This window comes from Podarcis liolepis, assembly GCF_965112155.1.
Source record: "Podarcis liolepis genome assembly, chromosome: 6".
In the NCBI taxonomy this organism is placed as follows: Eukaryota; Metazoa; Chordata; class Lepidosauria; order Squamata; family Lacertidae; genus Podarcis; species Podarcis liolepis.
The window spans coordinates 32,279,520-32,716,290 of record NC_139559.1 but is presented as its reverse complement, the minus strand read 5'-3'; the positions used below and the strand labels follow the sequence as shown (position 1 = coordinate 32,716,290).

Here is a 436,771-nt window from a genome sequence, read left to right as displayed (position 1 = left end):
TACAGAGGAGACCAATGGTGCCTCTACATTTGTATCATAATTAACAAGCAGTGAGGCAAGGAAAGTGTCAGGACACACTCTAGGAACAAAAATGGAACAACCTGCTCCCCTCCCCACTTTTTTTCCTGTTTAGCATGGAGGGATGATGCAAGACTGTATAGCATGACAACATAGCATGAGAGTAGCTGAGTACAGAGCTGCTCTGTTCTGCCAGCTTGAACAATGGCAGCATGGGAACACGTTGCCTTGGAATTAGGTCAACCAAGATGACCGACAGGGCAATTTGCAGCAACAGCAAAGCTAACCCACAATCCAGCTTAGCCAAGCCAATGACTAGGCCAGACTTCCACAAAGTGAACCAAAGTTTTATGTATGAATGTCCAAATTGTCCAAATCTCTAAGGTGGGTGGTGAGGAAACCCTTGGCCTTCCAAACGCTGTTGGCCTGTGACTCCCATCAGCCACAGCCAATATTGCCAATGACTAAAGATGATGGGAGTGGTCGTTCCAGCAACATATAAAGGACCAAAGGTTCCCCACACCTGCTCTGGAGCAAGGATTGGGCATCTGTGGCCAACAAGATATTGTTTGGCTTCAGCTCCCATCAGTCCCAGCCGGTGCTATTTTTCTAGAAAAAGAGGTGCCGGAACTCACCATGAGCACCTCCCTCGTTCTCTTAGTTCCAGCACCTCTCAGGTGGGTGCCATTGCCATTCTGAGTCCCAGCCACATAGCCAGCGGTTAGGGATGCTGGGGAGTTATACAGTGGAACCTTCATTCCCGAACAGCTTAGCTGATGAACAACCAGCTCCTGAACGCCCGGAAGTAAGTGTTCCGGTTTGCAAACATTTTTTGGAAGCTGAACATCCATTTCGGCTATTGGCATTGTTTCCGGGCCAATCAGCCAATCAGAAACCACGCCTTGGTTTTTGAACGTTTTGGAAGTCGAACGGAATTCCAGAACGGGTTGAGTTCGAGAACCAATGTACCACTGTAGTCCTGTATTCATTCTACTGTGATAAGAATTTTGCATCTCAATATTCTCTGGTTGGCCTCTATTATTTTCTCCTATCAATAGGGAACCTATGTAAGGACTCTATATGGGCTCTTGGATACCCCATAAGGGAAAAGGGCAGATTTTTGTTTACAACACTACTCATCAGAGACAAGAAATAGGTTGTCAGTCTTACTCAGGCCTTGGTTGCTCCTGCACCTGATCACTTACTTTATGCACCTGGAGCTGTTTGTTGTACCACCAGCATCATTATGTGGCACACCTGGGCTTCGCTTGTGTCATACTTTAAGCTGGTTGCTTGGCATAAAATGTGACGACCGTACAAGTTGATGGTCCTCCCTATTAACATGGATTTGAACATGATATTCCCTCCCTTCCCAATCCTGTGTTTTTAGGATCCACCCATTTAAAGCAGGGAGAAGCCTGACCCAATCCCTAATGGTTGTGATGAAAGCAGAAAATAGAGATTCTGTGGCTAATGCTCAAGTATCATCTCATTCTTACTCACAGCCGAAAGCAGGTGAAGCTGGGTCAACCCTTTCCTTGGGAAGCCACCTTGCAATTTATCCCAGGGAGGGAGGAAACTCAGCTCTGAGGGCACAGGCCAGATGCTATGGAAGCTACACATCTGTCAAGAACGCAAGTCATACTTCCTCCCTCCCCCCTCCCCCCTCCCCACGCACCTCTTAGCTTCTGGGGATGCTTTACAGACAAAGCAGGTGGGCGGAAGGCTCACTGCTCAAAGTGAGTCTTAGATTTCTGGCTTTGTTGGGTTTTGTTTCTGGAGAATGGCCTTAAGAAAAGGAGGCCCTGAAATGGAGATCAAAGCTAGGGAGATTGCTCTAAGCAAGGAACAAAGGCCCCAGATAGTGTCTGGCTCCCGAGAGCATCACAATTAAAGAGAAGGAAAGAAAAGAAGCAATTGGGAGTCTACAATGTGAAATGCATAAGCAACCTGAGCTGGGGGTGTCGCCAGGAAATGGGAGACAGAGTTACAGCCCACAGGAGCAGGCCAGAGCTCAACCACTCTCTCTTTCCCCCCCTCACCTGCAGCACCAGTCCTGCCTTTGCACGGCAATCATGGTGGCAGGTAGCATCATTACTGGCCCTCTTCTCATGCTCTACCAGCAGCCCAACATGCAGACATGCAGGACTTCTTTTTCTTCCAGCCACGGAGATAAAGTTTTTGGGAAAGCTTTGCTTGCTTAACTGATGTGCATTGAATAGTTGTTAAAAGGACAGGAAGAGGATCAGTAATAAAACTGGAAACTTTCATTTGTAAATGTAGTGAGTGAATTGCCTTGCTCTGGGTTGCCAAGACCGGCCCTACCATTAGACAGAGAGAAATAGCCATTGGTCAAGTGTGTAGCAAACAGAGTTTGAGCAAGCTGCCCTGCACCTCCTGAACTAGCCTGCTGCCCCCTCTGTGCAGTTGAAGATATTGTCTCATTGCCAAGGTTGAAGGAAGATTCGAGTGCCCGTTTGTATGCACCTTCTTGTCCTTTGCCTCTGGCATCAAAACGTCTTTGGCTGACCCTGTGGGCTGCCTCACTAATTTTGGCTATTGGGTTCAAGGAAACAGCACAGTTAGATTTGGATGCAAACATTTTAGCAGCCATTGTCTGCCCTAATGCACCTTTATCATTTCTAAGCAAAAGCAGATTGAAGCACAAAGAAATCATTGCTAATATTCCCAATAGTTGCCAGGGAGCAGGCAAAGGTCTATTTGCTCCTATTTATTCTCTCTCACGTCCACACACACATGAACCTATTCTTATACTTCACTAATGTTTATGCACCCCTGAAGACACACTTAGCCTTGCACTTACACAGCTGCCATGCAAACATGCTCATGCACACACACACTCATGCATACACTGATAAATATGAAGCTCCACCCTCTGTCTGCTAAAGATGAAAGCAGGTCACAGATTTTTTTGGACACGTTGAGAACTTACTCTGCAATGTAGTGATGTCCACAGGCTACTAGGTAAGGAGGTAGGAGACGGATGTTCCTTCAAGCCAGTTATTCACAAACCTCCCAGGACAGTCTCTGTGAAGCTACTCTCTTTCAGCCTATGCCAACAGGGGGTGCTTTTCCTGGCATGGATATTCAGTGTTGGAAAATCAGCCTTAAAAGCATGTAGAGAAGAAGATAGGGCTTGACCAAACACAGGTTGGTGTCATATTTTTTTAAAAAGGCGAGTCTGCTGGGAAGGCAAGGGTCATTTTGACTGCAAGCCAGGAGATCCCCTAAGTTAAAACCCCAAATTTCCTCCAATGCAAACCAAAACTATTCCAACAAGTTTTGGACTTAGTTGTGTCTCACCAGAGTTACCAACTACATGGAGAAAAAATGGCTGTTGTACCTTTAAAAACAGCTTGATCTGCAGAAATCAGCAGATGAAACTATTCACAGCATGCAAATGGGTGCATACTGAGCTGCTGTTAAAGGTTAATTAAATGCACAGCTATAGTAGCCGGATGAAAGTTAACTAATAATCTCACTGTCTTTTTGGTTTAATTCCCTGTCTGCTGCAAGGAAACACTGACTCACAGGACCTATAGTCATCCTTTGGCACTCATTTCTTCGGCAGTGCATGTGACGCTCAGTGCATGCATGCACACTTGCACATGCTATTTAGTTAGCAACATAGATGAAACAAGAGAAGAATCCCCATGAGAAACTTGCCTAAGTGCAAGAGTGTGCCTGTATCCTCTTCTAGGCCCAGCAAGGAACAGGATTTATTGCACTATTTTCTGATTTATTAATGCTGCACCTGCTAAGCAGTTGGAAGATCCAGTGCTTTTTTCTGGGGGAACGCAGGGAGGTGCCTACCCCTAAACATTTTGTGAATCTAAGTTTGGCCTCATTGAGGAGCAGTATTTCAATATGAGTAGGAAAATGAGAGGACCCCTAAACATTTTTTTAGGGGGGGGGGAAACACTGGGAAGATCTATCTTCTGATGCAAGCTCACACACAAATGCACCTCTCTTTCTGGAACCATTTCCCCTGCAAACCATTGATAACTGTTGTTGTAGGATGGGGAAAGCATGATGCTGAAAATGCAACAGACTCGTCATCCTCCTAGGAACAAATTAGTCTGATCAAGGGGGATGAGTTTAAATTCAGAGATGAACGCAATCAAGTGTTCTTTTTTAAAAAGAAGAAGAAACCTGGAATGTATGTGGTTTTAGGCCACCATTGGCCTATGACCTTCTAAACCATTTTGGGCCATTTAAGGGCTGGCTGTGTGTTTGCACTGCCTTGATCTTGTGTTTACATCTTGAAATGCGTCCAGGAGTCATTGACTGGGGCTGCCTGTGGCATTTCAGACCCTGGATGGCCCTGCTGGGAGCAGCAGGCCAGGGCCTCTGCCCACCCCTCTTCGCTCCAGCAAATGGCTCCCCTGTGGCCTTCTCCAAGCCACATAGAGGGCAAGTCCATAAACAAAGCCCCAGGCATCTGGCTCCCTTTCCTCTCCATCCATGCCACTTATCTACAGCTGTGCCGTAGAACCTGATGGCAAGATACCCTAAAATAGCAAAGGAAAGCAAGCGCTTTTAAGCTGAGTGCGTTTGGACACAGCGAACACAGAGCTTCTAGCCAAGCCGCAAGAATGTGAGCCTCAACTTTCACAACAAGTGCCCTCTGAAGAAAGCAGGAGCAGAAAAATACACCACCACACGCCCACCCCACCACCGGGGTGGGTGGAGGGAAAGCATTCACTCTACCTACACTCCAAACAAGAGCACGGTATGTGCTCTGGAGACGCTTCCAAAATGCCCAGGGCTAAGGGTAATGGAATGAAGCAGGTGAGGGCGGCAGCAGGTCCCAAGAAGATCACAGCCAGCAGCAAGAATCCCGTGCCATGTTTCACACCTGTGGGCTTGTGCAGATTTTCACACCTCTGATACCTCAAGCCCTGCACATGGAAGAAGATCAGGGCACATCCCAGGCCAGGCACGGCAGTTCTGAGGTGAGTCCCAAAGGTTGACTGGAGAGGCCTTGAGGCTCGCAATGGGCCCCCAGACCTCAGGTTCTCCAGCCCTGCCTAAAAAGATCAGATTCACCACCTGGGGGTGCTATTAGATCCAGTCTCATCTTTGAAGGCCTAGCCAGCCTCTGTGGCACAAAAGCACCTTTCGCCAGCTCAATGTCGTATGCCAGCTGCTGCCCTCTACTGGACGGAAAGAGAGCCGGGCCAAAGTCATACACACACTCAGGTAACTTTATAATGCATCCTAAGTGGGACTGGTTCTAAATACTATCTGGAAACCACAGTTGGTTCAAAACACAGGGGTTGAATTGTGACGCTGGTGCAGCTGTATCGATTGCCAGTGGTTTCCTTCTCCGTTTTCTCAACACAATTCAAAGTGCTGGTTTTTTTAAAAAACGAGTAAAACCCTAAATGCTTAGAACCTGGCTTCCTTCAGGGCTACTTTATTCTATAACCATGAACCTGACAGGAGCTTTAAGATGATTTCAAAAGCCCTTCTTCAAGTCCCTTCACCATCAGAAATGGAGTAGGCAGTGATCAGAGACACAGCCCACAGGAGCCAACTCCTAGGGGTCGTGGGGGCCTCGGTCCCCACAAAGTAGATGGGCACTCCCATTCAAATGGTGTGTCTGCACTGTGTCATGTGAACGATTATACGGGGCAATGCTTACCTGGGCCCCCACAATATTTTATTCAAGTTGGCACCCCTGAAACAGCCTTTATCTGGTGGCACACTGTCTCTGGAACTCCCCAAGAAGGATGGCCTGGCACCAAGTCTACAGCAGAAGACCTTATTATCTGCTCATGCCTTTTAGATCTTTTGTCTTTACACTTGTTTTATTTTCTTTTTACATAAATTGTCATGGCCTTTGGCTAGTACAATAAACTTATGGGTGATGATGAAGATGATGATGCTCTCTACAAGTGTGCATGCGATTTTAGTGTATATTGTATTTTTAAACTGTGTTTTTATATGCCACTCCTCTAGTCTTGTCAGGTGAAAAAGCAGGGCAATAAGTGAAACAAATAAAAGAGATGAATAGATGCCTGCCTAACTACATTATGCTAGTGGCTAATTCCTATTGGTGTTGAGAATCTCCATATCAAGGTTAACTCCCTGAATATTTTTCTAATTCCTGCCTCATCCCTTGGTCTCAGTGAGAAGCAAACACTTTTGTTTACAGTTGCTCTTCCAAAGATTAACAATCCTCACATATATATTCTAGGTTTCCTAAAGTAACCAGATACATACAGCAATGAATGTAAGTGTATACAAATACTTGTGTAATAATAATTATAAAGCTTAGTACCACATGAATCTTTAAAGTATATATTATACTTTTATATATATTCTACATATAACATTTGGGTGTATAATTTTGCATGTAATTAGTCTTTTAAAAAAATACAATGCATTGGTGGCTCAGACATCAGTAGTTTGTCAGTGCAAGTTGTGATCTTATATGAGTGGCATTTGATGTGACTGAAGCCACTATGTTTCATGTATAAATCTGTTTAAAATGGATTCCTCCTCCATTTCAGGTCACTAATCAGACATACAGGGCATATATCTACATGACATTTGCACAGGCTGCAATGGAACCCTGGGCTGTGTGGTTCTGTGCTAGGCTAACTAGGGAACTATGGAGAATTCTCCATACTTCATCCTTTACCAAACCACTATTCCAAGAGTCTTTGGAATAGTAGAGTTATTCCAGAGTTATTAATGAGAGTTAAAGTGGTGCAAAACTGATATAAATCTGACATCTGACAGCAAGTCCAGTGGGACTTGGATTATCAGAATAGAGATGGATGGATCAGTCTACTGATCTGTATGAAAATTAGTAGTTAAATATGTATTTCCTTACCACATGCACTATTCTAAATTCATCTCCCCCCAAAGCAAACGTTTCTAAGCATATTTTATATCTAAATATGCAGTTTTAAAAACATGTTACTAATTTTTGAGCTGAGGACAGCATTGTAACATTTGGAGATGTACAAAATCTGAAAATTAGCTGCTTTCCAATCAGGACATTATTCTAGGAGGTGTGTATTATGCCAGTATGCATTGGATTTATTTATTTAAGACATTTATATACAGTGCTTTTTTCTTTAAAAAAATGTTTAGGGGTCCTCTCATTTTCCTACTCTTATTGAAATGCTGCCCCTCAATGAGGCCAAACTTAAGATTCACAAAATGTTTAGGGGTATGCATCCCCCTGCACCCCCCTAGAAAAAGCACTGTTTATATATTACTTAATTATTAGCATTTCTGAGTCATGAACATACAACTAAACTATACAGAGAATAAATCAACATGATAAAATTGAAAAGCTACCTTGTAATGTTTGATGTTTTAGTATGTACTGATATATGCTGTGAGCTGCCCAGAGTGGCTGGGGAAACCCAGCCAGATGGGTGGGGTATAATTATTATAATTAATAATAATAATAATAATAATAATAATAATAATAATAATAATAATAATAATAATGCTGCCTGCTGGGGGGAAATGGGAACAATGGATTTTTCAAGCATCACTATTCCAGATACCACCAGTGTATATTTACTTCTGGTAAAATATACAAAATAAATCTCTGGCTATCAGGATGAGTTATTTGTTCAACTTAGGTGAGGATCCTGTGGTCGTCCGGTTTTTGGAGCCACAGCCTGCATTACCTATGGTGAAAGGTGATCTGGAGAATCCAAGGTTAGCTTCTCTGATTAACTGATTGTTGAAGCTGCTTTTTATTCATAGTTTCTTAACTGTTTAGAGATAAACTGTTGTCTGATGCTGGTTATTTGCTTAGAATCCCTTTCTACCATCCACCCCAGTGTTTGGAAATTAAATTCTCAAGGTCTCAAACCCTCCATGAGTTAGGGACGACCCCTGCATGTGAAGACAGGCGCCGGCGGATGAAGCCCAGTAGTGGGTCCAACAGTCATGAAGGCAGTTTCTGTGCGTGCTGTAAGAGGGAAGTGTGGGGCAGATGGGGTTCGTCCATCTGGGAAGGTAGCCCATCGAGGAGAAGGAAAGCTGCAGTGGGATATTTTTGGGATAATAAAAGGCTAAGGAATAGCCTCCTTCCGGCAACTCTTGCAGCCAAGCTGGTGCCAAACGTATTACTCTGCTTTCCTTTGGACCGCCATATAGGGTACATTGCTCAGGCTTGTACCGCAGCAAGGTCACTTCGGTGGTGCTAATGCAGCAGTTTGACTTCACCCCCAGAGGCTCACTCCATTGTCTCTCAAGACAGATGGATGCCAACAACCAGCAAGGTCTATCTGTCTTTTGAATTGAATTGAATTTATTATTTCGGTCACAGACCAGTTCCAGCCCATGTACAATATCAAGGAAGTCATAAAACACGATAGGGATACATTTGAATTTGCAATTTGGTATAACAGGGACACAACAGATATAGCAACAGTTAAAAAATATATAAATTAAAACTTAGTCACTAATATATAACCTAAAATTATCATTTAAGGCCTTAATCATTATGATAGCACAGCTTGTCCCCTAAGTTTTATGGCAATCACACAGAATTTGGCTACCCTTAACGTGATCTCAGGATCCTTGTCCTCTACCAGGGATTTTAGACACTGAAGTTCAGATTCATTTGGAGATTTTTGCACAGCAGGGGTAATAAATATCCCCGTAGAAATGGCAGCGTAAGACAGTTTCTACCTCCATCAAGCTGCAAACTCAGCTGCAGACTCATTCCGCGTATGGTTTACTCTCGAATCTGCCCTGCACGTCTTTAAACTTTCTCTTCCCTGGATCGAGAGTGAAGGAAACTTATGGACGCAATGGTTCAGAAGCTTGGTGGTTCGAGCTCACCCAAGAATGACTATGGGTGAGATTCCTGCATTGTAGGAGGCTGGACTAGATGACCCTTAAGGTCCCTTCCAACTCTATAATTCTATGTTTCTATCTAGTTGAACTTCATCAGGCTCTGTATATGACATTGTAGCTCTAAAGATGTGATGCATTTGAAGTGCCAGTGCTATAGTCTATGCTTTACTTAGTTAACAAATTAATTGTGAATGTACTTTCCATGTTTCCCCAAGAATGCCAGGAAATTATAGCTCTTATTGCCTCTGTTAAGGGTGCGACCTTTATTTAGACAATACTGATATCTATCACTCTATGTGGATGGTTGTATTGTCGGACAGTAGCTTTAGCTGAACAGAGGAATCTGGGACTTAGCTCTGCCACTTACAACCATCCATCTCCTAGGGAGCACTGAAGCTTGAATTAATACCAGGAAATAATGCCATATCCTATCAATATTGCCTAAATAAGATGTCTATTAATTACATGGCCCTAACAGCTGTGATTTGCCTTCATTTTGTAGCTTGAGTGAACATAACAACCCCGTAACACAACAGGTCAAACTGAAAGGTTGTTTTGTTTCTTTGTTCATTTGTTTTTTGTTAATTGTAAATGTAATTGTAGTATGTTTAGAGAAGGCTATGCTAGCAACTCTCTCAGCAGGGAAATCTGAAATTGAAAATGAGAAACTCAATGGAAAACTTAGTGGGAGAGATGAGAAGCAGGACTCATTCTATCAGCTCTGTTGAAAAATCAGCTCCATCATCTCATGCCCCAAACTATTTCCAGCTGGTCTTTATAAGAGCTACTATTTAAGACTTGGTGTCTGTGTTAGCTTGTTCTTCTTCCCTCCTCTTTTCCTTGTGTGTTGTACCTTTTAGATTGCAAGCCTGCAGGCAGGCACTATCTTGTTGTAATTGACTGCATGTAAGCCACTCTGGGGAGTCTTTTTGGCTGAACAAAAAAGAAAGAAATAGTATCATTAATAAGAAATTACACACCATTTGAAAGAGCAGAGATTTATATGCAAGCTAAGTGGCTAATTTAGCTTAATATGCCCTACATTCACATTTGCACATTGTACTGTTAAAGGGGCAGGGGCAGGCCAGGATGGTGTTTTCTTTAGGTTAATTGGCAAGCCAACCTTGAGGTTCACAAAAGAAAATGGGAGAATTCAGAAGGAAAAAGTGCACACACAAGTCTCCTAAATCTCTTTCCCCCCTGAAGGCTTTCATGTGCTTATCAGAAATCCAGCTACTATGTACTTCTGAAATATTTCTACCTCCCCCATTGCTCTCAAACTATGTTTACTCATCTCCTGTGATTTCATCTCCCTGTCTCCTTTAACTTCTAACCTCCTACTTTACCTGAACTGTTTATGGTGAGCCTTGGGTCTATGAGTACTTTCATATCTCTCTCCTCATCTTCCCTTGCATCTTTTTCTGCCTGTCATACAGTCACAAACTTTGTGTAAACACTCCCATTTACCCTGCACCCAGGACACTCTCACTACTGGTTCAAGAAGTGGTGTACACGGGTTAGCCACATTTTACATCTATCCTGATGTTTCTTACGAAAGACTGCATTTTGATGCATCTTCCCCCGAACCAGTTTTGATCCAAATTGAGGGGTGAAAGTGACCTAGATGTGCTCAAACCAGTAACATGTACAGAGCCTGATGGCCATATTCCAGCCAGCCTTCTTTGCATTCACAGTCCATTCAACATCACATCTACAACCTTCTCTCACAACAGGTTCCTACTGAGCATGTGCAGGGGGCATCCTTATGAACTCCCATTGAATAACACTGGCTACAAAATGCCCTTTTAATTAAAAAACCAAAACAAAACTACAAACATCCCCCAAAACTTGTGGGTAATGGTAATGGCATGTGCAAGGTGTTCACCTTGACCTAATTCAAAAAAAACATTTCCCAAAAAGTGCAGTATAAATGGATGGATATTTCCCTAATAATTACTCTAGCCAGGTCTATGGATGAGAAAAACAAAAACACTACCCATCAACTTCGCAAAGTCACTTATCCTCTGTTTAATTCAAAATAATTTGTTTCCTATGCCCAAATTTGGTATGGATGACTCTCAGACTTAACTCTTCTACACAGTTAAGTTTGAAATCAGTTCGTTGCACCATTTTCTAAGCCAGAAAATCCTCCCACCCTGACTTCTCATTATAAGGGCAGGATGTGATTCAGCTGACTCACCTTTAACAGACAACCATGACCCTATAATAGGGAGAACAATCAAGAGTCTCTTGGCACCTGAAAGAGGAATACATTTACAGGGAAAGATTCTTTTGTGGGCTAGAACCCAAGATATTTTGCAGCTTAAGACGAAGGAAGAGTCCCTTCTTCTGGACTGGCGACTGAATCTTAATTCAACACAGGCAAATGAACAGTGTCCTCCAGGGCCCTTGGCCAACTTAGGGTCCAGGGGGGGGGCACGAACACAAATCCCCCAGCATCTGTTGTCTGATGAGGTTTTAGGCTCTGTCAGTATCTCTCTTCTTCTTCCTCTTCTTCTTCTCTCTCTCTCTCTCTAAAAAAACACACGTTTCCAGACAAATTCCTGAGCTGCTAACAGGTCTTTCCCCTTTCCTTTTGAATGAAATTCCTGCCAGCCCTGAAGGAGGGAGTGCGGAGAAAGTTCCCCTTTAACTCCTCCCATGTGAGCCTCTCGCTCCCTGCCCAGCCCAGCCCAGCCCGTGTGAAACCCAATAACCGAGATCATTCAACAATGCCTTCCCTTCTCTGCCTGCATCTTTGCTGCGCCAAGGAGGAGCGCAGGAGATTCAGAAGGTGCTCCTCCTGCCTGTGAGGTGTTGGGTCGGTTCCCTCCACGCGCTGAGCAGAGCAGAGCTCAGAGAGAGAGACGCACAGAGAGAGGCAGTGTTGGTGAAGGAGGAGAAGCAGCTGCAGCAGCAGCCCACAGAATGCTTGCTGCCGCGGGAGTCAGGATGGAGCAGCTGTCGCCCTGCGTGTGGCTTCTCCTGTCTCTTCCAGGCGCCCTCCAGATCGCGTCTCTGGAACCAGGCGCTGCGCCCTCCTCGTGCCCTCCGCTGTGCCACTGCGAGGAAGATGGCATCATGCTGTCAGTGGACTGCTCGGAGCTGGCTCTCTCTTCCGTGCCGGGGGGCTTGAGTCCCTTCACAGCCTACCTGTAAGTACAAAACTGTCACACCTTGAGGTTTACTCTCTCTCCTTGGTAGAAAGTGCGCAGGGGAGCACTGAATTGTCTGCTGGGTGTCTTCAAGGCCACATTTTGCTGAAATAAAAGTTTCCACTTGCAAATTAGAACAAATAATAACTTTTTTAAAAATAATAAAAGCAGGCAGTTATTATGACAAGAACCGATTTTCTCTAACACCCCCTCCTCCTCCTGCCCACTCCCCTTGTGGTCCTCTGCAAAGCCTGTTTATATTGTGATGTTCTGCATGCTTTACTTCTTGATTGCTACGGATCAGAGGAGACAGAGCTTGTTTGCTGGGCTGATTCTGATTGTTTGGGAGCATAATGGAGTATTTATACTGAGTAATTACTGCAAACTGCTATGGGATCCGTCTTTCAAACATTTCAAGAGGCAACGCTGACTTAGGCTCTGGAACCGTCAGGATCCGGCTTGAAGTTCCCAGCGAATTGGGAAGTTCAATGAGCTTTGGGAAACATTTTCCAGCTCTGCCCGGTACGGTGAACCTGAACGAGTCAAGGTAAAGGAGATTTGCTGATTGGCTTCCAAGCAGCATTTGAGAAGTTTCGCGTCTTCTCTCGGGAGAGTTGTTCGTTTGCTCATGGATCGGTGACTGGAGGATGGCTTGGAAATTCTGGGGGTTGCCTTTCTGCACGCCTCTTTTCCTTGCCTCTCAGGGCTGGACGGGCGCTCTCGCTTTGAACGAGAGGAGCTGGAAGGCTGCTCGTAAAAGACACTCTGTCTATTTGGGCACAGAAAGTTTAACGAGCGCAAAACTGTCCTGCACGGTGGAAGCAATGATGGGATGCAGAGAACCTGGCATTGCTTTTTATACAAGGAGAGAATGTTGGAAGTTTGTGAGGGTTGCCTGGCTGTTGAAAAGAATTACATGGCATACCCGGCAAAGAGGGCTGACGTTTGCTCATCCCCACTAAGCAGTGCTATATTGGGCAGTATTTCCTAGTGCTTAGAGCGGAGAAACTGGCAGATGACTCAACTTTGAGTTCTGGTTTTCCGACTTCCTTGAGTGCGATAACTCACCTGCTGTGCATGTCTCCTAAACGCTTTGGAAAGTGCGCATGGACTTCTATAAAGGAAAATCCTGGACCCAGCCAAGATATACGTTCACAGCAAGCCAAGATGCTCTAACGTCCATTTTCCTAGTGCCTCAGGAGTGATAGTGGGAGATGCCTATAAGTAGCAATACTCTGTTGGACCCCCTGGAATGAGTCAGTTGGGAAAGAAAGATACCACCATTTCAGAGGGATGCTATCCTAGCTAATTGGGAAGCGTGGCACACAAGGGAACTTGCTGGAGTAAACCACACACCAGAGCCATCTTTTCCATAGGGCTTAGTGGGGCGTCGCGCCAGGGTGCTGGCCTCTTAGGGGCGCCCTAGCAAGTGGGGGAGCTGCGTGGCTTTGCCGGCGGCCTCCCCTTTCCCTGCACACACGCCAGCTGCGCCCCGTCAACGATAAGGCTGGCAGGAGTGCAGCTTCCCTCCCAAGCCTCGGGAGGACAGCGATTCCCACAGAAGCTTAGGATGGAAGCTGCGCCCTGCCAACCATATGGCTGATGGACGTGCAACTTCTTTTCCAAGCCTCTGCGGGGATTGCTCTCCTCCCGAGGAGGCTTGGGAGGGACACAACTTCACTCCCAAGCTAATGCAAGGATCGCTCTCCTGCAGCGGCATGGGGGAGAGTTGCACCCCCCGATGGCTGGCAGTGAGCAGCTACGGCCATCCCAACACTATCCGTGGTAATTTGGGGGTGCTGGGTGGATATTTGCACCCCAGCGCTGCATCTGCTGAAGACGGCCCTGCCGCACGCACCCATGGTACCCCCTAGGATATTGACCTCGCGTCGTACTTCACACCCAGAGGCACTCAGCAGATGGATTTGGAGGGATCGGTAGCTGCAGCTCAGGAGTTCAAGGGTGGCATTCAACTAAGTTTTACTCAGTGGAGCCATTGAAATCAATGGACCTAACTTGGCCATGTCCATTGATTTCAATGGGTCTACTCTGGTAAAATTTAGTTGAATGCCACCTGAAATCTTACATTCGTAGAATGGCAGAGTTGGGCAGGACCACGAGGGTCATCTAGCCCAACCCCTCACAGTGCAGCAATCTTTTGCCCAGTGTGGTGCTTGAGCCCGCGACCCTGAGATTAAGAGTCTCATGAGCTGTCCTTCACAAGGAGGCTTACTGATCAGTGGATTAATGAGGGGAAAGTTGGTTCCTAGTTGGCTATTTGACACAGCCTGAATAAAGAACTGAAGTGTATGTGCCCATGTAGCTATCCCTTTGAGCTATCCCATATCATGCATCCCCATGACCAGGAGACGGTCTCCTTTGAGATGCACCAGAATTTTTTCTGGACCAGTGTGTTGTTTTTTGCACAGCACACTCCAACACATGATGCCCCAGCCTCCATCGGGTGTTATATCTAGGTCAGAGTAGTCTGCTTGAGCAGCTCATCATGCCATTGATCCTAAGGATGCTATCTGAGAAGTGCTGTTAGGGGACTCAATTTGCCTTTTAAATTCATCCTCACACATCCTGCCTTTAAAACCCAGGAGAAATCTCTTAACGCTAGATTTGACCAGATCTTCACTTTCACCCTTCCGTCCTGTTGCCCTGAAGCTGCTTGAACCGCAGCAGCAGCAGCTGCTATTGCTGTCCCACTGCCTTACTGCAGAACTTGACTATCACACAGCTAGAAATTAAGACCAGTGACAAATGCCCCATTTGTTGGCCACCAGGTCACCACAATCACCTTCCTACACCCAGGCTAGATTATGCACACATAAACCATTTATAGGAGAACCCACAAAATCTAGACACAAGAACAGGAATGTAAAAGATGCATCAGGTGTCTGGGCCCAGTTTGCCTCATCAACACCCGTAAACTCAGAACTAAACTGTGCAAGGGAGAATGGTAAACATGCATTCAAAATCATGTGAGGCAAAAACCTTTGGGGAAAATTTGGAGTAAACAAAGAGTGAGTGGGGAAAGAGTTAAGCATTGCCTCCTTCTCTTTTGGTCTAAATTCCATCCTAAAGAGGTTTAGCTTTTAAAATGAGTTGCGGCATTGTTGCACATACTAATGTACAATTTGCCTCTTAGCTATTACTGAGTTTTGTAACAGTTCTAGCACGATTGCAAGATCACAAAGAACATATTCCTGGCCGTAATAGCTAAAGGAACAGTACTCATGAAGGTTGCAACATCTGGGATATAAATATGTATAGGAATTTTCCTTTTCCAGGGATATTTCAGCCTCCTTTTCCCTGACCCAGAAGGATACATCAAAATTTGCTGCATCTGGAAATGTTTGTTGCTTTACACTGATCTAACCCTATTTCTGAGCAAAGCTTTTCAAGAGTTCAGCAGGATGGGTCGCAAAGTAATCATTTTGCAACGTATCCCTCTTGTAGGCACTTGCCTAGTTTGGGCATGTGGTGGCGCCATTGACAGCTCTTTGTGGTACGCATCCTTGCACTATAAAGTATAGATTCTCCCAAGGCCATCCTTCAAATAGAAAGGTTTTTCAGGTGTTCGCTATCTGCTCCTTTTTCCTGTCCTCCTGTGCATTTGTCGCATTTTCCAAAGAGTGGATGGATCCCATCATGTACATGGATATTTCAAACTCAGAGGTGTTGCTTGTAACTGGCAATTGTAAGTGTGAGTCTTTCTCAGCACCAAGTGCCTCTTGGTGCTATAGATTTCTCCCTCCCTCCCAAGCCCTGCACCTCAGGCTGTCAGGGGCATCCCAGTTTAAACTTGATTGGGAACTCCAATCTAAATGTGATTAGACACATGTGGATCTCGTTGCTCAAGTTTTACCCCCTTGGACTAGAACTCTGCAGTGTGAATCAGCAGAGCAACCCCTACCGATGGAGCAGATCAACAAGAATTCATGAAGAATAGTTACACTGGTTTATGGATTTGTCTGGCTTATAGATTTATACAAACTGCTTTATAAATGTGCCTTATTTATACAGTTGCTGGTTTCCAGCATCTAAATGCCCAGTTCCTCCAAGTTATTATTATAAGCTTTCTTGGTAATTGAGCAAAAAGAGCATAGGCAGTAATGTTGGGCACAATAAGGCCATTAAACAGAAGGCAAATGCCATTTGCTCAGAGCATCTTCTTTTGATGCTTTGTATGTGAAAGGTTCCAGGTTTACTTCCTGGCAGCTCCAGGTAGGGCCGGGAATGTCCCCTGATTGTGCTGCTGCCAATCAGAGTAGACAGTACTGGACTAGGTGGGCCAATGGTCTGCCTTGGTATAGGACAAGTTCCTAATATAAATAGGAAACTCACAGTACTGTGAATGCCCCCAGCTCTTTCTATATTAAGTTCCAGTGAACTGAATACATCATTGACCCTCCTTACTCGCTCACCTGTCCTGTTGCTGGTGTTGGAGGTGAGGAAGGCACAGAACTCAGTATCTTAAGGCCTCAGGGCCCTAGTGCCAGTCCCTAACCCTTCCTGTTGCTTCCCCTCACCACCACCACCATTGCCACTTACCCATCAACTTGGCAAATGTGAAAAAAATAACGGTAAGAAGCATCAGCCTTTCTCCACTTGCCTGCTCTCCCTCCCTCTGGGCAGCCATGAAAATTGGTCCCCATCGGCTTTCTTGCCCATCTGAAACAGGGTGTGCTCTTCACTCCGCTGCAATTCCAATCGGAATTCAGTTGAGAAGGTGCTTTCCAATGGCTTTGACATTCTTTGTGGGTCTCTGGAATTTCGCAGCCCACCTGCAAATCTGAAACCCAAGTGCCACCCTTCTCTCTACTGTTTCTGCTTCCAGTATGGAGGATCACTAATGCAAATAGCACCGACTTGCACCTTCCGCCCAAGACGAGCCTGTTAGTTTGGGCTTGGCCTTGCTCTGACCTTTTCACTTGCCCCTCCTGTTGCCCAGCACTGGAAGTGAGGGACAGACTGGGACCAAACTATGACAGGAATTTGGCAAAAGAAATTGCCAGGAAGCTGTCATCTCTAACCCTGGTGTTGGTTATGGGGTAGACGCAGCATAGCACTGAGCAGCGTTCATTCCTTCATAGGGTGGGGCAGAAATATTCTCACTACACTCAAGTGATAATGCCTTCATCAGTTGCCTTTTAGCCCATTGACCATGGATGGCATCATGCTAGGGTTAGCACACCAAAACAATTAGGATATCTGTATCTCCCGTGTGAAACATGCCTTACCAATTCTGATTCCTCTCCATTTCAGTCAGTTTACATATTATTCCAGGAATGTGGCTCAACGTTCCTCTTTTAGCAATAATGTTCTTTCCAGAACTTGCATTACAGCTGCAATCCTAATATGCATATTTTCTTGGGAGTAAGTGTGCATACATAAGTCATGTTATTCAGAGGAATACCCAAGCATATTTCTGTGATGGCCTGGGTTTTAAGTGTCCTTTCCATGTGGCACCTCACCAAGGAAAGAGGATATCAGACGGCCATCTGAGTTTGTAAAGGTCTGCCCCTTAAATATTGGGATTGTTTGTTTGTTTGTTTGTTTGTTTGTTTAAAAGGCTCATATACAACAAAGTGATTTACAGTCTCTAAAATACACCAGCAACAATTAGTAAAATGCAGTAATAAAACTATTGCGTCTGATTACAATAATACAAATAAACATAGATTTAAAAAAGGCTAAAACCAGGATTAGACATGTGGCTCAACCATTCTAACCCAATTCCTGACCTCACATTTTAATTGGAAAAGGCTGTAAAAAAGTGCTCAGGTGGTACATGCATCTTGGTCCTGAAGCCATAATGGACCAATAAGAGTGCCTCTGCTGCTCTGCGTAAGACTTTGTTTCCAGCATTAATTAGGAATCCAGATTTTGTGCTATTTTTTGTGAGAGTGGTGTTGGAACAGTGGTGGTATTAACACTTTCTATGGTTGTGTACATGTGTCAGTGCTTTGCTGTTAGGACTCCTAGCCAAGGAGTTTAGACATTCTCCCCACATTCATTCCTTGCAGAATCAAGATCAGGTAATACCATTCCATTGCTAAAATGGTGTGTTTGTAAATTTAGTACTTGTATAGGCAGGATCACATGAACGCATTCATCTAGCCTTGCCACAGCATGATTAGCATTCAGAAAGATCTAAGACTGTTCAATCAGACCCCCAAGCCATCATGTGAGTAGAAAGAAAATCACATGTTCCATGATGTTCCACTGGAACTCAGCCTAATCATGCTAAAGCTGGCAGTTAGGCATCTTAGGGAAAGACAGGCACAAAAAGGGTATAATGCAGGTCACGCCACACCAAATGCCACCTTGCATTTTGTCTCTGGCAGCAGAGAGTTCCCTTGATCCCCTGGAAGATGAAAGGGCAGTCACATTGGTTTGCAGAAGGGTACTGTGGGTGGGGGGGTTGGTAGAAGGAGTGGCCGTGCAACATGCATTTTTAAAGTCACAATTGAATGTGGTGTTGCTGGCAGCTGTGGGATGGGGAGAGAGTCCTCCTGTGCTTGGGTCCTGCTTGCGAGTTTCCCACAGGCATCTGAAGTAAGGTATGCATTGGATTGCAATCTCCTGCACTAGGCACGTGCCCTTAAACCTCCTGTTGAAAGCATGGGATTCAGAATCTTAGACTCACAGAGTCGGATGGAGTCTTGTAGTAGACCGTCTAATCCAGGGGTACCCAAACTTTTTTCAAAGAGGGCCAGATTTGATGAAGTGAACGTGTGTGAAGTTGTTGAGCTTGGGATTGCAGTTCCCGAGCTTTTTAAAGGATTTTATCACAGGACATATACTGCCACAGGGGCCAGATTAGATCGACCGGCAGACTTTGGACATGCCTGGTCTAATCCAACTCCTTGCTCGGCACAGGAAATCCAAACTTAAGAGCATCCCTGGCAAATGATGGAACGAGCCTCTGACTAAAGCAGTGTTTCCCAACCGGTGTTCCGCGGCACACTAGTGTGCCGTGAGACACCGGCTGGTGTGCCGTGGGAGGGAGGCGGGCGAGTCGGGCGCCTAGGAGAGAACAAAACCAAGTGAGCAGCGCGCGAGAGGGAAGCGACCCGAAAAAGAAGCGCGTTCGGAGTCCGGAGGCACTTTTGGGGCTGCGTACGAAGGGAGGGGGGGGGCACGGACGGCGGAAGGGGGCGGGGCGCGGTTGCAGAAACCCGCCAATGCTTCCACCTCATTGGGAAAGGGAAGGGGTTGGGCCACCTAAAACTCTCTGCCGGGGCCACATCCTGCCTCCCAGCCCCCTTTCCTCCACCCACGGAGGGAGGGATGTTTTTAACACCCCCCCCCCGCTCACAACCCTTTGGTAGCGTTTCTCCAATCTGAGGCGAGCGCCCGCCGACGCCCCCTTCCCCTGCTCAGTCGCGCAAAAACCGAAGTCTCCTCCCTACCCCTTATTCCCTCAAACCCCGTTTCCATAAGGGGGGGGGAATAACCCCTTCCGTCGCGCGCAAAGCCCAGCTCCCTCCGCCCTTCGCGGTCTCCTCAGCACTTCAGCCAGCCGTTTACACTCTCGGAGCCACTGGGCAAAACTCGCTCTCAGAAGCGCGCGCGCGCGGAGAGAAAGAGAGAGGGAAACAAAGTTAACTTGTGGGGAGAGAGAAAGAGCGAGCGGGAGCTAACTTGTGTCCAAAGGCAGATACAAAGTAGCCCCCCCCGCCCCGAAGGCGACCTCTCTTGCTCTGCTCCTCTGGGGTGGGGAAACCAACTCCACCACGCGGAGCAGCCCCGAGGCGGGGAATTTCGCCCCTTCGTAATGTATGCATGTAAATGAGGCGGGCGCAAGGGGTGGGCGCGGAGAGGAACTCGCGCCTCTGAGGCCGCCGCCTCCTTCTCCTCCTCCTCCGCCCCCCCCCTCAAACCCAGGCGGCGGCGGCGGCAGGAGGCAGCAGCGGCAATAACAGAAGCAGCTGCGCTGACAACAACACGTGTTCGCTCGGGCACCATGGAATTCGAGGAGCTGGGGATTCGGGAGGAGTGCGGCGTGTTCGGGTGCATCGCCTCCGGCCTGTGGCCCACGGAGCTGGACGTGCCTCATGTGATCACGCTGGGGCTAGTGGGGCTGCAGCACAGGTAGGGGACACGGCGGTGGGGGGGGAGACGGTCTGGGGAAGCGGGGGGAGGGTGGGTTGCTTGCGAGACAGCGGAGGAGGAGGAGGCCGGCATGTCCGGGCAGCAGCAGCAACAGCAGCAGCAGCAACTCCCGGCGACGGCTCCTCCTCCGCCCGCTATCGCCGCCGCCTCAGCTGCCGCCGTCCCTCAGTCCCTCGCTCTGCTGCCTCCTCCCACCCCGGCAAGGGGAAGGGAAAAAACTTTCACTTTTGTGCGTCCCTCCCGGCGTGACGCTGCGCGCTGACGTCACGGAGCGGGGCTTTAATGGTGGTGTGCCGCGAGATTTTTTTCCGGTAAACAGGTGTGCCGTTGCCCAAAAACGTTTGGGAAACACTGGACTAAAGATCTCTAGTGAGGGACAGCCCACCACCCCTCTAGGGAAGCAGAAAGGGGCACTAATGTAGTAGCAACTAAAGCAACATAACAAGATCTTGGAATTAATTTGGCCACAACTTGATTGATTACAAATGACAGTATGCTTTGGCATAGCCAACAAGCTCAAAAGGGTTAAGTGTCCCCTCAAGATGCAGATCAACTAAGGTGACCCCTCCCAGGTCCTTTGGCCCATCAGCCTCCATCTGGACCTTCAGATGAAACTTCAATCCGGACCCCTTTACTGAGGTGTCCTGAAATTTTCATATGTCCAAAGGGAGAGGCTCTCTCTCATCCCCGGGTTAGACTAAGGGTTCTGGTTCCATTGTTGAGGTTTCTCCTAAAGGTACCCCTGGCCACTGAGACCACCTGAGCCTCCAATGACAGGGAATGATGATATGGCTAATATAATTAACCATATGACATCATATATATATATATATATATATATATATATATATATATATATATGCATATGCCTGAACAGGGTTGATTCTAACCTTACAGGGTTGTTGTGACGATTACAATAGAATGTACACAAAGTGGTTTAAACTCTCAGAAGTGCTACAGAAATGCTGAGTTTCACTATAAACCAAAGTTAATTAAGCAGCTCAAATTTCTGTGGAGACAAGCCTTTTCGCGGATCTTCTTAGCCACACATGGTGCTGTAGATGAAAGGCATCATGTCAGCAAGATGTCATCATTTTTAATTTTTGGCTCAACGGGAAAGAAGTGCTCCTAGCTTAAGGAAAAATGCACCCAGTCTCTGTGAAGGAAGCAAAGCACTGAGGGAGCATCTAGGTGCAAAACCCAGAGCACCCCAGTGCTGGTGAAGAATGCGGTGGAGCCTCGGGCTGGGAAAGCTACGGTTGGCCAGTGCTGGGGCTGAGAACTGAGGTGGCTGTAAAGGCTCTGGAGCTCTGCAGAATTACTGGCTTGGTCAGGTCATAGCGAAGCAGCTGCTCCCACCCCCTGGCTTTGTGGAGGGCAGTGGAACACAGCAAGCCTAGTCTGGCAGCTCCCTCTCCACCTCGGCCCTCCCCTTTCTGAAGAAGCAACTTATAAATCTGCCCAGGGCACTGCAAGCACTGAGCTCATGCCCTTAGATCTGCGCGTGAGGAGCTCTAACTAGCGATTATAGGAATTTAAGACTGGCTTTGAAATTTTTTAATTTTTTTAAAGTTTTTTTTTTTATTCTGGCAGGTCTTCGGATGCCGAAGGGTGAATGAGGAGGGGCACAGGGCAGTCTATAATGCCATGCCTTACACTCCTGCTGCACCTGCTCGTGTTCAGGAAGCAGCAGGCAAAGAGAGAGGCTTCACATTTCCAAACTAGCCTGAGTTTGGGAGCTCTTTCAATCCACCCTGTCCTCCCCCCCCCCCCCAGTGTAGTAAACAAGAGATCGGCACACTTAGAGTCCCTCGGGACAGGTTCCCACCCCCAGGTGTATTCTGCAACATGACACGGACACAATGATAGTGTATTATCAGGAGATTTATACTGGACTGTCCACACAGCGTTCAGCTTTCTTAATTGTTCTGCAATGCTTCCTCAGGGTCACGGTGTTACTGCTGCAGGACTTCTGCATGGTGATGCAATGAAAGCGGGGCGCAAAAAAATAAATAAATAGAAGAAGCCTAGAACATTTGCAGTGTGAAAACTTACAGGAACTACAAATAGCACTGTAAAAGCAGAATCGTGTGTAACTGTCCCGAAAGCATCATGAGCACAAATAATCATGAACGCATAATAAAAAAAGACATCTGGAGCAGCAGCCCTGAGATGAAATAAATTATGGTTTATGAGTGGGAACGTTGGAGGCAGCAATGGGATGCAAGTGAGTTCTGAGCCCTTTGTTTTTCTCTTTGAGGAATGGCTATGGTGACAACCAGTCCAATGATGCACCCTGTAAAATGGCTTTCATAGTTCCAGTATTGATTTATATTTACAAACCCACAGACACACACACAGAGAGAGTTGCTGCAGTTTTGAATGGAACACCAGTGTCCATGTGTTGAAATGCAGCTTGTGGTAAACGAAAGTGCAGGAGGCTGGTACGTGGGAAGGGAGTGGCAAATCCGTCCCTGCCTGCATGTTTTCCTGTACACCACCAGCCTGTAGCTACTTTTCTCCCTGTGTAGCTTACACTGGTCTCAGGATCTGGCCAGGAGAAAAACAGCTGGGGGGGAGAAGGTTCTGGGTGGAAAAGCACAGGCAAGGGAAGGGATCAGCATCCCCCTCACACCTGTTCCTTTTCCCATGAAATATAATCTCTCTCTCTCTCTCAACACACACACACACACACACACACACACACACACACACAGACAGCATGTCACTCATTTGTGGGTTTTATTCAAGTGCTTACTGGAAAATTAGGTTTGCACAATCAAAGCACTCTTCCACCCTAGCACAACAATACAAATATATATGCAGCTGGCTTTTTGTAGTTAGGAAAGGCATGGGGAAATATATTGGAAACTGAGGGATGATCAGCTAATTAACGGGAAGACCTCTAAACTCCATGCAAGAAAATCGGGAAGAGTGCTCATTGTCGTATAGCTACCCGGCAAAACCAATGCTCCATAAAGACTCTGCATAGTATAACCTATGCATAAGCTTTATGCAAGCAGGAAGAATGTTCAATAGGCTGAACATCTGAAGGAGGCCTGTATATGTTTGATGGTGAGCAATGAGCTAAAACACGGGCTTGCCACTGTCCAATCTCGTTTAAACCCTAAGGGAGGCCCTCTTAAGTGTTGAATGTGCTGTATGGTCCACAGGCATAGTTCCACTGGCAGTATGGGGCTTCCATTTCCTCTCCCTTCACTGAAATCTGCCCAGGGGGGTCCCAACCTTCCTGAGCTGACTTTGTCAGCTGGAGGAGACAGAAGAGGAAGTTCCACTGCGCGCCCAGATGTTTGTTGCATTGGCAGAAATACAGCGTTAGATATGGCCCAGTGTATTTAGCAGTCAAATGGTGTGTAGAAATGAAATAAATTATCAGAAGTAAGAAAAGGTATGCAAATGTGCTCAACTTTCATAATTTGTACATGGTCTCTTCTGTAGCAAACATGGGTAGTACTATGTGCTACAAGGTCTCTGATTCAAATGTTGCAGAATCATAGAATTGTAGAGTTGGAAGGGATCTCAAGAGTTATCTAGTCTAACCTCATGCAGTGCAGAAATCTCAACTCAAGCATCCATGACAGATGGCCATCCAATCTCTGCTTAAAACCTCCGAAGGAAGGGAGTCCACCACCACCGGAGGCAGACTGTTCCACTGTTGAACAGCTCTTACAGTCAGAAATTTCTTCCTGATGTTTAGTCAGAATCTCCTTTCTTGTAACTTGAATTCATTGGTTCAGACCCTAGCCTCTAGAGCAGGAGAAAACATGCTCCCTCTTCCATGTGAAGCTATTTGAAGATGGCTATCACAACTCCTCTCAGTCTCCACTTATGCAACCTTAACATACCCAACTTCTTCAACCGTTCCTCATAAGGCTCGGTTTCCAGACCCTTGATCCTCTTGGTCACACTTCTCTGCACATGTTCCAGCTTGTCAATATCCTCCTTAAATTGTGGCGCCCAGAAGTGGACACAGTACTCCAGGTGGGGGCTGACCAAGGCAGAATAGAGTGGGACTATTGCTTCTCTTGATCTGGACCATGGGTCAGTAAACTTTTTCATCAGGGGGCCGGTCCACTGTCCCTCAGACCTTGTGGGGGGCCAGACTATCTTTGGGGGTGGGGAATGAACAAATTCCTATGCCCCACAAATAACCCAGAGATGAATTTTAAATAAAAGGACACTTTCTACTCATGTAAAAACATGCTTCCCAGACCATCCCTGGGCCGGATTTAGGAGGCAATTGGGCCGGATCCGGGCCTTAGTTTGCCTACCCATGATCTGGACACTATGCTCTTGTTGGTGCAGCCTAGAGTAGCATTAGCTTTTTTCCGCTGCTGCATCACGCTGTTGACTCACGATAAGCTTATGGTGTACTAAGGCCCCTAGATCCTTGTCACATGTACTACTGTCAAGCCAGGTGTCTTGTAGCTTAGGAGAACGCAAAGGACAAATGCCAACAAAGAAGCATAGGAAACAATGAGAGCATGCTAAACCATGATGTAAGCACCCCTACTAGTGAGCCATTGTTTTTGGTAGGGAACAGAATTTTCAGGATATTTGCAGGAAACGTAGGGCTTGCTAGAAGATGCTGTCATATTTGGCACAGGCCACGGCGTCATCATGGCACCAGTGTAGGAGAGATGGTAAACAAGGACATGATAGATTATGAAAGTTCTGAGGAGAACTTGAACGGTATGTTTTTGATTCACTGGAGAAAGTAAGAGCCCGTGGAAGTAAACAGGGATGGGACCGGCTAGGGTTGCTCAGTTGAGAAATATGTTTGTTGACTGTTTTTCTGTGTGTTTGTGTGTGTGTTGGATATATTACCTAGTCAAGGCTGGAGAAGGAAATGTTGCCATGGTCAAAACACGTTATTGAGCCTAGAGAGAAACTCAGTTGATGAGAGCTTGGAGGGAAAGGAAACTTTCATCTTTACAGACGTCACAGTTAAAACTTTTGAGAAAGCACTGGCCAGGTTTCAGCCTATAAGATCTATGGGGTTTGCTCTGAACAGGCTGTGAGTACCTATCCTGTTCTCACTGGGCTCCTGAGGAAACAGGGGACTTGCCAGTGGCAACACCAATGGGGTAGCAACCAAAACAGTGTCCAGGGCCAGTCCAATGTCAGAGGCTAAGCAAGCAGAGTCCACAACAAAGGGTCAGGCAAGAGACAAAGTCAGGACAGTACATAGTCAGGACTGGCATAGTTTCCAGTAACAGGCAGGGCACAGAGCTGGTACATAGATATTGTTCCAGAAGCTCTTCCAACCCAGCACTGGACTTGCTTTCCCTTGAACGTTCATAGGATTGAACATTCATAGGATCGTGCTGTTAGAATATTGCACATAGTTCTGCTTGTGTTGTCTCAAAACAGATATTATAGAATTGGAAAAGGTGCAGAGTATTAAAATGGTCAAGGAGTTGTGAGCACTTCCCTACAAGGAAACCACTTAGAGATTTTCTTTAAAATTAAGCAGCATACAATTTTTGTGAAATAAATACAAGTAAAATAAGGAGAAGCTTGAGTGCTTAGCTCTTCATTGTTGTAAAGAAAACGGGACAGGGGGATGATTGAACGGCATAAAATTTTATATGGTGTGGGGGGGAAAGGTACAGTAAGTTTTCTTCCTCCCTCTTTCCCTAATAATTCTAGAATTTGGCTAGAACGCAATGGAAATGAGTAGCAGAAGAGGTTCGAAGAAGTTCTTTTCCATGCAAAATAGCAATGATATTGCCTTTAACATTTGTATAGAGCTTTCAAGTTGTTCCAAGGGCTTCATGTGCACTGCCTTGTTGCAATCCTTAAACCAGTGCTAAAAGATGCACCAGTAATATAGGATCAATTTATGGAATTAACTACCACACAATTTAAAAGCTGAGATGCTTTTAGAAAGGATGAGGCAAACTCATCAAGGATAGGTCTGTCAACACCTATTAATTGGAATCAGATGTGCCAGCTTGCGAGGGCAATTGGGGGAGGAGGGCGATGTTGTGTGTGTGGTGTACCAACATCACATACACAACTTTGGGACATTGGGAGGAGCCAGGGGTAGAACCGAATGCAGTGGCAGTGCTGCTTCAGTGGCCGGCAGCTCCTCCTCTTCCTGCTACCGCCATCTGCAGGGGGTGCTTGAACCCTCTGCAGTAGCGGCAGGAGGAGAAGGAGTCGGCCACTGAAGTTGTGCCACACTCAGCTCTGCGCTCTGCCTCCTCCGCCCCCTGATTTTTGGCACGGAGGGGGGGGGGCAAAAGGGCTCAGCCGCCATGAGTTGGCACCCCAACTGAAATGTATGGATTGCTGTTTCTGATCCATGTGTGTTGGGCCTGTGCTCATTCGTAAGACGTTTCTGAGCTGTTCCCACATCTGTCTGTGATTAATGGGGGGAAATGAAAATTTGCATTGTTTTCTATTGTATTTGTTCCATTTATAAATTCTAATATGCATTTTTACCTTAAAGCATGTATTTCTGAAACACTTTTGGTCTGTTTGAGGTAACCACATTTCGAAATTCATAGAAGTGCAAAAACTGAAGTGCTCTAGTCCATGCATTAGACTGAAATCACATCCTCAGGTATGATTAGACTGAATTACATCCTCAGGTATGATTGTTGGCCAATGTAGCTGACTGGAACTTCCTTGTACAGAGGTACTCGTAGTACAAACTGCAGGGTAGCAAGGCCGTCCCTTTCAGTGAGAGCCAGTGCTTTGTAGTGGTTAAGAGTGGTGGACTCGTAATCTGGTGAATGGGTTCGCTTCCCCGCTCCTCCACATGCAGCTGCTGGGTGACCTTGGGCCAGTCACACTTCTTTGAAGTCTCTCAGCCTCACTCACCTCACAGAGTGTTTGCTGTGGGGGAGGAAGGGAAAGGAGAATGTTAGCCGCTTTGAGACTCCTTCGGGTAGTGATAAAGCGGGATATCAAATCCAAACTCCTCCTCCTCCTTTTCTTCTTCTTCTTCTTCTTCTTCTTCTTCTTCTTCTTCTTCTTCTTCTTCTTCTTGCCTTTTGTGGGTGCCCAGAGACATTTGCCTGGCTGCTGTTTGAAACAGAATTAAATGGACCTTGATGTGATCCAGCAAGGCAGTTCTTATGTTCATTGTTGGAGCACTCTATGGGTATTTCTTTGTCAAGAACCTCATGGTATAACCTGTTGTGGGTAATGCATCAGACTAAATGGGCTCCTCCAATGTATTATTATTATTATTAGATACATTTTAATAATAATATTTTATGTCTCTCTGTGATTTTATTATATTGCTTTTCCAAGGCCTCTTTGAGCGAATAATACTAATACTAATACTAATACTAATACTAATACTAATAACAATTTTATTACTTATACCCCACCCATCTGAGTTTAAGTAAATAAATAACTTACCTTACAAGGCCATTCAGAGGATTTTTTTTAAAAAAATCATTCAAACATAACAGTTAGCTACAGGATCAGAGCACCCCACATTATTTCCATGGCTTGTAATGACATGGAATAGGGGACCATTGCCTCGACAAAAAAAAAAAGGGGTTCTGAGGAAAATGTAGAGCCTTCTTCCCCACCCCCCACCCTTGGTTAAAATTGCCTGGCTCTTCTGCCCGTCTTCATCCCAGAACTTCTGCCTAAACCCTGCTTGAAGGGAGAGGATTTTTCAAATGAAAGGAGCCCCTATGGGTGGGTGGGAGGGAGTGAGTCAGGCACACCTGTACGTGTGGGAGCCGTTCTTGGAACCTCTTGGCTCCCGGCAGGAGCAGCCGCAGGTCCCACTACAAAGGGACCCCGGGGAGACTGAATACTTTCCAGCCGAGAATGTTCCCCCAGGGCGGGCAATTAATAACATTCCCCCATGTTCAAAGGGAAGGCGAGGCCCAGGCGCGGCAGCATCTTGTCGGGACCCGGCCTGCTTCAGAAAAAAAAAGGATCTGCATGGGAGTGAAATAGAAAGGAAATACCTCCTGTTGACTAAGGAAAGGTGTGTGTGTCTGTGAGATTGTGTGAGGGAGAGAGAGAAGGATGATCATTTCCAGAGAGGGAAGGCGGTTTGGTTCAGCGCGCTCTGCATGCCCTGAGTACCGCCATCTAGGTCTCACAATGTCATGTTCGGCCATCTGCCCATTCTATTGATGGATTCTCCATATTTTGGGTTGTTGTATGTATAGCATGAGGGACGCGGGTGGCGCTGTGGGTTAAACCACACAGCCTAGGGGTTGTCAATCAGAAGGTCTGCGGTTCGAACCCCGCGATGGGGTGAGCTCCTGTTGCTCGGTCCCTGCTCCTGCCAATCTAGCAGTTCGAAAGCACTGCTTGAAAGCACTGCTCCTGCGGGAAGGTAAATGGCGTTTCCATGTGCTGCTCTGATTTTCCAGAAGAGACTTAGTTATGCTGGCCACATGACCCCAAAAAACTGTCTGCGGACAAACGTCGGCTCCCTCGGCCAGTAAAGCGAGATGAGCGCCGCAACCCCAGAGTCATCTGCGACTGGACCTAATGGTCAGGGGTCCCTTTACCTTTATGTATAGCATGTAGAAAACACACGATGGGTGCCTTCAAAGAAAAAAGAGTTGAAAAGCCTAAGCAGCTTGTTCATTAGAAAAAAATATACAGTGGTACCTCAGTTTACGAACTTAATCCATTCTGGTAGTCTGATCTTAAACCAATGCATTCTTAAACCAAGGCGTGCTTTCCCTACTGAGGCCTCCCGCCACTGGTGCCCTTCCACCGTTCGGCTTCCATTTGTTTTCTGGGGCAAAGTTCGCTAACACCTACTTCCTGTTTTGCGGAGTTCGTTGTCCAAATCATTCCTTAACAGGGCTGTTCGTAGACCGAGGTACCACTGTACGTGGAATCATAGAGCTGGAAGGGACCACAAGAACCATCTAGTCCAACCCCCTGAAATGCAGGAATCTTTTGCCCAACATGGGGCTCGAACCCACAACGCTAAGATTAAGCATCTCATGCTTTACCAACTGAGCTACCAAGGCAGATACATAAGTCAAGCAGTGTGTGTGTGTAGGAGGCTGACCCAAAACGACAACATGGAGTGCAAGCTTTTGAGTTTACCAGAACTCTTACTCAGGCTGGATGTTAAACAGAGAAAGAAAAGTGAGAGAGACAGGGAGATAGAAAGATGTTGCTGGCCTTGTTGGAACCCTGTGTCTGTACTTCGTAACAGTTCAAAGGGAGAAGGAGCTTTGCAGACTTATCTAACCTGATTAAGCTTGCAAAATGCCTCCTCCATTATATCTGGAGAGTGTTACAAACACGAGCTTCTGTCATTCCCAGTAATACCTTTTCCCTTCCACCTTCCCCATTTATGTATTTGTTTATCGCTTAACATCCAGCCTGGAGAAGAGTTCTGGTACATTCAAAAGCTTGCATGTGATATTTTTAGCTGGCTTTATTTCTACCATCTCCGTGTGTCATGCGAAGGCAGAGCTTTGTGCCCAAGTGATAAGTTCTGTCCCTTTTTTCCAAAAAATATATGTATGGGGGGAAAGAGCCTTTATAAGGGGAGCAACAGCAAATTTGCTTCTTTAAAAGAAATAAATAGATATTAAGAGTTGCAGCCAAATCCTAAATATGTTTACTTAGGATAAAGCTCCTGTTGAGTTCTGTGGGAATTATTCTCAAGTATCCTCAGTGGGAAAAACTGCCCCAGGCACAGAAGGAGAAGCAGGGAGCTGTCTTTTGGAATCTATAAGTATTTTGGAGGTGCTGCCTGTGTCCCTGGAGATCAGATGTGGGAGCTGTGGACTGTTGGGAGTGTTTAAGCATGTGCCTCTATGTATGCTCAACCTGCGCATTTGTAAATAAATGCAAATACTGCAGATGTTACTGCAAATGTTACAAAATACCCATAAGCTTCCAGGGACGGACCTTCAAAAGGCATCACCAGGCAGTGGTGCCCTCCTAGTGGTGGTGCACCATGAAAAGGATGGCATGGGATGAGGCAAGGCATATATCTTGCGGCAGCTGGACACAAAGATTTCTTCTCCACCAAGTTAAAAATGACTAAAACAGGTTAGTTGGCTGTTTTATGTCCACGTCTCATCAGACGCTATGTTCACAGGTTCTCCTGTTACCACAGGACATGGAATGGCCAATCCCCTGGAGGTCTCTCTTCCCACTGTAAGTGGCCCTTGTTACAAGCAAAATCCAAAGTTTATATTTATTTATTATTGCATTTATATCCCACCTTTCCTTCAAGGGGCTCAGGGTGGAATATACTGCTATACAACACTGCGTTCCTAACTTCTGCCTCTTTCTATGGCCAATTGGAGCATGTACTCAGGCCTGCCCTAGGATGGGAATCAGCATTTTGTCTCACTCCTATCATAACCCAACTTGTCTGCTGCAAAGCCAATAAGAGTTCAGGACTCATAGCTTCATACAACTACTGATAGTGAAGCCCCACCATATAAATGCAAGCTATAAAGCTGCTTTCATGGACCAGCTTCGTACGAAGAACACAGAGAAGGAATGTGTGTGTGCATATACTTCATGTTTTCCACTCAAAAGCAATTGCTGCTCCCTTAAGTAAACAGTCTTGACATTTTTTAAAAAATGAGGAGAGTCACATAACAGCTTTTTACTTTTACTACTAATTTTCTCTTAATGAAAAGGAAGGCTCATTAACTCCTCTGTCTTCCTTCCTTTGGAACACTTAACTTCCTCTCATGTTGGATCTGGCCAGATAGGGCTTACCCCAACATTGTTTTGCTGACATTCAGAGAATAGCTGTGAGAGTGATAAAAGGAAAATCCTTTCAAGAAAGGTTGAAGCAGCCAGGTATGCTTGACTCAGGGGCCAAACCACATGTGATGTTGAGAGATCTGTGATTAGCACTCTCACAGTTGTTGGACTGGTTTTGGGTTGTTGTTTTTTTTAAAGTATTGTAAATGTGGCCACAGAGGAACCTAATTCAGACTGGGATCAGAGTGCGAGAGTAGGAGGGTATTAACCCTCTCATGCCATGCCATTTCCCTGATCTGCCCCTCGTCAGCAGGTGGTGCTATTTACTCTGCACCTTGAAACAGACTAGCATCATATTGGATGGAGGAGTGGGATAAAAACATTTTCTAACTGGATGAAAATGTCTCTGCCTTAGGTGTTCATTTGGTGGTGGTGGTTATTCGGTATTTATTTTTTATTTTAAAAGCTGTATTTACCACTCCAGCGGGAAGGTAAACGGCGTTTCCGTGCGCTGCTCTGGTTCACCAGAAGCGGCTTAGTCATGCTGGCCACATGACCTGGAAGCTGTACGCCAGCTCCCTTGGCCAGTAAAGCGAGATGAGCGCCGCAACCCCAGAGTCGGTCATGACTGGACCTAATGGTCAGGGGTCCCTTTACTTTATCTAGTAATTGACCTTGAGGTGCATGTAAAAGATGGTTCATGAAATAATAGTGGTGATGGTGATGATGATGAATTGGTAGGTTTTGCAACCTACCCATTCGTCTTGCAGTCCATTTGTCCCTTGAAAATCTGATCTACAGGACTCTCAGTTCCTAGGATTTGAATAATATAGAACATTACACAGAAATAAGGATCTGGTAAACAATCCAACCATAGTGACTGAGGTGGACAGTCAAAGGCTGCAAATAATACTAGAGGCACGAAAAGGGAATCAACGTTAAAGGTATTCCAGATGTTCATCTACCTTTGTGTAAATGATTGAGCTCTGTTGAAAAACGTTTTGTTATTATACCTAGGAATTGATCATTCAGAAGTGGTAGAGCAGACTAGGTGAATTGGACAAGCAACTGGGGAGAATTATAGACTAACTTGGCTCTCGACAGAAATTTAGTAAGTGGTTCTCAAGCCAGGTCCCTATACTGTCTAGAGCAGGCATGGCCAAACTTGGCCCTCCAGATGTTTTCGGACTACAACTCCCATCATCCCTAGCTAACAGGACCAGTGGTCAGGGATGATGGCCATACCTGGTCTAGGGGATGGGGAGAAATTTGATTCAGTTTGCGTTTAAAGGAAAAGCTACTGTATTTCCATTTGTTGAAACAGTACATGAACCAAAACATGGCCATCCTTTGAAATGTGCTTTTCTCTGAATTTTGCACCTAATGTGTCCAAAATGCATATACTGGGATAAAGTGTGCAGAAGAATGCATGTATTAGTGAAAATAACATAGATAAATGCAATAGGGTTAAGTGCAATTGCTTTGCAAAAGTTTTTATATTTGGATATATTCACTAAGATGCTGATGAATTTTCATGAGGAATTTTTTCTTACGTTTTGCAAGCTGATGTGGAAACACGAAGAATAGAACTTAAGATTAGGAAAATGAGAAACTGGCAAGAAATCAGAATGGTCAGATTCCCCCATCCCTACCTCTTCATTCCCAATTGCCATTTCCCATTTTCCAACTTTGGGTGGGTCCAGGATATTACAACTGACACCTCAATTTGTGTCACTGATCATATCCTCCTCTTAACTCAGAAGCCAGGCATCCTGAGAGCTGAGAAGATGGTAATTAACTTTGGCTTTCTCTCCTGATAATCAACGGGGCATGTGGCACTACAAAGACCTTGCCACTCAGTCTAAATGAATTTCCCTTCGTCTTGTTCTGCATTCAGATCCTATTAGTACTGGAAGACTTAAGTTAAACCAGGCACCAGGCATGGCTGTGACCCAGTTATGACAGCACCAGTGTTGACTGAGTCAGACTCCACAGGCATTGCAAAACCTTGCAGGGACCAAGCTCAGGTTTCCCTCAGCACCCAGATTGGACCGTCCTTCCAAGTATGGTTTGGATTTCAAGATTTGCTTTCATTTTCCCTAGGCTGGTGTGTGAAACTTTGATAGCACTTTGGATGGATGTTTATAACCGGCCTCTGAGGCATGGCAAAAGGAGTGCGAACCTTCGCAGCAACTTTTTTGGATGTCAGAATAGATCCTAAGTTCCAGATCGGTGGTTTGCCAGCAGACTGAGGAAGGGAAGCCTTGCCTAGATTTTGGTCACATTGGCAAACAGAGCACAGAGCGTTGTCTCCATCATTCTTAAGCATGGTTGCTATGCTTCGTTGGAGGCTGTCAGACTTCAAATAATAGAATTGTAGAGTTGGAAGAGACCTCAAGGGCGATCTAGTCCAACCCTCTGCAATGCAGGAATCTCAACTCAAGCATCGATGACATGGCATTTACACATATAAATCAACACATGCATATTTATACAAGCCACCCTTCTCTTTTGCCTTTTTTTTGGGGGGGGGACAATGTGTAAGTGTCCACCTTGAGGCTGCTTTTCATTTTTTAAAGGGTTGAGGTGCTATATGCAAGGGTATGTTAATGGTAGTTTCCCCCCCTTAGAACTGATCAATGGATGTATGTGCTGTGTCTAAACTACCGTATTTTTTGCACCATAACACTCACTTTTTTCCTCCTAAAAAGTAAGGGGAAATGTCTGTGCGTGTTATGGAGGGAATGCCTACGGGTGGCATGCCTACAGATTTTCCTCCTCTAAAAACTACGTGCGTGTTATGGTCGGGTGCGTGTTATAGAGCGAAAAATACGGTATATTGTTCCCTGCGTACATGAAAGCAACTTCCACCCATAAAACACATTGATATGCATGTCTATATTTTTCAGTATGTGTTGTTAGGTGCCAGTAACAAACCACTGGAATTCAGTATTATCAGTTTTGAATCCATGGCATTGAATCCCCAGTGACATACATTACTGCAGGATGACATTGTCACAGAAGGTTTAGATACTTAATATGCCAAGTTTGTACCTGGGGGGAGATGATGCTGTATAACATCTACTTTAGCTGATGCTGCAAGGGGAGATAGATGACCTGTTTTGGCCATTGCAAAAGTGGGAAAACAAGTGAAAATTCATTAATTCTGTTTGCTTCCATCACTTGTTGAGCATCTTCAGTAACTTTTAATATACCCATCTGTAAGGTAACTTGTATATCCATTTTTTAAAAAGGAATATTACGTGAGTATCAGCTTCCTATACTCAAAAACAACTACTAGTTTTCCGTAGGGCAGCCAAATGTTAGCATGCAAAAAAAGCTATATTGTGTGAACCAGCCTAAGAAAACAAGATATGAGGAATGACCCCAAAGAGCAGCAGCTGAATGGTTACAACAATTGACTACATTCCTGAAGGTTGTTGTCACCCTCTGTGGTGTTGTTGCTTTGCTTACATAAATATAGAGGGGAAGATTATGCAATGTGTTGTGGAAGGGAAAGATGGTTAATGCAGTACTGGCCAAACCTCATTATGTTTAGACCACTACCACATCTAACCATATCTCCCTTCCACAACCATCTTGGCCAGGACACACACTAGGCAGCAGCAAAACTGGGTTTGCCACCCTACAAAGAGCCAAAGCAAAATATAGGTTTTCAAACACCTGTTTGTCACATCCACAGTTTTCATTTTAAGATGCACATTTGCAAAATCTTGGGTATACACGCTCAAAGTGTAAGGTATGATGAAGCCAGGGTAAGCTTTGAATATAGCAAATCAAAAACCCATTCTCTCCACTTCTGGATAGATGATTTTCCTTTCCCTTTTTGCTGTGGTTTTGTACTATTTCTCTAAAGTCCAGGATTTTCTGTTAGATCCCACAGTTTATGGTTGCTGTGAGTCTAACTGGTCACATGAAGCTAAGGTGAACATTCTGTTCTCCATCTTCCAAGAATCTCACTGGCTTTTGAAAAGTAGAACATGAATTTCTTATTACTATCTGCAAAATCTTAACTTGGATTATGCATGTGTATGAACACAGCCTTGATTCTGATTGCTTTGTTGATCATCTCGGTTTTGGTTTGTTTGTTTTTTAAAAAAAACCAATATGCAAAGTGACCTAACAAAAATATTGTTGCATTAAAAATCCCCTAACGAGTACTAGCCTATCACCTAGACATGCACGCTCCTTTCATGTTTCTGTCCGCCTCCACCACTGCCAAACCTTCATCCAAACTGACAGGCCTTTTAGCATTGTGAGCATTTTCTGATTCTTCTTTCCTTTGGGTGGGAGAGGACTGTCTCTGCTGTGTTAAATGCATATGGTTACAAGGAGAGCAAGACTGAGTTAAGAAAACTTGCTTAACCTCCTTTTTGAAATTGGATTCAGGTAAGACAGGTAGAGTTGCCAAAAGTAAATTTGCAAGAAATAAGGGAGTTGTAATGTCTCTTTAGGGACGCGGTTGGTTCTGTGGTCTAAACCACTGAGCCTAGGGCTTGCCAATCAGAAGGTCAGCAGTTCAAATCCCCGCGACAGGGTGAGCTCCCATTGCTTGGTCCCTGCTCCTGCCAACCTAGCAGTTCGAAAGCACGTCAAAGTGCAAGTAGATAAATAGGTACCGCTCCGGCGGGAAGGTAAACGGTGTTTCTGTGCGCTGCTCTGGTTTAGCCAGAAGTGGCTTAGTCATGCTGGCCACATGACTTGGAAAAACTGTCTGCAGACAATCGCCAGCTCCCTTGGCCAGTAAAGCGAGATGAGCACCGCAACCCCAGAGTCGTTCACGACTGGACTTAACTGTCAGGGATCCTTTACCTTTACCTGAATGTCTCTTCAGTACAGTGCTATGGAGCTGCACCGTGCTCTGAAAATGGAGACATACATTATAGAGTGCTGCCACATCCTGGGATAGAGACAACCTTTATAAAGGAAGGGGACACTGTGGGGTCCTGGGACCAGCAACCTTGAGCCTTTTATACAGATTAACTGAGTTCAAACAAATGACCCTTTTCACATCTCTAAATCCCAGATTTAACTTGCCTGATATATTATATTGTGAACATAATATTCTGTATTACTTGTTGTGCTGACTCTTGGAAGCAGCTGCCTAGTCCTCTCTCACACATCCTATAGTAATCCAACGGACTGTAACAAGCACCACCCTGTGTGACCCAACTCCTTTTGATCCATCCATTTCCCCACCTTCTTAGACAAACAGAACCACAAGGCAGCTCTTATTTGTTATTGTAATAGATGCATAGACACGAAGGAGACAGGACTTGGCCCCTTTGTGTTTAGCTCCCAGAAAAAAACAGGGGAATAGCAATTACAGTCAAAGAAAGTTGCTGCAAAGCAGACCTAGACCCTTTTATATCTGAGGAAAACGTTGCTGGGGGTGACCAGCTCTTCACTTTAATTATAGGCCTCGTGTAACACTTCCAGCAGTTTATGTACAAAAGTGAAGACAGAATGATTATTATTATTTTTGTCACACTCTGAGGACCTCAGGGTGGAGTTATCCTACCGTACTTCTCTACTGATGAGGTAGGTTAGGCAGAGAGAGAGAGAGAGAGAGAGAGAGAGAGAGAGAGAGAGACTGATTCAAGATCACCCAGTAAGTTTATAAAGGCTGAGTGAGGATTTGAACCCAGGTCTCCGCAGCCCCCAGGTCTCCGCAGCCCTTTTCAGGCACCTGATCAATTATACTACATTGGATCACTTATTGTTGGCTAGTGGCTGGGGAAGGCTGGGTGGGTAGGAAAGACTTTCAACATGTGCAATTTCAGCTTCTGATCCTTGTCAAATTTCACCTTGCCCAGAGTAATAATTTCAGCAGGGGTCAATATTTATAGCTCCAAGAGGAAAGTGCCAGATTGAATTGAGCAGAAGGGTTGTGTACCAACTTTTGCATCTGTGTAGGAAATGAGATTCATAGCACATGCCAAACACTATCCAAGAGAGATGGTAAACAGACTGGTAAAAAAAATAAGCTGCCTTTTCCCAGAGAATGAGTCATGTCCTGCCCACCGTGACGAATTTGCCACCTACATTGAAGGCACAAATCTTTTCTATGGAGCTCAGCTTCAGGGTACCCGTTTGATAGCAAAATTCATGGGACAAGAGTCTGAGACTTGTGCACTTTGGATCATTTCAGCTGACATGACCAGAGATGTGGACGATGAGCTTGGAGAAATGCAAGCAGTCATGTGTGAATAAGTTCCAAACTAGACATAATGCAGGAGACCCATGAATATGAGTTGCTTAAAAAAAAAAAGTGTTGTTAATATAGCAGCAGGGTGTGTGTGCTACTTTGAATTAGGACCATGGTACTGAGAAACGGAGAATATAATCCTTTCCCCAGGCACTATTTTCTTGTCCAAAGTTGCCAGTTTACCGTAAAGACCAAAATATATAGATGCCCACTGGACAAATAGCAGCTACAGGAGGGTGATTTTCAATGGGAAAGTGGCTTGTGGGTGGGGAGGGTTAATTCCCCCTCTCCCAGTGCTACATCCCCTATCCCAGATTGAAAGGTGGGACATGGCTGATATTCACTGCATAGTTTGGCTGTTAGATCCAGCAATGTTCCATTGTACTTATTAAAACATTTATATTGCTGTCCTCACTCTTTTCAAAAAACCACCTGCAAAAGGGCCCCTTTTTCTGTAACAACATCACACCTCCTGTAACCCTGGTGACTTCCTCCCTCCTAATTCTCTCCTCTGTCCACTACTCAAGAGCCAGGGAATGATGAAGACAGCCTTTGCATTGTCAATTGCTCTTAATGGCCCGGTATTCTGTGCTCTCTCTCTCTCTGTTTCTTAATGGCACCCCTATCAGATGATCTCCTGAACAGGAAAACTGGTAAAGCCCAAATATTAGCTAAATTATGGGTAATAGGGTTGCCAACTTTTGATTTAAGAAATCCTAGGCCCCTGGGTAACTCCTGGTGTTGCAACCAGCTTGGGCAGGGGCAGGGCAGGATTTGGCTAACCGAGGATGGAGGAACAGAAAAATTCCTTCCAGTAGCACCTTAAAGACCAACTAAGTTAGTTCTTGGTATGAGCTTTCGTGTGCATGCACACTTCTTCAGATATACAGAAGAAGTGTGCATGCACACGAAAGCTCATACCAAGAACTAACTTAGTTGGTCTTTAAGGTGCTACTGGAAGGATTTTTTTTATTTTGACTATGGCAGACCAACACGGCTACCTATCTGTAACGAGGATGGAGGATGAGGCTTTCAAAGGCAACTATTGTGGCTTCTGCCATGTTGTGGGATTCCCTCTTAAGAGAGGTTAGACTGGCTTCCTCTTTGTTAGCCTTCCGCTAGCAGGCAAAGACCTTCTCATTCAGACAAGCCTTTGAAAATTAAGGTGCAGGCAATGCTGGTCAGTGAGCAGCTGTCAGGGCAAACTGTTTTTAATTGCTGGTTTTGAATGTGCTTTGATGTGCTTTAATTATTGTTTTGAACTAGTTTGTTTTGATTACGTTGTGTTTTGCAATGTTTGTAAATGTTGTCAGCTGCCTTGAATCTCAACTGGGAAGAAATATATTAATAAATATACTGAAGAAGAAGAGGAGGAGGAGGAGGAGCTAGCTATGATAGCTATGTTCTCCCTCCGCTATCAGAAGCAGTATGCTTCTGAATACAGTGGTACCTCTGGTTACATACTTAATTCATTCCGGAGGTCCGTTCTTAACCTGAAACTGTTTGTAACCTGAAGCACCACTTTAGCTAATGGGGCCTCCCGCTGCTGCTGTGCCACCACTGCACGATTTCTGTTCTCATCCTGAAGCAAAGTTCTTAACCTGAGGTACTATTTCTGGGTTAGCGGAGTCTGTAACCTGAAGCGTATGTAAGCTGAAGTGTCTGTAACCCGAGGTACCACTTTACTGGGAATTGCTGGGAACTGCAAGTGCAGAGAGTGCAGTTTCCCTCTGTGTTCTACTTAAGGGCTTCCCCATGGCTGGCCACCATGGGAACAAGATGCTGGGCTAGATGGATCTTTGGACTGATCTAGCAGCGCTCTTCTTATGTTCTGGTGGGTTTGTAGGAAAGCCAGTATGGAATCTGACTGGTTAGGGTGCATCCTTGTTGGGCCTGGAATTTACTGGCTTTTCAGACTGCAACTGGTACCCTGACAGAACGAAGTGTTACTGGCAGGGACTTTAATAGGCAGGTTGGCTTCGGCCGGCAAATGGAACCCTGTCCATAGTAATGTTCTTGGTCTGGTCAACAATTCTAAGAAAGCTACAGAGACTGGCACTTAGACGCCGCCTGGTTGAGAGGCCTTAGCTAGGTATGTCTGGTATACATGTGATCAACATCTAGGAGATGGCAAAAGAAGATGGGCAGGTTGGCTGTATATTTCAGAAGGGTAAGCTAGCACCAGGCATAGAGGGACTCCTCCCCAAAGAGGCAGCAGGCTTGGCTACATTTTCACATTCTAGAGATAGAGGAGGTGTGGGTTGCATTCATGAGGAATGAAAGCAAGCAAGGCATCTGCAGATAAACTGCAGTACAGCAGGGCAGGGGCAGGCCAAATGATGTGCTCTTCTTAGAGCTAACATCAACATTAACCAGCGGGCAGGAAAAGCATTCATGCAGCCATAATCAACGGAGCTGATTAATATCTGTTTAGCTGTGGACGTCAGGCTGGGAAATCCAAGACACTTAGAGACATCCTGAATCTTAGCATGTCACGAGAGCCCTGCTGTGTGAGGCATAGCTGCAAGCACAAGTCCCAAGTGAATGCTGAGTGAGGTTTGTTTTGTTTTGTTTTGTTTTGTTTTGTTTTGTTTTGTTTTGTTTTGTTTTGGGATAAGGCCCAGTGCACTGTAATTAGAGATAGGATATTTGTCTAGATGGGCCATTGGTCTAACCTAGAAGGGTTGTTGTTCTTGTTGTTGTGTTCTTATAATTGAGAACAGGACAAGCTGAAGATATTTGTATAAACTCTGCCTGCAGCTTCCCAATTTGGAAAAGCTTTCTGGAGCCTCAACATCTCATGATCAGGTTTGCCTCTGGCCAGAATAAAAACCCCTGTCCTAAATGTAATTAACACAACTTTCCCATTAATGGCCACAATGGAATAATTCATAATTACTGAAGCTGTTGCACGCCCAGCTTTCCGGGAGCTTTCTCACAGCCACCAGGAATGTGGAGCCCATTGTATTTGGGGACAGAACTCCTTCTCTGGACAAGAAGACTCCCTACAAGAAGACTCCTCTCTTGTCCATTTTGCTAATCCTCAGAATATCGGCAAGAAAAACAATGTCTCCTCCTTGGGCCCACTAGGCTCACCATCTGCCTGTTGCAGAAAAGACTGGGCAGAGATTTTCTCCCCCTCTTCCATAGCACATAATGCTAGATTAGAGGTGGACACACAAAGCATTCAAAACAAAACAGAACCCAAGACTGCTAGCACTCTGCTCCACCCCCACTTTCTTCCCAACCAGGGTGACCTTGCTGTCTTCCTGCCCCTCAGAGCTGCCACCTCACGTGGGGCTGGGCCTTGGCAGAGACCGCCTTTCCTCCTCCTCGCTCATTCTCTAGCAGCTGCTACGAGGTGCCCAAGGGACAAGGCCGGCAGTGGCAGCCATGAAGAAGCAATGGGATGCTTCCTCATAGCCGCCGATGCCGTCATTGCCATCATTTGGGACAAGCGCCGGCTCATCTTCCTCTCCGAACTCGGCGGTGGCACTGGCAGGGGAAATAGGGACATTCTGAGATCATGAGACAGCTTTCATAATTCCGGGACTGTCCTTGGAAAATCGGGATCCCTAGTCTCAAATGTGGTCCTCTCACATTTGAGACAAGCCTTTTTTTTCCTATTTGTAAATCACTTTTACCATTCCTGAAACTCAGCTTACTCCTACATCTCAAAATGCGACACAGGAATGGGTTAAATTGGTGTAGTTCTGAGAAAGTGCTGCCAAGCAGCTCCATGATTCTCAGGCACATCCACACCCGAAAACTAAATTGGTTTCGTAATTATTTCCTCTTCCTAAGTGATCCTGGGAATTGAAGGTCTGTGAGGCATGGTAGGAACCTTAACAGAAAATTCACAGCACCCTCCACCCACCAAAATATCATTTCCAGAATTCTTTGGGTGAGCTATGATAGTTACGACAATATAAAATTTGATAAAAGCTTGTCGTATGGATCTGTTCATTGCCTATATTACAGGTGGGGCACCTGTCGCCCTCCAGAAATTCAGCAGCAGCTTCCACCATCCCTGACCATTGTTCATGTTGTCTGGGGTGATGGGAACTGTAGTTCAACAACATCTGGGGCGCCATAGGTTTCTCACCCCTTGAAGAAGATCCGGTGCCTTTGCCAGCCAATGCAATTGAACTCCCCTTCCTAATCTCACTCTGCAACCCAACAACCTCAGCCTGGTCCAGAGGGTTCCCCAACTCCCTGGAGCATATTTTCGGAGCACAAGGGGAAGAGTAAATACCATTTGCTCATGCAAATGTCTATTGTACAAGCAGGTTGCCACAAATGGATGCCTTTCTTTCTCAGAATTCTAAGCAGCACAGAAGGAGTGATCCTAAAGGAAGTCATCCCTTTGCAGCATCACTTTGGGCAATGAGTCAGGTTGCTGTTTTCTGAATTTTTTTTGTTAATTGCTTGCCCTCTGTTTTTCACTGTTGATTGAATCTGTTGAAAACTGCCCAGGAAATTATTTGATTTGGGTCTAAATCTTTAAACTAATTCTAAGTCCTTATAAACCACAAGCATTAGATAACAGGAATAACTTGGTAGGAACCCACCAATGAAAAAACCCAGAATGCCAGGATTGGCCCTTAAACTATTACAATCATCTGTCATCTGTTTGTCAGTTCCTGTAAATGAAAATGCGCCACCCCTTTCCAAAAGGTCCCCTCCAGCCTTGAATTTAAAGTCTCAAATGTCTCGTTTTCAACTTTTCTGAAAATGTTTCTCAGAAAGTTTGCCAAAAGGGGTCAGCTCTCTGTTTAACCAGCAGCTTAATTTTTCTTGTGCGTCCAGACATGAGCTAGCTGGCCAGCTGGAAACCTCTGCAATTAATAAAAATATTAACAGCTCTGTAAAAGGCTAGGAGGAAGCCAATTAGCTACCATGCTGGTTAGTGGAGAAGGAGAGGGATGGAACTTTAGAATAACAAATATTTTTGCCAAATATTACCAGCTCCTTCACATCTCCTGTACGGAATGCCCCATCTTCTATATTCTTTGAGGCTGCACTTTTTAGTCTATTTATTGGTTCATTGAATGTACCTTTCCCGGGGCGTGGGGGGAGAGAGGCAAGGAACAATATTATTTAGCAATTATGTAGTGCAACACATTTCATACACATTATCCCTAGAACAACTATAACTATTTGCCTATTATAAGGCTGCTAAAAAGTAGGTTGCCCAAGGCCACTCAGTGAGTGCAGGGCTGAGATATTATCAGTAGACTTCTAGCTCATTGTGGCTCCTACTCTTGGCTTCTATGCTACTTCAGCTGCTGGTATGAATGTGGACACTCTCCAAGGAGTGAGGACAACACACACAGCAAGCGATTTGCTAGCCATGTGGAGCCCCACATGCAGAAAGATTCTGATCACTTCCATAATGGGGTTGAAACACTTTTCTCAGTCCTTGTGCTCTGTAGGTGCCACCACTAGAAGCCAGCATTGCACAGTGGTGACACCTCGTGGTTGCTGGTGGGAAGTTAGATATGAAACACTGCCCAGATAACAATTTAACAAGAGACGTATTATACTGTGATGGTTTCATGGGGGGAGGGGGGGGACAGTTTCTAGTGGTATGGACTTTGAGATCCCAATTTAAGATTTATTTTCCACACAAGTTAGGATCTCATTGGTTAGAAGGGCAAGCTGAAGCAGGTCGAATGAATGAAGATATTTTTAAAATCTAGCCAAGTGGGCCTTTTAACCTTTAAAAACAAAACAAAACAACCTTTATAATATTATCAGGCTTTTTTTTCCCCATCTGGAACTCACAGAAACTCAGTTCCAGCACCTCTCAAGTGGGTGCCATTACCATTATCAGAGAACAGGGGTGTATTTCTAGAAAAATAGCACTTCTTAAAATTATTAATTAATTGAAACATGAAATTTATTATGGTCAGAGACCAGCTTGAAATTAATTAATTAATGTTGCGTATTGCCCTTCATCCATAGATCTCAGGGTGGTTCACAACATAAAAATACAAGATAAATAAACACACACAAAATACATAATAAAAACTAGAACAGAAACACAGCTAACAGAACCAAATTGTTAATAACGGCATCAACAAAAGCACATCTCCACCAAACACAAACAAATGAGAAGAGGTTGATACTTATTTTCCACAAGGGGCAAAATGCCTGTTGAAGGCAAATGAGATTTCCCAGCATTCTTCTCTCATTACTTTGCAGCTAGGAAATGCTGTTTCTCGCCAGAGTTAGCATCCTGGGTGCTCTGTGGGGTGGGTCAGGGTAGATGTCGCAGACACCTATTTGCCAGTGTATGTGACATCACTGCCAACGAGGGACACAACTTCCTGCACTGGTACCATTTTGTAATATTTAAAGACGTTTACTTCTTTGCTTCTTTAGGAACTGAGCAATTTCCCATAATGCGGGGGGGGGGGACTTTTCACCGGTGCTGTCCCATTTATAGAACATCTTACTCAGACAAGGGAGGGGATGCACCAGTTTTCAACCAGAATCAAGATTTCTTGATTCTCTGAGTCTTTTAGTGGTTGATTTTAATGCTGTGTCTATTGAATTCTGCTTCAACAAATTTTAATAACTTAATCTGAGATTGCATTTTATTATTGCTGATTATTTGTCTGGACTTTTACGACCATCTTGATGCTTGTTCCAAGCCATTTTAGTAGAAAAGTGACAAAGAACATTTTCAGCTGAATAAATAACAGGTTTGCAAACACATATTTGTCATGCATACAGTTTTATGCTGGGCTTGGAAAGAAAGTAGCCAGTTGGGAGTTATACTGGATTGCTTTTCTAAATATTATTTACTCATTTACATTTATGAGATGGTAACTGGCCCAACTTCACCCTGTGAGCTTCATGGGGATTCAAACCCCGCTGTCCCAGGTCCTAGTCCAGAACTCTAACCATTACTCCACATTGGCTCTGTGGGAGTCAGCTGAGTCAGAAAAAAACACTGTGCCAAGGAGTAGAGTAGGCACAAGATGACCCAAGTGAAGGCCTATCAAATCCAGCATCCTTTTCCTCCCAGATGCTTCTGGGAAGCCCAGAAGCAGGAAGTGAGGGCAGTGGCTCTTTCCTGCTGTACTTTCCGTGCTCTGAAAGCCTGTTGAGACATTTGCTAAAACTCTGGTACTGGAACACTGATAGAGAACCAGAAATATCGTGTTACTTCATAACAGTCTTGGCAGGCTTCAGCTTCTATTGACTTCTGGAGTGCTGGGCTAGGTTTGCCCTCGCCCTGGCCACCTCACATGTTGTGTTGGGTTCCCTGCCATGAAAAGGGCCACCTTATGCCCTTTGACACTGGCCCAGCAAGATGCCTTCCAGACTGAGGAAGACCAGAAAACAGAGGGGTCATGTTAGCCATGGCTACGGCCGTATCAGCAAACACAGGAAGCATCCCAGAGGCCGTGGTAATGCTGGAGGTTTGCACCACCACAGGATTAATTTTGACAAATATCATCCTGGTTATTTTGGGAAAGTTGGTATGAGGCATTACCACTGAAGAAAAACCAGCACTTCTGCCCTACAGTGAATCTGGATAAACTCTGGACGCTTGTTAGTGAGCAGACAAGACTCAAGGCAGAAGAGAAAATCAAAGAAGTTGGTGGTGCCTGTGTGTTATTGGCATAAAGGATTTTTCTATGTATCCAGGTTTCAATAAACACAATTTCAGCTGTGTATTCATAAAAAAGGGGCCAGCTTATCGGCTGGTGGTTTGAGGAGTGGGGCCATGTGGCAAAGGGATGGGACCGCTCTCCCAGCTCACACTGAAATGGGGAGTGAGGGGGTGTGACGCTCCCTGCCTGTCATCCTACCAACTAGGAGGGAAAGGTGGCTTGTGAAGCTTAGCTTCCTGTAAGGACGTCAGCTGCTTTCATCTTATTATTTCCTCCTGCCTTCCCTCATGACAATGTGAGTTTAATTTTCTTTCTGAAGATGATGGATCTGTTGTTTTCACCCTATTCTCCCCTTCTTTCCGGATGGATTTATTGCCTGTTGTGAGCGGCTATTGATATAGTTTGCCGAGGTTTTTAAGCTACTTTGAAAACACAAATTAAAATGAATAGAAAGTGTCTGGCAAGCCCAGAGGGTAGAGTCTTTGTAGCTGAGCCTTTAAAAAAAACCAAAAACCAACCCAAAACATTTCTCTGCCAAGCTGCATCTTGGAGCTCAGCAGCATCCCAGGAGAGCCAGTGATCTAGGATGAAAGCCAGTTTCAGACAAAATCTTTGCATTCATTAACCTGGACCTGAGCCAGAAACCCACCGTCCAGAGATCCCAAGCCCAGAAGTCACATGTTAACAGAGACACAGGAAGCACGGTGAGTGGAGAATTGCTTTCCCCCTCCTGTGTCTTTTTGGTACAAGTGTGCAATCCTGCACACACAGTTTCAGAGCGCGTTCGTTACACATGGAAGTTCCCAGGTTGACTTACAGGTTTTGGTAGCAGGTGATGAGCAAGAGTTTTTGAAGAGACCCCAGGGATCCTCCTCCAATCAGAGTAGAGAGTGTTGGACTACATAGACAGACAGGCAACCATATACAGTGGTACCTCGGGTTACATATGCTTCAGGTTACATACGCTTCAGGTTACACACTCTGCTATCCCAGAAATAGTGCTTCAGGTTGAGAACAGAAATCGTGCTCCGGTGGCACGGCGGGAACTGAAGGCCCCATTAGCTAAAGTGGTGCTTCAGGTTAAGAACAGTTTCAGGTTAGGAACGGACCTCCAGAACGAATTAAGTACTTAACTCGAGGTACTACTGTATGGGCCTTTCCTTCCAACTCTACAATTCTATGTTTCTTTGAAATACACGCACTTTTTCTGCAAAGCAGTCTCCCTTAAAATATTGAATTTTTGTAAGTTATTTTCACTCTGTGCATTTTTATGCATACTTCACGCTGGCAAATGCATTTTTGTGCATGCTACTTGCCTAGAGAACCGCATTGCAAACTTTGGTGAATTTCAAAGGAGGGCTGTATTCCAGTTTGCATATTGTTTGGAAAGTGTAAATTAGGAAGCTTTGGCTTTAAATGTGAACTGAATCAAATTTCTACCCCAGGCAGTTTTGATATGTAACAGAAATATGCATATAATCTTTTTTTAAAAAAAATGAAAATGGTTAAATCTTGAAAGTAATTAAAATGACTGCTGAATCTAAGCTGCAGGAAATGATGCACAAAGTGTGAGATTTATGGCTTGGCTGAGCAGAGAATACAACATTGTATAATTAGGGAGAAGGAATGTTATTTTCCATGTAATATTAAAGCAGTAGAAAGAAAGATCATGTCCTTCCACACATTAATTTGTGGAATTTGCTGTCACAAGATGTGATGGCCACTAGGTTTAGATAGTTTTAAAAGAGGATTACAGTGGTACCTCGGGTTACATATGCTTCAGGTTGCATACGCTTCAGGTTACAGACTCTGCTAACCCAGAAATAGTGCTTCAGGTTAAGAACTTTGCTTCAGGATAAGAACAGAAATCGTGCTCCGGCGGTGTGGTGGGAACTGAAGGCCCCATTAGCTAAAGTGGTGCTTCAGGTTAAGAACAGTTTCAGGTTAAGAATGGAGCTCGGGAACGAATTAAGTACTTAACCCGAGGTACCACTGTACATAAACTAATGGAGGATAATTCTGCCAGCGACAACTATATGCTACCTCCAGGTCAGAAGCAGCACGCCTCTGAATAACAGGTGTTGGGGAAGAACAAACTACAAGGGAGAGCTATTGCCTTCATGCCCTGCTTGTGAGCTTCCCAAAGACATATTGCAGACCCTCCAAGTGTCCCTGTTTTCCAGGGACAATCCTGAATTTGCAGAAGCCGTCCCGGTTTCTGATTTGATCCTGGAATGTCCTGCTTTTCCTTAGGACGTCCTATTTTCATCAGAGAAATGTTGGAGGGTATGGAGTTATGTGACCCCCCCCCCACACACACCAAGAGGATAAGGAGATACAACCTTTCGAAGACAACTGAAGGCAGCCCTGTATAGTTTTTATTATCTTTTTATATATATTGGAAGCCACCCAGAGTGACTGGGGCAACCCAGTCAGGTAGGTGGGGAATAAATAAATGATGGTGATTATGGAATAGGACATCCCTAGTTTCATCAGAGAAATGTTGGAAGGTATGATATCGTGGGTCACTGGTGCAAACAAGGTGATAGATTAGATGGACTACCAGGCTGTACTGTGTTAGTTTGAATATGTAGTTATTACTGATTTCGTATTTTGTGCATTTGACTTCCTGGAAAGTCAGTAGCTAGAGATCCTTTTGAAAACAGTTCCTAGCCTGGTTGCTGTTGCTTGAAGCAAACGTGCCTTCATGGGCTTAATAAGCAGCACATCACCCATCGTCCATTCCACTTTAGTATCGTAATGCCACATATTATTGTGGTTTCAGATTGGCTTTGGCACTACTGTGAAATAGAGTGGCTGCTCTTTTCATGGTAAGGTTACAGCCAAAGGCTACCCAGTGGCTGTTGCTCAGAAAGAATGTTGTAATTTAAGCGGGCAGGATACCTAATTAAACCACAGCACGGAAGCTGCATGGTGAGGTTTTTAACAATAAAGTGAGTTGTTCTGCTATTGCACTGGGGGTCAAAACAGACAGATCTGCGCAAGGCGGTTCTGATAGTATAAGCAAGTATTATCCCACCACTCTGCCTGCTTGCAAGCCTGCATGCCTAAACAAAAAGAACAGCACCATATTACAGCAGGGTTGCCAGAGCAGTTGTCCTGAATTTATTCTACACTGCCTTCCTAAAAAAACTGGTTACCCTTCACCTGCATCAGGCAGAAAGGAGAAAAGGAGGGGCCTTGAAGCTGTCCATCAATAATTAGTACCCAGACAGGAGGCTGAGCAGACAGTCTTCTCCACTATAGCGAGGTGTATTTCTAATTAAATTCTAGTATTTTTTCCTATATTTGCATCTATACGCATAAATTAGCACATGTAAATTATTTGCAAATCTGTGCTGCACCTTAGTAGCCACCCTAGAAATTATTGAGATTAATCAGACCTCTGTGGACAAGGTTCATTCCTCAAAGGAATGCTTCTCATTCATTTTAAAAGCCCTGTGCAATTTCATAGTATCATAGAATTGTAGCATTGGAAGGGACCCTGCGGATCCACTAGTCCAGCTCCTTGCAATGCAGGAATCTCAGCTAAGGCATCTCTGGCCAATGGCCACCCAATCTCCCCTTAAGAACCTCCAATGAAGGAGAGTCTACCACCTTCTGAGGGAGTCATTTCCATCCATTGCATTCCCCTCTGTCATATGCTTCCCTGCGTTTATGGCTGGCTCTCCACATATCAGATTAATGGCTGAGTGTTTAGGAAACATTGCTTTCTTAGAGCATTGCTGCACCATTCCTTATTACCACTCAGCATATAAGCAACTGTAAAGGTAAAGGGACCCCTGACCATTAGGTCCAGTCGTGGACGACTCTGGGGTTGTGGTGCTCATCTCGCTTTATTGGCCGAGGGAGCCGGCATACAGCTTCCGGCTCATGTGGCCAGCATGACTAAGCCGCTTCTGGCAAACCAGAGCAGCACGCGGAAACACCGTTTACCTTCCCGCCGGAGCGGTACCTATTTATCTACTTGCACTTTGACGTGCTTTCGAACTGCTAGGTTGGCAGGAGCAGGGACCGAGCAACTGGAGCTCACCCTGTTGTGGGGATTTGAACCGCTGACCTTCTGATCGGCAAGCCCTAGGCTCTGTGGTTTAACTCACAGCGCCACCTGCGTCCCATAAGCAACTGTAGATACCTACAAATGCCCATCTTTTAAGTGGTGATCCTTCTATGGAGTTACTCTGGTTTGTTTTAGACAAATGATCTTCAGGATTAGGTTCGAATGAAACTGGATCAGTGTGTCGACAACAAAAGCTGACTGTGCACCGTGAGGATTGGCTGGAAACTGATGACATCACAAACTCCCCTCCTCCCCAAAGCAATGTTTCCATGTTATAACAAAACTGATTCTGCTTCCCTTTAAAGGGATACTGAATCAAATAATTGTACATGTAGGCGGCCCTTTCAAAATAATAAGAAGGTGGATAGCCCAACTGAAACAAGATGGGAAGGGGCAGCTTAACTACAAAACCAGCTCGTTTCTTTTCTTTTTAGCCATCTTTTGATTTGCTGGCTAGTGCATATGTTGGCAGGGGTGGAGGGGGGGGGATGGCAGCTCATCTTGATTTGTATGGAAGTTTGTGCATGCAGCATGCACCTTTCTTACAAAAAAAATGAAGAAGAAAAATGAGGAAGGATAGATGCCAACAAGACCCAGATAACCTGTCTGCTACCTGAGCTGAGTAAACAAGGATTAAAACGAGGGGCGGATGTTGATACAGAGCCACAAATGTACTGACTCTCCCGTCAAGTCTCCCCACCCTCTTTGCCTCCTTTGATTCTCTCTTCCCTGCAGTCCATCTGATGCCACCCAAACCCACTGTTTGTTTTCCCATTTGTGCCGGGGCAGGAAGCTGAGTTGCCAGACAATGGGCAGACTCGCTGATGACTGCAAAAGAAAGGCAAAAAGATTTGCTGCTGTGGGTGGGTTGGCCCAAGGGGCATGTGCTCATTGCTTTAGAAGCTGCCGTCATTGTCCTGACTTTTCAACAGCCGTGAAAACAAGTATAGGCAAAGAAGGGGGGGAGGTTGTTCCAGTTTATTATGGACAGGAGCAAGAGGAGGGGGAGGGGGGCAACAGAACAAAACAAAGGCGCCCAGACCTTCTGTGATGTTCTGAATCTAAGATTTCCTTAGATCCATCCTCGGTTGATAGGTAATTTATATATATTCTAACCTAGGCAGAGAATGAGCCTTATTAGGTGCTGAAACCTCATCATTGTTTTGACATAATTGATGCATCTTTTAGAAGCACTGGGGGCCATTCTGCAGGATCAAAGAAAGCAAGCCTCAACGGCTTTTAGGATTAATGTTTGTCTCCTTAAAGAGACAATAGCACTATATATATATATATATATATATATATATATATATATATATATATATGTTCACATAATGGAAGTGGAGTGGCTAGCCTTGCTGCGGGGGGGGGGGGTAAAGGAGACCCTTGTTCTAGGTATCGTGTTCACCCTTTTGTAAATGGGGAGGAAATGGGCATGAGCCCCCGGAGAGAGGAGATCACATCCTGCAAAGAGTAAATGAATAGAAGAAAAAGGAAGTTAAATAATAACATTCACGAAATGGTATGTCATAATGGGAGTAGAGGAGAACATTGCTGTTATTAGGGTTTGTATTTTGTTTAAGGACTACATGAATACTCCTGCATTTAAGTCACATAACAGAACAGCAGTCCTTTAAATATGCTTTTGGACAGAAAATATATGCTGGCATATATATATATATATATTGGTGGAGGGTTATCATTTGCCTCTCTCTGAGCAAAGTGTTGCATTTCCCACAAGTGCAAAATGTTGTGTTTTACATGCTGGGAAAATCTGGCAACCTTGCAGCAGAAATGCTATGTTTTAAGAAGATGTGTAGCTTCCCCGTGACCAATGAGTAGCAACTACAGGTTAATTTTGAAAAAAAACAATAAAATAGAAGGGACTGTTGGAATTGTATAGTCTCCAACATCCCACTGATCAAAATTAGGATGCTCTTTTGGGGGGGGGGGGGCTCCCGAGCTCTCGCAGGAGCCAGCTGACACAAGACAAAAAAAAGAGTGCCTGCTTGGAATTTATTGCCTTCTGTTATAAGATTCAAGAGGACGTCAGTGTGTTCTTCCTATGGAGGCAATTGGGGATTCTTTTCTATGCTTTTGAAGCAAGGGTGTTTAAGGGCTACTTTGGGACACAGAGAAAAGCAAATCCTATTTTCAAGTTCCACAAAGATACCTGCCAAGCCTTTTTTCTCAATATAAATCACTCTGGAGTGTTAAGATCCATGCAAACTAGTTCACACCTCTGAGTGAATTATTGCCTTCTATTCCCCCTTGAATGGGTTATGTATGTTTTCAGTACTGGAGAGCTCGGAGAGTGCTCCTTCTCTTACTTATTTTGGCAGAGAATGCAGCGTCTGGGAGAAGACTGCTTTTAAAAGGCCAGGCTCAGCACCGTCTCGCTTTTTAAGCAGGTGTCAGATTATGACATGGTTTTCCCTTCTCAGGGCAACTGCTCTGCAGATGTCTCATTATTTCTAAAGAGAGCGAATGGCCTGGAAACCATTTGCCAAGGCACTTTAGGCTGCCTTGTTCTCTACAGTCAGTCTGTCCCGTCTCCCACCCACCCCCTTTCTTCTGCACTTGGCACCACTGGATATAGCCTTCTCCGTTTTAGGGGTCCATTTCCCTGCTTTTATCTGGCAATGCTCAGAGAAATCTCTGTGCTGCTCTGCTTCATTGGAATGAGGAACAAAGCTTTGCAAAAGTGCCGCAAGTCAAGCTCGGAAGAAATGGCAAAGTTGGGCATCAAAGAGCAGTGAGCGTCTGGGTTCTTGGCACAGGAGGGTCAGGAGCAGAGCCTTTGAAATCAGACAATAGAAGAGCTCTGACTTAAGACAAGCAGCTACATGGGGACACCTTCCACAGTTCCTGATGTTTCTCAACGATAGCCCAGAAAATAAACCCTTCCCCGACTTACTATAGTTAGTGCCAGATCATAATTTTAAGGACCAGTGGGAATGCAGAATGTGTATATATATTTAAATTCACAGCCCCAATCCAGTTCTACCCATAAGAAGGGATGTGTGAATTTGTCAACTTCAGTTTCTCGTTTTGCCAGTCTTCTGACATTTTTTGCAGCAATTTGCAAAATCGGTCTTGACTGGTCTGTTTTAGAAAAAAAATACTTAAGCTTCTTCATCCCAATAGGTCTTTGATATGAGCAGAGTGTTTGTTGAGCCAGTTTAAATAGTTTTCGCTTTGAGTGTTTAGTTTGGTTTTTTTAAATGTTTCATAATTGGATGGCTTTAAAAGAGAATTAGACAAATTCCTGAAGGATAAGGCTATCAATGGCTCCTAGCCATGATGGTTATGATCTACCACCATGGTAGGAGAAGGTAGTGCTCCTGAACAACAATTGTTGGAAACAACGGGAGGGGAGAGTGTTCTTATGTTCAGGTCCTGCTTGCAGGTTTTCTCACAGGCATCTGATTGGCCACTATGAGAACAGGATGCTGGACGAGATGGGCCTGATCCAGCAGACTCTTCTTATGTTCTATTCTGATGGTGTTAATAACTGCCTTTATATGATGGTTTGTGTTGAGAGGTCTTATTTTTGTGAGCCACCTTGGGTACCTTATGGTAGCCAAATGGTATACAAGTATGTGGGTAGCACTGTGGGTTAAACCACAGAGCCTAGGACTTGCCGATCAGAAGGTTGGTGGTTCGAATCCCCGCGACTGGGTGAGCTCCCGTTGCTCAGTCCCTGCTCTTGCCAACCTAGCAGTTCGAAAGCACGTCAAAGTGCAAGTAGATACTGTAAATAGGTACCACTTTGGTGGGAAGGTAAACGGCATTTCCATGTGCTGCTCTGGTTCGCCAGAAGTGGCTTAGTCATGCTGGCCACATGACCTGGAAGCTGTACGCCGGCTCCCTCGGCCAATAAAGTGAGATGAGCGCCGCAACCCCAGAGTCAGTCACGACTAGACCTAATGGTCAGGGGTCCCTTTACCTTTACCTTACATAGAAATAAATCAATACTGACTCTGGTATATAGGACAAGACATGTCTCGGCTATGATGACTATGGTGACGGTGACTGTTACGATGGCTACACCTTCTGGGGGTGAAGTCAAACCATGGTGGTTTGACTATTAACTCATTACTACCTCCTGCATTAGCGGCACTGCAGTTACCTCTCTGGGTAGCAAGCCTGGGCAGTGTGTATAGAGGTCCTGGGCTGCCCAGATGACAAGACCCCTCCTTCATCTTGCCTGTCTTTGCTCCAGCCTCTTCATACCTCTTCTGGTTTGGGGATGTCAGGTGGGAGGGAAGCTGGTCACTGCAGGAGGGGAGTACAGCCTGTCTCATCTCTATCTCTTGCTTCCCCTCCTCTCCAGCCTCTGCTTCTGCCTCTGCCTCTGGACTGCTCTCTGCCACAGACTCTTCCTGCCCACTAAACCTCTTCAACTTCCAACACCACCTCCCCCCAGCCTGCTCCCTCTTCTCCTTCTGGCCACTCATCGTCATCCCACCACCAGTCCCCTCGCTTCTTCCCTTGGGAAGGTGCTTCCACCTTCCTCTGCATCCAGCCAGTCCATGACTTGCTACCCTTGGGTTTAATTACAGTAGAGGCTGAAATCAAAAGGGTTGAACCTAATATTTTCCTTTGTTTATGATTATGATGCATCTGTGTGCAACATTCTTCTTTAGCCTTTATTATAAGCTGTGGAAGACTGTGTGCAGCCTTTCATATGCAAGGGACCTGTCAGGTGTATGATGTATTCCATGTCTATTGTACATATAAGAAGAGTTTGGATTTGATATCCCGCTTTATCACTACCCGAAGGAGTCTCAAAGCGGCTAACATTCTCCTTTCCCTTCCTCCCCCACAACAAACACTCTGTGAGGTGAGAGGGGCTGAGAGACTTCAAAGAAGTGTGACTGGCCCAAGGTCACCCAGCAGCTGCATGTGGAGGAGCGGAGACGTGAACCCGGTTCCCCAGATTAGGAGCCTACCGCTCTTAACCACTACACCACACTGGCTCTCATATACATGAGAGTATATATTTCTGGTGCAAAGAATGTGCAAGGCATCCATGCAATGTGTGCACCTAGTCTTGGTCTTTAAAAAATAAAATGAATTCCATCTTGAAATCCATGGGTCATTCCCCCTGTATTCTCTTAAAAGCTTTGTCAGCCCAAAACATGGCAAGCAGAGCCCTGGTTTAGGCAACATTCCTTGGGATCAACTCCTCTGAGATGCGTATTTTGGCCCTTGTTGAATTTAACTTGGAAGGGACGCTCTGTGCAGCAAACTGAGTGAAGTGTGATTAAAGAGCACATTCTCAAAACAGATAAATAAACAGCAGTCAAATAACCACAAACCAGCCTCACAAATTATGTTCTTTCGCCTCAGTAGTTATCAGTTAAACTCTTCTGAAAATATCCAGAGTTTTATTATTACCATTTATTAAATTTGTATCCCACCCTTCATCCGAAGATCTCAGGGCAGTTCACAAATCCATTGATTGGAGTGAATCTAGGCAAACTAAGAAATTCATTAAATGATTTGCAAAGTAAGGTTGGGTCAAAGTTACCACCTTGTTCCTGCTCCTGTTCTATGAGCAAGCAGGCTGGGTGATACATAGAAATTCAGTTGTAAGGTTTCTTGTGGGGTAGAGATAGTGATGGATCAAACCACCAGCTTAATATCTGTTTTTCAGCCTGTGCGTCTTGCAGTGTAGTAGACCTAGCATTAAAAAGTGACAACTCTAATATTCTTGTAAGACTGTGGCTTTGATTCTGCACATAACCACCTGAGAGATGGATAGATAGATAGATAGATAGATAGATAGATAGATAGATAGATGAATAGATAGATAGATAGATAGATAGATAGATACACACACATGTAGAACTTTCATCTTGATATCCAGGACAAGTTGTTTTCCTAGTCTAGTCACTTGTTATTTAAAAAGTTGCTTGATGCTGCATGCAGTATAACATTTTTTAAATATGATTTGAAAATACCATAGTAGGTTTTGCAGATAATTAAAACTGGTATATAGATTTTTATGCATACAAGTCAGGTTCAATATATTTCTGAAGTGGAAAGGATACACACAAAGCCAATGGCAATATGGTATTGTGGCTATCTGTTGGGAAATAGGATTTAATTTAAATCCCTGAAAATAAGAGCTTTCATCTTTCCCTGCCAGGGATTGGTTTCCATACCTCTTTTATGTGTACAATATTCTGAAATTTTATCCAAGAAACGTGACATAGCATAGAGGTGAACTGCATACCCTCCAACATTTCTCTGATGAAAATAGGGACATCCTATTTCATAATAATAATGTTTATTATGCCCATCTAACTGGGTTGCCCCAACCACTCTGGGTGACTTCCAGCATACATAAAAACATAATAAAACATAAAACATTTAAAAATGTCCCTATACAGGGCTACCTCAAATGTCTTCTAAACTCCATACCGTCTAAGTGTCACATAACTCCATACCGTCTAACATTTCGCCTTTGAAAATAGGGATATCCTAAGGAAAAGAAGGACATTCCAGGATCAAATCAGAAACCAAGATGGCTTCTGTAAATCTGAGACTGTCCCTGGAAAATAGGGACATTGATATGAAAAGCTTTGCCTGCATCATTTCTGTAGCTATTAAAGGCAGAGGAGTCCCAACAGAAACAAAAGGCCTGTCTATCCCTCAGCTTAATGTGGATTGTGAACTCCTTGTGTCTCCTTTAATTCCTCCCCATCTGGCATTTTCCTCCTGCTTTCCCACACCTTTGAAATTTGAAATTGCCTCTGGATGTTCTAGAGCAGATTTAGGACCCAGAAAGAAACTCTTAGGACTAAGTCTTTTGAAGAGGGTACCTGAGAGTTTTTGGAAAGTTTATTTGTTGGTTTAAATCTGGTTCATTGGCCATTTTCCCTCTTGCAATACTTGGCTACCTCTCCCCGTGTTGACTAATCAGCACAAACAGCTTAGGGTAAGACATCTCTTACAGACCATGTCAGGAGCAGCCATTGAGCAAGCCCTAAATTGGGAAAGAAGAAAATAGATAGAACATGCAGCAATTTTGGCCTCGGAGAGTCTTGAGAGTCCCATGGACTGCAAGATGGTCAGACCTATCCATTCTTAAGGAAATCAGCCCTGAGTGCTCACTGGAAGGACAGATCCTGAAGCTGAGGCTCCAAGACTTTGGCCACCTCATGAGAAGAGAAGACTCCCTGGAAAAGACCCTGATGGCGGGAAAGATGGAGGGCACAAGGAGAAGGGGACGGCAGAGGACGAGATGGTTGGATAGTGTTCTCGAAGCTACCAGCATGAGTTTGACCAAACTGCGGGAGGCAGTGGAAGACAGGAGTGCCTGGCGTGCTCTGGTCCATGGGGTCACGAAGAGTCGGACACGACTAAACGGCTAAACAACAACAACAAAGAAAATAAATGAGCTCCAACGCATGCTTTGTGGCATGCAATCACACAGCCCCAATAATTTGCCGTGCCACTATTTTCATTAAGTTTCCTTCCAAGATCAAACGCATCATCAGCCCTGGGATAGTGGAGCTGAAGTTGTGCAACCACATTGCATGTCCTGCAGCAATGCATGTCCTATGGCACTGGTTTTCAGAGTTGTGCCTTCAGATAATGTGTTCTACATTGACTCATCAGCTAAGGAACATCTGCACGTCTGCCATGGTAGCAGAACACATTGCAGAAGATTCTGGGGCATGTTGTATTGTGGCCGCTCAATCAGTTCATGCGTGACATTAGCAAAGCCTGATATGCTCCAGCATCACCTGCTGAGAACTATGAGTTTCTTTGACTAGGAGAGCTGTTTCCTTCAGCCACCTTACACCCTACTTGGAGTACTGAAGGCATGAAACTTGAGGTCAGTGGTAGCTGCTTGTGTAACATGCCATTCCTGCCCTGTACTGTGGGCTCTGGCAGTGTTTGCTGTGGTTGCTTCTGTTTTCACCAGACCGCTCCCTGCCAATCTACCTCGAAGCAGTTGGCAAGAGATCAGAGGTAAGGCGCTGCCAGAATTTTGTGGAATGGGCCATTTGCTTTTGTATACCTATCAGGAGTTTCAGAAAGTATCAAGGAGGCAGGGGAGAGCCTAATCTCTTGAGCTCCTCGAAACGGAATAGTTGAGGAAAGTTGCCCTATTATCTACAAGAGCCAGGTGTAAACTGGTTTTGCTGTTACAATGAGGGAAATGCCATTGTCTGCCTTGGTACATTACAACTTACAAAAATGGAAGAAGTTGGTGTTCAGGATGTGCAGAGATATTTAAGCCTGAGATTCATACTCTGCTCCTGGTGATCGCAGGCTGAGGGTGCGTACACAATTTACATTTAAAGCACATGTATAGCACATAACTTCCCCCAGGGGTGCCAACTTGGATAAAAGATTGAGGGGGCCCAGGTAAGCTGCTCCCCTGATCACATGACATGCTGCACGCATACTGTTAAGTTGTGGGTGAACATATCAGACGGCACAGCGATTCTTCAAACAGCTCTTGTTTATTCACAGGCCAGAACAGAACTGAACTGAAGGGTTCAGCCAGCCTGCTTATATAGAGCTCCATTACAACGCAACTGTAACCATTTTCTGTAACTATCCAATCACTGAACGTCACTTTCAATCCCCTATTTGCATATGTGGACCTGAGTGAAAACTATCTACAATATCCCCCTGCTGGCCCAGGGTGAGAACTTCAGTACATAACACACACCATTTGAATAGCAATGCTCACCAACTTTGGGGGGCCACAGCCCCCTCATATAATTTATTGGGCAGGGGTGAAGACTCTCCAGTTCCTGGGAGTTGGCTCCTATGACTTCCCCCCAAGATTCGTAGGAATTATTGTTAAGGGTGCTGGGAAATTACAGCTCCTAGGATTCTTTGAGCAAAGCAATGTGTTTTAAGTGTTCTTCAAATGTATAATGCATACACAACACTAAGCAGTAAGCACCCATCCATACCTCTGCTTAATGTGGACTGTGAACCCCTCGTGTCTCCTTTAGTTCCCCCCTCATCCATGCAGTGTTCTCCAGCTCCTGCTGTCCCACCCTTTAACCTCCTTAAATCTGGTCCATGTAGCTCTCCTGATCGGATTTTCAAAGCATAGGGAATGTTTGGATTTAGGGAGGAGAAAGTGTATAATATTAATTATTTTAATGATGCATACCACAAGTTATACTTTTAAAGTCGATTCCATTAAAGTGGGTACATTTCTTTGTTTCCCTTTGTAGTTTATGGCCATCCTAGCTGCCATCAAAAAATTAATAAAAAATTTAATAACTCTAATAAAACTCACACGTAACAGAATAATACCACCAGGGGGGGTCAGCTGGAACCATAACCTGTAATTTCCCTTATGTTTTCAAGAATCATATTCCAAAAAATATATAAACTTGGGGGCAATCTCTAACATGTATCATTAGCTCCAGGGTAAATACAGCTCAGTCTTCTAGCAATTTAATAACATTTGAATATTCGTTTTTAAAAGTTCTTCAAATTCATACAAAATATTCCCGGGGGGCCTTACTTCCACATCAATTTCCAAAAAACTTCTAATTACACACAGGTGTCACTTCCCTTTTTCTTTACTGGAGTTCAGGGTGGGTTATTCAACGACCTCTGGGGTTCTTTGGACGCCAAAATCTGCACCCGATCCTAGACCTGACATGCCCACAGACTCTTAGGGATCTTTGAAGCATCTATGTGGTTACACAGATTTAAGGCAGTTCATTACATTTTCACACATTTACCTGGTACTTGGAAGGGAATGGAGACTTGTTATATAAAGGAATGGGAGGAGTCCTGGGGGAGTGAGTAGAATTGGTTTGTGATTACATGTTACTTTTAGCTCTCTTACTTTTGATTTTAATAAATCTTATTTTACTAGATATTTCTGAATTTGGCATGACACATTACTAAACAACCATAGTTCTATCAGTGGTTTGCCACAAAATATGGTAAGAATAAAAGGAAAAACTGAGCACTTGAAAGTACCTGAGCTATGTTTGTGGCATGGATGCACTCTTAAGACTGTTTTTCTGTGGAAGTCCATGTCCTCCCCATAGAACACAAAGCTTGGATTTAGGATCGCTTCATTGCAGATGCGTTATCAAAAGAGAAAGGTCCACTTCAGACCAGATGGGGACTGGATTCAATTAAATACCGTAGTTGCGCTGGCTCCTGCAAGCTCAAGTCCCGCTAGCTCAGGAGGGCTTCCCCCCCCCTTCTCCCCCACTCTAATCAGCTCCAGGGCAGTTGGGAGAACACCTAGAACAGAGCATGGGGGGCAGAGAAGGGGAAATTAATTGGAATTTCCTCTTTTGCACATTATTTATGTTCAATTTGTTCGTAGAGTTTATTTATTGGATCAGAGGTGTGATCCTGGATTAAGAGCAATCAGGGCCGTCTTAAGCCTATCCGGCACCATGGTGCAAAGATCCCTCAGGCGCCCCTCCCTTTCCCAGCGTTGTCGACCTTTCCCCAAGCCTCTGCGGAGATCGCTGTCCTCCCACAGAGGCTTGGGAAGGAAGCTGCACGCCCGTCAGCCATATACAGTGGTACCTCTGGTTACGTACTTAATTCGTTCCGAAGGTCTGTTCTTAACCTGAAACTGTTCTTAACCTGAAGCACCACTTTAGCTAATGGGGCCTCCCACTGCTGCCGCACTGCCGACGGCTCTGAGAGCAATAGTTAGCGGGCTTCCCTTAGATTTCTTCAGAGTTGAAAAGGGTGTCCCTTTATTCACTTTATTATTTGTGTCCTTTGACAATATGGGGTCTTAATTCATCTGCAGAGGACATTGTGCTCTGTCTTCTGCACTTTGGAATTCTGGTGTGAGAATCAACCCTTTTGGAATGGATAGAGCAATAGTCATTAACTAGAACAAAACCAGAGGCCAAGGACAGGGTTTTCCTGCTGAGTCGCCTAATACCTGGCAATGCAAATGAATCTCATTTCATATGAAGTACTGGACCTTTGAACTCTTAGAACTCACCCACATTTCCACTTGCCCTGCAGCTTTTCCCGGAGTTTGTGTTTGTGTGGAACCCACTCTTTACTACTGAACTGGAGCAAATGCCATTCGGATTTTCCATGGATTGATGTTTGCTCCGATTCGGTGGTAAAAAGCAAGTTTTCCAAGGGAAAGTGGTGGGGCAAATGCAAAACTGTTTGGACCCATGCTTTCTAGGCAGAGAATAAACAAAGTGTGAACAAGCCCTTAGAGATATCAGGGAGATGGTAAGGCATCATCTAGCTTGCTGCATTGCCAAAGATTCCACCGACTTGAACAGATAGAGATCTGGAACAATGAATTTATGAGACAAGCTTCACAATCAGAGAATGAATGCTATTCCCATGTTTGTTTATATTTTTAAGAACGCTGCCAGTAAGAAATAAAATTTGACAAGAAAGACACCATCTTTATAGAATTTTTATAAGCATCTAAAGTCAACCCTAAATTAGCTTATAAAAAATTAACTTCCTCTAGGAAGGTGGCTTTAATTGCCAAATTTAAGTGGTGATCATAACACTCTATGAGGCAATGGTCTTCAGACATCTCCATGTGTAATTTTGAGTAGAATTAGCTAAGTTACTTCCTCTTCATGACTGGGCACTTAATACTGGCAACAGGTCATTCAGATATTGAAAGCTGGTGGTGTGCACAAAGAGCATCAGTCCCATAACTCCCAATGGGAAACATCTCATGCCACTGGGTATATTTATCCAACCATATCTAAATCCTACCAGTAAATGTACTGAGACCAGAATTGCTTAGGGGAAGGGGCGTGGTTCAGCACCAGCTCTGCATGCAGAAGGCCAAAGGTTCCATCCCCAGCATTTCCAGGGAGAGCTGGGAGAGTTGTGGTGTAGTGGTTAGAGTGTTGGACTAGGACCTGGGGCACCTGGGTTCAAATTCCTGCTCAGGCATGAAGCCTACTGGGTAACCTTGGTCCAGTCAGTATTTCTCAGCCTAACCTATCTCACAGTGTTCTTGGGAAGAATTAGAAAGGGGGAGAAGCAGCCCCCAAGTTGTGGAATTCCCTCCCAGAGAGGTGCACCTGGCATCTTCACTGTCTAGTTTTCAGCAAATGCGGAAGATGCACCTCTTTACCCCGGCCTTTGACACCTGAGATGTGTTTTTAGGAGCTACCTTATCCCTATGGTTGTGATTTGCTTCAACTGTTTTCAATACTGAACTTTAAATTGTTGTAACCTGCCCTGGGACCTTCTGGTGAAGGTTGGATAATATTAATATTAATGCTTATAATATTAATAATTAACTGCCTTCAGCTTCTTGGAGGAAAGTGGGGATATATATGTATTAGATAAAACCTGGACAGCTGCTGCCTGTCAATGTAGACCGGTAGTCTTAAACCTTTTCAGATACAGGACTCACCTTTAACCCAAACATGCATTTAGGAACTTCTTTCTTTCTTTCCCATATATTTGTATTGTAGTAGTGCTTCTGTTGTGTCTCACATTAAATTAGGCTGTGACCCAGCAGCTGATCCAACCTATCCTTTGAAGATCAATGATGATTGTAGACCATACTGAGCTTAGTCAGATAGACAAAATGGTGTCATTATGTTCCATTGGTACCTAACACCTTAAGTATGCAGAACAGCAAGGGAAGCTTGTTGGAGGTATGAAGCTGCAAGGGCTGAGATATGGCATGTTTTCTGGATGTGTCCTAAAATAAATTTTAAAATTTGAGGAAGATAAAGCAATGGAAAGTGAAGTGATAGCAGGCTATGCTTCACCCGTAAATCTTACAATTTTACTATCTGGATATGTTAAAGAAACTTTACTTATGCAGGACATGGAATTAATACAACATCTCTTGACCACTGCCAGAATTATTATTTCTCATGAAAAAATATGAACACTGTCCATGAGATAATGGATAACTAAAATCTAGGACATAGTATGCATATTGAAGCTCACAGATAGCTCACAGAAGCTCACAGTTAGAACCAGTGAGGGTAGATGGCAAGATAATATATTTATGAAGAAACAAAGTTTCTTTATAATGTGGTGGATTCTGATTTGGTCAATGACAGCTCTTTTATTAAGCATTCAGCTTGATTTGTTTGCACAGCTTGCGTGGAAGTTATGTGACATTGGCTATTTATTGAGCCTTCATTTTGATTTGTTGCATCAAGCACTTTTCAATGCATTTTCCTTATGGGAGAAGTCAATTTTGGGGTGGGTGGGAAAGCAGGTTTATTGCACTAGGGCTCCAAATCCACTTCAATTGCCCAACCTGAATTTGCCAGTATGCTATGGAACCCCAACCACAAAATAGGAATGTGACATAAGCATTAAGTGCCCCTGTTAGCTACTGCAAATTCAGCTTCACTGAAATCTATAGTCATATCCAAATTTAACCTTATGGAAAACTCTAGCCTATATGTGTCAGCTGAAAGCTGGTGGGCTGATTGTGGAATGTTAACTTCATTTCATTTAGGTCCAACTAAGAGGTCTTTGTTGAATTTGCAGCATGTCCCTGTGGTCGTAGAAACAGCTAATGCTTAGTTTGACCAGATATGTTTACACCTTTTCAAGAGGTTAGGCTAGAGCAAGAGGTGCCTTTGAACCTCCAAAGAAAACCTCTTTTTTTTAAAAAAAGGTTTTTATTTTTCTCTCAAGGAAAATTGAAATCTCGTGCAATCCGCCAAAGATGGCCTGACATGGACTATTTGAGAGCTACGTGGGTTGAGATTTCAGGGTAAAACATTGAACAGTCACAGTGGAGGGTGACCCTTAAATTGGTAATCTCATAATCTATTGGCCTACGGTCTAGGTCAGAAAATGTATTCTGTACTCAGTGGTGTCTCATAAAACCTTTGATGTTTGCTAGTTAAAATGATAAAATGCTGGTGTTGTGACAGTCTACAAGCAGCTCTGGTCAGCATTTTGGAGATTTCCTAATAGCAAATATTTTTTAGATTCTGACTGGCTCTCTATGGCAAGGATGGATAATTTGTGCCCTTCCAAATGTTGTTGGATTCCAACTCCCATCAGCCCCAGCCAGCCTAGGCAATAGTCATCTATATGAAGCGTAGCCCAGCATCTAAAGAGCCACAGGTACACTGTCATTACATAGTGCATGATGAACTTACTTTAAAAAAAAATTTCCTTTTGTTGTGGTGTATTCAGAATACACACACACACACACACACACACACACACACACACTTATTTGCATTTTTAAAAGACCAATAACCTGTGTAAAGCAGTTTTTCAATGGAAAGGAGTGCAAAAGCAGTCAAGGCAGGTGTGAACAGGTGTTTAGTTTGCAACAGAATCTTTGCAGCTGGCGTAAGAGAGTAAGGAAGATGAGAGTGAAATATGAACATTGAAGAGCAGTGGAGGAAACGGCAGAAGGAACTGCTGTCTTCTTTGGAGGTCTGACCCTATTGTAAGAACTTAAGAAGAGCCTGCTGGATCAGGCCAATGGCCCAATCTAATCCAGCACTGAGTTCTCACACTGGCCAAGCAGATGCCTGTGGGAAACCCGTAAGCGGGATTTGAACACAAGAGCACTCTACCCTCCTGTGGTTTCCAGCAGTTGGTCTCAGGGTGCTCATGAGACGCATCTTGCAGTAGGTTCACTGGGATTAAAGGATTAGCCAAGTGTATGATCCACACCTGCTCAGGTGCATTCCTTCCTATGCCAGGAACTCTGCACACTGTACACTTACTTCTTAGAGAACAGCTCCCTCATTCCTCCCCCCACCTGTCCCTTTAAAAAAAGCTGCTCAGTCCTGAATGTTTGATGAAAGCCACAGCTGACCAGAACGAAGTAGACAATTCTCCAAGGGTAAAGGGCTCTGAAGATTCCAGGCAGGAAAGCTGAATGAAACAAACATTTGGCAGGCACCTCTCAGATATTGGATTGAGGACCAAACCAAATGTGATGTGTTTTAGTGGCACACTGCCTGTGTTGAGAGGAGAAGGCAGAGCAGGGTGGTGGGTAGGGAGAAGATGAGAGGAAACCCAGCAGAAATGAAGCAGCCATGAGGGGAGAAGGCAGGGGGGCATTGAATTTTCTCATCACAGAGGGCACCACTGAAATTTGAAAGACCAAAGCTGGCCCTTGCTTCCTTGCTGTGGGTACAGGAGAGAGGTCTCCTCTTTTACCTCATGCTGTAATAAGATACTATTATATGTGATGCATAAATAGCAGACCTTCCAAATGTCCCTATTTTCTAGGGACGTCCTTGATTTAGAGCTGTCCCAATTTCTAACTGGATCCCAGAATGTCCCACTTTTCCTTAGAATGTTTCTATTTTCACTGGAGAAATGTTGGACGGTGTGGAGTTATCCAGTCGCTGAGCCATCTGAAGGCAATCCTGTATATGGAAGGGTGTTTTTTTAATGTTTAATGTTTTATTATGTTTTCATATATGTTAGAAGCTGCCCAGAATACTGGGACAACCCAGTAAGATGTGTGGGGTATAAATAGTATAATTATCATTATGGAATGGGACGTTCCTATTTTCATCAGAGGAATGTTGGAGGGTGTGAAATAGGCCTGTAACATAATTAAGTTGGGGAGAATGTACATTGACCTAGAATTTTTGTTCTCTTTTTCTGTGTCATATTAATAGCTTTCGCTCGACTTGGGGAGCGGTTCAAAGGTGCTTTTTAAGTGTTTTGTGTGAAAATGGTTTTAGTGTGTTGCTTAGTATTTTACATTTCACGTGCTTAGCTGTATGTGTGGTGCTTGGCAAGAAGTATACATAAAACGTTGGCCTCTGATGTGGCAAGTGGACTTCAGAAGCTTGCAAGCCTGAGGCTCCTGGTGTCCTTAGATTTAACAGCTGAGGTAGAAAACTGTCAGTGGACTTTGCAAACTAATGTGAGGGGGGTGTAACTTCTTTTTGCCTTTTAGGCAAAAAAATAAAAAAAATAATGATGCTAACTAAAAGCAGAGGTAAAAAGGTTTGTTTATGAGAGGCGAGGGACATCAAAGCACTTGAATTAAGGAGCCCCTTGAGGGACAGGTGAGTTATGAAGCCTGACTCTGAATCACATGTGGTTCAGTTTCCAGGAACTTTGTCTTAATTTTCCAGTGTATTCAGGTTGGGAATTCCTAGGGCTAACAGGAATAAGAAGCTCTCTTGCAAGCTTCTGAAATGTAAGGAAAGTGAGTTAAGGTCTCTAAATTTAGCAAGGCCCAACATTACATAGGACTGCAAAAACTGTTTGGGGCTTTCATCCAGAATGTTGACATTTTAGCAGGGTAGCAGTACAGTGAGTAAGGCTGACTGAAAGCATTCATTCTTTATACTGGGATGCCGCAGAGGCAATATTTTAAAAACTGCAAAAACTTGTTTTCCACTTAGAATTGTGCGTGAATAATATATCTTGTCCTCCAATTATCAAGAAGTGTTTAGGCCATAGTGTGACTTAGGGCAGAACTGATATAAAATCAATATAGGTTTTTCTGTCATGGCTTCCTGTTGCATTTTACAGAGGATACTGAGAATTCTCTTGTACACATCCCTGCCTTGACTCTTAAAATGCAGTTCCCAGGGTTCCCCAACTATTAAGTCGGCTGAAATGTTTACTTTACATATGCCCAAACCAGATCAGTTAAACTATTAAACCAGTTTGTTTGTAGCGTAAATAGAAATAGGGATATACATGAAAATGCTCCATTGTTTAATCTGCCCCTAACATGTAATATAACATCATTTATGAAATGTTTATGTTGTTTCCTATATACTTTATATGCTATGACCTCTATAATGTAGCTCTTAGATGAGCTGGACTCTGTTGGTATTTTGTGGCCTCTGTTGGTATTTTAATAGTACTCTTACACTTTAAAAAGTACTAATTTAACAAAATGTTGCATTTTGAGTGTGTCCCTGGTGTGTATTCCTCACAAACCCTCTCTCACTTCCCTTCCCTTAGTTTTTTGTATTTAATTGTGAACCACCCTGGACAGTGTTTAACTGAAAGAAATATACAAAACAAATAAGCAAAGAACAGGAGCCTTGAACTGTTGTTTGGGGGCCCTGGGGGGTGGAGAGGGTGAAGGAAAAGAGACATTTTTATCCTTTCCTCTCTCTTGAAGTCAATGCACAAACATGAGGATGAGAATTTAAACTAAAGACATTAGTGGCTCAAGAAGGCCAGTTTCACCCACCATCTTTATTTCTTCTTTTTTCCAAGGGATATTAACATTTCATGGCTCAAATTCAGTCAGTCCTGGAAGTCACTGAACATAAGTCCGTATTGGAATGCTGTTTTCAGTTTTTGTAAAAGTAATATTTTAATTTATAAAGTAATCTGTAGCGGCTGGTGGGGCAAAGCAGTGTTGGTTGTTGCTGTTTACCTGGCTTTTCAATGCAGAGGTGGCTGCCAGTAACAGAGGGGGAGGCAGTGGGGAAATTGATGCGGCAAGGAGCTTGATGTGGGCACAGAAGCACTGGGGGGGGGGCACCTCCTGACTATGAAGAAACCACTACTGTATCTTATTTTTTCAGTGGCCCTATTTCACTTCCAAACGGATAGGCGTGGGACTCCCCAAGTTCAGTATGGTCACCAAATGTTGTCTAAACCACAGAGCCTAGGGCTTGCTGATCAGAAGGTTGGTGGTTCGAATCCCCACGACAGGGTGAGCTCCCGTTGCTCGGTCCCTGCTCCTGCCAACCTAACAGTTCGAAAGCATGTCAAGTACAAGTAGATAAATAGGTACCACTCTGACGGGAAGGTAAACGGCGTTTCCGTGCGCTGCTCTGGTTCGCCAGAAGTGGCTTAGTCATGCTGGCCACATGACCCGGAAGCTGTCTGCGGACAAACGCCAGCTCCCTCGGCCAGTAAAGCAAGATGAGCGCCGCAACCCCAGAGTCGTCCACGACTGGACTTAACGGTCAGGGGTCCCTTTACCTTTACTGCTGATGCTCACATGAGGTGGTGGTTCAGCCCTCCACATCTTATGTTCTTCCACTGTTTGTTTACAACAGCAGTTGCCTCATTAAAGAGGTACCAGTTGTTGTTGTTGTTGCTGCTGCTATTGCTGCTGCTGTTAGTATTTTTAAAAAACGATTAACAAGTAAAAAGAGGCATAAGCTTTTGACAAGATCAATGTGGACCAAACTTCTTCAGCCATTATTCTATCCCCATCTTCTTCAGTGTTGGAAAATTGTTTCCTTTTAAAATACAATTATTCTCAGTGAATTTTCATCTTACAGTTTTCGTCTGATAGCAGACAAAACTACATGCCTGGCTGCACCATAATCCTTAGATATGATGAATACAATATATCTGAAATTTGTTTTAAGTTTCTCATCACCCCCACTTCCACATGCAGCATGCAGCATCAGATATTTTTTTAACCAGGTATGCTTGCAAAAAAGCACTGTTCCATTCCCCCCCCCCCCTTTTTAAAGTAAATTAAAACTCCAGTTCATGGACAAGAAGGTATCTATGTATGGGAAACTTGAAGAAATGGTTTTCAGCAGTAGTGATGGGCAATGGCTAAATTATATTTTCTGAGGAAGATTTCTTGCTTGTTTGTTTGAGTTGCGGTATTTATATCTCATCTTCTTGCCAAAGACCCCAAGTTGGCTTACAATAAAGCTAAAATATGACAAAAAAACAAAACAGCTGCCCAAAAAAATAATTCAAGATCATAAAAGCAGCAGATAAGGAAATTAAGGCCATCATATAAAAGCTGAAATGAAACATCTATAAAACAGCAGAAAGACATTTAAAAGATTCCCAAATATTGTGAAATGCCATTAAAGGCTAAGTCTGAGCACTTGCAGAGATTTGAGCCATAAAGTGAGTTTTGTTTAACTCAGTCCAGCTGATGTGTGCTTGTTTTTTTCTCCACTTTCACACCTCTGGTGCCAATGGGATGTGGGGTGATCAATACAGAAGAAGAGACTTAGGGCTTATCCATACTTACCTTTCCAGGCACAGGTCTGCACTTTAAAGCTCCATGTCCAAGCGTTCCTTTTTTTCGCCCCAGAGCTTTCTCAATGAAAACCCCCTCTTTAAAGCTGAAGCACAACAAACAGCAATTTGGGTTTTCTGTGGATTGTCGTTTGCTCCGATTCAGTGGTAAAGAGCAGGTTTTCATGAAGAAAGCTCCAAAGCAAGAAACAAAAACAAAAAGTGATTAGACAGGGAGCTTTAAAGCGCAGACCGCTCCTGGAAAGTGTGGAGGAAAGGTAAGTTCGGATAAACTTTGTATATTTATTTGTTTCAACATTACTGAAATAGCTTTTTAAAATTGGCATAGAACAAGTGTCTAGCATATCACTTGACATCAGTTTTATTGTCTTGCGATCATAATCAAATCTTCTTTGACACTATAGCCAGTCACCTAAGCTATGCAATCTGTTAGATGTAATGGAAATGAAGGCACACATACAAGATTTGCTGGGAATAATGGAACCACACAGGGAAAGTAGCAAGAAACCCTTTAGCAAAATAATAGAGAATTGCAAGAAGCTGGCAGATGACGTGGATGTGGAACTTAAAGCACCTAGACAAACTAAACAACAGAAAAACCATGCTGGTAACCCCAGCCAATCCACAGAAGAGCTACATTCCCTACCTGGATTCGCTTGTTACCTCACTGTGGGTTTGTTTCAGTGATGAAAACCAACCTGTTTAAGTTTGCTTAAACTACAATGGTACCTCAGGTTAAGTACTTAATTCGTTCTGGAGGTCCGTTCTTGACCTGAAACTGCTCTTAACCTGAAGCACCACTTTAGCTCATGGGGCCTTGCGCCGCTGGAGCACAATTTCTGTTCTCATCCTGAAGCAAAAAAGCAAAGTTCTTAACCCGAGGTACTATTTCTGGGTTAGCGGAGTCTGTAACCTGAAGCATCTGTAACCTGAAGCATCTGTAACCTGAAGCGTCTGTAACCTGAAGCGTATATAACCCGAGGTACCACTGTATATCTATCTCAGTTGTACCACATTGAAGGAAAAGGCTTTCAAGCCCATGTGAATTCCATTTGGGAACTTTATTTGCAAACTTTGGGGATGAATCTGCTACGTGGTACTAGTTGAGGTCAAAACGGCATAACAAAGCAATACACCTATTGTGTGGTATATGCAACATAAGCCTTACTGAACTATTCAACCACACAAAACTTCCTGCTATTGAAATTGCCATCCAGACAACATTTCTCCTCTCATTTACAATATGCACAATTGAACAAACCTTTAGCACTTTGCACAGAGTGAAAACATGGTTTTGCCTAACAATGAATGAAGATCTGAGCAGAGTCTACATGAGTGATAGTTTTTTTTTGTTTTGTTTTTTGCAGGCTGGACTAGATCCTATAAGTTTATGTTTTACTTGGGTATTGCAAATGATCCAAACTCTGATTTTCTTTCCTTTTCTTTGTTTTTCTTTCTCAGTGATTTGAGCATGAACAACATCAGTGAGCTGCTGCCTGGGGACTTCCACCACCTGCGCTTTCTAGAAGAACTGTAAGCATAATGAAGTTATATGGCCTCTTGGTTTAGCATTCCCTTCCCAATTCTTAGGCAAAGTGATATGTATGGCAGAAACAGGTGATATGTGACAAAGTCATGTGTGCAGCATTTAAATAATTTGTTTATACTGCTTCCAAATGTTTGGTTTATTTAGATCTTATCTGGCTCCCACTCCACCCTGTAGATCTACATTTCACATTAGCTGATCCAAACCAGTAGTGCTGTATTGCACCCAACAAAATAGAAGGGAAGAGCTGGAAGAAATTTAACTACTTAAAGAAATATTGTAAAATTAATGAATGTTAGAAAGACGTTGGATAGAAACTAAGCGGTTTCCAGCTGTAATGCTTTAGGAGATATGAAAAAAGGATTATAAATGGGTAAAAGTTTAATGGTAAGGATTTGCTGAACTAACAAACTGCAATGGAATACAAAGAAGGGAAGTATGAGGAGGTCGGAGGAAATAAGGGTATGGAAGTTATGTTATTGAAAATTAATGTGTGTTTTTAACTGCTTATTATTTTGTATGTTTATTTTTTTATTTTTTCTTATATTCAAAAAAATTTCTCAATAAATATCTTTTAAAAAAAATAGAAGGCAAGAGGTAGATGCAATGCAAGGGTGACAGTCATTTTAACAATCAAAGTTGATATGTGTCCTGAGGATTGGGAGCACACAGCCTGCAAACAACTATAATTTAAAAATAAATTCAAGGGGTGCTTCTAGATGGAACCAGTACTGCTCATGTCCACAAGTGATTACCAGTGTCCACATGACTACGTCATCATCAAAATACCGGTCGCTATATTTGTTTACATTTATTCCGAATTTCCCCTTCAAAAATTATTTGAATCGTTACGGGCTTAAGAGAGTTGAAGGCGGTGAAGGTCCTGGAGGCAGTTGGAGGATGGATGACAGCTAACAGATTGAGATTGAATCCTGACAAGACAGAAGTACTGTTTTGGGGGGGACAGGAGACGGGCGGGTGTGGAGCACTCCCTGGTCCTGAACGGGGTAACTGTGCCCCTGAAGGACCAGGTGCTCAGCCTGGGAGTCATTTTGGACTCACAGCTGTCCATGGAAGCGCAGGTCAATTCTGTGTCCAGGGCAGCTGTCTACCAGCTCCACCTGGTACAAAGGCTAAGACCAGGTGCTTGCGGACTGTATCGCCAGAGTGGTACTAGTTATCTCTTGCTTGGACTACTACAATGCACTCTATGTGGGTCACCTTTGAAGGTGACTCGGAAACTACAACTAATCCAGAATGCGGCAGCTAGACTGGTGACTGGGAGCGGCCGCCAAGACCATACAACACCGGTCCTGAAAGACCTACACTGGCTCCCAGTACATTTCCGAGCACAATTCAAAGTGTTGGTGCTGACCTTTAAGGCCTAAACAGCCTTGGTCCAGTATACCTGAAGGAGCGTTTCCACCCCCATCATTCAGCCTGGACACTGAGATCCAGTGTTGAGGGCCTCCTGGTGGTTCCCTCATTGCAAGAAGTGAGGTTACAGGGAACCAGGCAGAGGGCCTTCTCGGTAGTGGCACCCGCCCTGTGGAACGCCCTCCCACCAGATGTCAAAGAGAAAAATAACTACCAAACTTTTAGAAGACATCTGAAGGCAGCCCTGTTTAGGGAAGCTTTAAATGTCTAATAGGTTACTGTATTTTAGTGTTTTGTTGGAAGCTGCCCAGAGTGGCTGGGGAAACCCAGCCAGATGAGCTGGGTATAAATAATAAATTATTATTATTTACTACTACTACTACTACTACTACTACTACTACTACTACTCAGGCTGAAATGTCACAAGAAGAATAACCACACAAACAGAACCAGCAGTTTTTACTGAACTTTGTTGGGCTGGCACTTTTCTTTACTCAAAGGAACAGATACTGGGATGGATGAAACCTGGGGTATGAGAGGATAGCGACTTCTTTGATTTTTTCCATGCGGAAATGGATTCATAGACTGCCTTCCTCACAAAAAATGGGCATGATTCAATTAAGTTGTTGCTCTAAATCTGTTCTAAATCTCCACCAGAAGAGTTCATTCCACTCATGCATCTCCCACTTAACGCTGCGTTGAATTCTGGCCAATGCTTCTGTCTACGTCCCCTGAAGTTACTTCACAGTGTACATGGCAGACCAGTTGTGTGTACCTCTTGGAAAACTGTCTACAGAAAGATGGGGGCGTAAAATGCCTAATGAAGCAGAGTCGTGAAGGAGCACAATACAGAGCCCACGATACAGCCCTGGAAGCTGAGAACAGCCCTAAGCTGCAGCATATCCACTTGTCACTTCAGTCATCAAAATGGAAGTGACTTTGTTGAGCCAAGGCATACAACTTTGTCTTCCCTCTGATGGGGAGAATCAGGCAGGTGGATGTTTGTGTGAGAAAGTTGCAGTGAGCAAAGAAACTAAGTGGAACTGGGCAGGAATGGGTTTTGCTGATTGACAATAAACACTGGAAATGCAATGGGAGTGGGGTGGGGGGGGGTGACACCCTGTGCACAGAATGCTATTGTGTCAGGATATACAGGGCTAAATAGTCTGAGTGATTAATGATAGGGAACTGAAACCAGTGTTGACAGCTTCAGTGGCATAGCTCCTCTCTCCCTGTTGGTTTGTGGTAAAAGCATATTACACTAGGCACACGCCTCAAGCTCCCCTCCCCTCCCCCCACGAAAGGGCAAGCACAACAAACTAAACTTTCCCTATATACTTGATGATACAGGAGCGTGTACGCACACACACAGTCTACCGGAGTCCTGTCTGTCCCTCCCATTCTGAGTTCAGTGCTTCATCCCTTCCTTTTCAGTGCAAGGCACAAGAGCCTCTGGAAAACTACTCCTGTCTGTGTGTGGAGAAAGGTAACCGTCAGAGCAGCGCTCCTCACCTCATGTTACTAACTAGGATATAGAAAGATAAAAATGCAGGGGACAGTCTCAAGCATCCCCCCACTTACGTGGGTGCTCTTTTGGCACACTACACAAACTGTTCAGGTTTCTAGGGGTTAGAAATGTAGTCCCCAGGAAATAGCAGCTTATAGAAAATGCACAGAAAGGAGGATAAAACAAAATGTGTTGCGTGACCACCATTTGTCTCATCTCCCATCAGAAGCACCGTCCCCTTCAGGGGAGCAGAAATCAATCCAAAGAAGCAATATCAAAAGTTAGAGAGTCCCAGAGTGACAGTAAGCAGAAACTGCAAGGCAGCTGGTGGTGTACTATAAGGAAGGCAGGTTGAAACCTGCTTCTGTATATTAAAGAGATGACCCTGTACTCTTTATGCTTTTATGGGACTAATTATGGGCGCCATTTCTTTAAATCCCAGGGAAGGAGAGAGACATGCATCACTTGTATACTTATGTGCATAAATGCATTCACAAAAGCAATCATACTTTAAACGGACGAAAAGTGACTGGTATTATGTCCATGTCATTGTATTTGGATGACTCCAGAAAGTCTGCAGACTCTTAGAAACACAAGAAGAGCTTTGTTAGATCAGACTGAAAGGACTACCTAGGCCAAAATTCTATTTCCAAAATTAGTCAGCGAGTTGCCTCTGAGAAACTTACTAGAAGAGAGGAAAGGCAACATCCCTCACCTCTGGTTTGTCCCCAGTATCTGTTATACTGCCTCTGAACATGGAGACTCTTTTCAGCTATCCCAGCCTTCAAGAAATATTCTCTCTATGAATATCTTGAGTTGTAACTCCATAAGAACACATTTTTATGGCATTCAAACTTAAAATGAGTTGTTGTTGTTGTTATGTTGCCCATCTGACTGGCTTGCCCCAACCACTGGGCAGCTTTGTAATATCTTAACCTTTTCCTAACAGACTTACCGGTACTTTAGACATACCCCACAACACAATGCTCTTTTTTTGCTTGTCACGGTAAGCCAAAGTATGGCTTAATGGGACAGCACAAACACGTCAACTCCCAGATAAGAGCTCACTCCACCTTTGCTTCTCTCAGGGCTCAGCTAGCATGGGACAGCAGTTAAGCCAAGGTTTGGTTTAGCATGTCGTTTGATAAGAGGGTCATGGTTCAGGTCTCTCCTCCTTAACCTTATAAGCAAAACTTGGCTATAGACTATGGTTAAGGAAACCACAATCCTGGCTTTGGGCAACATTCTAAGCCAAACCTTGGCTTTACTGACATGCCCCGGGAAGAGCAATATGGGTTTATGTGCAAACTCAGCCAATGAAACCTTAGCTATAAAGCTATAAAGCCAAGAGTAGCCCCTTGATACCGGATACTGCCTTCCATGTGGCTAGTATGAATAGTGACGAGAGGAACATATAGAATTGTTCACAGCAGTTTTAGAAATACCTTCTTCCTGAAATGACTGTTGGTTCCACTCACAAAGCTGTATCTAGCTCAGGAGCAAGAGACTTCCCTCCAGGTCATAATCCTATTTCCTTACAAAAGGCACTAGTAGACTTTCAAATATGTTATCTTGTTATCTTGACCATGTCTCTTTTGTTTATTACAGGCGCCTATCTGGAAATCAACTCTCTAAGATTCCAGGGAAAGCATTTTCTGGCCTCTACAATTTAAAGATTTTGTAAGTTACAATTTCTTCAGTTTACTGCTTTATGCTTGTTCTCCAAACAGGCATTTAGGTCATGGGGTCCATCCCTGTGAATATGTGGTTCACTTGAATTCCCATGTATTAGAGACCATTATAAATATCATCCCAGAAATGCTATGTACCAAATGTTCCTTGGAGCTGGGTTCTATCTGATTTCTTCCAAATCATGCTTGTGGGAGATTGCCATCCGAGCAGCTGCAAAATGTTCAGGGATACTAAATAACTGCTCAAATCCTAATACACCACTGGAATTCCATTGTCTCTAGGGTATTTAATTTCAACACTTGCTTGCTCTTGAATCAATATATTTCAAGTTATTTTTCTTCTGTTTTTATTTGTCAGCAATTCATACAAGGACAACACAGTGTTTAAAGTTATTCGTGTCTCCTTCATCTAGTCTCTAGTCACACTTCATCTAGTCTCCTTCCTCATCTAGTTTCTTCACTGTGATGATGTATCAATTGTAGGGGCAGGGATTTCTCTATACAGTGTGCTAAGAAATCCTTGTGGCTCTTGATAATGACTTCTATTCAGCCCCAAATAACAGTGGACAGTATCTCAACTTTTGACTTTCATGCTTGACTGCATTTGTAGGATGTGGGTGGAAAAAAATGGCAAGAGAACCAGAACTGTGATTTTGACTTGGTAGGCATTTGTATGGAGCCTATAATATACATTGCCAATTGCTTTATATGGTCTTTATTAGTCCAGAATCAATGCAAAGGGATTGAACTTATAGCTACACCTCTGTGATCTCTCATTTTCTGAAATAGCTCTGTCCCTGGTACTTGCCCTGCATTAACACTTTATTCATAGCAATCACTGCAGGACAGGCTAACTGAATTGGATATCTTTTCCTCTGGTCATCTGTGATTGCCTTAATAGGAAATGCACACACACACACACACACCGATATTATGATGTATTTTTTATTTATTTTCATTTGTTAATGATTTTGCAACAGCAATCCGGTTCTGGCGAGTGTTTATTTAGGTTCTCAGTTCTTCATCTTTCCTTTTTCCAAGGAGATATTTTACAATCCCTCCTCTTCTGCAATAAACATTTCAGTCCTGAGGGCATGTTTGGAACTCAACCACAATGTGAAATCGCTGTAGCCGACAAAGTTTATATGAACCAAGCAGGTAGTAACCTGCTCCCGGGATTAGAGAGTGCAGTGCTGTTTACTAGGCCTTCTAAAGAATCCTGCCCTAAATCCCTGGGTTTAGAGATGAGTTGCTGCTTTATCCACAGTCTGCATTAGGCACCGAATCAAAGAAACCAAGAAAACCACAGCAAACCCACCCTGTTTCAACAAGGGCAACACTATGCTCAGGGAACTCATGGGCTCTGAATGCCTCTTTTTATCAGTTTACATTGGAGCGCTTCCCAGTGAAATAGCTAAGAATGTTGGAAGTATGCAGGTCTCATTGAAACTAAAACAGCACCCCCTGCAGGTAATAATAGTAGTAGCAGAAACTCTGCTGGCATGAGGAGAAAGCATTGCTTGAGTTCTTTTTCTGAGGCTGGAGGCATAGCACACAGAGGAACTGTGGCAATCTCAAGTGGCACGGAAATCTGTGTTTGGGCATCCAAAGCAATCCTGTGAGATGTGATGAAGTAGAAGCCTACCTCTTAGCTTCACTCCACTTGACAGGAACACAACTTGGGCATCCATATTAACAAAAGGATTGAGCATTATAGCTTTCATTTCAACATGAAGGATTTATCATCTGAGAAGTATGGGGGGTGTATCGCCAAAGGAAAACATGCAGGTGACCCTATCTTCATGTCCATACTGTTCCTGTGCTTCTCATTCCAAGAGTCTAAAGGCATATCCCCTTGCTCTAACCTGCCAGTCCACATGGCTGCATAGAACTAGCATGAGATATAAACGCAGGTTGTGTTGTCCATGTGGCTGGATTTCCATGGGGATTATCACAGGTACAGTGCCCAGCTAGGAGGCAGAAGTTCCCTGCCTATGCTCAACAAGGGATGAGCCTTATTTTGGCCATTAAGTGACTCATGCAATAAGTTCACCATCCATTGCATCCATGTTATTCTGGCCCCATAGCCCCTCTGCATGTGTCGTTAGAATTTTACACAATAGGGGAAGTCTGAAGCAGCCTGCCACCACCACTTCAGTCTATTCCAACCAATGTGGGAATCACCAGCAAATATTTCTCTCTCTCTCTCTCTCTCTCTCTCTCTTTTTTTTTTTTTTTGCAGGGGGTGGGAGGTGAGGACTATGGAGAAGCTGCAATGTACATCCCACCTAGAAAAGTTGCTCTTCCGTTATCCACAGAGTAAAGGATGTTGCCATGTTATAACCATTTTTATTTTTGCAATTGAATTTATACCCCCACATGTGCAGCCCATGCTATGGCAAACATTCTATTAAAATTAAAACAATTAAAACAGCTAAAACAATAAGATCCAAGGAGCGGCAAGCCACTCCATAAAACTGTTCCAACATTTCCCTGTTGAATCTGAGTTCTTTGCCAGGTTGTAGACAGGTTAGGGGTCTTAGATGCTTTTGCACTTCGAGCAAAAAGTAACATGATGCCCAGAAACATTTTTCTCCAGTGAGAGGGAGATGAAAGCCAGGAAAACAGCATGCCTTCTGAAATCTGCTGCCTGAAGCAAACTACTTCATGTTGCTTCTTGGTAGGGTTGGTCCTGTTTGCAGCGATATGCTATGCTTATATCCACACAGAGTGCATGCTTGATTTAGTGTTTCCTGCTGAGGACCTGGTGAGAGGCTTTTCCTGTAATGACCCAGTGGGTGCTGCTGCTCTAGGAGTGATCTTACTGCTAGGCAAGTGGGTGTAGCTGCAATTCTTTGAAGTCTAAAGTGCCACTCTGCTTCCGTGAGAGCACACACAACCAACTTTGGCTTATTTCACCTTTTTTGGAACTGTGGGATAACGAGGGAGGGCGCAAGCTGAGGAGAGACCATGGGACACAGAGGTGAATCTCTCCAGCGGCTTGTTGGAACGAGGCTTGAAAAACCACCAAGTAGGGGTTGCGGGAAGGCTCCTACTTTCATCCAGCCCAAGGTGCCCCAGGCAAGGAATGCAAATTAAAACATCCAGAAAACAGCATGTGGGACAAGCTTTGCCTGTCTCTCCCTCTCCCCACCTACCCCAGCTCCAGCATGTCAAAACATCTAATACAGCTTTCCGTTTGTGGGGTTGCCCAGAGCGCTTGTGTGCCCTTCCATCATCTGGTGCACCAGTACTCAGTTCTGCAGGGTGTTGGGCTTCCATGAGCAGGGGTACATCATAGAATCATAGACCCTGAGTATCATTTAATCCAACCCCCTGTAATGCAGGAATATGTGGTTGGCCTGTATGGGGACTAAACCTGTGACCTTGGCATCATCAGCACCACAACTGAGGTAACTGGCGGGTATTCAAAAGGCCCAGTGTTCCTGTACCCAATCCCTCTCTTCCTGCGCACATTGTTTATTAGGGACCCAGTGTTGCTTCATATACCCTTCCCCCCAGTTCCTTGTTGGGACACCAGTTCGGCTGAGGCTGAGGCTGAGACCTCAAACTTCACCCTGTAGCTTGCCAGCCTCTCATGTTCCTTCCTAGCAACTTCTCTCTGCTGGACTTCAGGTCAAATAGAAAGGGGAGCAGGCCCTCTCTACCCCAGCCCTTCTGTTGTTCCTTAGTCATAAGGAACTCTGAAATGTCATGTTCAACTGTCGAGCCTCTCCCCAGCTGTTCCTTACCTGGTTTATCACCCAGTCATTCTTCACCAGCAAGCACAGCTGATGGGGTCCCTGATCCTGCAGCCACACAGGAGGGAAGCCTAGGGGAAAATGGGGCAATCCCTGGCGGTCCTTCACATTGAGTTTCATTTTTAGCAACAAGGGATTTCAGTATGTAAGGTATTACTTCAATATGTAGAACCCATTATATACCCATAATTCAGTCTGGTTATACAGTGTCATGTCAGCAGTTCACCATACAGATCATTTCATCCCTACATTTCCAACATGCCAATTTGGTCATGTGAACAAACCCAGGTTTTTGAACCTGGTTCTGTAGTAATTTTTCATGCGAGAGCTTTCAGGCATAGAGAATCAGTCAGGTGGAGGAGAGGAAACCTTAGCAAGAAAACAACAACCCCCCCCCAGCTGATTAGTTAAAATGTGTTGCACAATAATTGTAATTGTATATGCACTACATGCTGTTCTGTGGGAGGGTGCGGAGAAGAAGAGCAGTTCAGGCAGAATAGCAACTCCAAGCTTCGGGTGAGAATGTTTTTGTTACATGCAAGGAGTCATTGAGATAGGCTTCACGGAGTGTCAGTCAATTAGGCGGGAGAGGCTGCTTCAGATGTGGGGCTGTGTGGGAAAGCATTCCTATGATTAAATGAATGGCTTTCCCCAGAAGGCATGGGGAAACACATGAATCGATGCTGTCTCTTTAAATCCCTCCCTGGAGTGGCGGGCAAGCAGCCCTTGATCTATACCTTTCTCCCTTTCATCTTGCTCAATCATTAAAACCAAAGGGAGCAAATAAACATACAGAGACATTCTCCAGGGAGAAGTGGATCAGCCCCAGAGCCCTGCCCTGCCTCTATTACACATACAAATGTGCATACAAGCGTGCGCACACCCACACCCACCGGAGTCCCACTGGAAACCTTGCTATCATATGCACATGAATACGAGCCATGCCTGCATGCAGCAGGCAATGGAGTTGCAGGAATCAAGAACAGAGAGTGCACCACATAGCAATGTTTTGTTGCAGGTCCTACTTGCTTCCCCCTGTTTTCATGTTCAGGTGTAAGTGTTGGTGCTTATGTAGTGAAAATGGCACCACTTACACACAAGAAAGAGTGTCCCAGGGTTTCCTGAACAGCTATCAAGGTGGGTGGTCAGTAGCAGGTCAGCAATCATTCACACAGTGTCAGTTGAGTTAACTCTCTGGTGAACCGCGCTAAGCTCTTTTGATGAATAAATAATAATAAAATAATATTTATTTTTTAAAAAAACAGCTTAGGAGGCCAGGCCAAATGAGCACAGCAACTCTTCCCAGCAGATCTTGCCCCAATATGACAGTTGTGAGGACTGAAGGTCTCTGCCTTCGCCCAGCTCCCTAAGTCGTCTCCTCCCCAGCTCCTTCCCAAGCAATCTGAGGCTCCTTCAGTTTGCCTGTCTTTACTCTGCCCTCGTCATACCTCTTCTGGTTCTGGGAGACCAGGCTGGAGGGGAGCTGGTTGCAGCAGGAGGGGGAGACTGCCTGGCTTCATCACCAACCTCACTCATTGTTGCCTCTTGACCCCCCTCCTCCCCAGCCTCCTCTTCTGCCTCTAGCGCTGGACTGCTCTCTGCCACAGACTCTCCCTGCTCACTAAAGCATGTTACATCTTCAGCTTCCAACACCTCCTCCTTCCAGTCTGCTCCCTCTGACCACTCATCATTGTTCTGCCACCAATCCTCTGGCTCTGAGCCCCTTGGGGGTTCCCTTGGGGGTTCCCCAGCTGGTGCCTCCCATCTCCATTTCCCCCATGATCACTCATGAATAAAGCAACCTGTTAACCTGTCAATGAGCTTGTTAAAGAGTTTTCTTGAATTTGTTTAATTTATAATATTTTGCTTCCATCCATGTGTTTATTATCTGGATCACATTCAGCAACTTTGCTATTTATATATAATTCTGTATCACTGTTTAATATATTTAAAAGGCATAGTTATAGCAAGTTGATCCAGTCGGGTTCTTCTTACATTTCATATATACTAGATCTGTCAAACTATGTTTGATTGTTTTTCTTCATTTGGGTGTTGTGTTCTTTAATATGACGATGAGTATTTTTCTTGGGAGTCACCTTTTGTCCTCTGCTGTTTTGTACTGAAGAAAGAAAACACAGCACCCTAGGGACCTGCACTGTCCACGTTGTGCTTCTAGTGTTTACTTGGGTAAATGCAAATTACTATCATTAGTCAGAGATGTTTACTGAAAGCAGTGGGGCTGGCAGGCTACTCCCAGTGTAAACTGCAGCATGTCCACTGAGCCCTGTGATTAGAGCCATTGTTCCAAAAAGAGAAATGAGCTGCTTGGCCCCACACAGTGCAGCTTTACTACTCCTTTTGACTGTGACGTCTGTCATTTATCCCTGGCTGTTCATAACATGCTAAGCCAGTGCAATAAAGAAAGAGGTGGGTGGAAAACGGACGGTACCTTCTGTGCTCTACCATTTCCATAAGAAGCTGCTTTGTAGGAAGTCAGACCATTGGCCAGTCTAACACAGTACTGTCTATGTTGACTGGCTTTGGGTGTGTTGTAGCATTACCTGGTGATATTGGGCACTGAACCTCAAACCTTCTACATATAAGTATGCGGTCTTCCACTGAGCTGTGATGCATCTCCATAAAGGCTTACTAGCACAGTCCAAGTTCTAAGCTCTGTGCATTTAATAATAATAATAATAATAATAATAATAATAATAATAATAATAATAATACTTTTCTAAAGTCAGGAATACGGAATCTTTTTCAGCACATGGTGCATGCCTCAACATCAGCTGATCATCAGAGCTTGTGAAGCCAGGCAGTGGCAGAGCTAAGTGCTCTGGCACCCAGAGTGGCACACATGCCGTGCACCCAGGGGTGGGGCGTTCTGCCCATGGGGGCAGGGATGATCCGCCCAAGGGGTGGGGTGATCTGCCCATGGGGCCGATCTCGGCGCAGCTGCGCAATCCTCCCCGGGGGCTGCCCCCCCCCCGCAACCTGGAAGCATACAGTGAGCCAGGGAAAGGGGGAAGAGCCACAGCAGCTGCTTTGCCACTTTGCCGCTCGCTGCGCTTGGGGAAGTCGCGGGGGGCCTGCGCCAAATGTCACCCCCCTTCAGGATGACACCCGGGGTGCCCTGCACCCCCCTTCCTATGCCCCTGAAGCCAGGTGCATTCATGCATGAGGGAGATTTTTTGGCTGGAACCTTTCACTCTGGTGTGCAATTTTCTGCCTGCAGAAAGTTTAACGTGAGGGTTGCGTAAAAAAAATGTGATTCCATGTTTGAAGCCTCAAGCACAGTCCCAGAAGGACTTTACTACATGATTTTTCTTGTTTGTGGAGATCAGCTCCAGATACCTCAAGGAAACCTTTTGTAGCAGTAGAGAAGTACAAAATGGGCAGAACACATGACATATGTGATACTTTTAACAGTTTTGAAATTGGGTTCCCTTATTTTGGGTTTTATCGGAACTAGTGTGCATATTCAGAATCTGAAGTTGCATCCATCCCTAGGCATAACATTATGGGTGATTCTGCTCAGATCTGTGCAAGACATTCTCACTTTTCTGAGGTGTCCCAAAACCTCATGTCAAGAGGCCTAAAATTACTCTTCAGAATAAAAACTATTGTGGTAATATATCAGAACTCCGATGAAATTTCACAGTATCTCTATTCTCCACAAAAGGAATGCATATATTCTCCCAGACACCTGCATGCTATTTCTTCCAGATCCCTCCTCAGAAGCCACCTTTTCCATAGCGCCTAGTTTCCATGCCATTCTGTGTCGCACCTGTAACTAAACCTAAGCACAGGGAACCGAAACAATCTCTCATTACTTCCCTCTTTATCCTGGTTTCAATTTACATCATGCTCTTCTATCACTTTTCCTGTGTCAGATTTTAAATGGTCAGTTGCTTGGGCAGTGACGTGTCCTTTTATACCCGGTGAAGCATCATGCACACTGATGGTGCTATGTAAAAAGTAACAGTAATTATGAACAGAGTGGCCTTTTCCCTAAACTAATTCCCACTTAATTCCAAGTGTTCACTTACATAAGATATACTAAGTCACAGGAATCATGGTGCTACTTTGTACAGTGGTACCTCGCGTTACAGACGCTTCAGGTTACAGACTCCGCTAACCCAGAAATATTACCTTGGGTTAAGAACTTTGCTTCAGAATGAGAACAGAAATCGAGCGGCAGCGGGAGGCCCCATTAGCTAAAGTGATGCTTCAGGTTAAGAACAGTTTCAGCTTAAGAACGGACCTCCGGAACGAATTAAGTACTTAACGCGAGTGTCAGGGAACTGCCATCGGAAAGACAGGTGGTGGAAGGGCTCACGGAGGTTGGGAGAGACTCAGCAGCTGAAGAGGGAACCAGCAGGGGGAGAGGCGGGTCTCTGAGGGAAAGTGAGCAGGAGGGATGGCTCAGAGACACTTCCAGCAAGAACAGTGGGGAGGTTTCTGGACCTCCTATAGGGACACCCACCGCCAGAAACTGTCACGACGTGAGTCCAGAAGACGTGTTTCCGTTAAGGAGCTTTTATGTTGGAAGCGATTCCGAAAGCAACCACTGTCGGAATCTGCCAGTGACTGACGGAGCCATGCTTAAGGGGCTCCATTACAGACAGAGGTTTGCGGACTTGAACAAACTCTAAGGGACTTGGATTTTACGCACAAGCAGCTCATCATCCCATCACAGCGAGGTACCACTGTATAGATTTTACATTGAGAAAACATTAGCGCTTGACAGGTTTACATTTCTGCCAGAGTCCCACAATTCATGCAAGCAATGGAGTCTGCGGTTTCAGGACAAATAGGCTTTGGAATGCCATTCCTAGACCTGTATTCAGCAGCCCTGTGCCCTTGTTAATGGAAGGTTTTGTGCCTTAAACAGCATCTGTATTCTGAAATCTTGTTTGGGGAGGGGGTTGGAATTCTGTATACTCCATTTTGTTGATGGTTATTTTTTAAAGTTGTCATTTTTTTTCCTTCTAATTATAGGATGTTACAGAACAATCAGCTCAGTCGGATCCCAGCAGAAGCTCTGTGGGATCTTCCAAACCTTCAGTCACTGTAAGTCCTAATGGATTGTCCCTTTAAGCTGTTATGGGATCTCTGAAACAAGTGTTATTCAATACTTTGTTTTATTTACCGTATTTTTCGCTCTATAACACGCACCCGACCATAACACGCACGTAGTTTTTAGAGGAGGAAAATCCGTAGGCATGCCACCCGTAGGCATTCCCTCCATAACACGCACAGACATTTCCCCTTACTTTTTAGGAGGAAAAAAGTGAGTGTTATGGTGCAAAAAATACGGTATTTTGTACGCCACTTGATTGGTTAAAAAACACACCTCTGAAGTACTGTGTCCAGTTCTGGGCACCACAGTTCAAGAAGGACACTGACAAACTGGAATGTGTCCAGAGGAGGGCAACCAAAATGGTCAAAGGCCTGGAAACGATGCCTTATGAGGAACGGCTAAGGGAGCTGGGCATGTTTAGCCTGGAGGTTAAGGGGTGATATGATAGCCATGTTCAAATATATAAAAGGATGTCATATAGAGGAGGGAGAAAGGTTGTTTTCTTCTGCTCCAGAGAAGCGGACACGGAGCAATGGATCCAAACTGCAAGAAAGAAGATTCTACCTAAACATTAGGAAGAACTTCCTGACAGTAAGAGCTATTCGACAGTGGAATTTGCTGCCAAGGAGTGTGGTGGAGTCTCCTTCTTTGGAGGTCTTTAAGCAGAGGCTTGACTACCATATGTCAGGAGTGCTCTGATGGTGTTTCCTGCTTGGCAGGGGGTTGGACTCGATGGCCCTTGTGGTCTATTCCAACTCTATGATTCTATGATTCTATTCTATGATTCTATGAAACATACTAAAATACTAAAACAGAGTAGAATTACCTCAGCATCTGAGTAGGCTTGTCTAAACAAGAATATTTTTAGTGGTTGGGGTGAAATGGGAACATAGGAAGCTGCCTTAGATTGAGCCAGACCATTGGTCCATTTCACTAAGCATTGCCTACACTGACTAGCAGTAGCTCTCCATGGTTTCAGATGGGACTCTCTCTCAGCCCAACCATGAGATGCTGGGGACTGAACCTGGGACCTGCATGCAAAGCAGATGCTCTACCACTGAGGCATCACATTCCCCCCTTCAAAAAACCCAGTAAGGTTTTCATAGGAATCTTTAGGGCAGGCTTCCAGTCTTCTGAGCAGGTGCTAGAGAAAAGAATATGGTACAAAGCACCAGAAATTTTAGAACTGGGAGGTAATTTTCAAACGGACGCAAATATTTGGAAGCATTTCATAAAAAACTTTTTGAAGGATCATATCTTAATGGTAGAGCACCTGCTTTCATCCCTGGCGTCTTCAGGTGGGGCTAAGAGAGAATTGTATTTGAAATCCTGCAGCCACTAGATAATACTGAGATAGATGTCCAATGGTCGGTCTTGTTATAAGGCAACTTCCTATGTTCCTAATACCGCCTTATGTCTTATTGCAGTACCTCGGTTGGCTATATCCATGGTTCCATTTCTTTCCTTGAAAAAGATAATAGTGCAGAATTTGAGCTAAAGGAAGTTGGAAGCAGGAGTGCGGAGACATCTGATGTGGTTGCCACTCTATCTGAGTTCTCTCTGGGACCAGAATTAGCAGTTGAACGGTTGTGAGCTTTCATGGACTAGAGCCCAACTGAGCAGAAGCATGAAATGCTATCCTTAGTTTGTAAACACAGAAAAGGTTCATAGACTCTGGAGCCAAATGGCCACAGGGCAGCAGTAGTTCTGTCACACAATGAGTTACACACAACATTAAGGATGCTTCCATTACATGTCGGCAAATTCGCTCCCCCAAAATATTGGACATTTTGAGATAAGGAAAATGATGGCAAAATGCACTGGGAAATGTGTGATAATACCTGCTTTGGTTCAACATCACTAACCTCAACAGCAGATCAGGATGAATGCCCAATAAACAGGTCACCTGGAATCACCTTAAAGTACAAGAAACACAGTGGAATAAAACATATTACTCCCATCTGCTTAAAAAACATCTCAGTAGATTGATTGGTATGGAGGAAGCTAGTCCAAAAGATACCTGGGCCTCAAGCCTTATAGAGCTTTAAAGGTAAGTATCAGGACTTTGATTGAGTTTGGAAATGAACCAGGATACAACAAAGCTGTTTCAACAGAAGAGAAATATGATCCTGACACCTATCTTGGGGCTCATCCACTTACCTTTGCCCCATGCTTTCTAGCAGCAGGTCTGCATTTTAAAGCGCCGTGTCTGAGCACTTTTTCTTTTTCATGTTGCAGCACTTTCCCCATGAAAACCCACTCTTTAATGCTCAGTTGCAGCAAATGACAATCCGTGGAACCTAAATTACCATTTGTTCCAATCCAATGCTAAAAAGTGTGTTATCGCAGGGAATGCGAAATATAAAGTAGGGCTGTGCTGCCACCACCAATTTGTTCTGTGCTGTTCTCCCTCGTGTCACTAATCCTGCTGGTGTTAGGAATTCTTAGTATAGAGATTAGTCCCCATGTGGCTTGCTAGTGTAGGGCACTCAATCTGCAAGCATGACACTTGCAAAACCCACTGTCTGATAGCACCCTGTAACAGCCATGTTCTGATGAAATTGCTTTTTAATGCTGTCACTCAACAATCTAGTCTTTGAGTTATTAGCCTCCATAAGAGGCCAACAGAGAATGCACATGGACAAAGGTATTACCTTTGGGATGAATAAACATGATCTTCGGAGATGTTAAAAGATAATTTTCCTAATGACAGATGCTTTGCCTAGTTCCATGGCAAGTCATTATGCAGTGCCATTCATTGTACAATCCCTCTGTGATTCCTAATTCAAACAGCTCTCCACATCATAATTTCCTTTCCCTCCTCCCTCGCACAGCTGTGCTGTTAAAACCATCCAACCCAGAGGTGACTGCATTTTAGTTGTGGGACATACGAGCTTTCTCTGTCCCTGAGAATGGCTGTTTTCTTTTGTTTTTGAGGTAGTTTGCTCTCTGAAAGGGACAAGATCTTATTGCAGGAACTGTCTCCTCGAAGCAAATAGGAGTATGGACTTACCAATGAAATCCCAGTTAGATTCTTATAGGATCTCTTTGAAAGCAAGTGCACTTTCAATACAAAAGAGGTGATTTTGAACTTTCTCCTCCAGTCATGTGGTCTGGAGAGCATCCAAGCACATGAAGCATCTACCGGTACTTTCCCCCTCAACAATGAGCAGTAATGTGTTGGCTGAAACTGAATAATTAGCATTTGTTGTGTGGAGAGATCCTTTTCTTCCACCCAAGTGAATCATATAAGTATATACCTTGTACTGTGGAAAGGAGAAACAGTGTGCCATAAGTCTTTAAACCAACGTTATTCAGGTCTCCGTATATCGGAATGATTGCAATAGTAATCATACCTGGGTATTTGTTCTCTCATCCTTCCTTCCATTTGGTTGGCATTCTTTGGGGTAGCCAGCTGCTGCTTTTACACCCTGCAGGAAAATGACAGGGTGGAAAGGCCTAACTTTGGGGTGGTTAAGACTGGGAATACAGGGCCCATCCACACTACCTGAAATTGTCTCATACCTTGAATGTTCTAGAATTTTTGATTGAGGGACCACATGATGTTGTTAGCAAAAAAAAACCAAACCATTTAGTCTGACCAGTAGTAGTGCAAAAAATGTTTGTTTGTTTTTTTAAAAATGGTAATATGATTCTTTCCCCTGTGATGTCTATTTAGCATAACAACACTGGCCATATTTTCCCTTTTTTGACTCAGAAGAGTTCATGCTGACCCAGCTTGGGAACCTTTGTTCATGGTGGTTGCATGATGAGCACCACTCACTGACGTAATAACCATAAGAAACAAGGGCTGTGAATTGTTTCCTTCAGTAGAATCCTGAGATCAAATACCAAAGGTTATGCATTTTAATATGTTGAAGTTAGACCTTCCACTTCTAACGGCATTGTGGTTCATGAACCACGCTGCAGCGAAATATGTGGTCTCCTCAAGTACAGTACATGGATCTCATCATAGATCCTCTCTTTGTATGTGATGTTGGGCATGAAGATATAGAAATGAGAGTGAATGTCACATCTGAACTCCATCCGTGTTTATAACATTTGGATTGAACATTAACTCCCACTGCAAATGGTCAAAATTGTCTCCAGGTCATGCAGCTTGAAAGAACTTGAGTCAAATGCCTACCCATGATCTTATGGAGGTATAACCTATAATCCGCCCCCCCCTACCTCGCTATGGATATAGCCACAGATATTCCACTTTCATAAAATTGTTTTAAGCCACCATACCCATGAGTATTGCTGTCAGGTTGCTATTGATGAACAGTGTTACACACTACAGCTGTTAAATTGCATCTGCAGGAATGGGTAGGACACATCAAGGGGAGGCAATTTTAATGCAAATTAGTTTATACGGATATTTTACCTGATAAAAACAAGCCAGACCTCTTAATAATAATAATAATAATAATAATAATAATAATAATAATACATTTTATTTGTACCCCACCCTCCCCAGCCAAGACCGAGCTCAGGGCAGCTACCAACCGATATAAAACAAATTGATTGAAATACAACTTTAAAAACAAGATTAAAATACAACATTAAAACATTAAAATGCAGCCTCATTTCAATGGAAACTCAAATAAAAAACTTTTTGGGGGATGAAAACATCAAGTCTTCACCAAGGCTAACTATCCAGACTTGGTCCAACATGGGCCAGAAAAAAGCCAGGGAAGTCCCCAAATAGGAGTTTCATCGCAGGAGGAGAAAGAATGTTTATTGCATCCTCCCTACAGAAAGAAGAAACCAAAACCCCTGTACAATGGCAATATGTTTCCTGCATCCAGATTTAATAGAGGGGGGAAACCACTCTTTGGAGATCTCCCTGCCCTCATTAAGTCCCATTAGACTAGTAGTTATTAGGATAAATTAGGTCTGATTTGAGAGAGATGAAAAGTCATTGAGTAAACAGTTTCCCCCTTAGCAGGCTGCTTTGTGCGTTGAGCGATATCTGAAGCTAAGCTGATTTCCTCAGATTTCATTGGGGCTGCCAATACTTCTTCATTCAAATTGGCTTTGTGTCAAATGCCCTTCTATTATTTCTGTATCTTCCCAGGGTTGGTCATTTTATCAGAAGAAAGACCAGGTCTGTATTTCCTTCCATTTAGAATCTATGAGTAATTTTCCACAAGTCTTCTATATATTTATTGCCAACTTGGAGCATCCATAGATCACTGCCGAGTGGCTTCCAAACATTACAAGTTGAGTGGGGACCTGACTCGTTTATTTACATTTGCCTAGAGGCTGTGGTTTTTCCATTTGCCCTGAAGTGTTTCGTTTCATAGAATGCTAACTTGCCTACTGCTTAGAAATCAAGCAGCACTCCATAAAATATTCCACACCGGTGTAGGTATTAAAAGGCTTGCACATTGGAGGCCAGGACAGGTAGATGATGCAGAATTGTACAATATTGCCTTTATTGTTTCTCCATGTGATATTTACTGGTTTGAAATTGGGGGGTGAGGGGGGAATCCCATAATCTGTGCTGCAGGAGGTGTTTGTATTTATGATGCCATAATATATCAAAATTAACAGATGGCCCTTCAGACTTTTTTTGATGTGGGTTTGTTTCTTTCTTTGGCGAGTGTATTCTGCAACATGTTACTGGTACAATAACAAAGCAGTAGTGGTGCAGTAGTGGCCGGACTGTCCACATAACCATCCCACTTTATGTGTTCTATGATGCTGTACAATGTCATTGCCTTTTTGCTGTCTGGGAATGGGGCACACTTGCACAACAAAAGCAGACAAAAAATAAAGTGAACATTTGTGGTATAAAAAGTTACAGGAGTTCAGCATTTGTTGGCTGAGGCTGATGGACATTGTAGTCTGACAACATCTGGAAGGCAGCAAGTTGGCAAAGGCTGTTTTAGATGTTGCCTGGCTGCTCCATATATGTTCTGAAGCACTCATTTACACCTCTGAGAATCAGGACCATGAATTATTAGCAGCGCCTGCTATTGCAGCTTTTGTCCTCGGTGTTTTGGACTTGCAGCTCTGTGCTGGCTGGAGGGCACCAGGTTGGCAAAGCTGTTCTGTTCTGAAGAGATGCAGACAGAAAAGCCTGAGGAGGAAGCAGCACAGAGTTATTAATGATGGGGTGAGGCAGGGCAAGAGAGTTTGAAGTAGTCCTTTGTGCAATCTTTGTGCTTCCTTTCGTCTGCATTCTTCTCATTTGCAGTCTGCACAAAATGAGAGGATTCGAAGAGGCACATCTACACCTGATGGCAAAAACTCTAAACTACATGTCAGATGCTAGGCCTTGTTTAAGGCAGTGATTCAGTCGTGATTCCCTGGCAAAGTGTCCGTCTACCAGCAGTTTTATAGGTGTGGTAAGGGCATACCATGCGCACTCTAGGAGAGTCGTGTGTCAGGCTAATTAACAACATTGTGGTTACAACAAGCTCTTACCTAAAGCAGATGGGTACACTCGTGTTTCTCTGCCAGCCAAAAGTAAACCAAAGACTTCCAAAGCAAGCAGGTGCTATAAGTTATAATTATTGCGTTTTCAGTAAGAGTGAGAAAAAGAAGAGAGCTTGATTGGATTAAAAGCTCAGACAAGACTCTTGAGGCTTGTCTTTCAAATGAAAATGAAAGACAATGGAAGCAGCTTGGTTTTCTGCAACATTTCGAATGCATATCCCACAGAGATGCTTAGAATGCCATCTCATATGTCCCCATTTGCAAGTATTAGAACTGAAGCATGGCAGATTCTGAAGCCCTCTTCAAAAGTCAGCTCAAGATCTTTCAGCCACCATTTCCTGAGCATGGTGTCTCTGATCCTCAAGGCAACTTTATTTTTCACACACAAAGTCCTATCACTCTAGTTATGTATATTTTTACATGTTACATCATGGCAGCATGGCGCCCAACTTTGGTAATATTATATGTGGAAGGCTGTTTTGGCACTGAGCAAAATATACATTAATAAAGAATAAGAAATGTACAGTTTGTGACTGCAGTCCCCCAAACTACAGTGAAGGTTTCCTCAGAGGGTTCCTTGACTTGTGGAAATAGAGAGAGTGCCTTATATAAAAGGTGCTTTAGAAGCTCTGGTGTGTGTGTACGTGGGCTATTCTTTGTAGCCCGTTTGAGGTGTTTCCATGTTTCAACAACTGTGCCACATTTATATAATTGAGGTACCTTCTTCAAAAGGAAAAAAGTGAGGGAGGAAAATGGGCCAAAGTGCCATGTCCCAGACTAAACACATGTAACGCTGGTCATCTAGGTAGAAATTGGCGACTATCAATTCCTCAGCATGTGCTTAATCCAAGCAATAGAAGCCATTGTTCCAGCTAGCTGTTTTCCATTGTCACCCCATATTGCAAAATTATTCCAACACTGACTTCAAAGACGAAGGAAAGACAGAAGAATTTGCCCGATAAATGCTGCCCTTCAACATATTGACTTCTATTACACTGCTTGCAAAGAACCAGTGAGACATCTCAATCCATAGAACTGGTGCACCACCCTCTCCTCATGTCTTTAGGAAAAACATTTTGGAAGCAGACAGAAAGAGAGTAAAGACCTCTTTAAAAATGTTAAGCCCATGAATAGGGTAATTATCATCATCATTATTATTGCTGAACATTAAAATGCAAGGAGTGACTTCTTGGAAGTCACGGGGACAGTTGCTTTGATGCTGACAAAGGAGAAGCCTTCCCCACCAGACAAGTCGGTTGTAGGCATATATATTCTGATGACGGATGGAAGGAAGGAAAGGAATCACTTTGGAATTAGCATAGCCTGAGAGCATGTTCCCGCTTTCATAGGCCACCTTTGATCTGTTTGAAATGTGACAGCTCATTGTAAGGGCAATATTGCTTCATATAAATCATTTTTGATAGAATGTGCTTTTGCTTCTTAGAAAAAAGAAAAGAAAAGAAATATCTTCCACTGAATGTTTAAAGGATAAAAGGCAACAGAAATAGACTGGGGTGTTTAACATCAACTTATAATTTATTGGCATGGATCTGATTTTTTTGCAAAGCCACATTAAGTATTGTTAAGGTAATTTATGAGGCATAAGCTTTTCCTGGAGCACAAGAAAAGTGAGCCTTCTAGCTAGTTGAAAAGAAGCCATCAAGCAATTGTGAATTTCAGACTTGTAGAGTAATCCACAAACAAGCAAAGCAGCCCTCCTTGAGGAACAGCCATAGCTGAGTGGTAGACAGTCTGCTTTGCTTGCAGAAAGTCTTGGGTTCAACCCCCATCCAAACAGGGATGAGAGAGATTCTTGTCTGAAACCCTGGAGAGCCACCGGCAGTCAGCATAAACAATACTGAGCTGGGTGTACCCAAGAGTCTCACTACGTATAAGGTAGCTTTCTACATTCCTATGTTTTTGTGTTCTATGTTCTAAAGGATATAGTAGCCAATTGCTAAATAAAATGATGAAACCTGACTGGAAACTGCTTTATGCCTTAGAAGCTGTGCCCCATGATTTCCATTGTGTAGTTTTGTGCCTTGTTTGAGGAGAAAGTATTGTTACAGACTTTGAACTTGCCCTAGGGACGAGAAATTCCAGGGGCAATACTCCTTGAATTTAGCTTCCTTTTGATGGAGTGATGGCTGGAGACATTTTGAAATGTTTAGTTTGTGGAGCTAGAGGACAGACTAGCAGAAAGTTAGTTAGTTAGCATGTAGCAGATCTATTTCATATCCTTAGAGCAGGGTGGTCCACCTTTTCATACCAAGTGGGCCCTAAGAGTGCTTTGATACAGAACCCATGGGCTACACACTGCCTTGCTGTGCATAGGGTGGGGAGAAGTGAGGCCAAACGGGACACTGGGCTTTGGGAAGGAGGCACAAGGGCTCTGGTAGGATCCTAGAGCCCTCCTACCTCCTTCCCAAAGCTGGGAAAGTACTAATTAGGCTTTGGTAAGGAGGAGGGAAGGGACGCGGGTGGCGCTGTGGGTAAAACCTCAGCGCCTAGGACTTGCCGATCGCATGGTCGGTGGTTCGAATCCCCGCGGCGGGGTGCGCTCCCGTTGTTCGGTCCCAGCTCCTGCCCACCTAGCAGTTCGAAAGCACCCCTAAGTGCAAGTAGATAAATAGGTACCGCTTTATAGCGGGAAGGTAAACGGTGTTTCCGTGTGCAGCGCTGGTGCTGGCTCGCCAGCTGCAGCTTCGTCACGCTGGCCACGTGACCCGGAAGTGTCTCCGGACAGCGCTGGCCCCCGGCCTCTTAAGTGAGATGGGCGCACAACCCTAGAGTCGGACACGACTGGCCCGTACGGGCAGTGGTACCTTTACCTTTACCTTTAAGGAGGAGGGAAGACTCTAGGACCCTGCCAGAGCCCTCTTGCCTCCTTCCCATAGCCAATCGCCTCACTTACCTGGCTTTGGGAGGGCTAGTGTGAGGGCTAGAGGGGGCATCAAGTGTTGTCAAGGGTCACCCCCTTGGGCTGTGCATTGGACCACCTTGCCCTAGAAAGGCATCCTGCACCACAAGGTGTATCTCTGAACTACAGTTTCTTCACATGTCTATAGGTTGCATCCTCCACTTCCAGGTTCTAGTGACCTCGCCCATTTGAAACCCTCAGGAAGGTTCTCCAGCTATTTCAATTAGTTCCCATTGAGAAGACATCTACCAGTCATTCTAGGCCATTGGCAAGCCATTTGCCTGACAAAGACAAAGCACAATTGGCTGGTCAGCTTTCATAGCATTATTAGCTGAAGCTATGAAGTATGAGTGCTTCATATTTAGGAATCTTTTTTTCTTGAAAAGGACATATAATATAACCTTGAAGTATATTCACAATAAAGAAGCATCTGCCCAATTAATTAACACTCATATTTTCAGGAACAGCAGAAATATAGCACCATTCTGGGGGAGAGGGAGGCATCGCCCATTCATTCTCCCCTGAACAATATGCCTGGGATATTCTTTTAAAATAAACTGTGTCCACCACAAAAAATGGCCATGAGTGGGGGATGCTATGACAGATTCAATCTTCCAATTTAACTGAATGTATAAACAGGTTCAGAGTAATGAGACATCAGAGCAAAAGAATATCTAGTGAAGCAGGACTCTATGTGTCTCCGTTAGCCTATTGTAAAAGACTGTTCGCTGAAGTCTATTATAGATATAAGTATGCAGACTTTCCTAGTGAAATCAGCATATGGGAATTGTTGTCAGTCTCCCTGCTGTACTGACACATCTACTGTATTTAACATATGGGACCTATCAACCCAACTGCACAGACATATCTACTGTATAGAACATCTGGGACCAATCACCCATCTTCCCTGTTCTTTGGCTCTTCACTAAGGGAAATGTAACAAGTCATGTACTTAAGTGAGAGGGTTCAGGGTCATGAATCTTCCTAATCAAGGTCAATAAAAAGCACATTGGGGACTTTATAATATTGTTTGTATACTTCTGTATAGGCACGTAGGTTATGTTGTTATTGTTTTTTTTACTCAAGATCCTATTTCATTTTAAGCCACACATAAGATAGTAGAAGAGCCCGAAATAATTTTTTTTCTGTACTGTACCACATGAATTTTTCAGCGGGGAGGGGAAATGCAAAAGATTATATGAGAAACTTGCATTCTCTTGTAGTTCTGTAGTCTAGCCACAAGACAGATGAGAAACGCCATGAAAATTAATCTTCACTATGGTTCAAGACTTAAAAACCAGACACACAATATATTTAATTCAATAATGGTGAAATGGAGTAAACCTATGGCAATGTCTAGAATTTCCACTTTTCTTCCTGTCAGTATTTATGTAATTTTAATAGTTGCATGGCAGGCAAAGCATGTGACTGATAAACCCTTTCCTGACATGGTTGATACGCTGATGTGGAAAAGTGAGTGACCTGCCAGAAAAAAAGGGTTTTCAATCCTACCTATAGATATGAGTGCTGAGATTTGGGGGGGGGGGGGTTGGATTGGGAAAGAATTTTTTCACATGTCCAGGTTATACGGTTGGTCATATGGCACCTTCTGAGAACAAATGAAGGTCCCAACAGATGCAAGTGATTTTATCTGCAACCCTTCATATGTTGTCGGACAGAGAGTTCAGTTGGTAGAGAATGAGTCTCTTTATCTCAGGGTTGTGGGTTGGAGCCCTACGTTGGGCAAAACATTCCTATGTTGCAAGGGGTGGGACTAGACGGCAACTCTACAATTCTATTACAGTGGTACCTCTAGTTACGAACTTAATTCGTTCCGGAGGTCCGTTCTTAACCTGAAACTATTCTTAACTAGAGGCATGCTTTCGCGAATGGGGCCTCTTGCTGCTGCTGCTGCTGCTGCTGCATCACTGGCACACGATTTCCATTCTCATCCTGGGGCAAAGTTCTCAACTCGAGGTAACTCTTCCAAGTTAGCGGAGTTTGTAACCTGAACTGTTTGTAATCTGAGGCATTTGTAACTCGAGGTACCACTGTATTCTAAGGCTCTTTATTTCCCCAACAGGATAGCTCAGTTGGTTAGAGTGTGGTGCTGATAATCCCATGTTTTCAGGCTTGATCCCCAAATGGGACACTTGGTTTTCCTGCCTTCACTGTCACTAGGTAGGCTCAATGATGAGCCCTCACATGTAAGATGTGATGTGTGAGAATGCATGTGCAAAATCATGGTACCTTTATTCTGTGAACCTGCGGGTATAGGGTGGTATATAAATTCAATAAATAAATAAATACCTTGGGACACATTCTTATACTGAAGATCCAGCAGATGATGGGGTTAAGATATTGGTGGGGAAAGTCTGTGGAGGATTGGTTTGGCCCTTCACTGGGTGCTACGGTTTAGCTTTACACTTGAACAATCTCAGAGCCTCGTCTGAGTTCCTCCATATGACGTGAACATCCCACTGTAGGATTGATGCTTGTGATGGAAACTACAGCATGATCTGAGAAGCACAGCAGAATAAAAAATGTCAACGTCTATGTGGAAATGGAGCAAGTTGGCACTGGCCTACCCTGTCTCCTAATCTGCCCAATTATCCCAGGTATAAACCATAATAGAAAGTGCTTAAGAAGCCATAATCACACAGTGCAGAAAGAGGAGAGCCATGTGGTTGCTTTTTTGTTTTGCTTAATTGATATAATTAGCAGCTTCTTGGTGCCAAGGGAGCTGAGTTTTATATTCGCTCCATCTCTTCCTCAAGAAGAACTACATTTGGGAGCAATAGCAGTTAGTGAGCTTGAACTCTGCTACATGTTTTTATGGCAATCCAACTTTATTTCAGAAAGCAAGCAAGCCAGGATACCAAACTACTTCTGGAAGCCAGTTTTCAGTTTATTTATGTCTGTCGGTGTTATTGTTTTCACTCCCACTTTCCCTTTGTGGTGAAGGTTCCGGGGCAGCTTTGCAGGATCAGTTTTTCTTTTGAATAACAGAGCAATGGAGAATTCTGGTGCATTTTGCGATAACTGTTTATTTACAAATGCGCAGATCGGGCAGGCAGCAAGCCAGTAAGACCATGTAGGTGGTGCAGGTTCCAAAATGGCACCAGTTCCTAAGCAACAGCATCATCTCTAAACAGAAAGCCTGTCTCTTCAGCCAACCGCTGAAACTTAGAACTTCTTTTCTCTTCTTCCTTTAGTCCAATACAAATTGCTTCTTTTCCAGGTCTCTGGCTGACCCGGTTGCACAACCCCTTCCTACATCCAAATATCTGAAGCAATCTGCTTCCCTGGTTCTCCATTCATTGTCCGTGTCCAAGTCACAAACCAAAATAGAAGTTTTGAAGAATAAAAGGGAAGCATGACCTGTATTATTACTGGGTTCAGGGGCACTCATCTATCTCAGAAAAACCCTGCTGTTAAATAATAAACTGGCTTTTATAACCATACACTTTGCAGTATTTGAGTCTTTATATTTAAAGACTTACCTGATGCAGCTTTCTCTGAAAACATAAGGTAGATATTAGGGGCTTCATCAAGGTTATCTTATAAAACCATATGTAGACCCGTCATTTGTTGAGTACTGGAAATTGCATAATTCTTTGGATTTACAAGATGTAGTTAACATGACTCCGTTGTACTTGGTGGTTTTCCAAGTACTCAGACCTCCAAATGATACAAGTGAAGGAAGGGAAACACTGGGTTATCACCCTCTGCTAAACCTAGCCATTGTCATGGGCCGACTACTAGTTTGAGTAGACTCACAAGACTTTCAACAGGTGTTTTCCCAAGAAACAGATCCCCCCCCCCCACAAATAATTCCAAAACTGAGATGCAGCAAGGCATGGGAAAGCAAAACCTATGGAGTACCTTATAACAAATTGGCATGCTGAGGATATGATATTATTCCATTGGCATTCTGTAAAGTTTATTTTCTTTACTAAGAGTTTTATTCAATTCCTTTTGTGCTGGAGCTATTAGTCCCATTGCAAGTTGTTACTGAACACCTATCTCTATGGAACAGCTTTCCAAAGCAACTTGTTCCACCTTGTCTTCACTACACTTTAATGGAAGCAAGGGTGGGGCAGACCTCATTTCCAACCCAAACACATATAGGAAAATAGTAGGTCACAAAGTAGTAAAACCAGCGTCTACAAGCAATGTTTTGGAGTGCCCATTCTTCCCCTAGCTGCAGTTGCAGCTTGAGCCAGAAACCTAAGATTCTCTATAGACTGATTGAAGTGGCCAAAAGATACTACAATAGAACACAAGACACATTCTCCCTTAGCGCCAAGAAAATGTTTAATTTTCACTTGCATTAGTATTGCACTTAAGAGGTTTTGCAGATTATTTCTAGGACAACTGAAACATTCATGTTAGATGAAACAGTATCTACATTTAAGAATTTACCATACAAACAAAAGATTAAGAAATTCAGCTTGTATTAGGCGGATGAAGGATTTCCCCTTCTCCTCCATTTGCTGACTCATTCAGATGACACAGTAGCAGAAACAGGTATCAAACCCAGCTCTTTAACTGGGCTTAAATCCTTCTTTTTGAGCTCTTCAGCTTTTATGGAACTAAAGAATTCTGATTTAAAAAACCCAACTACTTCTCATCGGTGTCACATTTGGCTTACACTACTGCAGTTCCTATACCAAACCTGCAATTTTTATTTTGTTTTGTATTATAAACAAACAAACAAACAAAAATGAACCGAAGAAGAAGAAGAAGAAGAAGAAGAAGAAGAAGAAGAAGAAGAGGAGGAGGAGGAAGTTGTTATTATTTATACCCCGCCCATCTGGCTGGGTTTCCCCAGCCACTCTGGGCGGCTTCCCAAAAAATATTAAAATACTGTAATACATCAAACATTAAAAGCTTCCCTAAACAGGGCTGCCTTCAGATGTCTTCTAAAAGTCTGGTAGTTGTTGTTCTCTTTGACATTTGGTGGGAGGGCATTCCACAGGGAGGGCGCCACTACCTGCCATTCCACAGGAAATGATGTTCAGATATTTTATTATTGCTTGGTTTGGGGAAGAGGATTCTGAAGACATCATGGCAGTTCAAGCTAGCCTTGAATCTGTTGTGTAAAGGGTAAGGCTGGGGGAGAATTTAAGTACCTTTCACATTTAATGGTGAACCTACCTAATTACATTCCAAAACAATAAATGAACCAAAACATATCCCCATTCTTCAAAATTTACACAAAATTTTGCACTGCAGCTCTCCAGCCAATAATGTGTACAAAATGCATATACTAGGATAAAGTTTGCATAAAAATGCATTTGTTAGTGAATATAGCATGCAAACAGAAAATTGCATTGAAAAAATGTGTTTATTAGGCAATCTTGCATACAGAAATGTGTATATTAGGAAATATTTGCACTATGATGCTGATGAAATTTCTTGGGGATGTTTTTAATTTTAAAAAAATCATAAACTGGTGTGGACATGTGGAGAAGTAAATTTAAGATTGGAAACATGGGAAACTGAGAGAAACCAAAATTGACAGATTCATCAATTCATCCCTAGTAGAGGGGAAAGGTTATTTATTTTAATAACAGTATATTGTGAGGAATGACAATGTACAGCAACAGCAACAGCAGAAGAATTCAGAAGAGCATAACTCTGCTTCCTATAAATTGACTGCACTGCACCTGTATACTGTAATTCTGAACAAATCCCCAGACACTTTGCAAACAAAGATCAGCTAGTCAGATGTTTGAATACTGTAAAATGGAGAGATGAATTCTGCATTTTTTCACCTGAAATGGCTAATGTCGCTTCTGCCAAGGTGATTTTTCTTTGATTTGATTTGAGTTTGGAGGACTGGTGCAGAATTGCCCTAGAATATCTGTGTTACATAAACTGGAGCCACTGTGTGATTTTGTTGAGATCCACCACCTACACAGGAGACCAAACAGTATTATCAAAGGAATTTTCATGCTATATCATTCCAGAGGTATAAAACCTCACACCCTCTCTTTCCATTTCCTATCAGGTCAAATAAAGCCTCTCCTCCTTCCGGAGGGGAGGGATTGTGAGCGGGAGACAATTTCCGCGTCACACAGGGGGCATTCTGCCCCCTGCCCTCTCATCATTGCTGGTGCGCCACGCCTCCTAGTTGGGCACCCAATTGTGTGCCACCGCGGGGGCGTGGTTTAGCCGCTCAAATGCAGCCGCGCCAGCTCTCCCCGCCATTGCGCTTCAGATTTTCCAGCTTATAGTTGTATTTGCATCAACAGGCTCCCCCTGCTGTTGGTTAACCCCTCATCAGATTCACCCCTCTCCGAGTGGGTGGAGTCAAATTTGCTGTGGTCCAATGCCTAAGCCAATACCTTCTCACATACCTTCTCTCATGCTGTAATCAATAAAGTTGTGGCCTTTTCTTGCCCATTAACCTAATATACTGTGTTCACGTGTTTTCATTCCCCAAGCGGGGATCGGGTCCTCGAATCACAAGCAGGAAGCACAGATATTCCATCAAAGGAAGCAAGAACGTGTAGCCATTTGCATATGTCAGTCGTGCCTCCTGAGCGTCTATGCAGGCCACTGGTGCTGCAGTAACTTGCTCAAGTCTTTGACCATTTAATGATAATCAACAGGACACTTTCTGCACTGTGCTATGTGCACACATGTTGTGTTTGTTTCTTTGTTTGATTGACTTGTCTCTTTATTTCCTTTAGGCGTCTGGATGCCAATTTGATCTCTGTGGTACCTGAGAAGAGCTTTGAGAGGCTGCCCTCCTTACGCCACCTTTGGCTGGATGATAATGCTCTGAGAGAGATCCCTGTCAAAGCACTCAACAACCTGCCGGCTCTACAGGCCATGACACTGGCCCTCAACCAAATCTGGCACATTCCTAACTACGCCTTCCAGAACCTCACCAGCCTTGTGGTACTGTACGTGCCCCCTTTTCCTTTCCATTTATTCTTTCATTCTTTCTTTCAGAAGCCCATTTCTCATAACACAATGTACTGTTTAGACAAGCAGGAGATAGTTGCTTGATCAGTGTTTCAGTCTGGGTCGTGTCTCATAAAGGAAATCTCCTTAGTCTACGTAGCAAGTTCATAAAGGCATGGTTTTAGAAGTTTTTAAGCAGTTTCCAGTGTAAAGCTGTCTTCACAAGCTACAGTACAGAACAAATTAAATAAATAATATTACTCCCAGTAACTGCCCATTTCCATATGGGACACATTTATTTCACAAGCAAGTTTTCCCCACCCCACAGAATACCATACCATGATTATAACAATGAACTCTAATAACCAGAAAAATGACCACACCAGCGAAAACATCAGATACAATGAAACATACAGTTTTAGCACCAATGCACGTGAGTAGGACCACAATATATTTTTAGGAAATCACACCTGTAGGTTATTTAGGGCTTGCTTTAACCAATAGCTTATAGGTTTGCCCATCTTCTCAGATGGAAAGTTATGTGTGTAAATTTGTTAACTGTATATTGTTTGGTGTTGATTAGGATGTTTTGCTTGTGATTCCCAGCTGTCTTAGAATTATTACCATACTTATGAGATATAGGATTGAAACAGCTACTCCCACTCTGGAAATACGCATGCTTTGTGGCTAGGCTATAAAAACATCATCAGGAAACTAATACTAAGCCAAACTGTAGCAAAAGTGTTTAATGGTAAGACTACTACATGCCTTATGAAAAACAAATGAGGAAAAGAGGATTTCCTCAATTCTTTATGCATTGACTTCAACTGCCTGAACAAAATACAGCAGATTGTTTGAGAGTGATGATTAGAAAAATTAAAATATGCAGTTTATTTCCCAAAAGCTCCGGAGAGGCTTATTGTGTAGGACTTTTCAAGCTGCTTGGAGAAAACAAAAATGCTTCAGGCTACTTCTATTAGTGCAGGAACAAGAGAAAAATAATAATGACGTGTTAAATCATGTACCTCGTGAATGATATTCTCCTGTATTGACAACACTACAAATAGAAATATCTAAATATTACCATTCCTTGGGGGAACTCTGTGAGCTAGTAGAGTTTTGGCCTTGGTTTGGCTACACTTGGAGATAAATTCCCACCCAGCCACAAAGTTCATTGGGTGCAGTGCTTACTAGCCTTGTGAGGATAAAATGATAAAACTTAAGAAATAAAAAAATATCCAAAATTATAAAAAGAATACTACAAGACAGGAGTAAGTGATGGCCACCAACCTGGATGGCTTTAAAAGAGTATTTGACAAATTCACAGAGGACAAGCCTATCAACAGCTGCTAGTTGTGAAGGTGATGTTCTACCTCCACCTTCAGAGGCATCACACCTTTGAATACCAGTTTCTGGGAATCACAGGTAGGCAGAGTCCATGTGTGTGCTCATGTCCAGCTTGCAGGCTTCCCACAGGTATTTCATCAGCTATTGTGAGAGCACATTCCTGGACTAGATGGGCTGTTGTCTGGCTCCAGTAGGTTCATGTTGTGTTCTCTTCCCCCAACCCTTAATATTACAGTGGTACCTCGGGTTAAGTACTTAATTCGTTCTGGAGGTCCGTTCTTAACCTGAAACTGTTCTTAACCTGAAGCACCACTTTAGCTAATGGGGCCTCCCGCTGCCACTGCACAATTTCTGTTCTCATCCTGAAGCAAAGTTCTTAACCCTAGGTACTATTTCTGGGTTAGCGGAGTCTGTAACCTGAAGCGTATGTAACCTGAAGCATAAGTAACCCAAGGTACCACTGTATATATATATATGTTTAACTCCAGACGTGACTACTTACCATGCATTAAAAGTAGCACCTGATTTGGCCCTTTTGTGTGTGTGTGTGTGTGTGTGTGTGTGTGTGTAAGTGTGTAAGAGATTTGGTTAAGAAACAATCATGTGGAGGCAGAAGAAGGGCTTGTCACTGCCATAAACTTTCTAATCTGGGAGCTAATGAAATAGCCACCTTTGGGAGGGGGCCAAAGAACAGCTGTGGAGGGGTACTAGGGAAGATGTCATTTACAGCCTGATTAATACTTCTGGATACCCCAGATCAGCAGTTTCATAGCTAAGGACATGACCTTCCCAGGTGCAGCAATGCTCTTTCCTGCTGCGCACACCTTGGGCCTGTGGGAGCGAAATGGCTGATCATCTGCTGATGGCGGAAAGAGCCAACATGAAAATATACAAGCTTCAATCTGGAACAAGTTAGGGGCATCAGCCTCTGCTAATAAATTATATCCCCACTAAGGAATTCTGTACACCAGTTCCCATCCGTTTCTCGCATAGGTTTGTAATGGGGGATGCGGGATACTTTCTGCACAAGGAAACGTCCTGTAATATATAGATCTGCATTCTGTTAACATAACCGCAGAAATCATCCTTTCTCCTTCTATCATGTCTGGAAGTTACGGCTTTATGTACAGTGAGTTTTTACACATCACTGCTGCAAGGGAGAAAACGTGCTTAATAACCTCAGTGTTTAGGAGACTCAACAAGGGAAATCAAAACACCTACAATCTAGCCCAAGATGGAAAAGACAAAGCATCATTTCATCTTTCCGAGGATTCCTAGATTTCTAACTTTAGGGAAGGAAAACATATGAGCACAATCCAGAGAAATGCTTTATTTTGTTTTTGAACTTTGCAAAAAAAAAAAAAAACTTTTTGCAGCCAAAGTTAAAGCATTTATTTAGTTTTTTTTTAAGGAAAGGGAGGCACTGGTGGGCTTCAAGGACAACTGAAATTCTGAGCAGATTGATATCAGAGAAAAGGGAATTCAGAACAGACTGATAACAAGTCACAACTGTTGTTGGGGGGGTTGTAACCCCCCCCCCCCGTTTATTTCAATCACTGGAGCAGATAGACATCCAAACAAAATTTTCAACATAAATTTGACACCCAGAAACTAAAAGAAGAAATTTGTGCTCTTTCTGTCTGTGTGGTTGACTAAATACCTATCTGGGGGGGAAAAATATTTTTTCTGTCAGCAGGAAAAAATATAGAAAAATGAGATATTTTTTTTAAAAAGGGAAAAATACTGATTGTTTCCAATCTATTCTGAGAAGAGATCTTTAGGTGGGTCAAGTGGGATTATAATGGGAAAAGACAGGGATTCTGTACTCAGCACAAGTGAACATAGAAATCTGATTCTGCAGGATTATTTCGGTGAGGCACCTGATGTTTGTTATGGGTGCTGGAAATTGCTGTTTAGAGGGGACTAAACTTCAGTTCCCATGGTTCATTGGAAGAAGCCATAACTGAAAGTGTGGCTGTGACCTAAATGAGTGGATTTCCCTACATGGGAGTCACAGCCAATAAAGGATTGGACCTCTGCTTCATATTTAAAAGGGGAAAGCAGCAGTATACACCAGCATTCTTTGGAAATGATGTATTTGTACACAGAATGCAGCATTAGTTGTCATTCTTGCATACACTGGCTATATCCCTATTCCAAGTTTTCGCCTGTGATGCTTAGGAACGCTCAGAACACAATGTAGTAATCATCACATTATGTGTGTTTCTTCCTACATGCCATTAGCTGGCACTAATGTTCTGAATTGCTTTGCAGAAAATAAAATAAAATGTTTGATCTGGATTTTTATTTTAAACAAAGCAATTCAAGACAGTGCTATCCTGAAAGTTGCTTCCTTTTTGGAATGATCCCAACTCTCCTTCTTTTCCTGGATTCTGATATGTTATACATATTGTAAAATAGCTTCATTCTGTTTGTCATTGATTCATCAGAGGAAATATGGTCATTAATTTCTCTAGAAACCTGAATGAAATGAAGAATTATGGAACTGTGTCTTCATTTTGTCAAAGCACCACTTCTGCAATTGTCAAACCATCTGTGACTTACCAGGAGAAATGGCTCTGTGTGAGCAGGGAACAGTTTGGCAGGCACTGGAGCAACTGTGATTCCACTTGCTAAAGTAATTTATTTAACATGGATGAGAGGATGGAAGAATGGAAGAGGAGTTCCTCTCCTCAAATATTTACCATCCCAACTTGGACTGTGAGTCAAACTCCCTTTTGTTTATGTTCCTACGGATCTGATGGCAAAGATTGGGTTCCATTTTCCATGAGAGCTCCAGCATTTCAGATGCTCATAAGATTATAAAAGTGTTCTGTGGGGACTGGAATGTTCATGGTTTGCTCCGTTTCAAAACAGAACAAAACATTCCAGGCCAAACTTAAGCCAGAACAGCTTGACCTTTGTATCTTTCTGGTTCTCCTATAAAGTCATGACTCTATTTGTGTCATGGTACAACTGGCATTCAGCATCTAAGTTTTCCAGTTTAGAAACTTAGCTGTTTCCCTGGTTATACTATGCTTGTGCGTCATCATCCCCCTCACTCCAAGTAGTATTTTATCTAAAATTCAGTATGATGTAATTATACGATGCAATTGTATGATGTATCTAAAATTAAGTATGATGTCTAAGCGCTTTCTCTTTTGCCTTGCCACCTTCTCTGCCTTTTGCTCCCAATTCAGTGGTAAAGAGCAAGTTTTTGTGGGGAAAGCCCTAGGGAGGAGGGGAGCTCTCAGACATGGCACTTTAAAGTGTCAATCTGCAGCATGAAAGGAAGTCTGGATGAGCCCTAAGTTCTATTAAGGTCACTGGGACTTACTCCCAGGTAAGTCCCATTGACTGCAAGAAGATCAAATCTATCCATTCTGAAGGAAATCAGCCCTGAGTGCTCACTGGAAGGACAGATCGTGAAGCTGAGGCTCCAATACTTTGGCCACCCAATGAGAAGAAAAGACTCCCTGGAAAAGACCCTGATTTTGGAAAAGATTGAGGGCACAAGGAGAAGGGGATGACACAGGGTGAGATGGTTGGACAGTGTTCTTGAAGCTACAAACATGAGTTTGACCAAACTACGGGAGGCAGTGGAAGACAGGAGTGCCTGGCGTGCTTTGGTCCATGGGGTCACCAATAGTTGGACACAACTAAACAACAACAAAGTGTGTATAGGATTGCAGCCTTATTCCCACTTTCTCCTGTGTTGGGATGAAGGGCACTTCCAGACAACCTGTTTGTTGAACATTCAATCTGATTAGTTTGTGGGGAGGCAAGACAATGGGCTCACTCATGCCATCATGTAAAATTGCTAAAAACCCACATTTTCCTTATTCAAGTTGCCCCATCGTAGTCCAAACCTGAACACCTTGCACTTTCTTCATACTTGGAGCAGACCTTTCTCCTGACCATGTCCCCTTTTTTATTGGTTCATTTTTTCCTGTTTACTTGCCTCTGGCCTACCCCTGCATCTACTTTTCCTCCTTCCCTGATCAAGTGAGCTTGGGCGAGTAAGATTTCATGTGTGTTTGGTCCTTGCTCAGTACCTGAGCGTGGAGTTCAGAGTGAATGTGTTCCCCAGATGGAAACCTATTCTACTCAAGTGTTATGTCTGCTAGATGCATTTTTTGCCTTTATTTAACTTAGAACCGTTCCTATTGCTAATTAATCAAAGGTACGAAAGGTGAATCAAAGCTTTCCAATTGCTTGTGTGCAAGTTTTTGGTACTGTTTCAAATATGGCAATATGTCATGTGTTACTAGTTATAATATATTTGAACTCTGGATTGCGAAGCCTGGGTTCCAGCCTTCAGAGCAACTTAAGCTGCAGGTGTCATCTTTGTGTAAAGGTCCAAGGTGATGTCAGGGCAACCTGATCTAGAAATGCGCCATAAAATTTGATAGAGGAAACCATCTGGATATGGGGGGGTGGGTGGGTTTGCTTTCCTACAGTCAGGGAGGAATAACTGTTTTATGCTCTAATCTCCTGATTTAGTTTTAGAATGAAATCGATCTTCTCCGTTGTAAGTTAGACTGGATCCAAGTTTTCTCTCAAGCATCTGCTTTCCCCTGTTTCCCACTTGCTTTAGAAAGGCAAGCAGTATTCTTTTTCTGCAAAAGAGCAAACACTCTAAGTGCTCATCAGAAACATCCAGGGATGTCATAGGCTTCCATTTATCCACCACATGTTTACTCTGTTCCTTGTAAATTCAAGCTGCTTTTACCATGGAACTTTGTGCTCTCTGCCAAACCTCCAGTACCGGAGACCAGTTGGAATGGGATTTCTTTTTTCACTGACACCAGACCAAACACAAATAATTAAGGTGCCATTGATTTCACCTGCTGCTGGATGGAATCTCCCTGGGGGCTGCATTACATCACGCCACTGCCCCAAACATTGCTTGCTGTTACAGACCAGGATAATATGTCTCTGTTCCATCATAAAGAATATAATGGCCATGAGCTTATCTAAAATACTCCTTAGTGAGTTGGCCACCTCTTTTTGCTCTGTAATGACATCCATTGCCAGCCAAAATTCCAGCATACCAGAAATGATCTCATGGCTGCTCTGGACCCTTAAAAGTGACAAATTTTTCTCTCTACGCTTCCTTTGTGGGTTGGGTTTTAATGAGTAGGAGAGGATTTTGAGGAAGCCCATCTACAAAGTAAGGTGGCTTTCCCCTTCTTACTCCACTTAACAAAAAACCAGACAACAAAGTTTAAAAATATAATTAATTTGTAATCTTGCATTGGTTCAAAGCAATGGCAGAAGTAAAAACTATGCTGGCAAAATACTTATATTTACAGTATAACCAGCTTCAGGCATTCGCCTAAAGCTGGAGCAAGCGGAGGCATTTCTGCAGCCAACGGTGGTCAAAGGGAGAGGGACAGGAAGTCCTATCTGCTCCTTCCTCTCCAGGAGAAGAGGGGAACTTACATCACACAGAGTCCTCTTTACCAGTTGTATTTCTATGATCCAAGTATCTGCCTATCAGCAAAGAAGGGGTACTAGCCCCTTCTCATGCTAGCTAGCAAGAATATGCATTTGTTAGGTTTGTCTGCTAATCTCCCACATCCTCTCCTTGAGGGGAGTCCAACATCCTCAGGTATTTTCCAAAGCCCCGGGACTACCATTGACCACTAGATCTCTGTGGTTCACCTTAAGCCTGCTATCTCTGGGCAGTGGGGAGGTAGGGTTGCCATATTTCAAAATGTGAAAATCTGGACAGAAAAGTTGTTGAGCCTTTGTGGGGGGTGGGGGTGGGGAGGCATGCAGAGGAGATGGGAGTGAAGAGACCTCCAAGCTTGATTATGTCCCAAGTGACATCAGCAGAAGCACGACAGCAACATCATCTGAGTACAGCATGGGGAGAGCTTGAAAATTAGCCAGTTTGGACCCCATCCAAATTCAGGACAGATTAGCTAATTTTATGAGCACACAGTCTGAAACCAGATAGGGGAGTCTCCCCCATCAGTAGTCATGATGACTGGGGCCTATTGCATACAGATAACAACTGAGTGCGCTCCCTTCCAATGATCCCTATTAATTTTGAATATATTCAGTTGTCTGCCATGTTCATGAGTGCTTTGGGAACTCGTGAACACTTGTCTAGGGTCACCTTGCCCTTGGCAGCATTTAGCTTTCAGTGTTCTTATAGGCAACAAAATGGGGAAAAAATCTGTTTGCTGATGTTGGGAATCTAAGGATCTCCTTTCTCTCTGCAGACACCTGCATAATAACCACATCCGCAGCCTCGGAACCCACGGCTTTGAAGGACTCCACAGCTTGGAAACTCTGTAAGTTGTTTCCTTTTCCTTTGTACCTAGCACTAAATCATCCATCCTGAAAGAGTGGGACAGTCACGCTCTGTGTATGTGTTCCGTCTCTCTGCAGGAGGATCTAGAAAGGCTTGATCTCTTCAGCTATTGCATCCTAGAGCCAGGGGCATAGCTAACTGCTCCGACACCTGGAGCAGCGGGGGCCAGGCAATCCGCCCACAGGGGCAGGGTGAGCTGTGCATGAGGGCACCATGGCGATCCATGCATGGGAGCGCCGTGGCGATCTGCCCCGTGGCGCGGCGCAGCAATCGACCTAGGGGAGTGGTGTGGCGAGCTGCCACACAGCGTCTGCCTGGCGAACGCAACCCCCATGCTGCCATTTCAGGCAGTGCAGGGCCCCGAGCCACCACGTCACTCCCAGGAGAGACGCATGGCTCGGGCGCACTGCAGGCCAGGCCCTGCGGTAAGTGCTGCCCTGAGGTGTTCCATTTTGTCACCCCCCTCAAGGATGACGCCCTGGGCAGACCACACCACCCTCACCCCCTTCCTATGCCCCTGCCTCGAGCTGAGCTAGGAAAAGGCTACCTTTCTGGCACTCGTGTCTCTTTTTTTCTGGATATATTATCAGCACTGGAGGAATCAGAAAAGTTCAATAAGTCAGTGGTGAAACTTTTTCAGGCAAAGCTACATAACAGACTTTCTTACACCCAGAGGGCCATGCCAGCCTACGAAGTTGGGGGGAGGGGGGATTGGAGGAGAGGTGAGTAAGGAAATGTCTTTGTAGGTATTTAAACTGAGGTTTTTGCAAGCCCTCTATTTGAATGCTTGCAAAAAATACCTGGCTGGGTGCTCACAAGGCATGCTCTGCTGCTACCTACCGCTTCTCCTGCTCTCTAAGGGCCTGGAAGCCTATCTGGGTCAGGTCATGGACTTTATGCACTATGGAAAGAGATGGAGAAATGTGCTGGGCAGTGTGGGACAACAGTTGCTTGATGCAACATCATGTAACCTCCCCGCAAACAGATCAGAATGAATGCTCAATATTATCCACAGTTGTCTTATCTCCATGCAAACATCTCAGGATCAATGCTCAAGGAACAGGTTTTGTGAAAGGAACCTGGAACTATCAGTCTCAGAATCGCCAGAAGGAAATAGCTGATGCTATTTGCATTATTTCCACCTTATCCCTGCTAGAAATGATGTAAATTACTTCGGTCTCTCAGTGAAGATTCTGAGGTTGGCCATCACAGTACCATCCTTTTCAGGTAAATATATTCTGTCATGGCTTGGGAAGTGCCCACTACAATATCCTGCCCTGATAAGTTGCTGGACCATTGAAGAACAAGAGCAACTGGTGTGGTGGGACAGACAAATGGGGCCTTGCCTAACTACTGTGATGGAAACAGCTTTCTTTTTTATATGATGACCTAGTAAAAAATAACAGACGAGATAAATCAGCATTCCAAACATGAAACTAAGAGGCTCTTGCCCTTAGTTGTCCAGAGACCTTTGCATCCACTCCAGTAAAACAGTTATTGACTTTAATGATGGAATCAAACTGTCAAAAGAACAAGAAGGACAAAATGGGGAAAGAGCCAGTAAAAGAGAACGAAACTCTATCCCAGCATAAAAGTGTCATTCAAGGAGATAAAGCTGCCACCAAGATGTGAAATTCTGCCAAGGATGTCTGTTATCCCCAGAAGCTCGGAGCTAGGAATTAGGAAGAGGCAATATGAGAAAATATGTTTTCCAGACAATAGTATATATAATATGCTCCATTCCTAGAGCCTCCATTTAGGAAGGGGAGAAAGATAATAATAATAATAATAATAATAATAATAATAATAATAATAATAATAATAATAATAATAATAATAATAATGTACCCCGCCCACCCATCTGGCTGGGTTGCCCCAGCCACTCTGGGCAGCTTCCAACACACATAAAAATAATAATAAAAAACATCAAGCATTAATAGTAACAGTCTGATCCAGACTTGGAGGCTACAGTCTCTTCCTTGTATGGCAGGAAAATGTACTATGCACATGATCTAAGTCTGTGCACATCATGTGTAACATTTCAAAATATATCTTGGAGTGAAGTTCTTGGATCACACAATACAGCCCCTTGGGGTGTCAAAATGTATAGCGCCCAGAAGACAGAGTGTGTGTGTGTGTGTGTGTGTGTGTGTGTGTGTGTTGACAGCAGTGTTATTTACGTGGGATGACTTACATCAGGAAAAATCTTTAGGCTGAAAGTCCTAAAGATGGTGGTATCTGTGCTTCAGTTCAGTCCCATCAAATCAAAGCAAGGACAATCCAAGAGCATTACTTATACCATAGTGCAATGGGGGAACCCTTATACTTAGCCACAACATTGTATTTTAAATTGTTGTAACCTACTCTGGGACCTTAGGGTAAAGGGTGTATAATAACAACAACAACATTTCACACCATTGTTCCATATATATTTTCATTAATGCAGATCCAAATTCTGGTGTTTATAAAAGTCACAAAGAAAATAATGTCTAAGATGCAAAGGTTCCTTGTGTGATACGTTGTTATATTTTCACATATCCCTCTATTTCATATTTCTTTATTATTATGTGTAAACACTTCCTCAAAAAGGTGGATCAGCACAGTGTCTGTGATTGCCACTCATTTCAGTGGCCATTATAATATTGCTAGGATTGTGCTTCTGAAATTCAGAAGACTTGTAGGGCTCAAATTCAGTGATTTCTATCAATATGGTAAGGGGCCATATTGCTATCACAGTGAATTGGCCCAGTTCACATGTGCAGGCAGTGATATGAGTGGACACACTGGTCCTAGTACAGTTCTTTGGGAGACTCCATTGTTTGCTTCTTACTGTTCTCCATTTTGTAAGTGAACCATTTATTCCAACCCTCTGCTTCCTGTTCTTTAACCATTCCTCAAACTCCATGACTCCTTAATTTACAGAGGGGCCTTCAGTACAGAGCTTTCCCAAAACAAAATCCAGCCACACCATGTCCACCAGGTCAGCCCTATCTACATGTACATTGACAGTTCTGAAAGGCTAGTTGGGCAGGGCTGCCTTCTGTGGAAGCCATGTTGATTTTCCTCAGCAAGGCTTGTTAATGTGTTTAACAATTCTGACTTTAATAATTTCTTCCAATTTACCTGGAACAGAAGTTACGCTGACAGATCAGTAATTTTCCAGATCCCCTTAGGATTAATTAAAAAACAAAACAAAAAAAATGGTGTTAACTTTGGCTGCCTTCCAATCTTCTGGTAAATAATAATAATAATAATAATAATAATTTATTATTTGTACCCCGCCCATCTGGCTGGGTTTCCCCAGCCACTCTGGGCGGCTTCCACAGAAACCAAAAAACGCTAAAATATCATACATTAAAAGCTTCCCTGAATAGGGCCGCCTTAAGATGTTTTCTGAATGTCAGGTAGTTGTCCATCACCTTGACATCCGATGGGAGGGCATTCCACAGGGCGGGCGCCACCACCGAAAAGGCCCTCTGCCTGGTTCCCTGTAGCTTCGCTTCTCGCAATGAGGGAACCGCCCGAAGGCCCTCGGCGCTGGACCTCAGCGTCCGGGCAGAATGATGGGGGTGGAGACGCTCCTTCAGGTATACTGGGCCGAAGCCGTTTAGGGCTTTAAAGGTCAACACCAACACTTTGGATTGTGCTCGGAAACGTACTGGGAGCCAATGTAGGTCTTTCAAGACCGGTGTTATGTGGTCTCGGCGGCCGCCCCCAGTCACCAGTCTAGCTGCCGCATTCTGGATTAGCTGTAGTTTCCGAGTCACCTTCAAAGGTAGCCCCACGTAGAGCGCATTGCAGTAGTCCAAGCGGGAGATAACTAGAGCATGCACCACTCTGGCCAAACAGTCAGCGGGCAGGTAGGGTCTTAGCCTGCGTACCAGGTGGAGTTGGTAAACAGCTGCCCTGGATACAGAATTGACCTGTGCCTCCATGGACAGCTGTGAGTCCAAAATGACTCCCAGGCTACGCACCTGGTCCTTCAGGGGCACAGTTACCCCATTCAGGACCAGGGAGTCCTCCACACCAGCCCGCCCCCTGTCCCCCAAGAACAGTACTTCTGTCTTGTCAGGATTCAACTTCAATCCATTAGCCGCCATCCATCCTCCAACCGCCTCCAGGCACTCACACAGGACCTTCACCGCCTTCACTGGTTCTGATTTGAAAGAAAGGTAGAGCTGGGTATCATCTGCATATTGATGGACACCCAGTCCAAACCCCCTGATGATCTCTCCCAGCGGCTTCATATAGATGTTAAAAAGCATGGGGGAGAGGACGGAACCCTGAGGCACCCCACAAGTGAGGGCCCAGGGGTCTGAACACTCATCCCCCACCACCACTTTCTGAACACGGCCCAGGAGAAAGGAGCGAAACCACTGTATAACAGTGCCCCCAGCTCCCAACCCCTCTAGACGGTCCAGAAGGATGTTATGGTCGATTGTATCAAAGGCCGCTGAGAGATCCAGCAGAACTAGGAAACAACTCTCACCTTTGTCCCTAGCTCGCCGGAGATCATCAACCAGTGCGACCAAGGCAGTTTCAGTCCCATGATGAGGCCTGAACCCTGATTGGAAGGGATCCAAATGGTCCGCATCCTCCAGGCGTGCCTGGAGTTGTTCAGCAACCACATGCTCAATCACCTTGCCCAAGAATGGAAGATTTGAGACTGGGCGATAGTTGGCCATACTGGCCGGGTCTAAAGATGGTTTTTTAAGAAGCGGTTTAATGACCGCCTCTTTCAGCGGATCTGGGAATGTTCCCTCACAGAGGGAAGTATTCACCACCCCGCAGAGCCCATCGCCCAGCCCTTCCCGGCTAGCTTTTATAAGCCAGGATGGGCAAGGATCAAGGAGACAGGTGGTTGGTTTCACTCGTCCAAGCAGCCTGTCCACATCCTCGGGGGTAACGGATTGAAATTGATTCCATGCAACTTGACCAGACAGGGCTCTAGCACTCTCCCGCCCCAGCCCTGCTCCCACGGTGGTGTCTAGCTCCTTCCGAATATGAGTGATTTTATCTGCAAAAAACTTTGCAAAATCGTTGCAGGAGATCTTGGGGTCTTTACAAGGCCCCGATGGTAAAGGTGGTTCTGTTAAATTGCGGACCACCTGAAAGAGTCTCCTGCTACTATTTTCTGCAGATGCAATAGAGGCGGTGAAGAAAGTCTTCTTCGCCGTCGCTATCGCCACTTGGTAGGCTCGACGTTGAGCTCTAACCTGTGTCCGGTCAGATTCAGAGTGAGTTTTCTGCCACCGACGCTCTAGCCGTCTCAGCGATTGTTTCATCGCCCTCAGCTCCGAAGAAAACCACGGGGCTGTCCGGGCTCCATGCAATCGGAGAGGGCGCTTCGGAGCCAGACAGTCGATAGCCCTGGTTAACTCCGCATTCCAGCGGGCCACCAGGGAATCAGCTGAAAGGCCATCAACATGGGATAAAGCATCCCCTACCACTCTCTGGAAACCATTTGGATCCATTAAGTGGCGGGGGCGGACCATCCGAATTGGTCCCACCTCCCTGCAGAGGGGAAGGGTCGCGGAGAAGTCCAGTTGCACCAGGAAGTGATCTGACCATGGCACTTCTTTGGTTTCATTTTTACTTAGTGTCAGATCACCCACGTCGCTAGAGGTGAATACCAGGTCTAAGGCATGTCCATGACTATGAGTTGGGCCCAACTTATTCAGGGACAGCCCCATGGAGGCCATGCTTTCCACGAAGTCCCGAGCGGCCCCTTGTAAGGTCGTGTCGGCGTGGATGTTAAAATCCCCTAGGACAACCAAACTAGGTGTCTCCAGGAGAACCTCCGCCACGACCTGAAGCAGCTCGGACAGGGAATCCTTGGTGCAGCGGGGAGGTCGGTACACCAAAAGGAATCCTGTACTGCCCCTATTGCCCAACTTCCAGAACATGCACTCAGAAAACTGGGTCTTCCCAGTAGGACGCCTGGTGCAGACTAATGACTTCCTAAAAATCACTGCAACCCCCCCTCCCCGCCCACATGACCTGGGTTGCTGTGCGTAAGAGAAACCTGGTGGGCAAGCGGCAGCAAGGACGGGCCCATCTGTCTCATTCAACCAGGTCTCTGTCACACAAGCCAGGTCAAATCCTCCATCCACAATCAGGTCGTGGATGGCAGTGGTTTTATTCACCATTGACCTGGCATTACACAGCAACACCTTCAGGTTATGTGGGTTTCCCCTGTTGATTCCAGTATCCATCTGGTCAAGGCCAGACCCGGAGGCAGGGATAGTCTTCAAACAACGACTAAACCTGCCTCCTCGGTAATGACATGGTCTGGTCTTAGCGTAACTCCGCCTCCTGCCCATGATCACCGAGATCGGATGTCCCAGTGCTTCCCCCCCTGTGGAACTTGTCCCAGCCATCGTGTTGGCTGGGGCCTCACTCCCAGGCAGCCCTGATCCCACCCCTTAAAAACAAAACACAAACTATACAGAACCAATAAAACAACAGAAAACAAAAACAGAACAATTACACTAAAATTAATCCCCAACCAAATATCCATTACACCCACCCACCCCCAGCAAGAGAAAAAAGGAAAAAAAGAAATACAAATTTAAATTGCCACCGACTGCTTGAGGACATTTTAAAACACATTGGAACAGGGAAGCAATTGCAGAACACTTCCCAGCTTCCCCAAGAGTTTGTTCCAAATAAGGGCATGGGCCACGCCCCCTGGGCCAGTTGGAGAAGGCCCTGGAAGGGAGCAGGCCCTGCAGTCCTCACCCAGCCGATGGTCCGAGGCTTCCCTGCAGCAGGAGTCCCTTTATAGCCGGGAGAAAGGGCCTGGGCCACGCCCCCTGGGCCAGTTGGAAAAGGCCCTGGAAGGGAGCAGGCCCTGCAGTCCTCACCCAGCCGATGGTCCGAGGCTTCCCTGCAGCAGGAGTCCCTTTATAGCCGGGAGAAAAGGCCTGGGCCACGCCCCCTGGGCCAGTTGGAAAAGGCCCTGGAAGGGAGCAGGCCCTGCAGTCCTCACCCAGCCGATGGTCCGAGGCTTCCCTGCAGCAGGAGTCCCTTTATAGCCGGGAGAAAAGGCCTGGGCCACGCCCCCTGGGCCAGTTGGAAAAGGCCCTGGAAGGGAGCAGGCCCTGCAGTCCTCACCCAGCCGATGGTCCGAGGCTTCCCTGCAGCAGGAGTCCCTTTATAGCCGGGAGAAAGGGCCTGGGCCATGCCCCCTGGGCCAGTTGGAAAAGGCCCTGGAAGGGAGCAGGCCCTACAGTCCTCACCCAGCCGATGGTCCGAGGCTTCCCTGCAGCAGGAGTCCCTTTATAGCCGGGAGAAAGGGCCTGGGCCACGCCCCCTGGGCCAGTTGGAGAAGGCCCTGGAAGGGAGCAGGCCCTGCAGTCCTCACCCAGCCGATGGTCCGAGGCTTCCCTGCAGCAGGAGTCCCTTTATAGCCGGGAGAAAGGGCCTGGGCCACGCCCCCTGGGCCAGTTGGAGAAGGCCCTGGAAGGGAGCAGGCCCTGCAGTCCTCACCCAGCCGAGGGTGATTTTCATGATGCTGTATACTTTTCTTAAAAGATCAGCAATTTAGTATTTGAGATATTTAAGACTTTTAAAATAAATGCCATCTGGCCTCAGTTGTCCATAGACCTCTCTATTTACCCAGTTTGCTTTAACAACAGAATCAAGTCATATAAAGAACAACAACTAAGGAGAGAAAAAGAGATTTTCTAATTTGCAATTTTTAGATTAGCTCTAAACCTTGTTCACCTCCTTAGATGCCCTCTCTGAGAACAATGGTACATGTGTGGGCATCTCCAACATCTTCCAATTACATGAAAGGCCAGCACAGAGAAGAAATTCATTTATCTTCTGTACCATTGCCCAGTGTTCCTTTACTACTCCCTTCACCTCTTGGTTGCCATCTAAAAGTCTTACTGCCCCTGGTTGGCTGGCTGGTTGGTTGGTTGGTTGGTTGGTTGCTTACTTCTCACATTACTTAAGAAGGAAGGTTTGTTAGTTGCTTTGTGTCATTAGTAATTTGCTCCTTAAATTCCTTCTTTGCTTTCCTTTATCAATTTACAGTGTGCTCTTTCAAAATTTTCCTCTGTTGCTAAAATACACAGTCATCCACCATACCTTGCCTCCTTGCCCCCCAGTTTGTCATAACCTGCATATACATTTGCCCAAAGGTGATGATGATCTTTGGCACCCATTATCACAATATTTTCCCTTTTGGCTGCCTGCCTGATTTCTATCTATCTCAAGATCAACACTAGAATTTTGGATTGGGGTGGGGGGAGGCACAAGAGCATAACCCCGGTTACTTTAGCTTAGAACTCTATCCATCATGATTCTATGACTGTGGGTGAAGTTCTTTCTCCTAAGGCTTCCTTGGATTTTATGTCCACGGATAACTGTATCCTACTGATCCACTGTGCCTCCAATATTCCCATTATATTCATGTTCTCCTTTTATTACTAGGCATTGTAACATGAAAACCAGCCAAACATCTCATAGCAAAAATCACAAGCAAAGAAGATATCCTGAGGAGGAGGGTGGGAAAGGTGTTTATATGGCAATGCTCAAAGCCTCAGAGCTAAAATGATGAGCAACCTGGATTAGACAAATTCATGAAGGATACAGCTATAGCTACCTTCCATTATGACTATGTTCTACCTCCACTGTCAGGGGAAGTAGGCTTCTGAATACCAGTTGCAGGGAATTAGAATTGGGGAGAGTGTTCTTGCAGTCCTGTCCAGCTTTCCATAGGTACAGACGCTTCAGGTTACAGATGCTCCAGGTTACAGACTCCGCTAACCCAGAAATAGTACCTCGGGTTAAGAACTTTGCTTCAGGATGAGAACAGAAATTGTGCTCCGGCGGCGCAGCAGCAGTGGGAGGCCTCATTAGCTAAAGTGGTGCTTCAGGTTAAGAACAGTTTCAGGTTAAGAACGGACCTCAGAATGAATTAAGTTCTTAACCCGAGGTACCACTGTATCTATTTAGCTACAGTGAGACCAGGCTAGATGGGCATTGGGCCTGATCCGACAGGGCTCTCTCTATGTTCTCCACTATTTCTATGTGATTAAAAAAGTAAAGGTAAAGGACCCCTGACAGTTAAGCCCGGTCACGAATGACTCTGTTGTTGCGGTGCTCATCTCGCTTTACTGGCCGAGGGAGCTGATGTTTGTCTGCAGGCAGTTTTTCCGGGTCATGTGGCCAGCATGACTAAGCTGCTTCTGGCAAAACCAGAGCAGTGCACGCAAACACCATTTACTTTCCTGCTGGAGCGGTACCTGTTTATCTACTTGCACTTTGACGTGCTTTCGAACTGCTAGGCTGGCAGGAGCTGAGACCGAGCAACGGGAGCTAACCCCGTCGCGGGGATTCAAACCGCCGACCTTCTGATCGGCAAGCCCTAGGCTCTGTGGTTTAGACCACACCTGTCCTCAGTTTGAGGGCACAGAGCGCTGAGATAATCATCCCTAAGGGACAGGGGTGTTGCTAGGTACGTTGCTAACACATAGTGCAGACTCCTGTCTTGAAGCACCCTTGTTGCCTGTAAAGAATATGTGGTTTGGCATTGCTCTTTACCTGGGAGGGATACATATTGCACATTTTAAAAGGGTCCACATCCCACAAGTTGTGAATGAAGCAGGTGCTGGAACATGGCGGCAGTGGTGAATGCTTGACGTGTAGCCAAGCTGCAGTGAGATCCCTTTCCCACCACCCATTGCTCTTGTGCAACTAATTGGCAAGCCATCTCCCCCTCTAGCAATCTCTGATGTTGCCACCAAGTCATCTCCTCTCCTGTGAGATTACAGGAAGAAATAAGGAAACCTCCGTGTTCGTTCTCTTTTGTGCGGTTTGGCAGGTTTCCTTTGGAAGTCATTAGGGAGCCTAGCCAGTTCACCTAGGGATAGAAGACACAATGCAGGCATGCAAAGGAGAAACCGAAGCACCCCAAGGGCACCCCAAGGGCACAGAGCCAGGCTTTATTCCGGAAAGCTGATTGATATGAGCATGTTTTTGAAACGGCTTGCCGGGGCTTTTACCGAAACTGACATTAAATCTCAGGAGTTCAAGCTATCATATGAAATGCTGTGCAAATAACAGAGGAATAGTCACGGGAATTAACCTAAAGGAGACGCCAAGCTTTATGGGTCCAGGACTGAAGGCAGTGATGAATGGAGGAGAATGTGGCTCTCCGGAAAAGTAAAAGAAGGAAGCTTCTGTTAAAGGGTTTGGGGTTTGTTTGGGTTTTCGGTAAAAATTGCAATAAGAGGGGGAAATGGAATAAAAGGAAATGGCATACTGTAGGTAAAGGGACCCCTGACCATTAGGTCCAGTCGTGACCGACTCTGGGGTTGCAGTGCTCATCTCGCTTTACTGGCCAAGGGAGCCGGCGTACAGCTCATGACTGTACCACAGTCATGTGGCCAGCATGACTAAGCCGCTTCTGGCGAACCAGAGCAGTGCACGGAAACACCGTTTACCTTCTCGCCGGAGTGGTACCTATTTATCTACTTGCACTTTTGGCATGCTTTCGAACTGCTAGGTTGGCAGAAGCAGGGACCGAGCAATGGGAGCTCACCCCTCCCATTCGAACCGCCGACCTTCTGATCGACAAGTCCTAGGCTCACAATAGCAGGTTCAGTGAACAGAGATCTTCCCGCCATAGGCACTGATGGTCAAGCCATGAATATTGCTGCATTGCATATACCCTTCAAGCTTATCTATCCAGCCCTCGGGGCTCTTCCCCAGCCACACCTCCTGAAGGCCATGCTTTGCTGCCTCCTTGAGCTTTTCTGCCTGATTGAAATATGTCCTTGAACTCTGACAATGCCTCTTGCTTCCCTGGACGGAGCAGAGAGGTGTGTTTGCGCATCTGAAGAAACTCGCCTAGGGCAGGGGTCAGCAAACTTTTTCAGCAGGGGGCCAGTCCACTGTCCCTCAGACCTTGTGGGGAGCTGGACTATATTTTTTTGGGGGGGGATCAAGAATTCCTTTGCCCCACAAATAACCCAGAAATGCATTTTAAATAAAAGCACATATTCTACTCATGTAAAAACACCAGGCAGGCCCCACAAATAACCCAGAGATGCATTTTAAATAAAAGAAAACATTCTACTCATGTAAAAACACAATGATTCCCGGATCATCCGCAGGCCAGACTTAGAAGGCAATTGAGCTGGATCCACCCCCCAGGCCTTAGTTTGCCTACCATGGCCTAGGGTATGAAGACAGAATTTACATTCATTGCTCAGCTTACCTTTGACTCTGGCATGCCCATCACAGAGGACATGTGGCCCTCAGAAGATTGCCCAGGAGGAATTAGAGAGCTCGGATTGAAGAAGGTTCCCCAAACCATAGCTATGGGTTCACCCTCTGTCTAACAAGCAAGAAGAAACTTGCCTTCTCACTCCAGATAGTACATTCATGCTAAAGTGATCTGCCTTATTTTTATGAGCTCCAAACTCTTGCACTCCTAAGGCTTCTTCCTAACCTCTTTTCAGTCTTGGCCTCACCACTGCACGGGTGTCTGTTCTTTCAGCCCTGTCAATTCAGCTGTTAGGCTCTCCTAGTGGGACAGAAAGTTCTACCTGAGGCAGGAGCAAGGTGTGCTCGTTTGTGTGGGGCAGGGATGGACTGTTGATTCTTAAGGAGACAGCACCCTCTTAAGGATGTTCTAATAACTGATATATCTAAGATCATGGATGTCATAACAACTTAGCACACTCCACTGTGTGTGAGGTACACTTTTCAAAAGCATAACATGAACTTTCCTCTTTCTGAACTGAGAGAATAAAAATCGAGAGGGGCAGAACAAAGCAAAAGCTGTGCCAATCCTGATGGCTCAGTTATGTTGAAACATGTGATTATCAGTTTATTACACACCGTGCTTTTTTCTTTTAAAAAAATGTTTAGGGGTACTCTCATTTTCCTACTCATACTGAAATACTGCCCTTCAATAAGGCCAAAATTAGATTCACAAAATGTTTAGGGGTATGCATACCCCTGCATCTCCCCCAGAAGAAAAGCACTGATTACACATCATTGGCAATAACAGGACTTCAATTGGGCTGCAGTCCAGATTTAAGTGGGTTATGAAGTAAGCTATGCTGAGACATATTAAAACAGTATTAAATGTTCAAAATGGGTTAATTATAGGTAATGTCCCTATTTTCTGAGGGGTGTTGGAGAGTATGCGTATGCCCTCTGATTAATGTTTGGGGTACATTTGGTTTAGGGTGCTTTTAATGTAAATGTTATTTCCCGTGATGTTATAAATATTGGCAAAATGTTGCAACTAGAGCAAAATTAAAATTTCGCACTATTTTAAAGTTTGAGGAAATGTCATAATCTTAATTTGAAACATTTTCAAATAGTGCTTCTGAACTTTATCTTTGAGGGGACACTTTTCTCTACTTTTGCATATATTTAAAAGCCTCAAGATCGAATAACATCCATTATCAGAAATGTTTAAAAATGAATTAGAATATCGATTTGAATTTTTGTTTTATTTAAAAAAATAGGGGAATCTGCTTGAGAATTAATTTTTCTCAGCTGAAGTTCAAAGTGAGCTAAGAAAGAAAAGGGACAGTAGCCCAAGAAATCAGCAATCAAAGGCACATTATCTGTTCAGATGACTCTGAGGAAGTAGCACGAAGCTGAGCAAAGTCACATAATAGGCTAACATGACAAGTGCAACTTTTCACTGACTACTAAGACTGTCAGTCTTTGTTTCATTCACCTGTCTACTTTCACCCAGTTGCATTCACAGAAACTTTGCTTCCTCAAAATGCTTTGTCGTCAAGTCAGATGCATTTAGTACTTTGAAGCTCAGGGTATTCTTCTTCAAACCTGGGGCAATAAGAAGATAAGAAGAGGCTGCAGAATCAGGCCAGTGTCCTGTCTAGTCCAGCATCCTATCCACACAGTGGCCATCCAGATACCTTTTGGGAACTCAAAAACAGAACCCAAGCACAATAAGTCTCACCCCTATTGCAGGTTCCAGCAAGTGGCTTTACAAAGGATACTGCCACCAACCTTGACTTATGGCCATTGTGGCTTGTAGCCACTGATAGCATTATCCTACATGAATTTGTCTAATCCTGCATGAATTTGTCTAATCCTGTTTTCCTAGAATCATGGAATCGTAGATTTGTAGAGGTGGAAATGCCCCAAAGGATCACCTAGTCCAACCCCCTGGGATGCAGGAATCACAGCTAAAGAATCACTGACCTCCCTGAATACCTTGGCGTAAGCCCTGTTAAAAACAGTGGAGCTTACTTCATGTATACAATTGCACTAGTTGCTATATTTGTGAAATTTAAAAGAACAAGCTTTTAAATCAAATCAACTAAGCTTTACTTAGAGTAGACTCACTGACATTACTGAAGATGATGAGGTTAGGTCCATTCATTTCAATAAGTTTGCTCTGAGTAAATACCATTAAATGTCTTTGTTTTATTTAAGCAATAATTATAAGAGGAGATGCAAATTGTTGCAAACCAAGACACTTAAGTTTATTTGAGTTTTTTACCAACTGAAAAAAATAAGAGGTGGCATTGACGCTGAAAATGGAAAGCATCAACATTTACAGAACAATAGGTCGGTTTTGGGATTTATAAACAGTATGTAGACTTCAGGGTTATCGTAGAAACAGGAAACATATTTCTGAGGGAAAGCTGCAAAAATAAACATCCTTGTGATTAAGGAGCAGCAATATATTTGGATATTCAACAGAAGTACCTTTGGCTCGTAATATATTATTGAAAATAATATCATAACTTGCTTCTCTCATTGGAATAAGTATGTGAAAGACTCATAGGTTCTTATTCTGATCCATCACTTTGAGCTTCATGAACTTCAGAAAACAAAACATTGTAATTTAAAACAAACTTCTCATTTCTGTTCACTTGTTACTTTTTATCTTGATTTTGTGTGTGTATTTCCAAGCATTCAGCAGTATCTTTCACTTGATACAGAAGGGCCAGGCTACCATATCCAGGGGAGCGATATGCTTCCCAGATTGCACTCCTAAATTAAATACCTGAAGCTGTTCTGTGAATTGAGGACTTTTCCAACACCAAGTTCAACGAGTTTGTTTGTTCAGTTTAGTCAAACGCAGTAACGTGCTGACATCACTAACACTATTATCTTTGAATCTTGGATCCAAGAAATTTGGAGCAGTGTAAATTGGCTAGATAATAATAATAATAATAAAAATGCAGGAATTTTGCATTAATCTGACAAAAAGAACATTTCAATATGGGCTCCTCAATTTTCCTCAATTTTCCTATTTTTGTATTTAATCGAGAAAATATTGAGATGTTTGTGAATACTTTCGAATTATTTCTCCTGATGTTTTACATATCTGCTTCAAAGACAGGTGATTTGCTTAGGATACACTAAACCTGCATGGTTTTTGAACCACACAGCAGAATGTAGCCCACAACTCATGTCCTGTGGCTTGCTAGATGACCATCTAAAACTGTTTTTGACATTTCCGGCAAGCAGCAACAACAACCACAACAGGAAGTTTACCAAGCCCCTTGCTGATTGACAAGTCAGTGGGTTACAAGTTGTGGAGGCCTGACATGGATGACAAAGACCCATGAAAACATAAGAAGTCCAAAGGTGCATATCGATTCCAGCTTCCTTTTCTCACAGTGGCTAACCAGAAGCCTGAGGGATGCCCATAGGCAAGCCATGAGCACAAATAGCACTCAATTCACTGTTACTTCTTGACTGAAGCTAGTCAATCGGGACACAGGAATGCTTTTGCAATATAATGAACAACCTGTATAAATATTAATACAACCACTGTAGTAACCTTATTCTATCACTGTAATCCTATATTCTATGTAATTAGAAAGACCTAAAATTGAAAATCCGTCTTTGTTGAATGACCAGAAAGCCCCCCCCCCCCCAAGTCACTTTTCAAGTTCACTGATTAGGTCCAAAGCCAGCATTATCCATTTACGCAGACTCTAATTCTGTAGCAAGGTTATTTTTCTGGTATGAAAACATACCGCTAAATGAGACATACACAAATGTGTACCTGATGATAAGTCAGATAAGAAGCTTTTGAATGGATCAGTTTATGACTAATTTCAATTAGAATGGCAGTAGCGCTATGCGCTTTGGCAGTGTACAGGAATAAGCTGTGGGGAGCTGGCTGTGAAGACAAAGAGAACATTTTGTTTTTAACCAATTAATCTGTTTTGAAAAAGTTGCACACTCGAGGTATTTAAAGCCTGGAGCACTGGCAGCAGTCTTGTATGCAGTTTGAAGTCCCATTACGCAAGCAATCCTGTAGCATATAATGTAACCAAAAAGTGGGTGGTATGGCAGAATTCCCTACCGATCTCAAGATCATGGCTTCTATTGCCTGGGAATTGTATCTTGGCTGGAATCAAGTGTCATCACATGACAGTGATTGCAGTCTGGACACGTATCATTTATGGTATGTTATTTTTTTCCTAATCTTAGCTTTCCCTTTACAGTATCAGATACAAGCTGTTTAAGTGTGATGTTCTTGTAATGCTTGTTCCTCTAAATTGCACATGCAGGTTCGGAATTGGATGTGTCTGTTTATATTATAAAGAGACAATACACTGTACCCAAATATAAAATGAAAGCTGAGCTGAAGTTTCAGCTTTCCTCTCCCCTCCCCCCACTTCTGTAGGAAATGTTTATTCTCACTGAAAAAATATGGGGATCAATAGATGATGTAGTCATATTTTTTTTGAAGTTTTATGTTGGTTTTTAATTTAATTTAATTTAATAATAACTTTAAAACATATATATAGTCCAAAACATGGTTGCCAAAGTTTACATACATACACACATAGATAATGTTATTTGTATGCTGTCTTTCCATAGTTCAAATCATGCACAAGGTGAAACATGAAAAAAGCGTGCATACTTACAGTAAAACAAAAGTAGCCATAAACAATAAGTAAAACATAAAAAAAACACAATCAAATTGCACAATTTCAACATAAATAATAAAAAATCTAAAATAAGAATGCAGCTTTCCTCTTAAGAGCTGGAGTTAGCGAGAGACTGAGGGAAGCTGGAGTAATGAGTGTATGGAATAAGAGCAAGAAGATGAGGAGGAAATGGGAACTAGAGAATGGGTGCAGATCTAGGAAGACTGGAATGGTACATGGGTAGAAATCTGAGAAAGGAAAAAAGCATACTATAATACCAGAAACGCAAGAGGCTAGAAGTAGATTCTGCTCTGACTGTCTGGCCTGTGCCAGTTCTCCAGTTTTTCTAAGCATTGTGAATTGAGCAGGATTAATCCATCCACTTAAGGTACAGTTCAATAGGCCTTTCCAGAGGTCATATCCTGGAGTATAAAATGCCAGCCACTGAATGTGAATCTGATTAAACTTTTTATAGTTTCTGACCCCGGGATATGAGCTGTGAAAGAATGTGTTTGTTGTTTGGTAACTGATAGAATTTGACAGATGCTCATGGAATGTAATTTTTGTTTTGCTTATGGTTTTAAGGTCTAAAAGAATTAACTGCTGTTTGAACTTTCATGGTGCATAATGTCTATGTTTCAAATGTGAACCAGGGTCACATTAGAAATCCTTGATAAACTAAAGGGATTTAGCAAATGTGCATATTCTGTAGTTATTCCCAGTTGTCTTACACATACTTCATCATCTGCCCTATTATTTGTGCAGTTTCTGACAGAGGTTTGCATGTACCAGTTTAAGCTTCATTTTCCCCTGACCCCTACCCACTTTTTGTATGAATGGCATGACATTCCAATTGGAACTGCCACAATTCCACCCTTCTATTCCTAATTTCCAGTTTCTGCTGCCTTTAGCTCAGTGTTGTTCTACTCTCTTGACAAGGACAGGCAATCAATTTCCATGGGTCTCTGGGGCAATTTGGCTCAGTCATCTCCATCACTTGCCTCCATCACCTTGCTGACAGCTTTCATGCTAATGGTGGCATCATGTCATGTGCTTTAAATGTATACTGTGGATCTGTAATTTGTAGGCAACTGTCCTCCTGTCTCAGAGGAAGGGGGAATCTCATGCTTTTGAGAGGGAGGAAAGTACAGTGGAAGCCAGAGCAATACCTAAAGCTCTTCATGGTCTTTCTGCTTATTCCTGTCCTATTGTTTTCAATGTCAACTTCTTCTCCTTGCTGTCTTAGAAAGGACAGCTTTAATGTACAACCTATTCTAGATTCACCTATTCATTCCACAATGCTCTCCAAACCATAAAATGAAGTTGGATTTGTCTTTACTGCCAACACAGAAATCTGCAGACTTTCATATGGTACTTTCCATAATTCATACCGGCACCTAGCCAACGAAGTCACTCTGGGTGTTTCTGGTAAAACATTCACAGCTATTACATCATTAAAAAGCGCCCACGAGGTTGCTTTAATGGCATACTATCATTTTACCAATATGGAAAGGGAGCACCATTCATACAAAATAAGTAAATAAATTGTAGAGGTGCATAGCAGAGGTGCATTCAGATCTACTCTTGGTTTCCTAATCTATGTCTATCATTCTGAGCATCACCCAATTATGTGGAATTAGTCCCCTTGGGGTTTTTTCCCCCTCTGTAGCTGCAGCCCCGGTGTTCTCTCTCACTCATACAAATTCTTCCTGAATCTGTATAGTGAAGGACCCCCCAGGAGAGTCCAGCTCCCGAAGGCCTACTTTTAGCTTGTTAAATAAATTCAGCCCAAATTGAAACCATATTGAATCCAGAAGCTTCCTCGGCTACAGAACAGACAGCTGAGAACAAACACTTTCCAGAAGCATTAAAGAAAAGGAGCTTAGTGTGAGGGGAAGGCCTGGGGGGATTGAGGAGACAGCTGAGTTTTGATCCTATGAAGTGACACTAACATCTTCTCAGGAACAGTGTGGTCACATTCTATGATCATCCTAGGTTTGGGGAGTTAAGAGAAGGGGTGAGCTCTCAGTGTTAAGCTATCTGGGATTCACTGGTTGCAACGTATAGCTAAATGCTCTGTCCTGACAAAGCCTGACCACTAGCAGTTGTCCCACTTCCCAGCAAAAAAATCTAAATTTATGGTACCATTTTTGTCAGCAGTGACTCATTTTCCATATGAAGAGGAAAAGCTGATGATACAGGTAAACCACAATCAAAATCTGTTATGTACTGAAGTTCTCACCCTGGGCCAGCAGGGGGATACTGTAGATAGTTATGCAAATGAAGGATCGAAAGTGACATTCAGTGATTGGATAGTTTTAGAAAGTTGCTACAGTAACGTTGTACTGGAGCTCTATATAAGCAGGCTGACTGTTCTGGCCTCTGAATAAAGAAGAGTTGTTTGAAGAATCGCTGTGTCGTCTGATATGTTCACCCACAACTTAACACTAACCATCTTTCTTTGGGATCAATTTATTTGAGAAGTACACAGGGATTTCTTTCAATTTCTTGTATGAACAAGGCACTCTTCACTAACCTGTCATGCTGAGGTTTATCACATTATGACATAAGAGTGATACCATTTCACTATGGAGAATGTATAGCAAAAATATCATTTAAAAATTATTTAATTCAAGGGGGAGTTGTTATCCCAGGATAGCAAGCCTGGAATACCAACTTCTAAAACTTAGCTATGTAAAAACAACTTCAGAGTCAAAGCAGATTCCCATGTAACTGCATGCAAAATTTCCTGGGAAATCTTAGCCGGAATGGATTCTTGCTGATTTGACTTGAGCTAAATTTCTGTAATGTTTAACTCCATGAGCCTTCTCCCCATTCCCAGTTATACCTCACATTTTGCACTCTTTGAATGTGGCACTCACCCATAATATTTGCACTGCCCAGATGTGGGCACATGCCCACTCCAAAAAAGGTGGGCAGCCAAAATTATTGGAAAATATCAGCTAGCGATGTAGAAATAACGCCCTAGCAAAATGTCTGGAAGTGCTATGGACCCTTTTTCTGCTTTCTTGGGCAACAACTGTCACAGAGTTACAGCAGCAGTCCGAATTACTGGAAGGGGCTGGAAACAGTATGAAACTAAACAGAAAATTTCCAGCTCCAATTTCTGATCTTACTGCATCTGTAGGTTTATTAGCTGCAAATTTGTGGTGTTCTGTGGAAGAGTTTATGGTTCCATATAGGTTTTTCCCCCCCTTGGCTTCCTAGGCAGAACCACTAATAGCCTCTAAGAGGCAGAAAATTGAGCTGAGGCTATCTGTTTTCGTCTCTCTCACTCTCCGGCCCCTCAAGAGTTATTATTAGTTCCAGGCTGTGTGTCATTGGTTCAAACAAATCACTCTGGCAGGCCTGTCTGGCAGTCATCATTTTGCTACTGTCGATTTACTTTTACTCTTAAATAAACATTGATCGAGGTGTTCTAAATATGGGTCCATGGAAGCTCTCTAGAACAATAACAAGTTCAGTTAGCCTGCTGCTTTTCCAGGAGACCAGGCGGAGTTTTAAGAGGTTCCTCTTTTAAAAGCAGGAATAGGTGAAAAACCTGAACTGGCAGCTCTGAATGTGGTTAAGCGAGTAAGGGTTTTATAGCCGTACCCCTCACACCCATTTCCCTCACCCACCTTTGGCAGAAGACTGAGCTTCAAGAAAGACCATTAACATGGACAAGAGACTCTTTTCATATACAGTGGTACCTCGGGTTAAGTACTTAATTCGTTCCGGAGGTCCGTACTTAACCTGAAACTGTTCTTAACCTGAAGCACCACTTTAGCTAATGGGGCCTCCTGCTGCTGCCACTCCGCCGGAGCACAATTTCTGTTCTCATCCTGAAGCAAAGTTCTTAACCTGAAGCAATATTTCTGGGTTAGCAGAGTCTGTAACCTGAAGCATATGTAACCTGAAGCATATGTAACCTGAGGTACCACTGTACCAGTTTATATCTATTTGGAGTCCTCTGGAGCGACGCAGAATGTAGTGTTGCTATTGTTTGCCAATTTTCGGGGGGGGGGATTATTTTAGTTTTATAGAATTACATGAACATTCTCTCGTTGGAGCTATTAAGCAAGGGAGTGCTCATCCAGCAATATTTTATTTTATTTTTAAGTAAGGAAGACATGAGCAAGTCCTGTCAGGGAGTTTGGCTACTCAACATAATGAATGTCCCAGGCACAGTCCCAGTTGGTGGGTCACACAACGCTTTCCAAACTGCAGTTGTGTTATAAATTATAGTGCTGGCCAGAGAGAAAACTGTGTTTTCCCAACAATGATACAGCATTCTTCCAGGCAGGGACATAATGGGCCATTCGGCTATTGCAAACAGGTTGTTGACAACAGGTTGTTGTATGTTTTTTATAATGGATTTCCAAAGAAAGTGGGGTTAAATGGGGGCAGAGGAAACACGTTGTTTGGATGCCCACAAAGGCATGTGGACTCTGTGACAATGCAGTTCTAAGTGCTGTGAAAATGCAGCATCCACCAAGACAACTAGAGCCGTTGCATCAAAAAAAGTTCTTGGTATAACATTCTGTTTTTCCCATGATGTTGACCATTGACTATACAGTGGTGGTGGTGGTTGTTGAGTCGTTTAGTCGTGGCCGATTCTTCATGACCCCATGGACCAGAGCACGCCAGGCATTCCTGTCTTCCACTGCCTCCCGCAGTTTGGTCAGACTCATGTTTGTAGCTTCGAGAACACTGTCCAACCATCTCGTCCTCTGTTGTCCCCTTCTCCTTGTGCCCTCCATCTTTCCCAACATCAGGGTCTTTTCCAGGGAGTCTTCTCTTCTCATGAGATGGCCAAAGTATCAGAGCCTCAGCTTAATGATCTGTCCTTCCAGTGACCACTCAGGGCTGATTTCCTTAAGAATGGATGCGTTTGATCTTCTTGCAGTCCATGGGACTCTCAAGAGTTTCCTCCAGCACCAAAATTCAAAAGCATCAATTCTTCGGCGATCAGCCTTCTTGATGGTCCAGCTCTCACTTCCATACATCACTACTGGGAAAACCATGGCCTTAACTATACAGACCTTTGTTGGCAAGGTGATGTCTCTGATTTTAAAGATGCTGTCTAGGTTTGCCATCGCCTTTCTCCCAAGGAGCAGGCGTCTTTTAATTTCGTGACTGCTGTCACCATCTGCAGTGATCATGGAGCCCAAGAAAGTAAAATCTCTCACTGCCTCCATTTCTTCCCCTTCTATTTGCCAGGAGGTGATGGGCCCAGTGGCCATGATCTTCGTTTTTTTGATGTTGAGCTTCAGACCATATTTTGCGCTCTCCTCTTTCACCCTCATTAAAAGGTTCTTTAATTCCTCTCCACTTTCTGCCATCAAGGTTGTATCATCTGCATATCTGAGGTTGTTGATATTTATTCCGGCGATCCTAATTCCAGCTTGGGATTCATCCAGCCCAGCCTTTCGCATGATGAATTCTGCATATAAGTTAAATAAGCAGGGAAACAATATACAGCCTTGCCGTACTCCTTTCCCAATTTTGAACCAATCTAGTTCTAACTGTAGCTTCTTGTCCCACATAGAGATTTCTCAGGAGACAGATGAGGTGATCAGGCACTCCCATTTCTATACAGTGGTACCTCGGGTTAAGAACTTTTTTTGTTCTGGAGATCTGTTCTTAACTTGAAACTGTTCTTAACCTGAGGTACCACTTTAGCTAATGGGGCCTCCCACTGCTGCCACCTGAGGTAAAGTTCTTAACCCAAGGTACTATTTCTGGGTTAGCGGAGTTTGTAACCTGAAGCATCTGTAACCTGAAGTGTCTGTCACTTGCTGCATTTTAAGATGCTAATGGATTCACAGCCTTAGTATATTCTGCAGCCCGAAGTTTTCTCACCTTAGTGCAAATATTTTTCCCTGTTTTGTTTTGTCTGATTTGGATTTGAATAGCCCCATGGACAGAAAGGTGGTCTAAAAGCTAAGCCAGGCCACTTCACAATCTTGTTTGATGACTCTTTCTCCATATTTAGCAATTTAGACGAAATGTTTTGGGGAGGGTTATGGCTATATGGTTGCAATTATGCAAATACATCCCAAAGATTTGCTCCAGGACACTGATGGGAAAGCTGGAAATGAAATAGTAACTCACCAATGCTAACATAATGTCATCTTTTGTGACATTACACTGATGCTGCAGCTAGAACACTTCGTCCTAAGCATTTATTTGTTGGCCCAGAAAGCCTCTAGACTGGCCTATAAAGAACTCTTATAGAATTGTTTTGCTATAAGGAATGGCCTTGTCAAGCTATCACCTACGCAGGACTAGTTAAAAAATGGAGTAAATCAAGATAGACTTTTCCATTGCAGATGAGGTTGGAGCTTGTGTCAGCCTTATCTGATCCTTCCAAACTCTGTTCTCAGTACCAGAGCTTTACCCTGAGTATAGCTTATGCAGTAAGAATAGGTTCTGAGTGCATATTCCTCAACAATGAGTAAATAAAGAGAATGCTGGAGAAGGGTGTCTAGCTCTGAGGGAGTTGTTGCAGACCCACTCGCAGTGCACCCCACCCCACAGGTGAAGGCAGTAAGCAATGATAGGTGGAACAATCCTGACACAACTTTATGGGGTTAAAAATTGGTCACAACCTTTTCAGTCACAGATGTAGGTAGGCTTAGACTTAGACTTTGGCTGTGTATCCACTATCAGCCTCCCAGGGGAAGGCTGAAGTTTGTACAGGGTTGTGCCTGAATTATGGGCCAGCTCAAGACACAGGTCAGCTAAGCTGATACTCCCCAGACCTCTACTGGAAGCCCGAAGGCCCTTTGGCTTCCCGCTTGGCTTCAGGACAGAAACTTCCACTCAGACCCCTCTACCAGGGCACCCTGAGATCACACCTGCTTGATGTCAGGGTGATGAACCAAATCACGCAGAACTGGACTAAAGATTCCACCCAATGCCTTGTCTGCCGAAAGTTGTGACAATTCTTATGAGGAATGCAAGAAAGAAAGAAAAAACCAACAGGCCTGATTTGTTTGCAAGCAAATTCAAATACAGCGACCATTTGAATCACAGCAAGGTCTTTATATAAGGTGCCTCAAGAACAGCATATGGGGTGGATGGGCTGCTCTTCTGCTGGCCATGCTGCCGATCTCCAGCGAAGCCGGCTGTTACCCTTTGACGCCAGACCAGAGTGAAGACTTGCTGCAGTCTTCAGCCAATGCCCCACCCCTTGCCAAGGCTGATTGGGCAAAAATTCAAAATTATTGGGCAGGGAATTCCAGGATCCCTTGCAGCCATCTAAGGAGGATCCCAATGGTTGGCCACAAGGCCGAAAGAATTTTTCTCCTCCGGTGGGGGGTGGGGTGGGAAGGGAATCATGATGGGCCTCAACCACTGCCCACCCCAAAACTGGGTAAGTGGCCCTTTCTGGTCAGGCGTGAGCTCCTGCGTCTCTTTTTGTAGAAATTAAGCACTGAAGTAGTCTAGTGGAAACTAAAGTATTATTCTGAAGGAAATCTTAAGTCCTAAATTGGTAGCAAAGCTATATTGCAAAGGTTTGTCAAGCAGCTCTTTCATATTTTGCCTTGCTCAGTGCTAGCATTCCTAAGAGCAAGCTCTAAGAAAGGGCTTTTGTGCGTCTCAGTTCATTTGCATTTTGGTCTAACTTTTGCCCCTCTAGCAAGTGCATTCCCAAACAGAGTTCAGGAATGGCACCCCTATTCAGAGGGATCTGATGAAAAATACAGTCATTTTCTCTCTGCCAAGCAGAAACTGAGAGGTTATCCAGATAGGCTCTCAACATAAGTGAAGAATGCCAATGCTTATTCGGAAAGAGCTATTCTTGTATGTGCTTGCATGCTGCTTGATATGCAGTCAAAAATTACAACTGTCAATTAAAGCCTGTGAAAGTGCTTGGAAGAGCAACTGAAAAAGCAAATGAGCGGCTTACGTTTTACTAATTATATTAGCTATCAATTGATGTTTTGTTTTTACTAGTTCTAACATGGATCATGTCAAAAATTGCCAGACTTTTCATGTTCATGGGAGAGGCTGCTTGGAGGACTAGACCGTCAAAATGGAAATATTATATTTCACAATTCCCCACCCTGCATTCAGAGGAATTCCATTAGTTATGGAAATTTTGATCTAAGCAAGCGCTATATCAACAATTGCAACCCAATACAGTCATCCCTTTAAAGGCGCCTCCAGACTTTTGAGTGGGATTCAATCACATATTGGCAAACTCAGGTTGTGCAATTACAGTGGGAAGATCTTGTGCAAGGAACCTACTTCCCAAAAAAATCAGCCTTTTTTTGCAATAAGGAAAATGATGGGAAAATGCAGTGGAAAGTGTGGGGTAACACTTGATGTAACACCATCTAGTCTTCCCACAAACCAATCGGAGTGAATGCTCTGTAGCTGATGTCTGATCTCCCTGCAAACACATCAGGATAAATGTAAACATTATCATTATCATCATCATCACCATCATCCACTCTTCACCACATGGTCTCAGGTAAGGGCGCAGCAATTCAAAATATTGAAAACAATTAAAAACAAATCAGACAATATTCCAAGTACACAACGTTCCAAGTGCCATTGCATCATAGATATGTGCAATGGCTTTATGATAATGGCAGTTTTATTGTCAGTTCCTTTCCGAATAAACCCTAATCTGGATTTTAAAATATATATATATCGTGTCACAATAGGCACTTTCCAGTCCTTCAGTATGGAGGCTGATCTTAGGGACAAGTTACATATTTTTTGTTAAAAGATGAGCAATTTAACACTGTAGTTCTTTAAGAACTTTCAGAAAGATGTCATCTGAACACAGTGATTTTTCCATTTTCCATTTGTCAATAAGGTCTAAGCCTTTGTCCTTTATCACCACTATTTTCCTCAGTTCCTCCGATTCCCTTCTTGAGAAAGTTAGTTCAAGCACAAGTGATCTGCCCTACGTCTTTCACTGTGTAAACAGAATGCAGAGAATTCATTCAGCTTCTCTGCAATTTCCTTGTCTTCCTTTAGCACACCTTTTACTGCTTGTTGTCTAAAGGCCCAACCACCACCTTAGCCAGTTTCCTCTTTCTAATGTATTTAAATATTTTATTGGTGATGGTCTTTATGTTTAAAATGATGTGCTCCTCAAATACTACTACTACTACTAATAATAATAATAATTGCACCCATTGTTGTCTGCTTACATTTCTTTTGCTAAAGTTTGTGTTCCTTTTTGCTCTGTTCATTTGGGCAAGACTTCATTTTCCTGGACCACAGTTTCTTCCACTCTTCTTGATGCATGACTTCTCCCCTTAGCACACTGCTTCACTGGACACCTTTTTAAAAAGCTCTCCCAACCCCACACATTTCCTTCCCTATTTCCTTTGTACTAATTCTTCAAACCCCATTTTCCCTCAAGCCCATCATTCACTAACCTCCCCACTTCCTGTGGAGATATGATGTAACCAGTAGTGCCTTTATCTTATCCGAGCATTTTAGCCAACCTCTGCCAGGAGATTCACCACCACTGCAAAATCTTACAGAGCATTAGATTACAAAATGATTAGCCATAGTTTTGGGGTTTTTTTAACAGTGTGTATTGCTTAGGCTGTTCTCAAAAGCAGTGCTTTTATCTGAGTTTTCATTTGTCCACGTCTGTAACTGAAGGAAAATATATAGTGAGAAGATAGTACATCCAATATAAAAATGGCTCTTTCCCATTACGCACCTCCCTGTAACAGGTGAGACATTTAAGACTCACCTGTTTCTGTGTCACTTGAGAAAACACCATTGTAGTAGTGAAGTTTGAAATTAGAATGTCATAGAAGACTGAAGCCTTTAAAAATTGGGAAATATTTCTGGTCACAAGTGGTGTATGCTTACCTCAACTGCAATCAAATACCTTAAGCACACTGAGCAAAGAGTTTTGTGGTCATTACAGCACTAGATTTCATGGACCAGAGCTATCTTCAGTTGCATAAAGTGTGATTCAGTTTTCAGGTATACATACCCTGGATGTAATGGTGTGTTTGTGTGTGTGTCACTGTTGGAATTAACAGTCAATGGGATGCAACAAGTATAGTCTGACTGCTCAGTCAAAGCTCAAATATATGTAAAATGACCCTTTGCAGCAACAGTGGTTGGTGACAACAGAATTGTTTTAACATTGCTGAGAAAATTCACTCCTATAGTGGAACAGGATACCATTATCTCTACTTAGACCCAAATGAATAGAATTGAATTTTTTAATGTTGCAGTTTCACACTGGTTTTTCTCTTTGAAGTTCTTTTGTTCCTTTACAGTGTGTGTGTGTGTGTGCGCGCGCGTGACTATCTGAAACGTTCACCTACTAGTCTGTTGTATTGGGGCCTCTGAGTTTAAGTAGGTGTTATAGCATATGGATCTAACTGCATGCAAACACTTTTGACACTGATTTGTGTTACATGGTGCTTCTTTCCACTGCTAATAAGAGGTATGTCTCGTCCTGCCTACAATGGATAAGGGCACAGGGGAGTTACAGGGTAATTATGAGGCAGTGGTTGTGGGGGAGAAAGGAGGGAAGTGGGCGTTACTAGGCAATTAGACGGCAAATCCCATTTAATCCCAGAGTAAATTCATGGTTGTTTCTGTCCTTTAACCACAATCCCATTCATGTGGTAATTACTTTGGGATCCATTAAGTGCAATTACAAAGTAATCCACAGGAGCCAGTAATTACTCAAAAGTTCTAAGATATTCACCAATTAAAACCCACTGGGCTACCATTTAAATAGAAATGGTCACATGGCATTTATGAGTCAGGATAGTTCCCTGCAACGTGTTTTATTGTGCTGGCTTCTTCTACGAATGGGACAATGAGGTGATGGGTAGTACATAATCTACAGCAGGAAGTACCTCATTGGCCATTTCAGACCTGAGAAATCCAGCATGAATTATTTGTTCTGTTTCTTTTCTTGAGGATCACCCACCCTGTTCAGATGGCATCATATTCTTTGGGTTAAGTTTAGCTAGGAGCTTCTCATGTCTATCTTCATCACTGGCTTGGAAATACAGTGTTTCTCCTGGAAATGGGCATCACTCTCTCAACAATTGAATTAAACCAGTTGGGGGTGAGGGGACACTATATTAGTTGAAATTTTCAATCCAAATACAGTAGGAGGGTTAACACACTCTGACCGCTGAAAAGCATAATTAATGTTGGGGCCTTCTTGCATGTAACTCATGATATATCTCATTTCCCCTTGGAGAATTAGTGGTGCTTTCAGATGACAGTTATAGTCACTCAATGTGACATGTGACAAACATGGCATGCCAACACCACCATCCCCCAAAAATGTATTTAGGCCTGTGCCGTCCCCCCCATTCCTTGTTGTAACAATGGCAATAATATATAAAATGCCAATAATGTATAAAAATGTATTTTTCACACCATTGGCACGCTACCAGTCTTGCATAGTTCACATATCCTCCTAATGAGAGGGCATGTGTATTTCATCTTAGAATTATGTTTCAGTCTCCCTTCTGTTAGTGACTGAGAGTAAATGGAGCTGTGCTTTGCAAGACTAGCTTGTGTGGCTTTGCCCTCAAATAACAAATGGGTGAAGGGAGCCTGCCATAGCCTTTCCTTAAAACCACAGGTGGACAACATCGTGTCCTCCAGATGTTTTAATCATCACCACCACCACCATCACCATCATTTTATTTGTATGCCATCTTTCCACAAAAAAGAATGACTGCTCAAAGCAGCTTACACAGTGGCGGAGCTAGCTGCTCGGGCACCCGGAGCGGCGCACATGCGGTGCACCCAGGGGCGATCCGCCCAGGGAGGATTTTGTCACCCCCTCCCTCTGGGATGGCACCCGGGGCAGACCGCCCCACTGTCCCCCTTCCTACGACCCTGAGCTTACAACAAAGAAAACAAGAAAATCAACTATCACGAGAACAATTTCTAGACATAATAAAGCAATAGCGTAACAGCAACTATCATAACACCAAAACACAACATTTCACTTGCAACAAGATTGCATCATCATCTTAATTTTATTGGTTTTGAACTACAACTCCCATCACCCCTGGCTATTGGCCGTGCTGTCTGGCGATGATGACAGTTACTGACTGCACAGCACTGGAGGGACGATGACTCGTTGGCCACCTATGCCTCTCGTTTTCTTTAAAGTAGCCATAACATAACTTACCCCGGCAGTAGCTGCTCTCTGCCCTTGTAGGCTACAGCTGCTGCTTCCCCTTTTCTCTGAAAACCAGGCAAGGTCAAGCAAGCTGTGAAGAAAGCACTCTGTTTGAAAATGCATTAAATAATTTCCTCTTCCTTTTGCTTGGTTTTAGAAATGTGTTTGAGAGGAGGATGGTGGTGGTGAGTCTAGGATAGACTGGTAGAATGCCAAGTCCTAGAAGGGCAGCTAAGATGCATCAGAGGGAGTAGCTCAGATAGGGATGCTGGGGGTCCAGGATGGTGGTATTACTAGAGGTCTCTGGAGCTTGGCTTGACTCAGGCCTGATTTGTCTCCTAACAGGGAATATTCCAGCATTTCTTTGATATTGTGTTTCCAGACATGGGTGGCTGGATAAACATACTTGGAAAGCTCATCTCCAGTGCATAATGACTGTGTTTTTCCAACCCTTTGGAATGTGTCACACTCTGCTGAGCTTTTCTAGCTTTCTTAATGATGCCTTTGCTTTTCTCTCTCCCAGGGACCTAAATTATAATGAGCTGGTGGAATTCCCAGTGGCCATTAGGACACTCGGCCGACTTCAAGAGCTGTAAGGCATTTCTTTTGCTTTCCTCGAGGAAGAATTCTCAGAGATAATCTGGCTCCAGCTTTAATGTGGACGGAACTGCCATTCCAAATGCTAATGCACATTCCTCTTTCACCAGGCCTCTCATAAATTCAGCATGCCCCTCTCCCCGCACTGCAATAAATGCCTCACGGATGTCATTAGTGCCAAATAGAATTTCCAAAGTTGTGGTACCAGTGGGCAGATCGCCATGGGGTGTAATAACTATGGCCTTTGGCCAAACACATGAGACTCGCACACAAACACACCTCCGCAGAGAACTGCTGAAGGCCCACAGCACTGATGGGATGGGCATATTTTGCTGTGCCAGTTTCTGCAGCCCCTGCTGTTTTCCACCTCTAGGGCTATGTTCCTTCAGAAGAAGCTTTGAGGCTCTAATTATTACCCTCAGTGGAGCATTCTCATTTTCCACCTCACTAAGGTCCATTCATTCTTCCAGGACATGGGCAATTTCTGGCTTTCCAGGAAACAGACGTGCATTGTGGGTAATAGGCTTCTCAGCCCTTAGGGTGTGTTCAGATGGTCCTAATTTGGGAGTGGCATGCACTGTCTCAGTGTTTCCAGTTTCCAAAGTCCACATATCTGGGGTGTTTCAGCTGCACTGGTTCCCACCAGATTACTGTGTCCCAGGATAGGGGTCTAGACTGTGAAGCTTATGTTATTAGCTTGCCAAGAGCACAGGGGGTGTCTTTTGTACTTATTTGCATATATTCTGCTTATATTATAACTGCTGTTTGTGATGTCAGGTTTGACCAATGCTGCTAATTCAGTTTGGCTTCATTAAATGGTTTTGTCCTATCTCTGCATCTCAAAAAATTGATATGCATGCACATTCGCTGTAAAGAGGCTAAATTACTTTGAGCTTCATAGAGAATTGGTGAAGTGCATATATTAAGAAATAAAATATGGTAATCATGGACATGTGTCTGTTTTGCAGCATGTATGCAAACAACAGGAGGGAAAATATAAGTGGTGACAGCTTCTTGCCACATCTTCACAAATGCAATGGACTACAGTGAAGATTCACACACTATCCATGTAGTAAATTTTATGTTGTGAGAAAGCTAACTTTAGACATTCTATGTTTAAACAATACTTCTGTGTTCTAATCCTTAACCACCCTGGTGTCTTCTTGCTCGACAGGGGCTTCCATAACAACAACATCAAGGCTATTCCAGAGAAGGCGTTTGCTGGGAATCCATTGCTCCAGATTATGTAAGGAATAGGAATATGAAACCCAAGATCACTGCATAACCCCACCACGCTTGTCATCAGGGAGCTCATCCTAATTCCCAGGGCTGTTGTCTGTCTATTTCCTGAGGGAAAAATTAAAGAAAGGAAACCAACACGAGTTGGAATGTTGTACTCCAAATTTCCTTTACCTGTTTCTAATGCCACGTAATTTACTGTATTCCATCAGGGGAATGAAAAAGAGGAATCAGCAGGTTATAACTGGAGTGTTTTCTTCATCCATATCAGTGCAGGTTCCCTTTCAGCCACTGGAAGATAGGAAAATGTATGTGAGGTGCAAAGGAAACTCCTGAAGGAGCTGCCCAAATATGCTTTTCAGGCAGTTTTCCACTTTCGTTCATGGTGCTGCTTTTTTTAGAATTACTCTGTGGCAGGCAAAGCTTGTCATTAGCTGGACAGACTATGTCAGAGCTTCGTTACTGTAGAAATTTGACTAGGCAAAGGGTATTCTTGGGTCAGCTGGGAGAACATTCTTCACTTTTCCCCATAGTCTTAGACCACAGTGACACACCTCATACCTGCTTTCGCCCTATTCCCCCAGATGTGATAGACTTCTATATCCCACATGGTGCAGCTCTTTTAATTCTATCCCAGTCATCTTCCTCAGTAGTATTCATATTAGCAACAGGGAAGAGACCAGGCCTTCCTTGCATATATTGGCATTAACTGCATCTTCTCCTCTTCTACAGGACTTTGACCCGGGCTGGCATCCGTTTGCTTCCTGGAGGAATGTGCCAGCAGCTGCCCAGCCTACGAGTTCTGTGAGTTACAAACACGCTTCCCTTTCTTGCTAGGGCTCTTGGCAGGCATATTTCCTACCAACACAGGAAGCCATGGCTCCCTGTTGCTGACCAGTCTGGCATAGAAGTGTACTGGGCAGCCATGGCACATTTTCCACCCTTCTGCTTTCTCCATTCCAGGAAGCTAGCATTAATGGGCTTTCTGGAAATCATATTGTGTCACTTCAGTTACATCTGTAGTCATATGGAATATCACTCTTAATCCCTGAATTTAATGAACACCAGTATCGGGACATATTGGGTTAAGAATATGATGGTGATGAGTGGGTGGAAAAAAAGGGCAGAGATTATCCAGGATTATGATCAAAGTTTGTCTTTTGCACATATTGAAAGAAGTGCTGGATTGAAAAATCGCAGGCGCTGGAGTGGCATCTACAGCTTTTGCGTAGTCCTCAGCTAACACACAGTAAATTAAACTGTGGTGTTTTTCAGTTATACAACCCCAGATGTTTTTGGACTACGGTTCCTATAATCCCCAGTCATGATCAGGGATTGGGACGTGGGTGGCACTGTGGGTTAAACCTAGGACTTGCCGATCAGAAGGTCAGCGCTTCGAATCCCCGCGACGGGGTGACCTCCCGTTGCTCAGTCCCTGCTCCTGCCAACCTAGCTGTTCGAAAGCACGTCAAAGTGCAAGTAGATCAATAGGTACCGCTCTGGCGGGAAGGTAAACGGCGTTTCCGTGCGCTACTCTGGTTCGCCAGAAGCAGCTTAGTCATGCTGGCCACATGACCCGGAAGCTGTACGCCAGCTCCCTCGGCCAACCCCAGAGTTGGCCATGACTGGACCTAATGGTCAGGGGCCCCTTTTCCTTTTACAGGGATTGTAGGTGTTGTACTTGAGCAACAACCTTGGGACACAAGATTGAAGAACACTGGTTTCAAGTGATATAACAGCATCATGCAGAAGTACACTTTATACCCATATGTCAACTTAGATAGCCACCAAGTAGTAGCCAGTTACTGCTCTTGGCTTTTTTTCGTGAGTTGGACACAGAAAGAAGCTAAATTGAACAGAGGAAGGGTTGAATAATCTAGGGATAATATCAGGAAACTGGGCATATAAATGAATGAAAGGACTGGTGCCAAGCATGGGGTGGGTGCAAAGAGGATATTACCTGTCTCTGGGGTTTCCTGCTTCCCCAGCTGCATAGCCCGGGGACACCCACTCCTTTCCTCAAAACCAAATACATTCCAGGAGGGCCTTCAAGAAGGAAGGCTTTGTTCTAACTTTCGTTGTTTTCCCCACAGTGAGCTCTCGCACAATCAAATTGAGGAGCTACCCAGTTTCCACCACTGCCAGAAGTTGGAAGAGATGTGAGTAACTCTTGCTTTGGGGCAAGCTGAGGTGGAATCCCCAAGCCTGCACAACAAGTTAAGCAGTCTGGAGGTGGATAAACAGTCTGGAGATGGGTGCTGTAGCACAGGGACCTAATTAGGATCTTCCTGGGGTTTAATAGTGTCTCTGGGTTTCTTGTGCCCTGTGTATAACTTTTTGCATGAATGCTTGAAGCAGCAGAGGAAGCTGCCTATTCAGAGCCAGGCTGTTGGTCCATCTAGCTCAGTCTTGTCTGCTCTGGCTGGCAGTGGCTCTCCAGGGTTGCAGGCAGGAGCTCTTCCCAGCCTGACCTAGCATCGGTTGAACTTGAGACCTTCTGAAGGGAAGGCAGATGCTCCACCACTGAACATAAAATAGTTTTGAGGGATTTCAGGTTGAGAAGGTCAGGGCAAAACAGACCAGTGAGTAAGAGGGCACTGAGTCTCTGCTTTCCCAAGAGTTCCCTTCTCCCCACCTGCATGGTATTCCCATGGGTGGGAGCACCAGCTGGTGACACCGAACCCTGCAGGCTTCATAGTGTGAGCAGATGCTGAAGAGGCCTGGGAACTGTTGGTATAAAGAAACCTTGGTGCTTGTAACTGCCGCCCCCCACCCTGCCTCCCTCAAGCACACATTTTATTCGAAGGGGACACTGTTGCAGGCCTGAGGCAGTATGCAGGGAAAGGGGTGGGTGGGTGGCAAGGAGCTGTTTTGTTTCTTGATCCACTTTCCCCTTGAAATCTGAACCCCCTTTCAAGCCTGAATAGAAATAAACCGTCATGGCAGTCCTCCTTTCTTCTGCTGCCAGTGAGGATGGAGATCTCTGTGAAGCAAGTCTCCCTCTCTCATTTCAGCCTCTCTGTCTTTGCAGTGGCCTTCAGCACAACCGCATCCACAAAATTGAAGCAGACACCTTTGGGCAGCTCACAGCCTTGCGCTCCATGTGAGTACAGCTTGCTGGGAAGCATCAGAGGTTTTTATTTTAGTGGAGTAGTGCGAGGCAGTGCGCTCTGGGCATGATTGCAGACGCAGCCGTACAAAAATCTATTCAAAACAAGCCTGCCAGGCCAGCCCATAGACACACAACAGCCCATTCTTGTGATGACATCTACCTTGCCCCCACCAACCGAAAAAAAGGAGCAGCAGCACTGAGTGGAATATGTACTTCAATGTGTTGGGCCCATCTCCAAGCCTGCAAAAGTACCAGATGCAGATGAATTTAAAATATTGTTGCAGAAGTTGGGTGCCACCCCTACTCTCTGCCAAGCCAGAAGCAAGATTTCAGGGGATTTCAGGCACTCACCCAGGGTTTGTGCTCCTTTGGAAGCTTGAAGATGCAGCGAAGACTGTTGTGGCTTTAATAAATATAATTTGTTCATCCATTTACACCTTCTTTTTTTTAAAAAAAAATTTTTATTGGGTTTTCCGTTTTTATGAAAACAAACACACACAAAAAAACTAACACATAACAAAACATGTATAAATTCAGCCAATCCTCATTCCATGACCTTGTTCCCTGACTTCCCCCCACCCCCCCTCGTGCATCCCAATTCCCAAGATTATATCAGCAAATTGGTATTTCTCCTCTTAACCATCTTGTTCTTCTTATTACCTCTTTTGTAATTAAAATTGATATTCCTAAGTTGGACTTAAGTTCTCTTCCATCGATTTTTCATTTTGTCTTAATTAAAAGTCTTATTGACCAAACCTAAAAGTCTTAAGAATTTCTAAAAATCTCCTCTTCCCTCCCTCCCATCCCCGGTTTTTGTCCCTTCCCGATGAAAGTCCAAAGTCGAGATTCTCAGCCTGGGTTCCTCACGTCCGAGGCTTTCAAGTCTCTTTCAGTCCCTCTCCGCCGGTCTTGTTGGTAGCCCTTTATGTCAGTCGTCGAGTCTGGAAAAAGCTCTTTCAGCATCCAAATATATTCTCTTCCCACAAGGAGATTTGTAATCAACTGCTGGAAAATTTCCACAAAGCCTGTATCCTCCGAACCAAAGTCCAAACAGAAGCCTCAATCATGCCTCTTTGTTTTAAATTCCTGTATTCCATATTGTCCCAGGGCCTCTTCCTTCTTCTTCTGCATCTTTCGCAGACTTGTGGTAGATATGTTCCCAAAGTCTCCTTGCTTGTATTCCACAGATGTCAGCTTTTGGATGTTGCTTCCCAAAGTTACTTTCTCTTTTTCTTGTTTAGTCTCTTCCACCTCTGAAAATATTGTTTCCCCTTCAGCTGTGGATTCTTTCTCATTCAAGTCCTCAACACAAACAGCAGAGTTGCCTGTTCCCAAGGTCATAGTCTCAAGTTGTTTATTCATGGCCAAACTCTGCTCTTGTAAGGTTCCCACCAACTGAAACATCCTTTCGATTTCAGCTAGTAACTTTCCATCCACAGCCATTGTATCCATTGTAATTTCACAGAGTTCCCCCTAGGGGGAATCTGGTTACTTATTAATCTTTTACTCAACAACCCTTTAATTTCTTATTGTCACTTTGTTTCCAACAATTTTGATTCAATTGTAGCTTGTCTTAGTCCATGGGGATCTTAAACAGCAATTTTTTTCGCTTTAAATTGCCCGTTTGACAGCTTTGACAGCTGTCAAACTCCGCGGCTCTTACACAAGCACAAAGGCAGGACGTTCCCGAGCCCGGGAGGGGGGGTAGTTCAAAACAAAAAGAAAGCTTCTGAAACTCCACTCTCCAGCATAAAATTTCCCTTAGCGAAATCTTGAAAGTTAATGTCCCTTTTAACTCACCCCACCAAGGGCAGGCTCTCCAGCTTAGCTCTTATGTCGTTGCTTAGATCTTCTGCAAGGGGGGGGGGTGCGGACTTCCTTTTAGCACACCCCCCGGTCGTCTCTAATTCAGGGTAGAAATTTTTAAAGTCCCAATCCGTCTTACTCACGGGTAGTTCTTTCAGTCCAAATTTTCAAGGAAGGAAGTCGGCGCTCTCTGGTTATGGCTCGCGGCTTCGCTCCACCGAGGTAGCGATCGACTCTCAGTGCCACGCCACCCCCGTATCCCCTCCGCAGCCTTTAAAAAGGCTCTTCGCGAATCAGGGGGGGCGCTTAAGGCACCCACCGAGTCTTCAGTCCGCAGGCATCCGCGCCTGCGGTTTTTAAGGGTCCCCGCGTCGCCGGCGCGGCTAAGACCCGTCCTCGGTAGAGCCGATTCCCTCCGGAGCTCGGAGGGAATCCGCCATTTCCAGATCGCGTCAACCCGGAAGTCCCATCCATTTACACCTTCAGTCTGCATGGAGGGAGTCCAGATCTTACAGCATGGTCATTTCAAGAGGGGCTTGTCCCCCACAGCAGCGCAGCACTGGAGTCAAAGTTATCTTTCCCAGCCAGCCTTCAGCCAGGCTGCCCAAGATGGATCCCAGTCTCTTCTCTCCCCTTTTCTTCCCATCACACCTCACTCCAAACTCTCTCTTTTCCTGCCACTTCAGTCATACACCTTATCACCATAGCAAGCTCTGTCTGCCCAGGCCCAAAAATTCCTCTCAGATTGACCATCAACACCTTTTGTCATGTTTATACCTCTATCCCAGGTGAGGCCCTGGCTTGGAAAGGAAGCTTAGCCGGTGTTCTTCCACTGGCCTGCAATTTTCCCTTCAACCCTCCAACTAATCAAAACCCTACCATTTATTAATTTCTAGGGTTTAGGGGTGTCCCCTTCAAATCTACAACAATATGAACACACACTCTATATCTATCGCATGCCTCACACAGAGAGAAGACTTGTGATGTATTGCATTCCTCAGAGTTACAAGCATACCAGGAGCAAGAGATTATTTGTGCACCAAAACGTTTCAACCCTTTGGACTGAAAAGGGGGGAAATTAAAAATAAGTAAAAACAATGGTCCATCAGTCATCTTTCCTGCTCCTTACTCAAGTTCTCGAACAGAGTCCTCTGTCCCAAAGCTTAGTCCCTAGCCCAATCTTGCAGACCTCACAGCCTTTCACTTTCTGCTCAGGCTGTTCCTTACACAGCTCTCCCTGTTGAAGCTAGAGGACAACAGCCCCTCATACCCTCCATGGATCTTTCAGAAGCTATATGCAAGAGCCCTGTTGTGTGACCAGCCAGCTTGTATTCCTAAGGCCCATACTTTTGAGGTTCTGCTGAAATAACAATCCACACCATACTCATACTAAATTCACACATGATAATTCCACCACCACCCTTTGGTGGGTGGGGAGGTCACAGTGCACAGAAAGGACAGGGTCAACCCTTCCTTCCCCAGGCACAACCTTTTCCTGAAAATGCCCTCCTGCGCTGCTATCATGCTTAAAAGAAGCTTTCCATTGGAGCCAATAGAAGGCTTTTTGACGCCTAATTGCAAAGGGGGGGGGGGGATGCTACAAGCTGTATGGGGAAGCCCTAGGTGCCAGATCCAACCCATGGGATGGTTGCTACCCGTCCCTAGAAAAATGTGGTTATCCTTTTTTTCCTGCTTGGACTTCCAGTGGGACGAATTTTTTCATGTGTTCAAGCTTATTCTCTTCCTCATCCTCAAACTGTGCTGGCAGAGGGTGGGTCCGGTGGGAGGAGGAGAGTGAAAGCCTGACCAGGTATTAGGCAAACGGTAGGTTCACAAGGAGGAGAGCCAAGGGTGAGAGCAATAGTTATCACAGGACACAGGCAGAGGGTGGGGTGGGGCAGGGAGGAAGAGTTAGAAAGAGGGTTTTTGCACGGCCAGAGGGTGGGTCACAGAATAAACCACTGTAAACCCTGTGTCATTGTCATGGATTGCTTTGAAGTCATTTCTGCACCAGGTAAAGTAATGTTTAGCCCCACAATCCCCCCCCAACCTGTCCTTTATTTTGCCCAACCAAAGGTGGCAACCCTAGCAGTTCCCCACCCCTGACTTACAGACTCTTCAGCATACTTTCTCCATCCCTGCATGTACTTTTGCCTTGCAGAGACCTGAGCTGGAATTCCATTCAGTCTATCCACACGGATGCCTTTGTGACCCTCCGCTCTCTCACCAAGCTGTAAGTTACAGTGGCAGCGATAAATTACTGTTGTTTAAGTCAAATTTATATGCCACCCTCCCTTCCAAAGCAGGCCAGGGCAGTAAGAGAGGTAGGCATTGTGTCAAAAATTAAATACCCCAAACTGAGGTGCTGCAGAAGAAGTTAATCTCCTTTTACACACAGCTAAATATGCTTTTCACCTGACCAAAACCTGATTGCTTATCCATTTTCAATGTCTAAATTAAAAGGGTAAAAGTGCTATCACTTTATAATATTTTTAACACCAGGCAAGTGGAAGTTCTTAGTTCTGCCAAGCAGTGAAAATTTTGGAATTGATGAGGAGCATCAACATCCCAAAGGCCTTTCTTGGCTCCACTGTCCCTTCTTGTTTAAATAATAATATACCATTAAATGCCAAGGGTTGGTTCTATTACAGAACAGAGTTTAGCTGAAATAACCCATACAGCATGTTCTGTTACTGGACTAAAACCATGTACTTATTTTCAAGGGAAAATCAGGTGAAAAGAAAAGAAAGGTATTGCTGGCAGATTCCCCTTAAAAGTGGCAGGCTAACAGTACATGGTACAAAAGCCTCGTTCCCTAATTTCTAGGGATAATGGGGTGGGATTTACCTAACCAGCCCCAGCAGCGGAAGTCCTGCGCATGGACTGCTGCTGGAAAATGAGGCTTTCCCTTCCTCTCCTCCCCACACACCTTCCCATGCCCCCTGGAAGGGGGGTAGTTCCATCTAGCAAACGAGAATGCCAGATGGAGCAATTGGGAGAGGATGATATTGAATTCCACCGATGGACTTTTGTCCAAAGTAAGTCTAAATAGCATGCATAGGGACAGCAGGCTGCTGGACTTCATTGTTTGAGAATCTAGCCATGGACCTCTAGATTCTAGGCATGTGGAAGCTAGGGGAAGTGTCAGTGTCCTTACAGAATACTTGAGACTAGGGGGTGGATTCAGGGGCACGTCCTGCTATTAACAAAACAGCAACTGAGCATCTAGTGCTGCAGCAATAAAACTGCTAGCACATTTGCAAAGCTAAGCAGGGTCCTATATGATTTCAAATTGGATGGCGGGGGCTGTTTGTTGAGATTCCTGCATTGCAGGGGTTTGGACTAGATGACCCTCAGGTCCTTTACAATGCTATAATTCTATGAACTGCTATGGAAGAACCACAAAGCAGGATTGCTAAAGTGATGGGCCAGGTGTACATGTGCTTCATTGACACTGCATTTTCCCATGCAGCGGCGTAGCATGGGTTGTCAGCACCCAGGGCAAGGCAAGTAATTTGCGCCCCCTAACCCGGGGCAAGGCAAGTAATTTGCACCCCCTAACCCCTAACCTGCCGCCGCTGCCAGCTTCTTCTTGCTGCTGCCTGGTCTGGTCTGGTGTGGTTCTCTCCCGCGCTCAGCGCTGCACTGGGCGGCCGCTGCACTGTCCCTCCCCCAGATAGTCCCTCGCTCTCTCTCCGCACCGCACGCCTGGCACCCACCCCCTCCACAGTGGGCGGCGACCCAGCGGCTCGGATCAGATTCGCACAGCCAGCACTGCAGTGAGAGAGAGTGAGTGAGCCAGGTAGGGGCGGAGAGCTGCGAGTGCGCCCCCCCAGATGTTGCGCCCGGTGCGGCCGGCCCCCCCTGCACCCCCCACGCTACGCCACTGTTCCCATGGTCTTATTATGACATGTCTGTGCATAAGCAGAAGTACAGGAAGCGTTCCTGGGGAAAGTAGGTACTTTTCTCGTGGGGCACGCCTCTGCTGACTCCTGGAACTCTGTTGTGCTGAGAACACAACCCACACTGGTCCCACAGTCATTGCAGTTGGGAAGTGTGGAGCCAGGGTAGACACAAACTGCTTGAGCCACTGGCCTGCAGGGCCACAAAGGCATATCTGATCACTATGCTGATGTGATATAAATGTCTCACCGCACTATTATATTGCAACGTGTGGGACAAAAAGGAGTGCATGAAATCTGTCTGTGGGCCTGAGGCTATTCGTCTGGCATTTTGGAGAAAAGCCTCGCTTTTTTATTGTGTGGAAAAGATAAAAGTGATCGTGCCTTTTGCCGGCGAAGCTAACAGAGCAACTATACTGAGAAACAATCAGCTACACATAGTGAACTTTGTTGGCCTCTCTTTCCTTAGTGATAATTCAACCTATACTTGGAATCTTTCTGCCATTCAGCAGAATAACTTCCCCTCATACATCCTCAGTGGGTGAATCACGTATTAAAGCTACTTGCTGGCTAGCCTGGGAAGAATGTATAATATAATAATGCTATTTACATATTTTATTACACTCTTGTACCATTCTTCTTCCCAGGTAGCTCAGGATACTATAAAAGATCCTACCCTTTCCTATTATAGCATCACAGCCACTCTTTGAGGTCACCAGTTAACTTGATTAGCAAAGCAGTGGTTCTTTACCTTTGGTCTCCCTGGTCCTAGTCCTACACTGCACCATACCCTCCAACATTTCTCTGGTGAAAATACAAAATGCAACTACGGAGAGCAAAAGAGGCCCACACCTTCCAGGATCTCTGTTTGGTCAGTTTCTCATTGGGAGACCTTATAGGAACCATGTGTATGCTTCCTTGGGATCCATGATGGAAGTAAAGTGGGCTTATAAATGTTAGAAAATAAATAGATAAAATAAACAAGACTAGTGAGAAGGTTATAGGTTGAATATCACAGAGGAACGAGAAGCCACCAAGATTCACTATGTGTAGATGTTTATTTTCCTTGGCTTCATGTCACATACAAACAGGGGTTCGTTGTGAATGGCCAACAGTTGTTGCATAATTGCTAGCTGAAAAATGAGGCAACTTGAAACCATGAGTCATGAAACTGGCTTGAAACCTTACAAGGAGCCTTGTCCATGTAGCACTAATCCATGATTCAGTTTGACATGTCATGCAGCCGCTGTGCATGGAGTGCTTTAAAACACTATATATTTTCTTACTGGTAACATCTATTTTTGATGGAAAGAGATCTACCGTATTTAAAGCAAATACATCTCCTAAAAGTTAGATTATTTACCAAGGATTATGTGATGAGCACAAGTTTTCTATAAATAGTTGCTGCCTTAAAGATGCATGTTTTGGTCAGTGGTTGCCATTTTTACCCTAGAGAAATGCAGCATTCTTGGCTCTTTCCTTTTGGGGCTCTGCTGCCACATTTTGCTGCAAGAAGAATACTTTCCCATGCAATGTGAGTTGGTGTTTGGCATCAGGGTGTAAATGCACGCTGTGTCTTTTCTCCAAGCAGCCAAGTACCTGCCAATTCGTAACAACTTAACCTGAACAAAGGTGTGGGAAAAGCAGCCACCTATTGCGTTCTTTTCATTTATTTATGTAACACGATCTATTGATTTTTAACAATATCCCAACAACTCACCCAAGGGACTATCAGGATGGTTTAACAAAAATATATTTTAAAAGATGCGGCTCTCAAAAAGTGGGTTATAAATCCTTTAAATAAACCAACCTTTTTTAAGTTTAAAAAAATCCTCATTAAAACAGTAATGATATAAATTCTAAATATCCTGAAGCTCATCTCTTGGGCCCAGCACACTTCTCACTAACCTATACCAGTGTCCCCCCTCCCTCCACCCACTGCCTTTTTCTCCAATAGAGATTTGACTGACAATCAGCTGGTTACACTGCCATTGGCTGGATTGAGCGGACTGACTCATCTGAAACTTAAAGGCAACCCTGCACTGTCTGAATCCTTCACAAAAGAGAGCTTTCCCAAGATGAGGTGAGCTTTGTTTCCGATTTCTGGCTTCTGGCTCTGTATGATTGGACTTCGTTTATTTGCTTTGATCTGCCTTCCGCTGTCCGTGTTTACTAGACGTTTCCATGAATGCTCTTCAGCCAGAGGTTTGAGCAAGCGTGACTTCCTGCTCCCACTCTGAATCCATTGCTGCCTTGAGAAATCGATGAGCCACTGAACGTCTTGTCGCTGGCATCATCCAAGCTCACACACAAGCAGAGACCTTGGAAGCAGGGGGCTCACGCCTGGGGCTCAGCAGAGCGGAAAACCTTTGCAAAAGCCAACCTCAGTTAATGACATCCAGCCTTCCCACAGTAAATGCTGTTTGTGTGGCCGTGTCTTGTCTGCTGTGGATTAATGAGCTGCCTGGAGGGATTAGTAAGCAGCTAAGACAATACTCGGTAATGTTCAGAAAACAATGGCAGAAGTGCCAGCAACATGTGGTGTTCAGCACTGGTCCTGCTCAGAGTAGAACCACTTAAGCTAATGGACATGACTAACTTAATTTCAACACGTTCATTCTGAGGTGGACTTAGCTAAATACAACCGTTAGTATTTACAGTATGTGAATGGGGAGTCCGTGGCACTCCGTCCCCAGTTCAGTGCCTTTGCAGTACAGTCGTACCTCGGAAGTCAAACGGAATCTGTTCCGGAAGTCTGTTTGAATTCCAAAACGTACAGAAACCAAGGTGTGGCTTCCGATTGGTTGCAGGAAGCTCCTGCAGCCAATCAGAAGCTGCGGAACCCATGTCAGACATTTGGGTTCCAAAGAATGTTCGCAAACTGAAACACTCACTTCCAGGTTTGCAGCCTTCAGGAGCCAAAACGTTCAACTCGCAAGGCGTTCGACTTCCGAGGCACAACTGTATATGGATCACAACATTCCTTGGATTCAAAACATTATCAGAGACTCTTGAGTGCTCAGTATTGTACTCAGGCTCTACCAAGTTTATGGAAAGAAGGCACTGAGTATTAGTCATGAAATCAACCATTAAGATGCAGACAGCTGATATAGCTGCAGCCTTAAAAAAATGGATAGACCTTTGTGTTTGCAGGAAGAGACAGGAACATGGGGCAGGAAGGAGGAAATACCAGAGGAGCACAAATATTGGGAGACCACCTAAATAAACATCTGGGACCGTGTATGTGCTTGTTCTATACCTGTGTAACTATACTGGCTTCTCCCATATAATACTCATAATTAAAGTGTGGTGAAAGGTCTCTTCCAGGAATCCCTAGCCCCACTCACAGAACTACAGTCCTCCCAAGTTCCTTCAGGTAACTAGTAGCTCTATATTCTTCTCTCCAGGGTTCTGGAAGTGCCCTATGCCTACCAGTGCTGTGCGTATGGAGCCTGCAGCAATTTCTTCAAAATGTCTAGTCAATGGGATTCTGAGGATATGAGTCCTGAGGATGAGGACGGCCACAAGAGGACCTTGGGACTGCTTACAGGCCATACTGATAATCACTGTGAGTAAGACCGATTTCCGGGTCGCAGTCTAACTTCTGCTTGCAACCTGAGTTTGTTAAATCAGAAGTTAAGCTGGGGGGGGGGGGGAGTGCAGTCACTAAGAAGAAAAGCAGGTCTGTGCTCTCATTGTGTTGGAGCAAACCGTGCACTTTCCTGGTTACCCTGATATTTTGATCACTCTGAACTGGCAACTGCAGCTTCCTGAGTGCAAGGAAAAGAAAGGAAGACTGGGGTGTATTTCAGGGGGGATTCTGTGCAGTAGGGATCAAAGTGGGCCAGCTTAATCATTGTGGCTGTTGCATTGAGGGGGTCTGCTGCTCACTTGGCTGAATCTTTCCTAGCAGGGGGAATTCTCTGTGACTGCAAGTCACATGCAGAAAGCATTGGTGGAAATACACAGATTCCCAAACCACAGCTTGGATTGTTTGTTTGCTGCATGACATGATTGTATAAACACATGGCCCACACACACTGACAAGACCGGGAGTCTTGAGTTGAAATGAGAAATACATTTGACACAGTCTACCATGGGGAGAGGAGACTCGTCATCTCTTGATCCTTCTGAGACAGCCTCCTGGCCTATATTATAACAGCCTTGTTGCTTCAGTTCTGGAAAAGTCAAGGATACCCTTCTCACATTTTGTAAGGCTTGTATGGGGCAGGCCACCACCTGCAGTCACCATCGCAGCCTGGTTGATGCTGTCTGTTTTTTAATAGAATTCATATTTAAGCTTAAGTTTACTGTTCATTAATAAGTAGTACCAGACACTTTTTTTCTTATTATTCATGCTCCTTTTTTACACTTCACTGGAGTTAGGGAGCTGATAAGCATTTATCTTCTTGTGGGAATCCTGGGTGTGCATTTCTTCCCTTTCAGAAAAAAATAAATAAATTCCTGTTATATCTTAAAAACTTTTAATAAATATCTTTAAAAAAAACAAACAGAAAAAATAAATAAATTCCATGGAAGGTAGATTTTCTACAACTCACAAAGATACTCTCAGGGTTGTACCCTACCTCCTGCCACCTTCTCTTTCAAAGAGAAGAACTTGGAGAAAGTTGCTTCATTACCATATTTTTCGCCCTATAAGACGCACTTTTCCCCCTCCAAAAATGAAGGGGAAATGTGGGTGCGTCTTATGGGGCGAATGCAGGCTTTCACTGAAGCCTGGAGAGCGAGAGGGGTTGGTGCGCACCGACCCCTCTCGCTCTCCAGGCTTCAGGAGAGCCCCAGCGCCAGCCCCACAAGGTCGGGGGACAGAGGGAGGCGGAACGCCGCCATCCCGCTGTCTCCTGAAGTGGTTTGGAGGCTGACAGAGGGGAGAAGAGCGCTTCTCCCCGCTGCCTGCCCCACCACTCCGGGGACAGTAGGGAGACGCGCTGCGTCTCCCTGCTGTCCCCGGACCTGATCACAAGGCGGGCGGCGGGGAGAAGAGCGCTTCTCCCCGCTGCCTGCCCCACAAGCGCCTGGGGGGGAAATAAATTTTTTTTTCTTTATTTCCCCCAAAAAAACTTGATGCGTCCTATGGGCCGGTGCGTCCTATGGGGTGAAAAATACGGTACTTACAAAATATATTTTGAATAGCTGGTTGGTTGGCCACCCACAATCTGATTCCTGGGGAGCAGGGATGGCAATGCTTGAGTGGACTGTTTTGCTCATGGCTCTTCCTGGAAAAGCTTTGCATCAGTCACAGTAGAGGAGGTACTCTACTGTGGAATCCACATAGTGGGTTCAAATTGCCACAAGGAATGGTCCCAGTGTACCTTTTATAATGTTATGCTCCTGGGCTTGGCCTTGCATCCAGCAGTGCAGAGAGTAGGGTTTTCCCTGCAAGTTCAGTGGAAGCTCTGTGTGGTTCCTTTGTACAACCAGCTGTTTGGATGGCAGGATGTTTGTGGGAAAGAATATGCACTTTTTTGAAGTGTGCCCAAATCATGTTCTTGACACCTCCAGTAAAATACACAGCAGAGCCTCAGCTGTCTAGACTGCTGGGCAACAGGTCTTACTCTTACAGGTGCCAGCATATTCCTAGCCTAGCTGGGATGGAACTGGGATTTCTGCAATGAGGAGGCATCAGTGATGTGCTGTACACCTCACAGCCATTCAACCAAAGTTCCTTAGGGAAATATTCGTCATAAATTCCATTCTGTCCATGTGTGTGACTATTCAAGGCATGAAAAAAGCTTACAGAAGAGAGAAATACTTAATACTACATTTGTTGTAATATCCCCCCCCCCAACAAAGGCTCTCTGTCTCTAACAGCTATTTGACAGGCAGAAATTATACAGGGGCAGCTTTCTCCATTGCTGTCCTTACATGCAGAGGATCTTGTAGGGAAGAAAGAGATCTTTATTCCGGCAAGTAACAGTGTAGGCTCAGCAGCAGACACAGGGCTCAGGAGTCACAACTCAGGAGTTCAGGGGCAGGGCAAGAAGTTAGAACAGGATGGAGCAACAAAGATGTCCCAACAAGTTTCCACAACCTACACGCCATGCTTTTCAAGGCAAGGCATGGCATGCTCAGTCATAAGACTAGGTTGCCTTGCAGGAATGTCAAGATGGCTGAGGTGGCACCTGGTTTGATGTTACTGTCAGGAGCTTGTCCTACTCTTGAGTAGGACCCTGGCAGAGACACATGCCTGACTGGCATGTTCCCTCCCTCCTGGTTGATCGTTCGGGAGCTTCAAAAGCTTTCTTCTGCCTGAACATCACAGCGACCGATGCCAACAGACATCGGCACACTTAGGGATCCACAGAGTCTTCGCAGCTTGCATAACAGACCTCAGCAACTCAGCATTTTGGCTAATCTACTTTTTTTAACATATAAACACACATGGAACACTGCAACATGGCTCCCTCTCTCTCTAGCATCAAACAGCAAAGAGAAAAAGAACAAAGGACAATAGTCCCACTTCACGGAACACAGTAACACAAACATCCTGTCTCCGTCACTTCCCACTCTGTGGAGTCAAAACATGCACTGTCATGTGATAGACAAAAATCCTATGACTGCAGTCATGGAGCAGGAATTCTAACAGTGACAAGACTGTACCCTCCTGTTCTGCCTCCCCAGCCCTCAGCTGTTCAGAGCCCTTCCCAGCTCCACAGAGGCTCTCTGCTCCACAGGAAGTTCAGGAAGAGAGTGGGTATCCCTACTCCCCTTTCTGAAGTAGCTCAAGTTGGGGTGAAGATATCCTCCTTCCTCTGAGGTTCCCACCATTCAGTCCCACCTTGTCATTTTTTCTTCCTCTTCCTCTTCCTCCTGCATTAGAGCCTGCCAGTCTGGGCCAGATCCTGACCATACTGTGAGACTCGTGGCAATTACTTTGTCCCATGATGAGGAAAACTGTCCCTATAGAATTCCTGCATCTGTGAAAAACACAGGGTTTCTCTTGCGAGGGAAAGTGGCAAGCCTCTATTAAAGGACATTCCTTCAGAGCTCTCTCTCAGTGCCTAGTGCTGCCCATTCAAAACCCTATTTAAAACATTTACCTTGGTAAATGTTTCCAGCAGTGGTGCGCTAATAATATAGATCTGCTCAATATCCAAATCCAAGGGCCTGGAGAATTTAAAGAAAGAGATTGTGTTACACACACAAAGAAATCTGCAAAACAGAGCTACACACCTTAATAGCCAACAGAGCAACTACTCAGGAGTGGGGGAACTTTTTCAGCCAGGCAAGCAAAAGACATTACCAGAGCGCAAGGATACTTTCCAGCCAGGCAAAAATACCCAAGGAGGGTTCAAAGCAGGATCAGTGAGAGGCATGGCTGGGGCGGGGATGCGGCTTTAGGAGATATTATTTGATGATTGTGATGATAATTAAAATTTGTATTCCGCCCTTCATCCGAAGATCACAGGGTGGTTCACAACATAGAAATACAAAATGAGAACACAAAATACATAATAAAAACCAACCAATTACCCCCTACCCACAAACACATTTAAAAGGACGTAGAATGTTAATCAGCCTGGTTAAAGAGAAACGTTTTTGCCCTGGGGAGGGCATTCCAGAAAGGGGGAGCCACCCCAGAAAAGGCCTGTTCTTGTGTTGCCACCCTCTGGACCTCTCGTGTAAGAAACACATGAGAAAAGGCTTCAGATAATGACTGCAGGGTCCAGGACAGTTCATATCAGGCACTAGGCAAAACCCGGACATTTCAGTTGGCTCCTAGAAGTCTTAGAGGAGGCAGCATACCTATGCTCTCGCTGAGATAACAGACTTTCGTATTTAAGCTATGGAAAATTCCCTTTAATGCTCAGCAAAGTACAACCATTTTGGTAGATTCTTTTTTTAAAATAAAAAAATCTGAAACCACAGTAAATTATAAAATCACATATAACGACAGTACCCCATGATGCTTATTATAGAAAAGAGCAAAACACATTACCTTATCAGAAATACAAATTTGTATTCTGTAACAGTGTGCAATCAATTCCCATTGCTGAAACTTATTTATCTATATAAAAATATTTATTTCTGTGTCTCTTAACGGGATGGACCACTGGGTTTGGACTACTCAAATCCTCTTTAGAGTTCTCATGATTTTTCATCATCACTGTTAATTTAATAACTGCTAATTGCTCCTATAACCGTAATCGACCTGGCTTTTGGCTTTCCTTCAGAAGTCTAGCAAATAAAATTCTGGCCAAAGTAAGTATATGTAGTATTTGTGCCTGACATTTTTCTGGAACGCTATGCTTCACAGAATTCAGTAGACCTGTTAAAGGAAACTTTGGGAAATGTTTGTTAATGACACCAGCCTCCATAGACCAAACTTTTCCTGTTCTGCTTTTGGGAATTTCCACTACATATGCTAGAACTCCCTTTTTCTCTCTTTACAGAACCAACATGTACTGTCCTGCCCTTCTACTCTTTGACTGTATCTGATGCCATTGCATGGCCGTCCAACACAGTTGCCTTTATAACATGCAGCCACCAAAAAAGCTAATTCCTCACTTAAAAAAAACAAAAAAAACCCTCACACCTCATCCAGACCTGTGTTACATACTTGGTTTCAGTTCTCCAAATAGACCTGCCTTCCTTGAAAAGGCTTCTTTAGTAACATTTGATAAACTTTGCGGAATTCCCCCCCCCCCATTTTTAACATTTCAAATTCAGTTTTCTCCGGGTGTAACTCGTTTTTCTGCCCTACCCTATGTATAACAGGGAGTGAGAGCGTTCTTGTGCTTGCGTCCTGCTTGTGGGTTTCCTACATAAAATCATAGAACTGTAGAGTTGGAAGGGACCATGAGGGTCATCTAGCCCAACCCCCCGGCAGTGCAGGAATCTTTACCCAACATCTTGTTGGCCACCATGAGAACAGGATGCTGGACTTGATCGGCCATTTACCTGATTGAGCCGGCTCAAAATTAAGGGCTGACTTTTTGGTTTTGAATAGGATGTTGTTGTTGTTGTTGTTGTTGTTGTTGTTGTTGTTGTTGTTATTTACCCCACCTTTTTCCTCCTCGTCATGTAAGTCATAAACTATCATGTTCCTGAGGTTTATTGTTCCAGTTATGAGATTAAGAAACATAGGAATGTGTAACAAAGATGGCTCTCTTTCCATTTTAACAGCAGTGACTTTATGAAAACAAGCTACCGGTCTGGCTCACAATGCAAAGCTAAGCATTAACACCCCTGTGATGTTGGTCTTTCTTTCTGTATGACTTTCCAGATGACCTGGATATGGATGATTTCCAGCTGGAACTTGAGGATTCAAAGCTGCACCCCAACATCCAGTGTACCCCAAGCCCTGGTAAGAAGTAGTCGTGAAGCACAGCGCATAAATCTTTTAAATAAAAGGATGGTTGCTATACGTGTTGCAAGGGAAGCCAGCAAATACTATTTCTGTGGTGGCAACAGATGAGTGTTACATACATCGCTCCATTCAGAATTGTGTTCTTTTGTGGTTGAATTATGCAAGCACGGAATTGGGAGTGGGTGAAGGATTCAGCAAATTTGTAACCCCCCTTTTCGAAAAGCTATTTTTCTAGTCTTTAATGCCACAAAGAAAGTGAATGTCAATGTTTGTGAAATCTCAGGAGGGGGTGAGCAGGATTGTTGTAGCCTGGGGCAGTCTTCCGTGCCCCATCTAGCTCTTTGCCCCACCCCACCAGCTCCATAAGCGGAATCAGAATGAAAAAGAAGCGTTTTGTTCTGTGAACATTCTGCTCCAAAATCCTGGTTGCGGCAACTGGTTTTAAAGCTGTAGAGCTGCATGTACAAGACCCGCCTTCTGCATTGAACCTCCTTAAATTGCAGCCATGATGTCCCTCAGCCTCTGCTTGCTTGTTCAGTAAGTGCCTGTTGCTTCCTCAGATATAAGTGGAGCAAAATGGTCAAATGTCCTAAGAAGCTGCCTTATACAGAGTCAAACCAATAGTCCACCTAGCTCAGTAGTTCCTACGTTAACAGATGTCAGGGATTGAACTTGGGACCTTCTGCATGCAAAGCGGATGCTGTACTACAGAGCCACAATCCTGTACTCAGCAGTGCCTTGTGCCAGCTGCTCTGCTGCCGCATCCAGTTTATAATGTGGCTCCTTCCTTCTTTTCTTCCAGGCCCCTTCAAGCCCTGCGACCACCTGTTTGAGAGCTGGGTCATCCGCCTGGGTGTCTGGCTGATCACGCTGGTCTCCATGCTGTGCAATGGGCTGGTCATGGCGGTTGTCTTTGCTTCGCCCGGCTATCTGTCCCCCGTCAAGTTTGTCATTGGCGCCATTGCTGGAGCCAACATGCTGACGGGCACGTACTGCGCCATCCTGGCCTTTGTGGACGCCATCACCTTTGGTCACTTTGCGAAATACGGGGCCCGGTGGGAGATGGGCGCAGGGTGCCAGGTGACGGGCTTCCTGTCGGTGTTTGCTTCGGAGGCTTCCATCCTTCTGCTGACCCTGGCCGCCGTGCAGTGCAGTCTCTCGGTGTCATGCATGCGGACCTATGGGAAGGTGCCGTCTTTCGGCACCGTCAAGGCAGGTGCGCTGAGTTGCCTGGGGCTGTCTTCAGTGGCTGCAGCACTGCCGCTCTTCTCTGTTGGGGAGTACGGGGCATCCCCCCTCTGCCTACCCTACCCACTCCTGGATGGGAAGCCTTCCATGCTGGGGTTCATGGTGGCCCTGGTGCTGGTCAACACCCTCTGCTTTCTCATTATCACTGGAACATACATCCGCCTCTATTGCAACCTGCTGAAAGGAGAGTTTGACTCTGTCTGGGACTGTGCTATGATCAAGCATGTGGCTTGGCTCATTTTCACCAACTGCCTTCTCTATTGCCCCGTGGCCTTCCTGACCTTCTCTTCCATGCTCAGCCTCTTCCTCATTACCCCCGAAGTCATCAAGTCTGTGCTGCTGGTGGTGCTTCCTCTGCCAGCCTGCCTGAACCCCCTGCTCTACCTGCTGTTTAACCCACACTTCAGAGATGACCTACGGCTCCTGAGGCAGAAGAGCCAGGCCCGGGAGAACTGCGCCCAGTCCTACGTGTCAGAGGACCCAGAGAAGAGCTCGTATGACTCTACCCAGGCCCTGGTTGCTTTCTCTGACATGGATCATATATTTGAGGCACCAGACATCTTCAGAGTGCCTCCTAGGTGCTCGTCGGTACTAGATGCCTACAGCTACCCATCAGTGACTCTCATCCCACACCAGCAAAAGGCAGGTGCCGGAGGACACGACAGTGGCTTCTCCACTCACCTGTCCTACCTTGCTGATGATGAGTTGCTCATCACATCGGAAAGCAGAGACCCGGCAAGGAGCAGCCTTAGGATTGCCTTGTTTTCCACACCGCCTGCACCAGCCTTCACGTCTCACTTATAAACAGTCGTTCAACCTCCCAGACCTGGTACACATTCACTCTGTGAAAAGCCTACGCAAGAGCCCACCTGTAGCCACCAACAGCTTTGGACAATGGCTGTTCAGGGGAAAGGGTGGCACAGTTTATTGCTTCTTCTGGGGGGGGGGGAGGCCTTGAGAGCCTGCAAGGTGCTGCCAACTCCATGTATCCTAGCTTACTGGAGCATTGTCTTCTGCTCTCTTGCCACACCAGTGTGTAAGGTAGTGTGGGTCCTTCAAGGGGAGACGACGACCAGGGGACCATTGAGTTAAAATCTTCTGACACACAACAGCAAACCAAAATGTAGCAAAACGAGAAACAGCTAACCAACTATGATGCAGTTTCCCAGCTTCCCAGGATACATCTGGTCCTGCTCCTCATAAATTATGTGGAGCAGGCAACAGAGTGCTATCCCCAATTAACCTTGCCTTAGAACGATAACAGATGACAAATAAGGCAGTGACTGAGCTGCTGTATAGACATGACAATGTCTGCCAGGGTAGATCGTGCAACACCAACTGAACATATGAATTGCACCCCAGTCTTTCCTCTTCATTCTCTGTAATGAGGTGTGCCATCAGTTCTGTTCTACAAATGGAGAAGAGGAGCTGCAGGTAACATACTATTCTTTAACTTGGGATGCTTCAGTTTCATTAATCCTGGTCTCTCTTTTTTAGCAATGATGCACCTATCCAGGCTGCAGATGTCTAAAATTTACTTCTAAGGCACCTAAAAATGAAGTGAGAATCCCAGGGCAGTGACAAAGTCAGGATTAGATCTCACCAAGGTTGTGCCATGTCAAGAGCCAAACCATGCCATATTTTAGGTTCACCATTTAGGGTAGAATGACCTGCTTGTTCCTGGTGTCACTGAAGCCCATAAATGCAAAACATGAGCTAAAATGCAGTGTAATGAATTTGGTGTGTTTCCATAATCTTTTGGAACTCATGTAAACTCATCCCAATGAGCACATAATGGATAGATATTCTACCTTGTAGCGCCCCCTCATTTTTTAAAAAAACTGCTGGTGTTGCAAGGAAGAAGACTTGAGTACAGTGAAAGACTGAAGAGAAGAAATTTAAAGCCCAGATATATTCACCATAACCCAGAAATCCCCAACATAAAAAAGTCTTCTTGCCCTCTAAGCCAAGCCTGACAAAGGGCAATTGCAGCTAAAGCCCAATGATTTAGATTCCAGAATCCAGTTGCATTGCTCCGGTTCTGCAATTCAGCCTTCAATTATCCTCTCGCCTTCTTTGCAACTTGCATATAGAAATCATGAAAGCAAACTCACATCTCTTGCTTTTCCACCTAAAAGTACCTATGCTCTCAGTAAGAACTATAGTCCTACTGACAGATGGGAAACAGTGACACAGGACTAAATCTTGATTGGCACAGGAACGAACCTTAATTGAAGCCAATAGAAGGTTAAGATATAACTTGCTGCTTGATGGATCTTGATGGATGCTTCTAGAAAGAGCAAGATACAGAAATTATCCCAACTGTTTAACAACTACAGCTTGCTGGAATTGTCCAGGTTAATTTCCAGGCTGGTTTTTTTCCTCTTTTTTTCTGAGAAGGCATAGTTATCAATTAATAACTTGTCAAGGGAGGTAGGAAAAAATTCCTGTCGTAGGGGATTTTATTGCTAACATTTTAATACCTTGCAGAGCACACTATCAAGCATATAGTCTAGACTACATATGTAGTTCTGCTTTTAGGAAAGTTCTTAATATTTTCAGGAGAGAAATGTAGAATGAAACACAGAGAAGGATGTGGAAAAATGTTACAAACACACCAGGTGCCTTTTCCTTCAATCCCCTTAAGGATGATTCTGCTGGAATAATTTTGGTTACTACAGTGTTCTGGTTGGGTAGAACTCCAGAACTCTTGAAGTCCCCACTTGCTACTTTGGCTTACTTCAATACAGTGTATGAATGGAAGCTGGCTTAAATGTCTTGGGACGATTCATTATGGCCTAGAGAAAAAGATGTAACACATATAGGGGTAAGCCCTTTTGCTCCTCAGCTTCTCCAGAACTAGAATTAGTATTAACCATCCATACCTGGAAAGAATTGTCCTCCTTGGGGCTGTAAGTTTGAGCGCAGCTCAGTCAACTTTTAGAAATGCAAAATTCCTACAACTTGTAGCATCAATACGTCCAAAATCAACCACAGGAAGTATCAATTTAAATGCCTTTATACACACCATGTTTGTTATTGTCTGTATATACACATTGCCATATATGATGGCATACGATGCTAGCATGAGAGTGTTTGTATATTATGTGTATATTTATATAGAGAGCTATATAGCCATTTGCCCTCTCTTTTTGACCTTGTGTCATTTTTTTTTTTTTTTGTATATTGATGTGTAAAGCACTCTGGAAGACCTTGTAGAAAATTAAAAAATTGTTAATTTGAAAACCATGCTTTATTTTGTTTCTATGATTTAGTTGGGGAACCACAAACCCACAGGCTTGTCCCTACATGCTCATTCCTTGTGACAGCTTGTGTCTAGGCATAATCTTATCACAGATGTATCGCCACAGATATAAACTCAATGTTTTCCAGCTGAGTTGGTTCATGTGTTCAGTTGCCAGTCATCAGGTTTAAGAGTTCTCTAGTGACATGCATGAAGGCGAGCAAGCTCCAGTGTGTATGCTAGGAAGTACCAGCATTATTTAACATCACAGCAAGTGTGGTTTGGGAAATATGGGGGGGACAAGACAGACATAATCTCAGACAGAAAGTGAAAGCCTCTCTTTTAATAAAGGAGTCTGACTTGACAGCACCAAAGACAAACTAGCTGCTGAAGCATTATATCAACTCTTCAAGAAAACCCCTCCCCACCCCCAAATCTTATCTGGGTCTTGCATTTCATGCCTTTATAGGAAGGCCCAAGGAGATGAATGAATGAACACTCCCACTTCAGTGACAGTCGGCTTTAAAGAAGGCTTATACACAATTTTGATAGCCTGTGACTTCAGATAGCTGAAGAACAAAACGGTACATCAAAGTTGTTGTTTTTAAGGCAGATTAATATAGCTGGCTAACCCACAAGGATTGGAATGTGAACTAAGCTCTCCAGAGTTCCTTCAATTTTTGAAAAATCTTAGTAATAGCATAGTCATTTGAAAAAACACACATAGTATAATGAAATACTGAGAACCTCTACAATTCTATACATTCTATACCAGTCCAGATGGTCTCAAATTCTGTATTTGGAATACGTTGTGGAAATTTAGATGTGTATACAGTTGTATGCTTGGTCTGAAAGTTTGGTTGCTAAATTGGGATTTTGTCAGATTTGACTTTGTTATTTTAAAAAAACACAATTGAACAAAAAAAAAATGATGCAAGAGACACAGCTGGGGCAACAGTCAGGTAGGGACACAAAGTCTGAGAAAGTAAAGTTATTTGCGTGGAAGACACACCTTGACACACATACCCTATTTAGGCATGATGCATTTTTTCACAGCCTCTTCATATGAAAGCATGAGAAAAGGGATTAAAGTTTTTTAATCATGAAAACTGAGATTCTTTACCAGAGACAGTGTTTCTCATCTACCCCATCTCAGCACTACGATGTGGCGTATGTGGCAGTGGAGGAAGAAACTCAGGGAACTGTGCAAGGGACAGTATTCCCTCTCCTCCCCATCATAGCACTGCAATAGAGAATGTTCTCTTGCAAATGCACCTCTCTGAGCTTAAGTTTTGATTATATGATGCAATCGCCTACTCTCTAAAATTGTGTTAGGAAAATGATGCAAATTACAAGGGGTTTTCATTTAAACCTGCCCTACCCTCACTTTGAACTGTGATAAATGCTTTGTTTCAGCTGCCCTGAATACCGAATGAATGATACATGTTTATTGTGCAAAGAGGCTTTTTTAAAAAATCTGCTTCAGTGTCTCTTTGGAGTGTTAAAATCTTAGACTGTGCCACCTGTACATAAATTTTGGAATTCTATTTTGTGATATACAGGCAACCCCTGATTTCCGCAGGGGCTACGTTCTGGGTCATCACGTGCTATGGCAGAGCATGCATAAGCCCGTCCGGGTTGCCACAATGTGTGCATGATCACACATCAATCGGATGCACGTAAATCAGGAGCTGCCTGTGTATCTATTTGTGTGTGCTTGTATATACATGCACACACATATACACATACTTTAATGTAGAAGATTCCCAGCAAAACTGATTACACTAAAATAATTTTAATTCCAGTTAACAATTTAATCCCAGTTGCTGTGCTCAGGTCCTGCTTGCAGGCTTCTGCAGGCATCTGACTGTCCCCTGGGGGAACTGAATTCTGGACTAGGTGAGCCATTGGTCTGATCCAGGTTTGTCTTGTGTTCCCATGTTCTAACACCCCCATCGTGACCCAAAATAATTTATTACCTCTGTTTCCCATACATTCAAATGGCCTAATATTGTTTTCCCCTCTACCAGTGTTTTGGCAGTTTGCTCACTAGGAGGATTACTTTGGGGGAAGAAAACCCCAAATATTGACATATAGGCAATATAGTTCCTGCTGGAAGGTAGCAGCAACTGCCTTCTGTCGGAGAAGACAAAATGTGATAAATTGTATGGCTGATAATTTGCTGGCGTGCGCCTTTGCCAAAATACGTTCTGAACCCATATTTAAACCTACTGTATAATCTGTTTAGAAGAGTTATGCTTAGGGTTCTTTTCAGAGTTGGAAAAATTGGGATTAAAGTCAAAACACAGTTTCAGTCCAATTTTCTTCACATCCCAGTTCTAACAAAGACACTGTCCAGTCTTCTCCATAGGCAAGTGCTCAACTTTTCCTCAAACACACCTTGCAAAATGACTATTTAAAAAATACAAACTTACCAATTTTTAATTCAACGTGGGTATGCAATGGGAAAGTAGATGGAAAGCTTGGTGCATTTTTTGTTGCCTGTGAATAAAATTATATTTCTGATAATGTTATATATCAAAAGAATTGCTTACTTTGGTGGAAGTATAACAGTAGCTATGGGTGTGTACAGTTATCTTTAGTAATTTATTCAAAGGTATGTTCGCAACTGGCTGTACTTATACTGATTAAAGACCTGTTCATTTCTAGCTTTGACCCAGAATAGGTGTCCTTCTCTAAGAATACACTGATGCATTTTGTTGCATGTCCCACTTTTACTACTAATTACCTAAAAATATTATATTAAATGTAACAGGTTTAGTAAAGTGCACTAAAGGTTTAGCAACATTGGTAAAGAGCAGCGTCCACAAGGAAAAGCCAAACTCACGCTGCACTTTTACAGTTAAACATGCCTAATTGTTTTTAGTACTGCTTCTGTCTTCACTGTCACACCTTAAATTTAGAGGAGGAATCCAGCACACTAGAGATACTTCTCTAATTAAACAGTGAGGGATTGAAACCTGGGCATGCAAACCATGAGTTCATCCTTGGAACTGTGCATCCTTCAGACCAATGCTCAACTTGCTGAAGGTGTCTTCAAACTTACAAAGCTGCCAAGAAAGGAGCAGATATATAAAATATTATTTGCACTCATCTGTAGTCCAGCAAATGAGGCTAAAGGTACACAACTTTAGCTTCCAGAAATAGTTTAAACACCATTCATGACCATTAGTCATAGCAGGACTAAATATGTTATTTATTATTCTCTCATTGGTGCCTTCATTCAAAACATGCACAAAATACAGCAAAATACACAAATTAGACAGTGAAAGACAAAATTGTTGTAAAGAACTTAAGAAATCTGCAGAAGTAAAATAATATGTTTTTAAAAACAGACAAGTGCTTCACTGACACAGCCTTAGAGGCATTGCATATAACGAGTAAATAGTACATTAATTGCAACAAGTCTACTTAAGAGATGGAAAGGAACACTGAAACACACACAGAGCTAGAGACCGGGATACTGCACGACAGCAAAGCTTCTATGTTTCTGAGCAAGGTCTTTTGGACAATCCACCGATACTGCTTCCTTTCCTTTTCTGGGAAATGTGAGAATCCTTGGGTGGGTTGGCTGCACTTTGGTGGTTCTCTTCATCGGTGGTTTCCAAAGTCTGGAAGAACATCAGAGAAAACCAAGTGAGAGAGAAAAATATTGGTTTCTGTGTTCACACTTTGCTCAAAGGACCAATGCTTTCATTCACATCTTGCAAGTATGCAGACTCCCCAAGTTAAGACTTCAAAAGTCATGGGGCACATTTTGTTCTTTAAAGACACAAATCAGCTAATTTCTCACCCTCTTACCACCCCACACAGAATTTCCATAGATCCTCATTATACAGCTCACCACATTTAGTGGCCTGACAGCCAAACCTGAGGTGCTACAGAAGAGAAAATGTGCCTTTTCCTCCATCACTGGACTGTTCTTACGTGTTCTGGGAACTAGAAAAACTTTTTCAGAAATTTGTGCAATACAATATGCATGGCTCTGCAAGATTTGTACAGGCTGTTCATAGATTACTTCCATAGCACAGATATACCCAGTACTTTTTTTCTGGGGGCACTTCAAGGGTATGCAGTACCGGCATATTTTTGCCTATAAGAAAAGCACTGGATATACCAGTTTTTACAAGCAAATTCTAGGCAACATGGAGATGCTACCTCCGAACAGGAATCAGTTCTTTCTACAAGCAGGCCAAATTTATCCAAAGCTGAAATTCTACTGACAGCCTAAGAAGAATCAGCTTCTTCACATTAGTTTAGAAACAAGAAAGTGCAACTATGAAAGAAGCTGTATTATTTAAGGGTCAGGTGCCCCCAAGTGTTTCAGCTGTGTAATTTCATCCCAATTTACCTGGAAATTTCAATAAAAGTAGAAGGCATAGTTGTGAATTACTGAAGACCACTCTGTGCTTTATTGGGGCACACAAAACTGTTGAAGATGTCACAGGATAATTTATACAGAGCTGATTGCTACATCTACTTTCTGCTTGAACTCATTGCTGGTGCTGGGTTGGGTGCTCTAGCATGGATGACTCCAGTAGTAAGTGCTCCCTCAAAGTTCATTTCCTGCTATTCTATTCACTCCCCAGCTTTCAGTCACTGTGGAATACAGCCCTTTATAGTATGCATTAAATCTTTGCTCCTCTGAATGGTGGCATTTGCACTCCCAAACATGTTTTGCTTGGGAGTTGCCCTGACTCCTTAGCTCCTAAATATAACTAAGACCCAAGTCTCATTTGCCCACCAGTCTTTTGATTTGTCCATTCTATGCTAATAATGAGCAACTACAATGAACAGAAAGTTAGGGATCCACTTTTTGAACAGACAAGTGAAAAGTTACAGAAGAAAGGCAAGGAAATCAGGGTTCTAAACCAGATTGAATAGGGAGCCAGCCAAATGCTTGAACAATTAAGAGTTCTAAAAAGTGCAGGAAGCCTACAAGAGAACAGCTGTCTCCCACTACAGACGTCTGGCCTGAACACTTGGAATACAGAAACAACCATGCAACAATGGGGGAAGTCTAAAGGCACAGCCCCTTTTGTAATGGCAGTGCCCCTACATGCAAGTAAAGACTGAATAAGGTCAAAGTGATGGAGGTGGCAGAATGGACTGTACCACTTCAGACTGCAAGTGGAGGAAATTATTATTACTTATTAAATTTCTATTCCGCCCTTCATCCAAGGATAACAGGGCAGTTTACAACACAAAAATATATACCATGATAACAAACGAAAACTGTAACACCTGCAGCCTAGGGCTTTTGGAATGGTAATCCATGCTCACTGAAGAAATGGAAGAGCAATGCTTTCAGACAGAAGTTACAGTAGGAGGTGAAATATCCTATCAAGCATTAAGACCATAGCCAAAAACTACATCCCCATCATTTTGAAGTTATCAAGCTCTATATGGAAAAACTTCAGAAATGCACTGTGAGAGGAATCAGGCATACAGTGGTACCTCGGGTTACATACACTTCAGGTTACATACGCTTCAGGTTACACACTCCGCTAACCCAGAAATAGTGCTTCAGGTTAAGAACTTTGCTTCAGGATAAGAACAGAAATCTTGCTCCGGCAGCGCGGCAGCAGCAGGAGGCCATATTAGCTAAAGTGGTGCTTCAGGTTAAGAACCGATTCAGGTTAAGAACGGACCTCCAGAATGAATTAAGTACTTAACCCGAGGTAGCAGAATGTCAAAAGACAATCTCTCAGCCTGCCCTTAACCATGCTTTGCCATCTCCTCTCCACTCCTCAAATGACCCAGTTTGCTTGTCTGGAATGCTATAACCAATTCTGTGACTGGGAAGAGGCCAGAATAACTACAGTCGTACCTTGGTTTTCGAACAGCTTAGTTCTCGAACGTTTTGGCTCCCAAACACTGCCAACATGGAAGTGACTGTTCTGGTTTGCGAACTATTTTGGGAACGTCCGACAGAACTTCCTGCAGCCAATCAGAAGCTGCGCTTTGGTTTCCGAATGTTTTGGAAGTCAGACGGACTTCCGGAATGGATTCTGTTTGACTTCCAAGGTACGACTGTACACTGGTAGACTTGTTTGATGAGGATAGACCTTCATCTCATTACAAGCTTATCTCCTTCTAACCTGACTCTGGAGCACAATGGTTTAAAGCCCTGCAGGTGAGCAGCTTGACATTCAGGTTAAAAGCACTCATCTTTGAAAGTGTTTACAGTGGTTAGTTCACAGGAAGGGTATTAACTACCCTCTATGGAAACCTAACTGATTCTTTTTGCAGGGACCCTAATGGTCCTTGCATGATGTAGGCGAATAATATTGGCAGACCAATCTCTGAAGCTTCCTGGTGTGCTCTGTGGTCGCATGCACCCTTTAAAACTGTATCAGCAGCCATCAAACTAGCTTCTCAAGTTAGTTTAAGCAATATAAGGTGTCAACGGTGAACTAAGTTATATGAATCTCCCTCTACAGTGAGCCTGCAACTTACGCGGGAGTTGTGTTCCAGGGATCACACCTAAAGCCAAAATCACATGAAGCAAAAACACAGGTAGAATTGCCAAAGTCGGACACCTGCCATTCATTCATTCATTCATTCATTCATTCATTGCCAAGCGCATAAAGCTGAATGTGCACAAGTTAAATGTGCCTAAGTTGTGGGCTTACTGTATTAAAAAAAGAAACTTGTTTCGCTGCATATAGACCAGATGCAACTGGGAGAATTTCTAGAAATTATTTCCCAGATCAGTGAACAAGGCTGATCCTACAGCCTAAATTTCCCTGGAATCAATGCGTTTGGCCTGGCATACCGGAATGATTTTACCAAAAGATCTGCGTCTCTGCTGATGAATTCCTCCCCTCATACAAATACATGGAGGATGTGTGCCGTCTGCAGATTTAGAACCATACTGCAAGCCAAATAATATTCCACATAAAATGTTTGCAATAGGGTAACTTCCAAATATTCTTACCCAAGGCAAATTCTACAAGATCAGACACAAATAAAATACAATAAACTCTGAACAATCCCTGCATTTTTCTATGACATTTTAGAGTTATGACAACGTGGCCAAGAAAGCAAAACAAAAACTCCCATTGCCAGAAAAGGTAGTCTACAAGGGAGACGTTAATCCAGACACTTGTGTTTCATGGCACATTCATAGTATTTCCATCCCACAAACTCAATTATAGGAAGATGGGCAATTATAGGTGACGCAGATTTGAAGTATTCCGTTGGGCACAGCAAGACTGCACATGTGAAGATTAACCTACACCCCATTCCTCTCTAACAAAAGTGATATACTTTCCTTACCATTGTTGTCTGGCTTGCATACTTCTCTGTCCATTGTCTGGCATTTTTGAGGAATGTTTGCTTGTTGTATTTATACTCAGAGGACTAGACATAATTAAAAAAAAAAGGAAAAAGTAAGAGACAAGGATAATTATGGCCTCTCAACCATAAGACCATAGTTACGTTTGATGACAGATTTACTAGACCGCATGGAAGACTACTTAACCACACTAGGTATTTAGGAAGACTGCAATCGCCATATTTTGTATCCTGTATGCAACACATATATACCCATCCATCCATTTTTAAGCATGATGTTTCAAGGTAGAAAGCGTTGACCTCACTGTCAACAAAACAAATTCTATTTGAGCATCTCCCACCTCTCCCCACCCCCACCCCCACTTCTAGGTCAACATGGCCTTTTCTCAGTTGTATTACTGGAAAATTTGTACCCCAAAGAAATGAACTGTAAGAGGTACATCTATTGCACTCTGTGGTTTCTTCACATCCCTTCACAGACAGAGTTATAGCATAGTTATAGCTTCCAAAAATACAACACACATTCCACCAAAATAAAGGAGGAAACTTACTATGTCAGCCATGAGGGGGTCATCAGGGTTGGGTTCATTCATAAGTATCTGTATTGAAGTCAGCAAAGTTGCAATATTCAAAGACGGTCTCCATGCACCCTGCACAGAACGAAAAATTACTTGGATGAGTGGAGGTATTATGATACAAAAAGAAGTGTGTTTTGTTGGGAGTTACTTTGCAGGCCCAAGCTATAATTTCCCCCAAGATTTTCTGGGCAACATTGCAGAAATTTAGAAGCAACCTGTATGTCAATTAATATATACAAGTGTGACATGCAACAAAATGTTGCCATGTACTCTCTTCCAATAACAGGAGTGCTTCTGTTTCCTCCAGATAGTGGTGAGGGGCTTAAGTAGTCCAATTCACATTCCTTCCCTAAATTCTCTTTTCTAAATCTCACTCTACATTCCATGGCTTGAGGAGACCACCCTTCATCCTCTATATTTATTGAGTTGGTTTTGGAAGGGTGTTTAACTCTTTTGTTTAACTCTATGTACTTCTGAAAAATCTTAGAATAACCCCCAGCAAACTATTCCCTCCCCCCTCCAAACCCTGTTTAGCAACAATCACAGTGACACTCACAAACTTCAGTATTATCAATATGCATAGCCAGATCAACATGCTGAAAAAATATGTGGTACTCAAAACCCCAAAAGCATCAATCCCACCTGTGCCACACACACACCAAAGGCAATTAAGAAAAGATGAGGTTTACAAGGAGCTTAGACCAGCTGACTGTAACTGTTTCTGTCCAGGTCTCCTCAGTAGAGAAATACAAGCAAGTGGCCTCTTTCAACCAATACACATAGCAGGATCTGCACTTGCAGATAGGAACAGCTGTGCCAGGAGGCCTACTGCTGCTCTCATCAATCCCTGTAAGAGAGGCAACTCATTACCTTAGGTGGCAATCTGAGAACATCAAGGCAAATTCTTCCAGCTGAGTCAATGTTGGGATGGTAGATGGGAGTCAGAAAGCGTATCTTTGGGGGTTCAAATGGATACCTAATTAAAAAACAATTAGTTCTCTTATTTTGAAAGAGAATTTTCACAAGTTAACACCCACAAATCGCTCGTTCTTATCCATTTCTGAACATGCACGAGCATCATCATCATCATCATAATTTATTATTTGTACCCTGCCAATCTGGCTGGGTTTCCCCAGCCACTCTGGGCGGCTTCCAACAAAATATTAAAATACAATAGTCTATTAAACATTAAAAGCTTCTCTAAACAGGGCTGCCTTAAGATGTCTTCTTAAAGCCTGGTAGCTGTTTTTCTCTTTGACATCTGGTGGGAGGGCGTTCCACAGGGCGGGTGCCACTACCGAGAAGGTTCTCTGCCTGGTTCCCTGTAACTTGGCTTCTCGCAGCAAGGGAACCACCAGAAGACCCTCAGTGCTGGACCTCAGTGTCCGGGCAGAACAATAAGTGTGATATCCAATTGTGGTATCCTATTTAAGCAAACAGGGTTTACACTTCCTTACCTCTGCAGTCCCCTACATGCCACCAAAAGCTATTGTTTGGAGGGTTAGGAGGACTCCTGTTGCACCCATTGGCATAACATTGAGCTCCCTTACTAGATCTAGAGCAGGCACGTCCAGCTTCCAAACGCCTGCAATCTACTCCCTGTTGGACATGCGTGATCTAGAGGAATCAGCTTGATCTTAAAGCAGTTTAACAGCTCTCTAGTTCCTAATCCTGTAAAAGGAACTGCAGTCTCATGAGCTGTATTTAACAAACCTACCATTCCATATCTGCTTAATACATTGAAGCACAAAAGATTTTCAAAAATCCACTTAACTTTCAGGCACAACTATTTCCAAGTTAAAAATTCCTTTCTCGTATGGTGTATCTGCAGAACCCAACATTTCTAAAGAGAAAAAGACATATTAAGATACAACAATACTGCCCTCTTTAGGTGACTGCTTCAGTCACTGCAAAAACAAAGTTTGATCACATAAGCCACAATATATTCATATCTTCAAAATCCATCCATCCAAGGAACTAGGCAGGAAAAGAACAAAAGTTACAAGGAATGTAATAATTATTTATTTTTCAGACTTATTGTTCAGTGCCAGAATTCTAAAAAGACTTGGATGAAGATGTATTTTTATCTTCCAGGAAAGGATCTTTATACTGGCTAACAAAATAAATTTCTGTCCAAAAAGAATTAGAAAATTATGAGCATCTTCTAATCTTTGCTACACCAAACACTTGTTTTAGAAAAAGGAGCTACTTCTCTATTTCCTGCTATGCAGATGACCTAGTATCTTTACTTTTTATGGATTATACAGTGGACGCATGGGTTGCGAACGTGATCCGTGCGGTATGCACCTTCGCAATCCACGTCTGCACATGCGCAAAGCACAATTTAGCGCTTCTGTGCATGCACGACCGCCGAAACCCGGAAGTAATCCGTTCCGGTACTTCTGGATTTCGGCAGTCCGCAACCCGAAAAGACGCAACCTGAAGCGGCTGTAACCCGAGGTATGACTGTATACATAATTCTGATATACACAACACCTTCCCTTTCATTATTAATCACAACTAAGTTCAGCTTCTTAAGCAACATTTCCTCAAATTCCTGTGAATCATTGGCAAAAAACTAAATGAAATAATTGCATCAAAACAAACTAGAAAAGGGCTGGGGAATCCATAGCTCTCCAGAAGTGGTTGGACTGCAGCTCCCCACCATCCTTCACTGCATGCTTTTTGGCACCACACAAGTTTACTCTGAAACAAATCCAACTTTTTTATGGAACTTGCTTCTAAATACAGTATGCAGTATATTTGCATGCATACAGAAAAGGCAAAACTGAAAGTTCTCTGGAACTTTTAATTAATGCTTATGTATATAAGTTATAGATTCTAACCTCTAACTATTTGTATATTGTTTTGTTTATTGTTGCTGGGTTACTGAGGTATGGAGGGCAGAAAAGATCGAATCCAGACAGATACATACGGGCTTGAAGATCATCTATACAGCTTCCATTCTGCCAGCAAGTAATTCCTGGCGGCGGCTGTGTAGTCAGCAAATGCAGCTCCCTCTTAAGTCGTGAAGCCCTTTGCATTGTTCTGCAATAGTGTAGGGGAAATTTGCATCATTTAACTTTTCTAATTTCAGCAACTATAAATCCTTTCTGATAATGAATTGCATGTCAGTGTGGTAGTAGCAGAATTTTCAGGTAGCTGTGTAAGTTTTTTAAAAAAGGATTGTAGCCTGTTTAGACTAGAAATGCTGATCCAGAACCAGTCTCACACTTAGAGATCACTATCAAAACAATTTATTCATGTCAGAAGCACTCATGTTTTACATCAATCAATATTAAATAGGACTGAGATACTAGGTAACGTTTTTGCAACTTGTATATGATCTTGTAGAGATCATTAAACACTAGGCTGAGATCTATTAGTGGGCAAGGCAGCACAATATTTCAGGAGTACAGTGGTACCTCTGGTTACGAACTTAACTCATTCCGGAGGTCCATTCTTAACCTGAAACTGTTCTTAACCTGAGGTACCACTTTAGCTAATGGGGCCTTCCGTTGCCGCTGCGCCACCAGCATGCGATTTCTGATCTCATCCTGAGGTAAAGTTCTTAACCCAAGGTACTACTTCCGGGTTAGCGGAGTCTGTATCCCGGAGTGTTTGTAACTGAGGTGTTTGTAACCCAAGGTACTACTGTAGTTGGAGAGAGCATGCCTTTTCAATCAACTTATGCTATGTGGAAAAGGGTGGGCATCAGATTTATAGACTTTACTGGCTTCTGTGGAGGTGTCTTTTAAAGAAGTTAGGCTCCCTCCCACCCTGGTAGGAAAGTAGCATTACTACTGGTGGGTATCACTGAGCAGGATTCAACTAAGGAGTCCCATCAGCAGACACCCATGCAAGAACTTCCATATGCACAATGGGGCTCCCCCACTTCCCCCAGCCAATGGGCAGGGTGGGGAGAGAATATAAAATAAAACCAGCCATTTTTAAACACATCACAGTTACTAAAATTATATGCCTGGGTACGCTTTCATGAACAAAGAAGGCTTTAGCGAGCACTGGGGGGAGAAAAATACAGGGAAGGAACCTGCCTAATATTAACGTGCAGGGAGTTCTGAAGTGAGGGTGCTGTTGACTTGTAAACGTGGGGCAAACGTGATACAGCACTTGTAAAAGTGTGAGTTCTGCAGATCTAAGCAGTGAAGGGGGTACACATTGGGGGCGAGGCAGTCCTTCAAGTAGGTGGAAGTAGACCTTCAGCTCCAGGAGGCAGCCAGGCCCCGTCCTACTGTTTTTAAGGAAGGCTAGAGGGGGGGGGGCATTTTGTTAAAAATGGGAGTCAGTCGGGGAGCTGCAGTTTTGATTTCATTGTCTCTTCTCCCTGGCTTTTAACACTATATATTATATATATATATAGAGAGAGAGAGAGAGAATGTACAGTGTGTGTAGATTTTATATATATATATAGAGAGAGTGAGAGTGTGTGTGTGTATATACACACACAAACATACAAAGTCTCCCTGGCTTTTGACACTATATATAGATATAGTGTATGTGTATATATATAGTGTATGTGTGGACCGACACACACACACACACACACACACACACACACATATATATACATACACACAACTTTTAATTGTTGTAACCCGCCCTGGGGACCTGAGGGTGCCAGTTAGGATAGCAAAATAAAGGTAATAGCAATTATAACACCCATAATTCGAGCCTCAGTACATGCAGAGGGAGGGCTATTCCTCCTCCCCTCTCCCCGTGCGAAACTGAAGGGGAAGCGCCAGTGTGAACCGGCTCTCCCCGCCCCGCCTCGGAGGGCTTCCTTTGCCAAGGCGGCCTGCGAGACCCCCGCACGAAACCCACCCGGTGCTTACGAACCCCTCTCGGTTTCTGAAGAAGCGGGACCTTCCGCTGCCTTTCCCGCCCTTTCAGAATGGATCGGCAGCTGCAGCAAAGCTGGAAGGAAGTCGAGGTTCGGGAGGGATTTAGAAAAACCCGCTGCCTCAGGGTAGAAGCACGAAGGCCCGACATGCTTTGCACGGGCCACGCCGTGAATGGGCGTTCGAAGTGTCCGTCAAAATGCGACCTACTACGGATTGGCCAGCGAGAGCGGAGGGCGGAGCGGCTCCAAGCGGGGAAACGGCACAATCAGGTTTTCGCCGACTCTTCGGGCGCGAAATCGAACTGCGCTCTCCGTTCCAGGCTGCTGAAGTTTCGTTAGCAGAAATCACAGCTGCTTTGGGCGCCTGCGGGATATTCTTGTTTTTGTTAGGGATGGGCAGCCAACGTGGTTCAGCTTTTTTTTTAAAGGGAATCAGGTGTAAAAATACCCCGTAAATAGGACATTGCGGGGGGCTTCTGCTGGGGTGGAGGGATAGAACCTTAGATAACTGAGTACTTTCAATGCTTGTCAATAATTTTTGTGGATCTTGGGGGGACTGCCCCCCCCCCCAGACTACACCCGTGAAGCCTACCCAGATATTTTGCAAGTTTGTACGGGTTTTAATTTGTTTCTAGTCTATTCTATTGTGGTTTGAACTTTATGTTTTAAATTATGGTTGGTTAAAAAAAATAGTGATAATTCTGATTACTTTATCTTTTCTTTTCTTTTTGCAAACTGCCTTGGATTTTTCCTACAGTCAAGTGGTATATAAATTTTATGGAACAAAAATAAAATAGATATATTATGAATACTCTGTGCTGATTTTGCAGATATTTAAGATTTAATTGTCACAGATTCTCACTTACCCCATTGCAGAACAATTCATCTATAACCACATATATGTACATCTTGCAGCGCGCGTGCACACACAGAGAGAGTTTTTAATGTTTTTAAATAAAATCAAATACTGAGAAACACTTGCCAACTTGTTTTAGAACTTTGTTACACCCAATGCAGTAGACTACAGTCCATAAAAGCTTATGCTGTGTTACATCCGTATGGTGCCACCAGACAATGCAAAACAGGACTGCCATGGTTTCGCTGGGTTTATTACAATCCTTTGACTGTAACATGCATTGCCTCATTGACTTCAAAATGTGATAAGCCAGCCCTCCTCATTTTGCTGAGTGGAACCTTGGACCTCTATCACAAAAACCTGCCCTTACCACACCACTGCACCTAACCCACTAGGTGTTGCTGGCTAATAAACCATTTCCTGAGAGCTGGACCATAAAGAAGGCTGATCGCCAAAGAATTGATGCTTTTGAATTATGGTGTTGGAAGAGACTCTTGAGAGTCCCATGGACTGCAAGAAGATCAAACCTCTCCATTCTTAAGGAAATCAGCCTTGAGTGCTCACTGGAAGGACAGATCGTGAAGCTGAGGCTCCAATACTTTGGCCACCTCATGAGAAGAGAAGACTCCCTGGAAAAGACCCTGATGTTGGGAAAGATGGAGGGCACAAGGAGAAGGGGACGACAGAGGACGAGATGGTTGGACAGTGTTCTCGAAGCTACCAGCATGAGTTTGACCAAACTGCGGGAGGCAGTGGAAGACAGGAGTGCCTGGCCTGCTCTAGTCCATGGGGTCACGAAGAATCGGCCACGACTAAACGACTAAACAACAACAACAAAATGTCTTGAATACATATAGTGGGGGTGCTTTAATTTGCTTATGTTGTAAGCCTATTTTTGTTCATGTACTCCGGGCAGCATCTTTAGCTGACCTGCACACCACAAGAAAAGCATAAGTACACAGATGCACAGTGGTGCATCTCCATCTGTGTGAGGAGTGCAATGAGTCATTAAATTCACCCCTTTTGCAAGATAACTATTTCTCATGTACTTTAGAGGACTGAGATTAAAAAGCATATGTATACAGTGTTATGTGCCCAGGACAGACTGAAAAAGAAATCTTAATAAAGTATGCCCCGCCCCCTACAAATTACAATTACAGTTTTGCACCCCACACTATCCTTTAATCATTACATAATCAAGCCCTGTTCAATAGCAGAGATCATGCCCTTAAACTCTTTATGGCAGATTAAAAAATGCCAGTAACTTGGATGTGTAAGATGTCAACATGTTTTAAAGAGAATTTCATTATTGGGCAATTTATATTACAGCATGCTTCTATGTAATTTGATATTCAATGGCACCAAGATAAGTAAGTATACACTGATTGTAATCTAATGGCATAATCCTACACATGTTTATTCAGAAGGAACTCCGATTGAGTTCAGTGAGTTCCAGGTAAGGAGCTATATGATGTCAGTCTTGGTTATGCAAGTTAAAACTCTACTTAAGAACATTATAAAGCAGCCTTCAATTGTATGCTGCACGTATTTATTTCATAAAATATTATATATCACTTGGTTGTGAAAACCTCAGAAAGAATAAAACAATAAAATTATCAGTAAAAACAGTTACATTCAAAAATAATTAAAAACAATGACTTCACTGCCTCTGCTGCAAAACCTAATGCACCACTGGCCTGAACCCTTTTCACTTTGAATAATTTTAACCAAGTATTTATCAAAACTTTAATAAAATATTAACCACCACCCCAAACCCCCCCCCAGGTATTTAGCATGTAATTAAGGGTTGTATCCAACTGTGTTCTACTCAGTGGGCCTACTTTGAGTAGGAATAGCAATGGCTTCAATGCTAGGTTTCATTTTATTTTGCCTATAGAATCTGCATAGCTCCTTAAACCAGATGCCTATCACATGCCTGTACTCTTTTAAGTGGGCATTAGTCAGCTGCAGCTTTTGCCAGGAGGAAGGAGAAGGGATTTAGAGTGACCTACATTCTGCCCATAGTGACCTAGTTATTGTACTGTGTGTGAGGCAAGCTCATAACAGAAGCTTCCAGGTGTCACATAAATGCCAGTCAAATTCCTGTGAACAGCTTTGAACTGTGTGACAGGATATAATCCTGGGATTCCCAGCAGGAGTCAAAAGACCTCAACAGAAAAAGGTAAACACTACAAGGTGCATTTGGGGTTCAGTTCTTAAGCCAATTAACCAGTCCAGTTTTTTTTGCAGTGGAATTGCTTCAGAGTTTGTTGTTTGAAGATTGTGCCTGTGAAGATGATTCCAAGTGAACTGGGAGAACAGGCCTAAGACATTTGCAACATTTTGGGAGGATTTAGTCCTGATCCTCCTGATTCCACTTAAAGTGTGTCAGAAGAGACAGAGGCACAGTGTCATCGCCTTCCCTTCCAGGGCACTTCTTTGATTTGGATCACAAAAAAATATGAGTTCTGAATCTTGAGAGAGATTTGGGAAGCATTATAATTCAGCATGTTAATGATTACCATGTACATAAAAGATATACAGATGTGATTTTTAAATATGAAATGGTACTAGCGGGCTGTAAGAAATATGCATATTTCCACATTAATATTGTGAAATTTATTTCCTCCCCACACACAACTCCATACTTTGTTACCAAGGTATTTGCTTACTTAGCATGGGTAGTATTTAAAGTACAGTGGTACCTCGGGTTACATACGCTTCAGGTTATAGACTCCACTAACCCAGAAATATTACCTCAGGTTAAGAACTTTGCTTCAGGATGAGAACAGAAATCGGGCTCTGGCGGCACGGCAGCAGCAGGAGGCCCCATTAGCTAAAGTGGTGCTTCAGGTTAAGAACAGTTTCAGGTTAAGTATGGACCTCCGGAACGAATTAAGTACTTAACCCGAGATACCACTGTATATTCTCTGGTATATAAGATTTGACATTTTATAGCCCTCTACATTCACTTATCTTGGTCCAATAAAAAGTAATCCTGTTCACCTAGGGCAGGGCTAGGGAACCAGATGTTCTTGCACTCCCAACATCAGCCCCAGCCAGTGTGGCCAACAGGAATTGTAATCCAACAGCATCTAGAGACTAAAAGATCACAGTTCCCCTGGCCCTGGCATATGGATGTTGGACAGTCAGTTTTGACTATCAGAAGTATGAAGCCACCTGTTTTCTGTAAAGGACCTTGGTTTTAACAATTGCATTTGACCTGATCATTTTACTGTTGTGATATCTGACAGCATGGTAAGCTAGAAATATATTACGTAAACAGATGTGCATGGGATTCCTCCACCTTTGCGTTCTGATAGGTCTCAAGTGCCCTCACAAAGCTGTATAAGCAAGCAGAAAGTAATGCAACCTCGCTGCCTCTCCACAGTGTGGGCAACTGCCCCTGGTGAACTTCTGCCTGTCAGCAGCGTAGGAGGAAAAAAAGGTGTCAGCACTTCCCAGACTGGTCTGCACCCAGTCACACAAGCAACCCAAGTCTGGACACGCTGCCTCAGGAGAAGCAAGGTCTGACTGAGAGTAGTGACTGACACCAGGCTCAGTCCTCGGGGATTTATTACCCCGACCGTCGGTTTCCCGTTTTGCAGCGAGGCTTCCTTCCCACATCACTGCTGCTGCTGCCTGCTTAGGGCTGCAGCACAATAATAATAATAATAATAATAGTAATAGTAATAGTAATTTATTATTTATACCCCGCCCATCTCTGGGCGGCTTCCAACCAAATATTAAAATACAGTAATACATCAAACATTAAAAGCTTCCCTAAACAGACCCAGACCAGACCCGAGTCGGCTCCCGGTCTTCTTGCAAACACAACCCCGCGCATATCCAGGCAAAAGCGACTGCTGAACCACCGCCACGCCCTCCCTGAGCTCCTCCGCCGCCGCTTTGGAGGAGCCGCAACCGGAAAGAGGAAGGTCTGGTGCTGAGGCTGCCCGGAAGGCTCTTGCGCCGCTGCAGAGAGAGACAGGTAACCCCGCGTCCCCAGCAGCCCCCTGCCCGCCTCTCGAGAGTTGAATGGGAAGGGGACGCCCCTTTCCTCCGCCTTGCTACCGAGTCTCTCCTTACCCCTGGAGCTCCTGGCAAGGCCCTGGGAGGGTTCCCCCTTTCCCCGTCGCGGTAGGGGCTCTCCCCTCTGCCCCCGAAGCCTACACTCCGCGTCTGGACGCTGAATGCGTCTCTGCATGCAAAAGTGCAGGGTTGATTCCCGTCCCTCTTCCTGCATAGACAAAAAGCAAACTGCATCGACGGCGGATTTGATAACCCCCGAGCTCAGTCAGGGAGAGTGAACGCAACCCCTTTTTCCTCCCTCGATATCGTCCTGAAGAAACTCCTTCCTCTGAAGCGAGCATTTGCAAGAGGAAGAAAGTCGCCACTAGTTAGGGAGACAGGCGATAAAAAGGAGTGGGCATCTGCACCTTGGACAGGTGTGTAGAAGATGCGAGCTGCACCAGCACCATAGTCCATATACCTGCTGACATTCCCTCTTCTAACTATTGGAGGTGCAAGAGCTCCGGTCTCTCTCTCTCTCTCTCCTTTTTGCACCTGGTGGATAAGTGTTGCTAATCCCGATTACAGCTTTTTATTTTAACATATAATGCATGAAAATGCATGTGTTCGTTGAGCTATGGCCAAGGATAGAATAATGACCTGGAACAATTAGATTTTGGATTCTGTGCTGGAAAGCTGCATTCTGAATTCACCATAAATTTATGCCAGTGCAGACTTCAAAACCAATATATCTGCAGTCACATTGATTTCTAACCACCTACATGCTTGGGATTGGACTGAGCCTGGAGAGTAAAAGTATAGTACAGTAAGCAACAAATAGAGTATCTGTTGTGAATGTTTTCTGTCAGGGTGCAGTCAGTCCATCAAAACCATCTTTTTGAAAATTATTTTTGAAAGCTGCTTTTCCAAATTTCCAGCTGCACCTAAGTACCGTAGGTATTTCTCCCATTCTGAGGAGTCTGCTTGGCTTCCTGTGACCTAGATGCCATTGTGCTAATAACCCCAATCTGTCTTCCTGCTCTTTACCTCCTCTGCTGTTTACTGCAATATGCAGATATTGATAAAGTGAATAGAAGATTTACTCCCTCATAACACTAGGACATGGGGACATCCAAGCTAGTTGGGGTGAGGGAACCTGATCTTCCTTCTGTTGGTTCCTTCTTTCCTAACTATTTGCTGGCATGTAAATCACTTCCTTTTAGGATTTACTACTTTCCTCCTCCTTCAGCCAGGCTTTCTTCCTTTTTTAATTTTTTTAAAAAATATTAATCAGTACAAACACCAAGGTAGAAAGACACGTACAACAAAAACCATAAAAACAATAATAACACAAATTTAGATACAGTAATATCCCTATGCCTACTCCTTGTTTATCGCCACTCTCTCCCCCCTCTATTTCCCACTGTTATCCGCCTTGTCACTTAGATATTTGTTCCAAATTTCTTTGTATTTATCTATTCTTATTTTGCGTCGACAAGCAGTTCTTTTGTATGTAGCTAATCTGTCCATATTATCAATCCATATGCTCAGTGGAATCTTTATGCGACTCTTCCAATTCATCAAAACAAGTTTTTTTTGCTTCTAATATAGCGCGATGTAACCACTTTTTTTTGGCCCCTTGAGATCTTCCAAATTTCCGGAAAATAATTTATTGAAAATAATTAATTGAATTAAATTCAGTTCCCCGAAATAACAATTTCAGGCTTTCTTTCTATTTTGCCACAGTATTGGGGCCTGTTTTGTTTAACATCGTGTCTCCATAGTCGGCACATGTGAGCTTGTGCTTAGGATGGATTTGTTTTCCAAGAGTTAATAATAAAACTTAAATTTTTTTATTCTTTAAACTAGCAGCCTTACCAGACTATTTCTGTACACTACTGCAATATATACCAAACCCTGACTTCTTTTCTCCCCCCATTATTGTAGATCTGAATTCTCCCCACATTTCTTCCTTCACGTGTGAAATAAATATCCAACATGCCTCATCGGACTATTCATCTTTTTCGGAAGGGTCTCCGGCTACATGACAACCCCACTTTGCTAGCTGCACTGAAGTCTTCCGAAATCGTATATCCAGTTTACCTATTGGATAGAATTTTTTTGACATCTGCAACTAGAATAGGAACTAAACGTTGGCATTTTCTCCTGCAGACTCTGGAAGATCTCCAGACAAACTTAAAGAAATTGAACTCTTGCTTATGGATTATTCAAGGGGAGTATGAGGCTGTATTGCGGGAACATGTTCAAAAGTGGAATATTACCCAAGTGACTTTCGATGACGAGATTGAACCATATTACAAGGAAATGGAGAAGACTATCCAAGTTATGGGGAAAGAAATGGGATTTGAAGTATTTTCTTTGGTGGGGCACACTTTGTATGACGTCAGACGGTACGGAGCTGACCAAGGGGAAGAAAGCTTATCTCCTGGGGGGCCATTGGTGGTTTTACAGTATAACAAATGTGCAAACCTAGCTTGCGTTCTGCAAGCATAGATATGTTTCTGTTGCTGATGCAGATCTTCACTCCTTTCTGCTGCAGAACTGGCCAGTATTATGAGCGCAGACATTAAAATGAAGAGTTTAGGCTGCAGTGCTAAACACATTAGGGAATAAACATCACTGAACAAAGTTTTACAGAAAATTTAGTTCCTCTACTGTCACCCAAGTTCCATCCTTTTGCAGGCGGTTTCTGTTCATAGTGTAATCATCTTGTGTTATACAGGATTGTGGAACTAAACGGAGGAACACCACCATTGACGTACAAAAGGTTTCTTCAAATACTAACAGTGCTTGGAGATCCCGAGATGCCTGTGCAAGACATTACGGCTGAGAATTCACAGTAAGGAATAGTTGTACCACTAGAACATAAAAATTTTCCTCTAAGAATAGCTGGCTCACAGTAAAATGATTTTATTTATTTAAGAACATTTATATACCACCTATTCAAGCTAAAGTGGTTTACAAAAGACAATCTAAAATAATTTTGCAATAAGTATTTTTTGCAAAGCAAAAAAAGTTTGATCCATGTGACTTATCAAAAGATTGATGTGATTCTTGTTTTTATAATGTCCAAATTGAGAGTCAAATTACTTTTGGTTTTGTTACATAATTATCTTCTGGGATATTGTGGTAGTGCTTTAGTAAACTCTCCACTTGTGATGATCACATTTGAAAACCAGTGTTGGGACTCCCAACAGGGTTTATGAACGTATCAGAATTTGAAAAATCTGCCTTGCGGTGAAATACTTGAATTTGAAATCTATCCATACAATGGATTTGATTATGACTTGACATATTGGGATCTCAAACGGCCAGACAGTCTCAGTATACTGGCATGTTTTGAAAGATTCTTTTTGGTAAGCATAACTTAGCACAATACCAGCTGTCGATCTCATGAATACAGAGATGTACAAAAAGTATGAACTGAGGCTATGAATTGATGATCATTTTACAACTTATTTTAATTACCAAGGCTTTCCACATGGACCCATGGGAAATGTACTTTAATTATTTACAGCACAATAATAATTTTTAAAAATCCTTCTCTCATCCCCACTAGGGTTGTGGGTGTGGAAATCCTGTTAGCCCATCTCAGGACACTAATTTGCATGACCACTGCAGTGTTTCCTAGAAACATAGCATGATATGTTGGGCCTGATTGTGCAAAGATAGGAAGGCAAGGGAGGCAGCTATTCCAGTCTGTCATGTTTCTTTCTTTTCTGTTGGCTTTAGGACGTGGGTGGTTTCCAGTGGTGGTAACAAGCAACACTTTCTGCTGCATTCACTTGTTCTGTGATAAAACAAGCTGATTGTGTTTGTTTGCCTCATTATGATATAACATTTGGTTTTCAAAATAAGTCTCTTTATTTCCTTCTTAGAAAACTCAGTCCTCTCCCTGAAGTGGGTCTGGCCAAGTATTACAGGGTGCCTCTCCCTGAGGATCTTGGGTTTTCCAAAGAGTACAAGTCATCTTGGAGAGGAGGGGAAACTAATGGGCTCCAACGACTTGAAGAGCACCTGAAAAACCAGGTCAGACTTAATTCAAGGTGTATCTGTCCTTTCTCATGTTGTTTGTGAGAGGATAATCAGCAGTCTTTCTGATCACCTTTGCAAGAACAATCTAAATCCAAGCCACTTTCCATCTCCTAAAGAATTCATATCTGAAGTCATCTAGAAAGTCCCACAGCTTTTTGTTTCCTTTTTAAAAATTGCCTTCCAATATTTATCTTTATTCTGCATATCATGGGTCACCAGTGCGGCACCCATGGGTGCAATAGTGCTCTTGGGGTCTCTAACGACTACCACTCTGACCACTATATTATGCTGGCTCAGGTTTGTCACAGTACACAAAGCGCAACAGATTGAACGATAATAACTCTGAAAATTTTACTGGTTATTTCCTATCATAAAGGTCTAGCCCAGTATGTGCAACATATTTGGTTCATATGTACGGTGTATAACCTATGAGGCTAATTCCAATACTAATACATTTCTTCTTTTCTAGTATACGTGCTGCCGAAGCGAGCACATTTCTTCTCTTATCTTTTCTTGCTGCTGCTTCTTGTAAGTTCCTGTATAACACAATCCTTAGGTGAAAATAGAAAGGTATCGAGAACAACACAGCTGATGTAGACTGCTGGCACAAGTACTGAGAATCATTCATGTACAATTACTTATGTACCTGTTATACACATTGACAATCGAATATCAGCTGAGGAAGCCCTTTGCGTAGCAAGGTATTGAACTTGTTTTGGCTCAGGTTTGTCAGCACATAACTATAGTGTGGAGCAAGGATAGCCAAATAAGTGCCTTCCAGGTGTTGCGGACAACAAATCCCATCAGCTCCACCTAGTGTGATCATTGGTCAAGGATGATGGGAGTTGTAGTTCACAGCATGTGGATGGCACCACTTTCACTACTGCTAGTGTGGAGGCTGTGTTCTTAGCATGGAGCATAGGCATGCTATAGATTTGCTTGTTTTTAAACTATTTCTAGCCCTTTCCATTGAATTTTATCAAAGGTGGCTTACATAAAGGGTTTCATACAAAGGTAAACTAAAGAGGAATAAGGTTTGCTTATAGAACCCACTGCCTCACTTGTAGCACAGCTGTCATTCCATAGCAGCTGTGCTTCTTCTGCTTTGTGTTTCTCTTTTTAGGGTTGGGTAGCAAAGTTTGCTAAGCCAAGAACAATCCCAAATTCTCTGCTTCCAAGTACTACCGGCTTGAGTCCCTATTTCAGCTTGGGCTGTTTATCAGTTCGAATGTTTTTTCACAGGCTGTCAAAAATTTATGCTCAGGTAAGTTTGCAGTATGCAGCTTATCTACATGTTAAGCAAGGAAATGTGACAAATTTCCATTCCCAGAAAAAGCATGTTATTTTTCCTACAGCAGCTAGGCATGATTTATTTATTTAACATATTGGATGGATTTTCCCCTAAATTGATTTTTGATTTTTGAATTTATTGTTATTCATGTTTTTATACTGTATTTTATGCTGTTTTTTGTTGTATCACAATTAAGTGTTTTAAATTTATTGTTAGCTGCCCTGAGCCCAGTTTTCTGAACAGGGAAGGGCAGGGTATAAATAAAAAAATATTATTATTTCTACCCCATCTTTTAGTGCAGGCCCACATATTAAATGTTAAAACCAAAACATTTGCACAAACATGATAAAATCACCAGCAAAGTAAAAAAAGAAAGAAAGAAAGGTATATAGGGGCCAGGCCATCAATAATATCAAGAAAAGTCTTTAAGGATTGCTTAATGACTGTCTACAAGAGACGGGGCCAAGTGGAGTTTTCAGGGGAGGGAATTCCACGGATGTGGGGCCACCACTGAAAAGGTCCATGACCCTAGTACCCAGCAACCCATTCAACTTTAGTGACAGGTCTGAGGGGAGGCCAATCTTAGGACCTGAGCAGTTTCGTATAGGCATAGTAGGAGTTCTTCAGATAACCAGGTCGCAAACTGTTCAGAGCTTTAATGGTCAGTCCTAGCACTTCAAATTAAGCCAAGAAACAAATGGTTCACCAGTGCAACTGATGCAAAACTGTTGTGTGACATGCTCAAACTGCCTATTGCACATAAGCATGCTGGAGGCTGAATTTTGCACCTGTTGAAATTTCCAGATTGTCTTTACATGCAGCCCTACATAGAGAGCATTACAGTACTCTAGGCTGGATGTAACCACTGGTCCAGTCCACATATAACACTAATGCAAACCATGGGTTAGCACAAATGATGAAATGTAAGAATTCCGGGAGTGAATATCATGGCAACTGCATCGTTCCTCCAGTCCGGCTGCGCTAACCAGGGTTAGGTCATGGTTTGGTTTGGTGCGATTTCCAAACCCAAGCTCGTTGTTTCTTTTCCCAAGACAAACCCTGAGGAGTAAATCAAGAACAAACCTTGGTTACAGCTTGTGATTTGACTGAGCAAGAGTAACTATGTGTTCAGATGTAAAACTAAGTCAAACCAAGGCTTAGCCGTGGGCAGCCCAGCAGTAGGAGAATTGGGAGAGGAGCACAGCAGCTGCAATCTTTGGTCCAGGAAGCTGCATGCTTGCTCATTGCCCGTGGTGAAGCTTGAGTCATGTATATGTAATTGAGGCTAGGTCTTCTTTCTGCAGCTAGGGTTGCAGTTGGTGAACCAGTCTTTGCTGGTAAAAGGCACTCCTAGAAAGGCACCTCCCTAGTTAACAGAGTCCAAGAGTATCTCCCAGTTCCATGCCTGAATTTGTAAGCGAGTGCAGTGAAACCCATCTGAAACCTTTTGTAAATCTCCATCTAGATCAGTGGTCTTACCAAGAAATGCCTTGATTGGATTATCTGGATTAAGATGATGTAATATACTGTATGTACAATTGTGTATACTGATTTTTTTTAAAGCAAAAGGTGTAATTTGTTATATCTGCCCAATTCATAAGGTTTTAAAATACTTATAGTTTGCTTTATAAAGTGTTAGGATTCCATTTTAAGCACGTCAAGGTAATAGGATCCAATAATAGGCTTGGAAATAAATTGAAATATTTAATTTCATCTCTGAGTCTCTTCCATGAGGCATCTCAGTGCGATTTACAATACAATAAAAACATAAAACAATTGCATATATAAAACATTGGAAGAACAAAATAGCTTGTGAAAGGTTCTGGCTTGCTGCTTTCAGTGCTGAAACCCCATTAAATGTTACAAATTGTTGAGCTAAATCATGCTTCCCATTTTTTCATCTTCCATTATCAATATTACAGTCAAAGAACCATTCCCTGCCACCAGTATCTCTTCAAGGACAACTACTGTGGAGGGAATTCTTTTATACGGTAGCATCAGCAACACCCAACTTTACAAAAATGGTTGGGAATCCCATCTGTCTTCAGATAGAATGGTACCAAGATGCAGAGAAACTCCACAAATGGAAAACGGTATGTTGATTCTTTGTACTGTTTTAGTACTCTGAGGCCATTGTTTCCAGTATTTTGCTGATGCTGGAATTATATAAATGCTATGGTTTAAGATGCTTTTCCTCTGCTATGTTTTTCCGCCCTAGGACTTTTGGGGGAAGGGCAGACTACAAATACGGGAAATAAATCAATAATGGTGCATTTATCATCACATCCATTCGGTCCTTAGTCTCTGTAAGAAGAGAGAATGTCAACTATTGTGAGAGTTACAAGGTGGGAGTGCAGCACATCTGAGCAGATCAAGAAAATTGAAATTGTTCTATTTCTTAGGCACAGACTGGATTTCCCTGGATTGATGCCATTATGACTCAGCTCCATCAGGAAGGCTGGGTCCACCATCTTGCTCGCCACGCAGTAGCCTGTTTCCTCACACGTGGAGACCTATGGATCAGTTGGGAAGAAGGAATGGAGGTTTGCAGTACTTATTTTGTCTTCTGCCCTGATTGGCATAGTCCTGTAAAATGCAGACTTTCTAGGGAATCTGAAAGTAACCTCAGTGTTTAATGTTAGCATTCCCCTTGGCAAACGGAGGGTGGGGGGACTTCATTGCAAACATAATTTTGATCTGAGTGAACAGCAAGTATCCTTTGGAATGAAAAAGGGTTAAGGCTGTAATCCTATGCTCACTCTCTTGTGAAGAACTCAGCAGAATATACTTGCTATACGAGTAGACACGTATAGGATTCCACTGTTAAGTAAATCAGTGTAAAAATTACATATAGTTCTAAGGCGGTAAATCTATACCAGTTCAGAATATGAGTGATGGCTTACATGATTGAATGGTTAATAATAATTCCTCACATTGATGTCACAGGGAAAGGTTCTAACTTAAACTTGTCCCATATATCTAGTCTTTTATGTGCATGGTTGTTGGGGGGGGTTTTTTGGGGGGGGAAGGGGGCTTTCACAGGGACATTAAATCCCATGATTGCACTGCCAGCATAGACATAATTCCTGAGGCATGCTGGGAAGCCGTAGCTCTTGCTGCTGGCAGCTTTGAAACAAATCAAAAAGACAATGGGGGGAAATGGAAAGGAAGTCCATTCAGTAGCTCCTCGCTTCCTAGGATTCCCCTGAAACATCTTGCCCAGTCACACTACCACCCAGGTTTGCAAAATCCACCCCCCCCCCCCGCAATTTGAGGAGAGCCAGCAATTTCATGTGGGTTCAATTCAGCCCAACTTTGCAGTGTCTCTTATTTTAATGGTATGGCTCTCCTCAACTACAGGTGTTTGAAGAATTGCTTCTGGATGCAGATTACAGCGTGAATGCAGGGAACTGGATGTGGCTGTCAGCCAGTGCTTTCTTCCACCAGTACTCCCGCATTTTCTGTCCTGTTCGCTTTGGCAAGCGCACAGATCCCGAAGGACAATACATCCGGTGAGTACGCATGGTTGATACATCAAGGTCTATCATGCTTTAAACCGTAAGAGCAGTGCTGTTGGATAAGAACAGTGGTTCATCTTGTCCACATCCCACAGTAGCCAATCAGATGCCTTTCAAGATGTCCACAAGAAGGTAAGCAGGAAGGGTGGAATAATTCGGAGAGTATGTATTAAGAGGCCAAACTCCCCTGATCCGCACCTCATAAATGAAGGGCTGGACTGAGCAAGTTCTCTCTGCGAATCTGCATTCTCCCAATGATATTTTACAAGGTGGCCTAAGCAGGCAACTTGCAAATTCTGTAAATTAAATAGGCATTGTGTTAAATTTGCATTACTTCCATTTGTCTGTCCTGAATCTGAAAAGTTCCTCTTCTCCTGGGCCTTTGGCTAATTAAACAATCTATAATCTTTTAAATTGAGGGAATAGTGTTATGTTTGTTATTATGTTATGTATTTTTGTGGTTTTTTACTGTAAACTAACCTGTGATCTTCAGATGGAGGGCAGCATTAATAATAATAATAATAATAATAATAATAATAATAATAATAATAATAATAAGGTGGTTCTGCTCATTTCTCCTGGGCCATGTCCAGAAAGTGATGTTGGGGGATGAGTGTTCAGACCCCTGGACTCTCACTTGTGGGGTGCCTCAGGGTTCCGTCCTCTCCCCCATGCTTTTTAATATCTATATGAAGCCGCTGGGAGAGATCATCAGGGGGTTTGGGCTGGGTGTTCATCAATATGCAGATGACACCCAGCTCTACCTCTCTTTTAAATCAGAAGCAGTGAAGGCAGTGAATGTGCTGTGTGAGTGCCTGGAGGCGGTTGGAGGATGGATGGCGGCTAACAGATTGAGGTTGAATCCTGACAAGACAGAGGTATGGTTTTGGGGGGACAGGAGGCAGGCAGGTGTGGAGGACTCCCTGTTCCTGAATGGGGTAACTGTGCCCCTGAAGGACCAGGTGCGCAGCCTGGGAGTCATTTTGGAGGCGCAGGTTAATTCTGTGTCCAGGGCAGCTGTCTACCAGCTCCATCTGGTACGCCGGCTGAGACCCTACCTGCTTGCAGACTGTGTCACCAGAGTGGTGCATGCTCTAGTTATCTCCCGCTTGGACTACTGCAATGCGCTCTATGTGGGGCTACCTTTGAAGGTGTCCCGGAAACTACAACTAATCCAGAATGCAGCAGCTAGACTGGTGATTGGGTGTGGCCGTCGAGACCACATAACACCAGTCCTGAGAGATCTGCAATGGCTCCCAGTACATTTCCAAGCACAAATCAAAGTGTTGGTGCTGACCTTTAAAACCCTAAATGGCCTCAGTCCTGTATACCTGAAGGAGCGTTTCCACCCCCATCGTTCAGCCCAGACACTGAGATCCAGCACCGAGGGCCTTCTGGCGGTTCCCTCATTGCAAGAAGTGAGGTTACAGGGAACCAGACAGAGGGCCTTCTCGGTAGTGGTGCCTGCCCTGTGGAATGCCCTCCCATCAGATGTCAAGGAAATTAGCAGCTATCCTATTTTTAAAAGACATCTGAAGGCAGCCATGTTTAGGGAAGTTTTTAATATTTAATGCTGTATTGTTTTTAACACTTGATTGGGAGCCGCCCAGAGTTAAATAATAATAATAATAATATAGAAACAGTTAACAACACAAGGTGTGTGCTAATTATATTTTTCAGAAAATACCTCCCAGTGCTGAAGAATTTCCCCTCCCAGTACATTTATGAACCTTGGGTAGCACCAGAAGAGACACAGATAGAGGCAGGCTGCATTATAGGTAATACTCAAAACATAATAAATTTTCACTATGTACCCAGCAGAGTAGGGCCCTGCTTTCCCTGATTTTACCATATTTCCCCCTCCCTCTCAGTACCTAAGCTTCCTATCCTTCTGTCTGTCCCCTCCAGTCAGGGCAGGCTCTCAGAAGGTATCCCCATCACCATACTGTGTTGCACTGCCTCACTTCCAATGACCCCATTGCTGGGGCAGATGACCAGATTCCCAGCTTTGGAATTGACATGTCCCTCTATTACCTGGGCTGCAATGAGAGTGCAGCTTTCTGTTTCCCAAGTACCATTACCACTGCACCCAGCTCACCTTAGCAGCTCTGAAGTTTCTGCTTCCCTGGTGTCAAATCCTGTCCTTTCTCTTCATTCAGGGACTTAGCAAGGAAGGGCCCTTCTTCCCTCCCTCCCATGACTGCCTTTATCTGCCCATTATGTTTATTTGGTCTAACTATTAAGCCAGTGTGTTTGCCTGCAGCTGGAGATGGAATCCCATTTTGGTATTCAGTCAGGAATTTGAAAAGGTTCTACCAAGATCTGATACAATTAATTCGAAGAGTTACTGTTAGTAATGCTGTTTCCTTTCTGTCATTGTTTCCTATGTTTTCCATTAGGTAAAGATTATCCCTTTCCTATTGTAAACCACAAAGAAGTCAGTGATCACAATCTACAGCTGATGAAACAGGTTAGAGAAGAACAGCATAAAACAGCTCAGCTCACAAGAGGTGTGTCTGCAGGCTGGTACTGAGCTCTTCCAACTTGACAGGGATTGTGGGTTTCTCTTGATTCTGATATCTAACCATAGTACAGAGAGCCAGTGTGGTGTAGTGGTTAAGAGCGGTAGTCTCGTAATCTGGGGAACCGGGTTCGTGTCTCCGCTCCTCCACATGCAGCTGCTGGGTGACCTTGGGCCAGTCACACTTCTCTGAACTCTCTCAGCCCCACTCACCTCACAGAGTGTTTGTTGTGGGGGAGGAAGGGAAAGGAGAATGTTAGCCGCTTTGAGACTCCTTCGGGTAGTGATAAAGCGGGATATCAAATCCAAACTCTTCTACCTCGGGTTACAGACGCTTCAGGTTATAGACTTTGCTAACCCAGAAATAGTACCTCAGGTTAAGAACTTTGCTTCAGGATGAGAACAGAAATTGTGTGGCAGTGGCAGCGGGAGGCCCCGTTAGCTAAAGTGGTACCTCAGATTAAGAACAGTTTCAGGTTAAGAATGGACCTCCAGAATGAATTAAGTTCTTAACCCGAAGTACCACTGTAAAAGCCTGGTAGCATCTCTACAATTAAAAGTAACAATGTTGTAGATCTCTCTTTATAATCTGCATCTAGGTAATTCAAATTCTTTATTAAGAAAGGTTCCATTCTGCCTTTAAAACATATGTGCAAATTGTGCATAGTTTTGCTGCTCTTCGTGGGAAGTGAACTCAGTCCCCTCACAGATTTCTCCAGGCATTGTTTATGCACTTTCAAGACTATTTTTGGAGCCTCAGAAAAAATTAAGACTAATCCAATTATGTCTGCCCCTAGTGGAACGGGCACCTTTGGTGGAATGTACTGTCTCCCCCAAAATCTGCTCCAGAGGGCTGGGGGGCAGCAGGGCTAAGGAAAATCCTATTGTGTGAGCAGAAATCCATTTGCTCAGTGTTAGATGTCACCCTTAGCCTTTTGTTTTTATCACTGCCCAGACAGTTTATAATCTGCATTATATATGGATAACACAGGAGGTTAGAGATTGATAATGAGGAGTGATGCTAAGGAAAGGAATGCCAAATGGCAGAGGCTGTAAGGAGATTCAGGAAAGGCTTTGCTAAAAAAGTATGAAAATGTATAATGGATTTCTTTTCGCAAGATTCTAAGGGGGGGGGGAACATTCTTAGAAATTTTCTCTTGGGAAAAATAAGTCATTACATGTCTTTTACTTCCTAAACTTGTCATTGTTCAGTATTTTGCTGTGTGCTTTTAAAAAAATTATAACATGTTTTAGAAAGTACAAGGAACTAATTCCTCCAGGAGGCATAGTTAATATTGTTTATGTATCTTTAAAGATATTAAAGCCAGGATTCTAAAATTTTCACAATTGGTTCTACATGCCCAGTGAGACTTTCTCACAATATGTTAAATCACTTTTGAAATGGAGGGAACTTTCAAAGCTAGATGCTACTGGTGGTGGAGAGGGGAGAGAGAAGAAGAAGGGGGGGGGGAAAACAGTGGTGGAGGAATAAAAAATCCCTCCTGGCAAACTCAAGTCTTTGAGTGTGCCTGAAGTAGCTTTTGGTACCCAGCCTAAGTATTTTATTTGCAAATACATTTCAAGTGCTCCCTTAATTTAGTCAGGCGCTATTGGATTTGACCAAGGGGACATTTCCGTTGAGACATAAAAAGAGTATTCCATCTCTTCACCAGTGAAACTTAGGCTTTGAGTTTTAGTTAGTGTACATATTCTGAGCAGTTTTGCAGTAATATGGTATTCACCTCCTTTCTAGATGATGTGGATGATCCAATGGAAATGCAGCTAAAGCGTGGACGTTCTGAAGAGACCTCACAAAAGAAAAAACTTGCCAGAAGCAGTGAACAAGGACAAACTGATTGACTGACAGCCCAATACTATTTAGGTTTTCTCAGGAGTAAGTCTCACTTTATTCATTGGGACACACTTCCAAGCACTTATTAAGCAGGCAACTTGAGAGACTTCTCAAAATCAGAAAGAAGTGATGAGGTGGTTAATTTGTGCTATTTATATTATGTAAATAATTTGGTCCTTTGTCTGTTCCTGAATTTTCTCCTCCAGAACCATCCCCACCCTGAACAGCTAATTTTGAAATAATTCATAGAATAACTTGCTGTGCAGATGGTTAATAAATCATTTCTAGGAAAAAGGTTCAGTGTTTGAGTTCTGATTAGTTTACATAGATCCTTTGACAGGATTCCATTCTGATCAGTGGTCAGTCAAATGTTTGCGTTGAGAAAAGATGATACTATTTTTAATAAATTATTTTCACACCACTGTGTTAACAGCTGAAGACGAAAGCTGGCCACAAAATATGAAACCAATGGAATCGTTTTCTAGTGGATTTACAATTCGGACAATATATTTATTTTAGAAAAGTGTTTCTATAACCACCATATCAGTAGTTATAGAAATGCTTTTATACAACATTAAAACATAAAGCACCTTTTAAAAACTACAAGTAATCATTAAAGTGACTGGCTAATCAAGAAACAGTTGCTAATTAATTGTGGCAAGAAGGAAGGAAACCTAAAAATACACAAGCAACACCAATTCATCTGTGGTGCTTGGGAGAAAGATTCTGCATATTAAGGAGATGTTTAAAAAACAAGCAGAAAACTAGATCATGAGGGATGAATTATGCACAACTTGAACAAGCTGAAAAGCAATACTACAAAGCAGACCTCAGCTGATTTTCATCCGTGCCGTTTCTGATCTACCATAAGCCTCTTGCACTCAATCACCACTGCACACCTTTGGGTCTAGTCTTCTTGGACCTCCAAGTTAGTGCCTCCCAATCTCACCACTCATCCCTTTTGTGTCCCACTCACTATTTTATAGCAAAGAGGGAGGTCAGCCCTTCAGCATAAGGGGAAATGCGGGGTTCTCTAGAGTTGTCTGTGACAATAACCTCCCTTTAATAGGTGACCAGTTGTCGACTGAATTGGGAGAGGGAAGGATGTGTTGGTTCTATATCCACCAAATACTTCATTTCATCACCAATCCATCTAGAACACTTGCAACTACTCATGTAGAGACGAAAAGTATGGACAGCGGCATTAATGGAAAAACTCACTAAGCATGAAAGTCATGTACGGCAAACAGGATTCAGATGATTTTATAGATATATGCTACTGTTTCATAACCTTTTCCACTAAGATGGTATCCCCCACATTCACATGAGCATTTTTGGTACCGTATTTAGCTGAAAATGTGGTTCAGTTCCTACTCTGGAGAGCAGGGGAAGGAGGGGGGGATCTTGGTATTCCACTTACCTATTCATACCATTGCAATGCCTTTATTGATGTCAGTTTGAAGCCTAATAAAGATATGTTTCAATGAAAAAACAGAGGATGAAATATAGCCATGCACTACTTTTAAGAGCTGTTGATTTTAGTTGGAGAGTTGTGTTTAACTTCCTTCATTGCAACACGAAAGCACCTAACATGGCTGCATTTCCATGTCGCAATAAGCTGAGATGCGTGGCTTATCTGGTTTGCTATGAACAAACCGTGTGCTAGGGCAAAGAGCCTCTTCTGCTTTGCTCTGAATGAGAAGCTTTCATTAATTTGGCTTCCCATGACATGTGAACCCAACATCCAGGTTTGTTGCTCCCAAATTAGCCAGCATCAAGCCAGGATCATAAACCAAACCCTGGCATGTTTGAGTGAAAAGGTTCTGTGCCAAAAATACTTATATCCTCCCATACCCTCTCAACCAATAATTCTCCTTCAATGAATGACGAAAGTGATTGCATTTTTTAAAACAAAAACAAATTCTCACACGTGAGGTGGAGGACTATGCTTACTTCACTTTTGAGGCGGACAAAGGGTGTTCATGATTGAGTTTCCTTTTTTTTTCATTCTACAAATCATTGCTTCAGTGCCCTGCATTCAACAGCCTTTCTGTGTATCCTCAAAACCCCATAACATCCATTGATTTTTTTTGGTTTTTTTATAATCGAGAAGTGTATAAATTTTATGAAATAATTGTCATGAAATTCCACTTGATACTGATCCAGAGCAGAACTCTGACATATAGTTAGCAGAGTAAAAACTTAAACAGGTTGCAGGAGTCCCAAAAAAATAGACCAGAGGCAATTGTATTTCATCCAGCAGAGCTTCACTGCTATTGCAGGCAACATGAGCATAATGGTCACAGATCCAGTACATTCAGGATTGGCACTGTCTATAAGAAATCCAGTTGCAGCAGACTTAACTTAAACTTGCAATAACTTATAATAAGTCTAAACCTTAACACTAAACATACTATATACAGAACACCACACCAGAAGGAAAGAGAGATAGAAAGAGAAAGTGAAACCCAGGCTCCTTCTGGCCTCAATATCACAGCCCGCATGACCTTGACAGAAGAGATAACAAAACCAGTTTAAGGAAGCTGAAGGAATAACCCAAACATGGACCTTCTGCTTGTTTCTTTCACACAGAGAAGCTTCCAGAGCCCTCTTGAATTACCGTAATTAGACTAGGAAAGATCTCTACACATTAGATCAATACTTTCTCTACTAAGAAATACAAACTGACAATAATAATGTTAGTCTTGTTTTGTTTTATTTTGCCGCTAGTTCTGATTATTTGGGACAGGCATTCATTCATTCATTTTATTTGTATGCTGCTTTTTCACAAAAAATCATGCTCAAAATGTCTTAACAAAGAAAATAGGAATACATTTCAAACACCACAAAATCAATTTGATAAAAACAAAACAACAACAGAAACCATAATAACAGTAACAATTTCATAATAATATACGGTAGTTAAAGCTATGGTTTTCCCAGTTGTGATGTATGGAAGTGAGAGCTGGACCATAAAGAAGGCTGATCACCGAAGAATGGATGCTTTTGAATTAAGGTGCTGGAGGAGACTCTTGAAAGTCCCATGGACTGCAAGAAGATCAAACGCATCCATTCTTAAGGCAATCAGCCCTGAGTGCTCACTGGAAGGAGGATCGTGAAGCTGAGGCTCAAATACTTTGGCCACCTAATGAGAAGAGAAGACTCCCTGGAAAAGACCCTGATGTTGGGAAAGATGGAGGGCACAAGGAGAAGGGGACGACAGAGGACGAGATGGTTGGACAGTGTTCTCGAAGCTACCAGCATGAGTTTGACCAAACTGCGGGAGGCAGCGGAAGACAGGAGTGCCTGGCGTGCTCTGGTCCAATGGGTCATGAAGAGTCAGACATGACTAAACGACTAAACAACAATGAATAGCAAATAATAATAATAATATTTTAAAAATCCAAATTTCAATACTATAAACAGAAGAAGATTAATCTAATTGATTCAAGAATAACACAGAAGCCTTATAAGAAGCTGCTGCAGGAGAAGAACTGAGCAACATCGTGGGAGGGGTGTTTCCAGGACTAAGATGAAACCGTGAAGCTCCCTTGTTTTTTTTACCGTTGGATGCTGGCATATGCCGCCCTTTAACCATTTGACCAAAGAACTAGCGCAGGGGTCTGCAACCCGCGGCTCCGGAGCCGCATGTGGCTCTTTTACACCTTTGCCGCGGCTCCGGGGCGGATACTAGCGAGGGGAGGAGGCGCATTGTGTGCCCCGACACTCCCCACTGTGGCAGGCGCTGTACTGGCTGTGACGTCGCATGGGGGCAGTGCGTGCGTTAGTCACGCACCGTATCAACGTCACCTTCCCGCCCGCTGTCAGATCGCGGCTCCGGAGATATATTTGTTTTAAATGTCGCAATGGTTTTGCGGCTCCCAGTTTTTTCCCCCTTCAGAAACGGGTCCAAGTGGCTCTTTTTGTCTTAAAGGTTGCAGACCCCTGAACTAGCGGGTATCGGAAATTGTTCTCTTTTAACATATTTATTCAGCTTTTTTAGGACCCAGACACAGCCATAGATGCTTATCTTTTTTCAGGACTATGACTAGAGAATTAACCCATTCTATGGGTTCTTCAATGCAGTATTCTCTATGTTTTATATTTATATTTTATTGAAACTTTTCAGTAGAGAAAGAGAATTAAAAGGTGAGGAAAAGTGAACACAAAACAAAATTAAACAAAAAGAAAATTACTTGAAACTGTGGTATAATACAATCTGTAAATGTGTGTGTGTGTGTGTGTGTGTAGAAGTGAAACAATTATTCTAATGAGTATAACAACATTATGCTTTTCTGTAAATGGATTCCAAATATCCTTATATTTATCCATACACAATCTACGTCTACAAGCAATCTGTATGTTGCAAGTGTAGGAATATCCATCATTCCAAGGGAGCCATGGTATTATCTTTCTAATGTATCAATATCAGTTTTCTAGCGGAAGCAAGGACACAAAAAGTCCATTTATGTCAACCCACTGCCAAACAATATATAGTTGGTTTAGAACTTTCATCTGACAGTTTTTAATTTCTGTCCAAAGTAATATTTAACTTAATACGTTCCTCCAAAAATTTATAAGCATCGGACATTGCATAAAACGTATTTTTCAAAGCAGCATTTTCCTTATTTCACCTGCAGCAGATTGCTGTTGTATATAGTCGCTTTCTCATCTATCAATTGGTTTAAAGTTAGTACGGTATACCCACATTCATCTAGTTATTCCATACTGCCATTCCTCCCCTCCCACCAAAGTGTTAAAGTAGGATTTCCCCACAAAGTCAGTTTAGAATAGGGAAAATTGTCAAATGCATTTTTATGAGACATAATGTTCCATAGCTTTCTAACTGAAAAAAGTGCTTCAGGCAAATCCTGGGTTTTAGTGTATTTTGATCCCTAATAAAAGACCTGACCTATATATGTATATTCTAGGATTGTTCATGTCAGAAAAGTATCACTAGTTTTGGGTTTCCAGTAACTAGTATTTGACAATAAGTAAGCTTGGTGATATAATTTCAATTTTGGAATGCCAAATACTCCTTGTTTAATTTGTACTTGCATTTTTAATAACAGTAATCTTGGGAGTTGAAGAAGCCCATAGGCATTTCCTTAATAAGGAGGGTTTTTTTAAAGAAATATTTTATCAGAATATGAACTGGAATTCCTTTCAGAATATAGTTTAGTCTGGGAATAATATTCATTTTGAGAACATTCACCCTTCCTCAAAGGGTAAGTACCTCCCATCTATTAATATCTAAAGAAACCTTTTTGATTATTTTATTAATATTACATAACTTGGTTATGTCATTTGGTATTAAAATACCTATATATTTAATGGATTTTGAACAAATATGGAATTTCAATTTCTTAAAAGTGAGCACCTTTTCACCTATTGGCATCAATTCTGATTTAAGCCAGTTAATAGAGTAGCCAGTAAATTTGACCAAAAGTATATTGTTTGCATCAGCCTTAGTATACTAAGTAGCCTTAGTGTGAGATTTTGTAATAAACAAAAGTATATCATTCACAAGTAAAACAAAATTATATTCAGCTGAGTTGTGAACTGTTCTGCAAATCTCACTAAGTTGTCTAATACCACAGGCCAAATGTTCTAAGCAGATATTAAACAAAAAGGGGATCGGAAGCATCCTCATCTAGTTCCTCTATATAGGGGAAAGGTTTTGGACATAATGCCATTTGCTTTAACTTGATATAGGTATATCATATGGTATCATGATCCAAAGGAAACCTGAATCTCTTTAATGCATGCTGCATATAATGTTTATAAATTTTATCAAAAGCTTTTTCAGCATCTAATGATAAGATAACAAATTGGTCTTTATTTTTAATTCTATTAAATCTATTACTGGTCTAATATTGTATTGTATGTTTGCCTAGGTTTTTTTTTTATATAAATCCTGCCTGATCATTTCTTATTATAGACAGTATCACTACTTGTACTCTATTTGCCAACATTTTTGTTAAAATCTTTATATCAATGTTGATCATTTACAAACTGAGGAGTTTCTGTTAAAACGTGTTTATTGTTCAGTTTTTTAGGCGACAAACGTGTGCACACATATTTGGGCATAAATGCCATTTTCTTTCCTTTTGCCATACTATTCATTTGTTATGGATACAAAAATATGCAACTATGTTTACTACCTGCAAGATCAGGACCAGCGCCAGATCAAGACTGTTAGAGGTCCTGAGCACTAAAAAGCTTATGGTACCTCCCAAATATAATTGAAAATAAAAACAACACTAAACCATAAAATAAGATTTTATTGGTTAAATTTCATCCTGTCTCTTATTTCAGTTATCTGAAACTAACATGGCAGGCTAAGGCTGTTTAAATCTCACCAGTTGTAATGTGGAGGGCAGTGAGGAATGAATAAATAGAAGTTGATTCATTCAACAGATAATTGTTGGTGTGAACAGGAGTTAATAGTACAATTAAGATGAATTTTGCAATTTTGCGAATCAATGCTCACTGTTCAGAATGAAAAGATGAAGTAATGATTGTGCTATAATCATTTCCCCACTGGTTATGTGCCACTGCTTTGGATTTTATTTATTTATTTTCACCTTTGATGCCCGAAATGAAGACTAGGTAAGTTCAGTGACTACTAAAGCCTCTGAATAATGGGAACTCAGGGCATTGGATTAAATCTGAACATATTATGTGTTAAAGAACTACTTGTTGTTGTTGTTTTTTAGTCATTTAGTCGTGTCCGAATCTTCGTGACCCCATGGACCAGAGCACGCCAGGCACTTCTGTCTTCAAAAGAACTAATTAGCTGAGTTTAAATAATTATGCTGTATTATGAATCTTTTATACCAGAATGAGACACTTAAAAATTGAAATTTTACTCTTGTCAATTATGTCCATCTCATAGGTTCCTCAGCCTTAGTTAGACTTGAACCTGAAAACAAGGACACCAGGAGAAAGTTGCACAACACAGAGCCAACAGTTCCAGTTTTAAACTAATATCCTCCCAACAGGAAGTGCTAGCTGCGACCCGGAAGTCATTCTGGCGACTTCCCGGAAGCTGTAAATTGACACGCTCGAGCAAAAAACGCCTACTTCCGGTGGCGCGTGGAAAGAAAGCAAGAAGGAACGTGGCGGAAGTTGATAGGGAAGAAAGCACCTGCTAGTGGTGCCTAGCAATAAGCGCACCGGAGACGGATCCAGTAGCTTCGACGGAAGCTCCCCGAAGCCGGAAGTACGTCACAAGGTTGGGCTCAGACTAATACTCTGGCGGCGGGGGTAGGGGGAAGTTAACAGCGGGGAAGCGACTGAGGCACTGGGTTTTCCTCGTCGCTATGTCCCGACTGCCTCAGGGGGCAGCTCAGAGCCAGGACAGGAAGGGCGAGGGGCACGAGGGGTCCGGAGCTTCCGCCGCCTCGCCCTGGTGAGTAGGGCTTCGCAGCTCCCTCAGGTCTGCCTTATTTTGGGGGGTGGGCGGCGGGTTAGAGCGCTGGGAAGTATCGGGTTCCGGAGCCTTTCGGCGGGGGAGGGGATGCCCGCGGCGGAGACGTGAAACTGAGGGGGGGAAACAAAGCCTTTGTTTCCGCGACGACGTTGTCTGGCCCTCGCGCTGTAACTACCACAGCGCCGCGTAGCGTTGGGTTCCTGCACTGCGCGCTCTTGGATGCCCCCTGGCGGCTTTTTGCGCTTAAAACAGCTGAAGCAGGAAACCCGCCGCTCTTCCGCTTGCCTCGGTGAAAGCGCGACCAGCCTTTGTGGGTGGTTTCCCCCAGGTAAGAGTTACGGGGAAGGTTCTTGTCCTTCGCCACCAGAGAGAGAGAGAGAATGAATGAATGAATGCGTGTGAGGCAGTAACAAGGCATCACAGGCTGTCAACCAAAATTGTGCCCTGCCCCAGCTCTGCTGGTAGTGGTTAAGCAAAATAATAATGGATAAAAAAATTATCTGGACTTCAGTGGTGTCATAAAACAGGAGACTAGCCTCTGAAACTGGTTTCATTACCTTGCTCTGATTTCTTGTTTTGTTACACTGTTTCTATACCGCTTAATAGATAGAACGTATCTCTAAGCAGTATACACAAGAAGACTGAAATATTTTTTTTAAAAAAAACAAACAAACTATACTTAATTACAAAAATACAGTTGACATATAACTGGTAGCATATCCACTGAGTCTTCTGGTCAGGAGGTGCTGTTGCTGGATGCCAGATCAGTCCATAATAAAACCATAATAAAACGATTTGATTGGGGATGAGCGGGCTCATCTGGCTTGCATTACCAAGACTTGGGTGAGTGAGTTGTGTGGACTGGACCTTACCCAGCTCTGCCCATCTGGGTTTTCATTACTGTTCCAAGCAGACCAAGTAGGGGGTCAAGGTGGGGGAGTTAACCCTTGTCTATAAGGACACCATCTCCTTGACCAGGGATGGCCAAAGAGATGTTTGGTGTTGGGATAGACAGATTGGGGATGCTGTTAGTCTACTTACTGCCCTGTTGCCCAGCAGTATCTCTGATAGGCTGGCTAAGGGTAGTCTCTGGGATATTGTTGGAAGACCCTAAAATGATAATTCATGGTGACTTCAGTATCCACATGGAGGATGCTGTCAGGCAAGCTCAATAGTTCATGGCCTCTATTACAACCATGAGTCTCTCTTAGATGGTTATCGGTCCAGCACACCAGGAAGGGCACACCTTTGATGTGATCTTTATCCAAGTGATATGAGGGATGGACTGAAGATGCAATACACTCCGCTGTCATGGTCAGACCATTATATGGTTAAGTTTGGACTGACAATGGCAGTTCCCTGCCCTCTGTAAGGGTGGTGAGCCCATTTGAATATCCCACCCTTGGAGACTGATGGAACTGGATGTGTTCTGGAGTGCTCTGGGAGATTTTCCAGTGGAAAAAGCTGGTGATCCTATTGAAGCCCTGGTTTCACTATGGAATGATGAGATGAAATGGTTGACACAGTGGTTCATTTTGCAGCTCGTATTGTGTCCTCTACTAGCTGCCTAGCTCACACAGTCTAGAGGTGACTAACTCCCTGTATGGGGAAGGGACCTCTGGAACCCTTTGAGGTCAAAGTCGGTAAACTTTGGTGTGATATTGACTCTTCACTTGCTGCAGCTCTGGTTTTAGTACCTAGTGTTGCTATTGAGGATGTTTTGTGGGATCAGTGTTACCTTATGCAATCAGTTGATGTGGACAAGGTGCTGGTGGCAGTGCCTCTGACCATGTGCCACCTCAACTCCTGACCCTCCTGGTTTATCAAATCTACCAGAGGGGGATGACTAGTTGGGTTCAGAGTGTGGTTAATGCTTTGCTATGTGAGGGGATGGTTCTTTCTGCTTTGAAAGAGGCAGTGGTGTGAGTCACTCATGTGACCACTCCTAACAAAACCAGCTCTGGGCCCTTCCTTTTAGTGTTAGAAACTGGGATAGAAAAGCTAGGAGCCAAATGGCTTCTGGGACAGAATGTCTAGTCATCACGGGGTGGGTGGGTGGGTTGGCAGCACTTTTTATTTATTACTTTGAGAAGCATGAATTAATACTCAAGTCACATAAGTGACACATTTTTAGCAGAAAATGTGAACACATGTTTAATTTAGTGTTTACAATAAAAATATTGGGACCATACTTCCGTTTTCAAAACACTCTATACTCTTTATTGTTAAACTCCTTAACTTATTATCTATTCTTAACATTTACTTTGAGGCTTCAAAGCATAAACATTTCAGTAATCCTTGAGTGTCAGCCAGGTGCAAAAAATGGCACCCAGACTTTTTGAGGTGCTCGCAAATGGAGAACCTTTAGGCACAAAATGTGCCTGGCGCCCTGCTAATTTCAAACCCTGAACTTCCTTTAGATTGGAACAGCTATCAGCCAATTGCTAATTCCTGTTTTGGGGGGAAGGTGCAGATCTGCACTGTTTGCCCATTTGCTATTGGGTAAAGTTCAAGGTGTTACTGTTAGTATATAAAGTTCTTAACAACTGAGACCAGTTTGCCTATGAGATTGCCTTGCCCTACATGTATTTACTTGACCACTTTGATCGGTGGAATTGGTACTACTACAGGTGACAAATAATACCCGTTTCACATTTGTAAAGATTCTTTGGTGTGGCAGCGCCTACATTTTTGAACTCCCTGCCTATTGAGATCAAGCATGTGCCTTCACTATGCTATTTCCAGTGCCTGCTAAAAACATTCCTGTTTTGACACACTTACTTAGATGCTTAGAAAGCTGAAGTAATTTTAATTTGTTTTAGTTTGTTAACTTGCGTTTTAAAATAGCATTGTAATTTGTTCTTGATTTGTGTTATTGTTTGTAATCTGCTTTGAGGTTGTTTTTAATCAAGTGGTGTATAGATTGTATTAAATAAATAAATAAACATTAGCCACCCCTCTACTCACACTTCTTTCTCCACAGTTCTGCCCCTTTCTCCTCCAGCTGCTTTATTGTACCATAGAGAGGGCTTGCTTTTATGGAGAGGCACCAAGGGAGATGGCATTTCCTCGGCTACCCACAGTTGTGCCCCATTAAGCAGTCAGCCGCACTCTGCACCCACAGCTTCAGGTGCAGAAGGTTTGGTGAGTTTCCCAGAGTCCCAAGGATGGAAAAAGGACACCCCACCACCCCAGTTTTCTCTGCAGCCTCTGCCCCTTCTCCAGCTCCTTTCATTCCATTCTCTTGCTCTAGTAGTGCCTTGAAGATAACAGGGGCTTCTCAAGTGCACAAGAACATTTTTTAAAATAATGACCTCCCAGTGTGTTTCGAGTTGTTCCTTAGGAGCACTTTTTAACAACTAGTTTGAACCTGTTATCTACACACTGTTGCAATTGACTGTTCAAGAGTGTCCCTGAGAATATATTGGATCCATAAATAGATCTTGAACACTTGGAGGCGGTCTTCCTTCTTTTTCCTGCAATTGGTACCTTCCCATTTTTCTTTTCTGCCTCAAAAATAAATGGCAAATTGAATGAGGCAGGTGAGCATCTTTCTTTGGAAAGGGGAGCCCTTCCTTTCTGCACCTTTTATTACAGTGTGCTTTCCCCTGTTGCTTCAGTATTGTAGATTGAATGAGTGAATCTGTTAGGCTTGGTGTCTTTTTCTCGACAGAAATTTATGTGCCTTCAGCAAGGGCACTGAAGGCAGAAATTATCCCATCTCTAGTAAGGAGCACCTTTTAATTTTTTTACCTGGCATGTAGCTGTATAAAGGCTTCCATTGGAAAAAAATCTGATGACCTTCAACAGCTAATTAGAGAGAAAGTGGTTCTCCTAGTGATCAGTGATGAAGCATGCCATGTTGTTATGACTATAAGCTAACAAATAACACAAATTACACTGGTTTTGCCTTTCAAATTAGCCAAGATGCTTTTCAGTTGGCTTTTCAGATAAGCCTCTGATATGTTCAGTGTAGATGTACCATTCACAGTACATAGTTTAATGTGAAATAATAGTGTATGAGTGATAGTTATTTACGTGACGTTTTCCCCTTCAAGTGTTACAGGTCATATATACAAAGTAGTTCACACTACTGGTCTGGATGGAAAAAACCTTCTGGAATTGCTTCCACTTTCTAAACGTATAGGAAACATTGTGTCGTTGGTTCAGCCACCAGTCATATCTGATGCTAAAGGGGAAGACTCCATGTCTGGTCATAGTCATCTTAAGGACCTGTTTACAAATATAACTCCGTCTTCATTTGTTAAAGCTCCTGAACTTAATACAGCTACTCCTGGAAAATTAATTTTACCAAAGCCATTGGAAGAAATGGAAAATAAGGAAGTAGCTCCTCTTGCAAAAGAGAACCCAACTACGCAATCAACTTCTACCATTCACAGCAGTTATCATTCAGCTGATAATTCCTGGGAAAAGGATGCTACTCTAGTTTCCCCACACAAGAGCAGTGCAGAATATGTACCTGTGAATAAAAAACTCCCAGTTACTGTGAAGAGTCCTGTAGTGCCCTCTGGACATCACCTCCAAATACCAGCACACGCAGAAGTAAAATCTGTCCCAGCTTCTTTTTTGCCTCCAACAATTCAACAGAAGATACTGGCCACAGCAGCCTCAAATGCCTTTAGAACATGTGAAGTTACAAATGCATCAACTGTTATATATGTGTCGCCAGTAAATACAGTGAAAACACATTCAAAACCATTGCCAAATTTATGTCCACAGCCTGTCGGGGAAGTATCAAAATCTTTGGTGCTGACAATGGCACAAACAGCAGCCAGTAGTTCTGCCCTGGTAACGTCTGATAGCCTGGGAAACCAGTCATCTCCTATGAAGTGGGTTGTTGAAGAAAACCCACAATCAGCATCCTGCCTTGTTCCTGTAAAGTCGTCAAACAGCGTGGCATCAAATATCTTAAAAACATTGGTTAATCCTGAAGATGGAATAAACAACCCTGCCAGTATTCTGCCTACTTGTTCGAACAACCTGAATGAAAGCCAAGCAAAAATGCCCTCGATTAATGATAATGCTCTGGTGATGTTCAATGGGAAAGTGTATTTACTGACTAAGAAAGAGTCCACTGTGACATCAGCAAGCAAATGTGGCAGCCAAGTATCATTTGGTGCTGAAACACATTTCAGAAAAAATTCATTACAGTTCATTAATTCAGCTGCAGATAGTACAATAACCAACCAAGTTGTCAATTTAGTATTGTCGAAGAACAAAGGAATTGCCCCTTATGCAAAGGATCCAAAATCCAGTGAGAATATGAGACTTTTCCCACAGTCTGAACTAAAGGATTTTAAAGTTATGTCTCCATCTTTCACACCACCACATGGGAATCTGCAAGTAAGCAGCACCAGCCAACCTGAGGCAGTGTCCACACCGGAAAATGTCCTAGCTGGAGGAAATGTTGCTAAAATATCAGTCACAAAAGAAAGGATAAAGAATTGCTTACAGAAAATTATTCCTCCAAAAGTGCCTGCTGCTGCTTTAAAGCCATCTACAAGGCATGGTACTTCTGAAGACCAAGATCGAAAGGTAACTTTCTCGCTAGAGTAAATTGTACCAATGGTACAATTGTCTTTGATTTGAAGTGTCAGTTGCCTTAAATGAGTACTGTTACATAATTATTTTGATAGGGAGGATTTTAATAGGTTATCTGACAAGTGAGAGTAAAAAAAAAATGAAACTGGTTTTCATTGCCTGCTGCCTCAAGTCTTTCACTGAAAAGAAATAAAATCTGAACCATCAGCTGTTGTAAGGTTCTGTGTTTCTCCAACAAAAAATACTTTGTTGATGTCTATAGTACTAAGATACAGAGGCACTGAAATAGAGCTACCATGCAAGCTTCCAAGCTGTTGGGGCTAGGTGTACTGCTTGCCCTGGGCAATTTTGATATTTAATCCAAAGGGGCAATGTTCTGGCAGTTCGGAAGGGGTCCTGTTTGTTTACTTGGGGCAGTATTGAACTAAATAATTGTGCAAACACAAGGATTACGATAGTGTAACAGGACTTCCACCCCTCTCCTCCCAGTACGTGTACCCTGCACTGTCCCCAGATCTGTTCTGGAAGGTTGTGGAAACCACTAAAATATATTTAAGAAGGGGAGCGCATTCTGTTACATTCAATACAACCCCATAGCTATTTATTATTTATACATATATATGTGGAAGGCAATTCACAAATACGCCCCAAAGCGATTTACAGTCATATCCTTAAAAAGAGCTAACATAATTTTTAAAAGCATACAAAACAATACAGATTTAAAAACAACACACAATGAACACCTAAAGAAGAGACCTTTCCATCTAGCTGGAAAACCTTGTCAAAACAAAAATGTCTTCATTTGTTTCCAAAAAGTACAGATAGATGCACTGGAGAAGGAAGTTAAAAAGAAGTTAGTTTTCCTTAAGCTACAAACCAGCATTCACAAATAGCAAGTGTCCAAGGCTATCCAATTCTAGGGCTATCACTTGCAGTAGGCTGGGGAACCTGTGGCCCTTCAGATGTTGGACTGCCATCATTCCCTGATGACTTGGCCATGCTGGCTGGGTCTATTATGAGTTGGAGTCCAACACCACCTGGAGTTTCATGGATTGCCTGTCCACTGGCAGCTGCTAATGGATTAAGCTTCAGCATATGTTCCTTTGTAACCTTTTTTCAGCCACAGACAATCTTCCAGGGGTCATATACCAGTGGCGGGCAGGTTCAGAGGTAAACTGAGTGGATCCAGAAGCAAAATGGGTTCAGTAACAGTTGTTACAGTAGTTACAGTTTCACCACATAAAAGCCAGAGGTTTCTACATGCAAACATTTCTCCATCCAGGCGAGCAGTAGGCATTATCATTGCTCAATTACATGTTCCTTCCAGACAAAACCACTCATGAAGGCTATGGAACAGGGCTAGTAAGGGGTCTGGCTTGAAAAGGAGCGTGACTTGGGTGCTGGATTGAGAGTCCTGGAGCCCCCCCAAAATTAAAGCTTTGTGTACAATACCCTTAATCATAGTGATGTTCTGGCAAGCTTATATAATGAACGTTTATTATTTCAGATGGAGAGGATACTTGCAGGAGTGGCTGCTCAGATCAAACAAAGGAAACAGAGAAAACTCTGTCTTGAGTTGAGAAAAAAATTTGGCCTGCATAGAGAAGAGAGAGTATATCTGCAGAGAATTCCTTTATCAGTTATTCTCAGAAAATCAGAAGCGACTGTGTGTTCCAACAATGTACAGATGAATGACTCTTGCAAGTTGCCACCGGAAGTACCTATTAAACCTGGACCTGAGGAAGAGGTATCCGAAATGTTTATGTGTCTCACCATACCATTTTGTTGTTTGAATTATTTTCATATTCATTGGTATTATTACTCAGTCATTGAAGCTTCTTGCAATGATTGGCTGAGCTATTGTTATGTTGCAGTGTTTTCAAAATATTCTAACTTCTGAGCAAGCAGACCAACTTCTGCTTGGTTTGGAATAAACTATAATAGGTATAGAATGAGCCATGTGGACACGTAGTAAAGCAGAGAAAAATGAATGGAGAAGGGAGAATGAGTATGCTGTGTACAAAAAGAAAAAGAGAATCCCGAGAGGATGGGTGGAGTAAATTGGGCAAGGGAAAACAAGTCCAAGAAAGGTAGAGAAAATGAGAAAAGGTATTGTGAAAAATCTTCACGGGGCCCTAGCACTCAAAAGTAATTTCTATGATTGTTAACTTGGGAAATATTTTGACATATATTTAAAAGCAACAGCTGGTGCAAAATGCAGCAGCTAGGTTGTTGATTATGGCACTCCATCAACACCATAGAAAATATCGGTTGAGGGAGGTGCACAGGCTGCCAATATGCTAATAAGCGCGGTTCGTTGGTTTTGTTGTTAGCATTTAAAGCCTTAAACAATTTGGGGCCAGGGTATCTAAGGGACCACCTTGCCCCAGAAATGTGCTTTTTTTACAGGCGGTGACAATTTTGTGCAGGGTGTTCTGTTCACAGCCCCCACATGCATCAGCGGAGCACATATAAGCGCTCCATACCCCGCCAGGTACATAAGGACCCGCGTGTCGGCGATCACACATCAGCAGGACATGCCTAAAATGGCTATTACATTTACTAGAAACTGGATTTTTCGTGTTTTGGTTTCAACCCTCTGAAATCAGTTACTAGCTGAAATTAGACAGCCTAGTGTCACGATGTTTGGTCGCCTACTTAAATCATTTTTAAGAAGCCTTTCTCTGAAGTCACTGGTTGAACAATAGTGTATCTGAATAAATAGCTTTATTGTTTTTATATTTTTGGAAATATTTTAGAAGAAATGGCTTTAATGTTTTAGAATTTGTAGAGATTGTAGTATTATTTTCTGGAGTGATTTGTTTTTAGAACTCATGTTTTATTCTGGTTTTTATATTGCACACTACTTGGTTGGCTTTATGCTATGAAGTGGTTTATGAATTTGTTAATAAATAAAATTAACACAAATTGGTACACGTTCAGTAGATTTTAGGAATGTAGGTCAGAATTTTAGGAAAATCTAGCCCAGTATTGTCCAGGTATTGGTTGGGACTTTCTGCATGCTCTACTTCTGAGCTGCAGTCCCTCCTGAGCTTTGGAAGTGAGTGGCAGTAAGGGGGGGGGATAACATTAATGAATTTTACTATTACTAAAAAAAAACCCACATGATTTGTGAGTAGGGCATATTCCACGATACTAGGTGGATATTTTCATACAAATCTAACCCACTCCTTTTCCACTGATACTGAAAACTATCATTGTCTATAGTGGTTTATACAATCCCAAGGCATGGAATATGTTGGTGGTAGTTAAGCAATTAGAATAGTTCAAGTTATAAAATAGCTTTGTGGACTATATATTTTATTTTTTTGAATAATTATAATGTCGCAATAATATAGTATTACCTAATATTCTTCTCTCCCCCCCCTTACAGATAACTGAGGAACAGGAGGAAGAGTTGAATATAAAGAGGAAGGCAAAAATGCTACCAATACAAGAAAATACAAAGAAGCAGAAAACAGAAATACAATCTATACCAAAGCCAAATTTGAAATGTGGCAACTCTGACTCAGTAGTGGATAACCCGAGTAGCTCTTGCACACAACTTGTATCAGAGCAAGGAAATCCTACAAGCATTCTGCACTTCTCTCAAAGGGTGGACCCACACTCAAATCTTTGTGTTCAAAGTAATGAAGAGAACAAAATTTCAACCTCAGCTTTACACTACAGTGAACATGAAACTCCTTTAAGCAAGGGTCCTTTCAGAGAAGATTTTTCATTTAACCCTCCAGATCTGGAGGAAACAATAAGAGATGAAAAAATAGCAAAGCTTAAACTCATGCTGAGGGAACGAGAGGCAGCACTAGAGGAAATTCGTAAAAGAATGCAGCAGACGTGACAAGCCTAGTCCTTACTTAGCCCCAAATTTTGCTGCAACCCCTTTGCAACTTAATGTTATTTTTTGTTTCTTGCATATAAAGCAAATAAAAAATTTAGTTTTTTATGTTTACATATTGAGTGCAAGTATAAACATTTTCAAGCCTAGGAACTTATGTAGCAGAGTATTGTTTGCAGAATGTGATACTTGTTAGTTCAATATATTCTCTCATTATTTCAGTAAATGCAGTTTATATTCTTGTTGTTTATTGAGGTTGTTTCATAGAATGAAATGTAAATCATTTTTTTTCAGTTTTGCGTTAAAAGGAACAGCTTAAGTTTGTTTCAGAAAAATGAAATTTCTAGAAAAATTGCTAGTATTAACTTATTTGAATTGGGTACTTGGAATCACATGTCAATGAATGGGGTAAGAGTATTGAATTCGTCAAGTTTCTTTAGTGATAAAAGTTTGATTGAATTTCCTTAAGCCAGCTTGAAAAAATCAACTCTTTAACTTCACCCAGTTCAGTCAATTAGAGCAGGTGAGATCTGCAACAAAGTGGTGTGCTGTAATGTTCATATTCAGGATGCCCGACAGCCAGCCATGCTCTTTTCTGAGGTACCTCTCTCCCTTATCTGTAAAGCTCTTGCCCTCATTGAAGTGTATGTATCTTCTGGTTTAGTTTGAATAGAATACTTACTGGTCTAATTTGATGTTTTATATCATGTTGGAACATATTTGACGGTAAAAATGTATTCATCAAGGCACTGCATGTGTAGGTTCCTGTCACAAAATGTTCCAGTAGTGTTCTTGTTTGTTTGTTTGTTTTGGCACTCTCAAAATTTGGTTGCATTTAAACCATTGGCCACAATGCCATATAGAATATGTTCCCTTAGCTAATTATTCTTGGTAATCCATTAATAACCAGCTACCTTGAATTGTATATGAATACAAGTGGTTTAAATGGTTTTGGTTGTCCTAAAATATATAGAAACGAGTTCATCCCATAACAATCTTTGGTTTTATTCAGTTGCCTACTGTTGAGTTCCCTCTTACTATGTAAGAGAAGACAGCCCCATCACCTGGGTTCCATTGACACTGGTGGTACCATAACCTTAGTGTTTATGAAAACAAAATTTTAACTTGTCTTTCTTGTTGATACCAGTATGATCTCAGAATATGTGTGGGATATAGAAAATGTTTGTTCTTCGAAAAGACAAAGGGTTCTGATTTTTAAAATCCACTCAAGTTTAGAACAGGCATATCCCAACTTGTCCTTCTTTCATAGAATTGTACAGTTGGAAGGGTCATCTAGTCCAAACCCCTACAATGCAGGAATCTCAACTAAAGCATCCATGACAGATGGCCATCCAACCTCTGCTTAAAAACCTCCAAGGAGAAAGGATCTACCACCTTCCAAGGGAATCTGTTCCACTGTGGGAAAGTTCTTCTTGATGTTGGTATCTTCTTTCTTGTAACTTGAACCCATTGGTTCATGTTCTGGAGCAGGAAGAAGCAAGCTGGCTCTCTTACATAGTTTCTAAACACCACCCGAATTTTGTTAAGCTACAGGGGAAGTGATACCATCAGTTTTGGAAGGAAATTTCCACATGTTGCTTAGCAAAGAGAAGGTTGCTGTTTAATTCAAAAATTCTACAAGGTCTAGTATGCAAATACAATTATGGGAGGAGCTGTGCAATGACTACCTTTCTGTGTCTCCCCCCCCTAACGTGGCAACTATGTTGTGGCTGGCACCCACAGAACTCTCAAAATTCCAGGTGTGCCCACTGGCCCAGAAAGGTGGTTGACCCCTAATTTAACCTATACATGGAAATTTTTCAATCCCATCTCCTTTCGTGAGTATGCAGAATCATGGACTTCAGTCAGCAAACTTTAATCTGTATTTTATTATTCAATTTATAAAAATCTAGAAGAAATGTTGCAGGCTGCTACTGGCAGTATTACTTCATATTCGGAATTGCTTTGCTTTATGGGTTAATTAAAAATATTTTCACATAAGTGACAGATTTCATTAACAATCCTTCATCAATATTTGCATATAAAATGACACATTTTTACTGCTTGCACAGAATGTGCTAAATCTTAAAACACATTTATAGAGTTGTAGATGTGGTTGATGACAATGAGACAAGTAGGCATCTATCTTGTTAGTTGCATATTAAGACTGATGGCATAACTCACTGAAATCCAACGGTGTCTGTGCTCAAGAGCAATGGCACTTCACTTTACTTAGGTGGCCCTCCAGGACAGATTTGGGGAGAGGATAGGAAAGTCCCATTGTGTGAGAAGAGGTGCACTCAGGCAACATTGGATTTTTAGACACAAAACCAACATAGGTTCATCAGATATTAAAAGCTAGTGTTTGATCCAAAGTTTCCCTTCTGACAGAAAAAGCCATTCTCTGATGGACGGATTCCACCTTTAGATCCAATTCATACTCATTCTCCATTGTTATCTTCTCATATATTCTCTGTGGTTGGCATTCCTTGGTCATCTGCTAGTAGCTGCTGATGTGTACAATAAAGATTGTGCCCATGCAGCAGTGCTTCTGTACGCAAGGAGATTTTCTGAAGAAGGGAAGAATGGTGGAAAATAATGAATTAAGGTCTGTCAATCCATTTTCACAGAGCAACAACTGCCACATCAAACAGTTCTTCACTAGATCTTCCTTCACTGGGTGGTGATGGTGGAATTGATGGGTCTCACTGGTTTGGATTACTATTGGCTGTTGTTTTTTTAATTCCAGAGATATGTGGTGGGATTTTTTTTCAGCTCAATGGCTGCATTTCCTCATGGGGAACATTCCAGCAGCTGCATGCCAGTAATAGGTGGGCCAGAGGTAAAAGCAGGTAACAAATGGATATAACTCTTACCTATTTACAGTAGGCTACATTCCAGCTATACAAGCCCCCCATCTCTCAATCCACATAAACCAGAGGAATTATCACAGTTTAATTATTATTATTATTATTATTGACACATTCTAGCAAGGCAAAAGAACTCAAGGAGGGTATTGAGTAGGGCTGTGACAAGGACTGGATAGAGAAGCCTTGAGAGCTGTATCTAACCCGCAGGGCTGAGGTTCCCCACCTAAGCTACAGGTGTACCTGGAGAGATTTAGTTGAAACACTTAAACCAGGGGTGGGATACCTGTGGTCCGCCAGATGTTGCTGAACTCCCATAATATCTGACCTGTGGCCATGTTTGCTGGGGAGGATGGAAGTGGGGAGTCCAATGTCATCTGGACTTCCTACCTGGCTTAAATAGACATGAACAGCTATGGCAAGGCACTAAAGGTGTCCTAATCCTCAAAAAAGGGTGGTGGTGGGGAATCACACTTTAAGGGGAAGGTAGGGTATAAATTCATCAAAAGAATAACATTCTGCAGTGCATAGCAGAAATGAATTTTTTAATGGTTTTCCATCACTAAATCCAGTGATCCATGAGACATTTATAAAGAAAGGTTTCGCTCATTTCTTTATAATTTGGTATTGGCTCATAAGCAAGGATTATACTAGGAGCTAAGTGCCCATGCAAGTCAGGAGCTGGCCTCATTATGAACATAAACTTGACGTTTATCAATGTATCTGAACCAACCTGAAGAAGACATAACAAAACGAAGACCATACATGGGAGCCTTGTTGCCAGAGTCCTTCATGTACCCAGTCTTATCTAGAAGATTTACTACCTAGTTGAACTCTTGATCTCGGTTATACTGAATGGCAAATTGCAAGACTGCATATATTCTTGTCAATTCTTTATGACTGCATACATGCCTTGTGTGGATTTTATTTTGAGTCATAATACCAATTGCATTGGGACATTCAGTGCATATTATACTTTCATTGTATACAGAGTTGTGTTTATTTTCATAAACAAGGGAGACAGTGCAGACAAAATGTTGTTCATGCTTAAAAACAGATTTCTGAAAAAGGTAATATTGCAAGGCCAGCCTCTGAAAGTAAATATGCTTGTATGAAGTGTTCTTTTTTCTCTTGTAGCTCAGAAAAACAGCCATTTTAATTTCTGTGCTCCATCTAGTGCATATACTGTTTTAATAGTGGCCAGCCATGTACGTCAAAGAGGAAGTTTACAGATCAAAAGCCACAAGTTTTTAGCATGGGGTGATATTTACCTTACATGATTTGCCATGGAAATACACATTTCATATTAACCCATGAAGTGCCTTCCTTGTTGTGATAAGCCACCCCCCAAAACTTCAGGATGGTTAAGAATATCTATTATCGCTTAGAAGCTAGTCAACTAAAAACCCGCATTGGTTTACCTGGAAGTCACGAATATAAGTAAGGAAAAAGCTGAGAAAAGAGAAAGCCAAAGACCACTCAGAGACTGTGCTCATGATGTGAAAAGTGTAACCCTGTAGAAGACAAAAACAGATTTCTATGAGAATACATCTTAGTGGTGAAAGATCACTAATAGTAATTAAGTGACTGTCAACAAGTAGTCAAAACAAGAGGGAAGTTTCGGCATGCTCAGGGGAACCCCACAGATTGCAAAAAAGTATGAATTGTTTTTGAAAAGATGAACACAAGGGGGCAAACCCTATAAAAACAGCTCATGGATGACTAGGCATGCTCAGTAGGCATAGCGTTTACAGTAATAGTTGGAAAAGAAAAATGGAACAGATGGGGATGAGTTGAATACTGTATTTAGAGGAAATTAGGATGGGGGGATGAAACCCTGAATGCAAACCACCCTTTTACAACTGGGGATACACTGCAGCATTTTGTTGCAGGTTGCTCTTGTTCCTTCTAAAATAGTGTCATGGATAATACGTGTATGGAAAGTGTGTTGAGGGCTGATTTTCCCATAGCCACCTATTTGGACAGTATACAGAATGGCAGTGAATGAGTTCTGATTTGCGCTCCATACATTTTTGTTTGGTTGTTTCCAGGTTCAGAGGCAATAGGCCAGGGAAGACCCATGTTAAGGAGGAATGCTACACCATCTTCTAGTGCTATGTGAATGAGCCTAGGTTCCTCATTCATATAGCACTAGACACTAGCTTTTTCTTTGTCATTTCATCCAAAAAGCTAAGTAATACTGTTAATACTAATTACAGTTAATTTCAAAATAAGCCTCCTTCAAATAAAGATATATTGTGTTAAAGCTAACCATAGTGTGTTGAACCACAATTCACAGTTCAGACAAAAACAGGCCAGAGTTAAGGAAAGCAAAAGCCTCACTTCCATGTGAAAGGAAGGAAGGGAAACTTGCAAGCCTAGGAGGAGGCTACACTTATTCATGTTGCATAATAGGAGGAAACACTGTTTTAACAAGGGATTTACATGGAATCGTACCAAACAGAGCAGGGTTTAACCTCCCAGTTGGGGGAAATGGCCTCATAGCCCAACTTTGACCCCCCCTGGTGGGTAAAGTCTGGCTCGTGAGCTGGAGATCTTCATCTCTGCGCTTAAACCATGGTTTAGCACTATAACTGAAGATGGTCAATGTCATTTGCTGAAGAATAACTGTGGGCTATTACCTTTATACCCTGTTTGTGAGCATCCCACAGACATCTGGCCGATCCAACTGAGCTCTTACACATTTCTCTAGACTGAACTGGCATGAAATGGGCCGCAATATTTATAGAAAATGTGAGAAACACTTGTCTCATAATAATAATAATAATAATTTATTATTTGTACCCCGCCCATCTGGCTGGGTTTCCCCAGCCACTCTGGGCGGCTTCCATAGAAACCAAAAAAACACTAAAATATCATACATTAAAAACTTCCCTGAACAGGGCTGCCTTAAGATGTCTTCTGAATGTCAGGTAGTTGTTTATCGTTTTGACATCTGATGGGAGGGCGTTCCACAGGGCGGGCGCCACTACTGAGAAGGCCCTCTGCCTGGTTCCATGTAGCTTTGCTTCTCGCAATGAGGGAACCACCAGAAGGCCCTCGGCGCTGGACCTCAGCGTCCGGGCAGAACGATGGGGGTGGAGACGCTCCTTCAGGTATACTGGGCCGAGGCCGTTTAGGGCTTTAAAGGTCAACACCAGCACTTTGAATTGTGCTCGGAAACGTACTGGGAGCCAATGTAGGTCTTTCAAGACTGGTGTTATTTTTATACTATTTTTAGGGTTATGTTTGTTAATTTATGTGCTACTTTATCTGGGGGGGGGGGAGGACTATTCAAAGAAGCTAGCAGAAGCTCAGGCAGGGCAACTGTCATGCAATCTGGTTTTTAACTTTCCAGGTACCTTCTGGTTCAAATAGTCAAGCCAATAGTTGGTTTTGAGCTCCCTACATCACCACTGCCTTACTTTTGTATGCCCTGGTAATTTTTTACTGTGACTACTTAGCTGTTTGTTTTTTTAGGGTGGGTGAGTGCATAGCTCTCCCTCCCCCCCCCTATATATATGCTCCAATGCAGAGGACCAATTTCCATTATGTCTTCAATTTTTCTCATAAGAATATGAAACTTACGTTCTCCTGGGGGTCCCAATGCAGCTTCTGTACTAAACCTGTTCCACACAGGCCACTGTACAAAATGACTGAAGAAATAAACACTTTTAGCAGGTTAAGGAACACCCATGAGGCATATGGAGCACCCTCACTTTACATTCATCCTTGCTTGCCCTTATTTGTTTTTTCTCTGATCTAGGAGCTCTCTGGTTTATTGGCTGACTCATATCAAGAAATAGAAGAGATATTATTTTTCCTGGTATGGATCTTCAGTTTTGCTGGTCTCTTCAGTTTGTCCATGTCCTTTAAAAATGTGATAACCATAAACTGACCAAATGCCTCAGCTGAGATTTAGGGAGCAGTCCAAATCCAAGATCTGCCAGGATGAGTGGAGTTTGGAACAGGTGTATCTCTGGGCTGAGCCTAAGCTCAGCCGCCTGAAGACCCTCATCTTGGCTCAACTGGAGAATACTCTTCCAGCCAGCACTGGAATGAGTCCTGAAAAAGTTGTGTTCTGTGGAGAGGCAGAAGACTTGCCTCTTTTCCAAATTCAGCTCAGTCACATGACTTAGCTGCTCAATGGTAATTTTACTTGCAAAAAGGGTGGTGGAAGACAAACACTATTTAAAGACTTGTTTTCCCTCTTCAGGCTTGGGCTCACTCAGTCCTACTCCTGAATGGAGTTTGGAATAGGAGTGAATTAACAGCAGCATAATTTACCCCAGTGCAATTAACACTGGCTTCCAACAGGTTTGATTGCTCTCCCTATCAATGCCAAACAGAATATTTTTCTTACCTCTTGTGAAATGTATACCAATATAGTTGAGATTTAGAGACTCACAAATGGATTTCCTTTCAAATACCCCTAACATCTGCTTTGCACTTTCAGCATTTGAGAAACCATTCAACTTTATCTTAGTCATTTATTTAAAAAATAGATTTGCAGCCTAGTCCCTATGCAGAGAAGTATGAATACATTCAGCATGTTTTTGAATAGCAGCTGCAGATTGTGACTGTGATGTGCAGGAAGGGAGGTTAACCATTTCTTTCTGTGCTGCAATCCCTATGAAAATCCCTATGCTTTATTTTTCCTGGGAGGGAGGCTGTAATTGGCACCAGTAGCATCATCGTAATGCCGTTATACAAATATATGATGCAGCTGCATTTAAAATCCTATGTATACTTAAATAAGCATCACAGAACTGGGAAAGATGCAGAAAAAGAACCAAAACTATCTGAAGGCTTGAGAACCTTCCATAGAAGGAAAGGCTAGAACGTTTAAAACCTTTGGGTTAGGAAAAAAAGTCAGCCGGAATACTGGACTAGATATACCTTTGGTCTGATCAAATAGGGCTCTTCTCATGTTCTTATACTAACACCCACTGAAGTCACAGAGACTTCCAAATAGAACATGGATGAGTTGAACTGCAGTCTTGTGTTCACATTCTACTATTTGAATATAAATTATACATGTTCACTGTTTTAATGACATTTCACCACAAAGGATACTACTCACTATGCTGGATGTACACCACAGCAGAACTGTCAGTCTGATCCAAAAAATGCCCTTCCCATGAATCCCTGGTTGCATATTGTAGGAAAGAACTGTTTGAACCAGAATGTAAATGGCTCCTATTCCAAACGTGAGACAGGCTCCGGTTACATGCATAGAAAATAAAGTGCTTTTCTGGAGGAAAAAAACCACAGGTTTCAAAGCTGTTTTGACCAAGTAATATTTGAAAGCTGAACAATTCAGTCAATAAACTGAGACTTTAGAGGGGTGGCTCCCAAGGAAAGTTCACATTTTCAAAAAAATGTGGTTTGGTAGCAAAATCATATATCTATTTCTTACATCTGTCTCCCAGACTTAATTCATGTTTTGTATTTTTTACACTTAAAACATTTTTACCCTACTCTTTAGTGGAAAATAATAGTTTATATGCTAGCTTTTCTCCAGGAAGCTCAAAGTAGCACACATGTGGTTTCCAGATAGTCTCTCACCCAACTACTGACCACAGATATGTCTAGTTTGAAGGTTGCTGCATTATGTGTGTCTAGAACTCTGATAGCACTTTAACCTCAACAACTCTTAGAAGGTTAGGCTGAGAGACTGCAACCAGCCCAAGGCCATCCAATAAGCTTTGTGCCTGAGCATTTCATTTCATTTCATTTCTTAGACTTATTAGTCACTTGTCACCTGAATATCTCCCAAGAGGCTTACAGCAAAAAAGGCAAGTTGCTTAACAAATCATGTGTAAATATTGAAATTCACACCAATAAAACTAAACAGCACTAATTGCTACTACGTAAATGTACAGCAAGGTCATGGCAATCGTACAATTGTGGCCTGACAACCAAAGCCCAATTGTAAACACAAACCTATTATCAGATGAAAATATTGTGTTTTATGTGCATTCACTACCCAAATTTATGCTGGAAGACAATCAATAGGTAACTTCTCTGGAGAAAAAAAAAAGCCTATCATATCCTATATTCCAAAACAATTAAAGATGAAGTACAAACCTGGAAGTTTGCAATGACGCAAAGCCCAAAGCAACTAACTGTTCCTAACACAAAGCCAGCTTTATTTAACTTGAAGATCTTGGGGTTGTCAGGATTCAAAGCTTCAACTTGTTTGTATCGGACATACATGGTTGCCATGCCTGTGAATCCGAATACAGCACAGTAAGACTATGGTATAAAAGACTGCAATTGGAAGAAGCCAAGTACTGTATAATTGGTGGCCACCTAAAACTAGCTGTCAGGTACTCAAAATACAATAGGAGGGAAGAAAGTCTGTGAATGCAGCCCTGAGGGCAGATGAATTTTACTTATATGACGTATACTTTTAGAGTAGCCATGTTAGTATGTTGCAGCAAAAAGAACAAAGATTATCATGGCATCTTTAAAAGACTTTAAAAAATGATTAGGGTAGAAGCTTTCATGGATTTGTTCACTTTGTTAGATGCATGAAGTATTCTCCTGAGTTATAGGGATATATTCACATGGTTTTGCAAGAGCAAAATTGTAAACAGTATGATCAGAAGGAAATGAAATACAGGAAGCACAAAACAGTGTTAATCATATATTAAGAGAGAGAATTCCCAAACAGTTGTTTATAACAAACATCCTGGCATTGGTATGGCTATTAACTATGTAGTATCTCAAAACCCTTTGTCTTACACCTTAACACATTTGTAAGTTTTTAAGCTGTCACAAGATTCTGTGTCATATACAATTACTTGCCTACTATGAGACAGGCAGATTTAGCAGGATTATTTATGGAATAATGAATAGTCAATAATCATATTGCCACCTGTATTTGCCATGGAAATCTTTAAGAACAGTTGTTGTGGTGTCCTTGTCTCGCTTCCATCAGTGCACCTTTTCCACATGACAAGGGCATCTCAATAGCTATGCTACAGAGACAGAATTCCTTCCCTCTGGAGTCTCACAAAGCCTAAGTCTAAGCATCTTTCAGAAGCCTAGGATTCTCCCCCCCCCCCCCGTACTTACCCAAAAGAGCGGCAATGTTTAACATTATCCCAAACAAACATCTTTCAGGGGGTGTTGTTCCTGTGTCACTGAAAGAAAAGCAATGTAAGATACAGTGACTCTAAAACTCACCAAATGGGAGACATTTAAATTTTAAATACCAATTTGTAAGTATCAAGAATAAGCAGAAGATGGAGAAAAAATACAACTATCAAAAGGGAAGCAACCAAAAACAAATCCATGCCCATGTAGTACTTGAGGCATGATTCATTTGGTTTTTGTATTATTTCAAAATGCATAGAGTAAGTTTTTAATGCTGGAAAATCTAGCACAATTATATTTATTAAAGGAACAAGTTTTTTAAAGACTTATACAAGGTTGTTTGCCAAATATAGAGCCCTTTTATTTATTTATTTAATACAGCCAGCTATGCATGGCTAAAGTTTACCAACGTCTGACAAATTTTCTGACTCCAAGTCATTTAAGAATTTCAATACACGAATAATGGCAAAGTTCTAAAAGGCAAAGTGCAGTCTTATCAGGCTGCCTATATGCTATGTATTCACCCAGAAACAGAGGCCTGTAGCTCCACCCAGTTACAAATTATCTGCTGAAAATATTTGCTAGTAATCCTTTCTCTTGCTTACAGCATGCTGGATCTCTGATTTTTAACACTGCCCAGTGAATTACACAAGGCAGGAGCAGGAAATCTCAGGCTGGCAGGCCAAATGTGGCCCTAGGCCACAACACTTCACCGGCCTTGCTTCACACCCCAACAATTTTTGCCAGGCTAGGATGTGGCCATGTATTCTGATAACGCCTCTTGCTTTTCTGCATGGAGATACAGAGGGGTGTGTGAGTATGTGCAGAAACTAGCCTCTAGTTTTGCCTAACACTAGCATGTGGTCCTTGAAAGGTTGCCCAAAAGGGGATGCAGCCCCAGAACTGAAAAAAGGTTCCCTGACATCAGGCATGACAAGGCCTAGAAATGGATAGCTCAGTTGGTGAGAGCATGGTGCTGAGAACACCAAGGTTGCAGGTTCGATTCCTGTATGGGAAAGCTGCATATTCCTGCATTGCAGGAGGTTGGACTAAATGATCCTCTGGATCCCATTCAACTCTGCAATTCTATGATTCTAAGGTTTATCTGCCACCCCAGATATAAGGCATTATGAATAATGAATCAAGGACCCTGAAAACATATGAAAGGGAAGAGTGTTCATATCAGCAATATGATTTTTCTTCAACTGAACACATTAGATTATTTTTTCTATAGTACTAATTTATTTATATTTATTTATTTACATTATAGTGATATCCCACATTTCCTCCATGGAACTAATGGTGGAGTGCATGGTGCTCCCACTTCCTCATTTTATCCTCACAACCACACTGTGAGGTAGTGTAGGTTGAGAGGCAGTGACTCTGCAACACTCCCCCACCCCCACACAAGTTTTCTTGTAAATATGTATACTTATCCAATGGCGTTTAAAACTATATATTTAATTAAAACTGTAAGAAGCTCTTATGGATGTTTGGTTACAAGCGATATATGCATCATAGGAAAAATCTAACTGACCTGCTCTAGGACCTGTAGCTGGCATGTTAATGGAGAAAATGGATAACTCGGATGCAGGTTTCTCCCTGCCTCTTGGTTTCCCGTGATCACAGCAGCTACACCCACATTGCCTGGGAATAGCCAAACAGGAATCTGTATCTTAGTCAAAATGTGTATGCAGTTTATTACAGCTACAGATTCTTGCAGTCTCCTATAGTTAAAACATGGCTGCAGGCAAGTTATAACCTATAACCATTTATTGATTTTGCCATACTCCTCTGTAAGGAATTGGGAAGTATACGACCTTCACCTTCCAGCAAAGCCGAGGGGAGAGGAACACGTTTTTCTGCATTGTTAGATAGAAATGAAAGAACTTTAAATTGGTATGCATATGACTTTTTTAAAATTAGGAGTTCCATACCCCCCAAAGGGGGTGTGTGCTTTCCTATGCAGTGATATTTTGTTATACAGTGGTACCTCTGGTTACGAACTTAATTCATTCTGGAGGTCCGTTCTCAAGCTGAAACTGTTCTTCTGAGGGGCGCTTTTGCTAATGGGGCCTCCTGCCGTGCGCATGCTTCTGGTGTGCAATTTCTGTTCACATCCTGGAGCAAAGTTTGCAACCAGGAGCAGCTACTTCCGGGTTAGTGGAGCTTGTAACCTGAAGAGTTTGTAACCTGAAACGTTCATAACCAGAGGTACCGCTGTATGTAACAATGCAATAGTAAAAGTCTTACTGACCTGATGTAGGGCACCAAAGGGTCAACATGATGTAAGACGACTGCAGTAATGTATGAAAACACAAAGGAAGCAGATGTCCAAATAACGAGGGCAGAAGGCAAGATGCTCAGACCTTGCTGAAACCACCACATCTCAAAATCATCTTCCAAGTCCAAACACTGAAGAATGAAGAGATACCATTAACTATGTTTTCTCTTCCCCTTCCTTGCCCTTGAAAGCAAACAATTCTTTTCGTATGCAGTCTTCTTTGTGTTTAGAAACACACCCAGGCAAACAATTTTACTGACTCAAGACTTTTGTCCCGAGAGATTAGCTTGTTTCACTTTCCATGCCTGCACTGCAATACCAACACAAACCAGGAAACAGAAAGTTATTGCAATACAGAAGCTGAATGGAAACTAGAAAGCAGAAATGTATTTTGAATATGTGCAAGACTAATTTCTTTTTAGAAAAAGGAGATGGGGGCATGGGAAAGAAAGAATCTAATAAACAGTGTCAAATCTTCCTAGTTTTCTTGGCTGTTTCATCTCTTGGCAGAGATATAAAAATGATCACTGTTTTACCAATTATGTGCAATATCGTAAAAGCATAAAAGAGATGGATGGCATGACAGCAAATTCCACATACAGTGAAAAATAATCTTCTAATACACAATGGGAACATATGAAAACCTGCATAACTGTTAAGAGGATTAAAAAAAATCAAGTGCCATGACTAAAGAGTGGAAATAAACACATTAGAAAAGAGCAATTATTGTTTCCAAGAGAGGAGCAGGCTGATACTACTTGGAATAACCTCCACCGAAAGTTGGAGAAAAAATATGGGCATTGTAAAAGTGGGGTCCTTTTTTATCTAACTGTGAGCATAACTTCATGTTTACACAGTAACAACAGCAATCCCAGCCTTAGATATTGGTTTATCCAGCTAATGCTGCTCAGATTTCTGCTTAAAAATGGACAACACAGTGTAAGGGAGCATCAGTGGGCTTGAAAAGAATGCAGCTCTTCCTTTCTACACTCCATTATTTGGTAATGTGCTGGAACCATCTGGTTTTATCCTTAATATTCTTCTGAATCTGTTCCAAGCTCTAAAACAGGGGTCAGCAACCTTTTTCAGCCGTGGGCCGGTCCACCGTCCCTCAGACCATGTGGTGGGCCGGACTATATTTTGAAAAAAATAATGAACGAATTCCTATGCCCCACAAATAACCCAGAGATGCATTTTAAATAAAAACACACATTCTACTCATGTAAAAACACCAGGCAGGCCCCACAAATAATCCAGAGGTGCATTTTAAATAAAAGGACACATTCTACTCATGTAAAAACACACTGATTCCCAGACCATCCGCAGGCCGGATTGAGAAGGCGTTTGGGCCACATCTGGCCCACAGACCTTAGGTTGCCTACCCCGGTCTAAAAATATTTTGTAACAATATTAATTTTAATATTACCAGCATGCTGTTTTTATTTATCCAAGATAAGAATTTAAACAGGGAATCCAATTCATTCCTGTTTGAAGCCTTTCCACTGCTTTGTATTTTTTGGAGTAAATGATGGTTGAATAGCACTGGACACTGCTAACTGATGGCAGGGAACAAATGGGACTATTTAACATTTCTTAAGCATTAACAGTGGGGGGGGGCTCTATATGGGCCTCTGACTATTCTCAGATAGACTTCTGCACAAAGGCTAAGTAATTATTTTAGATGAGAAAAGCATATATTACTGGATTCCTCATATCCCGCAGCAGCAGGTGTCCCACAGAAAAACAGTTATCACATTCAGCACCAGAGACAGAGAACATTCAGAAGACCTGTAACATGGTTGTGCTTTCCTGGATTTCAAACCATAGGTTGTAGGTAGATGTGTTCAATTTCCAAATTCATACAAGTACATGAAAATGTGGTACATGGCATTGTGGGCAGAATTAAGTTTGCTGAGAGCCTCACATTTCATTTTTAAAAGTGTTTCCTTCCCTTGTGGTTGTAAAAATAGGACACAAAGTATGTGAGCAATACATGATGAGTCTCAGGTGGGTGGGGGAGTATTTCTGAGGGGAGGGGGCAGAGTTTCAATGCCTTGAATGGATCTTTACACTTCTCCATAAGAGGTTGAAGCAGACTACATTCTAATCTGAATAAATTATATAGATTAAAGAATTAAAGAGTTTAACACAGCCACAGAATTACTCTAATAGTGAACATGGAAATCTTCTCAGTGGCTATTCCAGCAGGTCACCAGTTACATAACTTTTAAAAATTAGTACTTTAATTTGTTTTGCCCTTCCCTTTCCACTCCTTTTCCTTTACTATCATGTCTACTGTAAATATTTGGGCAGTTTGTTATTAACTGTGCATCACTTTAAAGTGTTAGAAGTTGTATAAATTATAAAGTAGTAACAGAAACAATTAGAACTTGGCTTAGGTCTTATCCTAGCCCCCTATTTGCTTTTCATATCAGCACTCTACTTTATCAGGGCCACTGACCCCAGGTTACAATGGTGAAACCTGTTCTTTGACTTTGATCTGATGCACCTATCTAAGGGTGGGAATATATGTTGCAAACACATAATATCCAGAGCAAAACTTGAGAGCTGCTTTTCAAAGGAAAAAACTAGATGCAGGAGAAAGATTTGAAGCAGAGAAATGGTGAGGTAAGGGGAAAGGGGCTGTTAAAACCTCTCTCTACCTACCACTTATTCACTCCACACCAATCACCCTTCATTCAAAGCCACTTTTCCTTCCCCCAGGTTTCCATATGCTTGCATGCAAAATGTAGCCAGGTCCTAAATATGGCAGTTTCTCTTTTAACCATCCTGTGAACTCCAACCACCTAGCTTTGAATATTATATATTTTGAAAATACTAGGAATCCTGAGAGCTCACTGACAATTGGATCTGTTGGGAACAGAACACAAATCCCCACTTTCCCACAATGGAAAATCCCCACATATCCTTAGGTATGGCATTCTAGTTTGGCAAATAAGCTCTCGCCCCTTTCTGCTGCCAGCACTTGGACTCAAGAGCCTATTAATTCTATAAACAGCAGGATGTCCATTCACAAAAATACTGGTCATACCACCTACCAAAAACACTTATCATCAGTTGGAACTGTCAAATGCAACTACAATTTCTACCATTGTGGGGTGAAAGGTTTATTCTAGCTGGAGAACTTGATCATTACACTTGATATGCTGAAGCCACAGGAGTACTGTGCATGCTCACAAAGTCTAACTAGAAAGTAATCAGGGACCATAGCACAACTCTTTGGCTGTAGTGGGTCCCCATGCACCCTAGTTTAAGCAATACAACTAATAAGGAAAACAGTTGTATGTAGGATGTAGCTTAAATCAGCTATGCACAGAGGGCCAACCAGGATCAGATTCTCAATGTCTATGATAAAACTCCCAATTCTGTTGGGTATAGAATGTTTAGGGTATAGGAAAGTTGAGTTATTGGGAATAGCGACAGGATTTTATCATTTAAAACTGTTTATAAAGTATCTATCTTGTAAGGCTTCTGGGGCTCCACTTTGGGCATAAATGTGATAAAATAAATATTTTATTTTCCCTGAAATAAGTATGACACACACAACATAGTGTGGAACTGCAGGTGTTAATGCAGATTTCAAGATACGGGAGATAGATTCTGATGAATGTGGATGTGTCCGACTCTATGAAAAAGGAAAAATAGGAGTTTCTGAAACTAGTTGCAGATAAAAAATACTGATGAACTCTGGCAGTAGGTCACATGCCATTCATGAGAAAGGGTTGCAACATTTGGGACATTTTCATTTAGAGAAAGGCAAGTAAGAGGTGGCATGGTGGAGAGAGAAAAGTTTACTTCCTCTCTCATAACACTGGAATTTGTGGACATCCAGTGAAGCTGAAACTTGGAAGATTCAGGGCAAAAGAAAAGAGGCACTGTACTTATTCATGTGGCAAATAGTTAAACTATGGAACTCACTCCCACAAGAGGCAGTGACGGCCGCCAACTTGGATGGCTTTTAAAAAAGGATTGGACAAATTAATGGGGAATAAAGCGATCAGTGGCTACCAACCACAATGCCCATGCTCTGCTTCCATGGTCAGAACAGTAGAGTGGTGACCCGCAAGACGAATGCCTCGCAAGATGGAAAACCCGCTAGACGAAAGGGAAGGGTTTTCTGTTTTTGAGCTGCTTCACAAGACGATTTTCCCTATGGGCTTGCTTTGCAAGACGAAAATGTCTTGCGAATGTTCCGATTTTTTTTCGCCCCCCCCTTTTCTAATCCGCTAAGCTGCTAATAGCCTTTTAGCCGCTAAGCCTTTAATAGCCGCTAATCCGCTAATCCGCTAATAGGGTTGCTTCGCAAGACGAAAAAACCGCTAGACGAAGAGACTCTCAGAAAGGATTAATTTTGTCTTGCGAGGCACCTCTGTATCCTTCTGAGTACCAGTTGCTGCAAACTACAGGAGGGGAGAGTGCTCTTATGTTCTCTTATGTTCAAGTCTTGCTTTTGGGTTTCCCACAGGCATATGGTTGGCCACTGTGAGAGAAAGTTTCTTTAGTTATCGCCCATTTTTCTTTCTTGTTGGAATTGTCTGCATTTCCATCTTCAATATTTCACTTTTAAGAAACATCCATCCATTTTGGACTCTCTTCTCTTTGAGTATTTCAGACTATGGAATCTCACCTGCATCTTTAAGTTACAATGGATAAAAATTAAACTCCTTTTCAACATTAAAAGCTGCAGTATTTAAGCTGTATATCTATAGTAGGAAATTCGGTTTCTGAAAGTTCCATGGCTCCCAGATTTTAATTTAAACTGATGTTGCTATTAGTTTATTCTTCCTCCTCAGCTATTTCATTGGTTCAAAACAAGAAAAAATGCTACAAGAAAAAAAAATTGTGGCTTTCTAGTCAATAAAGACAGCTTCAAGCTGGACACGACTGCAGAACATAGCACAGACCTAATGCCCTACCCTCTAAGAGTGCAAAGCAGAGCCCAACTAATTTAGGAGACACAAAAAAAGCCTTCATTGGGGCAAACAAAGGCATAGTCATAATGATAATTTCGTCTTCTCAAATGCGGGAAGTCATCCCTCAAATGGGAACGTCTCAACGTCTGCATAAAAAAAAAGCTACCAGAAAGTTACCATTCTCGGGCAAAAGAAAAAAAACCCTGAAAAATAAACACTCTTACCAGCCACCAGCTCTCTTTAGGCTGAGAAAGGGGACAACTGCAGTTGCTACCTCTCCCTCCACTTTCCCGACTCGTGTGCCTTTAACAGCTACCAGAAGTTCAACCGGGGGGGGGGCGGGTATTCTGCGCATGGGGCTGTGTTTAATGGGGAAACTACATCCGTTGAACGTCTGCCTGCCATACGGCTGTTAAAGCCACAGCCCCTCCCTCCCTCTCTCTCGGGGCGGGGAGAAGGTGCCCTTGGCACGGAAGAGTCGTTTTCATGCGACCCTCCTGAGGAGGAGGAGGAAGGCGGGAGGCAGGCGCGCTCCGTTTCCCCGCCCGCGGCACCTGAGGTGACCCTATCCCCCTCACGACAAAGTACACACTTTGATATTCGACCCTCCAGGGAGGTGTTAATTTACCGTCTCGCTCTCTCCCTCATCTCGCTGCTCCGGCCGCCTCCTCTCTGAGGGAGCTCGTGGGCGGCGTGGGGGGGGGGAGCAGCGAAAGGGCGGACGCGAGAGGAGGAAACGGGTCAGGGGCGGGCGCGCGCCACGCTCCCTCCTCCCTCAGCCAACCCCCGCCTTCCCTTCCAGGCGCGTCCCTGGAGTCAGCTAAGCAGCCTGCCGCCGGCCCGCGCGCGCTCCCGCCGGCTCCCCGTTAGGAGCCTCTGCCCGCTCGCGCGCCCGTCCTAAGCAACCACCAACCCGGCCTTGTTTACGGCAGCCGCAAAAGAGACGTAAAAGCGCCGCCTGGGCGAAGAGGCTGGTTGAGGTAAATGCCGGGTGTTTTTCGGCGCGCTTCAGGGCGATGGTCTCTGCCGGGCGGGGGGGCGGTGTTGGTGGTGGGAACTCGGCCTTCGACGGCGCCGGGTCTCCTCCGGGCCCAGCGGAGGGTTGGCTAACGTGAGTTCTCCCCCCACCTCAGCCACCGGGGTCCTTCGGCGAGGCGGTTCGCGGGGGTCTCTTCTCGCCCGCCGAGCCTGCGGGGCATCTGCGCAGGGGATGGTGGGCGGGTGGCTTGCGCTAAGCGGAGCCTGGAGGCTGCCCTTGCCGTTGGCTCCTCTCCCCGGCCGCCGCGCCTGGGACGGTGCGTGGCTCCCGGTGCCAGAGAGAGAGCGAGAGACAGGGGGTGGGCTGCCGCAGTTCGTGTCATGTCAGTCAGTCCTTGGAGCCGTGTAATCGGAGCGGGTGCCGCTGCTGGGACAAGTCAAAACAACCACCCTCCGCGCTACAAACACACACGCAGGCATGCCACAGTTTGCGTCAGGTACAGGCGTGGCAGGCTCATGACAAGGTTGCACCTAGTGTCTCAAGACCGCAGGAGGGTCAGCCTTGCATGGAGTCCAGAGCGTTGGCCCATCTAGCCCAGGTAGCGGCCCTTCAAGGTCTCAGGTATAGGTCTTTCAATCAGCCTCGCCCCCTGCTTCCCTTCAGCCGCTATGGCACCCCTGTTCTCTTTACAGGAGGCTTACATGCAAAGTATGTGCCCTGACAGTGAAAGTGCGGTTCTTTCACTTCCCTAAGGGCAGGTGTGGGGTTTCCTCATCCCCCACCCCATCCTTGGAGTAATTTCTGTAGTCTGGTGACCAGAGTGGAGACTTTGGACTGGATCTTGGCACTGTGCTTTTTCTTTAGTTTGTGACTGTTGATACTGTATTGACTCAGTGCTTCTGACCTGCTTATTTAACTGAAGTGAATTATTAGCAAGGGTCTGGCAAGCTTCTGTTGTACTTTTCAGGGATAGATGATTTCTGAAACTCTAGGCAACCTGAGGAAGTTCAAGAAAAAAAATGCTTTCATTTTGTATCATCCATAAGACTTGAATAAGATTGCTTCAGTTTTATCTCTTTATCTTCTATTTATTTTGTTGAATCCTGTAAAAGCTTTCTCCTTTCCTGTACTTCTTGTCACTCTTTGCAAAACTACTTCTCATAATGCACCAGATGGATGCTTTCTGCTTGTATTAATAGCAAGGAACAAATAAAAAGGGGTTCTTTGAAGTACAAACTTAAGTTTCATTTAGAGAAATTGGCATGTCCAAATACCCCCAATCAAAAAGAGACTACTTATTAAACTTGTTCCTTGTATTTACCCTCAGATAGTTTGAGTCCTTGTCCTATGTCCCTGAATATGTCCAGATTCTCCTAAAGTAGCTTATAGTTGTGACTAATGGCTGCTAAATGCCATGTTGGTGGCCACAAACTACCGTAATTGCAAATCTTGGCTGATCTGTTTTCTCTGTCTAGAGCTAACTTGAAGAACAGCATAGCCTGGGACAGACACTATGGCCATGCTCACATGTCATTGTAAACTGTAAGCCATGGATTACCATGCATGAGCTGATTGCACATGCTTTGCTCACCCCTGTTAGTGCTGGGAAGAAACTAACCATGACTCCTGCTGTCTTGAATGCATTAAAATAAAGAGATCAGCAACAGCTGCAACTTCAATTTATGGTTTCTGTCTAATAGTAGTGGGGGCACTTATTCTATCACGTGAATCTCTGAGCACTGTTTGTTTTGTTTGTGAGTAGTATTGGGCCTTCAAATATCTCATGTTTTGCTCTGAAACATTTGAGAAATTCCTGACAGCTTTTCACCTGTTACATTAATCTAAATACTTTATGTTTCAGATAGATCAGGATCTTGAGATACTTTACAACGGTTAAAATCTGTCAAATACAACATTAAGGCTAATAAATCCATGAGTGGGAATCGATCCGTGAAGAAACGATGTGGGGAATTGCAGTTGGAATCCCCTGTGCGCTATGGTCATGTTCCTTCAGCAGGATGTACATTAAGCAAGCTGCTTCAGTTGCCTACGCCACCTTTGACAAAACATCAGCTAAAACGGTTAGAAGAACACAAGTATCAAAGTGCTGGACGGTCCCTGCTTGAACCACTAATGCAAGGCTACTGGGAATGGTTAGTTAGAAGAGTACCAGCTTGGATTGCCCCTAATCTGATTACAATAGTTGGACTGATAATAAACATCTGCACAACCATAATATTAGTGTGTTACTGTCCGACAGCTACAGAGCAAGTAAGTTAAATATCTCTTAACGTTTCTTTGAGGAAGGGTTTGTACTGTTGAACGGCTCAGTATTATGTTTTACTTTGGTGTTCTGTTAACAGACATATCTGGAGTTTTATGTATGTAATTTTTGCTCTTAAAGGATCTAAATTATGTTTCTAAAATTCCCAGTAATACTTTTGCACAATCCTTAATTACAGTGGTGCCCCGCAAGCCGAATGCCTCGCAAGACGGAAAACTCGCTAGACAAAAGAGTTTTCCGTTTTGGAGGTGCTTCGCAAAACGAATCTCCTATGGGCTTGCTTCGCAAGACGAAAATGTCTTGCGAGTTCCTGCAGGGTTTTTTCCCTCCCACCCATTTTTCTAAGCCGCTAAGCCGCTTATCAGCTGATCCGATAAGCCGCTAAAAGCCGCTAAAATCTGCTAATCCATCAATGGGCTTGCTTCGCAAGACGAAAAAACCGCTGGACGAAGAGAATCACAGAACGGATTCTTTTCGTCTTGCGAGGCACCACTGTATTTCAAAATAAGATACATTGTTCATTTTTACAAAGATTTTCATAATATCATGAGCACTATGCAATGCATGTTGACTGATGTGTGACAGAATGTGAGAATGATAGAAAGTTTAGCAGTGGAGCTCATAAAATTTGTAACAAGGGCAGAGATATAAAACATAAACATGAAAAATATGAAGAATATCAAAATGCCTCTCTCTCAAGGTCTGTTACTACCAGGCTCTTGTCATTCTCTGAGACCTGGAGATTTAAAATGTTTTAAAATATATGTGGGGGGAAGCAAAAGTTGAGCTGTTTATTGTTGGAATTCAGCTATCAAATATTGGAGGACTCTGCACACATCACACCATTGCAATAGATATCTTTTCCTTAATTCAAGAAGCTTTCTGTAGTACATGATCTCTTTTCCTTCCATCTGTACTGCTATGAAATATATATGTAATAAGCTCTAAGTGACTCAGCACCCTACTAATGAAACTTGCTTGTGCTGAGATACTTGTTTTTCTGCCTTTACTTATGTAGTGTTTAGCAGCTGCTTAGCAGGATTCCTGCTCGAAAACTTATATGTAAAAGGGATTACTACTGATCTGTATTGTGCTTCGCCAGGCGCCTATGCATATCCATATAGATAAAGTGAAGATTATATAAATTTTTGAATAAATAAAATATAAATAGCATCTTAAAAATAGAATCTTAAGGTTTGAAAGCATCATCAAGTGTTACCTAATTAATCTCTCTTCTTCTAAGAAAGGAGCAGGTTCACCTTAAGTTTCTTGACAGATGCCTGCGCATAATGGAGATTCCCCAACTTCTCAAGTAGTTAGTTCAGTGACTGTTCCAAATATTAGGGAATTCTAATTATACCTTCCCGTATTTTGACTCTAATCAATAGGTAAATAATCCCCCCCTTCCTTCCCTTCCTGCATCTTGGTTCTTTCCTAGGATAACCATACTTTCTTCTTTTTACTCTTCTGGCAATTGATCATTTTTATAGCTCTTCACTGGATCTTTTCCAATTTTTGCACATGGTACTCCAAATGAGGCCTTATATTGGGGTGGAGAACCTCCAGCCTGTGAGCCTAATCTGGCCTACCAGACCTCCCCATTTGGTCTGCCACACCATTTTGGCCAAGGCATGCCCAGCTGCCTTGACTTCATATACAGCGCTACCTCCGGTTACAACTTAATTTGTTCCAGAGGTCCATTCTTAACATGAAACCGTTCTTAACCTGAGGCGCTCTTTCGCTAATAGGGCGTCCCGCTGCGCATGCGCCTACAGTGCGTGACTTCCACTCACATCCTGGGGCAAAGTTCGCTTCCAGGAGCACCTATTTCCGGGTTAGCGGAGCTCATTACCTGAAGCGTTCGCAAGGAGGATGGTATGTAATCAGAGGTATTGCTGTATGGTGTCAGGTGTGGGAAGGTAAAAAGGTGGTTGGATTGGGGCAAAGGTAGTTTTTGAAGCACCACTGTTAGTTGGTTGTCAGGACTTCAAGCACAACCTCAGCAGTTTTGCAAGCCTCTTTGCAATCCTCAGCTCTGCTAGGAAATCCCAATGATCAGCTGGTCATCAGCACTTTGAAGAGCTCTGTGCTGTGCATTAAAGTCCCAACAATCAGCTGATTGTCAGGGCTTCAAAGCCCCGTATCACTTGACATCATTGTAACATCAGGTGCTTGAGAGGTGGGCAGCCCCACCCATGTGTCAAATTTGGCCCATGAGTTAGAAGAGATAAGACTCTGGCCCATTACAGTGGTGCCCCGCAAGCCGAATGCCTCGCAAGACGGAAAACTCGCTAGACGAAAGAGTTTTCCGTTTTGGAGGTGCTTCGCAAAACGAATCTCCTATGGGCTTGCTTCGCAAGACGAAAATGTCTTGCGAGTTCCTGCGGGTTTTTTTCCCTCCCCCCCTTTTTCTAAGCCGCTAAACCGCTTATCAGCTGATCTGATAAGCCGATAAGCCGCTAATAGCGCTAATCCGCTAATCCGTCAATGGGCTTGCTTCGCAAGACAAAAAAACCGCTAGACGAAGAGAATCACAGAACGGATTCTTTTCGTCTTGCGAGGCACCACTGTATCTGGATGCAGTTTCCCACCCCTGTTGTTGTTGTTCATTACATGTATTACTTACCCTTCATGAGCATGTCCCAGTGTGGGTTTCAACAATTTAAAATTCAGTGTTATAACTGTTAAAATTGATTACAATCAAAGGCATAAAGTGGGCCCTGAAAACACCCATTTCAGGTATCAAAGGCCAGGGTAAAGAGTCTTCAGCATTTGCTGGAAGCTATATAGTGAAAAAGCCAGTTTCACCTCTGTGAGGAGGGAATTTCACAACAGAATTCTCCTTTCCAGGCCGCTGCCACCCTGAACTTCTGAGAGGTAGAACTACTAAGATGGTCGTTTCTGCTGATCTGCACATTTGGGGTGAGGGGGTGTCTGTAGAGAATGAGGCAGTCTTTAAGATATTTGAGTCCTAAGTCGCTTAGGGCCTATAGGCTCAACAGAACAATATTATTGCCTATGGCAGGGGTGAGGAACCTCAGACCCAGAGTCTAAGAGAGGAATTCAGCGTAGCACTAAGCAGATTGCTCCATCAGCGCAAGCGTTACTATTTTCCTGATAGAATGAACTGTCTTCTCCTTCCCACATGTGCTGTTCTGGGTTTTTTTCCAACCCTCCCCCAGCACCTGTTTGTGGGGCCATGGGGGGAGGATAGGGGGCTTCTGCTTATGGGACTGTTTAGTGAAACTGAGCCATAGATATAGCTCTGCAGACCTCTATCAGCAGCCCATGGGACTCTCCATAGACCACCCAGTCTTCCTAGGCCACACTTCTTAAAGGCTTTGCCTAACACTTCTTCATGTGTTTTTGTCTGGTTGAAATGTGACCTTAAACTGTGATGACACCTCTTGCTTGCCTGGATGAAGGGATGACTTGCTTTGCATGGTCGAAAGGAAGAAAGTTAAGAGTCACTTTACTCTGCCCACTTTTGCTTCTGGACCCTTGTACAACTTGGCATGTGCTCCCCCAAAATATTCCCCACAAGGTAATGCAGGCTTTGGACTAAAAAAGGTTCTCCATCTTTGGTTTACAAAGTCTTTGAGGAATTGCTCCAATAATAAAAGTAAGCATTTCATTGTCTCTTTTGATTTCAGGTCAGATTGTTGACTTGTGCTAATTTTGTTTTTGTTAGTTACCAAAAAATCTTTAGTAATGCTACTGCTTGTCTGGATCTTGTTTTCAAAACTCACACTTTTCTCTATTATAGCTTCCCTCCCTTTGAATTTTTATTTTTTTGCAACAAGTGTTGGTTATCCATCCTAATCTGTGTTTTTTGTGTATTTGCTGTCCACTCCTTCATCCAGATAATTAATGAGGGCACAGAGCAGCACTGTGGCCTTTGCATAACTCCACTTAGGTAATACTTCTTTCTTATATTTAATCTATCCATTAAGTACTACATCTACCTTTTAGTATTATTGAGTATTTCCAGTTGCTACTTGTCTAGACAAGAGCAAAATTAGGAGTGCAAATAGTCATAAGATTTTGGGGATCAGTACTTCGGGACCTGCACTGTACAAGTAAAAGATTCCATGGATCTGGCATTTTAGAAGAACCACTTTATTCATAAGCACAGTTAAACTCTGCTATCAGTAGAGGCATTTTCCTCCTGACAACAATCCAGTGTGAGTGTTGTACTTTGTATCAGACTCTCAGAACACAATTGGGAAGGCCTTGAGACACATCCTTTATCTTGTAATTCTTGTTTCCCTAAATATTTAAGGTACTTCTTGGAAACCCCATATATGCTGAAGTTACTTAGTTACATCTGTCTTGTTTATTTATTTCATGTCTTCCTCATACTCATTTCATAAATATACATGTGTGATTCAATGTCACCTTCTAAACAATGAGCAAGAATGCTGCTTTACTACTACTACTACTACTACTACTAAGTTATTCTCAAGTAGTACAAGTATGTAAGATAGTACTTTGCAAACATCCAGTTGATTAGCAATCCTTGAGAAGTACAAGTTGACATATATTGAGTTACAGTTAAAATCCTGCCTCAGCTCTTTGAGTAACTATCTGTATATACACCCTGAGACATGCACAGAGTTGTTTCTGTAAGACAGGGAAAGAATATTTACTTAGGCTTCTGATGATGTTTAAATAGAGGGGGAGGAGAAAAAAATAGAGCAGAGAAATTATAGTTCGAGGCGACATTTTAGGGGAAGTGTCATAGAAATATATAAAATGACTAGCAACAGTATTTATTACAAAATTGAGATTAATTGATACAGACTTAGGCATTGTTGCTCATCAAGGCATTAAAGATCTAGATCAGCATTTATGATATACTGCTGTATTGCAGAGCACTGTTTTGGTTTTCCTTTTGAGAGTGGGATTGATGGCTGGATCAGCATATTTTTTTGCATAATATTGATACTGCAGTATACAACTTATATTTTATGATCACCCAGTAAAGGCTTCATACCTTATAAGAAATTATTATTTCTTTGTGTGAAAGCAAAAAATGGCAAAAAAACAGAAAAAATATTCACCAAAACCCAAATCACTCATATCTATATAGCAAAGGTTTGTTGAAATTTTCTCCCCTTTACTGCAGTTCTCTTAAATACACATTGGTAGTTAAATGTTAACTATTTCAAGAATGGGTGCCAGTTTGTTTCTAGGGTGGTATGCAATAATAAAATGCAGGAATCAAACATTCCCACTTGACATGGGGCCTTTGAAATTTCTATGCATTTTTGAAAATGTATTGAAATAGTGATTTAGATTATTTGAGGCTTTGGCCCAAATGAGCTCTGAAAATTTCCCCATTCCTTTGTGTATCTTAAGCATGGCCATAGATTGCCTTTTTACATTCTTGGCAAGTAGGATGCAGTGTTTCTAGTCCTGGTAAGAATCACCTATAGGAAAGCTAATGTAGTGCTCAAAGCTGGAGAAGTAATTGTGTGAACAAGTTATTTACTGAGGGCTTTATATAGTATTTTTTTAAATCTTTATATAGAATTTTTTTAAATCTAAGAAATTTGGGAAGTGACCTAATCCTAGACATTGTAAATGTTTGGTAAAAATGTGTGCCATAGAATCTGTGCTAAGGGTAAGTTTTGAGAGAATTTGCTTCTTTCCAGTATGTTACATAAACTGTAAAACTAAGACAATAACAGTGCATAGTTTATTATTTTATTTATGTGGCACCTTATACTCAAAGATATTGAGGTGATTTACATAGTAAACAAATATGAAAAACTTACAAGTGATCAAACATTCCCACAAAGTTGCCAAAGTACACATGTCCTGCTATAAAACTATTATAAGCCATCACAATAAAACATGTGTATAAAGTACACATGTCCTGCTATAAAACTATTATAAGCCATCACAATAAAACTGCAAGCAGCTAAAAACCACCCACTGAGAGTGAGTAAGAGACAGATGTCAACACTCAAGTGTTTGGGTGTATAAAACAAAGTCACAACCTGGTGCAGAAAATATTTTGGGAAAGTCTGTGGCTCAGTGGTGGAGCTTTCATTTTGCATGCAAAAAGTTACAGGTTCAATATGTGGCATAGCCAGGTAGGGCTGGCAGAGACCCCTTTCTAAAAATAATGCAGACCTACTGCTAGTCAGTGTAGATAGTGCTGTGCTAGATGGACCAATGGTCTGACTTGGCATAAGGCAGCTTCTTATGTTCCTGTGTTATGCTTGGAGCAAGGTATGCTTTTCTGGGATGAATGTACCAGAGATACATTACAGAATTAGGACTTGTTGGACTTTGAGACTTATTCTCAGGTATCCTGCACAATACATGGGTATTTGGGAGTGGGACCTATTGAGCAGAGTGAGACTAGCTTCATGTGTCAGATTAAACTGTAAGAGTACTTGAGGCAAACCATGTCATCACAGCTAGGTTTTCCACACTCCAGAAAAGTGGGAATATTTATAACTTTTTACAGATACAGCGGTACCTCGGGTTAAGTACTTAATTTGTTCCGGAGGTCCATTCTTAACCTGAAACTGTTCTTAACCTGAAGCACCACTTTAGCTAATAGGGCCTCCCGCTGCTGCCACGCTGCTGGAGCACAATTTCTGTTCTCATCCTGAAGCAAAGTTCTTAACCCGAGGTACTATTTCTGGGTTAGCAGAGTCTGTAACCTGAAGTGTATGTAACCCAAGGTACCACTGTAGTTAAAACTGGGAATAAATTTGCAGCATGGGAGAACCACATCTGATTTAAGACCCTGTAAACTTTTTATTGACATTAACTGCAGTCACATACTTTCTCTCTTAGGCACCTGCTTGGGCATATATTGCATGTGCTTGTGGCCTTTTCATATACCAGTCTTTGGATGCTATAGATGGGAAGCAAGCAAGAAGAACCAATAGTAGTAGCCCTTTGGGAGAACTTTTTGACCATGGCTGTGATTCACTGTCCACAGGTATTATGTCATATATTACTGAAATATAAGGGTCTGTTAAGTCATTTATACTTTGAAGGATACTTGGGATACTGAACTGCAAACAGAAAGAAAAACTGTTGGCGCTCTGGCAGAATGAAAATAATGTACTCTGATTGTATAATCCTGTGCCATCTTTCAAGGTTTAGCTAGTACGTTTAATACAGAATCAAAATTTCACTAGGTAATTTTAATTTCATAGTAAATAGTTTAAATCCTTATGTTAAAATTACAGTAAATCTAAAGTATTTAAATATTTGAAATATGATTGGGCATTTAGATTTTTAATCTACCCCCTGTCCAGATTCTTTGAACAAAGATGCAATAAAGTAGAGCTGAGTACCTTAAACTATAGTTAAAAGAAGTGATGGTTTAATGTGAGAGTGCAGCATGCTTGCACATGCCACTGAAATCACAGGCACTTCACCCCTGCACCTGCCATGTTGCTGGAAAGCAGACCATACATAGTCTGGTTTAGTCTTGCATCCAAACCTGGACTCATGAATCCTTCCCACCCCACAAAAAACCCCCACAAACCATAAATGGTTAGCATCCCTTGGTTTTTCCATGTGTTTGGAGAGAAACAAACCACAAGCCCAGGTTCTGGGGTCATGCTATGCCACTCCGTGGTTTGTTTCCTGGCTGGAGCACTTAGGATGCTACACATTCACATTAAACAATAGCTTATTTGAATTATGGTTCAATGTGATGTGCAAACTGATCTGAGTCTTTTAGTTTCATTCTCACTTCATTATTGTTGAAAAGCACCATGGTTTTCCAGTTCCCCTGGAATTTCATCCATTTTCCAAACAAATCCTAGACATCAGAAGGGAGTTTATGAAAGATTATAAGGTTGTTTAATAAGATGCCAGAAATTGAATTAGCCTACATGCTACAACTCAGGGAAGCTCCTGAGCCTCAGGAACAAAGGCTTTGTGCAATCCCTCAACTTGTCCAACCAAACTTGAAGCCAAGTGCACCTTAGGCAGAGTCTCTCTGAGCTCTTACCTGTGTCCATGTGATGGACCTCCCTTAGTCTCAGCCCTGTTCCTGTAGGTGGAAAGGACTTACAGAGATTATATGTCGAAACACTGCTTTGCTTTAACTTGGTCCAGTCCCATCCACACATGGTCAGTGATTGCAAGTGCCTAAGACTCAGAAGCTTCACAAACTGTCCTGTAGGCTAGCTCAGGGACTGCCCAATTCCTTGAAGCCCCCAAAGTAGCTTTAACAGGTTTTTTAAAAACATTATCTAAGATGTGACTAGTGTGCAAAATTTGGGTACAAAGCACACACACACACACTGAAACTGTATGTGTAATTTTCTTAGCTGTTGGACCATTTTGTCGAACTCACTGAACATCCAAATTTTGACATGAAAATTGAAATTGTGATATTTTAGCACAGTTTTGCTGTAAGTTGGATGTTAAATATAAAATAGAATAAAACTTTTAGTTAAGAAATAATGTTTAGTAAAACATTATTAAGCACCCCTAAACCTACTAAACAGAATAAAACATGAAGAACCTCTGATAAAAACACTAAACAGTCTCATCCAGTTGCAACCAAAATTAGCTGTGCTGCTTAAAGTGATGCTTAATGCTATGATACATTAAGTACCGGTAGTTGAGTTCCTGTCTAACAACCTGTGTACTAAGTACTTTGCTACAAAAGGGCAGCAAAGTGAGCAAAGCTATTTCAAATACTGCTTCATCAATTTCACGCTCCTTTACCTTGATTAGGGGAAGCAGGAGGAATTATAACACAAGAAAAGGAAACCAATGTGCTTAATCCTAATAGTCAGATTTCTCCTCTTTCCTATTATGTTTGCAGAATTACAGTATCAGTCTAACAATTCTGGATCTGCTGTAGTGCCACATTAACTTAACCATAACAGAATTGGGCTGCCCAGTGGTTATGAAATGTTACTTACCATGCAGTTGTCTTATGTGTGTCTGCTTGGAAGTAAATCTCACTCCATTCAATGAGACTTACTCCCAGACAAGTGTGTTTAAAATTTGCAATCTAAATCATGCAGTTATTAAAACTCAATGGTAATTTTATTTTCATATTTAAAATGCGTAACAATATAAATTCTGATGGAACTGAGAACCCACCAATTTTCTCTAGTTTAGTTACTTTGACTGTTGAAATTTGTTTCTGACTATACTTTATGCATATATTTGATCTTGAATCTTAAAATTCTTATGACCATGCATCAAAAATACAGAGCAGTAAGTAAAAGAGAGTGCCAACTGCGTACTACAGACTATTGAACCCATTTGTTTGTTCATTCTTTGCTTTTGAAATCTGTAATCTATGCTCATTTTAACTGATTTTTTTCTGCAGTGTTTGTGGTTTTGGGAACGTGTATTGCTGTGCAGCTGGGGACAAATCCTGACTGGATGTTCTTTTGCTGTTTTGCTGGAACGTTCATGTTTTACTGCGCACACTGGCAGACATATGTCTCTGGAACATTGCGCTTTGGAATGTAAGTAAACCACCTAAGAGAGAAACCTAATATTGCCAAACATTACACTGTTAAGTGATTAAGTCAGTCAGAAGGTATATGCAAATCTATAATCTATGGCAGAGTATATTGAAGCAATGTTTTGGCCTAAACAAAAGTAGTGCTAATTAAATTGTTCTTTCAGTTCGGCACCTTTTAATCATAGTGAATAATCAGGTTGAAAATAAGAGGCACCAACTTGCACCAGAGATTGGGGCAGTGTCACACACATGATGTCAGGAGGCGGCTCAGCATGGTGCTGAGTGCAGTGCAGCTTCAGTGGCCAGTGGCTCCTCTCTCTCATGTGGCCTCTTTCCGTGGTAGGAGGAGGAGCTGGCCACTGAAGCTGTGCCATGCTCGGTTCCGCGCTCGGTCTCCTCCACCCTCTCAAAACTGGGCCCCCCCAAAATAGCTCGGCCCCAATGGGGTCCCTGATCATAGTTTATTAACAGCACAGATTGATTAAGGATAGTGTAGGAATTAGAGACATAATTAGGTGCCATGCAATTCTGTTTTTTCCATTTTAGACCACAGTCCAAACTCCCTCCTCTGGCTAGCAGGGCTTTGTAAAGCCGTGGAGCAACTTTTGCACCTGCTGCTCATGGTGGCCACAGTGGAAGGTGGGGGCGGGGAGGGGGAGAAGAAAGAAGACACTTAAAAAATTATTTTTAACCTCTCTTGCAAGCCTAAGCTCATTCTGAGCTTTGGCCCACCAGACATTCCCTGCAACTGTTGGCTACTCGGGTATACTCTTCCTTTGCGATTTCCCCTTTCTTCCATTTCTTATATATGGCCTTCTTAAAACTCAGCTCATCTGTAAGCTCCTTATACAGCCATACTGGTTTCTTTAGATGCCTCCCGCTTTACCTGCTTTGGTATGCAGATACAGGCCAGAGGAGAGGGAAGAAATGAGTGGGAAAGTTTAATGGAGTGCACTAGAGTTCAGTGTTGTATAAAAACATTGCAAAACTAGCTTTGAAGGGCAAAAGTAATTCAGGCAAACAAGAGTGTTGGGTAAACTTTAAAAAAAAAATGGGGAAAGGAAGGACAGTTGCCAGGATTAATCCCTTCTGTCTCTCAAAATTACAGTGGTGTGTTAATTACTTAATATTAAAATTAGTGCCTCAGAAGGGCATTGCTTTCTTGGAGCATTAATAATATCACACATCCAGTAGAAAATAGACAAATGTAGGCCATTCAATTGCTACTATGGAAGCTAAAGTTTCTCTCAGGCTGAAGTGTTGCAGCCTAACTTCCTTTCTGCAAATTCTAAGATATGCTTATTGGAATCTGTGTATATGTCTATTTTTTCTATTGCCCACCCTTCTCCATACTCAAGATAAATGTTATGTAGCTGTTTTATGCAGTGATTTCATGCAATTGTCTTTGACCCACAATTCTGGATTTTGGAGAGCTGACTGAACTCCAGTTTAGGGAGTCACTAGGCTGTCACTAGGTTAGTTAGTGCATATCATGAAATGAAACCCAAGCTTGAGTGTAACACGAGGTGAGACATAAGCTTAGCAGCTTTGCTGGCAAAAAGAACTACATAATATTAAATAACACATCTTTAAATATATGCTATATTTACATTTTTACAGTTTGAAATGTACACTAATTAACCAAGTTTGTTTTATTTGACAAAGCAAGAAAGAACAAGCATTCTGTTCTGTAACCTTTAAGAAAATGTGTTATACATTTTGAAAAATATGATTGGTTCATTTCAATCTGGTAGACTGTGCTAGTTCAGCTAGCTTTGTTTCATTAGGTCTTCTCTTTTATTTAAATGCAAATGTTTGATTATAATGGCCTAAAAATGGACTTGAGTAGCTGCACTGAGTATAACTAATGCTGAATATTACCCAAATGTTTAAACGTAGCATTCAAAAAATCAGATGCATTGCTTAGATTGCAATAATTGTTAACTTTGCATGTTGAATGCTGTCGTTATTTTTTAAAATGTTCCTTTCTTTAGCTTTACCTATCATGGAATGTTTCTCCTTCCCTAAATACAATTCACGTTTTAGTGCCTGTTTTTAATATAGTGATTACAGATCACTAGTTAAGGATTTAGCAGGTTTAAAAGGCAAAAAAAAAAAGTATTGTTTCTACCTAAGTTATAAAATCACTGACTAATCAAATCAGAACATGCAAATTATTGTCCACACCCATCTCAAGGGTAGGAAGCTTGTTTAGCAATAAGTGACCTGACATCTTCTCGCATTCAGCTTTTCTGTCTCCTATCTTCATTGCGGTGCCACAAGGTATAATGCTAGTGTCACCAGTTACCATTCATACAGTTTGAAGAGTACATTTTTACTAGATTCAAAGCTTCATAGGTAATGTTAAAGCAGGAATGATAGTTGGGGGAAACAAGCCTTAACAATACATGGTGACCGAAACATTAGCTAAATTTGAAAGTAGACTGTCTGCTTGGTGCAGAACAAATAGTGTTCTGCGAACTAAAGAAAGAAGTAAGTTGCACGTGAGTTCAATGTTCTCCAGACCATTTCAGCCTTAACGTGGAATATTTTAATAAATATAAAATAGATGCACAGTCCCCTTACATTCTTCTTACTGCTTTATTTACAAAGAGACCAGTGTAAGTGCTTAAAGAATCTAGTGTGAGTAAAGCTTCCTTCTTATAGCTGCTTTTCCTGAGTACAGTGGTACCTCGGTTTCTGAACTTAATGTGTTCCGGAAGTCCGTTCTTAAACCAAATCTGTTCTTAAACCAAGACGTGCTTTTCCTAATGAGGCCTCCCGCCACCGGTGCCCTTCCACAGTTTGGCTTCCGTTCATAGACCAAGGTAAAGTTTGCAAGCCAGAACACTACTTCCAGTTTTGCGGAATTCATAAACCGAATAGTTCGTAAACAAGACTGTTCGTAAACCGAGATACCACTGTAAAAGTAAAATTTACACACAAGTTTAAACACAAGTTTAAGTCACATGATTGTAAACATATTATCTTTATTTGCATTCATTGGGTTAAAATATTACTGTTACAACTGACGTAATATTTAGTTTCAAATTTCATTGTATTAATTCAGTATTGTTATTGAAAATGTAAATCTTTAATTTCAATTTCTGTGGTGTTTGCCTAGTAATTTGTATTTGAATTATGTACTGCTTTTATAATATTTTCAGACTCCTTATGAGTACAGGCCAAAGCCATTAAACTCAATGGGCACTTTACCACTGACGTCAGTGGGATTGAATTAAATTGTATGGGATATGGATTTACTACTGCTTTTCATTTTTCTCTATAATTGTAATTGCAACTGTCATAACATTCTGAAGGAGATTACCCTGATTTCAAGTCTGTATCCTTAATACAGTGTGGAAAACTGTTCTTATGGAACTATTAAGTTGAAGATTTCTAAGCAAGCTGTTTTTAAATGTTTCTTTCCCTCACACATAGATTTGATGTTACAGAGTCTGAACTCTGTCTTGCAATAATTCAGCTTCTCACAGGAACTCTGGGACCTGGGTTCTGGAATAACACGGTAACAGATACAAATCAGTGTTACCCAATGAACAATGGCATGAAATCTCTAGAAGCAGCACCTTTTTGTCATGCACAGAGTAACTGCAAAAATGCCAATTGTTTTCCTGGTGATATTTCATGGACATTTGTTTTAAAGGCAACTCATAATGACTGAATGAAAAATAAAAACTCACTCAGATTATTGAACTTTTCCGCCCCTGTTTACTTTAAAACAAAACAAAAAAAGCTTTGTTTTGAAACTCTGGTGTTTTCTCCCCTATTGGCTACTGTAAAATACACAGAACTGACTTCACCTCTTTGAAGAGCAGAATGCCAGAGTGGTGGAACCATCTCTATATATAAGGTTTGGATTAATTTTGTTGGAACACCTTTGGAATATTTCCTTCCTTTTTTGCTAGAAACCTTTCCACCAGGAAAAAGAATTGTTTACATAGTTAGCTATCGTGAAATATATTGATGTTAGAAAAGTATTTTTACAGGGCAATCCTAACCATTTCTACTCAGAAGTAAGTCTTACTGAATTCAGTGGGACTTATTCTCAGGTAAATTGGGTTAGGATTGCAGTTTTAGTCATGTTTTAGAGTTCCTTGCCCTCATGCTTAGGAAAGAGCGCTATAGGATCTTTCCTAACCATCTTTCTAATAGTGATGTAATTTCCTCATAAACCGAAGTTCCATTGCCAGCTTCCCTTTACCTAGATATTAGGAAAGTAAATTCAAGCTCTTAGAAGGGGTTTTGAGCTTTCTGTTGCTTGGTAGAATCCCATATGAATATGTTATTTCTTCAAGATGACATAATTCTAAGAAAGCAACTAAACTTGGGTCTTCTGAATCTCTCAATATCTTGCTTAACTTTGCTGTCCTTTTCTTGCACCTCTTTCTATTAATATTATTTGTGAAAGCAAAAGTCATTTCACACAGAAAGATTGCTGGAACAACCTTTCTCCGTCTAATTTGTACCTGTTGCCAAGTAGCATAGGGGTGTTGTTTTTTTCAGTACTTGCTAAACTTAGGGATTGAAGTCTGTTTCACTCCTGATACCGTCAAGCGGGGTTGGGTTGGGGAGTCCCATTCCAAACAAAACTCTCAGGCACATGGGCATGGGAGCTAGCTGTACTCTGCTCATACCGAAAGGAAACACTGATTACCTTGGTCAAGCATAACTGGCATATTGTATGAAGCAGCATAAAGTTTGGATGACTTGGTGTGGGGCACAAAACAAGCTGCAGAGCAGACTGCTGGTAAGTTTGAAACAGAGAGTCAGCTGTGCCAGCATGTAGTATCAGTAAGGCGGGGGGGGGGGAATAGCATTTATATCATGCTTTCAGCTGTTCAAATGTATACATGGGGTCTGTAATCCTTATAGCAACAATGTAAGGTCCTGAGGAGGACAGATGCTGGGGCATAGTAGCTTCGCTGAAACCTTGTAGTGAGTAGTGGTTGCATTTGAACTGAAGGCCTCCTGGTTTGAGGGATGCTCATACCGTAATAAAACTGTGACAAGTCAGTAGGACCCTGAATATTTTTTTCACGAGTTTTACAGCTAACTTGCCCCAACTCTGTGGAGCGGCTGTCATTTTTATTTCTATTTTCATATATGCATCTGATCAGATTTTTTTTAAAAAAGCAAGACAAAATGAGTACATGGCGAAATGAGGACTGAGGTAGAATGGCTCCTGGAGTTGCACATAACTGACTGAGCATTTTGTGGTAAATAAGCTGCACCCGTGAAAACTATTAGACAGAAGGTGTCCCACTTTGTTTCAGAGTATGCACCACCACAAGTGGTCTTTCGCAGGTGCAATCTTTTAAAATTCTAATAGAGCTGCGTTCCACTAAATAGAAAGATTTAAAAGCTTGCACCCATGAAAATAGTTTTGGAGGGAAACCCAATGCCCACCTGAAGACCCTTGGGTTGGCAGTATTCTTTGTGGGGGCTACCTGCCCCCATTGATTTTTACGGATACTGCCATCAAAGACACAGGCATTAGAAAGGCCTGCAACTCTCCCTGACCCTGGTTACCCTTGACACCTTTGTACAGCCAGGAAATATATCCCAGTGGGACTTCTTCTGGTTGTACAAAGTTGTCGTTTAGTAGGTGGTGTGTATGTGTGTTGGGAGTAAGCTAGAAATTCTGACTCAGATTTTATCAGAACCAAAGAATAAGTTGGTGATTTGCAGTATGTGCCTCTTTCAGGCCAGTAATATGGCCTGCAAGTTCATATCTGAACCTGTGCCTGGTGAGTTTAACTGGCACCTCAGCTTTCTACATTTAATGTAAAAAAGTTGAGATCTCACATCTTAGATTTTAAAGATGTAAACGATGCATTTAATACCTTCAAACATAACATAATGGTTAATAAAATCTGAATTAAAGCAAAAATAAAAATTGAAATGCAGACATTATTTCTTTCACAAGGTCAATTTATAATAGGGATTCTCCCTGACACAAACATAATTGATAGTGCAAATGTGGTCCTGAAATGCTGATCATATGCGGGACATAAAATGGATTTAACACAGTTTGTAAGTATTTGAAGGGAGTGTTTTGAAAATGTTATAGTCTCTCATTGTAAGACTTCATATGTTAATCTATTATATTTTCTCACAAACCCATCCTGTTCCCACTTTCAGATATTTCTTCCTCTTCTGTACTCTCTCTGCTGCCTCAGTTTTCTCTTTGACTAACAGTGTGATTTACACAAGTTTGCTTAATCCAGTTTTTCTCTGTTCTTGGTGTATATTTCCCCTCCTGCCATCATAGATGAAACTAATTAAAGTTTTTGAACCAGTAATTGCATCTGCCACAACAGAGTATTAAATGTTATGTTAGCAGTGATTTGAGGCCAAACGTTTGTTAGAAGTTATGAGCCATACACTTAACCAAGTGCCTTCAGAAATTATGTAACTCATGCTGGGTGTGAAGACACTTTCCTTTGTAATTGGCCCTTGGATGCGGGCACATCCCCATTTGGCTTTGGAACTTGAACCTATGTAGATTGTAGGTATAAAGTACATATAAACAGAAGCATTTCATTTCTAGTGCTAAGGTCTACATTATGTTTCTCTTGTGAAAATAAGGGAGTGAACTGGTGTCCATTAGTAATGCCTGTGGAAAAGAAAGAGAGTAGAAAGCATGTGGCAAATTAAGAAACCATGATTTATTTATTTTTCTTTATATTATGTACATACAATTATATACTTTATCATTATACAAATGGAGTATGTACACATATGCAACTTTTTATTACTCTCTGTGAATTCAGCAGCACTCCTTCTCATTCATGAAAGACAAGACAGGATTATCTGAAATTAAACTTTTATTGTGACTCATGGAAGAATCTTAATCCATCAAACAGAAAGTCAGCACTGTCAGCTTTGTTGGCATTGCCCACCTTTGAGAAGAGGGGAGGGTACCCAGGAATGTGCCCTCACTTTCTAACATGGTCACCCGCTTAACAGGAGCACTGTGGTCCACAGCCAACCATGGCCTCTTAGCTAATGAATCTGCATAATTAACAATAAATGGTGAAAACATGTATGCCGCATGCAGTCTTTACATCGTTACACTGGGGCTACTCTGAGTATGGCTTATTCATACTACCCATAAGTGTCAGTTGGCCTATTAAGGAAGACCCAAACCCCACAAACTTCAGAGTTGCAACCAAGTGCCCTTCAAAAGAACAGCACTAGCTAAGACTAGTAGAAAACAGTGGTGTTGATGGTTCACTGAAGGTGTAACACTGCCAAGCTCTTCACCATGGTTAAGATATTGGTAGTAAGCTGCAGGCTTGCACCCTTCCTCCCTTCTCCAGTGCAAATCCCCCTTACCTTATTTGCCTTAACCAATTTGGTGCTACTCAGGGATGCTTCTTAACCAGAGTTTGCAAACCTGCTTCAAACGCTGGTTAGCTTTAAGCATGGTCACTGCCCGAAGGTATCACATTTAACCATGGGAAAAAATAAAGAGGGAAGATTTATTATTGAGAGGTGAGGGTCCTAATGTCTTATCCATGGTTAGGAGACTGGTAGCAGTTCCATGCCTATGTGAATAGCAGGACAGAATGAAAGGAGAAAGATTGTGATGAGGGCAAACATTTTTTTCAAGAAAGTAAGAGTCAGAATTCTTTTTTTTGGTGGGCAAGGTTTAATGCTTACATTTCTGCAACTGCTTATGGTTAGCTGAAAGAAGTAAACAAGTTCCAACTTTTCCTTTTGGCCACACTCCTAGACAGTCATGGTGTAGGTAGGAATGAAGCAGAGGTGCAGCCAGAGGGGTTTTGAAAACCTGTCCAGCAGCCAGTCATTGGTGGAATGGGAAATCTATCTTGCACTTAAAACCAGTTTGCCTATACAACCAGTTGATTGACTTCACTAGAAACCTTTAAAACACCTCTGGCTATGTATGTTTGACACATGCCTGCTCTAGAACTGTCTAGAATTGCAACCCCTACCTATATCTCCATTTTCTGTGCTGTGATGTTAACAAACAGCGGTACAGCAAGAGTATATCAAGAAAACATTTTCTCCATTGTTTTGTTTTACCTTGTGCATGATAGAGGAGCGCTGCCATGCTTGCAGATGGATTATAATTGGCTTTGAGTAATTGTGCTTTTTTGGCTTTTTTGTACCTAATCAGAATTGATGTGACTGAAGTTCAAGTCTTCATAATAACCATGCATTTACTGGCAGTGATTGGAGGACCAACATTTTGGCAAGCGATGGTAATTCTGTTCATCTTGTATATCACATGTAACTTACATTGTTTATTTTCCCCAACCCATTTTGTTAATACATTTAGAACAGTATCTCTTTCCTTTTTGTTGGAGAGACCTTCCCGTTTTGGCTATATTGCACTGGTTCATCCCACAAGATATTTAAAGCCATCATTCTTTTGTATTATGTGCTGCCATTTAGGCAGAGGGAGCCCAACACATATTCATTAAGGAGAAACTTGGTCTGTTGGTTGAACAAAGCATTCACATCTTGATGGACAGTTCACAAATCTGCTAAATTTGGAAAGGGAGGACTATTGCAACTGGATGCAGATCCTGAGCGTAAATGCGATGGCAGTGGTAAATCTTTGGTAACTATGTCCGACTAAATAATTTTTTAAGATGATTTGGCTGCCATAGTTGCTTGAGCATGCTATATGTATGTCTACTAAAATATAAAAATTTGGTCCATAACATAGCTGTGTGTGTCTTGTTTTGTAAGCTATCTTAAAATCAAAAGCTAATTTGCTGCAAATCAAATTTCTGCTATAATTTAATTATACAATAAATAAATAAATAATGTGGAACTTGCAAAATGTGAGTTAATGTTAATGTGAGTTACACTCAAAAGGAAGTGGTGTGTCAAGAAAAAGCCTGGTTAAAAGTAAGCCTAGCTTTCTTTGAAGTATAAAACACATAAAAGTATTTTGAAGTCTGCTCTGAAAATTTAATATGGTGCTATTTATATACACAGTGGGTTTTTTTAGATTTTCTTGACAACTGCTGCTTATTTTGGTGGTTTCTTATACTGGGGGAAAAAACACAACTCCACTTGTATAGAGGAAAATGTATCATTAAAATGTTTGCTTATTATTTCAATTGCACATGTACTCAATCATTCCACTTTTCTCTCTAGGGCCTTTCTGTGGCCTTTCAGCATTTGCCCAATAGTTTTACAAGACAATAGAGCAATATTCTGTTCACAGCTGATGGAAGAGAGGCAGAAGGCCTGGGTGGGGGAGAGCTGATACTATACTGCTGTTGCCTTCTATGTCTTTTGTTAACCTTGCTACTAGGTATGCAGCTCAGCAAGGGAGATGGAAAGTGCACAGCCTCCCAAAGAGTAAATGAATGCCTGCATAAATGTTTACGACATGATGGGAGAGAGATAGTTATGCTGTTCCTCACCACTCTTTTAAAAAGAAATATAAAAGCACTTCTTTTTAAAGCTGCAGTGGTGGTGTGTGCAGCCATTATAGAATTAAAAAATGATTTGTTTACAGAGTTGTTTGTTAATAGGAAAATTTGGTTGATTGTCATTAATTGACTCATAGAATTGTAGAGTTTGAAGGGACCACGAGGGTCATCTAGTCTAGCCCCCTGCAATACAGGAATCTTTCACCCAGTATGTGGCTTGAACCCATGGCCCTGAGATTAAGAGTTTCATGCTGTACCAACTGTGCTATCCCAGGTCTTGGCTTAGTTTGGATGATTGTTCAAGTCATCATAAAACATGGTTTATGAAGCTGTGAAGCAGTATTTACTTAATTTAATTAATTGTTAAATTTCTATACTACCCTTCACCCAAAGATCACAGAGCAGTGGACAATATAAAAACACAAAAATACATACCAAACAAACAACAATAATCCCCCGCACCACATTTTAAAAGGCCATAGATGGTTTAATTAGCCAAAAGCCTGTATTAGGGTTGAGTGTCCCACTCCTTCCCCTAATCTCATTGTGTGCCAGTATTGGTGTGAAGATGCTGTTACACTCAAACTGTGGGACTTTGATTTAATGCCAAAGGGCGGGGGACGTCCTGCTCCCCACTGATTTGTCAAATGGCTTTTGCAGCACCATCTGTGTGTGCCAGTGTGCCAAGACCACCCTCTAGTGTCTGCCACTGACAAGAAACTAATGGCCATTGGGATGTTGCACCCCCCTGCCTGCCAGGAAGAAGACATGGCAAGGGGAAGATCAGCCTGGTTCCATCCATTAGCCAAGGAAACTGCTGTTCCAGGAAATCTGTTCCCCACCTCTTATGTTTAAAGAGAACAGTGCTACAACTGTCAGTTGCCCTGGGACTTGTGAGAGCATCCATCAGCTTACTAGGCTGTGTATGTGTGAGCTTGGGTGAATTTGCTTTATTACCCCATACTTGTAAACTGTCTTGAGAATCATTTGATTGAAAGGTGAGGTATAATCTTCAAATTAAATAACAAGCCCCTTTTGTTTCTTTACAGTTCTCTTGTTTTTGTTAAGTTCATATCACTGTTTTTCAAATACTGTTCTTAGTTCAAATTTCAGGGGAAGAGTTTCAGAATAATACTGTAGAGTAAGTGCAACATCCCTACCAGCTGTAGTTTGGTGGTGGTCAGGATTTTGCAAATTAATTATATAAAACAGATTGACAGTGGCTGTTCAGAATTGACAAAAGGAAGTTCTTTTTCCACATAATGCTATTTTGCCTAGGGAATTGAATGCTACAAGATCCAGTGATGACCACAGGCATAAGTGGCTTAAAAACAAAATTTGATAAATTCATCGAGGGTTGATCAACAATGACTGTTATGCATTATAATGGAACCATCATTTTTCAGGGACAGTATACCTTTGTCGGATGCTGAAGACAAACAACAAGGAATGTCGTCACCCTATTGTTTAGCTTTACGAGCATCCCAAGAACATCTCTCTGGCCACTGGCCAGGGTACAGAAATTGACCATGTTTTCACCCAGCACTGCAGCCCTGTGTACTTACTTTTCTATTTGCTTTTCTTCATTTCTAAGCTCTTAACATGAAAATTTGAAATATCTTGAAATGTCCCTTCCTAATTCTTTAGACATATCCTATCTAGTCTGGCCTCTATGTGACTTCCAATTTCTTTATTATTATTTAATGTACCGTATTTTTCGCCCCATAAGACGCACCGGCCCATAAGACGCACCTAGATTTTGGGGGGGGAAATAAAGGAAAAAATTTTTATTTCCCCCCCAGGTGCGCTGCGCTACACCAGGAGCTTGGGGCGTGCGGAGCTCAGCGCGCCCCAAGCTTCTGCGTGCAGGCAAGGTCTCCGCTAGCGTGGGAGAGCCGGGCGCCTCTCCCAGGGCTAGCGGACTCCTGCCCTAATCCAGAAGCTTGGGGCAAGCTGAGGTGAGCGCGCCCCAAGCTTCTGCGTGCCGGCAAGCAGTCCGCTAGCCCTGGGAGAGCCGCGGGGCTCTCCCAGGGCTAGCGGATCGCTGCGCTATACCAGGAGCTTGGGGCGTGCTGAGCTCAGTGCGCCCCAAGCTTCTAGGTGCGCGCAAGCAGTCCGCTGCCGCCCCAAGCCTGGCGCACCCGGCAGGAGGTCCCACCGGGTGCGCGAGGCTTGGGGCGGCATCGGACTGCTTGCGCGCACCTAGAAGCTAGCAGTCCGCTGCCGCCCCAAGCCTGGCGCACCCGGTGGGACCTCCTGCGGGTGCGCCAGGCTTGGGGCGGCAGCGGACTGCTAGCTTCTAGGTGCGCGCAAGCAGTCCGCTGCCGCCCCAAGCCTCGCGCACCCCCTGCCGGGTGCGCCAGGCTTGGGGCGGCAGCGGACTGCTTGCGCTCACCTAGAAGCTAGCAGTCCGCTGCCGCCCCAAGCCTGGCGCACCCGGTGGGACCTCCTGCCGGGTGCGCCAGGCTTGGGGCGGCAGCGGACTGCTAGCTTCTAGGTGCCCGCAAGCAGTCCGCTGCCGCCCCAAGCCTGGCGCACCAGGAGGTCCCACCGGGTGCGCCAGGCTTGGGGCGGCAGCGGACTGCTTGCGCGCACCTAGAAGCTAGCAGTCCGCTGCCGCCCCAAGCCTGGCGCACCCGGTGGGACCTCCTGCGGGTGCGCCAGGCTTGGGGCGGCATCGGACTGCTAGCTTCTAGGTGCGCGCAAGCAGTCCGCTGCCGCCCCAAGCCTCGCGCACCCCCTGCCGGGTGCGCCAGGCTTGGGGCGGCAGCGGACTGCTTGCGCTCACCTAGAAGCTAGCAGTCCGATGCCGCCCCAAGCCTCGCGCACCCGGTGGGACCTCCTGCCGGGTGCGCCAGGCTTGGGGCGGCAGCGGACTGCTAGCTTCTAGGTGCGCGCAAGCAGTCCGCTGCCGCCCCAAGCCTCGCGCACCCGGTAGGACCTCCTGCCGGGTGCGCCAGGCTTGGGGCGGCAGCGGACTGCTTGCGCTCACCTAGAAGCTAGCAGTCCGCTGCCGCCCCAAGCCTGGCGCACCCGGTGGGACCTCCTGCCGGGTGCGCCAGGCTTGGGGCGGCAGCGGACTGCTAGCTTCTAGGTGCGCGCAAGCAGTCCGCTGCCGCCCCAAGCCTCGCGCACCCGGTAGGACCTCCTGCCGGGTGCGCCAGGCTTGGGGCGGCAGCGGACTGCTTGCGCGCACCTAGAAGCTAGAAGTCCGCTGCCGCCCCAAGCCTCGCGCACCCGGTGGGACCTCCTGCCGGGTGCGCGAGGCTTGCAGACACTCGCCCGAAGCAGGGGGAGCCCTCCCGAGGGCTCCCCGTGCTTCGGGCGACAGGCTGCCGCCCCAAGCCTCGCGCACCCGGTGGGACCTCCTGCCGAGGGCGCGAGGCTTGCAGGCATTCGCCCCATAAGACGCACCCCCGGTTTCCTCTTCATTTCTGGAGAGGAAAAAGTGCGTCTTATGGGGCGAAAAATACGGTATATCTCACCTCCCCTATAGGAACTCAAGGGGATGTGCAGGTTCACCCCCCTTTTCCTTCAGAACAACTTTGTAAGGTAGAGTAGGGTGAGAGTAGAGTGGGGATTTGAACCCTGCTCCTGCCAGTGGTAGGTCAACATTAACTACCACACCATACTTCATGGATCCTGGTTTCTGACCACCTCAGAATGGAAACCTAAATACTGACTTCTCTGTCCATTCAGTATTGTCTGCTCTCCCCAGGAATAAGTTCTCAAATACTGATATTTCTCCCGTGTTGTCATCATGGATACAGGTCTTCAGCTATCTGAAAGGTAATGTGTGAAAGAATATTGTACCCCCTGTTGTTTCTAGGTAGTTCCCAAATACTAGATTTGGAAAAGTGGAATGTTTGAGTTTACTTGAAATCTAGAATTCTTTAAACTGTGTCCATATTTTTCTTCCTCTCCTGTTAAGATTCCAGTGCTTAACATCCCAGTGAAAATACTTCCAGCTCTTTGTACTGTAGCAGGAACCATATTCTCCTGTACAAACTACTTTGGTGTGATCTTCACAGGTGGTGTTGGCAAAAATGGATCAACTATAGCAGTGAGTTTTTCTTTACCTTTTGGGTAACTCAGTCTCCCTTTTCCCCTGCCAGTCTTTAGAATACTATATGTCTTTGAGTGGACTCATTTTATTGGTATGGTCTTCTACTTTGCATACTGGCATAAGGAACACAGTTGGGAAGGAGTTTGGCCGTAGAGTCCTGTTGCCTATCAAAACCTCTTTCTCTGTGCTCAGTACAGAAGCCAAGCAAGCTGCTGATGGAAGAAATTGGCAACTTTTCCCATTGGCTACTTTCTCAGTGGCTGGCAAAGATCATCATGTATGGATGTGTGAAAATTGTGTGTGTGTGTGGATGGAGTGTGGGCAGGATGTTTGTGGCGTCAGCCCTGCTGACCACTGACATGCACACCCCAAGTTACCCTTGAGGGAAGGGAGCCCTAGAGTTAAAAAATATTCCCTATCCCAATCTAAATGAAACATGCAAATGCTTCAGGGGCTTTGGAAATGAGGAAATTTCTTTTTTTTTTAAAAAAAAAAACCTGACCCAGAAGGCCTATAATTTTCTGACATGATTTTTATTTTTGTTTGCCTGCTGGTTGTGTTAGGGTAGATTCATAGATTTCACATGGTAAATGGTTCTCCGTTTTTCAACGATGATGAAATAACCATTTCTCTGATCTACCACACTTATTTTCAGATTTTAGTACAAATGTTGATCTTCAATAGATGTGTTTGTGGATTTTGCATTTTAAACTAAGATGGTTGACTTTTTAGTATGTAGTGCTAGACATTGTCTTTGTTTCGTCATCCAGATGAAAATATCTGGGCCACTTGTGCCTTAAAAATTCATCCGTTCACATCTGTTAGGCTAGAACTGGGTAAGAATTGCATTTAATCAAGCTGTTTTGTGACTGAAATTGCACTTAGGCCGGGCATGCAGCACAAAGTTCACCATGCCTGCTTTTCTGTTAGAGACTCCAACCACACAGCCAGGTGACATCCTTCTCTACACTTCCTTACTGCCAGCTGAGTGGATTAAAGAATGTAGCGTTAGAATGTTACAAAAGGACAGTCAGCCAGCCTCCAGTTGTTCTGGAGATAGCATGTTGAGATATTTGTTTCTGTAATATGCCCTTGATAAATACAAAGCTCTTTCTCTGTGTAGGGAACAAGTGTCCTTTCACCCTTTCTTCACATTGGATCCGTCATTGCGTTAGCCGCTATGATCTACAAGAAATCTGCTGTGCAACTCTTTGAAAAGCATCCTTGCCTCTACATACTGACTTTTGGTTTTGTTTCTGCTAAAATAACTAACAAACTGGTGGTAAGTTAGAGAATTTATTTTATGAGGTGTCCCATAAATACAAAGTACTTAACTCTTAGTATTTGCTGGTCTCATATGGTATACTTTGTTGTGAAAGGTTTACTTTCTTTCTCCAGCTGCAAACAATGATTTTCCAAACTTCTTTCAAATACTGCATTTATGAAAGCTGTATAGTGGTATATGTAATGATACGCCTCATTTGCTTCCAACAGAGTATGCCCTGGGAAATTGGTGATAGCCCAAGCTATAAAGAGAAATCAGAATTCAGTTGTTTACACCTCCCCTCCAATATTAAATTATTCAGTATAGATGCTGAAATAGAATATTTATGAGTTTTAATTTTTCCCAACAGGTTGCACATATGACCAAGAGTGAGATGCATCTGCATGACACAGCATTCATAGGCCCAGCACTCTTGTTTCTGGACCAATATTTTAATAGCTTTATTGACGAGTATATTGTACTTTGGATTGCCCTGGTAAGTATTTCCTTATTTTTCTGGGCATGAAAAATATCCTTGTGTGTTCTTTCACGTTAACGTAAGCAACTTTAGTTTTGCAGCTAATGAAAACGGAATGGTACAGAAAAAATCTGGGCAGCATAGATAAGTTTCCAAGCAGTTGTTTTATTCTTGCATGCTGGCGTACATTTGGGGGTTTTGTTTTGGATTTGATTTTTAATCTTGTTTTATATTTAGTTTATTGTACATAACCTAGAGAATTCATTATGAGGAGTCGAATATCAATGAATAGGGAATATATACCTGCGGCTGGAGGTTGGGGAAGGCTGCTTTAGAGTTTAGAAAAAGCCTTTTGTTTCAGAAAGACAGGGATAATTCTACACTTAACTGAAGAGAGGAACCCATTGCATAGAGAAAGGATACAAAATTTGCAGAACAAATTATTTCTGAGCCTTTATATTTGGATATCACATGTAACTTATGTTCTTCTTCCAGATCTTTTCCCTTTTTGATTTGCTCCGATACTGTGTCAGTGTTTGCAATCAGATCGCTTCCCACCTTCACATCCATGTCTTCAGGATCAAGACCTTTTCCACATATTCTAATCATCATTAGTTAACTTGGTCACTGACACAATAAGAAATAACTCACAACTGTTTTCTACAGGAGAGGTTACAAACACACTGAGGAGACTATGAAAACTGGAGCAGATAGGAACAAATCTAATTTATAATAATGTTGTATAACTTCTACTCTTTGTTACTCCTTAGCTAGCCTCCTCCAACAAAAGGGGAATCCCAAGCACTCTCCAGTCAAACATGCATATTGCCTGCTCTGCTGGTTGTGTGCCCAGGAAAGCATGCAGAGAGTAAAGCTTTGTCTTTGTAATTACCTTGACTACACGGCATAAACTCTTGGGGAAATGGATTCCCAATAACAGAGTACTCTAATACAGTGTGATTACAAGCTGTAAGACAATTTGCTTTCTAATTTTAAGAAATCATCTATTAGTAAAAAAACCTCACTTAGTACCCACTCAAAAAATAAGAGTTGAGCTTGTGAAACACAGATCCCCCACTAGCTTTTGTGGCTGGAATGTCTTTGACTTTTGAGTCTGGACTGTGATCTCATTATTCACCTGTTACTGATACCAGAGGTAGATTTTTAAGAATCCAAAACGACACTTAGGCACAGCACTGTCACTGGAAACCAGGCATCTAAAGTGCCATCTTTGCAAGCAATCCACTGTGGCTGGGCAGTCTCTGTTCATTTCAGTTGGGTGGTGTGTGTCTGCTGAATTCAAGTTGCTCAGCTGCTGTGCTTGTTGAACTGCACCTTTTATCTTTAAAATTCTACCCCCGGTACCCTGTGATGTGGGGGTGAGCGTCCGCATGCGGTAGTGTGGTTATCTCAGTTTATTTTGTTTTTTAAAAAATAAACATTTAAAGAATTTATTTCTGTTTTCTTCAGTGGAAAGTCTATACAAAATTTACAGTTACTTTTTTTGTATAAAATTTATGCAAAAAATTATTTCTGCTCTTTAATAAATAAGAAAATTCTCATAACTGTGACCATCCTTATGTTTATTTTGAGCCATTCTGCGGAATATTTATTTGAACTGATAAAAGTGGATTCCTGCTGTCAAAGCGACTCCATGTTTTGCACATAAAATATTTAGTTTCTCCTAGCAAAGGCTTCTTGCGAAGCAACTGGGACGAGCCTTGTGTGGTCGGCACAAGGAAGGGCACTGACCACTCTGAAGGCAGAAGGTAGCTGAGGGGCCTCAGGAACAAGGAATGGTGGCTCCAAGTGCAAAAATGGAGGTAATGCCAGCGGGACAATATTACTGGAAGTCCTCTGGCCTGCCTGTGGAAAGCTCCATCAGGTTGAGGTTCCGCAGGCACAATAGGTGCAACAGAAATGTGCACAGCACATATCAAGGATGAAGGGAATAGGGATACCATATCCTAAGTCCCAGTGAACTGATAGGGCAAAGGATTTAGGGGCTAGCAGCTCCTCTTTAGTCATATAAATACAGGTAAATCTCAGCAATTCGGATTTCCACTCCTTTGGTAGCAGCAAAGGCACTTGCTGGTTTAACCAGGGGGGAACTAATGAAGCAGACTATGAGGGAAACCTCAGGAAGAGATACCTTCTGAAGTAAGTAGATGTTTCAAAAGAATCTATTCTTGTGACTGAGCCTCAGCACTAGAAGGTGAATGCTGGACTGAATATATAGCTGGTGTAGGAACAAAGAGGGCTTTTGGCAGAGCTGTCAGCTGTTGTCACCAATGTTTCTAAGGCTGCATCTGCTGGTTGACTAGTCCCTGAGTTCAAATGAAGCAGGCAACAGCAGCCTTTCCCTTTGGTACATGTGGCAGATTGCCACCCTTTTCTCCTATATGAACAAGAATTTAGATGAAGGCCTTTGTGGAACCTTAAGAGTGAGGCACACACTCCACCGCTGAGATTATGTAGGTTCCAGTGGCATTGTGAATATAGTGCACTGCATTTCACAGCAGCAATTGAGTCCATAGCAACTGAACACAGAAGTCAGGTAAAAACAAACTGCAATAGCACTTCCAGTTGTTCCACCTGTAGTTAAATGGGTTGGTATGCTGCCTTTCAAAGTGGTTTAATCCCTACCTTTGTACATGAGAAGCACTTCCTCAAAGAAGATTTAACTGTTATACTCAAACTCTACAAGTTAGTGATTAAGGACTGAAGTTTTAGAAGTGGATTCTCAATATATTTGTTTCTAAAAAGAAAACATATTTAAAATACAAAGGCAAGTCTTAGAATAAACAGTGTAGGAATCTGCAGATGTTCTAAAACAAGAGTTAACTGGAATTCATTGAAACCTTAAAATACCAGGCCAACTGGGAAAATGTAACTTTTTTGATTTAAAACGTTCACTTATGTTGTCACATCACAGCAGCCTTTGCTATCCGTTGACCTCATTGTATGGTTAAGCTGCCATAGTCCTTCAAATAGCATTCAACTAAAAGTCCTTCAAATAGCATTCAGCGGCTTTATTATTCCCATTGGAACAATCTCCAGCTCAATCACATGCCAACCCCAATTTATAATTCATATTTTATGTGACAGGTGAAAGGGTCCCTTTAAAAAAGAAAAGGATGCTTTGCACTAGCACCTCTTTATTGTGTGGTTCAACAGGATTAGGCTGCTTATTCCCCTTCATGGTGTCAATATGAGATAGCATGAAGGTTGCTTTTTACTTCCACATTTTCTATTTTTTTATTCCTTTCAAATCAGTTTGAGAACCTTCCTTTCATTCCTTTGCATGCTACTACTTGCCACCACACCCCTTGAGTATTATTATTATTTAGTTGCTTTACTCATAAAAATGTCAAAGCAATTTACAAACACAATGCACACACTAAAACCAATGACAATTACCACAGTCATGAAAGTCTAAACCAAACAAATCCATCTATACAAATAAAAGACAAGTTCTGCAGATCCTGCCCCACCAAATACTTAGAAATCCTTTAAACTAAGGGCCAAAAGCCCTAGGTGAGAAGGAAAATTCAATACTTTTTTCCCCTTAAGAAAAAATATATGGAACAAGTGGAGCCACTGCTACCTGGCTGAGTGCAGAAACACAACTTTACAAAAATGGAAATAAGAGCAATGAAATAAAAACAAATTTGATTCCAACAAAAGGATGCCATTAGAAGCAAACACTGCACGAAACCATTGATTTGGAAACCATTTAATGAGAACAGAAACGTTTCCAATTAATATAATTTTTCTCATCACTTGCTATACAATCTTTGTCATTATTAGCCACCCCACATCTCCTTCATTTGACTGAATTTCTAGAGTCCTGTTTTGACCAAGATGATCACTTGGTTCATTTCAGTTTCATGCTGCCGTTTTCTGAAAGAACTGCAGTCCTACTTCCAAGCTGGGCTGTTAAATGCAGCCAAACTTTAACTATATAATAGAAAAAGCTCTGTAGTGCCAGTCTTGAAAAGGAAGGGAAGATTAAAAAGTAGAGCTTGAAGCCAAGCTGGCCTCTCATGAGAACCAGCGTATCCAATGATGTTCTTCCTCCTAGGAAGTTATCTTGGTCCAAACAGGCAATTTATTTAGGCACAGGCCTGTCCATCTGATGGTGAGCAATCCTGAGAGCCCAAATTCAGGAGAGTCTCCTTTGCTTCTTTTGTTCTTCATATTCATTTAATCTCTTCTGGAAATATCCTGTGAATAAGAAACAAAATGCACCAATCACTACATATGGATTTCCCCACCTAAAGGATCTTGTCGTCGGCTTCAACATTGCAGTAAAATGTTAGGAACATAGGAAGTTGCCTTAAGATCCATCTAAATGCTGTCTACATTGACAGGCAGCAGTTCTGTCTGGGGGTGAGGAGCAGTGAATCAGTGGGGCAGTAAACCCCAAGAACAAGGGGATTGGGGTACTAGGACCCAGAAACCTAAATGTTAAGCGAAATCTGGGTAGATGAGTTCCACAACAGGTGTGCAGCAATTGTTTATTTGTTGCAGGGGATCCAGCTATCAGAAGAACACTGGTGGGCATAATATTCATTTTTGCAGCATTCATGATTTCTCAGTGGGAAATGCACCCCCCTGCTGCACCTAGCTCTCAACTGCAAGAGGTAATTATGTACTGTGGTTGTGAGAAAGACGGAACTCCCAATTTATTAGGCCTGAAATGTGAGTCCTCATATCCAAACTATATTTATAAGGACTGTTTAAAGAAAGAATGCTTCCACTTATACCAGTTTTACCTTCAACACTCTTCTTGTTCCTTTCTGCTTCTTGAATAAATAAGGAGAACATCTGCGTCTTCACAAACTTTTTCAGAAACTTGCGACTGGTCTTGGAGGTGAGGGCCTTGCAGAACGACCTCTCCTGGAAGCTGCCCTGACCATTCTTGCCCCATTTGATGTGTGCCGGATAGTGGCCAATTGTTTTGACGAAAAACTGCACAAAGGCATCTGAAACACGCGTGTTCAGTTCCTCAGATGCTTGGGGGCAGGGAGAGAAAATGAGATAATATACAGTTCAGGTCTAGCACAAATGTTGCTCCTTTCCCAAGCCTCAGGATACAGGACCAGACGGCCTTTTTGTCTGCCTGCCTCTCTGCCTCTCTTGTGTGTTTTCTTGCATGGAGAGAGTCAGCCAATACTTAACATGGATGCACACGAATGGTTCAATATGTGCCCATTTATTATTGATTGCGTTTATATACCCCTTAATCCTTAGCATTTCTAAGAGGTGTACATAAAAATAAACCAAGCAGAGAATAAAACAGTAAAGAGACACCATAAAGCTGAAGGCCGCCTTAAAATGCCTGCTAGAATAAGGAAGTCTTAGTTGTGTACCTGAAGATCACCATGGAGGGCATCTGCCTAATCTCAGCTAGGTGGGAGTTCCACAGGTTTGGACCCACAACACAGAGTGCCCCATTTCTGGTGGTTACAAGCTATATTTCTGAGCCATGGGGAACAAACAACACAGACTCCCCGAAGATCTCAACGATCGGGCAGGGATATAAGGGATCAGGCGGTCCTTAAGATATCCGGGACTCAAGCTGTTAAGGGCCTTGAAGATTAATAGAAGAAGCTTGGTGACATATACAAATACACAGACCCCAGGGAACAGACATTACTCATCCTTGTTGAGTTCTTCAGAATTCTCAGACATTAATCTCTAATGGGGATTATGGAGAATTCACGTGAACATAGGTACTCTTCACTCTCACAGCCACTTTAATCAAAGAGCTTTAAAGCTCTGCAAACTCATTTTCTTAATGAGGAAATGTCTACCACTTACACACAGTGGAGGCAGTATGGCGTATTAACTCATCAATTAACTGTGGCATCCTTAAGTCATAAAACCCAATCCCCTAGCATTAAATTGCTAAGGAGCTGTTGCTATGGAAACACAGGGCTCCAAAGGGAAGATCTACCTGCACCACTAGCTTGCATATAATCTATAATGGCAGAAAGAGCTAGGGATGCAAAATTGTCTCCTCCATCTTTGGAAAGAAGGATCTCCTATCTGAGCTCATCTGTCCAAGGACAGCCATTTTGGAACCCTTCCTTAATCACATTTCTCAAATAGCTCTGTTTTATGTATATAAAGGGAGACGGAGACAGGCAGGCTTACTTTGTAAGTTGTTGTTCATCGTGGGCAGGGAGGACAGCATCTCGCTTTGTAGCTTGGCAGGCAAAATCTCTTCTTCGTCACCAACCTGCAGAATTATTAACAGGGAAGTTTAGACAACAGCCGGCCACTGAAAAGCAGCAGATGTGAGGATAAGGGGCTGCCACTCAAAAACAACCCCTTTCTGATGGCACTATCAGGTCTGTAGGGCTATAAACACGTCTTGCCACTAGCTCCCCCAAGACACATTCTGCACAACGTACAGACAGATGTAATTTATATGTGTCAGGGAACTGCCATCGGCGCAGAGGTGAGAGTTAGAGGGGGAATTGTGTTACAGAAAGCCTCCGAAAATCTTGCGAAGCAGTTCCTCTTCCGGCGAGGAGGAAAGCCCCACCTCCAGTGGAGAAGAGGTGGAAGGACCAGAGGATGCTAGAAAGAGCCTTGACACCGTGCCTGAGCAAGCTGGAGAGGAGAGAAGCAGGCCCTTGCCAACGCCCATCATGCGCAGTAGCTTGAGGCGCAGGGAGGGGCGGAAAAGACTGCGGGTGACGAAACGTTTATGTTGGGGGAGGTATAAGAACAGACCACTCCCGGATTCTGCTAGCGATTGAGCCAGACATGAACTTATGACACTCTTCACTGTAAATAGTTTGCACCAAAATAAAGCTTGTAAAAGACAGGTCGGAGTCCTGCCTGGTTACTCTCGAGCAACCACAACAGCATCTGACAGCATGGATATGCAGTCTCTCATTAGCTATCAACAGGAGCCATCCCATGGTATCAGAGAGGGTACTAAGGAGAACAGAAAGATTATCTCACAAGGAAACCAAGAAACAGGTAGCATGACAACCTGGGAGCTGGATTTGCCATCAGATTATACTGGCCTAGCCTGGCAGAGTGAAGACTGTCTAAATGATCCCAGGGTATTGTCTGAAAGCACATGGTCTAGTAATGTTTTGGAGGCTAGGCAGGTCTGACTTCGGTTAAAATGCTATTTCTATTCCAAACAATTCCAATACTTAATGATACACGATGTCTGAAAGATTGGCAAAAAGATCTGTCTAGGTTTATTTGGAGGGAGAAGAAACCATGGATAAAACATTAGACTCTTATTGACATAAAAGACAGAGGAGACCCAAGGATAATGTTGGATTTGGATCGAACTTACCAATTTTAAGAAATTTCCTTTGCACAGATCAACAAGGAGCACCTAAAAAGGTAAAAATAAAATAAGATCCAGCTTTATCTATCCAGAACTACTTTAAGAATGAGCAAACTATCCAGAAAATGTTCAAAATTGGAGGGATGGAAGAATGCAGGGGATTCAGAAGGCAGTGGCTTCAACCTGCCCAGTAATCATGGGAGTTTTAATTTTTATTATTTGCATTGATTAATCACTTTATACAAAATAAAAAGTCCCAAAGCAACTTGACAAGATATAAATACAACAAATAAAAGCAGTTCAAAACCAGAAAAGTGGAACAATGAACAATAGAAAGTATATGAAACAGACATTCAGTAGAATATTGTAAGTCCTACCCAACCCGCTAAAATATGAACAGCACTGTAAAAGCCAAATTAATTATCAAAAGCTTGAGCACACAAAAAAGTCTCAGCCTGGCACCTAAAGACTGACAAAGACGGTGTCAGGAACATCTCCCCAAGTAGAATATCCCGCAGACTGCACTGGGGGGCACCACTGAAAAGGCCCGTTCTTGTGTGGCCACACTCTGTACCTACTACTGGCAAGGCACATGGGGAAAAGCATCTGATGAAGACCAGAGGATCCGGGCTAGTTCATATGGAGAGAAGTAGTCCTTGAGGATTTTGTTGTTTTGGGTTTCTTTGGTTTATTTCAAGGTTTTGATGCAAGTTCCTTTGAGGGGTTTGAGTCAGGCCAAAAGGTGTAAACTGACACCATCATAAAATTAAACCAGGAGCCAAAGTAAAATATTTGCACACACACAAAAAATATAGGCGTACTGCAGTTGGATGAACAACCAACATTGATTTTATGAGAGCCAAATGACCGTGCCAAGCCTATAAGATGACATGGAACTGGATATGAAGGTGGAAGTGATGAAGAATAGCAGCCTTCCCAGCAGGAGGACATCGGCGGACACCACAAATGCCCATCTTGGGTGCTGCAATTGCCCCCAGTACAGAGTCATGTTCATTCAATGCCACTTTCCCCTTACTTAGAGACATGAAGGACAGTACCTCTTCCATGGGTTGCTCCTGAACCTCGTCTAGGTAGCGCTTCTGGATCCCAACCATGAAGGGTGTGGGGCAACAGACGGTGCTGAGAAGCTGCTCTGGAACCACTGGGATGTACGTATGGGCCCAGGTGAAGGGGTAAAGAAGAGCTGCAGCTGCATGGATGCACTTGGAAAGGGAGCTGAAAAGGGAGTCATAATGCTGATGAGATTATTACAGTGGTACCTCGGGCTACGTACTTAATTCGTTCCGGAGGTCTGTTCTTAACCTGAAACTGTTCTTAACCTGAAGCACCACTTTAGCCAATGGGGCCTCCTGCGGCGGCTGCTGCGCTGCCACATGATTTCTGTTCTCATCCTGAAGCAAAATTCTTAACCCGAGGTACTATTTCTGGGTTAGTGGAGTCTGTAACCTGCAGCATATGTAACCCGAGGTACCACTGTACTGAGAAAGACTCAGAAAGGTTAGGTGCACACCAGGCCAAAATCAATTGAACATGGCACACAAATACCCTTATTTCATTACTTTCATTTCACGCCAGTAGAGAGGGCCAAACAAAGTCCTTAGATGGGCCACATTCAGTCATCCTCCACTCCAATCTACGCCAACAGGGAAATAAATTCTGACTAATCACTACACTTCCTGACAGTACAAGCAACAAAGTCACCCCACTGATTTCAGTGGGGCTGAAGCGCAATTAGTTTTCGGCCTAGACTGAAGCCAAGGTAGTCACCTGAGTTCCGCGGCCAGGAATACTATACGCCGTTCCAGCACTGCAGAGGCAAATATCTGGAGGATCTTCTCGGGACTGAGGCACTGAAAGAGGGCCTGAAATTCCACGTGTTCCAAGTGAGAGTCCAGAGGCCGTGTCAGCTCAATATGCTGTGAGGAAGAAAGCAAGACATAGCAGAATGACTATGTTCATCTATGTAGACAGGAGTGGGTACATTTTGTATCATAGGCTTAGCAAAAAACACTCCCCGTTTCCCCCGCACACTATCTCCAGCTACTCAATGAAGAGGAATCATTATGATCAACTAAAATTACTGCCCTAGAATTCAACCTAAATGCCATTTTTGAATGTAACACTAAATTATGATTTTGCATTATGTGCACAAGTAGCATCAAGTCTTGGGCTTGAGTTCTACGTTACATCTGAACTCGGGAGAACTAAGGCTTGTTCAAATAGGCCAAGAATCTGATTTATTATCCAGATTTGTTCTCAGTTTAAACAAACCAGAGTCCCCATGAGTTTGGACACATGGCTTACATGTTTCTTATCTCCTTGTAGCTACACCAGGGAAGAGAGAGAAGGAACAGCACTTGAGCTCCAGGCTTGCTGCTGCTTGTAGCCTCCTGTTTTAGACAACAATTTCATATATTTTATTTACTTCCATACTATAATGCTAATTTTCGCCTGCAGAGGGCAGTGTGCAAACATTCCTGCTATACCAGTGGCACTGCAAGAATCATGTGTCTGAAAATCCACAAGCTGAGACAGCCAACAAGCCAGGGCCATATGCATACACCTTACACCTGCCAGGATACATTTAATAGGTAAAACAAGAGCAAGCTGTGCACAAAGGGTGGGCCTCAACTGCTTGCGGTTTCGTGAGGCAGAGCACAGGCTTAAAAGAGCATCTCCCAAGTGGAATGGAACTGGTGTGAATGGGGTAGGCTGGGCTAACACCTCTTCCACTCCCTTTGCTTGCCATGAAGGATGGTGGAGAAACTTGATCCAGTTTGCGTTTCAAACTGAATTTGCCAAATTTGAGCTTTCTGAAGCAAAATGCAAAAAAGCACAGCTGTCATTCAAAATTCGAACTTACCTGAATTTGGAGCTGCAGTGATCCCAAGAATGCACATATTGTTGGGAAAATGTGCATTAGAAATCTTTGTGAAAATACCATACAATAGTCCATTATATTTGAGGAAATTGTTTGCAACAATGTGCACATTATTCAAAACCGTGTGTGTGTGTGTGTTTATTGGGATAAAATAAACAAAAAAAGCTGACCAATTTTCCTAAGGATTTAAATAATAATTACAATTTGCTGCAGAAATGTGGAGAACTGAATTTCAGATCGGAAAAATGAGAAACTGAGAACCCAAAATGACATATCCTTCCACAGGCTACTTGCCATTCAGCAACATCAGTCAATGTCTAGAGGCAGCCCATCGGCCATCATCACTGACTGGAGAGCAGAGAAACAGCCAGGAAGCAAGGAGGACTGTGCCAACTTTGGCTGCAATCACATGCACACACTTACTTTTGAGTATGTCCCATTAAAACCAGTGGAATGCACATCTATTTCCTCCTCTTAAGCCTGTCATTTGCACATAATCCTTTATTTCAAAAGGCAACAGTGGTGCAACAGCTTCAGTAACCTTTGGAATTTCCATACTGCAAGTGACTCACTACAGCGAAGGCAGAGAAGCAAATCCTTGATTCCAGGCAGAACTAACTATTCTTGTTTATTTTGCAAGCTTAGGGTGGAATGCAGTGTAGTCCTAACAAGATCATTTCATGGGTGCAGGCATTTCTGCAACATTCCCCTCTCTCCTCTCCTGCACCGTTCTGGGGTTTCCCCTGACCCTCCAGAGCAGACCTGGGGGGGATGGGAGGGTGGGAGTACAGAGGGAGGCAAGGGCGGGCCAAGTTCTGCTGTGCTACTGACAGTCCTTGTGCTGGCTTCTGCTAGCAGGACTGGGTAGTTAAAACCCAGATCTTAATTTCAGCTGCCCACTAAAAACAAACAAGAGAGACTATGGCCTGCTCAAAAGTGGCAGAAATGTGAAATGAGGTGTTCTCTCTCTTTGATAACTAAACTATTAAGCCATCATTTCACCTGACACTTTTGAACCTGTATATGGAAACAGAACAGGGTCTGAAAAGCAAGTAATTTATTTCTCATCTCTTAACAGCAGCCTAGGGCTCTATTACCAAATCCCGGAAGTCCTTCAGTCTTAATAATTTGGATTGCTGGTACTTTAAAGTTTGGCAAATTGCCCTCCTTGAAAAGATATCTCATAAACTACAAGCATCTAAAGGGCAGAGCTGGAATGAGTTTTTGTTTTGTTTTGTTACATGGCATGGTTTTATTTCTTAAATGAATACTGAGGTACATGGTTGCTCGCTGCCATCAGCATGTACAAACATGGTGCATCTAAGATGTTATAGAAGCTTTATTCTCAAAAATGATGGAATTCACAGGTGGAGAATACAGTGGTACCTCGGGTTAAGTACTTAATTAGTTCCGGAGGTCCGTACTTAACCTGAAACTGTTCTTAACCTGAAGCACCACTTTAGCTAATGGGGCTTCCCACTGCTGCTGCGCCACCAGAGCATGATTTCTGTTCTCATCCTGAAGCAAAGTTCTTAATCTGAAGCACTATTTCTGGGTTAGCGGAATATGTAACCTGAAGCGTATGTAACCTGAAGCGTATGTAACCCGAGGTACCACTGTAGTTTATTTTTCCATATCTTTTTTATGGGCAAAGGGAATTTTTGCAGGAGTTAATACTTTATTACCCCTCTGAGGCTGTGCTGTATCTTTGTACTTTTGTCCTTTCAGGCTGTGATGCTTTATGGGTTATAATGTTATATTCTTTTTATTTATTTTGCTCCTTTTTTGGGCTAACAAACTAATAAATGATTATTTTGTTAAAATAAAACAAAATACAAAATAGACCATAGTAATCCCAGCCAAAGCTGCCTATACCTCTGTTGGGCCAGAAAAAAGCCACAGGGACTCAGAAAAAGCTTTTTGACAATTTGCACAGAGAAGACAAATCTGTGTGGTAGGTCCAAAAGTACATACTATATACACCATACAGGACTTGCTGTAGGTTTGCCTGCCCTTCCATCGCCATTCCGTTTCCTCCTGACATTGCAGTGTGCAGCAGGCAGGTGCTCTGCCTGTCCTGTCAGAATCAGGAGACCTCTGAATACCAGTTGCTATGAGCTGCAGGTAAGGAGAGTGTTGCTGTGCTCAGCCCCTGCTTTCCCACAGGGATCTGTTTAGGCATTATGAGACCAGGAGGCTGGAGTAGGTGGGCCTTTTCCCACTTCTCATGCTTTAAATTATCTGGTTTTAAAATTTATTTTCAAAGCACAATGAAGTTCATTCCATTTGTTCCCCCTTTCTCGTTTTTAAAAAGCAGAATCATTCTTTAAAACATTTCACAACTATTCCTGTAATGGGGTGAGAAAATGTCGTTTAGTGACAATAACGTCATTTCAGCCACTCTGTCTTGCCCTAGGATCAGCTTCCACCACAAAGATGAGAAACTGGCTCTTCCCTGAGCAAAGTCTGAAATGCAAACACAAGGAACTGGTTTCCTGAGCAAAATCCTGCAGAGGAGGTTTATACATGTGCACAAAAGGCAGCAAGGGCACTTCCACAAGGGTGTGACTGCTGAAATAATCAGTTTTCTGTGCGCAGTTTCTTCTTCTCTATAAAAGTCAAGCTGAAAAGTGTCTGGTGGAAACATACTGCTATGCCCATTTAAGGATAATGAAAAGACGCTGATGCTTTTGAGGAAAATGCAGGCTGCACTCACTATCTAACTCTTCCAGCTGCCTTAAACATTGAGCAAGCCAGGAAATCATACCAGAATTTCATTCTCTGGCAGCTGAAAGAAACAAACTTTTGACATCATAACAGGAAGTCAAAACTCACTAGCACAGAAAGGCAAGTCACGCTTTGTGGCCGAGGACCTAACTAATATTTCTAAGTAAGAGGACCTCTCCCTAGGGAGGAAACTTGCTATGGGCTAGAAGAGATGCCAGACACATTAGAGGGCAGGTCTCTTACACCTTTCATGGTTGCATCAAAGAGGAAATTTGGGTAGGTGCTGTTGTCATGTCCTAGTACGGCAGGAGGGAATCTACGTCAGCCCAAATCTGTGCAAATATTAAAATGGACACAAGTCCTGTCCTCCACTGTATCTGGCGACTTTTTACAAAGTAGAAACCCACATTCCCATCCCATTGTAGGGAATTTCTTGCACTATGATTCAGCATGCCAATATCAATCCAAACCACTCATGCTGTTATGATCAGACAAGCAATACTAATGGGGCAGGTAGATGCAGAAGCAGTCACAGATTTTGGATTTCTAATACAGTGGTACCTCAGGTTAAGTACTTAATTCATTCCGGAGGTCCGTACTTAACCTAAAACTGTTCTTAACTTGAAGCACCACTTTAGCTAATGGGGGCTCTTGCTGCCGCCGCGCCGCCGGAGCCCGATTTCTGTTCTCATCCTGAAGCAAAATTCTTAACCTGAAGCACTATTTCTGGATTAGTGGAGTCTGTAACCTGAAGCGTCTGTAACCTGAAGCGTATGTAACCTGAGGTACCACTGTAGTTATAAAGGACAGGGTGTTTTTGGCAGGTACGACCATAATAAAAACTACACCTACATAAATTCCCTCTCCTATGCAACTGTTAATAGCCTAGGAGTTTTTTCTTGTCCTCCTGAATGACAGTAGTGGAGCACACTCTTTGCATACAGATTCAATCCCTCACCTGTCCAGGTGGAATGAAGGTCAGGTAGTATGTGAAAGGCCTATTTCTGAGATCCTAGAGCAGCAGTGGGAAACCTGTGGCACTTCCCAGTATCCCAGATTATTGCCCATGCTGGAGGCAGCTGATGGGAGTTGGAGCCCAACAACATCAAGAGGAGCACAAGTTCCCCACCCCAGTCCTAGAGAACCACTTTCAGTCAGAACAAACAACAGTCAAATAGCCTGACCTGGTATAGGGTACTTTCTAAAGTTCCTGACTGTGGGCACGTAAGCCTCTCAAAGCACACGCTGGACAATTTATATGTCTAATCCTCCCATGCCAACTGAGTTTTCTTCCCCTGCCTCCTATCTCAACTGCAGTGTGCTTGCAGTGGAGAAGTCATCAGTTTTGTTAGTCATACCACTTTCTGAAGTGAAAAATTGTGGTTTGTGTCCATGACTAACAACCCATGTGGTCCATGGGTTTCAAGATGATAAAATCCAGGCAGACACATATAAACAAAAGTTAGCCACATAAAGGTTCACTTCAAATGTAGTACAGATGTATGTTTTGTGATGCTAATCATAGTTAAGTGAGCAAACCATTTTAGTTTCCAGGTGTACCATGGGCAAACCATGGTTTAGAGCTTCTTGACCAATCCCTTCCATCTATCCACCATTCCTTTTCCTAAATTCACTGCCATCTCCACTGTGTAGTAGTCTCTTCAGGAGGAAGCATGGCCCTTAGAGTGGTTTGTCAATGCTCTGTGAATTGGGATGTAATGCGAAACCATAGTTAGCTCAAACTGCAACTTGCAGACCAGCTTCAAACCATGGCTTCAGCACCTGGTTTATCCCCAAGAACTACGTTTTTGGGGCAGGTTTGGGTTCAGATGTTAACATGAAACCATGACATTCAGACCATGGTTTCAAGTTAACATCTGAACCCAGCCACAGAGTGTTTTGTGATCACCAGCTCCTGCCTTATTGCACTTCCTGCTGAACTACCACCATTACTGACTTACCGTATTTTTCGGCCCATAGGACGCACTTTTCCCCCTCCAAAAATGAAGGGGAAATGTGTGTGTGTCCTATGGGGCGAATGCAGGCTTCACGCAGATCTCCGTAAGCCTTGGGAGCCCGTGCTGGGCTCCCACGGTTTGCGGAGAGTTGCCTGCATGCTGAAGGCTGCAGAGAGTTGCCTGTTCTGGGGGCTGGGGTGGGGGAAGCTCGAGCTTCCCCAGCCCCGTGCCTGGGGGGGGGAAAATAAAATTCCCCCCTTTATTTCCCCCCCAAAAAACTAGGTGCACCTTATGGGACGGGCGAAAAATACGGCATTTACTAGTCATGATAGAACCAGCTGAGGTTATTATCAGCAGCTACAAACCTCTGTCCCTGAGTCGGGGATGAAGCTTTTAATGGTGACCGTTTTCCCTGGTGCTGGAAAAGGGGATTCCCGGAGACCCTGCATAAAGGGGTAGATGACAGCTGTAGAGATCTGCCGCCTTTTCTCCACCTCATCCAAAATCTAATGGGGAAAAAGAAGGGTATCAGTCGCTTGACAGCCACTCCGAATCTGCTCGCACCTCTCCAGGGACTTACCAAAGAAAGAGAATTCTCAGCAAGGAAGCCACATTATGATGCACAAGACTTAATTTTGCTTCTTTCATCTTCGACATCTTGGTGCCAACTCCTCTTGTAAACTGCCTTTCCTCTAAGGGCATCTCAACCTCCCAACCACTCTGCAGGACTGGGAAGCTTGAGTGGCAGCACTTCCCATGCCTAGGTTACTGTACCACACTGGCTCTTAATTTTAATAATGATGTGCAGAGCACATTTCCACTGATCAATAGGTTTGGGATTACAAGGCATGTCATCTAGGTGAGATGGAGCCTCTTTCTTTGTACTGGTTCCTCATAAGGGCAATACCAGAAGTTGGTTGATTTAACCATGGAATAACGAAACAAGCAATTCTGAGCCAAATCTATTTTTTTGTATGTGCTGAAGAGTAAAAGGGATGACTGGGGTGCGGGGAGAGATAGTCCAGAACTCCTACCTTTGAAAACAGGCCAAAACAACCCAGGCAGCTTACAATGCAGTAAACCTCTGGAAGACGTGCACCTCGTCCAGATGGCTGAAAAAATCATTTTGCACAAAGGTTAACCACCACAAAACGTCATGTTCAGACTGCATGTTTATAGTATGCAAATACACAAAAACATTCCTATAGCAACAAGAAGAGGTGGCTTAAGTCACTAAACACAACTTTCAAGGCCCCTAAACTGGATTGTTGGTTATGGAGTGGTGAAAGCAAAAATACAGGGCTATTTGCAACAAGCCTCTTTGGGGTGGGGTGTATTTCTTCTTTTCTGCAGCAGATGGAACACATTTTGTCCTCTAGGATGATAAGGACAGAAAGAAAGCCTCGAGCACTAGACCAGTTTGAACACCCTCCTGCTCTCTCTCAAGATCAACAAGACATCAGCTTAACTCACTGAACACAGAAGAAAGGTGAATTCTAGATGACCCAGTTTTGTGAAAATCACCCACGGAACTTGAAAATTGGGTTTAGCAACAGGAAGCAATGCAGTTTCACTATGCCAACAGAGGGGGAGAGGGGGAATCTCCTGGTTTTTTATAAGCTAACTAAACAGTTTATTTCTAAATTTAGCCGAGTCCTGATTAAGTCGCAGTGCGCATTTCCATGAAGCATCCTCATGACACAAAATGAGCCTCAAGTGATTTCCTCCCCCCCCCCTTACCCACAGCCTGAGACATGAGAATTTAGTAGATGTGAAATAAACCGGATGGTGAACAGATGGTTAAGCTCTTTGTCACCATAGAAAACAACCTAAGCTGTGGACGGACCAAGTATAAACAGCTCTGCATGGATGAATATTGACTGGGCAGAAGGCATCTGAGTGGGGTTTCCTTTGGAGCTCTGACATGCTGAGGCTGAAGCCCCAAACCCACCTATATTGCGGAGCAAGCTGCATTAAGTTAATTAACTTCTGAGTAAAACATGCATAGGACTTGTGCTGCCAAGTGAGAGCAAACTGTCACTGCATGTAGCATAGCACCTGGACACAACCATGGCAGGTTTCCTGGTTGTCCACGTGACAAATCAAGAGAAATCAGCATGCAAGTCCAGGGCACTGCAACGAGATACCTACTTTTGGGGGCTGGAGAGGCAGGGGCGACACTGCTTCCTGAACTTCCGGTTTCACACTAAAGCACTGAAACAGGCACAAGCAAAGCCTCCCTGGGCACACGCCCTGGTTCTGAGTCTGGAGTTTCCTCAGAACACAGGTAGGAGCAATGATGGCATAACTCAGTCATACAAGAGCCTTACGGAATGTGAATACACAGATTTAAAGGGTAGCATGGGCTGGCGGTTGGAGTGAAGCATTTCCCTCACCTACACACCTCTCCTAAAGCCCCTCTTCAGCCACTTTTCTCCCTATGTGTGTGGAGTGGGTTATATGTGGACACAGAATACCACTGGGAGGGGGGAAATGGCTTTTTAAAAAGGCAGTAAGGAGGCAGAAGCTCAGCCCCCTTCGATGGTATGTTTTAAAGAACCACACACCCAGTTGTGGGGGTTTGTTGGTGACACCCCCCCCCCGATGTCATGCCCTGTTTGGCCTCAAGACAATTCCTTCTTTATGGTCACACATCCAACTGCCTCCCCCTTCTTCTGAATCACTACATTTGAAGTATTTCCCACCCCCACCCCCCAAACTGTCCCTTCAGCTGTTTGGGATTTTTCTTTGTAAATATTTCTATTGAGTGGTTTTCTGAACATACGTATAGCAAACATCAACATCAAACAGAACCACAGAATATCTGCTGCAATAGTGTTCACTGTGAAGTCCTGTAGATTAACTTAAAGAGTCTCTCCACAGGTCTCCATGGGTTGATGGAGGAATTATGGGATGACTAGTTCTGTTAACATATGAAATAAAGCAAAAACCCGTCAAAGTCAGCTTTTCTTTCTTTTCTTTTTTTTAGCCTTTCAAGGCCTTCAGTCTTCCTGTTGACTTTTCAACTAAGCAGCAATTGAAATATTTGCCCTGAAAGATGTGTATGTGTTTCTCTCTCCCCCCCCTCCCCTGCCTAACATCAAAGCTTTATCAGCTGGAAAGTTGTGCCCTGTAATTATTATGCAGAAATTCTTATGCACACAACACTTTCTCATTTGTCCTCACGAAGTGTGATGGTGTGGGTGCATGCCAAGCGAGAAAACCAGGTTTCCGAGGAGCCAAGTATTTGTGTCACAGGAAGTGAAAGGAGGTACTTCTGCCTAAAGCTTCAACATCACTGTACGGATGCAAAAACTGAGACACAGCTAGTACCGTATTTTTCGCCCCATAGGACGCACCGGCCCATAGGACGCATCAAGTTTCTTGTGGGGCAGGCAGCGGGGAGAAGCACTCTTCTCCCCGTCTCCCACCTTCAGATCAGGTCTGGGGACAGCAGGAAGACGTGCTGCGTCTCCCTGCTGTCCCCGGAGCTTGTGGGGCAGGCAGCGGGGAGAAGCGCTCTTCTCCCTGCCGCCCGCCTTCAGATCAGGTCCGGGGACAGCAGGAATACGCGCTGCGTCTCCCAGCTGTCCCCGGAGCTTGTGGGGCAGGCAGCGGGGAGAAGCGCTCTTCTCCCCACCGTCAGCCTCCAAACCACTTCGGGAGACAGCGGGATGGCGGCGTTCCGCCTCCCTCTGTCCCCCGACCTTGTGGGGCTGGCGCTGGGGTTCTCCAGGCTTCAGTGAAAGCCAGTATTCGCCCCATAGGACGCACACACATTTCCCCTTCATTTTTGGAGGGGAAAAAGTGCGTCCTATAGGGCGAAAAATACGGTACATTGCCCAAGAATCATAGAATTGTAGAGTTGGAAGGAACCCTAAGGATCATCTAGTCCAACCCCCTGCAATGCAAGAATATGCAGCTGTCCCATATGGGGATCGAACCTGCAACCTTGGCATTATCAGCACCACGCTCTAACCAACTGAGCTACCCAGGACTAGAGTTCATCTTTTCAACTGAGATCCTCTGGGAGAAGGATCTGAACCAGATCACCAACCTTCAACTAGGCAACAATGGGTTCTTCAGCCACAGCAAATGAAACACCCACATTTGGTTCATTAAGAGAGGGGTTGCAGGCTGTTCCGTGATTTTAAAATTTATTGTTTATATGAGATATTGTATTGATTGGCTTTGTGTGAGTTTGTGTTACAATCTCCTTGGTGTGGGTCTGTATCCTAAGAGGTACGGCACAAACACATTCATTCATTCAGTAAATTACTTCTTAAGAATGTACAAGATAATCTGAATGTCGGACATTATCACGACAAATACTGATTCCCAATCTGTGATAGTTTTCCAATTCAGCTTCCAATCACACATAAGAAATCAATTTGCTTTAAAGCGAGTCCAGATTCCACGTGCACAAAAATGCTGTTATTAACAAATAACTGGAACTGTTTGACATGCAGAAATGAAAGTACATAGCCTGCCTCATATGTTAACCAGAACATCTTCAGAACAGTATAGGATACAGGGCTGGTCTTGTCATTAGACAGAGGAAGGAAACTGCCCTCAGGGCTTAGAGCTGTGGCAAGGTGATTAAAGAGCTGTGTGTGCCATGTGGCCTGGCCTGCATCCCCTAAGCTAATTTGCAGTCTTCAGGTGCAGGGAAGGAGTTGAAGGAAGATTCAACTGCCAACCTGGAATGGGCATGTATGCCATACTGACTTGTAGTTTGCCTCAGGCAGCAAAATCTCTTGGTCCAGCCCTGATCTACGACATGCACAGTTTGCAGCCAGTTTTCATTGTACTTCTAAGCGCAGTGAAATCTGGCTGTAACCTTTGAATGTTGCATATCTTGTCAAAAGAGCAAACAACCCAAACAAAGGTGTTGGCTACGCTAGCGAACAGAATGCCAACATGTAAACTTCTGAGAACATACAAACTCACTTCTGAATCAGACTGCTATGAATCAGTTTGTAGGGGAATTAAACTAGTAGACTGTGTTGTTTTCGGCTAACTGGAAACAAGCAAAGAGAAAGCTCTTATCATCTACATCTCCCATTTACAGGTGGATATTAAGAATATTCAAAATAAACTGAAAGGCAAAGGAAGAAAGGCAGTGCAGAATGTCTAACAGGTTAATTTAAGATATGAATATTCCAGTTCACCACCTCAAAAGAGGCTTCCTCAAAGAGGTCACAAAGTTTATGTGAAAGTGAAATGAGGACAAAAAACAACTGTCCCCGCAGAACAGAAAGAGACAACAGACACTCTCTTGTGTTGAAAAAGGAACACATCACAATGAATGATGGTTGTTCAGTCTAAGGCTGAACAGTGGGTGGAGGTAGCTGTGAAGACCCCCATTTCATCTGTACAAAGAGTGGTCAAGAGGCCTTTTCTGGCCTTATTCACAGCAGCCCTTACTTGAGGGCTCACTGCTTCCCACCCCCGCCCTCCGGGACTTGGAGTCTCACATCTTTCAAAAGCCTGTCCCTTTGTTATCATCTGAGTTAAAGAACCAGTGATGAAGGCTCTGATTTCCTGTCCTACTTTCTGGCTGCTCCATATCTTCAGCAGGAATAGAGAAACTGTGGCACTGGAGGTTATGTGCAGCCTTCGTTCTGACTTCATGTGGGTAGCAAGTGGGGAAACAGGAGGGGAGGATTGGGGGTGGGGGGTGGGAGCGCACTTGTGCCCATGCTCCATCTACATTTGCCTCAGGCCTCCCCCCATCACTGGCATGATCCAGATTGGGCCAATGCCAAAATCACCACCACACCGCCAAGGTTTCCCTTCAACTTACGTAGGGAGTGCTCCAGAAATGGTCACTGTTGCAACCAAGAGCAGCCAGTGCCATGGAGGTGCACTCTTGAACTGGCACCAATTAACTGGAGAGTGGGGGGGCCAGGCAGCAGTGAGATCGGGGCTATGGGAGTGCCAGCTGCAGTAACAGGAGCCCTGATGGAGGAAGATTCAACAGCCAACCTGGAATGGGCATATGTGCCCTGATGGAGCCAATCCAGAACCTGGTCATCATGCTCACACAACCCCAATCTCACCACCCCCCTGACTTGCCTCTATAATGTCCAGGTGAACGACAGTGATTCTGGTATCAGGAAGGTGTCTCCTCCCATTGCCTCTCTCTTTCTCTGCTCTTACCTTATCTGCTGCTAGGGAAAAATCCCACCTTGTGTATGGATTTAAAAAAACAACCTAATACTTTAGTCACCTCGACTTGTTCACCCCTGATCAGAAATACGTAGCTGCCTGAACCAGCAGTCTCTGCTGGTCCTCTCTGCTTCCCCCTCTATGTCTGTCTTGTCTATTCAGGCTGTATACCCTTCAAGCTAATTATTTATATTTTGATCCCAGTGTGTGTTTGTCCAACTCTTTGCACAACAAAGCCCCCCCTACCCTCCCACTGTTCCCTTGAAGGAACAAACATAATAAACATAAAGCCGCAAGCAACTCAAGGGCAACTGTGCTGTGATTGATACAAACGCTTAAAAAAAAAAAGATCAGTTGTTGTTTCATTTATCTGAGAAATTGCCCCAAAATTTGCATCAGATTGCCTTGGAATGTAAGCCTAGATGTCTCCAGAGGCAAAGGGCCTTGACTATGATCCAAGTGTCCTTTGTAACATACAGTGCAGAGCTCTGGCTGGTCATTTTTGATTTCTGCAGAAATGGAGTGGATCCAAGTCACTCAAAAAGAAGGTTGTTTTCCCCCCCCCTCAAAACTCTTAGCCACAACCAGGACCTAAATGTGATTGTGGATTCTTGCTTTTCCTTTTTCCTATTTTATTTGGAAGAGGTGATCTGAGGATTGTTGTTGTTGCTGCTGTTGTTATTATTCCCCACCCATCTGGCTGGGTTGCCCCAGCCTCTCTCCAACACAAGAGTTCTACCTTTTTAGAGGTCCAACACTAGGTACACACACCATAGATGCTTACACAGTCACATATTTTTAAAGCTAAAGGCACTAATGACATAGCTCAGAACAGCCTTTGCCAGTCAGGTGCCCTCAATGTGTTTTGGACTACAACTCCCACCAGCCCCAGCCAAATAGGTTGGGGGAGGCTGCCCTACATAATGGTAGGGACCTAACAAATGCTCAATTCTAAGCATGGATTCTACGGACCGTATTTTTCGCTCTATAAGACGCACCCAACCATAAGGCGTACCTAGTTTTAGAGGAGGAGAACAAGAAAAAAAAATATTCTCTCCCTCTCTGCGCAGCGCCTCTCCAGCAAAGTGGGAGGAGAAATGGAAGGGGCTCCGTTTCTCCTGCCGCTTCGCTTGAAGGGGCACTGTGCAGAGAGGGAAAGCTGTGCAGCACCTCTCCAGCGAAGTGAAGCCAGGAGAGCAAGAGGGATCGGTGAAAGCTGCGCAGCCCGCATTTGCTCCATAAGACGCACACACATTTCCCCATACTTTTTAGGAGGGGGAAAGTGCATCTTATAGAGCGAAAAATACGGTAAGTGTTCACCAGGGCTGGGACCCCACGAGACCCTTTACCATTATTATTTATTTGTCAATGTGATTTTAAAAAACAGTGGGTGTTTTTACTCATGTGGAAAGAGCTGCTTGCACACGAGGGGGAGGGGAACCTTCTTTTCCACCTCCGCAAAATAACAGCCTTATCAACTTTTAAGTTGATAAAGGACTGTGGTAAGGTCAAGGGGCATGCTAGGCACTCTGCAGCAGCAGACAGTTGTCCCATGATCCATTTTATAAAAGTCATAACACTATGCTTGGATAAGGGCACATATTTTGCAATGGTCTGTTCATATAAAAAGAAGGTTGTGAATTGCCCTGGGATCTTTGGATGAAGGGCAGTATACAATATATTATATTATTATTATTATTAATATTATTATTATGCCTGTGATGGAGAAGCAACCCAGATCTTTGGCAGTCTAGCCCACTCTCCTACTGCCATCACTACTATTATTACTAATTTGAGTTGTTTTTATCATTTGAAATAAGTACTTGACTTTCATTCTGCCTTTCTCCTCTAATGTGTAAGTTCTTTTTTATACCTGACAATGCTCTTTCATTAAAGCTCTGTACATTTTGGGGAAGAATCTGGTGGTTTTCATAGAATCCCTGCCAAATCCAGCAATAGCCCAGTGCTGACAAGGACTTGACAAGTTCTCATGCCCTGGAGAGGCCCCAGTTCCTTCACCCAACACCCTGCTGCAGAGTCAAGAATTTCCATCACACTCTCTGCCCTTGCCTGCATTGCTAGGCTTCAGAAACAAAAATCCCATTACAGCTAAACTAATGCATTTGTCCATCGTATTCTCTCTGGGAGCTCCACATGCTGAATTTATCAACATTGTTTTCTGATAGTGAATGTAGGACTAAATGAAATCTGTGGGTCTAAATCACATCTTTAGAAAGAAGTACAAAGTAGTGCATCACTATAGATACGATCAAGGATGAATAAGCTGACCGGCTGGTATTTATTATCCAGACCTTGCAAAACCTTTTTGGTCCCAGTCAATTCAAGCCAGTTATTTTGTACAAGAGCAACTTATGGTCATTGGGTGGGAAGATGGGATTGCTGTAGTAGTGCCTAGGGATCCTCTCCTCCTTGCCAGATGCCCAGTCCAAGATACAATCCATTTGACTATGAACACTTGGTACTGGGCATCTGGCACAGAACAGGGATCCTGCTGTTGTCATAACCACCTCCCTCCCTGAGTGAGCAGTGAGATTGTCTTGGGCATGGCATTGGGGACTCCTTAAATAACAGTACTAGGGTACTGCAATTTCAACATTGAGACCTCCTTAACAAGGGCAGATCACAATTCATGGCCACCTTGGATCCAGTCAGCATGTATTAGGTCCAAAATACACAACAGGGCAACACTGGATTATGTTTCCTGTACTGACCAAGATTAGCGTGATCAGTGTGTTTTGTGCTTAGAGAGGGGAGTGAGTCCCAATTGCAGTTTAAAGTGGTAACACCCAAGCACAGATTTGGCACTTCAGTAAGGACTGGGGCTAAGGCACTGGATTCAGACATGTATTAGCAACTTCCTTCTTTTGTAAGTCTTAAACTATTGGTCAATATGAAAAACTATGCCTATTCTGGCATACTACAAACTCAGTGTGGGGTTGGACCTGACTGCAAAAACTGCATGAGCTCCTTGGATTAGCCAGCCCCACTCCCCCCCCCAGGGCCTAAACAAGAAACTAAAAGGAACATTTAAAAAATAGTAGTAAAAGAAATATTCACCAACAGTCGCCTGCAGTAGCCAATCTTCCTACTTCCATCAACATTGGTGAGAACAAAAGAAAAGGTTTCACTGTAAAAAAAGAATAAAAGACTTAAGAGTTTTACCAGTCTGCTAACTATTGTATGGGGGGAAAGCAGAACAAATCGGCTACTTAAATGAAGATTTGGGAAGCAGGCTGCAATCCTCACCCAACTTAGCTGTGAGTAAAACCTACTGAATTCAATAGGGCTTACTTATGAGCAGACAAGATTAATTAGTCTCTGAATGTTTCAGGGCTCAGCAAATACAGTCTTCAGGAACCTTACGACCCATGTGTCAGAGAGATTCTATGTGGAAAACATGCCCCGCTCCCCCAGAAGTGCCTTCACACCACTCAGCAGAAGATAAGAGTGTATTCTTTTTCCTGCTTGGCTGGCAACATTTTTGGGAGCAAACAGATCACCTGAACCATTTCTTGCAAGCATAAACTACGATTTTGCACTGCAGCCTCACTCTTCTGAACATAAGCTGAGCAGTGGCATGGAAAGCAGGAGGTTTTTTTATGACAAGTGATTCCAATGAACCTGTTAACTACAAGAATGAAACCAGCAAAGCAGTATCCCCCTGAAGATCTTTAAGTTATAAACGCAAACTGGGTAACATACAAAGGTCACGTTTTCAAGGCAATTACGGGTGTTACCAGCTTCCCTTAGCAAACTGCACTGCAACAGGCAAGCATTACTACCCCTTCCTGTGAAGGGAAGTGAAAGATAACAAAGGCTTACTCAAAACTAGGGCAGTCAGATGCAGAAGTTGTGTAGAAGGGGGAAAAATGAGCAGGTACTCAGAACTAAACTTTTACATTTGTTATGTGTGGCCAGTGCATTTCAGAGACAGGGGAAACCCTAAGATTTTTATCACACTGAAAAATGTAGCATCTGTTTTTGTCTTAAGGGAGGACTATCATGATTTTAAGCCATCAGAGAGAATGGTAAGAGATTGTGCAAAAATAATCAGTTATCACAATCTGCAGAGAGAGATTACAATGACAGTTTTAACATCAGCCCTTTGCAAAAACAAAACAAAACACTCTCTGCACTCAACAGATGCTGGCTAAACTAGAAACAGGATTATAAAGCATCATTATAAAGGTCCACCGATTATGAGCAGGTGGTTTTACAGAATTTCGAAAAGAAGGTTCTGCTCACAAACGTACAATTTGAAGTACATACCATATAGTTAAAGCTGTATTGTGGAAACTAGCTTCTTAAGGGTGGCTGAGAACTGTAGTTCCATGAGGGATAAACTAGAGTTCCCAGTACTCTTTGGGAGAGGCCACATGCTTTAAATGTGGTTTAAACGTATATCATGTGTATGTAGCACTACGTCTTTGCCCCTTGGTGTCTATTTTGCTTTCCTAATCTCTTGTGGGACAATGCAGCGCTAGTCCCTTGCTGACTCACAAGTCGCACGGCGCTTACCTGTTAAACTCTGTGAGCGGTGCCCATTCATTGCCATCAGGAAAGCAGAAAAGGGGAATGGCCTGCAGCAACCTTTCCTCCTCTTCACGCTGTCCCCTCATCAAGTTCTCACGCTGAAATTAGAAAAAAAGCAAAAAAAGAGATGAAAGAAGTTATCCCATGATACTTAGGAGATTTCTGTTGAAATATGAAGTGCCTAGCTTGCTTACTTTCTTACTTGATTCACTGATTCATTCATTGCATTTTCATTCCACTTTTTTCTCCAAGAAGCTCAAGATGGCACGCACAGGTCACCCTTCCTCATATAATTCCCCAAACAGCCCTGTGTGGTAGGTTAGGCTGAGAGGCAGTGACTGGCTCAAGGTCACCCAGTAAGCTTCATGGGAGAGTGAACCTTGGTCATCCAGGCCTTAGTCTGACACTCAAACAACTACACCACACTAGCTCACTTGCTATGGGGTATAAGAGTTCACACAGAAGATCTGAGTTGCTTCCGAGGTCAATTCTGACAGATGCATATGACTGCCAGTCTTATAAGGTGACATACCACCATTCTCAAGTAACATTTGTCTGCATTCTATAAGACTGAAGATCATATGTAACTGTAAGAAAGGACTTTGAAAGAAAGTCCTCAGTCCTTATGTGTGGATCATCATTTTTGTATTTGTAAGTACAGGATTACACTGCCAAAAATAGGATTACCACGGTAAGGATTTATAAGAGAATATATATGAAGCATGGGACGCGGGTGGCGCTGTGGGTAAATCCTCAGCGCCTAGGCCTTGCCAATCGCATGGTCGGCGGTTCGAATCCCCACGGCGGGGTAAGCTCCCGTCGTTCGGTCCCAGCTCCTGCCCACCTAGCAGTTCGAAAGCACCCTAAAAAGTGCAAGTAGATAAATAGGTACCGCTTTCTAGCGGGAAGGTAAACGGCATTTCCGTGTGCTGCGCTGCTGCCGGCTCGCCAGAGCAGCTTCGTCACGGTGGCCACGTGACCCGGAAGTGTCTCCGGACAGCGCTGGCCCCCAGCCTCTTAAGTGAGATGAGCGCAGAACCCTAGAGTCGGACACGACTGGCCCGTACGGGCAGGGGTACCTTTACCTTTACCTATATACGAAGCACACTGCACCATTAACATGGCAGCTCATGGCAGCCTGTTCTTTGGTTCACACACCGGACTGAGAAGCTGGCAAGGCCGGTGTGGCATGATGGGATCACACCCCCTCCGACCCCTTACTCTCATTTTGTGACAAGTGTTTAAAGATCAGACCACCTGACTCGGGGGGGGGGGGGATAAGGCAAAAACTGGCAAGGATTGGCTATCTAGAGGTTGACTGAGGTGGAGGTCCTTAACCAAATATCCTATTGTACCCTCAGGAAACAGGCTTCCTCCTGCCAAGTGGTCAGATTGCAAATGAAGGGAAAGACCTCTGCTGGAGTTCCAGGAAAGCCACTGTCAGTCAAAGAAGACAATAGTGGCTCAATGATCTGACTCAGCATAAGACAGCTTTACATAGCCATACTAGGGCTGCATTTTTTGAAGAGCAAAATACCCCTACTATATGTAGGCTACAGAAGCTGTAATATATTGCTGAGGGGGGCAGGAGAAGAGAAGAGGAAAGAAAGTCTTCAACCACCAGTTATGTCTAGGTCTCATCCAGAATGCATAGCTAGAGACATTTTGGCAAACTTAAAAAAATCCTCCCAGACAGAAATTTTACCCCTGAAAGAGAGGATGTGTCCTGGAAAAAGAAGACACATGGCAAATACATACTGAAGATGTTTCTATGACTGAGATGACAGGAACCTAGCCACAGATAGTACTTTGCAGAGGAAAAAAGTTGCTGGCTAGCAAAATGAAGAGGGGTCTAGTTTGCAAGTGATGTTTGGTGATTTCACTGAAAGTCTCTTGAGCAAGGCAGTACTTGTGCTCATGGCACCTGCACAGATTTCTGCACAAAGTTCAACATGGGCCTAAAGCAGAAGGTCACATATTAAATTCACATACTACACTGAGCAGTGGATTGTGTCACTACACAGCCTGCAGGACACATGCATGAAATAACTTTAAAAAGAAAATCTGAGTCTGAAGCAATTCTGTACTTTTCCTCTCCATGCAGACCAAGTGGTGAGAAGGTATGCCCAGATAAAATGAAAGTGCTGCAGTGTGAAATCATGCTGCATGAAGCAAAGCCACAAAGGAACATGGTTTTATTCTGCTTTTAAAAGAAACGCTGAGGCACAGACTTTCGGAACGGCTGTTGCATCTTGTACAACAATAAGAGTAACAAGCCTCTTTCTGTGATCACTTTGCAAAGACCGGCCACCCCACTCAGTGACAAGGATTTCAGCCTCACATGAGTTTTTTCAATCAGGCAGAACTATTTTAGTAAAACGCGACACTAGAGCAAGACAGCATGGGATTCTGTGGAAGACCCCTGCATTTCTCTAGCGGTCAGGGTGCTTCATTTAGATATAATGTAGCACGGAATCCTGGTCCAGCAGTGCTAGATAAAGTCAGGTAAAGAATACACAAGCCATCTCCTTAAATACAACTCCACACATATGAACTGGAAATTATTTCATTGAGATGCTTAGGCTTACAGCAGGGGTGAGTAACCTCAGGCCAGAGGCCAGTAGACCCGTTTGGCCCTCAGAGCTCTCCTCAGGCCTCCGCCCACAGGCCATATACTCCCCGGGTGCCATTGCCTGGCTGCAATGTGTCCCGTGAACTGTGACATGCCTCTTGCATGCCTGGAAGGAGCATGGAAAAATGCATGAGGTGTGGGGGCAGAAACCTCTGGCATGTACATGGATGGAATGTAACATACAGCACAAAATTAAGAGTCACATCCATTGCTCTGCCTGCTTTTGCCTCAAGGGAATGTAGTCCCTGAGCTGAAGACGGTTCCCCCCAACCCCCCTCATCTTCTAGGATATGATTTTAACCCAGAGATTAGTGTGGAAGTGCCAACACACTTGGGACATTTGCTGTGTGCTCTTTTCACTGCTCCCACACCTGCCTAGACCAGCCTTCCCCAATGTCCTTGCTGGCTGAGGCTGATGTGCGTTGTAAACCAAAACATCTGGAGGCACCAGCTAGGAAGGTGGGCCTAAGCGATGTCATTTCTGTCCTAGCTTAGTGACTTAGGGAGTAAGTCCATGTCTGATTGATGCCACTGCAGGTTGCAGGTAAGGGCTTACAAGACAGAATGTGCCTCCACAATAATAATAAGTAAATTTCTTCAGATACTAATCTAGAACTCTTCTTCCTGATTCAGCTTTGCTACATGGAGGGATTTATTTATTTTGGTACGGAGGAGCATTCACTCATTTGAGCTCCAACCCCTGCGGTCTGAAGTGGAGCAGCCCAGACACAGGCCCCAGTCAGCGCTAGGTCTAAAAGATATGTAAGATCTATGTAGGCTGCAACAAAGATGGCTTGCCCTGCAGATGGCCTAGGATTATATTCCACAGCCACAGAGATCACTTATGTTGATATTTTTTCTCATGCCTTCTTGACACGCTGGGCCTGATGTTCCTTCCTCACTCCATCAGCAGCATCCCTCCTACTTTCACAATTACCAAGGGAGCACTTTCCTTGGCACAACTCCAATGGATAGAGAGAAGATACACCATGAAGCAAAACACTGAGGGACACTTCAAAAGAGAAAGATTGCTGCAGGCACTGGTTTTTGTTAGCAGGATTTTCTGCATTTCTTAAGATAAATCAATTCTACTGGAGTTTTACAGGCAGGCAAAATTTAGCAATGTAGGCAAAATTCTGTGGAACTGGAGAGAAAGGCAGGCAGAGAATCTAAAAGATGTAGGATCCAAATCAGCATTTTTCTTCAGCACCCCCCTCCCCTGCCTTCACATTTTCAGGGAATGCTTGGGCCTGTCGTCATGAATTGCAACAGCAAAAGTGGCCCAACATTCCAGTTTCCCTCTGTTTTGAAGCAATCTGTGTTTTTTAAAAAAACCATACTGCACTCCAACTTGTGTGTTTTCATTTCAACTTCTGAAATGATACACACATACACTTGCATGGGCATAGGCTCATCTCAAAACAACACAGAGGTTGGAGTACAGCAGCCTTCTCCTCATACTTGACCTTTGGCCCTGGTCACTGAGACTGATGGGAACTGTAGTCCAAAACATACACAGAGCACCAGGTTAGGGAAGGCTGAAGCAGAACCGGCCATCGTGGCAATGCTTTGCTTCCAGCATTCATCCCTCCAAGGTGTAATATCTGAGGAGCGTTCCTCACTAATGCACTCCAGTTTTGTCATCTGGCAAAAGAATCACGGTGGGTATCTCACCTTTGGAAACTGATAGGTAATCTTGGGCTCGTAATCTCCTTTAGCATTCTTTTTGAGCGAGACCACAACCAAATATTCAAAGAACAAGTGTCCTGCAGAGCTGGGGAAGCTGCTTCTTTCTCCCGGCCTCTCGCCAATATCAGGTTTGCTTTCAGTAGGGTGTGCTTCCCGGGATTCATCCGCTGCACAAGATGACAGTGACACAAAAACAAGAATTAGGCCTTGCAGAAGGATTTGAGGGATACATAACCATTTCTGAAAAAACCAAACAGATGATGGCCTGTGCACAAGGAAAGTGGTCTGGGCGCACAGTCACTGCCCTGAAAACAAATGCCTCAGGAGACAGTGAATTTGTGTTCAACTGCTTCAGAATGTATCTTCCGGGGTGTTCATTGGTGGAAGCTGGGCCACGGCTATCAGTGGTGGCTGGTGCTCATTGGAACTGGTGGAGAGGAAGGTGGGGAGACCAGCAGTAGCTGGAACCACAGCCAATGACAGGCAGAGATACCTCCTGACTGGTGTAAGTAAGAAGCAGGGCCAGCTCACCCATGATGGAAGGTGAAGCAACCACCTTGGGCAGCAGGATGAACAGGGGCAGCAGATCCGGCCTCCAAGGAATGTATCATCCACTGCTGCTGCCACAGCAGCAGTGCAACTCTTGGAAGTGGGAACTGCCACCTCCTCAGCCAGTGTGGTGTAGTGGTTAAGAGCGGTAATCTGGTGAACCAGGTTCGCTTCCCCGCTTCTCCACATGCAGCTGCTGGGTGACCTTGGGCCAGTCACACTTCTCTGAAGTCTCTCAGCCCCCCTCACCTCACAGAGTGTTTGTTGTGGGGGAGGAAGGGAAAGGAGAATGTTAGCTGCTTTGAGACTCCTTCGGGTAGTGATAAAGCAGGATATCAAATCCAAACTCTCAGCAGCCTTATGGCAAATAGGGGGCGCTGCTGGTCTCCTCCCATCCTTGCTCCTAATGTATAATTTTGTTTTCCCCTTGTTCTGGATGTAGATCTTCACACACCCCTTTTTTCCTGGCTGGTGTGTGTGTGTCTGTGTGTGCCATTTTGTGGTTCGCCTCAGGTGCCAAAATGTCTTGGGCCAGCCCTGCAAAAAGGCAGGTGGGGGGGGAGCTACTTGGCTCCACTCGCCCTAATGGACCAGACCCCTCTGAGGCTACTGACTATACCCACAATGCCACTGGTCAAGGCCCCCCATGGTCCACATCTTTGGCACCAATGAGAAAAGGGGCTCTATGCATATACAACTATATTTTTGTATACATCTTCCCTCACAAAAACCCTGTGAGGTAAAATAGGTTAAAATACAGTGACTAACCCAAGGTCACCCAGTGAGTTACATGGCTGAGTCAGGGTAAAATGAGGAGGGGGAGAAGCATTGAGCTTCTTGGAGGAAAGGTGGAATAATGGAAAAATAAAAGTGTTCACCATGCCAGAGATGCCTATGGGGCAAAAAGTATGATCAGCACATCCCAGAATGCTACTAGGATCAGGAGCCAAATTCAGCGGAGTAAGATTATGCAAACAGCCACAAAAATGCTAACCTTTGAACAAACAGAATGGGGCATGATCCAGCATAAATATGAGAGTAAGGCTACAGTTCTAAAACTAGTTACTGATTAAGCCCCAAGGTACTTCATTAGACTTTATGCTCAAGCTGTAAATCCCCCACAAGCTTTGCTATGTCTGGATCCTTCCCTTAGGTAGCTTATTAAGCAATGATCATTGACCCATAAAATGCACACTTACCTGCCTTGTAAATAACCTTATGTTTTCTGAAATGGGGGCGGGGAGAGCCCACACTAGAAGACTCTTTCCATACTTTGGAGAAGAGCCCATAACTTCCCATCCCTTGGTAAATTCATGCAAGCTGTAGCTTGAACCAAAGAAATCTCAAATTCAGTCTTACAACAGGACCTGCTTCTTTCCTCAGAAACGGTTACAGGACGTGGAACGTCCCAGGGTTGCCACAAAGCACTTGTCAGGTGACTTGCGCAATTGTTTTCAATGCTACCGGATCTTGAGGTTTTACAGCTTTCTCTGCACAGGTGTTTGGTTGCTGCACAGAGGAGTGAGTCTTTCTTTCTTTCTTTCTTTCTTTGACTGATTGATTGCAGCAGGAAAGTTTAGATGGCTTGAGCCCAAGCCCCAAAAAGAGAAAAATCACAATTGCATCAGAAAGATTGGGTGGAGGAATAAAGAATTAACACCACCCAGGAAGTAAATTCATTTGAATGCACCCAGAAAGGAAACGGGGCAAACAGAAAGCCTGCGTCATTTGTTACAACAGGTTTGGCAGCAATTCTGCAGCTAGGGATCGGTTTTGGTTAATTTCAGAATCTGATTTTGGCTGCTGCTACAGCAGGTTTTCCCCCACCTGCAAGTTCAAGAAACTTATAGGCGGCTGTTTGCACAGGAGGAAAACAAATCGGGCCTTTGTTCCACACTGGGGAATTGTGCTTGTTGCAATTACCCGCTGAGACCACTAAATGCTAGTATTAAGACTGTGGAGACAGGATTGTTCTCCTATGAGACCAAGTAACTGGCTCAAAGACAGGCTGGATTAAGACCTTCAGAGGCCCTAAGCACTTAAAAGATGTTGGTGCCCTCAGTTACCAGATTCTGATTCTGTTGTATTCCCAGGATTAATGTATATCATTAACCTCTATTATTACTATTGCATTATTATTTGTATTGTTTATATCTATTTCATTTATTGTGGGAGCCTTTTTGTGCAACCTGGTTCAGCTGCACCATTTAGTCCAGGGTAAATCCACCAATGACAAATTTCTGTGGTGCCCCCCCCCCTTTAAGGATTACACCCTTAAAAGTTGTATTCCTGCTTCTTAAGACCTGCCTGAACTGTAACTTTACTGTGCATTTATTGCAAATGAATGTCACACACATTCCCCTTTAGGGGACCTTCTACTGATCAAAATAAAAATTTAAAAATCCAAATTATTTCGCTTCTATGTAGGGAGTCATCACTAGCACAATTCTAGACTTAACCGTTTTATGGTGGTAATGTGTATTGCTTTGCTTGCTTCCATTTGTAATAAGCATGCTCTGCTGCATTTTGAGGCCCTTCTTCCTGTTCTGCTGAGGTGCCCTGGGTGCCTACGCTAACAGTGCCACTAGGTGCAACTCAATCACATCTGCTTCACCACCGTGCCATCTCCCCAACATCAGCTTCAGTAATAAGGTAACTGTGAGCAATAGACTGCAACAAAGGAAATGTTTTCTCTCCACCCTCCCTTGGTAAGTTTGCAAGGCTTTCTTGTCTCTGCAGTTCCTGAACCACCAAAAATGTGGGGAAAGTTTGGCTGTTTTCCAATATAGATTCATTGGGCTTTTCCACAGCAAGTTTTTTTGGGGGGAGGGGGGTTGATACAAACAGAGGGCTTCTGGTGCTTCTTGCTACACCAGCCCCATCAACAACCCGGCTGGTTTAGAGCCAAGTTACACACTGTGCTAAAACACTTCACTTGAGTGTTACATGAATTTAGCAGCCACCAACTGGGGCTCACCACACCTTTGCAAAACAACCTCAGAAATGCTTTATTTATACAGGGTTTCCTAATAATGGAATGGTTCTCTTTCCTGGAATGGAAAGGATCTGCACCATGAGGCCAAAATAAACGGAACCAATCTGCAGGTAAAAACATACACCCAATTTTCATAGTGCCCATCTGGTTAGGGCTGGATTAGGGATTAGTCTCCATTTATGATGGCATGAGATGCAAAGCAGCTTGCTCCAATTGGTGCATTCGGCAGTCTGGAGAGCAAAGGTGAAGCTCTCTAAGCAGAAGGTATGTAGGGAGAACCCTTTCCGTGTTTGCCTTAGGCAGGTGACTCTGCAGATAATGAGGTGATGAGTGCCTATTATAGAGCATGGGATGTATGTGGGTATGCAGAAGGAACAGCTGCTGAATAGAGTTACTGTTCTTCCAGCATAACTGCCAGGGAGAGTTTACCAAGCTGGTTTCTAAGCTGATATTTAGACAAATCGGTACCTTATCCCTATAGAAATAAGCCTAACACACAGCATTTGAAATCTTGGGGCAGATTGGGAAGGAGTCTTCGTGACCACAAGAGAACATAAAATTGAATGGCAGTTAAGCCCCCTTGCCCCCAGCTACCCTAGGTTGGTGTGTCTGGACAGGCATGAGATAGTTTCATACATGACATGGTGGCAAGTTGTCCGTCAATATGGACTTCTCAGTGAGTGTACCTGTATGATTGCAAGTGCTTGCAAACATGCATTAAGGCTTTTATGGAGCTCTGCACATAGCATGTGGCTGAATTTGGAAGACAGACATTTTATTCCTCTTTAAAGAGATGCAAAATGTTTGTAGCTGTGATCTTTTATGTGGCTGTGATCATTTTTTTCCTTCAAGGAGACAGAGGGTTGTAGCCGGTGCTTGTCTACTCTGAGTAGATCCACTGAATTTAACTTATTTCCATTACTTTTAATAGTAAAAGTAGAACTCAGTTGGCTCCAGTCCAGAAGATATTATTCTCCAGCCAAATATGTCAATATAAACCCCAAACAATTCATGGCGAATCTGTGTTGTTCCGGGTATTGTTTTATTACAGCACCCATCATCCCTAGCCATTGGCTATGTGCTGGCTGACCTGAAGGGGGCTCGGAATCCAAGACTATCGGTACCGCCAAAGGTTTTCAGGCTTTTTTCAATAGTGTTTCCAATGTATGTGATTACACTTAAATGTGTGGTGCCTTGGAACGTAAATTGGGACTTGCCTGTTTTTAAACGATGGAACTTGCTCCTGTAGGAGGAAGAAATGGCCACCAACTTGACTGGCTTTAAAAGAGGCTTAGACAAACTTATGAAGGGTAAGGCTATCAATGGCTACGAGCCATGGTGGCTATGCACTGCTTCCATGGTTGGAGATAGTAGTGCCGGGTGCGGGTGGGGAGAATGCTTTTGCAGGCTTCCCACAGGCATCTGGTGGCCACTGTGAGAACAGGATGTTGGGCTAGAAGAGGAGGAGTTTGGATTTGATATCTCGCTTTATCACTACCCTAAGGAGTCTCAAAGCGGCTAGCATTCTCCTTTCCCTTCCTCCCCCACAACAAACACTCTGTGAGGTGAGTGGGGCTGAGAGACTTCAGAGAAGTGTGACTGGCCCAAGGTCACCGAGCAGCTGCATGTGGAGGAGCGGGGAAGCAAACCTGGTTCCCCAGATTACAAGTCTATCGCTCTTAACAGTGGCTCTCAGATGAGCCACTGGCCAGATCCAGCAGGACTCTTATGTTCTGTCCTCTTTGCATAAACCTGGCAGCTGCACTGAACATAGGGGGGCAAGATGCAATCCCCCCCCTTCTTCCCTTACTGGAAGTCTGTGTGATTTGAGGTTCTCATGAAGCACATTTTCATATGAAACATCTTTCGTGTGGTGGCGGGGAAGGTATGTTTCTGTTCCTCTTGTCACACAAAAATGTTTGCCAGCCAAGTAATTGTCAATAGCAGGCCTCTGGGAACCACTACAAGTATGAAACTGGAGTACTGACAGTATAATTGTAAAATGGATGCAACAACTGGAAAAATCAACGACAGTGGCCAACTTGCAGCAACACAATAAACTTTAGCAAAAGTTGTGGCCTTGTGGTTTTTGACTTTCTTCTTTATTCTGTACTCAAATGTTTATCTCATCAGTCTAGGGTAAAGTGTGCATAAAAATGCATGTATTTGTGAAAATAGCAAACCCCAAAAGCATTATATTAGAGGAAAGCGCTTTGCAAAAATGTGTGTATTAAGAGAAATTTACATTAAAATGCTGGCAATTTTTTTTGTTTGGTTTTTTAAAAAAATGCTAATTGGTGGAGAATTTAAGATTGGGAAACCAGAATTAACAGATCCATTCATTCCTCCTTACCACATAGTTTAGAGAGCCTCTATTCGTATTCTGTATTACAACCACTAATCTGCATTAGTTAGTACTTACTCCAGAAGTATATATTCTAAAAAGGCTACCTTTAAAAATCATTTGCAATGATAACTTGGCAGGCTGTGCTTTTGTTCTCTGCTTTAATTAACCCAGAACAACCAAAGCCATCTGCTCTGGTACTCCCAATTATAAATATAATTAGATTCCTGTCCTCACAAGCATGCATGGTAGTGCTCTTAAAAAACACACCCGCCTCCTATTTTAATATCCCATTATGAGCATCAGGGGAATAAGAAGCAACTAGCCCATTTTACGTAATTTTGTCTACACCCCTTGACGGCGAAAACGAGCCTGAGGCTGCAATCCTACGCGCACTTGAAATCAGCAGCGACGACTTTAAAGAAAACACGCTGCAAATGCGTCGTTAAGCGAGCTGTGCGTTTCCGTGTTGTCTTTTTAAAAAAGCACTCCAACGAGGGATCGCCCTTCCTTGGGATTCCCACTCTTTCCCGGGGTCATTCCCGAAATGCCCATGGTAGTTACACCCATTTCCCCCCCACAGCGTATGCTTCAACGGCGCTTTCTCTCTCCCTCCCTAGAGCTAAGCACGCGTGGGGACTTTCCGACTCCCGGAGAGCCAGCCCGGGATTCTCCAGGCGTCCGGGAACAGCGCTGGCTGGGCTGCCCCCCGGGGCGGGCCTCGCTCGGCCTCTTCCTGGAAGCTTTGGCGGCGAAGTTCACGCTGGCAGCGGCAATGGACCCCCACCCCTCATTTCATACGCGGGCACGGGCTCAGATACCCGGGGGTCGGGCGCGCGCTTTGCTTTCTGCTACCGGGGAGACCTGTTGCCTCCGAAAGACGCGCGCGGGAGGCAGGCGCCGAGGAGACCCGGAACTGGCGCCAGGCTGACGGGCGGCCGGACAGGGGTTGCCGGGTGGGGAAGCCCGGGCAGAGGCGCCGCCGCGGCTCTGCTCACCTCTCCTGGACGACCTCCGGCGCAGGCTGTTTCGGAAGAAGCGCACGAAGCTTTCCCCCGCCATGCCGCGCAGCCGCGCGCACTCCCCAAGCGGCCGGTCCGCCCTCTGCTTCTTCGGCGGGCGCTCAGCTTCTGCCCAGCGCCTCCTCCTCCGCCGCCGCCTGGCGCGCTTTCGCTTTCAGCGCCGCCGCTGCGGAGCCGCCGCACACCTGAGAGGCGCGCAAGGAGCCGGTGCCGCGCGGAGAGGGAGGCGGCGCCCCGTCGCTCCCCAGCGGACGAGAGCGGAGCAGCCAAGGGAGCAGCATCCCCTGGAGGCCGCAGGGAGAGCACCTGAGCAGAGGTGGGGTGGACCCTGCTCGGATTGGTTAGTTGGACGGCCAGGGCCTTCCTGTAGGCAAAGGGCGCAGTCCAAAGCTACGCGACGTGTACGCGCGCGCTCGTGGGTGTCTTTTGCTGCCCGGAGACGTCTCGTCTTGGCATTATTTCTAAACCGTTTTTCCAACGGTGTTCAGAGTTTCTTAATAACTCGCAGGCTTGCGAAGAAACTATGAGCAAGGTGGTTCTGCAAAACTTTTTAAATAATAATAATAATAATGCAAGCATGAAATAAATACAGTCTGCGGAGCAGAAAACAAATACTTAATACTACACAAACACATAATACAGTAAAAATACAGCTACAAAAGGTAAGAAAAGATCAGTCTTACTGAAAACACACAATAGTTTCTCAGTTCCCAACTGCAAGTGCAATGTGCACACACTGGGAAAACGTAACCCTTGAAATGCACAATTTTATGTGGGTTTCATAGACAGTCAGAATTTATTGTGTCTCCCTTAATTTTCCAAAGATGAAAGCGCTGCTTTCAGGAGTTAAACTGGTAAATTAAGGGAGAATAAAGCAGAGCAAACTCCCAAAGGATTCGAGTCTCTTACAAGAAGATAGTCTTTTAAACATGTATTTGGGATAGGATTAGTCTGCAAATCTGTTTGTCCAGCCAAGGCCTTATGTCATATGCCCAATTACGCACTGATAATGAGAGTAATATGTTTTGTTGCATTCTGGTGCATTAAAGAAGGGCTGTGTCTAATATTATTTAATCCACGTATTCTGTCTGTTTTGGTGCTGTGGTTTTATAATGAACTCTCTTTAATCTGGTTGTAATTATTTGCTTCTTGGATGAGATCTTCCATTCTGGGAGCCACATATGTAACATATATATCTGAATGAATGAAGAAACTTTACAATGCTGGGTTTAGACAGACTGAATTTGCCATGTGGATAAATGCTCTTATGGTTTGTTCCAGCCAGTGTGGACTTTGCATTAGTAATGTTCAAGGGTTACTGTCCACTGAGGCTTGTGAGGCAGAGGGCAGGACAGGCAGAAGTTAAAATAGGGAGAGAAGACTTGACCCAGATGTGCACATAGGGGTATATGGGAAAGAGAGCAAGGCTGTGGGCTGAAAAAGGGAAAGAATATGTTAAGGGGTGGTGTGGAGAAAGAAAAAGGCTATTTGCTAGCATATGAGAGAAAAGGTGGGTTTATTTCTGCAGCAAGGAAGGAAATCTGTTTCTCTCAGCACAGCAAATCAACCAAACAATCTTGTTGTCATAGTTGCCTCCCATGCTTTTGAACCAAATTAACACAATCTAACTGGTGCTTCCCAGTGGGTGGCGCTGTGGTCTAAACCATTGAGCCTCTTGGACTTGCCAATCAGAAGGTCGGAGGCTCATATCTGCGCAATGGGGTGAGCTCCCATTGCTCTGTCCCAGCTCCTGCCAACCTAGCAGTTTGAAAGCATGCCAGTGCAAGTAGATAAATAGGTACCGCTGCAGCGGAAAGGTAAACGGCCTTTCTGTGCGCCAGAAGTGGTTTAGTCATGCTGGCCACATGACCCGGAAGCTGTCTGTGGACAAACGCCAGCTCCCTCAGCCTGAAAGTGAGATGAGCGCCACAACCCCATAGTCGCCTTTGACTGGACCTAACCATCCAGGGGTCCTTTACCTTTTTACCTTAATGTGCTGGCCAAGCTCCTCTCTCAGAACAGAACTGTGGCAGCTGCAATGTGATTGGTTGAAAGCATCTGAATTAATTCTGTTTGGTCCAAGGACACCAATCAGAGTAATTTTGCTGCCCGAATTGAGAGAAAAGATGGCAGCCCCTCTCCATTGCATGTACCTAAGCCAACCGGACTGGTAGTTGAATCTTACTTCAGCCCAGGTGACAGGTGATGGGTGAGCATCTTCCACCACACCTGAGGGCAGCTAGTTTAGTGCACCATCCCAGGCAACCAATACACAGATCTGTTCTCCACTACCTCACTACTGCTAGCTGCTCCCCAGAATCTGCTGCCTGATTCCACTGACTCACTTAGCCTAATGATAGGACTGGCCTCATGAACAGAGTTAACGTTTCTTACGCTCTGCTACCCTAGGAAAAGGACCCCCTTTGTATGGGCAGTACAGCTGAAGTTTTCAGTTTGAAGAATTGGCCTGAATTCCCTTTCTGGGGAGACAATAACAGCCACCCACCCACAGTGTGAAAGGAAGAATGGTCCCCTCATAGGACGCTTCTTGTGCTGACTGGGCTGGTAGCCAAAGAAGCAACGGAACATACAGCAAGGTCACTTTCCCCGTTGATTCTCAGAAGAAACAATCAGAAGGGAGACATTTTCTCTAGAGCCCATCAGCAGAAGCCGGGTAATTATTTTCTGTCAACATTGTATTCTCCCTGACGAAATGACTTGCTCTCAGACTATGTAAATAGATAACAGGTGGCAGGTTGGGAATGCTTTGGGGTCACTCAAAGTCCTTGAAACTATAATTTATCAACTGACATCCATTAAGTTCACACCCATAAAGTGCATGCATGGTCTCACCCTGGCACCCGCTCTATGGAACATTAAGGAATGTTCTATGTGATGGAAAGCGATTATACTCAGTCATAGTTATTCTACGATGCCCAAAGAGAAAGTAGGGAAAGTGGTCCCTACTAAAGAACGGACCCAGCTATGCGCTTATACTTACCTCGCAATAAGTATTTAAGGTGCTTATTATTAAGTGCTAAAACTGTAGACAGTAAAGCCAAAGTGAAACAATGGTTGATGTGCTTCGCTCCATCTCCCAGTGAATCAGCAGAAGTGCTTAGCTTTGCCTGGGTTGTTCCTATACATTCTGCACTATATATTTTATCGTATTATACTGGGTACTGCTATACTGTATTTGAGAGCCAGTGTACAGTGATACCTCGGGTTAAGAACTTAATTCGTTCTGGAGGTCTGTTCTTAACCTGAAACTGTTCTTAACCTGAAGCACCACTTTAGCTAATGGGGCCTCCTGCTGCTGCGCCGCCGCCACACAATTTCTGTTCTCATCCTGAAGCAAAGTTCTTAACCTGAAGCACTATTTTTGGGTTAGCGGAGTCTGTAACCTGAAGCGTATGTAACCCGAGGTACCACTGTAATGTAATGGTTACAGTGCTGCCGCAGGACCTGGGAGAAGACGGTACCAATTTCCCCTGGGTTATAAAGCTTACTGGATGACCTTGGGCCAGTCACTATCGTTCAGCCTAACCTATCTCACAAGGTTAATCACAGAATCATAGAGTTGGAAGGGTTATCCAGCCCAACACCCTGCAGTGCAGGAATCTTTTATCAAGATAAAATGGGGAGAGGGAAAACTGTGAATGCCACCTTGAACTCTCTGGAGTGGAGTATAAATGCCAAAATAAATTAAAGTCTCATTGTGCACTGTTAATTATACACTCTACAGCAGTCTCTGTACTTTTCCTAATAATCCCCAGCCTTTTTTACTGGCTCTAATATGTCGCGTCAGTATTTCTGGGGATATTCACAGCAACTCCTAAGTAAATGGTGTGATTATAACTGCGGTTATATTAACAGTTCAACGTTATTTTGCATTTAGTAGTGGCTCATCTGCCACTTGCTTGTTGCTGGTCAATTATTTCTGTTACTTTTCATAGGAAGGTTTATACTCTTGGATTTAGCCTCACAAACTCAAGAGGTGCTCAAATGCCAGCACCTATTTATTCTTAGGGCTTTTTCCCCCCAGCCAGAACTGATTAAAGTAGGTTTGGTGCTCTTGTGCAACAAACCAGCATCCTCCCCTCTCCCCGCAAAAGATACGGAAATGCACTAGAAAGTATGGGGTATCATGACATTCTATAAACTTCCCACAAAGAAACCAGAACAAATGCTTAATTCAGCTAACCTCAATGTCATCTAACCTGTCTCCCTGCAGCCTTTGTGCAAACAAATAAGGATGAACATCCAGTAAGCAGGCATGATCTGAAAGTTAACTTAGTGAATTGATTTGTTGCAGATTTTTTCCCCTACCACTAGGTGTCAGGATAACAACAAAGAAACTTCCTATCAGCCAATATCCATATACCTCAACAGGCACCCTCGGCCCTCCTGGCAGGAACAGCACAAAGGGATTCCTTGCTGTGTTAGACCATCCTGAAGCAAAACACTGCCTTTGGAAGAGCTTCATACCTGAGGTGGTGCCTGTGTACTTTTATTATCTGACAATGTAAGGAAAGCAGTGCTGATGGATTACAGATAGGTAGCCGTGTTGGTCTGCCATAGTGCTGATGGAGCAGGTTGTGGAGGCCCTCTTGCCAGAGGTTGTACAACACAGGTGAGGAACCTCAAGTCTGAGGGCTGAATGCCCTTGAGACTCTTCCTAGAGACTATTCTCCCTCTCCCCAGGCCCCACTCTAACTGCTCCTGCTCCACATCCTTGAGTGCTTTTGCTTGGCTATAAATGCCCTTAAAGTCTGATGATGCCTCTTATGTGCCTGGATAGAGAATGGAGGGGTGTGTTTGTGTATTGAACCCTCAAGCTTTTGTGTAGTTGAAATGTAGCGTGCAAAAGGTAAGAGTTTAATTCCCCAGTCCCTGTCTCACCTTGATGAGGAATCTGTTAGCTGCCCTTCTTCCTCCTACCAGAGAGCCAGTGTGGTGTGGTTAAGAGCAGTAGTCTCATAATCTGGTGAACCGGGTTCGCTTCCCCGCTCCTCCACATGCAGCTGCTGAGTGACATTGGGCCAGTCACACTTCTCTGAAGTCTCTCAGCCCCACTCACCTCACAGAGTGTTTGTTTTGGGGGAGGAAGGGAAAGGAGATTGTTAGCTGCTTTGAGACTGCTTCAGGTAGTGATAAAGCGGGATAGCCAATCGAAACTCTTCTACCTAAAGCCACCATGAGTAGCATTTCTCTACCCCACATGAAATACAATTCAAAAGGAGATTTCTGTAGCAACAGCAACATCACTCTGACATTTGACAAAGAGAAACTGGTGTGCTTATGTAATGGAAACAAGGGGTTAGTAGACAATTATTATTAGACCATTTCCCTCTTGAGATGTCATAACAGTTGTTTGCTTGTATTATTATTACACAGTATCTCACCCCTCCCAAAAATGCAGATTTTTTCCAGCTGAAATATAATAGTAGCTATTCAGTTTCTCAGGGCCAAACTAGGCATGATACTAATTGCTTGCTTGTTTTTTGTTATGTAAATAGCAGGCAAAAGGAAACCTGAGCAGCCTCAGGTTCATGGAGAATGAGGAGTTGGTCTGATTTTTTTACATGTGACATTTTATTCCAAAATATTAGAGACTGAGTACTTGTTTTTTCTATGTAGTGCAGTCCTGATTTATTGCATACTTTCTGCCCCTGAAAAACACTTCTTGAGAAGCTGGTTCCATTCTGAAAATAAGAGCTGATTGCAAATCGATTCAGCATTACTCCACATGTGAAGGGACATGTTTATTTAATTTCATAACATTTACATACTGCTTGATTGTAGAAATAAACATTTTACAGTAGCAGTTTACAAAATAGAAGTTCACGTGCACCAAGATCACAACCGCCACTTCCTTCTTCACTCACCTGGGGCATTTGCAGGAGGAAAAGACATGGATATCCTAATCGGGAAGGATTTTGAAATACATATCAAGTAGCCGTATACATCCTTTTGGATAGCAGGATCCAGAATCAATACAGATTGAAATCAGCATGCTAAGGATGAGAACCAACTATTCCATATTGAGAAAAACTATTTTTTTATGCCGCAAATGGATAGGTGTGTATGCAACTTCTCTCCCTGGTATGATCCCAACAAAAACTACTTCAGCAAAGCCTCTATTTACACACCACCCCTGTCCTGAGACTGTTTAGGCTTCCCCTAAGCTGCAATTTACAAAACAAGAAATGTGCATGTTAACTGCACCTGTACAATTAACTTCATGGCTACGGTGGCCTTAGAATGCCTTCAGTTGACAGGTAAGCTTGACACACATACACAATTACACAGAAGCAACTAAAACAGAAGCTGTACTTTCTCATTAGGCATTGTTGGAGAGCTTGTTATGAATGACTGCTGTGTCTGTCCCAGTGATGACAAATCCTAGTATCCCTCAATACCTTGCAGCGTTCTCAATGACTTTGTGAAATTCTCTTTCACGTGTAGCTATTTCCACGTTGGAAGAATGATTACAATAAATCATCTCTCTTCCCAGTGGAATATAAGGGGGCTGTGGCGGCCATTGCTTAGGTTTGCCAGGAGATAATTAAGGCTGGAAGCTTTCTTGCCCACTCAGTTTGGAAGTCTTGTTTAATAAGTTCTGATAATCCCTAAGTATTTGTTGGCATTTGAAGCAGTAATTTACTATGTGCCTCGCCACATGGAGTACTTTCCAAAAGGCCATGCTAAGTTTACTCTGGAGTTTGCAGTATCAGGTATCTTGGTGGGGGTGTACTCTCTTCTTTCGTGCTCTCACTTTGCAGACCTTGACGGATTTGTGCATTTCACTGGTAGGTTCAAAAGCCACACAGCATCCTACAAACTCACATATGTCAGACAAAATTAGCCCTACTGGAGAGGATACTGTGAGAGAGACCCTTCAGTGCAGGGATAAGACACATGTGTACATTGCAAGTTGCTTAAGCTCCCTACCCACAGAGCAGATGAGGATGGGGTAGCGGTAGCACCAGAGATGATTATTATTAAAACCACTAAGTCATAAGGGTAATAGCCACCAATTTATATGGCTTTAAACCAGTATTTGACAAATTCAGGGAGGACAAGGCTATCTGTGGCTATTCAGATTGGCTATATGCCATCTCCAGTATCAGAAGCTTTTGAGTACTATTGCTTGTAGCTTCCCATAAGAATCTGATCGGCCACCGTAGGAACACAATGGTGGGGCATGATGTATTCTGTGGAGGCTGGATCTGCAGCACCTGAGGTGGCTGCCTCAGTTTGCCTCATGGGTGGGCCAGCCCTGGTCTCCAAACATAGGATGCTAAGAACCCTTATATCCCCGCTTGATCATTAAGGTCATCTGCAGGAGTGTCGGTTATTCTACAAGTTGGTGAGGCTCATTTGACAACAAGAAACATCAGCTCAATCCTGTGGAGTGCTTTGTCAATGAGATTCAGCGGACACCCTCTGTGCCAACTTTTAAATAGCTGCTGGAAACTTTTTTATTCCACCAGGCCTATGCAGGCAATTAAGAATACATCCTTCCACAATGGTTACTTGACGTCTGCTTTATATGTTTTTACAGTATGTTTAGATGACAGCGTCGTATACATTTGGTGAGATGCTAAAACCTTTTGTTGTTAAAAGGCTTTCTCAAAACGAGTTCACTTGTGAGCAATAGTGAATGTTTCCTTCTTTTTCTTAGAACTATGTTACTCATTTTGTTTGTGATTTCAGCAGTTTATACATCTTTCTAACGAGTTAATAAATTATTATAATCAATAATAACAAAATAAATACTAATGATAGTTTCCAATAAACTCAGTTTTCTGCTTTCATGTTTTATGAGTCTGTGAAGTATTCCACATATATATCAGCAACTGGAAAGTCTGGGAGAGTTAGAGATTCACTGCCTATACCAAGGAGAAATAACAAACTGAGCTGCTAATATGCAGGCAAATAATGAACAGCATGAAAATATTAACTGGAAAGCTTAGCCTTAAATTTCCCCATGAGACACACACTGTCTGTCTGGGAAGTCAAGTGCCCTTTTGCTAGATCCTTCGGGGCCTCACAAGCTGTGAAAATTTAAAGTAAACCTCACACAGCAAGGCACTTCCACTCCCAGCCAGATACTTAAAAGGGTTTATGGACTAACCTCCCAAGCTATATAGCACCCCATTTCCCTTGGGATCCCAAAGATTTACAGGCTGGGTGATAACTTGAATCCTGTGCATTCCAGCAGTTCTCACCCCAGAGGATCCCAAAGGGCTTTATAGGCCATGAAGTGAAACTCATCCCTCACATTCCTGCCAAGATTCTCCTTGGCTTGGCAGAGTCCGAGAGCATTTATAGACTCTGTGAGATCTGCACCCCCTAGCAACCTTTCTTCCTCCTTAGCTGGGCTGCCAATGAGTAAAAGGAACTGCATCCTTCAATATCTCCTGCCCATCTGTTATGGGTTAAGCTGGAGGTTTCCACTCTAATGCTGGTGCAAGGAGTTTGGGAGCCCAAGGTGGAAATTCCAATGGCACCCATCACCGTCACCAATAAACACGGGAAGCATATAGTGCTCTTGCATGAGAGCACTATGACCTGTGGTAGGTTGGGTTTCACTTGGAGGGTCAGCAGTTCAAGGTCGCTCAAGGTCTATCTCCCCAAATGGAGGGGGAAAACACCTTGCTTTTCAATGTAAAGAAAGCTGCCACAGTGGATATATTACTTTTAATATTAGTCCTGGACAGAGAAGAGTTCTGGATCTGCAAGACCAGGAGGAAAAATGCACAGATCATTACAGAACTTGGTTTTTTGAAACATGGGTGATCCTTCACATCTGGTTGACATGTCTTGCGAACCCCACATCATTGCAGTGGTTTATAATATAGAAGAAGTAGAGAGGGCCTTTCTGGGGGCGGTACTATGGTGATGAAATGCTCCCCTTGGAGACCCTTGCCTAGAATCTCCAACAGCAACTGAAGATTCTTCTCTTCTCTCGGGCTTTTCTTAGGGGTTCCTAACTTCTGCACCTTGGTTTTATGCTGTTGTGTGGTTTTATTCCGCTTGTAAAATGAATTTTGTCCTAATGTTGCTTTTATATACAGTATTTGATTCTATTTTAGCACTGTTGATTCTATTTTTATTTTCTTTAAATTGTGAAGTTGTCAGAGAACAGTTGTGTTATACAAAATAAATAAATAGTTTCATTCAGAAGACTTCTCTACAACTTAGCCCTGTTCTGAAATCTAAGTGTACCTCTCCTATTCTCCTCAGCAAATGTGTCAAGACTAAGTGTTGGTTCTCGAAGTTTCTTGAAATTTGCTGCCTATTCCGTTATCTTGAAAATTCCCAGCCAAGAAAAAGTCACTGATTTTGTTTTTGGTTCAGCATTGTTTTGCGTACATGACAGGGACAGAGATCTCAATTTAGAAATGCTCCCCTTCCCTTTAGGTCTGTCAGCAAGTGATTCTTCTAGATAACTCCAATATGCACACACTGAGAGTTGCCTAAATGAAGGACAAAATGGAGAGGATGCACGCTTGAAGAAATTATGTATTTTGGAAACATTGTATTTCTTTGTGCTGGCTTTTTGAAGGTCATGTATAAGTGAATAGGTTTTTTCTTTTAAAATGTATTTTAGTGCTTGACTTTTCTTCTGTTTTTCACATTACATGAACTAAAGGTTGTATGCATAAGATCAATTCTGTCTTATATGTCATGCCAAGAAATAGGAAGAACATCGGTCTGTGCCTTTTTATATATATGCAAGCCTTAGTCATACTATCAATTCTGATCCAGCAATGTCAGCTTCATGTTTGAGAGTATTTTAATGTTTTAGGGCTTAGTGATTCACACAGAAGCATGCTTGGATGTTTTCAGAATGAAGCCCAGATGGCGGCATATTACAAGAATGCACACCCCTATTTAGTTTTCCCTTTGTCATGTTAAGTACTCCTTATGTGACCTAGCTAAGCCTGGCAGGGCAGCTTACTCTATAGCATTAACCCCTTCATGCATTAATTAACTCAGGCATACTGGTTATATGAATCTGGTTATCGCGCAAGATATGGATATGATGGGTCCATACAAAGGCAGCCGTTTCCCTTACAAATGAATGCTCTGCTGAAGCAGTCATTGTTCACTTCTACTGTCACTACTGAAAGTGGGACACTTTCTCATTAACAACATGGAGATATCTGAAGATGGAAAGATGAAATCCAGGATTAGTTAATCTACAAGCACAATGGAAATATCTGAAATCCCAGAATGGAGCAACTTCCTCCTAAAGTGAACACACAAAGGCCTCAGGCGCTGTAGTCACATTCCCAAACCATTCTGTCTCTCACCCACACTCCATACATGCACACAACTCCTGTCCCAGCCTTCCTCTTCAGCAAAAAGACAAGAGTAATGCTGAAGTAGAGGGACGCGGGTGGCGCTGTGGCTTAAACCACAGAGCCTAGGGCTTGCTGATCAGAAGGTCGGAGGTTCGAATCCCCGCGACGGGGTGCGCTCCCGTTGCTCAGTCCCTGCTCCTGCCAACCTAGCAGTTCGAAAGCACGTCAAAGTGCAAGTAGATAAATAGGTACCGCTCCGGTGGGAAGGTAAATGGTGTTTCCGTGCGCTGCTCTGGTTCACCAGAAGCGGCTTAGTCATGCTGGCCACATGACCCGGAAGCTGTACGCCCGCTCCCTCAGCCAATAAAGCGAGATGAGCGCCGCAACCCCAGAGTTGTCCGCAACTGGACCTAATGGTCAGGGGTCCCTTTACCTTTTACCTAATGCGGACCTCCAGAAGTTCAACTCCCATCAGTCCCAGTCAGCATGGCTGATGGCTAGGGATGATGGGAACTGTAGTTCAACAACAACCGGAGGGTCACAGATTTGCCTGCCCTGCTCTGATGGGTACTGCTAAAGCAATTCCCTGCTTTAACAACCGCAGAGCCTTCCTCTCCCACGTGCTTTAAAAGGAGTGTCTGGTCTCAGCAGAGCAAGAATATGCTCTTTCAATACCCATTAGAGTTGCGTTTCACCAATGCGTTCGGCAAGTGACCAGAGCTGTGGTCTCTCTCTCTCTACCTTATAAAAAGACTATTTTTGAATACACTGCCTCTCACATGTTAGTACTGATACCTGGGTGTCTTGTTGAGTGTCCTCAGATGTCAGCAAGTATCATTTTCATTCACCTACACCCTGAAACAGAGATCAGAAACAAGCCAAGGATTTGCATTTACTTCTTTATATAAACAGAAAGTGATGCCTTCAGTCCGTCAATCAACTTAATAGTACATCTGCCACAGGACATAGGACTACAAATTTGACCTGTTACTCAGGTTGTATGTCTGGATGTGAATCCAAAAAAACAAAAATTGGTTGCTTGGCAGCACTTCCATGCGTCAGACCCTTATTACAGTTCCCAGCTGCTGTCTCGGATTGTGCGGTTCATAGGAGTGAGGCAGCCTCTGCAACAGAGAAGCAAGGATGGATGGTTGCTATCAACACCCAATACATGGAAATCTCCAAAGATGACTTCCATGCTAAGAAAACACTTAGGTGCCATTTTCAAAGCATGTATAGTAGAAACAGGATCCCAAGAGACATTTCACTTACCCGTTCCCTAAGAAGAAAAACATATTTGCATGTGGCACATCCAGCTCTTCCCTAGAACATGATTCTATGCATTACCTTACTCAGAATATACTTGCATGTACAGGGAAAGGAATCAGCCCTAATTCTTAGGTGTGGCTCATAAGAGTTCAGCATATTTTTCTATTTCAGTAGGCACATTTTGAATTTTCAATACACAGACATGTGAAATTTCAAACCCACTCAAAGCAACTGAGGTGGTTAAGGAAAAGACCGGACAGGAGAGGGGCAGGCAGAAGATAGATCAGGGTTTGCTAATTTCTAGATGACTTGTAGTAGATCATCAAGGATTTTGGGGACACACATACTGATTATTTTTTTTAAAAAAAGCCACAGCAAAAGGCATTTTCTTTCTAAATTAGGTCTCTCTAATGAAGAAAGCGCGAGAAAAAAGCCAGAGTAGTTTTATGTATGGAATTACTCTGTGCTCTATTCTGGTACTGAACGCAAATTCCTGGGCTGAACATATGCTCAGAGGCATCCTGCTGCTTTAATTCCATGGGCATTACCCAAACCACGATTGTGATCCTGGCTGCAGTTGGTGGACTTTGGGAATATAGTTAAAAAAAAAAAAGCAAAGTAAATATCAGAAACCTGTTGTCTGCTTACCTCTGGTGTAGAACATGTAATACCTGCATCTTTCTTCACCATCTCTGGGTATTTAAGGTGTTAGCTCCTATCTACCTACTCAGCATAACAGATCAAATATAAAATGTTTGCATTGCAATTCACAACTGCTATATCTGCATTTCAGTGAAGGAATCAATCAGATAAAACAAACTTTAACAGCAGCATGTGCTGAATAAAGTGGTTTCTATCTACAAAAGAATATGCTCTGCTATAACTAAGGGAGGAAATCCAAGCTGAGGGATTGTTTAGGGTTTTTTGTTGGGTGGGTTTTTTGCTGTTGCTGGTATTTTGTATCTTTATTTTAGATATTATGATGAAGGGACAGAATACCCAAATCCTGTCTGAAATCACCCCAGGCTTCCATAATCACACCAGGCCTCAAAACTGTCCAAAACTCCTTTTGTCTTCTAAAAAATCCAAAACAGCTTTTCTCTGCTCTTCTCTGCTTTTCTCACAAGATGCTGAGGCAAAAGGCAAAATGTTACTTTTAAAGGCTAATGAATAGGCTCTGTCATTGCCAAGAATACTCAGGCCTGAGAAACGAATCTTATCTCATTCGGTTGCAACATCTTGGACATGCTGAACCACCAGGGCTCCTCGACCCACCCCCTCGGCTTCTCATTCCCCCTTTCCTGGGAAGAGTCCAATAGTCCCAAGACAGCTTTCTGTTCATGCTCAGAGGAACTCATGGGGCAGGACTCTGGAAGGAGGAGAAAGGAGGAGGGAGCTGGAAAGGGGTATATATGCTTGTGCACATGATTGTGAACTTCGTGCATGCTTTTTGTGGACTATCACACTTGCTCCTTCTACCAGTTCATGGATGGTAGAAACAAAAGCCTTTTCTCCGAAACTATTCCTTGAGTGTTGACTCCCACTTCCCTTTCCCAGGCGCAATATTTTTCCCACCCGAGGGCAAAGCCTCATAAGGCTACAATGATTCATATGGAAATTGTTCAATTTGGTTGTGTACTTTTTGACGTTTTATTCATTCTTTATGACTACTTTCATTATGTTCGTAATTACGTAAGTTTTTCATGTTGTAAGCCACCTTGAGCATGGTTTTTTTAACTATGGAAAAGTGGCATACAGTTAAAATGAAGAAGTCTTTAATGACTGCTCAGTTACTGCATTTTTCGCCCTATAGGACGCACCGGCCCATAGGACGCACCTAGTTTTTTGGGGGGGAAATCAAGAGAATTTTTTTTATTTCCCCCCCAGGTTTGCGCAACCATCCCCAAGCTAGAAGAGGGAGACGGAGCGCTCCGTCTCCCTCTTCTGCCTTCAGGGACAGCTTGCCCCGCTGTCCCCCGAGTTTGTGGGGCTGGCGGGGGGAAAAGCAAGCTTGCTTCTCCCCCCCCCCCAGCCTCCAGATCAGGTTGGGGAATAGCGGGGTGGCAGCACTCCGCCATCCCCCTATCCCCCGAGCTTGTGGGGCTGGCGGGGGGGGGGAGAAGCAAGCTTGCTTCTCCCCCCCGCCAGCCTCCAGATCAGGTCGGGGAATAGCGGGGTGGCGGCGCTCCGCCATCCCCCTATCCCCCGAGCTTGTGGGGCTGGCGGGGGGGGGGAGAGAAGCAAGCTTGCTTCTCCCCCCCCCCCCGCCAGCCTCCAGATCAGGTCGGGGAATAGCGGGGTGGCGGCGCTCCGCCACCCCGCTATCCCCCGAGCTTGTGGGGCTGCAGGCTGCTGCCCACAAGCCTTGCGAGCCCACGGGACATCCCTCCGGGCTTGCAAGACTTGCGGATAGCTTCCTGAAGCCTGGAGAGCGAGAGGGGTTGGTGCGCACCGACCCCTCTCGTTCTCCAGGCTTCAGCGAAAGCCTGCATTCGCCCCATAGGACGCACACACATTTCCCCTTCATTTTTGGAGGGGAAAAAGTGCGTCCTATAGGGTGAAAAATACGGTATCTTTATCACTATATAATGGAACTGGTTTCTCAGTTTTGCAAACTTATTTCCGTGGGAATACTTTCTAGTTAAACTGTCCCTGTATTTCGAGGCAGGTGTTGGCACAGGCGAAAAATTAATGTCCCTGACTATGGAATGCTCTCATCCCCAGGCAAATATTTTTTATTCCCCTGGGCATTTGAACAGCACTCTTAGTTGGGCTTTTGGTTGCTACTGGTGTGCATTCTGTGTGGAAGTGGGGGTATGGATATTTTGTACTTTTAGATTACTTTTACTTCAGATGAACTCTTTTAGTATTTGACATTTGCTTTGTTATATTGAATTTACTGTGTATTTTATTTTTTTATAATTCAGGACCCTGAAGCAATATAAAAATGTAATAAACTTAACTATTATTATGAATTGCTGGCATTCCATTTTATGTTACATTTTGTCTTTTGTAATAGGTACATGTTGTGTGCAACAGTGCATAAACTCACCTTGGTCTATTATTCAAAAAAACTCAATAAACTTATTAAAAAAAATAATAATAAACTAAACTGTTATTGGGAGAGCCAGTTACATGAACATTGGTCAATGTAATTATTTTTGTCTCAAGGAATACCCTCATTTCCACAATCCAGTAAGATTTAGAAATATAATCCCATTGAACTCAATGAAAATAAATTGGCTTAAGATGTTACCCTCTCAGCTGAACTACAGTATGAATTATGTTCTTAATAAAATGAATAATAATAAACAACCACCCCCCAAACAAACTAATGCTAAGAACAGACCAGAATGTGCTGTCTTCCTGCAATGACAATTTCCTGAATGATGGGCCCTGTCACACTGCCCAGCCTCACACCTGCCATCATTGTTCACGAGTGAGGTAAGTATGCAATTGTGTGCCATACATATAATGAGAAGCTTCTCTGTTTATTGGTCCACCTGCTGGGTATCCGAGAGAATGTGACTATGCCTGCTCTGAATGTCATGATGACAGCAAGTCTGGAAATGCTAATTCTCCAAGCCTAGAGACATATGAAACAGCATTGGCTTTTGCCTTCCCCTTGGTAGCATTTGCAGGCAGCATTTGTGAACTTTCCTCCTGATCTTTTCAGATTGTGTTTAGTTTTTTTGTCATTAATGGGAGAACGAGTTAAGGGGGAGGCCTGAAGCAAAAAATGCCCTTTGATTCTTTGCAGGTGACACGGCTTGTGGAAATCGGATAACTAAAAAGAGTGCAGTCTGATAAGAGTATGGGTGACTTTTCACATTTGCAGACTGAATATTAAGGTTTGTGTCCGGTCATACTCAAGAGCAGACCCACTGAAATAAGTTTACTTAAGTTCTGTCCTTTTTTTCCTGGTGGTACTCACCAAATCTTGGCTACTAAAGTATGTGAAGAGGGTGTGCCTTTTCTCCTGCGCCCATGGCAGCGGGCCCCTTGGCGCGTCACTTCCTCCTCTTCCTTGTCCTGTGGTGGCATAGCTGCAGGAAGCTGCCAGGCTGCCACTGTGCCTGCCAACGCCACTCAGCCAGGTGAAAGAGATCAGCGGGCAGCAGGTGGGCCAGGTCCATGGCAGCCAGGCAGCAACAAGAGGACTCTGGCTTCCTTGAAGTCATCATGGATGGCACAGAGGTGGAAGGTCATGTTTTCCAGCAGTGGCCAGCCCAATTTTGGGCACTCAGAGGGCGCTTACTCCACACTGAGCCCAGCTGGAAGCGCGGCCCACCCGGCATCAGCTGCAGCCAGTTGGCAAAGAAGGGTACTTCACTATGCGCACTAGACCATTTTTCTAGAAAAAAAGGCACTGCTAAAGTTGGTTATGAGTTCATTGAGTTCAGTATGTCTATCTTGGGCATGACGTAGGTGAATTCATAGAATCATGAAGTCAAAGAATTGTAGAGTTGGAAGGGATCCTGAGTATCATCTAGTTCTAGTTCAACCCCTTGCAAAACAGGAATATGCAGTTATCCCACGGGAATTGAACCTGCAACCTTGGCATTATCAGCACCATGCTAACCAACTGAGCTATCTAGCTCCATCCCAAATTTCTTGAAAGCTGAGCTGTGCTTCCTTTTATTTTCTCTGAAGTGAAGCACAGTAGCACATTCTCACATCTTCTGAAATGAAGTATCTTAATATTTGGGGTTTCATAGTTTGACCTATGATACGATGATGCTTGGCTGCCATGTTCTGACACCATTATCACAATTCTTTTGCCTTATTTTTGTTCTGCTCAGGGCAAAGAGATGTGCTACATGTCTCACAGGGCTCTCATGTTTATCCACGGTGAGCTATTTGCGCCGACGCCTTAAGATATTTAATATCTGCCCCCCCAGGACATACCAAAATTACCACCTTGACCATCTAAACTACTATCTGCATACATTAAGCAAATAAATTAATGTTAAATTTAACCACAGACAATTGCCAAGCACTGAGGCAGATCTGAAATGCATTTAAGAAAAAACTTAGCAACATGAAGATTTATTCTTTCAGAAAATCCAGCCTTGAACCCTTTGACCTTTAAAATCTCTATCAACTGCTTTCTCAAGCTACAGAAAGTTGCTGGCTGCTTCTTAACTCAGTCACTGGAGATGAACGTATATCAAACCAAACACCTGTTAGGGTGTTAGAACAGAATTAAGACATAAGCCTAGGAAGTTAAGTGCCCATAAACTCTGTTGCCTGATGGCTTCTTTGGACAATCAGCATCCATCTTAGCAAAAATGGTTCCTTTTTCCTCACTCTGACAATCAATTCAGGAACGGGTTTTTTTCAGAACAATGCTTGGCAATAGGGTTAGAAATCAGGAACATACCAAAGCCAATTGTGCAAAATCAGTAGTGCAGACATGCCCCAACAGTGAGCTATTTGCTAAATATTTTCCCACACTCAGATCTGACAAGGCAAGCATAGGGAAGCAGCATCCTAAAATAACTGTTTTGGGGCTGTACCAGTATGGTGCTACCACCATGAGCAGTTCAGTACTGAATGCTCATTTATGAATACCACTAGCCTCCTCTAATTCTGTAGCACTTCCAAAATAAATAAATTAAGATCATCTACTTCCCTACACAAACTTTCAGATGTATCATACAATTTAGGAAACATATCTTAAAACCACTCCTGTTTCCAGCTTCTGTACACTCACGTTTCTCCCAAACCCCCTCAAATTAACAAAAAATAGGTATTTTATTAAAGTGAAATGTCATTACATGTTATATTTACTATTTACATGATGTATTTATTGTTTACTATTACTGTAAGCTTAATTTTCAGGATTCTTTTATTCCACAAGATATTATGCTGCAGCAAATCACAAGATTACTATTTTTCTTGCAGCAGACCAACACAACTATTCCTCTGGAATTTATAGTTTGTCTTGAGAACTGTTTGGCACAGTTTTGTCTTCATCAGCTGTTTCCCATAGAAGCTTGATCCATAATCAAGCAGTTTTGATACTGCAGTCTGGACCCTGCAAGCCGCAATGACAGATGGGGGTCTTAGGACAATTTGGAAAATGGAGGAATCAGAAGTACAATAAAAATATTATTATTTTTATAGTGGCTGGGGAAACCCATCTGGGTGGGTTTCCCCAGCCACTCTTGGAATGCAAGTCTGGAGAAAGGACACCCAAATTCCTGCTCCACACAGGATTTGAGGTCAGCATTGATTCCTTAATTTCCAGTTTCATGCTGAACTGGCAGCTTGTGAAGGTTTGGCACCCTTTCTCTACAGGGCTTGGTTTACTTTAAAAAGGAGGTATGGAGGAGGGAGATGGCAAGGCTGAAGGAATGTCACTTTGCACATGCTCAGGGGCAATGCTCTGCATTGAGTGCTGGCTTGAGGGCCCAGTCCCGTCCCTGCTAACGGAATGCAGCGAAACAGAGCCTTGCGAAACCCTGTCTCAGGGGAAGCCTTGCTTCAAGGGACAGATCATTCTGCGGGCCAGTCCCGCGGAGCGCAGCTACTCCAGAGGAGATGCTGAATTTGCACCTCGCAGCTGCTGGGCGGCTATTCCTGGCTCCCCCGCCCGCCCAAGCAGGTGGGCCCAAGCGGCGGAGAGAGAGGAGGGGGCGGCCTGGAGGGACCTATAAAACCCCCCAGACCCGGCGGAGAGCACAGGGGGAAAATCGCCGCCGAAGAAGAAGAGACAGAAAAGGGCGAGCCGGGCGGGACTTTGGCCACCGTTGACCCTCTAACCGCACGCGGCAGCTCCACCGACCGCCACCCCGGAGCACAGAGCGGAGTCCTCGAAGCCTACCGCAGATGTCCGAGCAAGAGGCGGCCCCGGCGGCCCCACCGGAGGCCGCTCCCTCCGAAGAGCCGGCCTCGGCTCCAGCAGAACCGACTCCAGCAGCTCCCGGACCGGAGGTAACAGCAGCAGCACCAGCAGCCGTCGAGGCTCCGGCTCCCCCGACGGCCCAAAGCGCCCCGCCGGCAGCTCCAGCTAAAAAGAAGCCCAAAGAAGGTGAGGGCGGCGGCCGACGAGGTGGCTGGAAAGGGTCTCGAGCAGTGGAGGCGGGAGGGCGGCAGCGGCAGCGCGTGCGCCTCTTTGCTCCCGGCGCAAAGCCGTGGCGCGCACGGCACGCGGGAGGCCATTTCCAAGGCCACGCGCGGAAACGAGGCGCTTTGATCCTGGGCACCAAAAAGCACCTGTGGGGCTTCTCTCATATTTAAAAGACGGCAAAAAAGTGGTCGCGAGTGAAGCGCCACGGCCTGCGCCACGCTGGTTTCCGGTGATATTTCCAGAAGGGTGTTTATTGTGGTATAGTGCTGGCTCCATTTTTAAATAATAACAACAAAACAACAACAACAACAACAACAACAACAACAACAACAACAACAACAACAACAACAACAACAACAACAATAATAATTAATTAATAATATATAATTGCGGTGCTCACGCTACACCATTGGTATCCTAACTGCAGGCAGTGTTCTGCCTCCTCCATTTAAGACGGATTTCACTTCTCTGATAAATTGCAATGCAATCCTAACCATGGCTACCTAGAAGCAAGTCCTGTTGAACTAAATAGGGTTGGGACTGCAGCCTTAAAAGCCCCATTGCCACCGACGTCTCATTTGCAATTACCTGGATGAGCCATATATGGTCCGGAAGCACCAAAAGAGGTCTTGTAGCTTTTTACAACAAAACCTCTATCAGTGTCAGAAATGGAATGAATGAGAAAACCACCAGCAACAACCCACCAGGAAATCACCTTCAGCTATTTGTTCCCACTGACTACTATTGAGTGCATCATAGAAGCAGCTGGAGCTGGAGAAGGAGGATAGTGTTCTCTTACTCCAGCCCCAGAAATTTGAAGGTCGTAGGAAGGAGACCTGGTTCCCCAGGGAATATACTGCATCAGCAATATTTATGTTGGTGTACCCCTCTGGTCACAACCCCCCACTACATTCTCTTGTTCAGCTGAACAAGTGAAAGCGAGCCCTGTATGCATACAACTGTACATGTGTCAGAGCTTCCATGCAGTCATCCAGTGCAATTGATGTTCCTGATGAAAATCCCTACGCCCATACAACTGTATGTATGGAGATGTGCTCAGCTTAATGCTGGACGTTGGGGCATATAGCCAGAGGTATGCACCAGTGTTGGGGAGCGGGACACAACCCCACTCCCTTCTCTCACATTTACTGAGTGTGTGAGAAATGGGAATTTGCATAGCTATCATGCAAAGGCTAAAATAAGGTTGGGCTATGCATTCTCTGACTAAGCCCTTAGTCCAAGAAAAGAGCATTAATGAATTTACACTGCATTAAGTACTGAACTGGTGGGGATGGAAAATGCCTTACTAACGCTTTTATATTTGTGATACCAGGCAGTCCCAGCTCACCGTTAAATCTAACAGTGGACGATGTGAACGACAATTCTGTGACTCTGACGTGGGATGCCCCAGAGGTTGTGGGCCATTCTGGCCTGGATGGATATGTGGTGGAGCACTGCAAATACGGAAGTAGGCTTGAGCTTTATATCTCGTGAGCATGAAGAGCTGCATGCATTAATGTGGAAAATAGGATAACATGGTCAGGATAAATTGCTTGTCCCTCTCTTGACGTATCTACAGCCACAGTTGGAGGTGAGGAGAGAACCTTATACTAGTTCTCATGAAATGTTTGAACCTTTAAACCGCTGAACAGGTGTGTAAAGAAAATGATATGTGTTCTCTTCTTAGCCTGACATCTTCTCCACACACCCGATCAATTGCTCACATGCCATGTTGACGTACAACGGACATGCTCTGTGAGCTCAAGTTGAGAAAGGCTTGGAATACTAGAAGCAGCAAGTCATGGGATTGCAAATTCTAGAACCTTGAGGTTGGTCCATCTCTTCTAGGAGTTCTCAGGCACAAAGAGATTCCACAGATGTAGCTTCTTCTGAAGGAAGGAAATCTACTTAAAGTCGAGAAATGACGACCTTGCCTTTCAGCCTCTTATACTGTATATGGCAATGGTGGAAGTGGCTTTCCAAACGTGGAAATGGAGAAAGTAGTTATTTCTCCCCTCTTTCAACCACTTTTGCAAATTGAATCCATTATGTAGCAAGTATAGATGCCATACCATAGAAGCTGCCAAATATGCACCTCCTGGGCAAGGCTTCTCTATAGCATAGAAAGGTACGGTATAGTAGCACTTTATATTACGAAAAAGGGTTGCAGTCTATGATGTCTGCTTTTAAAAAGCTGAATAATATTAGGAAACAAGATTACATTTGTGAGCAATTTGGTTTGTAAACCACCAGTGATGGATTAATCATGTCACAGCCTGAGTAGAAGATGTTGTGTATTAAACAAGGTTTATCATACACACTGAGTATGCTATAATGGTAATAAATAGTGGGTGACGTCTACTAAAGTCTTCAGCAATTGATGACATCCCTATTGATTGCTACAAACAATTTATGTTGCCCATTTCCATGGGTTGTTTAGCTGGGGTTTCTTGTGAGCGATAGCTGGGTGAATCATTTCTCATAAATAAATTATTTTGAGTTTAGCTATTTTCCTTGCTTGCAAATTACTTCCTGCATTCCAAATGGTTTGCTGAATATTTTATTCAAGCCAGTTTTTCGACCTGCATGAGTGCATTATCACATATTTGTCGCTCCATATCTGTATGGTGTATTTGGAGAGCTATTGCCATAGGGTAGCATTTCCACTCACTGATTAGATTGCCTCAACCTTTGTAACCTCTTTTTGTTAATTGAATCCAATAAAAGCATGCTTTTGTTGTGATTAGAAGAGGATGTCCTTGAAACATAGCAGAACTGTTCACAAAAGATGGCTTGAGCAAAATTGTTGCACAAATGTATCCAAATGTTATATCCCAATGGGGATAATTTAGGGTTGCCATATTTCAAAAAGTGAAAGGCTTTTTGGGGGGTGGAGGCAAAGTTGTTGACCTTTCTTTCCCAGACATTTGAGCCACTTTTCGGCCCAGACGCCATTTTCGACGGACAAATCCTGGCTATGTCCAGGACGTATGGCACCCTTAGATAATTTGAATGTAAGAATGACCTTATACATGGTCTTTCTAGAGTTGGGAGGCTAGAATTGATATATTGCAACCTTAATTTTTTTTTTTAAAAAAAGACAGACAGACAAACCAGTAGACATAGGTTAGCAAAGCATAGGTTTGCTTTTGAACAACACAGTCTTAAGAGTGTTGAATTGGAAGTAAGTGCTACTGTTTTCTGCAGTAAGTGTTTTGAGCATTGGATCTTTCATCTCATTCTCAAGAAAGAACTGAGTGAACTCTGTAGACAGATACATTTTAAATGTATCAGAGTAGAGGCCGCATTGTCCACTGAATCAACTTTTTACAATAATTCTGTTGCAGATGACGTAGTGGGGCAGCAATAAACATTAGACCTCCTGGCAGCTTACCTGCTGCTGTTTACCTGGAAGTGGGGGCAGGGAGGTTGACATGGTGCAGATATACTGGCAGAGCCAATCTGGCATTCCAACCGGTGTGTTTACATTGTGTTGACCCCTCCTTCCTGGTAAGTAGCAGTGACTCTGCTGTAAGGTCAAACGAGTGCCACAACCCAACCGTGCCATCCTTGCTTCTAATTATATGACTCACCTGTTGCATATTTTTGTTTTAGCTACAGACTGGGTGGCCGCCAACACAAAGCCCTTCCTTTCCACCCGTTATGTAATTCGCGATCTAACATCTGGAGATAAACTTCTCATTCGTGTGAAGGCTGTGAAAGGTGATGGAGTTAGTGAGCCAGCCGTCCTGGACCAGCCACTCCTCATCAGAGAGGTTCTTGGTATGTATCTTGAATGCATTTAGCGTAACAGAACATGTTCATTAACATGGATTATTCAAAGACGTCCTTCATATCATCTTCCTGGTCAAAATATTCCCTCTAGCTGCTGTTTACCTTGTTGGGAGTTATTCCCCCACCCCCAGGAGCTTTGTGGGACCATGATTTCTATCAGCAAAGTGATGTGGTATGCTAAGGTTAAACAACACTCCTTCCCTTATACACAAGCAGATCAAATTTGCTTAATGGCTTTCATTAACTCCTGTAATCTCCATAAGAGAGACTTCGGCTCACATTAGTATACCCTTGGAGTTTTTTTCTTCACCACAACTAAAGCCTGCTAGCATTTGGTGTCATGATTTGTTGTAGCTGGTTGCCCTGTGGTATGCAATGGAGAATTAATTTCAGATGACTTTCTGGTTTTGGCTGTTTCCATTTTGCCCTCGCAAAGATTGTTGTACTTTTCCTTCTGTTGTCCTTTCTTCATTGCTTTAAAAATTATGAACAGCTTTGACTCATTTTTTGCAATTTCTTGAAATGAAAATGAAGCAGACATCCCAGAATAGAGCAATCAGACCTGCTTGTGTAAAAATGGAGCATACTTTACCTACTTAAAGGTGAGAACAAGATGCAGTTGATGTTATGTGAAATCCGTTTTAATAAATTAAAAAGGTGCCAGTGATGCACCTATTTTTGGACAGTCCCATGAATATGTAGGGCAAGTGGATATCTCCTATGACAGTGTGCATTGCAGTGAGCGGCAGGCATTGCACATGGACCTTAAACATGCATCTGATAGGCCTTCTTGGTGCACCATTGGGAAGTACAATTATGTTTCATCCAATGTTAATATAAAACTGTTCTTCCGAATACAGGAATAATAGAGCAATCCTATACATGTTTATTCAGAACTAAATTTCCTTATTTTCAATTGGCTTACTTCAGTAGGTCTGTTGAGGGCATGGTAGCTTCCCATGTTCTTTCTTCAGCATTTTAGCACTCAACTGGAAGCACTAGATAACATCCATGGCAAGGCAGGTTCCTTTTAACCTGGGATGCCCTTGTGGCTATGACATTACCTTGCCCTCATCCTTCAGTCATCAACAGAACTCTGGGTAACAGGAGACCAGAAGAAGTTGAAGTCAGTGATGAAGAAGTATACCTCCCAACCACATTTAGTTCTCAAAATAAATCATGTGCAGATATATCTACAGATTGCAAGAACAGTCTGATCTGCAAGTCCTGGGTATGACACAGCTCTGACTTCCATGGTGTCAGCTGCTGATAACATTAATGTGGCACCACAATGTAATGAAACATACATTGCACTGTTAATTGTATCTCACTTGGCAGCAGTGGTCATGGATCTGAGTGCTGTAATTTGGAACCCATGTATACATTTTTCTGCAGCTAGAAACCAGCTGAGGAGAATCTACCAAGTACCGCTTTTTAAACTACTGCATAAAATGCTGGTAGAGTGCACCCCCCCAACTATTAAAGATTCAGGGATCATGTCCTTCTTTGCATCTGGTCACTTTACCCCTGGCTCCTTCACTTCAGATTGCAGCAAGACCTTCAGTGCTGCTTAGAAGTTTGAAAGCTTCTTCAGCCTCCTCTAGGTATTGCTGGCCCCATAGTGTGTTTAGTAGGGATCTTGTGTGGAGTGTGAAATATTAAGACCTTGTGTAGCTTGGACAGAAGGGTCACTCTTCAGACTAACCTAAATTCTGTTTCTACTGTGAAGAGGAATTATTTTTAGACAAATGTTTTGATGGAAAACGATGAATGCCGGTGATGAACATATTTCTCTGCCAGCTAGTTGGTAAGTGAGTTCTCCAATGCAGCATGTAATTGTGCTGCCTGCCAGCACAGATTGTCACTGGACTTACAGAACTACCTTTCACTACTTGTGCACCACTAGCATAAGGTGTGGAGGGAGTAGGGGCATAAATGCATCTGCCACTGTCTTATGAAATTTGTACACAGTGCTTTTTAACCTGACTGAATGAGTCAAAGCGGGTTGTATTTTCAGATATCAGCAGTACTGTACTGGCAGATGAATGTTTTCTTTGTGCTGGGGTAGGTTCTATAGTCTGAGTGTCTCAGATTATGCAAATATAAAATCTTGACCAGCATGTTATATTTAAATTGTTCTTGCAATTCCAGCTGTTTAGTTACCGAGTCTACTTTATGTACATTGCTTGGAGCAAATTCTAGTTGAGTGTCTGTGTAGCCGCAGGTAGACAAAAAAAAATGCTATGGCATTTTGAGATTGATGGTCTATTTACACACTTAATCTTCAATTAGTTTTCTAGCCAATTGGTACAGCGTAACAGCACCAGGTCTCAGCTCAGGAAACTCACAATCTCTCTCATTGCACAATATGATATAATATTACTAGCCTACTTTATTGTGTGTTGAAAGGACTGGCTCTTTTTTAAAAAAGTGTGCTTAATGCTGTCACTTTTATTTTGAACGATTAGCATCAGTGTCCTCTACATAGGTTTCTGTGTTTGAAAATGTCACCCTGCTGTTTGCCCCTGTTGCTGTTTGATTCTAACACTTGAACAACAACAAAAACAACCTTTGCGCAATTTTTAGCAATTAGCAAGACAACAGACAAGCTATGCTTTCCTTCGTATGTAGGGATATAGAAATTAACTTAGTTCCTTGGAGTGCTGGATTTCACTTGACTGATAAGCAGGGGTGTCAGGGCATGTGGGAGTGCCACCTTGGGGGCTTCCGCTGCCTGAGAGAGTGGCCTCATCCTGCCTAATGGCTGCGCTGGCCCTGTTGATAAGAATAAATGCCAGCAAGGGATTCCAGGGGGAAAGAGATGGGTGAGTGAAGATGCTGTTACAGTTCTTGGCAGGGCTCTCCTCTGGTATATCCTACTGCATTGCTGGTGTTCTATGAACAGCGTTGCTAAAGTATCTTTCAGCTTTTTAATCCTGGGTCCTCCTTTACACGATCACTTCTGGAACGTAGGCTACTGCACGTTTAAGCCTCACAGGCATGCATAGCTCTTTTATTAAACCCCAACATAATTATTTTACCATCCAGGCTACCATTGACAAATATAGCATGCTAGAGTTACACCATTGCTATTTTGATGCTAGTGAAGACAGCGGCAAGTGATTAAATGCATACAGGCTTCTTTTGACTCTCACCAGGTTGTTTTCCCAAGGGAAGTATAAAGCTCTGCTTCAAGTATGTGCTGTTCATTGCATAGCACATACACGCACATCTTTTTGGCTTGGTATACAACAGAGGGACACGAAGTAAAAGCCAGAAATTGTAGGAACATAGTTTTAGAGCTGAAAGAAAATCTGACATTGATTTGGTACAAAACCAATTTTGTAGCTGAATATTGAAAATTACTGTCTTAGAATGAATTACAAAATCTACCTTTTTTAGGACCCCCCCAAAAGGACACTAACCCCACCAATTTGAGATTCCTGCATTGCAGGGGGTTGGGCTAGAATGACCCTCGGGATCCCTTCAAACTCTACAGTGTTATGATTCTGTGACTGATCACCTCTGGAGGTGGGTGAAAATTGGAATTTGAAGTTACAATGCCTGCAAAAATGTGCAGGAAATAAAAAAAACCTATTTAACTTTTAGAAGACAACTGAAGGCAGCCCTGTTTAGGGAAGTTTTTTTATGTCTGATGTTTTATCGTGTTTTTAATATTTTGTTGGAAGCTGCAAGAAGGTATGCTGTTGCTACGAGGCACTTGATATTGATTCTTCTTGCTGAGTGGATTAAATTAAATTATGAAATGCATGCCTAGTACTATTTATGAGTCCTGATCCCAGCTCTCCATTCATGGAGCTAACCAACTCAGCTCAAAGAATTGCCAGAGTTAATAGAAACTCTCACCTCTGATAATTTATAAAGCACAGTTACCTGATCTGCGGCTCCATGGTTGGGTCAGGTTACGAATGTGTCATTTAATAACAAACAAACCGCAGGGTTCTTGCCAGTGCAGCCTTGGCCAGAATTCATTTCCATTTTGATTCTCTGGACTGTGATGGAAGAGCTAATCAGTTTGCCTTACCTCCCTGGGTTTACTGATTTACTGTTTTTATATGGCACCTTTCTGCCAAGGCACTCATTGTAGTTTACCATTTTAAATATTAAAACAAATGTTACACAGAGCTTTCCAAACTTTTCATGTTAGTGACACACTTTTTAAGACATGCCTCATTTCATGACACAGTAATTCAGTTTTACTAGCAAACCGGAGCTTAAACTAACCCCTTTCCAGCCCCGGGAGGAGCACAGGGAGTGTTTCCGCGACACACCTACGCACTGCAGCCGGCACACTAATGTGTCATGACGCACAGTTTGGAAAGCTCTGCGTTACAGAATACAGAACAGAGCTTTCTCAATCGGAATTTCAGAGCTGATGACACAAACTTCCTAGCCTGGATTTCTCCTGAGGGATACACAAGTTTTTCTTAAGAAGACTAGAGCAGGTGTGGGCACTGCTGACTCAGCGTTTTCTCAGGCCATGGATAATCACTTCAGGACCTGATGGTTTGGGCTCCCTGGCTTGGGCTTCTCACCTCACAGGTATTTCTTAAGAAGAGTCAGGGAATGTGGGAAGGACTGAGCCAACAGTTCTCTCACGCCACTGCTGGTCGCTTCAAGAGCTGGTGGCATCTTCTCCTTGGCCTGAGTTGTATTTATGGTCCAAGGAAGTTGCATTGTTGTGCTGAGGGGAAAGTGTCAAGAGCTCGTCCTACACTCGAGTAGGACCCTGGCAGAGACACATGCCCGACTGGAATGTTCTCTCCCTCCTGGTCGATCGTTTGGGAGCTTCGGGAGCTTTCTTCAGCCCAAACATCACAGCGACCGATGCCAACAGACACCGGCACACTTAGGGATCTGCAGAGTCTTTGCAGCTTGCGTAACATACCTCAGCGACTCAGCATTTTGGCTAATCTACTTTATTTACATATAAACACACACGGAGCACTGCAACATGGCTCCCTCTCTAGAGACAGCAAAGAGAAAAAAGAACAAAGGACAATAGTCCCACTTCACGGAACACAGTAACACAAACATCCTGTCTCCGTCACTTCCCTCTCTGTGGAGTCAAAACATACACCGTCATGTGAAAGACAAAAATCCCATGACTGCAATCCTGGAGCAGGAATTCTAATAGAAAGTACCCTTGACCCTACAAGGTTTAACCACAATGAAATATGAGATATTTGGCTTATTCTGCCTCCAAACTGCTGTGGAATCTCTCTGGTCATATGAGTATCTCAGTGCTGCCCCCCCTAACATTCTTATTTATTTAAGACATTTATATACTGCCTAATCATTAGTGCTTCTAAGCATTCCAGGCAAGCCAAATGATCCAAGCAAAGGAGATTCATCAGTGATTCCACAGCAAAGTTCTGCAGTACCAGTGACAAACCGCTATAATTTTGTTTTCTCTAGAGCAGCCCAAGATCCGACTGCCACGCTATTTGAGGGACTTGTACATGAAGACTGTGGGCGATGTGTTGAACCTGATGATTCCTTTTCGGGTATGTGGATCCTTATTCTTATTTTGACATTTTGGCTTTGGGCGGGGATAAAAGCCTTTGCATAATTGGTCAAGAAGCTAGGAATAGTTGCAGAAAGCTTGCAAAGGTGAACTAGTTCTCAGGTTGGCTACAGCGGGCAGCCTCCAAAGCAGAAACTATTGATGTTTTGGAAAGAATTCCAGCTTCACTTGAATGTGGCCTGGTCACTGAGAAAAATAAAGGACTGACAGGCTTGGGAAAAAGGAAACATTGGAGCTTGAGAAGAGAGCTGTCTCAGGACAAGGCAGGACTAGAAACAAGGTACTCTACACAAACCATTGAATCCTAAACTGTAATGTGTAAACAAGCTTAAGCTTTGTTTGGCTGACATATGCATTACATCTGTATATTACAAGTCATATAAAACTCACCAGCTCTTGGCAGCCTCCTAATCTCTAAACACAGACGGAAAAAGTGTCTTATGTCATACTTGATCTTTTCCTAGCACTAAATTCTGACACTGGATCTCTTTTTATGTTATTCTGATTTAAAGAGCTCTTATCAAGAGAATACTTTGACATTGTGATCAAGTTTGTTATGTGTGTTTGGAAGGCAGAGGCGGTATGTTCCAGTCAGGCAGTGTGTAGGGGGTTGTAGCCCAGAGCCTAAAATAGCTCTTGACTAAAAATAGCAAGTGCAAGCCATATGGAGTGGCATAGAGAGACTTATAATAGGGTATAGCACTCCATGCATTTCTTTGGTTCTTGGGTATCTGTAGACATGCTGTGGATCTAGGCCACTCCCTTAAAGGGCCAGCTGTCTGAAGCAACTGCATTTGACACACATTCATACTAGCTTCAACTGCCCCTAAGTTTTTTGTTGGGGAGGGGACTTCAGAGCTCAGGTTTTGGGTAGAAACATCAATATGAACATGTTTGCCTCTCCTGTGCATGGGCACTCACATACATAAATGTGTGTCGGCAACTGTCCTGCCTTTGAATAAGAATCCAAAAATTGTGTTGGCTTTTTGCATCACAGTTTAATCACATATGGCTAGAAAATGGAAGCAAATGAGCACTTTCTTTCTTTGAAACTTTATTCCCACTTTTCACTTCCATGAAGAACAATCAACACAGTTCACATAACAGAACCACAATATAACATAAAGCAAACTCTAGTCAATGAAATCAAATTAATAAAATTAAACAAAAAACAGACAACGTAGTTATAAGAGCAACACCAGGAATCATGAAAATCATGCCGAAGATTCACTGTATGTTTATAAGAGTTAGTAGCCAGACAAATAGAAGAAAACCGTGATATACCAACTGTTCTACATATGCCTTTCCTTAGGGAAAGCCAAAGCCACAGGTGACCTGGACCAAAGATGGCCAGCCTCTGGATACCAAGCGAATGCATTTGCGCAACAGTGAGAGGGACTCCGTCCTATTCATCCGCCAACTACAGCGCATTGATTCTGGAAAATACGAAATAAGTGTTAAGATCTTAGATGAACTAGAAGACAAGGCCACCATTAATCTCCAGGTGATTGGTAAGGGCGATGAAACCATATGGTTTGATTTGGTATCTAAAGGGTGGCTAGCTCAGATACCTCTTCCCTTGAAACAAAATTCTCTAATTCAAGAGTCACTGTGTACTGTGGCATATGGCAGCTTGCTGGGCCTGGCATTATTAAGCATCGGAGCATGTGGTGTGCTTATGCCATGGGGAATGTGTAGTGAGATGACTGTTCTGTTTCAGCCTTGAATCCCTCATGTAACAGGGTAAGATAGAAAGACATTGAAGATTAGGAGCCATTGTTTCTGATACTGAAACTACACCTGCATAAGAGTTATGAATGAATGAATAATAATAATATATTCTAGTATGGTTATATATTTCCCTCTTCTTCCGGATAGCTTAATGGCTGCTCTCTCTTTTATCTGGTGCCTGCTGCTGAACTTCTCTGTGATGTACCATGGCAAGTAGCACTATCTAGATATTTCAGAAGTAATGTGTGGCTCATCTTTTCAGAGAGACCAGGCCCTCCTGAGAACCTGAAGCTGGTGGATGTATGGGGCTTTAACGTGGCATTGGAGTGGAGCCCACCCAAAGATAATGGCAATGCTGATCTCAAAGGGTACACAGTCCAAAAAGCAGACAAGAAGACTGGGGTAAGGACTTGGGGCTGGGAAAGATACAGCCGGGGGGGGCATTGTACTTTGTGCAAGGATTAGTGGTGGGTCCTGAAGCCACCATCACTTCACAGCTGTTTACAAATCCCAACAAAAAGGAGTCCAATATATGCAATGCATATTCCACAAAAACGCAGTCCACAAATTCCGTGACAATACAGAATTTGGTCACAGGTGGTTTAAACAGTGAAAATGAGAATGGGGAAAGAACATTACTTAGAACCCTTATGCTTTTTATTCTTTTATGTTTTTTATAGTACAATAAACGGAATCAATAACATCTTGAATAAGAATGTAAATCAAGGTTAAAAAAAAGCTCATGTATGAACTTTTTTCTTTTTAACTAGCAAATGTAAATAACCCTCTAAATGTATCCATATTTAGTCCAACAAATCTTTCCCTTGAGAACCTTTCCCTCTCTAATCCTCCATCAGCAGCATTTATTTCAGAAATGGCAGTAGGTCAACACAGTTTGCCTTTGTAATAGAGCTTTATTCCTGGGGTCCAATCACAAGCCCCCTGGAAGAGTTGATTCACTCAGCTATTTTTATATACCTGGTGCTGTGACCTATGCCTTGCTTCAGTTGCTCTGTGGAAGCATTGATACTGTCTAAGGTTTTAAAACAAACAAATATACAAACTCATTTAAAATTTTGGTTCAAAATATACATAAGGGTCATTAAAATCAATAAAAAAATTAAAAACATACAGATTGTCATAAAACAACATTGCTGCCAAATATTTTTGGGACCCACCTTGTTTCTGTGAGTGCCAGCTGTTTTGAACTGTTTTTAATATTGCCTCTTGATGTTGTAGCCTTCTCTGGGATCTTGGGGTGAGAGAGGGCAACATATTATAATATTAATAAATGTGCAATTCTTCTTCTTATCAAATAGTATCAAATGCCTTTTCTATAAGGTGCAAAAGCACCCTTTTATGCAAACGTGCAGCAAGTTAGCATTTCATTGTATGCTACATTTATATATGCTGGTAATTAAGAAAGGGCTTGGTGGGAGAATGTGCTACGTGGTTGGATAGAGAGTGAGTTTTCTCTGCTTTACTGGTGGGGGCAGTTTCCTTTGGAAAGGAGAATTCCTGCCATTATTCCCCACCCCACGACAGCAATGGAATGTTTGTCAAGTGGGGACTCTCTTCCTTCTCAATTTGCCAAATTGTATTGTGGGCTGTTTCCCGCCTCTTGCAATGCTGCTGGAGAAGTGGTAGAGTGAAAACCATGGGACCAGAGAACCTGTTACGTAGCTATCAACAATTGTACAATTCAACAAAACAAAAAACCCCACTACAGATCGGGTTAAATGCTTCCTCCTGTCCTGCAGTTCCAACAACCCCTGCCCTGGGCACTGCTATTTGGTATGAATAGGAGGCCCTAATGGTGCCACTGTCACCCACTTTCGTTTGCCCTAACACCGAAACAAAATAGCACCCCAGGGTGGCTTCCATAGTTTTTTTTGCTTGGGAAGCTCTTGCTCCTTCTGCTGGGAGGGTAGCCCTGTGCCCTGAACCTGAACCTTTTTCGTGTTTAAGAGGCTGACCTTTACTGCTTTCCAGCAATGGTTCACAGTTATGGAGCACTACAACCGCACCAACTGCACTGTCTCCGATCTCATAATTGGCAACAGTTACTCCTTCCGAGTCTTCTCAGAGAACCCCTGCGGCCTCAGCGAGAAGCCTGCTGTCTCCAAGGACGTGGCTCACATCAAAAAATCAGGTAGGGGCTGTAGAAGCACAGTAGGAAAGACAAGGTTGTGGAAACCCACCCCTTCCCTTCTAGGGCTGGTTGGTTATGTGCATGGAACATCGAGAATAGAAGGCAGCCATGACAGCTCAAACCATTCCAGCCAGATTGTCTAAAGCATCTTCTTTGATGGGCAGCGTTCCAGCAGCTGTATGCTGAGGTGGCAGGGGAGGGGAGTATCAGAGGAAAAGTGGGTGGGGACAGCAAGAAAAGTTGGTAGGACCACACATGTGACTCTTGGCCACATTCCAGCCACACCAAAGAGCTGGAGGGGAGGGTGTGAAGCAGGGCTAGTGAAGGGGATGGTCTGGAGAGAGGGACGCATTGGAAGAGAGATCACAACCTGAGGAAAGACCTGAATGCTGGAGGCTGCTGATAGTTTTCTCAAGGAGCTAAAGATCAGAAGGTCGGCGATTTGAATCTGCTCGATGGTGGTGAGCTCCCCTTGCTCTGTCCCAGCTTCTGCCAACCTAGCAGTTTGAAAGCGCACCAGTGCAAGTAGATAAATAGGTACCGCTGCAGCAGGAAGGTGGAAGGCGTTACCCATGCACTATGGCTTCCGTCATGGTGTTCCATTGCGCCAGAAGCGGTTTAGTCATGCTGGCTACATGGCCCGGAAAGCTGCCTGTGGAGATGAGTGCCACACCCCACAGTCATCTTTGACTTAACCATCTAGGGGTGCTTTACCTTTTCCAATTTCAATATACAGAGCTGTCATTTTGTATTGTTCCAGAAAGTCTCACAATCTGCTCCCCATCTTATTTGGAGTTATATTGATCTGCCTTCTCCCCCACTCCCCCAGCAATCACATACAAAGCAGAGAAGTACAACAGCAAGGATCTTTCTGAACCTCCAAAATTCACCCAACCTCTCACCGACAGAACTACCACCCGGGGCTACAGTACCCAGCTTGTCTGTTGTGTCCGGGGCTTCCCAAAGGTGAGTGCTGGTCATTCTTGGAAGCTAAGTGACCGTATTTAGCAAGACTGAATCTGACATTGGGTATAGGATGAGAGGCTTGAGGTGTTTCCTTTGGTAGAGGAACATGAGTTGACTTCTTTTCTTAATGGGGATAAGTTACAGACAGGTGGATCCATTTATTTCAGGTTGAGTGTCCCTGTTGCATGTGTTTACTCCTCAGGCTGTTCTGTGCTGCTTCCACAGTAATCTGCAAACTTTTTTTTAAAGCTGCATTTGAATGTTTTCCTTTCAAAATATGAATTTCTAATTGTAATTTATTTCACAACACGCATTTAGATGCATACCTTTTTTGAGCTGAGGTCCACATCGCAACATTCAGAGAACCATGAAGTCTACCAGATAAGAGCTACATTCTGATCTGTACTTTAGTCCAGGAGATGCAGATCAGGCCAATTTGCATCAAATTCTTCAAGCATCTCTAGAGTTTATGGGGCTTCCAGGAGACCTGTTTATTGAGCATTCACCCTGATTTGTTTGCAGGGAGATTAGATGACTTGGGCTGTTTAATGAGCAGTCATTCTGATATGGTGGGGAGATTGGATGGCATTGCATTGAAGCAAGTGTTGTGCCACACTTTCCACTGCATTTCCCCATCAGTTTCCAGATAAATGTCCAGTCTTATGGGGAAGTGGCTTTGTAGTGCCTTCCTGTTTCAGCAAACATGCGATGAGTGCTGCAGTCTATGACAGCACTGGGAGATTGTCAGTGACATCCATCATAAAGCAGGAGGGTTGAGGGTGAAAAAGTAATGAGACACTCTCTAGAGACTCTAGAAGCTTATCACTAAGTAATGGGAAGCTGCTGCTCACCTGGGACCAGTGATCAGCCCCTTCCCACTTTTTTGGAGAGAGGTGTTAATTTCTGCCATTTTGGTGCCTTTATCTGTATTTCAGCCCAAAGTGATCTGGATGAAAAACCAGATGGAAATTGGAGAAGACCCCAGGTATTTAGCCCTCATGAACCAAGGTATTTGCTCTCTAGAAATCCGCAAGCCCAGCCCCTTCGATGGTGGTGTCTATACCTGCAAGGCCGTGAACCCTTTGGGTGAAGCCTCTGTAAACTGCAAGCTGAATGTAACAGGTATGTATTTAATAACTGAGTTGTTTGCTTTGGGACTGCCTATTTTGATGCAATTGCTAAGATTTTCAAAAGGAACTGCAACCATTCTGGGTGAATTCTACTGTGGCTTGGAATCCTTTGTCCCTGATGGGAATTCCAATCATAGTCATGTAACGAATTATTTCAGCCTCCTGGAGAGATGTGATTGACAGGCAGGGTGTGTTTGCTAGATGCAGCTGAAGGCTGGTGCATTGCCATCCCTTTGCTTGGATTGCTGGCAACCATTTCCATCTGGGACATTCCCAGAATCACTTTCATACATTGTTAATGCTGGTTCCCAGGATTGATGGCCCTTCTTTATTGATTTCCCAAGGAAACACTGTGCAGCAGCAGGTAGTGACTTAGAAGGTTTGCCAAATGCTGCACATTCTACTTCAGCTTATTAAAATTCATTAAGAAAGTGCTTCAGTCCAGAGGTGATTGGATGGCGCAGTTATAGCAACACTTGTGAAGAGCAGAAGAGGTGACCACAAGCTAGCTTAATTACAATATTTAGCATTTATTTTGTTCTTCAGAATATTCTTTCAAATTGCTTCCTTTACATGTTGTCCCTTATACCAGCACTTTAAGGTGGGTCAGTATTATAATCTTTTGCAGGAAGAGGGCTCAGGGGTTGTGAATTGTTTAAGAACAACTTGGCAGAGGTACAACTAAACCAGAGGCACACTCAGTCAGCCTGGCCTGTGGTTTTTAAAACTACAATAAAGTAGATTTTGATTGAATATTGGGAAATACTGTCTGTATGAAGTAAGAGCAGTCAAGTGGGCTGGTTGTAAGAAGGTGGAATAAATTATTTGTAAGTTTTCAAGAAGAGGGTGGCCTTTCCACCATAGAATCCCAAATCTGCAATTCTGTTAAAACAGAAAGAAACAAAACAAAAACTAGCTAAGAGAGAGTGTGCAAGTCTTCCCATTGGCAAACCTGGCAGTCAAGATGATGAAATACCATATATTGCACCTGATCATGTTTCCTAGCTCTGGAATCCTGCAGCCTTGTAATATTTCTCTAATAGGATCCATTTAGCCTTAACTATGTAACTGAGATATTAATTCCTCTCCACTCTATTAATGGCAGAGAACCTCCTGTAAGTGGGTAACTGGTGCTCTCCATCTGCAGTGGCTGCAGCCCAGCTGAGTGGCTGTAATTTATTGCCCACACAAGGATTCCTGATCACATTTCCTTGCTTCAGCAAACACCTCCCCAGCTCTCTTCCATCCCCCTCCACTTCAACCCCCAAATCTGAGAAGACAAGAAAACAAATGCAACACTTAACCACCCAGAAAGATTTGGTGCTCTCACTTGCAGAGATCTAACCCAAGCAGCACATTCAATGCAGGCCCAAGCCTGCAAGATACCTGGCTCACGTTTTGTATGGCAAAGTCCCAAGGGCTTGGGAAGCATTTGATATTTCACACTCAGCTTGCATTGTGTCCTGTCATGCCTATTTTAAAATATTTTATGAAGCCTTTTTGCTGTACAATAAAATTCTTACTTCTCTGGATTCTGTTATCAAGGCTAAGCAAGCAAAACAAAAATCACTTCCCTTCCCCAGAACAGCCATGCAGCAAATCTTTTATGAATGAACACCAGAAACAAAGCCAGAAGGAGATTCTAGAGCTGTATTTACTAGGAGAGGAAATATCCAACGCAAAAAGCAATTGACATTCCCACTGCAGGAGTGAAACTGAACACAACCAATTTGGGATGGAGATGAGAGAGATACTAAGAAAAAAGAGCCCTTAAAGCACATAGTGTTTCAAATATAGTGCACTGCCTCTAAACATCTCCCAGCAGACTTGAGTCAGCTAAGCAACTATCTGTGCTTTGCATTTTAACATCGCAGAGTATATAAAGAAGCATTTTTATAAGCCTGGAGTTGTTGGGGTTTTTTGTGTGTTTGCAAAGGAGTAGCTCTTGCTTACTGCACTGCAACCAATCACTGTGTTTCTCTGGTCTATTTCTATGGCAAAAGTTTGTGCTACCATTAATGTCACCAGCAGGACAAAACAAACAAACAAGCAAAAAAAGACACATTGTGTGAATAGATGCCTAGAAAGTAATCTTGCAAGTTTCTTATGTTTCTACAGTCCCAGAATGAGGATGACATGGTGTGTCCAGATGAAGAACAAAGTGAGTTTGAGGTAAGATGTCACTGGAAGAATTAAAGATGATCATCCAGAATGCATTTGGTTCAGGAGCCATATCAGAGCTTGGGCTAGGGCTGGCCGAAAACATTTTGTGGCCTGGAATGAAGAGCAAGGTCTCTCTCACTTCTGTCTTCTACAAAAGACTTGCGGTTCAGTCTTACTTCAATGCTGGCAACAGAACACCGTCCTCCATGGAGAACAAGCTTAAGGGGTGCATGGTGGCAAGGAGAGGGAAAAGCTAGCTGCTTCATAGGTATTAGGAGTGAATGAACACTGAACTAAATTAGATGCTTTCTGTTCTGGGTGCCCAGTATCCACTCCAGACATTGAGTCTGCACATATCTCTTGTTTCAGTGTTTCCTGTTCAAGGCCTCCTACAAAACTCCCTCTTGGTATCCCTGCTCTGGAGCAATGCCTTATTCACACACTCGGCTCCGTGGTTCCTAGAAGGAATCTCCCGGTTGGAGATAAAGCTGCTGCTGCTGCGTCTTTTCAAAAACAGAAGCTTTATAGAGGACAGAACCTGCAACTAGGATGACTCTGTAGGGAACACTGACCATGCCTCCTGTTAAATGCCTTTTACTCCTTTTATGGTCTTTCACCCTACAATACAGTTGTTATCAGTCTTGGGGGGAAATGTTCATTTAGGATGACGATGACAATCGTGATAGCAATAAATTAATAATTTAAAAATATCCTGCAAAATACTTTTTACTCAGTGATACATTCTGCAGTTGACTCCCTCCAGCATCCCATTACCTATGTATGGGTGACACAGCATTCCAAAATGAAGTTCGCTACTGCCCTCGGAAGCTACCCAGGCAGGTTGGACTGAACCATCACAAGGGGTATTTTCAACTTACAAACTGTTCCTGAAAGATTTGACAGCTAGTGGAGTAAAAGGCTAGTGAAAGTTCTAAAGCAGGATTGGGGAACCTTTCCCCCCCTCTCTCAAGGGCTGCATTCTCTTGCGGGTAATCTATTGGGGGGGGGTTCCTGTATTTTGTGGTGGGTAGAGCCAAAAGTGGATGGGGTCAGAGCCAAACATGGGTGGAATTTGGAGGGTTGCATAGGTTTCTCTTTCCCCTAGTCACTGTCCTGAGGGCCACGTGATATTAGACTGAAGGCCACATGTGGCACAGCCAAAAGCCTCCTCTGTGATTCCTCACAGCAAGCATTCCTTTTCACCTCCGCAGGCTTTGATATTAAGCAGTATTCAGAAATCAGAAATCCCATCAGTTCCTTTTTCTACTCAGCAGGATCCTGGGCATTTTTACAAACTGGCACACTGAATGCTATTTCAGTCCAGAATGTTCCTCTTGTGAATATTGTCAATGTAAGAGAGAAAGCAGCAGACGCCGGGTGGTATTTGACTAACCTTTTGCACTAATGCAAGGATTAGTGCTGGCGCAATGGGATCACCCCCATGCTGTCCCCAAATCTGCTCTGGATGGACGGGGGAAACTCCAGAACAGATTAGGAGTTTCATAAGGGGAGGAGAAGGGGAGAATGCTTCATTGTGCGAGGAAAAATCATTGCACTGACAGAGTGTTAGCCTTATGACATTGAATGCAACCCATTCATTTTAATTTGAATGTGCCTGCTGCTCAGTGTGATTTTTTAAAATTCATTGCCGTTTACGGAAATAAGGAAAATGAAGAAAATAGTTTAAGAGACAGAAATGAAAATGCCGCCTGTCTCCTGTATCGTAGATATGTTACCAGAGTTTGCTTCTTGGCCTGAACTGCCATATGTCGTCATGTACAAATTTGGGGCAAACTGAGTGCCTGTTCATTGCCACCCAGGAACAATTCAGAGGCCTCACAACAGCAGTGTGCCTGCACAGCCTTAACCACACCCCTGTCTCACTTCGCACTGTCTCACTGTTGAGAGAACAAAAGTGTGGTACTGCCACCCTAGCTACTCCTGCTTGTATCTGAGGAGCCTAAAGGAGTAGCTTCTCTGCCCTGATAGGCCCAAATGGGGCTTCTTTGAGGGCCACATTCCACACAGCATAATCTGTCAGACCAACATGCTTGTGGGGCCAGAGCCTTTTCTCCCCGCCTTTGCCAGTCCTTTCTGTTACCTTCTTTCTCCCCCTTTTGTGACCTGAATGAAATCAGGGCACGGCTCACAAGAAATTAGGCTGAGGGCCACATAGGCCATAGATTGCTCATCCGTAAAGCACCAGGACAAAACAAAAATTGCCAAATACTTTGTGTAGGATCAGAATCAAGGGAAAGACATGAGTCTGCCACACACTGAACAGGCAAGTTCATTTGTTACCTCTCTGTGTGAGCTATGTCGTATTTTGACTCTCTTGGCACAGCGACTTGTTTCTACTGATATCCCACCTCAGTCCTGAATGTTGAAGGGCAGCAGTGAGAAGGCGGAAGTAAACATTATCAGTCCCTGAGGATGATGAATCTACACTCGTGAAAGAAGACACGGGGAATTGCAATGGAACCGTATATGAGCTTTGCCATTGGAGGATGCAACAACGTTCTCCTCCAGGAGATCACACTGAATGAGACTTTACATGAAGGAATGGTTCTGCTGAGCTGTTTTAAGATGATTTCCTCCCTTCTCAGAGATCACTGCCCATCACCCTTATCTACATTTCTGTGACCCATCACATAAGCGTCACACAAAACAACCATTTCCGCCTGGCTGCTTCCTTTCATTTCTGGTCACCAGATGGCACCATAGCATCAGTGTTTTTTTCTGGAGCAATCTGCTGCTGCTGCTGCTGCTACCACCCGACACAATCTGTATACTGCAATCTGCCAAATGTCAGAAATTATTAGATGCAAAAATACTGCAGCCGATTTCAAGCATTTATTTGAAAGCAACGAATTAGTTTTATGTTTCTGTCTGTAACCTAGTAACACTTCAAGTTTTTGCCAGAACGGTATTCCAAAAGTCATGCATTTTGTGTGTGCTTTTTAAAAAATATCCCAGGATTTTGGGCTGAGCTTTAAAAGAAAATATAGCTGATGACATCTGTACACAACCCACTTCCATCACTGAGCCTTGCAATGTTTAGTTCATTGCATTTCATCAATGCCCTTTAAAAAACAAATCACTCAGGGCATCTGACATATAAATTAGTGCACTCATCTACTATTGTGAGTATGTACATTGGCAGGATCGGCCAAGTAGCAGGTAGTGGAAACAATGCTTCTGGGGTCAGGTCACGTTTGCAAACAGGTTTGTAGCACAGAGTTGGTCTGCCAACAGGCCTGGTACCTGAAGCCAGGATCCTTAGGGATCCTGCCACTTTGCATTCTGTGGACATGACCAGGCTGGCATAGATGCTGTTGAGATAGGAATACAAACGTGCTAGGAATGAGGGCTTAGGGGAGCACATCTTTGTTTGGGATTCTGTCCTGCCATGTGATGCCCCAAATCTTCCTGACGCAGTGCTTGTAGAAGACGTTGAGGTGTTGCTCCTGGTGTGCTCAACATGCAAGCCTCGTATTGGACACTAGCATCACATTCTCCCATACCCTTTTGGAGAAGTGACATCCTGACCCAGGGTGTTAGTCTTTGTCAGGCTAATGGTACGGCTGAGCTCCCTGCAGGCTTGGGCAAAATGGTTGATGAGTCTCTGTAGAGCTTCCTCGGAATGCACTGTCAAGGATGTATCATCTGCAAACAACATTTACTGAGAATAACACACAAAAATACATTATATTAGAATAAATTTCTAGCAAATGTGTGAAAATAGCATGTTGACAGACTAGTGCAAATATAATATAGAAAGCAGATTATTATGGGCCAAAATTGTGAAGACATCCATTTGTTTTGACTTCTAAGATGCCATATGATGCACCCTAATTCTCAAATAACTTCCATTCTCAAGTTCCTGCTTTCACCCTATGCCTTTCTTCATCCATTTAGAGGCGATTTAAACATTATAGAAAAACTTACGGAGTAGTCCACCTGGTACTATACGAAATCAAAACAATTGTGTTGAATTATGTGTTCGATTACCTCATCATGGCAAAAACTCCCTCACTGAATGTGGAAAGCTAGCACATCTGGAAAAAAAGTAGGCTAGTTCTTTTCACTCTGGTGTGTTAGCTTTCCAAATGCAAATAGTTTTTGATGTGTCTTCATATATATGATTTCCCATTTGCTTTCTGAAATGGTACAACCATCTGGCAATTCTGATTCAGTTCTTAGTTTGGGTTAATAAATGCCTCTCCAAGGTGGCAAAGTCCTAAAAGTGACTTTAACACTGCTAAAGCACTCTATTTCCCATTAGGAGCCAATTTGTCTGACACCTTTTTTTATATGAAAATCATGCTAAGAATTACATGAACATAAGAAAATGGCCCTCAGCTAAACTCTGTACCATTTCATGACCCCATGTCCTTCCACTGGTACTTTCATTTAATTCCCAGCACCAATTTCCCCTCAACTCTGCCTCTCTGATACAATTCCTTTTTTTCTGTGCCACCATGCTTCATAGCTAAGTCTGCTCAGTTTTATGCTCTTCCAATCATTTTGGCTGCATAAGCCTTCCAGCTTGCCAGATTGAATGATATCCCTTATCCTCACCCTGCATGCTGTTTTAAAGATGTTCCTGATCTCCCACTCCGAGCCAATTTCAGGGGGACAGGATGCTTGGGAAAGGGGGAAAGCTCTGTTGTGGAAGCAGAAATCCTTATGGAGGGCTCCTGCTGATAGTACCGGTTAGGTGAATCCCACCCATTATCTATTCCATAAGGCAGGGGTCAGGAATCTTTTTGGTTGTATGCTCCGGATACTTACTGGCTTGGCAGGCCTCCTTCAGCTGGTGAGCATCACATAATTGACAGGTGAGTTGTCCCACTCACCTGTCAAATTTGACCCACAAGGCTGATCCTGAGAAGGTTCTGTCTCCTGGAGCCAAAAATGTTCCCCCAAAATGTTACATAAATAACTCACAGGCTAATGAGATGGATGAAGGCCCTGATCTTCTGTTTCCAAACAGAGTAGAACTCCCTGTGGGCAAAGTCCAGTGAAATCTGGCAAGAGCTTTGCTCAGAGTATTAATAAAAACAACCTTTAATTTATAAGCAACCCAGCCCTAAGACCTCTGAACACCTTTGCATACCCCGACTGGCATGTTATTTACATAACCAAGGGGGCCAGGTCCTTTGCATTCCACAAACATTGCTCATAATGAAATCCAAGCGCACTGTGACTTCTCAGGAGGGGAGCAAATTCCCCAGGGTGGCTTCTTGGTAGAGAGGGGCTGCCCCTTGGCTTCTCCGGATGGTTCCCAAGAAAACAGTGGGTTATATACAGTATAACAGTTGTAGTTATATTTGCTCTTCTGAAATGGCATTGTTAAATTACTGCAGCTACCAAACACACACAGAGTCCATGACAGATAAGTCATATCGGTGCATATACAGGGGGTGGGAACAGGATTTAGCCTGCTGGTCTCGGCTCCCATCATTCATCCAAAGCAGTAAACAGCCTCCAAGAGTACAAATTGTTCTAGGGTCTCAGATGGTTCACACAGAGTCTGCACATTTATAATTTGGGGTGAATGCATGGATGTGGGAAGCTGGGCCAGTAGCCATAATCCTTCCTCGTGTTGATTTCCTGCATATATCATCTGAACCAGTGAACAGCAGAAGTATTGACTGTGATGCAGAGGCACCAACTTCTCAAGATGTTTGAGGGGAGGAGCCGAATGCCCTCTGAACATTGAGGCTGCCTGCCCCCCCTCAAGAAAACATTGGGAGGACTAAAGTGCCTCACCCCTCTAGGAGTTGGTGCCTCTGCTGTGATATAATGAATGCAGATGCATCTACATTTGTGCAGTTGACTGCATATGTATGACTGAAAATACAGCCACAGGTACAATTTTAGAAGTGTAGAAAGCGGTTGCAGAATCAATTTCTGGGTAGAAAAGTCTTAGAAATCCCTCATTCCAGTCAACATTGGCTTGAAGGAAGAAGGAATCCTCCTGATCCTGGGCTTTGTCACTCTTTTCAAAGAGCAGGAAAAACATTGCATAAGATTGGAAAATATGTTAAAATGTATTTTCCTGGAACTGAACACATTTCTGTTTGATTAATCTCCCTTTCCAGCGCGATAACACATAATTTGGTTCAGTGTCAGCCTCTGCAGCTGAATTACAACAGCACATTCCCGCTTTCCCCAACTGTTTGATTTCATTGTGTAGAGGAGAAACAACATGGCTTTCAACCACATGGAGTTGCAACCTCAACCTTGCCAAAAATAACAAATGGGTCTGCTGCAAACTATCTGCTTTGATGAGCAGAGAGATGCTTAACAATACTGGCATTGACATTATTAATAGTGACATACAGGAGAGAACCTGCTGAGAATTATACATTTATCAGGTACCTCACAGGTCAAAACTTGCTGTGGATTTTCTGCATATGCAGTCAGACATCTGTGTATCAGTTGAACTCACTCCGCATTCTTTGCACTCCGAATAACTAGAAACAGGCAGCATTTATGAATATTATCGCAGACATGCAAACAAGTCACTAAATATGGAATCTTGAGTAAATAAGTCTCACAATCTACAGGTTTGCACAGTTGCAAAGTAGCTCCATTGAAAACAATTACAAATACCTAGCAACATAGGTTTGTCTCTCATGACAATGGGACTGCTACTTATCCCAGGTCAACAGAGTGCATAAAAGTGACTTGATTCATATCCTCCAGCATTAGACAAAATAAGGACATGAACAGCTGCATGAGCAGAATGTGGCTAGGAATGTAGTCTGGAATTGCGTGAAGGACAGTGGCACAGTCAAGACCATTCGGATTCAAACATGTCACAAGCATAAAGCAGGAATTGGACGTGCATGCAAACCAACAGCTCCAGTTGACAAAATTACTGAGGCAAACCATGCACATGGCAAACAAGTAACAGAACACACAATATGTGCTATATTGCATACGTAACTTTTAGCAGGCGTTGGTTGCTACATTTTACAGTGGAAGAACAATGAAGCACAGGATTTCTTACACAAAAATAACAGTGTATGTGTTCTCAGCCATAATGGATGGTGTGGTGGGACAGAGGCACTTAGCTAGTTTTCCAGCAGGCCAGCCATTATTTACTGGGAGGGGAAGGAACAAGGCAGTGCAGTGCAAACACATAGACAGGAGAACCAGATTGGTTCTGCTGGTGCATTTGCACTACGCTGACCTCAACATAATCTTTCCCTTCCCAGCGAACAGCAGTAGGAGGTTAGCGAAGTGCCTCTGCTCCACCATGCCATCCACTGCTGGTTCTCAGTTTGTAACTTCCTGGCACTTATAGTGCCTCCCTCACTTCACTCGTCACCTCATGGTGAATTCATCATGGGAGAAACATGGTTCTATAAACCTGCCCTTATAGGTCATGCAGCAGACAGATTTTGCTGGTTGGTTAGCAATGTGAAAACATAGATTGGCGGGCGGGGGGGGGGAGTGTCTGTCTATATGTTATGAAATGTAAGAAGTACAACCTGTGACATTTCTACCCAAAGCTCAGGTGTATAACTTAATAAAAACATGAGAACACAACAAAAACCTGCTGGATCAGCCCAATGGCCTTCTTCCCACAGTGACCAACCAGATGTCTGTGGGAAATCTGAAAGCAGGACCTGAGCACAAGAGTCCTCTCCCCTCCTGTGGTTTCCAGCAAGTAGGACTCAAAAGGAAACTGCCTCCCACTGTGGAGGCAGAGCATAAATTTCTCTAATCTTATTTTATTTTATTTTAATCATTTTTATTAATTTTCCAATAAAAAACATCCAATTCAAATAAGAAACTAAAATAAAAAAGACTAAATTATAATCCAAATTATAATTATTGATTTAGTCTGGACCTCTGAAGCATATCTCCAAATCTCAGTCCTGCCTCTCCTCTCTAATCCTCTTTTAAAGCCATCCAAGTGGGTGGCCATCACTGTTTCCTAGGGGAGCAAATTCCATTGTGCTGTGTGAAAAAACACTCTCTTTCATCTGTCCCAAATCTTCCAACATTCCAGTGTTCCACTTCATTGGATAGCCATGAGTTCTTATGTTGCATGGACAGGCAGAGTTCCCCCAACCCCAGGCAACCCCAGAGCGGAATAATGACTCAAGACAACATGCTATGGGGTTAAAATTGACCCCGACTTTATTAAGTTTCAGATGTAGGGAGACCTTGGTTCAGGCATTGGGTGCTTATCCTTCCCAGTCCCCAGCTGGGGATCTGGGAGACATCAGGGTTATCCAGAATGTTTGGGGATTGGGCTGGCTCTGGAGAACATATGTTCAAGCAGAGAGCCTGCCTCCCCCCCCCCCCCGTTTCACCGCCGTCTCAGGGGAGAGCAATGACAACCTCTTGGTGTATGGCCAATGCCTCCCCTCAAGACCCCTTTAACGGGGAGCCCTGGGATCACCACCGCAAGGGGAGTGTGGGTCACTGCTTCACGCCCCCCCCCCTCATTTAGGAAGATAAGGATTCCACCCAAGGCCTGAAACCGCCAAAGTTGTGACGTTTTGCTACGGGAAAGGCAAAACCTGCCAATGCAGGAAAATTCCTTTCCGGCCCTTCAACAGCAACCCTGACATAGCAGGGCCCGCGTACCTGTGGAGAAGAGGTTAACCTGCAAAAGAAGGCAGGGCAGGGTGGGAGAAGCTCTGAAGCCAACTGATGCTTCACAGGTAGGATTCACCTTCCATTGTGTGGGCTGGGTGGTCCCTCCCCCTACCTGGCTGATCCCCTGGCAACGCCTCCCCAGGCAGGATTGGGCGATTGGCTGAGGTAGGAGGAGACCTCCAGGTATCCAGCCTGGGGAGGGCGTAGCAAGCCCGTACTACCGGGAGCTACACTGGGATCTGGGGGGCTGCGTGTGACCACGCAAAAGGCGCCCCCCATTTGATGTGGGGAGCGGTCATTATGACAACAGTCAGAGCTGTTTGGCTGTGGAAAAGACTCCCACAAGAGGTGTGGCCTCTCCTTCCCTGGAGGTTTGTAAGCAGAGGTTGAACGCCCATCTGTCATGGATTCCTGCATTGCAGGGGGTTGGGCTAGATTACCCTTGGATCCCTTCCAACTCTATGATTCTATGAGAGAGGGACAAAACCTTTCCATATCGACTTTCTCCATGCCATGCATAATTTTATAAATTTCTATCACATCACCACTGACTCAAAACTAAAAAGTCCTCAACCCTTCCTCACAGGGGAGTTGCTCTACCCCCTTGATCATTTTGCTCACGGTTCTCTGAACTTTTTTTCCAACTCTACCTCACCTGAGGTGACTAGAATTGCCCAAATGCACCATAGATTTGTATGATGGTATTATGATATGGACAGCTTTGTTTTCAATTCCTTTCCTAATGATCCCTAGCATAGGCTGTGCCTTTTTCTCAGCTGTGGAAAACTGGGTCAACATAGAACTTTGCATAGAAAATTGAGTTTTGCATAGTAATGTTAAACTACGCTCTTGTAGCTGTGGGGGAAAGAAACATTGTTTTCTCAATGTACTCTGTGTGTGTGTGTGTGTGTGTGTGTGTGTGTGTGTGTGTGTGTGTACAAACTTCATGCATTTGATAATGTGATTTCTATTAATCCACGAACACATGCCACCATAAATACATCAGATTTTGAGGTGTCAGGAAGCTCTTTCCCCTGCCTTTAGCTTATAGAACATTGAATTTGTATCAGAAATGTGTAGCATGCGATTAATCCCTTTTTCATTTTCTTTCACTCTTTACACATTTCACCATCCCACCTCACCTGGCACTAATTATTTATGTATTAATAGAAAAGAATCAGCATCTTAAAAAGTAGAGACACCACCTTGCCAACAAAGGTCCGTATAGTAAAAGTTATGGTTTTCCCAGTAGTGATGTATGGAAGTGAGAGCTGGACCATAAAGAAGGCTGATTGCCGAAGAATTGATGCTTTTGAATTATGGTGCTGGAGGAGACTCTTGAGAGTCCCATGGACTGCAAGAAGATCAAACCTCTCCATTCTTAAGGAAATCAGCCCTGAGTGCTCACTGGAAGGACAGATCGTGAAGCTGAGGCTCCAATAGTTTGGCCACCTCATGAGAAGAGAAGACTCCCTGGAAAAGACCCTGATGTTGGGAAAGATGGAGGGCACAAGGAGAAGGGGACGACAGAGGATGAGATGGTTGAATGGTGTTCTTGAAGCTACCAGCATGAGTTTGATCAAACTGCGGGAGGCAGTGGAGGACAGAAATGCCTGGCGTGCTCTGGTCCATGGGGTCACAAAGAGTCGGACACGACTAAACAACAACAAGAAAAGAATGGAAAAGGTAGCCGAGTAAAGCACTGTTTATTAAAGTCCTTTGAGTTAAGTAGGCATTTTTTGCTGAAAGCGGCAACCCATAAATGCTTAATTTTGGCTGGAGCATATTCCTCCTCCTTAATGTGGCCATGTTTTGTTAAGAGTAAATCATTCCTGCTGAAGACTGAAGTTCCCACCCTCATCTGCTACCTAAGAGCAACTTGGCCCAGTGGAAGAGTTTTGTGCTTGATTTTTAAACTGGTAACTGATCATGTGAGAAAAAGAAATGAAGGCCCCTGCCTCAGTAGCAGCTCTCCTGCCTTGCAGTTGTTGGGAGATGTGGCATTCTCTGTTCACCCACACAGAGTGTAAATAGTCTACATCTGCCAGAGACAGCTGCATATGACAAAGTGGCAGCACAGCCATTCTTATCTTGTAGACAAGGGAGAGAAAGGGGGAAAATGGAAATAGCTTACATACCTTGTCTTTATTCCTTTCCCTCCTTTCATTCCTTGCCGTCTCTTAATAAACATTGCATAGAAGACTGTTCCTGCCATGCACAGTGATTGGAACTCAATTTGTTTTATCTTGTACTAGGGAAAGAAGTTGTGTGCTAATGAGAGTGATACTCCATTTTGCCACAATATTTTACAGTACAAAAATGATCTGGCACCAGTGGCATAGTGTAGGTTGCCAGCGCCCGGGGCAGCACAAAGGGGGTGAGTGGGAAAGATTATTTTATTATTTTATTATTCATACCCCACCCATCTGGTTGGGCTTCCTCTGGGAGGGAGAGAAATGGACGAAGTATGCATGGGCATTCAACTACCGACGTCTGCGTCACCCAAGAGATCGTGGCTGAAGAGATAAGAAAAGAAGAGTCATTCCATTGTCTGGAGAGGTCACTTCCTGGTTCGCATGGAGAAGCCGTTTTCAACAGAGCTCAGTGATGGAAGCTCACAGCTGTACTGAGGGAGCATCAGGTGTTGAAATTTTGAGCCCCTAACAATTTTGCACCCGGGGCAACCACCCTTGTGGCTCCCCCTCCACTACACTAAGCCACGACTTCACCCTAGCCATGTTGCTTGGCCGACATTCATTTGTCAGGACAGGAGACACTAAAGTATATAAGGGAGCTATTTGCATCCTGCTGTATTTGATATGTCCTGTCGAGGGTGCTTCCCAGTCAAAGGAATGCACACAGCAGAAACTTAACTATTGTCAAAGATAACACAGTCACTTCGACAGCTCTGGAGCGCACCAATCTGGCACCTAGGAAGCTATTCCCAGATTCATGCTCTGTGGAGCAGTCGCAGCAACTGGGGACCACTCCCCATCCACCAGTTCATGTAAAACCTGATGGGTTGTATGCACCTAGCTGGAAACTACACCTGCATGAAAGCTGCTGCTGCTTCTCTACCAACTTCATTTCTCGCATTCTTCTGGGAGAGAGTGTTGCAGGAAAGGGTAGGGAACCACCTGGTCCTTCATTTGCCTGGGCTGCCTCTTGAGAGAAATTGGCAGATTCATCCATCCCTAGTCATAGGCCATCCCGTTCCCTCCTTTGCAACCCCACTCCTCAGCCCTCTGCAGGGCAAAAGATGACCAGGTAATCCAGTGTACTTTCCCCACCCCCACATCCTGTGCAAAACAAGAGCCAGGAGGCTTCTTCTAGCCAGCTCAGAAATTCAAGCCTGACTTAGCTTTTCAAAGCAGATACAGTGGTACCTCAGGATGCGAACGGGATCCGTTCCAGAGCCCTGTTCGCATCCTGAAGCGAACGCAACCTGAGACTGCGCATCTTTGCGTGCGCGGGTTGCGATTCACCGCTTCCACGCATGTGCATGACGTCATTTTGACTGCGCATGTCAAGCGGTGAGGTGAAACGCGGAAGTAACGTGTTCCGTTACTTCCAGGTCGCCGCAGAGTGCAACCCGAAAGCGCTCAACCTGAAGCGTATTCAACCCGAGGTATGACTGAATATCCATTTCCATTTTTACAAGTTGATACCTACTTTTAGGTTGGTTTACTGTGGGTTACTAAGACATAAGAAACATAAGAAACAGTAGTCTTCTGTTAGGTTTGCTATAATATTTTCATGCTTTTCGGTATCCGCCTAATTCATTTGATGTAGGCTTTATCCGTTTTGCTCTCTTTGGCAATTTCATTTTAGCCACCTCAACAGACATCGTAGGAGCCAACTCTTAGGGACTGTGGCCCCCCAAGGCCTAAAATATTTGAGGAGAGCAGAACCTTCCAAAGTTGATGGGCATTGCCATTCAAATAGGGTGGGTGTGTGCGTGTGTGTGTGCTGATCATAATGTGATCATTATGGGGGTGGGGCTTACCTGAAACACCCCCCCCCCCATATTTTATTCAAGTTGGCACATCTGACAGACATGCTGCTTTATGGAAAAAATGCAGCCATATAACCTGGAATAACATGGGAACAATTCAATAAAAGGGATGTTTGGGAATGTAGTGCTATAACACTTGCAAGTGTTAGTTTACTTTTGACCAACACAGAAGCTTGAGCTAATTGGGTCCACAATGTATGCAAGCTCATTAAGCATCCTATGGTACCTGGTTAATTTCAGCTTTGGAGCCCTTGCTTGTTTTTCAGGGTACCCCCATACCTGCAAAGTGTGCTGGTGTCCCTGAGGCCTCTCCAAATCACCAACTTACATAGCAGGTTCAGGGGACTGGTCACGTATGTGTGTTTATTTACCAAGTAACCTATTTATTTGATTTCTTTCTTGCATTCATTTCGTGCCTCTGGGGCACAGCAGGGCATGTACTTGCAGAGATTGGGAACGGAGGCCCTTCCAACTTGCATCTGAACTCAGGCTGTACCTCAAACAGCAAGATTGAATCTGCGCTCTGAAGCCAGGAACATTTATTTGCAGCAAGAAGCAATTCAATACACACAAGCCAGCTTGCACTGATATCACGCTCTGTGAAGTGTTGTTCTTTCATTTTGTAGAAATAAGCTACATTGGCCTATGGGTCAGCAGAACAAGACCACATGAGGCAGATGTACTGCTGAAACCGTTAAATGAAATTGTTGTCAGGACATACAAAACAATCCCCTGTGACAAATGTAGAAGTTAACCTGCTGCCTCACCATAATTCTAATAAATGTTCATTAATTGCAGTAGGGTTTGAACACAGATTCAGCATTATGATCATGGCAGCGGCTGCTTTTTTCCGGTTAAGTCCTGGCTGTGCTTGGTTAGAGAACTATTTATGCCAGTCCCCAGATTTAAGGATATGGGGGCTGCAGCAAGGAGGTAGAATCACTGAAAATTGCTTCTGTCCCTTTTCACTTTATCATTGGCTGAGCTGTGTGATACTGTTAGATACAACCCTGTATATGTTAAATTGTATGTTGTGTATTTGTTTTAAACCTGTAAGTTGTCCAGAGCTGGTTTTTGTTTTTTGCAGAGGCAACTCATAAATGCAATTAAGATTACTGCTACCAATGATAATATTAAATTCCATAGTGAGTACAACTCCCCATTAATTAAACCACAGAGATTCGTTTCCTCTTTATTGGAATGAAATATACATTCTGTTGGCATAGTCCCCCTTTAAATGCATAATTATAAGTGTCACCTTGCTTCCAAAAAATGGGAGGGAAAAGAACAGCTCCTAGAATACCAGATGGTAAAATGAATATTACTAGTAGTAATAAATAATGCCCTTGATTGGCTCTGGGCTTTGTCTGCTCTGCCCAGGAGCAGGCCTTGCGTATAATGGAGATGAAGCCAACTTGGCCATTTGAACAATGAAAGGGATGTTTATAGAGCACCCCATGTGGCTTGAAGGCTGCAGGCCAGCCTGGCACCAGACGACTCCTAGATGGCAATGTCAGTGTTATCAATATTGTTCATGTGCTTGTCCCCTTTGCAGTAAAAATAATGGTTCCAGATCTGCAGGAACGTGGTCCTGAATTTTCTAATCCTGAAGGCATAGACGATGGGGTTCATGGCAGAGTTCCCATGCGTAAGAAATATTGCAATGTAGGTGAGGCTGCTGTGGGTCTTGCACGACGGGTAGAAAAAGCTGATACAGTTAAGAGTGTGCAGAGGCAGCCAGCTCACAGCAAACAGGAAGAGGACGAGGGCAAGAGATTTGGCGATTTGCAGCTCCTTCCCATAATACTTCTCTGGATCTGTCGAGCAGGAGGCGACCTTTTTATTAAGCTGCTTGCGGATGATCTTGAACACCTCCAGGTAGATGATGAGCATGATGAGCAATGGAGGCAATACCCATACGAAGAAGTTGAAGTAGACCATGTACTCCATGCTGATAACGTTCTCAAACTGGCAACTGACAGTGAACTCTGACTGACTGGTGTTCGTCAGCTGACTGGCGTTTGCCCTCTTCTGCATTTCGTTCAAGTTGTTCCAGCCAAACATAGGGGTCAGTCCGACGAGCAGGGAAACCAGCCAGCAGCAAGCAATAGCGATTCCAGCACGCTTAGGAGTCACCACACTCTTGTAGCTGCAGAAATAACAAACAAAATATGTATTAAGGTCTTTAACAGGCAAAATAAAAAAAAAATCCTTCCAGTAGCACCTTAAAGACCAACTAAGTTAGTATGAGTTTTCGTGTGCATGAACACTTCTTCAGACAGTCAAGTGGCAACGCAGTTCAGCTCTCACAACGTTTGGACAGGGGACATAATTAAGTGTTGGTGTATAGATGGTTTGCATGCAGAAGTAAACATAAGCTACAAGCAAATGCAAAGACCTTAGTCTGCTTGAGACCCTGGAGAGTCACTGCCACTCTGAGCAGACAATACTGGGGTAATAAGATGGACAATTTAGTCTTACCTGGCATTTATTATTATTCATTACTATTATTTATTCAATTTGTATACCAATTTGTATTTATCAAAATATCTCAGGGCGGTGTACAACATTAGAAACACATTGCAGAACATCATAAAAACATAGTAAAAAGCATACTGACATTCCTCTCGCTAACAGTTCTCTCCCCAACACTTTTATAGGCCGTATGTTATTTAATAACCATAGGCCTGGGTAAAGTTTTTGCCTGGCATCTAAAGACATGTTTTGATGGTGCCAGGCGAGCCTCTCTGGGGAGAGCATTCCACAGGCCACCACAGAAAAGTCCCATTCTTTTTAAAAATAATAATAATATTTATTTATTTATTGGTTTTCACATATTGTATTACAATACAGATGTACCAAAGCCAACACCATTTCCTCCCCATCCCGCCATACATTTACATTTATATTTCCTCAATCCATCATATTATTCTTTTCTCCTTCCTCCCACTTCCCTCCACCCCCACTCGATTTCCTCTACATTATACAATTTACAATAATCTTTGCATTCTACAATCTTCTCAAATCATCTATATATTCTTATTATCTTTCCTTACTAATTTTTCTTCCCTCCAGTACTTCACATTTTAATCTAGGCATATTAGCGTATCTTTTTTTGAGCAATATTTTGCCATATATTCACCAAAACATTTCCACTCCTTTTTTAATTTTTGATTCGACTGATTTCTTATTATAGCAGTTAATTTTGCCAAAATTAAATATTCATTTAGTTTACAAATCCATTCCTCTTTTGTAGGTATAGTTTGTGACTGCCACCTAAAACTGAGAAAAGTCCTGTTCTTTTGTTGTCACTGTCCAAACTTTTCAGGGAGAGGGAGATGTAGAGAAGAGCCTCGGATGACAAGAGCAGGGTCCGTGTTGCTTTGTATAGGGAGAGGTGGTCCTTAAGGTATTGAGGTCCTGAGCCATGTAAGGCTTTATAGGTCAACACCAGCAGCTGCCTGTGTTCTTACAAGACAAGCAGCAATAGGAAAAGTATGCAGGGAATAATTCAGCTCTCCTTTCAGAGCAAAAAGAATCTGTTGTCACAAACAGGCTGACTCTTCCTTAATGAGATGAATTATACCTCGCCTTTCGTTCAAGGAACTCAAGGTAGCATACAGTTCTCCCCTTTCCTGATTTTATCCTCACAAGTAGGTTAGTCTGATAGACACTGACTGCCCCAAGGTTGCCCAGTGAACTTCATGGCTAAGGGGTGGGGGGAGTTGAACCTGTGTCTCCCTGGTCCTAGTCCACCACTGTAAACACTACACCACATTGACTCCCAAACTGCATCCATCATAAATTGTACGAAGAGTGTCCTAGCAGCAGAGTCACATTTTACTATATGTGTTTCCCTGTATTTGACCCTAAAGTCGATAGGTGAATTGGTTTTGTAGTGAGCCAAGGAGTGAAAACAGCACAGGTTTTGAAGGCCCCCACTTTGAATCTCATCTGAGCCATGAAGTGAGTGGCGTAAGGCCAGTTGCAATCTGTATCATGGGAATAATATGAGAGGCCTACAGAAGTCTTGAAGAAATTCAGAACAAATGGAATCCTTGTATTAAAAATCAATTTGCAGTCAAAATGCAATAAATCTGGGTTTTCCCTAAAGCAAGCAGATAGTAAAGAAGTGGTTAAACAGTTGTTCTTTTTAAAAAGTAATTTATTATAAACAAGCATCATTCATACCTATACAAGAGAAGAAAGCGCACAGAGAGAATATTCTCTGCACTTATACTTGATAATTAGAATACTTCAAATTTTGTGCATTGCCAGAGCACTGCTTGAATTGTGTGCACACACAAAAAAATACTACCCGTAACAGGAATGGCTCTACCATTAGATAGCATGAGGCGGCTGCCTCACTCAACCACTTCGGAGTGCCACCAAAGGTCAACCAAAGAATATCATCCTTCCATTTGCCCATTCCTGTTTAGAGATAGGCTGACAATTAAGTTTGTGTGATGATGCCATATCATTTTCTGAGAAAATTAAATTCCCACAATGCAATGTGCTGGCAAATCTAATGCAGCAATAATAGGGTGACACAGAGCAATTACTTTGTCGTTTTCATTGACGTTGCTTATATAAAGGGAGTGCTAGTTTATCCTGCTGAGTCGGAGGATGATCTCATAGGGGAAACAGTCAGGGGGTGCTCAGGGGGCAGAGTAAAGCAACAACAACAACAGCAACAACAACAACCTTCGTTCAGCCCAAGGCCAGTGCTTCATGGAAGACTAATCATCTCTAATGTGCTGGCAAGTGAAGGGTAGACCAAAGGAACCCTCATTTTGTAAAAGTGTCAGGCTCAAAGCAGTGAGAATGTCCAAGTGTACAGAAAGCCAGAGATCTGTTCTGCTTTGACAGCCACTATCCAGAGGACTCTAATCACCTTAAGTGACTCAAAAATGGAACACAAATTAGATGCAACCTGGGAGGTTCACATTCAAGATAGTAAGTGCAGCTTGTTTCTGCTACACAATACTTTAATCGCAACAATTCCATTAACAAAAGGGTAGTGTAATTTTTACATTCCCCTCTTTTCTTCCAATGCTTGATTATCTGCAGAGTGGGTATTTTAATTTGCATGATTAACAAGAGTATGAAAGCAAAGGATACCAGCTTAATCTGCAATGTCTGGAGGTGACAGTGAGACCACATTATGGGTGATGATAATGACTCCTTCCGAAGGTTCAGATAATCATTACTGGAACTATTGTTCCAGCTCAGCAAAACCAAATAATATCAAGCAACAAATATCTGGAAGAATAAAGACATCTTTACCTTACACAGAAAATTTGTTAGTGTTGGTACCAGATGAGCCTCACTTGTGGGAGAATTCCACAAATAGAGGGCAACAGCTGAAAATGATCTTTTATCACCCTCCCACACACCCACTGAATAATTCTCAAAGCTGCCAGTGATGACCTCAGGGTCCAGGTAGGCTCATGTCAGAAGAGGAAAGAATGTAAAGCCCTATGTGTCTTTATAGGTTAATACCAGCCGTTTGAACTGGACTCTGAAATGACTTTTGTCCATCCCAAACCCATAAAACCCTGAAATAGAGGTCTACCATAGATGCACTACACTCCTACATTTAATGGCTGGAACGTTGAGATGATGAGTGACCAGTACTCTAAACACACTGTGCCCAAGGAAGGTTATTAACATCCTTTGCAAGCATCATTTGGGAGGCAGGAGAAGTGAGTGGCAATGCTCCAGTAGGAACGCATCAGGGCTAATGAGGAGAGATGCAGGCAGTGCCAAAATCCCCAGGAATTGAGATGTTTAACCTTTGATCATGAGGCTACAGAAAATAAATCTGCAACATGGAGTGTCAGCCCAACACACAGGGTAACAAACAATATCCCATTCCAATTAGAGAAAACAGCAGTGAGAGGACATAACATTTGTCTCATGCGCAAAGATTGCTTGCATCTGACAAGGGCTGGCATCTGTTAGGATTTGGGACCCATGTCCTCCCTTGCTCAGAACCTTACATGTGAAAATTTGCTCTCAGTAAGGATATTCCTAGGCTTTTGCAAGGGGAGAAGGTCAGACACTCAGAGGAGACCCATTAAAATGAATGAGCATGAGTAACAGGCATTTTAATTTCAGTGAATCTGCTTGGAGCACAACTTAGTTGGATACAACCCCACAGATTTTCAGAAATATATCTGTACTTTGAAAAACCCTATATATTTACTCTGTTTAAAAAGCGTAAGCTTGATTTTGTGCAAGCAGTGCTTTCATCTCCTGAAAAAAAGTAGAGTCCACATTTTCATAACATGGCAAAGTAGTAGTAAATTCTGCCTGTAGGTTCTGCTTGTTAGACCACAGCTGCTTCTGTAAAGCCAGAACATTATATTTGCCCTTGTGGTCTCTTTCTGTCTTAAATGGAGTGGAACTAAACCTCTTCTCTCTGCTGCTTAGTTTGTGTCCCACTTGTATTGTAGTTGTTTGGGGTCAAAGGTTTACAAGCAAATGGACAGAATGGTGGTGGAGGGTTCATACTGGGCACTCAAGGGAGACTGCATAAAATGACCAAAAATTGTGGTAGTAAGGCAATGAGTGGTTTTACAGTCCTTGTAGAGAATGAGAAGAAATATTATGTGGAAACATTTTTCAGCTGGTTCATTTTTCAGCTCTAGAGTGGATAACGTACACATCTACAGTTCAGCTCAAAGTAAGCAGCGGCACTTAAACCACTTATTCATGTGCTGGATTGTGGCCAGGGAACTTCCATGCCTCATAGGCTTCTGTCAGCTTAGATACCCATCGATCCTTTCATACACTATGCATCCAGACCACAAAGGCACACCGCAGAGGAGTACCATCACAACATCTTCATAAATGAAGAAGACCATTTCTTAAATGATTAGGAAACAGAGTAGGTGCCTCATAAAAGAGTAATAAGAAACATTATTTCCGATATGGCGGGAAAGGAGATGCAGTAAGGAGCAATTTCCCCAGCAGAGGTTGCTCTATTAAGGAGAACAGGGCATTGCCCCATCAATCCCAGTCTGCCCTCAGTGTCAGGGACTGGCTGGATAATGGGGAGTGGTAGGAGGCTCTAGCTGGAGAACCCCATACGGAAACCTCAGAAGAGGAAGGCAAAGAGCCAAGGCAGCGGTGGCTCCACCTACTGATGGCCTTCTTGCTTTTTGTCCTACCAGTCCCACCGGTCACCAGTCACACCTGATCTTGTGGCAATTCAGACTAACGTGGCCTGAGCTTTCACGAGCTAAAGCCCACTTCACAAAATGGAATGGAACACAAAATATTTCTAATGGAAATAACTATTTGAATCCTCAGGATAGCCAAGCAAAGTGCTTCAAAACAAAACAAAATTACCTGAACACACACACACAAAACAAGAGCTGGTTTTCCAGTTTAAGAGATTACCTGAAAATTGTGTTAAGATTTGGGGAAAATAATAATAATTGAGGTTGGACATTTGTCACTGCCTCACGTACAGAAGTAATTTCACCCATGGAAGCGAGAAAGAGAATTTATTTCAACAAATCTCAGCGGAGCCGTTGCCATGGAGCTTCAGAAGATCAGACACTCGTATGAGGCGCACTTTTGCTAAATGAGCAGCCTGCCTCTTCACAACAATCACATCCCTAAGTGTCTTTGAAGTTTCAGCAAGCCGAGTCACCTGATTCACGCAACAGATTTATTCCCTCCTGAAGCCAAGCTGTTAGTAAGCATAAATTCCATTGTGCTTCAAGCTTGGAGATTCACAGCTAGGGATAACGCAATCCCGCTGTCAATCCTTTTAATGCGTTTGAAATTTTCCAAAACAGAACTTGTTATTTTTGTCTGCATGTGGGACAAAGGACCAGGAGAGGTGACTGTCAGTGACATGAGGGTTTTCATCCACGTTGGATCACACCCAGAACTTCATTGCTATGCAAGAACTCTGGTCTAGAAGACGTGAAGCAATAGGAAAGAAGATGGTGTTTCTGAGCATGTGCAAAATGCTTCCCCCTCACCACAAGTCAATGCATGGTACTCATAGAGCAGGTGGGAGCGGGATATGTAAGCCTCCCGGTGTTACTGCACTTCAGTTCCCATCATCCCTGACCACTGGTGATGCTGACTGGGGCTGATGAAGTTGGTGTCCAACAACATCTAGGGAACCACAGGTTCTTCATCCTTGTCATATAGGAAAGCTAGAGCAGCTTCCACATCCGAGGCCATGATTTCTAGATACAACCCACCCAGTAGTGTAGCTATCTTTTGAAGATGACAGATTTAAAGGCAGGTATCTACCTGCTCAGGGGATTAGAAATCCCCTCCATGGTTGTCATCTGCATAACTTTAGACAGCAGAGACACCAGGAGGAGGCCTCCAGCAATGATCTGAAGAATTTAACCAGCAAGCTTTATTGCACTACAGTCACTCTCTTGACACCTACCAGTGTTATGAGCAGAAAGAGTAAATGCACTTACAGTAATACAAATCCTTCATGTACAGGGGCCCTGGCTACATTCAGTGACTTGTCTCTTGTAATTTATCAATGGAGTTAACTAGTAAAACTGCTTGTCAGGAGTTTCAAGATAAGACCAGCACAAAAATAACTCAGGGGCAGATCCTCTTCTCTTCGCTATGAATAATGTTATTCTTTCTTTTCCTCAAATATTTATGACCCTCTTTCTTTGAATTTCAAAGTGACTTGCAGCATAGAAGCAGTAAAACCCTTCATTTAAAAAAATGATACAAATAAAACCCACTTCTAAAAGCGGAAACAAATAAATGCTCGAATAGCTTGGAGCTAAAATAAAGAAGTTTATTAAATTGTGGGAGAAGAGAGACTCTTTTTGCTATCAGGGGATGACTGTTTCTGTCTGTGCCTTACCCTCCAGCCCTGAGGAAGCTGCTTGCAGAAGAATTCTTAGGGAACTTTCCAGCTTTTGAGGTTGTCATAAAAGATTGTGTGTGTGTATGTGTGTGTGGTTATCAGCTTTTGGAGATACTTTTGGATGTGAGGTAATTGAAAACTGGTGATCTTTATGCCCACTTAAATTTTGATATATGTTAAATGAGCTGTTAATGGTTTATTTTGTAGGGTTTTTTTGTAGTGGTATTATACTTTTTCTAACATATTGTTATTGCGGCTACTGTATTTAGACTTTTTTATGTTGAACCGCTTTGAGCACAATTGTTTCTGTAGGAAATGATGTAGATAAATAAACCGAGTACTGTATGCCAAAATTGCAAGAGGAGTGGGGAGCATGGCACTCCTGCATGGAAGATTGACTTATTGCGGCTACTAGCTACAATGAATAAAGACTCTGGGTTCAAAGATAGTATATTTCTGAATACCATTTGCTTGGCTGTCACAAAAGTGGGTGGTTTTCACTTTCTTGCCCAGCTGTGTGCATCTTCCTTAAGCACTTGCAAGCCTAAAAGAGGCAAACAGGATGCTGGCCCAGCATAGAAATTCATACTGCAGCTTCCCAACATCTGTGAAAAATGCCAAGCTTATCAACAAAATGAAGCAAAATAAGTGGGAGCTTAAGGGCGAATCTAAAATGCAGCTCCTTGAATTTATTATTCCAGAGGCAGAATCGAAGACTTTGAAAATCCCTCAACAAAAGCTCTTTGATCTTGCTCCATTTCGGCTTCTGCTTCTTACTCTCTTCCTGTCCTTGCTTGTGATCTGAAAAGTCTCCTGGATGCCCAGCAGATGCGGAAGCTCAGGCAATTATCCACAAGGTTCTTGAAACTATGGCGCTTTGTATAGAACACTGAGCAGTTTAAGTTAGACCTGGGTGTTTATTCCCAGTCCCAGTTTAATAAAAGTGAAATTGCTGGTTTATTTTACCCATCCTCTTCACTGAAACGATAGCTGCACAGCGCTTGGTATCTGTTTCATGCTGTTTAAACACTGAACAGGTGATGTCATTAAGAAAAGAATGGAAAAAGATAGTGGGAACTATGGCTTAATAATTGTATTGAGGCATAGTGACGTAACTGCCCTGGTTTCTTTAAAGGATAACCTAGATGCGGGTGGCGCTATGGGTTAAACCACAGAGCCTAGGACTTGCCGATCAGAAGGTCGGCGGTTCGAATCCCCACAACGGGGTGAGCTCCCGGTGCTCGGTCCCTGCTCCTGCCAAGCTAGCAGTTCGAAAGCACATCAAAGTGCAAGTAGATAAACAGGTACTGCTCCGGCGGGAAGGTAAACGGCGTTTCCGTGCGCTGCTCTGGTTCACCAGAAGCGGCTTAGTCATGCTGGCCACATGACCCGGAAGCTGTATGCCGGCTCCCTTGGCCAATAAAGCGAGATGAGCGCCGCAACCCCAGAGTCGGTCACGACTGGACCTAATGGTCAGGGGTCCCTTTACCTTTAGCCACCATACTTGCCACTCCCCTCAGCCTAAAGAGGAACCCTGCTGCAGGCTTATGTTAAGAGCCCTGCCAAAGGAGAGCTGTATATCGCCCTGTAAATAAATTAGTTTAAGCTGCCAACATCTGTGTGGAGTCTGAATTCAATAGGCAAGGTTTAACAGGTGAGCTTTAGTGAGGTTCTGAGAATTCTGTTAAATGGCCTGCCCCTGAAACAACTTGAAAGAGACACTAGATGCAGCCTGAGTGCATTGCACATCCTGTGAGGAACCAGGAATCACTTAAGAATGCTAGTGACTTCCTCTGACCAGAGGAGACAGCAGTCACAGAGGGAGAGAGTCCTAAATAAAACTTAAAGATGGTTTAGAATGCAGAGTTTGTTTGATGCTGTAATCCCACAGTCTTGAAACAGCCCCTGACAATTCCCAGGGTTGGGAATGGACGATCGAGCCAGCTTGCATCTGAACTTGGAATGTCTGCACTGGAAATTACGGATCAGTGTCAATGGGAGACATTGGAAATACATGTCTGGCACATGGTCCACATTGTTTGAAATGATAAATTTTCACACATTGAGGGATTATATTACCTTGGCGAAGCTATCAAATCCATAACTGATATGCAATATCTCATCCATTTACTCATCTCATTCTATCCTGCCCTTCCTCCAAGGAGCTTAAGATGTCATGCAAAGTGTGTGCTCCACCCCACAGCTACCCTGTGGAGTAGCTTAGTCTGGGTTTGGTCCAGTGAGCTGCATGGCTGAGGGATGTTCCAAACACAGATCTCCCTCACACAAGGCCAACCCTTGAGCTCTTATGTCTCATTGTCTCCCAATGTGCGGAAGGAGGGAGCCAAACGGGCAGAGCTTTTGCGGAAGCTGCATACCCTTTTGTGCAAGAGCTTCTCTTCATCCCTTGGGATCATTTGGTAATCCCCACGCTGTCTCTCTCCTAACTGCCTGGCTCTCACAGCCCCTTGGAGTTCTCATCTCTGCAACTCCAGCTGCTCAGCCATAAACATAAGCATGGAGACATTTAATAAATGGGGAAATCCTTGGAGCTGTGTTGGGTGGAAGCCTGCAAATTCCTTTGAGAGGTGTAAGGGGCAGGAAGAGAGGAAGGAGCCTGGTTGTGAAAGCTCAAGGCAAAGTATCTGCTCTGCTGTTGGCTGCTATTCCTGGCTCTGCCTTGGAATCTCCTGTGAGATTGGAGGCTTCACAGAGAGGGGACCCAGTGTGGAAACATCAGCTCAGATCTGTGCCTTGACTATGTAGAGATAAAGAGGCTTGGGGTTAATTCACACACACAACTCCCCCTCCCTGATTCAGTTCATGTAGATGTTCTGTTCCTGATCTTACTCAATATATATAGAAGTTGCACGTTGCAAAATGGTGACAATTTATCAGCTTCATTTTCCTTTTACACATTACATTTAGCTGCATTGATGATAGCGTTACGAGTTTGTGGATGCCAGATTCCTATAAGCCCTAGATCCAGCAAGTGTTAGAATTTAATCAAGGCTTGGGGTGCTAAACTGTGTGCCAGACGCTTCTAATCCAGCAAGTGTTAAAAACTAATTAAGCTTGATTGAGGTTGGTGGGGCAGTGTATCATCTGCCCTTATGGACCATCCCCACTGCTTTAGGCCCCTTCACTAAGGACCTGCCTGCTCTCAGGGCTCTAGAGGTGCTTGTTCCTCTGCACACAGAGGTTTTGTGATAACCATAGAATCTAACATCATCCAAAAAGTTTAGCTGTGAAGTCTTGCAACCATGTGTGTGTGGCTATAATACCAGTATGCACACGGGCACGTAAAAGAACATGTTTAGGTTAACATGAGCAAGCTATTACCTATCTAAATGCAATCCTTCCCACACTAATGATAAATTCATCCCCTATTTCCATAATATTTTTGGGGCAGTCCCATATATACTAAGCACTTTTGGTGTGTCAAGTTCATATCCAAAGTTGCTCCTGGTGCCAAACTGATTGGATATGATATACTTTCATCATTCCTCCACAATGAATCCAAATGCATCCTTCCAGAACATAAGCAGTGGCTCACTATGAAACGTGCATAGCTGCTAAAGTTGAAACTACCCATTATGACAGTCACTATGGCTCCCTGATCCTGTTTTAGCCGCATGAAGGGAATGACAAGTGTGTGTGTGTGTGTGGGGGGGAATTACATGGATTAGAGCTCATATGAGGAAGTGGTTCTAGTCTGCAACAGCTGATGCTATAATAAAATCTATTTGTCTTCAGAGCTTTACAAGATAGATTTTTGTGATAGGCATCAAATATGTATTTTATATGCACAAAGTATCTATTAACTAGGGACAACCAGGAATGTGATTTACCTGATTTATCTGTTGGATTGTTATCCTGCCTTTCATGAGCTGAGGGCCAAACTATATTATATAGTAAATGCAATATGCCTGATTCTTGTTATATAAATAGCAACCGGGGGTTATTTTACTGTCAGGAAATTTCTTTTCATGTTTAGTCCAAATCTGCTTCGCTGCAATTTCCACCATTGGTTCTGGTCCTGCCCTCTGGAGCAGGGCAGAGCATGTCTGCTCCATCTTTTGCATGACAGCCCTTTAGATGTTTGAAGCTGTATGGGCAAACCATCAGCACAGATAGTTTGTTCTATGCTGCAAAAGCTGGGGCTTGGAATGTATAGGGTTTACTGTACATTTGTAGCTGTTTGCTTCCCATTTGGTTTGTGTAATCCGCATGACCAGGGGTCAGCAAACTTTTTCAGCAGGGGGCCAGTCCACTGTCCCTCAGACCTTGTGGGGGGCCAGACTATATTTTGGGAAAAAAGAATGAACGGATTCCTATGCCCCACAAAAAACCCAGAGATGCTTTTTAAATAAAAGCACACATTCTACTCATGTAAAAACACACTGTCTGTGAGCCGGATTTAGAAGGTGATTGGGCTGGATTCGGCCCCCGGGCCTTAGTTTGCCTACCCATGCTCATGACATTACTGCCAAACAATACCAATCTCAATGCTTTCTCACTGTAAATTCTGGTTTAACCTATAGTTATTGGTAATCTGGTAAATTGGGCTCCAAACTGCTCAGTGTCACAGACCATTTGTTTTGGTGTTTTGGGGTGGGTGCATCAATTGTCACTTTCTGCTACTCCCCTTTGCATGCCCACTACTTCCTCAATATTTTCTTTTCTTGCTGTGCTTATAACTATTTCTGGTGTGATCCTGAATAAAGGAATATATCTCTCCCCTCCCTTCCCCCCCGCCCCACTTTGATCCCTCAGATTTGCGCAAAATCAGAACACAAGCAAATTTACAACTGCATGACAGTGTGCTTTTGCACACTTATTGGGTAGCTTAAAAAAACAACAACACCCAACAAGGTTCAAGTGCAGCTATCGGCACGTTTGCCATATCTGTACTTAATCGGCATAAAAGGGTCAACAAATTAGAAGATAGGGACAGGCACAAAAGGGAATGTCTGGTGGGATGAATGGAAAAGACTGAAGTTGTTCCTCAAATACAAATTCAAATATGTGCAGGGTTAGACTATTCTGCTCTAACTCAAACAGGGGAGGGAGGGAATGTGAATTAACAGCTCAATAATGCTCAAATGTGGACAAGCTTTTAATGCCTGAAGAGAGCTTATTATTTCCTATGATCTGGACACAATGGTCCTGTTAATGCAGTTTTGGATGGCATTAGCTTTTTAAGCAATTGTCTCATACTTCTGGCTCAAGGGCAGAGAAATCCAAGCCACTGATCCATTGTGCTGGAGGGAGTTTGGAGGTATCCCTCCATCCAACCCTGCCTGGATCTGTTAGCCTCTGTCTGTAAGAGACCCCACCCCCAGTAGGACAGCCTCACTGACGAGGAATGCCATAAAGTGCCCACCCAGACAATGGGCATATGCTCCTGCTGGCAGCACCCCGCTGGCAATAAAACCAGAAATTGGGTATTTTGGGGGTGGAGAGGGAAAGGCCCGAGCAGGCACAGGATCCATTAAGCTCTGCCACTGCCAGCTAGGAGTTTGGATTGCCTCTACTGCACCTATTTCATATATTCTGCCACCTAGACAGATCTTTCCCATCCTATTTGACTTGCTGGTTTTATCCTATCAAGATTATTTTGAACCTTGATTCTATCTTCTACATGGTGTTAACTATCCTTCGCAGATTTGTGTCATGTGCAAATTTGCGCCCTCATCCGAGTCATGTATAAAATTGTTGAAGTAGTCAGGGTGTAGGATGAAGCTATGTGGCACTACAGTCAAGACCGTCCTCCAGTTTGATAGAGAGCCATTAATGAGCACTTGCTGGATTGCACACACACTTGTGAATCCACTTAATAGCACATTGTCCGGTTCACATTTTCTCATCTTGTCAATATGTACTAGGATATCATGAAAGACACTGCCAAATGTTTGCTAAAACCAAGATATACTATGTTCACAGCATTCCCATGATCTACCACACTAGTCACTATATCAAAAAAGGATTTCAGCTTGGTCTGGCATGACTTATTCTTAAAAAACATCAACAACCCTATGTTGGCTCCTATTAATCAAAGCATTGTTTTTTAGATGCTAACAGGTCAGCCACTTAATAATCTGTTCTACAATTTTGCCCAGTATTAATGTCAGGCTAACCAGTCTGTAGTTTCCCTGTTATCCCATACCCCACTCTTTCTGAAGACAGGGACAATATTTGCCTATCACCAGGCTTCCACGACCTTACCAGTTCTCTAAAAAATGTAGGTATTTTGATTAGTCCGTGACGTGCTAATTGCTTTACTATCGGCAATTAGCTCTTTATGGCAGCTTCGGCAGGTCCGGCACACTTCCTCTGCGCGATTCTGCTCCTTCTTCTCCGTCACGCCCAGCAGAGTAAAACACAGCAGCAACCTGTCACTTAGTTTCCCACAAACACACAGAGCACAGTAATGTCCATTTACAGCTCTTTTATTGCATCATTTTCTCAGATATTTCCAGGACTTCTCGCAGACATGGCAAACTCCCTCTCTCTCTCAACGATCGGAGAGGAACAGACAGGAAAGCTCCTCCCAGCTTCTAAAACTGACGTCAGAATGCTGAGGCATCATGGGAACAACTTAACCTCTTAAGTTCCAACTCCCATACCCCCTCTGCCACACATTCTGACATTACCTGTGGAACATCCACGTAACTCTCAGGTTCACACTGTGCGAAACTTACCAACGCACCCGTGGCTTGGTATCTTTCCGGTGGAACACCCTTCGTTGTGCGACTGGATCGCCTGGGCACAAACTCAGATGTTACCTCTGACTCACTGCCACCAGGAACTGTGTCCTCAGCATCATGGGATTCCCCCTCTGACTTAAAGCGTTTTCGAATCCTCTCCATTACACTCACAGGAGAACTGGGCTCACTCTTGGCCTCCCTTTTAACAACTTGTGGAGATGCCCCACCCTGCTCCAGACCTTGATCAGTGACCTGATCGTCATCAGCAGACTCAGCCGCTTCTTCCTCCCCCTCAGAACCTTCCTGTTCTGAATCAGAGAGACACTCTGAGAGAACATCACGCTTGACAGCAGCTTGTGACTTTTCATCCTGCTCATAGAACTCAGCGTGTTTGCTGATCAGCAGTTTACTCTGATCACCTGATGGGAACGCAAACCTCCATGCATGCGCTGCTGGCTCATACCCACAGAAGATCATTTTCCGGAACTTGGATCCATCTGGCCCCTGCAAAACTTTAGTCACTGGCACAGATGCTTCCGACCCAAACTTGCGCAGAAAATGAATCTGGGGTTTCCTGCCATGCAACAACCCAAACGGTGTGTCCCCTACCATGGAATTGTAGGTGCGATTCCAGGTGAAGCTCACATACCTGATTGCCTCCAGCCAAAACTTTGGTGGCAACCCAGACTCCTTCAGCAACACCTTTGCAGTCTGGACCAGAGCCTCACATCGGAGCTCTGCCTTCCCCCTCTGATTGGGTGAAGTCACTGTGTGACGTATCCCTTTCTTGTGAAAGAACTTCTGCAAAGCAGAACCTGTAAATTGAGCACCTCTGTCACTTGTGACAGCTTGCACTTTGGTGGCAAACCTTTGTTCCACCTCCTCAATCCACCTTGTGATCAGCTGTGCTGCATCATCCCTGGATTTGAGACCATGGGTCCAGGAATTCTGTGTAAAATTATCCTGCATCGAGAGCAGAAACCTTGACCCTCCCAGACTTGGTTCTTTTACAGGACCAAACAGATCTATGTGAACTAGCTCAAAAGGTTTTTCGGTTACCCTATCCACCTGTGGGTAACTGCACCCTTTCACCTTTGCATGTCTGCATGCTTCACAATCCATCGCACATCCACATTCTACTATGTGGCAACCGTTAGCGACCTCGGGTAGCGTCTGTAGTTCTTCTACAGAGCCATGAGCTGTCCTAGCATGCCAAGCGTGTACACATGCATCATGATTGGGAATTGTAGCACGCAGTGCCTGTGCTTTCTCAACCTTCCCCTCACCCTCCAGAGACGTTTCAAGAATGAAAAGATCATTCTGCCCCTTTTTAACCTTGGCAAGCATCCTCCCTCCTTTGGAGATTGTGCACACATCACCCTGAAAACAAACCGTAAATCCCATTTTCAGTAGATAAGGCACAGATAAAAGACAATGGTTCATCCCAGGAACGGTACAACACTCCAGCGTTTCCTGTAAAATACGAAAATGCAGATTTACAACGTTAGTCAAATTTCCTTTCTGTCCATTTGCAAACAGTACAGATTTCCCGGCAGGAATTGCCTTGCAATTCCACCCCTCGACAGCAGGGGTCTCTGGAATCAAGTTGCGATTAGCTGCAGAGTCAATAACGAAACGAAACTTTGAGCCTTTCTCACAGTTGTTTTCAAACAACGCCAGACTAGCCGTGATCTCATACGTCTCTTCCTGGCACCTGGCACGTCCACTAGCCTCAGTCCCACGCCTGGCTGTTTTCCCAGACTTGTTGCCATGGAAACCCGACTGATTCCCATGAGAGTTGTCCTTGAAAACATCCTGCCTTGCCTCTCTGCTCCGGTGGGGGCATTTTGGACGCACGTGGTCAGCGGACTTGCAAATGTAGCAACGACGAACTTCAGTGGAAAAACACTGCCTGGGGCTCTTCCCAGCTGGCCTGGCCCTCCTTCTTCCGGAAAAGCACCCTTTGCCAGATCCGCCCCCTCTGAACTCCACTCCAGCAGGCACAGTGGAAAACTTTTCAAACTTGCCTTTGGAACTTTCCGCCCCCCCGACTTGCTCACTAGCACTCCTTGAGGCTAAGTCACCAGGAACAGGGGCTCCAGCCATCTCTAGGCTCTCAGCTTTGATCTGCCCTTGGCCTCCTGCTGAGCCTTTACACAGACGTTTCAGCACACGCCAAGCCTCACACGCAGATTCAACGCTTTCCAGGTGATGTTGCAATTTTGCATGCACACCTGCTCTCAACATGCAGATCTCAGCTCTCATAGCTTTCTCTCTCTGCATCTTCTCCTCCAGAGAAACAGATTGCAGCTTCTCTGCATCTCTGTCCACCAGCCCTGCACTTTCAGCAGCAGCCGCTTCGCTTGTGGACGGCTCTTTCTTGCTTACGTCTCACAAGCCAGTTGCCCAAAACCAGGCTCTCACCCTTCTGACCCAGATTTCCCACGACTGGGTGGTGAGTTCTTCAAGCTGTTCAAACGGAGCTTGAAACACCTCCTGGCCATCTGCCATGGTTTCCTGTTCTCCCCAGGGGCCCCAAGCTGTACTCACAAAAACACCAGCTCTTCCGGCTCCTGCTGCATGGAGAAACGATTTCCGCTGCTCTCAGCTCTTGGCTCCACAGCACAGGCAAACCTTTGCGTCTTTCAGCTAGCTGCTTGCCTTAAATACAGACCTCCGCTTTCGCCAACTCCACTGCCATCCGAACGCAACTTCAAAGCATTCCAGCAGCCTCTAGTGACAAGTTTACAAGCGGTAATTTATGGTCCATAACCTGTAGGTATTTTGATTAGTCCGTGACGTGCTAATTGCTTTACTATCGGCAATTAGCTCTTTATGGCAGCTTCGGCAGGTCCGGCACACTTCCTCTGCGCGATTCTGCTCCTTCTTCTCCGTCACGCCCAGCAGAGTAAAACACAGCAGCAACCTGTCACTTAGTTTCCCACAAACACACAGAGCACAGTAATGTCCATTTACAGCTCTTTTATTGCATCATTTTCTCAGATATTTCCAGGACTTCTCGCAGACATGGCAAACTCCCTCTCTCTCTCAACGATCGGAGAGGAACAGACAGGAAAGCTCCTCCCAGCTTCTAAAACTGACGTCAGAATGCTGAGGCATCATGGGAACAACTTAACCTCTTAAGTTCCAACTCCCATAAAAAATTATAGCCAGCAGCTCTGAAATAATGCCCACAACCTCCTTCAGCACCCTGAAAAACAGGACATCCCGTTTTCCCCCCACGAGAGCATGGCAGCCATTTTGGTTAAGTAACCCTTTGGTTTAGTAACCATTTTAGTTTAGTAACCCTTTACTATTTACTGTTCTGCTTTCTCCAAGTTAATCACAATTTTCTTTGTAAGGGACGACTGGAGCAAAGCATTCTCACCATCACTTATCAACACATGCCAGCCTCAGCCTGTCAGAACATACCTGCGCAAACCAATATGCAGCATCCGGAAAGAGAAGGTAGCTAAGGCACCTGGAGATGCTTAATATGTTTCAACTTTCATTCCTGTGCAGATTCAAATCTTGTGATGTATCTCAAACTCTGATAACATTCCACTACAGCACTTTAATATCTCTTTCTGCACCCATGGCCTTCAATAAATCATTGCATGTAATAAAATACTTTATTTATTGCCTACTGTAGTGCCTTAAAATGTGAGTCATTAAGAGTGGGAAAGGCCACAGAGTTAAGATTAATCAAGCAACAAGGAAAGATTAATGGCCTTTGTGGATAAAGAGCACTCTTCTGAGCTCAGATGGAGGGAAGGGTAAATCTCACAAATCAGACAAGTAGCATTAATAGATCCAGAACAATGTATAGATCCATTATACATAGCTGTCAGCATTTCCCTTTTTTAAGGGAAATTCCCTTATTCCGAATAGGATTCCTCGCAAGAAAAGGGAAAAGTTGACAGCTATTATTATAGGCACGAAGGCTAAATCCTGACAAGTTAAGCCCTAATTCAAATTAAGCCCTGATAAAAACAGTAAGGAGAGAAGTAAACTGTAAACACCACATGAAATTTGCATGTTTAAGCCAGCAGACATCCAGCAATTAGAAAATATTGCCTCCCCACCTTATGGCTCACTTATAATGAGAAAGAAGTCACAATGCATACTTTATCAGTCCTTCACATTGGCTCTGGAAGACAGCGAGGGAGGGAGTACAAGGAGACAGGTTCATGGGGCAAGCAGAGGTGAATGAGCTGGAACTCTATGGGGAAAGGACCAGCTAACTGAAGGAATTGGTGGAAGACTTTTTCCTTCCATAATAAAATATGGAGACGAGAAGGTGGCATTAATTTGCTTTAGGCTGGAAACTTAGCTGTCTTCCAGCTGTTTCTTAATGCACTCTTGAATACAACAAGTACTAATGAGAGCTGGTTCCTCTGATCCACAGGAGTATTGATATTCTTCTCAGGGTATCTTTTTTGCATAAAGATTTTATTAAAATAAAAAAAGAGTGCCTGCTGCTATGAAAAGCATTTCTCACAGCAATGGCGATGTTCTGAGTGCCCTGATTCTGTCGGAGGTGGTATTTGGAGCTGCAGCACAAATTAGGGGAGAGGGGAAGGCTAGGGTTGCCATATTTCAATATTTGTGAACAAACCCAAATTGTTGAGCTTTTTTGGGTAAACCTAATCCAAACATAGTGATTTTAAGCTGCTTTTTTCATCGCGTTGCCATACATCCAGGTTTTCCCTGACATTGTGCTGATTCTGCAAAATTCCCCTCTGACGCCATTTTTTCACCTGAAAACCAAGACATGTCAGGAATTTTCCTGACATATGGCAAGCCTACAGAGGGAAGCTCTGGGACTTTTCTTAGAAAAGGAGCAATAGTCACCAGAGTAACTGATGGATGAAAACAAGGCTTCTGAGTTTCACTATTGTAACAGATTAGCACAGTTCAGGAGTGTGGAACCTTTTTCTAGCCTGAAGGAGGCATTTCTTTCTGGGAAATTTTCGTGGGGTGGGGGGGACACATGGCAAGAAGGGGCAGGACCAGAGCCAAGTATGGGTGAGACAACTGATGCAGATGTTATCTTTGTGCAGATCAGTACACAATCACACACGCCTCTCTGTCCTCCATCATGGCAAACATTTTCACATTCCGGCCAGGCAAAAATACTCAAGGAGGGTGAAAAGCAGGGCCAGTGAGGGACATGGTCTGGGGAGATGGGGTTTAGGGTAGGGAAACTCCTGAGGTTCAGGTAAAGAAGCTTAGAGTGAAGCATTTGGCCTGGGGTTCTCCACACTTGACAGAGACTCTTTCCTAGGCTATATCACAGAACAGGGTGTGGAAACTTCTTTGGCTCCATCAGCCAGATCCTTATCAGGATTAGTCTCATGGGTCAAATTTGACAGGTGGGCAGGGATGACACATCAACCACATGACGTCATTGTGATGGCACATGTTTGGACAGGTGAGCGTTGGCCACACACCTGTCAAATGTGCAGCTCTGCCAGTCTCCCTCTCTCCCCCTGATGAGGTCGGGGAATGAGAAAAATAATCAAGTAGAGGCTGGAACCATACTAGGTAAACACAGATTATGTGGTACCTTGGGTTACAAACGCTTCGGGTTACAAACACTTTGGGTTACAAACTCCGCTAACCCGGAATAGTACCTCGGGTTGAGAGCTTTGCCCCAGGATGTGAGCGGAAGTTGCCTGCCGGCGGCTCGGCACATTAGCAAAAGAACACCACGGGTTAAGAACGGTTTCGGGTTAAGAACGGACCTCTGGAACGAATTAAATTTGTAACCCGAGGTACCACTGTATAATGTTTTTGTTGTGTTGGAAATTCTTGAGTAAGTTTAGTGGTCGTGCTACTTGAGCCCTGCTAGCATTTGACTGATCCCTGAGAAACAATGTGCTGTGTTGTTTTACCACAGGCTCTGCTAGAGGTGGTGGCCACAGTGTGCCATGATTCAAAACAGGGTGATGTAATGGAGTGATGTTATCTATCTCTTAGTGCCCTTACTATGAACCATAACTGTGCTTCTAGGCAGCAACTTCTTCAGCAATGGGAACACCATGGGGAGAAAGTGTGGGAAGTCGAAAAGGGAAATCCAGAGGACCCTCAGTTTGGCTACTTCCTGCTGTCCCCTTCTGCTCCCTCCTGGTTATTAGAAAATGCTCCTCAGTCATCCCAATCAGTGGAGCAGAGTTGTCGGTTGTTCACAAGGAAGAGGGCAGAATGGGCTCATAACCTCCCGTGAATTCAGAGATAAAAGTTTTTAAACACTGTTATGGAGTGCTCTATCAGTACCTCAGATATGGTGGTTTGGCTCTTTTCAGCTTAAATAAGTTTTTGCTCATTCTCTGAAATCACTAAACAGCGAGGGGGGGGGACGTATGTAAAAAACAACAAAGACACATCTCAAAATGTTATCAACTGTCTTACATCACGAGTATTGCACTAGGAAGAGGCTTTGAGATAGTAGTGTTACAGGAAGTCCAACTTTAGATTATCTGGATAACGGAAGCAGCCTCAGATGCTCAGTAATTAACAATGACTCCCATAAGACCACGAGCTTGGTTTAAGATGTTTTTACACAGCTTCCCTCGCCCCTGCCAATTTTTTGTTAAATGAAAAATGTATTATATTCTTTTTTAGCACAGGTGTGAGGCAAGATGTGCCTCAGCACTAAACCAACTCCATGACAAAGTCATCACATGTGAAATGGAAGCTGAACCATTATGAAACTAGCTGCGAAAGAAAGATCACTGTGTCACAACATCCAATAGTCTATCTACTGGATTCTTCATCGTTGTTATATATATTAAAATATTCTCCTTCAGAGAATTAGCTTACTAGTTCAAAATCAGCATGCCATTTAGAACCTCTGTTCTCTCAGTGTTTCTGTTCTCTTTGCTCCTTGACCCACAAAAGTCCATTGCTATGCCATTCCCTTTTTCTGGCAAGTGACCTTTACTTTCCTCTCTGCAGCTGCACAGTTTATCAGCATTCTGTGGCTTATAGCTTCACCCTCAGAAATTAGAATGTTCATAGACATTCAGTTACATCCAGGCAACTCCATTAATGGCTTAGAGGAGCCCACAGATAACAAGCCCACTTTTTATTGCTACCATCTAGCCATTTACATATCAGGTATCTATGGCCAATATTTTCTCTCAGATATTCAGACAGAAATTTGACAGATATTGCTGCAGAGTAGGGGAAGCATGGGACTACATTCCTGAAGAATGTGAAAATAAAAAAATTCCTTCCAGTAGCACCTTAAAGACCAACTCTTTAAGGTGCTACTGGAAGGAATTTTTTTATTTTGACTATGGCAGACCAACACGGCTACCTATCTACTACTGAAGAATGTGGTATAGCTACATCCAATCCTCCTGCCATATATTACAATCTTATACCCACTTACCTTCTGAATAAATGTGTGGGCTTGCACTGTTACTTTCAAAAAGGTTTGCCGATACTAAGAGATGGAGTAGCAAAAAGTTAGATGCAGTTCTTGTGGCTAATTTTTTTTAAATCATGGTCCATAATCTTCAGATTGGGTGTGTCTTACCAAGTCTGTTCCTAATGGATTGAATGCCTTGATACTGCTTGGGAACAAACTGAACAAAAAGGGAAATATGTCCTTTAAAAATCCTAAAGGCATAATAATGAATATTGCAAACAAAATTAGACTTATGCAGGCTAACACTTTGTGGGGGTGTGCAAGATCTCAGCCTGAAATCACAAGAGAGCCAAAATGGCTGCCGTGCTCTCATGGAAAAAAACCTAGATGTCCTGTTTTTCCCAGGGCAGTTAACGAATATGCAATCTCTCAATTTATGTGTATAGAAAGAAAAAGAAAGTAACAGCACATTGGTTCAGATGCACCTATCCCAGTTTCACAATGAACAGAATCACAGCCCCTCCCTTCATAGTGACATAAACATTTAATGGCTGTAGAACTGGAGCATTGTGGAGGATGCAAAATGGTGGCCAGGCTCTGAACACAGTTGCTGCTGTTCAGACAAAACCTTAGTGGGAGGGGAAGTGGTGCTATTGCCACTGATAATGATAAAGTGTTAGAGAATTTTGTCTGCCTCTGGAGAAATTAAGTATCATCATACTTTTAGCTGATTCATTTAACCAGAAGATTTCTGCTGGTTGCTGTTTCCTTCTTCAACTTGTGTCAGCTTTGTGTTCTTGGGGAACAGGTCATGTGACTCATTCACCACAAACCAAAGCTACCTCAATACACACAAATAATCTCTGGGTCATCATGCGCTGTCCCTGGATGAAGAATGGTGTGATGAGCAATCGAAACAGGAGATATAAGCCCAAACATGAGGTGATCATTTCTACTCTGACACACATCCTGGTTAATGATTTCTTTGGGCCAGGGCTCCTATTAGCACCATAACATTAAGATTTATAGCATTATGAATGAATCCCTGAAGAAGCTGTGAGGTAACAGAAGAGGCACTTGGCACAAAAAAATGTGCATCTATGCATTACAGCTGTCCCAAGTAAAGGCTTTCTTCCATTTCACGCAACATGAGTCTTAACATCTTGATTCACGGCATCTGGCACCAATGCCATTAGTCTGTCTCTAGCCTCTAAGGATATTTCTTGCCTTCTAAAGGTTCTTAGGTGTAATTGCCAATTTGCTACCAAGCATGCTGTCGTAGATCCATTCCTCTGCTCCCATGAAAACTCCATCGTGCCAATGGTATTTACAAGCTTAATTTTGTTCCACTACCTCCCAAGGGGTGATATGGCAGGGTTGGGAAATGTTTCACTAAGCCCTGGAGGTCTCTTTCTTTGCTGCTATGTCACTCAGTCACACAAGAGTGAGTGTAACATACTGAATGGAAAGAACCACTGTGGCTACTATTTTCTATTATTATGGTGATGGTTTTATCTTTAAAACACCTTTCAACAGTCCATTTGCTTCCAGCATAATTCCTAAATCTCTGGTGAATTCTCTAATTCCCCATGAGCAAACTTAACCATCGTAGTTGGCCCTACCATTAGGCAAAGTGAGACAGCTGCCTCAGATGGCAAATGCTGGGGGGCAGGCAGTGCCCGTGAGGTGTTGTGTGTGCTGCTTGGCCTGCCTTGCATTTAGGTATGGTGGAGGATGCTGTCCCATGGCCTGTGTCAGAATTTGTCTTGTCCCACAACCCTCCTTCCTGTTCTGTGTCCAAGATATGTCTTAATGCTCCAACTCATTGACATGGCATGGAGGTGTTGCCAACCTGCTTGGCTCAGCCAACAAAGCTGTTTTGCCCACCCAGCTGCAAGGTGCTTCTACCACTGCAGTAGTGGCTGCACCTGATGAGCTGGCAAGGGATCAAGGACTGCTCTTTAGCTTCTTGGTTCAATCCTAGATTTATACAGAATGCAAAACCACAGTATTTCCCTTTTGACTGAGTCAATTAGCTAGCCCACAAGGAACACCAAGCCAAATAATGGCTTAGCACAAATGCACAGGTTCCCAGAGAAGAGATTGCAGCCACTTTGCTCCTTAGTCCTGCTGTGAATAAGCCATAGTTTGGTTTAGCGTGTTTTCTGAACTTGGGGATGTGGTTTGTCCCCACCAGACAACCACAGGCTGTCTTCTTTGGCGATCACTCGTAGCTGAGTAAGATTGTCTTCCATAAACACGGTTTTAACAATGAGTCCGTAAGTGACTGTAGAGGCCAATTCTGGACCCACACGTCCTTCCACAGTGGGGACATGGGTTTTCAGGTGGGAGTTGATCATGGTGATGTTTTGCCAAATGTGCCTTCCTCTTAGCACATTTCTCCCTTGCGTCCTGAGTTCAAGTGTCTTCAAAGCCCAAGACACCTTTGGTAAAGGCTGTTCTCCAATTGGAGCAGTCGCAGGCAAGTGTTTCCCAATTGTTGGTGTTTATACTACATTTTTTTAGATTTGCCTTGAGACAGTCTTTAAACCTCTTTTGTTGACCACCAGCATTACGTTTTCCATTTTTAAGTTCAGAATAGAGTAGTTGCTTTGGAAGACGATAATCAGGCATCCACACAACATGACCAGTCCAACGAAGTTGATGTTTCTTCTTCCAGTACATTGGTATTAGTTTGCCTGTCTTCCCAAGTGATGTGCAAAATTTTTCAGAGACACCGATGATGGAATCTTTCGAGGAGTTGGAGATGGCTTATAAGTGGTTTATAAGTGGTTACACATCTCATGGATTGGCAAACAGCAAGACAAACTATGGGCCTTTATTTGAACAGAATGCTAAACCAAACCATGGCTTAGCTTGCAGCAGCAGGAGGAAAACCAGGGGGTTGGGTTTGCTCCTTGGCTTTGATTCCCAGGTTCCAACTCTCATCAACCTTATCTCTGGCTGGGGGTGACAGGGGGCAAGATGCTACTGTCTGTAGGTGAAAATATGCTACTGGAAGAATGTTGAAAAACTTTACAGTGATGAGCTGATCGAAGCTCATAAATCTCATAACACCTGCATCTGTATAAATCTATCATAATAAGGCATATACTAATCCAGTGCCTAGGAGGTAAGGCTACACATTTTTAGCATAGAAAAGAAAGCACAATTTATTCTTCAAATTGGATTTATATCCATCGGAACCAGCTGGGAAGCAGGATGGAAAGTTTACCAATAATGAAGTCTTCAAATTGAAATTACACTGCCTTCTAAAAGAGATAAATTTTAGCCAAATGCAATTTAGCCAAACTTGATGTAGTAAGGAGGAGATTTGTTTATCTATCTATCATTAAATTTATGTCCTGTCGTTCGTTCCTAGGGCACCCAGGGAGCCTGAGATTCTACTGTTGTTAGCCACCCTGAGCCCGGCTTCAGCTGGGGAGGGCGGGATATAAATAAAATTTATTATTATTATTATTATTATTATTATTATTATTATTATTATTATTATTACTCAGTGGTGACTGGGTTGATTAGTATTAACAATTGATTGTGCTTTGATCAAAATTGACAGAAATTACTTTGATTGTTGTAATTAGAACTTTAAAGTAGAATAGGCAACTGCATTCCACTCATAAGTTTTCCTTTTCTCCATTGAGCATTGAGCAGAACAATATATTTGATACTAGTGCTAGGTTTTTCTCAGTTTATAATTTTTCCAATGTTAAGTTCAGCTCTCCACATTTCCACATCAGTTTGTAACTTTTAAAAAGTCCTCATGAAAAACACCAGCATTTTTGCACAAATTTCTCCTAATATACACATTTTTGTATGCAGTTATACCAAATATACACATTTGTATAAACCAATTTCCTTTACTGTATATTATTTTCAGTAATATATGCATCTTAATGCACACTTGTCCCTAATATATGCATTTTGTACACATTACTTAGCTGGAGAACTGCACTGCAAAATGTGAACAAGTGCAATTTCTGAAGGATGGCTGTTTTTCAGTTCATGTATTGTTTTGAAAAGTACAAATTAGGTGAGTCTGCCTTTAAATATGAACTAAATCAAGTCCCCCCCCTCATCCCTAGTGCTGAAGCAGATCACCTTATGGTTACAATCATCTGCTGGATCCTCCATGCTGTGGCATCATCAGAGATGCTGTGTACATACATATCACAGATTTTTAAAGCACATTTGAAGCATTTCCCCCAGAGAATCCTGGGAACTTCATTTTTTAAAGAGTCTTGGGCACTGAAGCTCTGGATTCTTTTCTTTGGGGGAAGTCATGTCCTTTAAATGTATGGTGTATATGCAACCGTAATTTCAAGCCAAGATGATGCTCGGATAGGCCTGTATCTTTTCAAACAAGAGTAGAAAAATGAGTATTTATGAGCGCATGCTCTTTGCCAAATCTGGTATCAAAGCCTCATTAGACATAAATGCAGGGAATTTTCCCACTTCAATCCCCTTTAAGGGATTGACCCAATTCAAAGAGAATTGAACCAGGCCATAATTCCTCATGGACACAAGGTTTAAGGAGTATCTCCAGACCAACATTCACGTCACATTTCATTTTAGCTTTGCATCTCTGAAAATAAATCTCTGTGTGTTTCCAGTAAACGTGCTAACTCTTCCTGGAATTGCATGCTTGGATTTTTCTTTCTTTCTTTTTCTTTTACAAAATGTCGCATTTGCACAATTGTATTCACAACCATCTGACAGGTGTGATCCCTCTCTATCGGAATTTAAGAGATGTGTGCAAAATATGCTTCCGTTTTACAAGATCTCCATCTAATGAGTGATTTGGGCTCCAGCTTTTTTTTTATTGCTCATGGTTCTATTCTTGTTTTTATGGGTTTCATTGAATTCTTAATGCCTGCTTTAAATTGCTTATTATGACCTTCTAAGCTGCCTTGAGAAATCTTTGGAACTAAAAGATGAGATAATGTGGGCACAGTCTTGAGATGGGAAAGAGCCAGGTTCAAGGACTGTGAAATAGCAAGGTTTCTCTGCTGGGAGGAAAAAAACAACCGGGGCTGCCTCCAAACTTTCCTGGAACTTGGACACAGTGGGAGTTATTTTGGCATAAACATGAACAGGCTTACACTGTGGGAGACTTAGGGCCCACCCAAACCTCAACTTAATGGGGATTGTGAACCCCTTCTGCTTCCTTGTCCATGTGCCGTTCCAACTACTGCTGCCCCACACTTTCTCTTCCCTAAACCTTAAGACTCCCTATGCAACTGATGTAGCTCTGCTATTGTGATTTTCATAGCATAGGAGTTCTCTGTATGTCAAATCTAGGGTTGCCATACGACTGGGTTTTCCTGGACACAACCAGAATACTGCAGTCAGCAGCAGCGTCTGGGTGGAAATTGGGGAAAATGTCTGGGGAAATCTGGACGTATGGCAGCCCATGTCAGCATTTTTTATTTTTTTGCAATTTTGCCCCAAAAGCTCATCAACTTTGCCAAAGAAAGCCCAACAACTTCAGATTTTCAGTGTTTGCAAAAATGGCAACCCTACTGAAATACACAGAAAGAACAGGGTGGATTGGAGGAGGTGTGGCACTAAAAATCTAATACATGGAGTCCAACAAATTATTTATTGATGGCAACTCTGCTCCATAACCAGAATTCTCTGAGTGGTTTACATCAAAAATAAAAATGCAATCAATTAAAATGCAATCATAACGAAGAAATATGCAGCATAAAAAACAAACAACAGCAGAGGCAATATCAATTCAATAGTAGGACAGACAGAGCTTAAAACCTTCAAATTTTAAAAAAGATTTGAAGCCTTCAGAAGTGCAGTTAGAAAACTGAAGGGAGGGATGCCATAATGGGGCCCTTCAGTACCCACACGTTAATTGAATAAATCAGCTTTCCCCAACCTGGTGCCCTCCAAATGTTTCAGAGTACAACTGGTGAAAATGTACATTCAGGTAATGCCAAAGCAAGCCCAGCCCACCCAGCAGGGCTTTATGAAGTGATTGGATTATCTGGGAGCTGGTGCACCAATCAGGTCCTATGCTGCCATGTGACAGCAGCAGGACTGGATCCAGTGGATCCTGAGCCAGCTCACCCCTGCCTGTTTTCCAGTGACCGCTGACTCCACTATTGTAAAGGTTCAGGGAATCCTATCCCTCCCCCGGTGGAATCCAAAGAAGCAGATAACACAAAGAGTCCTTACCAAGTAATTTATTCAGTATTCACAAAGAGAGAGAAAGGAATGTAGTCCTTATTCAATAATGGCATTGCTCTGAGTAAAGCCCAAGACCCTCTGTTTCTCTTATCTTACATCATCCTTGCACCGGCTGATCTGAGCTTTCTGCCTCTGAGCTTTCTGTTCTACTACTCTTAATGCACACCTAATTCTGGGAGAGGGGGGCTCAGGAATGCTCTCCAAAGACACTGAGCTGTCTCTCCCCTGGTGCTTCTTCTTCCTGCTGTTCCTCTTCCAATATTTCCCAGCTTTCCCCCTCTGCAGTCTCTGAACTATGTCCTTCTGCAAACCAGTCTTCTAAATCTATACTGTCCTCTTGTTCTCGGAAAGGTTCAGGAGAAGGGGAAACTGCCCCCACCATTCCTCCTCAGTCCAGCCCCTGACAACCATTCTCTTCAGCTGGCAAAAGGGAGAGCACTATACCAACCTAACAAAATGAGCTTGCTCTGTAAATTTTTTAATATGCTAAATAACTGTGCATTGGAGCCAGTTAGGCAGAGGTGGTTAATCTCTGACTTAATCTTGAGAGGTACTCAAGATCTGGCTTGTGATGATGCTTTACTCCTTAGGGAAGTAGTAGGGCAGGATGCAGTGGTGGCAAGGTTGAGGGAACTCCAGGTTGACAGAAATGACCCCATCAGTTCATGCACGTATGCCCTGAAGCCCCCCCACCTCACCCATGCCTCCCCTCACCCTGATGAGTGCACAACCACTGCTGACAGGGACTGGCCCAAGGTCCCTCCATGAACTTCATGGCTGAGTGGGGACTAGAACCCTGGTCTCCCAGGTCTTAGTCCAACACTCTTACCACTAGACCACATTGGATTGTTCATAGAACATGACTTGTTTTTACTGGTGATGCAATTCCTGCCCCTTTCGCCATGAGAACTTTTATTTTTAACTTTATCAGAACCTTTAGTATCTGGGCCAATTCCCCTCTGCAAAGCTGCTGCAGAGCACCCAGAAATAATGGAGTCTCATCCATTTCATCTTCCATTTGGTGAAGATGGCAAAGGCCCATAGCAAGACATCTCCCTGGCTATATCCCGCTCCTTGGGGATGGAGTACGGAAGACAAATGTGTAATGCTGTATACATGTAAGGAAAATGCAGAACCAAGCCACCAACCTTCGCTCACCCTCCCTGCTCATTCTAGTTGCACCTGCTTTGCCAAAAGTTCCCACTTGGGTGGAGCACAATCTGAAGGGCCTTTCTGTTTTGCTTCTTGCACAGAGAGGTTTGCTGATACGAAAAAGGGGGGAAATATCCCAGGCATTTGCACTGTGAACACGACATGATTAAAGCTGAGATTAATCTCTCTCTCTGTCTTGACTGCTGTCCTCGTGGTTTATAGAAGTGACCTGATTCTTAATGGGATCGTCAACCCACATCTCCAGGCAGCGTAGCCGTAGCTTCATGTAGGCTGCAAGAGATGGATCTGTAGCACAATCTCAACTTCTTGCCCTAAAGGCAGTATGATCGCTGACATTCAATTGATGTCCAGCACTACTAGCCCAGTATTTGTCTTGCTCCAAGAGCACCGGTTTGTTCACTATTTCCCCTTCTCATTCCTCCTCCTATCAGCCCATCCCATTATTTTCTTCTCTGGCTTTCTGTTCATTTGATTCTTTAATATTTTTTTGGGTGGTGCATATGGAGATAGGAATGATGTGGGTGTGTGGCTGAATATATATAGAAGGTTCACAGCAAGATCCAACGTTTTTAACAAGGCGGACATTTTCTAAAAGGCTGACCTTGTAGGAATGATGTTGTAGAGAAGGGAAAGGGGGGTGTTGAGGAACTAAACATGAATGTTAAACAAGCACATGACAATCTGGGTTTTTTTTTAAAAAAAACACCTTTTCCTGATGGCGTACCCATATTAAAATTAATATAATGTGATGCTGCCAGATGTAGTTTCCTCTGGATGGAGTCTTACAGCATCATTGCAGTACATGCTGTGTTTACAAATATACAAGCAGAGTATAAGTGGAGACAAACAGGCACTTCTACAAGAAAGATGGACCTTAAGACAGCAACTTACTTACTTAATGAAATTTGTATACCGCCATTCATCTATAGAGCTCAGGGCAGTTCACAACATAAAACTAGGCTGCAACCCCAGTTTCAGCAGATTCTAGCTAGAAAATCAAGGTGGGATTCAACTAGCAAACCCCTTCAGTCTGTTTCCTTGTACAATAGAGCCCCCTAAAATTGGCTCAGGGGATCAGGAGAACACCCCCAGAACAGCACACTGAGCAGGGGTGAGGAGGGGGGTTGTTCCATCTAGCCAAGCTGGTTTGCTTACACAGAGGGAATGTTTGTAACAGCACAACATTGAATTCCACCATCAGTTCTTTCTCTCCCTGCCTCTGTGTGTCCCCAAACCATCAGCTGCTGCTGATTCTGACACAAACACACACTCTCACATACGACTTCTTTCTACCAAATATAGGATTGTCACTTTCTTCAAGCCTTGATAGGTATTTCATCCAAAAACAAGGAGTGTTTTCACCACAATACTATCCCTGAACAATTAGTTCCCATTGATGAACCATCAACAAATGACACTGGATTATGAATCGGCAAAGAGCAAAGGAACATGAGGCCAGAAACTGTAACAATATACTGTAAATAAACATGTGTTCTTTTGGGAACAAATGTAAGAGCAATTTACTCCTGCTGACGCCACTACTTGTGTCTTCTGGATTGTACAGGTTGATCTGTGCCAGGGATGGGGAATACTTTCCAACCCAAGGGCCACATCCTCTTGATAGCAACTTTCTGGGATTTGCATGCCAGAGGTGGCTGGGGCAATGGAGGCAACCTGCATCTTTGTACTGTAGGCTACAGTTCTGCCATGCAAAAGCCAGCAGTTTCTATGCGTACATCTCTTCATCCAGGCAAGCAAGAAGCATTTTTTCGGTTCAAGCCCACATTCCAACCAGGCAAAACAACTGCAGGATAGTGTTATAGGCCACCCCAATCTCTACCAAGAGGTGCAAGATTCTAGGAGTCTTGGCACTTAACCAGGGTTTGTGCCCCTTTGAAATGAGGCACAGCAGAGACTAGTGCTTTTAAGAAATATGGTTTATTTTACACATATCTACACCTGAAACCTTCAGTGGAGGGGGTCCTCATAGTCTCAGCAAGCAGCCATGGTCCCTGGCCTCTCAGTGCAACCCCTCCCAGCCAGCGCCGCATGGAGTTCTGCCCACTTTGTGTTCCTTTTTCCCAGCAGCCTTTGCAGAAAATATTTTCTCTGTTTAAAAGGACACACTATTTTCCTGTGGTGACATCACACAACCTGTTCCCCTGGCAACCTCTGTGGTGATCACACAGGGTCCCTGGATGTTTCACCGTCTAGTGATTCCTGTGCCACCACTTTATTTCTCGCTGCCACCACCCAGGCCCTACCTGGTACAATACTGAGTCCAGTCAGGGTTAAATTGGAACATAAACTTCTGTTTATTTATTGAAGTTTAACAAGCGTGTGATTTCATAAACGGTATTGGTCAATTATAATCATGGAGTGCCTATCCAGACCTATAACTTCTGCTACCTGCTGTCACTCACTAAACCACCTCTCAGATATTTACTTGTCTTCCTAGCCCCTAACTGTTCCTGACTCAGCTTATTTCGCTACACTAACTCAACCTAACCACAGACTCTATCCCAATTCACTCCCCACTCCAACCAACCAACCACCCAACTCCCAACGAACTCCTCCCTTCCGCCCCTCCCAGAGCTGGTATTCTAGTCCCTCTGACTCCACCCCCCTGGGTTCTGATTGGGTAACTTGTTTAACTATTTCACCTCCAGCACTCTCATATGTTAACGTCACAACCTCTCCCCTCTCAACTTTACTATTGTCTTCTGCTAACTAACACAAACTGGGGAGTGGGGAGGAACTCCACCCCAACTCCATGTCTGACACTGAATGTTTCACCTTTCATCAGAGTAATGTTCTTTAATGGCACCTCTCTAAGCCAATAGCCTAAGGAAGCGGGCTTGACTTCAAACCCCACATTTACCAATGTCAGAAATTATGGGGAGAAACTGGCATGCAGGAATTTCAGAGGATCCTTGTCCCCGGCAAACCCATAACAATAGTATGGAGTAGGGCCAGGTAAGAGTGAGGTCTAGGGAAGGGCATAGCCTGGGGAGAGTCTCAAGGGCCAGACAAAAAGGAACTGCATTTGCCCCCCTCCCCCCCGATACCTGAAGTTTCCTACCCCAGATCTATTGGGTCTTGCTTATGGCTGTTTGTGCATTTGGGGAATATTTGTATCCAGTACCCATAGACATCTTATTTGTTTTGTCACCTACCACAAATTATGCATGGAAAAAACCCAAAATATTTACATGTGAACATGCATCTTTTCCTTGCATAATGCAAATGTTGCAGTCCGTTGTCGCAGATGACATTATGAAGATTGTTTTTGGCAGAGACTAGAATAGTGATGGGAAATGCTAGAGAAGGACTGTAAGATGGAATTTGAAGAGGCACAATGGGGGAGGTTGTTAGGCAGGGCATTTGTAAAAGAAGGGGAAGAGATTAATGAATGTCTGCTCCGCTTCCAGTTGTTTGTCAGCCATATAAATTGCTTAAGTCTGAAGAGGCTCAGATCAAATGGAAATTCTCCAGCTCCAGTTATGAAGTGCATGCAAGATAACAGCCAACTTCTATGGAAACATCTGTGATCACAGACTCATAGAAGAAGGGTGCTTTATAAAAAAAACACCCTCAACTCCAACCACCTTCTCAAAGACAATCACATAGTCCTCTTAGTCTCTTGGTCACTTCCCATCTCAGAGCAACAATGATAATACAGAGAAACGAAAACTAGTTGAAGGTCAAGAATAGTCTGCTAGTATGATCACATCAGGCCTGCTCTGTTGTCTGCTCTCTTCAGTTGCTTCCCACAGAACACCAGGTCTATCTATAGGGAAACCAATCTTGGCCCAGCAAACTGGCCCAGCAACAATTCAACCTGTTCAACAAACATTTGGCAGTAAGAATATTGGCTTGCCATAGCATTTATTCACAATGCAATGGAGCTGTTTTGGAATCAGTGGAGGGGAAATATGTCTTTTTTCAGAGAGCTTTGGGTGGCTTTACATGAACAGCTACCACATGGTAAGTGTTTTAAACTTCTAAGTCTGGAAACACAGCTGAATGTCAGTCTAGGGGTCCTTACCAAGGGCATTGTTAGTGGATGTCCTGAGGGATCTAAGCTTCTTTGGGACTGGACCCCTAGATCACTGTCTCCTCCCCCCACTTTTAAACCTTTTTTTAAAAAAACCCAAAACTTTGTTTACAAGATGGTCTGTCACACTGCAAATCCACCATCCACCTTCATTTTCCCAGAGACATATTTGTGTCATGGTCTCTGCTCCCCACCCCACAAGTCTTAGCATGACCCCTGGTCCTGGCATATCTGAGAAGCTGATTTTCACTAGGCCACTGCGCAGGTGGTTCTTTCAGGTTTCTTCATGTGCTGCTCCACTTAATGCCCATTGTTCAAGTTGAGCAGGCTCACTGCATGGACAAGATGGCTGGCCTTCTTGATAGCACACTGTGAAAGATCCAAGGCACAGACCCGCATCCACAAGAGATCAAAATCCCTTTAGACACTACACTTCTTTTTTGGAATGACATCAAGTCTTCGGACCAGAAGAATTCTAAGTACAAGCTGTCACCTGGTTGTCTGGTACCTAAGACTCTGTTCTTGTTTTTCTTTTTGCAGTAGAAAAACACCCATCATTGTGATAGAAAGGATGAGTCTGGATGAGGAGTTTTATATTTGTGGACAGTTCCTGAGAATATGCATGGTAAACTTTGTATATCTCTTTATTGGGCTGGACTATACAGGGCCAGGCACAGAGGGCAGCTTTCCCCCTCACTATAAGTGTCCTCTAATGTAACATTTTGCTTTGCTTCCATTTACTCCCATGGGGCAATCAACTCAGATGGGGAGAAAGTGAAGGAGTGCATTTGGAAACATCTTTAGGGTAGGGATGAAGCCTTCTCCCCACTCCTGGTAACTCCACCCTAATCACCTAGTCCTGTCTCTTCACCTATGTGGCCCCATCTTTGCTTCAGTCTCTTGGTCAAACAAGAAAGAAGGTTGAGAACCAGCTTTTGGATCCTCTATATTCAGTTAATGTTATACTGGAGATTTTGGAGATTTCCCTTTAAAAGATAACTTCAGAGCAAGGAGAATAGGCAAAAGAGAAGAGCAAGAACGAAACACAATGCTTTAAAGAGCCTCTTCTTTAGAACTCTGCCTGCCTTTGATGCTTGGCTGGAATTTTCAGAAAGTGACAATTAAAGTGTTGTCAAATTTAATGACGGCAAGTTGTGTTACATAACCAATATATTCACACACATACACTTCAAACAAGCTATTAACCTCATTTGAAGCCGTGTTACCTTTTCACTCAGTATATATACACCCTTCCTTTCCTAGAGTGGGAAAGTAAGATCTTAATTAGGGTTTGCTCTCATGTTAACCAGTGTCTGCCTGTGGCTGAAATCCATTGGTCTTTTCTCCTATAGGTCAATCACTCAATTATCCCAAAGCCTTGGAAGCAGGATTTTTCTCTCCATCTCTGGTACTGCTGTGGGCTGCAGGGAAGGCATGTTGTGTGGCGAGATTCTTTCCCATGTCACAAGTTAGCTGCAAAGCTGTCTGGAATTTTTCTTCTTCTCTGCAGCTCCCTGCAGGAAAAACAGTGCCTTGCTGCAGACTAGAGGAGACTTTAGGAAGATTTATACCACTGGCCTAGCTTAACTTTTCCAACCACACATATATCCCTGCAGGCACTTTTTAGGGTACTGCTTCAGGCTGATTGGTGGCCCTGGAGAACATGCGTTGCGGCAAGAATAATCCTGTGCCAATCAATCACAAACTGCAGAGATTTGCACCAAGCTCTCTTTCGTTATTGCATTTCCAGTGTCCATTTCCTAGTAAATTTACAGCCGTGTCTGACCCAATTATAAGAAATTTATCCATGAGACATCCCAGTTGTGATTCTGCTTTTTAAACTACCATGTCACTTTCCAAGCTGGTTTCATGCATGCCTCTTGAACAGATAATCAGGAAAGAAGGTTTGTTGTTTTTTAACTTTGCAGAGGTGTGTGTATATCCATGGGCTGCAAACATAGGCGTTCTGTCTGAAATGGAGCTTATTAGAACATAGGAAGTTGCCCTGTATGGAGCCAGGCCATTGATCCATCTTGCTCTGTATTATTTGCAATGAATGGCAGTGGCACTCCAGGAGTCCTTCCTAGCCCTATGTAGGGATGCCCAGGGTTGAACTTGTAGCTGTTGGCTATATGTTCCAGCAGCGGTGCATGAGCAGAAGTAAGCAGAGCGGCATTCCCACTTGCAGAGATGGAGCTAAGTGAAACGGTGGTGAGGCTGGGAGACCTCAGGTTTGTGGCAGTAGCATCCCACAGGAGCACAGTAACCCGGTGCTCCCCTGAACTTGCAACTTCTTCAGGCTCATCCACTTTCCCCGCTGCTTTCTCCCAGGAAAACCCACAGTTTACTGCTGATTTGGAGCAAACAGCAATCAGGGTTTTTTTTGCAGATTGACATTTGCGGGAGGCAGTGGAAGACAGAAGTGCCTGGTGTGCTCTGGTCCATGGGGTCACGAAGAGTCAGACACAACTAAACGACTAAACAACAACAACAACATTTGCTCCGATTCAAAGAGCAAGTTCTCCTGGGGAAACCGGCAGGGCAAAGAGAAACCCCTCTTACCCATGCCTAGAAAGCACAGGGCGAGCAGAAAACCTCTCAGATCAATGCAGTGCCAGAGTTACGGATAAGGGTGGCGCTGTGGTCTAAACCACAGAGCCTAGGGCTTGCCAATCAGAAAGTCAGCAGTTCGGGGTGAGCTCCCATTTTTCGGTCCCAGCTCCTGCCCACCTAGCAGTTCGAAAGCACGTCAAGTGCAAGTAGATAAATAAGTACTGCTCCGGTGGGAAGGTAAATGGCGTTGCTGTGCGCTGCTCTGGTTCTCCAGAAGCGGCTTAGTCATGCTGGCCACATGACCTGGAAGCTGTCTGCGGACAAACGCCGTCTCTCTCGGCCTATAGAGCGAGATGAGCACGCAACCCCAGAGTCATCCGCAACTGGACGTAACGGTCAGGGGTAACTTTACTTTTACAAACAAGCTATAGCTTAGGGCCCCACTCTCTTGCTCCACCCCCAAATATACTTCTTAATTGTATTTCACTATTAATATAGTTCTTCTTAATTGTATTTCAGTTCAACAATTGCTTTGATAAAATACAGATTTTGTTATGTGCAAATGGCTTTAGATACCTATTAGGTTCATAAATTACCATATAGCATATATTCAACACACAAAAAATCAACAATTTGTTGTTGACAAAGGACAGCTGCACATATAAAGGGCCCCATTACTTTCAGTAGCTTAGAGCCTTACTAAACCTAAATCCAGCCCTGGAAGGCATGAGACAAATGTGGACAAGCCCTTCATCTCGCCCCATCCTCATCCTGGAACACAGCAGCAGTGCAACTCCTGCTGCTCCAAACCCTGCCCTCACATGCTACTGTGCTATATAATTAAGCTACAGCTTAATTAATTTAGTTGTTGGTGAATCAGCTTTTTGTACCTGTTTTGAAATGCTATTTGGTCACTATTAATAGGTGCCATGTTTTGAACGTGAGAACTGGTGTCCTGTATGGATTAAAAACAACCACCTGCAAGAGAACATAGCAGCCGAAGCAGAATCCCATAGGGCAGGTGATTCCTAGACTTGGAAATTCTTATCTACTGCCTTTGGGGCCAGTTCACAGGAACATCTCAAGATATTTTGTTGCCTGAGGCAGAGCAGCCAATGATAGCCCTGGGCATGTTACACAGTAGCAGGGTATGCCTTGACCACAAGATTCAATTCAGACTCCAACTGACACTTCATTAAACAACCTAGTTAGGCTCAGGCCAATATGGAGGCTGCCCAATTTGTCCCAGTAGTTGGAGTCTGCTTTCTGTCCCCTGCACTTCCCTATTGGGAAATCAAAAAGCGGCTATAACTTTTTTCCCCTTTTGGCAGAACTGGATGAAATAGTAGGCCCTCCAGAATGGATTAGGCCTGGCACATTGCAGGTAGATAGCTCCAGGTATTTTTGTTCTGGACACCTATAAAGTTTTATTTTTATTTGGTTTTGGGGGTGATAGAATTTGATAGGATTTACAAGCAAGATTGTCTCTTCTGAGGGAATGAATACTGCCAGTTTTCAGATAGAGAGCTGCAGTGGTTTTCCTACAAGGGCAACCATCACAGTTTCAAGGGTAGAAATCAGATTTATTTCCCGCAGTGTTTTGTTGGCAATTGGTCTGAAAATCACAGACATGAAAGAGGTGCCCCCAGGTAAGAAACCTGCCAAACTGCATACAAATAGGTCCAGCAGCCTTTGTAATGGGCACCTTTAAAATTGATTTTGGGGTGGGAGAGATTTGCTTTCCAAATAAAATCCTTCCCTCTGATTATGAGCTAGCTAGACAGATCAGCCATAAAGGATCTTTTCATTAATTAATTAATTAATTAATTATGGATGACCAGAGCTAAATGCTTTCATAGAATCATAAAATCGCAGAGTTGGAAGGGATCCCGAGGGTCATCTTGTCCAACTCATGCAATAAAGGAATCTCAATTAAAGCATCCATGACAGATGGTCAGCCAACACCTGCTTAAAAACCTCCAACCTCCCTAGGGAGTCCATTCCACTGCTGAACAGCTCTTACTGTCAGAACGTTCTTCCTGGTTTTCTAGTTGGAATCTCCTTTCTTGTATCTTGAATCCATTGGTTTGAATCCCACCCTCCAGAGCAGGAGAAAACAAGCTTGCTCCATTTCCCATGTGACAGTCCTTTAGATATTTGAAAATGGCTATCATATCTCCTCTCCGTCTCCTCTTTTCCAAGCTAAACCTTATTCCTCATAAGGCTTGGTTTCCAGACCCTTGATCATCTTGGTTGCCTGCCTCCACATAAGTTCCAGCTTCTTAACGCCCTTCTTAAATTGTGGCGCCCAGAACTGGACACAGTATTCTAGGTGTGGACTCGTAGTCCAAAACATCTGGAGGGATGCCCATTGGTTACCCCAGATCTAATCAAACCCCCACTTGATGCAGAAAACCTACAGCATCTGCAACATATGGCTGCACAGCTTCTACTTGACAATAAATACCTAGTGAGGAGGACCCCACTAAGTCACTGATCCATGGAAGCCATTAACAAAAGAACATGAGAAACAAAACATTGAAGGGTGATTTGTTTTGTGTCCTGGTTTAGCAACTTATCAGGAATAGAACTGAAGATGAAGTTTATTATGACTTCCTTCCTTATTTATTTCTAAACATCTATATCTCCTTTCGATATCAGGGCACACGGCAAAGAACAACATGTCCTTCTGCGTCTCTGGTCTGAAGATAAGCTCTGTGTTTGCTGTTTTCCACTGGGCTGAAATCACAACTTTCTCCCAAGGTTTGCTCCAGATAACAGTGATGCAATCTGCATTTTCAGTCAAAGGGTGAGTGCAAAAGTTCTGGAGGCAAAGGGACAGAGCCTGTTGTGCAGCCACATTTGCAGTGATAAAGCAATGCCCAAGCAAGCCAGAGGAGGTTAGAGAGGGGCAGAGGAGCAGCTGTGGCATGTGCCTTGGGTGGCACAATGTCTTGTGCCAGCCCTGACATTACTCTCCAAAACTTATGGACTACAATTCCCATCATTCTCTAATGCTGACCATGCTGTCTGATTGAGGGAGCCCAAGAAGACCTGGAGAGCACCAGGTTGGGGAATGCTGGTTGATGTACCTTGATGTTGTTAATCTGACATAAAAAGCAAACAAGGAGGCATTTTGCCATTCAAATGTACTCTCAAAGGTAAAAGGATGCTTTTACATTCATATTACAAACTGGATTATGCAAAAACTGCATTAAGCCTCTTCCATGAAAACCACCCTTAGATATCCCATTGCGAAACCAGCCTGGCAAATTCCTGCTTTTGAATTAAAAATGTGCCCAGTGTTAAAATAACATTATAAATACATTTGCAAAAATGGGTATGTTCTGAAAATCTGAAAAAGTATTAAAAGAAATTTGCACTAAAATGCTGGCAAATTATCACGAGAAAATTGCTGTGGAAATGTGGAGACCAAAATCGGCAGATTCACTCATCTCTATTTAAAATCTGCTTTTATTCCAATGGACTTTTCTAAGGGGTTTGCAAAAAGGGAAGGGGAGAAGCAAAAATCAGGATCTATCCATAGATCTCAGGATGTTTGAAGCATTTCAACAAGGATTTCTTACTAGCAACAACAACTCCATTGCCTTGAACCCCCATTATAATCCTAAAACGAAGAAAGCTTAGGTTAATCAGGAATGAATTTGGTTGTGGAAGGACAATGAGCTCAGCCAAGTTTAGGGACTCAAAAGTAATTTTGGGGCTCCAAACCTGGCACTCAGATAATTGGTGGAAGCAGGGATGAAGCACCTGCATGAGATTACACAAATTAAGCTCCCTAATTTAAGTTACTTTATTTGCATGATTAGCACCCAGATTTGCATTTTATGGAAACTGCCTTGATGGGTTGGCAGCTCCTAAAGCCCACTGGGGCTGAAGACAGACAATAGCTTTTAAGAAAGTTGAAAGTCTTATTGCACACACATTTCATTTGTCTGCCCTGTTGTCACCAGACAAAGTAGAGCTGAACTGAAATTTTATTTTATTTTTAACCGTGATGGCTGTGTATCAGAGATTGGTATACCTCTGCATATCAATTGCTGGTAATCACTGGACGGTAGAGTCCTGTTGCACCTGCACGCTTCCCATAGGCATTTAGTTGGCCTCCTTGACAATATGGTGAAGGTCTAGATAGGACTTAGGCCTGCTCATGTGTCTCTAAGTGGCTTCCTGCTGGCTGCAGTTCCTGGAATGCCTTGGAAGCGATCACTGAGGTAAACCCCTCAGCAACCTTGTAAGATTTTAGTACAGTAAGAAGCAACCCTCATCCCCCAAAATTCACAGGTTTTTCAATTTTAGCAGGGGATGAATATTTTCTTGAAACAAGAGGGAGATTGTCCTTAGGCCAAAAAGCTTTTGTGGGGCTTGGAAACAGAACAAAACCCAATATATGCTTACCAAAGGCAACAGTAGACTGGGTGTGCCCAACAGCAGTGCCTCTTTCATATGGTCATCAATACTCAGGGAGAAATCATGTCTCTCTTTTGGACTGAACTGCTCAGACATGCAGTTCTCATCAGATCTATCTAGCTATCTATCCGTCATATAGATATATAGAAAAACACACACATTTTGCAGACTTCAAAACACTATTAGTCATATCTCTGACCTGCATTAATCCACATGTTTCCTGATGTTGGGACTGGGAGTGATATTCCAAGCCTCCATTTTATTCCCAGGACAGAGTCTCACAGCATACTTTATTGTTCACTATCTCAAACAAGAAATACATTTTTTAAATCTGCTCCTTGGTTTCCTTTCAGACAATGAGATCCCCTGTAGCTTCCCTGCAGGCATGACAATGTTTAGCCTTAACACAGAGGCAGGCAAGGAGACAACGTTTCCTCCTGTTTTCACTCTAGAGCTACAGGAAGACTAGTGGGCAGGCAATCAGGGGAGGGGGTTCCTTATCCTTGACAATCCTTCATCTCCAAACACTTTTGTATATTTCTCGTGGCTCACGCACTCAGTCAGCAGCACTGCATCTGTTCTGGAAGAGTACAGCTATAGATTAGAGAAAGAGAGAGAGAGAGCTCATTCATCATTGCGTTAAATAGGTGCTTTTATACAATGGTAGGAAATCTCCATTCATAACCCTTCATTCATAAGCCTCCATGCTCAGAACTAAGAGAGAACGAATTCCACAAACTGTTGCTATGTGGAATCATAGAATCATAGAGTTGGAAGAGACCACAAGGGCCATCGAGTCCAACCCCCTGCCAAGCAGGAAACACCATCAGAGCACTCCTGACATATGGTTGTCAAGCCTCTGCTTAAAGACCTCCAAAGTAGGAGACTCCACCACACTCCTTGGCAGCAAATTCCACTGTTGAACAGCTCTTACTGTCAGGAAGTTCTTCCTAATGTTTAGGTGGAATCTTCTTTCTTGTAGTTTGGATCCATTGCTCCGTGTCCGCTTCTCTGGAGCAGCAGAAAACAACCTTTCTCCCTCCTCTATGTGACATCCTTTTATATATTTGAACATGGCTATCATATCACCCCTTAACGATCCTGTTCAGAGTTCCAGCCATATGCTCTTCCATTCACACACCCCTTCCCAGTTTTCTCTTTTTGTCCCCCAACAGTCAATCAGCATTTCATGCCCACTGAAACATTCTCAGCCCCCATTGACTGTTTCCCTGTCCTTTAGCTAATCTTCTAATGACTGCATGTACTTCTATGCAATGTGGAGTTCCCTAAACTTGGTAATATCCCCATGCTGCTATAACAGCCCATGAAGAGTAGCAGTCACAGAACTGAGTTTGCTCTTAGTGTACTACAGGGGTTCACTTAACAAAATGTTGCAGTGCATCCCTGGCAAGAGTGCATTACCTGAGCTGGGGGAGTTGAAAAAAATTAACAGTTGGCATCAAAGCCAGGAGTCCTTACTCTAACTGGGGTCCTACTTGATATGATTGTCTGCTGCTTCTGAACTGAAGTCCAGCAAGGCGGAGCATAAAGCCTTCATCCTGGTTTGCATGCATGAAACTTATATCTGGTCTTTAGTGAGCCTTCATTCTGGTTTCTTTCAGGGGAGGTTATATATGCAGCTTATGAACACACAACCTACATTCATCCTGATTTGCTTGTGGAGTGTTTGTATATCTTCTGGCTGGGCATTGTTCATGCTGCTTTTCGATACTTTCCCCCATCACTGTAAAACCTACCCAAAAATAAAAATATGGATTTGTCACGCATGGGCAAGGGGAAGACACTTCCTGCCCATGGGCCGAATTAGGGTCCCAAATTGGCCTTCAAGGCTTTTTCCCAAAACCACAGCCACCTGCCCATATATGATGCCAGGTCTGGGGCAGGTAGAGAGGTGGTTGCCAGTGTACAACCAGGTACTTTGAAGTGTGGTCTCGGTTGTTCATTGGCAAGGGAAGTTTGATGCTACTGCCAGCCAGATGATTGGCAGCAAGAGCAAGCCTGCTGGAGCATCTTTGCTACTGGACACTGCAGCCTATCTCAGCAGAAAGCAGGTCTTGAAGTCACTACCTAGGAGCTGATAGCCAGAGGCTTCGAGTGCATTGCATTGACTGCACTACAGTGTCTCCCAGGAAGTTCACCACACCACACCAGGTCCTGCAGAAAGTTGGTCTTGAAGTGGGTCTCAAGGCCATAGCCACCTGTCAAAATGGCCCCACCAAGGGTGGGTGAACCCAGGTTGCAGCCCACCAGCTGGGCCCGATTTCCCACCCCATGCTAGGGCGACAGAGTGTCTTTATTCATTTTAATTGCACAAACCAAAATTTCCAGGGATGTGTTTGAACCTCCCGCAAAATCCTGACTGTCTTGGAGGTGTCTGCAATTTACAACTCATCCATGACCACTCAGAGAGGAAGGCCACGGACTGGCCCTTGCGGCTGCAAATGTGAACCCTCTTTTGCTATTTCCTAGGAGAAGCAGCACATCTGCCTGGGCCGGCAGCTGCTCACCAGCTGTGTGTTGCAATCTGCCAAATACCAAGAAAGGCCATGCTGCTGGTGGCGGCTTCACTCCGCTTCTCTCTTCATTTACATCAAACAAAAGCCAGCTGGAGCCAGTATTATTATTTGTCTTCGCAGGAAGACAGCTATTCTGTGCAAACTTGAGTGTTTATTTGCTATGGGCTAGATTTTAAAGGCTGTCGTTCCCACCTTGATCTCCACCTTTCATTTCAAGCAGACGAGTCCAAATGGACATGACATCCTGGCTTGAGAGAAGAATCAGAAACAAAACAAAAATGATTTGAAAGGGAACATCAGGCAGACAGAAAAGCAAATTGGTGTTGTTGTTTTCTGCAGTGCTAGTACAGCCAATTGTTTGCAGTCTGAATTAAAGCAGAAACTTTCTGAAAGTTTTTCTTTGCTTTCCCCCCACCAAATTTGCAATGATGGGTGGGAAGTTAGCCATTTGATAGGTGGAAGAGGAAGAGGTCAGAGTAGATAAAATCAGCTGGGTAGGAATAGGTTTAGGAGATCACTAGATCCAACTGCATTCACCACCCATGTTACATTAATGTGTGTTTTGTTTCCCATAACCCTGTGTTATTGTCCATGGAGGTTTGAACATCTACCCCACCTACACACCACTGTTAGTGTTGTAAGATGGTGACCGGGGTCTGGTGGTACCAAAACCACTGATGCACTGCCTCACTTCCTGCTCCTCTTGCTGCTTTGGTTCCAACAGTTACTGTGCATGCGCTCCACTGCATATAACACATGCGCATTGTTTTTGTAATGCCTGCAAATAACATGACACTGCAGAGGCTTCAAGACTAGGTCTAGTTGGTGATGGAAACATTAAATTGCTTTGAGGTGGTGGGAGAGATTTGGAGCAACTTGGTGCTCACCAAATATTTTTGACTACAACTCCCATCAGCCCTGGTCTTCATAGCAAATAGTCAGGGATGATGAGAATTATAGTTCAAATCACCCAGAGGGCAGCAGATTGGGAAAGGCAGATTTAGAGCTTCTCTGTCTACAATAGTCAAGCTTCTTCTCGTTTTGTTGCTGAAACCTATTTGTTAGATGAAATATACTCGGAATCAAATGTGGATTTCATGCTCTTTATTCAGCTCATAGTAGTAAGGAATGAAAATTCCCCCAAAATATCTGCTTTATATACATTATTTACACAATGGGCTGCACGTGATTGGCTAATTCCGGGATTCTCCTTAGGCCAATCAGGTTGTGGATTCACTTCCACCTGGAGCTGGATTGGGTGGCTCCTTCGGACCAATCATACTTCTGCATTGTTCTAGGACCAATCAGACTGCTGCATTCTGAATCCTATTCTAGAACCAATCAGACTGCTGCCTTTTGGATCCTATTCAACTCAGTACATAACATTAGATTACACAGTTGTTTAAATCGTTCAGGTCCCCATTGCAGAGGGTTGAATCAGAGGGTCACCTCAGGGGTCCCTTTCAACTCCACAGTTCTACAATTCTATGATTCTATGAGTATGGAAAACCTCGTCATTGCTAGCATTCAACATTTCACATGCTACAAAAATTAAGTTCGCAAAAAATAATAACAGTGGAAGTCCAAGAGCCCCTTCACATTTGATGTGTGGTTCCGTGGCAGAAAGAGCATGTAATCTCCAGTTTGAACCGCATTCTCCTTTCCTGAGTGGATGAATCTTCTCTGTTTTTGCTTTGTACATATAATCCTCTAGCGTGGCAAATAAAGCAAGGGCAGAAATAAGCAAACCCCTGGCTATCAGCATCCTTGTCTGAGAGCTACAGATAAGGCTTGTACTGCAAATAGCCTGCTCTCTCACACAGACATTCCAACACTGGGATCACTTCATTTAGGTCTGCAAGGTGGGGGGCTGGGGGGGGGGCTGGTTGGCAGCAAGAGGTGGAACTGGAATCAAAGCAACAAATGCACCCAAAGAAGTTGCAGGGAGGTCACACAACAACAACAACAAATTACCACTCTGGGAAGCTTTCAACAGAAAATTAAAAACAGAATTAAACTTCAAACATTAAAAACTTCCCTAAACAGGGCTGCCTTCAGAAAGCTTCTAAAAGTAGGATAGTTGTTTATTTCCTTGATATCTGATGGGAGGGCATTCCACAGGGCTGGCGCCACTACCAAGAAGGCCCTCTGCCTGGTTCCCTGTAACCTCACTTCTCACAGTTAGGGAACCGCCAGAAGGCTCTTGGAGCTAGACCTCAGTGTCCAGGCTGAATGATGTCCAGGCTGAATGACACACCTTCAGGTATACTGGGCTGAGGCCATTGAGGGCTTTAAAGATCAGCACTAGCACTTTGAATTGTGTTCGGAAACGTACTGGGAGCCAATATAGGTCTTTCAGGGATGGTGTTATATGGTCTTGGTGGTCACTCCCAGTCACCAGTCTAGCTGCCACATTTCAGAGTCAACTCAAAGATAGCCCCATGTAGAGCACATTGCAGTAATCCAAGCGGGATTACTATCATCCCTAGCTAACAGAACCAGTGGTCAGGGATGATGGGAATTGTAGTCCCAAACATCTGGAGGGCCTGAGTTTGCCTATGCCTGTGGTAGACTGTATAACAGTGCCCCCAGCTCCCAGCTCCTCTAGATGGTCCAGAAGGATGTCATGATCAATGGTGTCAAAGACCGCTGAGAGATCCAGCAGAACTAGGAAACAGCTTTCACCTTTGTCCCTAGCCTGCCGGAGATCACTGACCAGTGGGACCAAGGCAGTTTCAGTCCCATGTTGAGGCCTGAATCCTGACTGGAAGGGATCCAAATGGTCTGCAACATCCAGGCGTGCTTGGAGTTGTTCGGCAACCACACACTCAATCAATCACCCTGCCCAAGAATGGAGGATTTGAGACTGGGCGATAGTTGGCCATATCTGCCGGGTCCAAAGATATTTTTTTAAGAAGCGGTTTAATGACCGCCTCTTTCAGCAGGGCTGGGAAGACTCCCTCACAGAGGGAAGCATTCACCACCCTGCAGAGCCCATCATCCAGACCTTCCCGGCTCGTTTTTATTAGTCAGCATGGGCAAGGATCAAGGAGACAGGTGGTTGGTTTCACTCGTCCAACTGTTCATTGACATAATTTGATCAAGCAGCATTTCACCATGAGAAAACACTGGAATCTGCCTCATCCTTGGTCAATTTACCTCAGTTTTATCTACATCGACTGTTTGCTTCTGCAAAAGTTTCAGGGTGGACATACTGCTTTGTTTCCAGTTGGTGCACATCCCACAAATTCCTGCTGAACTCCTGTAGTTTTCCACACCACAAAGGTTAGGAGTTGTCTGTGTCCTGCTCTTGTAGTGCTATAGTGCAAGAGTGCCCCTTCTGACTGCAGTGCTGCAGTAAGACCAGGAAGCATCACAGAACAACTAATAAAGCAGAATGATGTGTGGATGGTCCAATATGAATCCACCACCAATGCACTAATATTGCATCAATGGGATGTTGCAGAATACACCTGCAAAACTCTCATTGCAGTGGGCACAATGAGTTCTTTTTTCAAGTGGTGAGCACAGGAAGTTAGCAGGCTTTGGTATACAGTCCTACAGTGACTGTCACTTCCCATGATTACTGCTAGTGCAAAAAGACTAGCAGGACTATGGGCACTACCACAGCAAGAGCAGGGCCAATTCATTTGATAGCACTTCCTTCTGACGTTCTTCTTCTTCCCACCTTACGTTTGGCACCACCATTGCTGTGGAAAACCACCCACAGTGCTGTGTTTTTATATTGAGATTTTATTGGCAGATGAAGATGGTGGATTTTTCAGAGCTGGCCGACCTGACTGGAAGAGTCCGCGGCCAGAAGGAAGAGGAGTATCAGGAAGAATGAATGAAATTTAAAGACTATTTAGCAAAATATGTTAAGATAACTTATTTGGAAAAGCTTGCAAATAATAGATAGGCTTAGGATTCAAATATGTAAGGATAAGATTTAAGATGCTTAAAGTTAAATTAAAAAGAATGAAAGATGTTAAGTGATCAAGTTAATTTTTTGAGAAAATCGATTTTGGAAAACTCTAAAAATGATACATAATGAAATTCAACCAAGGGGATTTATTTGTGGAAGTCACTTAATAATGTTACCAAGATTTAAAACGGATGTTTGTTTGTCTGTTTGTTTGTTTTGAATTTTTGAAAATCAATAAAAAAATAGAAAAATATATTTATATTGCGATTTTATTGTGTGAACAGTGGCGGAGCTTCAAGTTCCGGCGGGGGGGGGGGCAAGAGCAGGCGGGGCTGTGGCTGGCACGTGTCCTGTGGGCATAGCATGCATCCTGGGGGCCTGGCGCCCAGCGCAGGGGGAGGGGCAGCCGCGATGGCACCCCACTGGGATTGTGCCGCTGGGTGCGGTACATTCCCCCCACACCCCTGTTCCTCCGCCAGTGTCTGTGAACTGCCCTGAGACTTATGGGTATAGGGAAGTATACTAAATAAATAAATAGTGCTGGTTTTTTTTGCAGGGAAAGCTCTGGACACAGAGCTTTGAAGCGCAGGCTGTGCCTGGAAAGAGTGCGGGAAAGTTAAGTGTGGACAAGCCCTGTATCTGTCTCTGCCAACAATGGGGGTTAATCTCCAGCCTGTGCTTAAAGGTCATCATGTACAGAAAAAATAAATATTCCAGTAAAAACCTGAGTACAAGGAGACCACCTTCCTTTGTGAGTCATGAAATTCAGAGCAAGGCTCAGTCAGCCAATTTCCAGAAGCCGGGCAGGCTCTATTGCCTCAGGCAGCAAACCTGTCTGGAGATAAGTCACTGCCACTCACGCTGCCTGCTCTGCTCCGGGGACCCGGTGGCTCCAGCAACCAGTCACACCAGAAAATCAGCCCTAGCTTCCCGTGCCAGAACACCACCCGTGACGGTCGCACTTTGCAAACAAGAAGGCAGGCTGCAAGCAGGGCCCAGTGTGTTTGCAGCTGATAACCAGACCAAAGAATTAAAGGGGGGACTCTGCCTACAACTGAGACAAAACAAGGAGGCTTAGCGGCGCTTGTCCTTTCCGTGACCTAGCCAGGCAGAAGCACTGGAAAATGCCCTTCATGCTTCTACATCCAATCAGAGAAGCAATCTTGCTTTACAGGTTCCATGGCTATAGTAAAGGCCACCACCTGCCCTCTCTTCTCTGGTTCTGAATTCTGCACAGCCTACCGATAAGATATTAAACTGCATCCATGTGGGCTGACAACGGGCGTGCCCCTTCTGCACTGCCTGCTACCGCCCAGGGCTTGCTTCTCTCTTTATGCTGTCAATCAAAACTCCCACAGGACTATAGCAGACAGACGGGTTTCGGCTCGGCACGCGCTGAAGGGTTGTGCTGTGTCTCCGACAGAGAATGCCTCAGCATAAATTTCCACAATGCTGCTGCTCACGCATTCCAGAATCCGATCGCAGCTGGGCTCCCCGTGTGCCGCAGCTGCAGCCGTCCCGCTGCCTGGATCGCAAGAGCCTGCAGGGAAGCTCTTCCTGGCATTTATCTGTTTGGACCCTGCCATCAGCCTATGGGCAAGGAGACAGTGTGTTTGCAGTATTCCCTACCTGCCCTCTCCCAGCTTGCAGCCATTTCTGTGGGGTCCCCGTTCAGGGAGCCCACCCTCCAAACGCTCTCCTCCGGTCTACTGCAGAGATATACTGACAATAAGGTTTTTAAAACTCTGCATGCATCTGTAAGGCTGCATCCTTGCCTGCGTTTGGGGATTATGTTGTGGGGGAAAGCAGACCGGGCCACACATCCTGATCTGTTAATCTCAGAATCTTTTATTTCCAACAGGAATCCCCAACCCAGAATTTACTGTTTTATAACTAGATTCCTATAGTACAGCTACTCTTCCTCCTTGAACCAGCTTTGCTCCATGCCAGACTCTATCATTTAGGGAGCAGCTGTACTTTTGGGAGCCAACACCCCAGCTACAAAAAGTTCGGTACAGAGTAAAGGTAAAGGGACCCCTGACCATTAGGTCCAGTCGTGACCGACTCTGGGGTTGCGGCGCTCATCTTGCTTTATTGGCCGAGGGAGCCGGCGTACAGCTTCTGGGTCATGTGGCCAGCATGACTAAGCCGCTTCTGGCAAACCAGAGCAGCGCACGGAAACGCCGTTTACCTTCCCGCCAGAGCAGTACCTATTTATCTACTTGCACTTTGCCGTGCTTTCGAACTGCTAGGTTGGCAGGAGCAGGGACAGAGCAACGGGAGCTCACCCCGTCGCGGGGATTTGAACCGCCGACGGCAAGTTCTAGGCTCTGTGGTTTAACCCACAGCGCCACCCGCGTCCCATCAGTACAGAGTAGGGGGTCCTAATCAAGAGGATATTTTTTACTTCAAAAAGATTGAGAAGTTGCAGAGAGAGAGAGAGAGAGAGAGAGAGAGAGAGAGAGAGAGAGAGTTCTAAATGTGTTCAACACATAGATGACCATTAGTCTATCTAGCTCAGTGTTATCTTCAAAGTTACCTCCAAAGTTTCAGAGAGAGTTCTCTCTACTTGAAGATTCTGGGGTTTGAATCTGGGGCTTCCTATATGCAAGGTACATGCTCTACCAATGAGCTACAAGCACTTCTACATGTACTATACAGTGCAACTCAGCCTTGCACTTGAGCTAACAATTCAATTTACAATCCAAGAACAATGTAAAAGTGTTGAATCAGCCTGAAGCCAACAAAGATGTTGGAGAGAGTTATTTGCTTAGAACAAGGAGAGAACAGGAATGAGTGTCCCTATGCAATGCTTCTTCTACACCACTGGCTGCCTTCCTCCTGGCCGTAGAGAATATTCCTCATATGGCTACCAGCTGAACTGTTAATTATTCTGTTGCTACTAATGCCAAAGCACAGCAGAGGGGCCAGAAGACAAATAGCTCTCCTGAATGCACTTTATCACTGGTTCATACAAATGTGCACCATCCTTAAGGTGGGGGCCAAAAACACAATACCACAAATAGGAAACACATTGTGAAAAAAAGAGGGCACAGTTTTGCATGAATTACCTGTTCTAATTTATATGTGTAGGTAGAAATTTAGGAAATATTACTATAATTTTAAAAGGAATGCAGCACATTTCATCATAGTGGGAAAGGCTGTGGACAGGTGACCCATATACCTGCTTTGTCTACTGTCCTGGTGCCAACTGATGATAGGCAACTTGAAGCCACATTCACAAAATACCTTTTAAATGCTATAATACCACTTTAACCAGTCATGGCTTCTCTCTAAAGAATTATGGGAGCTGTGGTTTGTAGTTATTGGGAGGCCCCTATTCATCTCACAAAGCTACAATTCTCAGAGTGGTTTATTATTATTATTATTATTATTATTATTATTATTATTATTATTATTTTATTTTATATTACATACCCTGCCCATCTGGCTGGGTTCCCTAGCCACTCTGGGCGGCTTCCAACAGGAGATTAAAAATACATTAAAACATCAGTCATTCAAAAGCTTCCCTAAACAGGGCTGCCTTCAGATGTTTTCTAAACGTCAAATAGTTGTTTATTCCCTTGACATCTGATGGGAGGGCGTTCCACAGGGCAGGAGCCACTACCGAGAAGGCCCCCTGCCTGGTTCCCTGTAACGTTGCTTTTCGCAGTGAGGGAACTTCCAGAAGGCCCTTGGAGCTGGACCCCAGTGTCTGGGCAGAACAATGGGGGTGGAGATGCTCCTTTTGGTTTAACAAACAATCCCTAGCAACTTTCAGTTTAACCAACTTCAGCTCCCGGTACTCTTTGGGGGAAGCCATGACTGGTTAAAGTTGGTGCCACAGCACTTCAAAGGTATTTAAAGGTTGCTTTTATATTTCTGCTAGCTAAATTGCCTCAGCTAGACTTACTCTTTCACAAGGAGGAAGGTTTTTTTACTCCCAGCCTCATGAAGGGGGTGAGCAAAGATCCCTTATGTGGCTGAGTTGCAAGCCAAATGCTTTTTTTTTTTTAATCAATCCTATTTTGAGATCTGGTGCTAGAGCATATTGCGCTAACTGTGTGGGTGGAAACACAGCACAGCCAACAGCTCCACATGCTGTTCTGTGCTGTCACCTGGCTGAGACGTGGCAGTCAGCAATTCTGCTGCCACGGAAAACGATGCCCCAAATCCCAGCCTGCTCAGGCCGTTCAGTCAGGCATATTGGGATGATGTGACCTTTAAGTATATGTGGGGTGGGCCCTCTGCCAGCCCCAAGGAAAGTGGCTAAGCTAGTAATAAGTTAAGTACACAGTCAGCGCAAATAGTTATTAACGTGTACATAAGTGAGGATAATTATATTATTTACTCTTAAACACGTAATACGCTGCACAATCAACAAAGAGTTATTTGAAATATTCACGCTCAAACCTGGACTCTCTGTGAGAAGCGCAGAGGGGGCATCTCATGGGGGCTATAATCTCCCTGCCCTCCCCAATAGCTGTTCTGGCTACATAAACAACAGCACTCACAGCCTGAAGATCTGAAATAGAGGAAATGTACAGTAGTACCTCAGGTTAAGAACTTAATTCATTCTGGAGGTCCGTTCTTAACCTGAAACTGTTCTTAACCTGAGGTACCACTTTAGCTAATGGGGCCTCCTACTGCTGCCACGCTGCCGCTGTGCGATTTCTGTTCTCCTCCTGAGATAAAGTTCTTAACCCAAGGTACTATTTCTGGGTTAGCGGAGTCTGTAACCTGAAGCATCTGTAACCCAAGGTACCACTGTATATTTAAAGACATGTGATGTGGAATGCAATGGGGCTGGTGGTGCCCACCAGGAATGGCCAGGCAGGGAGACCACCCATAGGTGGTCAGAACCAATGACAGGCAGAGCCAACTAATTAAAGTCCCGTCCCCATCTCTGCTGAATCCACAAGGGCAACCTGGAGACTAAGGGGGAGGAAGCTGACAGGTAGTGGCACTGCATGGACTGGTTGTAAGTAGGAAGACAGGCAGCTGAGGGCAGGCTGAGCCTCCGGAAAGATCCTGGGGCCAACCCTCAGCTCAGTCCTATACATGAGACATTGTGTCAAGTTGAGTAATTATTAATGACGGCAATATGGGGTTGACAACTTCTCACCCGTGGGGTACTTAGGGTTGCGTCCGATGTCAGTTCTGTTCAGAACAGACCCATCAAATTAAGAGACATGAGTAACTTCAGCCCATTTTAGGGTTGAGTGAATCCATCAGTTTCAGTTTTTCATTTTTCCAGTCTTAAGCTCGGTTTTCCACATTTCCACCTCAGTTTGTGATTTTTCTTTTAAATTCCTCATAAAAATTCCCAGGCAATTTTTTTTTCAAATTCATCCTAATGTACGTACACATTTCTGTATTCATTTTTGCAAAATATTTTCCCCAAATATAATGCATTTTGTATGTTATTTTCACAAACATATGCATTTTAATGCACACTTTAGTAAATGCATTTTTGCGAACATTGTTTGGTTGGAACTGCAAAATTTTGAGAAGCGTGAATTTCCAAGGACAGCTGTTTGAGTTTGCATATTGTTTCAGAAGCTGTGAAATAGGTCGGTTCACCTTTAAAAGTGAACTGAGTCAATTTTCTCCTTCATCATCCCCCCCCCCCCCGAAGCAGGTACAGTATGCTGTATAATTTTAAGGAATACAACCTGTTGTGCTGCTTAGATTCCTTTTATCTCTTAGCGCAGGCTAAGGAACAACTAAGCAGGGCCTCCTTGCACTTACTCAGTCCACAAACCATTACAACAACAACATTTCTGCCGTGTACACATTCTCACTTGTCAGAGCAAGGCGGAAGCTGACAGCTTGCAGCAGCCCATCCACCGAGGGTCCCAAATGATGGCAGGCAAGGCAAGGCAAGGCATCAGCTTCACTGGCAAATGCTTCAGTGGACCAGGTTCAAGAAAAAGAAGAAGAAGGGGGGGGGAAAGCCCTTGAGATTTTGAGAATCCTGACAAAGCCACCAGACTCCACAGAAGAAGCACAGATTTCTCCCTGTGCAACATGACCTTCTATATGACACCCCCTCCCAAAAGAAATCTAACTCCGCCTCTGGCAATATTTTCTCCCTCCGGCATGGGTGGCTGTCTCTTACCGCATTGGAATCTTTACTCTGAGGTAGCGATCCACAGCAATGGCCAGCAGTGCCAGGATGGAGCTCTCAGTGAGGATGAGGACAGGACATGCCACCATCAGGCAGCTGTAAAAATTTATCTGTGGTCCAATGTTGATGATGATGGCAAGTGGGATGACAAGGGCTCCCACAGCTACATCTGCAACGGCCAGGGAGACGATGAAGTAGAAGGTGGCATCCCGCAGGGCCTGGTTCACCTTGACGGCCCAGATCACCAGGATATTCCCAGGTATGGAGACAAGGGCGATCAGCACCTCGATGGTGATGTAGGCAGCCTGGAAGCCCGAGATGTGATGCGGCATGGTGCTCTGAGAAACCCTTGTGTTGCCTGAAAGGATCAAAGGAGTCATGTGTTTTAAAGATAGAAGAGACCACCAAAGCATTCAAAACCCAAACATCTTTAATTTTTGCATTTCTTCGCTTAGGTGTTGCTTTCATACCCTGCCTTTCATCCTCCTGGAACCCAGGGCAGCTAACAGCAATTAAAACCATACAAAAATATATCCACGTTACAGGCATCCAAAATAACCTCACAATCAAGCATTACCAACTTTTAAAGTAGGAGTCATATAGCCTGACTCTATACTTCAGTAAGTTTACAGATTTCCTTGCATGCCACATTTTCCTTCGCACTGCAAAACTCCTCAAATGATTTCCCAGAGCTGGCAGATGATGGTCCTTTGTTCTTTCCATACCATTGACTGTGCTCCGACTATTTCCAACTCAAATTTGCCATCCCTCTGATAGCCTGGTCACCACCAGGAACTTCACACTAAAAGGCTGTGGCTGTGCAGAGAACCTGCCCTTCTGCCCATATTGGCTGCTGCAATGAGAGATTTAGGATTTCACTGTTGCCACCTCTGGTCCCTATCTCTCCAGTTCAGCAGCCAGGTAGTTTTTAAGCAGCATTAAGAGAGCATCTGTGAATGCTGCTGATCAGTCAGGTGGTTGCAGAAGACTAGCCTTATGAAAGTTCCTAAGAGAAGTGGTCACCCTTGTCCACACATGCCTAGTTACAAGATTCTTGTTTAAATAAAAATAGATTCCATTGTGTCTACAAGATTATCAGGCTTTGGCAAACTTCCAAAGTATTCCCCCCCCCCAAAAAAAATCCCAGGATTGCAGTCACTGGGGATGTCTTTTATATGCTGGCTTCGTGGTTTACAATACCAGAGAGGAGGATTTTGTCTTTATGTAACTAAAGCTATACTGATAATTTGCAAATGCTCCAAGTGTCCCTATTTAACAGGGACAATCCCTGTTTGTCCCACATTTTCTAGAAACCTCTCTTCCTGGTAAATCACATTCCATAGCTATTAGTAAAGATGGCTGATTATTAACTCCAGAATCAGGGATGGCATTCCTCTGAATACCAGTTGCTGGGAAACAGCAGGACCGCCTTAATGTCCTGCCTGCGGACATCCCATATGTACCTGGTTGGTCAAGGAAGAAAACAGGATGCTGGACTAGACTGGCCAAAGATGGAGAACCTGTAGCCCACCAGATGTTGGAGTTGGATGGGGATTGGATGGGAGTTGTAGTACAACAATATCTGGAAGACCGCTGGTTCACCTTCCCTGGGACAGGCCTTTGTTCTGATCCTGCGGGGTCTTCCTTACATCCCTGAAATCCCTGTTTTCTTCCTATTTTATTTATTGCTCTATTTATTTTATTAGGAGATTTCTATACCTCCCTTCACCAAAAATGGTCACAGAGTGGTTTACAAGGTACGATAAAAAACATAATGCACAATAAAAAGAAACATGGAAATAATTATGATAAATAACATAATTAATTGCCTCATTGAAATGACTTAGCCCAGCAGCCTCTTAAAGCTGGACCAAAAATAGTGTTCTTTTTTTACCTTGCAATTAAAAGAATGTAAGGCTGGGGTAAGATGCACTTCAATAAGGAACCCATCCCACAGATGTGGAGCCAACACCAAAAAGGCTCCTCCAGGGGTTACCACTGGCATATTACACTGACCATGAAATTTAGGACAGATTTAGGTCGATATTATTAAGGTGGCAGTGGATTAATGAATTTGGAATACCCTGTTGTTTCTCTGCATTCTTTTCGATGCTAACCTACTTGCTGTGGGAAGCTATGAGAAGTGCTCCCGTGGCTCCAGACGTTCCACTCTTAAGTGTGGGGCTGCTGGGCTTCGCAAGCTCCCCTGCCCCAGAAAAGATATTTAGCGTGATTCAGCCCCTGAGCTGTTATATCTCAGTTACATTGGGAAGTAAGTCAGTCTCACCAAAATCAATGGGACTTCGTCCCAAGTGCTTCGGACTCAGCAGGAACAACAAGCCAATCAATTACCATTCAATAACAATGTAAAGCATCATTTTGCATTTGCCACTAATGCAGGGCAGCTGTATTGTTGAACAAGCCTTCCTTTTCTTCAGTACAGCAAGTTTATAATGTGTCTGCCTGCCTGCCTGTCTGCTTCTCCCTCTAGTAATATAGGCTTGTACCATTACATTTGTATGAGGTATACTTTAAACAGCACTTCCCAAACTTCCTCCTAATGCATTCATTTTCTCTCTCTCTCTAGGAAGCATCAGGCGCAGCCAATAAACACCTCTTTTTTGAAATGCAGGTCAGAATATTGTTCAGCTAGCACAGGGGTGAGGAATTTTGGGGCCTCTGGGTGCGGCTGAACTACAATTCCCATCAGACCCAGCAATCATGGCCAATTACCAGGGATGATGGGAGTTGCAGTTCAGCAACATCTGGCGGGCCTAAGGTTCCTCACACCTGATCTAGCATAAGAATACCTATTCTGCTGGATTAGAGCTCTCCAGAGTCTTGGGAAGAGAGAAGCCAATTACATCACCAGCTACCTAGTTCCTTTTTTCAACTGCAGATACCAAGGATTGAACCCAGGAACCTGTGCATGCAAAGCATGTGCTCTGCCACTTAGCTGTGTCCACTTCCCTTTTCTTTGTGGGAATATCTTTCCATGTCACCCCAGCAAACTTGCAAGAGATGTGCTGTAGCCAACAGGGGAGACTTCTGCAAGTAACCTCTGCAGAACTATACTGCAGTATCCTGGCCATGCAGCTAGGTAGTTGACTGAGGCATACCATGCACACCATATAACTTATCTGCTAAAGGAGCTCCACTGGCTGCCAATATACTACCGGGCACCGATTGAGGTTTTCCTCACCAAATATATCTGGCAAAAGCTGGCAATTGTGTTTCTCAGACAATGTGTTGGTGAGAATACCATATGCCTTGTGTCAGAAAGTGGGCTTTTAGTGTTGCAGTTCCAGCTCTCTGGAGTCAACTGCTAGCTGAAATCAGATAGACACCTTGTATCATGATATTTAGGGGCTCACTGAAAAATGGTTTTGCTGTTTTGGGAGTTTGTAGTGGTGGTTTTATTGTTTTGCAAGTTTGTTGCACTGATTTTATTGTTTTTAGAGCTTCTGTTGCTGTGTTTTATTCTGATTTTATCTTGTACACCTTTTGATGACTTTATGCTGTGAAGCAACCTATAAATTTCTTTAACTAGGGGCTGCTTGCTTTATTTCACCTCACTAGCCAGCCCCACTCCACCCCACCCAATCACCCTTTCTCCTTAGACTTCATTGCCTGAGAAAGAAGCCTGAATTTTGAAATAAGGCTTCTTTCTTGTGCTCAATGGCAGCCAAGAAGGAAGCTTTTCTCCTCATCAGTAGTGGAAGTGGCAGCAGTGGGACAAAGAGGAGAAAGGCTTTCTCTGCTTTGTATCACCCCTGGTGATGGTGGCCACTGGGAAGGAGAAAGGCTTCCAGTAGAGGTGCTGATCTCTTGTAACTCTGGAACTCACAGCACCATCTGTTGGCAGCCATGTGAACTACAGCGTCACGGCATCCTTATGCAAATACAGTATAGAAAGATAATAATACCCCTTAAAACTTAAAAAATTAGTAAGATGTGCACTTCCAGACAGAAGTTGGAGAAAAGGGACAGCCTATCCTATCTAGACAACAGAATCAGAGATTCACAAAAGAGTCAAGAATAGGGAGGAGGTGTACTTGCAGTAATCACTTCACAGACAAATATTCAATAGGTGGACTTGTGCAACCACATTCCACACATCAACCACAGCAGCAACTAAAGCACAATCCAAGGAATTTACCACCTGTCCCTGCCTACACAATGTTTCACTCATAAGGTGTGAATGCTTGGAAAAGGTGACAGCTCTGCAATATGAGTGCTATCTTGAGGGAAGACATGCAAATTGCACGCTACAGATGGGAAGCAACTGCAGATTTAGTGTGCAGACAAATGGGTACTGGAGAAAGTACACAAGTTCAGTTTTGGAGCCCCATCATGGTCTCTGATTAAACTGAGTTAGCATGTTCCTATGGTACTTCAACCTGTCCCCAGAAAAGCCTTCACACAAAGAGGTGTGACAAGCAATCTTGTGATAGGTGTTTGCATGCTTTGGTGCGACAGTCAAGGGTTCCTGTTGGATAGCAGCATGAAAAATAACACCCTTCCCGCCACACATGTATATATCCAGAGTACTTTTTGAACTGTGTTTTTTCTTCCTGCAAGGAGACAATCCTCACTTCCACTGCTCCTTCTCTCATTATGCTTTTACAGTTACAAAGCTATCAGTCCTGGATCAGGACTATAGGGCTACAAATGCAGCAAGTAATTCCCATTGTTCCAGAGAAACAATTACTTGTATACAAAGCCTAGCAAAAGCTCAAGCAGCAGCAGTAATAATAATAATAATAATAATAATAATAATAATAATAATAATAATGCAGTTTGTCTCTAAAATGCCACAATACTCTCTTTTGTTTACACCTTTCTATTTTGATTTTTTCGAGAGAAAATAGATTTCATTTGGAAAGAACAAGATTGGTGGCATTTCAAGGGACAGTGGCATGTGAAATCTCTATGGAGCAGAGAGGAGAAGCTTCCTTAAGAAATAACGTCCTGATCTCTATAGCCATACGTTTTCCTGACCCTCACCCCTCTGACCTCTGACTATCTCCAGCCCCTCCCCTCCCCTTTAATCTCACTTTTCTCTCCTCCTGGAATTTCTTACTCTCTCCGAACTGCCCACCCCCGAATCCAAAATGTACAGCAGATTCCAGGCAAATATTTGTCATGCTTAGACCTGATTTCTGTAACAAAGGCAGTCCTTCCTCACCGTGATTTCCCCTTCAAATGATACGCCTCCCTCTGCTGCTCTTGAACATTTCCCTGCCTCTAGATTAAACCCCACCGCTTCAATAAACACATAGCAGAAATAACCCTGCACAATGTGGTCAAAGAGAGAGTGACCCAAACCAGCAAGGAAGTACAAGATTCAGACTCACTTTCTCCTACACAGATTCCAGTGTGTGTTACTGTTTCCTCCTCCAAGTGAACACTTCACACCCAGGGCAGGCAGGCTGTGGGAGCGTAGGTACCATTCTGCTCTCGGATGGCTCCGTTAGATCCCCGTGGCTCCTGGCATCCTGCAGATGAATGAAACCTGCCCTGCTGTCCCTACGGCATGAACTTTTGCTCCCCTGATTGGAAGGAGCACTTGATTCACTGCAGTGTATTCTTAACTCTGATGCAGGCAGGCAGGCAGCTCTCATCCCCAAGTCTCCTCTCCTGCAGCTCCTAACCGCCTTTCAAGCTATCACATGGTCCAGCACACTGCACCGGCTGTGCCTGCAATATTTTAAAGAGGTAGTGGCCTGTTTTGTGCATGTGTGTTTGTGTGTCAGGGTGGAGGGTGGGGTCTGGCTGGCTGAACTGCAACAGAATGTTGCACCAGACAGAGCCACATCGGAGAGCTTCTCTTGCTTCCATATCCCAGAGTACTGAAATCCTTTGCTAAGAAGTCAGCCAGTGTTGCTGCAAAATGCTTAATTTAAAAATTGAGAGGGCTCTTCTTTTTAGCCCTTGCTATGGCCGAACATGTTTCATCTACTCAGTACCAGAGAAAGAGATCTCTGCACATGTTCAGAGACACTTTTATCTATTAATGTTTCACCCATTCCAAGAAGAGATCAGAACCTTCCCACTCAAGCTCCCAATTTGGAACTGAGTCTTCATTGTGAAGTCTTTCTGGTCCTCCTGCCTTTTCTCAGGGTGAGGAGATCAGGGCAATCCCAAGGAGACCACTTTTCCACCAGGCAAAGCCAGGCATTGTCTCTGAAGCAATGGCAGCACGTCAAGAGGCAGGAGCAGGAGCAGACTCAGCCCCCTCAGATAGAGCACATGGCTTGATAGAACAGGCATACCCTCCAACATGTTTCGGGAGAAAACCAGGAGGTGCGTCTTTCAGGGCCATGTTCCTGCATGAGTCACATGACCCAGAGAGACTTCCCTCACCTCTGTTCCAAAGCGTGCTGGGCAGGCAAAGCCAATTGCTGGAGCAACCTTGTACTTCCATTCATTCTCAGACCGCCCTGGCCTTATCCCTGAGGCTCCTCAACTAAGTTTCTTTGATCCTCTGGCACGTAAGGGAGTCTGGACTAATTTCTGCTCTTCTCTTGCTGAGTTTGCACCATCAGTCTGCTGCAATCAAGCTTGGCTTCTTTGCTTGCAAGAAAGTGCACCTGTCATCACTCTTGGGCTTCAGCTGACATCTTGGTTCCCTGTATCATCATTCTTCACACAAATTAGATTTTTAAAAAATATACTATATGATTATTCATAAGTGACAAGATGGTAATGTGAAATGAGGTGTTAGTTATGATGGGGATGTTCTGCCAAGCACCACTTTATTTACTGCATCTATTTTAGGGGCACCCTGAAAATTGTCTTCTTCTGACACGCATGTAAGGTGGTGGTGCAATCCACACCTCTTCATGTGGTCTGTTGTGGAAAGGGATGGCTATGTTATGGCCATTAGGAAAAGCTGTGAATGGCACAGAATCCTTGTCCTTCTTGCTTCTTATCACTGTACCAGCAAGGTAAGTGGCTGAACAGATAAGGCAGCGTTGTAAATCAGCCCTCAAAAGTTACCTGTCTGGTGTTTGTTTGTTTGTTACTAGCTTCTTGGAGGTTGGCAGAAGATGGCTAGGGAGCTGCTTTTCTCTTTTGGGAGAGCAGAGAGGCTTCCCCTCTTCTAGCACCCACTTGGTTTCTCTCTTCCACCATGTTTGTGTGGAATTTCTAATTGCCGATGGCGACCAAGCTAGAAATTGAAATTGACAGATTCTTACTGTGGTGGCCTGGGATTCGGACTCAGAGGCTGAACCTGAGGAATCCCAGCCTGCACAGGAGTCCCCGCCTCCAGAACCAGCTGAGCCTGAGCCTGAAGGGTCCTCACCTGTGCTGGATCCTCAGGTGCAGGCACCAGCTGAGTCTGCTCTGGCCCCTGAGGTGATGGAGGACCCACTGCCTGCAGGTGCTCCAATCTCAGCTCCGTCAGGGGAAGAGGAGGTTGCCTCTGGGTCCAGTAACTCTCCAGCCTCTCCTGAACTGCAGAGGCTCAGGGCAGAGAGGCAGAAGGAACTAAGTTCCTGCAGGATGAGTGCTCGCCTCCAGGCCAGGAGAGGCGAGTCACCTGTGGACCGGGGCTGCCCTGTGCCTCAGGGCAGATAAAAGCCAGTCAGCCCCAGTCCCAGGTTGCAGGAGCAATGTTGTTGCTAGCCTGTTCCTGCCTGCACCCTGTCCTCCTCTTCTGCCAGAGTTCCTGGCCCCATCCGACTCCCCGCCTTGGACTCAGCTACAGCCTCCATACCGCACCATCGACCTTGGACTGGACTCGGACCTCGCCTCTTGCTTAGCCCCCGGGACCAGCACACTTACCGCCAAGTATCCAAAAGCACATGAAAGGGAGAGTGGGGCACCTTACTCTGTAGAGCAGCGGTTCTCAACCTGTGGGTCCCCAGACATTGTTGGACAACAACATCTGGGGACCCACAGGTTGAGAAAGGCTGCTGTAGAGCTTCTAATGATACTTTACTAACTAACGTCTAAAATTTTCTCCAGCTCCCCTGGATCTAACCAAAGACTGATGGAGTTCAGCACCCTGTTCTCCCTGTGGTCAGTCAGATGCCTATGAGAACTCTGCAAACAGCTAATGTTCATGCAAGATGTTGGTCATTAAGGAGGTTGAAAGTTCAAAGTACTTTCCTACATTCATCCACACAACCACTGCCATTTTCCTTTTACAGGTGCAAACAAAAATCTCACCTCCAGCTAAAAAGAATCCAAAACAGATGGAAGCAAGCACATTCAATATTCATGGCTATGAACAGGAGGGATGGGGAACCTGTGCCCCCTCCCCAGTTGTTGCTGGAGTGCATCTCTGCTGCAATCGTAGTTCAATAACACTTGGAGGGTTGCAGGCTCTCCATCCGTGGTGTTACATTTATATGTAAAAGTACGTGGTGTTTGGCAGGATGTAAGAAGAACATTCTGCTGGATCAAGCCATTGATCCATCTACTCCAGCATCCTGTTGTTACCGTGGCCAACCAGATGTCTGTGGGAAGACTGCAAGAAGGATCTGAGCACAACAGAACTCCCCTTGCTTGTGGTTCCAGTAACTGGCATTCAGAAACATACTGCCTCTGTCTGTCTTGGGTTGTATGCCTCTCACAACGGAGGTAGAAGAGAGCCATCGTGACTGGTAGCCACAAAGTTCAGCAAAAGGCAGCTCTGTGCTCCAAAGATTTTTCAGTCTAAATTTTTAGTGAGGGGAGGAAGGGAAGGCAGAGTTAAAGACAACAAAGGTGAATGTGCACAAAAGCTGGTTCACCCCTTGGTATCATTGACTTCCCAGTTTCTTCCACTTCTGTGTGTCCTTTGCCATCCCCTCCCCACAACCCCCGGAATTTCTGGAGCCTTTGAGGACTTAGGTTTGCTTACAGTAAAGCTTCATATAAACTGATGGTGTACTATGATAACATACATCTGCCAAACTTCTATTTTGTAGAACAGCATTCCTGTTGAGATACGACAGGTGCCCCCTATTTGTAGTTTCTGGAAGCAATTGAATACATTCTTGTTTTGACAAGCTTCCCCAGCTGGAGTAAAAAGAAGAAGTAGATATCTGCCTTGGTTTGTGTTGGTGCATGTGTTTTTTAAACTTAGTTTTAGTTGTATTGTTGTATGGTTGTAAATCACCTTGCAATGTATATGAAGGGCAATGAATAAATTAAATTTAAAAAGCAATGGCTGCATTGCGATTTCCTGAAACAAAATGGGAAGGTCTGTCATATCCTTCTGTCCACTGATTGAATGTAACTTTGGCATTGCATTATTACAATAATGACGGAGATGTAGACACAGTCCATTACTGCGCTAGCCATCATGTATTATATACATTACAGAAATCCTTCAGGACCTCAATTAGAATTCGGTACCCTATCCATCATATGAAAGGCAGCTACTTTGTAAAGGCAGCTTCAGGAAATTCAGTGCATTAGGTGAAATCCAGCTGGTGGATGCAACACATAGGTGAGAAACACACAGCACAACAATGAGAGGTTATTTTGAACAACCGGATACTCTCTGGACACCAGCTGTTAGGCTGTTTGTAGTTTTTTGTTATTATTACTACTATGACACAGAGGAGATCTGAAGGGCATTTGATAGGTCTGTCCAGAGTGGGGGACTCTGGAGTGGGTCCACTTGAAGTTTCACTTCTTCCAAGGTTGATGCTAATGTTCCAAAAGGAGGACATTCACCTTATTGGTGTATTTTATTGCACTTTTATCTCACCTTTCCTCCAAGGAAAGCATATGTGGCACTTACTCTTTCCCAAGCCTCACAACAATCTCCTGTGAGAGAAATGACCAGTGTGAATGGGGCAGAGGCTTCATGGCCATGTGGCCAGAGGGCAGAAAAGCCAAAGTATTGTTATAGGTTTGTGGGGAGCCAGATGCCCCCTAAATTCCTAGGTCCAATAAATGTTAGAATTATTCAATGCTTGGAGAGTCAAAATGGGAAGTCAGACCCTTAAGAGCTGGACTCAGCTTCCCATGTCCTAACCAGCCCTAATGGCAGAGTGGTTAAGAGAATAAATGATGGCGCGCCATTAACCCATCAGTGAAATCCATCAACAAAGCAACATACATTCTTTAACACAGGGGTGGGGGGAGAGACCCTACCCTGAGCTCTGGGTAATAAGCAAAAGACAATCCCAGAGTTGGGAGGGGAAAGTTTCCAAGATTACAGTGGACAACGAAGTAAGTGAACAGGAAAAAAAGTGTCCCTTATGCAAGCTGGAGGAGGGGGCAGAAGAAGGAGGCGGGCAGTCTGTTTTATGCTGCAGAGAGGGTCAGACATGACATGTGGAATTTCTAGGAATCGGAGGCTGCAGCAATGGGAGGAACAGAACCTTTTTGGGATGTGAATACTCCGTAGAGTGGCTGGGGAAACTCAGCCAGATGGGCGGTGTATAAATAAATTATTATTATTATTATTATTATTATTATTATTATTATTATTATTAATATTATTATATCAGGTTGTATATATGTGCAAATAAGCCATATTGTCAGGCGTGGAGAGTCTTCCTCTCTCTTCGGTAATTTCACAAATAAGAATTAACCAGCAGTTTATAATTTATAGTCCTTTATTACGGCATCATGTTGCAAGCACAAATATACAGGTCTCCAGAAGGAGGGCAGCTGGCTACTCTAAATCTTCCGCCTTCCGCCACATCCAAGACGCCAACGGGAAGCTCCTCCTCTTCTCTGCCTTCTTTGCTCTCTGATACGTTCAGACCTTCTAGTCCACAGGGAGGGGGGTCCCCCACACTCTCAAATGACATCTCAGCTATCTGTTTCCCTCCCTTCTGTTTCCCTTGTTCCTATCTCGTAGCTGGATAACTCCTGTCTACGCTGTTCAGCTTCTGTCTCTCTCTCTGCTTCTGAACATGCTGTGGATGAGGGGTGGGTGACTTCCTCCTGCTGCTCTTCTTCTGAGAGAAGCTGATCTGCCATAGAATGCATTCCCCAATCCTCAGCTTCAGACCATTCCCTGACACATATATCATAAGGACACCAGACTCTGCTGTGCCTTATTATCCCCAAAGGAAACACAGACTCTGGTAAGTGTACCTGAAACCCCTGGAATCTCTCATGGCCCATGGAGATTGGGTGGTGTGCAACAGTAGGGTCTTGAGCCTCCAGTTGCCTCACCTTGCACAAGACCCCAGCAGTGTAGCGTCAGTTGCTGGCGCCTGAGGAGGGGGCACATACACGCTGGGGGGGGGGAGCCCAGCCCTCATCACTGATGCTGCCAGAGCAACCCCACCCCCCACTGGAGCAAAGCAGGGCCACACTGAGCCAGTTGTCTGGCTGGTCAATGCAGCCCTTTGGAGGTGGAAGGGAGCACAGGACCAGGCCAGGCTGGGGTTGCCTGCAGGGGGGGCTTGTCTGGTTCATGCACCCTCAAAAATTGTGCACCATGAGCCACGCCCCCCCACACACTATGCCCCTGCATGACCCTGTCTCCATTTTGTATTGTCCCTCTTCAATGTTATTGATGTCCTGTGCATTCAAAGCAGACTAGTGTTCTCTAGCTGTTTCCCCAACAGCTCAGACTGCTGCAATAGGCTCTCAAATGCCTGCTCTTGCCACCTCTTGCAAGTGGAGGTGGTTACACAATACAAAAAAAGGTGGTACTCCAGTCTAATGGAGTGAGCAATCCCCACTCTGGGATTTGGAGCAGTAACAAGTTCTTTTTAAAAAAAAATATCTTGGGAAGTTCTTAAGAATGAAATTAAAGCAAATTAATTGCTTTCCAATTCATGGTAAATTGTGTGATAAAACATGGGTCTGCTCCAAGTTAGAGCAACAGAAGGTGTTATGTAGCAGCCAAAAGGTTGTTCCTGGGGATACACGCTTGCCTCTGCAAATGGCAAGCGGACCTTGATGGAGAGAATTTTGAGCTCCAAGTGCCAAAAGAAATTACTGGTAAGAAGGCAGCTGAAGATCCTAGGAGGGAAAGAGACCAGATCTCTCACTTCTGCACTTGCAAAATCTTTCCCGGCACTCCTGTTTGGAAGCTTCTTCTCTCTGTGACTGAAATACTAAATTAAGATGGGAACTACAGCAGTTGAATAAACATTTGGTTCGGTGATGCGATAATGTTTTGCAAAATAAATGATTGACATGAACTTGACACGGCGCCGAACACAAACAAGATGCAATAAGGAAGGTGCATAATAGGGCTTTGTGAGGCAAGGATGTCACACTGCAGCAGAGCTATTATGAATGCAGAGATAGCTCATCACCTTGCATACTGATTATGGATGTTTCTATTCCATAAGGAAAGGTTAGAGGATTTTCATGGGTTCTGACCTACTTCTCACTAGAGCAGTGGCTGATCTCCACTTGTTTTCTGTTGTTTTCTTTTGGGGACCTGGGCCTGAGACCTCTTGTAGTTCATGCCAGGGGAAGGTGCCTTCACACCACTGAGTCTGCAGCCTGGTAATCAAAGCAGGGCATGAGCGGACAGAGGATGCTATTGCATTTAATACCTGCCTGGAAAATAATTAAACCAGGTGCAGAGCAAGCAGATGATGTGACGCCCCTTATTTTATTTCTGCCCACCAGAAAAAAGGAGGCAACTCTGTTGGGAAGGCTTGCATAAATACTGGTGCTAGTCACATAACTGCAACTGGAGGAAAAACACAGTATTAAAAAGACTCTGTAAGCAGGCACTGAAACATCTGCCAAATTAATGCAAAACAGGTGAGGTTCCAAAGTGCCAGAAATTGCAGTACCCTTGGCATTGCCCTTTCCAGAATCGGCTAGGGGCGAGTTTGTTCTGTTTGATTTGCCTACAGCAAAACATTATTTCCTTCCCCCACTCATTACGGTATTTCCTTCCCATCCCCACAATCCTTGAGCAGTGAACTCTGAAGCCCTGAATCAGATTAGTGTATTTACTGGGAATGAAACTCCTGCAGAAGTCAGCATTTTCTGCCTGAGATGAATTTATATAGAATCCTCCTGATTTCAATTCACTGTATTGCATCCACTCACAGAGTCTTTTTTTTATTTCATTTTATCTCAGCCATCACTGGAAAGAGTTCACATTATTAATTTTATCAACCTGGGAAACATTCCAAGAGTAATTCCTAATACCATTTATAACAAATCTAATGTTTGGCGCAGGGCAGGAGCGGGCCAAACGTTTCCATCAAAAACATTAGTATGTCACAGTTGATAGAATAAATAAGATCAATTCCCTCAGCCTTTTCTTTCCCCTGTGCACTCTTAGATGCGGAAGAGTGTAAAACAGCAAACCAGTGACCTGGTGACCTCAAGGCTTAGATGCAATAGGGGTCCTGGGCTCTCTGAATTTCAGCCTGAAATGGAACAGTTTTCCCTGGGAAAGAGAGGTAGGGGTGACGCAATCCCTTGGAAAGGAAAATATCACGAAAGGTTAAGTCAATCTCTGTGATTTGTTGATAATTACAAGGGAAGAATATGTATAGGGAAATGAAAGCTCTCTTTCATGCAAAGTACTCTGATTATTATTATTTAATTACTTACTATATTTTATATTTCACTGTAATTTACTTCACGGCCTCATGGAAAGGAGAGCAGAGGGAAAAGATAAAAGATATTCAGGACCGGAGCAAAGTGCTGAGTTTAAGTATTTCAATCCAGTTTTAACCAAGCTGATCTTCCCTTGCTGGTGTTCTCCTCTGAAGAGCAGCTGGTGGCTCCTTTGCCTTTGGCTAATAGATGGGGCCAGAATGTCTTCATTCCACCCATCTTGCTTGTGAAGCCCCAGGACAACCAGCAGTTGGAGCGGAGTAGTTCCCCCCACCCCCAGCAAGCTCCCTGCAGCTCTTGCCAATAGATGGCGGCAGGTTGGTCTTCCACTTGCCACAATGTTCTTCCTGGGCGGCAGAGGAAGCAGTGAGCCTCACAGTGGCTCTTGGTCCCCTGGCTGGCAGCAGAGGCCAGAGTGTGCTGCCCTTCAGCTCTGCAATGCCATGGCTTAGAGTCCCCTGATCCCCACAAGCCATGAGACCCTGGAGAGCCAGTTGGTGGTGCAGATAAAATGCTGACTTGTGAGTAGATCTGGGCTCAAATCCTCACTCAGCCACAAAGGAACTAGATAGCCAGTGTCAGGCCCTGTTGAAGCTTTGATTCTGAGCATACTTACTTGGAACTCTTTCCTTCTGAGGAAACGTGTTTAGGATTGTGCCACTGGGACTCAAGACTGCCCTTGTCCGTCCCCCTCCCAATTGCAAATTTGGCCACAGTACACTGATGGTTTTTCTAACAGCAGGAAGAGAGTGAGGGTGAGCAGGATGGTCCTGTATATGAAATCTAAAGAAGGGAGCTTGGGAACCCTCAACTTAGACGGTACCAGAAGGCTTGCCAACTTAAATAACTTCTCTCAGTTATTAAACGCAGTGCAGAAGTATCCGGGCCTTCACTGGAGGATTCTTCTCTTGGTTCCCTTTCACTTCAGGTGCTTCTGGAGCCTAAATAAGCCCTTTCTTTCTACTCCACTGCAGATGTGATGAGGGTGGCGGGGGTGCTTGGCACCCTTTTCCTCTCTGTTGCACCCTTTTCTAGACCGTCTTGGGTTGTCTCTCCTGGAATGTGATAATCTATTCGGCACACAGGAGAAGGCTGGAGTGGAGAGATCTGGAGACTTGTTTCAGGAAGGGGTTTCAGAACTCCTGGAATGACTGCTAAGCATTATACTTGATTTGGGGTGGGGTGGGGAACACTGGCTAGCAGCACTGCAAACTCATAGTTTTGCTAAATGAATGGATCTAAGTGACTGCAATATAATAATAATTATAATAATTATAATTTATTATTTATACCCCTCCCATCTGGCTCAGTTTCCCCAGCCACTCTGGGCAGCTTCCAACAAAATATTAAAATACAGTAATGCATCAAACATTAAAAGCTTCCCTAAACAGGGATGCCTTCAGATGTCTTCTAAAAGTCTGGTAGTTGTTGCTCTCTTTGACATCTGGTAAGAGAGCGTTCCACAGGGCAGGTGCCACTACCGAAAAAGCCCTCTGCCTGGTTCCCTGTAACTTGGCTTCTCACAGTGAGGGAACCACCAGAAGGCCCTCAGCGCTGGACCTCAGTGTCTGGGTAGAGCGATAGGGGTGGAGACGCTCCCCAGGCCACACTTAGAAAGGGTCCGGTGTCAGAACGATATCAGATGCAATGCAAAATTTGGTAGTTTCCAAGGACTGCAAAATGTTTGAAAATCAGGCCTGAGGGGATCCCTTTGAACCTATGCCCGCCTCCCATAAGGTAATATCAGCCATGGTGAGAGAAGCTTCTTGAAACTGATTCATTGATGGTACTTTACTTTTGTAAAACTGAATTTTATCCATTTTTCCTCATTATCCGAGTGCTGGGGATGTGTCAGGTTCATCCATCCACATGTGGTGGTTTTGCCCTTATGCTTCTAGCACTTCTTAGTCTTTAGCTGCATTTCTCAATTAACTAATCAGGTGGCCCCCAAACCAGCCCCTTTAGCACGTCTTTCCATTTTCACTTGCCAAAACTGCTTCATAAAGACCTTATTATATTTCTCTTAGTGGCAGTCAGATCGATGACTGTGGGAGGCAAGAAAACATCCTCTGATTTTTCACTCAGTAACTGGTACAGACATATTTGGCATCTTGCCCTTGTGGAGAGGTTAATTTATGGTGCACAAAGGTCAAGCCCAGTCTGGCCAGTTTGATACAGTGTGCTTCCCATTCTTAACCTTTATCTGTCTTTCTCCTGAGGGTTTATGACCTTCAGGTACCCAGGCTTGGTTCCGGGAGATTATATCAGATTATTGTCCTGCACGTACGCATACCTGATTCTCACACCTGCTATTCCTTTCCAAGCCAAACCTGCAATAATAACTCACACGAAACTTACATTTGCTTGTTTTATAAATGTTGGCTTTATCATACTGGTGCTTGCAAAATCAACAAAATATTTCATTTAAAAGGTATCATTTAAAGGGGAACTTACCTAATTCACACTTTCCAAAACAAAACTCAAACTGAAACAAAGCCATCCTTCAAAATTCACATCCTCCCAATTTTGAAATTCAGTTCCTCAGCCAAATCATATACTAAAAATTGCATATACTTAGGTAAAGTGTGTTTTAAAAGGCATATATTGGTGAAGATAGCATAAAATGCATCATATTAGGAGAAGCTGGCTCGTAAAAATGTGTCTATTAAGTAAAATTGGATAGAAAAATGTGTATATTAGGGGGAAATCACTTTAAAATGCTAATTTTATGACTTTAGGGGGGCGGATCACAAACTGATGCAGGAATGTGGAGAACAGAACTTAAGGCTGAGAAAATGAGAAACTGGAATTGATAGATCCGCTCATCCCTAAGCTAGACTTACTGAGACATTCACTGAAATTCTTCCAATGTACTCTGATCTGCATGTCCCAGTTCAGATGTTGCATTTCTGGCTGCAAGAACACACAGCAGCAGCAGCATGTGGGCATCCTCTAGAAAATGGAGATATTTGTGTGTGTGTTCAGAGCAAAGAGGGTGGGTTATAATACTCCAAAAGGAATTATGGTAGCTGATGTTGGATCCTTTGGTGAGACGTGAGCAGGAGCAGATACGTAGTGGATGCTGACCTGTTTTCCCCCCAGGGACTCTTGAAAGGCAGTTTTGTTCCAAACCAAATCTGTGCTTGAATGAAGTTGGCAAGGTCTCCCAGGTTGAGAGAAGAAAGAGATGGTTTCATCCGCTGCAGATGGAGGGGAGATGAGCTGCAAAAGGAGGACACCAATGCCCTGCAGAACAACTGCTTTTCTGACAAAGGATTCTATTTCTGGAGGCTTCCCAGGATGGATATAGAAAACGATGCAGCCATGATAGCAAAAGAAGTTAGATTTTCTCTCTCCAGATGCTTGTTAGGTGTCTGTTCTGTCCAAAAATCAGGTCTTGGCCTCAGCTGGCCACTGATACTGCTCTCTCTCTCCCCCCCCCCCACTGCAAACCTTTTCTTTTTCAGTCCCGAGGTAAATAGGGACGCAGGTGGCACTGTGGGCTACACCACAAAGCCTAGGGCTTGCCGATCAGAAGGTCAGCGGTTTGAATCCCTGCAACGGGGTGAGCTCCCATTGCTCGGTCCCTGCTCCTGCCAACCTAGCAGTTCGAAAGCACATCAAAGTGCAAGTAGATAAATAGGTACCGCTCCGGCGGGAAGGTAAATGGTGTTTCCGTGCGCTGCTCTGGTTTCGCCAGAAGTGGCTTAGTCATGCTGGCCACATGACCCGGAAGCTGTACGCCGGCTCCCTCGGCCAATAAAGCGAGATGAACATTGCAACCCCAGAGTCATCTGCGACTGGACTTAACGGTCAGGGTCCCTTTACCTTTAACTTTACAAATTGTTACAACAAGGGCCATTCATATTGCAATATAAAACTTCAATGCATATATCCACTTAATGCAAATCAGCAAGCTGGTTTGAATATTCAGACTATGGCCCATGATTCACCTGTAAAAAATGGCCCCCAAACTTTCTGAAATTCAATGGAGTCTGAACTCAGGCTACAATCCTGTGCACACTTTGATAAGCCCCACTGAACAGAGTGGAACTAACTTTGGAGTAAGCATTCATAGGGTCAGTCAATCCCATAACACACTAGCTAGACCCTGAAAAGCAGGATCTCATCCAGGAAGCAAAATGCACTCATCTTAAGGCAGAATGCAGAGCATCTTGAGATTCTGCCTTGATTTGTTGCCACCAACAAAACTGGCAAGCATTTTTTCTTCAGGCTTTGTCTTGAGAGTAACCCATTTCCAATGCCCCCACCCTCATCACCCCTCATTGAAAAGCAGAGATTAGCAGGAGGGCCGTCCAACCTTTTGCAAGGCTATCCTTCCTCGTGACAACCTGGCCCCAAGTACACTTGCTCAAAATAGTACAAGACCTTAGGAACGCAGCCTTAGCTCTTGTCATCTGAGTCAATCATTCCGATTAGATATATTGGAAAATAAGCACTGCAGCTGGGAGGTTTTGCCCTCCTAGAAAGATTAAGGGGGAAGAGGGCAGAAGGGAATGGAAACTTGCCTATTTTTGTCTAAATCCTTACCTTCCGTAGAAGTGGGAGGTCGAGTCAAATTCCCTGAAACAAACTGAGCACAAATTTCCAAATGCAGCCCTAAAATACCACCTTGAGAGTTGTTTCGCTTGCCAAAAATGTCTGTCTACATCAGCAGTTTCTTCAATGAAACAATTAACCAAATGGATCAGAAGTGACCAGCTGTGTCTTGGGCACTGGGCAAAAGGACCCTGTGGATCATGCAGCCAGTAAACAGGGCCATGAGAAGTGCTGCTTCTAGAACTCCACCTGTGCGGGAGCAAACCTAGGAGTCAACAATCAGGACAGAATATCAACATGTTTCATTGGAATACTTGTCCGTCTCCAAAAGCAAGTAATATGTTAGGGGAGGGAGAGATGGGACTACAGCACCCTGACTCTCCTGTAGCTTGTGGCTCCTCCTCTGCCTGAACCTTTTCCATTCCAGCTGGTCATTGCAAGAACTCTGTCATTTAAGAACTAGTGCATGAGTTTGATCCCCCCCCCCAAGCTCCCTCCCACTCTTTTAATGTCATGTCAGTTAGATTGTAAACCTGAGGACAGGAATTGTAAGACACTCTTGGGAGCCTTTCTCCAGCTAAAGAACAGGGTAACGATATTTTAAACACACTGCATGTGGTACACCAGCATGGGTTCCTAGGTTGACTTCTTAGGTTAACTATCTTTTCAACTTTTGAAAGTCCAAAACAGGTATATTTGGTCACCTCCAGCTGATCCTGACATGCTCACTTTTTGTCCTGATCCTGAATACCTGAAGAATGCCGAGTGTCATAAGAACATAAGAACAGCCTGATAGATCAGGTCAAAGGATTATCTAGTACAGCATCACGTTCTCATCCTGGAGGGATGCGGGTGTTGCTGTGATCTAAACCACTGAGCCTCTTGGGCTTGCCAATCAGAAGTTTGGCAGTTCGAATCCCCGTGACAGAGTGAGCTCCTGTTGCTCAGTCCCAGCTCCTGCCAACCTAGCAGTTGGAAAGCACACTAGTGCAAGTAGATAAATAGATACCACTGCAGCAGGAAGGTAAACAGTGTTTCCATGTGCTCTAGTTTCTGTCATAGTGTTCCGTTGCACCAGAAGTGGTTTAGTCATGCTGGCCACATGACCTAGAAAGCTGTCGGTGGACAAACACCGGCTCCTTCGGTCTGAAAGCAAGATGAGCGCCGCAACCCCATAGTCGCCTTTGATTGGACTTAACCATCCAGGGGTCCTTTACCTTTTACCTTCTCATCCTGGCCTAGCCATATGGGAGGCCTGCAAGCTGGACCTGAGTGCACTTTTCCCACTTGCAAAGGTATATTAAAAAGCATACTACCTCCAACAGGGGAGGTAGAACATAGTCATTGATCGCCATCTCCCGCAGGAATTTGTCTAATCCTCTTTTAAAGCCATAGAAATCGGTGGACCATCAGTACAACCTCCACAGTTTAACTATGAACTGTGTGTATAACCAAGAATCTAAACTCAAGCATTCATGACAGTTGGCTATGGAACCTCTGCTTAAAAACCTCCATTGAGGCTGCCATATGTCCAGAATTTCCAAGAAATAGCTGGAACAGTGCAGTTGGAAACTGTCCAGGTGGAAATTGTCCGGGAAAATCTGGACATATGGATTTTGGCAAATTTCCTTAAAAATAGCTCTAAAACCTCACTTTACAAAAAGGAAAAAAGAAGAAGAAAACACCTCAACAACATTTGTATCCAGATTTTCACTTTTTGAAATATGACAACCCTAAATGAAGGAGAGTCCACATTTCTCAAGGGAGTCTGTTCCACATAGAGGGATAAAAACTGTTCCATATCCACATAAACTTATATACCTCTCTACCATGTCCCCTCTTATTTACCATACCCTTTTTTCTAAATTAAAATGCTCTGAATGCAGTAACCCAGCTGGATGGGTGGGGTATAAATAATACATCATCATGATCATCATCATCATCATCGGGGAGATCTTCCAGTCCCTTGATCATTTGTCCAACTCCTCTTTCAGGAGTGGTGTACTCCATTTTCACCACCTGAGGTGAAATGAAAATGTGCCGCTGTGCAATTGCAGCACTGACAGCTGCTTCTCTGGTGGCAGCAGGCTGGGTGGGAAACCCCCAGGAGCGCTGCCTCTTGCGTTTCTGCCCCCAAAGCAGCTGCCTCACTCATCTCAAGGGCGGGCCGGCTCTGCCATCTTTTGCATCACTGGCTTTTCTTTAATAGGGGATGACAGCGATTTAACCTAGGACTTTGGAGATGGAAATCCTGTCATCTTCCCCTGAACGGAGCTCCCTTCCCCAAGTGAGAATCCTTTCCCTTAAGTATACAAATACTGAATTCTCAGGTTCTGTCTGAACACGATGTGGCTATTGCATGTGACAAAGTGCTGGTGTGATTAGTCTCTGAATTTTTCACAAGAAGTGAATGTGGACAGAGACCGATGATTGCCCTCAATTAATTTCAATAGGCCACTGCTGCCCTCTTGTGAGAACACACAGAATTGTTGTTGTTGTTTAGTCGTTTAGTCGTGTCCGACTCTTCGTGACCCCATGGACCAGAGCACACCAGGCACTCCTGTCTTCCACGGCCTCCCGCAGTTTGGTCAGACTCATGCTGGTAGCTTCGAGAACACTGTCCAACCATCTCGTCCTCTGTCGTCCCCTTCTCCTTGTGTCCTCCATCTTTCCCAGCATCAGGGTCTTTTCCAGGGAGTCTTCTCTTCTCATGAGGTGGCCAAAGTATTGGTGCCTCAGCTTCACTATCTGTCCTTCCAGTGAGCACTCAGGGCTGATTTCCTTCAGAATGGATAGGTTTTATCTTCTTGCAGTCCATGGGACTCTCAAGAGTCTCCTCCAGCACCATAATTCAAAAGCATCAATTCCTCGGCGATCAGCCTTCTTTACAGAATAGCATCGGTTAATGGTGGCCGTGGGGGAAATTAAAGGTGCTTAATGCAAGCATTGTAGCTTTGCTTCAAGAGCATGAGAACGCCACACACAGGATACTGCTCTTTGACATTAAGGGAAGGGTGTGCGCAGGCTCAAGGCTGAGGTCCTGAAATTAAACTCAGGGAAGCTACAGATAAACATCTTTTGCTACACTGGGAAGGCGCTCGATCAGCGTTTTCACTGTGAAGCAGTCATAGTTCTTCTCACTTCCAAAGCGGCAGGATTATTATAAGAATGTATTTACACCTCTGGCCTAACAAGAACACAGTCTCCCAGATGTGAAGCAACAAATTCAAATTAGATTTAATTAAGGCATAGTTCTGACTTGAATAAGCTGGATCCAAGCTACTTTGGGAAGTTAGTGGTGCTGCATAGCTTCACTGAACTAGACACACTCGTGAAAGCTATTTTACTGCAAGATGAGACCTTAAAATTGCAGTGGATACCTCGGTGAATGCCAACAAAGGTCTGTATAGTTAAAGCCATGGTTTTCCCAGTAGTGATGTATGGAAGTGAGAGCTGGACCATCAAGAAGGCTGATCCCCGAAGAATTGATGCTTTTGAATTATGGTGCTGGAGGAGACTCTTGAGAGTCCCATGGACTGCAAGAAGATCAAACCTATCCATTCTTAAGGAAATCAGCCCTGAATGCTCACTGGAAGGACAGATCGTGAAGTTGAGGCTCCAATACTTTGGCCACCTCATGAGAAGAGAAGACTCCCTGGAAAAGACCCTGATGTTGGGAAAGATGGAGGGCACAAGGAGAAGGGGACGACAGAGGACGAGATGGTTGGACAGTGTTCTTGAAGCTACAAACATGAGCCTGACCAAACTGCGGGAGGCAGTGGAAGACAGGAGTGCCTGGCGTGCTCTGGTCCATGAGGTCACGAAGAGTCGGACACAACTAAACGACTAAACAACAAAACCTCAGTGAAGATGATGGACCAGTGGAAAAAAATGCAAATTCCATGCTCATCAATGTATCAGATGTGATTGGCCAACCTTTTATTGCCAATTTAAATTGGCCCCTTTTGTAGCATGGGTAATAGACTACAGGCAGAAATCCTGAAGGACACATCACAGAAATAATAATAATAATAATAATTATTATTATTATTATTATTATTATTATTATTATTATTATTATTATTATTATTATTTGTACCCCACCCATCTGGCTGGGTTTCCCCAGCCACTCTGGGCGGCTTCCAACAAAGATTAAAAATACATCAGCGCCCTTCTTTCTATGCTGAATATAGCTTTTACTTCTACTTAGACACCCCAACTCTTACACGGGAAGACACCCGAAGACACCAAAACCTACTTCTACTTAATATCCAGAGTCAATAGTTGACTTTTCAGGGCTCTACTATTACAGCTTTGCTCATTCTAATAACAACTACGGGCAACTACAGCTGGCTATGATCAGGAGAAATCAACTTTGCTGTGCCTTTCAAATCTGGGTGTCTGATAAGCCTGGAACTTGTTTAATTTGGAAGTCACTGGTATGCTAATATAACTCATATTAATGTATTTAATATTCCCAAATTTAAATGTGGTCTTTCCCCCCAAGGGTCAGTGACAGTTTTTGTTTATTAGTTCACTCTATGCACAGTGCACAAAAAAATCAAATCACAGAAGCAGAATTCTGGAGGCTACTGCTATCTTAATGGCTACTGTTCTGGGTTACTCAGGCTGCTCAGAAAATAAAATCCGTTTTCCCCCGAGCAACTTGAGAAATGTTCTCTTTTGTTTTGGGATACTACTTTGGGAAACTAAGGCAGTTTTAGATGGGCCAATCTTTATTTAAATAACATTTAAAAGTGTGCTATAGTTTAAATTCAATCATTATTGAAGGTAGGTGGACAATTTTGCTCCCAAATATCTCTGGAAATCCCAAATACCTGCTGTAAGCAATGAATAACTGTAATAATTAATAATCACAACTGTCTATTCATACATTTCAGACCCAATCAATTCTGAAGATGTGTTTATTCAGGAGTGTTGCATTCAAAGATATTATTTCAGGTTTTCTTTTATTCATTCTGGAGCTATAGATTTATCAATCAGTCAAAATTAGCTTAAGTATATCAATCTTCTCCAACCTGGTGCCTTCCAGAAGTTATTGGACTGCTGCTCCCATCATCCCTGATCACTGGTTAATTGTAGTCCAATGATACCTGGAGGACACCAGGTTGAGAAGAAATGAGGAAGAGAAACAGAACAGTTTGGTTTGCAGGAAGTGTGATGTGACTTGTATCTGTAGTTATTATTGTTTGAATTAGGCCCTCTCAGAGCTCCAGAGATACCAAGTCTACTATTGAGGTCCCTAGCCATATATTAAAAATAAAATGAAATGATGATACATGAAAACAAAGCACCACAACGTATATAACTGGGATGACTCCTACATGTTGTTCACACTAGAGGGTGCTATGGATTATAAATTGACTGCTTATTTTCTCTACGTCCATTACTGTGTCTGTTGGTACTCGGGTGTAGAATTAGTTCCAAGGAGCTTCTGAGAAGGGCAGAAAGGAATCACCTTATACTGCCTACTTGTACCATTACAACTCCTCTGAATAAATGTATGCTAATTTAAAGTTGCTTTGCGCTATAGCCATGCTAAAAACGACATGTGTTAATTCATTCAAATGTCTGCAAATTGATAACTGCCGTGCATCACAGGCTGAGCTAAAGAAAGACTCCGCTAGATTCAGAGCAAAGAACAGTTTTTAGCAGACAGGGCTCGGACACTACTGGCAAATGACAATTACTATTGGTACCCAGGCTGACTGTCCAAAATTTCTAAGAGCATCCTTGTGACTGTAGCTGTTTCTTTTTTATTATTTGTGTTTTCCTTCATTTGCAACATATATTAGTCATAAACAGTGATTCATTACAAACCTGTTTTTTGTTTTGTTTTTACAATCCAACCCCCCCAGCACACACACACAAGCACCAGATGTCTATTAAATTACATTTAACTTTTAAGTAATTTCAGTTTTAAACTAATGTACCGTTCTGCTAATCGCCGTGTGTTCTCAGAGGCCTATAGCTGATTGTGGCTGTGTCATGATTTTAGGGAACTTTTTAAAGGTTTGTGATTATAAGCTTTTGATTAGATCAGGGGGAATTCATTTCCTTCCATTCTCTTACTGTTCTAAAGAGGATACTGTGACACCTGACATTTTAATTAATTAATAAACCAGCTGCTCTAAGCACAGAAAAGGTAGGGGAGGAGGTATTTAACCCTTACCCACTTTCTGCTTTAGAAAACCTCTCCTACACACAAGCTGTTTTTCTCCACTTAGCAGAAAGTATATATCTTTTCCACTTCAGGTGGCAAGAAAGCAGAAGGGGATTTTGAGTTGTAGAAAAACAATCAGAGGCAGAATTTAATGTTGTTGTTGTTTCACTGATCACGCCAGAAGAGTTCCAGCCTTTTCTAAAGACTGCAGTTCCCTTAAAGTCCTGAGGGGGCTTTGCCATTTTTTCATTGCAAACACAGTAAAAAAAAATGTGCAAGAGAATTTGCAAAACCTCTGTGTCTGAGATGTTAAGCTGGGCACCTGTTATGCCCCCAAAGAGAGATCAAAGGCAAAGAAATCAGGGACAAAGGGAATACTGAAGAGTGACCCACACAGGTTGAAAATGGCACAACCCTTCAAGCTGGCAGGCCAATTATTTGAAAGAAATCTTGCCAAGCGGATAGTGCCCTGACCCTGTGGGATTACATGAGTGTGACCAGGGCCATAACATATGTTAGAATCCAGGTTGGTAGCCTTTTCCTTGGCACTGGCACCACATTCAGCAACCCAACAGCTGAGAATCCTGGCATGACTCAGTGTGTTTACAATGCACCGTGTTGTGTGGGACAGAACCCAACGCATGTCTCACATTCGGCAGCTTAGTTATCATTCCGAAGAGCTGGGTCTGTATGAGGGGAGGGTCAGGGATGCAGCTGCCCCATGAGAAGAAATTGGCTGAATGGATAAGGAAAGGTTGTGGAGAAAGGAGAAAGACAAGGCTCCTCCTTTCTCCTTTTGGAATCAGCTGGGTTTCAGTGCTCATCTCTGAGGAGCACGCAAGAGACCAAAATGATCAAGGGGCTGAGGCAACCACAGTGGAACCTCAGGTTTCAAACGTAATTCATTCCAAAAGACCATTCGACTTCCAAAACATTCGAAAACAGAGGATCAATGGGCGGGTGGCAAAATCCATTGAAAAAATGGAAAAACATACAGCAGAAGCCGTTCGACCTCCAAGACACATTCAGAAATGGAAGCAATTACCGTATTTTTTGCTCTATAAGACTCACTTTTTCCCTCCTAAAAAGTAAGGGGAAATGTGTGTGCGTGTTATGGAGCGAATGCAGGCTGCGCAGCTATCCCAGAAGCCAGCACAGCAAGAGGGATCGCTGCTTTCACTGTGCAGTGATCCCTCTTGCTGTTGTGGCTTCTGAGATTCAGAATATTTTTTTTCTTGTTTTCCTCCTCCAAAAACTAGGTGCGTCTTGTGGTCTGGTGCGTCTTATAGAGCGGAAAATACGGCACTTCCGGGTTTTTGGCGTTTAGGTTCCGAATCGTTCGGCTTTTGAGACTCTTGAAAACCGAGGTTCCACTGTATAAGAAATGGGTTCCAACATTTGGGACTTTCTAGGTAAGAAAAAAAGGCAATTAAGCAGTGGATATAATATAAGATTTTACACAGTATGGATAAAATGAACAGAGAGAAGTTACTCTTCCTCTCTCATAATACTAGAATTCAATGAAGCTGAATGTTGCAAGATTCAGCAGAGACAAAAGGAAACACTTCTTCATCCATTCACAGTAAAACTATGGAACTTGCTATCACAAAATGTAGTGGCAGAGGATTAGACAAAGTCTGCGCTAGGGCCACTTCAAAAGACCTGGCCTAAAACACAGGCCTCACAGTATGGCTGCATGGCGTCGTAGGGTGCTGTGGCAAGTGGGGAGCAACTGTGAAGTGATGTGGCCAAATTAAACACGCAGGCACAGGTTTGTGGGCTAAGCACCACCTCTTTCGTGTGTGCAGTAAAGTAAGTGCTAAAAACATAAATTTTGAAGTGGCTTCTAAACTTGGCTTGTTTGATCCTTACAGGCCATTTTCAAGCCCTCCTTCTTTCCTTAGATCATCCCCATTCCTTAGATCATTTCAATGCTCAGACAGCTGTCATTCCTTTGGTTTCTGGTTGCTGCTGCCTATCGCTCAGAATCCGTCTCCTTCAGAGCTCTGCCCCAGAACAGCCACCTGTCTCATCACCCACTGCCTTCTCCAGATAAGAAAGAAATCTGTGTCATCACTGTTTTTCCACATATACAGAAAGAGCCAAACTGTTGGGGGAGGGGGTTTGCGCCAGCACAGAAAGTGCAAAAGAATATGGAACCCATCTTATATAATCATGTAGACAACAGTTCTGTGAAACTGTTTAGCCTTTGGCCAGTTCCAGTGACAGTAAGTAAAGCAAGTCATTTTAAGAACATAAAATGTGGGCCTATCTGGAGCACATCCACACCATACATTTAAAGCTCTATGATACCACTTTAAACAGTCATAGCTCCCCCCCCCCAAAAAAAATATTCTGGCATCTGCAGTTTGTTAATCATGCTGGGAGTTGTTAAGGAGGCTCCCAGAGCTACAATTTCCAGAGTGACTGACCAATCAATTTCTCTTCACAGGGAATGCACATCTGATCGACATTTATTGGTTTCAATACATTTCAGGTGTGTCTTTCAGGGCACATTACAGAACTGTTTTCCTAAAACATCAAAACGCAACAATAAAGTATAATTTTCATAAGTGAAAGTTTCCTTGTACACCTAGGCTATCCACAGAAGGCTAATCACATGTGATAAGTTGCAGAGGCTGTTCTTGTGTGCATTCTGGGAGGTGACTACAAGTTTTTACCCTGTCCCATGCTGTGTAACTCCATGTAGATTTTAAACGTTGTCATCTGGGACCAATGGCACCCAGGAAGAGGTAGTTGCGCCAACCGTATTTTGGCAGAGCATCTGTTCCCTTCACTTCAGGCTCCATTGAGGCTTCCCCTTGAACCAGCACAGTTAGAAATATTGTATGTCAGCACAGGGGAGGGGGCCTGTTCCACATTCCGCAAGAGGGTGGCTGAGGGTGGGTGGAGTCAGCCTAGCATCTTGGGGAAGGCTAAGAGCAGCTGCTCCAAAATATGTTACAACTTGTCATTGTCAAAGGAGCAATAATATATGCTAAGTGGGTGGAACGAAGAGGGGACCTGGATCTTCAGAAGAAGAGAAGGGTGGTAAATGAAAGCCCAGGTGGGGAGAGGCTGAGTGATTCTTTGAAGACTGGGAGAAGTAGGAAGGGTACAGTTGGTGATCCATTTGATAGACTAAAAGCAATAGGCCTTTCGGTCAGGAAGACAGATGCAATTATTCCAGAGCAGTGGGGACAATTTTGAAGGGATTTGGGTGGTAAATATACCTTTCTGTTTTTTGTTTAACACAAGAAGAAGTTGGGTTTATGCTGCTGCTGCTGCTGCTACAGAATATATTTTTATTAAAATTATTATTATTATTATTATTATTATTATTATTATTATTATTATTATTATTATATTTTATATACTGCCCTATACCCAGGGGTCTCGGGGTGGTTCACAGAATAAAATCAAGATATAAAACCACAAAATACCTAATAAAAATAAAAACAACTACTCAATAGCCCCCCCCCCCACACAACAAAACACATTTTAAAAAGGCATAGGATGTAAATCGGATCAACCAAAGGGCTGGTTAAAAAGGAAAGTGTTTGCCTGGTGCCTAAAGGTGTATAATGAAGGCACCAGGCAAACTTCCCTGGGGAGAGCATTCCACAGATGGGGAGCCACTGCAGAGAAGGCCCGCTCTCATGTTGCCACCCTCCGGACCTCTCGAGGAGGAGGCACATGAAGGAGGGCCTCAGAAGATGATGTAAATTGTCCCCTGCCATGTCTGGGTAGGTTTGTATGGAAAGAGGTGGTCCCTGAGGTATTGCAGTCCTGAGCCGTTTTCACCTCATATTACCTCTGAGACTGGAGTCCTTGCCAAGAACAGCCTGTTGGATCAGGCCAACAGCCAGTCTAATTCAGCCCCTCTTCTCACAGTGGCCAACCAGAGGCCTGTGGGAAACCACACAAACACAGCTTTATTGCGGTCCATAGACCCAAAATGCACAGTACAACAATAGGATGTGGGGAACCTGAAAGCAGGCAGGACCTGAGCGCAAGAACCATTTCTGCTCCTGCGGTTTCCAGCCACTGCTATTCAGAAGCATGGCTGCCACTGACCACGGAGGGAATGCATTGCCTCCATGATGACTTGCAGCCGTAGTTAGATTATCCTCCATGAATTTGTCAAATCCCTTTTTAAAAACCATCCAAGCTAGTGGCCATCACTGCCTCCTGTGTGAGAGTTCAACACTGTGTGTTGCAGGAAATCTCAGTCGAGGCCATGGTTAAAGGTTTGAGATCCCAGTCTTTGTTTGTATCTGGTCTCATTATAAAGACTTCTGTCAATCCTGGCCCCAGAGGTTATTTAAGACATGACTCTGGCCACAGATGAAATTCACGTGTAAATCATTTGGATTGTACTGTATTTAATTAGCAGGGACACAAAGGAAGAGATTGATGAAAGGTTTGTGGGCCCATTGTATATACTTTTAAGTAGCAGATTTTGTAGCTAGGTTTTGTTTTATGTCAACTTCAATATGTTTCTGGGCTCAAAGTGCCAAGATTACTATTTGTTTATTTATTAGGGGGGGGGGATTACTCAGTTTCTGAGGCTGTCTTACTATCCCCCTCCTCTGACCAAAGTTCAGCTGATAAAGATGTAGTACTCAGATTTTGAGAAAATCTACAGAGAGATGGCTGGCCTCTGGACACTGAAGACTATATTTGTCCAGGATGCATTTTTAAAGTTAATTCTCTTCTAATTGTTTGTTTTATTTTTGCTCTTCTGCTGTTTTTAGTGTTGCTTTATTTTATTGTCTGACTGAATCTTTGCTTACTTTGTTAGATTTTATGACATCTTAAACTACGCTGAGTCATAGCTGTCAAATTTTCCCTTTTCTTGCAAGGAATCCTATTCGGAATAAGGGAATTTCCCTTAAAAAAAAGGGAAACGTTGAGAGCTATGCCCTGAGTGGGCTGGCTGCAAATGGTTGCATTGCCTCTCTGGGGAATCCACCCTCCTCCCCTTTCCCAATTAACTTCCATCGCCAGGGCTCAGGTTGCCGGTTTATTAGACTTTGTGTTTTTTATTTGAAGGACATGCTCCCAGTGACTGTTGTGAATGATTAATGAGTCATTATTGATGACATCACAGGGGTCCACCCTGCAACATCACTTGGGCCAACCTTAGATCTCAGGTTTGGTACCTGAAATCTCAGTCTGGGATACTCCAGACCTGACAACCCTAATGCTGCTTGTAACTATGATGGAGTGTTGTATGCTGCGGCAGCCAAGGAAATTTAGTGTGAAGCTTGTTAAATCTCCCACTGTCTCCTGGTAAGGTGATAACTTGGCATAGAAAGACAGTGTTGCGAATGACGCTAAGGCTTTTGATTTACAGTAGGGAATGAGTGGAACGGAATGCTTCTGCTCTGGAATTGTCCTGAGCTTTCAGTGCCTGGTGGATTCCCAATACAGTTGAAACCTATGCAGAAATCCAGCTTTCCTAATTTCAGGAGGATGGAACAGATGCATTGCCCATTTTTGAAGGTTAGAAATTTAAACAGCAATGAAGCAACTGCACATCTGTGAAATATGATGCAACAGGGGTAGATTGATAGTATGAAACCCAGTCCCCCCAAAAAAAACCCAGTTAGGAACAAACAACACCAGCAACTGCAAACCCTAGAGCCGGGGGGTGGGGTGTCACAGTGGTGGAATATTGTTTCTCTATCACCTTGCAAAATATCTCTCTCTCTCTCTCTCTCTCTATATATATATATATATATACAGCTGACAAGAATCTACGAAAGCATATATATATATATATATATATGCAGGTTTTGGTGTCCTCGGGTGTCTTCCCGTGTAAAAGTTGGGGTGTCTAGGCGACGTTTCGACGAGGTCTCACTCGTCATCTTCAGGCTGGTGCTTTCGGCTTCTTGTTACTGGAACAGAGCGGGATCTCAGTGTTTGAGTTCCTATAAATACTGTAGAGGGGTGTGGTGTATTGCCTCAAAAGTTCTGGGCAGAGGGGAAGTTCCCAGGCTAGTGTTCTTTTCTTCTTTTGTTCCTTAATTACTTGAGGGATATCTTGAGTGATTTCTTGAGTGATATTCTGAGTACCACTTAGGTGGGTCATTAGGTGTGGATTAGTTGCTAAAGCCTTCGTGTCTTGACCTCTTGAATTTGTGAAGAGTTTTTCTGGGAAGATGGCTGTACTGCACTTAGTTGTGCTTTGGCTTGGCTTCGTGTATAGGGGCGAGCTGTGGTTTTGTGCCCTGTGCCAGCCAGATCTGTGTAGGGATTGCAGGGGGGTGCAGCATCCGGAGGTGCCACTATGGTTTGGTTACTGGATGGTATCTGTAATTTATCTGTGGAGAGGGTCTGGGTTTGGGTCTGGTGTGGTTGATTGGTGGTGGCGTTCTGTGTGCCTCTGGATCTGGTGTCGGTTTTTGTGGGGAGGGCTAATTTCCAGATGTCTGGCAGGCGGGACGTGTCGTCACGCTTGTTCATGTTGTGAGGGTGTTTCTCTATCTCGATGGCTTCCATGATTATTCTCTTGTGGTGATGTTCCATGTTAAAGAGCAATTTGGAATCTGCAAAATTAATTTCGTGTCCTGTTTCTTTCATGTGTTGGAAAAGAGAGGAAGATTTTTCTTCTTTTTTGACGGCATTCTTGTGTTCTGCGATACGTGCATTTATTCGTCTGTTTGTTTGTCCAATGTACGTGGCTGGGCAGACTTTGCAGGGTATTTCATAGACCCCTTGGTTTTCCAACTGGATTTTATCTTTGGGGTTTCTGAGGATATTGGCTATTTTTTGGTTGGTGCAAAAGGCTGTTTTGATATTGTGTTTATGGAGGATTTTGCTAATTTTATCTGTAGTGCCCTTGATATAAGGAAGGAGGGCCATGCCATTGTTTTCTTCCGTGTCTTGGTTTTTGGGGGGTGTTTCTTTTTGGATTAGCTTCTTAACCCTGTTTTGCTGGTATCCATTGGCGATTAACACATTTGAGAGATTCTGTAACTCAGTTGTCAAGTGGTCTTTGTCAGCCAGGCGTTTGGTTCTGGAGATGAGGGTCTTGGCTACGGAGTTTATTTGTGCAGGGTGGTGGTGTGATTGAGCATGTAAGTAGCGGTTGGTGTGTGTTTTTTTCCGGTAGATAGTGTGTCCTAGGGAGCCATCAGGTTTTTTGTAGATTAGGACGTCAAGGAAGGGAAGCTGGTTGTTGGCTTCTATTTCCATAGTGAATTGTATTTTGGGGTGTAGGCTGTTGAGATGTGTGAGGAAGCTATCTAGTTTTTCTTTCCCGTGTGGCCAAATTACAAAGGTGTCGTCAACATATCTGAGCCAAAGTTTGGGTTTGTGTTCTGACTTGTCTAAAGCATTGGTTTCAAAGTGTTCCATGTACAGATTTGCGATGACCGGTGAGAGGGGTGATCCCATAGGTGCTCCTTCTATCTGTTTGTATCTTTGTCCATTGTGGATGAAGTACGTGTTGGTTAGGCAGTGGTTGGTCAGGTCCAGGATGTATTCGGGGGGATTGTATTTGTTTTGAATGGCTGTCAAGGCTTCATTAATGGGCACTTGTGTGAAGAGAGATACAACATCGAAGCTCACAAGTAGGTCATCGGGATGTAGGTTTTGCTTCTTTATTGTTTCTATGAACTGGAAGGAGTTTGTAACGTGTGAAGAGATGGATTCTGCATAGGGCTGAAGTTGCTTAGCGAGAAATTTAGCGAGATTTTGTAGAGGTGAGCCTATGGAGCTGACTATTGGTCTGAGTGGTGTTCCTTCTTTGTGTATCTTGGGGAGGCCGTAGAGTTTGGGGCATCTGGATGATTTTTCTCTGGGGATGATTCTTAGCTGGATTTCTTCACTGATAGGAGAGGCTTTTATTTTGGATTTGGTGGTTTTTTCCAGATAGGTGGTGGGATCTGTTTTTATAGGTTGGTAGGTAGGGTCTTGGAGTAGATTTGATAGTTTTGCTTGGTAGTCCGATGTGTTCATCACAACAGTGGCATTACCTTTGTCTGCTGGGAGAATGATTATGTTGTTGTCTTTCCTCAGGTTGGTGAGTGCTTTCTGTTCTTCTTTGTGTAAATTGCTTCTGGGTGGTTTGCTGGAGCAGAGGATGTTGGTGACTTCAAGTCTGATTTTATTGGCTTCATCTGGGTTGATTTTGGTTAGGCTAGCTTCGACTCCGCATATGATGTTTTCCGTGGGGATGCGTCTCGGGGTAACTGCAAAGTTGAAACCTTTGGAGAGTACTTTGGTTTCAGTTGAGGTGAGGATCCTGTCTGATATGTTATGTACTGTTTGTTTCATGGGTTGTTGTGGAGGGTGGCTGGGCTTCTGGCGTCTCTCTAGTTTGTGGAGTTTGTTGGTGTGTGTGTCTGTCTTATGTGAGGTCTCAGTTTCAGCTCTCCAGACGGCTAGTTGTTTGCATTTGTCCCAGAGTGCAGGGTGGATTTTGTTACAGAGTTTGAGGTGAAGAGTGAGCAGATCTTTGTTGGTTTGGTTTAGTAGGTATCTTTTCTTATGTAGTTCGTTTCTGATTAGGGATAGTTCAGTTCGTTTCAGGATCCTTTCGGTAGCTGGGGTTTTAGAGTGGAATTTAAGTTGGAAGCATGTGGGAATTAAGTTGTTGTCTCGGCAGTTGCGTAGGAACAAGAGATCACATAAGATGGTGGCTCTTCGGATTTCTAGTTTCTCGTAGGTTCTTGTCAGCTGGAAGGTTTCCTCCCCGTAGAGGAGGAAAAGTCTGCCCAGCCACGTACATTGGACAAACAAACAGACGAATAAATGCACGTATCGCAGAACACAAGAATGCCGTCAAAAAAGAAGAAAAATCTTCCTCTCTTTTCCAACACATGAAAGAAACAGGACACGAAATTAATTTTGCAGATTCCAAATTGCTCTTTAACATGGAACATCACCACAAGAGAATAATCATGGAAGCCATCGAGATAGAGAAACACCCTCACAACATGAACAAGCGTGACGACACGTCCCGCCTGCCAGACATCTGGAAATTAGCCCTCCCCACAAAAACCGACACCAGATCCAGAGGCACACAGAACGCCACCACCAATCAACCACACCAGACCCAAACCCAGACCCTCTCCACAGATAAATTACAGATACCATCCAGTAACCAAACCATAGTGGCACCTCCGGATGCTGCACCCCCCTGCAATCCCTACACAGATCTGGCTGGCACAGGGCACAAAACCACAGCTCGCCCCTATACACGAAGCCAAGCCAAAGCACAACTAAGTGCAGTACAGCCATCTTCCCAGAAAAACTCTTCACAAATTCAAGAGGTCAAGACACGAAGGCTTTAGCAACTAATCCACACCTAATGACCCACCTAAGTGGTACTCAGAATATCACTCAAGAAATCACTCAAGATATCCCTCAAGTAATTAAGGAACAAAAGAAGAAAAGAACACTAGCCTGGGAACTTCCCCTCTGCCCAGAACTTTTGAGGCAATACACCACACCCCTCTACAGTATTTATAGGAACTCAAACACTGAGATCCCGCTCTGTTCCAGTAACAAGAAGCCGAAAGCACCAGCCTGAAGATGACGAGTGAGACCTCGTCGAAACGTCGCCTAGACACCCCAACTTTTACACGGGAAGACACCCGAGGACACCAAAACCTGCATTCCTGTACCCGTGAAAATCTACGAAAACAAATATCTCACCTCTACGGGGAGGAAACCTTCCAGCTGACAAGAACCTACGAGAAACTAGAAATCCGAAGAGCCACCATCTTATGTGATCTCTTGTTCCTACGCAACTGCCGAGACAACAACTTAATTCCCACATGCTTCCAACTTAAATTCCACTCTAAAACCCCAGCTACCGAAAGGATCCTGAAACGAACTGAACTATCCCTAATCAGAAACGAACTACATAAGAAAAGATACCTACTAAACCAAACCAACAAAGATCTGCTCACTCTTCACCTCAAACTCTGTAACAAAATCCACCCTGCACTCTGGGACAAATGCAAACAACTAGCCGTCTGGAGAGCTGAAACTGAGACCTCACATAAGACAGACACACACACCAACAAACTCCACAAACTAGAGAGACGCCAGAAGCCCAGCCACCCTCCACAACAACCCATGAAACAAACAGTACATAACATATCAGACAGGATCCTCACCTCAACTGAAACCAAAGTACTCTCCAAAGGTTTCAACTTTGCAGTTACCCCGAGACGCATCCCCACGGAAAACATCATATGCGGAGTCGAAGCTAGCCTAACCAAAATCAACCCAGATGAAGCCAATAAAATCAGACTTGAAGTCACCAACATCCTCTGCTCCAGCAAACCACCCAGAAGCAATTTACACAAAGAAGAACAGAAAGCACTCACCAACCTGAGGAAAGACAACAACATAATCATTCTCCCAGCAGACAAAGGTAATGCCACTGTTGTGATGAACACATCGGACTACCAAGCAAAACTATCAAATCTACTCCAAGACCCTACCTACCAACCTATAAAAACAGATCCCACCACCTATCTGGAAAAAACCACCAAATCCAAAATAAAAGCCTCTCCTATCAGTGAAGAAATCCAGCTAAGAATCATCCCCAGAGAAAAATCATCCAGATGCCCCAAACTCTACGGCCTCCCCAAGATACACAAAGAAGGAACACCACTCAGACCAATAGTCAGCTCCATAGGCTCACCTCTACAAAATCTCGCTAAATTTCTCGCTAAGCAACTTCAGCCCTATGCAGAATCCATCTCTTCACACGTTACAAACTCCTTCCAGTTCATAGAAACAATAAAGAAGCAAAACCTACATCCCGATGACCTACTTGTGAGCTTCGATGTTGTATCTCTCTTCACACAAGTGCCCATTAATGAAGCCTTGACAGCCATTCAAAACAAATACAATCCCCCCGAATACATCCTGGACCTGACCAACCACTGCCTAACCAACACGTACTTCATCCACAATGGACAAAGATACAAACAGATAGAAGGAGCACCTATGGGATCACCCCTCTCACCGGTCATCGCAAATCTGTACATGGAACACTTTGAAACCAATGCTTTAGACAAGTCAGAACACAAACCCAAACTTTGGCTCAGATATGTTGACGACACCTTTGTAATTTGGCCACACGGGAAAGAAAAACTAGATAGCTTCCTCACACATCTCAACAGCCTACACCCCAAAATACAATTCACTATGGAAATAGAAGCCAACAACCAGCTTCCCTTCCTTGACGTCCTAATCTACAAAAAACCTGATGGCTCCCTAGGACACACTATCTACCGGAAAAAAACACACACCAACCGCTACTTACATGCTCAATCACACCACCACCCTGCACAAATAAACTCCGTAGCCAAGACCCTCATCTCCAGAACCAAACGCCTGGCTGACAAAGACCACTTGACAACTGAGTTACAGAATCTCTCAAATGTGTTAATCGCCAATGGATACCAGCAAAACAGGGTTAAGAAGCTAATCCAAAAAGAAACACCCCCCAAAAACCAAGACACGGAAGAAAACAATGGCATGGCCCTCCTTCCTTATATCAAGGGCACTACAGATAAAATTAGCAAAATCCTCCATAAACACAATATCAAAACAGCCTTTTGCACCAACCAAAAAATAGCCAATATCCTCAGAAACCCCAAAGATAAAATCCAGTTGGAAAACCAAGGGGTCTATGAAATACCCTGCAAAGTCTGCCCAGCCACGTACATTGGACAAACAAACAGACGAATAAATGCACGTATCGCAGAACACAAGAATGCCGTCAAAAAAGAAGAAAAATCTTCCTCTCTTTTCCAACACATGAAAGAAACAGGACACGAAATTAATTTTGCAGATTCCAAATTGCTCTTTAACATGGAACATCACCACAAGAGAATAATCATGGAAGCCATCGAGATAGAGAAACACCCTCACAACATGAACAAGCGTGACGACACGTCCCGCCTGCCAGACATCTGGAAATTAGCCCTCCCCACAAAAACCGACACCAGATCCAGAGGCACACAGAACGCCACCACCAATCAACCACACCAGACCCAAACCCAGACCCTCTCCACAGATAAATTACAGATACCATCCAGTAACCAAACCATAGTGGCACCTCCGGATGCTGCACCCCCCTGCAATCCCTACACAGATCTGGCTGGCACAGGGCACAAAACCACAGCTCGCCCCTATACACGAAGCCAAGCCAAAGCACAACTAAGTGCAGTACAGCCATCTTCCCAGAAAAACTCTTCACAAATTCAAGAGGTCAAGACACGAAGGCTTTAGCAACTAATCCACACCTAATGACCCACCTAAGTGGTACTCAGAATATCACTCAAGAAATCACTCAAGATATCCCTCAAGTAATTAAGGAACAAAAGAAGAAAAGAACACTAGCCTGGGAACTTCCCCTCTGCCCAGAACTTTTGAGGCAATACACCACACCCCTCTACAGTATTTATAGGAACTCAAACACTGAGATCCCGCTCTGTTCCAGTAACAAGAAGCCGAAAGCACCAGCCTGAAGATGACGAGTGAGACCTCGTCGAAACGTCGCCTAGACACCCCAACTTTTACACGGGAAGACACCCGAGGACACCAAAACCTGCATTCCTGTACCCGTGAAAATCTACGAAAACATATATATATATATATATATATATATATATATATGAGTTTTGAAGTTTTAGCAACTCCAAAAACATTTCCCTCCTATTTCTACCATAGTGGAAATACAGAACTTGTCACGAACTGGCAGGACAATGGGGGGGGGGGAGAGGAAGAGGATCCCAGTGAGGGGTGTAGCTGAGACTGGGGCAAACTGGAGATGGGGAAGGAGAGGTTGGGGTAAGAAGTACTCATGGGGTAATGGAGGGCAATGAGGGGGTGGGGGTCAGTGCACAGGAACCAGAGCCAGAGTGGCTCCTGTCCCCATGAACACAGCAGGCTCTGAGGCAGGCATAGGCAAACTCTGGCCCTCCAGATGTTTGGGACTACAGTTCCCATCATCCCTGACCACTGGTCCATCAGGAGGGCAGGAGTTTGCCTACACCTGCTCTGAGGCATAGAGAGCAGTGGGCAGGCTTCTCCAGGAGGCTGAGGCTCATTAGCTAGCCAGGTGGGGTTCACAGCTCTGGGAGAAGGTGTGTGATTCCTCACCTGGAGTAGGCTTGGAACAGGGGAGGTCACATGCCTCATCAAGCCAGCAGGCAAAATATAAAAGGTCAGCTGCCTGTGTTGATGGACCTCAGCTTGGATGCTCTAGAATCTCTGCAGGACTGCGCTTTGGACTTTGACCGTGTGGGTTCACTCTAGACCGGGGATTTGACATACTGACTTGCTGCCAGGTAGGCCAGGGGTTCAGGACAGAACTTTTCTTCCTGTGGCTTCCTCAAAAAGTTTTCCACTGGGTTTTTGTTGTGTTTTTTTTTTTAAGTCAGGGCTCATCTCTGCCCTGCAACTCCTTTTCCTTCTTGATTGTGAGCTGCCCCCGCTAAGGGCCTTCCCCCCGCCCTCCTCCTTTTAACACAAAAATGTCAGCCCATGACGGATTGGAACACGTTCGCCTCTTGCACACACAGTGTTGCCTTTGTGCTGTTACCATCAGTGACCATCCATCATGGTCTAACCTGACAGCCGGCAGCAGAACCCTAATCCCTCAGGCCAGTTTGGAATTACGCGACCACAGAAGCCACCTCCACACAGCAGCCTCCTCCCAATGTTGAGGGAGAGGCGAAAGAGCACCAGCCCCTGTGCAGCAGCTCAGGAGCTGCAGAGTCGGGAAGCTTTGCTAGTCCCCAGGCTGCACTCAGTGCAATCACTTTTCAGACAAGTTGAGGGCTGGACAGCCCTGCCAAGTGGACAAATGAAGGAGACAGCTACACATAAGGCAGTTTACTTGCACAGGTCTGCACAAGCGTTGGCAGGTATGTGTGTTGCCATGTGCACATAGGAACGCAGTTATGAGTGCTGAAGTATGGGATCATGTGACTGCTTGGCTTAAATTGTCTCGGTCACATTGTCCTCAAAGAACAAGAGATTATTGCTGGTGCTGTGGTCTAAACCACTGAGCCTCTTGGGCTTGCTGATCGGAAGGTCGGCGGTTCGAATCCCTGCAACGGGGTGAGCTCCTGTTGCTCTGTCCCAGCTCCTGCCAACCTAGCAGTTCAAAAGCACACCAGTGCAAGTAGATAAATAGGTACCACTGTGGCGGGAGGGTAGATGGCATTTCCATGCGCCCTGGCTTCTGTCACAGTGTTCTGTTGTGCCAGAAGCAGTTTAGTCATGCTGGCCACATGACCTGGAAAGCTGTCTGTGGACACACACCGCCCCCCTCAGCCTGAAGTGAAATGAGTGCCACACCTCAGTCACCTTTGACTGGACTTAACCATCCAGGGGCCCTTTACTTTTACCTTTTTATCTATTATTATTATTAATGATGATGATGATAATGACAATAATAAAATTTCAGGAAATTTATACACTGTTTGATTGTTTAAAGAATTTGACGTGGTTTATAAAATAAGGTTATCACAAAGTAAAATTAACAATAATTAAAAACTTGTTAAAATATCAATAGACTAAACAAAATTGTTTTTATCAGGTGCCAAAAAGAGTACCACCTGCCACGTATCAATATGCAGGGAGTTCCAAAGTGTGGTGAGAAAGAAAGAATAATGTTCTGTAAAATTTGAAAGCTATCCCTGCTTCTCATTGAGAGAGGTGGGTAGGCAGGCAGGCAGGCACCATTGGTGGACTGAAAAGTTGCCAGGAGTTGTGCAAGGTCAGAAAGAGTAATTGCTGAAACGAGAGAATGGTGAATGTGTACAAAACCTGGTTTGTTTATTTATAAAGGGAGGAATGCTGTCATTGCGGAGTGCAGGACAAGGTCAATATGACAGAGCAATGGTGGAATAAGAAACAAAATGTGAGGTTTTAGTCACCCCAAGTGCAGGAAACATTGCAGGAAGATTAGCATCCATTTTAAGAAGTTCTAACTTTAATGATAAGAAACTCAGGAGGCACATGCTGATCAGGACTGGCAACGAGGTGTAGACAGCATGAGCTACTTAGATTTTCTCAAATAATTTGCAATTAGCCATATCCCCAGGGAGGTGTGATGTTACATGACTGATTCAAGATGGTATAGGTAAGACTGATTTGTGGCATAGGGTGATGCAGTCGAGAGCCATGAATGGAAGGGGCAATGAGCAAGAAAGGAAAGCTCTGCCTGGAGAATTCAGAAAGGCTAATGGCAAGATGCCACGCTGAGTGCCATCCTATACACACTTACTTAGGATTAAGTCCCATTGAACTCAGTTGAACTTGCTTCTGAATAGGCATACATAGGATTTTTGTCTATCACCCCGCCAGCTCAAAATGTGCAAAACTTAGATTTCACAAAAGTTATATAAAACAATCAAGCAATGAGACAGGATGGGGATGCAATTAATAGAAACATAGGAAGATGCCTTATATGGAATCAGAGCTGTGGTCCATCTAGCTCCATACTGTTTACACAATCTGGCAACAGAAGCTGCATTGCCTTACCCTGACTGGCAGCAGTTTTCCTGGGTTTCAGAACAGCTCAGTCTCAGGGTTGTGGGTTTGAGCCCCACCTTGGACAAAAGGGTTCCTGTATCACAGGGTGTTGCACTAGATGACCCTCACGATGCCTTCTAACACTACAAATCTATGATTCTATTACCTGTTTCTCTCCAAGTCCTACCTTGAGATGCTGGGGGTTGATCTGGGACCTTTTACAGGCAAAGCAGAGGCTCTGTCACTGAATTAAGGACCTACCATGGATTATTGGGAACTAAATCCCATTGGACACAGTTACCAGGATTAAACTCCACTGGATTTAGTGAGGCTTACTCTGTGTAAACAGTCACCTCACCGAAATTAATGAACATGATTAATTTAGCTCCACCAACGGGTCTACTCTGAGTAAAACTTAGCTGGCTACAAGCCAGTAAGACCCATTCAATGCAATGGGGCTTGTTTCCAAAGAAACATGTGTAGGACTGAGCTACAAACTAGCCCTGGCTTCTGCACTTTTACATATTTACTTATACGGACTATATTTATACCCTGCCATCTCACGCCAAAGCACTAAAAAAAGTGGTTTATGACTAAATAACAAGAGGAATGTTTTAAAAATGAGCTAAAACAATAAAATAGGCACAGGTGCAAAAACATTACTGGGGTGACACGTTGCCAAAAGAGGTCAGATTTGCATATGTATAGAGGCGAATTTAGAAATATCCTAATTTAAATAGAAACACAATAAATCTCGCCACAGTAGGGAAGAGTGGGGCTAGGGGACCTGTGTGCTTGCTCCATCTGCTGCCCAAGTGTTTGCTGTGGATGGGCAACTTCAAGGCCCTCTTGCACTCCCTTCTTGGGGGTCCTTTATTTATAGATGCTGTGCATGGTTCTAGACAAAAGTTAACGGTGCTGAAATTATGGAGTAAATGGTTGGGGAAGAGGTCCTTAAGGAAATTCACATACCTCACTTCCTGATCCCTTGCTGGTTTAGCCAGACCGAGCCGCACTGTAACCTTTTAAAAAGGTTTTAAAAAGAAGTGTGCATGCACACGAAAGCTCATACTAATAACAAACTTGGTCTCTAAGGTGCTACTGGAAGGATTTTATTTTACTTTTAAAAACAGTAGTTAAAGGGGCTGCCATGCAGGAAAAGCTCCTCCCTTGAAACACTGGAGCTGCAGTCAGTCTCAATTTTACATGGTTTTATAGAGAGCAGATATTGATCCTAAATAACAAGAAAGAACACGGTCTTAATAGGAAACCTATAGATAACCTTCCATTGGACCTCATGCACAATCTAACATTTGCTGTCGTACAACCCAATATTTTCATATTCAATTCTGAACTGCAAAGTTATACCTTTGTTACTAAATTTTCTAAGCAGATTTATCACAATGCACCAAAGGTACAAATTTCACATCTGTGAAGTAGTCCCACTGAGTTTAGCAGAATTGCTTGGGAACGTTGAGTTGAGCGTTCTTCCTGCACGGACTGTGGTGTTTCAGCTGGCTTTTAAAATTTATATTGTCCTTCCAGTGGTTTTTTCATACCTTGTAAAACAGTCTGTCTTGAGGTATCAGACAGTGCTGCTTTTTCAGCAGACAGAGGATTTCAGTTTGAGGATTGGGTTACAAAGGCCCTAGACAAAAGGTTTGCTCCCGTTCCATAGCTAAACCCTAGTGATTCTTCTATGTTCTTCAGCCCACTGGGATCCACAATCCACTAGAGAGATGAGAGACAGCAGGGGCAGAGTTTGGTAACTTGGTGCCCTAAGTGAGGACAAAGTTGGGGAGGGGGCTAAATATTAATTTCATAATTCCTTTGGGTAAAGTTGCTTTTTATAGATCTTCTTAGTAGGTACCTGTATAAATATAGGAGGTAGTAGTAGTATCTTGCACCCCCTTGGTTTGATGCCCACTGTAGGGGAACCACCTGCACCACTGTAAAGCTGGCGCCTTGAATGCCAGGGTGGTAGCATAGCATGGTTTGCATTGCAGCCATGCCAAAGTAAGATATTTCTATGCACGCACATCTCCATCCTCAATCCAGGCAAGCAAGAAGCACCATCACAGTTCAAGGACACATTTCAGCCAGGCAAAAGTATTCTAGGAGGATGTGGGACAGAACTCGTGAAAGATATGGCCTTGGGAAGACTCCTGAGAGGCCTGGAGGGCTATATTTGACCTACAGATCTGAGGTTCCTCCACACTGGTTTATATGACTGTCCAAACCTAGACTGTGAATTGTGGCAGAAGAGATGGCTAGCCAAGACACTTAGCTGCCAAAGACAAAGGACAAGATCAGGGCTGGATTTAGGTTTGATGAGGCCCTAAGCTACTGAAGGTAATGGGGCCCTTTATATGTCCAGCTGTCCTTTGTCAACAACAAATTGCCGCTGTATTTTGTGTTGAATATATGCTATATGGTAATTTATGAGCCTAATAGGCTCATAACAAAATATGTATTTTATCAAAGTAATTGTTGAACTGAAGTACAATTAAGAAGAAGTATATTGATAGTGAAATGGGGGGGGGCAAGAGAGTGGGGCCCTAAGCTATAGCATGTTTAAAGGTAAAGGGTAAAGGGACCCCTGACCGTTAGGTCCAGTCACGGAGGACTCTGGGGTTGCGACGCTCATCACACTTTATTGGCCGAGGGAACTGGCGTACAGCTTCCGGGTCATGTGGCCAGCATGACTAAGCCGCTTCTGGTGAACCAGAGCAGCACAAGGAAACGCCGTTTACCTTCCCGCTGGAGCGGACCTATTTATCTACTTGCCCTTTGACATGCTTTCGAACTGCTAAGTTGGCAGGAGCTGGGACCGAACAATGGCAGCTCACCCTGTCGCGGGGATTCGAACCACCGACCTTCTGATCGGCAAGCCCTAGGCTCAGTGGTTTAGACCACAGCGCCACCCGCATCCCTTTATACGTAAATCCAGCACTGGACAAGATGAATCTCTCATAGCTACTTCAACTCCGGTAATGGAACAGCTTCCCCCACCCTACCTAAGGGCAGCAGGCTAGTTCAGAGAGTGTTCAAAGCTGTGTCTGGGTGATATATGCAACTCTGCCCTCCAGTAGAGGTGAGCGGCTGCGTGTGTTCAGTGGAAGAACCATAGCTCAGTGGCAGGGCATCTGCTTTGTGTACAGAAGGTCCCAGGTTCAATCCCCAGCATCTCCAGCTAGGGCCAGAAAATATCTCGGCCTCAAATCCTGGAGGGTTGCTGCCAGTCAGTGTGGTCAATACTGAGCTAGATGGACCAATGGTCTTGACTTGGTAGGTAAAAGGTAAAGGTAAAGGACCCATGGATGGTTAAAAGCAGGCTTCGTCAACCTCGGCCCTCCAGATGTTTTGGGATTACAATTCCCATCATCCCTGACCACTGGTCCTGCTAGCTAGGGATCATGGGAGTTGTAGGCCAAAAACATCCGGAGGGCTGAGTTGAGGAAGCCTGGTTAAAAGGTATGTTGCTTTGTTCCTATGAATAATATGAAGGGGGGACTGCTGCCACTCCTCCTCAAGCCAAGGCATCTGCCTCACTCTCCCTTTGTATCCAGGCTGGCCCTGAGACGACAGCAAAGTCCAGTGAATTACACACACAAAATGATGATGACTTGTAGGGAAGGCCAGAGCTCCTATATCTGTATAGAAGAGAGAGTTTTGACAGGTTGCCACTATTGTCACCCTACAGCGCGATGACATGAATAGGTTGCACTTGTTGAAATTCCTTGGTTGAATACAGCCAAAATTTCAAGCGAGGGAGAGGAACGCATTCTCAAACCAAGGATATTTGTGCTTTGTTTAAAATTAAACCTAAGATTCTGGTCTTGTTCGGCAGCTCAGCTATGAACTTCCAAAAGGGGCCCAGACTTATCAGATGAATCATAGGCTGGTTTGATGTCTAACTGTGAAGAGGCAAACTTGAAACATGCGAGCCATCTGCCCAAAGTCCCTCCCCAGTGAGCTTGTGGGCTGAGAAATGAGAATAAAATAGAAAGTCCCTCCCTACTGGTAGGGGGATGTTGAAAGGGAAAATATTATCACATTTTTGGCTGACATTCTTTCCATTGACCAGTCCCTTGGCTGGTATTTGGCCTAAAGGAAGGCTGTACCCAGATGTATGAGCGGACAGGAGAGACTCTGACAGTTCACTCCTATGCATGTTGACTCAGACGTTAAGTCCCACAAAGTTCAATGGGACAGACTTCCTAGTAGGCATGCCTAGGCTTGCAGCCACAGACCTTGAAAGTGGCCAATGGAATAATGTGGGGAGCAACTGAAAAATAAAAGCTTGCTTTGGATCGTAGTATAGCAGCTAGAATGCTGGGCTTTTGAAAGAGGGGGGAAGACTTGGGTTCAAATCCCTGCATGGCTGTGAAGGTCACTGAGTGGTTTTTGTGCAACTTGTTGCCTTGTAGGCTAAGGGTTACCGGTATATCCAAAAGTTAAAGTCATTGACTAGTATACTTATTTGCACCAGTGGAACGTTCTTGTGCAAGAGAATGCATAAGCAGTTTGCTGGCAGCTTCATTGCACAATAGATTGCACTATCATTGCACAATGAGTTTCTGCTAGTGCTAGTGTTGTGTTGGATTCCTCTGTTGTGCCACATAAAAACTCACTTGTTCACTAACCCTTGCACTAGTGGACAAAGAGCCCTAATCTACCTCTCACAGGGTAAAATGAGAGAACCACACACATTCTTTCTGAAGCCCAGCTGGCACTGCCATTGACATTATTCCAGCACCAAGGTAATACCATGCTATTGACTTAAGCATTTGGGTGGCATTGACTTCCATTGTATTTGTTCTGCTTATGTTGATTCTTACTGCTGAGGATTGGGATTTAAATTTATAATCTAATCACCATCATAAATATTCAGTATGAATGTTTGTGATGGTAAGGTTGTATGTTGTTATTTTATGGATTGTAACTCTCCCTAAGATCATTTCATATCGGTTGGGTTGGAAATTAATAAATAACTGCAATGTCTTAAGAGCCATGGAGGCAAGGGGAGGGTCAAATGATGCTGAAATACATAACCCTGGTCCCAGGCACATGAGGCAGCCACTTAAGGCATCTCATAAAAACAACAGAAACCAACCACAATGTAGTCAAACAAATGCCAATATGAAATACTAGCGGCACCAATATAAGCCACCAGAATGAGGTATTAGTGCTTTTCCTGCAAACATCTTTACTGCCTACCGTGAGGTGATACTGACTCAGGCATATTTCCCCACAGAGGCTACTCTGCCATCTATCTGCCACTACTGAGA

The 436,771-nt window shown here is 43.6% G+C and overlaps 9 protein-coding genes and 2 long non-coding RNA genes across 35 annotated transcripts; 6 read left to right on the top strand and 5 right to left on the bottom strand.

Annotated features, from left to right (window-relative positions):
• Nucleotides 1-11,589: 11,589 nt before the first annotated feature.
• Nucleotides 11,590-159,187, top strand: LGR6 (leucine rich repeat containing G protein-coupled receptor 6). Its single transcript, XM_083508556.1, has 16 exons — nucleotides 11,590-12,032; nucleotides 69,184-69,255; nucleotides 73,761-73,832; nucleotides 82,609-82,680; nucleotides 98,759-98,974; nucleotides 106,556-106,627; nucleotides 135,230-135,298; nucleotides 136,478-136,549; nucleotides 137,275-137,346; nucleotides 138,636-138,701; nucleotides 139,574-139,645; nucleotides 143,622-143,693; nucleotides 147,320-147,445; nucleotides 148,770-148,930; nucleotides 154,610-154,690; nucleotides 155,496-159,187. Exons 1-16 carry the CDS (start codon nucleotides 11,806-11,808, stop codon nucleotides 156,743-156,745), a joined length of 2,772 nt encoding a protein of 923 aa, XP_083364682.1. The 5' UTR covers nucleotides 11,590-11,805; the 3' UTR covers nucleotides 156,746-159,187.
• Nucleotides 159,188-162,381: 3,194 nt separating this feature from the next.
• Nucleotides 162,382-172,112, bottom strand: UBE2T (ubiquitin conjugating enzyme E2 T). 3 transcript variants are annotated; one of them, XM_083508625.1, is made up of 7 exons: nucleotides 171,941-172,112; nucleotides 170,019-170,131; nucleotides 168,859-168,926; nucleotides 167,954-168,061; nucleotides 167,057-167,155; nucleotides 166,488-166,571; nucleotides 162,382-162,817 (listed from the first exon to the last, which is right to left on the bottom strand). In XM_083508625.1, exons 2-7 carry the CDS (start codon nucleotides 170,125-170,127, stop codon nucleotides 162,689-162,691), a joined length of 597 nt encoding a protein of 198 aa, XP_083364751.1. In that variant the 5' UTR covers nucleotides 170,128-170,131; nucleotides 171,941-172,112; the 3' UTR covers nucleotides 162,382-162,688. The 3 variants fall into 3 exon arrangements, with proteins under 3 accessions (XP_083364751.1, XP_083364750.1, XP_083364752.1); XM_083508624.1 differs by having other exon boundaries at nucleotides 171,926-172,111; XM_083508626.1 differs by lacking the exon at nucleotides 171,941-172,112 and having other exon boundaries at nucleotides 169,930-170,053.
• Nucleotides 172,113-174,863: 2,751 nt separating this feature from the next.
• On the top strand, nucleotides 174,864-190,344 carry LOC310709227 (cryptochrome-1-like). Of its 6 annotated transcripts, none has more exons than XM_083508565.1 (11): nucleotides 174,864-174,982; nucleotides 178,759-179,222; nucleotides 179,555-179,671; nucleotides 180,711-180,861; nucleotides 181,991-182,131; nucleotides 184,081-184,251; nucleotides 184,561-184,701; nucleotides 185,519-185,670; nucleotides 187,357-187,454; nucleotides 188,076-188,186; nucleotides 189,951-190,344. In XM_083508565.1, exons 2-11 carry the CDS (start codon nucleotides 178,810-178,812, stop codon nucleotides 190,055-190,057), a joined length of 1,602 nt encoding a protein of 533 aa, XP_083364691.1. In that variant the 5' UTR covers nucleotides 174,864-174,982; nucleotides 178,759-178,809; the 3' UTR covers nucleotides 190,058-190,344. The 6 variants fall into 6 exon arrangements, with proteins under 6 accessions (XP_083364691.1, XP_083364693.1, XP_083364694.1 ...); XM_083508563.1 differs by lacking the exon at nucleotides 174,864-174,982 and adding an exon at nucleotides 176,687-176,791; XM_083508564.1 differs by lacking the exon at nucleotides 174,864-174,982 and adding an exon at nucleotides 176,816-177,248.
• Nucleotides 175,017-176,660, bottom strand: LOC310709258. The gene is made up of 3 exons (XR_014527429.1): nucleotides 176,571-176,660; nucleotides 176,108-176,221; nucleotides 175,017-175,274 (listed from the first exon to the last, which is right to left on the bottom strand). It is a non-coding gene; the product is annotated as an uncharacterized lncRNA (long non-coding RNA).
• A 6,730-nt stretch (nucleotides 190,345-197,074) lies between the features above and the next one.
• On the top strand, nucleotides 197,075-208,903 carry LRIF1 (ligand dependent nuclear receptor interacting factor 1). 4 transcript variants are annotated; one of them, XM_083508559.1, is made up of 4 exons: nucleotides 197,075-197,463; nucleotides 201,543-203,040; nucleotides 204,554-204,793; nucleotides 206,441-207,016. In XM_083508559.1, exons 1-4 carry the CDS (start codon nucleotides 197,375-197,377, stop codon nucleotides 206,903-206,905), a joined length of 2,292 nt encoding a protein of 763 aa, XP_083364685.1. In that variant the 5' UTR covers nucleotides 197,075-197,374; the 3' UTR covers nucleotides 206,906-207,016. The 4 variants fall into 4 exon arrangements, with proteins under 4 accessions (XP_083364685.1, XP_083364686.1, XP_083364688.1 ...); XM_083508560.1 differs by having other exon boundaries at nucleotides 197,087-197,286; nucleotides 206,441-208,903; XM_083508562.1 differs by having other exon boundaries at nucleotides 197,087-197,274.
• DRAM2 (DNA damage regulated autophagy modulator 2) lies at nucleotides 208,773-224,828 on the bottom strand. 3 transcript variants are annotated; one of them, XM_083508614.1, is made up of 8 exons: nucleotides 224,720-224,828; nucleotides 219,131-219,288; nucleotides 216,853-216,920; nucleotides 215,860-215,999; nucleotides 214,846-215,023; nucleotides 213,358-213,440; nucleotides 211,191-211,283; nucleotides 208,773-209,472 (listed from the first exon to the last, which is right to left on the bottom strand). In XM_083508614.1, exons 2-8 carry the CDS (start codon nucleotides 219,259-219,261, stop codon nucleotides 209,365-209,367), a joined length of 801 nt encoding a protein of 266 aa, XP_083364740.1. In that variant the 5' UTR covers nucleotides 219,262-219,288; nucleotides 224,720-224,828; the 3' UTR covers nucleotides 208,773-209,364. The 3 variants fall into 3 exon arrangements, with proteins under 3 accessions (XP_083364740.1, XP_083364742.1, XP_083364741.1); XM_083508616.1 differs by lacking the exon at nucleotides 224,720-224,828 and adding an exon at nucleotides 224,684-224,708; XM_083508615.1 differs by lacking the exon at nucleotides 224,720-224,828 and adding an exon at nucleotides 224,316-224,430.
• Nucleotides 224,829-224,945: 117 nt separating this feature from the next.
• On the top strand, nucleotides 224,946-253,639 carry CEPT1 (choline/ethanolamine phosphotransferase 1). 11 transcript variants are annotated; one of them, XM_083508584.1, is made up of 9 exons: nucleotides 224,946-225,071; nucleotides 226,932-227,341; nucleotides 234,171-234,318; nucleotides 236,686-236,827; nucleotides 244,994-245,078; nucleotides 250,198-250,329; nucleotides 251,456-251,614; nucleotides 251,967-252,092; nucleotides 252,570-253,639. In XM_083508584.1, the coding sequence occupies exons 2-9, from the start codon at nucleotides 227,003-227,005 to the stop codon at nucleotides 252,687-252,689; spliced, it is 1,251 nt and encodes a 416-aa protein (XP_083364710.1). In that variant the 5' UTR covers nucleotides 224,946-225,071; nucleotides 226,932-227,002; the 3' UTR covers nucleotides 252,690-253,639. The 11 variants fall into 11 exon arrangements, with proteins under 11 accessions (XP_083364710.1, XP_083364716.1, XP_083364711.1 ...); XM_083508590.1 differs by lacking the exon at nucleotides 244,994-245,078 and adding an exon at nucleotides 240,268-240,352; XM_083508585.1 differs by having other exon boundaries at nucleotides 224,947-225,071; nucleotides 226,936-227,341.
• Nucleotides 253,640-255,794: 2,155 nt separating this feature from the next.
• On the bottom strand, nucleotides 255,795-307,614 carry DENND2D (DENN domain containing 2D). 3 transcript variants are annotated; one of them, XM_083508575.1, is made up of 14 exons: nucleotides 307,356-307,614; nucleotides 300,053-300,112; nucleotides 293,844-294,021; nucleotides 282,017-282,198; nucleotides 277,696-277,808; nucleotides 276,235-276,304; nucleotides 268,020-268,097; nucleotides 267,351-267,491; nucleotides 261,187-261,335; nucleotides 260,457-260,634; nucleotides 259,405-259,446; nucleotides 258,237-258,321; nucleotides 256,853-257,092; nucleotides 255,795-256,301 (listed from the first exon to the last, which is right to left on the bottom strand). In XM_083508575.1, exons 5-14 carry the CDS (start codon nucleotides 277,794-277,796, stop codon nucleotides 256,240-256,242), a joined length of 1,146 nt encoding a protein of 381 aa, XP_083364701.1. In that variant the 5' UTR covers nucleotides 277,797-277,808; nucleotides 282,017-282,198; nucleotides 293,844-294,021; nucleotides 300,053-300,112; nucleotides 307,356-307,614; the 3' UTR covers nucleotides 255,795-256,239. The 3 variants fall into 3 exon arrangements, with proteins under 3 accessions (XP_083364701.1, XP_083364699.1, XP_083364700.1); XM_083508573.1 differs by lacking the exons at nucleotides 293,844-294,021; nucleotides 300,053-300,112; nucleotides 307,356-307,614 and adding an exon at nucleotides 288,918-289,061; XM_083508574.1 differs by lacking the exons at nucleotides 293,844-294,021; nucleotides 300,053-300,112; nucleotides 307,356-307,614 and adding an exon at nucleotides 288,918-289,061 and having other exon boundaries at nucleotides 267,351-267,428.
• Nucleotides 289,563-293,483, top strand: LOC310709256. Its single transcript, XR_014527427.1, has 3 exons — nucleotides 289,563-289,603; nucleotides 291,351-291,961; nucleotides 293,257-293,483. It is a non-coding gene; the product is annotated as an uncharacterized lncRNA (long non-coding RNA).
• On the top strand, nucleotides 307,361-325,794 carry MYBPH (myosin binding protein H; the record flags this gene model as incomplete). The annotated part of the gene is made up of 11 exons (XM_083508572.1): nucleotides 307,361-307,562; nucleotides 308,935-309,069; nucleotides 311,217-311,384; nucleotides 316,836-316,924; nucleotides 318,257-318,455; nucleotides 318,938-319,077; nucleotides 320,668-320,827; nucleotides 321,657-321,793; nucleotides 322,729-322,915; nucleotides 325,042-325,095; nucleotides 325,456-325,794. The coding sequence occupies 10 exons, from the start codon at nucleotides 307,361-307,363 to the stop codon at nucleotides 325,050-325,052; spliced, it is 1,428 nt and encodes a 475-aa protein (XP_083364698.1). The 3' UTR covers nucleotides 325,053-325,095; nucleotides 325,456-325,794.
• Nucleotides 325,795-338,906: 13,112 nt separating this feature from the next.
• Nucleotides 338,907-392,040, bottom strand: ADORA1 (adenosine A1 receptor; the record flags this gene model as incomplete). The annotated part of the gene is made up of 2 exons (XM_083508605.1): nucleotides 338,907-339,875; nucleotides 391,700-392,040. 2 exons carry the CDS (start codon nucleotides 392,038-392,040, stop codon nucleotides 339,227-339,229), a joined length of 990 nt encoding a protein of 329 aa, XP_083364731.1. The 3' UTR covers nucleotides 338,907-339,226.
• Between the last annotated feature and the right edge of the window lie 44,731 nt (nucleotides 392,041-436,771).

What these genes read in the sequence shown, in the direction of transcription:
- LGR6 (XM_083508556.1), top strand. Translation starts at nt 11,806, where the DNA reads ATGCTTGCTGCCGCGGGAGTCAGGATGGAGCAGCTGTCGCCCTGCGTG. An exon ending in AGTCCCTTCACAGCCTACCT is followed by an intron (nt 12,033 to 69,183) that starts GTAAGTACAAAA and finishes TTTCTTTCTCAG; the next exon opens with TGATTTGAGCATGAACAACA. An exon ending in CTCACAGCCTTGCGCTCCAT is followed by an intron (nt 139,646 to 143,621) that starts GTGAGTACAGCT and finishes TTTGCCTTGCAG; the next exon opens with AGACCTGAGCTGGAATTCCA.
- UBE2T (XM_083508625.1), bottom strand. Translation starts at nt 170,127, where the DNA reads ATGCAAAGGGCTTCACGACTTAAGAGGGAGCTGCATTTGCTGACTACA. An exon ending in TTCTCAGATTGCCACCTAAG is followed by an intron (nt 167,156 to 167,953) that starts GTAATGAGTTGC and finishes CGTTCTGTGCAG; the next exon opens with GGTGCATGGAGACCGTCTTT. An exon ending in ACCCCCTCATGGCTGACATA is followed by an intron (nt 166,572 to 167,056) that starts GTAAGTTTCCTC and finishes AATTATGTCTAG; the next exon opens with TCCTCTGAGTATAAATACAA.
- LOC310709227 (XM_083508565.1), top strand. Translation starts at nt 178,810, where the DNA reads ATGCCTCATCGGACTATTCATCTTTTTCGGAAGGGTCTCCGGCTACAT. An exon ending in AACTCCACAAATGGAAAACG is followed by an intron (nt 184,252 to 184,560) that starts GTATGTTGATTC and finishes TCTATTTCTTAG; the next exon opens with GCACAGACTGGATTTCCCTG. An exon ending in GTTGGGAAGAAGGAATGGAG is followed by an intron (nt 184,702 to 185,518) that starts GTTTGCAGTACT and finishes CCTCAACTACAG; the next exon opens with GTGTTTGAAGAATTGCTTCT.
- LRIF1 (XM_083508559.1), top strand. Translation starts at nt 197,375, where the DNA reads ATGTCCCGACTGCCTCAGGGGGCAGCTCAGAGCCAGGACAGGAAGGGC. An exon ending in GCTTCCGCCGCCTCGCCCTG is followed by an intron (nt 197,464 to 201,542) that starts GTGAGTAGGGCT and finishes TTCCCCTTCAAG; the next exon opens with TGTTACAGGTCATATATACA. An exon ending in AACCTGGACCTGAGGAAGAG is followed by an intron (nt 204,794 to 206,440) that starts GTATCCGAAATG and finishes CCCCCCTTACAG; the next exon opens with ATAACTGAGGAACAGGAGGA.
- DRAM2 (XM_083508614.1), bottom strand. Translation starts at nt 219,261, where the DNA reads ATGTGGTGGTTTCAGCAAGGTCTGAGCATCTTGCCTTCTGCCCTCGTT. An exon ending in CCTTTGGTGCCCTACATCAG is followed by an intron (nt 216,921 to 219,130) that starts GTCAGTAAGACT and finishes CTTTTCTTTCAG; the next exon opens with TGACACAGGAACAACACCCC. An exon ending in AAACATTGCCGCTCTTTTGG is followed by an intron (nt 216,000 to 216,852) that starts GTAAGTACGGGG and finishes TCGGATTCACAG; the next exon opens with GCATGGCAACCATGTATGTC.
- CEPT1 (XM_083508584.1), top strand. Translation starts at nt 227,003, where the DNA reads ATGAGTGGGAATCGATCCGTGAAGAAACGATGTGGGGAATTGCAGTTG. An exon ending in CAACATTTTGGCAAGCGATG is followed by an intron (nt 245,079 to 250,197) that starts GTAATTCTGTTC and finishes TCTCCTGTTAAG; the next exon opens with ATTCCAGTGCTTAACATCCC. An exon ending in AAAATGGATCAACTATAGCA is followed by an intron (nt 250,330 to 251,455) that starts GTGAGTTTTTCT and finishes TTCTCTGTGTAG; the next exon opens with GGAACAAGTGTCCTTTCACC.
- DENND2D (XM_083508573.1), bottom strand. Translation starts at nt 288,981, where the DNA reads ATGGCGGGGGAAAGCTTCGTGCGCTTCTTCCGAAACAGCCTGCGCCGG. An exon ending in AAGGAAATTTCTTAAAATTG is followed by an intron (nt 258,322 to 259,404) that starts GTAAGTTCGATC and finishes ATAATTCTGCAG; the next exon opens with GTTGGTGACGAAGAAGAGAT. An exon ending in GAACAAGAAGAGTGTTGAAG is followed by an intron (nt 256,302 to 256,852) that starts GTAAAACTGGTA and finishes TCTTATTCACAG; the next exon opens with GATATTTCCAGAAGAGATTA.